At 38.1% G+C, this 497,377-nt stretch overlaps 4 protein-coding genes, 1 long non-coding RNA gene, 1 other non-coding gene and 1 pseudogene across 10 annotated transcripts; 5 read left to right on the top strand and 2 right to left on the bottom strand.

Moving 5' to 3' along the window:
• The first annotated feature begins 146,246 nt into the window (after positions 1–146,246).
• SMIM15 (small integral membrane protein 15) lies at positions 146,247–148,760 on the top strand. Its single transcript, XM_042939785.1, has 3 exons — positions 146,247–146,867; positions 147,471–147,599; positions 148,469–148,760. Exon 3 carries the CDS (start codon positions 148,480–148,482, stop codon positions 148,702–148,704), a length of 225 nt encoding a protein of 74 aa, XP_042795719.1. The 5' UTR covers positions 146,247–146,867; positions 147,471–147,599; positions 148,469–148,479; the 3' UTR covers positions 148,705–148,760.
• Positions 148,761–155,027: 6,267 nt separating this feature from the next.
• On the bottom strand, positions 155,028–330,410 carry NDUFAF2 (NADH:ubiquinone oxidoreductase complex assembly factor 2). Its single transcript, XM_042939764.1, has 4 exons — positions 330,207–330,410; positions 232,045–232,134; positions 201,308–201,348; positions 155,028–155,348 (listed from the first exon to the last, which is right to left on the bottom strand). The coding sequence occupies exons 1-4, from the start codon at positions 330,331–330,333 to the stop codon at positions 155,100–155,102; spliced, it is 507 nt and encodes a 168-aa protein (XP_042795698.1). The 5' UTR covers positions 330,334–330,410; the 3' UTR covers positions 155,028–155,099.
• LOC122220365 lies at positions 182,024–189,214 on the top strand. The gene is made up of 4 exons (XR_006202826.1): positions 182,024–182,056; positions 187,919–187,985; positions 188,860–188,920; positions 189,191–189,214. It is a non-coding gene; the product is annotated as an uncharacterized LOC122220365 (long non-coding RNA).
• LOC122202963 lies at positions 217,870–218,004 on the top strand. Its single transcript, XR_006194991.1, has one exon. It is a non-coding gene; the product is annotated as a small nucleolar RNA SNORA23 (small nucleolar RNA).
• On the bottom strand, positions 243,731–250,365 carry LOC122226284 (annotated as a pseudogene).
• Positions 330,411–330,494: 84 nt separating the features above from the next.
• ERCC8 (ERCC excision repair 8, CSA ubiquitin ligase complex subunit) lies at positions 330,495–392,523 on the top strand. 5 transcript variants are annotated; one of them, XM_042939720.1, is made up of 12 exons: positions 330,495–330,640; positions 341,508–341,603; positions 346,752–346,853; positions 350,651–350,774; positions 360,972–361,053; positions 362,099–362,167; positions 363,339–363,405; positions 365,813–365,913; positions 367,691–367,815; positions 376,412–376,609; positions 383,585–383,665; positions 392,322–392,523. In XM_042939720.1, the coding sequence occupies exons 1-12, from the start codon at positions 330,564–330,566 to the stop codon at positions 392,388–392,390; spliced, it is 1,191 nt and encodes a 396-aa protein (XP_042795654.1). In that variant the 5' UTR covers positions 330,495–330,563; the 3' UTR covers positions 392,391–392,523. The 5 variants fall into 5 exon arrangements, with proteins under 5 accessions (XP_042795654.1, XP_042795664.1, XP_042795674.1 ...); XM_042939740.1 differs by lacking the exon at positions 330,495–330,640 and adding an exon at positions 341,217–341,290; XM_042939747.1 differs by lacking the exon at positions 330,495–330,640 and adding an exon at positions 346,112–346,210 and having other exon boundaries at positions 341,526–341,603.
• A 30,861-nt stretch (positions 392,524–423,384) lies between these two features.
• ELOVL7 (ELOVL fatty acid elongase 7) lies at positions 423,385–496,194 on the top strand. Its single transcript, XM_042939704.1, has 8 exons — positions 423,385–423,444; positions 469,053–469,150; positions 477,909–478,099; positions 481,648–481,728; positions 482,587–482,643; positions 485,020–485,125; positions 492,331–492,467; positions 494,287–496,194. The coding sequence occupies exons 2-8, from the start codon at positions 469,087–469,089 to the stop codon at positions 494,494–494,496; spliced, it is 846 nt and encodes a 281-aa protein (XP_042795638.1). The 5' UTR covers positions 423,385–423,444; positions 469,053–469,086; the 3' UTR covers positions 494,497–496,194.
• Positions 496,195–497,377: the final 1,183 nt, after the last annotated feature.

Genomic DNA, 497,377 nt, shown 5'->3' with positions numbered 1-497,377 from the left:
TGAAGCCTCCCGGAGAGCAGTGAGAGCTCATTAGGTCTAGCAGCCTCCTGAGAGGAGTGTCCCAATGTGCCCGCAGGTGAGCCAGACAGGCCAACTGCACCCTAACAGGGTTCAGAGGCTGGCTGGGAAGTGAAAGATGTGTAGCCAGAAGGCTTGGAAAAGTGCCACTGGGGACACAGCCAGGTATCTTGCCGCCCTCAGAAAATGTTCCTCTTGCCTTACCCTAAGGAACAAATTACCATCCAACATAGAAGTGTGACCTTGGAGCCGAAGTTTTACGTGGACTTTTTCTCCAACCACTGAAAATATTCTGTTTGGGGATGAGGGTTTGGTCGGTGTGGGAGAAGATGAGACCCACCCCTACATACACACATACAACAGATCACCGACTCCAACAATGGCTTTGACCAAAGCCAGCTCAGCCTAAGTGGTGGCAGACTGAGGTAGCCATCCACATGCAGGTTCTGTTTTTACAGATCTGGCACCAAACACCAAGTCCTCTGGCCACACAAAGTGCTCTGTGGGCAGGACTAGCTGTTTGCCCTCGCCAGAAACCACTTTCATGGCTGGTTGGATTTGTGAGGGATTTTTCTGCTAACATTTGTCAATGACCATTGTCAGGTGTTGCTAGGGTTGCAGGAGAAAGGTTTCACTTGATTGGCTGAGCAACTGTATTCTGTAACCAATCCAAATGCTGTGCCTGGGGGAGGGGAACTCAACATGATAGAACAATATCAAGCATAGGCAGACACATTCCGGGTACTAATAAGGCGTCTGGAAAAGTGGAATTATAGTGTGCAGGAATCCCTTGCCCTTCTATAGTTCCAGCCATGGCTTGGTTGCTGTTCAAACTGTTCCAGCCTAAGTTAAAGTCATTCCCACTGATTGGAGGATATCAAGATTTCAAAACCGGGGAGTAGCAATTGTGAGGAGGAAGTAAAACTCCTTGCTCATTGTGTTTTACAGCCTTCCTTAGTAAAACTGCTGAATTGTAATTTAAAATATTCCACCCTTTCAAATAAATTAAGTGCAGCCCTTAAAAACAGGAAATGAGAGAGGCGCACACGTATTGTCAACTAAACATTCACAGACCTCGTACCACAGAGCAAAGTTGAAAGTCACAGAACAGTCCTGTGAATTCACTTTAGAAGAATGACAACAAGGGTCACCACCAAGGGAGACGTTCTGCCTCTGGCAGTGCACTCTAGGGCTGAAACCTGAATGCTAATTAGAAAACAAATGAAAGACAAACATCAGCTTGAAGGGAAATTTGGATCTCAGATATTGTGAGATTCAGATAAACCTTATGGTACTAAGGAAAAGTTAGAGGATACTTGACGGTAGCAATGGCTGCCCCCTCCCTTCAGAAAATATAACTGCTAGTCAGCCAGATGTTCCTGCCGAACTCTGGTAAATATATCAAAAGAATTATCTTGCCTAAAAAGTAAGTGAAGCTTCTGTACAGTACTGATTTCCCATTCAGTTATCAGTATAATCACCAAACTTTGGCATTTTTATTGTCAGTTTTTATTCAGTCACAAGAAAAGTTTCTTTAGTCTTCTTCCTTACCATGTCTCTCCCTTTGTTCTCAGACCAGTTCCTTAGAAGATGGAGCTGCCATCCAAGTATACAGAGAGGAAGAGAGGAAGGGCGCAAAAGAGAAGGGGGGGGTGGTGGGAAGGAGGAAGGAAGGAATAGGAGAGAGGAATAGGGAGAAAAGGAGGGAGGAAATAAAGAAGGAAGAAAGAAAGAGTCAGAGGAAAGAATCAGTGTATGCTTCCCATGGGTCCCATCCAGAATTATCCATTTCTCTTATCCAACCCAGGCTCTTCTGCTTGTAAAGGACCCTGCAGCCCAGCCAATCCAACTGAGCCAACTGAGTTTCAGGCTGAAACAGGGTTTCAAGGTTCTGCATTTTACTTTACATACATTTTGAAGTAGCTCAAAGTGAAAAAAAGAAAAAAAAAAAAGATTCCAAGACTGGGTTTTGGATACTTTCACCTCCCACTCCCATTGGTATAAAGAAAAATATGCAGGAGCAGAAAATGGTCTTGGGGAGGGTTGGCAACAGGACAGCTTCACAACCCTCCCCACCACTTTCGGGTACCCACTTAAGTCCACCCACATGGCTGGCCAGGGGGACCGACCTAGCTGACTTCACCCAAGATCCCTGAGTGCCTCAATGGAGACAGTAAAATAGCAGGAATCACTATTCCAAAGGAGAAGAAACTTGGAGAGTATTTTTGGTTCCCTTTTTGGTTGCATGTGTTGCTAAATGCAGATATTTGTGCTGTTGGCAACATCTTAGGAAATGATTTAACCTACTTGCATAGCCAGGCATAATTTATCATGTGGCCCTGTGACTCTAACCCCATTCATTTCTCCCTTCTGATTATTTCAATCATGTTTGTGTATGAATTACTCAGGACATATCTTTGTTTCAGAGGCCCTGAAATCGTACTTGATTTTTCTAACTCAGAACCTAGAGTTCCCTCATCCTGACCTTATCTGCTCTCTTCAGGAATAGATCCAGGAGGCCAGGAAATCTTACCACCCACATCTAATCTTCATACTGAAGCAACTGGACGAGGACTGGTGGGTTAGGAAACTCATCGTTAGCCTAGATCCTCTCCAGGCCTGGCAGGCACACCCACATAGTCATTGGGGAATATTCTCCAGGGTTAAAACCACCTAGAGCTTTGCTAATTGGTGCTCTCTCTCCATAGTTCATATTTCCAGATAATTTCCAGTGAGAATCATACAATCAGTAACCAAAGGAATTGGTTATAAAAACCTAGAGGATCAATGAAACCCAAAAATCCAACTGCTCGTTTCAACCTGTAGTCAAACAGCAAAAATCATCCACTCAAGTCTCACCCCTTTTCTTTCCTGAATCAGTCTCTAATAAAGAAGGAAATCATGTCAATGATTAAAAAAAAAAAATAGAGGACAGAAGACACAGAAGGCCCAGGGTAACCCACAACTAAATGAGCAGTTTCAGAACATTAATGATCCCAGGAAAAGATGGAATCAGAGAGGGAAAGACACGTAAGGGAGTTGTCATGAAAGTTTGAAAGACCACATTCAGCCCACACCCTCAAGAAAGTGTCTAAGAGAAAGTAGGCCAGAACAACAATGAAGATAGGGTGAAAAAGATGTGAGTTTAGTTTTCAAAATGTCATGTCCGTATTGAGTGTCCCTTAGGTCCCAAAAGGAAACAAAGGGAGAAATCAAACAGCTTTAGTGACAACACAGCGTTTGGCAAAGAGTCTGGGGTGCAATCTTGGGAAGATGTGGAGCCCAGTAACAGGTTGAAAGAATCACAACAGGTTGAATGTCTCTTCAGCTGGTCTCTATTTTTCCAAGTTCTGCTTTTCTCATTGCCGACCCTCTTCAATCTGCTCTTAATTTTGCCCCATGCTGTCACTGACACCTGGGTCTCTCTGTAGATTTCTTTCCTTTAGTTCAATTCCTTAAAGCCTTTGTGGGGAAGACTTCATGCATTCATGCCATACATTCAAACTGTTTATAATATGATTTCTCAATAACATATGATTAATTAATTAAAAAAAAACATTTGTGATGCTCATAAGCCAAAGGACTGACTTGATACCATAACATGCCTTTGACCAGGTGGTGACTCTCCACCAATAAAACAGAAGACTCAGTCTATGGAGCATGCGACTCTTGATCCCAGGGTTGTGAGTTTGAGCCACATGTTGGGTGGAGAGGTTACTTAAAAATAAAAAAATAAAAAAATCTTCGCAACGAAACAAACCGAAAACAGAAGTCTTGTTATTGTAGTGCAAAGTAGCAAGGGAGGTCTAGAATTTGTTTCATCCTCTGGGATACTGAGAGTGAGTGTTTACAAGTCACCAGGTTTTCCTCAGTTGTTCCCAAAAATGCGTGTAAATAGATGTTTTTTCAGGAAGACACATCTATTGCAATTAAGCCAATGAAGCTTTGAGTGTTTTTGAGGCTACAATAGATTTTTGGGTACACCATTTATTGAGATCAATGTGCTTTGTTTAGGTCACAGTAACCATAAAAGAAAACACTGATAAATCAGACTTCATCAAAATAAAAAAACTTCCCATCACTAGAGACCATTAAGCAAATGAATAGGCAAGGGGCGCCTGGGTGGCTCAGTTGGTTGGGCAACAGACTTCAGGTCATGGTCTAGCGGTTTGTGGGTTTGAGCCCCGCATCGGGCTCTGTGCTGACAGCTCAGAGCCTGGAGCCTGCTTCAGATTCTGTGTCTCCCTCTCTCTCTGTCCCTCCCCAACTCACATTCTGTTACTCTGTCTCAAAAATGAATAAACATTAAAAAAAAAATTTTTTTTAAGAAAATGAATAGGCAAGGGACACCTGGGTGGCTCAGTCTGTTAAGTGTCTGTCTCTTTGACTCCAGCTCAGGTCTTGATCTTGCAGTTTGTGATATGGAGCCCCTGTCAGGCTCCGTGCTGACAGCCGGGAGCATGCATGGGATTCTCTCTCTCTGCCCTTCCCCCGCTAGCAATCTCGTTTTCTCTAAAAAATAAATAAATAAACATTTAAAAAATAAAATGAGGAGCAGCCGGGTGGCTCCCTCAGGTAAGTGACTCTTGGCTTCCATTCAGGTCATGATCTCATAGTTTGTGCGTTGGAGCCTCCTGTGGGGCTCTGCACTGACAGCCCTGAGCCTGCTTGGAATTTCTCCCTGTGTCTCTGACCCTCCCCAGCTTGCTGGCTCTAAATAAATAAATAAATAAATAAATAAATAAAAATTTAAAAAAATTTAAAGGAAAATTAATGGGCAAGTCATGGACTGAAAGAAAATATTTGTGAAACATAAACTCCACAGAGGACATCAGTCCAGAATGTATAAAGGACTCCCACTGAACAATAAAGACAAAGAAAATTTTGAATGAACAGAAGTTTTGAACAGATACTTCACAAAAGAAGATGTATGAATGACAAATAAGCACAGGACAATGTGTTCAATGCCCTTATTCATTGGGAAATGGCAAATTAAAACCACAATGAGGCATTACTACACCCCCACCAAAATGGTTTAAAAGTAAATAGGCTGACAACATTAAATGTCAGCAAAGATGGGAAGCAACTGGAACTCTCCTACATTGTTGGTGGGAATACAAAATGGTGCACCCACTTTAGAAAGAGGAATGGCAGTTTCTTTGAAACAAAACACACATTCATCCTGTGATTCAGCAGTCAACACAAATGGGTCTTTTCCCACAAATGGGAAATGAAAACGTAAGTCTTTAAAAAGACTTTTATAAAAATGTTCCCAACAGCTTTAGGCACAATAGCCAAAAACTGAGTATGGCCCAGGTATCTATGAGCAGGGAATAGCTACACACACTGTGATATAGTCATATAATGGAATACTACTCAGCAACACAATGGAACAGATGAATTAGTGTTATACGATAACATGACTGAATTTCAAAAACAGTATGCTGAGTGAAAGAAGTCTTACATTAAAAAGTTCATCCTATTTGATCCCACTTACATGAAATTCTAGAATAGGCAAAACTAATCTGCAGTGACAAAACTCAAAACAGCGGTTGCCTCTGGGAAGGGAAGTAAGGGTGAGGATTGACGGGAAGTGGCACGAGGGAACTTTCTGGGATGATGGTAATGTTCTATGTGTTTACAGAAGCTTGGGAACACAGGTATACATTTGTCCAAACTCAGAAAATGTACACTTAAGATTGTACATTTCATTGTATATAAATTTTACAACAGAAAAAAAGAAAGGAAATATTGAAGTTTTTAAGTGGAAATTGATTGATGCTTACAATCTACTTTGAAAGGATTAATAGAGGAGGGATGTACAGATATGTGATAAAATAAGAATGGTTAAATGTTAAGGGTAGAATCTACGACTGGATGGTGGGGCATATGGGTATTCACTGTAAAATTCTTTCAACTTTGTTTGGAAACACTCATAATAATGTGATGGGGAGAGACATCAATATGCTAGTCTGACCTGTGGATTCTCCTCAGTTGTTTGTCAGATCTGAATGCTCTCTCTCTTAATATTCATATTAAATTATAAATAAGGTAGATAAAGGCTTGGATTTGGAAGAATCTCACATCTGAGCTCTCTTCCTTTTCAAATCTAGTCTTTCGTACCTTTTTATTTTAGTAGACAAAAGAAGCCAGGAAATGGTTATTATGAGAGGAAGGGAGGGGGGAGAGACCTGTGACCCTAAAAAAAAAAACCACAAAAAACTCCTACTGCAAAATATTGAATATCAAGAGCAGGCACGCACTCCAGACTAGCAGAATCAAGAAATTAATGAAAACACCCAGACTGCATCCTCAGAACCACTGAGGAATGATAATTACAGACAGTATTTCTGGAGCAGATACATAACCTTGATTCCCAGGACACCCCCTAAAGCAGTCTAATAGTATGCTATTTGTGGAAGGTTTTTCCACCTTTAATAACAGAGAAATAATGTTAGAAGGAAAGAAATCCCTTATTTAGCCACTGGGGTACCATTACTGAGCCCCAGCTGAAGGCCCCCTTAAAAGCATCCATATGGTAAAAGAACATGTTTCCCCACGAAATCAAAACTGAGTACATCTGAGACTTCTGAACATCTTTTTCCTTGGATCTTAAAATGGATTTGTGCATATTTGTGAAAAAAAATTTTATGATGTGCTATCTTCCAAAGTGAATGGTTATTTATAATTCATAAAAGACCTGAGCACAGGAAAATTCTTCCCTTTTATTAGCCCTGTAAAGTTAGACCAGCTGATCTTTTAGTGCATATTACAGACATCAAATTCTCCGTCTGGTTGAAGTTTCTCTCTTCGCACTAAATGCAAAGAGGCAGGGCTACTGGAGCTGTTGTTCAAAAGCTGGCGGGGTCCAAATCTCTTTTGATTAAATGTTAAGTAAACAAAAAATCACTCTCAGAGCTAGTCTCTAAAGACACAAAAGGGAAAATACTTGGAATGCTAAACATGCTTTTTAAATCTCGCACAGCCTTTATAAAATACAACGGCATATTTTTTAATGGATTTTCTTTTCTATTTTCAACATTTAGCCATCATCTTTGGACACAGTTGCCACATCATTTCCTCTCAGCTGCTGCTGGCTGCCTGTGAGTCATAGTACAGGTCCATGAGCAGAAGTGACTTGAGCAGGAGAGCACGGGCACCAGGGATTTGGACCCATTACAGGGAGCCCTGCTGCCAAGGGCTCCCACCCATCTGCACCTGCACATCCCCATCATGATATCATAGAAAGTTATTTCCTTAGAAGAATCCAGCTTTCTTAGCTCACCCAGCCAGGACCACGTCCACCTCAATTACTAGCATGCCATGGGCCCACATAAGACGGTTTCACAGAATTCTTAGAGATCTACGTTCATTCTGATAATAACACATGGTTTTGCTTTCTTTGAAGTTCCCTGTCCTCTAATATTCCAGATGAGCCTTTTGAGCTCCATGATAGAATTATCTGGAGATAGAAACTCTTTCTGTATTCTGACTTTTAAGTACCTTGACTTTAAATTTAGATTTCTAACTGCCAAATACAAAAAGCCAACTCACTTATAGGACAGGATCCTTGGCCAGAAAGGATCGCCTTGGCTTGAAGGGACAGGGGTAAATGATACAAATGCTTTTTGAGCAAGTTTTTCACCATCTCGTGCTGCCTGACTCAGAAGATAAGAATGAGGAGATCTCAGCCTTTCGAGGATACGTCAGCTTGCACTATGTAGAACCAGCGGTGGGAATGGAAAAGGCAATATTTATTCTGAGGGCCCTGACAACATCATCATTAAGTCATTTGTCCACTCCTAAGTGGTTTGCATTTTACAAGATCCAGAATGAGAGAGGCCCATGAGCTATAATTCTAGGCCTCCTTTCCCCCTTCTACCCTCACTCTCATTCAGCATTAAGCACTGCTCAAAAAAAGCTAGAAAGATGACAAAACTAAATATGCAATCATACTAGTTTTAACTTAACACTTCCAGAATTTATTTGCCTATCACATAAATGAAATCTTTCTCCAGCCTTTCCTTGCCATCACCCACCCTCGCAAAACATCATTACATAACACAATGTTAATTAATTATCTCCTGTGTCCTGTGCCTCTCACCTGCCCTCCATTCATCCACCCATGCTACAAATATTCCTGGAGTACTCACCACCCTCCAGGCCCTATTGTGGACATGAGAGGCAAATAATTTCTAATCCTTGCTTTTAGGGAGCTTACAGTCATATAGAAGATGGTCTCGTCTGTGTCTCCTCTGCCTTCATTGACTTTCATTAACTTTCTGCTGCTACTCCATCAGGACAAGAAAACAGGAGATCTTACTCTGCTCAGACAATGCCCCTAGGTTCACGAAATTTGCCTACCCCGTTTTCTTTGCTTGCGACCCACCGGGTCTGTGGAAACCTGGTACGCAGTCGTCATGAAAAAAAGTAAAGTTTACTGCAGTGGGAGCAAATGTCAGGACATATTTTGGACAGGGCACACAATAGTGCCAAATACTCACTCTACACCGAGTACAGTGTATTTGATTTTCTCTCCCCTTTCTAGGCTACTCACCTCTCCTCCAGAACTAGGCCTTTGGGGTTACAGTTCATTTGGCTAATCACCCCTTTGCATCCTTTAGTCCCATTATCTCTCTCGTCTCCAGAGATGAGCCATGGGATCCTTTCTCTGTGGAGGCCCTAAAAGTGTAGCTTCCTTATCCAACATCCACTGAGCTGTGTCCTTTGACATAGTGTTATACGTTTTTGGGAATGGGTGTGTAACTGAGTCAGAAAGAAACCTCACTGAAGGAGAGGATACCAAGAAGGTACCCAAGGCTTCCCCTTCTGCTACAATCAGCAAACCCTCTAACACTAGGGTTTGTTTATCACGTTTCACAAACAGACCAGAAAAACTCCCTTGGCTAGTACTCCTTGAAGAAGTTTCCAAGCTTTCACCCTCCTGGATAAGGCTGGAGGTCCCCGCCTGCTGTCTGCATCTCACGGAGGCTGGGTTCCAGGTATGCAAATATGCTACTGGTGAGTCAAGCCCTGGCTCCTCTCAGCCCCAGAGGTTGGAGAACAGAGCCTGAGGCAGCTGGGGCAGCCACTTGAGAAAGATAACTCAGTGTTGCTCACGGCTGGGCTGATAAGAGTCTTCCGGGGAGGTGACTAAAGACAGCGCCCCCTGTTTGCCTAGAGACCAAAAATTCTGGTCTGCTCCTCAGCCCCGTGTGCTGGTACTTGGTGCAGAGGCCTGTCCCAGTCCTCGAGTTTTACCCTTATCCTCAAAACCCCCCACCTTCCAAGTCAGGTTCTCCCTCACCCTCATTCTTGCTCACCCTGCACCAAAGGTGAACCTTTCTGTCAGGTCCTCTGCCCTGTGTTTATGACTTTCACTTTGGGCAGCACTAGCCCTAGATTTCCATAGCCGCTTCACCCTTGGTTGCTTAGCCCACAGGCTTCAACAGAATATACTGCCAGCCACTTAAGTAATTTTAAATTTTCGAGTAGCTCATTGTTAAAAGTTTAAAATAAACAGGTAAAATTAGCTCTTTTGCCTCCAAAATTTTTAAATTATTTTAAATGGCTTTATTGAAATATAATTCACATACCATATGATTAACCCATTTCAAAATGTACAACTGAGGGGCGCCTGACTGGCTCAGTTGGTGGAGCATGCGACTCTTGATCTCAGGGACGTGAGTTCAAGCCCCACATTGGGTGTAGAGCTTACTTTTAAAAAATTAAAAATTAAAAAAATAAAATAAAATAGAATGTACAACTAAACAAAAATTTAAAGATAAAAATAAATAAGTAAAAAAGAAATAAAATATACAACTGAATATATTCACTGAGCTGTGCAACATTGCCAAAATCAATTTTAGAACATTTCCGTCACTTCGTGAAAAAAAAAAAAACATACCCATTAGCACTCACTTCCCATTTCCCTCCAAACCACCCCCCTCCTCCCCAGCCCTAAGCAACCACTCCTGTACCTTTTGTCTATGGATTTGCCTATTGGCCACTTCATACAAGTGCGATCACAAAATGTGTGGTTTTTTTGCATCTGGCTTCTTTCATTTAGCATAATGTTTTCCAGGTTCATTCCTGTTGAAGCATTCACTGTAATAATACATTTTGTTTAACTGAATCTATCCCAAATATCATTTCAACATGTAGTCAATCTTAAGAGCAATTAATGATGTTTTTGGCATCCTTTTTTTAGTATAAACTCTTTTGAACTTTAGTGTGTATTTTACACTTACAGCCATCTCGTCAGACCAGCCACAATGCACCCTCTCAATAGCCTCCTGTAGCTGGTGGCTACGGTATTGAACAGCACAACCCTAGCTAGATACCTCTCTGTTACTCCTTTTGTATTTTTATTTTATTAAAAAAAATTTTTTTTAACATTTATTCATTTTTGAGAGACACAGAGAGACAGAGCATGAATGGGGGAAGGGCAGAGAGAGAGGGGAGACACAGAATCCAAAGCAGGCTCCAGGCTCTGAGTTGTCAGCACAGAGCCTGAAATGGGGCTGGAACTCACGAACCTGGAGATCATGACCTGATCCGAAGTCCAACGCTTAACCAAGTGAGCCATCCAAGCGCTCCTGCATTTTTATTTTTTAAGTTTATTTATTTATTTGAGAAAGTTTATTTATTTTGAGAGAAAGAAAGAGAGAGAGAGACAAAGCACGAGTGGGGGAGGGGCAGAGAGAAAGGGAGAAACAGAATCTGAAGCGGGCTCCAGGCTCCGAGCTGTCAGTCCAGATCCTGATGCGAAGCTCAAACCCAGAACCTCGAGATCATGACCTGACCAGAAACCAAGAGCTGGACGCTTAACCAACTGAGCCACCCAGGTACCCCTGTTACTTTGGAAACACAGCAGCTCTCTCTGTTCACCACTGCACTCCTGCATGCCCTCTCTACCCCATCAGCACCTACACCATGGCTTACAGGTGGCTTTAGGATTTTAAGGCAAACTCTACGTTGTACTGTTAAATTCCCCCTTCGAATCCCTTGTAGAGAGCCCTGAGCTCATGCTCCCACCTGGGCAGTAGCCGCTGAAATTAATGCCTCCACACAGGTAACCGGAACTCACTCTTGCTCGTTCACTTTCCTCACCCAGACGCCATGGTTGGACGATGTATTTTGCTAAGTGAAACTTTCTGCTGAAAACAAAACAAAACAAAAAAACGTAACAAAATTTAACAAAAGAAACTTTTCTCTTTCTTTTTAAAAACAAGCCTGTCATTTCTTAATTTTCTCCTTGGTACATTTTCCAGCCATTGTTTTGCTAATAATAGCTCTAAGCACACAAATAAAGCTCACTGGTAGTGGTAGATTTGGGAAAATTGCTACAAGCTTCCTGACAGCTTTATCCTGCTCCTGTCAGCCATTTCCCCCAAGAAAATGGACATTTAATCAGTGTGAGGCTGCATCTTATTAGCCTGGCTCATCAGCTTTCACCTCCTTCCAGGCTCCAGAGAGAAGGCAGAAACCTGCAGCGCTGCCCCGCACTGCCCAGGATGCAGGGATTTCAACAGGAAGCGGCACCTTCATGAATTAAGTACATTATTCATTTCAGTGTGGCTACGTCTATATGGTAACCTGTAAGTTATTTCTAAACATTTGTGATTCTGAAGATTGGCACATGGAAATGTTTGAAATTACCTTTTTGAAAGAAAAGCTTACAAAATTGGGGTTATGTAGCCCACAAAATGGAAGATTGAGGGCAGATTTTAATATGTACGAATTTAATTGGGGCCTAAGAATAGCAGTATCAGCATCTTATTTCTCCTTGGAACAGGAGAGAGAAATGAGCTAAGGATGCTGGAGGAGAGATTTAGGGTTGACTTCAGGAAGAACTCCTGTTGAGAACATTGAAGAGCTGGACAATCTCGCAAGAGGAGCTTCAGAGTTTTGGTTAACCTTCATTCTGCCAACATTTACTGGGTACCTTTTGGGGATTTCCTGGTTGTGTCTAATTCTGTCCCAGAGCTAAATCAGGAAGATTTCACCCAAATGCTTTTCTGGACTCTGGCTTTCCTCACAAAGTAATGCTCTCTCCCCCACTGCCCCCATCCCCGTGCCAACCCTCTGCCCCCAAGAACTTCTCATCTTAATCTCAGCCACTTAGGAAGGTTCACAGAGCTCACAGTCCTGGAGCACCTCCCCCCTTCCCCCCCCCCCCCCCCGCTCCCCACACACACCTACACAAATACCAAAAACAACAACAAAAAACCCTTTTAAAATAAAGAATTATTCTGAAAGCAGAAAATCAGACCCACTACATTAGTCAAGACTTAGGCCTCTTGATCAAATAGCCACTCATAAGGCAATGGCATTTTGAGAAAAGCAGGCAGAAATGGTGGCCAGCTCAGAGGTTTGGTGACTCCCTGTAAGTTTGTTTATATTGCCTAGCTCTTTTACTCAACTAAAACTTTCTTTGCTGCAGAAAATGGCCTCACCATTGCCATTCTAGGATTCCCTGTATTCGGCCTCACCTAACAACTGATTGACTATCCAGAACAGTTAAAACACCCAGTGCTGCAGGGAACGGCATAAAATTTCATCATGGCAGCGATGCCCTGTTCAATGAATTGCAGAGAACCAGATCTTCTCGTGTGCACCTGGGTATGAATCACCGACTCGGTGACCTCCGTTTGGAATCTGTTTTCCCATTGGAATCAATTTATCCTTCACGAGATGGAGGCACCTAACCTTTCTTAGGGACGCATGCCTAATTCCACAGAACTCTGGAATGACTTCAGTTGTTTATATGGCAATCTTGTGTGATCCAAGCATCTCCATTACTGCTGTCATTTTAAGGCCATTTGAAACATCGTAAGAGTCCTGTTTTTTATTATTTTTTAAAATTCTCCTCATGCTCATTTCCACATGGAAGGAATTCTTATGAGGTAATAGGGTGGTGGGGAGACAGCCTGCTTTAGCTCCTGCTAGTTATTCCATGTTATGCCCCAGTGGATTATTTGCATCTGGTCTCTACTTGTTAACATCAATGGGCTATGTTTGCATAACTAGATTGAATTATAAAAGGACTTCCATTTTGAATAGTTAACTCTCACCAAACCAAACCAAACTAACCAAACAAACAAATAAATAAAATAGAAAGTCTAAGCTAGAGATACCAGCCTGGAGAAACCTGTGCTGGGGAAAAAAAAAAAAAAAAGAATCTCCTAAAGTCTGTCACAAAGCCTTTCTGGTTTCAATTTCCCCTCTCCTTTTGAAATAAGATCCAGTACCCCCAGACCTCCACCCAGAATAAAGTTGCTGGGACTTGGCAGGAAGTGGCATGGCAGACCACCCAAGAATTAGGGGCATCTGATGTGGATGGGAAAAGTTAAACGAAAATCTGAAGATGATGTCAAGTAGATGAGAATGAGTCATCGATGCTCTGGCTCCCATTTCTCTCCAGCCAAGATCCCTGTGCTGAAGCATACAGTTAACCCTCCAGCTAGCAAGGGCTGATCTAAGTCCCTTTCCAGTTCCTACCTTAGCCTCCAGGCAGCGTACAACTAGCCCTTTCGAAAGACCTCCAACGCTTTCAAGTTCTTGAGAAACGTTCCTGTTTGCTAAACTCCTCAGGCTGTCTTCTGTCAACACACACCTCTTTTCCTTTTACTCACACACATTTCCTTATCACCGTCTGATGTATTTTGTCCCTTCCAATACACCGTGAGGTTCTAAAAGGCAAACAAGTCTGGTTCCACCTCAGTGCGCCCGGCACCTCCATGCCAATACCTGGGACAGAGCAGTTACTCAATCCGCATCCCTGGGCTTTAATTACTTACTTGTTTTATTATCACCCTGGATCAAAGTTCTCTCTTTTAGATTGCAAGATTCAAGAGGGCAGGACCTCAATTAGTGAAAAGTACAAGTGACTTCCTGCTAGGGTCAGCGTCACTGGTACGTGAATGAAGCAACTATATCTGGGGGGGGGGGGGTGATTTGAAGGGTTCTAGAAACACCCTTCCACCCCCTCACCTCCTGAAATTTTAATAAATACACCTTTTCACTTAAGGTTCTGAGTCTTATTAAGATACGAATTCCCCTGGCAGACTAACCTGATAAGTTATCTGTGGTTTACAGTAGATAAAAGAAACACATTGAGCCTAGGGAAAGGAGAGCTTACTCGGAAAGGTAAGGGAAATGTGGCACAGGAAGCTGGGGTGTCAAATGGCCCCATTCACACCAAAATCTCTTCAATAATGTGTGATGGTGGTGTTGACATGAAGAATTATTCTCCTTCCAAAGGCCAGCCCCTCTGACTCCTTATGTAGTGATTAGAATATAAATAAGGATGAGCACAAAAAGAGCACTTATTATGCCCCAGACAGTGCTCAAAACACTTAACCAATAGTAACCCATTGTACCCTCCACCTCTCTGAGCTTGGCCCTATTACCATCCCAGTTTTGCACGTGAGGAAACCAAGGCATAGACAGAAGGTGACAGACCCAGGGAAAGAGTAAGAATTATTGACATTTTTAAATGATTAACCTCCTTTCTTCATCCTCTTCCCCATTCACTTCCCCCAACCCATGTCAAAAGACTTACCTTCAATGATTCTAAGGAATCTTCAGTGTGGGGAATAAACAGGCATCTAAGAAAGCAGAAACAGTGTTCCAGGCACATATGAACACTTCTACAGAGAAGCATTTTCAAGAAACGGCAACCAATGTGCTATCACTGATGACCTTACAGAATATGTACATGGTGATCCAGCTTTAAAAGTAGCCAGGGATTGGGGCGCCTGGTGGCTCGGTCAGTTAAGAGTCCAACTCTTGGTCTCAGCTCAGGTCATGACCTCACGGTTCATGAGATGGAGCCCTCGTCAGGCTCTGTGCTGATAGTGCGGAGCCTGCTTGGGACTCTCTCTCTCCCTCTCTCTACCCCTCCCCTGCTTGTACTTGCTCTCTCTCTCTCTCAAAATAAATTAATAAACTTAAAAAAAAAAAAAGTAGCCAGGGATAAAAAAAAAAGGAAGAAAGAAAGAAAGAAAGAAAGAAAGAAAGAAAGAAAGAAAGAAAGAAAAAATAACAAAAGTAGCCAGGGTTTCCTCTAAATTGCAATATGCCCATTTTGGGTGCTTTCCCCAACACTGTCAATGAAACAGAGATGATAACCATGGCAGTCTTTATATTGCTTGACCCACACAGATGGAGCCTACCTTCCTGAGAGAGGGGATACCACGTCTGTGTATGTATATACTGTTTAAAAGATGTGTGTAGGGGCGCCTGGGTGGCGCAGTCGGTTAAGCGTCCAACTTCAGCTCAGGTCACGATCTCGCGGTCCCTGAGATCAAGCCCCGCGTCGGGCTCTGGGCTGATGGCTCAGAGCCTGGAGCCTGCTTCCGATTCTGTGTCTCCTTCTCTCTCTGCCCCTCCCCCCTTCATGCTCTGTCTCTCTCTGTCTCAAAAATAAATAAACGGTAAAAAAAAAAAAAAGATGTGTGTACACTTAAAACACACACAAGACTGGCAACAACTTTGCCTTAAGGAGGACAAGTTGAGAAAGTTTACCTTATGCATTGGACTAGAGAAGGTAGACTCCTTATTCACCTTCAGATGAGAAAGGTAAAATAAGCATTGGTTTCCTGGAATTGGACATGATTGCCCAATAATTGGAAAGAGAGTGTATGAAAGAAAAAAGCAGATAAATAGCAGAGCGAGAGGTGGGATGGCATATATTTTCTTAGTGTTTGTAGGGTTTCATCAAATAGAAGGGATGGGATTGGGAATTGGATCGGTTTGAGGACATCCTCACAGCGCTGCTCGTGGGCAACATGACTGGGAGATGACATGGGCACCCAAGATGCTACCTCCCTCAGACGAGAAGCTCCAGAAACAACCCTGCCCATAAGGAAAGCCAGTGCTTCAGCCAAGCTGAGTGGTCCCATTTTTAGGAGCAGAGGCCACTGAGTTTGCCTGCACGATGGCACTGTGCAGAGGTTCTGCTGGGTCCTTCCTGAGAATAGATCCTTACCCACCAGCTTCAGAAATCAGCAGCAAACATCTGGGCCAAATACCTGGGCTTCCGCTCTAAGCTCTCCAATCTTCCTTGTGAACCTGAGGCGTTCTTATGTGTCCTGTGACTTTAAAACTTTTTAATGATCTTCACACAGCTTATATTAAAGAAGTAGCTCTTTGAAGTGCACCTCTTAAACCTTCAAAAATTGTCTTTATAATCTAAGGACTTTGGATTGATAAATTTCTAGGATGACCTATGCAGAGAATTTCCCAGATTTATTTTTTCCTCCTGTTATTATCACTGAAGGCCACTTTTTATGTTCTTGTATATACGTAGTGGAGGTTCAACTTGGTGAGATTTGTGGGGCCTGTAACTACTAATAAAGCATTAATAATTAACTGTGAATTTACTCTTTCACTTATAGAAGAGAACAAGTATATTTTTCCATTTTGAAAGGAATTTCACATTCCTAATGACCTTGGCTGGCACGTAAACGCCATGCTACAAAAAGTACTGACACCTCCTTCAGTTGGGCATCCCCTGCTTTCTGTCATCGGTGCTTAAAATTAGGAAGACACAGTAAGGCTTCTACCCAGCCTAACCGATGGGGCAAAGGAAATCTGTTCATACCTACTCTGGAGAACTTTTGAACATCCCATGAGGTCTTATGATTAGGTCTGCGTTGGAATGTCTGCTTCTGTCTTCAGGATCTCTAATTACTGATTTATTTCTTTTTGGAAGTACTATGTTTAGGTACTAAGTCTTTATCAACTTATTCCTGGGGAAGGCTTTGTGTCACTGATGTAGCTGACTGACACTGCAGCTCTTGGTGTCTCTAACCTGGGCACTCTGTGCTCATGACAACCTTCTCCTGGGGAGGTCAGAGTTCTCTCTGAGATCACTGTGGCAAGGGCAGGAGCACTTTGAAAGCCCTACTTCATGGTGACAACTTCTTCACTGGAAGAATTATGAATAAGATCATTGACTAGACTTTGTCTCTCACCCAAGGTATTGCTATTTGAATATTTCATGTTCAGTATCATCTTGGGTATACAAACACCCAAGGCCTTAAGGAAACCTTGACCTACGCTACTGGTGAGACGGGGGGGGGGGGGGGGGGTGCGCGGAGGTGCACAGCCAGGTCATTTACCCAGCTCACCTGAGGACCCCTCAGGGCATGGCTGCCATTCTGTAGCAAATCTGTGCCCAAAAGTGTATCACCTTTTTGTGGATCCAAAATTAAATCCTTCAAACATTTGGCTCTCAGGGTATCTGCAGGAGAAGGACCAGAGCCAGGAGTAAGGAGTCTTAAAATTTGCAAGCCTCTTTGCCCTTTCTGAGGCTCTTGGATAGCCCAGATACCTGTCGATGCGGTAATACTTTGCCGATTCCTACAGCCAGACCTGATAGGACATTGTTATACCAGCAGCTGTCAGTCAACAAATCTCTCTTGTGGATAAGGTGTATCGAAGACCTTGACAATACTAGGAATGACTTTTCAGCGTCTCCACAGCAAAAGGAGGCATCCATCACCCACGTTGCTGGCCTTTTGGTAAGAAACAGGGCATATGGAGAAGCAGTGCTGGCCAAACTGAGAACTGTAGACTGATGAGTGCCCGCTGATCCTGGCAGAGTTCTGCTTTACCTCGAGGGGAGAGCCAAGCTCTGGCTCTTGGAAGAACTGCTCTCTGCACTTGCAAGCAGAGGCAGGGCACATAGGAGAGGCCCCAGGAGGCTGGGAATGTGCTCGGGCAAACGTGAAACTCAAGCTTTGAAAGCTAAGCCCCAAATCCAAATATGCTGTTACGCAAAGTGTTCGCAGATTGGCTGGCGTTTGATTATCGTATGAGGTTACTTGTTGGCATGTGCCAAATAATTCCCTGGCATGCCCGTGGCTCGTCAGTGGCATTCCTTCCTGAGTCACCACTGGACCAACAGCCTGGCTCAGGGAGCAGGGAACAGAGCTGTCCAAGAGGCTATCTTTTCAATGAAACTTAAAGCCCACGGTCCTGATTTGCTGACGTGACCTTGCCTGCTTCTCTGTCTTCAAGGATGAGCTGGTAGTCTCTTCCCGTGAGTGTTTGACAGACTTGAGGAAACATTTTGGGGGTTGCGCATAACTGTTGAAGTGAGGAATATTTGTCTGTCATCAGCTGGATGAGAAAAGTTAAAATCCTGGCCAGGACTTTGGAGGCCTAGGCAGATGGCATCTCTCACGGGAGCAACATTAGGCCAATTACAGCGCTCAGCATTTTCCCAACACTGTAGGTTCAGAGCTCTCTGCGATCCGTTTGTTTCTTTAGCTGAGTTTCTTAAACACACACCACCCCTTGTGGAGCTCTCTGGGCCTCCACCCAAAAGCTAAAGGATACAAAGAGGAAGAAGAAAAGAGAGCAGCCAGCTCTACCCAAAGAGAGAAACAAAGCCAAGCATTTCAGCGTTTCATTATTCTCCAAAAGCCTGTCAATACTTACAATGGGGGAAAACGGAGAACAGCCAAAATGCGCAGCAATGCAAAGTTGGCCACATACAATATGGAAAAAGAAGCAGTCATTAAAATCGTGCTGTAGAGTGTAGAAGAAACTTTAATGACATGGAAACATACAAACAATATATTGTTAAACGGAGCTAATTATAAGACAGCATGGACAAATGTGATTCCATTTTGTAAATATGTATGTATATTTCTATGCTATAAACATATAGAAAAAAGACTGAAAGGTTGTAAATTAAAATGTCAGTAGCAATATTTCTATGTTGGGGGAGGGTTATAAGTGATTTTTCTTCTTTTCCCCTCCAAACTGTCTACAATAAACATGTCTTAGGGGTGCCTGGGTGGCTCAGTTGGTTGAGATTCTGATTCTTTCTTTTGGGTCAGATCATGATCCCAGGGTCTCGGGATGGAGCCTTGTGTCGGGCTCCACCCTAGGCATGGAGCCTGCTTAAGATTGTCTCTCTTCCTCTCTCTCTCTGCCCTTCCCCTGCTCACTCTCTCTCTCTCTAAAATAAATTTTAAAAAACACATTTTAGTTTTGTTCACATCTTTAGTATTATTATTTTGATTATCAAATAAAACATGCTCATAGTATACGTTTCAAACAATACAGAACTGTGTAAAATGTAAAGTAAAATTTCTCTTAATCCTGCCCAAGAGATAATCCTTGCATACACACATCTATATTTTTTAAATTATTCTTGAATATTCAACAGAATTATTTCTAGTTCTTCAATTTGCCTTTTTTTCACTTAAAGTATCTGGGACATCTTCCTAGGTATGTGTTTCTTTCTTTCTTTCTTTCTTTCTTTCTTTCTTTCTTTCTTTCTTTCTTTCTTTCTTTCTTCTTCTTCCTTCCTTCCTTCCTTCCTTCCTTCCTTCCTTCCTTCCTCCTCTTTCTCTCTCTCTCTCTCTCTCTCTGTCTCTCTGCCTCTCTGAATCCATCACCTGGGGCCCTGGCAGGCCAGAGGGGATGGGAGCTACAGTCACAAGCCCACCAGAGTGAGGTTCTCTGCCCTCCTGCTGCAGTCAGTCAGGGGGATGACTGGGCACTGGCTATCGGAGCTGAAAGGGATGTTAAAGGGAACTTAGTTAATGCCCCCACTGAGTGATGAGAGATGAAGGTCCAGAGACCAGAATCTAAGTCTTTTTTTTTTAATGTTTATTTATTTTTGAGCGAGAGACAGAGACAGAACACAAACAGAGGAGGGGCAGAGAGAAAGGGGGAGACACAGAATCCAAAGCAGGCTCCAGGCTCCAAGCTGTCAGTACAGAGGCCGACACAGGGCTTGAACCCACAAACCGTGAGATCATGACCTGAGCCGAAGTCGGACACTTAACCAACTGAGCCACCCAGGCGATCCCAGAATCTGTCTTTTAATGAATTCAATGTCGATAATTGTTTTTACTTCATCACACTGCCAAGGAGAGAATAGATGTTATTAAGTACTTTTCAAAAAGCCCTCATTTTGCTAACCTTTGGCTGCAGCCTTAGTGTCCCTTGAGGGACCTGGGGAGGTTATCTCTCTCAATTTACAGATGGTAACACTGGTGAACACTTGCTGGGTGCTGGGTGCCTGGTTCTAAGTGAAGCTATCTGCCTGCATGATCTCATACAGTTCTCACACTGAGATGGGTCCTACCATTACACCTACCACCTTCTCTGAGGTGGGTCCTACCATTACACCCATTTTATAGATGAAAAATGAAGATCCAGCAAGATGGAGTCACTTGCCAAGGGTGCCACAGCTAAGACATGATGGAGCCAAGGCTTGAACCTATGTCTGTCCCCAGACCCCCTACTTTCAAACATTACATTGTTTCTCTCAGGCTTAGCACATAAAGTCTTCATGTAAGACAAATTTGAATGACTCTTTCCCTTTCCCCTTTGCTGTTTTCCAGTCCTTCTCAAACAAAGTAACACAGGAATGACGTTAGCTAACGCAAGGTTTGGTGTCAGGCAGGGTTCAGGGGCCCCACTCGGTGTTCAGGATTCTGTGCCAAGCGCCGGGGTAAAAACAAAACAAAACAAAACAAAACACCCTGTCCAACCACAGCTATTCTCGCAGTTGGCAAAGGAGTGGCCTGGCACTCTTCCTCTAGGGATTCTTCATGTCCCCTGGAAGGCATTAGACTGCTCGCTCCCCAGGTATTTTTGTTTCTTATGTAATTGTGCACTCATTTCAACTCAGCCTACACGTTCGCACTTGCAGGTAAAGCCGATCTTTCTTTCAGTCAGACACACAATACACACTGAGTCATGTGTAGAAGGCCTGTACAATGTTTTTATTGTGAACAGAGCCCCAAGGGCCTCGTCTTACAATCCTCACGTGTGCGTCACCCCCACAGAGAGGGGGCTGCCCGTGGCCATCTGCACAGAGCCCCAGGAGGCCTTGCATGAGCAGTGAGCTGTCACCTTGCCCACCCAACGCTGGCCTTCCAGGAGCTGGTGGCTCCAGACTTTCCCAGGCACTTACACCACAGCCTTCTTTACAGTTTGTTCACCTTCTTCTCTTTCCTTGCACTTTTATTGTCCCCTTTCCTCTGTCCCCATGGTTCTGTTAAAACTCTCTGCCCCGTGTATTTTCTGATTTGCTTCGTCTTCTTGTGTCCTGGAAAGCTGCATTAGCTCGCTGTTGTTCTGTAAAGCACGGAGGCGTCCCCTTTCTCTTTCTTCCATACTCCCCAGAGCCTCTTCTGTGCTCCCACCCCAACCCCACATGTCAGTTCACCTCTATTCTCTGCCACCAACCTCTCTCTGTCGCTGCTATATCCATTCTCGACAAACAGTCTGGAGGCGCCATCCTGAACAGGGAGACTCCGTGTGTTGAAACGATTCAGTGCGTGGGCCCAGGGGCCCGGCTGCTTGGGTAAACTCCAGGAAGCCATATAGCATCTCTAAATCTCCTGTTCTCCGAAAGTCAAATGGGATAATGAAAGTCCCTACTTCTTAGAATTGTTACAAGCCCCACGTTAAGTTGCGTAACTCCAGGGTTTGGTTTCCAGACCAATATGTGTTACTGGTTGAGTGATCTTGGCCAAGACGCCGAGCTTCTCTCTGCCTCACTGTCCTTGCTTCTAGCATGAGAGTGCTAATAATAGGACCTACTCTGTTGGTATATTGGGAAGATTAGTTAATAAACATAAAAATGCCTGGGATAGTGCCTGCAACACAGGAGCCTTCCCCAAAGTTGTCCAATGTGACACTTATTCATGAATGTAAGATGCCTAGAATGGCTGTCTAGAATAGCTGGAGACCCTCAAGAGGTGGTAGTTACTCATTTGCTGGAAATTTTTATTCCTTTTGCTCTCTGTTCTTTGGCTGCCCATCTCCTGGGAAGCCCGATCATGACTATTCTGATCAGACTCTGCTTTCATAAGGGCTTTTCTCTGCCTTCTGCACCAAATGAAAACCAAGCTGTACAGAAGCCCGGCCGGTAAACATACAACTGAAAACTGAAAGAAGGGAATAATACAGCAGGTTTTCTCTTATAGTCTACTTTGCTTTTCTGTCATTTTTATCAGTGGAACATGTCCTCCTCTTTCTCAATAGTTTTGTAAAACACCCTTTGCAAATTACATCATCCTTAATTTCTCTCCTTAAATGAGAAAATGTATGTAAAGAGCTTAGAGCAGGGTTTCGGACTCCATAAATTGTAACTCTTACTTGTTTTATCCTTGTGAGTCTACTATAGCCACATTATAGAATACTCAGAAGAGAAAGGAAAGAGGGAAGAACTTTCCTAAAGTAACCACCTATGGTCATTTTATACTCTCAAATTTAAATGCACTATGAGAACTCACATTTTATTTTATTTTATTTTATTTATTTATTTTTTGAGAACTCACATTTTAAAGGAACTCTCCTGGGACGCCTGATTGGCTCAGTCGGTTGAGCATCTGACTCTTGATTTCCACTCAGGTCCTGATCCCAGGATCGTAGGGTCGAGTCCCGCATCAGTCTCCACATGGTGGCTGCTTAAGCTTCTCTTGCTCTCCCCAGCTGATATGCTCTCAAAAAATAATAAATAATAAATAAATAAAGTAAATATCCTGAGAATAATTTCAGAAAGTGAAGTTTCTTTTTGATATGAATTAGACCCTTCAAGATTGCAAGATAAGGATGTAGCTACTTGGTAATATGAGGAAGCTCACATTGAGTATCATCTCCTCAAGTGATCTTCAGGTCAGAAAATTCTTAGCATCCCTTTGAAGATATCCTGGACATCAGTGTCCCTTCTATTTATATTTTCCGAGAGAGAAACTGTTCATTTGTCATCAACCAACTCAAAGGATAGAATATACCACCAGATCGCCTCAGAAGTACACGACTTCACTTTTCTCAGAGGTGAGGCAACATCATGGGATGTTGATAACACATACATGAAGGTTAAAGCTCAGGAATCCCACCCCCCCCTTTTTTTTTTGTAAAAACAACAGCCATCTTGGTGTACCTTCTGTAGGAACTCAGCTTTTCATATAAGGGGCTCCTTTGAAGTGTGGTACACGGGGATAGCTCTTCTGATTACCAGAGCCTTTATATTCTGTGCCTTTACTGCCCCTCCCCTGTCCACACTAAAATATTCCTCACATAAAGCCACTTAAAGCTTTTCTTTCACAGCAAGAAAGAATATGAATATGACTAAGAAAACCTTTGAATTTAGAGAAATAATTGAAACTCCTTAGAGTATAGTGTCCTAATGGGTAAGAGAACTTCACAACAGCAATAAAATTGTCAGCTTTTAATAATAAGCTGCATTTTCATGGCACTTTGTCATTTGTAAAGCATTTTTTAACAGTCATTATAATATTTAATCATTTGTTTACTTATTCTTTCAACACCAGGACCACATCATGACTTTTCTGGGCCCTAGGCACTTCTCCGTTCTTAGGCCCTTCCCCCATTAAAAAAACCAAAACATTAAAATAGTCTAATAAATTTTTGTGGCCCTAAAAATCCTTCATTTTTCTGATATGAAGAAAAAAGTAAAACAAGTTCTATTCTAGGGGCACCCGGCTGGCTCAGTCGATGGGGTGTGAGCCTCTTAATCTCAGGATTTGAGTTCGAGCCCCACATTGGGTGAGGAGATTACTTAAAAATAAAACCTTTAGAACTAACTAAATAAATAAATAAATAAATAAATAAATAAATAAATAAAAGTTCTATACTAACAGTCCTGTCTTTTTCTTCTGATTTTAAGAAAAATCAAACATTTTCACGGCCCCCTAAAAAATATTGTGGACCCTGAGCCTACCAAGCTTACTGGATAAGGCAGCCCTGCTCCTCAGCCTGTGCCAGATGTGGGCTGCGGGTTAGAGATATAAAGATGAACGTACATGGCTCCCGTCCTAAGGAGCTCAGCAGCCTCGGGGAAGCAGACCTCCAAACAAGCCAGTGTGACACCCCACAGTCAGGGCTACCAGTGAGGCTGTTAGCAGGTCTCCCAAGAGCATGGGGGGTGGGGGGGGCCAGTTGTAACTCGGCACAGAGCGGGAAGATGGCTCTGTAGAGGAAACATAGCCTGAATGGCTCTTTAAGAGTATTTTTCAGCAATTTTGTGTTGAAGGCCCAGTTTCAAATTTTAGAATTTTTGGCAGGCCACTTGAGGAACTGAGACGTAAACACTGGGCCAAAGAAGCAAGTTTCACAGAATTGTAGAAACTTGCTATTAATCTCAGTATATGGTGACAGAACATGATTTTATATTCTGATCAATACACAAGGTTTAATTTTGCTACCACCGTGGGTGCATACCATTGCCTCAGTGTCAGCCGACTGTGTCAAACTGAGCAGCTCCTGTGGCGCTAGATGGAGGAGGACCCTGAGAGTGAGTGCTGGGAGACTCAGGGCATCTAGCTGGTTCTAGGGGGAGACCACAGGCTCAATGGAGGGTGAAAAACCTTTCCTTTCTGATTATATAAAAGACTAGTCAGGGCAGAAAATAATTCTCAGTGCTGGGGAAAAAATAAAACCAAAACAAACCAAGGTGATACCATTTAGTTTCATTTATGAAAAAAAAAATTGTATTCTAGACATCAATCAAGTTTGGCAGATTTTGTCAAATCAAATTTGACAGCTGCAACGTGTTCAAGATACACCAGCTGCCAAGCTACAGTGTTGAAATCTACTACTGTCAGGATAATAACAATAGACACTTACAGCGTCCCAGGGACCATTCTGAGAACTCTGTATTTGTTTTTAATCTTCATAATAATCCTACTAAGTGTTATTATTATCCCCATTTTAAAAATGAGAAGACTGAGACACAGAGGCTTTAGATGACCTACCTTAGTAATTGGCAAAGCTGAGATTTGAACGCAGGCCTTCTTGGCTCCAAGATCTGTGCTGTTAATCACTGCACTTCACCCCCTGTATGAATGCCTCTGGCACATCCTCCACTGTGTTGTATCTGGCCACCATTACTAGATCAGCCTCACACAGAAGCAGCTTCACAGCACCTCACAGAAGGCTTCTTACCTGACCGTGCAGAACGGAATGGGAATCTGCTCACCCCAAGTGAACAACACAGAAGGCCTTTGAGAAGTTACAATCCATGGGGAACACTGACTTTGCCAAACAGAGTATGCGGACAAATGGCTCAATCCCAAGACAGATTTCATACAACTTCTCAGACAGTCCTACAGGAACAAGCAACCCATCACTAGTAACAGTGGCAGGCCATCTGAAGTATAGGTTGCTCCATTGACTGCATTTCAGATAAATGACAAATAATTTTATTTGTTTACGATAAGTTATGTCCCAAATATTGCATGGCACATACGTATTGCAAAGGATTCTTTGTTGTTTCTCTAGAATTCAGAGTTGAGTGTGTGTTTAGTATTTTTATTTGCTAAATATGAAAACCCTAAGCAGTAGCCAACTTAACATGCATGCTCATACAGGCCCTGATTCCTTCCTCCATGGTTCCTCCATTTCTCATCCAGGTCCCTGGAATCCCATGACCATAAAGAACTTGCATGTGAGCCTTTGTCTAAGCCCCAGCTTTCTGGGAGCCCAGACTACAAACCACCTGGGCAAAGATTTTGTCAGGCAATGAGGTAGCCATAATGCTCACCACCACTCTGTAAGACAGGCACTGTTACCACCATCATGGCACCCAAATTACAAATAAGGAAACTTAGGTTCAGGAAGTTCTGTCCATTTGCCAGAATTCACCCTCAGCTGCTCTAGGTCCACCAGCCTCTTACTAGAGAAGAGCTCTCCAGATTCTTCTTGAGAGACACTGAAACATTATTGGAATGAGCATTAATTGGTTTAGATAACCATTGATTCATTTAATAATGAACTCCATTTGTTGAAAGAAACTCCCGCGGCCTTGCAGTCAAAGGGATGAAGTAGCATAACGCAATGAGAGAATCAATCTCAAAGCAGCCATAACATCAAGATACCCAACTTCTCTTGCTTTGTGCTAGTTGGAATGATCAAAGTGAAAACATGCAGTTTTCAACCTCAGCTTTTCACAATAAAACTAGCAGCACATTTTTTTTTAAATTATTATTTTTTTTTTTTTAATTTTTTTTTTCAACGTTTTTTATTTATTTTTGGGACAGAGAGAGACAGAGCATGAACGGGGGAGGGGCAGAGAGAGAGGGAGACACAGAATCGGAAACAGGCTCCAGGCTCCGAGCCATCAGCCCAGAGCCTGACGCGGGGCTCGAACTCACGGACCGCGAGATCGTGACCTGGCTGAAGTCGGACGCTTAACCGACTGCGCCACCCAGGCGCCCCAGCACAGTTTTATTTCTATGTATAACTAAATATCATGTGTTCATTCTAAAAGTGAGGACTGACTGCAGAGAGAGTTTCAGCAAGTCTTGAAATTATACTTGCCTTTAATCTGCATGAGAAAGTTTGTTTTCTTTCCCAGTAGCCTTCTAATAAGCCATATATATATATATATATATGTATATATATATATATATATATATATATATATATACAATCAGTTGGAACAATTAGAGAAAAATAACAAGGTTAGAGAAAACCTGTGTCAAAGCACTTGTACCTAGTGGGTTTACACAGGAATGAAACCTCCTTGCAAACTTTCAAAGATGAAGCCAAACCTTGGTAGTAAATAAACCTAAAATGAGGAGGAAGGATTCTTTTCTACATACACTCTATGAAATGGAACCTCTTTCTTGTCCCTCGTAGTCTGCTGGGATCTTCCTTACGTAGGAAGGAAGTTACAGGAATGAACCATCTTGTGGAGGTGAGAAAAGCTCTCTCTGCGGTGACTGGATTTGCTCCTGGAATTGGCGCCCCCTGTAGCTCTCCAGTCAGGCTTGTTCTTACGGCCCAGAGAAGTAGGTGGATTGGATGGCTGGCTCCAGTGACCTATGGCTGCCTGCCCAGTCTCTTGGGCATTGCAAGTCTCCACCTTCTACCTGGCCTGTGGCCTCTGACCCTGGCCCTGTGGCCAACATGAAAGTGGGGGCGGTAGGGGGAGGATAGGTATCAGGCTGCCTGGGCCCAGGCCACAGATGAAAGAGTCACTTGTTTCCATTCCTCAAGCTCACTTGTGAGGTCCTGGGAGCTGCAGAACTGGTATTTCTCCAAATCCTGGCAGCTCACGTGGCCGTGTAGACAAGCTGTCCTGACAGTCGTACATGTGTATATGTGGTGCATGGGTGGCGGCAGTCTGGCTTCCAGTCCCAGCTCTGCGATCGACTCGCTCTGGGACTTCAAGGAGCCCCTTTTGCCTCTCAGGAGCCTCATTTTCCTCATCTGTGAAATGGGACTGTTGGATCCCTGTAGGTGCTTGGGCAGGGGTAGGGAGTGAGGTGCAGGGCAGGGGGCTGCTAAGTAGGCAGTTCCCAGGGATCTATAATCCTCCTCACCACCACTCCCAGAGTGAGCTAAAATCATCCCACTTTTATCCGTCTTATGTTGTGTACATGCACATAAGGTTTTCTTTGAAAAAAAGGGTTCCACTGCTTCTAAAAACCAATAGAGTAGGCTATCCCTAAGTGACCTGCCAAATGTATTATTCTATGATTCCATGTTTCCAAAACAAAAGTTCAGACTTCGCTTTTTTAAAGGGTTGTGTGCTACTTGTGCGGGTGAGAAATGATGATACGTAACGATATGTTTCTGTTACTGAAGACTCTTCTGTGGCCTCCCCAAGGGGACCTATAAAGTTTCCAGAGCCCGAGCCCCCTCCCTTGTTACACCTGATAAAAGCTCCCATGTTAATTATTTAGCCACTGGTGCTGACTGGAACATAGTTGTATAATGAAACTGCCTTGAAAACATTTCCGCGTGTAACATACGGCTCTTGCGATTTAAACATATTTTTTCTTCTTTCCTATCAGCAGTTATTTTATGGACTGGGCTTAGCTGGCTTGGCAACAAAGGGCACTGGATTGGTGAATTATTCATGTAATCTACTTTTCCTGGCTGCTGTAGATAATTGACAGGTGTCATGTCACCTTTTACAAACGTCCCACAATTAGGGACTATATATCAGTGTTTGACTTCGAAGTAAAGCTCCCTTTCCAAGCCAGTTTCATATTTTATTTACAGCTTGGTGGCGTTTTTGACTTGGCTGTCTATTTCTCTCACTTTCCATTCCAAGCCTTTTGCTCCACTTAATATAACCAGGAACATTTAAATAATAAGACTCCCTCTCAGTTTGCTAAAGGCAGTCACTCATTGCTGCCGTGTTTTATTCATTCAGCCATTATGTTAGTCAATTTCTTGATTTAAGAAACCCAGGATAAAATGCAGCTGTAAGGAAACCATGATATAAATCTGTTTTTATGACTTGTTTGGTTCACAGGGAGAAAACTAAAAGCAAATCTTCCCGGGGTCTGACACAAGTTGTAAACTGTGGGGAAAGTTAGCTAGTTAAAGAATATGATTTACTTAATAGGAGCAATGGAACATTTCAGATCTCCACCAGAGCTGGAAGTTTTCTAGCATCAGGAATAAAGCCAAGGTGAGTTCTATTTAGGCTCAGTGAGAAAAATCCGGTATGAAAATAAACCTGGAATTGATAACCCTGAAGACTAATGAGAGGACACAGCCATAAATTAAACATGGTGAGTGAAATGGAACCTTCTAAATTCTCTAGTCCTACCCTTTCACTTTACCTAACAAGAAACTGAGGCCTACGGCATGCAAAGGCTTGCCCACCATCCCAACCCTAGTTAGTGGAAAAGCTAAAAGCTGGGTCGGCTCATTCCTATTCCAGCACTTTTACTGCGCTGCAAGGCCACGGATCATTCTTGTTCCCTCTTCAGTATCCACTCACCTCTTCTGCTGCCGACAGTTACTTGCTGTTCCTTGGGAGAAGTCACCTCATTCTCAGTTGGGCGATTTGTTTGGAATTCTCTCAGGCCTACTCTAGGTGTGAGCACAGTTGACTAAGTCCATCGGTGAATCCAGGTTCCCAAAGGGATGTTTCAGCAATGGCCATGTGACCCAAATCAGACCAGGGAGAGGCAGTGAATCCCAGCACTTGCACAGGCTACTGGAAGAGATTTTCTGTCCCACTAGATTGGGTGGTGTGAGGTTATGGGGTCTGCAGCTTCTACAGATCTTATGCTCTCTGCATGGAAGAGGCTGGAACTGCAGGGAACGGGTGGGGAAACATGTCTTGTGATACCTGAGGGTGAATCCTGCAACACAAAAAACTGAGCAGAGAGAGCAAACCTTGGTTAAGTAAACATATCATTTATCTTCTAAACTAGGACAACTTCGAGAATGAAACCAGGCAAGACATACACCAAACCAGATAGGATGCGTAAACAGGACTATCCTGGGCAAACAGGAACATATGGTCCTCCCGCTCTACGATGGCATCATCTGACCTGCTGGGTTTAGCCTGGACTCTGGATTAAGCTAGCTGAATTAAGCTGGCACTCTCTCTGGCCTTTTAGTTTAGGTGACAGTGAACTCACTTCACTGTTGAAGCCGGTTGGAGTTAGGAGTTTTGTAACTTGCACGTAATAGCTTTAACCAACACAAAAAGGCTGCTGCCTAATTGTTTTGCTTTCTGAAATCTTGTCCTATATCATATTTGAAGCTTGCAATGAAAGGTAATAATTACACACTTTGATTTTAATAAATGTTAAAGCTTCATATTTAACATTTTATTTCAAATAATAAAAGCTAACACATGTAGAAACTTTACAGGTTACAGAGGACTTCCAAATTAAGTATCTCATTTGCACTAATCCCCCTGTGAAATAAGTATCATCCAAGGTTCACACGGCTCATGTGGCATATATGCAAAGGTGACTTTTGGCAGGGGGAAAAACACCCACCACACTGAGCTTTATTGTTTGCCAATTTCTTTTTTAACATTTATTTATTTTTGAGAGAGCACACACAAAGAGGGAAAGGGCTGACAGAGAGGGAGCCAGAGGATCTGAAGCAGACTCTGTGCTGACAGTGATGTGGGGCTCAGTCTCAAACCATGAGATCATGACCTGAGCCCAAGTCAAATGCTTAACCGACTGGGCCACCCAGGTGGCCTTACTGTTTGCCAATTTCTGTGGTGTGAATGTTCCAACAATAGCAATTTCAAGGCATCATCCTGACATCACTGGATGTGGAGTTGGGAAGAGAGGCATTGGCTCTAGAGAGCCCACTCCAATTCTCCACTGCATGGAATGTGACTCCAAGACTTTCAACTCCATTTCTTTTTTTTTTTTTTTTAATTTTTTAAATGTTTATTATTTATTTTTGAGAGAGACAGGAGACAGAGCATGAGCAGGGGAGGGGCACAGAGAGAGGCAGGCACAGAATCTGAAGCAGGCTCCAGGTTCTGAGCTGTCAGCAGAGGGCCCAAGGCAGGGCTCGAATACACGAACTGTGAGATCATGACCTAAGCTGAAGTTGGACGCTTAACCAACTGAGCCACCCAGGTGCCCCACCACTTCTTAAATTCATCCTATTTTTCTGTTCCACGTGTTTGGTGTGAGGCGGTCGCTTCTGAATTGCGGTCTCGTAACGATGGCAGATGTGCCTCAGAGCCGGTGGTACTTCAAGCCTGCAAAAGAGATTTCTCCAGAGCAGAGCTGCAATGGCAAACCCAGCCCAGACCTTGTGTTTCCGAAGCCTGTCGGCCCGGATGCCTGCCCTCAGCATGTCTCTGGGACTTCAGTATTTGCTATGCTCCCCACTTGGATGTGGCTACTCGCCTGCCCCCTCCCCCTCCTCCCTCCGCCACTCTGCTTCTGCTTATCCTGCAGCTGGTTAGGTGATTTGTCCATGTCTTTTGCTCCTCCAGGGCCACTACATGTAATAAAGAGCGGTACTGCCTCCCTTTACCACAGAGTGAGAAGCCGAGGCCTTGGAAGGTCTTCTGTCCTAGAGTCCTATGGGCTGGCTCAGTGACAGCAACTCTCTGTGCTATTCTCTCTCTGGTTGCTGCTGTCAGACCTAAGCTCCCACAGTGAAGGGGACACTTACAAAGCCTGTTCCCAATTATGATCTCATTTGAAGGCATTGACCGGATTGTGAGCTAAATGCTTTGCCTCAGCAGAGAGAGCTAGGAGAAGGGTTGAGTCATGTGAAAACCCTAGTGGCAGTAACCTAATTTCCAGTCCTGGGGCTTAGGGGAAATTAGTCCAGCTTTGGAGGGCTTGCCTTACAAGCTTGAACTTACTGGCTGTGAGCAAATGTCACCGTAACCTTAATCGTCAAAAAGTATGGAGCCATTGGACTGCATGGTAAAAATAAATTTGCATCTTTGACATGCAAAATACATCAACACTGAAAATAAGAAAGTCTTCTAGTAACATTTCAACTCAAATATTTCGAGACTACTTTTCAGTTGCGACTGGTATGCCCTGTGAGTTGGGGAGGAAGAGAACAATGACACCATGGTAGTGACAATGGCTGGTTGTCACTACCTCTGTGGTGGGTGCTCCCCTGTCCACTCTCAGAAGAATGATTTTAAAAATCACTTAGGTTTCATTTTAGAGTAGGTTTTCATACTTGCGCTTGAATACGGGGCACATCAGAGGACCTGATCATTCCCTTAGAACAACTTAAGGAAGAAAGTTTGTGGATAACTGGAAAGCTGCCCTCTCTCTCCAGGCTGCCCTCCTGCAAGGGCAATTCCTGGGGGAATAAAGGGTCCTTTTCCAGAACGATTCAAATCTGGAAGGCGATTCATGCCCCCTCTAGTTTTTCCCATAGAGGAGATTATAGTGACTCTGCTTCCTACCGCTTTTCCACATGCAAAGAAAATGCAGTTGCAGTATATCAACCATAACTTTTCTCTTTTGTGTATCAGAACTAATGTGCAAAAGATGTGGAGCATAAACTCACAGTGAAGGCCATAGTTCAGTTCCGTTTCTGAGCTTGTGATCTGGTGGAGGGTCTGACCTGCCAAATACAGGCAACAATCCATTGCAGTTTATAATAATGAGTTAAGTTGATACGGATGGCTAAGGCTGTGAGAGTTGAGAAGAACTGGAAAAATCAGAGGAGAATTTGGAAAGAAGGGAAGACTTAAGCTGGGCCTCAACGGCTGGCCAGGAAAAGGAGGACATTCCAGCAGAGCAGAATGAGAGCATTATGCACCACACGGTGGCATGAATGTCTTGGTGGCGGGGAGGGCTGATGCAAAAGTACCGTTAAGCAGCTAGGGTTCTCCCATGGAAAGTAGGCCAAAGGTTTACAAAACAAGCTTCTCAATAGAGAAGGTGTGACTAGTTCATAAGGTTAAGAACAAGAGGACCCTGCCCTGAAAGATAAAGTGGCAAATCCGGACACCATTAACTGGGACTCAATCTTAGTTAACATGCATCGGACTGTGAGGAAGAATTATACTTCTTGGAACATATTCAGACTGAAAAGTCCTCCCGATGTTTTCGGCTGATGAGCAAACTGGATTTTGCACAACTGACTTGATTTGCTATATAGTCATTGTTGTCACTAAGATGACCCCCCAAGAGAAACTAAACATTGACAAATTTGTGAATTATTTAAAATTTTGGACTCTGTGTGGCAGGTATTCTGGGCCCAAAGAATACAGAAGTAATGAAAATGAGAAGCATTAGGGGGTGAAATGTCTGCTTATTTCTGAAAGCCTGAAGTGACTGATAAATGAAGGACAAGGAGAACACGGTGACTTAAGAGGTGTCTACTGTGGTAGAACTCCCATGGGATCTACATTTCTATCAAGCTAATCACCAGTGTTCCCTTGCAGGACATGGAAGGACCAAAAGTTCTGGATCTCTCTACAGCACAGTATGTTTGCTGTTTGTTGTCATGTTTACCGTTTAAAAAGTTTCGGCTCATGTGTAGGAACAGGCTGATATGCTCCTCCCATAGCCCCCAGATAAACAGGCCTCTAGTGTAGGGAACTGAGCCCTAAAGAAGGAAGCACTGAGTGGAGACGCAGTGCATGTCTGAGGCAGAAATCAAGTCAAGCCAGATATTCCACCCACAGCAACTCCAAAAAGTGGAGAAAATCCTAGTATATGCAAATATCAGACAGTGGGGCCTCACAGTAGATGAGTTCCACTCTTTGTAAGAAAAGTAAGCAAGCCGTTGGAGGAAGTTAGTGAATCTCCTTTCGTAAATATCAAGGAATTTTTAATATGGTATTTAGAGACAAGGAAATGGGAATAATAGCCCTTTCTGTTGGTTTCCTTCAAACTTCTGCTCCCAAATATCTTTTTATGAGATAGAAAATTTTAATATTATTGGGGAAATGAAAAGCCCAAAGTGATCAAGTAAAAACTTTACAAGTGAGTAAAAACAGGAAAAGAAAATGCTTTGACACATATTGAGACTCTGAACTGCAAACAACAAAGGTTCTGCTAGGTTTCCTTGGAGAAACGGGAGGTTGACCAGGAGAATGCATGTGGACTGGAAGCAGATGCTGAAGTTTCCAGAAAGAATGGCACTTCTGGGTCCTGCTGTTGTCCCATATCTATCCGGTAGGCCCACTCGACTCGTTCCCTTTTCTCCCCTGACCACGTTCGTGGCTTCCTTGTAGTCTCTGCTTCCTCGGCCAGTGTGCACATGGCATTATGGCTCTCGGGACCCTCCCTAACAGAGGTCCTTCCCATTGAGCTCCCTCTTACTAATGAACACATTCTTGTTGCACTTCAATTCTCAGGAGACAGAATCTGACTGGTCCCATTCACCTATTGGTTCCAGGTTACATTAGAGGCCATTTCCAGCCAATTCAATGGTTACCTTCAGGTCAGGTGTCTGCCTCTGGTCCAGTTCCTAGGAGCAAATGATTGGTGGGAAGTAAAAGGCTGTGTTCAGGGCATTTCTCACTAGAAGTGTCTGGGGTGTAAGCAGGCTCTGATTGCTGTCTCTATTACAAAATAATGATAATTAGCTTTTCTTCAGAGCTAGCAAATTTTCTCTTAAACTTGAGCTTGAGGACATTTTTATTATTTTATTCATGCATTTATCCATTCTGACTCATTTTCTATCATAAATATTTAAGGTGATTTACAAATCTATATATAATAAAGATCAAATAGTTGAGAAATGAAAGCAAGTTCTTATTGTCCTAAGAAAAATCAAAAGCCAGGAGCAAAATTATCACTGCATAGTACATAAAACTTGACTTTGGAAAATAACCAAAGGTGGGCCTTGAATTTGTCTCTAAATCTGAAACCTGCCAAACTTAATAACAGTTGACTAGGTACAAGGCAAAAGTCCAGACAGAAAATGCCATTTACATTCTATTAGGTTACTAGCTAAGCCATTCTGTTAGGTTACTAGCCAAGCCAAGGGAAGCCTATCCCTCCAAAGAGACATATACGCTCTCACTCTCTCATTCTCTTTTTGGTAATTTATGGGCCACCATGATGGGAAAGGACTCTAGATTATGTCTCAAGGCTTCTTCTGGTCCTGATTTCTTAAGGATGGTTGAGATTTCATTGACCAAGCAAGAAAACAAATCATAAAGAAGGCAAGATTTTACATAGTTAAAACCAACCTCCAATACAATTTCAGAACATTGAAGCCTTATCCCCCAGCCCCTTAAAAAATTGGAGACATAGTTTGAAAGTTCAAAAAGCACATCATAAATTTCTCATTTCTTTTTTATTGTTCATTGTAAGGCAAGAAGTACATAGGAAGGCTGACTCAGTGATTTTTCCACTCTCCAGTTTTTTGCTTGTAGCATTTTTGACATTCTCAGATTTTCTGAGGCTCTTTATTTACAATTTTTTCCTTCTTTTGATTATAGAGCAGCAAAGAGTACTAGAAAGCTTGGTCCTGGTGCATGAACAAGGATGAGCTCTACCCTAGAGCACCAGGCCTGCCATGCTGGATGAGATGTACTGTGGGAGCTCGGGAAAGTGAAAGGGATGTTCCCTCGAAGACTGGACCTGGGAATCATTCCATTTAAAAAGGAGAGCTATTTGTCCAACTCTTAATTTCAGCTTATGGTTTGTGGGATTGAACTCCGTGTCAGGATCTCTGCTGACAGCTTGGAGCCTGCTTGAGATTCTCTCTCTCTGCCTCTCCCCCACTCATGCACGCTCTCTCTCTCGCTTTCTCTCTGTTAAACAAATAAACATTAAAAATAAAATAAAAGGGCAGCTATTGTTTCATATTCATTGAGCACCTACCATGTTCTAAATACCATATGAAGCACGTATGTGACTTGACATTTGACAAGAGGAGAGTATTTTTTATAGTTACTGATTTGATGATTGTATGGAAAGGGGTAGAAGGGATTCTTGGTGCTTTAAGTCTTGCTAACTGACAAAAATGTCACAAGATGGTGATCCTGAAAAACCATTTACAATATTCAATTAACAATAATTAAGGCACTCAGTGGGAAGCTCCTTACTGACTTGCTAAATAGCAAAAATTGGTACTTGGCATTCCCAGGGGATGAGAGAAAAGATAATAAGTACCCAAAATGTAAAGACAATTGAAATGAAACCAATTATGACCAAATTATATTACTCAAATAGAAACACAAGTTGAATCAGGAATATTTAAGTTTTTGACAAGAAATATTAAAAAGAGATACAGTAACATTTTAGCCATTAATTGATCATCTAATCTAGTTTAGCTCTGGGAAGGGAGCTGCTTTATAAATGTTCAAGTTTTATATATGTTGATAAGGGATCACCATCTCTTATAAGAACCTCATATTTTTAGGAGCTAGCAAGGGCTAATTTTCTGTTAATATAGCTAATAATGAACCCTAATTGATTCTATTACCAATAGTCTTGAAAAGACAGCTAATTTAGTCCATCTTTTCATAATCACATACTCACATACTAATACTAATTTGATTTACTTTATTCAACGTTAGTAATTTTCAACTATTCTCCATCAACTAATTTTCTATGGCATTAAGACAAAGATTATTTTTTCCCTACCTTTTTAGTTTTTTCTCAACTGCTCTGTTTTTATTCTTCGCTTCCTCATCAATTTCCCTTCTTCCACCTCCTCCATAGATTTGAAATTGTACCATCAACTTCGGACTTAAGATAATCCTCCCATATCCAACCCAGTGTGAGTCAAGGGTTGCCTGTATATGCTTATTCTGTAGTAAACCTAAAGCATGGAAGACTTTTTAGATTTAATCTAATCCAACCTCCCCATTCCTACATGAATATGTACATATCCATATTTCACATAGTTAAGTCTAAAAACCTAATCCAGTTTGATTTCTGGCAAGGAAAAAAACCAATTAGTACATTTCTCATTACTCAAGCAAGCATCTATAGAATTCTCCTTCAAATCCTCTGGTAACCTCTTCTGTATATCATTTTATATATATATTTTTTCATTTTTCATTTTAGAGAGAGAGAGAATAAGCAAGCAGGGGAAAGGGACAGAGGGAGCGAGAGAGAATCTTAAGCAGGCTTCACACTCAGCACAGAACCCAATGCAGGGTTCAAGCCCACGACCCTGGGATCATGACCCAAGCCGAAATCAAGAGTCGGAAGCTCAACTGTCTGAGCCACCCAGTCGCCCCAACATCTTCGGTTTTTAAAACTTTTAAGTATGTTTGAAAAAAAATTAAAACATATAAATAAATAATAAAACCGTATAAGTTTGAACAAAACCCTCATATTTATATCACAGAGCTAAGCTCAATGAATCAAAACAACTCTGAGGAGGGGATAAATCATGGCTACCTTGCAGAGGTAAACCTATATGTTTGTGTGTGTGTGTGTGTGTGTGTGTGTGTGTGTGTGTAAATATAAACAGATATGTATTTGTATAAACATGTTTTTCAAAAACTTGATCATACTTTTCTGTGGCTTGTTTTTTTTCTTAATTATGTTGTAAACATCTTTCTCTTCAAATTAATAGATATCAATTTTATCAGTTTAATGGCTGCATGAAGGAATGGATGGAGTTTTCCTCATTTGATTAGTCTTCTGTTCAACAATTAGGGTCTTCTGGTTTGCTTGTACACAGATCTTTAAATATTTGTCTGGGATCTACTCATTCAATTGGGATGAATTTCTGCAGGTCATACAGTTAAACCTTCGAATATACATTGAATATGTATTGACAGTAATTGACAATTTGCCCTCCGGAAAGCTGGTTTTATTTTGCATTGGCATGGTCAGTGTATGAAAGCGTCAAATAACCCATATCCAGGACAACTTGGGTTTTTCTTTATATGATAAATGAAAAGAGGTATCTGGTTCCATTTGTATTCATTACTGCTCAGTTTGAAAATTCTTTCATATGTTAAATAGTCATTTCACATTTTGTAAATTTCCAGATTAAGTTCTTTGTCCACTCTTCTTTAGTAAGGATATAGACCCTTTGTTATTTACATCTACAGTCTTGCAAATGATTTTCACAGTCTGTATTTGACTTTTGAATTTGTTCACTGTATTTTTTCCTGGCTATTTTTACGTGCTTGTTTTTTAAAAAATAAATATTAAAATCAGTTGTTATTTTTATTTATTTTTAAATGTTTTATTTATTTTTGAGAAAGCAAGAGAGAGTATGAGCGGGGGAGGGTCAGAGAGAGAGGGAGACACAGAATCCAAAGCAGGCTTCAGGCTCTGAGCTGTCAGCACACAGCCTGATGCTGAACTCGAACCCACGAACTGTGAGATCATGACCTGAGCCAAAGTCGGATGCTTAACCGACTGAGCCACCCAGGTGCCCTAAAATCAGTTTTTAATAAATTTCAAAAAAAATAAATCCATTTGGGAGACTGATAGAGAGGTTGTCAGTTTTTTAAAACTGGTTTTTAAATTTTCAGGATGGACTGTGGACTATGGAAGCTCCTTTGGCAGCTTTGTCATTCATGGAGTGCCTCAAGATGAAAAGCACTAAACTAGCCATTGTGGGGCTACTAGAATGTTTACATCTGATCCTCGAAGTCAGATCTATGCAAAACAAACAAGTGAAACAACTACCCACAGGTAAATATGAGTAAACATAAGAGGATAGGAAAGCAGTAGCTTTGGAGTTCAGAGTTTGAAAAACTGGTTGTTGAGTGGAACTTGTGGGAAGATGTGTGGTTGTTGGCAAGCCAGTTGGTTTGCTTCGGTGGCATGACTGGTTTAACGTGGGGATTAGATGAATGTGCCACCTTCAATTACACCCTCTGTCTCCTTTAGGGCATATATCCCTTCTGATGCAGTAATGAATTCTCCTTGGAGCAGAGTACTGACTTGGTGCTCCTAATCCTGGCCATCAGGATATTTTCTTCACTCAAATAAAAGCAATGACCTGATCTAACGTACTTTACTAGGGAGAACGCCTGCCGACCTCTAAGATTTCCATCAAAATCGTAGCTTGCCAAGGTGTAAGCTGACCGCATCCTTTATAGGCGTGTGGATCAGCCAGCTGGCAAGTCCTGGCCACCACTCTCACCAGGCAATCAGCCAACAACCCAGCACTCCAGGCAAGATTCATTCCCACTGCAACATTTATTCTATTTTCTTTTTTTAAGGTGTTAGCTGCATTCTGCTAATTGGGACCTTTTGCAAAGTCTTTCAGGCACTTTGAAGTGTCCATTCTCCCATCAATTTCTGGTGAAAATTTATAATCCTGTCACATGGGTCTTCAGCAAGAAATCTGTAAAAAGAGTGAAGGTGATTTTTTTTTTCTTTACCTAACTCAGTATAGCAGAAATGAGGCAGGGGAACTGTCAGTCATTTCTAAGGATGACAATTTTCACTGCTTGACAATCGCAAATGTAAAATTCCAGTTATTTGATGATATGCCTGTGTAGAGCCCATCCCCCAGATCCAATGATAAGTGTTGAACAGCAGGTTTGGGGCCTTTTGCTTAGGCATGATAATTTAGGGAAATAGTTAGCTCATCAAAATTGGCCGGGTGCCCTGTTTTCATATTATCCAGACAGAAGTCACTGAACCACAACTTTGCTGCTTAGAAACAGGCACTAAAAGGGAGGGAGTGAGGAACTATGAATAGTTAGCCGGTCACCAATCATGAAGTGTACTTTACACTCAAGGATAAACTGATACATGTTAAATTATGCCTGAAGGTATGTCTGGAAGAGCACTACAGAAGATCTGCTGGCTGAATTCTAGTCTTTCCCCGCCAGGTGACCTTAAGGAAGACCCAGGACTCTCGGAACCAGGCGTTCTTTGCGTGTGAAAGAGAGAGTGCTGATAGATGGCCTGCAAGTTCTAAAGGATTGTGTTCTGAGGACTTGATTGAAGAGCCACATCCATCATTTCTCCATCCGGGTACACTTTACTTTAAAACGTCATTCTTGGGGCGCCTGGGTGGCTCAGTCGGTTAAGCATCGGCCTTCGGCTCAGGCCATGATCTCATGTTTCATGGGTTCAAGCCCCATGTCAGACTATTTGCTGACAGCTCAGAGCCTGGAGCCTGCTTCAGATTCTGTGTCTTCCTGTCTCTCTTATCCTCCCCCTCCCTCTCTCCCAAAAATAAATAAAACTTACAAAAAAAAAAGAAATAAAATGTCATTCTTCAAAACTATACACCTATAATTCATTAAGCAACAACTATTTTTTAGTCTATACCTGTGGTTCAGCAGAGTACACCCTCTGTGCCGCCTGAAGAAGTTTCACGTGCTCACCATGGGTGAAAAAAGGCCAGGTGCAAATACCCACAGACGAGATAAATCAGAGAGGTGCAGAGTACCGTGTGGTTTGGAAAATCAGATGCAACCCTCTCCAGATCCCTTGTTCGGATAGTGACTCCAGGAGAGCTGGTTGGAGACTGCAGCCTGGTTTCATGGAGCAGCTGGCATTTGATGAGAACCTTGCGTGAACGTGAGCTTTCTGAGAGACGGGACTGGGGAAATTCTAGGCAGAGAGAGCAGAATAAACACAGATGCAGACACAAGAAAGTTCAGACAATATTGAAAGAATTCCTGAACTCAGACACCTAGGGACCCCAAATCCAATGTGCTTGCAATCCAGGTTAGGGCATGAATTTATCTTTTCCACAAATATTTATTGAATACCCACTCTGTAGGACATACCACACGTGGCGTTATAGGACATCCAAAGATGACTCAGGACGTTCAAACACAGTTTTCAACTAGGATTTTAAATAACAAAAAGAAATACATGCATATTTTGCATAAAATATGGAAGACAGAAGAGGACAAAGAGCTAAATTAGAAATCACCTCCCTTATTTAAGTTTATAGACTTTGAAAGTAATAATGTCTCATCTAGCACGCAGAAGCAAAGATATAAATTTGGATGAATACAGAAGCAATCACTGATTAGCTCAAAGCAACATTTAAATTGATCTTTCCAGTGAAAAGGCATTAGAAAAAGCAATCTAAAGAACACCTGTTTAGATGCACTAGAATCAACAATTAGGTTCTTCAGGGAATGAGGAGTTTTCAGCTGCCTTTACTCCAGTGAGAGGCAATAGAGCTTAGCATTTTTATTACTGTAATCAAGAACATATAAGGGGGCCAGAGGAAAATATTCACACCCACCTCTTAATCTTGAAGAGGAGGCAAGTCCCTTAAGCCACTCACTTAATTAAGCACAGGCTGGGGCTGGGGGGAGGGGATCCTCTATAGGATTCTCTGTGACTCTTCTTCCTCTTTAAGAAATCTAAGCTTTAGACTTTAGAGTAAAAGGGAAAAAAAAAAATCAGTTTCAACTTTGGGACCCAAAGAGACCCAAGTAGTGAATGTGACTGATGGAGAGGTGGAAGAGGCAAGCTCAGTGCCTCCAGATGGCCTCTAGGCTAGAGTGGATGGTGCCATTCCCAACAGGTCAGTTTGAATGGGCACTGCCCAACTCCAGGGAGCGCCATTCGTGGAGACTGTGATGGGCATGTCAAGTGGGAAACCATGTCTTTACTCCTTGCTGCCCCCTCTTCAGATACCTTCCTAATAATAATAATAACAGTAACAATAACCACTAACATCTATTTAATGCTTACTACATGCCAGATGCCATGCATTTTACGTGCGAAATCCCATTGATTCCTTGCGAAAACTCCATGAGCAGGTAATATGAATATCCCCATTTTGTAGATACTAGAGTAATCACATGATAAATGTATTATCCCGACTGGGGCACTTTTGAGAGCAAAAGAAGGTGCCATTACTACTGACCCTGGGACAACAGGTATAAACCAGGCTTGACTCAGGTGAACCAGAGCATGTGGTCACCCTACAGGTAAGGCTGCTCAGGTGCAGAGTCAAGGCCAAGGATACTTTGCAGTGTTAGCCTCAGAAAGTTTCCACTGAACAGCTTTTGTCTTGTCCCAGGACTTCCTGACCATCAGGGTTTTCATCTATAAAATGGGGATAATGACACAACTTCCTACAGTTACGTCAGGATTTAATCAGGGTGAAGCACCTGAGCTATGGACAGGAGCTCAATGTCAAACCACTAAATACCTCAGCTGCCTTCCTCCTTCAGCCTCCCTGTGGAACCCAGGCCTCTGTGTAGCCTCAGGCAAAGGCTTTTCACCTCTTCACCCTCAGTTGGTTCTTGGATGTAAGAATGAGGATGGACCGGGGGTAAACCATCACTTTCAACTCTGACATTCCTTTTTCTCTTATTCTTCTGGAACTCATCTCTATTCATCCACATGCAGCAAGAGGAATGCCTATCTCTTCTGCTTTTAGTTCAGAGAAAGGAGTCCTTCTGTTTATGCTGACCTTCATTCTCTAGTGCTTTCCCTAGATGGTGGGAAAGGTGAACCCAGAAGCCTTTTCTCTCCTCTCTTCTTTGCATTACCTTTTGCTGGTGCTGGAGCTCCTTATGTGGATTGCTTTTCAGTATGGGGTGGTAATACCAGGGAGCAAGCTGACAGTCTGGTCAAGCATCCCATTTGGATGTAGCTGGGGGGAATTTATTCCCCTGCAACCTCATGCCTAGGACCTTGTCCTTCCTTGGAGCCACAAAATGTCTGCATGAGAAAAAATATGCCACAAATTGCCTTCAAAGGTCACATTATAATGCCACCGTGAGGACCTTTCTTCCTAAGAATAAACACTTGAATTTAATTGCGAATGAAACACATTAATGAATCAAAGGCAGCGAGAGGAGGGAAGAGCACACAGGCTTGTGGTGGGAGAGGTTTCCTTGAACCCACCACACACCCTCATGGCAGACTGGCCTCCAGAACAGTCAAGGACATTTGGGCACACCTTTTTCTTCCCTTACCCCCTCCCTCCCCTCCATATCTCAAAGATATTAATTGAGCACGCACAGTGTTATATTCAGGAACTATGCCAGGCTCTGAGGGTTGGAATAAATGGAAAATAGACATGGTCTCCACCTTCACAGAGCTTCCACTGTAGGAATGAGAGAAATGTGAATCTAATTACCCCATGAAAATGTGTCAGAGGAGAACCCTGAGAAGTGCCATGGAGGAAAAAGACATGGTGCCATAGTGAGGGCTGACCTAGTTAGGGAGGCTGGGCAAGGTCTCCCTGAGGAAGTGATGAGGCTCCTGTGGAGACGGGAAGGATGAGTCGGCATTCCGGCATTTCGGACAGAGGAAGCAGCTTGTGTAAAAGCCCTGAGGTGAGAGGAAGCTCTGAGGGTTTGAAGAACTGAAAGAAGGTCAGAGAGTCTGGAGCTCTGAGAATAGGGGGATGGGGTACAGGATGGGGCTGGAGAGTGAGACAGGGCCCAGCCCAAGCCCAACCCTGTCAGCCTCTTTAAGCATTTAGGGTTTCTCTAAAAGCCACAGGAAAATTCTCCAAGTGTTTTCAGCAGCAAGTTGAAGGATCAGTTTATTTGAACATGATTTGCTCTAGGAAAATAGGTTCAAATGAGTCAAGAAAGGAAGCAAGGGAATAAGGAAATAAGGAAAAATGGTAGCTAATGTTTATGTAACATGTTTTACTACAGACCAAGTATTGTTCTATGACCTTTATACACAGCTTATTTAATTCTCACGCAGCCCTATGGGCCAGATGCTACTGTCCCCCACTTTTCACAGAAGAAGAGATTGAGACACAGAAAAATCGGGCCAGCACTGTTTGGCTGGAAAGTGCTGGAACCAGACTGTGACCCAGAGGTCCATCTCTAGATAGCACTGCTCGGACAGCACAGATGCTCCTTCCTGCCCTCAGGCCAGGCAGGAGCTGTGTTGGTGTGGGGGGTGGTGGTGGCGTTGTGGGGGGTGGGCTGGGGGGGCGGCTTGTACCAGGTTAGCAGCTGTGGAGAGACAGGCCCTAGAGCTATTAAGTAGTAGGAGCTGAAAAGACTCAGGCCGGTGGTTGGGTGAGGAGAATCCCAGGTTTCCCTGTGAGTAAGAAGGTGGGAGGGGTTGCAGCAGAGGAGGCTACAGTGTCCAGAAGGGGCCTGTTTTGAGGAGGGGAGCTTGGGTGGATTGTGGGGACATCCATACACTTGTGGACTTAAGGAAAAGAAAACCTCTTCGAACACTCCTGTTTTTTTGTTTTGTTTTCCTCTTACTGGGAATTCTGCGAGGTCCGCTAAGAACTCACTACTTTAGTTCTCTTCGTTTCACAGCTAGGTCAACGCCATTTCTTTTGCTGCTTCATTTATTCAACTTGGTGTTTAAATTCTTTTCATTTCTAAAAGGTCTGCTCTCACTCTGACTGCATTCCTAGAAATTCTGTCTGAATTTTGCTTGGATTCACAAACTCGTTGATTCCATCCCCCCTTCTCAGAATTAATCTGAACAAACAGCCATGTTTTCTAGCTTCCAAACACTTTGTTTTCTGCCAACAATTGACCCTTGTAATTCTGACACTGGTCAGCCTTGAGCCTTGGAATGTGTATACTATTTGATTTCAACAGTGCACTTCAGGTGCCTATGTGTTAAAATTTCAGAAATGCAAACTGTATGTGTACAGCAGCCACGAAAATACATTTTTAAATACACAGTTCCCACTGTCTTGCCTCAAGATTATTTTTGGAAAACTTGCTAAAAAAACAATCTTCTCACAGATTTTTTAGTTCAAACTACTGGACTACAAAAACCAATCTGGCAGAGTTGTTCTCTGACACACATATGTGCATTTTACACACACAGGGTTTTAAAAAAGAAGACGAGGGGATGCACTATTACAAATTTTCTGTAAATTTCAATATCTATCACCAGAGGGACAACACTAACAAATTAGTTAGAATTGTAATTCTAACTCCATAGGGTATTTCTGGCTAAGCTACTTCCTCCATAATGATTCCACAAAAGCAAAGACTCTATTTACACTTCTTTGTTAAAATGCATTGTGAGGGGCACCTGGGTGGCTCAGTCGGTTAAGCATCAGACTGTTGATTTGGGCTTGGGTCATGATCTCGTGGTTCGTGAGTTCGAGCCCCACGTCAGGCTCTGTGCTGACAGTGCAGAGCCTGCTTGGGATTCTCTCTCTCCCTCTCTCTCTGCCCCTGTCCCTCTCTGTCTCTCTCAACATAAATAAATAAACATAAAAAAAGTATTTTACAAAATGCATTGTGAAATGGGGGATGGTCATGCATACATCAGTTCCTGCAAAGGTTATCTGGTACTTAGCAGTGGGAGGGGGCACAATGATGTTTTAGGAGGGCATAAGCTCCATCTTAAATTTGAATCTTATTGGAGGAATCAGAACTAAAGAAACAAGGAAGAGAGGAAGAGAGCTTCAAGCCAAGACCTGAAGGATGAGTAGAAGTTATCCTGGAGAAGAAAATAAGAAGAAAAAAGAAGAGGCAGAGGGAATGCCATATTTAAAGACTCAGAAGAGGGCAAGAATGTTAGGCATTAGAAAACTATAGCAAGTTCAGTAGGTCTGGATCTTAGAATGCAAGAGGGTGGTTAGTGAATGAGACCAGGTCACCAAGGGTCTTGTAACCATGGTAAGGAATTTGGAATTTATCCTAAGGGTAGGAAGAAGCCCTTGAAAAGGGCTATAGCAGGCAGTGTGGAGAACTGAATGAGAAGAAGCTATTGTAACTCCTCAGAGAAAATGGTGGCCTGAGCTAGTATAGTAGCTGAGGAGGAAGATTCAAAGGGTAACTGCAAGGTTGGCCACAGAGGGCAGGGGAGGGGCACGGTGACAGGGCCACTCCCAAGTCTCTGGCTTGGCCAACTGGTTGGATGACAGAGCCATTGCCTGAGAGAGAGAGAGAGAGAGAGAGAGCACTGGGGACAGAAAGTTTTCAGCATGCTGAAGCTGAGCTGCCCACAAGACCCCCAAAGTGGATGACCATTACCAGCAGTTAGTTACTTAATTAGTTACTTAGTTGTTGAGGGATCTAGACAAAAGATATAGGCTTGGCAACTGAAGCTAGCTGGAGGAGCAGACGAGAATGCTCGAGAAGGTGTCCGGTGATTTTAGCAACACAGAAGTCACGTGAGATTTTGGAGGGGCAAGTTCAAGGAGCGTGGTAGAGACAGAAGGCAGGTTGCAGAGTGAGCACAGGGAGGGGAGCAGGTAATAGGCAGTGTAGGCAACTCTTTCAAGAGGTTAAACCCAAAAGAGGAAAAGAGGGTCTGGGGCAACTGCTGAGTGGTGGTTTAAGATCTGGGAGACTCTGGTGAATTTAAATGTCAGTGATAAAAACTCAGGAAGGAAGGTGGGGCTATGTGCTGAGCAAAGAGTGCAAGGACCTAGGGGAAGCTGAGGAGAGCCTCCAGAGACTGAGGACGATACAGAACATGGAAAGATGAGTGTGAGGGAGGAAAGAGCATATGCTTGGCTGTAGGGACAGGTTAAAGGTGTTCCCACTGAGGGTTCTATTTCTCTGTTAGTGCAAGGCAAGAAAATCTGTTAAGAAGGAATTCATTCTTTCCCTTATAGTTAAAAAAAACCCAAAGTGAAACAAAATTTCATTTTTCACCTATCAGATTGGCCAAAATAAAAATATTCACTAATAAATTATATTATCAATGACTGGGAGGAGTATAACAGTGTAAATTCATACAATCTCTTTAGACCGCAAGTCTAAAGTCAGAACCCTGTTGTGAACCAGTTTTTCACTTAACCCATGTCTTGAAGATGGTTCCACAGCCACACAAATAAATCCACCCCACTGTGAAGCACACCTTATTTAATCCGTTCCTTGTGCACACTTCTTGACATACATATGAGAGTGTCTACTAGGGAAAATGTGTAGCTGTGAACTTGCACTCTGTTCACATCATGATGGTTGGTATTACGGGTCAAGTCTACTGGCCATGGGGGCCTAGACTAAGAGTTATTTCTAAGTATGTCTGTGACGGCGTTTCCAGATGAAATTAGCACTTGACTCGCTAAACTCAGGAAAGTAGATCATCCTCCCCAGCATGAGTGATCATTGTCTAATCTGGTGGGGGCCTGAATAGAACAACGTGCAGAGGAAGGAGGAATTAGCTCCTGTTTTTCTTGCCTCACTGCTTGATCTGGGGCATTTCATCTCCTGTCCCGGGACTGAGAGTTATACCATCAGCATCCCTGGTTCTCAGGCCTTCAGGTTTGGGCTGAATTGCATCACTGGATTTCCGGGGTCTCCAGCTTACAGACAGCATTATCTTGAGACTTCTCCATCTCCATAATCATGTAACCAATCCCTCATAATAAATCTATTTATCTATCTGTCTATCGTTCTGTTTCTCTAGAGAACCTTGACAAATATAATGTCCTTGCCCATTTTTCTACTAGGTTGTTGGTTTTTTCCCTATCGATTTTTTTCTTTTAAGACTTTTTAAAAGTTTATTTTGGGAGAGACAGAGAGGGACAGGGGCAGAAAGAGAGAGAGAGAGAGAGAGAGAATCCCAAGCAGGATCTGCACGCTCAGTGCAGAGCCTGATGCAGGGCTCAAACTCACCAACTATGAGATCATGACCTGAGCCGAAGTCAGACGCTTAACCAACTGAGCCACCCAGACGCCCCTTTTCTCTACTGATTTTTAAAATACTTTTTTAACTGTTTATTCATTTTTTGATAGAGACAGAGAGTGAGTGGGGGAGGGGCAGAGAGAGAGGGAGACAGAGTTTGAAGCAAACTCCAGGCTCTGAACTAACAGCACAGAGCCCAACGTTGGCCTCGAACTCACGGACCGTAAGATCATGACTTGAGCCGAAGTCGGACGCTTAACCGACTGAGGCACCCAGGCGCCCCTGTACTGATTTTTAACAATGGAGAAGGTTTGAAGTAGGCTCCATGGAAGAGAGAAAAGGGCTGAAGAGGATTGGTGTTTAGGGCACAGTCCAGGCTCCTCCCTCACTGCTTCGGGAGCTAATAATAGAGCTCTGCAGGCCTCCTTGAATTGAACAGATTTTCACTGAATTGTCTGTTTGCAGCCCTCGCCTGTGATTTCTTTCTCCAAAAGGTTTACAATTCCCTGAGGCCATTGCTGACCAACAGGTCTGCAGTCAGAGTAGGAAGGAAGGAAGGCCCTATTCTTTGAGTTCCCATTGTCGGCCTGTGAGTGGGTGCGGGGAGAAGCTGCCTAAATCTCTGAATCAGCTCTGGGAATGGACTTGAGGGCCTCCGTGCTGGGTTTTGGTGTTTACTCTGGGCACCAGTTTCCCCTACTTGATCTAAAGGGTGTGACCTTCCAGACCCCCAGTGAACCGACCCATGTCCCGTCTGCTGGATGCTGACCTTCTGGATGCAGGTCTCGATGTTGTCCACCCCCAGCTGGGTGCCTTCATACATATAGTGACAGCTGCTCTTCTTGTTCACACACAGTTTTAGGCCCAAAGGCGAGAGAGCAGAGGGCTGAGGATACAGGGTGGGCCTGGTCTTCCACAGCAGGTAGCCATTTCTCTCCAGCTCTTTTGCATTTTTTAGAGTCCACAGATGAAGTTCAAGTCCTGGAGTGTGGGAGAGACCAATTATTTCCAAAACTCTTCCACAGAAAGCCAACAAAGTACCCTTTCCCAGGGCAGAACTCAGAGCTTCCTACTACACATGAAACCTCAAAGTGGTGTGAATTGTTTTGCAAACTGTCATCACAACATACAAATGACACATTTAAAAATGGTCTAAGTAATAAAAGGATGTAAACACATTTCAATCATTTATTAGCACATGTGATGTGCCAGGTGCTGTGCTAAAAGGCTTTACATACATTGGCCCTTAAACAACCCTGTAAGATAGCGACCATTATTATCTCCATTTTACAGATGACCAAAGTGAGGCTTAGGGTGGTTAAGTAACTTTCCTTAAATCACAAGGCTAGTAAGTGACAAAGCATGCATTTGAACTTACACTAAGGTGGAAAACTGTAAACACAACATTAGACATGGGCATTGTTCATCCTACGGATTCCCCCATCAATGTACCTGTGGCCAGGGAGGCCCTGACTGGCAACAAGTTGATGTTTCTCAATACTCTGCAGATTCCTCTTTTCCTAATAAAGCGCGCTGCCTAACACTTCTGCACCAGGAAACTTAGACCCATCACATGTTCTCAAAAACAGCCCCACCTCATTAAACAGACACTTTAACTAAGTCCACCCAAGCCTCCCTTGTCTGGTGACCAGATGAACGACTTTCCCTGGTGGATGATTTCTCAACCTACTGCAATAATTATGAAAAGGGACATTCACATCACAGCTCCCAATATCCAAATGCATTAGAAAGTCTAGTATTTTTCAGCTAAAGTTTCATTACCACTGCTTGTAAGTTCCACTTCTTTAATTAGAAATAATTTTGGGGGCACCTGGGTGGCTCAGTCAGTTGAGTATCCAACTCTTGATTTCATCTCAGGTCGTGATCCCAGCATGGGGCTCTACATTGAGTGTAGAGCCTGTGTGGGATTCTCTCTCACGCGCTCTCTCTCTCTCTGCTTCTTTCTCTAGAGAGCTCTCTCTCTCTCTAAACAAACAAACAATTTCTTGTCCCCACCTCCTATCGAACCAACCCTTTTGCTTGTGAGTAGAGGTTTAATCTTGGAATCCAGGCATCCATGGAGTTCTGACTTTGAGTTTACAGGTGCTGGGGTGCAGAGCCATAACTAGAATCCAGAGGGACAGATTATTTTCTTTTTCAACCGCCTTGATGGCGGAAGGTGCAAACCATGTCACTATGTAACAGCTGGAAAGGAAATAGAACACAAAGAAAAGAAAATGACACACCCCTTAACCTACTACTTAAAAGGACAAACATTCAAAACATGTGGACTGTGGAATTCTTTTTTAACCTTTTACTTCATAAACGTTGTTAATGAGAGGTCTCACTAAAACTGTTTTTTAAAGTTATAACTTTTATTGTTTAGGTTGATGCTGACCTTTACATATATTTTTAAGTGTTTATTTATGTTTGAGAGAGCGCTTGTGAGGGAGGGGCAGGGAGGGTGGGGAAAGTAGCATCCCGAGCAGGCTCTGCTGACTGGCAGTGAGCCCAATGTGGGGCTGCAACTCACAAACTGAGAGATCATGACCTGAGCCAAAGTCAGGTGCTCAACTGACTGAGCCACCCACGTGCCTGCCCCCCACCTTTCTTCATAATACACACTATTGTAAGGGACATTTATGAATAGTGAACCACATGGGAATGAGAACGTACTGTTTTCAGTAAATTATTATAGCCTATTAACTTCCCCAAAAGACTGGCAATTTTGTAAAATTCTTCCAATATCTGTTTTAATTTGTTTCAAGAACCCAACATTTAGAAAATTCTTTCAAAATTTCTCAAGCTACAAGTAGTACGTGACTCCTGAAATGCTAAAAATGCCCAAATAGTACTCTGTTGTTCAATGCTCTCTCCATTGCAAGTTCCCAAGTCATTATTGTAAATGTCTTCAGGGTGGGGAGAAATGAAGCTTTTTTTCCACAGGCGTGGAGGTGACTCCAATCATAATTTTTAGTTACTAATAAAGAAAAGGGCAGCCAACTGAAATGGCCCAAGATAAATGGTTGTTGAAACTAGCATTTCTTAAAATTGGTATGGTTGGAATCTCAAAGGGTTAGAACTAATTTACAAATGGTAAGTCATAGAGGAAGCTAAAATAGGCCTAATAGGAACACAGCTTGGCATCCCCTGGTTGGTGCCTCTTTGAGCAAGACAACAGTGACTGCGCATTGGAGGTTTCCAAGTTTGAGGAATATACTTCTTAAAATTCTGTTTTGTTTTTTCTCTTAAGGGGGGTAGATGTATAAGGGCATAGTAGGAAGGGAACGTTGCCAAGTTAGAAAACCTCGCAGCATAATATCCAAATGGATGTGAACTAAATTTAATGGCAACTGCGCCCAAAGAAGGTCATTTCAAGAGGAAAATTCCAATTTATGCATGGCCAGGGTTACAGAGCTCAATGGCAGCTCCTTTGAAGTTCTAAGAGCTATTCTTTTGGGTTTCTTCCCTCCCCTTCTTTCTCCACCCCATCCTCATTCCTAGAGTATACTGTGATGGGATGTAAAAGAAAGCTATGTGTGGAGTGCCTGGGTGGCTCAGTCGGTTAAGCGTCTGACTTGGGCTCAGGTCGTGATCTCGCGGTTTGTGGATTCCAGCTCCACGTCAGGCTCTGTGCTGACAGTTGAGCTGTTTCGGATTCTGTCTCCCTCTCTCTCTGCCTCTCCCCTGCTCACTCTGTGTGTGTGTCTCTCTCTCTCAAAAATAAACAAACAGTAAAAAAAAAAAAATGTTTTTTTTTTTTTAAAGAAGGCGATGTCTGAAGAACATGTCCTCCCCCAAGAAAGGTATCACATTGGCTATGATAGAGGAGCCAAAAGTGTCTTTGTAGACAGGATGGGGTATGAATCCTGGCTCTCCCAGTTACAAGGTGTGTGATACAGTCAAAGTATTTAACCTCTCTGAGTTTTAGAGTGTCATCTGTGAAGTAAGGACAATAGAACCTATTGTGTAGATTGTTAAGGGGGACTGTGAAAAAGTACATAAATGCAAGACTTTGGAGTCACACTGCGCAGATTCTCATTTTTCCTGGACCAGTTTCCAGCTGTGTGACCTACAAGTAACTACTTTATATGCGCCTTATACAAACACTTCCTTATTTGTAAAGATAATAATGCCCACCTCATAAGGCCTTTTAAAGATTAAATGAGATATTGGTAGACCTCTTGCAAGTAAGTATCTGGGACAGAGTAAATTCTTAATAAATTTTAACATGTGCATAAAGTGCCTAGGATTAGCCCAAAAGGTAAGTTCTATAACTGATTAATTATACTTACTAGTTTAGGGGCACCTGGCTGGCTCAGTCAGAAGAGCATGTGACTCTTGATCTCAGGTCATGAGTTTGAGCCCTGTGTCAGGTGTAAAGATTACTAAAAAAATAAATAAATAAACTTAAAAAACATTATACTTACTAGTTCAAAAGCTGTACCTGGTTATATACTTTGATAAATCTTCAGGTATTCAAGTTAAACACACAGGAACATCATTTGTAATTTTTAAATGTTGTATTGAAGTATAATACACATACAGCAAAGTGCAGCCATCTTAAGTATAAATTTAATTATATCTTAACCCATGACTTTGAAAGCTAGAAGCTTTCTCTGTTGATTCTGTCAATCAGAAGAAAGATTGCTTTATCTAATTAAAATGACAGTTTTATTAAGAGAGAGAACCAGAAATACAACACTGAATATACCCAATTTTTTTTTTAACCAACAAACAGCACACATTTTATTCATATAATTACTTAACCACCATCCTCACTCATATTCTACAGATTCCTTGGATTCACTACAACACTGGCAGTTGCCAAGCAGAGGTGACACATTCATAAAAGTGCCTGTGAGTTTGACCTCTGTAAGCACCTGATTTTGAATCTTAAATTTTTTTTTCTTTAATTGATTACATCTTACAGGAAGTTCAACAGCTTCTCTTGAAAAGCTTGACAGACAGATGTTTTGCAACTGAGTGAAGCATAAACAGCAATACTTCCTGGCTTTGAAAATTCTTTATTCTGAAAGATCTGGCTGAATTCATCCATCACAAGCAAATGACAATTCCTTTTAGCAACTCCTATACCTAGCAGTTGACATTTTTATTTTGACAAAGATTCTAAAGCTCTTTCTGATTTCCAAAACTTTCAAATGTGAAAAAGCGAGTGTTTTAAAATTGAGGAAACATTATTTTGATACTTGATACTTTGCAACTTACATTTCATCAAAAGCAATATAGGTTGTCTATGTGTAAAAAAAAAAAAAAAAAAAAAAGCCTGTACAGGACACCATGATTAAGACTCTACTTGGCCTCATGTTTGGGAGCTAAGTTGTACTGGGAGCAGGAGACTCAAAGTGATGAGTCTTGAGTATTTTCACCAATGCAAACAGCACTCCAAGGCAATTTATCTTTCATATTAATAATCCTTACCTCTTTGGAGTGTCCACTCTGTGATAGGCACTATGCTATGCACATTATCTCCCCTACTCTCTTTTTTTCTATTTAAAAAAAAATTTTTATGTTTATTTTTGAGTGAGAGAGAGAGAGAGAGCATGAGTTGGAAAGGGGCAGAGAGAAGGGGAGACACAAAATCCGAAGCAGGCTTCAGGCTCCAAACTGTCGGCACAGAGCCTGATGTGGGGCTCGAACTCACAAACTGTGAGATCGTGACCTGGACCTGAGCAGAAGTCGGATGCTTAACCGACTGAGCCACCCAGGCGCCCCTTTTTTTTTTTTTTGTATTTTTTAAAGATTATTTATTTTGAGAGAAAGAGAGAGAGAGTACGTGTGTGCAAGCAGGGAAGGGGCAGAGAGAGAGAGAGAGAGAGAGAGAGACAAAGAGAGAGAACCCCAGGAAGGCTCCATGCTGTCAGCACAGAGCCCAGAGTGGGGCTCAAACTCATGAGCTGTGAAATCATGACTGAGCAGAGATCAAAAGTCACGTTTAACCACCCAGACTGAGCCACCCAGCTGCCCCTCTCCCATAGTCTTTATAAGTGTTCTATACAGCAGGTATTATTATTTACAGACAAAGAAACTGGGGCTGAAGGAGATCATTCTTTAGGCTAACTCATCTGTTTGGAAGGTCCTGAATTTGAACCCAAGCCTGTCAGACTTCATAATAATGTTATGAAGACTCTTTCCAGGAGTAGAAAGAGGATGAATGTTTATATCCGTACATGTATGTTTATGTCCACATATTTCATTAGGGAATTTCCTTTCACTGAAGCTTTATAAAGCATAAAAACCTCACTGCTATAGGCAGTTGGGCAGACGGTCAGATTGAATTAGTGACAAGTATGAATTGCAAATTCATTTTAAATAAAATAGATTTTCCTAATACCATCCGAATTTCAAAATGGATTCCCACCCATTCTCTTTTTTGTGTGTTCATAAAAACCACTTGAACGGGCAGATTTGGTGTTATCAGCCTAATGTTACAGGTAAGAAAAACAAGGGCTGAAGAAGTTAAGTGCCTTTCCTATGGTCAGAGAGCTGTTTAGTGATAAACCCACAGCTCCCTACTCTGCAGGGTGACCTAACAAATTCCTCCTGAATTACCAGATAATTATTGGATAAGGATGATATGTATTCGTTATATTAATTATTCATATATAAGAGATTGCCTGAAGTGCTCAAAGATGTATTTCAAATATTCCCCTTGTAGTCTCATTTATATCACTCTTTTGTACTACTTAGCAAGACAGAGTTTGCTAAATGAAGGAAAATTTCTGCCCAGATCCCAATCAACTTATTATAAATTCCAAATTAATAGGGTCTAAATAAATAAGAGCTTATTATGGGGCTAAAAGCTAATAATGTTATTTGTTTCTGATATCTTTTTTTTCATTTGCTTTGGCTCCAATTTGAGTATTTCATCTACTGCATATTTTTTTCTGTTCCTCATTAGAGATACAGGGCAAGAGAGGCACACAAGGAAAGAATTACTTGTATATGAATAAAATTAATAACCTGAAATTATAGAAGGGGGGGAGAGGCATCTTTCTGATAATTTATCATAATGTTTAGTAACAGCAATTTGCAGTAATGAAATAACTGATCTTTGCTTCTCCTGGGTATGTGTTGCATTTATCAGTTTATGCTTTACTTACATTTTTTTTATTACTCTACTTGTTAAATTATTTAAACTTAGAAGGCAACTTCTAAGTTATTACTAGTACAGCAGTCTTCTGAAAAGGGAGTCATGCAAATAGTTATTTCATTTTTTTAATTCAGATTTTTAGGAATCAAGATATGTTTGTCATTTAACCCTGGGATTTATAGAGACTAAAAAGCTCAGGATCATTCACCACCCGGAACAGGGGGCTCAGCGTTAGGGCCTAGGCAAATGTATCTCTCTAAAATCAACTTTATATAAAAGTCATCTGGGTGGAAATGTGGTTTTCCTCATGCTGGGTCTCCTTACACTTCTGAAGGAGTCCTAAGGGAGTAAGATGAGTGAGAGCCAGACTGATAGCATGAAAGGCCTGGTGCTCTTAGAGCTATTTCTTCCATGATTAAAAAATAATGAATTTTTTGTTTGCTAGGTGCGAGGAATAAACACTCCTGGATTCCCTCTGTTCTGTCGTTCTCCCTCTGGTCTACAAACACACCACAAAGGCTTCTCTGTTCCTTCCCTAAGTCACATTTCTCATTCAGACGTCCTTTCTATTTGGGGTTCCATTACTTACTTCCATTTGGTTCTTTCCTTTCCTGTATGGGCTTCTCTGTTTGTTTTCGGGCTTCTCCCATGTTTCTATTTTTGAATTGTTTCTTTCTGCAAGACCATCTCTGCGTCTCACTTCTTTATCATCTTGCTCCCTCTTTTGTATCTGGTATTATTCATCATCTTTGTTTCTATTTATTTCTCTTCTTCTAGCTCTGATTTCTTTATCTCTGGCCCCCTGTTTCCTCTCCTTGATTCTCCTGTTCCCATCTCCACGCCCTTTGACCAAACAACCCCTCCCTACCTCCTACTTAAAGTCACTGAAGAGGCGCTCCCACTAGACTAGAAGAGAAAGAACAGAATAAAAAGAGAATTGAAAGGTGATGTACTGAACCTGGGAAGGGCAAGTTTAGTCATGCTAACGACTTCCCCATCCTCTTTTGGTCCCCAGGCAGTCTCCTCCACTGTCTGTGTCACAGCCGGGGACCAAGGCAGCACAAAGAGAAGGAAGCAAGAGGAAATAAAGGTGAGTTCTGGGGCAGCCACAGACACGAAGCTATTCCTTAAATACCGCCCGGTCAGCATTCATCTAAGAAACTCTACAAAACAGGATTGTGTTTTAAGTATAGAGCCACTCAGATCAGCTTCCCAGCAAGCTAGAAGCCATTCTCTCTAGAACCTAAAACTGACGGTAAGAATAATCAGATACCGTAGGTAAGTACTATCAGTGTTTCCACCTGACCCTAAATTACTTCAAAACTCTGTCTGCCAGGGTGTTAATGCCCACCTCCAGGATACACATCTTGCTTCTCATGACTTGGCTATGACCCAGCCCCACCCTTGGCAGTTTTTATTTTTAACTATTTCCAGATATGTTTATAAACAAATCATGCCTCTTAGAACCACATTGCTGCCACTCAGTCGTACAGCGGAGGAAAAATCCGGGACAGTTAACACTGTGGAAAGTCTGCATCTCTCTTATCCTTCAGGAAGAAAAAAAGCAGAAGAAGAAAAAGGAAGCATAACAAGTTTTTAAAAGCCAGACGAACAAGAAGCTCTCAGAAAAACCATTTTACCAGCCTAGTGGTAGTGAGATAACCAAACGTACAAACAAGGCGACCTTTCTTCCTTCCCCTCCTGACACCTGGCGTGAGGACGCTGGTGGCCTGGGCAGGCCAAGGCGGGTCGTGAAGCATTGTGCAGTCATTAGTTTGGGGGCAGCAGGGGCCGAGGACGCGCTTTTCATTTCACTTGGGAGCGCTGTGAGGAAGGATGAGGACAGAGCTGAGCTGACTCCATTTTTCCTTTTTTCAGGCAGTTAGCTGCCAGTTTGTTGATTTTGAAACTGAGTACCAGGGAAAACACCTCGACTGTTCAAATTCTTCAAAACAACAACAAACCTGCACTTTTCACATGTTTTTTTTATTTTGACAAAAGAAGTCTTTTTTTTTTTTTTTTTTTTTTTTTTTTTTTTTGAGTGAGGTAAATAGGGGAAATTACCCTAAGTTTGTAACACTGTTTGCTAGGAACCTCTCTGATGTCAGTCCTTCCGCTCCTCCCACCCTGGCCTGCTCTTAAGACAAAAGAGAGAAGAGCTGGGTCTTCGGACAATGAAAACAAAGGCCCAGTGCTGAGGCCTTTGTCTAACCTTGCAGAGATTGAGGTTAGGTCTGAGTAGAGCATGTCCCCAGACAGCCAGGAGTCCTTCCTGGCAGGACAGCTTCAGGCCTGGAATCTGCCCACTCAGGGCTGCCCTCATGTGGGGACTCCTTGGTCCAGGAGCTTCTCTTTAATAACATCTGAGCTTTTTTTTTTTAATAATTTTTTTAACATTTATTTATTATTGAGAGACAGAGAGACATGGAATGTGAGCAGGGTTGGGGTAGAGAGAGAGAGAGAGGGAGACACAGAATCCGAAGCAGGCTCCAGGCCCTGGGCTGTCACCACAGAGCTGGATGCGGGGCTCAAACTCACAAACTGCGAGATCATGACCTGATCCGAAGTCGGACACTCAACCGACTGAGCCACCCAGGTGCCCCGAATTTTTGTTTTTATTTCCTGGCTTCAAAAAGATAACAAAAGGATGAGCTGAGACTGAATCCATAGAACAGAATGACACACATACACAGAAATAAGTTATATGTTCACAAATATACATACAAAGATTAAGCACTGGGGTTGCAATTTAATGATAACTTCCCCCCAAGTAAGTTTTAAAATAAAATAAAAACAAATAGAGCAAAGAAAACTCCTTTGCCAGATAGGGTCCAGTTCTGGGTATTCCTGAGATTTTTCAGGTTCTCTTTTGCTTGTGAGCCCTCTTGCCACTAATTGCTGTCTCCATGGTTGGCATTAGAAGGGTCACTTCCTGGTCTCAGGACTTTTGTTCCCTTTGGGGAGCCCCATACCTGTCTTTGTCTCCATTTGGTAAAATGTGGGGCTTGAAGCAGCTGTGTGCACAGTGTGGGCCCCTGCACAGAGCCAAGCAATGGTCCAAGGTAGGACGGTGTGCTTCCTACCAGCCTACACTGGGCTCTGCGCCTCTCCTCTCTGCCAGGCTGCAGAGGGAGGGTTTACTGGCTTTCTGCATTCTATGGAAAGAGAACTATCTCCAGGCTGAGTGTTCTCAGAAAAATCTACCACTAGAGTGGAAAAGCCACTCCTGTTACTTTTTTTGTCCTACAAATACCCATTGCTGGAAGGATATGTGACTGTGGTGCATGTAGTAGTTTCCTAGGGCTGCCATAAGAAAGTATCACCGACTGGGTGGTTATCTACTTAATAAATAAAACTTACTGTCTCACAGCTCTGGAGGCCAGAAGTCCAAAACCAAGGTGTGGGCAGGGCTGTGCTCCCTCTGCAGGCTCTGGGGAAGGATCTGTTCCAGGCCTCTCTCCTAGCTTCTGGTAGCCTCAGGCATTCCTTGGCTTATAGATGCATCATCACTCCAAATCTCTGCCCCTCCATGGTGTTCTTCCTGTGTCTCCACATCTTCTTCCCTCTGTATGTCTGTGTGTCTGTCTCTGTATTCAAATTTCCCCTTTTTAGAAAGACACGAGTCATATTGGATTAGTGCCCACCCTAATGGCCTCGTTTTAACCTGATTAAATCTGTAAAGACCCTCTTTCCAAATAAGGTCACATTCTGAGGTTTGGAGGCTAGTACTTCAGCATATCTATTTTGGGGGACACAATTCAGCCACTACCGGTAGTCAACCTTGTCGTCTAAATATTTTCTCAGCTTACAAGGAACACTGCTGTCTCTTGCTTTGTGCACCAGCTCGTGGAATCTTCTGTAACTAGAGTAATAACAAGGTTCAAACAAAGAGTAAAGAAGACCTGCACAGTATGTAGGGTTAAGTCATCGCATTGGCTTTAGAAATCTCTGCTTGGCTACTTCCCCTCAGCCTGCTCAGTCTCCTCTTCCAGTTTCATCCAAGGTTTCTTTTCTAAACTCCCAGCGCTCAGACACATCTGAGCTGCTCTTCCTTCCTGTTATAATGGCTCTCACCACTAACAAGAAACGTATTATTCATGATGGGGAGGGGGGAACTGCTGGAAAATGTGTCAACACTACTATTGGTGGCCTAGTAGCAGTCCACACTCATTATGGGGCAGTTGTGATGGAAGACTGGAAGAGACGTTTTGAGATCCTCAGGTGAAAAGTCATTGAAAAGAGAAATCATTCGGGTTGGATTGTCACAGCATTTTCTTCGTAAAATCAAAGCACATTTGTGTTAATGAACATCTTGGGTTCTCCTCATTTTCTAGGCATTATTCATACCAAACCCACAATACAAATCCTGTCCTCCAGGGCTCACACGATCATGTGACTAATCACCTTTTATTTCCATAGCACTGCTCCTGCCTCCCCAGATTCTCTTATCAGCCTCCTGAGTTAGAGTAACAGATAGGATGAGCAGGTGAGAAAAATGGTGGAGTTCAAAAAATGGCAGGGATGCACTGGGGCCTGGGTCTCCAGCCTGCGTTTCCTTTCCTCCCAGCGGGCTGCTAGCTCCTTGCACAAACTCATGGCACTCGAATAAGACATGTTGGTTTCGTGTACAGGTTGGGCCAGTTTTCAGCGTCTTGTTTGAACGTACTGTTTTTGACTTTTATTTTCCAGTTTTTCTAGTTGGGTAAGCCTGGGGTAGATAAGTTGGATCAGAGGAGAGATCCCACTCTGACTACAAAGGCTTCCCTGGCAGGTGGGATTTAAAAGGGAAGGTGGTGAGAGTAAGCTTGGAGGAGCCAGGTGATAGGCGGAGTCAAACCCTGTTTTTGCATAGAGCAGACCAGAGCACTTCATGCAAGCTTCATGCAAAAGGGCGTTGGGAGAACTGGATTTCCTTTCTTTCTTTTTTTCTTTCTTTCTTTCTTTCTTTCTTTTTTTTTTTTTTTTTACTTTTTCCCCTCACTTGGAAAAATTTATGTTTTTCTTTCTGATAATTCACTAGCACTGTACAAAAAAGTAAACAGTACATAGAAAGTGAAGGTTTCTACAATGTCAGTACTTCTCCACTCTGGCTGTGGGGCAGCCGCATAGATGGTAGTGCGAGTTATTTTCATCCAGACTTCTTCAAACACTGTGTATGTCTGCATCTTTATCTAGGTAGAAATAGCACCATTAACAGAGTCATAACATTGTGATTTTTCTGCACTTTCTCCTCTTACAGTGCAGAAAATTTCCCGTGTCAAACCATGAAGATGTAACCTATTCTTTTTCTTAAAAAATTACATTTCATATTTTAGAATAAAGCAATTCTTGCACAGATTCAAACCACACAGAAAAGTACAAAGTGAAAAGTGAAGTCTTTCATGCTTTACCTCTAGTCCTTTTCCCCGAAGGTAACCAATGAGATTGCTGTAACAGTTTCCTACATATCCTTCCGGAAGTATAATTACTAATGTCTCCATACATGTGCATATAGATAACATTACTTTGTTCTGTAACTTGCTTTGTGTATGCAACACATCTTGAGATTAAAAAAAATTTTTTTAATGTTTATTTTATTTTTGAGAGCGAGAGAGTATGAGTGGGGGAGGGGCAGAGAGAGAGGGAGACACAGAATCTGAAGCAGGCTCCACACTCCGAGCTGTCAGCACAGAGCCCAACACGGGACTCGAACCCATGAAGTGTGAGATCATGACCTGAGCCAAAGTTGGATGCTTAACCGACTGAGCCACCCAAGCACCCTTTTTTAAATTAAAAAAAAATTTTTTTAATGTTTAGAGATTTTAAAAAATCAGTATATGCAGAGATACTTCACTTTTCTGACAGATGTGTAATATTCCATTGCATGAATACACATTTCTTTCTTTCTTTCTCTTTCTTTCTTTTTTTCTATTTCCTTTTTTTTTAAAAAAAAATTTTTTTAACGTTTATTTTTGAGACAGAGAGAGACAGAGCATGAATGGGCGAGGGGCAGAGAGAGAGGGAGACACAGAATCAGAAGCAGGCTCTAGGCTCTGAGCCATCAGCCCAGAGCCTGACGCGGGGATCGAACTCACGGACCGCGAGATCGTGACCTGAGCTGAAGTCCGATGCTCAACTGACTGAGCCACCCAGGCGCCCCTCTGTTTCCTTTTAAGTAGGCTTCATGCCCAGTGTGGAGCCCAACACAGGGCTTGAACTAACCACCCTGGGATCAAGACCTGAGCTGAAATCAAGAGTCAGACGCTTAACCAAATGACCCACTCAAGCGGCTCAAACACACCATTATTTAGTAGACACTTAAGTTGTTTTAAAATTTTGTACTAAAACAAATGGTCCTAGAATAAACATCCTTATATATTCATCTCTGTATATAGAATAAAACATTAGTGCTCAATTCTCCACTCTCTCACCAGCCCTGGGCATTAGCACTTCATTTATTGATTTATACTTTTACAAAATCTTTTGCCAATTTTTTTTTATTTCTTTTGCCAATTTGACCAGTGATATCTTGCTTTAGTTTTCATTTCTTTGATTATTAAGGCATCTAACCTTATTTTATATGGTTTGTTACCCTGAATTGCCTGTTCATGACTTTTGCTTAGGTGTTCATTGGAATAATTATCTTTTATCTTTTGATAACAGGAGGATTGCATTTTCATGGAAACATGCCCACAGAACTCCAAGGATGGATCCAAGGTTTTAAAAAGTAATTATTCTTTGCATATTCATAATTTTCTAATAAACTCAACACAGACCAGGCTAAAGTTTACATCTGTTAAAGAAAAAAAAAAAAAAAAGATGCAGGAGGAAAGCACAGCTTATTTTCCAATGTCTCTTGTCATCTGAAGAGCATTTTTAATTTTTTTTATGTTTCTGTATTTTATTTTTGAGAGACAGAGAGAGAGAGAGAGAGAGAGAGAGACAGCGAGAGGTGGAAGGGTAGAGAGAGGGAGAGAGAGAATCCCAAACAGGCTCTGCATTGTCAGCACCGAGCCCAGTGTGGGACTTGAACTCACAGACTATGAGATCATGACCTGAGCCACCCAGGTGCCTCTGAAGATCAATTTTTTTTCTTTGTTTCTATTTTTTTTTTTTTTTTAATTTATATCCAAATTAGTTAGCATATAGTGCAACAATGATTTCAGGAGTAGATTCCTTAGCCCCTTATCCATTTAGCCTATCCCCCCTTCCACAACCCCTCCAGTAGCCCTTGGTTTGTTCTCCATATTTATGAGTGTCTTCTGTTTTGTCCCCCTCCCTGTTTTTATATTATTTTTGTTTCCCTTCCCTTATGTTCATCTGTTTTGTCTCTTAAAGTCCTTATATGAGTGAAGTCATATGATGTTTGTCTTTCTCTGACTGACTAATTTCACTTAGCATAATACCCTCCAGTTCCATCCACGTAGTGGCACGTGGCAAGATTTCATTCTTTTTGATTGCTGAGTAATACTCCATTGTATATATGTACCACATCTTCTTTATCCATTCATCCATCTATGGACATTTGGGCTCTTTCCATACTTTGGTTATTGTTGATAGTGCTGCTATAAACATGGGGGTGCACATGTCCCTTTGAAACAGCACACCTGTATCCCTTGGATAAATGCCTAGTAGTGCAATTGCTGGGTCGTAGGGTAGTTCTATTTTTAGTTTTTTGAGGAACCTCCATACTGTTTTCCAGAGTGGCTGCCCCAGCTTGCATTCCCAACCTGAAGATCATTTTTAAGGAGGTAGTGAATATGCTAAGGAAATCATTCTTATCAATTTAACACAGATTCCTCATAAGCGACTCTTTGCTATCTTAGCATACACATAAATAAAAGTAATAAAACAATTGTACGTGATAGACTTTCACTCATTCTGACTGATTCCCCCTCAGTTCAAATTACTGAAGTTCTTTTATAATACTGAAAAACAAATCCACTTACAGACCCAGTGACATCATAATGATTAAGACTGAATTCATTTGCACTCCCTCACACATTTTCCTACTGGATGAGCAGCTTCCTTGTTTAAATATGGAATTCTGTGATCATAAAATGGATTCCATCCAGATACAAAATACGAAAAACTGAACTCATGGGAAATGACCCTTGCAGGGGACACCACCCTCAGGCTTGAAGGGATTTTCTATTTCATCAACTGTAGATGAACCACAATAATAAAACATAAAATAGTACACAAAGATTATAAAATCAAGAATCACATACCTTACAGCATTGTCTTCATAGTCAAACTCATTCTCAGCATCTATAGCCAGTCCACTTGGTCTCTCCCCAGGAATCATCCCTCAGTAGAGCTGAGGGATCCTTCTCGGTGCTTCCAGAACACTGCATGCCTCTCCTTGCTTACTATACAATTTTGAAATGACATGGGATGCCAGTTTGCTTGCTAGCTCTCCAGGTCAAGGCCCACGTGGTGTTCATTTTTGTGTGCCTGCTAGTTGTCACAATACCTGACACAGAAAGGGTTTTGTTATTACTTGTTTTGCTGTGCTGCTGTTAATATTTTGAACTATGTGAGTTCGAGCCCCGCGTCGGGCTCTGGGCTGATGGCTCAGAGCCTGGAGCCTGCTTCCGATTCTGTCTCCCTCTCTCTCTGCCCCTCCCCCGTTCATGCTCTGTCTCTCACTCTGTCTCAAAAATAAATAAACTTAAAAAAAATAAAAATAAAAAACAAGGGGCGCCTGGGTGGCTCAGTCGGTTAAGCATCCGACTTCAGCTCAGGTCACGATCTCGCGGTCCGTGAGTTTGAGCCCCGCGTCGGGCTTTGGGCTCTGATGGCTCAGAGCCTGGAGCCTGTTTCCGATTCTGTGTCTCCCTCTCTCTCTGCCCCTCCCCCGTTCATGCTCTGTCTCTCACTCTGTCTCAAAAAAAAATAAACTTAAAAAAATTTTTTTGAAGTATGTGGAGAATAGTTTTGCTCTCCATTTTTTGGGTCACCTGTGGCAAACACAGCTGACTGCCCATCTAACAGCCACCACTGCCACTTTCCCCTTTATCCTTGCTGGTTGAGCCTTGATTTTGTTTGACGTTTCACTCTCCACAAAGTTATGTGCTCAGGAAATGACTCCTCTTGCCAGAGCAGAAGTGGGAGGGGTATGAATGGTGACTGGTCTGTGCAATCTGGGCTGTCCTCTTCCCCTGCCCTGTGGCCCAATTCTAGCCAATGAGGTCTGAGAGTAAGCCACCTGGGGAGTTTTGGAAAAGGGCTTTTCTTATAGAGAGACTCACAGGAGGAGACGTCTTCTTTCCCCTGGGATCCCACGGATTATCTGGAACTGTGGCAGACATCTTGCAAATGAAGGTGGACATGAGACCACAGAGACATCCTCCATGGTGTGGTTGAGCTGGAGTCACTGGCCTGCCCGCTTTCACTGAAAGAGAATGAACCCCTGAATGCATCCCAATAAGTGCATCACCACATGATAAAAATGGGAAGACCCCAGAGGGGAGGAGCCTCTATTGGGAGAAACAGAGTCAAAATGGAAAGTTAAAAGGAATCAGGGTTTATCTCATGGTAGAGAAGCCTCTGGATAAACCTGGTTGCTGTTTTCAAGTTCATGGAGGGTTTCAAGGATTGAACATCAAATAGTTATACCCCGTGACTTCTGCAGACCTAACGGGAAGAGGAATCTTAATTAAAGCAGGAGAGACTCTGCATGGATTTAAGAGAGAAATCTGCTTGTAGGAATGATAGAACCCTGACATGGGCCCCTGACAATGAGAGTCTGTCCCTTTGAAAATAGACAAGAGGGAAAAATATGAGTCTTAGTGGATTTTTTGTTGTTGTTGTTTATTTTGAGAGAGAGAGAGGGAGTTTGCACATGCAAGCGAGTGGGAGAGAAAGGCAGAGAGAGAGAATCCCAAGAAGGCTCTGCACTGTCAGTGCAGAACCCAATGGGGGGCTTGAACTCACGAAGTGTGAGATCATGACCTGAGCCAAAGTCAGACGCTTAACCAACTGAGCCACCCAGGCGCCCCAAATAGGAGTCTTTGAACAGTTTATTATTCACCTACTTAAGGCAATGGGAATAACCAAATGACTACTTGAAGTTTGTCATTTTGTGCTAATTTAGAGAACATAAATTACTGAAAATTTAAGTAGGTGAAGAATCAGCTGCAGACCTCCAAAAGTATTCATTAGGCTGTTAAGTTTGATCTGACAGAGCTGGAAATACCTGTTTCATCAATATAAGGCCAAAATGTCAGCGTGACATTATAATTTACATGGAACACACACTACTTATCAGAGCTTTGTGATTAGTCATGTGCCCAGAACAAGGACACTGCATGAGAAATGTAGCCTCAGGGAAGGTGGCTGATTATTTCTGGAGTGTTTATTAGTAAAGCTGATCCCAATCTGAATTCACTTTTCCATGGAAGAATGTAAAAATGAGTATTGGATTTCGTCAGTTCCTCTGACCATGTCAACACCCTTAAGTGCACACAGCAGGCAAACCACCAGGCCATGGGTGTGGGGCAGCCCTGCTCAGGGCCACCCATTCCCAAGGCCAAGGCCTGGGTTCAAGGACCTACTCAAACAAATGATAATTGCAAGTTGAGCTGCTAGCTGAGAAATTACGGCATGGATCATAAGTAACCAGAGACAATAACTACCTCTCCCCTTACAGCCAATTTTCTATAAATCCTATTATTAGCAAGACTCTCACATGAAACCCGGAAGTTAACATAAATACAATAAAGGCATATAAAAATTGGCCTCAAAAGGTGCATTCTTGTTGATTTGATTAGGTACACATCACCACTTCATTTTACTGACATTGCAGGCTGGAGCATTTCTTTTCCTTATGAATTTGGTAGGACAAATCTTAAAATGCAGATTCTGCGTATTGTAAGCCATTTTTTTCACAAATCAACAAGTACTCTTACGGTCACACCAGGCATGTTTTCATCGAGGCTTTTACTCCCACAGCAGGAGTTGACCCTGACCCAGCAGGACCCTGTCCTCTTCCTCAAAACGGTCTCTCCAACTTCTGTCCTCCCTTCTCCTTTCATCCTGCTTTTGAAAAGCCCTCCACACCCCTGCGTACTTCTCCGCGGCTCTTGGCAGCCCTGGAAATAGTGTCTGGGTTTTGAAATCTTCCTGATTTTACATGAGATGCCCAGGAGCTGAGAGGTGCTCCGCATGAGCTCTGGCTATGCTGTCCCCTCCCATTCCTCCTCCCTCTCTGGGCAGCCTGCCGTGGGTGGAGGGGAGTCTGCATGTGTAGCTGGTACCAAGTAGATGGTCTGTTTCGGTCCTCGCTCTTTCCCTTCAGCTCATGAGACCGAAGAAGCGAGGGACCAGCCCTCACACAGGATCCCGGCACCTTACATCGAGGCTCTGAAGAGACCCAGAGCTGGCGGCAAACCCTAATCTCCCATCTAGCACCAGCGTGTCTTCGGGCAAAGCATTTAATCTCCGAATCTCCTATAAAAAGTTTCCTATAAGGTGGGTAATGACACGTGCTTCCTACACCGTTGTGAGGATTAGGTAGCAGACATTTAAAAAGCATCTATGTAGGGGTGCCTGGGTGGTTCAGTCGGTTGAGCATCCGACTTCAGCTCAGGTCATGATCTCACGGTCTGTGAGTTCGAGCCCCGTATCGGGCTCTGTGCTGACAGCTCACAGCCTGGAGCCTGCTTTGGATTCTGTGTCTCCCTCTCTCTCTGCCCCTCCCCCACTCATGCTCTGTCTCTCTGTCAAAAATAAATAAACATTAAAAAAAAAAAAGCATCCATGTATTACTCAGTGTTGTTCTAGAGAGGCAAAAACCGTTTTTATAGCAATGAGACTTCTGAATACCTGCACTCAGAAAACAGCAATAGATGGTATTTGCCACTTGGACCCCAGTCATTCTCTTTATTTAAAAGGAAACCTGGGGGCACCTGGGTGGCTCAGTCGGTTAAACATCCAGCTTTGGCTCAGGTCATGATCTCACGGTTCCGTGAGTTCCAGCCCCGTGTCAGGCTGGGGGTTGACAGCTCAGAGCCTGGTGCCTGCTTCGGATTCGGTGTCTCCCTCTCTCTCTGCCCTTCCCCCGCTTGCACTCTGTCTCTGTATCTCTCAAAAATAAATAAATGTTAAAAAAACAAATAAACACGGGGCGCCTGGGTGGCTCAGTCGGTTAAGCATCCGACTTCAGCTCAGGTCATGATCTCGAGGTCTGTGAGTTCGAGCCCCTCGTCGGGCTCTGGGCTGATGGCTCAGAGCCTGGAGCCTGCTTCCGATTCTGTCTCTCTCTCTCTCTCTCTGACACCCTCCCCTGTTCATGCTCTGTCTCTCACTCTGTCTCAAAAATAAATAAACTTAAAAAAAAAACAAAAACAAATAAACAAAAAAATAAAGGGAAACCTCAGTTTCAGGCCTGCAGTAATCCAGCAAAATAGCTGCAGAGCCAAAGGACCTCATCTTGGGGCTCAGAGGAGGACTGACTCTTTTCCTAGAGCAACGGAGGCTACAGCAACATTGCATGTAGCACATGGCTCTCTGGGACATGGGAAGGTTAATGAGATAGCATCTAGGTGGAAAGTGCTGAGTGTGCTAAGTATTACCATGTTGCAATTACCCTAATACCAGAGCAAGGTCTCCTTTGTCCAGATCATTCAAGAGCATGTGGCTCTGAAAGAGAAGGTACAACAGATGAGACATAAAAGTACCCAAGTCTAAACACACCCTATCCCCAGGCACACTCTTCAGCAACACTGGGAGCTACAGATAGGGAAGGGGCTTTGGCCTCTAGGGTGCTACAGTTCAATCGTTTAACACCCTGGGTTTAGAATTTATATCCTGCCACATTTCTGCATTGCTTCCTAGAGGCCACTGACTACACAGTCATGGTGTACCCGTTCATCTTCCCTGTGACCTGGGGACAAGCCATGCAAACTCTCTAGGCCTCAGTTTCCTTGCCAGGGAAAGGGAGGTAATAATCCCTACCTATGTCACGCAGTTCTGAAGCTGCAAAGCATGAGTGCTTTGAAAATTAGAAAGTGATGCATATTAACATGAATTCTTGGATGCCGGTGCCTATTCTCTCGTTGCTTATCTGACCATAACCAAAGTTAAGAAATAAAGGTCTCTGGGGCTACTGAGTGGCTCAGTCAGTTAAGCGTCCGACTTCAGCTCAGGTCATGATCTCGAGGTCCGTGAGTTCGAGCCCCGCGTCGGGCTCTTGGCTGATGGCTCGGAGCCTGGAGCCTGTTTCCGATTCTGTGTCTCCCTCTCTCTCTGCCCCTCCCCCGTTCATGCTCTGTCTCTCTCTGTCTCAAAAATAAATAAACGTTAAAAAATAAAAAACATAAAAAAAATAAAGAAATAAAGGTCTCTGACTCTACTTGCTGGTGACCACCCATCATGCATCACAAAGTCTAGTTGAATTTCCACAAATTTGAATTATGGATTAGTAAAATGGTACTACTGGTTCTGCTTTGAAGGACCAGCTTGCCCACGGAAGAGTGCTTACATGTGGATCCACTAAGCCATGCTATTATGGAGAAGTAGTATTAACTTTATTCATGTAGCACGTGGAACTTTTCAAGATGCTTTCACATATATTATCTATGTGTATGTCTCTGTCTCCCAGTGAAATCTTTTGGGATATTTGCTTCTCTCCTTCCTGTTTTCCAGCATGTTACCCTTGGAAGAGGCAGAAGCCCGGGGCTTCAGGGAGCCAGGGCATGACCCCTGGAGTCTTACTGAACATGGGCTCAGTGGCAGCAGTCACTGAGGAAATGAAGACAGCTCGAGCTACCCAGCCGGTCTCATGGACTATACACATGGGATGGGCATGGACAGCCCTGGTCACAGGGAGACAAGTGTCCCTCCACGACCCACGGTCACCACTGAGGTTTTAGGAAAGGCTCCCATGTTCCCAGAGCTTCGGCTGCTGCTTACTGACAAACCAGTCTCTCAATAATCTTATTGTATGTTTTCAAAACAATTCTCCGTAATGCCCCAAGAATGTCTGAACTTCTGTGTGAACTCTCTAGTTTGCATGTTTCTCATATTATTAGCAGGAACTCCGATAGACAGGGCCCATGAGTCTTCCTGGTGGGCGCAAAGGCAGGCCTCTCCTGCGAGTGAACCCCCGATGTGCACCCACTTCGTCTCCTTCCGATTCTCTCTCACACCCCTTCCAGTCTCTTTCTCCCCTTGCTCTCTTTATAACCAACGTTAAGAAAGAGCTTTGCTTTGATTACAGGTTACTCATTAGAGAATGCCACAAGATTCTGGTGCTGAATTTTTTTGTGAAGGAAGATTCTGAATACAAAAGGAGAGAGCAGAGATACTGCTGCCTTTGATGACCTGTTTACCCCAACCCCACGCGGCTGGGAACGGAGCATTCAGCTTCTGATTTCAGGATGACTGCACACGACCCCAGTTTTAATATCGCTTGTCATTCATAAATCCCTGAGACATCACAGACCCAGCCAGATGTGATGTGGTCTGGCCTAATCCTTCTATGGAGATGCAGGGGAGAGTGGAAGCTAAGCCTTAATTAAAAATGAGATCTGATATTGGAAAATTAAGGCTTAAAAATGCTTTGAATGGGCCTATTTGAGAGCACATTCAAGTGTATGGATACATCAATTCAGGAGATACTGTTTTTTTGCTAGGTGCAGCTAATTTTATAAAAGCATAAAATACCAAATTTATAGCTATAGGACAAACTGCTTCCGAATACCTCCGGCTACGCTTCGACTATATGTAGCATGATATATTTTGATATACAGATGCCAGTCCCTCTCTGGATTTCCAGTTAAAGGCATCTGTCATACAAGGAGAAGGGATCACATTGGTAAATAAAATTTAAAAATAATTCCCCAATTTTTGTCAAGTCATCCAGTCACATATTTTTATTCATTTTTTTTTTCAAGAAATCTTTACTAATAATTAACTTTGTGTATGGTATCTTGTGTCTGGTACAATGAGATCTAAAAAGTCATTCTGGTCATCAAACAACTAAAAGTCATGATAAGGCAGTGAGAAATTTCCTTCACAATTTAAATACCATTATAACAAATTTCATTGCAAGTGTATTTTTTTAACTTTTTAATTTTATTTAATTTTATTATTTTTTTAATGTTTATCAAAAAAATTTTTTTAACATTTATTCATTTTTGAGAGACAGAGAGAGACAGAGTATGAGGGGGGGAAGGGGCAGAGAGAGAGGGAGACACAGAATCTGAAGCAGGCTCCAGGCTCTGAGGTGTCAGCACAGAGCCCGATGTGGGGCTCAAACTCACGAGTCACGAGATCATGACCTGAGCCAAAGTCGGATGCTTAATTGACTGAGCTACCTAGGTGGCCCTAAACTTTTTAATTTTCTTTTAGAGAGAGCATGCACGTGAATTGGGGAGAGGGGCAGAAGGAGAAAGAGAGAATCGCAAGCAGACTCTGTGCTGAGTGTGGACAGGGTGGGGAGGGGTCGATCCTATGACCCTGGGATCATGACCTGAGTGGAAATCAAGAGTTAGGTGCTCAACCGATTGAGCCACCCAGGCACTCCCATTGCAAGTGTATTTTTAATAACCAAGAGACTGCCATAGAAAATGAGGCCTGGGAATTAAGAAAGACAGATTAGCTGGAATAGTCAAAGATCAGAACTGAGTGGAATCTTGCAGGATGGAGAGTGAAGAATTTCAACTGTGTTTCCATCTTTCCTTCCTAGCAAAAGGTAGAATGAACTGTGCTCTTCTTTCATGTACTCTGGACTCTTTCCAGTAGGAAGTCTAAAGTGAGTAAAACAACCCAAATGCTGAAATCTACAGGGGAAAAAAGAGCAGATTTGAGGATGCACAGATAGAGTATCATCACGCCCTAAAAAGAGCTGACTCTAGCTTGGAGAGGTGAGCCCTTTAAACTATTAGCACCTGCTACAGAAAAGGCCCTCAGTAATTATTAGTTGAATGAATGAATAAATGAATAACCAGGAGGATTCCCAGAACTTCCTCAGTTTCACCTTTTACTCTCTTTGCAGGTGCCCTTGCACCCTACTGAAGTGAACTTGTCCCTGGGGCTGTGTAAGGGCTAGATTCACATGTGCTACTTTCTTGCAGAATGGGAGTATGCAGTAATTTTCAAAACAAAAAACAAAACTGCAAAACCCCAAAACCCCTAAAATAAATATTGCCAAACTGCTTTCTAAAGTGATTGTTCCATGGGGCACCTGGGGGGCTCAGTCAGTTAAGTGACTGACTTTGGCTCAGGTCATGATCTCACGGTTCGTCATTTGAGGCCCACATCGGGCTCTGTGCTACAGCTCAGAGCATGGAGCCTGCTTTGGATTCTGTGTCTCCCTCTCTCTCTCTGTCCCTCTCCCACTCATGCTCTGTCTCTCTTTCTCTCTCAAAAAGAAATAAACATTAAAAAAAATTTTTTTAAGTGGTTGTTCCAACTTACACCCCTGCTAGAACATAGTAAAATAGTTCTTGGTTGTCTAATATCCTCCCAGAACTGGGTGTCATGAATTATACCAGGATGAGAAAGGTAAAATGGCATCTCATTGTTGTTTCACTTTGCATTTCCCTGATTACTATTGAAGTTAGGTCTGTTCTCTGAAATTCCAATTAGATTCACATAATATCTTATCCACCTTCTAAGTCTCTTGGCTTCTTTTTCATACTTTTCATCTTGTTGTCTCCCTATTATACTGTATGGATAATTTGTACCAGTTTTTTTTCTTAATGTGCCCAATGTTCTGTTTACCCAATCCATTTGGAGTTATTTCAGTTATAATATTTTTTTATTTTTAGATATTCTACTTGTTTTACAAATTTATAAGATCTTTACTTTTAGTCTTTTTTCCTTGTATATTTTCATCCCCTCTATTATTAATTTCTGCCAATTAAAAATACACTTATTTTATGTAGGACTGACAATTATAATATTCAGTGTTATTTGGGGTCTGATTCTTTTATTTTGTTTCTTGGGTCTCCCCCATGGTGTCTTGATTGCTTGTATATTTTGTGAGTTTTGACATTCAGGCCAGATTCTCTTGTGTTTAGTTGTGGGAACTTTTTGAGACCTGGGTTCAAGGTGGGTTCCTCCAGAGAATATTTCTTTTATTTCTGCCATGTGCCTGGAGGCAATTAAAATGTGAAATCACTTTAAAATAAAATTTTCAGCTTGAAATTTTTTTTGGTCCTTACAGATAATGTAAATTCTGGACCACAAATCCCTCTGTGGTTTTGTTTCTGATTATAAATTTTCAAAGGAGATTTATTTTCCCCTTCTACCCAGCACAACAGTCAAGATAAGCAAGTTTCCATGCTACTCCCATCTGTGGGGTGGGTTTATATCTAGTTTACCTGTATACGGAAGGCATTGCACACTGGGGGTCCTAGCCTTACATGGGGGTATGTGTCTTCTATTAAATTTCACCTTGGTTGGGATCTTGCCTTGGTGTCCTGTCTGTATTACCCCATGCCACCATCAAAACCTGAGGTTAATGCCACCAGGACTCTACAGATGCCTCCACGGAGAAGGCTAAATTAGAGCACAGTTACCTTCCAGGATTCCTGCTTTCACTTTATTTGCCCCTGAATATTTCATAGTCTCCTATCAGTTCAGTAATGTATTTAAAAATAATTTTTAATTCTGATATTTTACTTAGCATTTTTGGTTGTTCTCAACGAGGGATGTTTGGGGTATCTAATTTGTCATACTGAAGCAAACAGGAGTCCTATTATATTATTTATTGTATTTTTCTATATGTTTATAGTATTTTGTACTTAAAGTGATAACAATGCTAAGAAAAACTCCTGGAAGGAAATAGACAAAAACGTGTGGTGAGATTATTGGTGAGTATTCCTTATCTCTATTTTTCTGTACTCTGCACACACCAAAAACTGAAGCTGGTAACCAAATGGAAATTCTTTGGATCACATCTCAAATAATAGTCCATTTCCATAAACTGACTTGTCAAGTAATTCTTAACTTATTTTAATCAAGTAAATTTTAGACAGCAAGGATACCCTCTACCTAAAAGAAGACCCACGGAATTACTGAGTTACTAAAAGTAGAAAATTCACTACCCAGCTTTCAAATACACAAAATGATCTTATCTAGAACTTGTTTTGAAAGGGCTGGATACATATTTTTCCCTTAAAGAACAGTAAGAGATGTTTCTAGTAAAAACATCTTACGGAAATTAAACTTTCATACTTTCTCATTAAACACTGTAATTCTTTAAAAACTCTCTTTAAATCTCTTAAATATATAAAATGGCTTTAGAGTATTTTTAAAATAAATAATTCAAGTTGATGTCACATTGATTATAGTGTCTCAGTGTCCTGAATATTTGTGGACTGGCAAACTTGATGGTACTCAAAACTACGGCCCCTCCCAGAGACAACCACCCAGTGAGGAAGTATTTTATGTACTTACCCACACTGCTTCTGACCTCCTCGTTACCCTACACTCGGCAACAGGAAGTTACTTTCAAATTGTTGCCTACACGGTAGGGGAAAATGGTATCTCACTTTTACTCTTTTAACAGAAGCGTAACCTATCATGGCACGAAAATGAAATCATGTTTTTATTTAAAAGACTGCTCTTACTGACTTCTCTATTTGGGGTTCCTTTTAACTTTTTGTTATTATAAACAATGCCGCAATCTTTTTTTTTTTTTTTTTTTTTTTTTTGGTACATCCATTTTTATACTTTGTCCTCTTACATCCTTAGGATAAATTCAGTATTTTGCTATATCAATATTTTGCCAGACTGCCCTACTTTGGGATAGGCGCAAGTTCTTTAGATAAAAGTTATTTTAAACAAATCTAAATTCTTAGATTAAATTTCTAAAACTAAAAATATTTTCATCACATTTTCAATGTATTACTTATAAGTTAGTGTCTTATTGCCCATCATCATCTATAGATGTATCTGGCTTCTAGAAAAAAAATGCAAATACAATAGCCCAAACTTACAAAACAAATAAGTTAGGGAGTGACTATTTGCATTACAAAATTATTATTTGCTTTACAAAATGGTACCAGTTTAAGTAGAAAGCACCTTGGCAATATTTGAAATAAGGCCAAATTTGCAAAAATTCACTTTACATACAACTTTTCCAGAAAATATCAAGCACAGAAAGCAAGATATACTTATTTTAATGTGATTTTACGAATCTGAGGCAGTCGAATGAATCTGCTGCTGCTTTTTTTAAGAGCAAATTGTGTACAGTGTAAGGAATCCATGAAGGATTAACAAAACTGTAATTATGTGATATTTTTTTTCTCAAAACTCTTGGGTTTTTGTTTTGCGTTTTATTAAAGCCTGTGCTTCAAAAGCAGAGAAAAATACCCACGTCCCCTCCCTTGCTTTTCAGGCTTTCCACTGCACGCCAGCCAACAGAGCGGCATATGGCACATAACATGCATGGTCAACGTCCCACCAGCATATTTGCAGAACCAACAGTACATATTGAACGAAACCACACCTCATGCAGAAGACTTTTAATCATCCTTCACTCTTTGGTAGGAGCATGGTGGAGAGGTGGGTGGAGGAAGGAGATCTGGCTGTTGGCAAGACAGCTCAAGGGAATGGAAATACACCATTGTGGGGGATGGGGGGTGGCCTTCTTATTCACTGGCTCTAATTCCCTCTCCAGACAAATGATACGACAGTGCTGTAGGGCTTAGAGAAATTGGGGCAATGCTGGGGCAGTGGGCAGTGGAGAGTGTATTACTGACAGCCTGCCTGGTCCTTTCAGTGGCAGATAAAGCACACAGGTACACACCCCACATCCAACCAGCCCCAGTCCTGTCTCACAGAGAGTTTCCCGGGCTTTTGTCCCAGTCACTCACCTTTTTCAAGCCTGTTTCAGAGATGTACAATATACCATTTAAAAACACTTCTGTTTTCGTAAAATGTGTCTCACATAGAAGGGGGGGTGGGGGTGAGGGTATCTGGTGTTTCTCCCGCCCATTTGGGAATCTTGGCTTGCACTCTGACCATAATTAGCGTGAGGCCTTCATAATGTAGGCCTAGGAGGACAAGGGCAGGCATAAGCTAGGCCCTCTCAGCAGCACTTCTGTCTTTCTTTTCCTCACTCACTGTCCTTCTTCTCCAACCAGGAGGTAGGCCATGGGCAGCACTCACCAGGTGCACACTGGTCACCCCTGGAAGGCTCAACAGGGTGCGGCACCCAGGAATCTGTTTGGACTTTCATTCTGAGTTTATGGCCCCTGGACTAGAATAGGATTGACCCATTCTATTTTACGAGATCAGTGGGATATTAAAGTAATTAGTAGGAAAAGGACTGGACTGGATGTCAGAAGATCTGGGTTTACTTCCAGCTGGGCCACTACTGAGCCATATGACCTTGGACTAAGCCCATGTTTTATCAGCTGAAAAATGAGATTTGAACTTAGTGAACTAGGGAGTAAAACTGAGCCACATGATCAAGTCTGTGCGTGTGCAGGTAGCTGTGGACATGTGGTTGTGTATGTGTATTTGTGGAGTATGAAAAGATGAACCGAAGGAAAAATGGATTAAAACAACCCCAGTGTCAATGCTCAGAAGTGAAAGGAAACATCTGGAATGTTGAGAAGGTGTGTCAAAGAAGGGAAAATTCTTTCCCCTTGGCACTGAATAAGAAATTACCCCAAAACATAGTGGTGGAAACCCAAACCAATGTGTTAGAAACAATTATTTAAAAGAGGATTTTGTGGGTTATAAATTCAGGAAGGGCTTAGCTGCCTTTCTGTCGCATGGAATTTCTCCTGAGGTTGCAGTCAGATGTTGGCAGGGACTGCAACCATCTGAAGGCTCAGCTGGGCTGCGTGTCTAAGGTGGCCTGTCCTCCTGGCCAGCGGTGGAAACGCAACAACACTGTGACCAGAAAGCGTTTCTCAGGGGAGGTAGACTCCTTACTCCACTTCTTGCAGAGTGACCCCCACAAGAGAAAAAAGTAGAAGCGTCATGGCCTTTTCCAAGATAGCCTCAGAAGTCACCCGGCAATGCTGCTACCACACTTTATTGGTCAAAGCAGTGACCAGCCCATCCTGATTCAAAAGCAGGGACGGGGACTCCTGATCTTGAGGAGGGGATGTTAAAGAATGTTGGGGTCAAGTGCAAAAAGTGCCCCAGGCACCTGACAAGCATGCTCTGATTTTTCTCAGTATCTTTGAAATAAATGTCTTGATCATTTCTATAATTTAATCAGCTTTCTGAGATAAGAGGCTTCCTGAATAATCTGGTGTGCTGAGTGCTCATGAACTGAGTGTACTTAAAGAATCACTGCACTTTTCAAGTAAATTATATGGCTCCAAATTGGAGATAACTTCAACCTCCATAGCTGTTTGATGAATAAAGTTAGCTACATAAGGCCTCAGTGCAGGAAAAAGGCAAAGAACTGTGAAAAATCAAATAACCAGACTATTATTTGTAGATTGATTTAGATGCTTCGGAAATAGGCCTCTGCTCCTGGGAATCTGACAGCTCACTGTGAACATGGGACAACAATGTCACACAACATGTGGGAGAGAGATACCAACCCACCAGGAGGGACTTGGAGCAAACTGGTATAGACAGAAAATACTGCAGAATTCATCTCAGGTCAAATGTATGCTCCTTGGCCCTGAGCTGTTCTGACACTGGTGGCTGAGAGCAAGCACACTTCATGCATTCCTCCTTGGGTCTAATTTCAATGATTATTCCTTCCCATCTTGTGCGGCCACCATCAGACTGATTTTAGTTCCTGGGGATTAAACAGTTTCTGAAGGTTGTTATCACTCCCCTTCAGTGGAGCATATCTTCAAACACCTTCCTGGATAATTACCATGGCCCAGTGATTGGGCAATCACCACAGAGTGCTTTTAAACACACACACACACACACACACACACACACACACACACCTCAGTGTGTTCCTTTGTGTTTGCTTTGTTTTTGCATTTTCAAAGCCCAGCGGTTCATGAGAGACAGTAGAAGGACAAAATAAGAAGACATATGGTAGTGCTTAAATTATTCCCCAAAAGGGAAAGTGTCCAATATGAAATTATTCACTCTTTCTACTATTCTGGGGTGGGGAGGGAGGCATTTCAACCAAGAAAATCATAGTATACCCACAATGCCCAGAGGAGAACTGAATTATATTATCAACTTCCAAATACAGTCAGCAATATTTCACCAGAAAAGCTGCTTTGCAAAAATTAAACCTCTAATGTTTACACTGGGAAATACCTCCAGGCCTTCTCTGCCATCTTCCCCATTCCCCTGCACATAAGTGTGTGTGTGTGTGTGTGTGTATGCACACACACACACACACACACACGCACACCACAATCTCATTTTCTTACCAGGATCCCCTTTGTTTTGTTGCCTTCTATTATCCTAACACGTACATAGGTGATTCTGTAGTGAGGACCCAGAATGACTCCAAAAGGAAAAATTACACAAAGTAGAATTTTGTCTTTTATTTTTCAAAATGTTCTAAGAACCTATAGACTTGTCTGATAGAAGCCATGGAAAACGGTGGCCAGAAGGAAATCACTTAGATAATTATTTGAGATCTTTTTTTCATCCAAAATGATAAGCAGAGGAAGGGAGGGGGGAGGTTGGGTTTCAGCTTCCTGTTGTTTTTACTCAGTTTATGCAACTTCAGTCCATTCAACCTAACCTTAGGCATGTTATATAAAGATTGTATACAAAGAGATAAACTTTGAGAAATATTTTTTAAATTTAAATTTTAAAAATATGTGATGCGTCACATGATCCAATATGTAAACACTATAAAAATGAAAATGTTGATAAAGATGGCCAACAGACACATGAAAAGATGCTCAACATTACTATTCATCAGGAAACTTCAAATCAAGACGACACTGAGATATCTTATTACTCCTGTCAGAAAAGACAAGAAATAGCAAGTGTTGGTGAGGATGTGGAGAAAAGGGAACACTTGTGCACTGTTGGGGGGAATATAAATTGGTGCAGCCAGTGTTAAAAACAAAATGAAGTTTCCTCAAAAAATTAAAAACAGAAATACTGTATGATCCAGAAATTCCACTATTGTGTATATTCCAGAAAACCCTGAAAACATTAATTCAAGAAGACGTATGCACCCCTGTGCTTTTTGCAGCATTATTTACAATAGCCAAGATATGGAAGTAACCCAAGTGTCCTTCCATAGATGAATGGATAAAGAAAATGTGATATATGTACAATGGAATATCAGACAGCTGTAAAAATGAGTGAGATTTTACAATTTGTAGCAACATGGACCTGGAGCGTATAATGCTAAGTGAAAGAAGACAGAGAAAGACAAATACCATATGATTGCACTTGTATGTGGAATCTAAAAAAAAAAATAATAAAACATACGCACACACACACGCACACAAGCAGAAACAGACCCATATATACAGGAACAAACTGATGGTTGCCAAGGAGGAAGGGGGTGGGGGATGGGCAAAATAGGTCAAAGGGAGTGGGAGGTACAGGCTTCCAGTTACAGAATGAGTAAGTCATGGGATGAAAGGTACAGCATAGCGAATATACTCAGGGGTATCGTAACAGCACTGTATGGTGACAGATGGTAGCCATGCTCATGGTGAGCATAGCATAATACCTGCAGTTGTAGAATCACTATGTTGTATGCCTGAAGCTAATGTAGCACTGTGTGTCAACGATACTTAGGTAAAAAAAATGTAAATGTTGAGAGGTCTATCCCCATCTATGCCAGTCCCTCTCCACCCCCATTCCCCTGTCCATGTAGGTAACCATATTGTTTATTTCTTATGTAGGTTCCCAGTGTTTATGCTGACACAAGCAAACACAAACACATCCATATTTTGCTTCCTTTCCTATTGTTTTTGAGAGGGAGTTTAAGAGGGCAGGAACTGACCTTGTTTGTCCTGTGGTGACAATACATGAGTAGAGAAAACAATGGTGTATCAGAAAGAATGGAAATGATGTCTCAATTATTTAGATTCCCAGAATCACTTTCTCTGACTTTAGTTCTTTGGTTAAATCTATCCTTTGGGCCTCTTACATTTTTACATTTTCTAAATCCTTGTTTTCTGCAGAAGCACAATTTTAGATAATTCATATATCTCAAATCTCTTGCCTAACGACAAAAACGTAGCTGTCAGCCTTAAGAAGAGTACAAAAAGCACAATGGCAAATGCCGTGCAGGGTCCCCTTCAGAAGGGCTCCCGTGACCCAGGGGTCTGAACATGGACATCCAGTTGGAACGCTGGCCCTACCTACGGGGAAGAACATTTATTCCGACCTGGAATCTTTTCTTTATCTTACATGTACCCATGCATAGACAAAACAAGGGCTTGCACAAATATCTTACTCTTCTGACACTTGGGAGTCTAAAATAGAATACTTTTGTAGATTTTAGGAACAACCGCAGGAATGTGGATATAACCAGATAATTGACACTGGGCATTGCGTGGGACTGTGCCAGAACCCAGAAACAATGAAACAATTTTAAACTCGTATTTTGGAAATGAACGAGCAATGACAACAACTTGTTTTTCAAAAAAGTCGAAACACAATAATGATGTAATTCGTTGTCATCTTTTCGTGTATAGTATTATATTATATGTCAGATGAATAAAGACAAACTAAACTGTGAATGATACATAGGATAAATTATCAGATGGGTGTGTATTATAATAATTGCTTTCCATGCTCGAGGTTTTCCTCAAAAGTTAGAGGATAGGTAACTGTAAAAATCACATAAAATTTGGTTAAATATTTATTCATTTCATTATTATATATATTTTTTTAATTTTTAATGTTTATTTATTTTTGAGACAGAGAGAGACAGAGGCTGGGGGGGGTGGGTGGGCAGTGCAGAGTGAGAGGAAGACACAGAATCTGAAGCAGGCTCCAGGCTCTGAGCAGTCAGCACAGAACCTGATGTGGGGCTCAAACTCATGAACCACAAGATCATGACCTGACCTGAAGCTGAAGTTGGACACTTAACCAACTGAGCCACCCAGGTGCCCCTATGATTGTACTTTTAAAAGTTTATTTATTCTTAAGCAATCTCTACACCCAATATGGGGCTTGAACTCACAATCCCGATATCAAGAGTTGCATGCTCCACCAACTGAGCCAGCCAGGCGCCTCTGGTTATATATTTAAAGAAATCCTTAAGATGACTCATTTATTTTAATTTTTAATTTAAAATGAAATATATGATCATTTAAAGATCTTTTGACAGTGCAGAGAGTGTACAGCAAAACTTGTTTCTCTCCTGCCCCATGCCAGCTTGTCACGCTTCTTCCTGAGACACCATCAACATACTGCTTTCTTATGTGTCCTGCTGAAAGATTTTGCATATTGTATTATGTAAATCTCTCTTTTGAAAACACAAACAAGAGCATGTTGCAAACCCATCCCTGACTTGGCCTTAGTCTGTATCTGCACATGCATGCCTGTGCTGCTGAATATCCCACTGGAAGGAAGGCCCTCAGGGTATTCAGCCAGGCCCCCACTGTGTGATGGCTCTTCTGTGAACTGAATAAGAATCCTTCATAGAGTAAAATAAAATCACCTTCTTTTTTTTTTTTTTTTTTAATTTTTTTTTTCAACGTTTTTTATTTATTTTTGGGACAGAGAGAGACAGAGCATGAACGGGGGAGGGGCAGAGAGAGAGGGAGACACAGAATCGGAAACAGGCTCCAGGCTCCGAGCCATCAGCCCAGAGCCTGACGCGGGGCTCGAACTCACGGACTGCGAGATCGTGACCTGGCTGAAGTCGGACGCTTAACCGACTGCGCCACCCAGGCGCCCCTAAAATCACCTTCTAATAATCTTTTCCTGTAAAGGTGATTGTCCTACACTGAGCGTTGTCCCGCTCTCTCTTTCTGGCATGTGGAAAATCATTTGTTGGCCTCTCATCATCATCATCATCATCCTATATTGCCTGATGTCCAAGTTCTGAAAAATCATTCTTTTATACATTTTGTTACAGTCTTTTAGTTGTTTCGGGCTGTAGGGTAAATCCAATCCATGTTACTCCATCTTGGCCAGAGCTGAGGTGTCGTATTTTTTAAACACCAAAGTGTTTCCTAAACTTGGATGTATACAACCATCTGAACAACTCATTAAAAATAAAGATTCCTGGGCTCCTACCCAGAAATTCTGATTTGGAGAGCTGCCTGGGAATCTGTATTTTTAACCAGCACCTCAAGCAATGTGGAAGCAGCCCTGCCATGGGCCAGACTGGGTGTTTGGGAAGCAGTGACTTTAAGGATTATTATATTTATTTGTCAGCTGTTCTCAAGTGATACCACCATATGGACGCTTTGTTTTTCAGATAAACAAAATAAAAATAAATGGTAAGGTCGATTTCTTGCCAGACTTTGAACTATTGAATCTGGGGAAACACACTACCACCCCCGAAGAGTACCTACAGAGGCCAGGGCTCTGTGTTAAAGAGATGCTCTGCTCAGCATGTGACACAGCAGACCCGATGGGCTCGAAGGCAGGTGGAGAATCTCGTTGGAAGGGGCACATTTACTCGTCTGCACAGAGAGGGCACAAATCCCAGCAGCTTCAGCTTAGTTAAACTCACGTTGGAAAATATTTTTGGCTTGTGTGGTTTTATGCTTTTAGAGTTCCATTTTTAAGCACTGGACTCGTCCAAACCCACTGCAGCCGAGCTGAAGCATCCAAGGAAGATGCTGAGTTTCACACCGATCTCTGCTGAGTCTGTAAAAATTTCTCAGATTTGTCCAAATTGCTTTGTTGAGAAACCAAAACAAAAATCGCTAATCCCAGTGGGGTTCGTAGGGTCCTGTGGTTTTCATCCAAAACTACGGCTAACGCAGCGGTTGGTCATGTGACTTACAAGCCTAAAGGTTCCATTATGAAACCTGAAAGAAACCCACAGCCTTCAGATTTAAAATAGAGACTAACCCCCCTTCTCCCAAATCTTCTTAGTTTTGGCCTGGAAGCAGAGACTAAGGAAACATGTCCAATCCAAACCAAATGTTGTCAGGACTCACTACATTTTAAATCCAAAGCTGAATTTTATTCCATTGGGGTGACATTGTTTATTAACACTGTCTGAGGCAATTGAATTGTCTAGAAAAGTTCAGGAGAGCTGGAGGCCCTCTCTTGTTTGTATTACGATCAGACTGGCTTACTGTCCAAGAAACAAAATGAATTCAACATAAATTATGAGATTTTATTTTATCATATCTCCCTTCCCTTAGGACATATAAACAACAAATTATGAAATGAATTCCATTTTCTCTTCTTTAATATAAAATTTTAGTCATTAAATGTCCGATCCTTTTACAACAATGACTCAAATTCTAGGATACATAAGAATAACCTGGAGAATTTGTGACATCTGCATATTCTTGTTATCTACCACTGTGTAACAAATTATCGTAAAACTTAGAGGTTTAAAGCAACAACCGACTTACTACATTTCATGATTTTGTGGGTCAGGAATTCTGGCAGGGATCAGCTGGGTGATTCTTCTGCTCTATGTGGTCGCCTGGGGTCACCTATGGGTGGTGTCTGGTGTCATCTGAAGGGTCCAAGACCACTTCACCCACATGCCTGGCAAATTGGAGGGGGTAAATGCAGAGCTGGCTTAGCTGGACTCTGCTCCCTCTTCGTGTACTCTTGGGGCTCTCTCCACATGGTCCAGACCTCCCAGAGACCACAGCTAGGCCTGGAATGGGCATGGTATCACTTCATTGTTCAGAGCAGCCCTGGGCCAATTTCAAGAGGAGGAGAACTAGACCCCACCTCTTGACGGGAGAAATGTCAAAGAATTTGTGGCCATCTTTTATCCACTACAATGCAAATGCCACAGTTACACTCTCAGAAATTCTGATTTAGTAGGTGTGCAGCAGGGTCCAAACATGTGCATTTTACAAGGTACCCAATGAGATTCTGGTGCAAAGGATCCTCATAGTCCTCTCTGAAAAATAGCAATATCTAAGATGTGATGGAATGTGTGCCTATAATCAATCTGTCCATCAATCAGTTAACAAACATTGATTGTGTGATATGTGCCCAGAATCGTGTTAGGTGCTGTGGAGAGTAGAAAAGGAACATCAAGAAGGGACCTCAGCCCTGGAGGGGTTCACATTTCATGGGAGCCAGGATTTTCAAATCCTTTTCTCCCAGGATTTTGACAAGATCACTTCCCCTAACCTTTTATTCTTCCCCACTCCTGACTTTCTTTCCGGTCCTATATGCCTGTGTCATTCCTCTCCCAGCAAGCCACACAGCTCAGCTCCAGGGTGGGACAGCCCATCCTTCCAGGAACAATGTGGACTTTCTTTGTAGGTTTCTGACTCATCCTGCATATGGCTTCAGCAGCCAAATAGTCTCTAGACCCTAATCCCAAAGCCGGCTCTGTGGGTGTGGGTGTATGTGTACACATGTGTGCATGTATGCGTGTGTGTTTGTATGTGGTGTGATGGGGTGACGGGAGGCACAGGTTGGGGGAATCTTGGGAGATGGGTCAAGTTGTGAAGGATGTCAGTGGGAGTTTGAGCACATTGCTGAAAACAATACTGAGAATGATCTTCTGTAATCTAGAGAGATACACATGATAAGAGATAACAGTGGAATGAACTCTGTGGTCACAGACTAGAAGAATGGGGTAGGAGGTGTGCTTGGAACAGAAGGGTCTAAGAGGCCAACTGTAAACAGGGGTATGTGTGGAGTGCACCAGTGGGTCAAGTCTGGCTGCTCAAAGATGTCTTCTAGGGCTGGACAGAAATATTTTACTCCGTGGAAAACAATCCTTTCTTGTCTGGATCTGAGGCTACTTTCAGTGCTAAGCCTTTAAATTTTGAAGCCCAGAGTCAGCACTGAAAGCCAGGACCAGCAGCATCCAGGGATGGCGTCAGCAACCAGGCAGGGGCCTGGGCACAAATGGAAGTTCAGGGCTAAGCTGTGAGCCAGGAATCAGCCAGGCGAGGAGCCAGAGAACAGGCAGCCAGCAGGCTGGGCAGAGGATGCTCACAGATAGGCAGTGATCAGGAAGATTCAAAACTCCAGGAGCAGGGCTGAGAACACAGGCCATGGTCGTGGCCCTTCTGCAGATGGTCTTGCTCCCAGCAAGAGCTGGGGCAGGAAGTAATCACAAATCAGCCCAAAGCTTTTGGGTGCATTCTAGGGACAGGGTGGGAAAGCAGTACCTATCACTGTGCCCATTGGGTGAAGGTGTCCCTCTGGGAAGGCAAAGCCCAGGCTTGGTAAGCAGTAGGTCTCCCTAATAAGAAGAAGGGCTTCTTCCTCCAAACAAACGCAGAATGCAAACCCTACCCCCAGGTTTAGTGAGCCAAATGTCGTCTAGATGCAGCTCCCTTCGTGCCTCAGCAAAGCCTTTGTGCAAAGCACAAAGTACACAGCTGCATGAGGTGCCCGCCGTATGGAGGCAGGAATGAGAGAGGATTGTTGTTCTGAACGCTGGAATACCCTGGCCAGATCTTGCCTATTTTGATAAGAAATCAGGAAAATTTTGGGTTTCTCTGAGTTCTCTGTACCTCCTCAGACACAAGGGTGGTAAATTAGTCATCACCAGAGAGATACCAAACATTAACACCAGGCTAATTGGGAAAACCGGGCCCAGGAGGCCTGGTGCCCAAGCATTGTGGTGCCAGCCCAGCCCGTCCAGTAAGTGGCTGGCTTGTGCAGGGGATGGCTGAGAAAAGCTACTGAAAGGCACTGCTGCCAAAAATACTGTTCCAGTTGAATGGTAAGCCATGTTCCCCGCCCTGGCAACTGGAGGACAAAAGCTTCTGCTGTGCTCCTTTTAAGATCAGGAAAACATCACCTCACTGCGGAGTTATTGCCAAATATTTGAGGACACTTGCATCAAAAAGCAAGTGTCCTATATGCTTTGCTGCTCTTGGAGGGCCGGTGCCCCTGACTAGTAAGCTTTTGTTTCACTAGTCAAAGAAAGCCCTAAATGCCTCTATTTCTTAATTTGTCATCCACCCATTTCTTTATCTGTAGCCACCGGCTTTCCCAATGAGTGTGTTGATTCTGACAAGAGGCTCTTGACGTGATTTCTGTTCCAGTTGGGTCTGCTCAGTTTGGTCTTTCTTAGACTAATCTTCTGTTCACTATTTCTTGAATGCTTGAGATGTGCCGGGTGCCATGCTGGGAAAATGCAGGGATGATACGGACACAGTCCCTCCCCTCAAGGAGGCACGGCAAGAGGGAAGAAGTGTCAACCGGCACTATAGACAGTCCCTAACCTATGACAGTTGGACACGATTTTCCAACTTTACGATGGTCTGAAAGCTATACACACTCAGTGGAAACTGTACTTTGAATTTTTAATTTTGGTCTTTTCCTGGGCCAGGATTATGCAGTATGATCCTCTCGTCTAATGCTGGGCAGCTGCAGTGAAGCAGCGGGTCCCATCAACCATGTGATCACGAGGGTGCCCAACGATACACTGACAGCCATTTTGTTTTTTACTTTCAACACAGTATTTAGTCCATTGCATGAAAGAGGCAACACTTTCTTATAAAATAGGCTTTGTGTTAGATGATTTTGCCCAACTATTGTTTAATGTAAGTGTTCTGAGCATGTTTAAGGTAGGTTAAGTTATGACGTTTGGTTGCTTAGGTGTATTCAATACATTTTCAACTTAGGATATTTTCAACTTACGATGGGTTTATCGGGATGTAACCCCATTGTAAGTCAAAGAAAATCTATAGTGGACAGTGGCTGCCTACCTGGGGCCCATTCCCTCCTTCCTCTCCCTGTCAGAATCCTAACACTGTTCACAAATCCTCTTTTTACCACACACACACACACACATACACACACACAGCCTGGTTTAGGAGTGAGGTCCATAGAATGTGAAGCCAGTAGCAAAATGAGTCCGAAGCCGAGTTTGAGGAGAAGGAAAAAGGGTTTGCACTGAAAGCCCACGTTGTTACCTGAAGGACAAGCTATTCTGTCCTGGAGCTGAGCTGCATGAGCTGCCAGGATAAGAGCGACACAGGCCAGAGGGACAGGAAAGAAAGCCAGTGTGTACTTGTGGTTCATTCATTTTCACTGTTTTAAATCTATCACATGAATATATAATTTATTCATACAGTCAATGGATGCTTGGTTTTTTTCTAGCCTCTTAAAACTGTGTTTCAGGGCATCTGGGTGGCTTGGTCAGTTAAGTGTTGGCTCAGGTCATGATCTCACGGTTCGTGAGTTTGAGCCCTGAATTGCGCTCTCCACTCTCAGTGCAGAGCCCACTTCAGATCCTCTGTCACCCTCTCTTTCTATCCCTCCCCCGCCTCTCCAAAATAAATAAACTTTATAAAAAAACCATGTTTCTTTGAGGGGAGTTGTTTGATTTTTGTTATTGTAAACAATGCTGTTATAAACATTCCCATACAAGTCTCCTGGTACACAAGTAAAAGTTCACATTTAGAGGCTAACACCAAACTTTTTCCCATGAGGGTACCAAGTGACATTTCCACCAGCAGCATGTACTGTATTTGCTCCATATCCCCACTCACCCTTCGTTTTATGACACTTTTTAATTAAGACAAAAATCCTGTGATTTCTAATGCAAATTTGAGTTTTTCTGTTTACGAAAGGGATAAAGTATATCAGTCATTTGTGTTTCTGCTGTGAAAGACCGTTCAAGATTTCATCATTTTCATTTTGGGATATTTGATTTCTAGGAGTTCTTTATATATTCTGAATAATAATAATTTGCCAATTATGTTTGTTTCAAATATCTTCTTCCATTCTGTAATGTATATTTTCATTTTATAGTGTCTCTTAATATACAAGTGTTCTTCATTTTTATGTACACAGACTTATCAATATTTTCTTCATGGCCAGCACTTTTTTGTTTTTTTTTGTTAGTATGTTCTCTACCTCAAAAACATAAAGATATGATCTATTTTCTGCTAAAGATGTTAAAGTCCTACACATTTAAGTGTAATTTATCTGGGATTAATTTTGTGTATGGTGTGAGGTAGGGATCCAATTTCATTTTTTCCTTATGGATAACCAACTGTTCCAGGGCAGTTTATAGAATTATCTTTCCTTCCTCCAATGATTGCAGTGCTACCTCTGTCATATATTAAGTTGCCATATGCATAGGTCTGCTTCAGGGCTTTATATTTTGTTCTACTGTCATTTTGTTTAGTCCTGAATCAATACCACCTTCTCTGAATTACCATAACTTGATGAAAAAGTGCTGATACCTGGAACAGCAGATTCCCCACCTTAATCTTCTTCAAGAGTGCTTAGCTATTCTTAGGCTGTGCTCATCAATATATGTTTAGAATTGTCAAGTTCTTTGAAAAACCCCATTGGGATTTTTATCGGAATTGCACTATATTCATCAATTTGAGGAGAAGTGACATCTTTATAATATTGAGTTTTCCTATCCAATAAAACAGTGCATCTCCATTTATTTAGGTCTTTTTTAATGTTTTCATTTTATTCAAAATGCAACTGCTGTCAGCCGGAAACTACTCCAAAGGGCAAAAATCCCTGCTCTCACAAAACATATATTCTGGTAGGGAGAAGACAGTAAACAAAATAAATAAGTAAAAGAACAAATAAAAGTAAAATAAATAAGCAATAAACACATAAAGGTTCAGCAGGAAGTGAGGAAAGCAGCTCTGTGCCTATGTAGGGGAAGAGAATCTCAAGCAGAGGGACAGCAAGTTTAGACGGGTTTATCTGGTCTGTTCAAAGAACTCGGAGGAGTCCACAATGTCTGAAGTGGAGAGAATCAAGGCAGGAGTTATAAATGAGGTCAGAAAGTTGACAGAGATCCATTTACGTAGGTCAGGGCAAGGCTGAGCTGATAAGCAGAGGAGAGACGTGATCTGACTGTGTGTAACAAGACTGCCTTGGCTGCTCTGTTGGAACCAATGAACAGGGAGAAAGTAGGGAGGCCATCCATGAGGCTCCTACAATAATTCAGATGAAATGTGATGGTAGCTTGGATCAGAGTAGTAGCAATGGTCAGTGAAAGGTAGTACCAAGAGTATTTGCTGATAGAGCAGATGTGAGGGAGGAGAGGAGGCAAGGATTGATTAAGCTGAGAGATATGTCAGAGCAACAGGAAGGATGCCGCTGCCATTTGCCAAGATGGTGAAGAGTGGGGGAAGAAGAGGTTGGAGGGAGAATGTCAGGAGCTCAATACTGGACAGGATAAGTTTGAAACTTCTGGTGGATGGCTCAAGAGGAGGTGCACTGTAGTCTGCTAGATATAGAAGACGGGAGTTCAGAAGGAAGACTCCAAACAAAGGTATAAATTTGGAAGTCATCTGCACCATAACAGTCAGGGTCCCAATAGAAAACAATGGCATACTCAAATTAGGAATATTTAAGGAGAGTTTATTTACAAAAGGACTGTTAGAGGTGAGCATGTACGGAAACACAAGGAATAGCTGAACACCCTGAGTGTTCCAAATACTAAAAGAACAGGAGAGATAGGGGTTACAGGAACAGTAAGTTGGGTGAAGAAGGGCCTTGAGAGGAGTCATCTTTGCTTAAAAGTCCTCACATAAAGGGGCTGTGGAAATAAATATCCCAACATCGGTCATCTCTGTCCCATGAATATCCTGCCACAGTTTTGCTGTTGGTCACAACCATCTAGAAGCCAGAGGGCACAGAGGCCTGTTGACAAAATATATACAAGTCAACCACGTGAGGCAGAGTCCAGGATGGAGGAAGATGGAGAAGAGATCTGGAGGGAAAGAGAAGATACCTGGAGCAAGCCGATAAGATGGTATTTGAAGATAGAAGATTGAAGGAGATGACTAGGGAATACATATAGACAGAAAAGAGAAGAGGTCCAAGAAGCTGGATAGATGAGGAGGAACCCGCAAAGGGGACTGAGAAGGAGTGACCAGAAGGGAACTCTAGGGAATTAGGAATCCTTGCAAGTCAAGTAAAGAAATCATTTCAAGGATAGGTCTGATATGTCTGGTGCTGCTGATAGGTCTAGTAAGAGGAGGGCCAAGAACTGACCACGGGATGTGGCAAAGTAGAGCTTACTGGTGGCACTGACAAAGAGCAATGGAAATTGGAAGGGGCCTCAGTGAAGGAGGTCTAAGAGAGAGAAGAATTGAGAGTAGATAACTCCAGGAATGTTGCTATAAATTATAAAATTATATATAAAGGGGTTGAGGGAATGTGGATCAAGATAGGTTTTTGGTTTTGTTTTGAAGGTGACAGGAAATAATAGTGTATATGCTTACTAACTGGAATGAATCAATATTAAGGGGAAACAGTGGATGATGTAACAGAGAGGCAAACAGCTAGAGCAATGCCCTGGAAAAGACAAGAAGGGATGGGACCCAGTTCATAAAGAGAGGGCTTGGGTTTAGTTAATAGCTCAGGAAATTCATCTATAGGAAGAGGAGGGATGTAGTGTAGGTGCAGATGCGAGCAGGTGTGTACGTGGAGTGGGTGGTTCGTGGAGGTTCTCTTTCGACTGCTTCAGTTTTCTCAGTGTAATAGAAAGAGGGTCATCAGCTGATAGAGTCTGGCAAAACCTGGCATTTTGTGAAGCACGGAAAACATATCAGGTAGGCAACAAAGTAATCATCAAATTTTTTCCTTGCACACCTCCTAAAATAATTTTAAAAAAATGATATCTCTTCATACTTTTTTTTTTTTTTTTTTGGAGAGGGAGAAAAAGAGACAGGGCACAAGTGAGTGAGGGGCAGAAAGAGAGAGAATTCTAGGAGGGGCAGAGAGAGACGGGGTGGGGGAGAGAGAAAGAGACAGAGAAGTGGGGCTCATCTGAAGCAGGGGCTTGAGCTCACTCAAAGCAGGGCTCAAGCTCCCCAACTGTGAGATCATGACCGGAGTTGAAGTCAGATGCTTAACGACTCGAGCCACCCAGGCATGCCCTCTCCTCATACATTTTAAAGAGGCATCTAAAATGTTTCACCAAAAATTTATCATTGCATAAGATATAAATTCACTTATAGAGAAGTTGTGTTAAAGCAAAGGTATGAAATTTTTGAAACTCCTGAATTATTTATCAAAATCACAAAAATTATCAAAATTATTTTAATAAATATTTTATATCTATTATCAAAAATTATTTTTCAGTTCAGTTTAAGTAAAAGCAAAGACTTGTTATGTGAACCTTATGTGTATATTCCTAAGTGAAAGAATAAACTATTGTAATTATACCAAAATAAAAAGCTTTTGCACAGTGAAGGAAACCATCAACAAAACAAAAACACAACCTACTGAATGGGGTAAGATATTTCAAATGACTTATCCAATAGGGAGTTAATGTCCAAAATATATAAAGATCTACAATCCAATTAAAAAATGGGCAAAGGACCTGAATAGACGTTTTTCTAAAGAAGACATACAGATGGCCAACAGCCACATGCAAAGATACCTAATATCATTCATCATCAGGGAAATGCAAATCAAAAGCACAATGAGATATCACCTCACATGAGTCAGAATGGCCAGAATCAAAAAGACAAGAAATAACAAGCGTCGATGAGACTGTAGAGAAAAGGGAGCTCTTGTGCACTGTTGGTGGGAATGCAAAATGGTGTAGCCACTGTGGAAAACATTATGGAGGTTCCTCAAACAATTAAAAATAGAAGTACCATACAATCCAGTAATTCCACTTCTGGGTCTTTATCTGAAGAAAACAAAAACACTAAAATGCACGAAGAGACATATATCTCTATGTTTACTGTAGCATTATGTACAACAGCCAAAATATGGAAACAACCTAAGTGTCCATCGATAGATATGCACAATAGAATATTAGTCACACATCAAAAAGAATGAGACCTTATCATTTGCAACAACATGGATGGACCTAATGGGTATTATGGTAAGTGAAATAAGTCAGACAGGGAAAGACAAATACCATTTGATTTTATATGTGGAAGTCTAAAATAACAACAACAGACAAAGAAACAAACAAAAGAGAACAAACTGGTGGTTGCCAGGGGGAAGTTGGGTGGGGAAGATGGGCAAAATAGATAAAGGGGATTAAGAGGTGCACATTTCCAGTTATAAAATAAATAAATCATGGAGATGAAAAGTACAGCATAGGGAATATAGTCAATAATCATGTAATAATATATGGTAACTACCCTTATTGTGGTGAGGACTGGGTAATGCATAGAATTGTTGAATCAATATATTGCACACCTGAAAATAATACAACGTGATTTATTAATTATACTGCAATAAATTATTATTCATATAAATATTTTATGTCTATCATTAAAGATTATTTTCAATGATGTATTTGCTGACAACTCAATTAGTTCTTGTTCAATTTAATTAAAAGCAAAGAGCTGGAATATAACTGAGCTGTAGTAATAAATATTTCCCAACAGTGAGTCACTCATTTCCTCAGCATATACAACAATGTTTCAAATTATCTCTTTATCCAGTATCTTACACACCAGGGCTATGCACCATAATAAGATTCATAATATGAGATGCATGATTAAAAACATTTTTTTTCCATACAGAAGAGAAGAGCAATGTGAAAGGGGACTCCTGAATCTCAGATATTCTTAGGCACGTTAGTTTGGGGAGAGTGTATCTACAAAATTACGCCCTTGGCCAAGGATCTCATAGGAAGTCTTCAGATGTTTGTTTTAAAAATTGTGGTAAAATATATGCAACGTAAAATTTACCATTTTAATCATTTTTTTAAATATTTATTTTGAGAGAGAGAGAGAGAACAACCATGTGAATGGAGGAGAGGGACAGAGAGAGAGAGGAAGAGAAAGAGAATCCCAAGCAGGTTCCAAATCCAGTACAAAGCCCAACGGGGGGCTCGATCTCATGACTATGAGACCATGACCTGAGATGAAATCAAGAGTTGGACGCTCAACAACCCCTTTTTAACCATTTTTAAGTGTACAATCAGCAGCATTAAATACATTTACATTGTTTTACAATCATCTCTACTATTCATTGTCAGAACTTGTTTACCTTCTCAAACTCTAATTCTGTATTTGTTAATTCCACTTTCCTCCCTCCTGCCAGCCACTATTTTGCTTTTGGTCTCTATGAATGTGACTATTCTAGCTACCTCATATAAGTAGAATGATATAATACTTATCCTTTTGTAAACACTGGCTTATGTCACTTAGCAAAATGTTATCAGAGTTTAGCCATGTTGTAGCATGTGTTAGAATTTCACTCTGTTTTAAAGCAAAATAATATTTTTTCATACATAAGTACCATATTCATCTAGCAATGGACATTTAGGTTGTTTCCACTTTTCAGCAAATGTGAATAATGGTGTTCTGAACATTGAGGTACAAATACTTGTTTGAGTACCTGCTTTTAATTCTTTTTAATTCCCCTAGGAGGGGAAGTGCTGGATTACATGGTAATTCTATGTTCATGTACCCATTTTGAAGACATTGAGATAGGAGAAAGGGAACAGAATTGGACCAAAAAAAAAAAAAAAAAAAAACCAGCATAATTTCAGGGAAGCAGTAGGGCCCAGTTAAGATTAGCAATCCTAAATTTAAAGAGAAACCAGCTGGCATGTTTGTGTCATTTTACTCCAGTCACACTCAGTGGCACAAGTGCAGGTATAGGGTAGATGGAGTGTTGGATAGAACCAGGATTCTGGTTAGGCATGCAAGTTTTATAATTTTTTTCCATACCAACCTGGGAAACCCTTGATAGGTTAACTTCTAGGTTCTTTATAAAAGAAAATCTTTTAAAATATGTTTTCCAACTGTTTGTTGCTAGAGTATACAAATAAAATTGGTTTTAATATATAAATCATATTATCAAACCAGCATGAAAAACTCTTACTATGTATGTAGGTTGCTTTGGGTTCTCTCCAAAGTGCTCATACCCTTCATAAATATTATGTCATGTTTGCTGCTTTTCAATCCTTATGTCTTTTCTTCCTTTTTTATATCTCACTGTGTTGACTAGTAAACTCGGTATAATAAGGAATATAGAAGTGGTAATAGGTGACAACTATGATCTTTTGACTGATTTTACATGGAATGCTTCTAACATTTCATCATTAATAAATATGTTTACTTTAGGTTTTTGGTAGGTACCTTTATCAAGTAAAGGAATTTCCTAAGAGTTGGCTAGGAGTTTTTATCACAATTAAATGTTGAAGCTTTTCAAATGACTTTTCTGCATCTGCCGAGATGATCATATGGTTTTCTTCTAATAATCAATTAATGGATTATATTTATGTATTTTTTGTTTTATATTTTATTTTACTGAAAGAAGTTTTTTTAATGTTTATTTTTGAGAGAGAGCCAGAGTGTGAGGGGGGTAGGGGCAGGGAGAGAGGGAGACACAGAAACTGAAGCAGGCTCCAGGCTCTGAGCTGTCAGCATGGAGCCTGATGTGGAGCTCAAACTCACCAACTGAGAGATCATGACCTGAGCCAAAGGTGGATGCTTAACTGACTGAGTCACCCAGGTGCCCCTAAAGAATTTTTTTTATATTAAATGATTCGACCATTCCTCGGGTTCTCAGTTTGGCCATGATGTAATATATTTTTTATGTGACTTGAGTCTTTGAATATTCATGATCTAAGGAGATAGGGCTTATTATACCCGTTTTATAGACACGAGATAGAGACTTAGAGAAGTACATAAGATGCCTAAGGTTTAACTCAGGGGGTGGGAGAAGAAGAATTCAAACTCAAGTTTGTCTGATTCTAAACTAAGGTTCCTTGAGGGCAGAGGCCAGGTCTTTCTTCTGTCTCACTACACTTTTAGTACCCACTCAAGAATTTGCACTGAATGAATACTGAATAGAAACTTGAAGACCTTATAGACTCTTTAAACATTCTTTAGCTGGAAAAAAAAACCCAACAACATACTTTCCCATCAAATCAGTTCACCTTAGGTATTGGTCACAAAATAATGTTAAATGTAATTAGAGGAAAAGATCTATATAAAAGTGGACCTAAAAGATAATCTTAGTTCTTCATTATTAAGGTTCTTTAAATACTTTATCACATTGGAGTTTATTTTAAAAAGGACCAACAGTAGATGGAAAAGAAGGAAATCAAGATTAAAAAAAAAAAATCTAATAGGTAGAGTCTCCCTTGGTCAATGTTTATACTAGTGTGTGAGTACTCAGGACCAAAGAGAAACCAAATCCAACACTGTTCAAGTCTTCGTTAGAGCTCCATTTCTTCAGTACAAAAAAAGTGGTATTTCCTAGGCAGAAATGTTATGGAGAGATATGGAACAAGCCTCTCTGATGAGAAAAGGAAGAGAACGGCAACAGGCAGAAAAACCAGGTCACAAAGCTCTGAAAGGGGATTCCCCCTCCAACCTGCAAGACCCTTAGGATGGGCCTGTAGGGCATAAACAAAGGCAGGAGACACTCTACATAAAACTTTTGCCAAAACAGAATGAAGGAGTCAACAGTTATAGCCAAAATAATATTTCACTGCTTGTCAAAAAACAAGCAGGAAAAACTACACTGTCACCTCTTCTGGGAAAAGCAAAAATAAAGTTGTATTTCAACCTTAATTTTCCACCTTGTGGGCAAAAATAAAAGGAAAATTACTTCTGGGCAATACTGCACATATTATAGAATAATGAGCCGTCTTAGGCAGTTGAGCAGGAAGCTGAGTAACCAATGTGCTTCCCTCTAGAAAAGAATAATGTAGGAAGTTTCTTAAAAGTAAACCTTAAAAAATGCTGTATCACAAAGTAGAAGAAATAAGATACACCAAGGGTCATCTAAGAATGCCACACTTACCTCTATTAGAGAGACAGTTTGACACTTGGGAATAAACTAGAAGTTCAGCATTTGGGAGTCTGACCTGATTCATACGTGGCTCCTTCACTGCCTCATGGCCCTCTCAACTTGATGTCATTCCATATCAGTTTCTTTCCTCCCTCCCTCTCTCCCCTTTATTAATTCACTGAACAAACCAACAAAATGTTCTGTGAAACCAGCTATTAAGATGGTACCAAACACTACCAGTTTTCAGGACTGGCTTCTTATTGCACAGATATGGCCCCTCTATGTCTCTATGTTGGAAGAATTCCAAGATGGCCCCCAAGACTCCTGTCCCCTGGTGTATATGTCCTCTGTCTAATCCCCTCCCCACTTACGTGTGAGAGAAACCTGTAAATATAATAAGATATCACTCCAATAATTTGTTATGTCATGTGGCAGAAGGATTTGTAAATGTAATTGAGAGCCCTAATTAGTTGACTTTGAGTTAATCAAAAAGAGATTATCCTAGGTGGGCCTGACCTAATCAGCAGAGTCTTTAAAAGAGATCAGAGAGATTTGAAATCAGAGAGATTTCTCCCGCTGACCCTGGAGAAGCAAAGAGCCATGTTGTGAACTACTTATAGAAGATGTTGTATGGCAAAGAACCTGAGTATGACTGCTAGGAACTGAGAGTGGTCCCTGACCAACAGCCAGTGGGAAACTAGGGACTTTATTCCAACAACCTCAAGGAAGTGAAGTCCACCAACAACCAGTGAGATTGTAAGAGGAATCCAACCCTCAAATGGGATTGAGCCCCTGCCAACACCTTGATTTCAGCTTGATGAGACCCTGAGCATAACACCCAGTTAAACCAAACTCAGACTTTTGATCCATGGAAACTACTATATAATAGATTGTTTTCAGCCACTAACTTTGTGGTAATTTTTCATGCAGCAATAGAAAACTAATAAGTCCACTCTTATACCTTAAAGTTTGATGACAATATCCTTAGTCTGAGATTTTGAGATGTGGTTAGGATTTATTAGGTAATGTGGGAGAAAAAGCTAATGAGCTCCTCATAAGCTGGAAAAGGAAACTCTACTGTTTAGTTCAGGGCATGTGATAGTCATTCATGGTGTTCACCAAGGGTTTCCAGCTCTCCCTCACTCCAGACCCATGACAGCTCTGTACTGTCTGACCTTTCTGGTACAGTCCTTGTTGGATGGACTAGGAGTATAATGTTGGTCAGTGTGTATCACTTCAGGACCAGGGCACTTGACCAATGCAGGATTCCCCAGAGCTCTCTTTGCCCACTGCTCCAGGGCACAGCAATGCCCTTGATAGCCTGGGTCCTAAAGTGACGTTATGAGGAGCAGAGCCTAGCCCACTGACCAATGATTTCATCTAGAGAGTGAAAAATAAATACCTGCTATTTTCAGACACTACAACTTTACAGCTGTGTGTTACTGCAGTGTAATTTAGCCTATGCTAACAAAATGTAGGAGTTATTGAACTACACACCCAAAAATGAACAACCAGAGACACAGACACGAGAAGATAAGAGATAGAAGGACATGCAATATCTTACAATGTGTTCATATATGTAAATTATTTCCACTTGTCATTTTAAAACAAACAAAAAAACCCAAACCAAAACAGAACACCTTAAGTTATATTAACCTTAAAAATAAACCTCACTTATTTTGCCAGCAAAACTGGGTTTATCTGGGAAGAGCAGAGAATTGGAATTTGGGTCATGAAAGCTATGTCAAAAGCATAGGCAACTAGAGAACAAAGGAGGCAACTCGAGAACTCTTACAGATGAAAGGGGAGTGTTTGGAGAGGCTCTTATAAATAAAAAGTCCATTGGAATAAACTAGGAGTTTGAGGTATAGTAGCTTTTCACTGGCTGAGTTGTGGCAGTCTTTCATTGGCTGGGCTGTTGCTGGGCAAAGAGAAAACCTTCCTTCTGCTGGGAGTAAAGTAGTATTCACTGGGCTTAAAAGGTTCTGCTCTTTGTGTTGGTTCTCCATTTGATGAGGAGTGGTAGGGCAAAAGAGCTCCCCCTTCTGGTCTCCTGACTCCATTTTAATGAAGTTTCCCTCTCATGGTAAATACAAGCAGAAAAAAACCAAAACCAAAAACAAAAAACATGAGAACATCAACCATTACTCATCTATGTTGATCCCCACTGACGATTACAGGACCTGTTAACATCTGAGAACCAGACGTTACAGAACCAATGGGGTGGCTGGCTCTTTGCTCCAGGGGAAAAAGTTGAGGGATCTCTTCTTGGACAACTCTTCTTAGGATAGATGTCATCATCAGTCTTTGGGAGTTCCATGTTCCCTTAATTTTAAGAACTTGGAGGGCAGAGTCTTCATATTTTACTGTGCAAGACTGTCAAAGATAATTTATAAGGAGTATGTCTATTCAGCCGAAAGAAACAAACAAACAACACAAAAGGTCTGATGGGAAAAAAGGTGCTATCATAGGAGGAAGAAAGAGATGAGCAGTAAAAGTCCTGTTTTAAAAGGGGGGCGGAACAGCATCGGATTAATATAGAATGATGTGTGCTAAGTAATCAGTTTGATCAGTTTTAAGGTCCTAATGTAAACGGTTTAGATGGTTCCTGTGACAAATACTAGAGAACCTAGATCTTAAAGATAGAGATTCTGGTAAAATGTTCTTTGGGAAATTAGAAATTCCATTCTAGCAGATTTGGATTTTGAAGATAAAAATACTACTGGCTCTGTGAGTAGTGGGATACTTAAAGCAGTCATGAATAAATTAAGCTAACCCTATGTATATCTTTGTTAGATGATATCAATAATGTATAGCCAAGGAAATGGACTGAGGAGTAAAAAAGATTTCTTGACCCCAACACCCTGTGGTTCTTGACGAATTATTACAGAAGGGACTAGATCATACTTCTCAGAGACTTAAATTTGATCAAAAACATACAACACCAAGAACTACAGCTGGACACTATTGTGGAACATTTTTCAACTTGAATATATTAGCTGTGTCCACCTAGTAAGACAAAATGGAATAGTAAGGCAATAATTTGGTAATTTGAGCCATAAGCTTATATTTACAAATGAAAACATCAAGTAACTGACAAAACAGGTTGCTAAATTGAATCGCCTAAGGTATTGCTTTAATTCCCTGCCCCACCTTTTGTATACACATGTAGTCACAGCCTTTGGGAGAGATATGGATATTGTGAGTACTTGAATGTTGGACTTACATGCCATGGGGACATACTCCTACTGATAGTCCAAAAGCTATTCTAGCTGCAAAATACTTGCCTGCTAGTCATATGCTCTTCTCACTCCAAAGCTAGGTGATATTACCAGCATATGGCTTCCATAGGCAAGCTGGTTGCTATATTTTTCGGGTTCTATCTATATTTCCCTGGACCTGTCCAATGAAGTCATCTGGATGAAGAGAACAAAATGCAGCATTCTTCAAAGAAATGTCATTCTGCTCTCACACATTCTTCTCTCACAACAGGGAGAGGCAACAATTTAGGGTACATTTAAATATAAATCAATGCATCAGATTTAACCAATAAATGATCTTATTGCCAAAGTGATATGACAATAGGCACATGATGACCTTTCATGTTACACCCGAAATTGTAAAAAGTTGGCACAAAAGAGGTAGTCTGGGATCCTTCAAAAGAATCACTTCCTTCTAGAACCAACATCTTCCCCTGGTTTCTCAGCTTTTCTTCTAAATAGCAATGCTGATGCTTTATTAGTTAATCAATAAGACATGATACAGAGTATGGTTATCATAAAATAATCATACCCTGGAGCATTTTGAGGCATGAGCCACTTGCCTCTAATCAGATTGGGTTGAGATTACCTCTGGATAACCACACTCTTGGGAACTGTCTCATTTCTATTATAAGTACATTTTATAATAGGGAAAAATGTACATTTCTGTGGGGGGAAAATGAAGTTGGCAGCTTATACCTAGCAATCATTTCAGTTGAGCCGAGAAACATTCCTCTTTTTGAACCAAGTCAAACTATGCTTCATCTATTCAAGTAATGTCAGAGAAAATAAGCAGCTCACATGCAGTGTGGGTAATGCAATACAATAGAAACTGCATTTTACTTTGGCATTGCAAGCTTCAAATTATATGCAAACATTAAAAAGGGCATTTTGAAACTTGGCATGCATGTTTATAAATGGCACATTTTGAATCTGGAGTGGGTTTAGGTGTCTAGGTTACAATAACAGATGATCTCCAATGTAAAAATGGAACAAAGCCTTTCTTTAACTTCCTACAGAGAAAGATGTTCATTTCTGCTTCAATTATAATCCCAGGCACACTGGAGATTCCGTTAAGAGCAATTTCCCTCTATTTCTCCTTATCCTGACCAGCCAAAAATTTTAATCAAATTACATATATTGTAAAGTTAAAGACAGAAAAACCCAGTGAGCCATGAAATACACTTTACAACAGTGTGTATAGCACTTACCCTATTGGTTTAGAATTATGGAAAAATCCATTTAAAATGTTAGATGAACACATGGGCTGCAGAGATGAGTATAAACTCTTAGAGCTGTAGATTTTAATCCTATTTTTCTATGAACAGCATTCATATCCAGGAATTTTTAACATGGAATAAACGATAAAGGGAAAAAAAGATGAAAGCACTTATATGAATAGCTTGGTGATGGAAGTAAATATTTGTAACTGATAATGAAAAGGAGATACAAGAAAGTCCAACAACATTATTGCCATATCGACACAATCAAAATGACACTGTTTGTGTTAGTCTTTGTTAGCTATACAAGTCTCATAATAAAAAGAAAATGATTTCAGGTTGATCTTTTGAGTGAAAGGCGACAGAATGGAACACAATCCTAAGACACCATGAAGAGAAACTGTCTCATTTACGGATTTCTTACACTGGAATTAAATTTAGCTTTTATATGGCAACACTGCATTTTATTAATGAGACACCTCTTCAATACTGGTTATTTCAAGAGCCTCAGAATATCTGTCGTGGGTCCAAAAATTGCTTAATGCTTCCTACTATTTCATTTGCTCAGAATTCGACTTGATTTCTGCAAAACAGCTAGGGCAAGTGGGCTCCTGACTTGAAAGAAATGAGGCCTGGCCAAGAAGAAACCAACCAAGGATTTTTACTCATTAAAAATTCAACTCACAGAACTAGATGAAGAGTCTATTTTTAACTCTTCAGAGAGTTAGAAAGTCTCCCTATCCCAGATTCTCCCAAGTTGGTAGATTACTCATGTTTTCTACTAAAAGTCTCATTTGTCTTGCCCAGAAGAGCCCCAAAACAGCCTAAGTGCAACCCATAGAGTGACCTCACACCCCAGGATGAAAGTTAACAGAGGGCTGTGTATGCAGAGCTAGATTAAACAGGCTCTGGGAAAGCTTATTCTCTTCTAGAATCAGTGACTACTGGCCCAGCCCTGCCCTTGACTGACATGGGAGTTCTCAGAGGCCAGGACCCAATACTCCTCTTCCAACTACTTTACCATCCCCTGCCTCATTAATTCCCTACAACATGGACTTTGCCACCAGCACAGCACCACACTGGTTTTCTCTAAGGTCACTGCACAGTTAAATGAATGGTTTTACCAGTGTTCCCCTTCAGTGCTGTGACATTCAACTCTATAAATCCCCAACTCTGGAAATTCCCTCCTGCATATATGACAGGTCATTATGAGTTCTGTTCTATTTTGCTGATTTTTTTTCCACTTTGCTAGGTCCTTTTCCTTCCCCAAATAGTAAATATCTTCCCCAAACCCAGAGTGTCTTTGTCCCTTTGCTTTCCTCTCTGGGTAATAAATCCTCTCTCATAGTATCAACTGTGTCCAATCCACAAGTCCAAATGACCTTTCCCGCATCACTAACTTGTCTCCCACTACCACTCAAACATGACAAGGACTGAGCTGACTTACTGAGGTCTGCAGAATTCCAGAGTGGCTGCCTGTGATTCCTATCCCTTGTATCCACACTTTTGGGTCATCACCTCCTATTCAGTGTGGGTAGAGGCTGTAACTTGCTTCTAGCCAACAGAATATGGCAAAGATGAAGAAATTGTGCAGATGTAATTAAGGTCACTAATCAGCTGACTATGGATTATTCAAAAGGGAAATTATCCTAGGTGGGCCTGACCCAAGCAGGTGAGACCTTTAAAAGAAGGTACAGCCTCTCCATGAAAGAAGAGAATTGAAGAAAGAAAGACACTCTTCTTCTGACCTTGAAGAAACAAATGACCACTTTGTGAACTACTTAGGAAGAAAACAACCTCTAGGAACTGAGCAGTCCTATCATTGTAAGGAATTGAATTCTACCAGCAATTTGAATGAGGTTGGAAGAGGACCCAAGCTCCAGAGGAGAACATCAGCTCTGTCTCACACTTTCATTGCAGCCTGTGGGACCCTAAGTAGAGGACCAAGTTAAACTGTGCCCAGACTCCTCATCCAATAGGTGTATTGGATTATTTGCATCTAATAGGTAATTTGTTCTACAGCAACAGAAGACTAATACACTTACCCTTATAACTTTTTTGTCAATGTCCTCTTGGGCTCAAAGCTTTTAAGTTACCTGTCACTCTTCTCCTTCACCAGGTACTAAGACTTGTCATTTATTCTTGACCAGTATCTATTGATATTAAACTACATCCCTCTACTTTATTCAAACCCCTCATTTATTCAGCAAATATTTGCTGGACACTGTGTCTAGCTCTGGATGTGCAATGACAAGTAAGACAGGCATGGTTCCTGCCCTCAGGCAAAGTAATGTTTAGTGGATAAAATGAACACTGAACATGTAATTGCAAGACGCTTTGAGAGACTTCTGCAGGGGACTCTAACCTACTTCGGTTGGGGGAGGAAGCAGGGAAGGCTTTACTACCCCAACTCTGATTACTGTGCAAGCCTTTCAGCCTGTCTCTCTGCTTCTTCCTCTTCCAGGCGGTACACACAAAGGTACTGGGTTCACCTTTCTCAAAGATACTTTAAACCGACAGTCCTCTCTTTGAGGACTTTCATTGGCTCCCTATTACCTTATAAATAGAATAAGCAACACGTCAATAAGGTTGTAGCAAGATGTTGATTACCCCTTATCTAGCAAGAGCCCAGAGAGGTTTAAAGACTTGGCTGAAGCACAGAAGTGGTAGAAACAGGACTGAACTGCCTGAGAGCTAACTCTGAATCAAATTTTCTTGGTACACTATTGTTACTCCTTTCATATTTTAAAAATCACTCAGTTGGAAGTATAGAGCTTACAGACGTTATAAGCAGGTGTAGTCCCTAAAAGGAAAAGCACATTATTCATGTTGTGGTCTACATTCTCGAAGCTAATCTAAGACCAATATTTGGTGAGTATGGCTGGCCTCAGAAGCCTGTGACTTGAAAATGTGGGTCACTTTACCCAGATCATAACTCTGAGACCCCCCCCTGCGAAAGGCCTACAGAAGCGGTGCTGAAGCTCCACCTACTTCTCTTTGAGAGAGGCGGTACTACTACTGCACCTACTACTCCAGTTTAGATTTTAATAAGGCACAGCTTCCTCTTTCTCCAAAGAACTGCCCTCAGGAACCTCAGGTGGGATTAGTTGTGAGAGGCAGTCTACCCTCCAGAGCTTTTGTGTGAGGTCTGATGGAAACTAACCTCCAGCTGAGACCTCACTTTTGGGGAACTGTCTTCCCCTTCGGTCATGCCCTTCTCCTGAGAACAGTTCTCAAGTGAATCACCTGAATAAGAATTTCCACCTCAGGCTCTGCTTCTTAGGGCACTTATTCCCAAATAATAAACGTACTCAAAGCATCCCTCGTTTGTTTCCATGAGCCACCAAAGGGAGACTCATCTATGTCTTCTATCCGGTCTGGCATGGTGGTTTCACCTTTTCCTCTCCCATTCAGACGTCCCCACCGTGACTGCTCAGGAATCTAGTTGAATGAACCCCACTGTGGTCTTTGCTGAAGGCTCACACTCAGAGAATAACCATGTCCAGGCCAAGGATGCTGGTCTTGGATGCTCCTCTAAGTGCCAGTCTTCAGCATGCCACAGCTGACTTGACTTCCATGCTAGTTGGCAGAGTGCTGTCCACTTTCACTTTCTGCACAGTGGGACACGTACGCCCCACAGCAGCTCTGCTGGTGCCCAGAGTCTCAGGGGGTCTAGTTTCTGACCTTTACTGTCTCTAATTCTAAGGGACCAAACCCATGCTATGGGCAGGTAGCAAAGATATCATCATCACTTTAAAATCTTTTTGAGCCTGTGCCTCAAACACATCCCTCCTGTTACAGTGATAAAACAAAACCCTATGATGTGCATGAATACATGGGGAGGGAATTGTCTACACTAGCATCTTCTGGCACCCAGTTCAAAAAATTTTTTTTGTTTGATTTTTATCTTAAGCCTATATCAAGGAAACCTTTCAGAAACCATTTTGGATAGAGAAATTCCATGAAGAATAGATACAACTTGTTTTAAGGAAATTCTTCATAGAAGTTACTAAAATGTGCTTAAATACATATAGAAGAAACGTGCAAAGTATAATTCATCTAGGTCTTACAAACTTCGTTTAATTTTTTTTCCTTTTAATTTAATTTTAATGTTTATTTGAGAGGGAGGGAGAGAAAGAGAGCACAAGCAGGGGAAGGGCAGAGAGAAAGAGGGAGAGAGTAAATCCCAAGCAGTTTCCACACTCAGAGCAGAGCCCATTGGGGGGCCTGAACTCATGATCCATGAGATCATGACCTGAGCTGAAATCAAGTGCCAGATGCTTAGCTGACTGAGCCACCCAAGTGCCCCCAAACTATTTTTTTTAATGTTTAATTTTGAGAGAGACAGAGAGACAGAGAGACAGAGCATGCGCAGAGGAGGGGCAGAGAGAGAGGGAGACACAGAATCCAAAGCAGGCTCCAGGCTCTGAGCTGTCAGCACAAAGCCTGATGTGGGGCTTGAACCCATGAGCTGTGAGATCATGACCTGAGCTTAAGTCGGATGCCCAACTGACTGAGCAACCTAGGAGCCCCTGTTTGCTTTTAACCAAGGAAATTCTAGAATGAAATCCAAGGTGTCTTCCATTTTACATTCAGAGATTTAACATTTATGATGAGATTTTCCTGACTATTTTATTATAAACATTTTCAAGCATACAGAAAAGTTGAAAGAATTTTACAGTAAATGCCTCTATACCCGTCATCTAGATTCTACCAATAACATTTTTCTATACTTACTTCATAATGTATACATACATCTATCCATTTTTCTATCTATCCATCCATCAGTCTGTGATGGCATTTAAATTGCTTTTCTAAGACATTTTATACTTTGATTTACAACAATAAAGTCTAAGTAAAAATAAATTCTATTGTATATTGTCTCTTCAACAATAAAAATATAAGAAACATAATCTGTTATGGTCTTATGATGCTATAGCTGACAGAGTGACTTGTAAAGGAATATTAAATCATCTTTAAAAACTCTAGTTTTGAGTGAGTGTTGCTTTATTTATTTTTAAAAAGTATTTATTTATTTTAAGGTAAACCCAACCCCCAACATGGGGCTCGAACTCACAACCCCAAGATCAAGAGTCACACGCTCAATGGACTCAGCCAGTCAGGCGCCTCAGTGAGTGAATATTGTCTTAAAGCCACTGGTGATAAGTCAGTCATGATGTAAATCACATGGGAAGTTGAGCAGACTGTCAGGTAAAGGTTTAAGTAATAATTTTCTAAAGCCCTGCTCTGCTAAGTCATCAATGTGGGAAGCTGTTTATATTTAATCAGCAGGTAAATGTGTCTATTCATTAATACTTGTGTATGAACTCAGAAACTGAACTTCACTTACAATATTAATGCACTAAATGGAAACATATATTTTAAAACAATGATTTATAAAGATATCAACACTTCTCTAACATTTACATTAATCACCCATAAAGTGTTAAATTAGGAACAATATATTCCATTCTGTGATGTCATTTTTGACAAGGTTTCAAGAAAAGAGACACAGAAGTTTGGTTTAGAAGAAAGGAGACATGTGTTTTGTTTTGCTCTTCTAAAAATAAAATTTGATCATGTTTCTATACCCAAAGTAGTTTTATCATTTCCAATAGAATAACCAGATAGTTGATTCAAAGAGAGATTTGGCTAATCTCTTACTTTTTGCTTAAAATTACTACTTTCTTGAGAATGCTATAGGAGGATGGCATGGTAGTGAAAACCAAATCCCTACATAAAAACCGATCAAATGTGCCCTCAGGAATTCACTGGAAGCACAGCAGGCCAACTAGAAGACCACAGCTAAAAGTGGCAGGATTTTACCTACTCCCACAGTGTGTGAATGCAAAGTGCACAATAATAGCATCTGAAGGGGTTACAGTCTATGAATTTTTGAAAAATGATCAGCCAGAGTTTCCTCTCAAGCCAGGGCCACACGGTGTGGTGAAATGACTGATAGTGGAATCAAACTGATAGAGGAGGATACGGATGATAGAAACCATGGAAAGAGATGGTCCAGATGCAATTGGAAGAGAGAAACAAAACCAGGAAATTTAAGAACACAAGCCCTCATATTTTGTTAATAATTTAGGAAAACAAAAGGGAGCTCTGAGAAGTCTGGAAAGCTACATGAATCAAGCTTCCTTCTAAAAGTTAAGGAAGGGGCACCTGGGTGGCTCAGTCAGTTGAGCGACTGACTCTTGATTTCAGCTCAGGTCATGATCCCAGGGTCATCAGATGGAGCCCCACACCAGAAGCATGCTGGATGTGGAGGAGCCTGCTTGGGGTTCTCTTTCTCTCCCTCTGCCCCTCTGCCTCTCTGCCCCCTCTCTCCCATTCTCTCTATCAATCAATCAATCAATCAATCAAGGAAAATTAATCTCACATAAAAATAAGCAACATGAAAGTATTGAAGTCAAATCCCACACCAAGTTATAATTTTTAAAAACAGAATAAGGAGATAGTAACATTTCTATAGTCAATAAGAACATGTCAGAAAGACATAAAACATATAAACTTTAATCTGCTATTTCAAAATGATCTAAAAAAAAAGCACTAAGAAAATAAGAAATAAAAGAATACCATAAAATTAGAAAATGAGAAGACAGAATTCAAGAAAGAACTAGAAATGAAAGGAGAAAATCCTTTTAGAAATGAAAGCTAATTGAGGAACATGAGAATGAAAAAACAAAAAAAAAATGCCTTGAAGGAAATAGAAAGTGAAAGGGGATTTTTTTTTAAAGCAAAAAAGAACGAGATAAAAAGTATTTGGAAAAAGGTGACAAATGTTGCAAACAATCAAAGATCTATATGAATAACAATCAAAGATCTACTATATGAATAACAGAAGTTCTTAAAGAACAAAACAAATATTAAAAAGTGTAACTTAAAAAGAATCCAAAAAACCCCAAATATTTAAAGCTACATTTAATTTTTTTTTTTAACGTTTTATTTATTTTTGAGACAGAGAGAGACAGAGCATGAACAGGGGAGGGTCAGAGAGAGGGAGACACAGAATCTGAAACAGGCTCCAGGCTCTGAGCTGTCAGCACAGAGCCCGATGAGGGGCTTGAACTCACGGACCGCAAGATCATGACCTGAGCCGAAGTCGGCCGCTTAACCGACTGAGCCACCCAGGCGCCCCTAAAGCTACACTTAAAACTCAAAGGATTTTCAATAAAAACTTATTTGGGGATGGAACCCAAAAGGAAAAGAAAATTACATTACAATTAGACACTTTGACAGTAGTGCTTAATGGCAGGAGAAAATGAAGCAACATATTTAAGACACTCAGGAAAATACGAGCCAAAGATATACATTGAGCAAAACCTATCTTCAGGTACAAAGGGCACAAGCTATTAAAGATACATAAGAACTCAAGGTATGTTATTCCCATGAGCACTTCTTCAGGAATCTACTGAGAGTAAGCTTCATGCAACAGAAAGGACTCAGAGATAGCTACACAAGGAATGACAGCATTAAATATATAATTACATGCAGAAACTGAGGTTAAACAGTACGTAACAGTTACATCCTCTGACAATATAGAGTGCAAGCATAAAAAAATGGGGATACTATATGCCAAAAAAGAATTTTAATTGCTTTCAGTAATCATAATCATTGGTAGTATTAGTAGTAACAGTGATATTATTAGTATTAATATTAATAACAAGTATTACTTATTAGTATTACTAATATTAATATTAGTGTTAGTCATATTAGTATTATTAGCATTGTTCCTCTGAGACTATTGTATGTGCAGTTGGGATAAAACAAATAAATTGTTATGGGATATTCTAATTCCATCATCTCTTACGTCCTTGAGAAGTAAAATTCATAGTGTGAAAGAAAGGAGATACAAATATAACACAGAAGAGGGTAAGGGAAACTCCTATAGTCAGGAATATGCATTAAACATAACAGTATGAAAGCAGTATCCCAAGAGAGATTTTATTATTAAATAAATACATATTTTTTCTGGCTCCCCTGAAAAGCCTAGAAACATTGACCAATCCCCCAGATTGTGGTCTTGATATACTACTCCCTACTGAAGGAAACCAGAGCTTCTTGGAAAAATGGCTGATGCGAGCTATGATATTGTGATTTATAATGAGAAATATATATTTGGTTTTTGGCCATGTTTCTAGCACAGAGCTTCTTTTTGTTTTGTTTTGTTTTTAAAAATTTTTTTAACTTGTTTTATTTTTTTAAATTTATATCCAAATTAGTTAGCATATAAGTGCAACAATGATTTCAGTAGATTCCTTAATGCCCCTTACCCAATTAGCCCATCCTCCCTCCCACAACCCCTCCAGGATCCCTCAGTTTGTTCTCCATATTTATGAGTCTCTTCTGTTTTGTCCCCCTCCCTGTTTCTATATTTTTGTTTCCCTTCCCTTATGTTCATCTGTTTTGTCTCTTAAAGTCCTCATATGAGTGAAGTCATGTGATATTTGTCTTTCTCTGACTAATTTCACTTAGCATAATACCCTCCAGTTCCATCCACATAGTTGCAAATGGCAAGATTTCATTCTTTTTGATTGCCGAGTAGTAGTCCATTGTATATATATACCACATCTTCTTTATCCATTCATCCATCGATGGACGTTTGGGCTCTTTCCATACTTTGGCTATTGTTGATAGTGCTGTTATAAATATGGGGGTGCATGTGTCCCTTCGAAACAGCATACCTGTATCCCTTGGATAAATGCCTAGTAGAGCAATTGCTGGGTCATAGGGTAGTTCTATTTTTAGTTTTTAGAGGAACCTCCCTACTGTTTTCCAGAGTGGCTGCACCAGCTTGCATTCCCATCTAGCACAGAGCTTCTAAAACCCTTGGAATTTCCTAAGTGGTAAGAGATAAAGGTGAATTTTATTACGTTAATGAAGTAACTTTTAGTCTTATCCCTCAACTTCTAGAGAGGGGAGAAAGGCTGGAGGTTGGGCTGATTGCCAATGGCCAGTAATTTAATCATCCAAGACGATAAAATGAAGCCTTCATAAAAATCCAAAAGGACAAAGTTTGGAGAACTTCTGGGTTTGTGAACGAACATGTGAGAGAGGTGTGCTCGCAAAGACCATGGAAGTTCCCCACTCTTTCCTCATACCTTGTCCAATGTATCTCTCCACTTAGCTGTTGATTTGTATGCTTCAGCATCTGTACTAATAAATCAGAAAACTGGTAGCAAATGCATTTCTTGAGTTCTGTGAGCTACTCTTGCAAACTAAATGAACCCATGCAAGTGGTCATGGGAACCTCTGGTTTATGGCCATTTGATCAGAAGATGGGCTTGCACTGCTTTGTATTCTGTGTCTCCTCCTCTCTCTGCCCCTCCCATGCTCATGCTGTCTCTCGATAATAAATAAACATTAAAAAAATTTTTTTTTAATAAAAAAAAGAAGCTGGTCTTGCAATTGGCATCGAAGGGGGCGGAGCAGTCTTGTGGGACTGAACCCTTAGTCACTGGGATCTGATGCCATTGCTGGGCAGATAGTGTCACAGTTGAGGTGAATCATAGGACACCCATCTGGTGTTCAGAGGCCCGCTTGTTCGTGTGGGGAAACCCACCCCCCACTCACAGTGGAAATGGGTGATCAGAACACTTTACCAAATCTGGGGCAAGAAATGTTTAAGATGAACCTGGCACATCCTGTCATACCAAAGTAAGAAAGCTAACAAATCACTAGGGTCACGTCTAAAGGACTCGGGATACAACTTAAAGAGGCTCCTACTGCCAAAAATGGGACATTTTGAGCTTCAATAAGTATAAGAATTCGAGTGGATTAAAACCTATCAAACATATAAATTCATTTGCTTATAATGTTTAGAAAAATTTTCTCCTCTAGAGGATGACAGGGAACCAATTCATTATCTTGAAAACTGATAAATTAAGGAAAATCATTTACCTTGCCTTTCCCATGTAAACTGTACTACTGAGTTACCAAATAGTAGACAAAAAGAAGCATCTCTTTAAAAAATAATTCCAGAGAGTAAAATGAAAATGGCTGAAGTAGAATATCACCAATTTGTAACTGTATGAATTGAAATATCTAGACAATGACAACATTACAAAAGAGAGACAAGAAAACCACATGCAATCTTACTAAAGGGATCTAACCTGAGTTTGGTCAAGTGTCTGGACCCAATTTACTAGAAATACAATAGAAAAAGAACATGATAAATGGCATGAAGAAAATCTAGACTGCTAAAAACACTACAGGTCAAAATTACCCAGGTCCTTTAAATTGTGAGGAAATGCAAAAACATATCAATATATTCATGCGAAAAGCTTGGAAGCAACCAAGATGTCCTTCGATGGGGGAATGAATAAACTGTGGTACATCTAGACAATGGAATATTACTTACCACTAGAAACAAATGAGCTATCAAGCCATGAAAAGACATGAATGAAACTTAAGTGGATATTACCAGGTGAAGGAAGCCAGTCTGCAAAGGCTGGATCAACCGGATAGCCACACAGACAAAAAGTGAATCTTGACTTCTACCTTACATCATGAACACATCAATTCCACGTAGATTGTAAGTCTATGATTCTAACAATACGATATTCGAGGAAAGGCCAAACTATGGAGCCAGAAACAAACAAACAAACAAACAAACAAACAACTCAGTGGTATTTGGGTCCACCCAGGAAAGCAGAAAAAAATCAAAAATCAAAAATCAGTGGTTGCCAGGAAGGAGATGAATAGGTGGAACCCAGAGGGCTTTTAGGGAAGTGAAACTGTTCTGTATAAGACCATAATGCTGTATGTTTGTCATTATATGCTTTTGCCAACCCGTAGAATGTATAACGCCAAGAGCAAGCCCTAATATAAACTATGGGCTTTGGGTCATTACAATGTGCCAATGTGGTAGGTTCAGTGATTATACCAAATGTACCACTCTGGTGGGGGATGCTGATGGTGGGAGAGTCTGTGCATGTTGGGGACCAGAAGGTATATGGGAACTCTGTACTTTCTACTCCACTTTGTTGTGAATCTAAAATGGCTCTAAATAATAAATTCTATAAAAGTGATTTAAAATCTAAAAAAAAATTCAGACAAGCATAAACTAGAGTCTAAAGATGGACACCTAGGTGATAACATCATAAATACTGGTTACTATATAGTCTGTAGAGTGGTTACTTTTAGAGGTAAGTACAGGGGAGTGACAGGGTTACAGAAGCACATGGTAAGTCTTCAAAGTCTATTTCTTGATATGCATTATGATTAGAAGGATATTAACGTTAGAATAATTGCCTAAATGATGAGATGGAATGAGACAAGCAAACAATTAAACACACCAGTCTGGAGTTCTAGGTCTCGATTTGGAAGTCAAATAGATGATATTTACATTTACGGGGATGAATAAGGTCACCTAGGAAATGGCTGGACTTTTAAAAACCAGCAGCTCCAGTATACAGCCATGGGGAGTGTCAACATTAGGATGTGAAGCAGAGAAATCAGAAAATACAATGACAGGTACTTGATAAATGTGGTGTCAGGAAGCTTGTGACTCCTTTACATCTTCTCAGCTCCAGTGTTTATGCCAGTCACTGTTGCAATGACAAGTCCCACAGAGGCTTTGAAGGCTTCATGTGGGTACAGCCAGATAGCGTCTGCATGAGGTGGGAACCCGGTACCTCCCTCCTCCTTCCATGGAGCTTCTCTGGCCCGCGGAGTGGAAACCTACTTGGCACTTAGTGGGGACTGGAAAGATAACATATGTGGGGTCTCACCTGTGAGCTGGAGGGGATGGGATCTGAAAGACATATGCTTCCTCTTTCGTCTCCCAGACAAATAGTTCTGAGGCATATTTTATAAGACTCTTCAAGGTCTTGTAAGTCAAGGTCTTCTGAATCCAGCACCAGTTGCATCAGTCACCTATAACCATGGCCAAGCCCAGAACACAACCTTGTCGGCTTTCTCTCCTTCTCTGTGATCTATATGTTAGCTCCCTGGAATCTTTTCCCCCAAACAAACGAGTGCATGCAAGTTTTTGTCTCAGGCCCTGCTTTTGTACTGAACGGTGCCAAAAAGTTAAGGGTACACAGGATGTGACAGATGGGATTCCTAGGAACCCTTACAAGAGCAGCATCAGGGAACTGACTGGACAGAAGCTTGGTGAGGGAAGGCTGGAGACAAGAACAGATGTGGACGTGGAGACAGTGAAGATGCCTTCTCAAGGTTTCCGAACTGTGGACCCTTGACTTCTCAGCAGCATTCAACACAATTGAGACTCTCCAATCTGAAATACATCACATTTGCCAGTGACTACGGAGAAATGGGCCAATAGCTAGAGTGACAGGTAAGGTCAGAGAAAGGCTTTTTAAAACCAGGAGAGAGCAGACCATGGGGATGATGAGAATGCCCAGAAGAGAGGGAAAGAGAGGGGAAAACTGGGAATGAGAGGGAGGAGGACCTCCCAGGTGTCAGGCTGGCCTTTGGCCGGAACAGGTAGCCTTCACTCACAGAAGTGTAGGGAAAGACAGGTTTGGAGGTAGAGAAGCTGGATGCTTTTGATGGTGAGGAAATGATCGAATTTATGTCTGGTTGCTTCAGTTTTCTCAATGAATTATAATGTCAGGTCAGAGGCTGAAAGAAAGCAGTAGAGGGTGTAGCAACTTTGAGGTAAAGGGAGAAGTGAAATAATTTTGGAAACTAAGAGCACAAATATATTAGGAAAATGATTGCTGAACTGTACTGGGTGTCCACGTATTTATTTAACTGAAAAGAATGCTAATTCATTTCTATTCCATTTGGGGAGCAGTGGGCCCAGGCTGTATCTGGGTACTGTTTATTTCTAGAAACTTTCTATTACCAACATGATGCAGTTGGAAAGATTACTAGGAAGAAGACCAAGATGGAAAGCCAGCTTCTCCAGATAAAAGTAAGGTGGAAGGTAAAGAAAGGAGGGTGGCCAGTTGAAGGACAAATGTTCAAAGGAGCATGGCACCTAAGGGGAGCATTAATTTGGGTCCCCCAACTGGCTCAATGTTGTCAATATCTATCAAAAAACTTCTGCTGCCAATGCACAGATGATTTTACAGGAACAGTACACTTTGGAATACATATTTTCCTCCAAACAATACATACAGAATGATATTGCTTCCCCTATTTTCCCCTTAGAAAAATAAAAGTTGTATGAATTTATTACAGAGGTGGAGGTGAGGCTTATTAAATAGCTGTTGGCTTCCCAAACCATAAGCCTAAATAGGGAAGTTAGTAAGTACCACACTGAGCAGTGACATCATTGTTTCCTTAGTTACCCAATGTGGAGGCAGAAATGAATAAGCTAGATATAAATGCAATATCTAATAGGGTGGGAGTGTTAGAACTTTTTATGGCCATGAGGTTGCTTAGCCTTGTAACTCAAAATATGGTCACTCAAATGTAACCAAAAAATGTCATGGGGCTGGTCAACTCCGTGCTTATAGCACTGGTAAAACATGTTCTATATTCATTTACTTTGGTGGCAGCTAAATGTAGTTGGTTCTTTGGCTACACCTAAAATCCTGAATTAGGACTTGTGGATATATCAACACAAAAACATACAGACACTTTGTAGTTTACACAGAGCTAGTAGATAACAAGTATCTAGTAAATATCACAAGATTTAAAAACATGTATGTGCTTATTTACATAATACACAAGGTTCATTCCTTTTCCTGAAATGATACCTACTCATGTAGACACTGAAACACAGAAACAAACCTGTTACTGCCTTGATATGAAACTCAGCTTCACTTTTTCTTTCTGCATATTGTACTAACAACCAAATTGTTTTTGTTTGTTTGTTTTTGTTTTTTTAATTCATTTTTGAAAGAGAGCACAAGCCGGGGAGAGACAGAGAGAGGAAGATACAGAATCTGAAGCAGGCTCCAGGCTCTGAGCTGTCAGTACAGAGCCCTATGTGGGGCTCAAACACGTGAACCATGAGATCATGATCTGAGTGTAAGTTGGACAATCAACTGACTGAGCCACCCAGGTGCCCCTAGTTTTTTTTGTTGTTGTTGTTGTTGTTGTTGTTTTAAGGTGATGTCTTTGACAATCACATTAATTCCTTTTTGGAGCAACCATAACAGATAAGCTAGAACGGTTACTCCCATTTTAGGGTTGGCAAAACTAAAGTATAGAAAGGCTAAAGTTCTGTGCTCAACTTGCACTGTTTCAGATTGGATGTGTGATCAGTGGCCAAAGAAGACTTCTGAATTGTGCTGTGCCTCATCCTCAGGTCTAGGATCTGGAGGGCTGTAGTTCAGTGCCAAGCTTGATACATAGTAACTAGAAGACAAAACACAGTCTATGACTAATACACACAGAACCAAAAATTCAGCCTAGGCAACTAATAAACATGCCTGAACAAAAGTACATTTTCCATCAGAAGGGAATAACAGGATTTTTTTTTTCAGTTTTGAAGAAATCCTCATTTTTCACAGTACTTAATAATGTCACATCATGTGGACAATAACGTTTCTAGTTTTCAGTTTATCAAATAATATGTTTTCAATTATTTTTATGGAATTTTCCCTTTTAATCAGCACAAGAGCTAAGCCTTTTATTTATTTATTTTTTAATTTTTTTAATAGTTATTTATTTTTGAAAGAGAGAGAGACAGAGCATGAGCAGGGGAGGAGCAGAGAGAGGGAGACACAGCATCTGAAGCAGGCTCCAGGCTTTGAGCTCTCAGCACAGAGTCCGACGTGGGACTCAAACTCACGGACTGTGAGATCACGACCTGAGCCAAAGTAAGAGGCATTTATCGACTGAGCCACCCAGGTGCCCCTAAGCTGTCTTTTTAGCTCATGACTCCCAAATAAAAGTTTAATCTCTTTTCAGAACTTTAGGGCTACACACATAACAATCTTATAAAAATCCTTGGAGATGAACAGCACATACTTTTTAAAGCTTTTACTCTCTTCCTCCCTCCCTCCCTTCCTTCCTTCTCTCTCTTTCTTTCCTGTCATGTGGAAAATGGCAAAGGAATTGACTGAAAGCCAACTGTTGAAATAATAAATCCACCGATATGGTTAAGTTTTAGGCAAACTATCTTCAAGTATTACTTTCTAGTATTTTCTACTACATATCTCTTATATTTTTAATTAGCTATAATAATCCTTTTTAATTTTAATTTTTACCAAAGTTACAGACTTTATTAACAATTTAAACAGTTGGGGAGCCTAGGTGTCTCAGTCAGTTAGGTGACTGACTTTAGCTCGGGTCATGATTTCATGGTTTGTGAGTTCAAGCTTCATGCTGGGTCTGTGCTGACAACTCAGAGCCTGGAGCCTACTTCGGACTCTGTGTCTCTCTCTCTCTCTCTGCCTCTCCCCTGTTCGCATTCTGTCTCTCTAAAATAAATAAACATTAAAAAAATTAAAAAAAAAAAAAACCCAGTTCAAACAAACAGCTTTAAAAACCTTGCTATAAATACCAATTTGATTTCTCATTCCCAACCCACTACCACACCTCCAGTCAACCATTTTGAACTCTTGCAGCAGATTCTTATTTAGTTTCTTAGTTCCAGAGAATCTGATCATTTTGTGACTTTTTCATTTTAGGCATTATGTATTAATTTCCCAATACAGAAGATGAAGATTTAGTTATCTTTTACTTCTGGCTTTTATTTTCCCACAAACACACACTTTTAATCCTCAAGTTTAACTGATGAATGGATAAAGAAATTGTGGTTTATATACACAATGGAATACTACGTGGCAATGAGACAGAATGAAATATGGCCCTTTGTAGCAATTTGGATGGAACTGGAGAGTGTGATGCTAAGTGAAATAAGCCATACAGAAAGACAGATACCATATGTTTTCACTCTTATGTGGATCCTGAGAAACTTAACAGAAGACCATGGAGGAGGGGAAGGAAAAAAAAAACCAAAGAGGTTAGAGTGGGAGACAGCCAAAGCATAGGAGACTCTTAAAAACTGAGAACAAACTGAGGGGTGAAGGGGGGGTGGGAGGGAGGGGCGGGTGGGTGATGGGTATTGAGGAGGGCACCGTTTTGGGATGAGCACTGGGTGTTGTATGGAAACCAATTTGACAATAAATTTCATATATTGAAAAAAAAAATCCTCAAGTTTAGCCTGCCACAATTTCAGTTAGATCGCTGTTCAATACTTAAATATTATCCCCCTCTGTGTCACATAACATACTATGATTTTATTTTCTTTCCTACGTAATTTTCTTTTTTAAATTAAATCCGAGATACACAGAATAGGATTCATTATGATTCATGACACACATGTCACTGGGTTATGCATGGTCTTTTTTTGTTTAGTTATTTAATTAGCTGTTTTTAACGTGATTAGCTCCCTTGAATGACACCTGAGACAAAAGCTAGAGGTGTGAGAAGAACCTGTAACTAACAATGTTCTCCCCACCCACAACCAATTCATCTTTTGGTCTCTCTTTATCTGAATGAACCATAGTCCTAATCTTGGGTTGGTCACTTCCTTATTTTCATTTTTCTATAACTTTGTTGCATCTACATGTTTTCCTACATAAAGGGATATACAGAGAGAATAGATAAAAGTATCTCTTGGGCGTTAATTTTAGAGGTAAACTTTGTAATTATGACCAACACTTTCAGGAAAAGCAAGTTGAAATGCTTGAGGAACACACACACACACACACACACACACACACACACACACACACTTTAAATTATCAGAGAGATAACAAGACAGCAAAGATCATGTGAATTCCTGATCAGGGAGAAGAAACCCAGGGAGGAAAGCCAGAAATTTGAGGCTGTATTCCCCTTAGTCATCTGCTGATTTTGGAAGAGGTGACTGAATAGCTGAGCAAAGCTGCTGGTAGACTCATAAGGCCAACGGGACAAAACTGGAGTTCAGTGCTTGCCAAGGAGGAGGATGTATCTCCCAGGTTTTAGATTGAGATGACTTAAAGCTAACTTCATAGGGGTAAAGAGTGGACTGGAAATAGACCAGCCCCTACAGAGAATGAAGCTCAGGTGAAATTTTCTCAATCCTTTAAGGGATTAAGGTGATCTCATATTGCCAATGCCCTTGGCAGTCTTCTGGAAAAAAAACTCAAATCTTCACTAGAGTAAAATGACTTCATCTTAGACCTCAAAGTATCTGTATAAGCTTTCATTTAAAATGCCTGGCATTCAATCAAAGATAACCACGTGTATTACAACATCATAAAAAACCAAGAAAAACAACAGACACAAGAGGATCAAGATAAGGGAGTTACCAGATGTAGACGTTAAAATAATTATGCTTAATATGTTCAAAGAAATAAAAGATAAGATGGAGAATTCTGGTAAACAAATAAAGCTATAATAAAGAATAAAAATATTGTAAAACTTAAGAACAGTAATTTATATTAAGATCCCAGTGAACAGGGGTCTACAGATTAAACACAGCTGAAAAGAGAATTACTGAATTGGAAGAAAACTCAGATAAAAACATCTTAAATGAAACAAGGAAAAGAAAAATGAGTATTTTTTTCTGCTCTTTCTTATAGATTTTTTTTCTGTAAGAAATATAGAGAACACAAAAGGGGAGAAGGAAAATGGATAGAAATAATATTTGATAATTATTTGAATTTTTCTAAAAATGATACCAAGACTCCATTTCCCTCCCACCCACACACCTAGACACATCACAGTGTAACTACTAAACACCAAGGACAAAGAGCAAGAGAAAAATGAAAGAATGTCTTTAAAAGAATATCCAGTAAAACAAGAGCAATGGAAGCTGGAAGACAGTGAAACAATACTTTTAAAGTGCAAAAAGAAAATAAGTCCCAATCTAGAATTTTATTCCCCAAAAAAGTAATGATCAAAAAAAGTAAAATAAACACATTTTCAGACAAAAACTAAGAGGGTTAAAGTATGTTCATCAAGAAGAAGGAAAATTATTTCAGGAAAATTCAGAAATGTAGAGAGTCATGAAGAGCAAAAACCCAGATAAATATGTAGGTAAACCAAGTTAACCCTCATTGCAGAAAACAACAGTAACAATGTTTTGTGGGATAAAAACAGAAAATTAAAACACATGACAACAATGGTAAATAAGCAAGAAGGGTGATAAATGTGATTTAAGAGTGCTAAAATCTTTGAATTGTCCAGGAAAACATAAAAGTACTAATTTGTCGAGGATATAAGCTATAATCTCTAGGATAACCATGACAAGAGAAGTAAATGAATATATGACTAATAAATAAATAGCAGATTTTTTTAAATTTAAATTTTATATAAAGTACATTGCGATGTATATAACATTTGAAATTTACTTCTTTCATTTATGATGAAATCTTATGATAGAGTTTCATTCATACACTTATTTGTTTTGACTGCTGTAAATTATCATACAGTCTCAGGGACAGGCAGCTTTTGGGTTGTTTCCAGGCTTTTGCTTAACAGTGCTGTGATGAAACTTCTGGTACATTTCTCTTATTTTATATGTTTTAAACTTTCCACCTGAAAGAAGATTGCTGGGTCACAGAGTATGTTTTTGTTTGTTTGTTTGTTTGTTTCTCCCCCAACTTTGGAAGGTAATGCCAAAGTATTTTTATTTTTTATTTTTATTTTTTTAATGTTTATTTAATTTTGAGAGAGAGAGAGAGAGACAGAGTGTGAGCAGGGGAGGATGAGAGAGAGGGAGACACAGAATCTGAAGCAGGCTCCAGATGTGGGGGTCGAACCCACGAAATGTGAGATCATGACCTGAGCTGAAGTCGGACATTCAACCAAATGAGCCACTCAGGCGCCCCGCATTTTTATTTTTTAATCTCACCAGCAACACGAAAAAGATTTTATGATTCTATATCTTACCCATCATTTGGTATTATCAGTCTTTTAAATTTTTTCCAAAGAAATGGCTGTATCATTGTGGTCTTGATTGGCATCTTCCTGTTCACTAATAATGCTGACCATTTCTTTGCATTTATTGGCCATATGTAATTTCCTCTTCTGTGAAATACTTCTTCAGATTTCTTGTCTATTTTGTATTGGGTTGTTTGTCATCTTTTTTAGAAGTTCATTATATATTCTCGGTATTATTTGTCATTTATGTGTATTATTACACATTAATAATCTTAATTATTAATCTTAATCTTAATGCGCCCTGCACTTTTAGTTTTCTCTGAATTTAACAATGGTCCTTTTATACATTTGCTCACTTCTTTATGGAGATGTTGCTAATTTAATTCAAATCCTTCCCAAAGTGTACGAGTTTTCTCTTGAGATATCCAAATGAGGTAATCCATCAATTTCGACTTCCTGAAGAAATCCTTCCAGGAATGCTAAGGCATGTTCCATCCTGGACATGTTGCTTTCTAGGTACCAATGGCACTTTGATGTCTCCAACCAATCCATCCTACAGACTCTCCTTTGTTTCTTAGATCCTAGGTCTTACTCTTCCATCACTTCCTTGTTTTAGTGGAGCATACTCCCCTGTAGCTTCCTGAGAAGTGGTGCTTTAAAAATGTTTATTCTGCCCCCACAGTTTTGGATGGGAATGGAACTGAAATTGGAAATGATTTTCAAACTTCAAACTCAGAAGTTTGAAGACAAGGTCATTGATTTACAGCTTCTATTATATTTTGAGGAGTTTGGGGCCATTCTTATGTTTGATTCTGGTATGGAACCTCTCTTCCCCATCCCTCTGGAGATTACAGGATTTTCTCTTTTTCCCCAGTGCTTTGAAATGTCATGCTAGGATACATGTGGGTCTATTTTAGACCACTGTGCTGGGTTCTGAGAAATTTTCTTGAATTCCTTTCTATAATTTCTCCCCCTCCATTTTCTCTGTGTCCTCTTTCTGGAAACCCTATTATTTAGGTATTGAATATTCTGGATTGGTTGTCTTATTTTCTTATTTTTTCTCTCCTACTTTCTGTATCTTTGTCTCTTTATTGTACTCTCTGACACATTTCCTAAGTTCTACCTTCTGTATTGATCTTCTACTTCATGCAAACTTCCTGCATATCTGCTATCTTAATTTTCAAATGCTTATTTCTTTGTTCTCTGAATTTTTTTTAACCTAATACCTTGTTCTTCTATGAATATAACGACTTCTCTTATTTTCTCAACCTTTCACTCAGAGCAGAGCCTTTCCTTGTCCTTTTGGTATTCCCTGGCTGTTTGCTCAAACCAAAACCTGTCCACCAGAAAGCAGATTAGAAACTCTGCAAATGTATGTGTAGCTTGTTTACTGTAGTCTTCCTTATGGGGCAATCTGGCTGGGCCTATTCCTTGTGAGATTCTCAATGTCAAGATCTTAGTTCTAGTCCTTGGGGACTTCCTGATGTCAGGATCTTAGTTCTTTTCTCCCCCCCAGAGAAGATTTCTATTTTTCTGCCAGCTGCATGTTGGTTGACAGCCAGCAGTCTGGGAGCTGAGAAGGTCAAGGGAAGTTGCTGTGCAAAGTGGGAAAGGAATAAAAGAATAATTGCTTCATTAACACGCTGTCAGAGAAGCCTTAACCCCATATTCACCCTTGCCTTCCAGAGATACCTGTGTCTTGGGGGATCTTGCAATGTAAATTAAGTTTCTGTTCAGCTTTCCTTACTGCCAGTTTAGGATTGCTTTCTCTAGTCTGCTAAGTCAATAACTATATTCTTTTCAGCCTCCAAAATTCTGACAGTGTTGTTTTCCTTCCTGTTCTCCCCTTTATTTTAGGTTTGTATCTTTTACTGGAAATTCAACTTAAGCTTTTTAAAGGATTGTCAGATCAATTCACCAAGCATATACTGAGCAACTATCATATGCCAAGTTCACAGATTCATCACAACATTAATGGATATGTGGGCTTAGGGCTGTTATTAAATGCTGAACTGGAATGATAGATGCTTGTCAAGTCTTCATTGTTCTCCTTGCAACCACTGGGCTACTTTCTCCAGCTCTGATGTCCTTTGTTTATTCTTTTATCTCCAGGGTACCATTAATTCTTTTTCTCATCTTCTATTGACTGGAAACATCTTTCCTCATCTTAAATTTCCTTTTAGATTTAAGCACATAACCTATTTCTGAGCCTGTGTCTTCTTTCTACATAAAAATGTCTCCTTTACCAATCTAGAATAAATAGAGTGGATTTTAAACTCTGCCTAGGAAGAAAAATTACTTCTAATTTGTATTCAAGCTAAAAATGGATTATCGTCCCCACTCCTATTGGGTAGTATCATGACTCTTCCTATGTCATAGACCTGGCAATAGTGATTCAGAGCTATTATAATTAATCATTTTACACATTAAATGGATTATTATTTACTGCAGCTCACTACATACTAGGAATTTTCATATGTGCTGGGCACTATTGCTTTTTGAAGGCATAGTAGCTAAATTCCAATGCCACCAATTATTAGCTATATGACTTTGGATAAATATTTTGTGTGTGTGCTTCATTTCCTCATCTGAAAATGAGGAAGATAATGGCACCTCCCTCAAATAACAGCTTTTTATTTGGTAAAATGAATATAATAATAGTATTTCCTCCAAAAGACTATTTTGAAGATTAGATGTCAAGTCCTTAGCACAGGTACTAGCACAGTACTTAGCACAGGTACATAGGAGGCATCATGTGCCATTATCATCATTATTGTAATTATTTCTGTCCTCATTTCTTTTAACAAATTAGGAAACAGAAGTTCAGAGAAGTTTATTTAATTCATCCATGGTTACATATTAGTCAACAGCAAAGCCAGAATGCGAACTCTGGCAAGTCTGTTAATAGTAACACCTTTTTTAGAGTGTTGATACACCATGCGTCCATTTAAAAATTTCGTTCTTTTTAGTCTTATTAAGCATTTGTTAATTTCCAATTATATACTAGACAACATGGAATTTAAATGGAATAAAATGGACTCAGTTGGCAGGAACAATTTCACAAGTGCATGAGAAGAGAAAGTAGGAGATGTCTATGCAACAGGGCAGTCTGGCACAGACATCAAAGCCTCAGTGGGGTGAGGAAGGCATCCACATGGGGTGGGGGCTAGAGGACGAGATAGCAGCTGTGACCTTGGGAGGGTGTCAGAACCCAAATGGGACGAAGAGCGCATTTGCATGGGGAAGGGGGCAACACTGGCAAGGGGAGATTGGCTATTACATACAGGGAAGTTAATCTAATAAATTAACATATTAAAGATAATAGGAGACAGATTTTTCATTGTCAGAGAAGGGACTTACAAAATGTGGAAAAGATGAAAACTAAAATAAGACTTTGTGCTATTGTGCTGGAATTGAAGGTAATGATATAAACTGCATATCTGTTCAAGAAATAGTAGTTTAAAACCTTCTGACAAAGACAATCCCAAGTCCAGGTGGCTTCAGGGTAAATTCTCATAAACACGTAATGAAGACATAATAATAATTCTACTCAAAGTATTCTAGAAGATAGAGGAGGAAATACTTCCCAACTCATTCTGTTAGTCCAACATTACCATGATACCAAAAATCAAACAAAGGAAGGACAGTAAGAGAAACTTACACGCTGATATCCCTCATAAACATAGATGCAAAAATTCTAAACAAAATTTTAGTAAATCAAATCTAATAATATATTAAAAGGATAGTACCTCAACCAAGTGGGATTTATCCCAAAAATGCAGGGTTGACTTCACATTATAAAATCAATCACTGGAATTCATCATGTTAACAAACACAAAAAAGAAAAACATGATCATCTCAACAGATGCAGAAAAAAACATGTGACAAAATCCAACTGAGATTCTGCTACTACCTTGTCAAGGGAAGCCTTTGTTGAGAATCATAGTTTTAGATGGAGTAAAATGTAGACAACTGTGTGCTGTTGTTGGGGATATGCAAAAGTAGACTAATAGTCATTCTTGTGACATGCTGCTAGTATATATTCTTTCAATAATCTCTAACCCAAATACATGATGCTATATTTTAACTCTGTGTTTCCCAAACTCTGTTCCATAAAACAATAGCATCTTTTTTTTAAAAAAAAATGTTTATTTGAGAGAGAGAGAGAGAGAGAGAGAGAGAGAGAGAGAGAGGTGGGGTGCAGAGAGAGGGGGAGGCAGAGAATCCCAAGCGGGCTCCACGGGGTCAGTACAGAGCCTGACTCCAGGTTCAAACTCAAGACCCTGAGATCATGACCTGAGCTGAAATCAAGAGTTGGAGGTTTAACCAACTGAGCCACCCAGGTGACCCTAGAATCCTTTGAAATATAAGGATATTCTTGTACCTTCAAGTAGTACCATAACATAGGGGCTACTGGGTGGCTCAGTCGGTTAAGTGACAACTTTGGCTCAGGTCATGATCTTGCACTTTGTGGTTTCAAGCCCGGCATCAGGCTCTGTGCTGACAGCATGGAGCCTGGAACCTGCATCACATTCTGTGTCTCCCTCGCTCTTTGCCCCTCCCCCACTTGTGCTCTGTGTCTTTCTCAAAAATAAATAAACATTAAAAAAATTAAAAAAAAAAGAAAATACATTAACTTATTAAAAGTTCTAACTCCACAGAAAATACCATATCCAAGATTTTTTTCTTCATGTGAATTTTGACCATTGCTTTCCTCTCAGGATAAATTATTCTATATTTGCTGCTACAAGCATTTTATTTTGACCCACCCATCTGTTCTTATTTACTGTATAATTATTCACAGGGACTCGAAATCCAGCAAGGTCATAGCAGTCTGGGACAACCTCATGGAAGGGCAGATGTTCTTGACTCTGGCCTGCTGCTGTACAGGCTCCTTTATTTTTATGTACGTACTTAGGCTTAGCATGGAGCCCGACGCGGGGCTCAATTCCATGACCATGAGATCATGACCTGAGGCAAAATCAAGAGTCAGATGCTCAAGTGACTGAGCCACCCAGGTGCTCATGTACAGTCTCCCTTAAACACCACCTTTATCATGGCATTCCTCTACTCACAGACCTTCCTATACATAGGAAGTCAACTCTATACCATCAACAGAAAAATTGGCAACTTTTCTTAGCAACTTCCCTAATTCTTTGATTTTAATATCTTTTAATTTCATAGAACAATCTAAAATATTTATCCCAGACTAATAAAAACAATAAATTGTCAATTTTTTTTTTAAATCTCCAAGATTTAAATCTTTTTTAAATCTCCAAGTGAAAGCCACTTTCACTTGACTCAAGGAGCACTTTAAGGAGGCCTGTCTCCATATATCAAGAGAAAACCACATGGTAAAAATGAAATTTCTACTGGTGATTGCTACCTGCTATGGTCTGAATGGTTGTGTCCCCCCCTACATTTTTGAAAGCTTAACCCCTAAGAGGATGGTATTGGGGGGTAAGGCCTTTTGGAGGTGGTTAGGTCATAAGAGTGGAACTGCATGAGTGGGATTAGTGCCCTATGAGAGACCCACTTTTCTGACAAGTGAGGTTATAGCAAAAAGAAAATTGTTTATGAACTAGGAAGCAGGCCCTCACCAGACAGTGAATCTGCCAGAGCCTTGATCTTGGACTTCCCAGCTTTGAGAACTGTGAGGAATAAATCTCTGTTGTTTATAAGCCACCCAGTTTATGATATTTTGTTATAGTAACCTGAACAGACTAAGACACTAACACATTGGTTCTTTCTATAAGCATGGAAAACACATTAAAGGGAATTGTGTCCTGTGAGAGGTGAATCTATAAAAAAGCTGGGCATCAAGTCATAAACCTACCACAGAAAAACAAAATAAAATGGGAAATGCAGAAGAGCACTTTCCTTTTGTGTGCCCAAGGGATCAGTGACTTATTCTTCGTGCAAAGTACTACACAACTTGGAAGCAAATAGTTTAAATAAGGTAATAATATATTTAAGAACACCTTTTGAAAGTTACAATCCCTAAGGAAGACAAAAGAATCTTTTCATTGCAAAGAAGAATTCAAACACATTTGTTATAGCAGAGCAGCAAAATGAATTGTGGTGTGGGTAGCATGCTGAATTCTCAAGAAAGTGTTTCTCCCAGCCTGATCCTGGATAAGTAATTTTTAAATTAAAGTGCCTTTTCCTCAATACTCGGAATAGTTTTTAGAAGTGTTTGTGTTAACTGCATTAGCCCAATGGTCACTTCATATAAACAGGAACAAGACTTCAGCTAACCAAGGATAGAATGACAAACATTATTTTGACTGTTCCACTGAAGCTCTGGAATGGAACCCAAAAAAAACAGGAAGATACTGATATCAATTTACCATGATGGGACCTTACTGGTGAAATCAGAAGAAGCCCTAAAATACATATGCTCTGAAGCACAGGACTATCAGAAGTGATACCCTTGCATCTTACTGTATTGTTTGAAAGGCAAACAAAGGCCCATTTTATAACTTTTTTAAAAAACCTCAGAAATATGCTAATATGAGTTGTACTTAGGACAAGGATGAATGCAGTAAGTAAGACAAATTATGGAGAAAGCAGATTACTGCGTTGACTCATCCAAACTATTATTTTCTGTTTCAGGAAAGAGTCTTTCGAAACAGAAAAAGTTTTAAGTTAAACCAACCTACTCCTGTCTCCTTTTTAGGGGCCTGTCCCTTGCAAATTATACCTATTTATACAAATAATTTTATGCCAAAGAGGAAATATATATTTAGCGGGGACTTAACATCTTTTTAGCAGTGCCATGGTCTTCATGAAGAAAATAAAAGAAATGTAAGATACATTCTCTGCTCTGTTTCATCCTGTTAATTTTAGAATTCTAGAAATAATACTAGAGGTAGTTTGAAAACTAAAATGTTTTATTTTCTTGATGAAACATACTTATAGATACAAATCTTAAACAAAAGGTGAAATCCTGGATATTCTATTTTTTCTTTATCTGGATGAAGTGGCCATCTCTATGTCTAGATAGCACCAACCACCTTAAAATAACCAAAATAATGTTTTTTCCCCCTTCATTAAATTACTGGCTCACTAAATTTGCTTCCAGAAAAAGATAGTTTCATTGTCCACTGTCACATCACTAATATTTATTAACCAGAACGATGTCCAACAGAAATACATGTCCACATGCACCAGGAGATAGCACAGAATAGTCATAGCAATATTATCTGGTGGGTACAAAGTGCAAGCAGTCCAGACATCCAACACAAAAGAATGGATAAGTAAACTGGTCCATTTACACAACAGAATACTACAAAGCAATGAAAATGAACAAACTGACAGCTACATTCAATCACATGGATGACAAATGGAAGAAGCAAGACTAAAGAATATATCAAGTATGATTTCATTTATAAAAAGTTGCCAAACATACAGTGCTAAACTATACAGATGTATCTGGTGCATATGGCTGCACACTCAGGTGGTAAGACTATAAAGAAAAGCAAAGAAATGATTGCCTACAAAGTAAAGCTAGAGCTATCTCAGAGAAGAAAGGACAAGTGTGGGGAGAAGGTTGTGGTTGTCAAGGGACCCACAGGGCTTTTGGCATGCTGGTCAAATTTTTCCACATATTTTTTCTTCAACCATGGGTGGCAGTTACAAGGGGTGTTCATTCTTACAACTATTTGTAAACTGCAGATGTCATGTTTATTTATTTTGAGAGAGAAAGAGAGGGAGAGCATGAGTGGGGAGAGAGGCAGAGAGAGAGGGAGAGAGAGAATCTCCACTGACAGTGTGAAGCCTGATGAAGGGCTTGATCTCACAAACCATGAGATCATGATCTGAGCCAGAAACAAGAGTTGGATGCTCAACCGACTGAGCCACCCAGGTGCCCTACTGTTATCACTTTAAGAATATTACACTTCACGGTAAAATACTTCCAAAAAAACCCATGGGTTACTTTGCTAAATATTAACTACATATAATATATACATATATGTGTGTGTATAATATACACACTTTAAAACCTATTGGTCACAAGGGAAAAAAAGCACCGTGATTCAGTACAGACTTTTCTTGTTCCTCTTCTGCTGAGCGAGTATCAAAAGCTCAAATGAGTTTAAAAAATGGAAGAGATAAGGGTTTAGAAGTTCACTAAAGAATACTATTCCCTGTCATGAATGTTATTTGAAAATATGAAAGATTTATGTAACTTTTTGGCTGATGGTGGAATTGCATGTATATATTCTTAGTCTCTCCTTTGTTTATTGATAGAACTTGCTGATACAACTATGCAGAAGCAGTACTTGAGAAAAAACGGAGCATCATTATGTCCTTACAGCTGTGACACAGAAGCAGCTTTACTTTGATGTTACACCTAATGGCTTACTCTTAAGTTTTCCTGCTTCCACCAGTAATGTTGATTCTAATCTTAGAATGGCTGCTTCCTCGGAAACACACACACACACACACACACACACACACACACACACACACACACACTGAACTAACCCAGCCATGTCCGCTTATAAGTTATTTCACCGGAGTTAGGCCAAAATCAACCCATGCTCCTGAATTAGTTGGGTAATAGCTATTGTGTTACCTTTCAATCTATGTTACCTATGTTTAATCTATGTTACCTATGACATCTAAATACTGGTGATATGATATCCTCAAAGCCTCTTTCAGCACTGATCCCATTACAAATCTTGGTTAACAGAGTGACATTATCAAACTCTGACATATCATACAAGAAAGAAAATGGGTTGACCAATTGCCCACCTCTATGCTCCAGAGTGTATTTACTAAAAGGAACACAGAAAAATCTATATGGCAACTTTATTCTCCCAACTGGGATCATTGTTATTCGATAGTTCTTGGGGAGGTCAAAATCAGTTTTACATTTAAGAATACCTGAATCTGATCTGTGGTCTTAGAAGATAAATTTCATTTTTCAAAGTCAATACCACCAAGAATGTTGTAGTAGAAACAACACAGAAGACAATGCAGGTTACTCTTGATCTAGCAAAGGTTTATCCACAGCGTAGCTTTCTTAAAGCAAATGATGATCCAGTGTTTCGTAAAATAACCAACAATACTGCTTAAGTCACATGTGGTCAACAGTCTGTCTACTTAATCTAACACTCAGAATCAGTGCCTTAAAGGCAAAATAATTATTTGTCTCTCTTTCTCCTGGCAAAGATAAACACTGAAGGAAAATGGGCATTTCTTTTTAAGCAATCTTAGAATGAAGTTGCATTATTCTACCTAAGTACTATCTACATTCTAGCTCATTACATGGCTCAAAAATAGTATGGGTCAAAGGATATTTCTCCAAATATAACTATATACTGTAAGAACATTATATAAGAGTTGTAGGCCATAACTCCTGTTTCCCAACATCACTATTACTGTTGATGGGTGACAGTGAATTAGGGTTCCCCAAAACATCACTCACCAACAAATATAAATTCTAAGACTTATTTCAAAGTCAAATTTCACTGTGTTGGGTTTAGTTACCATTTGGGTCATCTATACCATGACTGCCCTCACTTACAATGAAATAAAAACTGACAATACAGAATATAATTTTTCTTAATGGAGAAGAAAATATGTTCTAGGACAAAATGTAAACTTCATATATGAAGAAAGTGTTTTAACAGAGGAGGGATAACAGTATTACCTTCCATTTGTGAGTAACTGGAATTCAAACCCAGGCCTTCTGATTTCCCTGCTGATGTGCTTCAAGACAACGCAGGGATCCTTAGCTTTCTCCATAATGACTTATCCCAAGTCTTCTGGTGAAAAAAAGTGATTGTAGAAAAGTAAATGCAACATCTCAGTCTTTTGTTTTTAATGACAAACATGTGTTCTCATTTGTTTCTACCACCTCTCCCAAGCGATCACTTCTAGAATAAAACATGAGGGAAAGAAACCATGCATTTTCTAGGCTAACTTTTTCCCTGAGGATTTTCCCCTGACATCTGAGGAATTAGAAGATCACAGCCATAGGCCTTCTTTCCCCACTGCTCAGCAGTAGTCAGTGACCAAGCAGCCAAGATCACCAAAGCAAGAACAGGATCTAGAGACTGAATATTACAGACAATTTTAATTGAACACTAGACCAGAAATTAAGTATAAATGGTTTCTAAATCAAATATGGTTTAAAATTAATTAAATACTTATTGCAAGAAGCTTACTTGTTAATTCATTAAAGTCAAGATCACACTTACTCAGATAATTTTAACTATCCAACAGCTTCAATTGCAATTTTACTTCCTTTAATTAATCTCTCTCAAGATACATATAGGCATACAGCACAACCATTATTTTATTGGGTTACAATATTGCTTTAAAATTTTATAGGCCAGCATGGTGATTTTTGTACAATTGCTGGAGTTCTGAGTTTTGATAAAGGGTGTCAACCATGTAAATTCACCACCAATGAGTAAAGAGTTGTTGCTATATTTAAAATTAAGCTTCCCTCAGTTTTTGGACAGCCAGTGATTGTTTATATAAATAAGTAATGTGCTGTGTATATGCAGAAAATAAAATTTTATTTATTTTTAATGTTTATTTATTTTTGAGACAGAGAGAGACACAGCATGAATGGGGGAGGGGCAGAGAGAGAGGGAGACACAGAATCGGAAGCAGGCTCCAGGCTCTGAGCCATCAGCCCAGAGCCCGAGGTGGGGCTCGAACTCACGGACCGGGAGATCGTGACCTGAGCTGAAGTCAGACGCTTAACCGACTGAGCCACCCAGGCGCCCCAGAAAATAAAATTTTAAATGCTTATCTTTGTGTCAAACTGTTTCTTTAAGCAAGGAAAACAGACAACTCTCAGTCAATGCATACCCACTCTGGGTTAAGTATTTTCAAGTTGACTAACTTAAAGAAGGAATTCTAAAACAATCACCGAAAGCATGAAAAAAAATGTCACTCCAGTGGACCAGAGTTTCATTAAACTAGCTGTGTAAGAAGCTTTGTGTCTGAAAATGGAACAGAAAAATTTGAGACATAAAACTTATGCTATCAGGTAAAACTGCACCAAATAAAAATAACTTAAAGAAATTACAATCATGTATTTCATATCCATCTGTGGTTTTTAATCAGCTAATTGTTGCCTTTCAATGATTGAATTCCCTCACATTCAGTCCCCCTGTTTAAGGTTCAAAGTTGACAAAATTGATAGAGAACTTGGAAAGCAGAGAATCTCCCACCAACGGCTAGGAGAGAAGTCCAGGAAGAAGCCACAGCTGTGTTTTCTTGCAATCACGAGGTAACAGCTGTCTAAATCAGTGATTCCCAAGCTTGTCTGCACATTGGAGTTACCTGGGGAGTCAAAACACTACTGATGCCCGTATCCCATTACTAAAAAGTGTGATGGAACTGATCTGGGTGTGGCTTGGGCTTTGAGATTTTAAAGAGACTTCTAGTAATTCTAACATGTAGACAAATTTGGGGGAAAATGGTATATATTCTTTTATATTTTTATCTTAAAATTTTTTGACTAATTAGGTTCATGTCTTTTTTAGCGTACTTTCTATATCAGTCTCAGGCCATTTGGGGAAATCTACCGAAGTACAACTTGATGTGGCATATCCCAACTGTATATCCATGGAGGTAAACCAAGACCCTAAAGCAAAAGTATAACATAATGGAATTACTCATTATTGTCAAAAGGAAAATAGAAGCAGGAAAAATAAAGGCATGAATAACCAAAATTTCATAAATTATTTCTTCATGACAATAATTACTAGTGTATGGATTTTTTTTTTTTTTCAAATCCAAGGCCTAGAAACTTTGTTTGCCATTCGAAAATCAGACAGAAGTGGGGCGCCTGGGTGGCTCAATCGGTTAAGCATCCGACTTCAGCTCAGGTCACGATCTCACAGTCCGTGAGTTTGAGCCCCGCGTCGGGCTCTGGGCTGATGGCTCAGAGCCTGGAGCCTGCTTCCGATTCTGTGTCTCCCTCTCTCTCTGCTCCTCCCCCGTTCATGCTCTGTCTCTCTCTGTCTCAAAAATAAATTTAAAAAAAACGTTAAAAAAATTTAAAATAAAATAAAATAAAATCAGACAGAAGAATTACAGAACACTGCCTACAAAAATCTGGCTTTAAGTGATGATCTGGATTTGTATGACCTATTCGAGCTTTCCACTTTATCAGATGGAAAGGGGCAGCTGCTGGAAAAAAGAAGAGGAATAAGGAATTGGATCTTACACATGAATAAACCTGTGGAGATACTAAGTTCATTAATGTTCTTGTTGGCAGGAATCAAAATGACTTAGAGGCAGCCAAGCTGAATTACAGGTTTGATTTACTTAAGAGATACACGTTATGCAGACATCAGCATTTTTTTTTTTACACCAGCCCCAAGGCAGGCTTGATGATGAGACAAAGTACAACCCTTTCTTTCGCAGGAAGAATCACTTGTATTTCCCTGTGGCTTCTCTGCTTCCTGGGAGGTGGAGGTGAGTGGGGGGAGGTGGTAATGAGTTGTCTAGACTAGAGAAGAAAGAATTTAGTTTTAAAAGTTCAAAAGTGTCAGGGATTCAAAATAACAACATGTAACTTCGCTCTGAAATACACGGGGTTACAGGTTTTACACAGACTGAGGTGCTGAGCCAAATGTACTGCTCCTTTGAATTAAAACAAATGACCAATATGATCAACTAATATTTGACAAGGAGTCGAGAATACTCAACAGAGAAAAGACAGTCTTTTCAATGAAAGTACTGGACAAGTGGATATTCAAATGTAAAAGAATGAAACTGGACCCATATCATAGACCACTCAAAAAAATTAACTTAAAATGGATTAGACTTAAATGTGAAACCCTCAGCAGGGGCAGCTAGGAAACTAGTTGAAACTCCTAGAAGAAAACATAGGAATAAAGCATCTTTTTTTGTTTAATGTTTTCATTTATTTTGAAAGAGAGTATGCACACAGGGAGTGGGGAATAGAGGATCCAAAGTCAATCAGGCTCTGTGCTGACAGCACAGAGCCCTACGAGGGGCTCAAATTCACAAACTGCGAGATTGTGACCTGAGTGGACATCGGATGTTTAATCGACTGAGCCACCCAGGTGCCCCAGGAATAAAGTATCTTGACATGGATTTTGGTAATGATATTTTTGAATATGACACCTAAAGCACAAGTGACAAAATAAAAAATAGACAAGTGGGACTATATCAAATCAAAAAGCTACTGCACAGCCAAAGAAACTGTTGATAAAGTGAAAAGACAACCTACGGAATGGGAAAAAAAATTTGCAAACCATGTATCTGATAAAGGGTTAATACCCAAGATACACAAAAATCTCATATAACTCAATAGCAAAAAACCTCCCAAATAAACTAAAAAATGGGCAAAGAACCAGAATAGACATTTCATCAAAGAAGATATACCAGAGGCCAATGGGTACATGAAAAGATGGTCAACATCACTTGTCATTAAGGAAATGCAAATAAAACCACAATGAAGTATCACCTCATGCCTGTTAGAATGGCCATCATCAAAAAATAAAGAGGTAACAAAAGCTGCCGTGGATGTGGAAAAAAAAGGAACCCATGTGCACTGTTGATAAGATTGTTAGGTGGTACAGCCACTAGGGAAAATGATACGGAGGCTCCTCAAAAAAATTAAAAAATAGAACCCCAACACCCATCGGTTTCCCTTTTGAGAATATAAGAACAAAAGAACAAAAGAAACAAAAGAAGAAAGAAACAAAAACACAAACTCAAAAAGATAGCTTCTCCCCCATGTTCACAGCAGCATTATGTACAATAGCCAAGACATGGAAACAATCAATAGATGAATGGATAAAGAAGCTGTAGTATATACATACAATGGAATATTATTCAGCCATAAAAAGTGAGGAGATTCTACCAGTTTTGTGACAACATGGATAGTCCTTGAAGGCATTATGCTAAATGAAATTAAGTCAGAGAAAGACAAATACTGTATGAACTCAACTTGTAGGTGGAATCTAAAAAAGAAAGAAAGATGGGTGAGAGGGAGGGAGAGTGGGTGATGGGCATTGAGGAGGGCACCTGTTGGGATGAGCACTGGCTGTTGTATGGAAACCAATTTGACAATCAATTTCGTATTTAAAAAAGTTGTTTCAAAATAAAATTAAAAAAAAAAAAGAAAAAAGAAAGAAAAAAACATGGAAAAGATCAGACTTGTGGTTACCAGATGCAGTGAGTAGGGGGAGGGGAAAGTGGAGGAAGGTACAAACTTCCAGTTATAAGATAAAAAAATACTAGAGATGCAATGTACAACATTGTGACTGTAGCTAACACTGCTGTATGAAAAATAAAAAGGTTTTTGAGAGTATATCCTGTGAGTTCTCATCATGAGAAAATTTTTAACTTCTTTCTTTCTTTTTATTGTATCTATAGAAGATGGACATTAGCTGACCCTATTGTCATAATCAAGTCACAAAATATGTAAATCAAACCAACTTCTGTATGTCTTAAACTTACACAGTGATGTAGGTCAATTATTTCTCAATAAAACTGGGAAAAAAGTGACCATAATGAGGATGTGGGATGCCACTATTCAAACCCTTTCCACTTCAGGGCACAATGCAATCTGATGTCAGTTCAAAATTATAATAGTTGGGCAAACCAAGGCATTACTACCCTAAGGAGGAAGAGGGGCAAAGGCACCTAAGGAGAAGAGTGTGGTGTGAGTGAACTGTAGTCAGTGGACAAAAATAGTGAAACACAGATTATGCAGTACAATTTTAAAGGTTTCTTTGCTTTAGTGAAATTCTCAAGATCATTCTTGTCTTAGTAAGAGCTGACTGAACCAAAACACATGGAGACCAAACAGAAGCTATGCTCTCAATTATTTCAAAATACACGAAAATCATCCCCAGGATGTGCTCTTTTGGCAAGTCACATGGCAATTTGCTTTTCATTTCTAGTGCCAACTGCAACCAGTTGTTTCTTCTGAAGCTTTAAACTTAGATCTAACTCTGAACTGTTCATTTCCTTCTGTGTTCTGCTTTTGCTTCCCCCATATCTGTTGCCAAAGTTACAGTCTACCACCCACACAATTGCCAAGCCAGAACCCAGGAGTCATCATGGGCCCCTCCCTTTGCATTTCAGTGCATGTTTCCAGTCTTATATGCTATATATCCTGGTTAGCAAATTAATCCCCTCCCTTCCCTTCGTCCCTTCTGCTACCGCTGCAGGTCATGTCATCATCCTAACTGGTCTCCATATCCCTAATTTAGAGTTCTGTCAACACTCCCCCTACCCTTCTGGATTTATCCTGCCCTATTAGTCAAATATGAACATACCACAGCCCTGCTTATTCTCTAAAAACTTTGAGCCTTTACTCTTGTACTCTTTTGCCTGCAATGTTTATTTCTCCATGATTCTTTTAAAGACTTTATTTTTAAGTACTCTACACACAATGAGATCACACCTCTGAGATCAAGAGCCACATGCTCCACGACTGAGCAAGCCAGGTGCCCCCATTCTTCCATTTCTGATTCTAGGTCACTAGAATGTAAAAACATTTAGCTCCAGAATAACTTGCTGTCAAAACTTTTCTGACTTTATCACTGCTGTTAGGTGTTTCCTCTTCTGTGTTTATATTATCTTGTATATAACTTTATTGGAACATTTGCCACACTGTTGTCATTGTTTACCTGTTTGTCTTCTCTTCCGACTTATAAATGAAAAGTGAGCTCCAGTTCCCAATGTTACAGCTTGTACAGCTGGCACCCAGAGGGGGCTTCACTAAGTCAATTTATACTGAATCTGTGATTCTTCATCTACTCACTGGAATTACTTAGGGAACCTTTAAAAATACTGAGGCCTGGACCCATCCCAGACCAATTCAAATTGAATTTCTAGGAGTGAAGCCCAGGCATTTGAAGTGTTTTTTTTTTTTTTTTTAAACTCCTCAGGTGATTTTAATGTTAGTGGTTGAAAACCACTGCACTAAATCATTGGTCTGGAAATGCTAGTTAAAGCTTTACCAGAAAACACAAAGTTTGAGGGTCTTTTGTGATTTATTTTTTTAAAGGACATTGTATTAGTTACTTCTGGCTGAGTAATAAATGACCCTAACATTTAGCAACTAAAACAATCAACACTTATTATCACACAGTTTCTTGTGGTCAGGTATATCTGGCACAGTGGCACCCAGGATTTTTTCCTAAGACTGCTTTCATGGTGTTAGCTGGGACCGTCATCGTCAAGTCTTGACAGAGAGGAAGAGCTTGTAGTCAAGCTCATGCACAGTTATGGTAAGATTCAGTTCTTCAATGACAGTTAGTAAAAGACTTCCTTAATATCCCTGCCTCTTCGTGCCGCACCACACAATATGGCAACTGGCTTCCATTAAAGAGAGTGAGAAAGCAAGAGAGGGTGAGCAAGATGGAAGCCAGAATCTTTCTGTAACCTAACCTTGGAAATGTCATCCCATTGTTTTACCATATTCTGTTAATCAAAAGCATGTCATTAGAGTTAGCTAAACTAAACAGAAGTGAATAAAACAAAGGAATGGATATAAGCAAGTGGGTATCATTGCGAGCTATCTTTAAAGCTGCCTACCACAGATGTTTAATGATACTTGACTTAAAAATTAACCTATTTTATAGGAATCTGAACCAGATTGTCTTCAACTTAGGATACGCATGTCATTGGTCTTCTTGTAAAACTGATCGAGATGAACCAAAAATAAACTGACAGGTGTACTCTTTAATAAATTTATATTTTTTCTTTCATTATCTAAGGGTAGATGCATTAGCTTAATGCATTTAATGCCTTTTAAACAAGATAATGTCAAGGGAAGTCAGTTTGCATAACAGCTTTCACAAGGCCTTATGAATTAGGTCAATGTGCTTTTCCAAGATTAAAAATGCCCCTTTCTTTTCCTAAGTTATTCAAGTTCACAGAAAACAGGATACTTTGAGGATTTAACATGTAATTTCTTTTTAGTGAAGGGCAGTTAACAGTAAATCTAAAGGTATAATACCAAGCAAAACAGGCAAATTAACATACTGACATTAAGCTGAAGAGAGTAATAAACTTTAAGTTTACCTCTCATTTTAGAGGAAAAAAGGTAATGTACTGCACAACACTGATTACTGATCTTAATAACCAAGATTTAAGCTTTCCTCAGAGAGATACTATCATTACAGAAGAATCCATTTGTCTTTAGACTGCTTACCATTCAATGCTAAGGTGGAAAGTTGAAACTGCTTAATAATATTTAGCAAAACCATACAAAGTACTAAAAACAAAAAGAAACTGGTGTCAAAGCACAAATGATCTGCATACTTGGAAGTCTGATGTTGACAGCACATTTACACAAAATCCTAAACTTGGTTTATATCACCTTGTACCTCACCCCCAGGTTTTGGTGTAGAATGCTAGCCTCCAGATTAAGAGTACTGCATTTAATAACACCTTTTTCCTTCAGTCATCTCCTAAATATTTGCTTTAAACTATTAGATCATAAACCCTGATGTGATTTTTAAAAAGGATATAATTGTAATACAGTGTTATAAAGACGTCACTGAGAAACTGTGCTTTGTGCATGGGCAGGAAAAGCTTAAGAACCATCTATTATAATTTGCTTTTTTTTTTTTTTTAAGTTTATTCATTTTGAGAGGGAGGGAGAGAGAGAGAGAGGGAGGGAGAGAGAGAGAGAGAGAGAGAGAGAGATATCATGCGTGGGGGAGGGGCAGAGAGACAGAAGGAGACAGAGAATCCCAAGCAGGCTCCTCACTGTCACTGGAGAGCCTGATGTGAGGCTCAAGCTCACAAACCTGTGAGATCAAGACCTGGGCCAAAATCAAGAGTCAGACACTTCACCTACTGAGCTACCCAGGCACCCCTGCAGTTTGCTTTTAAAAAAGATTAAACTGCACCTTCGACGGTGAAATCTGTCCTTTCCTTCAGCTGAGGCACCAATTCTTAGTGCCATGATTATACTTACTAAGACCTAGGAAGTAAAGCCATGATCAACTACTATTACCCAACAGAAACATTTCTGTGTCACCTATTATGTGAGTTACAGCAGACATGAAGTTTGAAGCTACTAACCTGGACTGTTGAAGCTCTGTAGCCCTTTAACAAACCCCCCTGAGCCATCCAGTTCTCCTGACCTAGACACACTTATTTGGGGCTTTAGTTTGAATTCATTAACCTTACTTATGAGATGGCTTTTCAGCTGCCAAACTGAAGGGTTGTAAACAGATAGGTCACCTAAAAACCTGTAAATTTTCTTTTCAAGATACTATGAATTAGCAATTCTAGAACTACCTTCTGTGTACTTCAGCCTTGAGTAAATGAGTAAAATTATACTTTAAAGGTAATGGCAGCCAGAATTGTTTTTGTTAAGGGAATTACAAATAAGGAAAAGGGGAAGAATAGAAAGGAGTGATAGACTGCAGTTGAAGGCAACAAAACAAACTCATGGTTTTTAACAGGTATAAATACAGCCATTTGTATATGTACGTATCTGCTAAGAGGGACCACAAGCAATGACACAGCAGCAGCATGAGCAAACCCAGCACTCAGATCTTGGTTCCTGAATACCATTTTCCATGAAAAGAAAGCAGGGCTCCTTGCAAAAATGGCTGATTCCAGGGCTAGGTCAGGGAAAGTAGAAGATGAACCTGGAATATTTGACTGTATCAAAAAGCACAAAAGGACTCAAACTATGTTGAGTACATGACACATCTGGGGCTTCTAACACACAAAGGGAAAGTTTTGGGGTTCCAGTGGGCAAATGTGGGGCAATTACATCAAAATAATGGTAGTAATGGATTTAATCTGTTAACCAAGAATCCACAAGTCCATCTGCTAAAAATAAATAAATGAACAGAGAAAAACACTTCCTTTTATTATAGTGTCAACTAATAAACATAGATAGAATGATGGACTTAGAAAATCAGTCATTCATTCCAATAGGGACTTGGAGGAGGGGCAGGTTTAACTATTTCATGGCCAGGCATTGCCTTTACAGAACCCAGTGAGACATGACTAGAGCTGTTTGTCAATAGCTCTACAATTAACTGCTGCAGATGTCATGACCTTACTCCAGAATCCCAGGGGCCTGTATTATGATTTCCCAACTGGACTTGCCATATTCCACACTGCATTGTCTCCCACCACTGACACCACTAAGGTCTGCTTGATCACATGCTGCAAGTGTCTGTCAGGGCTGCTTGCACTGAAGCTTGAAACTGTTGCAGGAAACTTTCCTGCCCTGGCCCCATTCAAAATTGGCAGCCTTCCATATTTCTTGGTAGAAGAGCCACGGTATTATTCCTAGTTGTAGAATGCTTGGTCTCCAGAAGGAAAAGAGGCCTACAAAATCTTTTACCTCTTTGCTGTAGGGGCTGCAAGAGGCAGCAATTTTTCACTTTGGAGTAGATATACTGTATTCCCCCAATGGTTAAACCTTTGCTAAAGTGACCGGTCTCTCAATCTTCTTAGTGTTTATCTCCCATCCTCTGGGGTACACGTATCATACTGATATGTTCAACTTAGTAGCCACCTCTTGCAAATCTGCCCAACCACGTGATGTTCAGTAAAATGGACCAGTGTACTGTCATGAGGTTATTTAGGTGGTCCATATGTCTTTATTATATTATGACTGAGGATGGGAGAGTTAACACAGCCATGAGGAAAAACTCAGTCTAAATGAAAAGTGTTACTGTTTTTTGTTAAGGTGAACTGTTTCTGATTCTTTTCTCTAATTGGAATGGAAAAAAACACAGTGCCAAATCATTGACACACCATGTATCTGAGGCCTTACTAATCTGTTCTAGCAATGAGTCCAGCATAGAACAGCAGCTGTGCTGAGTTATTACTTGGTTAACTCAGCAGTAGTCCATAGTAACTCTGCAGGATCTATCCAGTTTATTTAGGGGCTGGACTGTTACATTAAAGACAGAGAATTGGGACCAGCACTCCCATATCTTTTAGGTCTTAAATGTTGGCATTCATCTTCATTATTCCCCCCAAATACAATATTGAGCCTGATTTACTATCTTGATGAGAGGGATGGGCGGGGGGGGGGGGGTAGTTTCAGAAGGTTCCATTTGGCAATCCCCACTAGAACTCCTACTCCACAGACCAGGGATCCAATGTGGCAGTTACTCCAATTGCCACATAAATACTTGTTATGCACTTGAAGCCCACTGTGAGACTAAGTTTAGGCAGTACCCCTGGTCTGGTAGGTGCCCATTATAACAGGAAGGCTGTGATGTTGCTTTAAATCTGCAGATGCCGACATCAGCTCAAATCCTATGACCAAAAGTCCTCAAGACACCTGATTATTCCTCTTTCCCTGGTGTAGAGTCACTCAGATAGCCATAAAGCCTTTTTGGAGAAATGTCATGTATTTACGTAGTTTCTATGGTGTGGTAGGGTTCTTCTTTGGGACCCATCCACATATTCTGTTCTAGATCTAAAAATTGTTTCAGGTCTGGGAACTAAGCAAGGGATCATGACTTTTTATTGCTGTCACTGCCCTCGGCCTCCTGTTCATCCATTCTTGCTTTTTAGGGTATGTTAATCAGCACCCTCAAGCACTGCCCATCTATTTTGTCCCTAGGGAGACTAGGCTGTTTTAGCTGACTCTAGAAATCCTTGTGGGTCAAGCTCCTTTGGATCTAAGAATGGCCTTATGATAACTGTGACCTTTTAGCTTCTGGCAGTTAAGCAACACCAACGGGTTCATTACTTCAGGGCTCATTATTCCCATGGACATTAATGAGTCAGCTCTGTGGCTGCTTCTCTTACCTTTATGCCAGGCCAGCAGAGGAGAGCTACCACCAAACTTCTTAGTGATGCTGATGATGGCTCTCTCACCAGTGCTCTCCTCATGGGCTTGGGTGAATGGTCCTCTCATGGAGTACAAGCCACCAGTAGATCTTCTGACCTTATGCATGTATCCATTCCAGCATGCCCATTTGCTCAGCCTCTTTATTCCTTCCTACACAGGCTGCCAGTGCAACTCAGACATTTTTCACTTTGCTGAGAGTTAACCCAGTTATTGACTTGGTTACTGGTTAGTTAGTCACTTGGCAGCCAAGAAAGGAGAAAGTGGGGAGAGAAGGAGGGCTATTGCCTTATGGCCAAGAGGCTTTTGTAGTATCTCCAGTAGAGCAAACAAGCTAGTTCTTACTAGAGAAGGGCTACCTTGCAAGCCCTAAGGTTCGAAAGGGAAGAGCAGGGGCATCTATCAGGATGACACCATCCTATGTTTAGGATTCTAGATTTTCCCACCTTCACATTAACAGAACCAGGATACCTAAATACCAGGTTACCTAAATGCTCAAATACCTCTGGAGCTCTGTGACTCCAACAAATGGCTAGCTCTTCAGCAAGTGGTTCAACAGACTCTGTCCTTCTACAGGCGATAAAGACTATCACAGGGGCCCTCCAGATCTGACATTTAGGTACTCATGGTTTCTTAACAGCTATTTCTATTTTCCTTCTGTAGTGCTACTATACAATTTTACAGTAATCAGCCAACTCTGTTGTCTTTGTAGATGCTATTCCTCCCATATTTTTCAAATTGTCCCATATCAACACTGGTGAAATCTTTAGTAATTAATCTGTAGCCTTATGCCAGAAGCTCATTGCCAATCAGGGTGGCACCTTCAGGCCAGGAGATGGATGAGCCATTTCCAAATGTCAATTTTACCATCCCAGCAGCGAAGATGTTATTAAATGTGTAAGATTTTTATTGGGTAAATATCTATGAGAGATAATCAGGAGGGGGGGGGGGAGCCAGGAAGACTGGGTGAAGTGTCACATCATGATGCAAGTCTGACTCTAAGTGAAAGAGAGAGGGAAGGAAGAGTGAGTGGAAGGGTTCTAGAGGGCCATGTTGCCTAAAGAAGGCTTGGCAAAGTGATGGGAGAGTCCTTGTGTCCCTGTTGGCCATCAGAGGAGGCTGTGTCTCCCCAAAATGGGCCTTAGTATCTCTGCCATGCTCAGTCATTGAGCTGTGAAAGAAGTAAGGTCTTGGCACAAATACAGTGATGGATTTCAGAGCATAGCAGCTGGGATCCTTGGTCACTTAAACTCCTTGCAGTGGGGGTCTGTGAGGTGCATTCTCATAGTAGCCTCATGATCCTAACAAGAGGAAGAGCTGGAATTCAAATTAGGTAGTTTGGTTCCAGAGTCTGTACTGCAACCAGTACCCTAAGAAGGTATCTCTTAGAACTGCAGAGGTCTGAAATAAATGGTCCTCTATCATGCTGGAAGATTTATATGGCAGGCTGGAACAGACTGGTAAGAATCATGAGGCTTCCTCTAAAGAGTCTATACTTCAGGGGCACCTGGATGGCTTAGTCAGTTGAGTGACTGACTTTGGCTCAGGTCACGATCTCATAGCTCATGAGTTTGAGCCCTGTGTCGGGCTCTGTGCTGACAGCTCAGAGCCTGGAGCCTGCTTCAGATTCTGTGTCTCCTCTCTCTGTCCCTCCCCCGCTCATGCTCGTGCTCTCTCTCTCTCAAAAATAAACATTAAAAAAAAAATCAAAAAAGAAAAAGAGTTTGTACATCTTTCTACATATATAGAGTGAGGGGGAGGGGCACATCACAGATTAATGTATACAAATATATTCTGCATGCGTTGCATACACACATGAATAATTTATAGACCCATATGCAGCTTTAGTTTCCCATGGTATAAAAAGGTTAGCCGACTTGAAAAGAGCTGCAACAGTGATTCCTGGCCTGCCTATACAATAAGATGTATCATCCTGTATATGTGGTAAGATGGTCAAAAAGTGCTGACAAATCATTCATACCTTCCAGGATGTAAAAATCTGGGGGAAATATGGACTCAGATAAATCCACTTTCCATTACTTGGTATAAGACCTTACTGTGGTATAAGGCAATCAAAAATTCATTTAATTTTTACTACTTTATTGCTAGTATTGAAAATTATCTCCTACCATCTTTATGCAAAGGCACTCTTTCCACTTATACTGTGTGTCAAATAGGCATTTACAGGCTAAATGAATGTAACCACTATTTATAACATAATTCCCTGGGAATCTGTGTAAGCTCCAACAATCAATTTATAGATGGTTTCTATAGACTACAACCTTCTCTAAAGAGGATACCACACAATTATTCATTAACTAGTTAGTGTTGCAAAAAACAAGTATTCTTAATTCTATTTTATGGACATGGGAACCCAGGCAGAGAAATAGTAAATGATTTTTTTGCTCCACATCATGAAATCAAATATGAACCTAGAACTAGAGACTAAATCAGAATCTTATACACCTATAGTCATTAATAATACAAAATCTACAACTGCAGTATAGTCCTGCAATAGAATATTAAAATTGAGAGATGAAAAAAATCTCAAGAGAATATGGGTCCAAACTTTTTTTTTTTAAACTTTTACTTTTTTTTTTAATGCCTACTTATTTTTGAGAGAGAGACAGAGTGGGAGTGGGGGACGGGCAAAGAGAGAGAGGGACACAGAATTCAAAGCAGGCTCCAGGCTCTGCGCTGTCAGCACAGAGCCTGACACAGGGCTCAAACTCACGAATTGTAAGATCATGACCTGAGTCAAAGTTGGATGCTTAACCAATTGAGCCACACAGGCACCCTGGTTCAACTTTCTTTATAATGGCAGGTATTACTATTATCTGACTACAGAAAATGGAAAATTAGTTGATCAAGGCCAAATCTAAAAATGAAGAAAAACTCCAAATTCAAACCCTCTAGAAATTCATACACAACCACTATTATTTATTTTACTTCAAGAGTACATATGTGAATCAGAATTGAGTTTTTAGATTTTAGACTGTTTTGTTTCCTGACTTAAAGCCTAAAAACACAAACTGTAAACTCAGCAAGAGCAATTAATGAATTTGGGAGTAGGAGATGTCTGTAAGTGATGGTATAGAGAACATAAACCATATATATTTATAGCCTGGCACAAGTAAATTTTGTTTATTTTATAAACTAGATTCCAAATATACACACTATACTATGAGGGCTATTAAAGGTACAAACTAGCTTTTAGCATTAGACTTTGGGATGCGATTTCAAACAATGATTTCTTATATTCTCTAGTTTTGAAAGATATGGTTGTAAGATTTTAAAACAGACTTATAATTAGAATCAGTGAAAGAATTTTACTAGCAAATAACTACTTGTTACATATCAGAAGTCTTTTTTAAGTCTGACTTACTAGCACTTGATAAAAAGCCAAACTATACTGTCCCTTAGTTCACCAAGAACTTGACTTACCTTACTACATTAACATATATAATAACTACATATCTATAATACTTGTCATAGGAAAAAATGTATTTAAAAAGAAATGGAAGAATGCAGGTCAGAATAGATGTTAAAAATGAACTTCAAATTTGGCTCTTGCGCTTTGTGACAGTCCAATCAAAAAGAGGCAAACCTCTTACCATCAAAAAGTGGCTTTCAAAAGTTTTTTAGAATCACATTGTAAAATATCTTACATGGGTCTTTATATAAAGGGTACTACATGACATGGAGAACAATGTCCCTGACATTATCATATAGCAAATATGGTTAAAATGTTTTATATGGTTACTTCAAGAAGCTTGTTTAGGTGAAGGTGAAAGTTTCTCATTAAAATTCTATCCAGTGAAGGTGATATTGCTAAGGGCTACTTTTGCCATAAACGTCATTTTTACACTGAAAGATTCTGACACATGGATTAGTTTTCCCAACTGGGATAGCAATTCTTATTTAATGGCTAGAAGACCCCAGCACAGAAATAAAAATTAACTTGACATGCCTAATACAATTACCTCATTTAGGGACAGGCCTAAAATTTGAAACCTCTAGATTCAGCAGCAAAGCTTAGTATCTGACAATTTCAACAGCACTGTAATCCAAGGCTTCAGGAGGATTTACTGGAAATTTTAAGCTTCCAAAAGGATGCCCTCCAACTATAAAGTATTAGTTTGCTGCAAGCGCATGTATAGTACATTCTGAAGACAAAGAACTGTAAACAGTTTCAGTTTTAAAAAAGCAGATTTCAGTATTATGTTAGAAAAAGTTCTATCAACTACCCAAAGCAGCAATATGTAACTATCTGTACTGACTACTGTGCTCAAGTGTAATGAATGTTTCTAAAATGTATGCAAGAGGCCATGGGCAGCAAGGAATAATAAACGAGAGAAGTATCTGCTATTTTAATCTAAGTATTTCTCCTGCAATCTGCATTGGGAATAATGAAGTTGGAAAATATCTAGAGAGGGCATCTAGTCTGCAAATACACTTTTGCCCTATTTTCAAAGATCTCTATTCCAGCTTGTTCTTATCTTAAATCTTAGCACCTACAATCTAGGACCAATTCCTTGTATCTCATCAATGAAGATGTTCTGCCATGTTCCTTATACGTATTTTTACATACTCGGAAATTAGTAAGCAATTAGTGTTCTTTCATTAACAAGATAATCACAATTACTTTACCTTTCTCCAAACTTATTTACTTATTTACTAATCTTTAGGCCTCTTCTTAATGGGGCATCCCTTATTACCTTGAAAACATACAAGTGTTTGGTACTTTAATACAGACTTCACAAATTCACAGGATTTAGGTTATTTCATGATTTGTACAAACCACAAATTAAAATAAAACAGTTTTATCTGTAGGTAGCAATGCTACACCTTGGAATCAGTTATTCAAAACAATATTCTAGGTACCAATGTAAGTGATCCCACATCAAACCAGTAAACAAACCGGTAAACAAACCAGTAAACCAGTAAACAGACGACAAACCAGTAAACAAGTTGTCAGACTGGAGTGCTATGAAAAAAAAATTAAAGTGATAGAGGTAAAGAGGGCTATTGTGAGGAGGTAGCATCTGCCCTGCAAAGATGAGAATAATGTCCCAAGCAATTTTGGCCTAAAATAGGTTTAACTAGTTATTCTGCTATATATTTATATGCATTCCTTCTGAATTATACAAACTTGCACCGCTCCCTCCTGAATGTTCTTGTTCTTAATTTCAAGACTAATTCTATCTTATGAAAGGTTTTCATTACATCCTTAATTCGTGTATCTGAGAAGTTGAAGACACATGCCTTCTCATTTAAGCAAGTAGTTTATAATATTAGCTAATTATTTTAGTATGCATTTCTTCCAAACTATATTTAACAATGGGTGAAAAATAACAATATTTGAAAAAAATTCCTTGGATTAGGTCTACACGGATATTCTAAAAAATAGAAATCTTGCGATGCGTTGTAAGTAAAACAGGCTGAAAGCAAACGGGCAGAATAGGACCTATTCAGAAGATGAAACTGAAGGGAAGATGGAAGATGGAGTTAATTACTGAGGGAGAGGTCTAATAGTAGTGAAAGCCCAAAAGAGAAGTAGAGGTTGAAAGAGATCAGGTATGTGAGATGAAGAGACAAATCAACTGGCAAGGTTGAAGAGAACCTTTTGCACCACACTAGCTCTTTGAGACATGCTGCCACCACCTGGGCAATAAGAAATTCTGAAGTACGGAAAAATTTTAGTTGTGATCGTCAGTTAACAATTATAGAATCAAAACATGTACTTTCATTTTATGAAATCAGCACTTTTTGACATGTCTTTGGATATTAAAGAAGAGCTGGGCTTTTGGCCAGATGTGTTTAGAATCCTGCTCTACTTTTTAGGTCTCTGATTCCTTATCTGTAAAATGGGTAGAAGAATACTATCATTTGGGGTTGTTTAGTCTCAGGATTAGTGATAATAGATATGAAGCATCTAGACCAGTACCTGGTACATAGTAAGCACTCAATAAATAGCTTTTGAGAAATTATTCTTCAGTATGATCTTGCAAGTACCGCTAATACCTGATTACTTTTTAAATCATGTAAGTGTGCATTTTAAGACATGTATTTTAATTATGTTTCAATGAAAGGAAAAACTCACAAAATAAAATTTAGGGAAGAAACCAGTTTCATCAAATTAAGCCAAATATGTGAAGATAAATAAGCACAAAATGTTGAACAGGTAAGAAAATTCTCAAGATCTTTAGTCAAGTGTAGATTATTATAACAGAATCTTACTCAGATTTTACTCATTCACAATTTTTTTCCATTCACAATTTGACATGAGTCCAGGTGAAATGAGAAAAAGACTTTGTAAACAAATGAGAGTAGGATTTACCTTAAGAGAAAAAAGAAAAAAATGATTAAAATTTTGTAATGCTCCATTTTCAAAATACAAGAACAATAAATAGTGCGAATAGGGAAGGTGGTGTATACACTACACAGGAATTATGTAAAGACAAACCCTCCTTAATAGTGTAAGGTTTTTAAAATTTGGTTCATGAATAAGATTTCTTAAAAATAAATACAAGCAGAGCTTATTTCCTAGTTATTCTAAGTTGGCATTCTAAAAGACATTTGAGAAAGAATAAAAGCCCAATTCAGGATCTTTCCAAATAAATAAGATCTTAAGAAAATTGGCTATGTTTCCACTAAATTCTTTGTTTTGTTGCTGCTTATGAATCACAAGTTAGAAAAATGGCCAAATTCGGTCCAATGGACAGAATTTTAAAGCTGAAAGAACACCAGAGACAACCTAGTACACTGTCCACATAAAGAAGAGGAAACAGGCTCAGAGTGACTTATCAGTGTATACAGATCAGCAGAGACCAGGCCTGTGAAACTGAACTCACAGGCTTCGACTTCTCACTACAGAGAATAGTCCACAGTATCTGAACCAATCTTGAAGCCACCTTTCATCAACGCGATGTAGGTTGCAGTAAAGGGCTCGGCTGTGGGAACGCCTATGCTATTCCTGGGCTTACTTACATCCTGTCCTGGAACTGAAAACTAGATCAGTAGCACTAAGCTGTGAAGGCATGGTCTACACTACAACCAAAGGGGAACGGAAGCTTCTTTCTTTCTTACGCACCTTTTCTTGCAACCCAAGACTCTTATGCGTTTTACAAGGGAAGCAGCAGAGCAAACCACTGGAAAGGCAATAATTGGGTATACTGTGTATACAAGATGAAAACAAAACACACACATCTTGGCCTCTGGAGTGAAGGATGTTAAAATACGATCTGACCCCATCCGGGAATTCCTATTTGAACAAGTTTTTAGAAATCACATAGTTACCTCCAGCAAGTAAAGTATTCAGTATACACAATCCAGTGACTGAGTCTGCTTTTTCTGGCTACTACAGGTACAGGCTAGGTCCAAGCAGCACAAGCTTTGAAACCATCGGCCAAGTTTTCAAACAAGAATGAGTAAGAAAACAACTGCTGCTAATACAACATACAAACATTAACATATGCCCAACGAACAGTATTACAGATCACTAGATTATTTGCCAAAAGCCTGTTCCCTGGTAAATAATAGTTACTGTTGTTATATCTATTTATACATGTCACAGCTTGCTCCTCAAAGAGAACATGCTATAGTCTTTCCAGAATAAAAACCTGCTTTATTTGGCACACAAAAGCGAAGAGGTCTTGCAACATTCGCAGAGGTAGTCAAACAGAGCCGTTCAGGGCAAGCAATCACATTTGCTCGCAACCAAGCGAGAGTTAATCTCTCAGTTCCTGTAGACTAGAAGACAATATTAAACTCACTCTATCTGCTTGTTGACTTTTGAATCCCTTTATTTGTGTACTGAAAGAACAAATATCTCTGTGGGAACTCTATGCCCAGTTTATTTATCAAGTTTACGTTGGGCAAGTATCGACCATTTGTGTATTTGTGTGTGTATGTGAAATGAGTTAGGTTCTCAAATTAAAAACAAACAACAAAAATCCCTCCTCACACACATGGCTGAATTTTCCTTTAGTAACAAGCTTCAGTGGATCCACCAAGGTCCAGCTGCTTCACTGTCTCCAGTAGGTGAGGCTTTAACTATTGTCCAACCAGAAGGCGAGAGGGGCAAGGGGTGGGTGTGACCCAAGAGAAGAAACTCGCCAGAATCCTTCAACAGCCGCTGTGTGACCCTCACCTTGGCTTTGGGCAGATTGTGGAGACCAACTCCTTTCTTGCCGCCGCTCTTGGGTCTGTTTCCAGGAGTTACAGACATCACCCACCGGGGCCCTCCATCAAGGGTGTGGCTCCAGCATTGGAGGGGGCTGTCCCCTGGCAGGCATCGGGGGCAAAGGCAGAGGGCCCTCAGGGTTCTGGACCGGCTTCTGAAGGCCTGAGCCCACCTGCGCCTTCACGGTCGCCCCTTCATCCCAGCAGGAGGCGCGGGACTCCGGCTCCCGGCCAGAGACCAGCCAGGGCGCAGCCACACAGCCCGCGCGGCCTCACCTGCCGCTCGCCCGTAAGCAGTGCGCCGCCCTACCCCGCCTCTCCGCCCCCGCGAGTCCTGGAAGTCGAGGTCCCGGGACCCACACAACAATGGCGCAGCCGGAAACTGGCCCCTCGACTTCCTCAGGCCCACTGCGGGCTGGGGCCGGCCTGTGGGCGGGACGGGAAAGCTGCGGCTTCCGCCTTTCTGCTTCCGGCCTGGAGGTGAGTTGGGAGTAGGGGTCCGAACCCGAAGTCCCGGCCGTGATGCGGGGGGTCTGGTGGCGGCCGCTACAGTTGTTTTGTCCACGGCCCAAAGGAGGCGGCCACTGCACTGGCGGACTGAGCCAGGATTTCCGGGGGCCACCCGCTCTCCGGGACCCGCCGGGCCAGTGCCCGCCGAGGCCGAGTGGAGATTGAACATGGTCCCCTGGGGCCGGCGGCCGGGTGAGGTAGGGGGAGCAAGAATGAGCAAGGGGAAACAAGGGTGGACGGGGCTTGTGATGGCGTGAAATACCATCAGTTGCAGCTTCGGGAGCCGCGCAGCACTGGTTTGGAGAGCAAGCCTGGTGGAGCCCTTACGCAAGGAAGAAGAGTAATATTTATTCCTCCAAGTGTGGGAGGCGCGCGCGTTTGGGTCCGAAATTGAAGTGCACGGGAGCCTTGGTGGCTTATGGACGATAACTTTTTTGTGTTAATGGCTAAAACTTTGCCACAAAGCATGTCCTTCACTTCCGCGTGCCTCGTTTTTTGCAAAGTTCTTTCGCTTGCCTTAGTTAATTCGTTACCGTGCTGGAGAAGCTGAAGAAACAGATGGACCTCTTGTGTACGTTGGGGCCTACGAATTCAAGGGTAGGGGACAGAAGCTAGAGTATTTAACCATATCCTAGAGTCACTTTAATTAGTGTTCTCTGTTGAAAATATATGAAGAGACCGGTGAAAGGATATTAAAACCGGTGGTAGTTTTCTTGAGTGATGGGATTGTATTTTGTGGTGGTTTTCTGAAAAGAACACGAATTGTAGAATAGACCCCAAAACCGTTAAAGAATAAAGCGAGGTATTTGATTTTGTAATTATGTACCTAGCCCTATAAATTAGTGACAAAAAAGTTCAAGACCTAGGAATGGATATGCTGTAATTTTTTTTTAATATGCCAGTGGGCTTCATAAATAATTTTATTTTTGAAGTAATGTAGTAAAATGCTTGTAATTACTCCAGTAATTAGGATTTTCTTAGAGGGCGTTTGCAGTTGTAATAATGATTTCTTTCTTCACATTAGGAGGAAATAAATATTCAATGTCTTTGATATGCCAGGCAATTTTAATATGTCATTTATAGATTGCATATATAGAATTTCGAAGTAACTCCATTTGAAATTGTATTAAAATTATCCTGAAAGTTGTAACTGAAACATTTTTTCTTTTATCTGTTCTTTTCAACCCACCCAGTATATAGAATTTAAATCTTCTCTCACAAGTATATGGTAGAGCTAAAGAAGAAGAAGACAAGCAAGGGTCATCTGAAATTGTAATTGGCTTACTAATAATCACAGGACAAAGTTGGAAATAACTACTCAAGCATAAGGTAGATGACTTTTTAAATCCCAGCTGAAATTGTGGATGTATATACACCCATTCCTACCCAAGTGTTCTAATTCTCACCTTTGAATAGAGGTTGACCCAAACATGAAAGGTTGAAAAGCCTGTGAGGCAAAATAGAAAATGTCACTCAGATCCACACCGTCCTTCCTTAACAGATGGCCCTCCCATACCGACTCAAAATGGAACAAAATGCATGGCACCTGTTGTGGGTAATTTTCTCCTTTATTAAATTATGTCCTCAAGTAGGAGTCCTCAGAGCCAAAAGAGTACATAAAATAGCATGTGGCTTTTTTGCTCCTATTTCTTTGCATATGAATGTAGATATTTTCATGGCTCCCATAGCTTCTCCTTTTCATTCCTGGAAAACAGCCATCCATTACCTCTTTCTCCTGGCCTTTCATGTACTCCATGGTTTGTCCTTTTCAAACACCAAATTTGATGATTCATACTTTTGTTAATTAGTACATAAAAGTACTAAGGCTTTGTCCAAAAATGACAAACAGGATTCAGCTGTTGTCTGGAATGAGTGTTTAAAACTCAAAATTCTTACAAAAGTCGGCTGCTAATAAAATGTGTCTTGACTATCAAGAATGCATAGTTCCTGTGGCAGATTGCACGTGGTTTTTACTTTTATCTTTAACTTTACATCTTTTAAGTGTTATCATACTTGGATTAGTTTTTTTTAACTGGAGATATCAGTCTTTATTAAAATAGTACATTTAATGCTTTTTAAAAACAAGAAACTAATGAGTGAAAATGGAATTCTGAGTTAACTGTATGATGTAACTTTTTCAAAATTTAATTAACCACATAGTCTTTTCTCTCGTTGCTTCCCTCCTCTCCTTTCCGAAGACACTACCAAGATGTTTGATATAAAGGCTTGGGCTGAGTATGTTGTGGAATGGGCTGCAAAGGACCCGTATGGCTTCCTTACAACGGTTATTTTGGCCCTTACTCCATTGTTTCTAGCAAGTGCTGTACTGTCCTGGAAATTGGCCAAGATGATTGAAGCCAGGGAAAAGGAACAAAAGAAGAAACAAAAACGTCAAGAAAATATTGCAAAAGCTAAACGACTAAAGAAGGATTGAAGGAATGAACAGGCTCTATAACCAGAGAAAAATCACTTGGAAAATTAAGCAGCTTTGGAAGGACCCACTGAGGTTTCTTTTCTGATTTTTATGACAGTAATTTGTAGTCACTGAAGTCTGAGCACATGGAAGGATCATGTTAGTTGTGACCTCTACTACTGCAACTTTTAGGCTTTGGTGTAGAAGTCTGTTGACAGTTATTGTAAATTGGCATTTATTCTATAAATTCTTTATAACTGACTTAGTCATTTGCCATTTTGCAGCTTATGTACTGAAACGAAAACATCCTGTGGAGAGAAATGACTATACATTATGAATTCTTTTCAAATGATGGCTTAGAATGGGGCCCTTTCTGGATAAAAGGAGTTAAGAATGTAAAAATCAAAACTGTCCTGAGGTGAAAAGTGTGCTTTGGCTTAAAAGGCATATAGTATATTATATCTTTTATCATTATTGCTTATTTCTTGGAATAGAATCATTTCTGGCTTTCTCAAAGCCACATATTAACTAATGACTTTTTGTGTTCTGCATTTTCTCATTTTAGCCCTTGAGAGAATTATCAGACATTCTGCATTTTTTAAAATCTAATTTTATAAAGAATTATCTTATTGACTATATAGAATACCACCTACCAGATATAACAGTTTTTGTACTTATGAACACTGCCATTTTCTTAGAGATGTCTTGTTGAGTAGAATAACACTATGATTTAAAGCTTGCAGTAAAAATGCCAAACCTTGTGTTACCTTGGAACCAGTTTACTCTTTCTTGTACTAAGTAGAAATGTGAAGTAGTTAAAATGTCTTATCAGATAATTTGCTCATTATATAGATGCCATTTTTTGTTTTTCTTCCATTCTTTGTTTTAACTTACCTAGTAGTGATATTCTACTTTCTGATGAAACAGGTTCATGGTGAAAATTAAAATTTCAAATTTCTTTTAAGGAATTCTTAAAAAGTAATAGTTAAGTTGTAATTCGTAAGTGGTAAAGAAAGGTTTAACATTTGGAAAAATTTTGGTCATCATACCAGTAATTAGATTAAAAGGTAAATTATGTCAAAATGAGATATGTGTTAAAATTAGAAATAAAGAGCTAAAGGATCTTTCCTTTAGTTAAGTAGATAACTGGAACTTTTTACTATTAAACAGCCTTTTATAAATGCATAGTCCAGTAATTTTATTTGCTGTCAGTATATAATAGCTTGTTAATGTTTTCCTCCCCTCTGATAATGAATTTTAAATTACAAAAAATTGTCCACCAGCTTTAGTTTAAAAATGGAACTAGATATTGAAATAAATTTGATACTTTTTTATAAAAAGGTCCTGTTTTTTTTTTAAGGGGGGCTAATAATAATACAGTACTTAAAATTAGATGACTTTTCAAAGGGTTATGAATTTCATTTATAGCTAAAAGCATACTTACAAAAGTTGAGGACAGTGTTTCTCAACTACAAATACCTAAGGACTGGTCTGAACAGTACTACTTATACGTTAGGTTGTCAGTTCCAACGTGGTGCCAGTGTAATGAACATATTGCCACTCCAGTGTTTTGTTATATTACTCAGGTGATCTAGGATATCTAGTGACCTTTTTATTGCCACTGAAGTTTTAATAGTTAGAATTACCATTGAAATTCAAACTGAAAAAAAATGCTTCTGTAGATCTACTGGCCCTCCTGGATCTACAGAGCCCATAAGTCTTCCTTATGGTCGGTCACATTTTAGAGTAAAAGTACTGCAGCAAAAGATCTGTTCACCATAATTCTCAGTTACCTACTAAAGCTGTGTTTTCATTGGTTCTCATTACAATTTAAAGATATTTATTTAACTGAAATCTTTTTTTTCTATAATTTCTTTTAAAGTCTTAACACATGCCAATTTTGTATTTGTTTGGCATATGCCATTTGTTTCCTCAGGTTTAGCTTTTCCCAACATTTATGGGACCTTTTTTTATATGTGAGATCAAGGTTTCATAATATATATGTCTATATGTTTGTGTGTATGTGGAGGATTTGAGGGGATGTAAAATAGAGTATTTTGAGGGTTCAGATTCTTCAGAACAATCAATCTTCTCTCACTGCAACAAATAGTACTATTGATGAAAGAATCCCATTTACTATTAGCCATAATACTTCCTTTAAAAGTTGTCTATTATGTTGTTTCCTAAGCTTTGAGAGCTAATCTAATCAGTTACCTTTTTATGGCTGGTTTTGGGAAAAACACAGCCTGCCTGTAGACAGATACTTTACCAAAAACAAAAGTTGGTGTGTCAGATTTTGATCCTTGGTATGCATGTGATGAATTTCAGTGTGGTATTACTAGATCAGATACACTTTTTTGGTACAGTGTTTTTTACTTCTTTTTCTTGGAATTCTAGTAAAGCAAATGAAGTAAGCTTACCAAGGTGTGAGCCGGAAAACTAATGTTGAGATACATTATTATTAATAAGTCCTGACCCATTCCTTCTTTCCTTACACATAATGTAAAGGAAAGGGGCCAGGGCCACTTAACACCTCATCTCATATCCTGTTACTGATTCCTATTAAGGAATGATTGTCTTTATATTGCAGTTGGTTATAGTATCACTCTGATTTACTTACTTCATATCTGGAATATATGTGGAATATACATATATATATATATATGTATATATATATATATATATACACACACACACACACTCACACAAGTATATGTATTTCTCAAACATTAAAACATTCCATTTTCAAATACCACCAGTTTGGGAAATATAAAATAAAATTTAGGATTATTCCTACACGATTTCTTGGAAGCTTTTAACTTAATTTGACTATCATAGACTTCTCACTGCTGTTTCTTTCCCCAGAGAACATAAACACTTTGAGAAAGCCTTTTCTAAATAAATTCAGGTTACATTTTACTTTATTTTATTTTTGGTTTTTGTTTTGCTTTGTTTGGTGATATCAGGTTACAATTTATTTGTTTTTAAAAAATTTTCAAGGTTTATTTTAGAGAGAGTACGGGAAGGGCAGAGTGAGAGAGAGAATCTTAAGTAGGCCCTATACTCAGCGTGGATCTTAATGCAGGGCTCTATCCCTTGACCCTAGGATCATGACCTGAGCCGAAATCAAACACTCAACTGAGTTGAGCCACCCAGGTGCCCCAAGATCAGATTACATTTTAAATAGTGTGGTTAATGAGGTAGCATTAAAAAAATAAGGTATTGGCTCAAGGCTGATTCAATTAAGAAATAAATGATAGCCAGATATCAGTAAAAGTAGGAATGGAAAAAAATAGCAGATAATGGGAAAGTTTTTTTCCTCCATTTTTATTGATTTTCAACTTCACATATCCAAGGCATAGTTGATAGGCTAGATTTATATGATTAACCCCAATATTCAACACATTTTCTATACTTTAACAGTCAAAAATCTGCTGTTTGCATGTGTAGCACATGCATGGGAAATCAAGGATTTACCTCTGAGAAAGCACTTGAAGTATATCTGACACTTAACTTGGAACATTTTTACTTTTGGAATTAAAAAAACTTTGCATAGGGTTGAAGTTGGTCTTGAAGCAGTAAGGACATGTTTATTAAAACAAAACTTGTGAGTGTCCTAAATATAACAATTTAAAATACAAAATGTGGCAGACAAACTAATATTTTATTTAATACTTTAATTCTGCTTTGCATGTGTCTGGCATAAAAGCCAAATATAGAAAAGATTGCATAGAAAGGTAATTTGAATTAGGCCAAGGTTTTTAGGTTCAGTTTTTATGTAGGACATACAGCTCTGTTCCCTTGCCATCTAACAGTGCCACCAGATATCCAAAAAATGTTAGTCTTGAGGAAGAGTCTGGATGGATTGCTAGAACTGTCATTTCCACTTCTTGAAATCACTTTATTTATTTATTTTAATGTTTATTTATTTTTGAGAGACAGAGCATGAACGGGGGAGCGTCAGAGAGAGGGAGACACAGAATCCGAAGCAGGCTCCAGGCTCTGAGCTGTCGTCACAGAGCGCGACACGGGGCTCGAACTCACGGACCGTGAGATCATGACCTGAGCTGAAGTTGGACGTTTAACCGACTAAGCCACCCATGCACACCTTGAAATCACTTTAAAAGTGCATGCTCCAGGGGCACCTGGCTGACTCAGTGGAGCATGTGACTCTTGATCTCAGGGTTGTAAGTTCAAGCCCAACATTGGCTGTAGAGATTAAAAATAAAATCTTAAAAAAAAAAGTGTGCTCTACCAAAAATGGTGGGCCAGTGTCATACTCAGGTATTTTCCCACAAGGACTTCTGGTTAAGATTTTCTTTTGCTGCTTATGTGAAACAAGTATTTTATTTATTTATTTTATGCCTCCCCTAGTTTTTTGTATTTTTTTTAAGTTTTTGTTTAAATTCCAGTTAGTTATGTTAACATACAGTGTGATATTAGTTTCAGGCGTACAATATAGTGATTCAGCACTTCCATACATCACCCAGTGCTTATCATAGCAACTGTCCTCCTTAATCCCCATCACCTATTTATTTCACCTGTCCTCCCACCCATCTCCCCTCTGGTAACCATCAGTTTGTTTTCTGTCGTTAGTAAAACAAGTTTTTTAAAATGAAAACATAAAAATTAAAGTTAATGTAAATTCTGTCATAACATTAAGATATTTACAAACTATAAGGCAAACATTTATAAAAAGATACGTATGGAATACATTTAATAAGCTAATAGGAATTTGGCAGTAGACGTATTCTAGCATGTTAGAAAATTTGCAGTTTTTCTTGTAACCCAGGACTCAAGAACATCTTAATTATAATCAATTGTACCTCTTCATAATCAATTTTACCTCTTTATACTGCATGGTGGCTAGTTCCTTTTTTGCCTCTATGGTAAAATGTAACATTACTTTGTAATGATCTAGAGACAGAATGGTTAACCTCATATTAACAGGGTTGCTGGAATGTTAGTATTATCACCAAGTAGCTTTTGTGTTATTTAATAACTATGTCATAATTACATTTGATTATTTGTTTTAATATTACATTTTATAAAGTATTTTTCTGATATTTATTTCTTAAGCAATTAAATTTTTTTACCTTCTATTAAATAAAAATATTAACCTATGTGTTTTTAGGAATTCACTGTTAAAATACTTAACCAAGGATATCCTTTTAGAGCATTGAAATTTGGATCACTTATTCAGTACATATTTATTGAGCATCTATTATAATGCCACACACAGAGAAGAACTCTGTGTTAGCAACAAAAACTTGTTTGTGCACTTCAGAAAACTTGACCCTTCAAAGATATTTTTGTATAATAAAAGGTATATATGAGCCTACATGGCTCAGTCTGTTAAGCATCTGACCCTTGGTTGTGGCTCAGGTCATGATCTCCTGGTTCACGGGATTGAGCCCCAGGGGCTCTGTGCTAACAGGGTGGAGCCTGCTTGGGATTTTCTCTCTCTCCTCTCTGTCCATCTCCCACTCATTTTCTTTCTCTCTCTCTTTCTCAAAACAAATAAACATTAGAAAAATACTTTTGTATGATAATGAGTGTCTTAACATCACCTGTCTACATTTTTCTTCAATATACGAGCCACTAGAGTCCCTACTGTCACTGGAATTGCTCAGAACCCTATGTTTCATTTTCTTAAGATAATTTTTAATCTCCCTAGAACTCCAGTTGTACCATTTCTCTGTTTAAGACTTTTGCGATAGATTGGCTACTTGTATTGGTCCTAATTCCTCGCTTCAAACGCCAACCTTAATCCTGCCATAAGCTAGTTTTAGTCTCATCCACTCATCATGGCCTTTTTTTTTTCATATCCATTTCTCAACTAAATTTTCTTGGCCTTCACATAATCCAAGATCATGTTTTTGATTAATTTAGAATCTTACAAGCAGTCTTCTCACTTTTTTTTTTTTTAAATTGGGTAATTTAGGAGAGCTCACTAACTACCCTTATTTCTATCATGATATATACATTAGGGCTCCTAAATGATCATAAGGATCCAAAATGTACTGAGCATTTAAAGTGACAGGATCCTTCTCAAAGGAGCAATCTTAACAGGATCCTTCTCAAGGGAGCAATCTTAACAGACAAATTAATAAACAGAATGATGACTAAAGCAAATGAAGTAGTTCAGTCTAAAAGAAGTCAGGTTTAGGGTCACCTGGCTGGCTCAGTCAGTAGTGTGCAAAAAGAGCTCCACGTTGGGTGGAGAGAGAACTTAAAAATCTTAAAGAAAAAAAGGTTTCTATAGTTCATAACCTCACATTTCTTATGCATACTAAAAATGAATTCTAAGCTTACTGGGATAGAGAACTATTGTACAGTCAGAAAATAACAAAGTAATCTTTACTTCTTTTATTGTTAAAAAAGTTACATACAAATGAAGTATTACCACAGTGCATTCATTGATTGGGGTTCTTGCCGCCTTGTGGCATCCAGGATCCTGGTTGAAAGGTTTTACCAGTGCTGGTGGGAGCCACTGAGGGTTCTTCCTTTCCAAAGTATGGAGCAGAGGCGTGGCCTTTGATCTGAGTCTGAACTGGTGGAGCCAAAAGTTCTTCGTTCTCTTTGCTAAGGAGTTTTTCCTCTTCATAAAGGTCTTGGCTTTTCCTTTTAACGACTTCTCTATTTTTTTCATTCTTTAGGATTTCCTGCATATATATATTAATGAAAGAACTTATTAAATTTCCAATTAGAAGAATTAGGTTTTATGAAACTAAATAAAAACTAATAGGTTTTATGAAAATAAAAAAGCCAATAAAAATGTATATATATGATACTTGCTTTTACATTTAAATAATATATAGATAGGCACAGGGCAAGTTGAAAAAAAAAAAACTATCTGATAATATACCAGTGTTCTTTGAATTAAACAGCTCTGCCATCATATACCATAATAAGGTGTGAAGGACCACAAAATAAAAATATTTACTACCCAAGAAGTGAAACTACTTAACATGAAATACTACACAAGAGCATAAGTCACTCTCTCAAAGATCTTAAGCTTAGCAGCTATATTCTGGCTCACAACTGATAAGTGATTGCACTTTCTGCTGGAGATGAAGTGAAGGTGACGATGGCCTCAGAAAGATGCTCCTACCAATCTATTTTTCTGTGGGAATTAAAGCATGGATGCTACTGCCACCCCCTAAAACGCCAGACCCAAGTCCCATCTGTGTCCCTTTCTGTTCTGGGATGGTGTGGCAGTGAGGAGGAGGAGGAGGATGGAATTGGAGTTTAGCATGCCCCAGACACCAGTGGCAGAGAGGCACTCTCAGAAAGTCTTCCTCTGGGAATGCAAGCTGGTGCAGCCACTCTGGAAAACAGTATGGATGTCCCTCAAAAAACTAAAAATAGAACTACCCTATGATCCAGCAATTGCACTACTAGGCATTTATCCACGGGATGCAGGTGTGCTGTTATGAAGGGACACATGCACCCCCATGTTTGTGTAGCAGCACTATCAACAATAGCCAAAGTATGGAAAGAGCCCAAATGTCCATCGATGGATGAATGGATAAAGAAGATGTGGTAGATGTATATCTATCTATCTATCTATCTATCTATCTATCTATCTATCTATCCATCCATCCATCCAACCATACACACACAATGGAGTATTACTCGGCAATCCAAAAGAATGAAATCTTGCCATTTGCAACTACACGGATGGAACTGGAGAGTAATATGCTAAGTGAAATTAGTCAAAGAAAGACAAAAATCATATGACTTCACTCCTATGAGGACTTTAAGAGACAAAACATGAACATAAGGGAAGGGAAACAAAAATAATATAAAAAACAGGGAGGGGGACAAAACAGAAGAGACCCATAAATATGGAGAACAAACTGGGGGTTATGGGAGGGGTTGTTGGAGAGGGGATGGGCTAAATGGGTAAGGGGCACTAAGGAATCTACTGAAATCATTGTTGCACTATATGCTAACTAATTTGGATGTACATTTAAAAAATAAAAAAAAAAAAATGCTTCCTCAAATCAGTGCAAGCTATTTGTACAATGCAGTTCAGTCCCTAAGAGTTGCTATTCTACCTCGAAAGATCTATACCCCCAAATTACTGTATTTCATTGAATACAATCGAAACACTGAATTTTAGATTTAAGAAGCATCACTGTTACATATCCCACTAAAAAGGGCAAACTCTACATATCCTCATTTCAGAGTTGTTAAAATTTGAAAAGATGTGCGTCTTAAAAACAGATGAAATATAGTCATTACATCTTTTATCTTTACTGATTCCTTCTTCCTCTTCTATCTTAATTCCTTTGAAATGGGTAATATTTTTAAATGTTCTTTTTGCTTATCTGTATTTAAAAAAATTTTCCTTAACATATATGTTATGTATGAAAAAAACTGAATGATCATGAAACTAATATTTGACAACACTGACAAAAACAAACTGGTGCAGCTACTCTGGAAAACAGAATGGAGGTTCCTCAAAAAGTTAAAAATAGAAGTATCCTATGATACAACAATTGCGCTACTAGGTATTTACCCTAAGGATACAATAATACAGATTCAAAGGGGTACATGCACCATGATGTTTGTGGCAGCATCCAGTGATGAATGGATAAAGAGTATGTGAGATGTACACACACACACACACACACACACTAAAAATTTTTTAATGTTTCTTTTTGAGAGAGAGCATGAGCAGTGTAGGGACAGAGACAGACACACAAAATCCAAAGCAGGCTTCAGGCTCTGAGCTGTCAGCGCAGAGCCTGCCATGAGTTTCGGACACACAAACTGCAGAATCATGACCCGAGCCAAAGTTGGATGCTTAACCACTAAGCCACCCAGGTGCCCCAAGAGTAGTCAGATTTTTAAGCATCCTGTTGAATTCTCAGGTGAAGTGATGATGGATCACAAAGAAAATTTCTCCCTTGGGGTGCCTGGGTGGCTCAGTAGGCTAAGCATCCGACTTCGGCTCAGGTCATGATCTTGGGGTTTGTGAGTTCGAGCCCCGCATCGGGCTCTGTGCTGGCAGCTCAAAGCCTGGAGCCTGCTTGAGATTCTGTCTCCCTCTTTGCCCCTCCCCCACCCACACTCGGTCTCTCTCTCTCTCTTAAAAATAAACATTAAAAAAATAAAAAAAATTAAAAAAAAAAGGAAATCTCTCAATATGATACTGGAGATACTGGAAGTAGACAAAAATACTTTTCCACATCTCCATACACTTTAGTACCTTCTGTGACCTACTGTGTCTTCATGGAAGTTCTTGGAGCAGAATGAAAGCTACAGGACAGGGTTGAACTTACACTATTAACCAACCACAGGTAGCAAAACGCTACTGAGAAGTTCCTATGCAGCTTGTTTGGTTTTGGTTTAAGAGGATCAGTCACATGGCCTGAAGCTGCCCATGCCTGCTTTATTTACCTCAGCTCTACTGCTGCAGTCTTCCAGCTGGCATAAGCCTCTAGCTTCTGCATAAAGGAAAACTGAGGGCAGAGAGCTGTTCTTTCTTTTGCTCTGTTTTCACATTTCTCTTCATTCACCATTACTCTACCAAATCAGTTTGGTAACTGCCAAAAACAGCCATCTAGGCAAACAAAAAGCCAATATGAATACATTAATTATTTTAACATATGAAGATAGATTAAAAATTTCAGAGTTGAAAAACATGGAGATTATAATTTCTCCTAGAAAAGAATTTACTTCTTTTTTCTTTTTTTAAAAACTAATTGTTACCAGACCCCTCCTAACGGCTTCCAGGAAAATTAAACAGAACATAAATCATGTATGAAAGGAAACCTAGTTTTGTAAATATTTGTAATAGATAAAATGAAAGTACTTAGGTAGAAAAAATAGGAATTTGTGCACTTAAAGATAAACATCATTTTTAATAAAGCCTATTTGACAGTAGAAATTACCATAAAATAAGAATTCCTCCTTATATTTCCTTTGAACACCTTACGTCTCAATATGTTCATCAATAAAAACAGTATGTTTGTTTCAATGTGTAGAGATAAACCTAGAGCAAACAGGTCTTCCTTCAGATAAATGTTTATATGTTTAAAAAAATCCTTTTATTTGCTGCTTTTTAAAAAAATTATTATTTTTAACATTTATTTATTATTGAGAGTCAGAGAGAGACCGGGCATGAGCATGGGAGGGACAGAGAGAGGGGGAGACACAGAATCCAGAGCAGGCTCCAGGCTCTGAGCTGTCAGCACAGAGCGTGACATGGGGCTCAAACTCACAAACCGTGAGATCAAGACCTGAGCCAGGTGCTTAACCAGGCACCCCTATTCGCTGCTTTTTTCCCCTGACAGTATTTTTCAACATAAAAAAAGATAGTTGTTTCACTTGCATTGTACCACAATTTACTTAATGAGCAAACCTACTGTTGTTTCCAATATTGCACACTTTCATTTAAAAAAATAGCACCCTGATGACCATCCACACATTCTTGGTCCCTGAAACACAGTTGCAATGCCAAAATACCTCTTACTAGCTGGCACACCAAGAAGGTCACTTAACTTTTTTCAATCTCAGTTTATCTGAAAATGGGAATGAAGTGACTGTGTATATATAAATATTTACATGTCAACTACTCATCTGTATACTGTTTACATTGATAGGCTTTCTGAAAGTTTGTGGTTAAGACCATGGGCTCTACTGGGTGTTGTATGTAAGTGATGAATCACTGAATTCTGCTCCTGAATCCAATACTGTACTGTATGTTAACTAACTACAATTTAAATAAAAACATGAAGAAAAAAAAGACCATGGGCTCTGAAGCAAAACTACCTGCATATAAATGCCAGTTTGGCCATGTACTAGCTATGTGACCCCATCAATGTTGCTTAACCTCTCTGTGTTTCAGTTTCCTCATGTGTAAAATGAAGACAACAATGCTGTCTTCTTCAATGGGCTGTTCTAAGGACTGCGCAAGAATGGACTGCTGAGCAATGATAAGACAATAGAAGAGGGTACAGGTGACTTTTTAAACAGTGGACTTTATTTTTTTTTTAAATCACTTTATTTATTTATTTATTTATTTATTTATTTATTTATTTATTTCTAATATATGAAATTTATTGTCAAATTGGTTTCCACACAACACCCAGTGCTCATCCCAAAAATGCCCTCTTCAATACCCATCACCCACCCTCCCCTCCCTCCCACCCCCCATCAACCCTCAGTTTGTCCTCAGTTTTTAAGAGTCTCTTATGCTTTGGCTCGCTCCCACTCTAGCCTCTTTTTTTTTTTTTTTCCTTCCCCTCCCCCATGGGATTCTGTTAAGTTTCTCAGGATCCACATAAGAGTGAAAACATATGGTATCTGCCTTTCTCTGTATGGCTTATTTCACTTAGCATCACACTCTCCAGTTCCATCCACATTGCTACAAAGGGCCATATTTCATTCTTTCTCATTGCCACATAGTACTCCGTTGTGTATATAAACCACAATTTCTTTATCCATTCATCAGTTGATGGACATTTAGGCTCTTTCCACAATTTGGCTATTGTTGAGAGTGATGCTATAAACACTGGGGTACAAGTGCCCCTATGCATCAGTACTCTTGTATCCCTTGGGTAAATTCCTAGCAGTGCTATTGCTGGGTCATAGGGTAGGTCTATTTTTAATTTTCTGAGGAACCTCCACACTGCTTTCCAGAGTGGCTGCACCAATTTGCATTCCCACCAACAGTGCAAGAGGATTCCCGTTTCTCCACATCCTCGCCAGCATCTATAGTCTCCTGATTTGTTCATTTTGGCCACTCTGACTGGCGTGAAGTGATATCTGAGTGTGGTTTTGATTTGTATTTCCCCGATGAGGAGCGACGTTGAGCATCTTTTCATGTGCCTGTTGGCCATCCGGATGTCTTCTTTAGAGAAGTGCCTATTCATGTTTTCTGCCCATTTCTTCACTGGGTTATTTGTTTTTCGGGTGTGAAGTTTGGTGAGCTCTTTATAGATTTTGGATACTAGCCCTTTATCCGATATGTCATTTGCAAATATCTTTTCCCATCCCATTGGTTGCATTTTAGTTTTGTTGATTGTTTCCTTTGCTGTGCAGAAGCTTTTTATCTTCATGAAGTCCCAATAGTTCATTTTTGCTTTTAATTCCCTTGCCTTTGGGGATGTGTCACGTAAGAAATTGCTAGGGCTGATGTAAGAGAGGTCTTTTCCTGCTTTCTCCGCTAGGGTTTTGATGGTTTCCTGTCTCACATTCAGGTCCTTTATCCATTTTGAGTTTATTTTTGTGAATGGTGTGAGAAAGTGGTCTAGTTTCAACTTTCTGCATGTTGCTGTCCAGTTCTCCCAGCACCATTTGTTAAAGAGACTGTCTTTTTTCCATTGGATATTCTTTCCTGCTTTGTCAAAGATTAGTTGGCCATACATTTGTGGGTCTAGTTCTGGGGTTTCTATTCTATTCCATTGGTCTATGTGTCTGTTTTTGTGCCAATACCATGCTGTCTTGATGATTACAGCTTTGTAGTAGAGGCTAAAGTCTGGGATTGTGATGCCTCCTGCTTTGGTCTTCTTCTTCAAAATTACTTTGGCTATTCGGGGCCTTTTGTGATTCCATATGAATTTTAGGATTGCTTGTTCTAGCTTTGAGAAGAATGCTGGTGCAATTTTGATTGGGATTGCATTGAATGTGTAGATAGCTTTGGGTAGTATTGACATTTTAACAATATTTATTCTTCCAACCCATGAGCACGGAATGTTTTTCCATTTCTTTATATCTTCTTCAATTACCTTCATAAGCTTTCTATAGTTTTCAGCACACAGATCTTTTACATGTTTGGTTAGATTTATTGCTAGGTATTTTATGCTTCTTGGTGCAATTGTGAATGGGATCAGTTTCTTTATTTGCCTTTCTGTTGCTTCATTAGTAGTGTATAAGAATGCAACTGATTTCTGTACATTGATTTTGTATCCTGCAACTTTGCTGCATTCATGTATCAGTTCTAGCAGACTTTTGGTGGAGTCTATTGGATTTTCCATGTATAATATCATGTCATCTGCAAAAAGTGAAAGCCTGACTTCATCTTTGCCAATTTTGATGCCTTTGATTTCCTTTTGCTGTCTGATTGCTGATGCTAGCATTTCCAACACTATGTTAAACAACAGCAGTGAGAGTGGACATCCCTGTCGTGTTCCTGATCTCAGGGGGAAAGCTCTCAGTTTTTCCCCATTGAGGATGATATTAGCTGTGGGCTTTTCATAAATAGCTTTTATGATGTTTAAGTATGTTCCTTTTATCCCGACTTTCTCGAGGGTTTTTATCAACAAAGGATGCTGAATTTTGTCAAATGCTTTTTCTGCATCGATTGACAGGATCATATGGTTCTTATCTTTTCTTTTATTAATGTGATGTATCACGTTGATTGATTTGCGAATGTTGAACCAGCCCTGCATCCCAGGAATGAATCCCACTTGATCATGGTGAATAATTCTTTTTATAAGCTGTTGAATTCGATTTGCTAGTATCTTATTGAGAACTTTTGCATCCATATTCATCAGGGATATTGGCCTGTAGTTCTGTTTTTTTACTGGGTCTCTGTCTGGTTTAGGAATCAAAGTTATACTGGCTTCATAGAATGAGTCTGGAAGTTTTCCTTCCCTTTCTATTTTTTGGAATAGCTTGAGAAGGATAGGTATTATCTCTGCTTTAAATGTCTGGTAGAATTCCCCAGGGAAGCCATCCGGTCCTGGACTCTTATTTGTTGGGAGATTTTTGATAACTGATTCAATTTCTTCGCTGGTTATAGGTCTGTTCAAGCTTTCTATTTCCTCCAGTTTGAGTTTTGGAAGCGTGTGGGTGTTTAGGAATTTGTCCATTTCTTCCAGGTTGTCCAGTTTGTTGGCAGATAATTTTTCATAGTATTCCCTGATAATTGCTTGTATTTCTGAGGGATTGGTTGTAATAATTCCATTTTCATTCATGATTTTATCTATTTGGGTCATCTCCCTTTTCTTTTTGAGAAGCCTGGCTAGAGGTTTGTCAATTTTGTTTATTTTTTCAAAAAACCAATTCTTGGTTTCATTGATCTGCTCTACAGTTTTTTTAGATTCTATATTGTTTATTTCTGCTCTGATCTTTATTATTTCTCTTCTTCTGCTGGGTTTGGGGTGTCTTTGCTGTTCTGCTTCTATTTCCTTTAGGTGTGCTGTTAGATTTTGTGTTTGGGATTTTTCTTGTTTCTTGAGATAGGCCTGGATTGCAATGTATTTTCCTCTCAGGACTGCCTTCGCTGCATCCCAAAGCGTTTGGATTGTTGTATTTTCATTTTTGTTTGTTTCCATATATTTTTAAATTTCTTCTCTAATTGCCTGGTTGACACATTCATTCTTTAGTAGGGTGTTCTTTAACCTCCATGCTTTTGGAGGTTTTCCAGACTTTTTCCTGTGGTTGATTTCAAGCTTCATAGCATTGTGGTCCAAAAGTATGCATGGTATGATCTCAATTCTTGTATACTTTTGAAGGGTTGTTTTGTGACCCAGTATGTGATCTATCTTGGAGAATGTTCCATGTGCACTCAAGAAGAAAGTATATTCTGTTGCTTTGGGATGCAGAGTTCTAAATATATCTGTCAAGTCCATCTGATCCAATGTATCATTCAGGGCCCTGTTTCTTTATTGACCATGTGTCTAGATGATCTATCCATTGTTGTAAGTGGGGTATTAAAGTCCCCTGCAATGTCCAGATTCTTGTCAATAAGGTTGCTTATGTTTGTAATTGTTTTATATATTTGGGGGCTCCTGTATTCGGCGCATAGATATTTATAATTGTTAGTTCTTCTTGATGGATAGACCCTGTAATTATTATATAATGCCCTTCTTCATCTCTTGTTACAGCCTTTAATTTAAAGTCTAGTTTGTCTGATATAAGTATGGCTACTCCAGCTTTCTTTTGACTTCCAGTAGCATGATAAATAGTTCTCCATCCCCTCACTTTCAATCTGAAGGTCTAAAATGAGTCTCTTGTAGACAGCAAATAGATGGGTCTTGTTTTTTTATCCATTCTGATACCCTATGTGTTTTGGTGGCCCATTTAGTCCATTTATGTTCAGTGTTATTATAGAAAGATATGGGTTTAGAGTCATTGTGATGTCCATAGGTTTCATGCTTGTAGTGGTGTCTCTGGTACTTTGTGTCACAGGATCCCCCTTAGGATCTCTTGTAGGGCTGGTTTAGTGGTGATGAATTCCTTCAGTTTTTGTTTGTTTGGGAAGACCTTTATCTCTCCTTCTATTCTAAACGACAAACTTGCTGGACAAAGGATTCTTGGCTGCATATTTTTCTGTTCATCACATTGAAGATTTCCTGCCATTCCTTTCTGGCCTGCCAAGTTTCAGTAGAGAGATCGGTCACGAGTCTCATAGGTCTCCCTTTATATGTTAGAGCACATTTATCCCTAGCTGCTTTCAGAATTTTCTCTTTATCCTTGTATTTTGCCAGTTTCACTATGATATGTCATGCAGAAGGTCGATTCAAGTTACGTCTGAAGGGAGTTCTCTGTGCCTCTTGGATTTCAATGCCTTTTTCCTTCCCCAGATCCGGGAAGTTCTCAGCTATGATTTCTTCAAGTACACCTTCAGCACCTTTCCCTCTCTCTTCCTCCTCTGGAATACCAATTATGCATAGATTATTTCTCTTTAGTGCATCACTTAATTCTCTATTTTTCCCCTCATACTCCTGGATTTTTTTATCTCTCTTTTTCTCAGCTTCTTCTTTTTCCATAATTTTATCTTCTACTTCACCTATTCTCTCCTCTGCCTCTTTAATCCGAGCTGTGGTCGTCTCCATTTTATTTTGCAGCTCATTAATAGCATTTTTTAGCTCCTCTTGGCTGTTCCTTAGTCCCTAGATCTCAGTAGCAATAGATTCTCTGCTGTCCTTTATACTGTTTTCAAGCCCAGCGATTAATTTTATGACTATTATTCTAAATTCATTTTCTGTTATATTGTTTAAATCGTTTTTGATCATTAGCTGTTGTTATTTCCTGGACGTTTTTTTGAGGGGAATTCTTTCGTTTCGTCATTTTGGATAGTCCCTGGAGTGGTGCGGCACTGCGGGGCACTTTCCCTGTGCTGACTTGAATAACTTGTGGTGGTGGGCGGGGCTGCAGTCAGACCTGATATCTGCCCCCAGCCCACCGCTGGGGCCATGGTCAGACTGGTGTGTGCCTTCTCTTTCCCTCTCCTAGGGGCGGGATTCACTGTGGGGTGGGGTGGCCCGTCTGGGCTACTTGCACTCTGGCATACTTGTGGTGCTGGGGATCTGGCGTATTAGCTGGGGTGGATTGGCAAGGTGCACGGGGGCGGGAGGGGCAGGCTCAGCTCGCTCTTCCTTGGGATATCCGCTTCGGGAGGGGCCCTGCAGCACCGGGAGAGAGTCAGACCCGCCGGAGGTATGGATCCGCAGAAGCACAGCGTTGGGTGTTTGCGAGGTGCAAGCAAGTTCCCTGGCAGGAACTGGTTCCCTTTGGGATTTTGGCTGGGGGATGGGTGAGGGAGATGGCGCTGGCGAGCGCCTTTGTTCCCCACCAAACTGAGCTCTGTCTTCCCAGTGCTCAGCAACTTTCCCTCCCGTTGTCCTTCAGCCCTCCCGCTCTCCGAGCAGAGCTGTTATCTTATAATCTCCAGATGTTAAGTCCTGTTTGCTGTCCGAACACACTCCGTCCGGCCTCTCCTCTTTTGCAAGCCAGACTCGTGGCTCTGCTTGGCTGGGGGGCTGCCCCTCCGACCCGGCTCCCTCCCGCCAGTCCGTGTAGCGTGCACCACCCTATCCTCTTCTGTGGGCCTCTCGTCTGCGCTTGGCTCTGGAGAATCCGTTCTGCTAGTCTTCTGGCGGTTTTCTGGGTTATTTAGGCAGGTGTGGGTGGAATCTAAGTGATCTGCAGGACATGGTGAGCCCAGCGTCCTCCTACGCCGCCATCTTCCTTAAACAGTGGACTTTAAATAGTGGCTCAACAGGTGGATTATTTATTCCATTTTGTTAAAAACATAAATGTACCAAATTTATATTCTCCTTCTTTCCAACTTACAGAAGAAATAAAGTTTCTTCAATACTTATACCCTGTTTAAGTAAGTACTTAAAATTTTAACTATTTTGTAACAAATATTGAATAACTCATTGTTGTGAAAATTTTGTAAATAGCAGAATCCCCAAATCAGTTGCTATTCTTATGATGAACAAATAGACAGAATCTGTGATTTTGCTGGGTTGAAAAATCTTCAATATTTTAATGTGTTACAGCTTCCAACAAAGGCAGCAACAATTATCACTGGGTTGAGAATAGAGGTGTTAGTAAAACACAGTCTACTGGCTTGAGAACAAGATAGAGTAACTGGTACCACACTAGTCTTTCTGCCGTAAACAACTAGAAATCCAGACAAAAAGTACTAAACTTTTCAGATATTAAACAAGTGGTAGTACAGTATGGTGCTCCCTGAGAGAACAAATGAGGTAAGTGCTGTATTACCTGAGCTTTCTTCCTGGAGGCATATTATGGGGTTCTGCACAGAGTGGGGGAACCCAAGCAGAATTTGGTGGTCTTGTTGTGCTAGAGAGATGTTGTTTATGGATTCTGAGGAGGCCAGAATTTGTGAGGCAGAATACCAGAATATACAGAGAAAAAGTTCTAGAAATCTGTAGAGGGGACCACCTGAGTGTACAGCTGAGTATTAAGCTGTATGAGGGTAGGGTGAGATAATACAGGGCCAGGAAGGTCAATTTCTGGTTAACGAGTAAATACTAGGAGCTATAAACTGAACAACTGCTTGAGACTGCCTGAGACTAAAAGACATTCAAGTTCTAATCAGCCAGAGATGCCTCACTGAACACACAGGCCATTTGGTATATATAAACACTTCTGAAAGATCAAAGATCACTCTTTAGGAGTAAGGATAAGTTGGCATGAGAGCAGAGGTGACTCTACACATGCATTGGACCATACAATAGCCACTAGCCACACACTGTTATTTAAATTATTTAAAATAAAATAAATCCAGTTCCTCAATTGCACTAGACACATTTCAAGTGGAAAGAGCAAATATAAAACATTTTCATCATTGTAGAAGCTCCTATTTTGATATCACTGCTAGATCAACCCTAACAAAACTTAAAAATAAGCCTCTAAAAGTTTGGGCTGATTAACATGTAATTTCAAATACTCCAAAACAAAACTCAACATTTTTAAAAGGAGGACAAGAAAACCCAGACAGTAAGCAATACATTATTTCAATGTTCATCATCCAATCAAGAAGTGAAGAAGGAAAGTGTGACCATGCCAATCAACAGAAACAGACCCAAACATGATAGAAATTGTTCATTAATTAGGTGGTAAATACAAAGACTTTATCACAGCTACTATAAATACATTCTAAGACATAAAATTGAACATAAAGTGAAAAACAGAAACTATTAAAAAGAACCAAGTGGAACTTATACAGGTGAAAAATATATTAGGTGAAAAATATGATGGACTTGCCCAACAGCAAATTTGACACTGCAGAAGAAAAGAACAATGACTCTGAAAACAAGGCAGTGGAAACTCCAAACTGATGCAAGAGAGAGAAAAAAAAATTAAAAGCTGAACTAGAGCCTCAGTGAGCTGTGGGACAATATCAAGCAGTCTAACATACATGTAAGTGGAGTCACAGAGAAGAGACAGAAAGGGGTGGAAATAATGAGTAAAAATATTCCAAATCACTAAAACAAATCTACAAAACAAAACAAAACAAAAAAACTACAAGCAGGAGAAATACAAAACCAAAGCACATCAAAATCAAATTGCTAAAAACTAATGGTAAAGAGAAAATCTTAAAATCAGCTACAGGAAAAAAAAAAGATTTACAGAAGAAACTAAAATAAATACTACTGAGTTCTTATCAGAAAGAATACAAGGTATAAAACAATGGATGTGCTGAAAGATAACAAAACTGTCAACTTAAAATTCTTTATCAAGTGAAAATATCCTTCAAAAATATAGGCAAAATAACATTTTCAGACAAAGGCTGAATTTATCACAAACCCCTACTACAGGAAACATTAAAGAAAGTACTTCAGGTTGAAGGAAAATGATACAGATGAAAACGTGAACCTACATAAATGAAGGAATAGTGACAGAAATGACCAGAATGGAAGACATCATTGTATGGAAAAATGTTAGTTTTGTAGACACCCTGTTAGGTGCTTGGTGCCCTCGAACTTTATGTCACCCACTATAAATTCCTTGAGCACATGAAGAGCATCATCACACTTTCCATGAAACTACTGCTATAGATTTTGAGGCTTACCATGATTGTACCCTCATCAAAACAACTTCTCAAGGCTTGCAAAGATACCAGTTACCACTAAATTGATAAGCAGGACAGCCTGAAGGCACAGAAGCATGCAGCCCTTAAATTAATAAATACCACTAGGTGGGAGGCAGACAATGCTTCATTCCCTCTCTATTCCCATCCAACAAAGAGTGTCTGTCCACCAAGCCTTCCATATCTTATACCATTGACTGCGCTTCCCTGACCTGGGATTTGAAGCAGTATATCAACAATGGCCCTCCTCCATCTGAGGCTGAGCCCAGTGGAGCTGACAATCAGAAAGTCATGCATGAGGTCAACCCCATTCTGAGAGGGTCACATCCAAGAGTCCCCTGGAATGAAGTACCGAAGGATATAATTTTTAACTAATCTCAAGGAAGAAGAGGAAGAACCCATACTCCACAAGGCATGAGCTATATCAAAATCCGTTATTTCAGAACTTTCTCTAAATATATTGTTAATGAATGACTATTCTCTGACAATCTCCCTCATTTCTAAAGGCAGCAGGGTATTCAGTTAGAGCAAATTAGCTTTTATAAAAGAGCCCTGACAATGGGAAAAGAAACAAATTCAGTTGTAAAAAGCTTTCAATGTTTGAATTTATGTATTTTTCTATGTATATTATGCATTACTATTGTTTGTGAAGGATTACACTGAAAAGACTTTAAAAAACAAAAAAGGAAAGTCTTGGGGTGCCCGGGTGGCTCAGTTGGTTGAGCGTCCAAGTTTGGCTCAGGTCATGATAGTACAGTTCATGAGTTTGAGCCCTGCATCAGGCTTGCGGCTGTCAGTGCAGAGCCCACTTTAGATACTGTATCCCCGTTCTCTCTCTGCCCATCCCTTGCTTGTGCTGTCTCTCTCTCTCTCAAAAATAAATATTAAAAAAAATGTGTACCTTTAAAAAAAGAAAAAGGAAAGGCTCTGGATGCCTTTAAAAAGCTCATCCCTGTTTTTGTAGCATAGTCAAGTTAATGGTTATTAATTGCATACCATTTATTAATTAGGTGATGTGAACTCAAGCCCAGAAAGGATGTAGTTGAAGCCCTTTTCAGTGTCACTTCTTTGCTAAACTCTGCTTAAGAGCTCTTTTGTGAGCTGGACTACTGTACTCAGTATTGCAAATTGCTAAGTGTGGTAATGAAAAAAGACTGAAAATTTCTTTTAATTAATAAGATACAGACAAAAAACTTGACAAAGCAATCTACTAACAAGGTGACTTACAGTTCACTCATAAACCATACCCAGGATATAATCCCATTCCAATCATACAGTGTCTTAGGCAAATTCTAGTATACATGAATTTTCCAAGATAGTGAAGAAATCAGCTCTAATATACAATTATACCTGTGGGAAGTGTTAGGTAACAGAACGGCATATTGGATATAAAAAAGAGGTAAAATAAATGGCAGGCTAGGACTAGAGGTCTCTGTGATGATGCCTTGGGAGAGATTAAGGAAACCGCAATGTCAACTTGAACCCTGCAATTGCACTCTTGTATCTGAGAGAAGGGAGAGAGCTGACCAGAGGTGATCCCTGATGAAGTTATCCTGGCTACAAGAAAGTTTAGGTTATTCAACAAGTACTGAGGAAAGAAGAGCTGAGAAATATCCAAGTGAGCTAAAAAAAAAAAGGTTACCCAAAGATTTTTCAGATATCTACATCATTCTGCATCTCTGGGTTCACACTTGGACCAGAGGTGTGGAAATAAACAATTCTGAGTCTACACTATTAAATGGAATTGAATATGTGGATACAGATCTGAACATACATTCAAAAACATCTTAGGAGTGTTATCTGTTTTTACACATATACCTAGTAAGCAAGGTACAAATTACCCATTATTACTAATTTAAGATATATAAAAATATCACTTGTATTTTTAAATTCCTTTGTAGGTGCCATATGTATGATTAAAAGTGAATGATATAATTTGAGATCTAATCCCCTAACCCTATTTCAACTGAGAATTCTTCTATCAAGGAGTGCTTTAGTAAAACTCTCTAAATATATATACAATGCTGATGGTGTCATATGCATGTTAAATATAAAATTCTATAATAATAGATTTCAAAATTACTTGATAATTTTCATATAGATGGATCTCGAAATGGAATAGAGCTAATGGTAAGTCTTTTATTAGGGAAATATAATGTTTATTTTAAAAGTGCTATGAATCCAGCTAGGAAAAAAGGCAGGCACAATACATATATACATATTATAACCCATTTCTTCTTTGATGCTCTGGTTCCACGCTTCTCTGGAGTTTATTATTTATAAATGGTCTCCATTTGGTTTCAAGTACTTGTGAATTCCAAGTATACCATATATAACTATGTTCAAACTGAAGCACAAAACCCATCTCAAGATGAAATCTAAATACAGTTTAAAGTAAATGAAACAGTTCTTAGAAGGTTTGTTATACTCAAGAGCAAGCAAAGACGCAGGAGTCAGTCTTACAGATAATGATAAAACTGGCCACGTAACTAGATTTTTTTTAAGTCTTCTGTGGGAATAAAAGCATGGCTATTTCATAATGATCATGTTACATACCAAAAAAGGAAATTAAAGTCTTTAAAAGTGTTAATTTGAAATTGTAAATTAGTAATATATCTGTGGCAAAAAGCTTAATGTAAATATAACTTTAATAACTACTGGATCTAGGCATATACTTTTCAAAGTGCACATAAGATAAACATTGAACGTAAGTTTTGGTCTTAGAAAGAGATAAACTTTCTAAAATATTTAAATTGCTAACTACATCTCCCCAGTCCCTACATTTTTTTCAACTCTTGCCACACACGTGCTATATATAATATAAATACATTTGACTTTGACAGCTCCATTAATTTCTTTCCATACTTGAAACTATACATACTAAGTATTTTTTAGATGAATGAATATTAAAACTTTAATAGTATAGGGGTGCCTGGGTGGCTCGGTCGGTTGAGCGTTCGACTTCGGCTCAGGTCATGATCTCGCTGTCCGTGAGTTCGAGCCCCGCTCGCGCTCTGTGCTGACAGCTCAGAGCCTGGAGCCTGTTTCAGATTCTGTTGTCTCCCTCTCTCCCTGCCCCTCCCCTGCTTGTGCTCTGTGTCTCTCTGTCTCAAAAATAAATAAACGTTAAAAAAAAATTTAAAACTTTAAAAGTATGAGTATATTGCCTTTGAGTCAGCCTTAGAAAAAATATTTTGAAGAAGACAAAAGATTTAGTAAATATGTTGTAAGTGAAAATCTGGCAGAAAGTATGTTCCAGGTCCCCAAACCTTACACATTTGATTCCTATAAAATGGTCTCATCCAGAAAGTAGCCTTCCAGAATATGCTCCTTCCCCCTCCTCACAATCAACATAATTATAAGAGGAATTTGGTGTACAACTATTTCAAAATGTTCTAAGCTGAATATCCTTTTTATAGCGTCATTTTTGTAACATACTTATAATTCAGACCTAACAAATGCAATAGCAATGTCTAAGCTTGAAAATATTGCTAGATTGTTGATTTAAACTACATTTTCTAGTCCTACAAGTTGAACTGCCAGGATGAAATAATAACTTATTAGATCACCCCTTTTCAATATATAAAAGAGAGAAGAGAAAAAAAGCAGGGAGGTACATAGGTCACCAAAAGGTACTCTGTATTCAGACCCAAGGCATTTAGATTAGCAATAAAAAATGATTGGTTCTTGGCTGGATGGGATCAGAAACCAAAAGGGTAAATAGATGACAAAGCTTAGGTTAGTATGATAGCACCACATTGCTAAGAAATCTATTCAAATGAAACAACAACCAAGCAAGTTCTCCTGCAGCAGAAGCTGCTCGTGCTATGTGTTCTTGCCAATCACTAGTGTGCCTCTGCCAAATCAATGTCACATTTAATTTATTCACATTCAAATCTATTGCAAACAGACTTTGATCAATTACAATAATGAAAATGCAGACTGAGTTGTGTTGTTTTGACATGCTTTCTTGAACTTTTCTCCTGCGTTTTTGAAAAACATTTCTAATTGCAAGAAGTGGATCTCAATGATTCTTGTTATTTGAGAGGACAATTGCAAGATTTGTTTATATTCCTTGCTGGCTGGGAATTTCTGGCATTGAGCTTTCTGTTTTTGAGCTTGAGCCAGATTAGTTATTAAATCTCAAAATGTTACTAGAATGAACTAATCACAGAGCTCGTCATTAATAGTTTTGCAGGTGGTATTGTTTTAATAAAATAAATGAACTTTCATGGCTATGGAAAAAAAGAACTTTGAGCATACAGATACAATTACTTAACTGAAAAAGAAATTTAGCAGTTAAACATTAATAAAAAAAATAATTAGAGTCCCTTAACTTTAGTCCTATTTAATTGCACTGCCCTGGTGGGAGACAAAGAAAATCTTGCTCCCTTGTATGAGAAGAGGGGAAGCCCATTATCCCTGAGAGACAAGCAATGTCAGGTCTCCATGGCTTTTCAGGCCTAGGCTTCTAGCGTGGGAGAAAAATGGCAGAGGCTGGAGCCCAGGAGAAAAGAGGAGGCTCCATCTGTGAATGATTGCTAACACGTATTGAGCTGTTATATGCTGGCTGCTGTAGGGAGAAAAGAGTTCTCTCCTAGGTTGAGGGAGGGAAGGAAAGGAGCTGAGAAAGAGAGAGTTAGAGAAGCCCGCAGCTCCACCTTTATGGTCTGCCCTACAGAATCAAGCATGTGATAACCATGGAGGGAGGTTACCTTCCCCAGGACCTAATGCAGAGGTACTGTCCTTTGATGCAAGGGACAATAAACCTGTGGCCCTGCAAGATACATCATTCATTCAGCTGTTTTTCATTCTTTCTTTCACTCAGTAAATATATATGAACACCTATAATTCAAGGGCCTGGGGTTACAGAGAACGAAACCTGGCTTCTACTCTTAAGGAGCTTCCTTGAGGGTTGAGAGAGGAAGATATACAAAGGAAGCTGCTGGCTTATGCAGGAGTCAAGATAGGGAACACCAATGGTCAATTTTGTGGCTAATGCTTACGGGTTCTTTCCTATGTCCTCATTCACTCATTTGCTGGTTTCATTTAGATATTGAGAGCCCACTCTGTGCGGAGGACAGAGTTAGAAGACACAGCTGTTAGCCCAAACTCAAGGAACTCACAATCTAAGGAAGAGAGGTTAAAAATTAATTAAATTATAATATGATAAATTCCGTGATAATATTAAGCAATGACTGTTATGGGACTGCAAAAGGAAAGCTGGTGTTCCTGTCAGTATCCACAGAGTGAGGAGGAGGGGGTTAGAAATGACTTCCCAGAGGGCGTGATGTGTGAGTCTTAACAACAGGAGTGAGCCAGAGAACTGAGAAGAGAGGAGGCATGCTGGGAAGAGCTAAGTACATTGTCAGAGGTATAGAGGAATGAAGCAATGCAGCCAATTCAGAACACTGCAAACAGTTCATATGGCATGCAGGAGTGAGAATATTCTGACTCTTATAACGCAATATTGGGACATTTAGCTTTTATCCTGAAAGCCATGGTGAAATATTTTGACTGTGAAACAAGAGTAGGATTTCCAGATACACGAGGAGAATGCTCAGTTAATCTGAAATTCAAATAAACAATAAATAATTTTTTTGTATACATAATTCTTAAATATTGCATGGGATATACTTACCCCTATAATTATTCATTGTTTGCTTGAAACTGAAATTTCATGAGGGGCCTGTATTTTTATTTGCAAAATCTGGCAGTGATAGCTGGAGATTTACATGTTTATACCATATTAAAAAAAATAACTTTGGCAATTGTAAAAAATAGACTGGAGGGAGGCAAGATGGGAATAGAGAAATCAGATAGGATGTTACTGCAGAAAGGCAACTGAAAAGTCACTATGGCAGGAACCAAGACAAGGGTAGTCAGATGGAGAAGAAAAGATTGATTATTAAAATATTCAAAATGAGAAAGGTCTTGGTCACCAAGAATGTGGAGGTGAACCAGACCAGGTGAACTAGTCTGGAAGTGAACCAGACTCCAGTCTCTGACGACGACACAGTGATGACGGAAAATACCATTAACTGTGGGAGCAAAGAGAGAAGAAGAGGAATTCTGTTTTAGACACACTGGCTTTGAGATGTCTGTAAAATACCCAAAGATCGTGTATCAAACTGTTAGCTCCTTCTCACCTAAACCTCCCAATACTGAAGGGCGTCAGGACTCAATTCTAGGTCCACCCCTTTTTCTATACTCTTCTGCCTAAGTAATCTTTTCCAATCTGATCAGTTTAAATACTGCCCATATAAGCTGAAAAATCTCAAATGTATACTTCTAGGCCTGACTACTTTCCAACCTCCAGCATTATAGACTATCCAATTATCTAACTGATGTCTTCATTTGGATGTCTAGTGGACATTTTAAATTAAATACATCTAAGACCAGTGAGGCTCAGAGGACTAGCTCAGGGCCACACAATTAACCTACGCTTGAGTCAGAAGTGTCTGCCTCTACCACATTCTTCCCACTACTCATTCCTGCCCTACATGATTTTCAGGAGCCCCACACAGGGCTCTGCATACAGCTGGGCGCAGTATAGTGCTGCCCAACACAGTGTTGCCTTGACTTCTGGCCCAGCTCAATTAGGTCTCATCCTGTTCCGTTTCTGCACATGCTAAGACATGGACAAACTCCAAGGCGACACCCCACTGCACATATACAAAGAGGCGCATCCAGCTAATTGGCAGTCCTGAGAGTGAACTACGCCTCCCTGACATACCAAATGTACACCAGTGGGCACAATCTGGGGAGGACAAAGAGGCTGCAGGGATGGGAAAGCAGCACTCATGGTGGGAAGCAGCACTTGAGTCAGCAGCAGCTGAATCAGCCTCCTTACACAATTGTGTACATTTAGCAAAACTGTTCCTATGTTCCCCTTACCTTCTACCTCCACCTGGCACTAAATCTTACCAATTCTTTCTCCAAAGTGTATCTTGAGTTGTACAGTTCTCTTCATCTTCCTTGTCAACAGCATTTCTTGCCTAGACCACGATCTCCTAATAGGTCCCCTTCGTCCTCTATGATTCAGTGTCCACATAGCAACCACCAATATTTCATGCCACTTCCTGCTACAGCACATTAATGGGTCCTTTGAACAAAACCCGAACTTGCTCATGGCACATATGATAGAGATACTCTGATCAGTTCCCACTTCAAGACAAGACTTGCTGCCCAGCTACAGAGAATGTGTTGAGCAGACAGTCTCCATTGTGTGGCATATAATGGCTTATTAATAGGCATTTGGGTTTCTAGTCTTTCAACATGCCATATTTATTACTGCTATTACAAATAGCTCTGTGAATTATGATAAATTACTTATTTCACCAGATAATTTTGAGTAGATTTCTAGAAGTTAGATTGCTAAGGCAGAGGGCATATGCATATATATTTTGCTGTCTATAAGGGCAAGGGTTTTTGACTGCCCTTTCAACCTCCCCCACACTCAGTACCCAGAACAATGCCTAGCACGTAACAGATGCTCAATATATATTTGTGGAATGAATAAATTTGGCTCTGTGCCTGCCCCAGCCACCCTTCTGATACTCTCCTGCGTGTGCTTGGGGCAGCCCCCACCACCTGTCATCCTCCCCTGGGCCTGCAACTGGGCCTGCAACCTTGCCTGTCTGCCCAATTCCAGGGCACTCTCCACTCCGCCCAGGCCTTGAGTGGCCACATTAAACAGGAAAATGAATGAATGAATGAATGAATGAAAAAAATAAAACTAATTAGCAGAGATGATTGTCCTTTTGAAAGTTAAGAAAAAATCATTTTTCTTTGTGTACCTTTTATTTGTCAACCAGTAAGTATCTGACTTAAAATATTTATCACTACCCAAATGCAAAATTCCTAACCTTGGAAGGCATCAAGGTAAGAAAGTTTAATAATCGGTCAGTTATTTTGGACTTCAGCCATTTTTTCCCAGAGAAAAAAGTTATATTTATATTCCCTTCCTAGGATAACAATGAACCACAGTGTAACATATATGCAATAAAAAAATATGTGGTAGGATCATAATACATCATCCATAGCATCTCTGACTAAATAAAATTTGAAAACAGGCTGCTGGCATCTTAGAGGGACCTGCTGGTGCTGCCTCCCCAAAGAGATATGGGTACTGTGGGTAGGCAGATGGGTAAGTGACCCTCAGTAACTTCAAATGGAACTCAGGACTCCACTCCTCCCAACTCCAAAGACAGTGAGTCTAAGCACTTCCCCTCCCATTACAGGATGGGAGAAGGTAGAAGAAATAGGAAGATGGGCGTGGGAAAGGATGGGAAGTGGCAGGGGGTGGAAGAAGGTGACCATGTGACCAACTAGAATTACAGCAGTCACATCAACCACCACCACTACACCAGCAGTAACAGTAACATCCACTTTAGGCAATGTGAGTAACACTTACAGGCAGGGGGGAATTCCCAGCAGAGTAGTAGCTGATGAAACCAACTGAAATGACACTGAGGGAAGGAGGGACAATGAAAGGGAGGCACCAGAGTAACATCTTTTCTCCTAAGAGGAAATGAAAAGGCTACAATATTAATTAGGGTTGTAGAATGAGTTCTAGAGGTCAGGCAAACAGGTGAGCAAGCAAATGGAAGGAAGCTCAAGTGGGCATCCGTGGTCAACTAGGAGTCAGGCTTCCTTTAGGTTTGATGCCAGGATAAAAAGAGAGGCTCAGGGATATCCCAGCATTGACAGAGACAGGAAGATGAAGAAACAAGGTGGGTGAGAATTCTCATGGGAACTGGTGGGGCAGAGCAGCAAAATGATCACTGAGAAAGATGAACAAAGGCAAAAGGAAGTCAAGAGCAAAGAAGGAAATGGGCTTCCTAAGGCTCTCTGCAAGAGACCTGGGCTGGAGCCCCTTCTTTCACTTTTTCACACATTCATTCAATACTATTGAGCACCTACTCTTAGCCAGGTGCTATTCTAGATAAGGCAGGGAACAAAACTTAGTCCCTTATCTCATGAGGCTTGACTTCTAGTAGGAAGAGATACCAACAAATAACACCTCTACTGAATATAAGTAAACAGATGACTGCCTGCTATTTCTATATCCTTCTCATTTCATCAGCCTGCCCTTTTGGGTTTCCTAAGAAACAGGACACTTGAACTCATGTCAGAGTATTTACAAGAAGGATTAAACAGAACTTTCTTAGCTCCTTCCAAACGCTATTTTTTTTCTCAAAATGAAAATCACTTTTTTAGGGGGGGGAGGAGGGGAGAGTGAGAGCAAGCAGTTGAGGGGCAGAGGAAGAGGGAGAGAGAGTTCCAACCAGGCTCCATGCCCAGCATGCAGACTGATGCGGGCCCAATCTCACAACTAAGATCATGAGATCATGACCTGAGCCAAAATCAAGAGTCAGATGCTTAACCGACTGAGCCACCCAGGCGCCCTTCACTTTTCTTTTTTCTACAAAAGTAATACATCTTGAAACAAATACTGAAATTTAAAGGGAAACCCCTAAAGTTGAAAAGGTAAGTCTTATAATTTCATATCCACTGTTAAAAAGTCTGGAGTATATCAATATAGGCTTCTCTTTAAATATATAAATGCATTTACAGTATGAATATAATGTACCTCATTTATAAATGCATATTTATAATTATTGATAAAGTACAATAATGGTATGCACTATACATACTGTTTCATAAATTGCCTTTCACTTAATATTTTCCAGACATCTTTCTGTGTAAAAATATGGACGTATATTAACCTTCTCAATGGCTGCATAGTAGTTAATATTCCATTGTACAGAGGTAACATAATCTATTCACTTAATCCCCTACAGATGGATGTTTACGATACTCTAGACATCCTTGTATAAAATTTTTACACATTTGTCAATCATTCTTTAGGATATCTTCTCAGAACCGGAATCAAAAGGTTCCCATGTATTTGGAAAACTGATCTCTAAAATTCTGTTTTCCCACATGTCAATAAAAAAAAAAAAATCCTTGTCATATACTTTAAAATTTCCCCCGAAGTCTTTGGTTTCTCTTTTAACTTTGTCTAGGATTTTGTTTTTATAAAAAAGTAGAAACTTCTTATGCTGTCAAATTTGTCCATTTTTCTATTATGGTATCTGGCTCTGGTGTCATGCCACTTACTCTTCGCCTTCCTTGCTCCTTTTTACCCTTCAGGTGTCAGCCTAAATAATACCTCCACAGAGTAGCTTCCCTAATGTCCATCTAAAGAGAGCTGTCCTTGTCATTTTTTTCTTAGAATCTTTGTTTATTCCTTCAGAGCTCTTTTCATAACTTGCAATGATCCATTTTTGGTATGTGTAACATGTCTATCTTTTCCACTAGAGTATAAGCTCCAAGAGGCCTACTATGTTCCCTGGGTCATCTGTATATTTTCCACTACACCTCCAACATCTAGCATAGAATAGACACTCCTAAATTATTTGGTGAACAAATTTTAGTTTCTTCCTTCCTGAGGCCTATTGCTAGTTTTTCTCAAATAACATTCCTTCTAAAAGATTAAATGAATAGTAACGGCTGTCGAACTGACCCTTCACTAAAAAGTAATGCAGAAGGAGGGAAAGTATATCGCATTCACCACTTTTCCAAAACAAATGCATCAAAATCAGGTATCGCTGCACACAGACTGGTCAGGAAATCTTGGGCTAGACTTAATTGAACACTGCAGTATGGCAACTATGGCAACTGCATCAGGGTATCAGGCAAGTTATTTATGATATTTAAGGAAATTCTTCTGGCTTAAGGACATGCAATATTGCTTTTATGACATTCAAGCCAGCATCTACATACTCTACCTGGAGAATTCTTGATTGTTTCAAAATATACCATTAACCTACTTTGAAAATGAAGATCTGTGACAATACTAATTTAGGATAAAAGGAGGCATGTTATTATGCCAGAGCACCCAAAAAGTTAAAAACTTGTAACTTAGTTTCTATGGATATTCTCTATGATAGTAATTAATCATTTGATTCAAAAAAGTGATATTTAGGCACAACCTTCAGCAATAGTGATCATCAATTCCTTGAATAGTATCAGTTAACAAGGACACAAACTGAGGTTTAGGATAGCATGTTTTGCCACTTGGTAGATAAAAGAGTTCACTTCAAAGTCATCAGTTGGTACCTTTTCATTCTCACAGTAAAAAGCTTCATGGTATTCAGGTTAGATGAACACTTTTGTGGATAATTCTTAAGAATGTCTCTTTCCTTTGAGACTAAGATACCTGTAAATGTGGCAGGGATTAGGAACATTTCTACCTGGGAATTTTTTCTCAAGAGTATCTGTAAATAAGGGTTTCAAAGTCTAATACAAATTTAAGTGGAATAAAAGCTGAGTTATGTTTTTGTACTATAGGCAAAAATATTTACATTCTACTATTATCATTTACTTGTAAAAACTTTTGTTTCTTTTAAAAAAATTTTTTTAATGTTTATTTTGAGAGACTGAGAGAGAGAGAGAGAGAGAGAGAGAGAGAGAGTGAGCAGGGGAGGGGCAGAGAGAGAGGGACAGAGATAATACTAAACAGGCTCCATGCTGTCAGTGCAGAGCCCAAGGCAGGGCTCTTTCTCAGAAACCATGAGATGATGACCTGAGCCGAAGTCGGATGCTTAACTGACTGAGCCACCCAGGCACCCTAAATACTTTTGTTTCTTTAAGTGAGAGGCAATGTTATGTTTTCTTAGGTGAATCCATACAATGTACTAACCTTCACTGAATATATTATATTATCGGACTTATTACATGCAAATATTTTTCCAATACACAAAGGAATTTTCTGAACAAATACTCTAGTATAATAATATTCTATGGCTTTTATAATTATTGCATTTAAATTAGTATGTAATATAAATTTCTTGGCAAAAATATCCACCTGGTAATAAGAATTTGGAATTCACTTGAAAGAAAATTTTATTAGTGAGGTTATTTTCAACAAATACATATGAAATTAAATGTTTTTATGATAATCCATCATGTAATTTGGTGGCCACAGATAATGCAATTAGCCTAACTTTGTTGGGGGGGGGGGCAATTACTGAACTGTTATGCTTATCAGTCCTCACTAAAATAACACTTTTTCCCTGTCTAAAGAAGAGAGACTGTTAAAACCGATAATTGTAGAAAAGTTAGAAATAGTTTGAAAGAATACAGGACAAAAAACTTTATTTTCCTCTTTAACATTTCACCTTATATCCATTGTGCAATTCAGAAAACACTTAACTTTATTATGGTGTGTGTCTTCAATGTATGAACATTGAAGATGAAAAGCAATCGATTATTTAAACTAACGTCTTTCAAATTTAAATACAAATAAAAACACATGACTTTTGAATAAAAAGAGACATTTATTTTAGTTAATTCAAATTATAATAGCCACATGTGGCTACTGGCTACTATATTGGATTGATAGTCTACATTAGACAGGTCTAGACAGTCTAAATCAAAGATAGGGTATATTACTAATTATTTAGAGAAAGCTTAAGTTGAAAGATTTATTAATTACAATAAAAATAAAAATTGAGAACTATCATAAGAAAGTAATGTGTCCAAAATGGAAATTCTTCCATAACTCAACATTTGAATAAAAATGTTTAGAAACTGGAAACAAAAGTCATTCAAAGATGTAGACACAGAAAAAATAAGTATATAAAAGGATAATGAAAGAAAGAGGAAAAGTTAGTTTATGAAAACAGTCTTGTTAGATTAACAAAGGAAAAACGTTAATTATCTGGTAAGCAGAACATGGCAGCACTTTATAAATATTTGTTGACCTGAAATGACTTTTGTGGTGGTAACAAAGAACACGTGTTACCTTAAGGCTGCAAATAAAACAACCTCAAGATTTTAGGTAAATTATGCATGAGAGACAAGTATTAAATTTAGGAAGTCAAGGAACAATCCCAAAGGCCAAAGGTAGGTATTATGGTGGGCTCTTCCTCATTGTGTCCTTTGGCACCACTTGTCAGATCACTAGAAACCACTGAGCTGGCCTTCTTAATTTCCTTTTTAAAAGTTAAATATTTTCCGATTATAGAGAAATATTTACTTTATGTATCAAATTCATAAAATACATAAAACATAAAGAAGAAAATCAATTCACCACCCAAACCATTTTGTATTTGCATTTCCTTCAAGTCTTTTATTATATCTTTTAATACACACATACTCCCTTACTTTAAAAAATAACAGGGTCAGGAAGATATGGTATATTTTATGATTTTCTTTTTTAAATTAATTCTCATACAATGTGTTTATAAAGGCAAAGCATATGAACATGACATTAACTGAGAAAGAGGTTAAGCCAAGTGACTAATTAGATTCACACTTACACCTTCATTGCTAATTGTGATAACCTGTTTGAACTAAGGTCTCCAAGGGTTAATTAGCCAGCAGCATTTATCAGTAAAAGATAATGTTCTTAAATTTTACAAATATGTGCAAATTTATAAGTCTCTCATTTTCCAGTAAGAATTTGAACTCCAGAAAATTTTTCTCACATTGGTACTTATATTAAAGACATAGAATCTTACCTAAGTTGAGAAATAATTGCCTTGGAAAATAGAGCTGCAGGTAAAACACCAATTAATGTGTTCATTGTTGTTTCTTGTTTAAGGAAATTGCAAATTGTAAAATATGCTAATAACTAAAAAGAAACAAAATAAAAGATAATTCAAATTATCATGGCCCAAATACTTGTACCTAAAAGAGAAATCATACTCTTGTGAGTAGAATTTTTTCCACTGGTGCATATTCCTATCTTCCTGGCAGGAATTTGAAGATCAAAATTCCTGAGTCTTCAAAACCTAGTGTATTCTATTTTTATTTTTTTATTTAGATTATTTTATTTTATTTTTAAAATGATAATTCTTTTTTAAAAAATTTTTAAATGTTTATTTTTAAGACAGAGAGAGACAGAGAGTGAGCGGGGGAGGGGCAGAGAGAGAGGGAGACAGAATCAGAAGCAGGCTCCAGGTTCTGAACTGTCAGCACAGAGCCCAAAGCAGGGCTCAAACTCATGAGCCATGAGATCATGACCAGAGCTGACGTCAGACTATTAACTGGGTGAGCCACCCAGGAGCTCCCTTTTTTTCTTTTTAAGAAAGAGACAGTGAGAGAGAAAGAACATGTGTGCAGAGGGAGGGAGGGAGGGAGACAGAGGGGGAGGGAGAGGGGGAGAGAGAGAGAGAGAGAGAGAGAGAGAGAGAGAGAGAGAGAGAGAGAATCTTAAGCAGGCTCCAGGTCCAGCATGGAACCCAATGTGGGGTTCAATCTCACAACTGTGACATCATGGCTGAAAACAACAGTTGGTTGCTTAATTAACTGAGCCACCAAGGAGCAACTATTTAGATAAATTTATTAAAAAAATTTTTTTTCTAACGTTTATTAATTTTTGAGAGACAGAGAGACAGAGTGCGAGCAGGGGTGGGGCAGAGAGAGAGGGAGACACAGAATCCCAAGCAGGCGCCAGGCTCTGAGCTGTCACCACAGAGCCTGATATGGGGCTCAAACCCACGAACTGTGAGATCATGACAGGAGCCAAAGTCAGTGGCTTAACTGACTGAGCCACCCAGGTGCCCCTTAGATACATTAATTTTAAAAGAAATCCTTCAGGGTGCCTGGGTGGCTCAGGTGGTTAAGCGTTCAACTTCAGCTCAGGCCATGATCTCGCAGTTCACAAATTTGAGCCCTGCAGGCTCTGTGCTGACAGCTCAGACCCTGGAGCCTACTTCAGATTCTGTTTATCCCTCTCTCTGGCCCTCCCCCCGCCTTCAAAAATACATTAAAAAAAAATCTTTCTTAAAAAAATTAAAACAATTTTTTTTACTTGAGTATAGCTGACACACAAGATTCTATTAGTTTCAGATGAAAGCCCAAAAGATTTTAAAACAAAAAATGTAACTAAAAACTATCAGAATAAAAGCACTAATTATCAACTGTGATGATTAGTTTTATGTATCAACTTGGCTAGGCCATAGTACCCAATTATTCAATTAAACACTAACCTAGGTGTTGCTGTAAAGGTATTTTGTAAAAGCAGGCAACATCTATGAACCATTGATTCTAAGTAAAAGAGCTATTCTTCATAATTTGGGTGACCCTCAACCATTCAGTTGAAGGGCCTTAAGAGCAAAACTAGGAGTCTCGTGAGGAGGAAGAAATTCTGTCTCAAGACTGCAGGATCAATTCTTGCTTGAGAATTTTTAACCTACCTGCCTGTCTTGCAAATTTCTGACATGCCTGCTCCCACAGCTGTGTTAGGCAACTCTCTGAAATAAATAAATCTCTTAATTATATCTACATCTCTTTCATTCTTCCCTTCCCTCCCTCTCTCCCATCACTTCGGCAGAGAAATGCCTCCTGCCTTTATTCTGTGAGTAATATATATGCTCCATAGCTCCTTATTATCATTGTGAAGTCAAGTCCATTGCAATTATGCCACTCTAGTACTGAAATCTGCACATCTGACCATCTGACAAGTACCACAAATTAGTACATTTAACAGCGTAAGCTCATATATTTCTCTTCCTATCCAGAGTGTATTCACTTAGTCAATGAATCTAGGGATTCTGGTTTGTTTGTTTTTTAAATATGAACTATTATTTTTTTTAATGTTAATTTTTGAGAGAGAGAGAGAGCAAACAAGGAAGGGGCAGAGAGAGAGAGAGAGAGAGGGAGACAGAGGGTCTAAAGGCTCTGCACTGACAGCAGATAGCCTAATGCGGGGCTTAAACTCATGAACCATGCATGACCTGAGCTCAACTCAGATGCTTAACTGACTCAAGCCACCCAAGCGCCCCTAGTTGTTCTGTTTTTTAAGGAGTAAAATAAAGTTGTTAAGAAAGATGAAGACATTAAAAGAAAGTAAAAAGTAAAAGAAAGTTGTTTAAAAAGCCAAACTATGGGGAAAAGGATATATGATAACTGCAAGTGTTAATGTAGTTAACACAGTTACTGTAATTTAACAATACCTTTTACTCTGCACTTCCTAACAGCCAGGGCAAGAAGCTAAACAAATTATATAACTCATTTTACTTAATAAAAGGAAACATATTTATTCTTTCAGAGAGAAAAAAAAGTTTGTTCTTTTTTTTTTGTAGATGCATCTAGGAAGAGTTTGTTTTCAATAATTCTTAAATAAGAGGTAAAGAGCAAAATGACCAATATTTTCAGTAATCATTTTTAAACAGACGTAGAAGTGATTATCTTCTAGACTTTTTACTTATTAATCAAAAGCCCAACTTAGATGGGGGTGCTATATGTTGGATGATTTCACTTGATACACTAGGTGGCTAGTACATCCCTTAGATCTGCATTGTTCAATGGTGGTCGCTGGTGGTCACTGACAACCTGATGTGTGGCTAGTGTGAAAAGTGTAGCGGTGCCTGGGTGGCTCAGTCGGTTAAGTATCTGACTTCGGCTCAGGTCATGATCTCATAGTTCGTGGGTGCAAGTCCTGCACTGGGCTCTGTGCTGACAGCTCAGAGCCTGGAGTCTGTTTCGGATTCTGTCTCTCTCTCTCAAAAATAAATGCTTACAAAAAAAAAAAAAAAAAAAAAGATAGGCTATAAATGTAGGATAAATACTGGATTTCAAAGATTAGCATTAAAAATATAAAATATCTCACTAACTAGTTTTTATATTGGTTACATACTGAATTGATAATATTTTGATATACTGGGCTAACTGAAATACATTATTAAAATTAATTTCACTTATTTCTTTTTACTTTTTCTAATGGGGCTCGTAGAAAATTTAAAGTTAAATATGTGGCTAATATATTTCGATTGCACACTGAGGCCTTAGGTAGTTCTTCCCCAGGTTTTTCACAACAGGAAGTAAGTGGCCACTGGAGGACTAAGAGCATCAGTATTGTGGGCACATCTCTATAGAGGTCTGGCTCAACAGCTGGGAAGTTCTATCCTAGAAGATCTTCTTTAGACATAATTTCCCTCAGCCATACTTTTGAAAGGATCAAGACGTTAGATAATCTAAGACATGCTTCTGCAGAGCGTCAGTTTGTTAGCAGTGTTTCAAATGGAGAGGAGATGCCTGCTTCTAATCCCTAATGGGCAGCAGTAAGACGGCCACTCTATTATCAAACTAGAAAAATACAATCAGGATTCTTACTAGGAAAGAAAATCATTAGACTCTTCCAGAGTTAAGCTTCAATTATACTTATAGGCCAAGTCAAGCTGTTGTTGAAAAATTAATCTCAGGGTCTGTCAAGTACCTGGGTAAGTACTGAATGACAGCACAGAATTTCATCCCATTAAGATGCTCCTGGGTCACAAAATTTTCAAGTACATCTGATAGACATACATACACTCTTTCTCTTTAATATTTCTTTTTTTAAAATGTTTTATTTATTCTTGAGAGAGCATAAGTGGGGGGAGGGGCAGAGAAAGGGGGACAGAGGATCCAAAGCAGGCTCTGCACAGACAGCAGTGAACCTGATGTGGGGCTTGAACTCATGAGATACAAGATCATGACCTGAGCTGAAGTCGGATGCTCAAAAGACTGAGCCGCCGAGGTGTCCCTTTCTTTAATATTTCTAAAGACATATCCTTTTGTGCCAAAAGGACCAATGTGCACTCATGTTACAAAATCAGTTGGCCTGCTGAATTTAATTACTAGGTAGTGACAATTTCAATTTTGGGCTCCAGTTTGTCTGTTAAGACAACAATTCTGGTTTTCATAAAGCTGATGCTGAACAAGTGATTCCAAGGAAGAAGAGCAAGATACTGGAAAGAGTGAAACAGGGAAGAAAAACAAACAGAGGTATGCTCTGGTCAATGCTCTGGACATTGGGACCCAATTCCTGCTGGAACCTTCTAAGGAGTAATGTTGAATGTGTCCGAACTGTTTCAATGTGCTTGACCCATTTGCCCAAGGGGCAGACAGGGAGTGTTTATCCATTAGTTCCTATCCCTCACGGGTCAAGGGTTACCTGGTGTGTTAATCCTCTCACATTTCCAGGCTGACTCCCCACAAGCATCCCATGCTACAGTGTCAAAGTAGGAAGCTAAAGTTACTCAGCAGAGCTGTAGTGAGATTATACCTAAGACAGATGGTGGCTGCAGCTAGGCTGGAGTAAAGCAGGACAAGAGCATGTGAGGGAGGGCTCAAGAGGTATGTGGTAACAGTTTCTTATATGTCTGTCCCTTAGTGCATTGAGATTGAGAATATCAAATAATCTTGAATTACAGACAAAGACTATCTTTTCAAAAATTCAAATATATTGAACTGTTTGGAATATTATGGTGGAAAAAATATAGGAAGCTCATAGACCACATAAATGGGGAGAGGGAAACAAAGCAGAAAATTTCATGATAATTTCTATAGAGCAAACATTCAAAATACCAAATATTATTCTCAAACACAGATTAGTCCTTTAATAAAAGAGTTTAAATGAGTGGATAAGTTAGAAATATTTCTATATAACTTCTCATCAAATTAGGATTCTTATGGACTTTAAATAATAAGTAAAAATTATAAAATAACAGCAGCTATCACTTATTTAATATCTATTTTGAGCTACACATTGGCTAAGCATTTTACACACACCAGTTCACTAGGTTAAAAAACTACTGTCAAGATTTAGGGTGACTCAGTCGGTTAAGTGGCCGACTCTTGGTTTTGGCTCAGGTCATGATTCCACAGTTTATGAGTTAGAGCCCCACCTCGGGCTCTGTGGTGACAGTGTGGACCCTGCTTGGGTTCTTCCCTCTCTCCCTCTCTCTCTGCCCCTTCCCCACTTGCACTGTCTCTCTCAAAATAAATAAATAAGCTTTAAAAAAACTACTGTCAAGATGAGTAATTTTCAACTTTTTGTACTATGACCTTTAGTAAGTATATTAGGGTTATCAAAAAAAACCAGAACCAATAACATGTGTATGAATGTATGTGTGTATATTTATATATATGTGTATGTATGTATTTATATATATATGTATGGATATATGTATATATATGGGGGGGACTGATTAATTTTAAGGAATTGACTCACATAATTGTGGAGGTTAAGAAGTCCAAATCTTCATGGTAGGCTGGTAGACTGGAGACCCAGGGAAGAGTTAATGTTGCTTGAGTCCAAAGGAGTCTGCAGGCAGAATCCCCTCTTTCTCAGAGGAGGTCAGTCTCTTTTCTCTTGTGGTCTTCAACTGATTGGATGAGGCCCAGCCACATTATGGAGGGTAATCTGCTTTGCTCAACGTCTATTCATTTAAATGTTCATCTCATCTAAACAGTTCCTTCACAGCAAAATCTAGACTAGTGTTTGACCACAGGTGCTGTGGCCTACTCAAGTTGACCCATAAAAATAAGCCACCACAATAAGAAATACAGTACATGAACATATGTGCATATGTGAAATAAGAATTTCATAAAACAATACTGTTAGTATTTCCTATTGTGTATTTTTTCTACTCTGTTAAAAAGAAAAAATGGTTATAACCCACTAAGTTGATTTCACAACCCACTAATGTATTGCATAAATTGAAAAACCCTACCCTAGATGACACATCCGTTTGTTCAAGTTGTAGAAAAACAGCAAAAAAAAAAAAAAAAAAAAAAGTATCACAATGGCAACAGAATGTGATATTTCAGAAGGAAATTAAGTATATTTGAATACATGAAACACAGTGAACATATGTATATCAGAAAAGTTATAAAAAATGCCTAATTTCTTATTACCATAGCAACAACATACACTTAGCAAATTAGTACAGTATTTTGTCACTGTCATAATAAATATTTGAGAATAAAATCTGGCATGCCTAACTGTGACAATCAACAGTGGCTTGATATCCTAGAGGGTACATCACAAATAAAACCAATATAATCTTCCTAAACACCATTATTTAAAGAAATCAATTTACATCTGATAAAAGTAATCAGTAACAATTTATTTTTCTTGAAATTTAGATTGTGAAGATAATCATTATTTCTTCAACATGGAAGAATAAGAGGAATATCATAAGAAATTGTTTTGGTAAGATAACCGAGAAAGGTGTGAATTTAAAAAAAAATACAAACCTGCCCTCATTTTAACTCCCTTAACCATTTTTCACTGGGTGTAAGCCCAGTTTTAACACCTAAATGGGACTTGTCTTAGTAACTGATGATGTGACTCAGAAGGTTAACTATTCAGAACAAATTCTGTATAGTGTTTAATATGCACCCAGTAAGTTATGATGAATCTCATAAGACACTGAGCATAAGCATATCTAAAAATAATAAATAATGGCAATCTATTTATATACAACTTAAAAAAAACCCTTTTATGTTCTGCACTTTAAAAGTCAGATAAAAGGTCAAAATAGAAGGAAAAAATGTGCTAAGGATAAATGAAGCTCAAACTCAGACCTCGGCTTTGTAAGGAGGCATTTAAGAAGCAATCCTTTTAGGGGTTCCTGGGTGGCTCAGTCAGTTAAGCATCTACTCTTGGTTTTGGCTCAGGTCATGATCTCACAGGTTTGTGAGTTCCAACCCCACATTAGGCTCTGTGCTGACAGTATAGAGCCTGCTCGGAATTCTCTCTCTCCCTCTCTCTCTCTGCCCCTTCCCCCCCTTTCTCTCTCTCTCTCTCTCAAAATAAATAAATAAACATTAAAAAAAGAGAAGCAATCCTTTTAGAATAAGAAAGGTGGGATGCTTGAAGTTTGAGATAATGTTTAGCAAGACCTACTTAAAATCAATATTTGGAAAACCAAAAAAATTAACACAAACTAGCATAAAAATTTCTTGCACAGTTAATAAATAAATACCTCCAGTTAGGGAGACACACTAGCTTATGGTTGAGTATAGACTCTGACAAGCTTGAAATGCTCAAGATTTACTTTCATTTCCTACCACATTTTTTCTAGGGAAGCATGGCAAATTTTATATCACCTTTTTTTACAAAGCTAGAGGTCAATACCAAAAAAGGTATGTAGAAAAGTCATTTCTAAGTGTTATGTCATTGAGTTTCAAGTGCTTGTTTTTATTCATTTATTATGATAGTTAAGTGAAAATGTCAGTATACAAAATAAAAAGTATACCGAAATTAAAATAACATACCAATGTATGAATAACTTGTTAAAGTTGAATTGTGCAACCAACTATAGGATTTGGGGTATTTTACTATTTCTATTTTTAAAATTGTTATATTAATTTTTTATTAAAAAAATTTTTTTAATGTTTATATTTGAAATAAAGAGAGAGACAGAGCATGAGCAGGGAAGGAGCAGACAGAGATGGAGACACAGAATCTGAAGCGGGCTTCCGGCTCTGAGCTGTCAGCACAGAGCCCAATGTGGGCTCGAAATCATGGATGATGAGATCATGAACTGAGCTGATGACGGATGCTTAACCGACTAAGCCACCCAGGTGCCCAGTAACATTGTTACATTAATTTTTTAATCAAATAAAGGATGATAAACCAAGTAAAGTCATAACTCTGGTCGTGCCAGACTCATAGAAGTGTGCAATAACTCCACTGGCAGGTATAAACTGCAGGCCTTCAGGCGCTCCTGAATGGGGAGTTGCTGTGCCTAGCCAAAAGAAGCACACAGTTTTAGGCATGAGGGAGGTGAAATGACTGGCATAACTCCACCCGACGGAACTTTTCACTGCGGATGGTGGTCAACCCATCCAGATACATCTTCTTTGGGGAGATAGAAATGCTAGTAGGTGAATAAAGAATGGGATGTTGATCAAGTTCAAGGATATATCCTTTCCAGTCTGGGAAACCAAAGATCCCAGAATGACTACATAACTGAAGACATAATGCTCCCTGTGTAAACTTGCAATAAAATCTAATTTCTGAAGGCAATATGTGAATGTTTTTCCCTTGCGACCTCAAAGAATCAGACTAATTGACTTTTGCAGAGGAAATAAAAAGAAAACTAAAAACTGAATCTAAACATAATTGAACAGAGTTTATATCTAGGACAGGTTGGTATGTACAACAGAAATCTATAAGGAAACTATGTTAGCTATTAGGCACATATCAGGTGCTTGTTAAGTAACTAAATGAATAATAAAAATATACAAGCATTCAGGTTTTAACAAGGAATTCCAAAACTTAAGCTACGATGATTGTTTTTTATGCATATTGCTATGATAACTTCTTAAGTGCCTTCAGTATTTTATAATTTCAAGTATTTCACTTTTCAGGTTATTCTAGATATCTTATTTTTGTATCAGGAACCCAATACGTTGTCTTAAAATATACGATTACAAGGTTTCATTGTATTCTTTTTTTTAATTTAAATTCATATTAACATATAGTATAATATTGGTTTCAGAAGTAGAATTTAGTGATTCATCACTTACATATAACACCCAGTGCTCATACCAGCAAGTGCCCTCCTTAATGACAATCACCCATTTAGCCCATCCCCCACCCAGTACCCCTCCACAACGCTCAGTTTGTTCTCTGTATTCAAGAGGCTCTTAGGGTTTGCCTCCCTCTCTGTTTTTATCATATTTTGTTTTTCCTTCCCTTCCCTTATGTTCATCTGTTTTGTTTTTTAATTTCCACACATTGTATTATTTTTTAATAAAATATTTCAAGTGTATAAATATAGTTAATAATATTACATATATCTAAGTGGCCAATATCCAGCTTAGGAAACAAAATACTATAGCTATAATCAACTTAAGAATTAAAATACCACAGATAAAGCAGTACAGATATGACCAACATACAGCTTGAGAAATAAAACACTACAGATATGATCCATAAAACACTCTGTGACCCCTCCCCCCAAATTCTCCTTCCCCAGAGGTAACAACTACTCTCAATTTCTTGTCTATCATTTTCATGTGTTTTTATTTTATTTTATTTTATTTATTTTTATGTTTTATATTTGAGAGAGAGACAGAGAGCAAGTAGAGGAGGGGCAAAGAGACAGAGACAGAGACAGAATCTGAAGCAGGCTCCAGGCTCTGAGCTGTCAGTATAGAGCCCGACGTGGGGTTCTAACTCAGGAAACGAACCATGAGATCGTGACCTGAGCCAAAGTCGGACTCTTAACCGGCTGAGCCACCCAGGTGCCCCTCATGCATGTTTTTAACACTTTTATTACATCTTTATTCTTATGTTTTGAGAGAGAGACAGAGAGAGAGAGCGAGCGAGCGAGAGCACATGTGCGAGCACAAGCAGGGAAAGGACAGAGGGAGAAGGAGAGAGAGAGAATCTCAAGCAGGCTCCATGCCCAGCACAGAGCCCCCTGATGCAGGGCTGGATCGCACACTGACTGAGCCACCCAGGCACCCCACTGCATGTTTATATACCCATAAACAACAGCAGCAGTGATTTCCTCTTTGTTTTGCACACTTATCTCCTAAGACCTTTGAAAACTATCTACCATCTTGCACGTTTAAATTGACACTTAAATAATGGCACAAGATGTATTTTCAAGTTTATTGCATATTGAATGCATCCTCTAAATATGTTTTTGTCAAAGCCTTGGAGCTGCAGTTTAACTTACTCAATTTATGGAAAATATAGCCGTATAACTTAATTGGCAAAGCCAGTCCTCATTGTCAAACCCAATCAGCCAAATCTGACTTCTCTGTCAGAAGAAGTCTAACTTAATTTTTAAATTCAAATAAATGTATTATTATGTGTCTCTATGACAACTTTCTCACTTGTGGATTTTAATTTTAAGATAGATAAATGGTTATCTAGGTGGACAAAGAAACTAGAAGGCATGGATCCTTGCCATGAGTTTGTCAGCTGGCTGAAATAATGTGCTGCCCCGTTCAGTAATTTTTACTGAAGATTTCTCTGGTTTAGTCTCAAGAGACTATCCCTCAGGAGAAATTCACTCTCCAGTAGTCTCTGTTTGGTGCCCTGGAGATTTTTAAACCCCAAGGCAATGCACCACAGTAAGATTTAGCAAGGACAAGGGGTAAGCTTTTCTTTTGAAAAGTGGGAGACAGATGATTACGAAAGATGTCAAAAAGGAGAACTGGCAGACCAGAAAGAGTTCTCAGACAGATCGTTTTTAGGAAAGATGACATATGGAAAGAGAGAATACGGAAATTAGTTTCTTTAAGGCCATCCATACCCGCATATCCCACTGGACATCTTCGTGTTCTCAGGGGTAGAGGTATGCCAATTTGAAAACCAGTAATCAGTAGGAGCGGTTAGCAAACTTGGATCCACCCACCACTTGTTTTATAAATAAAGTTACACCGCACATAGCCACACTCACTCATATATGTAGTCTATAACTGCTTTCACACTACCATGGCAGAGTTAGGAACAGGAGCAACGAGACCGTGTCTCACGACACCTGAAATATTTACTATAGGGTGCTCTGAAGAAAAACTTTGCTACCTCTCATCTACAGCATCACGTATGTTTTTCAAAATTCTTCTCTTTAAATAAAAATTATATATTCACATAACTTATAGGGCTACATTGTTCTAAAATATTTATGATATGCTTTCAAATGATGCTTCTGGTTATGGCCCAGGCCAAACAAGGGAGCTGAGAAACTGTTTGACAGCTATAAAGGAAGACTCTGCTCCTAAATCCTCCACGATATCTAAAAACGTTTTTGTGTTACTACTTCTTTACTTTCCAATTTTAAGCACTGTATATTGACTTATTACTGAAAATGAGGATTTATGGGGCATCTGGGTGGCTCAGTCATCTAAGTGTCTTACTTTAGCCCAGGTCACCATATCATGATTCATGAGTTCGAGCCTCGCATGGGGCACTGTACTGACAGTGTTGAAGCCTGCTTGGGATTCCCTATCTCCTCCTCTCTCTGCCCCTCCCCCAATTGCCCTCACACTCTCTCTCTCTCTCTCTCTCTCTCAAAATAAACTTAAAAAAAAAAAAAAGAAAGTGAGGATTTACCTCATCCTTCTTGAGACTGAATACTCTCCAAATAGTTATAGATCAATATTCAATATTTATATTATGAATAAACACTATAACAAGTAAGTTATCTAGTATACTAGGATTTTTCTTTTTCCTACCTAAGTTCTGTTTTTCTTGGAAATAATAAGTAAATTCTGTTTATTGTCGATGTACTTAGCTTTAACTCAACCTCATTTGTTAAGTTCAGTAAGTATATGTTCCTTTAATCACTCTCTTTTCTGACTGGTACCTCTTCACTCAAATTTGTCTGGATAAATAAATAAACTTTCCATAAATAAACTCCCAGTTTTCAAATGGGAGAGAAGTTGCTGGGTTTTCAGACTTTCACAAAAAGAATTTAATAGCATCCTTCTCTTTTTTTTTTTTTTTTTCCAGAAGACTTAACACTGATACAGTGCTATTATTTAACATATGGTTCATGTTCAAATTTTACTAATTACCCCAATACTGTCCTTTATGGCTAAGTTTTTTCCCCAATCCAGGGCCACATATTACATTTAATTGTCGTGTTGATCAGTCTTTCTTTGTTGTTCATAACACTAACATGACCCATCTGGTGTTTAATGACATGTGTTCCAATTTAGGTTTTCTGGCTTTGCCCTCATGATTAGATTAGGGTTCTGTATTTGAAGAAATACAACATAAATATTACCTTATTCTCAGTGCATTATACAAGGAGGCACACATATGAAGTCTGTCCTACTTGTTTAAGGTGGTATCCACTAGATTTGTCTACTCTAAGTATACCTTTTTTTTCCCCTTTGAAATTAATAAGCAATCTGTTGGGAGATACCTTGAGATCATGTAAATATCTTTTTTTAAATGTTTATTTTATTTTTGAGAGAGAGAGAGAAAGAGAACGGGGAAGGGGCTGAGAGAGTGGGAGACAGAGGATCCGAAGCAGGCTCCATGCTGTCAGTGCAGAGCACCATGCGGGGCTTGAAACCACGAACTGTGAGATCATGACCTGGGCTGAAGGCAGATATAACCAACTGAGCCACCCAGGTGCCCTGAGATCATGTAAATATTGTGTTTCCCAACAAAATTTGACCCAATGGTTTTAGCACCCACTAATAATTTTTCCCTGAATAAGCTATTACAATGACCACTGAAAAATGGTGATTTTCCAACTCTATTATTGCACCTACAATTTACTGGTTAGCATCTAATTGCTTCTTAAGCAGATTTTCAACTAAGTTACTGTTTTTAGCACCAGCCTCAACTCCACTTTTAGAATTTCCTGGCACTGCCAATTACTGAACATTCTGAGGTTCTGTGATATAAACCTGGCTGCTTCTGGGCTTTCTTCTCTGCTGGATGAGAAGCCATTCTCCATTTTGCTAAATCTGTTACCACCTGTTCGTCTGCTTTCCAGCTTCTAAAACACTGTTGCTGTTTTTGTCTCTTCAATTTCTTTGACCTTATAGGTTTATGCTTTTTAAAACAAATCCCTTTGCTGTTGTTTTCATTAGGCTTGCAAAGAAAAAGTAAACTCAGAGTTTAACTTGCTAACTTTACTTGACGGTCCATTAATCTTTCCTTGCTTTCAAACTTTATATAAATAGTATTGTACTGTATGAAATCTTCTGTAACTTGCTCTTTTTGTTTGACATCATGTTTCTGAGATTTATCCCCATTGATAAATGTGGCTCTAGTTCATTCATTTTTTTAAGGTTATTTATTGAGAGAGAGAGAGAGAGAGAGAGAGAGAGAGAAAGCAGGGGAAGGGCAGAGAGAGAGAATCTCAAGCAGGCTCCATGCTGTCAGCACAGGGCTTGATGCAGTGCTGGAACCCACAAACTATGAGATTATGACCTGAGCCAAAATCAAGAGATGGATGCTTAACCGTCTGAGCCACCCAGGCAGCCCTAGTTTATTTATTTTTAATGAATCATGCTGTAACCTACTATATGAACATGTTGCAATATTCTTATCCATTTCCACTTCATAACCAGAAGTGAGTGTGAGGTTTGAGGTAGGGGTCCAAAATCCATCTTTGCAATTTAAGGCAGCAGGAAAGTGGGGTTACATATGCAAAATATCCATTTTAAAAGACATTTCAATTTTGTAACTTCTAAAATGAACATAATAATACTGGGTACTGAGAACTCAAGCAATAAGTGTCAGTTACTTGGAGACAATGGTGAAATGGGACTCAAGAATTCATAAGTAAGGGGCACATGCTGGTTCAGTTGGTGGAACATGCGACTCTTGACCTTGGGGTCATGAGTTCTAGTCCCATGTTGGGTGTAGAGATTACTTAAAAATAAAACTTTATAAAAAGAATTCAGAAATAAGATTTTTTTCTAAAAATTGAACTGTAAGATCAACATCTTACAGGTCAGAACAGTGATGTGAAAAGAATAAACTAAAGAACATCTGCAGGGTCAGCAACATTTGATCATAATGTAACCACTGTAATAGCAAAAGAAATAATATGTCAGTCAGAATGGGGAAGCAAAGAAAAGAAGAGATCACAGAGACAAATGCTGGCAGTCCATAAAAACAGCATCCCTGAAAGCAAAAGTCTCAACCAGCACATGGCAATTTTTACTATTCCAAATCATAAGGTTATTCCTAGTATAGAGACAGATGTTAGGAACTGTGGCCAATTCTATTTAAATATTTCCATTCCTATGGGTCAGATTATCCCTATTGTGAGATGGACACAATAGGCAGTTATAGCCCTGATGCAATTAAACATTTATTTTACTTAACTCCCTTTATCCTAATGTCATACTTACCAGGTAACCTACTGTTTTTTCCTGTGCTAATTGAATTTCTATTGTAAATTAACAGATTGGAATTCTGGCAACTATTTTAAACTCACATATTTATCTTTTAGTCATTGTGATATCTTTTAGAGCCAAATCACCTTGGACATGGACAAAAGTGACTCTTTGGAGCTTCTAGGTCAGATCTGAGAACACAGTCAAGTAAAGGAATTACTGTTAAGTATTATCCCACCTAGCTACCCCAACCTTTCATTTGACTACAGCATCACCATCTCCATTTCTACTGGCTTCTAGAATTTTCTCTTCCTTTTTTTATGGAGTATATGTATTAAAAATGAAATAGGTGAGGTCCAATATTATAGCTTTCTTCTAGTGTCTGTAAACCTATTGCTGAGTCATGTATTTTGTCAATATTTGGCAATACATTTATTTACTTTTTACAACAGAAAACTTTGTTTCCTACTGTTCTGTCAGTACGAAAGAAGAAGAAATATTTAAAAATATTTGCTATACGTGACTTCAAATGGAATATGGTCATCACTAGGAAAAGTCTACCTCATTAATTTTGTGAAATATTAATTCAACTTGTACCACACTGACGAATAGGTGCTTTACTATATTGGCAACCAACAGTAACAATACAGTACAGGCAATGCTCAAATTCAAAATATGTTCAGTTTTATCAGGTCATTTTACAGTGGGTTGTTGGAAATTCAAACTCTGCATGGAGACCATGAAATACACTTACATGGCAATGAGATTTCCAATTCTGTCAACAAAAGCTTATCAAATAATTAATCAGGCTCTGTGTTAGGTATCTGTGACATACAAACAAATATGTCTTGTGCCATACAGCTCATACTATAGTCAGAAAGATGGAAAAATAAAACAGAGAGTTATAATACTGAACTCGAAGAGCTACACAGCTGTACATGGCAGTACAGTTCTAATTAGATAGGAGCGATTAACTCTACACGATGAAAAGTTGAGCAAACAGTCGAGGAATTTTAAAGGGAATCAAAGAATCCCATCAAAGAACTTTAAAGGGAACTAAGCACAAGCAGAAGTGTGCCAGCTGATGAGAGAGGGAAAAGACAGGAAACCTGAGAAACAGTAGGGAGTTCTTGTAGAGTTGAGTGGGTATAACAAGCAGAAGGAGGAAAGTAAGAAAACGTGGGCTGGGCACAAATCAGGAGGCCATTCATGGTCTGCCAGGCAACTAGACCTTCTTTCGGACAGAGCTTCCCAAGAAATATGCCTAAATATTTATTCCCTCAGACTTGAAAGGGGCCAGGAGAAAAAAAAACTGGTGTCAGAGGGTAGATGTGTTTGATTTTATAAAAAACAGCCAGTTTTTTAATGTGGTTGCATTATTTTTACAACAACCAGTACTACATGAAAGGTATGGTTGCTCTAGTTATTGTTAATCTTTTGAATTTTAGCTCTTTTCTTGTGTGTCTAGTAGAGTGGCATCTCATTGTGGTTTCCCTGATGACTAGAGATGGTGAGTATCTTTTCATAGGCTTAGTGCTCATTCTTGTATTTTATAAAGTGACTGTTCAAGATTTTTACCCAATTTTTATTAGCGTTGCCTTCTTTTCTTTTAAATCATTGAGTTGAGGTGTTCTTTGTATAGTCTGGATACGAGTCTTGTCAAATACATACACTGTGATTATTTTCTCCCAGTTTACTGCTTTGCTAATGTTATTTTTTGAGAAGCTTAGTTTTAATTTTGATTAAGTTCAAATGATCAATGCTTCTCCCTTCTGGATAGCGCTATCTCTTGTTTACCCCAAAATTGTGAAAATATTCCACTATGGTTTCTTCTAGAAGGATTTTAAGTTTTAGCTTTTATGTTTAGTCTATGTTCCATCTTGAATTAATACTGGCACATGATGTCAGGTAGGGATCTTTATTTTTTCCATGTGGACATTAAGTTATTCTAACACCATTTGTTGAAAAGTCTTTCCATTTGTAATTGTGTTCCTTTGGTGCCATTGTCAAAGCCAATTGGCTGTATGGTGTCTACTTCTGGATTCTCTATTCTTTTTTTTACATTTATTTATTTTTGAGAGACAGAGAGAGACAGAGCACAAGTGGGGGAGGGGCAGAGACAGAAGGAGACACAGAATCTGAAGCAGGCTCCAGGCTCTGAACCATCAGCACAGAGCCCAATGTGGTGCTCAAACCCACAAACTGTGAGATCATGACCTGAACCAAAGTCGGACGCTTAACCGACTGAGCCACCCAGGCGCCCCTGGATTCTCTATTCTTTTCCATTCATTTATTTATATATCCTTATCCCAGTACCTCATTACTACAGTTTTAGAGTAAGTCTTAGTGCCAGACAGTGTAAGTTCTTTAATTTTTAATCTCCTTTTTCATGATTGCTTTCAGCTACTTTAGGGCCTTTGCATTTTCAAATATATTTTAGAATTCATCTATATCTTGATTTCTACAAGTCTGGTGGAATTTTAACTTAATTTTTATTTGACTAACTCTCTACACCAGTGGTTTGCAAGGCATGGGCTCTTGACCAGCAGCATTAGTATCACCAAGGATCTTGATGCAATGAAAATATTCAAGCCTCACCCTAAGACCTAGTGGATCAACCACTCTGGGGCTGGGACCTGCAATCTGTGTTTTAACAAGCCTTCCTGGTGATGGTGATGCATGATAAAGTATAAGCTTTGCTGCTGCAGATCAATTTGGAAGAAGTAACGTCTTAGCAATTAAATATTCCAACCCACGAACAGATATTTCTCTCCATTAATTTAGGTCTTCTTCAATTTCTCTCGACAGCATTCTGTAGTTTTAAGTGTACATGTCTTGCATATATTTTGCTTAATTTATATCAGGGTATTTAATATTTTCTGACACTACTATAAATGGCACTCTAATTGTTACTAGCTAACCTTTAGCCGTAGCGTACAGGTAGAAGAGACAGAAGTCTATTTGGGGGTGGGAGTTCACTAAGAGATTTGAAAAAAACGTAGAGAGCTCAAATGCTGGTAGCATCTTGAAAACTAACTAGTTTTAACAGACATGCAAGATTAGGAGGTTGTTTCCAATGAAGTGACATAGGTATGAAGCATAAGCAACTGTGCAAATCACAAAAAGAGGGACAACCAGATATGCTCTCCCACAGTCTTGCCAAACATTTTCTACAGTCTTGACAAAAAGATCAAACATGAGTAGCCAGCTTCTGGATGCAGGTGCCAAACTGAAGGAAAGACAGAGGACAGAGGAACATCGTGAACGAACATGAATAACATAAGATCAACAAAATCTAAACTGTGGCATGATCTACAGGTTAAATAGGCTGGGTTTTTCAACAGACAAATTTATAAGAAAATAAAAGGGATAGAGGAGAACCACAGAGATTGATGGAGATTTAAATCAAATATGAAGTTTTTAAAAAATGTAAAACTCTAAACTATAATGTACATTTGGGTGATAAAATTTTATAAATTTACTGCAAAAGGTTCAGGGTTGCTTTTGGGGGAGGCTGTATTATGACAGAGTACATGATTCTGGATTAGATGACAAAGTTCTATTTCTGACCTTGTGGAATTCACCTTATAATAACCCATTAAGCCATATATTTAATTCCTGTGGCTTTCTGTAAACTTGTCTTACTTTAAATTAAGTAGTTTTCTCTTAATCGGACATATGTAGAATCTGGGATTTAAGAGTTTACAAACTGTAGTGGTAGAATGGTGTTTGGTGATGGTAAGAACTAAGGTGTGGCTACATTAGTGGTTGTTCACTTGAGGTATGGATATTAGTGTGGATGGAGTAAAAAAAAAACTGAACAGCTAAGACTTGGGAAGGCATTGAAGAAGTCTCTAAGTCTGGTTCTCATCTTCACCATCAGGGTGGGGAGTGGCCTGGAGGTTGGGAGAGACAAAAATTATAAATAGGTGGAGAAAAACATACTTAGGTCACAAAGTTACTACTCTCCCCTAGGTTCACAAAATGAAAGAATATTTTGGAAGGGAAAAGGGAAAGAAAGAAACAGTTGAACCCACATTCTTTCTGTGGGTTGTGGTAAAATGAGCACAAGGAGGCTCACTATCTTTCAGACACAGGCAGATTTCAGTTGAGGTTTGTGGTAGAGAAAGTTCCTAGGAAATATTAAAAGTTAAGGATAAATTGCTAACAAAGAAACAGAAATTTCTGAAACACAATGGAAGAGATCAAGAGGGAGGAAAGTGTGTGTGTGTGTGTGTGTGTGTGTGTGTGTGTGTGTGGAGGATGCAGAAGAGCATAAAGAAGGATGACAGTGATAATACATTAGAAAAGATGCAAGGGAAGGCTCCTATTCCGATATTCAAGAATGTGAGCATCATGGATAGAATGACTTGATCTCACTGTTCTGATTGGAGCTTGTCTGAAATGCTGGGATTACTTGAAATTTACAGGGGTGGTGTCTTAGCTCTAATAGGTTCAGGTGCCTTCATCTAATCACTTTGCACATCAGTGTTTCCATGGAAGAAGGCTTTCAGAATTCTGAGGTTAGAAGAAACTGCTTTAGCTCTGAGACTAAGAAGTCTTAATATGGCCAAGTGAAGAGGAATTGGAAGGTCTCCTTGATGATTCCTAGCACTGCAAACCACTGGGGATGCTTCTGAATCTTGAATCACAATGACTTTTTCTTCCCTTTTATTTCCAAGGTTCACAGATATTAGAAAGATCTGACAAGAGTAAGGCAGGGCAAAAGTGGAAGTAACATACAAAGCTATAAATGGGCTTAGAGATAAGCTTGTTCAGAGCCCAGCCTGACAAACACTGATGGGGTCAGTATAGGAGAAATGGAGCATATGTATGTCAGTTTATGGGTCACCATGAGTTCTGCCCTGGTGTACCCCACCTCTCAACAAGTGGGGCCTGACTGGTGGAGCAACATTTCTGTTGTCATCAGGGCTGTAGTAGTGAAGGAAAAGTGGAGAGAAAAGAAGAGGGAGGTCCTAAACACAAGAAAAGGAGAAGGCAGTATACTAATCAATTTGGAAAATTTCCTCTTATGGAATACATTTAATTCTAACAAAACAATTTTAGAACACTTTAGGATATTGTTTTAAAATAAAAATTATGAAATAACTGTTTTAAAAATACTACACCACAGCAATGCTATACTTTTTATTCTCTGTGCTACCAAAACTGTTTTTAAAGTTTAAAATAAAAATTCATCTATTATACTGAGTGTTCCATGTTACATGCTAATTGTGTATTTTAAGGTTTCTTCAGATATGATAGAGTTAAATGTATATAAAATTATAACATTTTACATTTGATATAAAATTGAGGGAAAAATAAGCACAGGATGATTTGGATAGAACCATGAGATTCAGTATTTCTCAGACTTTTCCACCAAAGCACCCATAGCAGAACACAGCTCCCAGGAACCAGGCAAAACATCCTGATGTAAGCTGCTTTAAGTCTAAACTTTCTAAAAAATATTTTTATTTTGTATTGCATTTGTATTTTTTCATTTTAAAATTCCTGTGAATTGAATGTTATATTATATAACTTATGCATTTATTATAAAGATGTTTTAAATTCTTGTCTGTGGAGTAAAATGAACACTCTGGGAAGATGCATAATATTTATTCTGAGGCTTCATGTAAACTCCCAACTGAGAAACACAGCATTATAAATACATGCTATTTGAATATTTTTGTTGTGTATTCTTACCTCCATCGTAGGTGGAGTCTTTCTTTTTCCTCTAATCCAAGCTAGAAAGACAAATAATACTTAAATGTAAATTTTTGATAATTTGCACAAACACTTTACTTATTCATGCATAAAACAAATATTTATTGAGCACCTGTTACATGTTATTTTAGGCACTGGACATCTAAGGAGGGACCAAACATGAATTTTCTCCTCTTCTGCAAAATATATACTAGTGAAGGGGAACAGAAAACAAACACACAAATATACGATGTCAGGTAATGATTTGTGTCCTGAAAAAATACAAGAGCATAGGGAGTTCAATAAAGAAAGGCAGTTCCATTTCCAAAATCAGACCTAATAAGTGCCTGATTTCCACTGAGTGCTCAATGTTTGTAGCAACAGGAAGCAAGTGGGCCAGCTGCCTCAAGGGAAGTGTATATGAATCACATGGAAGATGGTGTTTAGGAGAGTAGAATCAGCCTTTCTGGGTTCAAATCTCGACTGCATCCCTTACTAGCTGTGTAATCGGGGCAAACTACTTAATTTTGTAAGCATCATATTTCCAATCTGCAAAATATAAATTATAATAATATCTACATTTAACAGTTGTGAAAAGTATATGAAGTTATATATACAAATTTTTAGCTCAGAGCCTGGTGTACAGTAAGCATTAAGTCTAAGTTAATATTATTAATATTATTATTAACTATTATTATCTCTATAATTCAATACAGCTATATTTTTTAAAATAGGCTGAAAAAAAAACCCTAAGAGCAATAGTATCAGCTTGGACTATAAGAATATATCAAGAAAATATATTGTAGGAATTTGGTCTTTAAAAAGTAGAAAACTGATCACTTTAGTTAATTCTTTTTAACGTTTATTTATTATTATTGAGAGACAGAGAGAGACAGAGCATGAGCATGGGAGGGGCAGAGAGAGGAGGAGACACAGAGTCTGAAGCAGGTTCCAGGCTCTGAGCTGTCAGCACAGAGCCCAACGCGGGGCTCAAATCCATGAACCGTCAGATCATGACCTGAGCCGAAGTCGAATGCTTAACCGACTGATTTAATTGGAGTCTTTCTTTTTCCCCCTCACTTTAGTTGATTTAATTTTCATTACAAAATTGTGAGGTATCCTTATTTAATAGAGAAATTAAATAACTGTCTCAAATTTATACAGTAAGTACTAATGGTAGCATGTGAGTCCAGAGTTGTCCCCATTTCTAGCTCCAAAAGATATCCACATTCTACTAAGCTGCCTCTCAAATTTCAGTTAGCAACAAGCAAAGAACACAAAACTAGAAAGAAAAGGTTGCACTCTTAATTACAAGTCAGAAAATAAGAATTGCAGACCCCATTTTACAGTTTGGGAAACTGAGTTTCAGAAAGATTAAGCAATCTGCCTAAACTCAACAGCCTGGGAATCAACCCATTGTTAAAATGACTCTAAAACCTGAGCTCTGTTTACCAGCTACCTTTTATTCAGACCAGCTCCACCAGCCTGCCTTTTGTCATCCAAGCAACAGCACCAGGCAGGAACTGTCCTCCAGACAAACCCAGTACTGAATGGTTATTGGGGTACAATGAGCAACATTCAATTGTCGGCCTTGCACTAATCCCATATAAGTATTTTTAATATAGTTCCAGTGTTTTATCTTCTCTACTCCTACTTCTGAGTTTCTACCCCTGTTGTTTTTCTCTGTATTCTTTTTATTCTTTTTTAAATTTTTAATATTTATTTATTTATTTATTTATTTTTACCATTTATCCATTTTTGAGAGACAGAGAGAGATAGAGTGTGAGTGGGGGAGGGACAGAGGGAGAAGGAGACACAGAATCCGAAGCAGGCTCCAGGCTCTGAGCTGTTAGCCCAGAGCCCAATGTGGGGCTTGAACTCACAGACCGCAAGATTATGACCTGAGCTGAAGTCAGATACTTAACCAACTGAGCCACCCAGGCGCCCCTGCGTTCTCTTTCTCGTTAGCTTCCACTCCTATTTGGTCCATTTCTAGCCCCAAGTTGTACAGATTTTATATTCCTTATTAGGCTTGTAAGGCTGTCAGGAGCAAGATGCATCCATGGGAGATTTATTTTTCTACCGGCTAAATGCCTCAAAAGAGTAGGTGCTTAATACAGCTGTGGAACGAATACTTCCACTATAAAATATTTCCACTACACAAATATTTGCTGTAATGGGATTTTTACCTGTGTTAGAAAACCCAGCTTAGCAATAGCAAGATTCCTCTGTGCAATCAAGGAAATGAGTGCTTTATGGAATTTTCAACTGCCTTCTTATGGTCAAAATAAAAGTTACTTAGCTTTATTTATCGGCATTTTTTCCCCCAGGATAGAGCTTCTTATAAAATAATTCAACATAAGTCATATACCTCTAAAAGGTTTTAAGCAGTAAATCTTCAGTTTTAAATTAGATTAAAAACTTAATTAAGAAAAATCAACTGCTAGGGCAGGGGTTGGCTAACTACACAACTTGAGAGTCAAATTCTGCTTGTAACTTGTTTTACATTTTTAAATGGTTGAAAAAAATATCAAAGGAAGAATAATATTTCATGACACATGAAAATTACATAGAATTCAAATTTCACTGTCAGTAAATAAGGTTCTATTGGCACATAGCCACACTTGTAGAGCCCACAAAGGCTAAAATACTTATCACTTGGCCCTTTAAAGAAAGTTTGCCAACCCCTGTGGTAGGGCAACCAGTAAGTATAAGCCTTATATCAAGAATGATCTATCCTGATTCAAAAACACTTTCATAATATCTAAAATAAAAATCATTATTAACTGCTACACTTTTTACTAATGAAGACCATGTACTCCAGAGTCTGTGAACATATACTGTTGGCTTTAGATCATGCTGGAAAAGTATCACGGCACAATGCATACTTACTACCACCATGAGAAAAACAACTTAAAACAACAACTACCACCATGAGAAAAACAACTTAAAACAACAAACTGTCTTATCAATAAGTCCATAAAACAACATTTCCAGTTTCTTTGTAAGGTTAAAATAAGAAAAATACTTCAAGAGAATCTAAATAATTTTCAAAAAAATCCCTGAATTAATAGATTGAGTAAACTCTGATACGTGTTTTCTAAAGTTTACTTGTTTTGTATAAGTTTATAAAATTCATGCACAGAAGAATGCAGTATAACTCAGATAACGTATTAAGTACTGCCTAGAATAGTTACCCTCATGGGACACACTATTCTCTAAGGAAAGATATAGGACTTCCTTTAGCTTTGTTTTAAATGGCTCAAGGAAAAAGATCTTAGTTTTATCTTGATAAATAAATGCAATTGCTGATATACATTTGTATAATTCTACAATAACCAGATACTTGAAATGTTCTTGAGATGATGGTTGAGGACCATTTACTGCTATGTATCCAATAAAGGTTACAGCTGGAAATATTCAATGTGATCACTCATTTATATAATCATCCCTAACTTTCCCAATCACTCTATGCAACAAAGGAAATATCCTGCTGAAGGTTGGCAAAGGTTAGGAAGAGGAAGAATAAAAATATGCATTAATATCAAATCATTACATTTCTTTTTTTTTATCCTCATAACAATCTGGAACTGAACCTCGATCCAATTATAAATTATATAATGATTCTGCCATTGCTAATTATATCTGTATGGTGGATTCTGTATCAGTCTTCATTATAATGTAACCATTGTTTGAATAGAATTTAGCAAGATAACTGGAAAGTTTATGTCTTAAGATCCTAGCATTCTTTCATCAGTGTTCATCTGCATTCTCATTAGTATGCATGAAATTTTCATTGAACTTTAATACTCTTATTGGAACATAACACACTATAATAAGCGTAAAAGTGAGCATGCAAATTAAAGTTCCCATTAATCACTAAAAGGGACTAGAAGAAGCAAGCAGGAAAATACTTCGTGAAGCATACATTTTTCAAATTTCTATAAGCACTGGAAACGGCTAATATACTTTTAGAAGCAGTGCCAACAGGGGTTAAGGTAAATGAAACATTTATCACTAGATTCAGGAGGTGATCATTCAGAACTAAAATTATGGAAAGCTTGTGAGGAGTCTGCATCTAAAAGATACTACATTAGAAATATGTGTTGTTTAATTCGCTCAAGGAGAAGACAACACTATAATAAAGCCTCATCTTTTAAAAAATGATCTTTGCCAGTTCTGGGTGTATATATCTTATAAAAATCTATAAAAACAAGAATCCCTACTTTTTTTTTTTTTTTTTTCAACGTTTTTTATTTATTTTTGGGACAGAGAGAGACAGAGCATGAAGGGGGGAGGGGCAGAGAGAGAGGGAGACACAGAATCGGAAACAGGCTCCAGGCTCCGAGCCATCAGCCCAGAGCCTGACGCGGGGCTCGAACTCACGGACCGCGAGATCGTGACCTGGCTGAAGTCGGACGCTTAACCGACTGCGCCACCCAGGCGCCCCAAGAATCCCTACTTTTTAACTGTGAAAATTCTTCAAGTGATATATTATGAAATGAGTCACTTTCTGATTACTGACTCTTGAGCATATCTTAAAGACATTATTAGATTTAACTGGCATATTTAAGTTAAAATTTTGGGGATGCTCAAGCCTATTACTATTCTTTTTCTTTAATCCTCTTTAGTTTGATATAATTTATAAACAATACAGTGAAACCATTTTAAGTGTGCAATTCCATGAATTCTGAAAAACGTTTACAACCTTTTAACCAGCACCAAAATCAGTATATAGAATGTTTCCATCACTTGCAAGTTTCCTATCTCTGACCACATGCAAACACCCACCCTAATCCATCCACAGCTCCCAGGTAGTGCTACACTTTCTGTCACTGTTGATGAGTTCTGCCTTACCTACAGTTTCATATAAATGGAATTTTACTGTATGCACTCTTTTGCATCTAACTTATTTTACTCAACATAATGTTGTTAAAGTTCATCCATGTAACTGTGTGTAGAGAACAAACTCTTAAGGTAGCCTCCACAAACCCCATCTCTTCATGTCGACACCTTTGTATGGTTTCTTTCCCTTGAGTAAAGGCAGGTCCTGTGACGTACTTCTAACTATGATAAGAGGGCAAAGGAGATGGAATGTCTACGAGTGCATGATTATGTCATGTAAGCTTACAGCATCCATTTGCTGGAGGCTCTCCCTTGCTGGCTGTAAGAGAAAAGGTGGCATGTTGAAGAATCCCATGTGGCAAGGAACTTTCAGTGACTTCTAGGAGCTTAGGGTGGTCTCTGGCCAGCATCAAGTGAAAAACTGAAGCTCACAGTCCTATAGTTGCAAGGAGCTGAATTCTGTGAATAACCACACATGTGGAACAATGGATCCTTCCACACTCAAACCTCCAGATGAGAATGCAGACCTGGATGATACCTATTGACATGGTTTGCAGTCTATGTGAGACCCTAAGTAGAGAACCCATCTAGGCTTGGACTCAAGACCACAGGAACCAGGCGATGATAAATATATAGTGTTTTTAGCTAAGTTTGTGGTAATACTGATGCAGAGTAATAAAAAATAAATACAGTGAGCACAGCAGCAGTTCATTCTTTTTATTCCTGTGTAATATTCCACTATATAGAAAATGACAATGTGTTTATCCACTGATTTTTGTTGGGTGTTTGGGGAACTTTCAATTTGGGCTTTTATGAATAAAGCAGCTATGAAAACTTTCAGTAAGTGTTTGGGTAGACTACGTTTTTATATCTCTGGATTAATACCCAGCAGATTTCCAGGTTATAGTGTAAGAGTGTGTTTAAGTTTATAAAGAATAAGCTATTTCCCAAAGCAGATGTACCATTTACACATTGGCCAAACATTTATGTACATTTCAGGTGCTTTACATCCTCATTAACACTTTGTATTGTTAATCTTTTAAATTCTAGTGAGTCAGTGGTATGTAGTGGTACTTCACTATGGTTTTAATTTGCATTCCTTGATAACTAATGATGTTACATATCTTCTTTTTAACTTCTGATGCTAGTCCTATTATTGGGTTGTGAGAGTTCTTTACATATTCTGGATACAAGTTTTATGTCACATATGTATCACAAATTTTCTCTTCATCCATCTTTTCATTTGTTCAGAGTTATCTGTTAAAAAAGAGTTTAAAATTTTTTGATGAAGTTCAACTTATCATATTTTTTCTTTTATATGTGGTGTCCTATATAATTCTTTGACTATGCCATGATAGAAAGATTTAGTCCAATGTTTTCTTCTAAAAGCTTTAACTTTCACATTTAGGTCTGTGATCAATTTCAATTTAAGTTTTAGATTTAATATGAGGTAAAGACCAAAGTTTATTTTTTTTCATATGGAAATCCAACTATTTAACAGTAGTTGAAAAGAATTTCCTTTTCCCATTGAAAACTCAAATGACCATATAAATGTAGGGACACTTCTGGACTCTCAGTTTGATTCCATTAATTTTATATCTATCATTATAGTGGTATTAAACTGTCTTGAAAAATGTAGCTTTTTAAAGTTAAATCCTCCAACCTTGTTCTTTTTAAAAAGTGTTTTAGGCAGTATGGAGATTCCTCAAAAAGTTAAAAATGGAACTACCCCATGATCCAACAATTGCACTACTAGGTATTTACCCAAAGGATATAAAAATATTGACCCAAAGGAATACACACACCCCAATGTTTTCAGCAGCATTATCAACAATTGACACATTTCTCAGCCATCAAAAAGAATGAAATCTTGCCATTTGCAAGGATATGGATGGAACTAGAGCATTATGCTAAGAAAAATAAGAGAAATAAAAATACCGTATGATTTCACTCATTTGTGGAAATTTAAGAAACAAAACAAATGAACATAGGGAAAAAAGAGAGGCAATCAATAAAGAGTCTTAACTATAGAGAACAAACTGGTTATGGGGAGGGGGGAGGTGGGCCGGGGGAGGGGTTACATAGGTGATGAGGATTAAGGAGGACACTTGTTGTGATGAGGACTGGGTGTTGTATGTAAGTGATGAATCATTAAATTGTACACCTGAAACTAATATTACATGCTATGTTAACTAACTAGAATTTAAATAAAAATTTGAAAGGAAAAAAAAAGTGTTTTAGGTATCCTAGATCCTTTTACATTTTAATACAAAATTTAGGATCAGCATGTTAATTTTTTGTTTTAATTTTTCTAAATGTTTATTTATTTTTTAGACAGAGAGAGAGAGAACATGAATGAGGGAGGGTCAGAGAGAGGGAGACACACAATCTGAAACAGGCTCCAGGCTCTGAGCTGTCAGCACAGAGCCCGACGTGGGGCTTGAACTCACGGACCGAGAAATCATTACCTGAGCCCAAGTCGGCCGCTTAACCGACTGAGGCACCCAGGCGCCCCTCAGCATGTTAATTTTAAAAAGAAAAATTTACTAGTATCTTGACTTGGGATGCACTAAATGTACAGATCAAATTTAGGCAAATAAAATCTTTTAACTATTGACTTCGGAACCACAAAAATGTGTATCTCTCCACTTATTTAGATTTCCTTTAATTTCTCTTAGGAATATTTTACATTTTTCAATGTACAGGTTGTAGAGACATATTTTTGTAACATTATCCCTAAATACTTCATGTTTTTAATGGCATTTTAAGTGACAGAATAAAAAAATTCATTTAGCAATTGTTTGGTAATAAAATGTAGATAGATAAGTGGTCTTAACATATTGCCCTTATATCTTGAAAACTTACTAAATTCATTATTTTATAGATTTTTTTGAGGTTGTCTTTATGCACAATTATGTCATCTGTGAAGAGGCTTTTACTTTGTCATTTCCTATCTGAATTCATTTTATTTCTTTTTCTAGCCTTATTGCACTTACTTGAATTTTCCAGGATAATATAAAATAAAAATAGTGAGGATACCCTTGTTTTGTTCCAAATTTTAGGGGGGACAGTGTTCTTTTACTATCGAATATGAGGTTGGTTACTTGTAAGTGCTTTTTCCTCTTAATATCCTTTATTAGGTTGAGGAACTTCCCAGTTCACGTGTGTAGAGAGTTTTTAATTATGAATGTATGGTGAATTTTGTCAAATATTTTTTCTGTACTAATATGAAATTATGATTTTTCTTCTTTGTTAAAAGTTGAATATAAATGCAAATGAAATGCACAGTGAGATACCATCTCATACCTGGTTAGGACGGCTATTATCAAAAGACAAAGAATAGAGGTGCCTGGGTGGCTCAGTCAGTGGAGGGTCTCTTGATTTCAGCTCAAGTCGTGGTCACAGGACTGTGGACTTGAGCCTCACGTCCGGCTCTGTGCTAAGTGGGAAGCCTGCTTAGGATTCTTTCTCTCCCTCTCTCTGCCCCTCCCCTGCTCTCTCTCTCTCAAGTAAATAAATAAGCAAATGAATGAATGAATGAATGAATGAATGAATAAATAGTTTTAACAAAAAAGACAAAGGATAATAAGTGTTGGTAAGGATGTGGAGAAAAGAAAACCCTATGTACTGTTCAGTGGGAATGTAAACTGATACAGCCAGTATGGAAAATAGTATGGAGTTACCTCAAAAAATTAAAACTAGAACTACCATATGATCCAGAAATCCCTCTTCTGGATACATATCCAAAGGAAATGAAATCATTATTTTGAAGAGATATCTGTGCTCCCATGTTCTCTGCAGCATTATTGGCAATAGCCAAGATATGGAAACAACTTTAATGTCCATTGATGGAAGAATGGTATGTGTGTGTGTGTATATATATATATACATATATATATATATATATATATTTACAATGGAATATATTATTCAGTCTTAAAAGAAGAATGTCCTGCCATCTTTGACAATATCAGATGAATCTGGAAGACATGGTAAATGAAATAAGCTAGATATGGAAAGAAAAATACTGCATGATCTCATTTTTATGTGGAATGTAGGTGGCTACCAGGGGTGGGAGATGGGGGAAATGGGGCGATGTTGATCTTTAAATGTTAAACCGCCAGAAAACCGCCAGAGGATTAGCAGAAGGGAGTCTCCGGAGTCAAGCGCAGACTAGAGGCCCACGGAAGAGGGTAGGAAGGGCGGCGAGGCGGTGCGTGCTCCACGCACTGGCGGGAGGGAGCCGGGGCGGAGGGGCGGCTCGCCGGCCAAGCAGAGCCCCCGAGTCTGGCTGGCAAAAGCGGAGGGGCCGGACAGACTGTGTTCCGACAGCAAGCGCGACTTAGCGTCTGGGAGGTCATAAGTTAACAGCTCTGCTCGGAAAGCGGGAAGGCTGGAGGACAAAGGGAGGGAGAGCTGCTGAGCCCCCGGATGGCAGAGCTCAGCTTGGCGAGGAACAAAGGCGCCAGCGCCATCTCCCCCGCCCATCCCCCAGCCAAAATCCCAAAGGGAACCAGTTCCTGACAGAGAACTTGCTCGCTCCGCGCAAACACCCAACTCTGTGCTTCTGCGGAGCCAAACCTCAGGCAGCGGATCTGACTCCCTCCCGCTGCCACAGGGCTCCTCCTGAAGTGGATCACCTAAGGAGAAGCGAGCTAAGCCTGCCCCTCCAGCCCCCGTGCACCTTGCCTACCCACCCCAGCTAATACGCCAGATCCCCAGCAACACAAGCCTGGCAGTGTGCAAGTAGCCCAGACGGGACACGCCACCCCACAGTGAATCCTGCCCCTAGGAGAGGGGAAGAGAAGGCACACACCAGTCTGACTGTGGCCCCAGCGGTGGGCTGGGGGCAGACATTGGGTCGGACTGCGGCCCCGCCCACTAACTCCAGTTATACACCACAGCACAGGGGAAGTGCACTGCAGGTCCTCACCACGCCAGGGACTCTCCAAAATGACCAAACGGAAGAATTCCCCTCAGAAGAATCTCCAGGAAATAACAACAGCTAACGAACTGATCAAAAAGGATTTAAATAATATAACAGAAAGTGAATTTAGAATAATAGTCATAAAATTAATCGCAGGGCTTGAAAACAGTATACAGGACAGCAGAGAATCTCTTGCCACAAAGATCGAGGGACTAAGGAACAGTCACGAGGAGTTGAAAAACGCTTTAAACGAATTGCAAAACAAAATGGAATCCACGATGGCTCGGCTTGAAGAGGCAGAGGAGAGAATAGGTGAACTAGAAGATAAAGTTATGGAGAAAGAGGAAGCTGAAAGAAAGAGAGATAAAAAAATCCAGGAGTATGAGGGGAAAATTAGAGAACTAAGTGATACACTAAAAAAAAAATAATATACGCATAATTGGTATCCCAGAGGAGGAAGAGAGAGGGAAGGGTGCTGAAGGGGTACTTGAACAAATTATAGCTGAGAACTTCCCTGAACTGGGGAAGGAAAAAGGCATTGAAATCCAAGAGGCACAGAGAACTCCCTTCAGACGTAACTTGAATCGATCTTCTGCACGACATATCATAGTGAAACTGGCAAAATACAAGGATAAAGAGAAAATTCTGAAAGCAGCAAGGGATAAACGTGCCCTCACATATAAAGGGAGACCTATAAGACTCATGACTGATCTCTCCTTTGAAACTTGGCAGGCCAGAAAGGCTTGGCACGATATCTACAGTGTGCTAAACAGAAAAAATATGCAGCCGAGAATCCTTTATCCAGCAAGTCTGTCATTTAGAATAGAAGGAGAGATAAAGGTCTTCCCAAACAAACAAAAACTGAAGGAATTTGTCACCACGAAACCAGCCCTACAAGAGATCCTAAGGGGGATCCTGTGAGACAAAGTACCAGAGACATCACTACAAGCATAAAACATACAGACATCACAATGACTCTAAACCCATATCTTTCTATAATAACACTGAATGTAAATGGATTAAATGCGCCAACTAAAAGACATAGGGTATCAGAATGGATAAAAAAACAAGACCCATCTATTTGCTGTCTACAAGAGACTCATTTTAGATCTGAGGACACCTTTAGATTGAGAGTGAGGGGATGGAGAACTATTTATCATGCTCCTGGAAGCCAAAAGAAAGCTGGAGTAGCCATACTTATATCAGACAAACTAGACTTTAAATTAAAGGCTGTAACAAGAGATGAAGAAGGGCATTATATAATAATCACAGGGTCTATCCACCAGGAAGAGCTAACTATTATAAATGTCTATGCGCCAAATACCCGAGCCCCCAGATATATAAAACAATTACTCATAAGCATAAGCAACCTTATTGATAAGAATGTGGTCATTGCAGGGGACTTTAACACCCCACTTACAGAAATGGATAGATCATCTAGACACACAGTCAATAAAGAAACAAGGGCCCTGAATGATACATTGGATCAGATGGACTTGACAGATATATTGAGAACTCTGCATCCCAAAGCAACAGAATATACTTTCTTCTCGAGTGCACATGGAACATTCTCCAAGATAGATCATATACTGGGTCACAAAACAGCCCTTCATAAGTTTACAAGAATTGAAATTATACCATGCATACTTTCAGACCACAATGCTATGAAGCTTGAAATCAACCACAGGAAAAAGTCTGGAAAACCTCCAAAAGCATGGAGGTTAAAGAACACCCTACTAACGAATGAGTGGGTCAACCAGGCAATTAGAGAAGAAATTAAAACATATATGGAAACAAACGAAAATGAAAATACAACAATCCAAACGCTCTGGGATGCAGCGAAGGCAGTCCTGAGAGGAAAATACATTGCAATCCAGGCCTATCTCAAGAAACAAGAAAAATCCCAAATACAAAACCTAACAGCACACCTAAAGGAAATAGAAGCAGAACAGCAAAGGCAGCCTAAACCCAGCAGAAGAAGAGAAATAATAAAGATCAGAGCAGAAATAAACAATATAGAATCTAAAAAAACTGTAGAGCAGATCAACGAAACCAAGAGTTGGTTTTTTGAAAAAATAAACAAAATTGACAAACCTCTAGCCAGGCTTCTCAAAAAGAAAAGGGAGATGACCCAAATAGATAAAATCATGAATGAAAATGGAATTATTACAACCAATCCCTCAGAGATACAAACAATTATCAGGGAATACTATGAAAAATTATATGCCAGCAAATTGGACAACCTGGAAGAAATGGACAAATTTCTAAACACCCACACTCTTCCAAAACTCAATCAGGAGGAAATAGAAAGCTTGAACAGACCCATAACCAGCGAAGAAATTGAATCGGTTATCAAAAATCTCCCAACAAATAAGAGTCCAGGACCAGATGGCTTCCCAGGGGAGTTCTACCAGACATTTAAAGCAGAGATAATACCTATCCTTCTCAAGCTATTCCAAGAAATAGAAAGGGAAGGAAAACTTCCAGACTCATTCTATGAAGCCAGTATTACTTTGATTCCTAAACCAGACAGAGACCCAGTAAAAAAAGAGAACTACAGGCCAATATCCCTGATGAATATGGATGCAAAAATTCTTAATAAGATACTAGCAAATCGAATTCAACAGCATATAAAAAGAATTATTCACCATGATCAAGTGGGATTCATTCCTGGGATGCAGGGCTGGTTCAACATTCGCAAATCGATCAACGTGATACATCACATTAACAAAAAAAAAGAGAAGAACCATATGATCCTGTCAATCGATGCAGAAAAGGCCTTTGACAAAATCCAGCACCCTTTCTTAATAAAAACCCTTGAGAAAGTCGGGATAGAAGGAACATACTTAAAGATCATAAAGGCCATTTATGAAAAGCCCACAGCTAACATCATCCTCAACGGGGAAAAACTGAGAGCTTTTTCCCTGAGATCAGGAACACGACAGGGATGCCCACTCTCACCGCTGCTGTTTAATATAGTGCTGGAAGTTCTAGCATCAGCAATCAGACAACAAAAGGAAATCAAAGGCATCAAAATTGGCAAAGATGAAGTCAAGCTTTCGCTTTTTGCAGATGACATGATATTATACATGGAAAATCCGATAGACTCCACCAAAAGTCTGCTAGAACTGATACATGAATTCAGCAAAGTTGCAGGATACAAAATCAATGTGCAGAAATCAGTTGCATTCTTATACACTAACAATGAAGCAACAGAAAGACAAATGAAGAAACTGATCCCATTCACAATTGCACCAAGAAGCATAAAATACCTAGGAATAAATCTAACCAAAGATGTAAAAGATCTGTATGCTGAAAACTATAGAAAGCTTATGAAGGTAATTGAAGAAGATATAAAGAAATGGAAAGACATTCCCTGCTCATGGATTGGAAGAATAAATATTGTCAAAATGTCAATACTACCCAAAGCTATCTACACATTCAATGCAATCCCAATCAAAATTGCACCAGCATTCTTCTCGAGACTAGAACAAGCAATCCTAAAATTCATATGGAACCACAAAAGGCCCCGAATAGCCAAAGTAATTTTGAAGAAGAAGACCAAAGCAGGAGGCATCACAATCCCAGACTTTAGCCTCTACTACAAAGCTGTCATCATCAAGACAGCATGGTATTGGCATAAAAACAGACACATAGACCAATGGAATAGAATAGAAACCCCAGAACTAGACCCACAAACGTATGGCCAACTCATCTTTGACAAAGCAGGAAAGAACATCCAATGGAAAAAAGACAGTCTCTTTAACAAATGGTGCTGGGAGAACTGGACAGCAACATGCAGAAGGTTGAAACTAGACCACTTTCTCACACCATTCACAAAAATAAACTCAAAATGGATAAAGGACCTGAATGTGAGACAGGAAACCATCAAAACCTTAGAGGAGAAAGCAGGAAAAGACCTCTCTGACCTCAGCCGTAGCAATCTCTTACTCGGCACATCCCCAAAGGCAAGGGAATTAAAAGCAAAAGTGAATTACTGGGACCTTATGAAGATAAAAAGCTTCTGCACAGCAAAGGAAACAACCAACAAAACTAAAAGGCAACCAACGGAATGGGAAAAGATATTTGCAAATGACACATCGGACAAAGGGCTAGTATCCAAAATCTATAAAGAGCTCATCAAACTCCATACCCGAAAAACAAATAACCCAGTGAAGAAATGGGCAGAAAACATGAATAGACACTTCTCTAAAGAAGACATCCGGATGGCCAACAGGCACATGAAAAGATGTTCAACGTCGCTCCTTATCAGGGAAATACAAATCAAAACCACACTCAGATACCACCTCACGCCAGTCAGAGTGGCCAAAATGAAGAAATCAGGAGACTATAGATGCTGGAGAGGATGTGGAGAAACAGGAACCCTCTTGCACTGTTGGTGGGAATGCAAATTGGTGCAGCCGCTCTGGAAAGCAGTGTGGAGGTTCCTCAGAAAATTAAAAATAGACCTACCCTATGACCCAGCAATAGCACTGCTAGGAATTTATCCAAGGGATACAGGAGTACTGATGCATAGGGGCACCTGTACCCCAATGTTTATAGCGGCACTCTCAACAATAGCCAAATTATGGAAAGAGCCTAAATGTCCATCAACTGATGAATGGATAAAGAAATTGTGGTTTATATACACAATGGAATACTACGTGGCAATGAGAAAAAATGAAATATGGCCTTTTGTAGCAACATGGATGGAACTGGAGAGTGTGATGCTAAGTGAAATAAGCCATACAGAGAAAGACAGATACCATATGGTTTCACTCTTATGTGGATCCTGAGAAACATAACAGAAACCCATGGGGGAGGGGAAGGAAAAAAAAAAAAAAAAAAAGAGGTTAGAGTGGGAGAGAGCCAAAGCATTAGAGACTGTTAAAAGCTGAGAACAAACTGAGGGTTGATGGGGGGTGGGAGGGAGGGCAGGGTGGGTGATGGGTATTGAGGAGGGCACCTTTTGGGATGAGCACTGGGTGTTGTATGGAAACCAATTTGACAGTAAATTTCATATATTAAAAAAAAAAAAAAAATGAAAAAAAAAAAATAAATGTTAAACCAACTTATATTACTGGGATAAATTCCACATCATTATGGCATATTGCCCTTTTTTATATACTGCTGGATGCAGTCTGCTAATATTTTGTTAATGATTTCTGCATCTATGATTATGTCGGATATTAGTTTATAGTATTCTTTTCTTTATTGTCTCTGACAAGAGTTGGTATCAGGGTAAACCTGGCCTCACACAATGAGTAGATAAGTAAGTATTCCCACCTCCAAAATTTTTGGCAAGAGTTTATAACCTATCAAGGTGAATAAATTGAAAAAAAAATGAATTCTACAATTTCTCAGGGTAATGTTCTATAACTGTCAACTAGGTTACACTGTTTGATACACATAGTTGTCTTCTACATAATTCTTACAATTTCAACCTTTTACATAGAGATTTTAGACCATTGATGTTTACCACAATTATTTACATAATTAGGTTTAAATCTACAGGTATTTGTACAGCCATGTTCACAGCAGCATTACTCAATAGCCCAAAGGTGGAAATAATCCAGAGATCCATTGATGGATGAACAAATGAACAAAATCTGGTATATGGAGAAAATGGAATGTTATTCAGCTTGAGAAAGGAATGAAATTCTGATAGATGCTAAAGCATAAATAAACCTTGAAGACATTATACTAAGTGAAATAAGCCAGACTCAAAACAACAAATACTGTATGATTCCATTTATATGAGATACCTAGAGTAGTCAAATTCATAGACACAGAAAGTAGAATGGTGGTTGTCAGGCATGGTGGAGGGGGGAGGAGGGAATGGGAACTTACTGTGCCATTGGTAAAGACCTTCAGTTTAGGAAGATGAAAAGTTCTGGAGATGGTGTTGACAATGACAACAGTGTAAATGTGCCTAAAGCCACTGAGCTACGTGCTTAAAAATGGCAAAAATGGAACTTTTTATGTCATGTATCTTTTATCACAATAAAAAAGCGAGAGATAATAAAAAAAAATCAATGTAATCAACTACATTAATAAAATGAAGAATAATGATAAAATTCAAGCCAATAAATGCAGAAAAAAAGAGAAAATCCAACATCATTCATAATAAAAACTTCCAGCAATCTAGGAAGAAAAGAGAGTTTTCTTGATCTGATGGAAAGCATCTACATAAAAATTTCTGGCTAACATTAAATTTAATAGCGAGAAACGGAATGCTTTCCCTCTAAGATTAAGAAAAAGGCAAGACTTCACTTTCACTATTTTTTTACTTACGTTTTGAAATGTTTATTTATTTATTTGGAGACAGAGAAATAGAGAGCAAGCAGGGGAGGGACAGAGAGAGCGTGAGAGAGAATCCCAAGCAGGCTCTACACTGTCAGCACAGAGCCAGATGTGGGGCTCAAACTCATGAATCATGAGATCATGACTTGAGCTGACACCAAGAGTTGGATGCTTAACTGAATGAACCACCCAGGTGTTCCCACTTTCAGTATTTCTAATCATCAATGTCATGGAGGTCCTTGTCAGGAAAGGAAGGCAAGAAAAAAAATACATTAGAATAGAGTAAATAGAAAGAATACAAATTGTTTATGTAGACGATCCCCCAAATATAAACTAAAATAAACGAGTCTAGCAAAGTTGGGTAAAGTACATACATAGTTGATATACAAAAATCAATTGTATTTCTATGTATTATCAATGAATAATGTGAAGTTGAAATAAAAAACAATTAGCAATAGCCCCTAAAAATTAACATTTAGGAACAGCTGCTATAATGTGTGTAGCTTTCATCTGTGTCTGATGGCAGTGTCTGTCTGTGCTTTGTATCCAGATCTTGCTATTCCCATAAACACATAGCCAAAGAGTAAGCTGGAATCCTAGTACAATATCATTTTATTTGAATTGAGTTGATTTCCTGTGTGCTTTAATGAATAAATGCTAAGCTTTCTAGTATTAAAAAAGGAGCACTTAGGTTTTATTTTAATAAAATATGTGCAAGATCTATAAGCTAAAAACTTCAGATGAAACAATGAAGGAAGACCTAAGGAGAGAATATGCTGTGTTCATAGAAGGCTCAATCCTCTCCAAACTGATCTATAAATTCAATGCATTCCCAGTCAAAATTCTGGAAGGATTTTTGGGTAACAATTGATAAGTTGATACTAAAAGTCATATATACTCACAAAAGGGTCCAAAGTATCCAAAACAATGTATCCAAAACAATTTTGAAAAAGAGGTTGGAGAATTCAACTTACCTATTTCAAGACTTACTACAAAGTCTCAGTAATCAAGTCAGTGTGGCATTGAGAAACGGACAGACACAGATCCATGGACAGAATAGAGAAGACAGAAATAGACCACACCTATATAGAAACCTATTTTTGACATAGGTGCAAAAACAGTGAGAAAAGGATGGTCATTTCAAAAATAGTTCTGGGAGAGTAATCAAAATCATAAAGTCAGAGTATAATGATGGTTTCCAGGGGCTGGGTAAGGTTAAGGAAGAATGGGAGAATTATTGTTTAATGGTATAGAGTTGGTTTTATGAGATGAAAAGAGATATGAAGATAGATGTTAGTAGTGGCTACACAATAAGGTCAATGTATTTAATATCATTGAACTGTACACTTAAAAATGGGTAAGATGGTATATTTTATGCCATGTGCATTTTAACCCGATAAAAAATAATACTGGAAAAAAGTGGATATCCATATAAATGAAATTGTATTTATACCATTCACAAAAAATAGATTCAAAATGATCACTGATGTAGATATAAAGCCCCAAACCATAAAATTTTAAGAGAAACCACAGGAGAAAATATTCATGACCTTGGGTTAAGCAAAATTTTCTTGTAACACCAAAATGATGATACATAAAAGAAAAAAAAATAATGAATTGGACTTCATTACAATTATGAATGTGTGCTCTCTAAGGGGCACTGTCAAAAGAATTGAAAAACAAGTCACAGACTGGGAAAAAATATTTGCAAATCACATATATGCGGAATTGTATTGAGCATATGTAAGGAACCCTCCAAGGTAAACAATTAGAAAAAAAACCCAACCAAATAAAAAATTTGTCGGCAAAAAGATATGAACATACGCTATAGCAAAGAAGATATACAGATGGCAAATATCATGAAAGATGATCAGCATGACCAGTCACTAGAGAAATAAAAATTAAAACCACAGTGAGACACTACAACACGAATCTAGTAACACTGACAACACTAAAGGCTAGGGAAGATGAGGAACCTCTGTAGCTTTCCATGTAGTATTAATGGGAAAGCTAAATGGTATAGACGTTAAAAACCAGTTTAGCAGTTTAAGTTGAATTTATTCTTACCACATGACTTAGAAATGCCACCTCAAGGTAGTTACCTGAATGAAATGAAAATTCATGTTCAAATATTTATACCTAAATAGGAATATTAATTTATATAGTGGTTCCACTTATAATTGCTATAAAGTGTAAACAACCCAAATGTCCTGCAGCTGGTGAATGGGTAAGTTGGTATATCAATATGATAAAATTCTACTCAGCAATAATAAGGAATAAACTGCTGATTCATGCAAATATATAAATGGATTTCAAATGCATTAAGCGAATTGAAAGAAAGCAGCCTTCTGCTTCTAGCCAAGATGGAGCAAGAGAAACAAATTACATGAAACAACAATTTTCAAAACAGTGGACATCAAGTAATGAAATACAGTGATCTCTTCAGAATGTTAAAAAACAAACAAACAAACAAACAAAGGTTACCCTTACAATTGCCTCACTTACTCCTTTGAGAGTTTCCAGGCTGTTGCATGGGGAGGGGATCCTGCTAAAATCCACAATACTACTTATGTTATGGAAATGGAAATGGAGTCTAGGGAGACCAAAGTGACTAAAATTCACAGGATAGACTATCAGACAGGAGACAGCTTCAAAGAAAGCAAACTCTGGAGATTGGTAGGGGGGCTGCTATCAATTATTCAGCAGAGCACTAATGAGTTCAGGTGAGTGAGAAACTTCTAAGACCAGGAAAAGAACCACCTGAAAAGATCAGAAGAAACAGTATTCATATTTTACACAGGAGCAAGAGTAATGTTAATTTCCAGCACCCAGAGTGGAAAACCTCATGATTGACAGGGCAGAGGAGAGTGCTCAGCAACAACTTCCATCAACAATACAGAATTATAGTTCTAGATTAAATTCTGTTCCAGTCCTACCTAACAAATCTTGAAAGATTATCCCTGAAAGGATCAAACTGTTTCCAAGTAACTTAACTGTGTCTCAGAACAAAGCTCAATAATATAGATAGGAATATAAAAATATCTAGTATTCAACTAGGCAAAAATTTAAAATGCCTGACATCCAATCAGAAATTGCAAAGCAAACAAAGAAGCAGAAAAATACTTCCCATAATGAAGAGAAAAAAAAAAAACCAACTAACCAACTAAAAACAGACACAGATGGTAGAATTAGCAGACAAGAACATTAAAACAGTTATAACTGTACTCCATATGTTCAAAAAGAGAGAGGACAGATTGAAGAGGTTAAGTAGAAACATGGAGGATATAAAACAGACCCTTATCAAACTTGTTCAGACGAAAACTACAATGCCTGAAACGAGGAATACTCTGGATGGATTGGTAGGAATTTGACACTGTAAAAGAAAAGATCAGTGAACTTGAAGATACAATAAGAGAAACCATACAAAATAAAACTCAAAGAGTAAAAGCCTCCGCAAATGAACAGAGCATTTGTGAACTGTGAGACAACTTCAAATAGCCTAATATTGTAAGTGGAGTTCCCAAAAGGAAGGATGGAAAGAGACTCAAAGAAAAGTATTTGAAGAAATAATTGCCGAAATTTTTCTAAATTTAAAGGAAACTATAAATCCATAAGGCTAAGAAGCTCATGAAACTTCAAGCACAAAAGAGACTATATGATGGCACATCATAATCAAATGGCTGAAAACCAGTTTAAAAAAGAGTAACTTGGAAACAACCAGAAGAAAAAAAATAGATGTTACATACAAAGGGATAAAGAAAAGCAGGACAACAGATTTCTTGACAAAAAAAGCATGTAAAGTAGCTTTACACTACTGAAAAGAAAAAAAAAAAACCCTATCAACCTAGAACATTAGAACCAGAGAAATATCTTTTTTTTTAATATTTTATTTTTTAAGTAATCTCTACACCCAACATGGGGCTCGAACTCACGACCCCAAGATCAAGAGTCACATACTCCACCAACTGAGTCAGCCAGGTGCCCCACCAGAGAAATACCTTTAAAAATATATTTCAGACATATGAAAGCTGAGAGAATTTAATGCCAGTAGACTTACATATAAAGAAATGTTAAAGGAAGGCATAGATACTAAAGGAAAATGATTGCAGATAGAAATCGGGACCTACAAAAAAGGAATAAAGAACATTAGAAATGGTAAAAATATGAATTAAATATGTCATATTTTTCTTATTGATTAAATGTATCTAAATGCTAGTTCACTATTTAAATAAAAATAATGATGTAGTGTGCAGTTTCTAACATGTAGAACTAAAATATATGACAAAAACAGAAATCTTAGAAGGGAGAAATGGCAGTACACCTTTGTAAGGTTCTTATACTCTATATGAAGTGCAAACATCATATAAAGATAGATATGGTCAAGATATGGTCTACAAAACCAAAAGCAGACATGCAAGTAACAAAACAGAGATACAGTTGATAACCCACAGTAGGAAATAAAATTCAGTCATAAACATACTCAATACTAATATATTATTTTGCTGTTTAGTTTCAGGGCTGCAAGAGCAAAGTAAAGTGCCAAAGATCCAGTGGCAATTAAACAATAGGAATTTATTTTTATTTTTTCACAATTCTGGAAGGTAGAAGTCTAAGATCAAGGTGTTAGCAAGGTCAGTTTCTTCTGAGGTTTCTCCCCTCAGCTTACAGATGGCTGTTATTTTCCCTGTGTCTTCACATGTTATTCCCTCTGTATATATATATGTGTCCTAATCCCCTCTTCTTATAAGGATGCCAGTCATATTGGATTAAGACCCATCCTAATAGCCTTACTTTAACTTAACTACCTCTTTGAAGACCCTATCTCCAAATGCAGTCTTCAAATACAGTCTGAGGTGCTGGGGTTAAGGCTTCAACATAGAATTTGGAGGGACACAATTCAGCCATAACAACTAGGAATGACAGATGTGACATCACTATAGATTGTAAAGATATTAAAAGGATGATAAGGACATATTATGGTCAGTTTTATGCAAAACATTTGGAAACTTAGATGAAATGGACAGACCCTTTAAAAGAAACAAGCTACCAAAGGTCATTCAAGAAGATACAGACACCCTGACTATCCTGAATATAATAAATTTAATTTGTAGTTGAAAAGTCCAGGCCCCGATGGCTTCAATAGCAAAGTCTATCAAATATTTTTAAAAATAATTTTAACTCGGGGCACCTGGGTGGCTTAGTCACTTAAGGGTCTGACTTTGGCTCAGGTCATGATCTCACAGTTCATGGGTCTGAGTCCTGCATCAGGCCCTGTGCTGACAGCTCAGAGACTGAAGCCTGCTTCAGATTCTGTATCTCTCTCTTTCTTCCCCTCCCCCACTTACATGTGCACTCTCTCTCTCTCTCAAAAATAAACCTTAAAAATTTTTTAAAATAATTTTAACTTTACATAAAGTTTTGCAGGATATTGAAGAAGGAATATATCCAAACTAATTTCATGAGACCAGCATTATCCTGACACCAAAACCAAGCAATGATGTTACAAGAAAAAAAAAATTACTAACCAATATCCCTCAAGAACCCTGATATGAAAACATTAAACAGAAGTTTAGATAAACCAATCAACAATGTATAAAAAGAATACTATATCAGGAACAAGGCAAGAATGTCCATTCTCATTCCTTCTAATCAACAGTATACTGGAAATCCTAGTCAGTGCAAGCAGATAAGATTTAAAAAATGAAAGGCATCCAGGTTGGAAAGAAAGAAAAAATGTCTTTAATCATAGACAACATGATCTTCTAGGTATAAAATCTGATTAAATTGACAAAAAAGCTATTATAACTAATAACTGAGCTTAGCAAAGTCATAGAATACAAGATCAATATACAAATACCAATTGCATATTTATATAATAATAATGATGAACAATCAAACATTGACATTAAAAAATTATCATTTAGAAATTAAAGAAGGCCCAAATTAAATAAAGAGAAATATAATGTCCAGGGGTCAGAAGTTCTTTGCAAAGTGATCTATAGGTTCATCACAATCCCAACCAACATCCTAGGAGGAATTTTTGCAAAAATTACCAAGATCATTTTAAAATGCATTTGAAAATGCAAAGGACATAGGATAGCCAAAACATCTTCAAAAAAAGAATAATTAGGTTGTAAGACTAACATTACCTGATATCAAGAACTATAAAGCTACAGTTATCAAGGAAATAAGGCCCTCTGTCAAACAGCCAGTAAAGATGAAGCCAGGCAATACCCATTTGAGTGAGTGTGGAAGTAGATCCTCTAGAGCCTGACAATAACCATGTGAATGAGATTCCAAGTGGATGATTCCTGAGAGGAGCCTTGAGATGACTGCAGCCCAGGCCAACACACTGAGTGCAGCCTTGTGAGACACATTGAGCCAGAAGATCCATGTAAGCCATGCCTAGAATCCTGATCCACAGAAACTGTGAGATAATAAATGCTTGTTATTTTAGATCTTTGACTTTTGGGGTAATTTGTTATGCAGCAGTGGATCACTAATACATATAGCTATCCTATCACCTGATGAAGACCACCAAGAACTGTCAGTAATTCCCAGCCAAACAATTTGGCTCAACAGTAGGTCCAGATGCTGGGCTGGGGCATAAGTTGATTAGAAACACTTCTAGAGTCATATAATCATAGAACACCAGACACATATAGAGCCTTTTATTTTTTTATTTTATTTTATTATTTAAAAAAAAAATTTTTTTTTAACGTTTATTTATTTTTGAGACAGAGAGAGACAGAGCATGAACAGGGGAGGGGCAGAGACAGAGGGAGACACAGAATCTGAAACAGGCTCCAGGCTCTGAGCTGTCAGCACAGAGCCTGACGCAGGGCTCGAACTCACGGACTGTGAGATCATGACCTGAGCTGAAGTCGGACGCTTAACCGACCAAGCCACCCAGGCGCCCCACATATAGAGCCTTTTAATTTTACAGATGAAAAACACAGAGGTAATATGATTTGCCCCAAATGATTAAGGACCTAGGTCTTCTGATGCTGGGATGAGGATATTATGTCCTGGCCATTATTTTATGAAGCTCACTTTGAAAATGTTTGGTGGGGAATTCCTGTAACCTAAGAAAGCATGCTAAACAATTATTAATAATACTAAAGCAATACAAGTGCATATCATATACCGAGATGTTCATTATTAATTGTGTTAATTAGACAGGTTTAGTCTAATGTATCTAAAAAGTAATTTTTACCTAACCTTATTATGAGGTTTTATTCTTATATTTTAAGAAATATGTCTGATAAGTAAAGTTTAACTTTCTACCAGAAAGAAATGCTGGATCAGGGCCTTTCTGTCTCTTCCCACTACTTGGCATGTATTTTAGGGTCCTCATCAATGTTTATTACTGTCAATATCAAACAAGCTTAAAGCTACCAAAAACAACCACACACACACACACAAAAGAAACAAAACTAGAAGCTAAAATGTCATCTGAATTATGGGGATAGAGATTTTGAGAGGCTCTATGTAAGAACTATCCATTAAGCCATGGATGAAACTCAAAAGCTTCCCTGAGACTGTAAGACTGTTGGACAGCTAGCACTATACTATCTCCCATAACTAAAACTTTGTCTAAGTGCTCCATACGTTTGGAACTAATTGCTCTGGCGTGCTGTCGTGTGTGTTTCTTTTCAAAATGGACTATTTATAGCAAGTCAGCAGAACTCCCCAATATCTCTTCCTTATGTACTTTCAATTTAAAATTCATTCATTCAACAGATATTGATTGAGCTTGCACTTATTTTATGTTAAGTGTTGAGCAAGGCCCTAAGACTACAATGATGAACACAGTAAGAACTGTAACCTAAAGTGTCTTTTAGTCTGGGGAGAGGAGGTAGATAAGGTAACATGGAAAAATCTACAGTGGTTTAAGTTTAATGTTTGGGAAGCCATAAAGTGAGATGGGGGGGAAAAAAAAGAGCATGCCACATAGCACTAGGAGGTGAGAGGTGGGGTCAGAAAGGAGTTCCAAAGGAGTCAATGTGTGCTCTAAAACTCAGAGTAAGTAAGAATTAGCCAGGTTATTAATGAGGTAGGCAATATAATATGCAATAGTATGCATAGTATGCAATGAGGTAGGCAATATAGTATGGAGAGTAAAGATTTAGGGACAGATATTTTGTTTTAAAATCTTGGTTGCAGCTGCTGTTTGTACTTAGGAAGTTATTTAACCATTCTGTGCTTCATCTGGAGGAATCAAAAGGGAATTTACACAAATTCTCACCATCACATCTATGTGCCTATCTGTATCTATGGCTGTATACTCTACTTTCTTGCTATTACAACTGATGAACTTTCCATGCTCTAGTCAAAGGCCAATTCTTTCACATATGTACTAGACTCCATCTCACCTCAAGGTCACTCTCTCTTGCATTATTAATGCTTCCTTTTTGGTCGGTTCTTCCCCATCATTATTTAAAAATCTGGTTACTTCTCTGAATAGCCAAAACAATCCCGAAAAAGAAACCTAAGGCTGGAGGCATCATAATGCTGGACTTCAAGATGTATTACAAAGCTGTAATCATCAAGCCAGTATGGTACTGGCACAAGAACAGACACTCAGATCAATGGAACAGAATACAGAACCCAGAAATGGACTCACAAACGTATGGCCAACTAACCTTTGACAAAGGAGGAAAGAATATCCAATGAAAAAAGACAGTCTCTTCAGCAAATGGTGTTGGGAAAACTGGACAGCAACATGCAGAAGAACGAACCTGGACCGCTTTCTTATACCATACACAAAAATAAACTCAAAATGGATGACAGACCTAAATGTAAGACAGGAAGCCATCAAAATCCTAGAGGAGAGGGATGCCTGGGTGGCTTAGTCAGTTCAGTGTCTGACTTCAGCTCAGGTCATGATCTCATGGTTTGTGAGTTCAAGCCCCACATCAGGCTCTGTACTGACAACTCAGAGCCTGCAGCCTGATTCAGATTCTGTGTCTCCTTCTCTCTCAGCCCCTTCCCAGCTCACATATTCTCTCTCTCTCTCTCAAAAATAAACATAAAAACAAAATCCTAGAGGAGAAAACGGGTACCAAACTCTTTGACCTCCACCACAGCAACTTCTTACTTGACATGTGTCCAGAGTCAAGGGAAACCAAAGCAAAAATGAACTATTGGGACTTCATCAAGATAAAAAGATTCTGCACCATGAAGGAAACAATCAGCAAAACTAAAAGGTAGTGCTTAAGGAATGAGAGAAGATATCTGCAAATGACCTTATCTGATAAAGGGTTAGTATCCAAAATCTATAAAGAACTTAACCAAACTCAAATAATCCAGTGAAGAAATGGGCAAAATACATGATCAGACACTTTTTGAAAGAAGACATTCAGATGGCTCACAGACACATGAAAAGATGCTCAACATCACTTATCATCAGGGAAATACAAATTAAAACCACAATGAGATACCACCTCACGCCTGTCAGAATGGCTAAAATTAACAATTCAGGCAACAACAGATGTTGGCAAGGATGCGGAGAAAGAGGAACCCTTTTGCACCACTGGTGGGAATGCAAACTGGTGCAACCACTCTGGAAAACAGTATGGAACTTCCTCAAAAAATTAAAAATAGAACTACCCTCCGCCCCAGCAACTGCACTACTAGGTGTTTATCCAAAGGATAAAGGAGTGCTGTTTCAAAGGGACACATGCACTCCAATCTTTATAGTAGTGCTATCAACAACAGCCCAAAGTATAGACAGAGCCCAAATGTTCATCGACTGATGAATGAATAAAGAAGATGTGGTACACACACACACACACACACACACACACACACACACACACACACGAGTATTACTTGGCAGTCAAAAAGAATGAAACCTTGCCATTTGCAACAATGTTGATGGAACTAGAGATTATTATGCTAAGCGAAATAAGTCCATCAGAGAAAGACAAATATCATATGATTTCACTCATATGTGGAATTTAAGAAACAAAACAGATAAACATAAGGGAAGGGAAGCAAAAATAATATAAAGACAGACACGGAGAAAAACCATAAGAGACTGTTAAATACAGAGAACCAACTGAGGGTTACTGGCAGAGTATTGGGTGACTGGGTGGGGAGGGGGGCTAAAAGGGTGAGGAGCATTAAGGAGGACACCTGTTGGGATGAGCACTAGGTGTTATATGTAAGTGATGAATCACTAAATTCTATTCTTAGAAAAAAATAATTTGGTTACTTCTCCTATCTTTATAACACAACAAAACATAGGGACATCTGGGTGGCTCAGGCAGTTAAGCATCTGACCTAGGCTCAGGTCATGATCTCACAATACCTGAGTGGAAGCCCCACATTGGGCTCTCTGCTGTCAGCGTGGAGTCCATTTTGGATACTCTGTCCCCTCTCTCTCTCTCTGTCCCTCCCCCACTTGCATTGGCTCTCTCTCTCTCAAAAAGAAATAAACATCAAAAAATTTTTAAACAATAAAACATAAAATTGCTCTCTTTACTTTCCTACCCAGGGTCTGCCTCAAAACTCATTCCCTTTTACACACAAATTCCTCATAAGCATTGTCTATACTCATTCCCTCCAAATATTCTTTTGCTATCCTTTCTTTATCAGGCTTTTGTTCCTAACACCCTACACACTATTTTTTGGCAGGATCATGGAGTCCTTTGTTCCTAAAGCAAAGAGTTAATTCTCAAGCTTCATTTAATGGTTGAACCATTAAATGGTTGAACCATCCTCCTTGAAAATTAGCTTCCAGCACATGAAACTTTTCTCCTCCTCCTCCTCCTCCTCCTCCTCCTCCTCCTCCTCCTCCTCCTCCTCCTCCTTTTTCTTCTTCTTCTTTCTCCTTTTCTGGATGCTTCTTTCTTGTCTTCACTGTCTCTAAACCCTGGAGCAGTTGACAGGACAGTCTCTGAACTTCTCATCTTCTCTTTACACTTATTCTCTTTGTGAACTCATCCAGTCTCCCAACGCTAAACACCATTTATTAGCTGTCAACTCCCAAATTTAATCTCTAGCCCAGAATTTTCCACTAAATTCTTGGCTTATATACAACTTACTATCTCTCCTTCGATGTCTAATAGATATCTCAAACTTAACATTTCCAAAATTGATCTCATTCCCCCCGCCCCAACTTGCTCCTCCCACAGGATTGCCCTCAGAGTCAACAGCATAGAAAAACAGTCCATTTTTCCAGGTGAGGCCAAGAGCTTAAAAGGCATCACTGACTGCTCTCCTTTCTCTTACATTCCATATCCAATCTATCAGCAAATCCCACTGGGTCTGCTTTTACAAGACCCAGAATGCGACTACTTCTTCCCACTCCCACCCCTACTCTGGTTCAAGTCACAGTTACTCCTTGCATAAATTATTAGGAGCCTCCTGTCTCCATGTTTTGCCTGTGCCCTCTTAAGTCTCTGCAGTGCAGCAGCCAGAGTGATGCTGTTAAATATAACAAAGCATATGACTACTCTTTTCAAAACCTTCCATGGCATTCAATCTCACTCAGAGTAAAAGCCAGGGTCCTTAAATTATCTATAAGGTCCTACAAGACTGGGTATACTCTTACTTTTCTAACTTCATATATTAATTTCCCTCTGGTTCTGTTCCAATCACACTGGCTTCCTTGCTGTTCATTAAACATCTGAGCATGCTCCTGCCTCAGGGCTTTTGCACTCACTCTCCAGGAATGCTCCTCTACTACTTATCTGCATAACCAGCTCCTTCTTCTGCCTTTATTCCAAGTCATTTCCTCAGTAATGCCTTTTCATTACAGTATTTAAAACTGTAAAACTCTCCCCAACACTCCCTATTTCCTCTCTCCTGTTTTATTTTCTGTGGCCATTAACATACTATGTAGTTATTTGTCTGGTTTATTGTCTTTCTCCCACCTACTCTCCCAGTCCAGAAAGTAAACTCTATGAATGCAGAGGTCCACCACAGATATTTACTAAAAGAATGAATGAATGAAGAGTGCATCCATCTAATACGTATCCCCCATACATTTTGGGGACCTCTACTCTACTAATAATTGACAAATATTCATCTGGATCTGAAAATACTTTAGATTCATTTGGTGTTGACACTATTTACTTTAAAAGTTTTCTTTCTCTTTCCTTTCTTTTTTTTAATATAGGGTGTTGTGTATCTTATTTTACTTTACTTTTTCATGGTATGGAATTATTTTTTACATTTAATTGATATGTACCACTATAAGAATAATTTTAGTTTCAGTGTTTGGTTGATACATTTATGTTAAGGGTAAGACTCACAGGATACTTATGGTGAATTACTGGATCAGGACAAAGCCATAAAAAGCATTAGAACTGGGATTCCTAGGTGACTGAGTCAGTTAAGCATCCAACTTCGGCTCAGGTTATGATCTCATGGTTTATGGGTTCGAGCCCTGTGTTGGGCTCTGTGCTGACAGCTTGGAGCCTGGAGCCTGCTTTGGATTCTCTTTCTGCTCCTCCCCAGCTTGTGCTCTGTCTCTGTCTCTCTCTCTCTCAAAAATAAAAATAAACATTAAAAAAATCATTAGAACTTCATTTTAATTCCTTGAAAGTCTCAAAGTTTTTGAAAAACGAGTCAACACCTATTTGTTTATTTGTAACTCTATTTTTATAAACATTTTAACTCTATACTATTTTTGGAAAAAATGATAAAATAGACTCATAAGGAGGTACAGGCATTATTTAAGAATTGTGAATGTAGCTCATAACATTGGAAAGTCTGTTAGAATAAAAAAATCTCAATTATTACTGCTAGAAGTTGTCAGTTTATATTCTGCATTTCTTCAAAAAATCTCTGGTCTCTACCCATTTTTATGTTCTTTTCTCATAGTTCTGATATTTTCAAAGCTAATAAGGTAAAATAGAAAAGATAATCCCGAAGAAATATTTATACTCACATACTGGCATAAAAGTAACTTAATGCCTATAGTTATCACAAGTAGAGTATGCTTCACCTGCCAGGATGCAGTAGGTCTACTGTTTGCAGTTTGTAGCCGTATAACATAGGCAGTATATCTAATCTTTCTAGACCTTAGATTCCCTATTAAATGGGTATAACTACAGTGTCTACCTCATAGGATTGTTGTGATGATTAAACATTATAATGATCATGGGGCGCCTGGGTGGCTCAGTCGGTTGAGCATCTGACTTCGGCTCAGGTCATGATCTCACAGTTTGTGGGTTCGAGCCCCATGTCAGGCTCTGTGCTGGCGCCTCAGAGCTTGGAGCCTGCTTCAGATTCTGTATCCCCTCTCTCTCTGCCCCTCCCCTTCTTGCACTCTGTCTCTCTTTCTCCAAAATAAATAAACATTTAAAAAAATTAAAAAAAAAACATTATAATAATTATAAACAATGATTATAAACAGCAATGATTATAAACAATGATTATAATACCAGGTAGACAAGTAAATACTGGGTAAGTGATAAGTGATATAAAATAAATATTAGTATAATCAGAAAGAAAAAGATAGATATTGGTATTCTAGGTAAAGCTCTTTTAGATGCAAATAACAAAAGCTAATTCAAGCTGGATTTCACGTATTCAATATATATTTACTGAACATTTAGCATGTGTCAGGTACTAGGCAAAGAACTGGTAAGGGAAAAGGGAAAATTTAGAACAAGGATATGGGGTAGCACTAATACTCAAAGGCAGATATGCAGCTGAACTACATTTAGATAGAAATCGAAGAGAGGACTGGAAACTTTCAGGAAACTTAGGAAACATTCTGTCTCACTATTTCTTTTTGCAGACTGGTTTCCATTTTCTTCTTAATAGATCAGCTTTTCCTGCAACAAAGCTTAGATAGTAGATTGAAGATAACTACCCATAATCATACGTTTTTGTTCCAGCCATACTGAAAGACTGACTGCTACTGTTATATCTCACTTTGATCTCTTATCTTAATTCCAAAGTCCTGATAGGGATCAAGTGTCCATCCTTGTCTTAACAGAGGATGAGCTAACAGGGTCATTTTAAGTTAAGCAAATATTCCAGATGGTAACAGCAAGTATTATTCACAGTTTATAAAAGAGTAAACTAAGACTGAGAAGAATGAATTTACTTTCCCAAGTTCATGTAGGTATTCTGTGCCAGAAACAATATTTGAACTCTGGGAGTGTGCGACTGCACAGTCAGCACATGAAAGTGAGTGCCTCTGTCAAGTTTGTATTATAGGAGCTTTGCTCAGCTCACCCTAGTACCAGCTCTGCTAATGTTTAAAAAGCTCCTTTCACTGGGGGCGCCTGGGTGGCTCAGTCGGTTGGGCCTCCAACTTTGGCTCAGGTCATGACCTCACGGCTCGTGGTTTGAGCCCCACGTCGGGCTCTGTGTTGACAGCTCAGAGCGTGGAGCCGGCTTCGGATTCTGTGTCTCCCTCTCTCTCTTCCCCTACCCTGCTCACACTCTGTCTCTCTCTCAAAAATAAATAAACATAAAAAAAATTTTTTTAAAAAGTTCCTTTCACTGTATATGTGTTTCCTTACTAAAGTGTGACACCTTCACAATGTTCAAAGAAATGGAATATCTTTAAAAAAGGTCATGGATTCGGATTACTAAAATTTTTGTAAAAAGAATAAACATACAATTATACCTGCTTCTGTTAATTTTGTATAAACAATTTGCCTTCCAGAAGATACTAGTAAAAACACAAACTTACCTTCCCATTCTGTTGGGATGTCCCCTACTTCATAGTCGACTTCTCTTTTATTTGCTGTTTCTATAATTCTTTTCTCTCGAATAGTCTGTCCTACAAGACAAAAGTGATTACCTTATTTTTAAAGGAAGTCATGACACAGTAGTTACTACAAGTAATATTTTCTCTTTGGATATTTCACACCTCCTCATTTGGTAAAAGAATTATCAGGACAAAGAAGAGATTCCATTTAGAGTTAGTTTTGTTAGAAAAAGCAAATTCTAGGGGCCTGGGTGGCTCAGTTCATTGAGCGTCCGACTTCAGCTCAGGTTATGATCTCATGGTTCATGGGTTCGAGCCCCATGTCAGGCTCTCTGCTTGACAGCTCAGAGCCTGGAGCCTGTTTCAGATTCTGTCTCCCTCTCTCTATGCCCCGACCCTGCCTGTGCTCTATTCTCTGTCTCTAAAATAAACAAGAAAAAAAATTTTTTTTTAAAGAAAAAGCAAATTCTAAACTTACTACAAAAATTTTAAATTTTCTACCATAGCATGCAAAATTAATTTTGGTAGAATAAATGTAGATTTTGTTTAAAAAAAAAAAAGGAACTAATTAATCTTAGGGCACAAATGGCCAAAAAAAAATACATACAAAAAACCATTTTAATAATCAACAGTGTTCAACTCCTTCAAATTCTACAAGTATTTGTATTAGAGGTGCCAGCTGCTGCTATGACTGCCCAAGGGAACAGCTACTCACACCCCCTCCTATGTAAGGAACCACAAGATCCTGCTACCACCCCACCGCCACAGTATACTGGCAAACCCAAGGGAACCAACTCATGGGTTCGATTCTATGACCTATGTGAGTGATTACGTTTTACCGGATCTAAATTAAGAAGGCAAAAACTGGGGAATTACGAATGTGAGATCACACTGGTACAGGATGGTAGCAGTGTAGAAACAAGAAAGCAAATGGAGCAGTAAAGAAAAAGGTGTAGAGGAATCAGGGATGGGATGAGAATGCAATAGGCTTACTTTTCTCAATAATAAAAATTTGATTAACAGGTATTTTAGGTTCATATAAAAGATATAAAACTATCTGCTATTTTCTTCTGTTTCCACAGTCTCAATTATATCCTTCAAAGCAGCTTTGTCAAACTGGTGGTTTCAAAACATGTTCACTTCTCAGTGAGCCTTTGAGCCTAGGGAAACCAGGTGAAGTTGGTAATTCCCAAAAGTTAGTGAGTGTGCCTGCCTACTCAGGGAATGCAAGCTGAAACAGAGAAGACCATGGTGAGTAAGTATAAGGGGAGGAGCATGGCTTAACAATAATTACACTAGTCAGGGAGAGAAATCTGGCCTTTACAAAATACTACTTTCTCTTCCCACTCCATGACCAACCTTACACTATGCTAAATAGACTGAATGACATAATTAAGCAAAATGACCTTGTTGCAAATCTCTGCCTGAAATTCTACCAACTAAAAATTCCTTCAATTGCAGACCAAGGAAATTCCTCGGAGTGAGTATGCAGGAAAAAGGAAGCCACAAAAGGATAGCCTAAGAAGAATGAGTGACTAGTGCTATTTCCTTTGTCTTAGTAATAATAAGTGAAAGGCTGAGATTTCATGGACAAGCCATCAATAGGTAATAACTGGGAAGTATGGGGTTAGGGAAATTCTGCATTTCATTATGGACTTACTGAATCAAGCTGATTTAATCTTAACACAGAGGCTCTAACCTTTTGCTTACCTTACCCAATAAATTAACAGTAAGTCAAGGTATTAGCAGTAAAGCCTCTAGTTGTAGGGACAAGAGTCAAAGGAGCCTGTAACAATGAGAGGTGCATTACTCTCATAGTAGAGGCTCAAAATATCTAAGTGTCTTTACTAAAATGCTATTTGTATCTATATATATAAACAGGTAATAACAAAAGTTATCATAAATTTAGCATACACTAAAGTATGTTTACATGACAATTTTTAAAATGTTTGGAAGAATCAAAATACCTGTGCCTTCATATAGCTCTCATCTGAATATGAAGATATATGTCCTTTTAGCAATCACAAGTACAGAAAGGAAAACTACCATCTAAAACACAAAATGCTAACAAATTGTCTTCTGAAGGTAGGTGTGTGTTCTATAAGCTTTTAAATGTTCATCAAAAAATTTAGCAGAGAAGAGGATAAAGAGGTTTACCAGTCTCAGTACCACCACTAAAGGCATATATAATACAAGTATATTTCAATGTCTGTGATAAAAAAATTAACATCCTATCTCTTATCTCTTAGGTCTATCAATTTAAGGTCTCCCAAGATTTTTAAAAATCATAAGCAATACTTATTTGTGTATAAATGAAAAGACAGAGTAACACATGAGTTAGTTTAGCTAATTCCTTGATAAGTGCTGAGAAAATCTTATTTATAAATAGAAGACATCAAAGATATATAAAAAATTACATATACAAAATAAGGCTATTAGTTTATTGAATAAATTTTTTGTAATCAGATGTAAGTTCTTGCCCCCAAATAAATTGTTTTAAAACTACTCCATTCTTTGTAATAAGTCCTACTTCCATAATTTTTAAGAACTGGGAATGAAGTCTATCCCTCTCACTGAGTAAGAAATTATACACAAATTGTATACTTATTTGTACTAATATGCTTTCGTGTAATAGTTGTAAAGATAATCCTACTTATCACAGCAAAAAATTTCCATCTTTACAAACAGATCAAATTTAAGTACCTGGTCAAGTGCAAAAACTTTAGGGTCTAATTTACATTTAAAAATTAATTTGACAACAAAAACATTAATCTAATACACGTATTGGCTTAATAAGTCCTAATACAACAATAAACAATTGACACTGGTGCTCAGTGAGGATTATTATGTAAAACAATGCACAATTTTAATTATATTTAATTACTTTAATTTAATTAATAGTAAAACAACAGCTTTAATAAAACAGTCAAAACAGGGGCACCTGGGTGGCTCAGTTGGTTGAGCATCTGACTTCGACTCAGGGCATGATCTCACACTCATGGGTTCCAGCCCCATGTCAGGCTGTGTGCTGACAGCTCAGAGCCTAGAACCTTGCTTCAGATTCTGTCTCCCTCTCTCTCTGCCCCTCCCCGACTCGTACTCTGTCTCTCTCTCTCTCAAAATAAATAAACATAATAATAAAAAAATTTAAAAAAACCAGCCAAAACAAAAGTTTGAATCCAAATGGATCATAATGGTCAGTGGTATATGGATTTAAAGATAGCAGAAATGACAATATTTTACCTTTTTTTTTTCAACATTTATTCATTTTTGAGAGACAGAGAGAGAGCATGAGCGGGGAAGGGGTAGAGGGAGGGAGACACAGAATCCGAAGCAGGCTCCAGGCTCTGAGCTGTCAGCACAGAGCCCGATGTGGGGCTTGAACTCACCAACTGTGAGATCATGACCTGAGCCAAAGTCGGACGCTCAACTGACTGAGCCATCCAGGCACCCCAACAATATGTTACCTTTTTAAAGGGAATGAGAGGCCAACACTATTTTAGTAACAATACTAAGAACATTATTTGCCTTTTTCACTTCCATTCTTTGTGAACATAGTTTTCTAGAAGCTACATGTATGTGATATACCAACAGACTGAATAAAGAAGCAGATATGAAAAAATCCAGCTATCTTTTATTAAGTTAGACATCAGGGAGATTTGTAAAACATAAAGCAATGCTACCCCTTTCTCTAAATGTTTCTGTTTGGGTATGTATCATTATTTCTGATCAAAAATATATTTTTGGGGGGTCGCCTGGGTGGCTCAGCCAGTTAAGCATCTAACTCCTGATTCCAGCTTAAGTCATGATCTCATGATCCTGAGATTGAGCTCCACAGTAGGCTCTGCCCTAGGTGTGAAGCCTGCTTAAAATTCTCTCTTTTCCTCTCCCTCTGCCCCTACCAGGGCACGTGCACGCACACTCTCTCTCTCTCTCTCAAAAGAATGAATGAATGAATGAATGAATGAATAAATAAATAAATAAATAAATAAATAAAATATATATTCTTTATGTAAACAACAAAAAATATTTTCTTTATGTAATAGGTTTACTAGTTTTAATTTTAAAGAATATTAAAATAATTAAAAATTTGGTTTTAGTTTCAATATAAATATTAATACATATCTTATAAACAAAGCTCTGTCAATAACTGTGAAGAGTGAAAGAGATCCTGAGAGCAAAATGCTTGAGAACTAAATGTTCTACTAGGAAAACAAAGGAATCCATAAAGCCAAACCACTAAAAGATATAGATAAATAGATGGATAAAAAAAATAAATTGGGGGAGATAAAAGAGCTATTGCTTTACCACAGTGCTGAATAATAAATGTATAGAACAAGGGCCAGAGCTGAAATACCATCATTTTGTAACCATCAAGATAAAGACGAGCTCCAGTAAGCATCCATAATGGAAGAGGATTTTGGTCTTGTTTTTATTTGGAAATAATTCCCCTTTCCTCTGCAAATAGGGTGTTCTTACACATATGAAAGGTGAACAAGACTTACATATTAAAAGATGGTTGGGTTAGGAATTACAAAATTTCTAATTTGGTACCTATAAATATTGTCATCTTATGGTCTTAGTTACCCTGTAGGTAAGACCCTTGACAGGTGCCAGTCACAGACAGGTGACACCAAGTCTCCTGAAGAATTAAACAGCAGGCTTAGGCATCTCTCCTTTTCTAGACCACTGCTCCTTCCCTAATGCATCCTCACAGGCCAGGGAATATATTTGGGCAGCCTTTAATTTTTAAATTTTGGAGCTTCAAAACTCATTAGGTATCTATCACAATGGAGGCAGGATTTTCTTCTACCATTACCAAATTAAAGGTGGAGGCCTATATTGGTTGTGACCCATAAGCACATATAATCCTTGGTGATGTTTCCAACCATCTACTTCCTGCCTAAGTAGTGCAAGGGACAGTGCAAGGGGAGACTAATGCATTTGGAGGTGACTTTGGGGTGGAAAAAGAGGTTGGGTTGAGGTGCCACATCTCTGAGATAGCTCTCCCCCCCTGCAAATAAACAAGATTGAGACTTTTCTGATGCCTGACAAGAGCCTCTGGCTTGAAGAAATGGTGGTAAGATGGCCAAGTTTAAGATCCTCTCAGTCTGACTCATGTCTGGCCCTCTACCCCAGTGGCAGTGATCAGTGCAACCAGGTGATATTTCTAAATCAGGCTGTCTGGTGATATATAAAAGACTGAATTTTGCATACAACAAGAGGCTTAGAAGTGTTGGTGCATAATACATGAAAGTGAGGGCTACTGAAAGACAAGAACCACATACTCTATTGGTTAGATTTGGGGAATTTTAACCTTATTATGCTGAAGCATTGTAAATTAAAAAAAAACCTTAGTTAAGAGTACTAAGAATTCTTAAGCTGAAAGTCATTTTCACATATGACTTAAAGTATTATTTGACCAAAGTTACTTATTACAACCAAAGTTGCTTATTAAGAGCCTGCTATGTTAGGAAGTATTTATGTGTCTCCATATATTATCTTTTGCCTTTAAAACATCTTTTATAGATGAGGAAAAAAAGACACTGGATGATTAGCTTATCCAAATGTACCTAGCCAATTAAAGTAGTACAGCTAGAATTTGAACCTAAGCATTTTTACCAACTTCCACCGTTAAGCATTTCCTATTTAAGATTTTAAAATCAGCATTTACAAAGTTTGCGTACAGTATCATTACAGATATCCAGTTAAAAACTAACATTTTACTCATAATTATAAGCTACTATTTTCCTATAGTGATCAAATGAGGCATTTCTGCTTGAAAATGTGATGATTCTATAATTTGACATATTCTACATATATTTATATGAGCACGGATGACTATCTCAGCAGGTCTCAGCAGGTAATACTTTTTTAAAAACCAATTAAAGAGGCCTTCCAGATAAGCTTTCAGAATTTGTAAAATGGCCAACTAGTTCAATGGATTATCTAAAATCTTATTAGCTTCTCCATACTTACAGGTTTCCCATAAGGAATCTCTGCTTCTATCTTAGAAAATCCAAAATAAACTGTTTAAATCTGACTTCATTAATTTTTAAAAGCCATAAATACAATTTACCAAAGTGAAATCTGAAAGTACATATGAAGAATATCATAATTTAAGAAAAAAAGATGTACCTAATGCAAATTTGTGCTTGTGCTTTCTGCTTGAACAATAAACTCTTATCTATTGTTCCCTAACAATCTTATATATAAACAAAAACTTAAAGTTCTAAAAATATGTTATTTAGCCAACAAATATATATTGAATAATCTATTACATTAATCTAGGATGATTTACAATAAAAAGTTAAATAGGTTTTCTGAGTGCATCCCCAAATCAAGCATGTGGGTCCTAGAAATGTCTACCATTTTACTGCTTTTACTTCCTATTGTTGTGGGAATCAAACATTTTTGTGTAAAAATCATTTATTTTCCAAACCGCAAGGAATTTTCAACCCTGAGAAAAAGTACAGCTGTAATTACATTTGCTCCAAAAAAGGTAAACATTAAAAAGGAAAAATTCAAATGATAGATTCATGACTGTTTATTCCATGAAGAAATACAAGATATGCAGCCATTTTAGGTTTTGATTGATGTGTAGGAAATCAGTTTTTCAAAGTATTTTTTTCACCTAATATATTCTACAATTCTTTGTTAGAATTTGTAAGGCTAAATTACCTCCAATATGTAACTTATTGGAGTTACTCTCTCTCTCAAAATAAATAAATACATACATACATAAATACATAAAAAACATAAAATAAAATAATGTTTAGCTAAATCACATATGCTTTAAGATATATCATATGGAAATTCCAGGTTTTAAAAAGTCCAGTGAGGAAATTTATGACTGAAAACTCATTTTATTTTTAGTGACAATCACTATACAAAGCAAGCAAATTCCAATCTGGTTCATCCTTAAAAAGGGGTAATATTTTCTCCTCTCAAAATTAGCACATACTTAAGTATAAACCAATATAATTAAGTACTGTATTTGATTTTCACTTTGAGAGTCTAACTTGAACAAATGGGGATATCAACAGGGAGGTAAAAAGAGAAACTAAAGGAATAAACAAACAGTGACAAATATTATTAGAATTTAGATAATTAGAAAATTAGATCACTTGTAAAGCTTGGGCTTACCCCAAACTTTATTTTCAGATTTGAAATATAGAAGATATGGTTGATTATTTGATTGATTTCTAGATCCAAATAGTTTTATAGAAATCAAGTAGTACTTGGTCATTTCATCAAAGATCATAAAAGAGTCACAGATTGCACTATTAGCTACTAATTCACAGACTATACGACAGTTTCAAATATGGCTAATTCAGTGAAAATAAATAGAGTACATTTTGCGATGCATTAGTCTTAATTTAAAAAAAATATATATTTATTTATTAATCCATGAAATTAGTAATACCCTTCATTAATCTGTTTAATTTAGTTACCATCAGGCACTACTTATCATTAATGAATAGAAATATATTTTGATAAAGAAATCACATAATCATCTAATGAACTGTGATATTCATCAGCTTAACGGGAACTACCCCAGTAATTGTGAACCAGATTCCTGAGTATAATATTGGTTTCAGCTGTTAAGAGGTTGAAGGGTCAATAATTTTCAAACTCTTTTCTTTAAAAATATCTTCAGCAGAGGCTGAATTTATGAAACTGTTCAAAGCAGAGCTTCTATAGTTGAGGCAGGGGTCCACAATACCACTTCATCTTTTCTCCCCTTCCCTTCCCTGAAGGCAACCTACTCACACTCCTCAAGCTCCAAGGAGCCCTGTGAAAATCTTGGATTCAGACCCAGTAACACACTTTTGAGACTGTGAAATGCATTCAAGAACATGTACTGGTTCCCTAAACAAAACCAAGATCTTATGGATGGCAGAAAGACCATCATGTATTTTGCTTCTTTCTCTACCCCTGTTTGTCACAGAGTTATCAAAGAATCTGTCACAAACTCCTAAGTAATCAGGTGGAAGACACCTGAATGCAGGATATTCCCTGCAATTCCACAGCCCAAGGAAATACAAGGCCTACTTCATATTCACATGTGGAGCTATGATTTAAGGCCAGAGCGTGACTTAAGGTCTGCTTCCAGTGTTTAGACAAGAAGAGTTGACCGAGAAATCATTCTCTCACTTGGGAGCAAGAAGTCCTTAGGAAGAGAGAAAAATGTCTGTATAGAAAAGACAGAGGAACAATTCTTGGATTCACAGATCATCAAGGAAGCAGGCCTTCACTGGACAGGCATTCTCAACTACTTCCTTCCGCCGGTCAAACCTAGAGATCTAGGGAAGAGGTAGAAATTGAGGTAGTCTGAGACCAACCTGAGCAATGAAAAGACAGTTAGGAAAGGAAAGGATAAAGTAATTCTAGTAAGAGCAATTTATTTATAGTATCCCATTATTTTAGTCATTAGTTTTAACTTTCTCTACAATAAAACTTTACCTTGGCTAATAACTAATAAAATTGGATGACATAAATTTTACCTACGCTCTCTGCTTCAGTTCTCTTGGCAGAAAGGCATGCTAATAAACTGTGACTTCACCAAAAGGAAGGCTATAGAAGCATAAAAAGGAAAGGTTGGTTCTATTTTGCTTGTGAAGGTTGCAATAAAGAGCATTCATCCTGCTATTTTTCCCTACTTATTTCTTATTTTCCACCAATGTTCAAAAAGGTTAAGACTATAGTCACAAATAGTGAAGATCTGCAAAATGGTAATCTTACTTTAAGATGGGTATCTCCAAATATATTGTGTGTAAAGTAGACTACATCTACTCAAGGGTGTACTTGGTAAATGCATATCAGGATATTTACCAACAAAAGAATGAACTAATCAGCCTTAAAAATTTTTTATTCTTAGCAATAAATGACAAAGCTTAACATCTTTCCTACTTCTTTATAAGATTCCAGAGATCACATATTTTAGTCTATTTTTTAAGTTTATTTTTATTTATTTTGAGAGAGAGAGAGTAAGCAGGGGAGGGGCAGAGAGAGAGGGAGAGAGAATCCCAAGCAGGCTCCATGCTGTCAGCTCAAAACCCAATATGAGGCTCCAATTCACGAACCCATGAGATCATGACCTGAGCCGAAATCAAGAGGTGAACGCTTCATTGACTGAGCCACATAGGTGCCTCTATTTTAGTCTAATTTTGCAATATATCAATAACATTATGTTACTGTAGTTTATTAATTGTATCTGACTCATTTAGGATATAAACAGAAACATATTTGTTGAGCAACAATTATATGTATGACACTTACTAGACACTTTTTTTCTTGTTTAATTCTCACAACCATCTTTATTTTTAATCATTGAGTAAACTAAATCTCAAAGAAAATATTATGGATAAGAAAAGGTGTGCTTTCAATTATATCTAATTTTCACACAGAAATTTAAGAAAATATACCAGGAGAGTCACCTTCTTTGCTACAAAACCTGATGTGTCGATATCATCCACATATAACCAAGTTCATATTGCCTCTCTTATTTTTTTTCTGCTTCCTTTAACAACACAGTTTAAAACCACTTTGCATATACTTCCCACAACCTCCCTTTGTCTTGAGAATTAAGAGCAACCCAACTATTGTGTGACAACAGCACCATCTATTGGCTGCAAAGGGATCCAATAGATGATGCTTATCTATTGATGACCCAATAGATCATGCTCAGGTCATGATCTAAAATTTTTCAGCTGAGTGAAATCTATTTGAAAACAATTTTTTTCCTCACAGATATACATATTTTTTCTCCATCTCTCCTTTTAAAACCTGTAGAGTTATTGCATCTCTCTTGATTCCATTGCTAACCAGTATGTGTTTTTGCTAATGTGCAGCAATTCACATGAACTGTGGATTAAAAGGGATGTGAACAATTATGAAAACTAACTACCATTTATAACACAATTTCAATGGAAAATGTGTTGAATTTAAACGAGCTGCTTACATAGAACTTTTGGAATTCAAGTAATTTGTAGGTTGGAAACTTGTTATAATACTAAAATATATAGAAGCATTAAGTCTTTCACTGTGGCTTCCAAGGCAAATAAAAGAATGCTAATACAAAGCAATACTTCAAATATTTCCCTCCCGTCTTCAGAGTTGATAAACATCTGCCTTGTCCTATGGAATTTGGATCTTGCCCTACACGCAGGGGAACACTCAAATATTTGTTGATAATAATGACAAGGTCCATTGCTATTTTGCAGTGGCTCTCGTTAAAGTTACACCAGTGATACAGGTGGGAACAGCTCCAATTATTTTGACTTTTATCTCTATGATGAAAACTACTAGGACAACATCTATAACTCTAATCACTTAATGAGCTCTAATCATGAACTTTTATTTGAAGCAATGCTTTACTTGGATGTCCTTATGCTTCTGTGATAGAGAGTTCTATATCTGCCTGTAATGTGTCTTTAATATCTAATCCTTAAAGTCCTATCTTTATGGTAAGCCCTGTAAGTTTCCATTTGAGGAAATTTTGTGCTGAAGCAGGAGAAACATGTATGATTGCTCAAGCAAATTGGTCACTATGAAGTCACTTTTCTTGCTGGTACCAATTAAGTAGCAAAGTGTTTTTGTCCCTTGGTCTATGCCCTGCATCTCAGTTCTAGAAATTTCTCCTGAAATCCTAATTTGAGTCCAATTTTTTAAGGCAGGGAAAGACCAATCACTGCTCATAAATATTATAACTAACTGTTATTACCTGCCTAGACACAGGCTATTCTTGGTAAAAAGACAGACCTTATTCCCATACTCTGAGACCTGTCTGTGGTCTAATGCTGATGTCCAGTGCCTACGTGTATGACCTTCTCCTCACTGTTAACTATATTCCTGCCTTGCAAATCATCTTTCCAGCACTATTTTATCGGCTCCCCAAGACTTTGGAAAACTATGATCTTCCCTGTTCCATCAGTAGTTATGAAATCCATCTCTCCCTATCTTCTACTGCTTTTCCTTTCAAATCTCTGAAATCCTTTGATAGTACTATCATTTTACTCATTTCCTAATTTAAAAACTTCAGTTGTTTTTACAATATGAATATACTTAACACTACATTTTTATGTTTAGGTTGACAAATGCTATGTTTTATATCACAAATGAGAAAAAAATTTTGGAAGTTGACTTTTTTTTAATCTTTTTTTTTAAAAAGTTTATTTATTTATTTTGAGAGAGAGAGAGAAAGAATGCAAGCAGGGGAGGGGCAGAGAGAGAAAGGGAGAGAGAGAACCCAAGCAGGCTCTGCACTAACAGCTACATGGGGCTTGATCTCATGAACCATGAGATCATGGCTTGAGTGGAGATCAAGAGTCAGAGACTTCACTGACTGAGCCACCCAGGTTCCCTGGAAGTTGACTTAATAAAGTACAAGGTGGGGCACCTGGTGGCTCAGTCAGTTAAGCATGTGACTCTTGATGTGGCCTTAGGTCATGATCTCACCATTCTTGGGATGGAGTCCTGTGCTGGGCTCTGCACTGACAACATGGAGTCTGCTTGGGATTCTTTCCCTCCCTCTCTCTCTGCCCCTCCCCCGCCCACACAAACACACGTGTGTGCATGTACTCTCTCTCAAAATAAATAAACTTAAAAAGATAATAAAGTATAAGGTATAAAGGGCACAGGGATTTCAGCCAGATGGTCAGGTGTCTTACTGCACCAGGGCTTGGGCTAGCCACACAAACTGCTGCTGCCTGGTGGTTGCCTTGCTGGCAAGGTCATTAGCCCTCTCTATAGCTGCCAGTGCCTTCTCCTTTGTCTCCTCCTTGGCTTCCTTGGCTGTCTCAGCAAGGGTTTTGGAAGGGGTCTCACTGTGCAGCTCCAAGATGTATTGAAATCCTTTCACAATCTTAGCCACACTACTTCTGAACTGGGCAAGGCCAAATTTCTGGCAAAAGAAGAAAAGGGGGACAATTGTGGACAGTTCTAGAGACACCAAATAAGCTAGAGACCCAGGCTTCCTGCTGGATTTCAGTCCAGTCACTTTTATCAGAATTCACACAGCAAATACATTGCTCCTCCTCCACCATCAGCTGGGTGTGGTCAGTCTGGTTCTGCTGTTCTACAACAGAATCCTCTAGGATGTACACTGAGTGAGCAACACTGGTAGGAAACAGTCACTGGGCCCAGCAGGGTACCCTATTGGTCTCTGTCAGGAGATGCTAGGATAGGAGCTTTTGGTCAGAGGTCACCTGCAGGTGCACTGTGTCTTCTGTCAAGACACATTTGCTATAGGGATTTGGGTACCATTCCCATAAGGCTATGAACACTTGGTCCCAGGAACTCTAGAGCACTCTCTGGCCTGGGGAAAAACTTCACCACCATTCTGGCAGGGGCGACTCAGCACCTGCACTGCATCTGGGATGCAAAGCCATGGGAGGCAGTGGGGTGGTGGTGCTGGGCCATGGCTCTGTGCAAGCCAGCTAGGCTCACAGCTCACTCACCTCTGCACCCAAGCAGCAGCCACTGCCCTGAGGAGCTGTGAGCCACAAGTCAAAATTTTTAAGACTATTTTTTAAAAATATAAATTGACTTTACTACTAGCTCCCTCCCCAACAGTGCCAACTTTTCAACACCAAAAATATACTCTGATCTGTTCCTTTTATTTTAATGTTTGCACCACCACTCTCATCCAGGCCCCTCTTATTTCATGTTTATATTAACTGAAAAACCTTTGTAACCACACTGTATTCTGATGTCTTTTCTTTATGTTTAGAAATCCTTTCTTTGGGGAACCATTCACTATTTCATTCCTTGTGACCCTCCTCTGTCCACTGAGAATGGCGGGGTGTGGGTGGGCCTGAGGGGATGCTATTACCCTCCAGCTAGAGGTGGGAATGTGAACTAAATTTGGCCGTAGTATTACAAACCTTTAATCACAAAAAAGGAACTGGGCACATGACACCGCTCGGCCAATCAGCATATCCCTACAAATTTTGCTGGAGCATCCAGGAAAGACTCTCAACCTCTAAGGATCCTAAGTTATAAAGACCAGACAGACCTCAAACTGCTGGGGCCATAAATTCTACAGTGTGGAGAAAACCTATATATGAATGAAACTAATGTGGAGGTAGGTAGAGTCATCTGATAGATACAACATATCCTCATGATTTTGAGCACTTGAATCTAATTCAATTTCTGTTCAGTTATATTTTCTAAAATATTCTATTAGTTAGGGTAGGCTAAGCTGTGGTAGCAGATGGACTCAAAATTAAGTAGCTTAAATGAGAAATTTCTTTCTTTCTTAAGTAAGAGTCCTGGGTGGATGCTCAGGTAGGCCAGTTCTTCCCACCTAGTCATATGAGGATTCAGACTGAAGGCTATTCAGCCATCTTCAACAGCTGACTTCCAGGGTTTCCCTGAGCACTGCCATTTCATTCGGCCAGAAAGAAGAAAGAGCACTGAGAAACAAAGGGAGATTTTTACTGATTAGGCCAGGAAGTGACTCACAATACTTCCAGTTACAATGCACTACAGAAAACCTGGTCATACAGCCACACCTAATTTAAAAGGAAACTTGTTAAATGTAGTCTAGCTGTGTGTCCATGAAGAAGTAGAAAGTGGATTTTGGTGGAAAGCTAGCAGTCTTTACAAATATACTGCTGGATAAATAAAATTCAACAAAGACACAGAATACCAGGCCATATCATACTGGCCCCAGAAAGACTGTGACTGAATTAAAAATCAGCTATTGTAAAAAAGTATTTCAGAAGGAAACATATCAAATCTATCAAAAGATGTCGTCAGGGATACTTGCTAATTATATTGCATAAAGTCTATAAAAACTATGGGAGAAGTTACATCAGATTTCAGTACTAAGAATAACAGAAAAATAACAGTATCATTTTTCTCTTATAGGACTAAGAAAGATTACCAACAGTGACCCCGTGTTACAGAGGGTGCAGGAAAATTAAGAAGTTCTTATGCTGTTGGGAATGTAACTTAGCACAAATTGTGTTACCAACTGTTCTTGTCTCTGGATTACTGAGAAGTTAGGAGTGTGGCCCAAAATTATCTCTGGTGGGGCAATTAACAACAGATTTTGTACTTTCTTATTGATTAATTTAAAAAATGTTTTAATGTTTATTTATTTTTGAGAGAGCGTGAGTGGAGATGGGGCAGAGAGAGAGAGACACACACAAAATCTGAAGCAGGCTCCAGGCTCTGAGCTGTTAGCACAGAGCCTGATGCAGGGCTCAAACCCACAAACTGTGAGATCACGACCTGAGCCAAAGTCGGATGCTTAACTGACTGAGCCACCCAGATGCCTAAAGAAATGTGTATTTTTTAAAGAATAAAAGCAAAATGAGGCTATGTTTCTTTTTGGAAAACAAAACAAAACAAAACAAAAATAGTCCTGTTCCTTCACAATAGTTATTTACATGATAGAAGGCTGTCTCTTTTCTGAGTTGGCTGCTACAAAGCTCAGAGATGCATTTGCAGTCCACTCTGAGAAATGTGCAGGTAATTGTAGTTTACATTACAGCCTCATATCTGGGTCCACTTTTCCCTCACCCTGATTTTACTTGTTCCATTCACTGCAATTTTATACCTCTGTCTTTGAATCTTCAACCTTGTATCTCTTCTGGAAGAAGGAAGAGAATGATTTTATAACAGTTTTAATGTATCACAACTCTATCACTCTTCCTGTACAAAACTTAAAATTCCACAATGCATATATTTTTTTTTAAAAGAAAATCCAAATTCTTCATCTTAGTGTTTACTCATTTTAAAAAATACATTTAAAATGCATCTTAAAAATACAATAAATATTTATTTATATAAGCACATGTATACATACACACACACTGAGTGCCTAGGTCAAACACTACTCTATACATGGGAGTAAAAGAAAGAAGGCTCAAGTTGCTCACAGTCTGGTTCAATGGTCCCAGTATTTTTCTTTTCATGATGACTCATATCAGACAATGTAACGGCCTCACATTCCCAGAGGCTTACCAAGATGTATGCTATGTACACTTTGCAGCATAATAGCAACAACTCTGTCTCTGATCTGAGACACACTGGTGGTCTCGGGGGTCAGATGGTTAAGAATCACTACAATGCAGGGAGGTAAGTGTAACAGAGAAAATGCTATCTGCCATGATACCACAAAGGAAAAAATAAGGGACCCAGAATTGTGGACTATAAAGAAATGGGAAACTTTCTGTAAGAGCTATTCATCGAATAGGAGTTATAAAAGTAAAGGAGGAGGAAAACAGAGATTTCAGATATCATTCCAGAAAATGGAAAATTAAAAAGACAATTGGATTTTACACAGAAGATGGTGAAATATTTCTAGGCACTTGAATATATGCTACTTTAAACAGTAGGTCACCTTTTTTGGCAACAATGAAAAATCAGCTAATCCATAGGACAGCATTTTCAGACAAATGAAGCCAATTGCTTTGAAAAGAAAATATTTCCATCCAGTCTGACCACTTTAATAAAAATAATTTTTAAATGACATATTTTTTTCCCTTGCCTTAGTAAATAAAACCCTTTGTGTACTCATTTTCTCTTTGGATCTCATGCTAATTATAAATAAGTAACATAGTATACTGTACTTCAACCTACATAGGTCCTACTGAGATTGGCTTTCTGACTTTAAAAGATTCCACCACATCACAATAACTTAGTTATTTCTTACTGCCAATCAGTGTTACTGCTTCTAACTTCTTGACTTCTTAAGCTGTGATAAGCCTTACTCGAGGCCTGTCATTTGGGGTACAGTGAAGGAGAAAAGGGTCACATGGCACCAGTTTTCAAATTTAGACTTTTGCCAAAATCTCTAAATGAGACTGGACATTTTTCATCCTAAGTCCCTCTGTCTCAGAGTTTAATTTAAAATGTATGACTCTACCTCACATTCATGAGGATAGCTCTTATAAAAAACAAACCAAAATGAAACAAAACAAAACAAAAAACACCAAAAATCCCCAAATGAGACAAGTGTTAGCAAGATGTGGACAAATTAGAACCCTTGTGCACTGTTGGTAGGAGTGTAAAATGGTGCTGCTTCTATGGAAAACAATACGGTGGTCTTCAAAGTTAAAAATAGAATTAACACTATGATCGAGCAATTCCACTTCTGGCAGAACAGAAAGAACAGAACAGAAGTGTCTCAAAGAAACATTAGTACACCCACATTCAGAGCAGCATTACTCACAACATCCAAAGGTGAAAACAACTCAAATGTCCAGTGACAGATAAATGGATAAACAAAAGTGGTAAATAGATACAATGGAAGATTTTTCAGACTTAAACAGGAAGGAAATTCTGACACATGTCACAACATGGAAGAACCTTGGCAACATCATGCTAAATGAAATAAGCCAGTCACAGAAAGCCAAAAACACAAATACTGTATGATTCTGCTTATATGAGGTACCCAGAACAGTCAAATTCATAGAAATAGAAAATAAAATGGTGGTTGCCAGGGGCTGAAGAGGGAGGAGGGGAACTGTTAAGTTGATGAGTTTCAGTTTTCCAACATGAAAAGACTTCTGGGCACTTTAGTGCACAGTGAGGTGAATGTACCTAACTCTACTGAAATGTGTATTTAAAAGTGGTTAAGATGGTAAATTTATATTATGTGTCATTTATTATATAAATGTAAATAAATATTTATATACATATAATTTATAGAATTTGTAAACTTGGGAGATCCTACTAGAGGAGCTCATCATCAGGCCAATCCTTAACATTCTTAGCCTTATTGTTTCAGCACTCATTCAAAAATTTTCTGCGTTAGGTTAAAAATATCCTCGAAAAGTGTTGTGGAACTCGACAAGGGTGAGGAATGCACAAAAATGTGAATGTACTGAACGCCACCATATGGTATACTTTAAGTTGGTTAATTTTATGTTATGTGAGTTTTACCTCAATTAGCAAAAAATCCTCATATGCATTTGGCATGTAAAGATTCCCAAGGACAAGGGCTACAACATGAAGAGTTGTGGCTAGTTTCTGCTACTGGCACTGCATTAAAACCTCACACAAGTCTAACAACATAGGAAGGAATAAAATACTAAAGTAATTTACTAATATTAAAGCCGCAAGAAAAGTACTTTTTGGTAACAGGAAGACAGGAGATTATGTGAGCAGATATAGTTTACCACTAGCACCACCAACACAGACTAAAACTATATATAAAGGCAACAAGCCTGTGATTCAGGGCTCCTCTCACCTGGCAAATTCCTCACCTATGAGGCCTGCAGGATCAAAGAGATTAAAGAGATAGTGGAATCAGATCTTGGAAAGCCCAAGAATGCCATGACAAGGTACATGGACTTTTTCCTTGACACAACGGAGAGTCACTGGCAAATTTAATAATGTAGCTGATGAATAGGTTCAAAGATGTGTTTTAAAAGAATCACTTTGGTGGCCACTTTGAGGGTGAAGTGTAAGACAGGAATGGAATACCAGACTACCACAATAATCCAGAGAAAGATTTATAAGGTGAAACAGGTTAAACTGTGGGATCAAATAGATACAGGGTTTAAGGCATGGTACCTGGTGGTTTTCTTAAATTATTCCTTTTAATCTCCACTTAGCAGCTTAGTATTATTATTCCCATTGGAATAGGAAAAATTGGTAGGGAAAATGGAATTTTAATTTGGTCTATAGGACTTCAAACACTGTGCACATACATTTTCTACTACCTTGTGGTGTCAACCAATATACAACCAAAATAGTTAAAACGCTTTATGTGACAAAAATGTGAATACTTCCCATCAACAGCACAGCTAGCCCTCATGGAAGATAAAAATCAATGTCTTATTCCCTAAATAACTTTTTAGTACTTGATTAGATCCTAAATTACATGCACTAAAGCCAATTTTTACCTGGAAGTAATTTTTTTTTTTTAAATACGGTTTTATTAAAGGAAACTCTTCATGCCAAGTAAGGGTGAGCTATGTCCTCTTGTGATCTAATTATACCATTTTAAATAAAAGGTTACATGAATATATTGACTCAAATAGTATATAATTAAAGGCCATAATCCACAGGATGTATTTGGTCTTTGAAGTTGCCATATTAAAATCCTTTCTATATATAAATATTACAAAGAATACAAAACTCTGGTATAAATACAAAATGCCTAATTTGGGAGATTAAAGAATACTGGTTTTTAATATACCTTGGCTTCCACAAATGACAGGGATGGATGGTTTTACCATGTATGTTGTGTCAAAAACAACTTGAGACACAACCACAAAGCCTAACAAAATGGACACGACCGTGAGGGTTCTTTTGCCACCACTCACCTCTCAAATCACCCATTCTAATCCACTATGGTCAAACTTTGGTGCTCTTGGATTCTCAAAGATGGTATTTTGCACTGCCTGATTGCTTCTAGCAAAAAGATGAGTAATGTCTAGATCACAAAGAAAAATGAGCAATGACATTTCTCTATTATAATCTCAAGGGAAAAAAAAACACGTTTTGGGAAAAATTCTTATTGAGGGGTTAGGATTAAATTTCTTTAAAAAAATTTTTTAATGTTCATTTTTGAGACAGAGAGAGAGAGAGAGAGTGTGTGAGCAGAGGAGGGGCAGAGAGAGAGGGAGACACAGAATCTGAAGCAGGCTCTAGGCTCCCATCTGTCAGCAGAGCCTGACGTAGGGCTCAAACCCACAGAAGCATGAGATCATGACCTGAGCTGAAGTTGGACACTTAACCAAATGAGCCACCCAGGCGCCCCGAAGTGTTTAGGATTAAGATGAACTTTACTGAGATTAGGAAATAAGGTGATCAGCCCAGGTATAATGGCTTCAAGAGAGTTAGTTGCCTGGGAGACAGCTTGTGACAACTCTCACCTCTCACTGCAAATTATCAAGCATTTCCATTAACCCTATCCTTAGGCAAACTTGCTTACTCAACAAGAATCTTAATTTTATAACTCTAATGTCTCATTCTTCACTTCACATAAAAACAGAAACTATCCATACCTTTGTAACTGTTCGAGGTTACCTACTGCTCTTTACTGATTAAAGAGCAACCACCTTTTAAACTCAATCTCCCTTTCAAAAAGTTTAATATGAGTAGGCACCAAACCAAGGATACGAAAATAATTTGACAACTGAGTTATTTGCCAAGAAATGATATGAATATTGATCTGTGTTCTTTTCTTGATTTAAAATGGATAAACAAGCAAACGTATCTCCTCAGTGAAAGCCATCCAAACATAATTTCAAAACTTCCCAAATTGTAAAAAGAAGGAAGAAGCAAGGGAATGAATTTGAGGGGGGTGGATTGGAGGGGGGAAGAGGGATGAATTTTTGAACTTAGTTCCAGTACATATTAGCACTTAAAAAAAATCAGACACTGGGTCTTATTCAGAGACACACTTAAGTTTGTGATATGAAGGAGAAATGAATTCATTAGTCAACTATAAGAAGGCAATTTTGAAGGGGAAAAATATGAAAAGAAACAAGTCTCTCGTGATTTTTTTCACTTAATGTTTAATAAATTGCTTTGGAAGTAAATTTTCTCTGTTCTTTTATTCTATCTGCCATGAAGTAAGGATGATAAAAATCATTGGTATAGGGCTAGAAAGGCTTTCACCATAGTGATAGTACACACCCTTAGATGAAGGCTACTTAAGCTAACTCTAGGCATTCAGAGCATCACCGAAACACTCCATTTTACTCCCTTTTACTTTTCCCGGCCTTAAATATCTCAGCAGGGAGCCCTATATGGATGACATATTATCCTTGGACTAGTTGGGTTGATTCATTTCTAGGCTGTGGGCTCTGTGGCTGGTTATAATCCTACCTGACAAAGACAAGCTTGCCATGTTTCAACAATATGAAACATCAGAGAAAGAGAGGAAAATGGTTACTGCAACACTAAGGTCCACAGGCAGTGTGCACCTAGCACACACTAGGAGTTAGTTCAGAAATGGCTGAGGTCAACCCTCACTTCCAATAGTTGAGGCACTAACTTTACAGGTCCCTATAAATAGGTAAGATTGCCCTGGAATGTTCTGACACCAACTAAACTGAAAAATAAACGCTGAATAAACTTAATATATATATATTTTTTTACTGTATAGGCAACTGGTTAAGAACATAGACTATGGAAGGAAACTCTCTGGCTCTGAAATTTACCAGCTTATATTCTTTAGTATTATGTAACTTCCTTGTACCCCACTTTCCCTACACATAAAATAGGGATACTAAGATAAAATATGATCACTGGATAAAGTTAGTTAGTATACATAAACTGCTAAGAATAGTGCCTGGAACTTAGTAAGTATTACATGTATTAGTTATTACTGTTATTATAAATTATTCTGTAGATTGTCATTTAAAAGTCATACTACAAACTAAACAGAGGATTTAATACTGAACTTAGAGGACATTCAGGTTATCACATGAGGCATCAAAACAAAAGCAACACAGATTTGTACAGTGCTCTCTCTAGGGGGTTTTGGGGGCTGCTGGGAGTAGGAGGACCATCGTAAGTCAGGTTTTGATCACAGAGTATAAGGTCATGTTTCAGAACTGGCAGTTTTGCTGCTAACAGGGAAGCGTGGGCAAGGGGAAGTCCTGAAACACAATGTTCAGATGAGCCTGGCACTCTGCACTGCAGCCATACTTCTGCCTGAAAAGCTCTAGGGACTTCAGGATCAAAGAAACAGCTCAAGAAGTTGGTAGAAAGGAGAAGTAGCTGTGGAAGTGGGAGAGGGAAATAAATGCAATTTAGGGCTAATTAACATTGGCAGCACTATTACCTTCCCAAGCATGGGGTGTCCTCTCCTATCTGGGGTGCAATTAAAGTACAGAGAGCAGAGTAGAGAAGACCATCATGTTGTCCACCCTCAATTCTCAAAGTGTGGGCTGAGTGAATGGTTTATTTTGCCAGGCATGATGGAGGGATGCTCACGCTACTTTGGTTTTATAAATTGCTAAGCTACAAGGTGATCTTGAATTGTGGTAAATTCTGGTTCCTTCACAAAACACACACTAACATGGTGTCTTTCAGAAGAAATGTTGTAACAGATAAGAACATAAATAGGAAAATGGTTATCAGAGACTATGGTTACATAGCAAGTGTGAGGAGTCAAAATGTGCAGAGGAACCCACAAAACAGCCCCTGGCACCTGGGAAAAACAAACCTTATATCCTTGGGGTGCCTTATTTGAAGTTTAGTATTTTGGATATAAAGTGACATGAGTGGATTATACAAATAATCCTGGACTGGGAAAGGCTGTTCTGTGGATCAGAGGAAACACAGAAACTTTAAAGAAAAGGGTTGTATAATTTTCTTCATAAAAACAAAATCGTGGGGGGGTGCCTGGATGGCTCAGTTGGTTAAGCATCTGACTTCAGTTCAGGTAACAATCTCCCAGTTTGTGGGTTTGAACCTCGCATCAGGCTCTGACTTCAGCTCAGGTCACGATCTCACGGTTTGTGGGTTTGAGCCCCGCGTCAGGCTCTGTGCTGACAGCTCAGAGCCCGGAGCCTGCTTCGAATTCTGTGTCTCCCTCTCCCTCTGCCCCTCCCCCGCTTGCACTCTGTTTCTCCATCTCTCAAAATTGAATAAACGTTAAAAAAATTAAAAAATAATAAATAAAAGACTGACAAGCAAAAAATACCATCAAAGAAAGTCAAAAGACTACGTGAAAAAACTGGAGAAAAAAAAAAAGATGTTTAATGAAATGAAAGGCAAAGGTCTGAATTTTCCTAATATACAAATAGGTTGAAAGGAAGAACTGATAAAACTATGGATGAAGGATATTAATAGTTTTTTATATAGGACATAAATATATAAATAGGCAAAAAAATATGCACAACCTCACTAATAATTAAAGAAATGTAGATTAAAAAGATATTCTCATCTGTTAGATAAAAATACAACAGCACAGAGAAAAACAGGCAATAATACTGTTGTAGGGATTCTTATCGTTCACCCGTATCAACTGCTCCTCTCTACTTCCTTGTACCCTTCAAGATGGGCCTCTGGCAATGAGCTGTGAGCTAAAGTACCACATTTCACTGCTATTCCAAAAAATGTAATTGCTAGTAAAAATAATCTCTAAACCTCTTCTCTCCTACCAAAGTATCTGAAGAGGCCACATGTTGCAGTTACAATACGGTGGAATCTTTCCATCAGTTGGAAACTGTCAACACCCTCACACTTAACCTGGGGTAGGCCAGGGAAAAAGAAATGTCTGTCATGTTAATCCACTGGAATTTCATGGTTCTTCTGTTATGACAGGCCAGCTACCCATCCTGACTGATATAAATATACTCCAAGTTGCAAACTGGTTATTTCTGGGGGGGTGAGTAAGTATTGTGGTGGACTTTTCCTGTCCTTATGAAATATTTCTATAATATTGTATTACTTTTATAATTAGAAAAAATTTAAAGGTTAAAAAAATGTAAGAATAAAGTGTTGGCATCCAAAGTATAAACACTGGTAACAATTTCCCCAGATTTGCACTTACCAGAGTTGCAAAAATATTTCTTATTTAGGTAAATACATCTGTCTTTAAGAGACTACCCATAAGGAAGCCATCTTCCTACTCATAAATGGCTTTTGCTTGGGCCATTTTGAATTTATTACCAATATTTAGGCCCTAAGGATAATTATTTCCACAGAATAAACAGAATTGGGATGGGATACAAGGAATAATGTTAACAAATCAAAAAGAAAGGCCACATGTTTCAAAAGACAAGAAGACACCTTGATAAGGAAAATGAGGTCAAGATAAAAAAAGTATCCAAATTGCTGGTAATCAAAATCACTATCCTAAAAAGTCAAAAGCTCTAAAATGATTCTCCTAAGGTTGTCCTAAGGCCAATCTAACTTCTGTCAATTTCATTTTTCTGAACACAATAATAGAAGTAAAACTAAACATAAAGCATTCTATGAAAATGTTTCACGGACTGCCTTGGGAGAGAAAAAGTTCCAGGGAAACCCCTTCTTTCTTCCATCAAACCCTGCAATTCAACCTAAAGAGCTTCATTTTTACGTTTTTACCACTGCTCTTGTCACATGAAATTTTTTTCTGAAGAAATGACCTGGAGCTAAAAGACAGAAAATCCTTAACCTAAAATTGTGACTAGGAAAATATAGAAATAAAATATTAAACCCCATGAAAGAAGTTACCGCATTAGGATGTTTGCCTTTTGAATACCAAGTGGTTAAAATCTAGATAAAAGACTCTAATGACCACAAAGCATACATCATTGCAAAAGGTCAAATAAACATATGAGCATACTATAGGAGATTTATTTGCATCCAAGCTTCTGAAACTGAACGGTATACCTGATGAGCCAAGATCATCTAATCTAAAAGCCTATTCAACTAGTTCTTCACAATAGGAAAGTGTAGAAGTTTTATGGCTCAGATCTTCTGCAATGGGGGTAGAAAGCCAGGTTTACTGGTGAAATCAGCCAGAATGGAACTCAAGGGCAGATGCTGGAAAACAGAGTTGGGTAACTAGAGAAACTGCCAGAAGGTCTTGTGTTTCAGACAGGAAAGGGTTACATAGGAGGTATATTTCATCAAGTCTCACAATAAAATAGGAAGATAGTCTCACAGAACAGATGAGTAAACCTTCTGGAATAAAACTACATGCTACTTTTGCTGCCCTATAGGGCAGTGATCTACTTAGAATACTTCCTGCCCAATGGCAGAGCACTGAGTTTAAATGGTTGGTAGTTTTCAGTAGTTTGACAAAGTTATCCCAAATGCTAATAAAATTGTAAAAATCGTAATCAGAGCTAGTCACACCAATTCAGAGCATTCATTTTCACATTTGATGCTGAGTTTTTACAAAGCACACTGATACAGTGAAGAACAACTGGAGAAAAGTAACCAGGATGATATGAAATTGAGAAACTACATCTTCAGAAAACTTGGAAGAACCACAAAGTTCATTTACTGATTGGAAGACTCAGGAGGGAAATTAGAATCATATCATGATTCAGAGACAGTACATGGAATCTTGTAAAACGAGTAATATTTTTGTAACATAATCACTGCACACTTTTAAAAGGTTGTCACTTTGTCCTTATACTTTGGTAGCTTCAGCAATGTCTAATACGGCAATTTACATGTAAGAGATGCTCTATATATCAATCCCTAAATGGGACTGTTTTTAAAGTTGGTTTCCACTTACTGGGTTTTTCTTAAAGCAGAATTCACCAGCATACTTTTAAAAACAGAATATTCTTCCTATCTATCTGTCTTCCTACCTACCTACCTACCTACCAACCTACCTAGTGCATTCACATGGTTCAAACATAAAGTATAAAATGGTATACAGTGAAAAAACTCCCTCATGCCTATGTCCTATCTGCTGAGTTCCTATCCGTGCACACACATACAACTAACTGGCAACCTCCCTTTACTAGTTCAACCTTCCAGAAATTATTTTTATGCACACAGAAGTCAATATAAATGTATGTATGTATATTATAGACAAAGACGCAGACATATGATCCCCCCTTTTGTTTTTCCATAAATAGCTTACACTATAAACTGTTCTGCAATTTTCCTTTCATTTAGTAATTATAATAGATTTTTTCATATTAATACATAAAGTATATCCTCATTATTTTTTTACAGAAGCACCCATTGTATATATGTACCATAATTCATGTAACTGGTCCACTAATAATGAGCACTTAGGTTTAAGACAAATTTAGGGGTACCTGGGTGGCTCAGTCACTTAAGTGTCTGACTTTGCTCAGGTCCATGATCTCACAGTTCATGATTTCAACCCCGCATTGGGCTCTGTGCTGACAGCTGGGAGCCTGGAGCTTGCTTTGGATTCTGTGTCTCCCTCTCTCTCTCTGCCCCTCCCCTGCTCACACTCTGTCTCTCTCTCACTCTCTCTCTCAAAAATAAATAAAAACATTAAAAAAATAAAAAATAAAATAAGAGAAATTTAAATTACAATCATGGAATTATATGTTTATAAAGGACTAATACATTTCAAACAAAAGGCAGATAATCTCTTATGGCTAAAATAGTGCTATCAAGGTTACTGGGCTCATTTGAGGTATCTAGAATAATAGTTAAGTCTAAAAGTACAAATACTTTTGGGTTGCCTGGGTGGCTCAGTCAGTTGAGCGTCCAACTTCAGCTCAGGTCATGATCTCATGGTTCATGAGTTTGAGCCCCACGTCAGGCTCTGTGCTGACAGCTCAGAGCCTACAGCCTGCTTCAGATTCTGTGTCTCCCTCTCTCTCTGCCCGTCCTCTGCTCATGCTCTGTCTCTCCCTCTCTCTCAAAAATAAATAAACATTAAAAAAATTTAAAAAAAGTACAAATACTTTTATAAAAAATGATTCTAGCATATTAGTGACAAATCTACTTGCTAATATATGGATTTTTACTTTCAGTTTCTCTTCCCCTCCCTTGCTCCTGCTCTCTCTCTCTCAAAAATGAACATTATTTTTTTTTTTTTTTAATTGGGTTGCTTTTTTTCTTTTTTTTTTTTTTTAATTATTTTTTTTTTTTATTTTTTAATATATGAAATTTACTGTCAAATTGGTTTCCATACAACACCCAGTGCTCATCCCAAAAGGTGCCCTCCTCAATACCCATCACCCACCCTGTCCTCCCTCCCACCCTGCCCTCCCTCCCACCCCCCATCAACCCTCAGTTTGTTCTCAGTTTTTTAACAGTCTCTAATGCTTTGGCTCTCTCCCACTCTAACCTCTTTTTTTTTTTTTTTTTTTTTCCTTCCCCTCCCCCATGGGTTTCTGTTATGTTTCTCAGGATCCACATAAGAGTGAAACCATATGGTATCTGTCTTTCTCTGTATGGCTTATTTCACTTAGCATCACACTCTCCAGTTCCATCCATGTTGCTACAAAAGGCCAAAAAAAAAAAAAAAAAAAAAAAAAAAAAAAAAAAAAAAGAACATTAAAAAAAATTAAAAAAAAAACCACACGCATTTTAATCTTGAATCATTTTGTATTCAATAATTCTTGCCTTTAGATATGTGTATGTGAACACACACATATATCTATAATAGATTTGCATTAATTGTGGCTTCATTTTTGTAAATATTCATATGGAATATCATTAATAACTGTTTTTATTTTACTATTGATATTCAGTATTGATTTCCTAGGTCTTTGAATTGCATAGAATAACATCCAATGTTGAAAACTGATTTAAATTATTTACGTAAAGTATTACTCGAGCACCTGGGCGGCTCAGATGGTTGAGCCTCCGACTCTTGATTTCGGCTCAGGTCATGATCTCATAGTTTGTGAGTACAAGCCACACATCAGGCTCTGCACTGACAACACGGAGCCTGTTTGGGATGTTCTTTCTCTACTCTCTCTGTCCCTCCCCCTGCTCATGCTCATTCTCTCTCAAAATAAATAAATAAAAACAAATACAGTTTTACTAATAAAAAAAAAAAGTAGTAGTAAAAGTTAACATACCTTGCTAACTATTAAAACTTAAGCCTGGTAATTATCTATAAATTTCCATATTCTTATGGATATTTATATTCTAGTCTTCCTCAAATATGCAAATTTAATAAAAACATATTTGTTCATGAAGAATACATTTGGGAACCTTAAAAAATAAGGGTGTCCACACAGTTACACGATAATAAATATTTTTATTATTTAAAAATAATAATAAATATTGCCTACTATGGATGAGTATGATGTGGTTTTACCGTTGAGGACTTCGTGGGTAATATCAGTATGTGAAAATAAGCTGTAATATATAAGTTTGCAGAAGAATGTTTAGGAATACTGACTCTCTTGGTTTCCTAGTGCTGCCATAACAAAGTACCACAAACTGGGTAGCTTAAAACAATAGACATTTGTTCTCTCACAGCTCTGGAGGCTAGAAGTCCAAAATCAAGGTGTAGGCAGGGGCCATGCTCCCTCTGAAGACTCCAGGGGACACCTGTCTTTGCCTCTTCTAGTGGTGATGGCAATCCTTGGCATTCCTGGGCTCATAGCTGCATTACACCAATCCCTGCCTTCATCTTCACATGGACTTCTTCCCTGTGTATGACTCTGTATGCCCTCTCCTCTTCTAATAAAGACACTAGTCATTGGATTTAGGGCCTATTCTAATCCATCAGGACCCTGTCCTAACTAATCACATATGCAAACATCCTATCTCCAAAAGGTTCTGAGATTTTGGGCAGACATGAACTTTTGGGAGACACTATTCAACCCATCACATTGACCATGAATGAAGAAAAAAAAGCAAAACAAACAAACAAAAAAAGCAAAGCAAAACAAAAATTTGTCAGACTGTAAACTTCAGGTTGAAGTGTTTTACAATCTGTTTCATAGTTAAAGCCAGAGAAGGAGGACAACTCAGCCACTTCTTAAAAGTTCTTAAAGGCATTGTACAAATCCTCACTTTAACAATGGAGCTAGACAATTTAATAGAATATCCTCAAAGGCCGAAAAAGTTATTGGGTCCTGATCTACATCAACGGCTCTTTGAAATCTCACCCATGTACTATTAAAAATAACAAAATGAACTAGAAAGGACTGTTTCATCACTCCTGCTTACACCAGCATATCTCATCAGGATGAAGGGCAAGGTTGGCTTTCTCTCTGATGAGACATCAGTGAGCTGCTCTTATTTTTTATTAAACAGAGTTATTCATACTTGCAAAAAAGAACAGAAATAGAGCCATCATCACTAAAGCCAAAGAGCAGCTATTCTGTCACTTGAGGTGTTCTTAAAGACATCAGATGTCCCAGATCCACCAAATTACAGTCTGATAATTAATGATCTGAGTTAATTGGCAAAACAGAAATTAAATATGCATCTTTAAACAGTGTTTACCAAAGAGCATTTCTGTGATACAAAGTGAAAAAATTATTCACCAACACTTGGTTTGAAATTTGGTCTTAATTACTAATTTCTAGGATGTAGATATATTTGTTTCAATTTGGGGGATTTAAAATAAAAAAAAATTATGCCATAGCATTCACAGTTTCCAGTTCTTTTTGAGAAGAACTTTTATATATTTGTTTTGTGTGCTTTATAAAATGTCTGATGGATGTTATACCTTCTTCAAAAACATGATTCTTCAGAAAATGAGTTCTATAATATGCTTGCTACAAATATGGTCTCTTCTCATCTCTTCTTCAACAGTAGCTTAAATAATGCAAGTACAAATGCCACTTCTTTAAATATCTGATGGGCCCTCAGCACCCTGGCATGTGGTAGTTTTGTCCCTAATCTTTTTTTTTTTTTTTTGGCCTGTCAGCTGTGAGAAACAGTTTTCTACCAATTACTGTCACAATATGAATAAATTCAAAACTGAAAATATAAGCAGTGAATATTTTCAGTACATTTATCCCCAAACTACATTAAAATAGGGATTTAGCATGTAAACAAGGAATTTAGCAAGTAATAAAGAAGCATCACACTGTACTTTGTCTTCCATAAATAAAAACACAATATCAGAAGATAAAGAAAAAAGCATTCATGCACAGAAGAGAAATGGGCAAATGACAGCAAGCATATGAAATGAAAAGAAAAAAAAGTTACAGCTGCAACAAGAGTACCAATTAAGATATATGAGTTCCCAAAACAATGCTACAGAGTCATTGCTGGGTTTTTCCCTTTTCAAATAATTAATTCTGACTCAGTAACACATATTTTTTAGAAGAGTTACATAGTATCCCTCTCTTTGTCCAACACCAGTTTCCTTTAGGATGTGGCTCTACATACACATTAGGCCAGCAGCTGGTTGCTAACATGATTTTGGTTTGAAGTGTGTTAAGAACATGAGATAAGAATGAACAATGTTCTTAGGTTATTACTGTTAACACAACCTCAAATAAACAAGATACAATTGGCTCTTACCCTAACCTGGTTCTGTGCCAAAATTCTTCTTTTTGGTAGAGAAGGGAGTGAAAAAAAAAATCTAAATTTACAGGTATGACCAATAAATACAGTGTGAATTGGCTATGTATATATAATCCCCGTGGTCTGGTCCATCAACCTAGCTTGGCTAGAACTCTGCTCTCTGAATCACAACCAGCTTTGAGACCATTATGATGCTCAATTATTTCCAGGACATATTCTTTTAAACTCATTTCCAGAACAGGCATTATGTTGCCCTTTGTATGCTGTCACTCAAACTTCTCAAGTGCCTTTTTACCTTATTCTTAATGGTCTGTGTACATTATTGAGTGCAGTTTAACAAACACAGAACTGGAAGATTTGGGCCTCAAAGTCCTAGTTTGTGTCATTCCTGACACCTGCTTCCCTCTTTCCATTCTCTGCCTGACTTTCTCTTCCTTCCCTCTTATCTCCCATATTCATTCAGTCACTGAGTCACTTCTTCCCTAATGCCTCTCCCAAGTGTGCAGTTTTTACAGCCACTACTACCATTGACTTCAGATTAGCAAGCACTGTGTGCCTGGATTATTGCAGAAGCAGTAACTTCGATTTCACCCCCTTCATTCAACTTCATCTGCACCCCAATCCATTCTGCACAACACTGCCAGGCAAATTTCCCTAAAATACCCTTTTATTCATGTCATAACTCTTTTAGAACTATCAAAGGCTTCCCATTACCTACAGAAGCATTTCCCAAAACACAGTTCATACAATACCAGAGTTTCACAAGATTCTAACATGTTTTAGCTTAAAAAAAAATTTAAAAAAAAAAGGGAAGAGGGTGTATTCTCTTGTCAAATGTAGCTTAACAAAAAAGTGGGTTCTGTACAGCAAGATTTCATGATCTATTAATATGTTAAATACACATTACACATATACAAGGTTGGGAAAGTACACATTTCCCAAATGTGTTTCACTGCAGAACACTTTTTACCACAAAACCTTATAACCTCTCTCAGAAAACTATAATGGTTTTAAAATGCATAAATTTCTCAGTTTGCTCTTTATGTTTTTCTAAAGTCTCACCTCAAACTATTTCTAAACTTACCTCTAAGTTTTGTATGAATTGCCACCTTCAATTACACTCTACACTCACTATATACCCTGAGCAAATTATGTTTATGTATTACTTTGTCCTTCTTGTTGTCTATAAAACTCGTCAACCCATTCATAGCCAAATTCCGGTTCTTTCACAAGCCTTCCTTAACACTTCAAGAGTAATAATCTCTTCCTCTTCTGAACTACATCAGTGATTCCTCATCTAATGCTCCGTGCAGCACTAAATCACTGTTTGAATACAGACCTTCTAGAAACTTGCCTCTGAATTTAGTTTTTGTTTGTGATTTCTTCTCCCTAACTAGACAGCGAGGCCCTCGAAAGAAAAGGCATAGCTTTTGTACACACCCTATAGTACTTACAGCTTTGCAATGAACAGGCCTTGAAAATATTTACCAAAGAGACAACATTTTTTAGGACAGTGTGCTTTTTACCCCTCCAGATGTCTCCACCTTTCTGCCCTCTGCCCCAGAAAGCTGACCTTTATGGATTACATCAACAGGTTCCTTGCTCTCTGTCTTCCATTGGGATTCAGATAATAGAGAATACCATGGGAGACTGGAGGAAAGGAGGAGAATAAGGTCTGAGAACTTACTTTGCTGGCTCACTCCCTGCAAGGTCAAATAAGCTGGCTGTCTCCCTTATCCCAGTCACAACTTGAAGTCCCAGAAACCACTTCTTTCCTCACCCTTTCAAGCTCGGAGATGTGGTTAGATCTCCAGTATTGGACTTGTGGTTTCCTACACCACCTCAGTGGTTTCCCTCTGAGACCCTGCCCACACCCTCACATAGTACCTTTATTACTTAATTTAAACATAGCATCTGTTTCTTGCCTGAATCCTAAGAGACATAGATGATAGATACAGCTCATTTGGCTGTTTAAAAAAAAATACTTAGCCTCATACTAAGAATAAGCAAAGGATTTGTTTTGAGAATCTAAAACTATAAACAAGCAGTGATCTACAATGACTCTTGAATTACGATCCACTTGAGGTAAGAAATCATGATTTACTTGTCCTTCTATTTACCCCTGTGCCTGGAAGAGTCACATGCATAGTTTGCAATAAACATTCATCTAAATGAATATAATAATCTGTGGCAGGTACGTTACTGCTCACCAAACATGCATGTGCTCCTCTACATTTTCCAGGACCCCTTGCAGTTAGGTGGCAGTCATAGGATTGGGTTCTGGTTGGTGGAATTCAGGTGGGAGTGATATATATGCCTCTTGCAGGTCTAGCACTTAAAATTATCCCAAGTAAGCCTTCAGCTCTCTTTTCCCCTTGTCAACCTTGAAAATTTTTTTCCAAGAGATGAAAATACAAATGAGAGTTACCTTATTCAAGAAATAAACATTCAAAATAGGACACTGAATTCTGGAGCGACTGGGTAGCTCAGTCGGTTAAGCATCCAACTTTGGTTCAGGTCATGATCTCGGGGTTTGGGAGTCTGAACTCTGGATCGGACTCTGTGCTGACAGCTCAGAGCCTGGAGCCTGCTTTGGATTCTGTGTCTCCCTCTCTGTCTGCTCCTCCCCCGCTCATGCTCTGTCTCTCTGTCTCAAAAATAAATAAACATTAAAAAAAAAAAAGACACCGAATTCTGTGGTTTATTTATTAATTACCTATTACAGAAACTAAGTATCTCCTACTGAGAAAATTTTGTATTTTAAATAACACCACTGATTTTTAACATCTGTTTAGGTATTATAGCTTTCTTATGAAAAATTTCAGTATTTCAAGCTATAGTAAAGACCAGTAATATGCTCTAGATTGCACTAGCAATGAAAACATATGCCTTAACAATAACATCACTGACAAATAGAAAAAAAAAAAAAAACCCTCTTGAAGGCATTCTTTTTATTTGTTTAGTTTTAAGTAAACCTAAGAATAAGATGACAATCAAATGAGTTGATGATGATCTGAGGAGTTCTAACTCCAGACAAAATCCCAGGAGCAGGCCCATATCCTGTGCCTCCTGGTGTGGCAGTGAAGAGGACAGAAAGGGCTGTTCTGTGGTTGAGAATACAAAGTACAAAGAATGGTGTTTCCAAAAATTTGGGCCATTTTTAGATTTGCTGAGTATTTTACGTCCCCTCTTGCCTTTGCTTATTTTATATTTTTAGCTTAAAAGTACTTGTCCTCAAAAAATAGGAGCAAAAGAAAGGAATATAGTTGTCATACTCTCTGTCATCCATTAAAAACACACTGTCTTCTCAAGCAGGGGTTAAGTTTATGAAATTTTAATGCTTCAAAATTTTTTAGCCTTTTTTTGTGGCTATGTAATACCGATATTTAGACTATAGTATGTTGCCAAATAAGAACATATCTGTTATCCACAAATATTTACCTATTTAAGAAAAATCAAATACACACACACACACACACACACATACACACAAATTCCTACACAAAGGTGGACAGCCATTTTGTGTTATTTCAGAGTTTAAAAAATCTCAGGATGCCTGGGTGGCTCAGTTGGTTAAGCGTCCAACTTCGGCTCAGGTCATGACCTCACGGTTTGTCAGTTCAAGCCCCGTGTCAGGCTCTATGCTGACAGCTCAGAGCCTGGAACCTGCTTCGGATTCTGTGTCTTCCTCTCTCTCTCTCTGCCCCTCCCCTACTCACGCTCTCTTTCTCTCAAGAAAATAAACATTAAAAAAAATTTTTTTTTTAAAATCTCATCTCTCTTTTTGAGATTTAGCCCTTCTAGTATTGTTTTACTGGTATGAGCAATGTCCTTGGCTTTATGTTCCATTCATAGTTTAACTATGCCATTTTGTTAGAATTTGTTTCTAAATGCCTTAGACAATTATTATATACATGATGTGTCAAAAATATTGGTATGTGTTTAATGACTATGTGGGAACACATCAGGCCCCCTCACTTGCTGCCATCACATTGCTTACGGCTACAGTTACAGGTACTTTTGTGAACTTGTCCTTTTAAAACTCTAGTTACAGCACTCCTTATAGCAGAGTTTCTATTTCTTGCTTATCAGAATCATTGACATATATACTGTGAACAATGTTTTGTGTTGTTTTGTTGATCTTTCCATTCTCTTTGAAACATAAACATCTATTTTTCCTGCAGAGCTTTGTGAAGCTTCTACTTTTAATGTATAGGATAGAATACACATGTAACTCCCAAAACACTACTTTCCTTGGCTATCATAAACTCTGAAATTACACATTGAATGCTCTCAAGTTTCTACCTTACTAATAAATTTTCTCCTTGATAATCAGAATTAGGCCATGAGTAGAAGTCTCACTCTCCTTTTGATATAACAAATGAGGACCTCAGCCATTAATTTATAATATGAATCAGGTGTGTGTATGAGTGTGCATATGTGCACAAATTTATTTATGTATACTTTTTTCTGTAGAGTTAAATATAAAAACATTCTTTCTGTCTAAACTCTCCCTATTCCTTTTTTTGCAACAAGTTAAAACTCCTCTTAGTGGTCCTTTATTGAATCCTTTATTGAATTTATTTAGTGGTCCTCTTAGTATACTTTTGCTATACCTCTGCTCTGACTTTTAAAAATATATATGAACCCAAACTTTTCCCAAGAAAGAAAGAATTCTATCTCATGAGGGTTTAAGATTATCACAGCAAGAATATGAATTTCTGTTGAACAAATATAGAAATAAATGTATTTGTATGTATAAAGGAATTATCTATACTTATCATTCAAAAAGTATCTTACCTAGTTCTAGGTTTATTAATTACACATCTCAGTAAGTGAATACATAAATAATTCTGTGATAAAAATTAAATCTATATCACAAAATAGGTATCAGATCCATATCATGAGGGATAATATATAATAAAACCCCCACTTGAAATGATGCCTTTAACATTTTCCACATTACTATAATAGCTTAATTATATACTGTCATAGAAAGATGACATTAAAAAATCTACATGACTGTCTTCATACAGTATAACCAGTAAGGTGAAAAAAGAAGCCCTATATAAACCCAATTTCTTACAAGTTACCTATGTGAAAAAACAATGGTTATTTAATGGATGCTGAGTGGCAAAGAACTTGCACCCATTTCCACGATTCTTACATGAGCTGAAGTTGCTCATAAGGATAATGGCTATCATCAAGGGGCCTGTACAAAACTAAGTTTAAATAAAAGAGGAGCCAAAGGAACTAACCAGACGAGCTGATGGTAATATGGTAGGGCAGTCAGTGAAAGGAGCTAAGGAGACAGAGAAATGGCATACCTAAGGCAAAGAATAATGGTAACTAAAGATGAAATGGGGGTTTGGTAGAAGTAGGTTCAGGGAAAATCTTAATGTTCTAGTTTAAAATAAAAAGGTTATATTATGTATACTGCTTGGCCTTTGCTATAACAAGAGACCTCATCAATTATCTGGGGAATTAGAAGTAATCTTCAAATAAGATTATTATTAAGTATTATAATTTAAAGGGGAAAAAAGAGAAGAGGAAGAAAACAATAGGAAAATAGAAAAAAACTAATTGTTAAACCATCTAGATATAATATTCCTTATTTGTGAATTTTATCTATTAGACTTTCAGTAAAATAGTTTGAGACACACTTCAAAATTTGAAAATGCTAAGAAAGAAAACAGTTAATGAAGGAAAACATAATCAATGATTTTACACATAAAAAAATCTAAAGCTGATACCTTAAAAATTTGTTTAAATGTTTATTTACTTATTTGAGAGAGAGAGACACAGAGGCTGAAGCAGCTCCAGGCTCGAACTCATGGACTGCATGATCATGACTTTAGCTGAAGTTGAATGCTTAACTGACTGAGCCACCCAGGCACCCAAGAAGCTGATACCTTAAAAAGAAAAGTGGTCCAAACTAAAGAGTAAGATTCGGGGCGCCTGGGTGGCGCAGTCGGTTAAGCGTCCGACTTCAGCCAGGTCACGATCTCGCGGTCCGTGAGTTCGAGCCCCGCGTCCGGCTCTGGGCTGATGGCTCGGAGCCTGGAGCCTGTTTCCGATTCTGTGTCTCCCTCTCTCTCTGCCCCTCCCCCGTTCATGCTCTGTCTCTCTCTGTCCCAAAAATAAATTAAAAACGTTGAAAAAAAAAAAATCTAAAAAAAAAATAAAAAAAAAAAAAAAAAAAAAAAAAGAGTAAGATTCAACAAAGGACCTAAAAGCTGAGGTCTCTTGTTGATATTAGAGCTTGGAAGAGTTTTATTCCAAGTTTCAGTTTCTAAACTGAAGGTTTAACTGAAGGTTAAACTGAACCAAGGTTCAGTTTCTAAACCAAAATATCAATCTCTAACCATAGAAGAGCAGTGCATTCTCAAATCACATTCAAATGATAAGAATGAATAAGACAGGCAATGGGAAAACAGGCAACAGGAAGGCAAAAGAGATTTGGCTATTCTGTATAAAACAACTTCAGACTTAATTTGAAGAGTTGATAAAGTTCCCTACTTGTCATTTCCATTCAGCCCATATTTTCAAAATTCTGTCAGAACTCTCCTGGATTAATTACTATGTCCTCCCTAACTACCTATCAGTGACAATATGGCATATCAAGTAAGATTCCAATATATCCCACACTACTAAAATCAACTCCAAAGACCCTCAAACCTATCCTACATTAAAAACCTGAAATACCACCTGGCTCTTTGCACTTGTGAGAATGAATAATCTTTGAGATCTACCATTTAAAGACATGATCTCTGTCAAGCAGGGTTGAATCAGGATCACACTTTCCCTTTTCTCTAGAGTCCAGGTGCTAATGCATACTACATTTATAGTGATGCAGGCTTTTGCTGGAGTTCTCATGAAGAATAAATAATGGCAGAAACCAAGATATACTATAAACATTACCTTCTGGGTGGGTGGCTGTGAAAAGAATATTGGGCTAGCTGATAGCAAAGGGACATTTCAACATTAGACTCTAAAATGAAGAAACTGGTTGAGACAAGGATGCACTTTGTTTAAACTTTAAATCTGAAAATGGGAATACAGTTTTATATGGCTGTAACAAACATCTTGGCAAATAACAAACAGCTTTCGCCTCCCTGACCTCTGCTCACTAGTGCACATCGTATACTGGGGTGAAAACACCTGCCCAGTAAAATGTCAACATTACTTCAAAAAATTTCAGAGGACAGGCCTAAAATATGTATGCGATTTCAGACCCAGAAGAAATGCATACAGAAGCCAGCAACAATCTGACAAATATAATAACCATGTCCAGATCATAGTAATGTGCAATATAAGGAAAATACATGCTTAAATCCCAAAGACAAATAGTGCCAAAAAAAGAACTTGTTTGATCTTTTGGGTAACACCTTTTAAATGTAGTGAACTCTTATCTGTCCTGACAAAGATAAATTAATGGCATAGATAATCCAACATTCCAGGCAATCAAAATATCTTGTATATTTGGTTTTGAAAGCACCCAGACTTCCCTTCTACAGTGTGCCACGTCTTGTGCTACTGAAGTTTTGGGGGTCAGAGTAGGTGAAGACATATACTTAAACATGTTAAGATCATTAAAAAATAGTCTGCATAGTTCTCTAAGACTTAGCACATTGTTCTACTGTTCCAAATTGTATGTCTAGAGTACACACAGACTGAACATCAGGGAGATAGATGACAGATGGGTTAAAAGCAGTGAAGACAGAGATAAAAACAGAAAAGTCAACTGAATAATTATTTAAAAAGTATTTATAGCCCCAAATCCCCTCTTTGCTTCAGCCTGGTAGATAGCTGCATTATCTATTCTCACCCCAGCAGAAGTCTGCGATTTTATTCTCTGGAGAAGTCTCTGAACTGCAGGCTGTTAGGTACCTACCCTAAATCTAACATTAACCCTAACCCTACTCCTAAGCCCTAACCACTAACCACTAACCCTAATCCTAACCCTAAAACTAACCCTCTGCAGAGGTCATTGTACTGCAGGATGCCAGGTACATACCCTAACCTTAACCCTGGCCCTAACCCTAATCCTTGATTCAAGGATACTTGATTCAAGCCAAAGATGAGGCTTATATATGCAATGGAATATTACTCAGCCATAAAAAAGTGAAATCTTGCCATTTGCAAAGATATGGATGGACGTCGAGAGTATTACATTAAGCCAAATAAGTCAGTGAGAAAAAGACAAACCCCATATGATTTCACTCATACGTAGAATTTAAGAAACAAAACAAATGAGCAAAGGAAAAAACAACAACAACAAAGGAAGATAGAGGCAAACCAAGAAACAGACCCTTAACTATAGAGAACAAAATGATGTTTACCAGAGGGGAGGTAGGTAGGGGATAGGTGATATAGGTGATAAGGATTAAGGAGTGCACTTGTTGTGAGGAGCACCGGGAGTTGTATGGATGTGTGGATGGACTATATTGTAGAACTGAAACTAATTACACTGTTAACTAACTGGAATTTAAATAAAAACTTAAAAAAAAGTCAGAGGTAACAGATAAAACATAGTACAAAGTTACCTAGTGCTAGTTAAGACTGTGGAGAAGAGGAAACTCACCTACATTGCTGGGAAGAATGTGAGTTGTCAAGACCTTTTTGGCAAGTACTCTGGTAATATTTATTAATAAAAACTGCACATATCCTTTGTCACAGCAATATTATTTCTGGGAATTTATCTTAGAGATGTAGAAGCATGAGTATGAAAGGATATTTGTATAGAATGTTTACTGGAGCATTTTTAGTAGTAGTGAAAAAAATTGGTAGCAACTCAAATGACCAGTATATTAATCAAAGGTTAAACTGTGGTATATCCATATTATGAAAATATATGCAGCTATTTAAAGAACTGCTTTAGGTCTCTATCTTCTGACTAAGTGACGGTCTTGACTTAACTGTTAAGTAAGAAACACAAGTGCCAACGAAAGGTGAATATAATGATTCCATTTTTGTAAATCAAAATAAATAAATAAACAATATTCCATGCAATCTGAGTCATGCTACATAAAGAAGAATTAAGTAGAACTCTGTAATACTGCTTGCTTCCTTATTTTACGCAGCTGTATTTGCAAATGGCACATCCTCAGACAGATCCCTTTGGAACTTACAAAATTGTTACCATATCCTTATTCTGTTACATCCCTTACCTGGCTTTATAGTTTTTCATATTTCTACATGACATTATATTGCATATTCATTTATTTACTGTCTATATCTCTCACTAAAATATGAACTCCATGCAAGCAGACAGGGAGCTTTGTCTTGTTTACTATTGTGCCCCCAGCACCTAAAATAGTCTCTGATACATAGATGCCAGTCAATAAATATTTGCTGAATAAATAAAGGAAGATAAATTACATATCATGTATAAAAAGAAAATACACATGGACAGTGACAAGAAGCCAAAAGACCAAATACAAATACTGTGATTGGATTGGGTGATGGAATTGACAACAACTTAAAACAAAGAAAAAGTTACTTTTAATAAGAGGTAATTTGTTAAGCTCCTATATTTTAGAATGTTGAAAATAGTAAGTCCTCAAATGTGGAAGGCAGGGAGGGAAAGGAAGAAAAAAAAAAAAAAAACAGGGAAGTCAAAATCGTGTATGCCAGAATGATGCAGTGAAGAAAAAGCACAAATGAGTAAATAGCTTTCCCAAATACCTATAACCTTCATATACCAGATGCAGTGGTACTTCTCTCACAAAATTTGCTTTGGTTTGTAAACGAATGCACAAGAAATGAAAATGTATTTAAATGGAAAGTTCTGGTAACAAATAGAGAGTAAAACAATTGCAAGTGATGTTGAAAAAGGCAAGCATCATAGACTCCTATGAGAGTAAGAACATTCTTGTTTTCTAACCTGAAGATGCTTATTTAACATCTAAATTCTGAAACTCTGAAAAATGTCCTTGTGTACATTCAAAGCACAGATACCAGACATGCATACAGTTCTTCTCAAACTAGAATAGTTTAAAAGATAGATATATTAGATGTTCTCAAATATAATTACATATAACAAAACTAACTGGAATCAGTTTCTATGTTCTTATACTCTTAAAAAATCTAATACGTTAAGCAAAATAAAGACTAACAATTATGCATATATTTTCTGGGTAATAATCTCACTTTTTACACTTAAACTGTATAACCTTAAACAAAATATAATATTTTTTCTCAGTAAGGGCATTATTTTTACACACAGTTGTGCAAATACTAATTTTCAAATAAAGCCATCTGAGGGCATCCTGTTAAGGTTAAAGCACACACCGTCCACAGAGACAAAGAATTCTGCAAGAACAATGAACACATTCTTAATCCTTTAGTTCACCCACAATCCATGAATATTTTAAAATCATGTACAATATGAAATCTCTACAAGATAAGCTTTAAACAAAAGAAATAACCTTTTGTCGATTTTGCTAAAAAAATAACACTTTAAAATGAGAATAAAATAATTTCCTTGAAAAGGCAACTTGTTATCTGTGATTGTTACTTGGCTGTCCATTCAAGAAATTTTTTTAATACTGAAAATAATGAGTTGGTATTCTCAAAAAGTGAATTGTGGGTTACTTGCAAGAACATGAAATGATTTTTCAATCTTATAGAAAACAAGCTTGTATTGTGTTCCTTATTATAAAACTTATCTTCTATCTTGAGAGGCTCTTATGAAAATAACTTACACAATAAAACCTTCTATAACCTCAAGAACTGCCTTATTTTTCTTGTTTAAATAGTAAAGACGAATCAACTGACTTTTAGGTCCATTTTACATTTTCTACATATGACTAAACACATATTTAGATATCAAATGTAGACATATTTAGTTAAAATCAATTAAACTGAGAAGTCCTTCCCTTCTGGCTGTCTATATTTTTCTTTAATCCTGGTCAGTGTAAACCCTTATTACCAGTAATTTGCCACTATAACGCTGAGGAAAAATGCTAGCCTCACGATTTTTGTCATTTTCCCCCCCTCTTCCCCTGCAGGCTGCTACTGTTGATGGCCTTTATGGAAATATAAATTCAATCAGCAGCTGCAAATTTCATGAGACGTCCATCTTCATGCTGAATTTCTAACTGAGTGTCAAAACAATCTGTGGATTTCTCCCTGATGAAACACACATTGAATTGTAAATTTCTGCAATTTCCTCATGTTTGAATTTCAGCTGCAGGAAAATAATGCTAGCCTAGATAGACTGCCTATCAGGCTAAAACAAGTAATTTTCTCTTCTTATCCCCTTCATGCCATTTAAAGAGTTAAATTCTTTTTAAACCCATGAAACAAAATATTTCCTCTCACATTAAACAATTATATTTTCTACATAATTATATAAAAATTAGGATATAAAAACCATTAATATATTTGATATAGGTTTTAAAAAAGTTTTTTCACTAAGAGACTTATTTATTCTATATGGTTATCTGATTTATTTATTTATCATTCATTCATTCATTCATTCATTCTGTATTTGGTGGTGAATAATACTAAGGGCTTTGGTAAAATTAATGTTTCCATATACAATGTCAAGATAGTACATAAATGAATTGCAGTCACAAAATAATTACTAGTAACTTCAAGTTTAGCAACATATTTTCATTAAATATTGCCAAGAGTAAAAATATTAAACAAAGAATTATAGTAGCTAGACTAGACATTCTTTTTTTTTTTTTTTTAAGTTTATGAGAGACAGAGACAGCAACGGTGGGGGAGGGAGAGAGAGAGAATCTCAAGCAGGCTCCACACTGTCACAGCAGAGCCCAATGTGGGGCTCAAACCCATGAAGCCTTGAGATCATGACCTGAGGCAAAATCAAGGGTCATAAGCTCAACAGACTGAGCCACCCAGTTGCCCCTAGACTAGACATTCTTAATACATACTTAAAGTTGAGTTAATTTTTTCACCAAAGAACCATCTTTAACTGAATAGCTAAATAGAACGGCTTTTAAATAAAGCACAGTTATGAAGCCTATGTTACTTTACACCTAAATAAGCAAAACCATTGTGTTAAAAAAGGATACCTTAAGAAACTCACTAAGTGACTTGCATTCTTATTCTTACAAACATCTTTTCAGTAATGTTACTAACAAAATAATTCATAACCCTATTTAAAAATTCACTAAGACACTGCATTAAGCAAACCTTACAGATGATCTGTAAAACAAGTCTTGAAATGACATTCATTCATTCATTCAACAAACATTTACTGAATATCTATGTGCCAGATTGTTTTTGCCTGGCCATAAGATACAAAAACGTACAGAACAACAGTCCTTTACCTCGGGAAGTAGTATAATTGAGTAAAGAAAATCATTTATTAAAACTTAGTCAAATAAGTGCTATAAATGGGTACATTAAGAGAGGACAAATTTACGAGAGCACTAAAGAGAGACTACTATCTCATGAGCAGTATGGAAGCTTTCAGGAAGAGTCATAGTTTCTAAGAGCATAGAGAAGTCAGCCAGAGGAGAAGTGGAAGAAAGACAGATTCTAGCCGGAGGGCAGAATAAAATAAAAAACATGAAAGCATGAAACAGCAAAGTACCTTTGGAAAATTGTTAGTAATTGGAGATGGAGAATAGGGGTGATATGTGATTTGGTAGAATAGGTAGGCTGGAGTAAAGTCAGGAAGAGTTATGAATGCCCTGTTAAAATATTTTATTTAAACATTATGCAAAAGGCAGTAGGGGGCTTATGGAAGATTTTAAGCATGGATGTAGCAATAATGAATGGTATCTCTCAATGGGATATAAAAGTTAAAGTATAATCATTAAGAATACAGGCTCCTGGGAGACAGACTTGGTTCAAATCCAGCTCCGCCACTTGCTAGCCATGTGATTTTGAGCACATTACTTTCTCTATGTCTCAATTACCTCATCAGCAAAACAGGTGATAATGATACTTTATACCACAGGATTAGGAGAGTTAGGTGCTTTCTAAGTGCTAGAAGCTATTATTATTATTATTATTATTATTATTATTATTATTACTACTACCATCATCATCATCATTTTATAGTCTGGTAGTCTTTAGGTCTAACTCTAATATGCACAAGTCCTAAAGCAAATAATCTAATCAAAATCACCCAGACCACTGGAACAAACTGCACAAATTATTTTCACTTGGAAAACACTTACTGAATTATGTACAGACATGCCAAAGAACAGGTTTTTAAAAAAATCCACTATTGGAAGAATTTAAAAGAGTCTCAAAAGAGACTGCTAAAAAATTATTAATATAGAAAATAAATCAACATTCTTAAAGTGTAAAGACATTAAAGTTTAATCAAATTTCATCAATACTAAAAAAATACAAACAATTCTTACAACAAGTAGTCTAAGCTGATGTTCAGGAGCTTTCTCTGATGTAAACATATAGAAATGATAGATAAAATACTTTTAAAAATAATACATTGTTAATTTTTTAAAAAGGAAAATTCCTCAAGTGCTGGAAACAAATAGACATCCAAGGCCAGAGCCCTAAGCTTGAGCTGAGACAGTGGCAATCCATAGGGTTTCAGACCCATTTCTAGGCTCTAAGGGCTGAGGGCTTGAAAATATAGCTTTAAAATCTCTTGTCTGGGGAAAAAAAACACACCTTTAGCTGGTGAGCACTTGCATAAAGCTCACAGTACCAAAGAATTGAGCAGCTAATGAAAAAGTAAGTAGGGGGCACCTGGGTGGCTCAGTTGGTTGCGCTCTGACTTCAGCTCAGGTCATGATCTCAAGGTTCCTGTGTTCAAGCCCTGTGTCAGGCTTTGGGCTGACAGCTTGGAGCCTGGAGCCTGCTTCAGATTCTGGGACTCCGTCTCTCTCTGCCCCTCCCCTGCTCATGCTCTGTCTCTCTCTCTCTCCCTAAAATAAACATTGAAAAAAATTTTTAAAAAAGAAAGAAAAACTAGAAAAAATGTGCCCCATAAACTTTGAGAAGGAGCAAGGAGGGCAGTCATTACTTTAAGGACTTGAATGAGATATGGAAAATGTCACTAGGAAAAAATAAAAAACTCTAGAGGAGTATCACATGTATATGAGGTTTTCAAATTTATACAATTTGCATGATGTGAACATTATAAATTGAAAAACAAGACAAAATCTGCCTAGACCTCTGAAATCTTTAAGGATCCAGAAGACAAATATAAATAGCCCTATAGGAATACTCACATACTGCAATGGACTTTCATAGAAGAAATAATCCCTACCAAAGATAAGCTCATAATAACGAAAACTTCAAGAAGCCACCATGAGGGGAGAGTTTCAGCTGATGCAAAAAACAAATTAGCCTCCAAAAACTACAAATACAATAATCTGAAAATGACTAAAACCAAAGAATGTATAGGATGATTACAGATTTAAAAAAAGAAAAAGAGAAGCCACAATGAAAAAGCTGGCTATACAACAAAAGAAATAAATTATTTTTAAAAGAACTAAGAGAAACTCAATAAATAGTCATTGAAGAAAAAAGAAAACCTCAAGAGATATAGAGAAGACAACCTATATCTCTAATGGATATTCCAGAAGGAAATGGTAGAAAGAAGGGGGAAAGGCAAAATATTTGAAAAGATAATGGCAGATAGTTTTCCAATCAGCCACAGGAACACTTGCCCAGATCCAGGAAGGCAAAAATCAGGATAAATAAAAAGAAATCTATATGTAATCTATAAATTGTAATGAAAGACAAAGAAAGGATCTCTAAAAACAATTAGCAAAAAAAAAAAAAAAAAGAGCAAATTGCTTATAATGAAAAGAAAATTAGATTGAAGGTAAATGTCTCATAATAAACAGAAAATGCTAGAAACAACATAATAATACTTTCAAAGATGTGAAAAATAGTTATCTGAATCAAGAACTCTACACCTAGCTAAACCATCATTTACATTTTCAGGCAAAATAAAGACATTTTCAGACAAAAGAAAATTTCAGAATTTATCTTCCAGAGACTACCAGGAAAGATCTGTTAAAGGAAGAAAATGAGACATATAAAGCAGAGTAAGTGAAAAAATAAATGATGTGAAAAGATACAGGTAAACATATTGGTAAAGCTAAATAAGCACAGAATCTTAATAGTAACAGCAAACTAATGTAGATGGTGTGATGGTTAACTTTATGTGTCAACTTGGCTAGGCCATGTTGCCCAGGTATTTGGTGAAATATTCTGGATGTTTCTATGAAAATATTTTTTGGAAGCGATGAACATTTAAATTGGTGGACTTTGAGCAAAGCATACTTTCCATAATGTGAGTGGGCCTCATCCAATTAGCTGAAGGTCCTAACAGACTAACTTAAAAAAAAAAAAAAAAAAGAAGGAATTCTGTCAGGAAACTGTTTGGTCTCAAACTACAATTCTTTCCTGGATCTCTGGCATGCTCCCTTATTCAACAGATTTTGAATTAACCAAGCCTCCACAACTGTGCAAACCAATTTCTTAATACAGATCTCTCTCTCCTGTTGGTTCTATTTCTCTGAAGAACTCTAATACACAAGACCCTTAAAAGTAAAGGGAAACTAAAATGATACAGAATAAAAAGAAGGTGCAAAAAGAGAATGGTATTTAAAGTTAAAATTTTCAGTTCTTTTTTTTTTATTCCCAAGAAGCTCAATGGAGATACCATCTTTAGAGTTTGCTAAGTCAACCAAGCATAGTAATACTGAGGAAGAGAAGAAGAATGTATAACATCCAAAATAGTAAAGGCGGAAAGGTTGGGGATAAGGTATTATATAAAAGTTTATCAATCAGAACTGACAGAAATAGAAGAAGGTAAAGGTATGATTAAGAGAAAACATGAACACAATGATAGAAATAAGTCTAAATACATCATAAAATAATAAATAATAAATAAAAAGGTTATATTCATCTCTTGAAAGACTGAATACTCTCAGAATGTTTTAAAAAATCCATGTATATGCTATATATAAGAGATTTGCTTAAAACATTACAACACAGAAAGTAAATGAAGAGATTAAGATACCAGTCAAACATTAATCAAAGTAAAGTTGGCATAGCAGTGTTAATGCAGATAGAAAATTGACAGAATTACAAGTAGAAACATACTAATATTGAATATACTTGGGGTATCTCTCAAAATCTACTAAAGAAACAAAAATCAGTGAAGATTTAGAAGTTATAAACTGTATATTTAACAAGTTTGATCCAGTAAATATGATCTTACAGAGAACTACATACTCACAACTAGATTCCTTTCAAGCACATGTGGAATCTTAATAAAACAAAGACAATCTTGACAAATACCAAAGAGTGTATGCCATATGAACATACTCAAACCATAGTGCCTGTAATAGGCAGAACAATGGCCCTCCAAAGCTGTCCAGGTACTAATCTCTGGAACTTGTGTTCCCTTACATGGCAAAAGGATTTTGCAGATGTGATTCAATTAAGGGCCTCCAGAAGACTGTGCTAGACCCAATGTAATCACATTGGGAGGCACAAGAGTCATAGAAGAAGATAGAATGACAGAAGCAGAGTTTTCTGGGTTTTTTTTCTAAGTTTCTATTTAAATTCTAGCTAGTTAACAATGTAATATTAGTTTCAGGTATACAATTTAGTGATTATCCATATAGCACCGCTGCTCATCACAACAAATGCACTCCTTAATCCCCATCACCTTTTTAACCCATCCCCTTTCCCACCTCCCTTTGGTAGCTATCAGTTTGTTCTCTATAGCTAAGAATCTACTTCCTGGTTTTCCTTTCTCTTTCCCCTATGATTGTTTGTTTTGTTTCTTACACTCCACATGAGTGAAATCATACGGTATTTGTGTTTCTCTGAAGGACTTATTTCACTTAGCATAATACTCTCTAGCTCCATTTATGTCTCTGCAAATGGCAAGATTTCAATCTTTTTATGGCTGAGTAATATTCCATTGCATATATATGCCACATCTTCTTTATCTATCATCAGTCAATGAACATTTGGGCTCTTTCCATAATTTGGCTGTTGTTGATAATGCTGCTGTAAACATCAGGGTGCATGTTATCTCTTCAAATTAGTATTTTTGTATCCTTTGGGTAAATACTTGGTAGTGTGATTACTTGATCATAGGGTAGTTCTATCTTTAACTTTTTGAGGAACCTCCATACTGTTTTCCAGAGTAGTTGCACCAGTTTGCATTCCCACCAACAGTGTAAGAGGGTTCTCATTGTCCACATCCTCTATAACACCTGTTGTTTTCTGTGTTGTTAATTTTAGCAATTCTGACAGGTGAGAGGTGATATCTCATTGTAGTTTTGATTTGTATTACTCTGATGGTGAGTGATATTGAGCATCTTTTCATGCATCTGTTGGCCATCTGTATGTAGAAGCAGAGATATAAGAGTCAAAGAGACTTGAAGATGGAAGGAGTCAAAAGCCACTAGAAGCTAGAAAAAAGAAGAAAACAGATTCTCCCCTAGAGCCTCCAAAAGGAACACAGCATTGCTAACATCTTGATTTTAGCCCAGAGAGAATGATTCTGGATTTCTGACATTGAAAACTATAAGATAATAAATTTCTGTTGTTTTAAGCCACTAAATTTGTGGTAATTTATTATAACTGGAATAGGAAACTAACATTTGCCATAAAGTTAGAAATGAGAAATCAGTAATAAAAAGAACACCAAACTAAGGTTCCTAATACATTTAGGAATTAAAAAAAACCCCACGGATCAAAGAAGAATTCACAATGTAAATTATAAGATAGTTAAAACTTTATCAGACACAATATAATGTACCAAGTATTGAGGGATAGATCCTAATTAAAGGAAAACATATACCCCCAAATATGTCATGAAACAAGACAAAAAATTACCTAAAATTTAATTAAGAAATTATAAAAATAACACCAACTGGGAGTGAAAACAAATAAAGTAAAATATATGAAATAACAAGAGAATTAATGTTTAATGAAATATAAATAAATAATAAGAGACTATAAAATTGAAAGCTGGGTCTTTTAAAAGAATTATAGACAGATTTGTTATTAATTGGTTAAGTTTTAAAAGGCTAGTATAATGGTGCCTGTGTGGCTCAGTCAGTTAAGTACTGATTCTTGATTTTGTCTCAGGTCATGATCTCACGGTTTGTGCATGGGGTTCTGTGCTGACAGCACAGAGCCTGCTTAGGATTCTCTCCCTCTGCCCTTCCCTTGCTCATGCTCTCTTTCGCTCAAAATAAATAAACATCAAAAAATAAATAAAAGGCTAGTATATATAAACAATATTAAATCACTACAAATAGGGGCATCTGGCTGGCGTAGTTGGTTAAACATCTAACTCTTGATTTCAGCTCAAGTCATGATCTCATGGTTTATGGGATTGAGCCCCACATCAGGCTCCACACTGACAGCATGGAGCCTGCTTGGGATTCTCTCTCTACCTCTCTCTCCGCCCCCCCGCCAAATAAATAAATAAACTTAAAAAAAATCTACAAATATATGTAAGAGTATCAGAGAATATAATGAACAATTTTGTGTCAATAAATTTGAAAACTTATACCAATTTTCCAAATGCATAAATTATAAAAATGGATGAAAGAAGTAGAAATACTAAGTAGAAGCTGCAACTGTTAAAGAAATTGAATTCATTTTCAAAAATCTTCCTTTAAAAAATGCCACTGAAGTGGTGCCTGAATGGCTCAGTCAGTGTCTGACTTTTGATTTCGGCTCAAGTCATGATCTCATGGTTCAGGAGTTTGGGCTCCACATCAAGCTCTGTGCTGGCAGCAGGGAGCCTGCTTGGGATTCTCTTTCTCCCTCTCCCTCTGCCCCTCCACCATGCACGCTGTCTCTCTCTGAAAATAAATAAATAAATGAAAAATAATTTTAAAAAAACACAAAAACTCCACTGAGCCCAGAAAATCTAACAAGTACATTTTCCAGGACACACAGGAACAGATAATCCATCTTACAATCTATTCAAGAGAACAGAGAAAGAGGGAAAATGACTCAGTTCTTTTTAAGAGGCTAGCATAATCTGATACTAAACTCAGAGGAGGCCAGTTCAAGAAAGGAAAAAGAAAGCCAATCTCATTTAATATATGTAAAAATCATTTACTAAAAAGAAATATGTGGGTATCTGTATCCTCTCAGATATTTTCCTTACTCTCTTGAAAGCTAAGGTAGACTTTTTTTTTAAGTTATGTTTTATTCAGTACTAATGAATATTTTGTGGCAGGAGAATTTTTGAGGTTTTTGTCTGCCTTGTTTCTGGAAATAGAAATCTTTCTAAGAGACTTTAAAGTTCTTCATAATTTGTTAAAAACTTACTGAAATGTATTGCACCTTAAAGAATATTTCTTACTACTCTACTTGTTAAGAAGAAAAAGGGTGGTAGTTTAGTAGGGACTGGGTACACTCTCACCATCAACCCTCCAGGGAAAGAAGAGGTAGGAAAAAGATGGGAAAAGAGCATAGCAGCTAATATTTATATAGCTTGTACTTTGTACCACAAATTCTCTTAAACACTAACAAATTTACCCACTGAAACTGCAAGATAATACTATGAGGATAGGTACTATCATTATCCCCATTACACAGAGAAAGAAACAAGTAAAAGAGATAAATTACAATCATTGCAATTTTCTTTGTGGGATAAGATAACTCAGTGGACTCAAAAGCAGAAGTGATAAATAAATCCCTATGAATAAAAGGTAATGTTTTGATCAATCATCTCTTCCATCCTAAAGATTATGTAGTCTAATCTCCTTATTTAATGAATGAGACAAAGGAGACTTTTTAAAAAGAAAGAATTACACAAGCAAGGTAACAGAACCCTAAAATGAGAGTCAAGACAAGAAAACAAATCTTCAGACTCTTTTCATTTGTATGGATACTCTCTTTGGGTAAAACTTAGTAATGAACTAGGGAAGCCTGACTGGCTCAGTTGGTACAGCACACGACTTTTGATCTAGGGGTTGTGTGTTCAAGTTCCACATTGGGTGCAGAGATGACTTACAAATTAAAAAGTCTTAAAAAAACAGTTGGGCTCCTGGGTGGCTCAGTCAGTTAAGCATCTGACTCTTGATTTAGGCACAAGTCATGATCTTAAGGTTTGTGAGATTGAGCCTTGCTTGCAGTTCTCTCTATCGCCCTCTCTCTGCCACTTCCCCATGCACACATGGGCCTGTGTGCCTGCTCTCTCCCTCTCTGCCTTAAAATAAACTTAAAAACAAAAAACAACAATAAAAAACAGTGATGAACTAAAAAGATCTTCAAAGCATATTGCTCAGGATATTCTAACAGCACCACATGAGATACACAATAGTGTCATTAAACTCAAAAGATAAACAGCATATAATTTGCTCAAGTTGCTTCTTTCTTTTTTATTTTACTTCTTTCAAGTAAAAGATCTTCAAGTATTCAAAAGGCATTGGAAATATAGTCATATAGTGATTCTTAGGCCTGGCTAATGATTGGTACCATCAGAGGAGATTTATAAAATGCAGGTTCTTAGGCCATCCATAAATCCATGGAACCACAATCTCTAGGATACAACTCACTTTTTTTGTTGTTGTCATTGTTTTTTAAAGTTTTTGTTACTTTGATCATTTAGAGAACTTCTACTAAGAAGAACAGAGGCTGCAGAGGATATTAACATTTTAAAAAACTACAAGCCAGCTTTTATTATAAATAAAATTTAAGAAAACTACAAGCTAGGTTTTTATTACAAATGCATAACTATATCTCATGTTCCGGGAACCAAGTGATATTGGATGAATAAAAATACATTTTATTGCCATTTGTGTAGCTTAAATTTAAAACACTTATGTTAAATCCTAATTTGTTAACAAAAAAATTAACAAAGTTTGATGAATTTATACCAATGGCATGCTGATAAATGTTTAAAAACTGCCTCTCTGAGTGTAATTCCAAGGATGTTGACTGGATTGTAGTTTTAGACACTGAAAGAATATTTCCTCAATTTTTGTGCTATTGAGACTATAATGACACAGATACAATGTGCATTATTATTTTCTCCATCACTGTAAATGCAATCAATAAAATAATGTATCAAGCGCTGATTTGTAGCATTTGCCCATTTCTGTGGTAGAAATACTCCACCACGACCAACTTCAAGCTACTAACATGCAACATGGACTTAGAAAGAGAAGCCCAGTAGCTCACCATTGTATAATTCTACCCCATATATACAATAGGCATAAATAACATCAAGGGCATAGACTATAGTAAAATGAAGTCAATTAATTGGGAAGTAATGAATTTTGGGTATTTGAGTATTTCTTAATTATAACTTTATATGATTTAATTTTGAATAATGTCTGTGTTGAACAACCAGCACACAAAATTCCTGAAATGTTAACAATCCGCTCTCATGAGCCAGTGCAAGCTGGCTCCAGCACACCCCTGAAAAACCTGTAAATACTACATAAAATCACACATCTATTTTAATCCAAGAAATTCTACAGTTATTTGATTTAGCAAAAGTCAATTCATAACAAATTACCAGTATGCCCAAAGAAAACCCAAGTCAATAATCTGTTAGAGTACATTTTAATTCGCAGGTTCTACAAAGATTTTTCATTGACATGAAAGGACCCCTATGCTTAATTCTCTGGGTATGAGGTTCTTATCTTGCCCCAAAACACAATGTCAACATAACATTAATATGAATTTGTGCTATTCCAAAATAATTTTATTAGGACATAATCAATTCTTATAGAACCTACTATTTATCGTAAGCTATCTCATGCCTAACCCCACCTTATCGAAAAGTAAACAAGGAAGAGCTACAAATAGAGAAAAGAAGATACTGATGATCTGAGGCAAATGCTGAGTCTCTTAAACAACAAAGGGGGGATGGAGAGATAAAAATAAGTACTTTCTTTGGGACAATACTGATTCTTATCAAGAGTGGCCAGGCACTCAGGGGCTAGACATCCCAGGTACATCAGAAGTGTAGTAAGAGGTACCCAGGCACAAGCAACCTACCAACCTTTAAAAACACATAGAGCTAAGAGCCAATGTCATTCTTTACCTTTCCAACATAGCACTGGCTCCTAAACTCAAACTCCCTTATTATAATGTAGACTAATAAATCGCTGTTCATATGCAAAACTGTAAGCTTCAGCCATCTTAGGTGGCATTTAGTTGATTAAAAAACAAAATACCATTTGTTCTGGGATCCTCTGGCTTTGGGGTAAGAACTGTCCCAGAGACTCCTACCATGACAGCAGGGGAAACCATGGTAATTGCTCAAGCATTTATCTCTACCATAAGAAATACATCACATCAAGACAGAATGTACCAGTGTGGCAGAATGCAAAATGAGTCAAAAAAGAACAAAGCTTCAAATTCCCTCCTGACAGTTAATCCATAGTTTTCCCATCGCATAGCTACTAGTTTTCATGCTACTTGGCTGCCACCTACCAGAAAAGTCATTATATAATTTCAACATGCATGAAACCACAGCAATCATCCAACAGGATTTTGTTGAAATTAGTTCTATTTCTCCCAAAATATAGTTATGTAATTTCAGCCTTTTGCTTCTCCAACTTGCATAGCATCTCACTGTCTACCCCTGCTGCCTTTCATCTTTTTCTACCTTTATGTAAAAAGAGATCTTTACTGAATCCCAAAGGTCAATTGTTTTTACTTCTGTATGAATCATTTAAAAAAATGTTAGTAATATATTTAATTACTGAAATATAATCCATAATTACTGTAACTGTTTAACCACTTCCCTTCAGATTTTAAATCATCCTTTAAATAAAGCTTGGAAATTTACAGCACTGATTGCTAGTGTGACATGTAGAATTTGCTGTGAAGTAATGTGGAAAGATTTCTGAGTACTCAAGAAGGCAAAAAAAAAAAAAAATTTAAACAATCATTTGTTTCCATGACTCTCCTGTTAAATATAGAAATACAAGACATTGGGTGTTGTATTTAGTAACATTTTAAAGTAATTAAAAATTTTAAATATCAGGTAAGTATATATTGGTTCAGTCATTCAATTTTTAAAAAATTCTACCATTAGTAATTACATACTTTGAGAATTAATAGTTCTTACCTAAGCATATCTGTTTAGAACAAAGTCATAAAATGTCCTAAAAATCAGTGTTGTTTGTGATACGGTTCTTTTACTTCAATTTGGTCTCAATAAGTAATGAAAAAGAAACTTGAGGACAAAGAATCTGCATTCTTATTTAATATGTATATCATGGGTGTTCAATAAATATTAAACACATCCAAAAAAGTTCTCTTATCCTTATAGATGGTTAGAATGTAACATTTTGCTAAAACAGACAAAACCTAAGCTCTGTTAGGTGGGTAATTAACAGTAATAGGAAGTTTATCAGCTTTGGCATTTCCGAAATAGCCTCAATTAAGAATGACAATTATGCCAAAATAAAAATTGAGAAATAGAGTACAATCAAATTCAACAATCTCCATTTGGAAGTGTCCCAAGGTCAGGTGTATGAAACAGAATACCTATAAAGATGCTTTGTACCTGACATACACATAAATTATACAAACAGCACAGAAACTTCTCAGTACATTTTCAAATTTCTAGCTTTGTTTTCTCTAAACTACCCTGTGAATGCTAATTTTACCCTCACAAATTCCTAACTCTACAAAAGGAAGAGATAACCTTGGGAACAAGCAAGACCAAAGATATCTTGGCTAGGTAATATATAAGCAACTGTCGATAGAATACATGACTACACAAGCATATTCATTGTCATGATATTCACAGCAATGAATTTAAAAACTGGCTTCGTCAGAATCTTCAAACATTCAAGCAGATGTCTAATAGAAAAGAATAACTAGTTAGGAATAAATCCATTAGCTTTAATATAATCCAAGTAAAGGCACATAGCATTATATCACTATATCAACAAAAGGAATCCTTAATATAACTTATTTTAAGAGTTGAAAGAAATTATTATAAAGGGAAAAATTTCTTTTTATGTACCTCTGAACAAAGACATTAAGCAAAATGAAAATCCAAAAAAGAAACAAAAAACAAAAAACAAAACCCTACTGTTCTTCCATAAATTAAGTGTTTGAAAAAATCTAATTAAGCTTAAGGATTTCAAATGAACAAAATTGCACTAACATACTTTTATGCATCCGCTGTTTTCTGGGGTTGATTAAATATAAAAACCTACCTAGAAAATTTCAATAATTTTCTCAATTTCTCTGTTGGAATGTTTGCAACATTAACAACCAATTTTTTGTTTATGCAGCTTAATAATTTCCCCACATGAAGAAGACGTTTTTCTTATAAGGTAACCAAACTGCTGAAGAGGCTTGTAACTAAAACTGCCCTGTCATGCTGTTTACATGATTGTTACTCAAAGTTCAAGGAAAATGCAAATTTTATTAAAGCAAATTACTGTTATGATTTTCGCAACACTTAATTGACAATATCAAAGTGAATTAAGCAAGATTATAAGTGAAATTTTTATGTAACAAATAAATACGACTAAGTTTGGCTATTTTTTCAATGACTATCTACCATTTCTTTGTATTTTTTATGTTACATCTTTTTCTGAAAACCAAGATACTCTTTCTACTTTGAAAAGATTAAAAATTGTATTAAATAAAAATGGTAATTTAAAATTGTTTAAAATGTAATTAAAATAATTTATCAAGATAGACAAATACAGATGGCAAATGTATTCTATCATTTAAGTCTATTCAACATGCAATATTAAAATATATTCTTATTTGTGTCTATATTCAATATTAAAGTCATGGTACTAAACAGAATTTTGGAAATTATAAAAAGTCTTAATATTACACTAATGTAAAAATAGAAAGTATGAGACTAAAGTAAGAAAAATATCTCAGAACAAATTTTAACTATGAATTTACACATACATAATTCAGCTCATTTGCTGAGAATCAGAGTAAGCAAACAACTTAGATAATAGCCCTACCTATATTATCTGTCTGTTGGGGAGGCACAACAAAATTTGTTTAATTTCAGACATGTAAGACATGTTGAATTTGAGAGGTTTGTGGGATATCCAGATGGAGAGATCCTACAGAGCCAGATGAATATAGTGGTTTGAAGCTCACGAGAGAGGTCTGGGTGGAAGATAAGGTTAGGAGGTCATCATCATGTATAGGAACTGATGCACAGAAGTAGGTGAGCTCAAGAAAGAATTGTGGGGGAACAGTAAGATACAAGAGCTGTCAGGTAACAAGGAATAGCTTCAGAAACATGAAGAAAAAGTAGTGAAAATGTTAAAATGAGAACCAGCAAGGAATACTGTGAACAAGTTTTAAAAGAAGTTAATCAAGCTAGACTGCAAAGTATCCAGTAGATTTGGAAAGTAGAGTACTAGTAGTCATCTTACCAGGAGTGATTTTAGTCGGTTAATGGAGCTACAATGAAATTACTAGGGTAGGTAAGCAAGTAAAGATCAGAGGCGTAGATTTACTAAAACACACACACACACACACACACACCAAGCACCTATTTAATGTGCCAGGCACTGAGCCCATTAAGATTAAATTAAGATGGTAGGCACTGTGAGGACATACTGATGAGGACAGCCCTCACAGAATTTACAGTCTGCTAGGGAAGACCAGTCGTGACTATTTCACTCAAGGATTTTAACCACAGGCAACAGAAACCTTTGTTTAAACCATAAAGAAAATCTTAGACAGTTCATGGAATTGCTGGGAAGCTGAAGAAACAGGCTCAGAAACTCAGTAAAGAGGGAGGAAATCATGGAAAGTGATGCCACAGAAATACTCCAGTGAAGACCTCAGGGCTGCCACCAGCAAGCATTAGCTGCAACAATTGGCACTACCTATCTCACTGGTACTAAACAACAGATGGCCCCTTCAGCCTGAAAGATCTGCTGCCTGCCTCCAAAAGTCCCATTCAACCATGACCACTGCCGGTAAGAATTCGCTCTTGCCTCCATTTGTTTGTATCACTAACTCAAGCCACAAGTGGGGCAAATACTCTGCGTTGATTGAATCTTGATCAGACATCTATATCCCAGCTACAGTGGAAACTGGGGAAATCAGTATACAGCTCTTCTACTGTGAAAGGGCCCTGCCTCTCAGTAAGATTTATAAGGTACAAAATTATCCAAACACAAGAGGTTCACATGAAGAATAGCTACATCACAGAGTAAAAACACATACGGAAGTAAGTAAATAACACTAGCTTAAACAAGATGGAAGCTCATTTTTCTCTCACATAAGTAAACGTGGAGGCCAGGGCTCATAATGGTAATAAAGTGCAGTCATAAGGAATCCAGGCCCCTTCTACGCAACTGTTCTGTTGTCCTCAGTGCCATCCCATGACCCACTATGCCAACTCAAGGAGCCAGTCAGCACATTCATAGGCTATTCAGCAGAAAAAGAAAGGGGAAGGGGCAAAGAACATGCATCTTCCCTGTAATGATACTTTACGCAAATCATACTCAACTTCCATCTCATTTCCCAAGACTTAATCATATGGCCAAACCTAGCTATCAAGGAAAAGAGAGAATGTAGTCAGTTGGTATGTGGCAATGTGTCCAGTTAAAAATGAGAGTTTTTGTTACTAAGAAAGAAGTGATTAATGTATAATGGAAGGTAAATAGCAGCATCAACCACAATGAAAAACAACCACTACAGTAAGATAGGTAGTAACAATGAAGGGTGGTGAAGGAAGTACAAAAAGATACAGAACTAGAAAATAAGGAAGGTCTCCTTGGGAAAGATGTATTTAAACAAAAAGTAAAGAATGAGTAGTTAGCTAGATGCAAAGATTAGAGGTAGAAAGGACAGTTGGAGAAGGGGTAGACCATTAGAGGCAGGAGAAACATGTATAAAGGCCTGGCATGATACACAGAGAAGGAATGGAAAAATCTCGAGTGGACGAACACTAGAGAGCAAGGGGAAGAGTCGAATGAGATAATGCTTGTCAGGGAATCAGGGCCCGGATCCTTTGAAATCTCTTAAATTTAACAGCTTGGATTTAATCCTAAGGGTAGTAGGAAGTCACTGATAAAAGCATATAGTCATATTTGAAACTTAGAAATATCAGTAAGGCTGTAGTGTGGAGGCTGGATTAAGGAATGACAAGATTACAGGTAGAAAAACCAAGAAGCAATTGCAGTTCATGAGAGAAGTTAACAGAGGACTACATTAGAGTAGAACTACTAAGGACAGAACTGGAAGGATTCAAGAGCTACTTAGAAAATATAAATGACAGGTGTGGTTACTGAAGGAATACTGGGAGTCAGGAAGAGGAGTTAGGCCTGATTCTTAGGTTTCTCACTTGGACATCTAGATTGGGGATGGGCATCACTTACTTAGAAAGAGAACACTAAAGAAGCAGCAGAGGGGGTTTTTATCATTTGTTTTGGGGTACTATTTTAGGAGGGGAATAATCAGTTTCACTTTTAAAAAGAGAAGTCTGAAGTACCATAAAGCATCTGATTGGGGCTGTTCGAAAATTTATTATCTCTAAATATCCAGAATCAGAAAATAGGAGAAATAGGGGCACGTGGGTGGCTCAGTTGGTTAAGCGTCCGACTTTGGCTCACGTCATGATCTCACGATTTGTGGGTTTGAGCCCCACGTTGGGCTCTGTGCTGACAGTGCAGAGCCTGGAGCCTGCTTTGGATTCTTTGTCTTCCTCTCTCACTGCCCCTCCCACACTTATGCTCTATCTCAAAAATAAACAAACATTAAAAAATTTAAAAAAAAGAACAGAAACGGATCCAATATGTTTTAAAACAATAGAGTATTGAAGTCATGGGATTGAATGCCACAGCTTGAAGAAGATGTAACGTAAGACTAGTCGATAGTTAAAAACAGAGTTCCAATTAGTCTGTTTATTAATGGGATGGGAAAAGAAAAACTATGACACGTTTTAAGCCACTTCCCTCAAATTTTGGTTTACTAGGACTGGGGTATGACTTAGGAATGGAATTTAAAGCACCCTAACCAATAATGATATAATGGGTCCAGAGTTTGCGGACAATCCTTGCTGAAGATCTGTTTATTCAAAAAAAGTTAATCTCGAGACATACTCTTTGGACCAGGGGAAAAGGATTCCTTGGTTAAATTAACTTAGGGGATGTTACATATATATGATGTTCACTACAAACCCTCTTCCCTCTTGGACATTCCTAGCGCACAATGGCAAATAAAAAGCTCCAAGAAGATAGGCATTTTGTTAGATAACCTATACAGCCCTATTGAATAAATTGTTTCCCAAATTTATTGATTTCAGCAACATCTATATTGTAACATCTAAAAATATACCACAATCTGAACATACTGCTAGAGACTTTTAACAAAATATAAGGAATCACTATAAATGATGATGATAATGATAATAGACATGGATTACCAATAAGAACCAGGGTGGGGGGGAACATGACACTGAGAAATGATAATGTATGAAGACACAGCTTCAAGAAAGGTGGAATTATTCTCATTTTATAGGTAATGAAACTGAGGCTCAGTGAATTTAGCAATTTTTTTAAGATCTTGAGAGGTTATTTTGAACATCAAGAGGAATAAGGTTAAACAAAGTATTCTGAAGACCATAAAGTTTCAGGTGTTATTAAATAAAAGTCTACATAAATACCTTTGCTATCTGTAAACACATGCTTGTCAATCTTTCTTAGTTTTCTAGAAGGTCAGATAGAAGACACACTTAGAGAAATAAATAATAAAATTGGAAAGACTGATCAAATAGGGAAAGCAGTTCATATAAAAACACGATGGATGTTACAAACGCAACCTATCTTTCAATGCTATTTTCACTGCAATTCTCTTAATATGATCTGCCTCTATGAAAATGACAACAGTGGAAAAAGGTGAACATGAGCTTTGGAATGAGAAGGACCTACATTCACATGCTGATTCTGTTATTTACTAGCTAAGACCTCAAATGTTTGAGAAATATAATTATGACAGTGATAATAATCATACTATCATTTATTGATCATTCACTACATACTAAGCCCTTTACATACATCCTTACTGCTCACATTTCCAGATAGGTGGAATTATTCTCATTTTATAGGTAATGAAAAGGGCTCAGTGCATTTAAGCAATTTTCCTATGATCTTGAGAAGTTGTTTTGAACATCAAGAGGAATAAGGCATAAATGAAGTATTCTGCGTGTTTTAGTGTTAAAAAAATGTATATAAGTACCTTTGCTATATGTATACACATGCTTGTTAATCTTTCTTACAAAGACTGTTCCTAGTAATAGCAGTTACTAGGTATGAGAAATACAAACATCGATTCCTTGGGAACTAAATGATTGACAACTTCTTTCTACTGTATTGTTTCAAAACCAGAGACTTAGTGTTTCTAGTATTTTTGGAAGCTCTGATGAGTCAAATGCTTTAACCAAAATATCACTGAATTTAAGTACATAAAAGCTCATGATTTTATTATAGTATTAACTAACCAGATGGTAACACCTATACTCCAGTACATTCCCTATACATTCCCCAGGAATGATCAGTTATGTGTGGAATCCACTCTTCTAATGAAAAGAATAAAATGTACAAGTCCTTCTGGATGCACAGGACATTTTATAGTGATATGGGAGTATTATTACAGGGTCTGGAATGAGGCTGACCTAAGAGCTTGACTGGACTATTTTGGGTTCAATGCTATGGGTAACAAATCTTATCTCAGAAAATCCTTAACTTCTTATGTATGCGTCTTTGGTCTGAGATAGCTGTTTGTGTATCTCTCTCCACGATGGGTGGTACTTGATTACTTAGACCCTATGTGATATTCCATAGGTACAATGTTACACACCTGTAAAAGTGCCAGTTAGCAAGCTAAAGTGCTGGGGATACAAAGATGAATAGCGTATAACATCTATCTTCAAGGAACACTCAGTCCAGTGGGGAAGACACTATGAACATTGAGAGTAGTAGTCAGTACCAATTTTTTTTTACTCATCTAGATTAAACAAATATGTCAAATAGTATACAACTCATTCTCTACTTCCATTTTGTACTTCAAATTTTATAAAACAAAAAGCCTATTTTTAAAAAATTAAAAAGCCAAAAGACAAATCATATCAGATCTCCCTGTTTAAAATAGCTTCCAAATGTATTTAGAATAAAAACCAAACTTGTTACCATAATCAATGAGTTCTACTTGATTTGGCCTCATACTACCTCTGATTTCATTGCATATGACTCTACCCTTAGCTCACTAGAGTCCAGCTATAAGCCTTCTTTGTGTTATAAGAACAGAAATCTATTCCCATTCTAGAGCCTTTCATGATCATTCAATCAAAAGCAAAATCCACATGGTCCTGTCCCTATCTTTTTTTTAAATCACATATCCCAGTTCATAGCACTCTCATTATCTGACAGAATATTATTTATATATTTGTTTATTTTCTGTCTCTTGTTATTAAAATTAGAAATGTATGACACCTCAATCTGTTAAAATAGCTATTATCGAAACAACAAGAGATAACAAGATTAGAAGAGGATGTGGGGAAAAGGGAAGGCTTGAGCACTGTTGGTTAAAATGCAAACTGGTGCAGCCATTGTAGAAACAGGTATGGAGATTTTTCAAAAAAATAAAAATAGAACTACCATGTGATCTGGCAATCCCACTTCTGGGTATATACCCAAAGGAATGGAATGAATATTGCAAAGAGCTATCTGTAGTCCCATGTTCACTTAAGTATTATTTATAATAGCCAAGATACAGAAACAACCTAACTGTCCACTGACAGATAAACGGATAAAAAAGATGTGGTATATATATTCAATGGAATACTATAGAGTATATGAGAAAGAAGGAAATCCTGCCATTGGCAACAACATGGATGGACATTGAGGACATTATGCTAAGTGATGTAAGTCAGACAGAGAAGGACAAATACTGCGTGATCTCATTTATATGTGGAATCTAAAAAAGCTGAACTCACAGAAACAGAATGGTGGCTATCAGGGAGTAGGGGATGGCGGAAATGTTGGTGAAAGGGTACTAATTACCAGTTACAAAATGAGTAAGTTCGGGGAGTCTAATGTACCACAAGGTGACTACAGTTAACAATACTGTAGTATTACAGTATAATACTGTATTACTTACTTGAAAATTGCTAAGACAATAGATCTTAAACGTTGTCGCCACATACAAAAACATAAAGGTAATTATACGATGTGACAGAAGCATTAACTAACTCTACAGTAGTAATAATTTGCTAATATATATGGGTACCAATATATATGGGTACAACATGTACCATGTTGTACATATTAAACTTACACAATATTGTATGTCAATTATGTCACACGTGAAGGGAAATATTCAAATGCCATGAGAGAACATGTACCTTTTGTATCTTTTTTATCACAATATGCCAGCACTTATAACAATACCTAGTACATGGTGATGCACCATAAATATTTGTGAGTCAACCAAACAAGCACTTAGTGGTTGAGCTTGTAGAGAAATCCAAGTCTGATTGGCTACCCATCCTTAGAATTTGTCAACTATGTCATACAGCTTATGAGGACAGAGTTAAATCCAATTTACTTTTGTATCCTGCATATTCACTGCTACATGTAAAATACGTTATCAATACATACTCACTGAATACAATAACATTTTAGATTTCATACTCAAAGTTCTTATGTACAAGAATAACAAACAAAAACAGTATGTATCTGTAGGTTCAGAACCAATTCATGCCATTCCATTTTCCTAGAAGACTTCCACAATCCCACTCTCCTTTTTCCACTTAAAAAATTCCTACTTTGCTTTCAAGAACCAGACCTTGCTTTTGTTTTTCAGTCTTCCCCAGCACTGAAAAAATGGTTCATACAACTCCTGAATTCTCAGAGCAATTTCTTCCTACCCTTATTATATGACTCATTTTTCCCATAAGACTGAGTTAAGGCAGGAACCTGACTCCAAATTTTACCCCCTTCTTTCTTCCTTTCTTTTTTTCCTTTCTTTTTCTCCCTTCCTTTCCTTTATTTTATTTTTTAGGTGATTAAGGAGAGAAGTGTAAGATGCTAGTTACCTTTCCCCCAAAAAAACTGTCTGTAAAGGTAGATTATGACAAATTAAAACACTCCTGATAAAGCAGAGACACCAATACCAGTTTAACAGAATTTCTAAGATGAAGAGATCCCAAATACTATATTTAAATTTACTCAGCCTCCCATAAAGTACACAAATGTGTGGATTTTCTCATTAATACAACTAAAAAACATCTAAGATCTGGAATTCTTTAGTTCTGATGTTTAACACTCTCAAGAGAGCTCTTTTACTCCCTTATGTGATATTCCAATGGATTTCACAATCAGAGCTTTTGAAATACTTCATATATTGAGTGGTCTACAGCTGGCCATCCATTATATAAAAGACTTCATACCATAAGAAAACACCAATTTCAGTTTTAAAGTATTATTCTTTATACTGGGTAGCATACAGTATCACTGGAATACAGTACTCTAACTTACTGATTGGATCCACAGGAATTCATGTTTGCTATAAGAAGGTACATGAGACATAGGAAGGTTAAAAAATAGATCAGTAAGCCACCATGGGAAAAGACAAAAAATAAAAATAATAAGGACACAAAAACTTAGTGAACACGGCCATGTAGGAAAAATAGCATAAATGCAAACAGCCCAGTATACCTCAAAAGGGCCACAAAGGCACAAATATTACACAGGACAGAATAATCGTGGGCATTACTGTAATGTAACATCAGACAATCTCTTCAAGAAAACAAGAAAGGGTACAGGGTATCAAAGATGTTTGTTAAAAGTGTAAACATTTCAAAGAAACCCAGTAATCTACAATAATGTGTTGTCCAGGTTCAGTTTAGCTAAAGTTTTAGTGTATTGCTACACCTTTTTTATACTGTTATGAAAATTAGTCATTTTAGGGGTGCCTGGGTGGCTCAGTCGGTTAAGCGGCCGACTTCGGCTCAGGTCATGATCTCGCGGTCCGTGAGTTCGAGCCCCGCGTCGGGCTCTGTGCTGACAGCTCAGAGCCTGGAGCCTGTTTCAGATTCTGGGTCTCCCTCTCTCTGACCCTCCCCCGTTCATGCTCTGTCTCTGTCTCAAAAATAAATAAACGTTAAAAAATTTTTTTAAAAAAATTAGTCACTTTAATCTGATTGTGCTGCTCCAAGGATATAACCCTTCATTTAAGGAATATGACCTTATTTAATTTATTGCACCTAAAAACTCCACTTGATACAAAAACAGAAAGTGCTATATTTTTTTGCTAGTGTAGAGTATGAATAAAGAAATCTTTCTGCCATTTCAGCAACAAAACCTATTTAAGGCAATATTCTCAGTTCTTTAGATAAAGAGTTAAAAATTTTAGAGACAGTATATTCCAAAGGCTCCCTTAGCCAATTTCCTAAAGTACAGAATGATCAATAAAAATCAGCCTGTAACTGTACCTTCCAAACATCAACTGGAAAGAGTCTGTGTTCAATGGAATGCCAAATAGTACTGGCAGACATTTACTCTGATAGAAAGAGAATGCTATGTTTGCATTGTTCTGTTAATAGCATACTAACAACTATGTTTCCTGTAGGGTCACTAATGGACAGAAAAAAATACACAATAAAGCAGTGAATAGTGGACAGCCATTCATGCTCTATTGGTCTAGTTACTAGAGAGAAGAAAGAGTAAGTCCTATAATCTTAGGCAGCTATAAAAAAGAATACTCTCTTGTTAAAGCTCAAGAGAATATGAAGAGGAAATAAAAGAGAAAAAATCAGACAGATTATGCTGTCAATTTTAGTTGTCATAATGTGCTTCAGAGATAAAACATTCCTCTGAATGGCAATTGAACAGATGGAAATTTTCATTTTTGGTTAACTGGATGGAAGAATTGGACCAGTACCTAGAATGACATTGAAATGAAGCTCAAACCCCCTCCCACAAGAAAGAAACAGATGCATCACTCCAGATACAAAATAAATTATTGAACAGTGCATATATTATATTGGCATCATTGTATCCAACTGTACATCTGCACAATGTTTTAGTCTCCTGGTGAGAGAACAGACATTTCTGAAAGGGAAAATAGGCAACTATTGAAGTGAATCAGATAAGTATACCATTTGGGTAAGAAAAGCCAAACAACACTTCACTGAATTTGAAGTTATTCATGCTGAGATGAAAAAAGAACCATAAATTATACTGATTCCAATGCCCTTGAACTTATACATTGATTTAAATGTGGTAGATTCTGAATTATAAAGTCACATTTTCAAGATTTCTGTAATCTTAAATCAGAATGAATAAAAAAAAATGACTACTTGAGACTCTAAAGGTGTTAGGGTTGAATACCCTCTTTGCTTGAGCTGACAGAGAAGTGAGTGATATATTAAACTAAAATACATTCCTCATCTTATTCTATGATTGGAGAGGACTCACACAAGAGGTAACTAAAAGGAAATCTATTTGATAACTTAGAGTTAGTAATTGATCTTAAGGGTTGTGAACTAAGGAAATGGGGCTGACATGAACTTCTTTTTTTAAAAAATAAGTTCCAATACCACTTGCTGATAATACTGTCCTGGTTGGTACTTTGTCACTGCTTTCCTAGCCAGCTCCTGCTCATTGCTAAGAGCTGATCCATGCAGAGGTTTACAACATCCTATACTTGCACCTCAGTCTTCCTATTAACCCTTTCAACTCTTTCCCAAGTCACCAAATCCTTAGTCCAGCTGCAGAGAAAACAGGAAGATACCAGTCACAGAGTTAGTAAACAAGCAGGGTTTGTATTTTGTTTTGTTTTTAAGTTACAATCTCAGTTCGTATTGGGCCAGCAATACTCCTGGTGACTGTTTAAGATGTGATTAGGAAAATGATGCTTGAGGATGTCAGCAGAATAAATCTTGAGGTCAGTACCTAAAAGATAAATTAGGGAAAAAAGGGGAAAATATCTCTTAAATAAAAATATTTTATACTTACATAATAAAAATTCTGACTTTTTATTTATTAAGTCATTTATCACAGTGTAATGAGATTTTAGTAAATATCTAAAGTGATATAATATTTTATCAGACATGAGTTCCAATCAAACTATATTTAATAAGGATTCACTATCTTGAAGACCAACGGAATTATGTCTCATAAGACTACTCAAACAGCACAGGTGGGAAATCTATGTTCAGTGCAACCCTACAAAATATTAATGGAGAGTACATATCATGGGCACAACGAATTATGAGTCTGTACTGGTGCACGGTCTTCACAATGGTATTCCGTTCAGAAATAAAGTTGCATAGGGAAGTCATTCTTTGCATTTTCCCTATCATTTTTAAACACAGGCAAATGTGAAACAGAGCTCATTAAAGATATAGAAAGACAAATATAACCTAAAAGTAAAAGTATAAGGAGGTTGGGCCCATCTGGACTTATTAGACAGAGAAAAGCCTTGAGGGGAATAGCTGGGAATGTGGGATAGGAGAAATAGTTAGAAGGTAATTGGGAAAGGGGAACTCAAGTTGGCTCCCTCCCTGGGGTGTTTCTGCCAAGGAAGGAGAATAAGAATAGAACCTTCAGGAATAGTATCATGTGGTGGCTGGATGCCCAAAGAGAGTCTGTTGCTAGAAAAAGGCCATGGTATAATATGGTAATGATTCACAGCAAAATAAGAGAAAGAAGTGGACCAGAAATCATATTTTGTTCCTCTGACTCACTCTGATGCTCTCTTTCTTATTTAAACATAAGCTGCTCTGTGGTTTCCAGGCAGGCTATTATCCACTCTCCGTTATCAGCATCTCTCATTGTCATTCTGTAATCATTCCTTTATTAGTAGGAGACTTAATATAATAGGTCACCTAACACAAAAGATTTCACAAAACATTTTATGCATTCAAGTGTTTCATCTCCAGTGGTCACTGGCTATGGGTCTAACAGAGGAGGCTGATGAACTATCACCAAGGAGCCAGGTGAAAATTTCTAATCCACAGGTCTTCTTAAGTGAGGGCAGAAAGAGAGCCAACAGGGCTAACCTGAAGGAAGCAGTGTGTTTTCATTTCAGGTTAAGTCTACCTCTAGTTGCATTCTTTAAGTAGGCTCTACACCCCATATGGGGCTTGAACTCATGACCCGAGATCAAGAGTCACATGCTACGGACTAAGCCAGCCAGGCATCTCCCCCCTTTTAAGTACATGACTAACTGCATTTCACTGTCATCTGAGATAGATACTTAAGATTCTTATTTTAATATCTGTATGTTTTCTTATCAAACACAACATCAGGATAACATTTATTGACTTTAATCATGCAATAAGCTTCTTTATGAATAAAGCATTTCTTAACATGGTTTAGAAAGTGTTGAAAAATAACCTTAGAAGAGTACATATGGAAACTGGCAAGTCTGATGGGAGGCTGGATTCACTTCCCTAAGTGTAAAGCCTCAAATGGGGCAGAGAAAAGCTGAAGTGCTATTAATGAAACCATATGTGGCAAATGAACATTCAATCTATTCAGTCCTCATTGAAAAGGATCACTAGAGACTAAAGCTCTTTTAATCCCTTTGTTCATCTTTTTTGTTGGACACATGATTAGCACACAGTCAAGGCTGACACATTACATACTCAGTTAAGCATTGGATCCTCAACACAGTAAAGATTTTATTATACTCCAGTAATCATTTATAACAATTTAAATGTTTTCTTCTATCATGTTGTCTTCTAACATTTTTAATTTTTCCTATCAAAACAATTATGCAAATACCGCCCAAAAATTTTAAAAAATTCTTTCAATCTGGAACTGTAAGGACTATTAGATTTTTTGATTTGTAAAAGGCAAAAAACAAAACCAAACACCACAGAATACAACAAAACAAAATAAAAGGATATCTAATTTTTGGAAAACTTTCTCCAAATAGTGTTAGGATAAAGTATTCTGACTCCACAGCAAACATTTCCCAAAATACATTGTATTTGAAGATGCTGGTTTTGAAAGCATTATCTCTGTGTTCTAGTGTAACTAGTTATACTTTAAAATTTTAAAACACAGAGGAGCATGAGACTCTTGATCTTGGGGTCGTGAATTCGGGTCCCATATTGGGTGTAGAGATTACTTAAAAATAAACTTTAAAAGAAAGAAAGAAAGAGAAATTCACATAAGACAAACTTACTTTACAGTGCATAATTCAATAACATTTAGTACATTTGAAATATTGTGTAACCATCCCCTCTATCTACTTTTGAAACATTTTATCACCCCAAAGGAAAACCCCATAACTATTAATCACTCCCTATTCTCCCCTCCTCCTTGCTCCAGCAAATGGCTTCCAATGGATTTACCTCTTCTGGTTATTTCATACAAATGGAATCATATAATATGTGCCCTTTTGTGTTTGGCTTCTTTTATAAAGCATAACATTATTATGTTCACAGGTTCATCCATGTTGTATCATGTATCAGGACTTCATCCCTTTCTTTGGCTGATTAATATTCCATTGTATGGATATACCACAATTTGTTTTTCCATTCATCGCTTGATGAACATTTGGGTTGTTTTCACCTTTTAGCTACTGTGAATAGTGCTATTAACATTTGTGTATAAGTATTTGCAATTGTAGCAGTTCTTTTGGATATATACTTTGAAAATAGAATTGCTGGGTCATATAGTAATTCTATGTTTAGCTGTTGGAGGAACCACTAAATTCTTTTCCAGAGCAGCCACACCATTTTACATTCCCACCAGCAATGTAGGAGGGTTCTAATTCTCCACATCTCTGCCATCACTTTTTCATTTTTTTGACTATAGCCATCCTAGTGGGTATGAAGTGGTAACTCATCGTTTTGATTTACACTTCTCCAATGGCTAATGATTTTGGCATCCATTCACGTGTTTGTTGGTCATTTGTATATCTTCTTTGAAGAAATGTCTATTCAAATCCTTTGCCCATTTAAAAATGCAGTTATTACATTTTTCTCATCTGTTTTGGATACTAGACCCTTACTAAGATAATGTGACTTGCAAACATTTTCTCCCATTCTACAGGCTGCCTTTTCACTTTGAGAGTATCCTTTTTTTCTTTTAAGTTTATTTTTATTTTTAGAGAGAAACCAAGCATGTGAGCAGGGGAGAAGGGCAGAGGGAGGGAGGGAGAATCTTAAGCAGACTCCATGCTTGGTGTAGAGCCCAAGGCGGGGCTTGAGCTCATGGCTCTGGGATCATGACCTGAGCCAAAATCAAGAGTTGGACATTAAACTGATTGAACCACCCAAGTGCCCCAATAATATCTTTTGATAAACAAGTTTTTGATTTTGGTGAAGTTCATTTTATCTATTTTTTTACTTTTGTTAACTGTGCTTCCATTGTCATATCTACAAATCCACTGCTCCTATATATAGACGGTTGATCCATTTTGAGTCAATTTTTGTTATGTGGTGGGAGTCCAACTGCATTCTTTTCGTATGTGGAGAGCTAACTGTCTCAGCACCCTTTGCTGACGACTCTTATTTCCCCCACTGAATCGTCTTAGCACCCTTGCTGTCAACCAATTGGCCAATGGAAGTATGAGTTTATTTCTCAACTCTCAGTTCTATTCCACTGGTTTGCAGTTATCCATTTAAACTGTGTATTTTTCTGAGGGCTGAAAGTATGAGTACAAAAGAGTTTGGGTGAGAAACAATGCCCTAAAATCTTTGTTTGATCTAATGTTTCCCACTAGACTGGTGACATGCTTTCTCAATAGCAACCACATCATCACTGGGAGCAGAAAGGTGGTAAAAGAAGAAAAAGTGACAAGAAGAAGGCACAGACTTCTACTCTCAGGAGAACTGTATCACTTGTTACTAATACCTAATAAACTGGGGCCAAGTGACCAAGAAGCCAGTTTCACACCCTTATAGGCATCTGCGGTCATTACTAGTAGCCCCACAGATGGAAACACTGCCAAGACTTAATTAGAAATTTTATGAATGCTTGATGTTTGCTGCAAATGACACTCATGTTCTCAGATTTACTAATTCAGGAAATAGTGCATTGAAAAGAACAAATGAAAGAAGGGAAAGGTAGAATGCCATTTTATGTAATTCCCAAAGATGTTTTTTGAAGCTACTTCCGAGACTAATTTTCAAGACAGTTTTAAAAAAGAAAAATCTTAGGAATTATTTTTTATCCACATTTTACAGAAGGAATAGGATATTATTTTTTCCTTGTTTTAGTTTATTCTCTCTAATCTTCTAGTAGCTGAAATATAACCTAGTTGGCCCTCATCAACTAAGTCCACTGTTCTCAACAATGAACACCATTAATAATGGATTTATTTACAATTCACAGTATAGTGACATTAAAAGGTAAGCAGAGAGTCATAAATTTTAAAAGTATGGTATGATCATGCAAATATCCATCATTTTTACTTTTAAGAGGGAGGGGGAAGCCTCTTTGGTGCCAAAAATGCCATTAGAATTAGATGCTGCTTGAAATTTACTCATGAGATATCAGACGTCTGCTTCTTTCCTCATAACAGCCAGAGAAGCAGAACACTTAAGAACAGCAGAATGAGTCATCTGGCTGGAAGATGTCAGCCCATGTATTAGGTACTATGAGAATACTACCAGGCAGAAGCTCTACTCCAGACTGTCCCAGGATCTAATAATCTCACTTCCTCGCATGAGAGTCTCTCTGAGATTATAGGGAATATCTTCTGAAGGGTTGTACGTAAGATATCTTCTGCCATCTAATAAATCATAGGGTAGATGATGAGGGTAATATAAGAGGGAAATTTTACTTATTTCACCAACCTCTTTTTAGTGATATACTACTTAGCCTATCTTCCTCTCTTCTTTCTCTTCATGTCTCAATAGGGAAGTACCAATGATATACAACACTGAGCTGAAAAATAAGTCTAGAGAGGCTGGGAAGATAAAATTAAAGGGGCAGATGAAGGGAGTCACAGAGGGACGGGGGAGGGAGGAGGGTGATGTGGACAGTAGAAGAGCTGCTATCTACACTAACCAAGCTTGCTTAACTCACAGATCAGTCGTTTGGGGCAGTGACTCCCAAACTTTACTGTGCATGTGAATCACCTATAGATCTTGTGAAAATGGAGACTCTGACACAGTTGGTCTCAGATGGGACCTAAGACACTGAAAGGACATATAGAAGATTGTATCTATCAAAGAGAAAGGTGATTTTCAGAATGACATCACCTGGACTCTCAACAAAACTGCAATGTCTGCCTTGACCATTCTCCTTCCTTTCCCAAATGCCGCCTTGATTTTATGGCTCCTCAATCCTTCTGTATCTAACAAGTCTTCCAATTCATGCGGTAAGCCTTACAAGCAAGAGAAGATCTCCTCGGTCCATAACCTTCTAAATCAACTCTCTTCTTAACTTCTCTTCGATATTCTTACCCTTAACAGTTAAAGCAATATAGAAAGTGAGAATTAACTGGGGTGGAGAGCTTTACTCCTTCAAAGGGACACTGTATTTTTAAAGATTATCTCATTGGGGCACCTGGGTGACTCAGTCAGTTAAGTGTCCAACTCTTGATTTCAGGTCAGGTCATGATCTCATGGCTTGTGAGTTTGAGCCCCACATTGGCTCACTGCTCTCAGCACAAAGCCTCTTTGAATCCTCTGTCTCCCCCTCTTTCTGACCGTCTTCTGCTCAGACTCGCTCTCTCTCAAAAATAAACATTTAAAATAAAAATTAAAATTAAAATAAAATATTATCAACCTACATTAGTATCTACTGGGGTACACGTGGACTGTCATGTGAAAAATATTTCTGAGATCTTTTGTTTCTTATCGATCTGAGGTAATATGCCATTATTTTCACTCAACTTCAATTGGTCTACTAGTGTTTTAAATACATAGAATCTACATTAAGAACATGCAGTCTTAACCTCCAATTTCACTTATTCTGGCATAAGTGGCTTTGTACTTCATAGTACACTGAAAACATAAGTTGACACAGTGTACTCAAATACTCAAAATTTTACATCATCAATCTCTGAATACAATGGGTCTCCTATACTGAAAATCTAGTCTTAACAATAAATTATCAAGCCTTAAAAAAAATTAAGGGACTTATGAAGCTTTGTTACGGAATGTTAGACAGTTAGGTCATGTTATCGGAAGAAAGGGATAACTTGCTGTGTGGAATTCTAGAAGTAGAGAAAAATGGGATCACTGCAGAGAAAGGAAGATCACAGAGATTAGATTTGAGTCACAGGAACTTTAACCTTGGACGTACACATGAGTAAAACCTCTGTTACATTTTTATGGTTTACACATTAATAGCCAAAGCCTCTGTTAAGTCTGTGATTCTAACATTCATGCCTATTCATAGATCAAATATATGTTTTCAGCATATTGAGAGAAAATAAAACTTTATAAGCCTATTCCACATATTTATTAAACAAAAGAAACATTTTTTAAAGGTTACCAAGATACTAAAAGTTCCAAAACAGCAATGATTTCTTATTGCTAAAACAATTTATTTGGAGTTTTCAATTATTTCATAATTTTCAAAAAAAGGATATATAAGAATGATCCTCTGAAATGATACATATTAGAAGTTTAAAAAAATGATCAATTAATTTTTTGTTCCTTTGGTATCAGTTTCTTAAAGGACACAGTTAAATGTTAATGAGTATGATTGCCCTTATTAAAACTAAAGCTTTAGAGTTGTTGTTGTTTTTATTCATTCATTCAAGTTTATAGTTGCCCAAAATATTCCTGAATATCTTTTTCACAAATTAAGCAGTAGCTACAAATTTAATTCTGCTGGCTCCACACCTGACCCAGACTCATTTCTGAGACTATGTAGTGTTAATATTTGACTATTTTACAATTCAAAAAAAGAAAAGATACATATGGGTGCCATTTATTGACAGAGAGTCACATTAAGTACTTGGTTGCCAATAATTTAGCAGGACAGTTGGCAGGTGGCCAGAAAATAAACCTTTCTCCAAGATGCTAATACCTAATTTAGAGGCTGCTATTTTAGACATTTTCAAAATCTTGTTCTTGCACAAGCATGCAATTAAAAAATATAAGGAGAAAGGAATCCCAGCACTATAAAGGCCAGAATAGAAATGGAGATCCTGAAAAGATTTTATTGACTCAAAGGAATAAAAGGTGGTCATTAAAATAATTCAAAATAAGGAAAAAATAAAATTAGTTGTAAATAATTGTGCTTAATTTTTTTAAATTTTTTAATTTTTAAAATTTTTTATTTTTTTAAATTTACATGCAGGTTAATTAGCATATAGTGCAACAATGACTTCAGCAGTAGATTCCTTAATGCCCCTTTCCCATTTAGCCCATCCACTCCTCCCACAGCCCCTCCAGCAACCCTCTGTTTGCTCTCCTTATTTAAGAGTCTCTTAGGGCGCCTGGGTGGCTCAGTCGGTTAAACGGCCGACTTCAGCTCAGGTCATGATCTCGCGGTCCGTGAGTTCGAGCCCCGCGTCGGGCTCTGTGCTGACAGCTCAGAGCCTGGAGCCTGTTTCAGATTCTGTGTCTCCCTCTCGCTGACCCTCCCCTGTTCATGCTCTGTCTCTCTCTGTCTCAAAAATAAATAAAAACATTAAAAAAAATTTAAAAAAAAAAAGTCTCTTATGTTTTTGTCCTCCTCCCTGTTTTTGTATTATTTTTGCTTCCCTTCCCTTATGTTCATCTGTTTTATATCTTAAAGTCCTCATATGAGTGAAGTCGTATGATATTTGTCTTTCTCTGACTAATTTCACTTAGCATAATACTCTCCATTTCCATCCATGTAGTTGTGAATGGGAAGATTTCTTTCTTTTTGATTGCTGAGTAATACTCCATTGTGTGTGTGTGTGACACACACACACACACGCACACACACACACACACACACACCCCACATATTCTTTGTCCACCCATCAATGGACATTTGGGGTCTTTCCATATTTTGGCTATTGTTGATAGTGCTGCTATAAACATTGGGGCACATGTGCCCCTTCGAAACAACATACCTGTATCCCTTGGATAAACACCTAGTAGTGCAATTGCTGGGTCGTAGGGTAGTTCTATTTTTAATTTTTTGAGGAACCTCCAGACTATTTTCCAGAGTGGCTGCACCAGTTTGCATTCCCACCAGTAATGCAAAAGAGATCCTATTTCTCTGCATCCCCGCCAACATCTGTTGTTACCTGAGTTGTTAATATTGGCCATTCTGACAGGTGTGAGGTGGTATTGCACTGTGGTTTCCATTTGTATTTCCCTGATGATGAGTGATGTTGAGCATTTTTTCATGTGTCGGCTGGCCATCTGGATGTCTTCTTTGGAGAAGTGTCTATTCATGTCTTTTGCCCATTTCTTCACTGGATTGTTTTTTGGGTGTTGAATTTGATAAGTTCTTTATAGATTTTGGATACTAACCCTTTATCTGACATGTCCTTTGCAAATATCTTCTCCCATTCCGTCGGTTGCCTTTTAGTTTTGCTGATTGTTTCTTTTGCTCTGCAGAAGCTTTTTATTTTCATGAGGTCCCAAGAGTTCACTTTTGCTTTTGTTTCCCTTGCCTCTGGAGATGTATTGAGTAAGAAGTTGCTAAAGCCAAGGTCAAAGCGATTGTTGCCTGCTTTCTCTTTGAGGATTTTGATGGCTTCCTGTCTTACATTGAGGTCTTTCATCCATTTTGAGTTTGTTTTTGTGTATGGTGTAAGAAAGTGGTCCAGGTTCATTCTTCTGCATGTCCCTGTCCAGTTTTCCCAGCACCACTTGAAGAGACTCTCTTTATTCCATTGGATATTCTTCCCTGCTATGTCAAAGATTACTTCCCATACATTTGTGGGTCTATTTCTGGGTTCTCTATTCTGCTCCATTGATCTGAGTGTCTGCTCTTGTGCCAGTACCATACTGTCTTGATGATTACAACTTTGTAGTATAGCTTGAAATCTGGGATTGTGATGCCTCCTGCTTTGGTTTTCTTTTTCAAGATTGCTTTGGCCATTCAGGGTCTTTTCTGGTTCCATACAAACTTTAGTATTGTTTGTTCTACCTCTGAGAAGAATGCTGGTGTTATTTTGGTAGGGATTGCATTGAATATGTAGATTGCTTTGGGTAGTGTCCACATTTTAACAATATTTGTTCTTCCTATCCAGGAGCATGGAATCTTGTTCCATTTTTTTGTGTCTTCAAATTCTTTCATAAGTTTTCTATAATTTTCAGATTTTTTACCTCTTTGGTTAGATTTATTCCTAGGTATTTTGTGGTTTTTGGTGCAATTGTAAATGGGATTGATTCCTTGATTTCTCTTTTTTTTGCTTCATTTTTGGTATATAAGAATGCAACCGACTTCTGTGCATTGATTTTATATCCTGCCACTTTGCTGAATTCATGGATCAGTTCTAGCAGTTTTTTGGTGGAATCTTTTGGGTTTTGCATACAGAGTATCATGTCATCTGCAAAGAGTGAATGTTTGACTTCCTGGCTGATTTGAATGCCCTTTATTTCTTTGTGTTGTCTAATTGCTGAGGCTAAGACTTGCAATACTGTGTTGGATAAAAGTGGCGAGAGTGGACACCCCTGTACTGTTCCTGACCTTAGGGGGAAAGCTCTCAGTTTATCCCCGTTGAGGATGATGTAAGCATTGGGTCGTTTATGTATGGCTTTTATGATCTTGCGGTATGATCCTTCTATCCCTACTTTCTTGAGGGTTTTTTATCAAGAAAGGATGGTATTTTTTGTAAATGCTTTCTCTGCATCTATTGAGAGGATCATGCGGTTCTTGTCCTTTCTTTTATTGATGTGATGAATTACATTGATTGTTTTGAGGATATTGAATCAGCCCTGCGTCCCAGGTATAAATCCCACTTGGTCGTGGTGAATAATATTTTTAATGTATTGTTGGATCTGGTTGGCTAATATCTTGTTGAGGATTTTTGCATCCATGTTCATCAGGGAAATTGGTCTATAGGTCACCTTTTCAGTGGGGTCTTTATCTGGGTTTGGAATCAAGGTAATGCTGGCTTCATAGAATGAGTATGGAAGTTTTCCTTCCATTTCCATTTTTTGGAACAGCTTCAAGAGAATATGTGTTAACTCTTGCTTAAATGTTTGGTAGAATTCCCCTGGAAAGCCATCTGGCCCTGGACTCTTGTTTTTTTGGAGATTTTTGATTACTAGTTCAATTTCTTTACTGGTTATGGGTCTGGTAAAATTTTGTATTTCTTCCTGTTTCAGTTTTGGTAGTGTATATGTTTCTAGGAATTTGTCAATTTCTTCCAGATTGCCCATTTTATTGGCGTATAATTGCTCATATTTCCTTATTATTGTTTTTATTTCTGCTGTGTGGGTTGTGATCTCTCCTCTTTCATTCTTGATTTTATTTATTTGGGTCCTTTCCTTTTTCATTTTGATCAACCTGGCTAGTGGTTTATCAATTTTGTTAATTCTTTCAAAGAACCAGCTTCTGTTTTCATTGATCTGTTCTACTGGGGTTGTTTTGTTTGTTTGTTTTGATAGCATTTATTTCTGCTCTAAGCTTTATTATTTCCTGTCTTCTGATGGTTTTTGGTTTTATTTGCTGTTCCTTTTCCAGCTCTTTAAGGTGTAAGGTTCAAATGTATATCTGAGACCATTTTTCCTTCTTTAGGAAGGCCTGGATTGCTATATACTTCCCTCTTATGACCGCCTTTGCTGCGTCCCAGAGATTTTGGGCTGTGGGGTTATCATTTTCATTGGCTTCCATATACTTTTTAATTTCCTCTTTGACTTCTTGGTTAGCCCATTCATTCTTTAGTAGCATATTCTTGAGTTTTCAAGTATTTACTATCTTTCCAAATTTTTTCTTGTGGTTGATTTTGAGTTTCATAGCATTGTGGTCTGAAAATATTCACAGTATGATCTCAGTCTTTTTGTACTTGTTGAGGGCTGATTTGTGTCCCAGTATGTGATCTATTCTAGAGAACATTCCATGTGCACTGGAGATGAATGTATATTCCACTGCTTTAGGATGAAATGTTCTAAATATATATGTTAAGTCCATCTGGTCCAGTGTGTCATTCAAAGGATTGTTTCCTTGTTGACTTTCTGTTTAGATGATCTGTCCAACGTTGTAAGTGGGGTGTTGAAGTCCCATACTACAATGGCATTATTATCAATGAGTTTGTTTGTGACTAATTGATTTATATATTTGGGTGCTTCCACATTTGGAGCATAAATGTCTACATTTATTAGGTCTCTTGGTGGATACACCCCTTAATTATGATATAATGCCATTCTTCATCTCTTGTTACAGTCTTTATTTTGAAGTCTAGACTGTCTGATATAAGTATGGCTACTCTGGCTTTCTTTTGTCGGCCATTAGCATGATAGATGGTTCTCCATTCCCTTACTTTCAATCTGAAGGTGTCTTTAGGTCTAAAGTGGGTCTCTTGTAAACAGAATATAGATGGATCTTGTTTTCTTATCAATTCTGTTACTCTATGTCTTTTGACTGGATCATTTAGTCCATTGATGTTTAGAGTGAGTACTGAAAGACATGTATTTACTGCCATTATGTTTCTTGTAGAGTTGGAGTTTCTGCTGGTGTTCTCTGGTCCTTTCTAGTCTTTGTTGCTTTGGGTCTTTCTTTTTTTTTTTCCTATCTTCTCTCCCCTCAGAAAGTCCCCCTTAAAATTTCTTGCAAGGCTGGTTTAGTGGTTACAAACTCCTTTAATTTTTGTTTGTCTGGGAAACTTTTAATCTCTCCTTTTATTTTGAATGACAGCCTTGCTGGATAAAGAATTCTTAGCTGCATATTTTTCCAATTCAGCACATTGAATATATCCTGCAACTCCTTTCTGGCCTGCCAAGTCTCTGTGGATAGGTTGCTGCAAACCTGATCTGTCTTCCCTTGTAGGTTAAGGACTTTTTCTCCCGTGCTGCTTTCATAATTCTTTCCTTGCCTGAGTATTTTGTGAATTTGACTATGATATGCCTTGTTGATTGTTGTTTTTTGTTGAATCTCATGGGAGTCCTCTGTGCTTCCTGGATTTTGATGTTTGTGTCTTTCCCCAGGTTAGGAAATTTTTCCACTATGATTTGCTCACATAACCCTTCTACCCCGTTTTCTCTCTCTTCATCTTCTGGGACCCCTAAGATTCTGATGTTGTTCCTTTGAAATGGGTCACTGATTTCTCTAATTCTTAAATTGTGCTTGTTTGCCTTAGTCTCCTTCTTTTTTTCTCCTTCATTATTCTCCATAAGTTTGTCCTCTATATCGTTGATTCACTGTTCTGCCTCATTCATCCTTGCCGCCATGGCATCCACTCGAGATTGCAGCTCAGTTATAGCATTTTTTACTTCATCCTGAGTAGTTTTTACTTCTTTTATCTTTGCAGAGAGGGATTCTAATCTATTTTCAACCTCAGCTAATATTCTAATCATGATTTTAAATTCTGTTTCAGACATCTTGCTTGTATCAGTGTTGATTAAGTCATTGGCTGTAATTTCTTCTTGCTCTTTCTTTTAGGGTGAATTCCTTCTTTTTGTCATTTAAAGGGAGAAAAAGAATTGATGAGGTAAAAAAATTAAAATTAAAAAATTAAAAATAATAAAAAATTAAAAATTAAAAATAATTTAAAAAGTCAAATAAATGATGCTAGATTCTAGGTGTGTTTTGGTCTGGTTATGGAAAGGAACCTGACAGATTAGAAAAAAAGGGGGGAAAAAGGAAAACGTTTGAAAATTTGAGAAAATGCATACAATGAAATAGAAAAAATGAAATGATGAAATGAAAAATTTACAAAAAAGTAAAAAATATAGAAATAAAGAAAACTATTTTTAATGAAATATGAAATAAAAATAGATTTTTTCTTTCTGTAGTCACAAAAAAGAAAAGAAATAAAAAAGAAGAAAAAAAAGAAAATTGAATAGATGGACCAGCAAACTGAATGAAATACAACTGAAATTACATCAGTTTCCCCTAGAAGTCAAACTATGAAGCTATTTATAGTCCATAAACTAAGCAGGCAGAGAGATTTGTGGTGTTCCTGAAGAACCAGGTTGGCACAGTTGGGTGGGACTTAGTGTAATGGTTCCATTCTCCACTAGACGGCGCTGCTTAGCTTACTGGGGTGGATTGTTGTGGCGCTTATAGGTGTGTATGCGCATACACATGAGGGGTGAAATGGCATCACCCAGCTACCCAGTCTCTAGTAACAGAACTCTGCTCTCCCCGACCAGCAATAGCATACCCATCCTTTGTGTGTGGCTTCCATCCACTCCCTGCTTTTACACTGTCTGTGACCAAGCCGTCAGGTTGCCAGGTGGCACCTCCCTCCTGAGTTTTATCTAAAATGCAGCTGTGTTTCCTGACCTCTCACTTCTGAGGGACTGTGGCTTTGACCTGTCCTGCTCCTCTGCAGGAGGGTCTCACAGAGCAATGGCCAGGTGCTGGCTACACCCAGGAACGTTTAAGGGACCGTGCTGCTCCCGATGCCCAGAGACTGCGGGTGGGTGCCAGCCCACCCCAGAAAAAGTTCACGCAACTGAAGTGGCGCCTGGGTGGCTCAGTCGGTTTGGTGTCTGATTTCGGCTCAGGTCACGTTCTCACGGTTGGTCACGTTGTGCTGACATCTCAGAGCCTGGAGCCTGCTTCCGATTCTGTGTCTCCCTCTCTCTGGCCCACCCCCGTTCACGCTCTGTCTCACTCTCTCAAAAATAAATAAACATTAAAAAAAAATTTTTTTTAAAGTTCATGCGATTGTGTAGCAGCAGGGCTTCAGGGATTATGGAAAATCCAACACACATCTGGCACTAGGCTTCACCCTTAATGGCCTGCCAGCACCAGTGAATGTGGCTGTTCTCTGGGGTCTGCTGGGACCAGGTGGCTACACAGTCTCTACCAAGTGTCTTTCCAGCAGTGGAACCGCTTCTCCCTGCGTGGCCTGAGAACTTCCCAGACCCCACTCTGCTCCTGGGGATTTACCCTTCCCACCAGAGCACCGCCAGGTATTGAGCTGTGGAGTTCTAGCCTCTGTGCTCCCCGTTTATAGAGTCTTAATGGAATTTAAACCCTCTCCTTTGTCCTTTCTCCCTTTTTAGTTCATTCCCTGCGACTGTTTCCACTTTTCCACTTTCTCTCCAGCTGTTTTTGGGGGGGAGTGCTTTTCCCGAACTCTCCCCCGTCTCCGTCCTCTTTCCACAAGCAAAAACAAGTCCCTGCCCTCTGCAGCTTCTCTCTTCCCCAGTTCACCACTCTGCGTCATGTACCTGCTGAGTTTTGAGGTTTGGGTTGTGCAGATTGTTGTGTTAATCCTCAAATCAGTTTTCTAGGTGTGCAGGATGGTTTAGTGTTAATCTGGCTGTATTTCATGGACGAGAGACGCAAAAAAAACTTCCATGCTGTTCCGCCATATTGGCTCCTCCCCCAATTCTTTTATTTTCTAATTAAACTCTAATGTCATATCAATAGGTTATCAAGATTTGTCATCAATTTATGAATCAAAATTAAGGTATCCAAAGAGAGCTCAATTAAGTTTTTTAACTATAATATTGACAGCCTTTCCATCATACCGAATTTGAACTAGACAAATACATATACAGCTCTCAAAAATCTGACACTGGCTTTGACCCATTTTCCTTAGTTATAGCTCAACCAATTGTTTTTACAGTATTTCCAATGTTTCAGTTATTTTCCTTATTTGGCTATTGTGCCCAAATGAAAACATCTTAGTGGAGTCAGACACAATTATAGAAATACTGCAAGACAGGGCCATAGACACATTTTTATGAGTTTCAAAAGAGACTGATTGGAAACTATACTGCAATCACCAATCCTTTGTGCTAATGAACCTGTGCCACATAGTCATAATACAGTATTGGGCTACTATTGTTGGTATGTGTCAATGCTTCCATCATAAAACCTTGCTGATTTCATGGTTTCTTGAACTAGCTATAAAGCTTGTTTTGGTTCTGATAAACAGAAGATTATTTTAAAAAGAAAGGCAGACAAAAAGGTATATATTTGTAGATATGTGGTGTTGTGTGTCTATGTGTATATATAATATAAATTTATATATATTTACATTTTATATGTAAGTATATATTTTATAAATCTATGTTTATGTATTTATTAGTATTTATATATTAGTAAAATATATACTTACATATATGATGAAAGTAAATAAAGTTTAATTGGTATAGAGAGTAAAGTATTTATTGTGTGGTGCATACTAATAAAAAGTTGGCATACTACTAAATCATTCTGAAGATCACTTCTGTTAAACACACTGGAAAAATATAGTCTGAGTTCTTAGGAGCTGTGGGCCAGCAACAATCTATTTCAGACCTTAGGTGCCTCATCTATAAATGAATAAAAGTAGCCATTCAGAAGGCTCTCCATTTACAATTCACATCTGGAAGGAAATAATAGTATCTTAAAGTTAGACACACACGCATACACAGAGACACACAAAGTTAAAAATTTAAATGAATTAATTATTTATCTTTCTTATTCAAGCTGCGCATGTGGTTTCTGATATAATAAAATCAGAATAAAAACATTTTAACTCCAATTTTCTACCCGACTTAATTTTCAGTGTTTAACAGAGATAGTAAAGAAAGAAAATTCAGGAATTGTTTAACTTAGAAATACTTTTTTTTTTTTAATGTTTATTTTTTGAGAGAGAGAGAAAGAGAGGGAGCATGAGCGGGGGAGGGGTAGAGAGAGATGGAAACAAAGAATCCGAAGCAGGCTCCCAGCTCTCATTTGTCAGCACAGAGTCGATGGGGGGCCATGAGATCATGACTTGAGCTGAAGTCAGAGGCTTAACCAACTGGGCTACCCAGGCGCCCCAGAAATACTTAATAAAAATTATGCTAGATTATTTACTTATTTATTTATTACACTAGATTATTTTTAAGTTGCTCTTTGGAAAACTACAAATGCAAAGTCAATGCTTTCATGTGGAAAACTTAAAGATCAAGTAAGTGAATCTCAGATTCGGGGGGGAAAATACCCCTATAAGAATCATGGAGGAAAAATATAAGGTGGCTCTACTAAAAATGGACTTAGGGAGGAGTATGCTATGTACTCTTTTATACAGACGGTTGAGTGGTCAACAGAAGTCATGAGGGCAAAAATGTTTTGGGAAATACAAAAAATACAGGTGAGATAAAAACCAACTAATGATGTATTCCAAATATCATTTATATTTTATATTCCATAATTCATGTAATTAACAAAATACAATTACATGAAAAAGTCTGCTGAATAAAAGCACATTTCCTGCATCTACATTAAGTTTTACCATAGATTTGAAGTATTTTGCATGTATCTCAGCTCTGATAAAAGTTGGTTATTTTAAAAAGTTATATTTAAAAAGTTGGGGTGCCTGGGTGGTTTTGTCTATTAAGTGTCTGACTCTTGATTTCGGTTCAGGTCACCATCTCACAGTTTGAGTCCCACATCGGGCTCCCTGCTAACATCAGGGAGCACATCTGGGATTCTTTGTCTCCCTCCCTCTCTGCCCCTCCCCCACTCATGCTTGCTCTCTTTCTCTCTCTCTCAAAAATAAACTTGAAAAAAGTTACATTAAAGTGTACATAAAATTTAAATACCCTATTTCTATACTGAACATCTCAGTGGGTCTTAATTTTACTTTTGACCTTCAATGATAATGTATGCTAACTTCCAGTATTGCAGGAAAAGTATTTCCAAATTTAAAAATGCTTTTATTGTTTTACTTATTATCTTGATCATTAACCAAAGTACTCAAAATATTTCATTCAGTAATTTGTGGAAATGATATTTCTAAAAAATAAAGTCTATTAATTTTAAAAACACATTTCCAGCAGAGACAATGTTCGCTAACTACTCAAGAGATGAATGAAAGCGGCAGAAAGTGGTCCTAGTTTCTATGCATTGTCCATTTCTCCTTCTATTATACCATCTGCCTTCCTAGATACAGCACATAGGCATAGAACAATGTATCTGATTCCTAAAGAAAAAAAAAAAAAAGAAATGAAAAGAAAAAAAGAGGTATTGCTGTGAACAGTCACTAAATATAGGTTCATTTCATATGCCAAAAGGAAGGCCTCAGAAATAATATCTTAAAAAAAGAAAATCAAATTTTAGAGATAAAATGAAATCTTTTAGATTTAAAGTGAAACCATCTCGAGGGCTTTTATACTCTCAAAGGGACTACATTTCTCTTTACTCTTCTGCTGCTTAACAGAGAGAAGCAGCAGAAGCACAGCAAGAAAGGAAATGAGGTAAGGTAAACCAGAGCCAACCCTGTGGAGTTTATTTCCTTCAGTTTATCAGATGCTAAGGAAACTAAGCACTAACATAAGTGCTGAGGATAACTCTCCATTTTATGCAGACTAAAAGCTAATCTACACTACTACTCCATCTGACCTGTGTGTTCCTGCTTCAGATATCCATCCACCTGGCTGACTTCCTTACCCCTTTACATCTCAGTTCAAATGCTACCTTCTCCATGAAGGTACCCTAACTGTTCCATTTAAAATTTCAACCTACTCCCTACCTCCCGTACTCCTGATTTCTTTACCCCAATTTATTTTTTTTTCCCTTAGCACTTACCACAATGGAATAATTATGTAATTTGTTTATTATCTAGGTTTTTTGTCAGCTGAGGCATTTAGCTACAATGTTAAATCAATAAGGGCATGGATTTTTTAGTATTCAATTTATTGATACATTTCAAATGCCTACAGCTGTGCCTGGCACTCAGTCATTAACTGTCAGTCTAATGGATAAACTCGCTTTCCTGAACACCTGATACAATCTGGACACTGTCCAGAAGAATACACAGAGTTAGGGAAATGTCTACAAAAGCGATCACCTATAACACAGTGAAGGCATATTGTACAAAGTTCGATACTTAGAGCATGGTGAATTCTATATCAGAATTAAAATAAGTACACTGACTACATTTTCAAAAATCTTGCCAGTGAGGGGAAAGCACATTGCCAAAGTATTTAAGTCCTGGAGTCCTCACTGATTGTATATTTATTAACAGAGTAAGTGCAGTTTCCAGTACACACAGGAAAGCAATAGCTTCAACACAAATAAAAATACTCACTATATAAACTTATATTATTGGTCCACATTTAAAGATTTACTCAGTATTTGAATTTCTACTCACTCTTCAAGGCAACTTCTTCATTTGTATGTTGGTTTCCCTAATTTTCCAAAGTTTACAAATACAGCATTAATTGAAAGCAACATGAAATAACAAATCTTGAAACAGAAAGCTTCACAAAGTCTATAAAAGTGATGTAAAATCACACAAAAAATTTCTAACTGAGGTACTGAGATACACCAATAAGGATTAAAACATGAAAGGTCACTATGAATAGAATATTAATCAAAGATTAATAAATCTTTAGAAAATTTGAGTAAGTCCTCAAATTTTACAAAAATAACACTTTTACTAATCCTACTAAAAGAGACAAATGTGAAATGAAGGATGGCATAATGTGCTATTACAATTTTGTCAGAAAAACCTTGTTAAAAATCATTATTTGATGAATTATCAATTCTGTTAATTAGCTTACACTTGAAATTATATAGTGAATTGTGCTGAATATTTTAGGTTTCATTTTTCAACATAAAAAACTAATCAAACTTTTTCCTCTGTGGTACCCACACACAACACCACCACTAGCACCATCACAGTAGCTCTTTTTCTATTAACATTTCATTCTTAAAACAGGTCACTTCAAATGGTCTCTTTGAGTGTGTTTTGTCCTCTGTAAGGGTGAAAAGCAAATAAAGAGAAGTATGAAAAACACATGGAGAGAAGGAGAGAAAATAATTTTCTAAGCAAAGCCCTAGAGGGAAGACTGGATCAATGTCTGTTTAATAAGTTATGCTTTTAGGAACTCATTGATAATAATACCCTAATATTAGGGGACTTTAACACCCTACTTACATCAATGGACAGATCATATAGGTAGAAAATCAACAAGGGAATGATGATTCTGAATGACCCACTGGACCAGATGGACTTAACAGATATATTCAGAACATTCTACCCTTAAAAAAAACAGAATACACATTCCTTTTGAGTGCACATAGAACATTCTCCAGAATAGATCACATACTAGGTCACAAATAAGGCCTCAACAAGTACAAAAAGACTGAAATCATACCATGCATATTTTCTAACCACAACACTATGAAACTTGCAGTCAGCCACAAGAAAAAATTTGGAAAGACCACAAATATATGGAAGTTAAACAACATGTTACTAAAGAATAAATGAATTAACAAGGAAATTAACAAAGAAATTTAAAAAAATATACGGAAACAAATGAAAATGAAAACAAGATGGTCCAAAACCCTTGGGATGCAGCAAAAGTGGTCATCAGAGGGAAGTATATAGCAACACAGGCTGAACTCAAGAAGCAAGAAAAATCTCAAACACCCTAAAGGAGGTGGAAGAAGAAAAACAAACAAAACCTAAAGCCAGCAGAAGAGGGGAAATAAAAAAGATTAAAGCATAAATAAGTGATATAGAAACAAAAAAATAGAACAGATCAATGAAACCAGCAGCTGGTTCTTTGAAAAAATTATTAAAATTGATAAACCCCTAGAGACACTTATCAAAAAGAGAAGAGAAAGGACCCAAATAAATAAAATCACAAATGAGAGAGGAGAAATAACAACTACCACCACAGAAATACAACAATTACAGGTGAATGTTATGAAAAAATTACATGCCACTAAATCAGACAATCTGGAAGAAATGAATAAATTCTTAGAAATATATACACCATGGGGCGCCTGGGTGGCTCAGTCGGTTAGGCGTCTGACTTCGGCCCAGGTCATGATCTCGCGGTCCGTGGGTTCGAGCCCCGCATCGGGCTCTGTGCTGACAGCTCAGAGCCTGGAGCCTGCTTTGGATTCTGTGTCTCCCTCTTTCTCTGACCCTCCCCTGTTCATGCTCTCTCTCTCTCTGTCTCAAAAATAAATAAATGTTAAAAAAAAATTAAAAAAAAAAAAAGAAATATATACACCATCAAAACTAAAACAGGAAGAAATAGAAAATTGGAACAAATGGATAACCAGCAAAGAAACTGAATCAGTAATCAAAAATCTCCCCAAAACCAAAAGTCCAGGGCCACATGGTTTCACAGAGGAATTCTACCAAACGTTTAAAGAAGAGTTAATACTTATTTTTCTCAAACTATTCAAAAAAACAGAAGTGGAAAAAGACTTCCAAACTCATCTCTACGAGGCCAGCATTACCCTGATTCCAAAAACCAAAGACTCCACTAAAAAAGAGAACTACGGGCCAATATTCCATATAAACATGGATGCAAAAATTCCCAACAAATTAGCAAATTTAATCCAACAGTACATTAAAAAAATCATTCACCACGATCAAATGAGATTTATTCCTGGGTTGCAAGGGTGGTTCGCTATTTGCAAATCAATCAACGTGATACACCACCTTAATAAAAGAAAGGGTAAGAACCATATGATCCTCTCAATAGATGCAGAAAAAGCTCTTGACAAAATATAACTTCCATTCATGATAAAAATCCTCAACAAAGTAGGGATAGTTGGAACATACTTCAACATATACAAAAAACCCACAATGAGTATCATGCTCAATGGGGAAAAATGGAGAGCGTTTCCTCTATAGTCAGGAACAAGATAGAGATGTTCACTCTCACTAGTGTTCTTGAACATAGTACTTGAAGTCCTAGCCTCAACAATCAGACAACAAAAAGAAATAAAAGGCATCCGAATCAGCAAGGAAGAAGCCAAACTTTCACTATTTGCAGGCAACATAATACTGTATGTAGAAAACCTTGAAAGACCCCACCAAAAATTTCTGGAACTGATACATGAATTGAACAACGTCACAGGATACAAAAATCAACATACAGAAATCTGTTGCATTTCCATACACCAATAATGAAGCAGCGGGAAGAGAAATCAAGGAATCGATCCCATTTGCAAATGCACTATAAACCATAAGATACCTAGGAATAAACCTGACCAAAGAGGTAAATTATCTGTACACTGAAAACTATAAAACACTGATGAAAAAAACTGAAGATGACACAAAGAAGTGGGAAAACATTGCGTGCTCATGGATTTGAAGAACAAATACTATTAAAATGTCTATACTACCCAAAGCCATCTACATATTTAATGTAATTCCTACCAAAACACTACCAGTGTTTTTTTTTGTTTTGTTTTGTTTTGTTTTGTTTTTTTGCAGAGCTACAAGAAACAATCCTAAAATTTGTATGGAACTACAAAAGACCCCAAATAGCCAAAGCAATATTGAAAAAGAAAAGCAAATCTGGAGGCATCACAATTCTGGAACTCAAGAAGTTCCAGAATTTATCCAGATGGATAAAAGTTGTAGTAATCAAGACAGTGTGGCACTGGTACAGAAACAGACACATAGATCAATGGAACAGAGTAGAAAACCCAGAAATGGACCCACAACTATATGGTCAACTAAACTTAGAAAAAGCAGGAAAGAATATCCAATGGAAAAAAGACAGTTTCTTCAACAAATGCTATTGGAAAAACTGGACAGCAACATGCAAAAGAATTAAACTGGACCATTTTCTTGTACCACATACAAAAATAAATTCAAAATGGATGAAAGACCTAAATGTGAGACAGGAAACCATCAAAATCCTAGAGGAGAACACAGGCAGCAGCCTCCCTGACATCGGCCATATCAACTTCTTTACTACATACATCACTGGAGGCAAGAGAAACAAAAGCAAACATGAACTACTGGGATTTCATCAAGATAAAATGCTTCTGCACAGCAAAGGAAACAATCAACATAACTAAAAGCCAACCTTCAGAATGGGAGAAGACATTTGCAAATGACATATCTGGTAAAGGGTTAGTACCCAAAATATATAAAGAATAAAAGTTAACATCCAAATCCAAAATAATCCATTGAAAAAATGGGCAGAAGACACGAATACACATTTTTGCAAAGAAGACATCCAGATGGCTAACAGACACATGAAAAAATGCTCAATATCACTCACCATCAGGGATATACAAACCAAAACTACAGTGAGATATCACCTCACACCTGTCAGAATTGCTAAAATTAACACAGCAAACAAAAGGTATTGGTCAAGAGGCAGAGAAAGGGGAACACTCTTGCACTGTTGGTGGGTATGCAAACTGGTGTAGCTACTCTGGAAAACAGTATGGAGGCTCCCTAAAAAGTTAAAAATAAAAGTACCCTATAATCCAGCAATTTCACTACTAGATATTTACCCAAAGCATACAAAAATACTGATTCGAAGGGATACATGCACCCAATATTTACAGAAGCGTTATCAATAATAGCCAAACTGTGAAAAGATCCCAAATGTCCATTTACTGATGGATAAAGAAGATGTGATACACACACACACACACACACACACACCAGAATATTACTCAGCCATAAACACAATGAAATCTAGCCATTTGCAACAATGTGGATGGAAAGACAGCATTATGCTAAGTAAACTAAGGCAGTCAGAGAAAGACAAATACCATGATTTCACTCATGTGGAATTTAAGAAACAAAACAGATGAACATAGGGGGGAAAAGAGGCAATGCAGAAAACAGACGATTAACTACAGAGAACAAACTAAGGGTTGCTGGAAGTGAGGTGGGTGGAGGGACAGGTTAAATGTGTGAGGGGTATTAAGGAGGTCACTGGTGATGAGCAGTGGGTGTTGTGTGTAAGTGGTAAATCACTAGATTCCACACGTGAAACTAATGTAACACTGTACGTTAACTAACTAGAATTTAAATAAAAACTTGAAAAAAAAGAGTTATGCTTTTAATAAACAAAGCATAGAAAATAAACTTTACATGATAAAAGCTGAGGGAAATGCTTCTTTAGAATCTCTAGCAAACAGTGCAGTTTGTCACTTGGACCACAAGATGGAGACACCAGTTACCTCAAAAGCAATAGATAAAAGGAAAGAAATTGCTTCTTCAGTGTTAAAATCACAAAACTAATTTAAAAAAATATATGTAATCTAAAGCCATTTTTTTTTGGAAATTTATTCTAACAATGATATAGGGAAGTGTGCTTGTGATTCTGAAGATAATTCTCTATCCAACTCCATTCAACTGTCATTTCCAAAAGCAAGCATGTCAACTCAATTTTGTAATTTTTGTGGAATAACTAACACAGAAAGTCTTAAGATAGCAGCTGAAATGAATTGCTGAACTGAGTAGTACTCTGAAAAGGGAGAGGGCTAAGTAGGAAAAGTAACAGTTTCATCTGATTTACACTGATACAGAGAAACTGGGTTTTGCACGAGTATTTTAATACAAATGGAGTTCATCACTAAATAACCTTGATAAATCAACAAAAGACATATTATTTTATTTTTTGTAATTCTTCCACAAGTACAGTGAATAGTGACAAGTGCTAGGAATGGTGCCTAATTCACAGTATTTAATACTAATTATCATTACTGCCATTACTACTCTTAGCGTAAAGCAATTATAAAATCCTCAAAGCTTCTTTTCTCTTACATAACTAAGCCTCACTTAGAAACAGATATAATGTAGCCTAGTCACTCATTCATTATTTGTTTCCATTTCAGCTAAAAAAAAAAAAAAAATCCCCTATTTCCCTGCTAGGGAAAAGCAGAATTCAAGATTAAGGATGCTTAAATTCATTTTAAAGCCAGTATAAAATAATGACAGGTAGGACTGTGAATACATTTCAACCTCCTATTTTTCTCTTAGATGAAAGTATTACACAGATGTGGTTCTGCTGGTATGAGATGGGAATGCACTCAAGGACTACAGGGAAAATGTTGGTATTCTCTGTTCACCAAAATACAATTAAGTGTACATGCATGCATACACATGCAAAAGTAGGGAATTCAGTAAGCAACTGAAATAATCTCAGAGGAAAACACAATTAAGTAGTGAAATATTAAAATGAAGATCAGAAAATTAAAAGTTCAACCTTCAGACGACCCTAAGAAAACCTATATAAAAGTTCGTAATTATTACCTTATATTCAACAAAATATTTTATTTTTTAAAGTACATATATTTATTTTGAGAGAGAGCAGGTGTGAGCACAGGTAGGGGAGGGGCAGAGAGAGACTCCCAAGCAGGTTCCACACTGACAACACAGAGCCTGAAGTGGGGCCTTATCCCACAAAGAGTGAGATCATGACCTGAGCAGAAATCAAGAGGCAGGTGCTTACGTGAATGAGCCACCCAGGCACCCCTCAACAAAGTATTTTAAAGTAAGTTCAACTTCTTCTAGATATCCCTAAACAGAAAGCTTGTTTTAGTTAGTATCGTAAAACATTTGAGGATAGTTTCCAATTTGACGATGTCCATGGTAATGATTACATTGTGATCTCTAACAACTCAAGATACAACGCTGCTTACTGTTCTATGGGGCGCCTGCACGGCTCAGTCAGTTAAGGGACCAACTCTTGGTTTTGGCTTAAGTCATGGGTTTGAGCCCCATGCTGGGCTCTGCACTGACAGCGGGAGTCTGCTTGGGATTCTCTCTCTACCTCTCTCTCTGTCCCTCCCCAACTCGTACTGTTTCTGTCTTTCTCCAAACAAATAAACTTAAAAAATTTTTAAATAAAAAAGAATATTGCTTGCTGTTCTAAAAATTATATGTATTTTTTTAAGTCTTCATGAATTCTTCAAAATATAATTGCCCCTTATTGTTCATTAATGACTAGGTAAAATCCATTGTGTTATTTTAAAACCCTTGTATTAAGAGACAGAAGTTTACAAAGCAGTAGTGCAGAGTTTATTTAGAAGAAAAAGTATAAATACAATTATTTTAGAAAAAAGATTCTTCCTTCTTCCTTCAAAGCAGCTCACAGAAAAATACTGAATAAACTGGCAACCTACAATTATTTTAAACAATGCTGCCACCTGCTGGAAAAATCTGAAATTTCTTCATTTCCCAAATGTTAGACTAAATACCACATTAAAGAGTTGTATCATAGTCTTCCAATTACCTAATGAAACAAGATACATCTTATTCAATAATTCTGACCATCTGATTTGTCTGATTCTAAATAACTACATCTTAATCAAGTACTAATTCATTATAGTTTTTAGTATATCTATAATTTTTTTTAATGTTTATTTTTTGAGAGAGACAAAGTGTGAGCAGAGAAAGACAGAAAGAGAGAGAGAGTGAGAGAGAAAAAGAGAGAGAATCCAAAACAGGTTCCAGGATCAGAGCTGTAAGCACAGAGCCTGTAGTTTTTAGTATATTTAAGTGCTAAATACAAACAGGTTGAGGCAACATTATCAAAAACAACACAACTCTGTAATTATATTAAACAGTAGATGATGCAGGTTTTGAAGTTTCAGATGATTGTACCTTCATCCTTACAGAAAAAAAAATAAGACTGGGTATCTTAACAGAAGTTTGAGGCTAGCAATAAAACTAAATTTGGAAGGTCCCTGACTAAGCTAAGTCCAAAGCGGAAGCATGCTAGAAAAGTTATGGAAAAGATACTCTTATTTATAATGAGACCATTTTAGTTCCTGAAGAATATTTGGCCATTTACCATAAATAAAAAATATATATACCTTAATCACCTGATTTAAGATTTTGTAAAGCAACTTCTTTATTTCCTGTAGCTTTTAAAATCTTGCTCTGTTTTTATTTTTATAATTTGGGTCCATAAATATCTCAATTCATTGAACAGCTGTTTTGTGAGTACCTACTCTGTATCATGTAGCTTATTTAAGTACTCAGAAATCAAACAATCACCTTATGTTTAAGATGAGGATAATAATCCCTAGTTATATGAGTGTTGCATAGATGAGAAATACAGTTGGCACATGATGAATGATAATTATCATTAATGTGAGCATTACTAAAACGATTGGAAGCTACAGTAAGTTGAGAACAAAATGGAAGGAAAAAAATGTTTCTAATTTTTATTACAAATTAAAAATGTAAACTTCAGTTTAAAATAGCCTGGGTGTTGGGGCGCCTGGGTGGCGCAGTCGGTTAAGCGTCCGACTTCAGCCAGGTCACGATCTCGCGGTCCGTGAGTTCGAGCCCCGCGTCAGGCTCTGGGCTGATGGCTCGGAGCCTGGAGCCTGTTTCAGATTCTGTGTCTCCCTCTCTCTCTGCCCCTCCCCCGTTCATGCTCTGTCTCTCTCTGTCCCAAAAATAAATAAAAAACGTTGAAAAAAAAAAATTAAAAAAAAATAAATAAAAAATAAAATAGCCTGGGTGCTATTGGGGTGCCTGGCTGTCTCAGTCAGTGGAGCATGCGACTTTTGACCTTGGGGTTTTAGGCTCGAGCCCCACACTGGGTGTAGAAATTACTTAAAAATCTTTAAAAAAAATAATAAAATAGCCATTGATTTATGTTTACTTCATTTATTTTTCAAAATATAAGGTGGGGGGGTGAATGAAGCTACACTAGAAAATAGCTAAAGGTACCATCAAAAGACCAGAAACTGAGGCAAATAGATATGAAATACACAAAACAGGTATGTTTTGCATAAAACAGTGTTGAATAAGTATTTGCCACATGAGAAATTAATGAATGGTACAGGATGAATTGGAAGGCAAACTTAGAAATGCTGACTGGCTTATGAATTAGCAGACATACAAGCCTCACTGGAAGCATCTCTAAAGATTTTCCCAAAAATTAGTTCTGAAAGAACCCCAAGGTTAGAGTAGTAGAGTTGAAAGCACAGGGCAAAAAAAAATGGTTTAAAAAAAAAAAAGGTAGTAGCTGGCCTGAGATCAAAGGTGATAAAAAAAATCTGACCTGATATTGACATTCTCAAGATTCCAACTTGCAGGGGATAAAAGTAAAGCATTCTGAGTAATCAGTATAGTTCTCCCAGAAAAATCTGACCAGAGCCCTATGGGAAAACACAGGCATATGGCATTCACACAGGTATCACTTGGTACAATCACTTTCAAGTAAAATGAAGGCTATGCTGCATAAGTCATCTAAGGAGGTGGTCAGAAATAAGAAAACATAAACAACAGAAAGCAAAAAAAATAAGATGACTGAAGTAGTACTAAATACACCACTTACTACAACAAATATAAATGGGTTAATGCCATCATTAAAAATTTTTTAAAATTTTTTTCTACATTTGCTCCCCAAAAATCAGGGATCTGTGTGTAAAAAGGGGGGGGGGGTAATCAACATAAAAAGACAACTACAAATTACAAAAGACTTAAAAACATATTAGCAATAATAATGTAAAGATTCTGTTTGGAGCTACATTTATACAAACTGTAAAAATAAGTAAACAAATCAATAAATTAACATGACCAGGGAAAACCAGAGAAATGTGACAAAAAGTATATTTAATGATGTTAAGAAATTGTTGATTTCTATATGAGATAATGGTTTACTGTCATATGTAAAAAGAGGAGTCTTGTGTTTAAGAGACATATACTAAGATGCTTACAGATAAATTAACATCATGTTTAGTGTTTGCTTCAAAATAAGAGGAAAGATGAGTTGAGGAAAGGGAGAAAATAAAATTTAGCTACCAAATAAATTTTGCTACCAAATAAAATTTGGTAACTGTTGCAAATGAATGATGGGTACATGGAAGTTTGTTTTATCCTTTTCTCTATATGTCTGGAATATTTCATAATTCGACAGTTAAAAATAAACTAAAAGATAAATAAAACAGAAATGATTTTCAGGCTAGAAAACCCAACTACTGTAATATTCTTTTTAAAAAAGGAAACACATATAAATAATATAAAGTACTCTATTTTATTTTATTTTAAGCTTCTTTATTTTGAGAGAGAGCATGCATAAAGAAATGGCAGAGAGAGAAGAAGAGAGAGGATCCCAAGCAGGGTCCATGCTGTCAGCACAGAGCTCGGTGCGGGGCTTGATCCAATGAACTGTGAGATTATGACCTGAGCTGAAACCTAGAGTCGATCTTAACCAACCAAGCCACCTAGGCCCCCTAAAATATCCTTCAATTTTAATTAAAATTCAATTTTAGATTGATGAACCTCAATTCAAAATTACTACTTTTAAAGTTTGGTGTATACTTCCTCTGATTTGGCTTCTCAAAAGTGTTTGAGAACTCCAAATTTAAAAGACTTTTTTTTAACCAGAAAGCTTGACATATAAAATTCAGTGGATAAAGAACATGTGGCACATACACACACACACACACACAATGGAATTATTACTCAGCCATCAAAAAGAATGAAATCTTGTCATGTGCAAGGATGTAGATGGAACTAGAAAGTATTATGCTGAGCAAAATAGGTCAATCTGAGAAAGACAAATACCATATGATTTAACTCATATGTGTAATTTAAGAAGCAAAACAGATGAACATAGGGGAAGGGGGAGAAGAGGGAAGAGATAAACAAACCACAAGAGACTCCTAAAGATCAAACTGAGGGTTGATGGAGAGAGGTAGGTGAGAGATGAGCTAGATGAGTGATGTGTATTAAAGAGGGCACATGGTATGATGAGCACTGGATGTTGTATGTAAGTGATGAATCACTGAAATCTACTCCTTAAACCAATATTGTACTGTATGTTAACTATCTAAAATAAAAAAAAAAAAGAAATATATAAATTTCAGGAAATGTTGGGGTGCCTGGGTGGCTCGGTTGAGTACCCGACTCTTAATTTCAGCTCAGGTCATGATCCCAGGGTTGTGGGATCCAGACCTGTGTCCAGCTCTATGCTGAGCGTGAAGCCAGCTTAAGATTCTCTCTCTTTCCCTCTGCCCCTCTCCCCTGAGCTCTCTCTCTCTCACTCTAAAATTTAAAAAATTCAGGAAATGTTATTATAAATTCTGTATTTAGCACACTGATAATATGTGTGAGTCTAAATGTATCCATATAAATTAGAAAGTATATAAAATATAATTTGGCAGTAAAATGCTTTCATGAAAATCTTAGCACAAATTTTTCTTTGCTCACAAGTTTCATAAATGTTCAAATAATGCTTCATTAAAAAACTGAGAACAAAATGAAAAAAAATCTTTTGGAATGTAAAATTTTCTAATAAAATTTTGAAGAGATTTATTTCATAATTATTTAAATATGACAATTTTAAAATCACTGCTAGTAGCCTAGTATAACAATTCACTATGCAAAAAGCCCTAATGAGGGTTATACAGTTTTTAAAAATGTATCCCCAAAATAAATCTACCTACCACGTCTGATGAAATATTTGTCCTGGATTCTAAAAGAAGACGTCAACGTTACCTACTGCCCATTGCTATCCCTGCCTTGGCCCCCAACCAATTCTGTTTTGGGAACATCAACTAAACTCAGTATTATGAACAGTAACAAACTAGATACAACTCTTAAATGGCTGTATTCAATCAAGTTTATTTTTTTCTGAATGTTGAAAAGTAAATAACTATTATCTGATTCAACTCCCTGCTAAAAGTCATGTAAACTTTCAGGTTTGATTTCTATTAATATAAATATCTATGCTTCTTACAAAATTATTGATCTACAGATTAGATTATAAACAAATGTCACTTTCAGGATAGACTTAAAGGTCATGAATGTCAGCCAGGTAGTTTGGATCTATTCCTCCTGGATGGAGAAACCACTAAAATGATAGCATTTCTAAATACGTGTCTCTTAATCTGATCTTGTTATTACTCTCTCCCTGCTTGAATAAACATCCCTACAGTTTTAATGATCACCTATATAAAAGTGGCTTCCAAATCTATATTTTAATCACTAACATCTTTGGAGCTGCAGATCTGAGTATAAAATTGCCTGATTATACGTTGTCCTATTATAACAAACAAACTCCATTTACTCTTTGACCACCCCTAACCCAAAGCCTAATTCTCTATTTGCATGTGTCCCTGTTAGCCTCTATTTGCATGAATCAGTACACCACAATCCACCAGCTCTCCAGAACTAAAACAAAATCATCTTTGGCCTCTCATCTTTTCTTTCCCCTTCCACCAGTCTAAGTCATTGTCAAGTTTAAAAGTTTTGCTAAATCAAAACTTTTCTTTCCATTCACATCACTTCAGTCTCATAAGAGCTCTTTCCAGGATCAAGGTCAATCTAGAAATGCTCCCATCAAATAGTATTTCAGCTCCTCCCTCTCCCCTCTAGCTCACCTTCTACAGGGCTTTCGGAGTCATTTCTCCAGCAGCTCTTATCATGTCACAAGCTTTTCAATGGCTACCTAACAGCTACAGAATAAAGTGCAAACTTCAAACTTAGAGTATTCAAGGCTTTTTAGTATCTGACCCTGTCTATCCCCTCACTAGCTTTCTCTAGTTCTACACTGAAGTCCACTAGCATGGGACTACCTTCTAATGTCTGGTATTTCCTACCCCTTCCAAGCCCTGACAGAGGATGCTCTTAAACCACTCTTTCTGAAATTGTATTTATCATTCAAGGTGCTGATCAAATGTGTTCAGCTCCTTATCTCCCTAAATTCTCTTGGCTACAATTAAACACAAGGCACTCTCTTCCTTTTATAACATAGCTCTAATGGTCTGAAAGTTATTTCTTATAAAAAAGATAAACATGTCCCCTCTGACCTGAGTTCTAATTTAAATGTCTGCACAGATGAGCCTAATCTTTTTCTGTACAACAATCTTCCAAATATGTGAAGCTACTCCTAAATCTTCTCTTCACAGGATAAATCTCCTTAAGACTCACAGCTAATAGTCATAGATATGATTTCTAGAAATTTTCATCATTTTCACTACCTCTGTGTCTGGACACTCTGGATCTCTCCTGAAGTGTGATATCCAGAGCCAAACACAATACTTCAAATATTGTTTTTTGCAAATTATGCATGATATTCATCTTCCTCCCCAAATTTGGACATTCACAATGTCTATTAGCAAATTAACAACTCAAAATAGTCTTTCAGTAATAAACTTGTCATTTTTAACCGGTTGCGGATTTTTAATAAATGTGCAAAAGATAAAGGTGAAAATAATAAAACAAGGTTCAAAGAGGTTCTAGTCAGAATCGAGTATACAAGAATTTACTTTAGGAAGAAACTCCTTTTGAAACATGAGATAAATGAAACTAGATGGATAAAAAAGCAGAGATACTATAAATAAAAAGGGTGCAACATCAAAGGAAATTTCTACACAAAGTTTATTTGGGGACTCTTTTGCTAAGTACTCCACCATAAAGCAAGCAAACTTTCAATAAAAATATGTTAATTAACATCTTTTAATTAAAAAATGCCAACTAATAATGCTATATTCACAATCTTCTTATCCTGAAATGCCAAAATGCGTTTTAAAAAGTTAAAATTTCAACAATAAATTCTAAACTTAAATTCAACTGACTGGACAATACTCAAGAGATCTATTTTAAATTGCATAACTATCTTTGCTCTCATTAAATAATATCCTATGTGGAAAATACAGTAGTTCTTTAATGACTGGCACCACACTAATTAACTGAACTAAAAGAAAAAAGTCATTTCCTCTAAAGAGTTCTTAAATACTCTTCAATGATCATGTTAAATGCTCAACAATTTATTCAATTCAAAGAAAACTCAAGGAGACCTCTAATGTGCTGTCTTTTATACAAAGGAAATAAGAAAGTTCAATGATTCATTTTCTGAAAACTTGCTTTAAAACAAACTCAGGATCTTTCCCCTTGATTTACAGTGGAAGGCTTAGGAAATGTGTAATGATATTGACAGAATGTAATGTGTATCTGTGCCACAGGCCTAAAATATCTAAGAACTGAATGACACAGATATATCATATAGCAGCATACAATGATTCTCCTACATCATCAATAAAATCCTAATTTTCTCACAACCAAGAGTACATGAATTTGAAATATCAAGCTGATAGAAGTATAAATTTATAAGCACTTTGGAAAACAATCTGGTGTTATAAGATGGTTAAAGACCAACATATCCCCTGACTCACTAATTATGTTCTTAGAATACATGATTTTTTACATTTTAATCTTTCTTCAATGATATTATATTTTCACTGAAATGATACAATGAAGTTGATACAAAATTATAATAAAACCTTGGTTTGCAAGCATAATTCATTCCAGAAACATGCTTGTAATGCAAAGCACTTGCATATCAAAGCGAATTTCAAGAACCATTGGCGTTGTGAAAATGTGACATTCAGCATCACGTACTACTCATATTGCAAGGCATCACTCATTTATCATGTTAAAATTTATTAGAAATTTTGCTTGTCTTGCAGAACACTTGCAGAACAAGTTAGTCCCAATCCAAGGTTTTCCTGTATTTTTAATGGTCGCAAGATTTGAACAGATATTTCAGTAAAGATCTGTGGATGCCAAATAAGCACATAAAAAGATTCTCAACATTATCAGTCATTAGGAAGATGAAAATCAAAACCACAAAGAGACACCACTATGCAACTAATAGAATGGATAAAATAAAAATAAGTAATAACAACAACAAAAACCTGACAATACCAGGTGTTACTGAGGAGTGTAACTAGAATTTTCTTAACATTGCTGGCAGGAATGCAAAATAGTATAGGCAATTTGGAAAAGTGAGGTAGTTTCTTATAAAGGTATATACACATGCACACAACTCAGCAATCTCACGCTTACGTATTTACACAAGAGAAATGGAAAATGACTCACATAAAATCCTGTATGTGAATGTTTATAGAAGCTTTCTTCACAATCACCAAAAACTAGAAACAACCCAAGTCCTTTGAGTAGTGAATGGATAAACTGTGGTACACCATCAAAGAAATACTACTTAGCAATTAAAAGGAACAACTACAGACACATGGATGAATCTTAACTGTATTATACTGTGTGAAATAAGCTAGACTTGAAGGACTACATCCTATGTAATTTCATGTATATAACATTCTCGAAAAGGCAAAATTATAGGGACCTAAAACAGATCAGTGATTGCCAAGGGCTGGTTATGGGGTGAAGGAATGAACTTCTAAGGGGTAGAGGGAATTTGGGAAGTGACAGAACCATTCCATATCTTCATTGTGTGGTAGCTATGGGACTCTATGAATTTATCAAAAAACATAAAACCATACACCAAAAAGGATGGGTGTTACTGTAAATAAATTATACTTTTAAAAAGTCAACTGATGTTCTGCATATTTAATGTTCCTGACAACTTATGGAAAAGAAAAATCTTTCTTCTGCTTGCAGTCTGTGAAGAAAGACCATCAACATGCTACGTAGTTTCTTTGTGGACTTAAAAAAAAAAAAAAAAAGAAAGAAAGAAAGACATATTCCTTGCCCTGAGAGTCTGGAAGCTCACTTGGGAAACAAGTCTAAGATGCTAAGTTACAGAAAAAGGCTAGGCAAAACAACTTTTGAGTGATAAATCATGGAAAGCACTTTACATGTGCTCTAAGAGAAAGTAAGGAAGAAGTAATTCCCTTTGACTAGAGTTAAAGGAAATGAATGGAACACAATTTACTAAAATTCTTAGTGTTTCTCAACGCATTTCTCAATTATCGTCTCTAACTTTCAGATGAGGAGAATGAGACTTGGGAGGACAAATATTTCGTCCGTGTTCCCTCAGCTATTAGGTATCAGGGCTGAAATTGTAATCCAAGCCCATCCGACCCCAAAACCTGAGATCTTTCGCATTGCGATGATGGAACACTGAAGAGGTTATCACGGCTGCTACGTGACGGGATTTCAACAGACAGGAACGTCCCCTAACTTTCCAAACGACACTACTTCGTATGAATCTTAAGAAACACCACGGCTAGTGCAATGACCTTGAAGTGAGCTCTACGGGGTTTTGGAGTGCAAATTCGTGGGGAAGGTAACATGAAGCCTTGTGAGGATCTCTTCACGGTGCGCAGGGACCTACTTCTGATACGTTGGAGTAAGGTGACGCATGTGGCCAGCGCCCGAGCAGCTGAAAAAGGTAAACACCAAGAAGAAAAAGCCGAGGCGCTCAAGATAACACCGCTTCAATTAGAGAACGCTGGCCTGATCGCAAGAAGAGCACAAGAGGAGGAAAAGCTACTTTCCTGCCCTCCCAAGGCCCTCTGGTAAAAGACCTCCGTGGACTTGTCCCTGTCTGCGTCGCCCAAAGACCAGGACCAGGGCCGGGGCGTCCTCCGCCTGTGGGCTCTCTGCGTGGGGAGGACAGCTGTGTATGCTGTGCGGTGCTCTCGCGGGTCGCGGCGGGGCGCACCTTACCAAGGCACTGCAACCCAGGGAGGGCGGGCACACACTCGGCTGGGCCGCGGCGCAAAGCTCAGAGTGAAGGGGTAGGCGAGGTGAACGAATTTGCGCTGTCCCCCTAGATGACATAACAACTGTCGCACACTGTGTTAGTTGACAAGACGCTCTCACTTTCCCCTTATTTACTGACCAAGCAGCCGCTGCGCTCGCTGTCATCTCACCTCTCCAGTTCCTGTATTCCGGAACATAGTAGTATTTGTTCCCAAACAGGTCTGTGCCGACTTGCTCCTTCGTTTCCTTTGACAGCGCTCTCCATAAGGCACGGAACAAATCCTGAGACCAACCCATGCAGTCGGCCCGGCTGTCAGCGCGAATCTCAGACGGATCCGCCGGGACCCAAACACACGCGCTCTCTAGCCGCGGACCCCGCCCACCCGCTTTAGCCTCACGCCCTTCTAGTAACGGCGCTCACCATTGGTCGGATGTCATCTGGCTTGACCAATGGGAGACCCCACTGGTACAGCCTCCGCGCTCTGTCATGGCGGCGTCCGGTGTTCAACCCGGTGTGAACGGACAGGATGTTAGGGTTTTTGTCAGCGAGACAGACCGGTTTGGACGACCCTCTTCGCCTCCGGAGAGCGGAGTCCACACGGAGGTAAAGAAAACCTTACTTTTTTCTCAAACAGCCCATTCAAATCTGGACCAATGGCTATGTGAGTCTTGCCTCTCACTTTCCCGCTTCATTATCACTTTACCTCCAGCATACTCGCCTTTAATCTCTTCTGCCTTGAGGCTGACGAAAATAAGATACCCTTTACATTCCTGTAGGCAGGTGGGTGCGCACTTGGGTTCTGGCGAAAATCCTTTCGTTTTACCTTACTCCTCCCTCACATTACGTTTCCTCTCCACTCCCCAGGGAATAACTACTCTCCAAAGATTCCTTCATTCAGTCAGTCGACATACTTAGTGAACTCCCACTTTTAGCCAAGCGTTATGCTAAGAGCGGAGTGTAGGCCAAGAACTGAACCAAGTTTAGCATGACTAGAGCAGACAAGGGGGGCGGTGACAGGAGATGAAGCTGGAAATGTAGTCCGGGGTTCAGTGAGGAAGAGCCTTGTGTGCTTGGTGAAGAGGTATGAAGAGGATAATAAGGTGACAACTGTTGGATTTTGTCTTCTGCCTGGAGAGTGGATTGAAGTTGAGAGCAAGCAGGGAAAGTCAAGTTAGGTAACTGTTCTAGTTGTCCAGGAGAGAGCAGGTGGAAGCCTGAGCCAGGGAAGTAGCGGTGGTTGGGTCAAAGACAGTGAGGATATATGAAAAATATTTAAGAAATAAAATCAACGAGCTATGGAAATTGTTTGGATATATAATAAATGGTGAAAAGAAAGGCGTCAACAATGATTCCCAGATAGTTGCTTTGTATAGCAGGGTAAATGATGATGGTATTCATGTAGATAGGGCTTTCCAAAGGGGGGAACAAGTTTTACTGTAACTTTGCCCATACTGATTTTTTCCACATTACTTTCTCTTTTTTTTTAATTTGTTTAAGTTTATTTATTTTGAGACAGAGACAGCATGAGTGGTGGAGGGGTAGAGAGAGAGAGAGAGAGAGAGAGAGAGAAAATCCCAAGCAGGCTCCACACTGTCAGCACAGAGCCTGATGTGGGGCTCAAACTCACAAAACCATGAGATCATGACCTGAGCTGAAACCAAGAGTCAGATGCTTAACCGGTTGAGCTACCCAGGCACCCCTCCCATATTACTTTTAAAGAACCTGTGACTTGGAGAGAGGAAGACAGACTTCATGATATATATTTGATGCTCAGAAGAAATTGAGAGATCTTTAATGTGAGATAGTATGTGAAGTGATGTGGGAATGAGATCACCTAGGCACTATTTGTAGAGTAAGAAAGGCAGTTCAGTAACAAACAATCTGAGAAAAATCAACATTTTTAAAAAAATTTTTTAAATGTTTATTTATTTTTGAGAGAGGGAGAGACAGAGTGCAAGTAGGGAGGAGCAGAGAGAGAGAGGGAGACATAGACTCTGGAGCAGGCTCCAGGCTCTGAGCTGTCTGCACAGAGCCCAACCCAGGACTCAAACCGACAAACTGTGAGATCATGACCTGAGCTGAAGTCAGACGCTTAACTGACTGAGCCACCCAGGTGCCCCAAGAAAATCAACATTTAAAGTTAGCCTGGGAAGCGTCTGGGTGGCTCAGTCAGTTAAGCGTCCGACTTCAGCTCAGGTCATGATCTCGAGTTTGGGGGTTTGAGCCCCATGTCGAATTCTGTGCTGACAGCTAAGAGCCTGGAACCTGCTTCAGATTGTCTCCCCCTCGCTTTTGGCACCTCCCCCACTCACACTCTCTCTCAAAAATAAATAAACATTAAAATAAATAAATAAATAAAGTTAGGCGGAAGAAGACTTCAAAGAGGAGTTGAAGGAAAACCAGGGTGATGAAGTGTCATGTACACTAAAAGAAGACTGTTTAAAGAAGAAGCCATGAAATGTGTCGTTTGCTGGCCCTAGCGCCCTTCTTTGCTCTCATTGGTTCCCCATCCCATTACTCTGTTCTCTCTATTCAATTTATTAATACTGAAATTGTATTATGTATTTATTTTTTTTATTAGTTTATTGTTTTCTTAACCCCTATGAGAAAAAAGACATGAGAAAAGAGGCCTAGAAGAGTTTGTATTAAGCGGATGGTGTTATTCAAAAAATAGGAATTAGGAGAAATTAAAAGTATACATTATATCTGAACAGCAGGGTAGTCATGGATGGCCTTGAGAAGAGTATTTTCTGAAGAATTGTGGGAATAAAAATAAGATTTCAGTGAGTTGGAGAATGACAGATGAAAGGAAGTGGGAACTGCCAACATTAATGACTTTTTAATTGTCGACTCTCTTTTTAAAGAGAAAAGCAGAGTATAGTTAGTTACTGAAAACTGATACATATGATTTTTTCTAATATCCCAAAAGAAGAACTCACCTGCTATATTAGTTATCGGTGGATGGGTAACAAAGTACCCCCAAAACTTAGCAGCTTAAAATAACAAAAGATTTACAGTAAAGCCCTGGTTTGTGAACTTAATTCGTTCCGGAAACATGCTTGTAACCCAAATCACTTGCACATCAAAGTGAATTTCCCCATAGGAAATAATGGAAACTCAGATAATTTGTTCCACAACCCAAAAATATTCATATAAAAATTATAACTATATTGTAATATAATACGAAATAATAAAGAATACAAAATATAAAGAAAAATAAACAAATGAACCTGCACTTTGAAAACCTTTGTGGCTGGTGTTAGGGAGACGAGAGCGGAGGGTTATAGTGTAGGATGACTTTCACTGTCACTAATGGAATTACTGCTGTCTATTGGCTCAATGTAATCTTTTTCTGCATGGGAACCATTGTATATGCTCACGTGGATGTTAACTACAGTACAGTATTAATAAACTTTTATCATATACTGTATTTAATGAAACTGGCAGTAAGGCGGTAGAGGAAAGGGTCTATATCTACAGGCAGCCAGATCTAGAAGGAAGTAAAGCATTCCTAAGCTTACTCTTGTATGGAAAAGCAAAGGACTATCCTATCCTACCACAATTACAAACAGACAAAAATAATAAACTATTGTAATGCATGATAATAATCTTTTGCCTGTTTCCACGAAGCAATGTATGTGTTTTGTATTCTAAAATGTTGCATCAGCTTTATATTTAGTATTATGCTTTTAGAATGGGAAAATATGTTTCAAATACTGCATGTAATTTTAACTAAATAAGTAAACATTAAATCTTTTTTAAGCAAGCTGATCTTTGATCAGTTTTAAACATGATTGAGATTGCATCCACTGTTGTCCCCTTGTCCCCAACCCCAGTCAGTGCAGGGTAGTCAGCAATTCCTACTCAGCTCATTGATCCATTCTAATAAAAGCATATAGACATATCCAGAGTTTTTTATTTCAATAATTCCAAGAACCCAAGTTTTATTTCAGTGACTGTAAAAACTCAAAATTTACTTTTATCAAAATTTGTCAGTCTTCTCTGATAATTTAGCTTGTTTCCACCAAGTAGTTCTGCAATTCTTCCATTATGATCAGTAAACATCGGAAAGTGAATGAACTTGCCTGTTAGACCTTTAATTTTTGTGAAAATAACTGTACTTTTTAAAAAAGAATCAGCATTATTTTTTAATCTAGTAAGTTCAGAAGTCTTATTATATCAGTAAAAATTTAAATCATGTCAGCTACTGAGAGTCTAAAACAGTGGTTTTTTTCAGAGTCTTTTAATTTTAAATAGTCCTTGATCTGAAGAAGCAATTAAGTAAAGCTCTTTGTTAAAATTCCGTGACCTAATTATTCTGATTATGCCATTTTATTTTATTAAGATTTATTTCTTTAAGTTTATTTATTTTTAGAGAGAGAGTGTGCACACACACAAGCAGGGGAGAGGCAGTGAGAGAATCCCAAGCAGGCTCCATGCTGTCAGCACAGAGCCCAATGCAGGGCTCAAACCTACCAACAGCAAGATAATGACCTGAGCCAAAATTAAGAGCTTAACTGAGCCACCCAGACGACCCAAGATTTATTTTCTTTTGAGAGAGAGAGAGAGAGAGAGCGCACTACCATGAACAGGGAAGAGGGGCAGAGGTAGAATCAGAAGCAGGCTCCACTCTCAGTGTGGAGCTTGGTGTGGAACTCAGTCCCACGACTCTGGGATGGTGACCTGAGGGAATCAAGAGTCGGGTACTCAACCAGCTGACTGAGCCACTCAGGTGCCCCTGTTTATGCCATTTTAATATGAGCTAATGAAATACAAATGCAGAAAGAGTTGCTATTCTTACAAAAACTACATAGACCACTTTTGAAATAATTCAAACAAATGGCTTAACATAAAATGCTGTTCAATAAGGTATATTGATTGAGAAAATGTTATAAAAGACTTGGGGAAAATACAAAACGATGGAACAGTTTTTCTCAACTTTGCCATAACACAGGAATCACCTAGGGTCTTTGGAAAAAGTATTTGTGCCAAAGTTCCAACCCTAAAGATTCTGATTTAATTGGTCCGGGCCACTGGGATTTCTTGAAAGCTCCCTAAGTGATTGTTAGGTTTAGCCAGGATTGACAACTATTGCTGGAGAAAGATTCCACATTCGTTTGCTTTGCATATGTCCAAGATTCCATATTCATTTGCTTTGCATATGCCTTAAATGTTTACTCAACTAAAACAAACAAGGTAATAAAAACATCTTTTGCGTATTTACCCAAACGGATACAAGAATACTGATTCGAAGGGGCATATGCACCCCAATGTTTATAGCAGCATTATCAACAATAGCCAAGCTATATAGAAAGAGCCCAAATGTCCATCGACTGATGAATGGATAAAGAAGATGTGGTATATATAATGGAATATTAGCCATAAAAAGAATGAAGTCTTGCCATTTGCAACAACATGGATGGAGCTAGTGTTTTGTGCTAAGTGAAATAAGTGAGAGAAGTACAAATACCATGTGATTTCACTCGTTAGAATTTAAGAAACAAAACAGATGAACATAGGGGAAATGCAAAAAATAGGGAGGGAAACCGTAAGAGACTCTTCACTATAGAGAACAAACTGAGGGTTGATGGAGGGAGATGGCTGGGAATGGGCTAAGTGGGTGATCGATTTTAAGGAAGACACTTGTGATGAGCACTGAGTGTTATATGGAAGTGATAAATCACAGAATTCTACATCTGTAATCAGTGTCACCATATATGTCAGCTAACTAGAATTTCAATAAAAACTTGAAATCATAAAACTAGTTAATAAATAAAACATTTGAAGAAATGGTTAAGGTATGGTTTATAAAGGAAAGATGATGTGGCACTCTGTTCAGCACATTTAATTCTACTTCACACAATTGGCATATAAATATTCAGGCAGTCCTTTCTTTGTGTACTGGTGCACATCTATAAAACTAATTGTGCTAACTGAACCTAGGAAAGGTAACTTTAATAATCGGTGGAGAAACTATTATTCTGTCGTATTTAAAATTTCTTTGTCAAACACTAACCTTTTATTGTCAGTCATAAATACATAAAAAATGAAAAAAACAGTAAACCTTTAGTACACGTTAATGTAAAACATTAGAAACAATTTGAACTACAGTTCTCTCTTTATATTAAAAAAAAAACCAGGGGCAGTGCCTGGGTGGCTCAGTTGATTAAGCATCCATCTTCGGCTCAGGTCATGATCTCGCAGTATGTGAGTTTGAGCCCCACATCTGGCTCAGAGCCTGGAGCCTGCTTCGGATTCTGTCTCCCTCTCTACCCCTCTCCCGCTCTTGCTGTCTTGCATGTGCTCTTTCTCTCTCTCTCTCTCAAAAGTGAGTAAACATTAAAAAAAAAATTTGTTTTAATTAAAAAAAACAGGGCGCCTGAGTGGCTCAGTAGGGTAAGTGTTCAATTCTTGATTTTGGCTCAGGTCATGATCTCACTGTTTGTGAATTCGAGTCCCATGTCAGGCTTTGGTGCTGACAGTGGGGAGTCTGCTTGGGATTCTCTCTTTCTGCCCCTCTCTCTGCCCCTCCCCTGCTCACCCTCTCTCTCTCTCTGAATATTCTCATTGTATAACTTATAATACAAGTTGAGCATCTTCTCTATATCTTGGCTAATTATCATTCTTTCTAAGTCTGAATCAGATTTGAACATTTTATCCTTTGCATTTCAATGTCGTGAAATATCTCTGAGAGGTTTTGTTTTGTTTTTTTTAATGTGAGTGTTTTTGCCAGTGTTGTTTCCTCTAGGACATCCTTAGCCTTTTCATCACAACCACTTTTCATCATTTATTTGGGTAAGTTCACTCACCTGCATTGATTTCCTCAGTGTGCCTCTTTAGACTTTGTCAGGTGGCCGTAGTGTCCACATTTCCACAGTCAGCTATTTCTTCTGTATTTCCATTTGCAGTACATTTAAGTTTTACTTCCAGCATTATCACTTAACGTTTCTTTGGTGCTCTTTCATTTTTGTTGGCCAATCCTTTGAAAGAAGTCATGTAAATTGGTCACAAGCTATGATGTGCATGTTATTTTTGTAGTGATTTGTGGACTGAAAAAGTAGTATCCAGCTTTGTGTTTTATGCTGTTAGTCACGGTTAACATACTGTAGTAAATGACTTTTGAGCCACATTGTTGGGGGTCTGGTATTTAACTAAATCCTGGTACCTGAAATTCTGTTTAGTTTGCAGATTGTGCAAAGTAAGGACTGCTTGTATATTTAAGTTAAGATAAAGCATTTAAAGTAGGGCTTCTTTTTAAAGATTCCCCTCATTAAGTGATGTCTTTGCTTAACTAAACAACTGCACAGTCATATTTTATTTAAGGATGTCTACTCTAATTTGCCCCAAGGTCTTCCTTGTCAATGATTAAAGACAAAAGCATGAGCACTGATTTGCAAAGTTTATAATTCCTAACCCCAGTTTTTTTCACATCATTCTTGAGGTATATTTGACATATAATAAACTGCACATTTAGTTAGAGAAAACAGTTTGATGAGTTTTGACATACATATACACTTTTGAAACTAGTACCATCAGGATAACAAATATCCATAAGCCAAAAATTTCATCATAATTCCTTTTCTTTCTTTCCCTGCTTCATCCTGTTCTACTCTAGGAAACCACTCCTCTGCTTTCTGTCAGCATAGATTACTTTGCATATGCCAGAATTTTGTATAAATGAAACTATGTTTTGTCTGACTTTTCATTGAGCATAATTATTTTGAAATTTCTCCTTTTGATTCCTTTTTATTGGTAAGGAATATTCTCTTTTGTGGATATATAACAATTTATCCATTCACTTTTTTTTTAATGTTTATTTATTTTTGAGAGAGACAGAGTGCAAGCGGGGGAGGGGCAGAGAGAGAGAGAGAGAGAGAGACAGAATCCGAAGCAGGCTTCAGATTCTGAGGTGTCAGCACAGAGCTGGATGTGGGGGCTGGAACTTGTGAACGGGGAGATCATGACTTACGCTGAAGTCGGATGCCCAACAGACTGAGCCATCCAGGTGCCTCTATCCATTCAGTTCTTGGTGAACATTTAAATGTTTCCAGTTTTTGACTATTATATATAAAGCTACTGTGAATGTTCATGTACAAATCTTTGTGTGGATACATGTACATATCTTTGTGCTTTTATTTCTCTTGGATCCATGCCTAATTTTTGAATGACTAGAGTATATGCTTCACTTTTTTTTTTAAGTTTTTATTTATTTATTTATTTATTTATTTATTTATTTATTTATTTTTATGTTTTTCTTTTTTCTTTTTGAGAGAGACAGAGACAGAGCATGAGTGGGGAAGGAGCAGAGAGAGAGGGAGATAGAGAATCAGAAGCAGGCTCCAGGCTCTGAGCTACTGGCCCAGAGCCTGACACAGGGCTTGAACTCACGGACAGTGAGATCATGACCTGAGCCGAAGTCAGATGCTTAACCAACTGAGCCACGCAGGTGCCCCTTATTTATTTATTTTTGAGAGAGAGAGAGCAACAGTGCCAGCAAGGGAGGGACAGAGAGGGAATCCCACCGGGCTCCACCCTATCAGCACAGGGCCTGACATGGGGCTCAAACCCACGAAACCACAGGATCACGATCTGAGATGAAACCAGGAGTCAGAGGCTCAACCAACTGAGCCACCCAGGTGCCCCTATGCTTCACTTTTTAAGAAACTGGTAGTTTTGTAAAAACTTACATTCTCACCAGTGGTGGATGAGTGTGCTAGTTGCTCACATTCCTTTCCTCCTTTTTTGGGGGTGGGGGTTATTTAAACATTATTTAATATTCGATTTTAATTAATCTCTTGTGACATCTCTTTATATGATATTTTTGGTGATTGTTCTAGGAATTATAAAATACCCACTTTCATTCTCTCCTTAGAATCTGTAGTTCACTGCTTCATTTGGCATATAGAAATTTTACCACTTTTAACCCTCCACCATTGTTGTCTTTACATATTATATTGTGAACCCCATAAGATAATGTTATACATTTTTTTCAACTGTCAAGCATACTGTAAGGAGAGTTGTCTATTATATTGGCCTAGATATTTATCATTTCTTTTGCTCTCTCTTCAATCCTGATGTCCCAGGTTTCCTTCCTGTATCATTTCCCTTCTGTCTGAGGAACTTTGTTTAGAACATGAACCAAAATTCCTAGCATGAACATGCATGTTCCTAACATGTAGCAAAACTCCATACTCTCAGATATTCATCACAATGCACCTTGTTTACTCCATAGAGCTTAGGCACACAGAACCATTCATATCCAGGAATAATGGGAACCCTCCTGAAATCCCAGAAGCAGACAAAAGCCAATCTTGTAGGTAGACCTTTCTAAGGATAGCAGTCTCTGGCCTGCTATATTAACTCTTATTGCACACCTTGTCTCCATCTACACACACCATATCCTCGTTTCCCTGTCGCATTACCCTCCTACTTTCCTTCATTTAACCCCTCTTAGTTCATTAAAACTTCAGTCCTAAAGTGTTTAGTTTGGGCAGAGGTAGGCTTCCATACACTGGCAGGGATTAGATTGGTCTAAAGTGATAATGCAGACACTAACCAGGTTGAGGAGGTACTCTTAAGTGTGGGGCTGACCAGCCCAGGCAATGGAGTGTTAGGGGAGGTAGAAATCAAAGCCCAAGCCTGGTGAGCAGCATTCTTTTTGGGGATGGGGATGATATTGGTGACAGGAGATCGGTTACATATAATGATATTGATCAAAGAAATATATTCATGATAATGAGAGCCACACGTCTCACTGTTCAGAGAAAGGAACTCAAGGAAGGGATGATTACCTTTGTTTATGTTTGTATATTATTTTACTGGTTACAAGAAGCACACGTTAATGATATAATCTGAAAAATCATCAAATAGAAAAACATTTTAAGAAGAAATGGAAATTTCAATGGAAAATGTGAAAAATTATTTTGTGGTGAAATATTGAATCTCAGAGATAGCAGAACAGCATAATGGTCTGGAGAAAAAAGATCAGAGTTCAGATCCAGTTCAGCCAATTATTAGATGTATGACCTTGGGAAGATTAGTTATGTCTTAGTTTTATAATCAGGAAAAGCAGTTAATAATGTAAACTACCACCTAGGTTACCACTTATTACACTTACTATTACCACTAATTACAGAGTCAGTGAACAATAGGCTTTTAATATTAGCTGTAACTGTTATTGATCAAGGTCAGACAAACAGTAAGTGTTAGACTGGATATTTGAACCTAAGGCTAAACTTGTTCCAGAAGACAAAGCCACATGTATATCTTTATTTTTTTCTATTTAGTTTTTAAATTTTATTTAAATTCAAGTTAACATATCCATGTATATCTTTAAATCAAACATTTGATATTGCTAAAATGGTTACCAAAATGTTTACAATTACTAATACTGCTACTGTGAGTGCATAAAAGTATCAGTTTGTATCTTTTCTAGCAGTGTGCATTGTTATTTTTTTTTAAATAAAACTACCAATTAGGCTAAAAATTTTCATGTAAGTTAGCATCATGTTGATCAATAATGAATTTAGAAATCATTCTGGTTAAATTAATGTAAATGTTCTTTAACATCCAACAGATTAAGACAAATTCTAATATTTAACCTTCACTGGGCTCTTACTATGTTATGTGCTAGTCATTGTGATGAGCGCTTTCCGTGTATTAACTCATTTAATGTTAATATCCTCTCCAGAATAAGGATAGCTTACAGTTAGGTAATATCAGAAATTTCATTCATCTTAATTTGTAAGAGTACTTATTAACTATTTTGACTTATAGATATTTAATTGTGTTTTTAAAAATGTGCTTAATTGTTGAATTAAACATCCTCATCATGTATTTCTGCCTAAGGCATAAGAAACACCAAGGATTTTTTTTGTTCAATACTGTAATTTAAGCTTTTGTCCACTAGGTGTCCTCAGTTAAGTTTAAGATACCAGAATTTAACTTTTTCTTCATGAACATTTCAGTCTGTAAATATCTTAATGAAGTACACACATTATTTTTTTAAGCTTCTTTTTAAGTTTATTTATTTATTTTGAGAGAGAGAGAGAGAGAGAGAGAGAGGAGAGAATCCCAAGCATACTCTACACTGACAGCCCAGAGCCCAGTGTGGAGCTTGAACCCACAAACCAGAAGATCATAACCTGTGGCATACCAGGAGTTGAATGCTCAACCAGCTAAGCCACCCAGGTGCCTCAAAGTACACCCTTTAAATGAAGTTTAAAATAATGCTTCAGGAGAAATTCCATATATGTAAGTGTTAGTACTGTTGATATTTTTTAAATTCATGTAAGGTCTTTAAAAATCTGTAAATATCTTTGAATGTGTGGTAGAATATTTAAACATTACTTGCAATTTTTGCAATATGTGTAATTTTGGTGAAATAAGGACGTTTTTAATGTTTAAATTACTTTTTTATTGTTCTGTCTTTCTTCCCCCCTCCCCTTTCCATTTTTATATTTTATTCAAGGGTTTTGGGACTGGAGTTAAACAAAGACAGAGATGTTGAAAGGATTCATGGCAGTGGAGTTAATACCCTTGACATTGAACCTGTTGAAGCAAGATAGTAAGTTTATTACACTTATATATTTTTTGTCAAAGTGAGATGCAGTCAAATCTTGCTTTCTGATTACTTATGTTAATGGTTCCATAAAAATCACTAAAATTTCTAAATTGTAGCATTTTAAATCTGACATTACTCATTTAAATAAACACAAAACCTTACACTCTTAAAATGTTGCCAGGTAAACATTTCCAAACTACTTTATTTTATTTTCTTTACGTTTATTTATTTTGAGAGAGAGAGAGAGTGTGTGCCGTGCATGTGCCAGCGTGGGAAAGGCAGAGAGAGAGAGGGAGAGCGAGAATACCAGGCAGGTTCTGTGCTGTCAGTGCAGAGACAGATGCGGGGCTCAATGTCACAAATTGTGAGAATGTTCATTGTGAAGTCAACAGACATTGAGACTTTTTGATTGCAGAGGGCTTTTAAGTGCTGAATTGTGTGTCTTAAGTGCCATTTTAAAATAGAGTTGCTAAACCATGAGAAAGTCTTAAATATAGAGAACAAACCAATGGTTGCTGGAGGGGAGGTGAAAGGGCATGGGCTAAAAGGGTGATGGGCATTAAAGAGGGCACTTGTTGGGACGAGCTCTGGTAAGTCTGACTGATAAGTCACGAATCACTAAATTCTACTCCCAAAACCAATAGTACACTATATGTCAACCAACTTGAATTTAAATTAAAAAAAATAAAAAGGGGCCCTGGGTGGCTCAGTTGGTTAAAGGTCAGACTCCGGCTTAGGTCACGATACTCTGGTTCAGGTCATGATTTCAGTTTGTGAATCTGAGCCCAGCATTTGTCTCGCATGATGTCTCTGCCAACAGCCCAGAGCCTGCTTCAGATCCTGTTTCCTCCTCTCTCTGCAGAGAGAGGAGGGAAAGGGAAAAGAAAAGTAAAGAAAATACAAATATGAAGAAAAAACAGAGTTGCTACTCTAAAGGAGTCTAATGGGAAAACAAATATAAAAAGTGAAAGTATATGTTGGAGAATTAAGCTTGAAAAATCCAGACCTGTATTTGAGCTCCTCCTGTCTTTACCACTTGGCAGCTGAGTGACCTTGAGCAACATACCTAACCCTTTGAGTTCTCACTTGCCTTAGCTATGCAATGCCAAAAATAATAACTACGTTACAAATTTGTTGTCATTTAAATGAGATTATATGTGTAACATGCTTAGCATAGGACCTGGCATATCATTAGAGGTTGCCCCCACTCCTATTAATCAAAAGCTTATCACCTATGCTTTTACTCCTTTCAGTCCATTCTCCACACAGCAGCTGATGCTTTAAAAAATGCAGATATCAACATGCCATCCACCCACTTAAAACTCCTCTTGATCCCACATTGTTTTACAAGAAAGTTCAAAAAGCTTCATGTGGTCTGTAATCAAAACAACTGTAAAAGTAACTAAGGTTTGTTGTGTCATGTTACATATAACATCACCCCAGAATTTTTATATTATAATGAAGTGTTATTATTATTTACATTAAAATCAACCAGATAGGTTCGATAGAATTGTTTTTTATTTTCAGCTACTTGTCATAGTCCCACCTAGTAGTACATGAGAAACACGTACAGTGAACACATTCTCACTTTAACACATGGTTAAATCTAAAAGGCGATCTGTGATAATTATTTCCTTTGTTCTGAACTTTTCCACATGCAACATAGTACCTCCGATTCAAGGTCCACTGTGGGCTATTTGCTTATAAAATAATGACATGAACAGTAAGTGATAGCTAATTTTTTTTTTTTTTTTTTTGATCATGGGTGCTGGTGGAAAAGATACTAAGTACTGCTTCTCCAGCCAGCCATTTGAAATAGAGATCGCTTGTCTGACCTGTGAAGTACATGAAGCTAATAGGCTACCAGTTGACAGAGTCAATGAGAAATATGGGAAATTACAGATTATATGTGCGTAAAATATGTGGAAACTACAGGCTGAGGAGTCTTTTTACAGAGCATATTGAGAAAAGTCAAGATTCTCAATACAGTGTTTTTCCCCAGTGAATGGTAAAAATCTATAACTATTTCAGATGTTTGCTAAGACTTGTTTTTTGCATTAAACCCTTTTGACAGCAAAGAGTAATAAAAAGATATGTTTAATGGAAAATTAAATATTGATGTCTTTCTCAAGAAAACCAGTGCACATGTAATTTGTTCAAAATGCTTTTTAATATTTTCCAACCACCATGAGAGTTGTGATATCACTGAAACCAGAGTCGAAACCAGAATATACACATCTGATAAAGAAGGATTTATTTCCAAAGTTAGGAGTTATTTTAAGAAGTCTACCTGAAAATAATGTTTTAACAAGTACAGTTGCATAAAGTACATTTGCACACCATTCTATGAAGCTCAAATTTTCTTTGATATCTTCTAAATTCTTCTAAGTAAATTTTATTAATTTTGTAGTTGTTAAAAGTTATAAATATTTTCCTATATACACACTTAGTTAACTACAAAAGTTTTATAGTGAACACATTAGCATGGCATTACTTGCTGTCTTTCTTTACTACTCATCATTGACCAGATTTTTAGAACTGTCTCAGCAAAGAATTTTGAAGAACTACTTTTAAATTAACCTTATTGTTCTACAAATTGGTATTGAATTTTTCTTAAAACAAGTCTATAAATCAATGCTTCTTGAACATGCTCCTGGCTCGTGAACCCTTTATAACTGGTGTACAAGATAAGGAGCTTGTACTAGAATGTAAATTTAGTATATCACTAAGCACACAATTTAGATGAGCTGAGATATTTTTGGTAGCAAGATTTTCTCAGTGAGGAAAGAATTGTGTTCATTTCTGGCACAAGATCCTTATCTTGCATGTTAAATAACAAACTGAAGAGGGCAACATAAAAAAATGAATGTATAATACTTCTAACAAGTATAATCGATCAGATATCCCCCCAAACCACAAAATATGGATGAGTGGGAACAAATCACTGATAACTACTAGGTCTGTGTCGTATCATTGTATGTCAAAAGAGGCAATGAAAGCCAGTCTAATAGACCTGATAACTCCAAAATAAGAGTTAGTTGAAAGTTTAGCAAGCTAATTTCACCACAGTGGATGACACTGGAGAGGATGACATACTCCCAATTATTAAGGGGTTCACAGTAAGACTGGAAGGGGCTGGACCAGTCTGGGCCCTGTAATCTCTCCACCTAATCAACTTAAGATTTTCTAAAAGACAAAACTGAGGAGAAACTGTTTGGAATAGAATCCAAATTGAGCATTAGAGGGACCACAGAAACAAAAAAAGATGGCCCAGGTAAAAATTGGGGAGGTGAATAGAACCAAGAGTTCTCTGAAAGTGAGCTACCATGTTTTGAACCATCTTATAAAAAAAGAGGAGGAGGGGCGCCTAGGTGGCTCAGTCGGTTAAGCATCTGACTTCGGCTCAGGTTATGATCTCGTGGTCTGTGAGTTCCAGCCCCACGTCTGGCTCTGTGCTGACAGCTCAGAGCCTGGAGCCTGCTTCAGATTCTGTGTCTCCCTCTCTCTCTGGCCCTCCCCCATTCATGCTCTGTCTCTCTCTGTCTCAAAAATAAACATTTAAAAAAAAAAAAAAAGAGGAGGATATCCTAGAGATACAAAATGTAAATATTATTCTAAACCAAGCCTCCCTTTTGAAAGTTGAAGAAAATTTAGTATAAACATGAGCAAAATAATAGGATTAAAATCAAACTCCATTCAAAATTAGTGTAAGAGCAAAGGGACTAAGTAATACCCTTATAGTAGATGTGCCAGAAAAATATACCCACAAAATAGGTGAAAACCCTAACCTAATATTTCAAAACTAGCTAAAAGTCATTTTAAAAAGATACAAGATGTGAAAGAATAACAAGTTGGAATTAGGAAAACTTGTAAATGAGATGAACAAACTCAAGAAAAAATGATAAATAAAAGAAAAATGTTTCAGAAATGAAAACTAAAGCATAAGGTACATAAGCAAATGAATACAAGAGGTAGTACCCTAGAAATAGAAAGTAGAAAGGGGGAAATTTCTAAAAATCAAAAAGAAATGGAGAAAGACAAAGGATTCAAGAGATAGGGACATACTTGGAAGATAGGCAAAGAATAGCCAGCATCCCATATAATAGGAATTCCCAGAGATGAAACGCAAAGGAGAATAGAGTCAATATTAAATCTATAATCCAAGAAGACTTTCCTAAAATAAGTCAGATCTGAAACTACATATAAAGGAAAGAAAATCATATTTTAACTAAAACTGATCTGGGGCTTTATACCAAAGAAATGAAGTTTCTTGTCTGAGATCTTCAAGGAAATAGTGTGAATCAGGGATTGGATATCCAGCCAGACTGATTTTCAAGTACAAAAGAAGAGACAAATTGTCAGTAACATACAAGAATTCAGGGACTATTGCACTCACTAGCCCTTTCCTAGGAATTTACCAAAGAGTAAAATTACAGAACCAGAATGAGTAGAGAGACAGCAACATGAGGTTTGACTATGAGTAATAAGAGTAATACTTTATTTGTCCATAGATCTCTCTGTCTTTTGTGGTAGATTGTAGACCCTGGAAAAACAGAAACTATGCCTGCCTTGTTTGCAGTTATGCTAGCAGGTGCTCAAAGTTGAATGAAGTGAGTAAATGTGTTTTTAATAATAGAGGGAAGGAATCTAACGTTTATTGATCCTTTATCTCTTTGAGGCCATGTAAACCTCACTTGTGTTTAACTTACACGACTTCTTTATGATTTGGGTGAAAATGCACCCTTTTTCACAAATGTTAAAAGGCTTAGTAACTTGCTTAGAGTCAGATCGTTCCTTGTTAACAGCTAGTCTGTCTGGTTCCATTTTCCTTTAGCACAATTTTAATTAGGACATCAAGAATGACTTCGTAATAATTAAGATAAATCTTTTGCCATCTTGTTTCTACTGTCCATTCTTTTTGGAATTATAAAGATAAACTTTAAATGATCACAGATTGAATCTTTCTGTATTCATTCTATAAATACTAGAATGAGAAATTTTAGTTTATTAAAGTCTATGTTAATGACAATTTACTCTGTATTTGTGGGCATAATACCTTTGGGTGTTTATAGATCACTAATTTTCAAAAATATGTAATAAGTAAATGTGGTACCTAAGATGATAAATTAATGTGCACTTTTTTATTATTAGCATGTTATCAGGTGGTTCAGATGGTGTGATTGTACTTTATGACCTTGAGAACTCCAGCAGACAACCTTATTACACATGTAAAGCAGTGTGTTCCGTTGGCAGGTGTGTATTAAAAATGTAAATCATGAATGTATAAACAATTTAGTACTTTTTGCATCAAATACAAACCATAACAATAGCAGTCATATGATGGTCTCCAGCAGGTTGTTCACATGACATTTTTTACATGGATATCCCTTGACATTTTTTTTTGAAAATAACAACTGAAATTCAGGCATAGCTGTTTTTAACATGAGACTTCCTCAAAACAACTTTGGTATCAGTTTTCAAAAGGAATTTATATAAAAACTTCTGATTATGTCATTTTTGTTATACACCTACATAGCACACCTCAGGTAACTCATTATAGTTGTAGTACCATTTAGCATAAGACTTTTTATAAGTCTTTCAGCTAGTTATAAACACAAATTACATTTTTTCAACTGATATTAATAGGGTAGAAAGTTTAAAAGATTAGTGGATAGAAGCAGTAAATGTACTGGTAGTCCCTCACCAAACACACACCTATGCACACCTGCACGCAAGTGTTTTATCTCCATACTTACTCAAAGCTGCCAAACTTAACATACCTCTCTTTGTCATTAGTCTTCTGACTATTGTAATTTGTTCGTAATGGCCGCTTAATTCTTTTTTGTCACCTGTATCTGATCCAATATTGAGCACAGCTTTGAATTAACAGAGAGAATGGGTGTTGGGGAAATGCTTTCAAAAGGAAAAACTTCATGAACATTAATGTCAGCAACCATTCTGTATTAATGCTGTTCCCAAAGCACTTGAGTAGATACATAAGTCCATGCAATATTTGGGAGGAGATTTACAATTGTTTCTTGGCTCTGGTGTTTCACTTTGAAAATAAAGATTTGGGAAACTATTTCTCTGAACTTCAGGTTATTTATTGTTTTTTAAAGATAATTATACCTGTCCTCTCATTCTTGTAAGTTTTTTGTGGGACTTAAACAAAATACTGTCTTTTAAAAAGCATGTTAAAAACCGTAAAACAATATAGTTACAGGGTCGCTTGGTACAGAGCAAAGATAACACCTCAGATAGTGTGAAACTTGGTTTCTAAGAGGCCATTTACACCATTTTATGCTCTCACTCCACTCTCACCAAAAAACAAAAAACCAAAACACTTATATTTTAAAATGTAAGACAGTCATATTAATTCATTTTCTCTTCTTTTATCTTAGCTAACATTTTAACTTTATTTATTTTGTTATATATTAAAATGGTATTTTCCTGTGTACCACATGTATTTACTGTTATCCTGAGGAACTGTGATCTACTTTCTGGTATATAAAGTCAAGTAAATGCTTTGTGTGTCAGTCTTCTGTTTTACCATAACATTCTTCTTGGGTTCAATCTCTGTCCTTAAAAGCATAACTTTGAATGTAAATGGGCATACAGTGAGCATGTTTGCAAAATGAGTTAAAGTAGCATTTTATATTCAAACACTTTATAATCTAACTGTACAAAATAATTTTACTAAAAAATTTTATGAAGTTAGTGTGGCTCAGATTGCTGATATTTATTTTTGTGTTACTTAATGTGTGTATTCATTAAATGTGAATGAGAATAACAGGTCATTCACAGTAAGATAATAATTTAATATTCTGACCTATTTTAAAATTAAATTTAAAATGTAAATGAGCTTTTATTTGTAATCGCTGCATTAAAGATTTGTTTTACTATAACCAGAAAATCTTGGCATACATCAAAATTCTTAGGAGCAAATAGAAGTCAATTCTGCTTATTTTAAGGAGAAATTTATTGGAAAGATACTTAGTATCTCATGTAACTGGTAGGAAGGTGGGAGAATCAGTGTGAAAAATGAGCATAAGGTAAGTGAAACTATGGCAGAGACAACAGTCAGGATCATACCACAGGAACAATTTAGTTTGGATTCTGCTACATGTCACCAACGCAGACTCTTAACTCCACAACTATGAATAATTGTTAAATATCCCTGGGTTTTGCATTACTAGCTGGAATTTTAGAGTTCTAGGCAGGCTTGAGAAAGCTTAGGACACATGTCGATGCCATTACTACCAAATGAAAGGGAAAGAGAATATCTGGAGTCCCTAGCTTTCTGTAAAGGCAGTAAAACAAAGGAGATGTCCCCCAGATAGGAAGAGTTTGGATCCAACTTTTAAAAAATTTCCACCTATCCACTAAGCAGCCAAAAAGGCAAGTATCTACTACACAACCAAAATATAATCATCTCTTTCCCGAAAGATCCTCAATCTACTTACCACATCCAGCTTCAGTTCAAGATAATGTCCATTTTTCCACTAGTTTTACATATGATCTTTTATATGTATGATCAGTTTTTACATATGATCAGTTTATAGTTAACTTATATGAAATAATGGAGGTAAGAGAGAGGAAAGAAAAGGAAAATCAGTTAAAATATATAAATTATACGTGACATAGAATGGAATTATGGGTAGACACTACAGCCTTTGTATTTTTGCGGCTTTCTCAAAGCCAGAACTAATACTTAAAGGCTTTCCTTCTTCATGTTCTCATTCATTCAGGTGCTTAAGGTCCTTTACTGTTTATTGTAATCCAAACCTTCATCGTAAGGAATCGGAAGTCATGATGTCCTATCTGCATAGGATTGCAGTAGTCTTCTGTTAACTTTTGTTTGTTAATTTTGTTATGGAAAATTTCTAGCATATACAAAAGAAGAGAATAGTGTATGAACTAGATACCCATCACCTAGCTTCAGCATTTATCAATCATAATGAATCTGGTTTCATCTCTAACGCCACCTACCCACTGAGTATTGTTTGAAACAAATCCCGGAAGCATATTATTTCATTCATTTTTTTTTTTATTTTATTTTTGAGAGCAAGAGAGACAAAGCATGATCAAGGGAGGGCAGAGAGAGAGACACACAGAATCCGAAGTAGGCTCCAGGCTCTGAGCTTGTCTTTACAGAGCCCGATGCGGGGCTCGAACTCACAAACCGCGAGATTATGACCTGAGCTGAAATCAGACTCTCAACCGACTGAGCCACCCAGGCACCCCTCATTCATAATTGTTTATATCTCTAAAAATTAAAGTCTATAAATGTAGCCATGATACTGGTATCTCACACAGTAATTCCAGGTTTTAATACCTACTTGGAGTTCAAATTTCCATCATTGTCCGATAAGTGTTACTTAACAGCCAGTTTGTGTGAATTTAGGTTTAGTAAAGTGACACATTTCCTGTATTGATCACCGGTTCAGAATACATACTGCATCCTTTAGTATATCACCATCAAAAGATGTTGTATTGTAGCTGATATCATAACCTAAGTCTTCAACAGATCATGCTTCTATGGCTGATAGGTTACAAAAGAGTGGTGCTGTGGACATCTACGAATTGCATTCTTATGTCATTGAGTAAGTTACTTGATCAGAATCAATATTGTGTGAGATACTGGGGATCTATGTGAGGCATTCAACAGTTCTAAGAATCATAGTACTAATAAAACGGTATTTGAGAAAAGCAAATGCAAAACCAGAATAGGTATCTCTTCCAGTAAGGAAAAATCAGTGCCCCCTCCAGGAAGAGGTCCAGTGTAGCTAATTCCTCTAGGTTCAAGTACAGAAATAAGAAGTTCTCCATTTTATAAACCTTAGTGGGAAGCAGGCCTCCGCAATACACTAGAGAAGGCTGAAAGTAGAGGTGCCTGGACATTGTCCTTCTTTGGACAGCTGGGATGTAGACCTGTGATATAGGGGTGGCCATTCATATTGTCCTACTTGAGACTGCTACTTGTTAATATAGTATCAGTTTTGAAACTCACATAAGTCAAGTATTCCTAAAGTTTAATTGCTATTTTGTAGAAACCATCCTGATGTTCACAAATATAGTGTGGAGACTGTACAGTGGTATCCTCATGACACTGGCATGTTCACATCAAGCTCATTTGATAAAACTCTGAAAGTGTGGGATACAAATACCTTACAAGTGAGTATATTAAATCCTTTCTAATTAGCTCAATAGGTTGAAGGAAAATCTGTAAATGGGGGTAGTGATTTTACTTTATAGAATGGTTGTAAATACATTGATATATGTAAGATACCCAGAAGAGTGGTTAGCAAAAAACATGAACTACTATTATCATCTTCATTATTTGAAAACTATTGTTTAGTGATCTAAGGAAGAAAATTGGATTTATCTTCTATTGACCTAAAACCTTAAAGGAAAAGAAAGTTACTAATATTGCTTAGTAAAGATAGACACTAAATAATGGTAAACAATAAAAAATAGGTTTTTGTGATATTTGATTAAATTTGTATTTCTAGTGCTAATCTTTTCCCTAAGCTCTAGTCCCATGTTTTTCTACCTGTCTACTGAACCTCTCTTACTTGAATGTGGGGTAATCTCCTCAAATATAACATGTTCAAACTGAACATGATCACTTCTCACATCCATGTACTCTTCAAATCTTAGCAATTCTTCCTTCAAGCTCTCTCATATTTTCTTTTCTATTTCTCTCAACAACGCTGTACATCTAGACTACTACTCAGAACTCCCAACGCATTACATTGCTTCCCATATTTACCATGGTAAGCTCTACCCCAAAATTAGCCTTATTATAATGTGGTTTCATTATGTCTTTACCCAAACCCACAAGGGATTTCCCTTGGCTAAATTCGGCCTGGTAGTCTTAAGTTCTCCCTAACCTCAACCCCTACTCCCTTAACCTTAGCTTCTCCCTCTTTATAGCCTAAATTAGTTGCTGTCTCTAAATTGATCTTTTGTCTTCTGATCACATCCTGATAGTGTTATATTCCCTGCCTCAAATCTCTTTCCCTGTGCAACTTTTTTCTTTTCTTAATTGTCTAAAGTTTGTACCTTTTACCAATATCTCCACATTTTGCTCCCCCCCCCGCCAACCTTGGTAACCACCACTTGTTTCTATTTCTGTGAGTTCAGCTTTTGTAGATTTCACTTATTAGTGATAGCATACAGTAATTGTCATTCTCTAACTTGTTTCATTTAGCATAATTCCCTCTGTGTCTTTCCATGTTGTTTGCCATAAATGGTTAGACTTCCTCCTTTCTGGTGGCTGAATAATATTCCCTTATATAAAAATACCACATCTTCTTTATCCCTCCATACACAGATGGACACTTAGGTTGTTTCCATGACTTGGCTATAATAAGTATTAAATACATACATACATAAATAAAATAATAGTGCAATGAACATAGGGGTGTAGGTATATCTTCAAGATAGTGATTTTGTTTCCCTCAGATATATACCTAGAAGTGGAATTGCTGGATCATAGGGTAGTTCTGTTTTTTATTTTTTGAGAAACCTCCATACTGTTTTCCACAGTGGCTGCTCCAATTGACATTCCCACCAGCAGTGCATAAGGGTTCTCTTTTCTCCACATCCTCACTAGCCTTTGTTATCTCTTATCTTTTTGGTATTGGCCATTCTAACAAGTTTGAGGTGATAGCTTACTGTGGTTTTGATTTGCATTTCCCTGATGATTAGTTATATTGAGTACTTTTTCGTGTACCTGTTGGCTATTTGTATATCTTCTGTGGAAAAATGACTATTCACTTCCTCCGCCCATTTTTAAATCAGATACATGATTTGCAAATCTTTTCTCATTCAGAAGGTTGCCTTTTTGTCCTGTTGATGGTTTCCTTTGCTGCACAGAAGATTTTTTGTTTGACGTGTAGTTAGACCTGCTTATTTTTGCTTTTGTCACCTTTGGTTTTGGAGTCAAATCCAAAAGATCATCTCCCAAAGATTAATGTCAAGGAGCTTTCTGCCTTTGTTTTCCTGTAGGAGTTTTATGGTTTCAGGTCTTATATTCAAGTCTTTAATCTATTTTGAGTTTATTTTTGTGTATGGTGTAAGAAAGTGGTCCAGTTTTATTCTTGGGCCTGTTACTGTCTAGTTTTCTCAGTACCATTTCCTGAAGAGATTATCATTTCTGCATTTTAGGTTCTTGGCTCCGTGTTATAAATTAAGTGACCATATATGCATAGGTTTATTTCTGGGCTATCTATTCTGTTCTCTTGATCAGTGTGTCTGTTTTTATGCCAATACCATACTGTTTTGATGACTGTAGCTTTGTAAAATAGTTTGAAATCAGGAAGTATGATACCTATAGCTTTTTTTCTTCTTTTTCAAGATTGCTTTAGCTATTTGGGGTTTTATGGTCCCATACAAATTTTAGCATTTTTTTTCTATTTCTGTAAAAATGCTCTTGGAATTTTGATAGCACCTCTACTTAATCTGCAGATTTTTTGGGTGGTATAGACGTTTTAACAATGTTAATTCTTCCAAGCCGTGAGCATGGAATATCCTTTCATTTATTTGTGTCTTTAGTTTCTTTCATCAATATCTTATAGTTTATAGTATATGTATCTTTTATCTCCTTGGTTAAATTTATCTCTAGGTATGCTATTCTTTTTGATGCAGATGTAAATGGAATTATTTTAATCTCTTTTTCTGATAGTTCATTATTGCTGTATAGAAACATGACAGATTTTTGTATATTGATTGTATATCCTGAAACTTTACTGAATTTGCTTATTAGTTCAAAAATTTCTCAATGGACTCTTTGGGATTTTCTATACATATTATCATGTCATCTACAAATAGAGACAGTTTAAAACTTCCTTTCTAATTTCTGTGCTGTTCTTTTTCTTTTTTTTTTAATTTTTTTAAAATTTATTTTGAGAGAGAAAGAGGATGCGTGTGTGCACACATGCAAGAGAGGGAGAGGCAGAAAGAAAGGGGGAGGGGGGGAGAATCCCAAACAGGCTCTGTGCTTTTTCCTACAAACCATGAGATCATGACCTGAGCTGAAATCAAGAGTTGGATGCTCAACCAACTCTGTCACCCAGGCACCTCTCTTTGCTTAGTTTTCTTGTTTCATTACCCTGGCTAGGACTTCTAATACTATGTTGAATAAAAGTGGTGAGATTGGGCATCCTTTTCTTGTTCCTGATGTTAGAAGGAAAACTTTGAGCTTTTCATTGTGAGCATAATGTTAGTTTGTGGGCTTGTTGTGTGTGTGTGTGTGTGTGTGTGTGTGTGTGTGTGTATTCTTTGCTATGTTGAGGTACTTTGCCTCTATATTTAGTTTGTTGAGGAAGAAAATCATACTTTGTAATAAAAGTCAATACACCTGATTCTTTAAAAATTCTTAACTTACAAATTCCTTAATTTGGTAAAGGGTATCTACTTTTAAAAAAACACACCTATGGCAAACATTTTATTTGTTGGTAAGTTATTGAAAGCTTTTCCTTTGAGTTATCTCTATTATCTCCTGCGTCCAATATTATAGTGGAAGTCCTAGGCAATACAATAAGGCAAAGGAAAGAAATAAAATGAATTTGAATTGTCATTCATAGATGACATGATTATGAGCATAGAAAATCCAAAAGAATCTCTAGCCAATTACTAAAATTAATATGAGTAAATTTGTCAAAGCCGCTGGATACAAGGTCGGTTGCATTTCTGAATTTTAGGCACAAAGAATTAGGAAATTTCAAAAGTATTATTATTGACCATTGCATCAAAAATCATATACCTATTAAAAAATTCAAAAGTGTTCAAGACCACTCAACACCACACAGAACACTGGAGAATATTAGTGACAGAAATTAAGATTTAAATAAATGGTGGGATATGCTATATTGAAGAATTTGAAGCCACAGAGGTCCCAGGATAGCTCATTTGGTGAAGTGTCTGACTCTTGATTTTGGCTCAGGTCATAATCTTGTGGTTCATGAGTTCGAACCTGCTTCGGGGTCTGTACTGACAGCATGGAGCCTGCTTGGGAATCTTTCTCTGCCCCTCCCCTGCTTGCTCTCTTTCTCTTTCAAAAATAATAAACATTAAAAAAAAAAAAAGAATTAGAAGGCTCAATATTGTAAACATACCAGTTTTACCAAGAATCTATAGAATCAATGCACTTGTAATCAAAATTTTCAGATTCTTTTATGGAAGGTGACCAGCTAAGACTTACTGTAAATTAATTACACTAATTAAGTTGATGTGAGATCAGTACAAGTGAAAAACAAAACAGTGGAACAGGATAATCAAGAAACACACCCACACATATACAGTCATTTGATTTATGACACAGGTAACACTACAGTGCATTGGGAAGATGATGGTCTTTTCCATAAATTGTGCTGGATCAACCAGGTATCTATAAAAAAACTAATCTTGACCCTTACCCCACACCAGACAGAAAAGAAATCTACCAATTTTAGGTAGATGACAGGTGTAAAAATAAAAATAATAATAATAAAGCTTATAGGAAAATATCTTCATGACTCAAGATAGATAAAAACAAAGTTTAAACCAAAAAGAGATAAATTGATAAATTCACCTACATTAAGATTAGGAAGCTCTACTGATCAAAAAACATTAAGAGTAAAGAAGTAAACCATGAAGTGGGAGATGATATATCTGACACAAAGCATTAGAATAGACACCTCAAATAAGAGGGTATCTAAATAGCCAATAAATAAATGCATTTGTCTTTATTAATTGAGCACCTGGATATTTTAAGTAAATCCACAATGAAATAACTCTTTATACCCTCCAGAATGGCTAAAATTAAAGGATCTGATAACAATGACAAGTGTATCTATTGCTGATGAGATTACAATTGGTAGACATTTGTTATCAAATGAAGCCAAATATGTGGATATCTTGTTACCCTAAAGATATACTTTTGAGTATATAAATGCATACATATGTTCACCAAGGGACATTTATAATGTTGTGCATAGCAGCACTGTTCATGATAACCAAAAACTGGAAATAACCCAAATGTCCAGTAACAGTCCAATGAAATCTGTCAAATTTTACACTGGAATACTGTCCAGCATTGACAAGGGTACACTCACTTCTTTATCAACAAAACGTATGAATTTTATATAACATTGGACAAAATAACCAGACACAAAAGAGTGCCTAATATATAACTCCTATTCAAAAATAGACAAAACTAATCTAGATTAATAGAGGTCTGTATGGTGATTGTCTTTCTTGTTGAGGGTTTAAAGGGGGTCTAGAGAGCCTTCTAGGGGTGTTAGTAATGTAATGTTCATAATATTCTATCTTATAATGCAGGTGGTGGTTACTTTGGGAAAATTCATTGAACTGTACACTTATGATCTGTCGACCTTTTTGTATGTTTGTTACACTTCAGTTAACAGTATCGTTTTAAAATTAATAAGCCATACGTTTGCATTTTCTTTCATTAACATTGACTTCTTTAGAACGTAAATGTTTTTGCCAACTCAAAATAGTATTTCATGCATTCATAATTCTGTCTGAAATAGACAAAGCATTTTATTAACAAGAACTTTGAAAGTATCCAATAAGAAATAAATTCTTATACAAATAATTTCTTCCTTGGTACAAAGAAAGATAAAGAAGGTGTGATACTGTCCTTTTCCACATTCTCTGTCCCTGTCACTAATTACATATCTATCATACCTTTACTTCATCTGAGTTTTCCATAAGTGTATTTTCTAGCTTGAGCATATGATATGGCTTAAAGGGATATCTTCTCTACAGTCTTCTCTATAACACTTTAGGATAGAGAACAACTTTTTCTCGTTCTGAGTTTTCTTAGAATTTTGCATAATGGAACATAAATCAGAAAATACAGATGTCAGTATCCAGGCCATGTTCTTTAAAAATGAATAAAATTCTGGAGTGCCACTACAAACAAATGTTCATAATGTGCAAGTTTTGTGTGGAGTTATGTTTTCCACAGAGTGGAATTGCTGGCTCATATGCTAAGTCTATGCTTAACCCTTGAGAAACTGTTTTCCAAAACATTTTACATTCCCACCCATAATTTATGAGGGTTCCAGTTTATCTGCATCCTACTCAACACTTATTGTCTGCCTTGATTTCAGCAATTCTAATACGAACGAAATGGTTATTTCATTGTGGTTTTTATTTGCATTTCCCTGGAGGCCATTCTTGATTTTTCACTAGTCCTGATAGCTAGCTAATCAACTTGCAATTTCTGTCAATTCTCTGTAAATAACCTCTCATATCTATTTATCCCATTGCCATTACTCTAGTCAAGCCAGGATCTGCTGACTCATGCTGGATTATTGCAACCTCCTACCTGGTCTCTTTACCCTCCTCTTGGCCACCTTCTAACCAGTTGGCAGCATATCTAAAATGCCAATTTGATGTTTTCGTTTTTTGCCATTGCTTTAAAAGCTTACTTTTTCCTAGAAAATATTCAGCCTACTTAATATTTATAAGGTCCCTCAGTCCCTCATGATACATACACTGCCTACCTTTCTGGCTTTATCTCTGGCCACTGTTCTTTGGCACTCTAGTCATACTTAGCATCTTTTGGTTTTTAAAATGCCATGTTTACTGTTACCCGAAAGAGTTTCTTCATGCTGTTCCCTCGACTAGAAGTCTCATCCTCCTTCTTTGGACTTGGCCAGTTTCTATTCATCAACTTTCATCTCAGTGAAAAGCCAGAGCATCACTGGCTCTGGAAAGACTTCTGTGAATTCTCTATAGGTTATGTGGCCCTGCTAAAACACTGTACACTTTCATTGTTATAGTCCCTTTTGGACTTTACTGTTATTTCTTGTTTAATCATTTGTTTTTCTTGATAAACTGAAGCTCCTTGCAATAGGGCAGGGACAGTGTTTATTTTGCATGCCAGTTGAATCCCTAGTTCAAACATGTAACAGTTGAATAAATACTGTTGAATATATTCAAGAATCTTATTCATTAAAAACATTTAATGTTTATTTACTTATTTTTGAGAGAGAGAGAGAGAGAGAGAGAGAATACAAACAGGAGAGGGATAGGGAGTAAGGCAGACACAGAATCTGAAGCAGGTTCCAGGCTCTGAGCTGTTAGTGCAGAGCCCAGTGCAGGGCTCGAACTCATGAACAATGAGTTTGTGTTCAAAATATCCAAAAAGTGGAAATAAATGAAATGTTCATGAACTGATTAGCCGGATAGCCATAAACTAGAATATTATTCAGCAATAAAAAGAAGTGAAGTACTGATACATGCTGCAGTGTGGATGAACCTTAAAAACATCATGGTAAATGAAATGGAAAGAGAAAAAAGAAAACATTATGCTAAAGGAAATGAAAAAAGGAAGACAAAACATTACATTAAATGAAAGACTGCAAAAGACCACATATTGTATAATTCCATCTCTATGAAATGTCAAGAAATAGGCTAATCTATAGAGACGGAAAGTAGATTAGTGGTTTTCTAGAGCAGAGGGTAGGGAGAAATGGGGAGTGCCTGCTATTGGGAATTGGGTTTCTTTTTGGGGTGATAAAAATACTCTAAAATTGATTTTGGTGATGATTGCACAACTCTGTGAATATACTAAAGACTGCTCAAGTACATACTTTGAATGAATTGTGTGGTATGTTAATTATAGCTCAATAAAGCTGTTATTTAAAAAAAGAATGATCCTCAAGTTCACTAACTTGGGCAGTTGGGTAGATTATATTGTCATTTACTAAGATAAAGAAAGGTTTAGGTGGGTGTTGAGTTAAATTTTAGATTTGTTAAATTTGAAGGATTCACAGGAAATCCAAATGAAGATAATCCTAAATAGATACCTGCTATTTAGGAAGGTAGTCTGCACTGAAAATACCATATAAGTGGCAGTTGAAGAGAAGAATGCATAGAACAAAACCATGAGGAAGACAAGGTTAATAAGACAAGAAAAGGAACAAACAAAGCCTGCAAAAGACAATGAAGAGGAGTGGCCAGAGAGTGTTAAGAGGAAAATGAGGACTATGTTGTATCATGGAAGCCTGCAGAAGAGATTGTTTTAAGGAAAATGCAGTATCCAGCTGTGTTTCATAATACTGACAGGTTAGGTAAGATGAAGACTATGCTTGATGACAGCAGGTATCAGTGATAACTGGAAGAGTAGTGTGAATTGGAGTAGTATAGATAAAAATAAGATTGTGCTGAGTCGAGAAATATGTGGGAGATAGGAAGTCAAAGATGGCCAAAATTTGGATTTGAAGAAGAAAGATTAATTAGGAGGAATATAGAATGAAAGGTTTTTGTTTTACTCTTAAGATGAAAGAATCATGGGGGCGCCTGGGTGGCTCGATTGGTTGAACATCGTACTTCAGCTCAAGTTGTGATTGATTAGTTTGTGAGTTCAAGCCCTGCATTGGGCTCTCTGCTGTCAGCATGGAGCCTGCTTCGGTTCCTCCGTGACCCCTCTCTCTGTGCCTCTCCTCCGCTCTTTCCCTCCCTTCTTCTCTCTCCCTCTCTCTCTCCCAAAAATAAACATTTAAACATTTTATATATATAAAAAGAGAATCATGAACATTTTTATTTATTTATTTTAAAATATTTTAATTTATTTTTGAGAGAGAGAGACAGAGTACGAGCAGGTAAAGGGCAGAGAGAGAGAGAGGGAGACACAGAATCTGAAGCAGGCTCCAGGCTCTAAGCTGTCAGCACAGAGCCCGATGTGGGGTTCAAACTCACGAACCATGAGATCATGACCTGAGCCGAAGTTGGACACTTAACTGCCTGAGCCACCCAAGCGCCCCAAATCATGAATATTTTTAAATGCTTTTGAGAATGAGCCAGTAGAAAGGGAGAGTTTATAGATATCTTGGAGATAGAGGAGATTATGTATAGAGCGAGATTTTTGACAGTGGTGAGGGGGATCTAAGCACAGGTGGGGATAGTAACTTTAAATATGAGAAAGGATGATTTTTCCATGATAACAGGAATGAAGAAGGAAAAAGGATAGATGGAAGCAAATGTGTTTGTGGGTTTGTTGATAAGACACTAAGAGAATTCTCATTGAATGACTTCTTGTTTTCTCTTTGTAATAAAAGGTCAGATTGCTGGTTAGAGTTGATCGAGTGGCCATGTTTGTGGAGAATGGAAGTTTGAAAGAGCTATGAATATTGCAGGGAATAGTATTAAAATATGGTAGGACTGGCAGTCAATACTGAAATCCCAGTTGAGGTGAATGATCTTTTATAGTGATGCCAGTTTGCCATACTAGAAGATTCTTTTCTCTTGGGTAGAGCAGAGGTCAGCTTACTAAGTAGCCCATAGGCCAGATCTGGGCTCATGGCCTCTTTTTGTAAAATAAAGCATTATTGCAACACATATTTGTTGTCTGTGGCCGCTTTGACACTACAATGACAGAAATGAGTAGTAGTTCTTAAACCCTAAAATATATACTACAGTGTGCTGATTACAGAAGAAGTTTGCTGACCTCTGGTGTAGATTGTCCTGGATATAGGTTCAAAGAAGGCAAACATTTAGTCATCCAGGGTTGAAGTTGAAGATATTGGCAGTTGAAGAATTGAACCTTGGAATCCAAGCTGAAGAAGGGGACAAAAAGCAAAGACAAGAGGAACTGATAGGAGTTCTGGGTTTTATTTCGGTGTCTTAGAAGTAGTTGGGAAAAATAAAGCTGAAAATGATGGAAGATTGTGGTCACATGTAACATACATGAAATGTATGATTTCAAAGGAAGAACAAATCTAGGTGATGAGGGTGTCTGGGGTGTGGGACTGAGAGGCAGAATACTGGCTAGATGACCTGTGTACATATTATGAAGTTTCCCTGAATAGAGTGGAGAAGAATCCCTGAATGGAGTGGAGAAGAAGATGGTGAGCCATTGGCTGTGTCTCCGTAATGTCTGGAATTTATTAGCAAAAAACAATTTTTCTCACTAAAGGGACAAGAGTGTTATAAAGACCAAAGGATTTAAAATTAATAGGTTTTGGGGCGCCTGGGTGGCTCAGTCGATTAGCGTCCGACTTCAGCTCAGGTCATGATCTCACAGTTCGTGAGTTCGAGCCCCGCGTCGGACTCCATGCTGACAGCTCAGAGCCTGGAGCCTGCTTCACATTCTGTGTCTCCCTCTCTCTCTGCCCCTTCCCTGCTCATGCTGTGTCTCTCTCTGTCTCAAAAATAAACATTAAAAAAAATAATATAATAAAACTAAATTAGATTAATCGGTTTTTTACTTAAAAAATTCTTATGCTTTAAGTCAAATAAATTGCTAACAGTCATTTAAAAATTACCGATAATCTGGGAATAAGTAAATAGAAAGTTAACTGCTTTTGTGATTATAATTAGAACTTAACTTTTTAAATGTCTTTTGATTATCAGACTGCAGATATATTTAATTTTGAAGAAACAGTTTATAGTCATCATATGTCTCCAGTTGCCACCAAGCACTGTTTGGTAGCAGGTTTGTACCTGTCCTTTTTTGCTTTTCAACGTATTGAAACTTGCTCCCTTTTAATACCTACTTCTGATTTGACATTTTAACCCAGGTGAATATCACAGTTCTTTAAAAAAAGAAAAAAGCTTAAGTATATGCCATTTTGACATTCAGTTTTACAGTTATTGTGTAAGTTGGGCACTGTGCTAGTGGCTAGGATTCAAAGATTAAGAAAGCACATTTCTATTCCCTGTGAAGTTACTTCTCACCCACCAAAGCTTCAAAGATTGTACATGAACAAATTTTAGCAACTTTTTAAATTCAACACAGTGCAAAAATGGAAATTATTCCTTTAATCTAAGACTGTTATTAAAATTAAACATCCATTTTTATGAAAGCACGTGCAACAAGAATTCTCATGTGTGAGAAAGAAAAAATGTTTTTCTGGTATCAGATACCAGGTCTCTGTGATTCTGTTATTTGTGTGGCATTGCATGAACATCTTCACCTCAAGATGCCAGTTAGCTGTTTCATCTGTGAAGAACAGTTGGACACTAACTTGTCTTTGAGGTCCACTCAGTCTGTGTCCAGAGTTTCTGATTGGAAGCATATCAGTACTATGGAAAAACTAAGGTATTAAAAAATAACTTGATATAATACAATAGCCTAGGATTATACATACATACACATTGCAGCAATACAAATTTCCTGGTTTTGATACTGTAGTATAGTTTTACCTCATATAACAACCATTGGAACAACAAGGGTGATAGGTACACAGGGTCTTTCTGTACTATCTTTGCAACTTCCCTTGAATCTATAATTACTTCACAATTAAATGTTAAAAAATAACACAATAATAGGGTTCTCCTTGTAGTAAGTTATAACTGCAATTAAATTTTCTAATTATAAGCATTAAAAATGATTTGAAGTATATCTTTAGCATACTTTTTTTAGATTTCTACATGGATGCAGTGAAAATGTCATGATTCATAACGGTAGCTTCTTATTTCCTTTTGGTGATGATTTATAATAAAATTATCTTAAACCATTTTTGTTTTTGTTTTTACAGTCGGTACTAGAGGGCCCAAAGTACAACTTTGTGACTTAAAGTCTGGATCCTGTTCCCACATTTTACAGGGTATTTTTTTTTAATTTGAAACAACAACTACTTTGAGTAAACCATTCAATAAAAAGAAACATTACTAACAATGTATTCTTTGTGGTTGACATGACTGATGTATTTTGTGCTAGTTGTTAAAAGTCAACAAGGAGATAAAGATCCTTCTGTGCATTATTCTTATAAAACTGAACTATTGAGGAGACATTTATATAAACAATGGCCATAGGGTAAGCTCAAAGGATATGGAAAGTCTAGCTGAAAACCTTGTCTTATTTCTGCATTTAAAAAATATATATATTTATGAAACTTATATTGGTACATTTGTGTTAAGAGCATTGTTTAATATTGTTCTGGCTAACTAAACATTCTTAATATTTGGGTACTTTTTTCCCCTTATTGCAACTATTTTAGAAAAAGGCAGTACAATAATCATTTTGGTTAACATATATTAATTTAAATATTTTTCCCACTTTTATCAGCATTAGACCATCTGATTCTAAACAATGAAAAGATGGGATGTAACTCAGAAATATATATTTTTATTTATCTCTAGAAGCACATAATATATCAAGAGAACTTGGTCAGATGGATAGCATTTGTTTTACATTTATAATGAATTTCTAATAATGTAAGGTAGATGAAAATATCTAGTTTGAATAGTTCACTTAGGCAAAAGTGAATTAAAATGCTGAAGTTATCCTATGAACTTATCACCTGTGCTTTCTAGAAAAAATTTTTTACATAAATGCTTTTTACAATCATGAATTTAGAAAACTTTTTCTATTACAACTTTCTGAAAAGTTAGAAACCATTTTTATTCTCTAGAATGTTTATCTTGAGTGGTTTGTTGCAGTGTTTTTTTGTTGTAGATAAAAGTAAATGAGCTTGAGATCTATCATTTATTAATGCCTTTACTTTCTAATCTAACAACTATTAAAAAAAAATACTCGCTTGCTCTGACCTTTCCAGTGCAAAACCAGGCCATTTATAATAAGTTACCATGTGTGAGAAATGCCCCCACAGACTTCATGTTAATATTTAAACAGATTATAAAAGTGAAAAAGTGATGATCATATCAATTTATTTTTAATAGTCTTTATTTTCTTCAAAATCAGAGATATTTAAATTACAGTGTATCTTTTGATTTTTCAAGTATTTTATAGGACGTTTCATACGATTGTATTTGCAGGTCACAGACAAGAAATATTGGCAGTTTCTTGGTCGCCACGTTGTGAATATATCTTGGCAACTGCAAGGTAACATGCAAATTATTTGGTTTCAAAGTTCATAGTTAATGATAAGAATTTTGAGAACACTATTTATATGAGATGTATATTTATTTGTTAATTAGGTCCTTAAAATAATTGAGTTTTTATGTCATATCACCATAAGAAATCTTCCTTTGCATCACTGTCTATCTTGAAGGTGCTCACCCTTTAAGTCAGAGAAAACAAGAAAATCTCTGTAGCAATGCAAATCTACTAGTATTACCTATAAAACAACTGTGTTGTGTCATTTTTTTCTACAAAAGTATAAGACTATTAATTTAAAAATAATAACATTTCTATTCATTTCCTTTAATACAGAATTATTTTGAATCTGATTCAACATTTATTTGTTGATTCAATTTGCTAATATTTAATAACTGCCTACCCTATACCAAGCAGTTTAGTTCCCGGAGAAGCTTCTGTTAATAGTTTGCAGAATGTAATGTTGAAATCTGTGCTTTCTGGGGGCACCCGGGTGGCTCAGTTGGTTAAGCATCTGACTTTGGCTCAGGTCATGAACTCATGGTTTGTGAGTTCAAGCCCCAGCTTGGAACCTGGATCCTGCTTCAGATTCTGTGTCTCCATTTCTCTCTGCCCCTCCCCTGCTCACCCTCTGTGTGTGTGTGTGTGTGTGTGTGTGTGTGTGTGTGTGTGTGTGTGTCTCAAAAATAAATAAATGTTAAAAGAAAATTAAAAAAAAAAAAGAAATCTGTGCTTTCTGAAGTAGAACAAGTCTAGGATGTGGCTGTAACAAGGCTGGCTAATGAGGTGTGAAGGTGGGGGGCTAGGTGCTGGTGGGTCCATACTAAGGTGGATTTCTGTTGTTTATGCCTAATTTGGTTTTCCTCAACTCATAGGGAAGCTAAGAAAGAGGCTTTCAATTCTCAGAGTACACCAGAAATTTGAATCAGTATGAGATGGACCTAGTAATTGGCGTTAGGAACCAGATATGTCCAAATCTTACCTGTTTCAGAAAATACTTAAATCCTCAGACTCATCCCATTGCAGACCTTCTCCAGCTGTAAAGAAAGAAAACCATTTTGAAAATGGGAAATGCTAGCTTTTTGCTTGCTATTCTAATCAGCTAGGTTTGATGGTGATCTGTGAAAAGAATCAAGATTATAGGAAGATTTAAGCCTTGTATCTATGTAAAAAAAAAAAAGATTTGTAAGTTAGAAATAGGCTTTAAAAATGCATTGAGGGGTTTTTTTAAGTGTATTATTTATTTTGAGAGACAGAGAGAGAGAAAGAGAATCCCAAGCAGGCTCCGTGCTATTAGCTCAGAGCCCAATGTGGGGTGTGATCCATGAACCATGAGATCATGACCTGAGCTGAAATCAAGAGTTGGATACCTAACTGATTGAGCCACTCAAGTACCCCTATAAAATTCATTGTATTGCTTTTTCTAATTAAAGGGGCTTGGATAAACCCAATGGGTTAGAATATTGTTGAGGTCTCTTTTGAGAACATGATAGCATCAGTTAAACTAATTTACATTTTCTTTAGGTGTAGTTTAGAAGCTGAAATTGATGGGGCACCTGGGTGACTCAGTTGATTGAGAGTTCGATTCTTGATGTCGGCTCAGGTCATGATCTCTCAGTTTGTGAGTTCAAGTCCTGTATTGGGCTCCACACTGACAGTGCAGAGCCTGCATGGTATTGTCTGTCTGTCTGTCTCTCTCTCTCTCTCTCTCTCTTTCCTCCCCCCTCCCCTGCCTACGAACTCTCTCTCTCAAAATAAATAAATAAACTTAAAAAAAAAATACAGATCTTTAAAAGAAGCTGAAATTGATGTGTGATCATGGTATTTTGCCTTTCTTCTTTTCACTTACTTGAGATAAATACAAGGGTCTGATATCTAAGAGATATTAAATTTAGTTCTTGAATATGTGGCAAAGATAGATTTGGGTATACGAAACCAAATATAAATATATTGTCATTATCCACCTTAATTTTTTCATAAAACAGGAAACACCAGATTCATGCCAAATGAACTCTTAAACAAAAGTAAAATTAGTTACCTGCTTGATTGTCAGAAAACATTTGAATAACAAACAGAAAAGATGTAGTAACAAACTTGCTAAGGAACCAGCTCCAAAGCTGTCCAGTTTTGGAGGAGGAACATGATCATAAAAATTCAGTCCAGCAGAATTCCAGCAGAATTCAGTCCTCGTGATGTAAAAAAGTTTACCTTTTTTTTTCTATGTTTTTCACTGCTTTTTGCTACTATTGACTTTGAATATTAGATGAAAAGGCAAAATACAACAACCCAAATATACAAATATATTTGCACTGATATACTGAGACCTCTGTGTGCCATAATACTGGAAAGGTTAGGTGCAAGAGTAGTCACTGTCCTACCTTTATATGTCAGTGTAACATTTATTTCTTCTTAGTGCTGACAGCAGAGTAAAATTATGGGATGTCAGGAGAGCATCAGGATGTTTATTTACTCTTGATCAGCATAATGGAAAAAAGTCACAAGCTGTTGAATCAGGTAATGAAGAATACATTAATATAGAAACATGCTAATGATAGTATGTTTATATTGAAAATTTTGAATTGAAACTAATTAATGTCTCTTGACAAATTATAAATCTTATGATTTAGAAAAAGTCAAAAGTCATTCATAGTAAATCCATTTCTAAATGTACATAACTAAATCACGATTGTTTTTCTTCAAGATACAAAGAAGCAGGACATTTCATCTCCTAAATTTTCAAATGCAGAAACTTTTCTGAATTAGTTACTTTTGTTTTTTTCCTCTAGTGAGGTCAGCTAATACAAATTCAGTGCCCCTTAGGAAGCTACAGTAAATTGAAGGAATAGTAACATTTTGGGACTGTTGTATGAGAATAAAATTTGCAAGTTGTGTTAAATGTGTCAGCTGCTATCCAGGTGACAAAGTACCTCAGTTGCATTTTTATGATAGAATTTAATATCTTTATGGGATAAAATTCTGATTCAGAATTAGTTCCAGACTAGAAAAATCTTAGAATGAACTATATACAATTTTATGATTGTTTTAATAATCTTTGTAATTAAATTAAGCTATTGAGAATTATGCTTTCTCAAAGTTGATCATTTTGACAGCAATACAAATTTTGGTTGAAACTAGAAGAGGTATTCTTTCCCTATTAAAGTTTTTTGTTTTTTTAGGGGCACCTGGGTGGCTCAATCGGTTAAGCGTCCGACTTTGGCTCAGGTCATGATCTCATGGTTCATGAGTTCGAGCCCTACATCAGGCTCTGTACTGACAACTCAGAGCCTGGAGTCTGCTTTGGATTCTGTGTCTCCCTCTCTCTCTGCTCCTCCCCTGCTTGTGCTCTCTCTTTCTCTCTCTCTCAAAAATAAATAAACATTAAAAAAAAAACTCGGGGGTTCCTAGCTCACTCAGTCAGTTGAATGTCCCACTTTGGCTCAGGTCATGATTTCACCCCTCATGAGTTTGAGCCCTATGTCGGGCTCTGTGCTGACAGCTCACAGCCTGGAGCCTGCTTTGGATTCTGTGTCTCCCTCTCTCTGCCCTCCCTGTTTGCGCTTTCTCTTTCTCTCTCTCTCAAAAATAAACATTTTTTTTAAAAAAAAGTATTTTTAATTGTAAATACTAGTATTATTGATTTTTAATAGTCCATGGAGTGATTTTTAGATTAAAAATAGAATTAGTATAAAAGAAATTTGAAAAGTGTTTAATTTAAAATTTTAATGTCAGGGGGCGCCTGGGTGGCTCAGTCGGTTGAGCGTCCGACTTTGGCTCAGGTCATGATCTCACGGTTTGTGAGTTCGAGCCCCGCATCGGGCTCTGTGCTGACATCTCAGAGCCTGAAGCCTGCTTCGGATTCTCTGTCTCCCTCTCTCTCTGCCCCTAACCCACTCGCATTCTGTCTCTGTCTCTCTCAAAAGCAAATAAACATTAAAAAAATTAAAAAATAAAATAAAATAAAATTTTAATGTCAGGCTATGCATTTAATTGAGTTTGATAGCACAGCTTACTTTCTTAAGAAAAATTATATTTGGCAATATAATTATATTTGGCAATATATATTTTCCTTTTTGGTTTTCCTGTTTTTCTCTATTTTTGTGGTTCTAATTTATATAGCTTATTGTATTCAAATAATCCACAGGGATGAATAATTTGAAACATAATCAACTTGTATATTTTAAGCAATTCAGAGAGTTGTCCTATATTAATATGTTTAAATAACTGTATCATGAAGCATTAAGTGTGTCCTGAATACAAGAACTGATTAACTGAATTGTATTTTTCATTGCAGCAAACACTGCTCATAATGGGAAAGTTAATGGCTTATGTTTTACAAGTGATGGGCTTCACCTCCTTACTGTTGGTACAGATAATCGAATGAGACTCTGGAATAGTTCCAATGGAGAAAACACACTAGTAAGAGATTTTAAGTATCTCCAACCTTTTGAATACAAATTGAAAAAATGGATCTGTGACATACACTTAATGTTCTTCTGTAGATTTAATTCTTTTCTTATCTCTGAATCACAGTTTTCTTTTTATATTTTTCCATTACGTGAACTAATAACACAAGACAACCCACCCTACTACCCTCCCACCACATTCTCCCCATTTAGTGGAGAATTACTGCTCTACTGAGCCACTGTGCATAATGGGAGTGTGCCATAACTCTCAGGTATGTTGGAGAAGAAAAGATTGAGAACAATTGATATAAATTAAACTTATAAGATTAAATAGTCTAATTTTATACTATATATGACTTGTAAACACAGCCTAAAATGAATGTTATAGTACCAGAACATATAGTACTTTAATATTAGAATAAATGTATTTTAAATGTCCTAGATTCTTACTTGGTATTTAATTTCTAATAGTTTTTTAAAATTTATATTATGGGTCTTACCAGGTATCCCTGTGGTTTATTAACTTTGAGAATAAGCTAATAAGTTTGTTATTTGGTGGTAATAGTAGTAGGTAATATTTATTAAGAGCTTATATGTCAGATACTGTGCTAATAAAAATTAACATTTAATATATGTGCTGAAGCATATAGGGTCTTATTTAATCATCACATCAATATTATGAAAGTAGTTACTGTTAAAATTCCCATTTTACACATGAGAAAATGAGACATAAATGGATACATAACTAGTGTGAGTTAAAACAGCTAAAAAACAACAGAACTTGACTCTAGGTTCCACTCCTATTGCAACAATGAATTACGAAACCCTTTAAAGCATTTATCTAATGCTTTAAGGTAGGTATTGGTATTAATCATATTGCTTTCTTTTCTTTTTTTTGTTTTTAATTTCATTTATTAATTTAAGTAATCTTTACACCCAACATGGGGCTCAAACTCAAGACCCCAAGATCAAGAATCACATGCTCTTCCAACTGAGCCAGCCAGGTGCCCCATTCCATATTTCTTTATTTAATCATCCTTTCTAACTAATTCTCTTTCAGATACTCTAGGTACCACTTTTATTACTAAATTATAATTTAACTATAAGATCAAAATTGTTTACACTAGATTGCTAATCTCTCATGTGCTTTAGGAAGTACTTCTGCTTCTGCATCATATCTCAGACTAGAAACTCAGGCATTGCAAACTTTAATTTAAAATCTTCCATTCATTATACTGGTACCATGTTTCTAATCAGGTCACACCTTTCTTTTCTCAGTTTATTCATTTGTTTAATAAATATTAAGTACTTCTTTTCCAGGCAGTATTATACAGCAGCAGACAAAACATAGGAGAGTCCTATCCTCAAGGAATTTTAATTCTAGGGAGAGGAAGACAGACATCTAACCATCACTCAATAAATAGGTGGATGGATAAAATATATTATAGCTGTAGCAAGTGCTATGAAGAAAAGCAAAGCAAAGCAAGGCAAGTAGCATAGAAAGTATTGGGAGGTTGGAGTTGCAGTTTTACATAGGGCAGTCAGAGTATGTCTCTCTCAGAAGATGATGACATTTGGCCTGAAGGAAATGAAGGAATGCGCCATCAGATATCTGGAAAGGAGAGCATTCCAGGCTGCGGAAGGAAGAAAATACAAAGACTGTGAGGCAGAAGCATGCTTGGGATACCCAGGGAACATCTAAGAGGCTCTTGTGTTGAAATAGAGGAAGCAAGGAGGAGAACAATAGGAGATGAGGAACAGAAGAAACAGGCACCAGATGATATAGGCTTAGAGGCCTTTGTAAGGGCTTAGGCTTTTTCTCTGGGTGAAATAGAAAGCCACTAAAAGCCTTTGAGTGAAGAAGTGATAGGGTCACTTTGGAAAGGTAGGTTGGCATGTGCATCAAAGGTGAATGTGATAAGTATAAATGGTATTGAGTATATATATAAAAATTGTTAATATGATTTTATTCCATTTTCTCTCCTTGAAGATGATACTCAGACCTTATAGGTTTTTGCTAGCAAGTCCATTTCATGAATAGTGTGTTTAGAATGTAATACATTTTAAAATTGACTTGATGTAAGTAAAAGATGACTAGAGTAGTCCAGAAACTCACCTTCAGAGGACGACTGGGGACATTGATCCCAGGAAAAGCAATTCTCAGAGGAAACACGCTGTTTTCAAATATTTAAACATGGTCCGACAGAATTGGAAACCAGTTTTAGTCCTGCTATTTAGTAATTTGGGACATTAGTCAGTTTGTTTAAGGTGACATTATGAAGGACTATGGTAAGAGTTTCAGTGTCTCCATCTTGTAAAGAGGGGTTATTATGTACCTAAACAATAATTTTAGGGATACTAAAAGAATGTCAAAAGTAGTACTGTACCTGTTAAATAGTAGGTATACCATAAATAACTATTTTTATTGTATCATATTGCCTTATTAGGACCCTTGTTAGTTTTGAAAAGATATATATGGATTGTGTCCATTGGCAACAATAGAATTTGTACCATTGACGTACTTTGATAGTACTCTTAATGGTATAACCTCTTCACCCATTGTATGCTTTTATGAATTCAATAATTCATCACTTACATACAACACCCAGTGCTCATCATAACAAGTCCCCTCCTTAGTACCCATCACCCATCTAGTCTATCTCCCACTCACCTTCCTCCATCAACTTTCATTTTTTTCTCAATTGTTAAGAGTCTCTTATGGTTTGTTTCTCTCTCCTGTTCCTCCCACCTCTCCTCATATCTATTTTGTTTCTTAAATTCCACATATGAGTGAAATCATGTGGTATTTGTCTTTCTCTGAGTGACTTATTTTGCTTAGCTTAGGACATTCTAGCTCCATCTATGTCATTGCAAATGGCAAGATTTCATTCTTTTTGATGACTAATATTTCATTGTCTGTGTGTGTGTGTGTGTGTGTGTGTGTGTGTGTGTGTGTACCACATCTTTATCCATTTATCAGTCAATGGAAAGTCAATTTGAGCTTTCTCCATGGTTTGGCTATTGTTAATAATGGTGCTATAAACATTGGAGTTTGTGTGCCCCTTTGAATCTGTATTTTTTATCTTTCAGGTAAATCTTTGTTTTTTCTTTTGCTTCCCTTTTGTTCTTAAGAGGGATTCATCTTTTACATCTCCATTATCCTTTTGCTCTTCAGTAGATACTTCTAAATCTTAAAAATGAGTATCAAGATAAAAGACATAAGTTAAATAAGAAAAGTTTATTTAATCTACTCCTAACCTTAAGGTTGTAAATACATTTGTTTTCTTCAGAAAATTCTGAAGCTTATTTTTAATTTTTATTTTTTTTAAGTTTATTTATTTATTTTGAGAGAGAAAGAGCAGGGAAGGGGCACAGAGAGAGGGAGAGAGAGAGAATCCTAAGCAGGCTCCATACTGTGAGCATAGAGCCTGACTCAGGGCACAAATTCAAGAACCATGAGACCTGAGCCAGAAGCATGAGTTGGCAGCTTAACTGACTAAGCCACCTTGGTGCCCCTGAAGCTTATTTTTTAATGTGGTCTTTAGAGTAATTTTCTTTACTTTTGATTTGGGGATTAGATACTCTACTTCTTCAGAGATACTTTTCATCCTCTTCCCCATTGTGACTAACAGCTCTGGACCTACCTCAATAGCTTTTGCTGCTTTTGTTTTGTAATGTGATATATAAAAACCACATTGTCACATTTTCCACTCTTTCAATCCAGCTGTGAGTAACATTTTTGGGAAATAATTCTTGTGATAAATTATAAGCAGTATTAAATGTATAAGGATTCTGAGAAAGTGAAGAAATTTTTACTTAAAATATTTTTTAAAAAATTAAATTTTAAAAAGACAGGGGCACCTGGGTGGCTCAGTTGGTTAAGGTATGCTGACAGCTCAGAACCTGGAGCCTGCTTCAGATTCTGTGTCTCCCTCTCCATTTGCCCCTCCCCACTCATGCTCTCTATCTCTCAAAACCAAATAAACATTGGAAAAAAATTTTTTTAATTTTAAAAAGATATATAAGTGCATGCTTCAAGTAGATATATTATTACTTATATCTTCTGTACAAATACTATCGTGAACCTAGGTTTATTAATTAAAGATTAATTTCTTATTTTTAATAAAAATGAGATTAAAAATCGAAATTCTCATGTTTTCTTCTAATACCTTAATGGATTATTTTGCAGGCTTCTTGAGGTGTGTGAACTGTACTCTGGAAACCATTGCCTTAGAGAACATAACAAATACTTATAGGGAAAATTTACAGAGAGACAGCTTTTGGCACAGCAAAAGAACAAAAAATTTATAGTAGCTATTCCTGTGTTGAATGTTTTAGATAGTGGTATTATCATTCACTAATACCAATGTCTAAAACTGGGAATCTATCCTTTATTCTTCCCTGCTCTTTATCCCACCTATTAAATCAATTAGACATCCTCTTAGTTCTTCCTTCTTCATTTTTTTTCATATCTGTCTTCCCTTCCTGCCTCACTCTGGGCCCTCATGATTACTCCATTTAATTACTCTAACATTCTAACTTGTCCCAAATTTATCTCCCAGTGGAAGTCTTTCATTGTTTCCTCAGTGCTTACAGGTTATTAAAACCGAATGCTTTTGCCTGTTGCACACAAAGCCTTCATAAGTTGTATCTGCTAACTCACCAGCTTTATATCTTGCCACTTTCCCATTTTTTTTCTCTGTCCATACTGAACTACTTAGAGGTCTTAAAAAATACCTTGCTCTCTTGCTTTTCCATTCTGCTGTACAAACTCCAGACCTTGCTTTGGAATACTGTTCTCCTTCCTGTCCTGTTTCTCAGATTTCAGGGTTCATCTCAGGCACAACTTCTCCTTAACTCCTCTAGTCTTGCTTAGATGTCTTCAAGTACCCAGTGCTCACTTATATTAGAATGCATTGTGATCATCACTTAATGGAATGAAGGAAAAATAATTTAAAACATTGCGGCATAGTGGTTTTTGATTAGTGTAGTCTAGATTCACTTTCTGATTCTGTCATTTGCTGGCCCAAAGACTTATGAGATGCTGACTATCTCATAGTATTGTTTTGAGTATTAAATGAAATAACACATGTAAAACATTTAGCACTTTGATATTTACAGCAAATGTTGATGTTCAGTAAATGTTACCTATCATTATTATGATTATGCTGATCATTGTTTAATAATAAAATGAGCTGCCTTGTGATGGAGTCTGTATCACTACAGGTATTCATTTAGTGACCAGATGTATGTTTCCTGGAACAATAAAAGGGATTCATAAGATAGGGAATTGGATTTGCCATCAGCCTGTCCAAAGTCCCATATCATCCTCCCCTATCAAAATCTTTTCAAAGTCTGTATGTATCACCTTTAACACATCATAGCCAAAAGTAGCCTCTTCCTCTACAGTACTTTCATAATAATAGACATCATGCTATTTATCAAACATTGCTTTTTATAGTAAGCATACATAGTCATAAAATGGGAACTTTAGACAGTCACCTAGAATAATGTATGACACGTAGTAAGCAATAGTAAATGATAGATTCCTCCTTTCCTTAACCTGTTATTAGAACTTTATTCCACAGGTATTGAAAATTTGGTAATTCCAAATTATCATCAAAATATGTATCAAAATATTGATAATTTTTAGTCCACAAGTGATTTGACCGTAGCAGTGATTTATGAAGATTGATGGGATAGTAAGTTGCAGAATGGTTTGGAATGGGGACACCTAAGAAGAAAGAGGTGTCAGAGAGCTGGTTCAATCTTTGTACCTCATTCATCACTTCCCAGTTCATATTTGAGAAGGAATATAGTTAGGTAGGTCATCTGATGAATGTGAATAAGGTCATCACAGTCAAGCAGTTCAGAATTTTTCTAGCAGGAACAGAGAGTTTGTAGTTGAGAAGATGTGTGGTTTTTTTTCCCCACACTCCTTCTATACATGCAACTATTTGTAGAATGACACTATATTCTATGAACCGTTGCACCTATATGATCAAAGACACAAATGAGAGAATGTTGTACTTTTAAATATATATAGGAATTAATAAATCTAGGGACTTACTGGATACCTTTATGTTCTAGGTGTTCTCATATGTGTTATTTCATCTGGTTTTTCACAGTAACTCTGGTAAATGATGTTATTTCTATTTAACAGATTAGAGTAATGAAACTTGGAGGCTAAATCATTCATTAGCCTCCATTATAATCATTCATTATCATTATAATCATTCATTATCATTACTCATAATGGGCAAAAAAAGAAAAAAAGGAGAGAGAGAGAGAAAAAGAAAAGGTGACAGGGGGTTGGGTAATGGAGTGGGTTTCTACAACCCAAGTCTCCAGACTATAAGTTTAATATTCTAATGTTTCATTTTGCCACTGCTGTGGTGGGATAGCTGAAGGTGTATGCTCATCTCTGTCACATGTGAACCTGAAGGGTGGGTGAGGCAAGTGTGGTATCCACATATTATCAGCACATGTCCATTTGGACCTCAGTATTTGTTAATATAGAAGTATACACACACACGCACACACACACACACACGCACACACACACACACACACACACACACACACTCCCAACTAACCTTTCTGAAAAGAGAAAAAGGTAAATTACTGCCTGTCTAAACCCTAGTATTAACTATAGGAAAGGGAGACATAGGTGATCTTCATGCTCATAATTCTCAAATGATTAGCTACTCATTTTATACCTACCCTAAACTGCTAAATCTAAATTATCAGCAGGAAGTAAACCTATCAATTTCTTTTTTTTTTAATGTTTATTTTTTATTTATTTTTGAGAGAGAGAGTGAGAGTGAGTGAGTGTATGGGGGAGAGGCAAGGAGAGAGGGAGACACAGAATCTGAAGCAGGCTCCAGGCTCCAAGCTGTCAGCACAGAGCCCGATGTGGGGCTTGAACTCACGAACCATGAGATCATGATCCAGGCCGAATTCGGACACTTAACTGACTGAGCCACCCAGGTGCCCCCTGACTATCAATTTCTTTAGCCCAAAGCTTCTCACATTTTGATGAGCCTATAGGTTACCCAGGGATCTTGTTAACATGAGGATTCTAGTACAGTAGGATTGGGATAGGAGCTGAAAGTTCGCATTTCCAATTGCTGAGGAGATGCGGATGTTGTTGGGTTTGCACCTTTGGCATATAGTTGCAGAATTTTAATTTTTGTCCTAAATCCATAATTATTTATATAGAGTTGCAGTTGTATACACACTGTGTTCTCTGCTTTTTTTACACATGAGTTTTATCCTTATTTCCGGCATATTTTTCATAATTATGGTTTTTAATTACTATATAAACTGAAGGTTTGTTATAACATTATTAGGGATTTACATCTATTTTTAGTTATTTTTGCCATTCTAGATAATGCTGCTTTGAATTCCTCTGGGCATATAGGTTTTTGCTGTTTAATTATTTCCCTAAGATAAATTCCCAGGAGTAGTTTCTTGGTCAAATGGTAAGAATATCTTTCTTGCTTAATGGGTACAGAATTTCAGTTTTGCAAGATGAGAGTTCTAGGGATTGATGATGATGGTTGCACAAGAATGTGAATGTAATGTCACTTAACTGTACACTTAAACATGGTTAAGATGGCAAATTTTATGCTGTATGTACTTCACCACAATTAAAAATGTTTTGAAATAGGGGCACCTGGGTGGCTCAGTCAATTAAGTGTGAGACTTCGGTTCAAGTCATGATCTCACAGTTTCTGGGTTTAAGCCCCACATCGGGCCTTCTGCTATTTGCACGGAGCCTGTTTCGGATCCTCTGTCTCACTCTTTCTCTGCCCCTTTCCTGCTCTCTCTCTCTCTACCCTTCCCCTGCTCGCTCGCTCTCTCTCTCAAAAATAAATAAAACGTTAAAAAAATGTTTTAAAATAAAAAGGTGATTCCCCACCCCACCCCCCATAAAGAACATTTTGTATTTTGTTGCATAATAAATCGTTTGGCCTTTTAGAAGAAATAGCCTAATTACAGTGCCACCAACATGTTTATCTCACTTGTAACAGTATGCAGTATTTTGTGGTTTCTTTTTTTTTTTTTTTTTTTAATTTTTTAATGTATATTTATTTTTTGAGAGAGAGGGAGACAGAGCATGAGCAGAGGAGGGGCAGAGAGAGAGGGAGACACAGAATCCGAAGCAGGCTCCAGGCTCTGAGCTGTCAGCACAGAGCCCAAAGTGGGGCTGAAACTCACAGATCGCAAGATCATGACCTGAGCCAAAGTCCGACGCTCAACTAACTCAGCCACCCAGGCACCCCTAGTTCATGGTTTCTGGAAATGTTTGCTAAATCATAAAATGATTATTCAAGGTTGCCTTAATTTGCATTTTATTTCTGTTCTGGCTTAACATTTGATTTTGTGGATTTTTTTTTTACTATTTGTATTTTCCTCTTATGTGAAATGTACATTTATGTCATTGGCCCTTGTTTCTATTAGGACATTGATCATTTTCTTTAGATTTAATACAGCCCTTTCTGTTGTATGTTATAATATTTTAAGTAAATATTTCTTCTAGTCTTTGGTTGTCTTTTTAATTCAGATTTAAGAAATGAGTAATGCTATGATTTTACATCCTACAGGTAAACTATGGAAAAGTTTGTAATGACAGTAGAAAAGCATTGAAATTCACTGTCTCCGATGGCTGCAGTTCAGAATTTGTTTTCGTGCCATATGGTAGCACCATTGCTGTTTATACAATTTACTCAGGAGAACAGATAACTATGCTTAAGGGACATTATAAAAGTGTTGACTGCTGTGTATTTCAGTCTCATTTCCAGGTAAGAATGTTACTTAAGGGAATTTAAAATGTTCAGTTAGCTAGCTTGCTAGGCTAGTTGTATATAAAAGAGTAAATTGTGATTTCAGTCTGAGGAATTATACTTTTAATCCACATTTGAGCTAGGGTTTATGTAATAGAGGATAATATAGGATAAATTTTTAGATAGTATGGGATATTTGTATGAGTCAATATAATATTGTGCAACTTGACTGAAATAAGTCTTTTCTTCTGCATATGGGCTCCATTTATTTGGCAGATGAAAATCTCTAGCAAATTAAAATAATGTCTTACAGGCAGTCTTTTGGGAAAAGCTGTAATACACGTGTCTAATCGCAAAATATAGTTTTTGTATCTTGATTTATGTATATGTGAATCTGTCTCAGATTTTCTTTTATTTTCTGCCGGGGGCTAGTCAGATTGCTTTTGAGTTGATGCAATTTACATAATTTCTTAAATACCTATGCTTAAAAACCTATGGATGTTTGTTTTAACATCCTGACCTTTTTCTTTCATCTTACCAAGGAATCAGGTTATTTTTTTCAGAGAATATTTGCGCAGATTACCTCCTGTGTTCCTTTAAATGAGTCTCTTATAGAGCAAGAATATTGGTATTTTCCCTATTTTGTAGGTAAAGAAAATGAGGCTCATGAGAATTAAATACTGATATAATGAACATTATGGATTATTAGAGCTAGGAAGGATTTTATCACCTGGTAAAGCTCTTAATCGTTTATTCATTACTTAATTTGTGTCTGACACAGTGCTTATTTTTCAGCCAGCACACATCAGTATGCCAGTAGCCAGTATTAAAATATTCAAATACATATCTTACTGTTTGTTAAAGAGCTGTTGCACCAAGCCCCCTAGGTGGCCTCTAGCTTTACCCCCTCTCCTGAGGCCTCCTAGATTATACCTCAGCCCAGCAACTAACAGGGACCTTCAGGACCCTGCTCTCACTCTATGGCTATTATCTCTTCTGATTTGTCAGTATCCTGATGTAAGAGTTAAATATTTTTACTTTTTTATTTTTAATTTACATCAAAGTTAGTTAGCATATATTGCAATGTTTTCAGGAGTAGATTCCAGTGATTCATCCCCAATGTATAACACCCAGTGCTCATCCCAACAAGTGTCTACCTTAATGTCCCTTACCCATTTAGCCCATTCCCTCCACCTACAGCCCCTCCAGCAACCCTGTTTGTTCTCTGTATTTAAGAGTCTCTTATGTTTTGTCTCCGTCCCTGTTTTTATATTCTTTTTGCTTCCCTTCCCTAATGTTCATCTGTTTTATATCTTAAATTCCTCATATGAGTGAAGCCATATGATATTTGTCTTTCTCTGACTTATTTCACTTTTTATAATACCCTCTAGTTCCATTCTCATTGTTGCAAATGGTGAGATTTCATTCTTTTTGATTTCCAAGTAATACTCCATTATATATATATATATATATATATATATATATATATATATATATACCACATCTTCTTTATCCATTCATTTGCTGATGGAAATTTGGACTGTTTCCATACTTTGGCTTTTGTCATTAGTGCTGCTCTAATTTAGTTTTACTTCTGAGAGAAGACTAAAACACCAGAGAAGTGACAAGACTTGCCCCAAGCTGCAAGTAATTATTCATAGAGCATGGTTATCTATTCAAAGAAATTCTTAGAATACTATACCTCTGTTCTTGTGCAGAGCCACATAGAGATACAGCTAAGATTTTAAACTGGGTATCCTGACTATAAATTATTGCTTTCCGCCAAATCAGAACTTCTTAACAGGTGTGCCTATAATGGACTAGAAATGTGCCAAGATACTGATGCCCACCAGTTCCTGGAATAGCTGAGACAATCTGGGACACCCAGGAACCTGAGGCAAGTTGCCTCCTAGTACCATTTCTCTAGGCGTTGCGCACTCCTATTTGAATCATTACAGCATATCAGAAAGCTTCCAACTCTTATCCCATCATATCTATTATGATTTTTGAAAAGGAAAATAATTATAAGTCTCAAAAATAAAATAGGATAATACTTTGCATCTATTTAGCAGCAGAACCCTTTTCCAAATTAAATATTATACAGAATGTACTATCTGAAGACAAAATTGATATTTATAGTAATTCTATCATAAATATAAAAATCTAACAAGATATATGTAACATCAAAATAGATAATGATAATAATGGATTTTACCCATTGACTAAAATAGGAATCCATGAATCCATTCAGGTATAAGTAAGTAAACTAATAAATTGGAAGTCTAATGAGGAGTGGGATATTGCCATAGTCCCATAGTACCTCCCTGCAAAATATTAATTGCAAAGGTAAAATGTGTACTTTTTATCTTGAAGAAGCCTGACATATATTACCTTAATTAATCAAAATTAGTAACCCAGTTACATGATATTCCTTCTGTGATAGTACTGACAAAGCTGCATCACCTGAATTTAAGCATGAGGAAACAAGAAAATTTGAAGGACATTCCACAAAATAACTGGTGTGTATCTTCAAATTTGTCAATGCCAGGAAAGCCAATGGGAAGAGTGAAGAACTATTCCAGACTGAAGGAAAGTTAGGAGACATCACAACCAAGTCTAGCCTGTGATTTTAATGTGGACCCTTCTGCTATAAAGGACATTTATTCAGACAATTGGTGAAACTTGAAAGGAGTCTAAGAATTAGCTGGCAGTAATACATGGTGAATTTTTATATTTTGCTGGATACATTGTAATTGTATAGGAGAATCTCTTTATTCAAAGGAAATACATACTCAACTATTGAGGATTGACAGGACTGGTTGTCAAGTTAGTCTCACATGTTGAGTTTTTTTTTTTTTAATCTAATTTCCCAAATGAATACCTACACTTATCCCCAAAACTTCAGTATTTCAAATTTTTTCCATTTAATTAAAGTCTTTATTAGTCATTCTAATTTAAGTGCTATCTCTTGTAAGCTCTCTTCTTTGAACATCTACAGAATTTCCTTTGTACCAGTGTGGCAATACTTAACCACATATTGCCTTGTAAACTTATCTGACCAAGTTACCTTAGAGATGTGTGTGTGTGTGTGTGTGTGTGTGTGTGTGTGTGTGTGTCTTGCGTTCTCAGGAAATTAAATTGATCAAGGGCACTGAACATTTGAAAATATCTTTGCATCATCCACAATTAGTGTAACTATATATTCTAGATTTAACAATGCAGTCTATAGAATTTTGTTCCCTTTGGGAAGTTTGATAATGTACAGCTAAATCTAATTTACTTTAATATTTTTATATTTATATTTCCTATAAATAATTTTATTATCTTATTTTCCTTTTATCTAGAAACTTTCCTCTTTTTTTTAGAAAAATATTAATTGTATCATGCTTCAAATAGTTTTTGAGATGAAAAATAATAAAAAAATAAATAATTGCACCAGCAGAGCAGGAAAAAAGTTTACTATTAGAAATGTTTGTATAATTGGGATAGGACTTCTTCCACCACCGTTCCCTTTTTAAAATTTTTTCAGGGTTACTTCAATGAAAAATCAAAGCATACCTGGTGGAAGGTCCATCTAGTTTTCTTCCCTCACGCTATGACTCTTTAGTTTATATCCTCCTTTTGCCTGTTGATACTGAATATTTGCCCATGTTGTTAAATGTTCTTAAAAAGCAAATGTAATGGAGGAAGAACAAATATTGTTAAAATGTCAATACTACCCAAAGCATTCAATGCAATCCCTATCAAAATAACACCCGCATTCTTCACACAGCTAGAACAAACAATCCTAAAATTTGTATGGAACCAGAAAAGACCTTGAAGCCAAAGCAATCTTGAAAAAGAAAACCAAAGCAGGAGGCATCACAATTCCGGACTTCAAGCTATACTACAAAGTTGTAATCATCAAGACAGTATGGTACTGGCACAAGAACAGACACTCAGATCAATAGAACAGAACAGAGAACCCAGAAATGGACCCAGATACCTATGGCCAACTAATCTTTGACAAAGCAGGAAAGAATATCCAGTGGAATAAAGACAGTCTCTTCAGCAAGTGATGCTGGGAGAACTGGACAGTGACATGCAGAAGAATGAACCTGGACCACTTTCTTACACCATTCACAAAAATAAACTCAAAATGGATGAAAGACCTCAATGTAAGACAGGAAGCCATCAAAATCCTCGAGGAGAAAGCAGGCAAAAGCTTCTTTGATCTTGGCCACAGCAACTTCTTACTCAACTTACTCAACTTCTTGCCTCTTGTCTCCGGAGGTAAGGGAAACAAAAGCAAAAATGAACTACTGGGACCTCATCAAAATAAAAAGCTTCTGGGGGCGCCTGGGTGGCTCAGTCGGTTAAGCGTCCGACTTCAGCTCAGGTCAAGATCTCACGGTCCATGAGTTCGAGCCCCGCGTCGGGCTCTGGGCTGATGTCTCAGAGCCTGGAGCCTGCTTCCGATTCTGTGTCTCCCTCTCTCTCTGCCCCTCCCCCGTTCATGCTCTGTCTCTCTCTGTCTCAAAAATAAATAAACGTTAAAAAAAATAAATAAATAAAATAAAAAATAAAAAGCTTCTGCACAGTGAAGGAAACAATCAGCAAAACTAAAAGGCAACCGACAGAATGGGAGAAGATATTTGCAAATGACATATCAGATAAAGGGTTAGTATCCAAAATCTGTAAAGAACTTATCAAATTTAACACCCAAAAAACAAATAATCCAGTGAAGAAATGGGCAAAAGACATGAATAGACACTTCTCCAAAGAAGACATCCAGATGGCCAACCAACACATGAAAAAATGCTCAACATCACTCATCATCAGGGAAATACAAATGGAAACCACAATGAGATACCACCTGACACCTGTCAGAATGGCTAACATTAACAACTCAGGCAACAACAGATGTTGGTGAGGATGCAGAGAAAGAGGATCTCTTTTGCATTGTTGGTGGGAATGCAAGCTGGTGCAGCCACTCTGGAAAACAGTATGGAGGTTCCTCAAAAAACTAAAAATAGAACTACCCTATGACCCAGCAATTGCACTACTAGGTATTTATCCACGGGATACAGGTGTGTTGTTTCGGAGGGACACGTGCACCCAGTGTTTATAGTAGCACTATCAACAATAGCCAAAGTATGGAAAGGGCCCAAATGTCCATCGATGAATGAATGGATAAAGAAGATGTGGTATATATATATATATAGATGTGTGTATGTGTATAAATATATATATATATATTTATACACACATACAATGGAGTATTACTCAGCAATCAAAAAGAATGAAATCTTGCCATTTGCAACTATGTGGATGGAACTGGAGGGTATTATGCTAAGTGAAATTAGTCAGTCAGAGAAAGACAAATATCATATGACTTCACTCATATGAGGACTTTAAGAGACAAAACAGATGAACATAAGGGAAGGGAAACAAAAATAATATAAAAACAGGGAGGGGGACAAAACAGAAGACACTCATAAATATGGAGAACAAACCAAGGGCTACTGGAGGGGTTGTGGAAGGGGGGATGGGCTAAATGGGTAAGGGGCACTAAGGAATCTACTCCTGAAATCATTCTTGCACTATATGCTAACTAATTTGGATGTAAATTAAAAAAAAATAAATAAAAGCAAATGTAATGGTTATATAATATCCCATCTTATGAATGCAACATAAATTTATATATAAACCGTTACCCTACTCTTGGACATTTATTTCCATATTTTGTTATTTAAATATAATACTGCTAATATCCTTGGGTTTCATGCATGTCTTTGGCATGACTTCTTAGAAACACATACAGGGGCACCCAGGTGGCTCAGTCAGTTAAGCGACCGACTTCATCTCAGGTCATGATCTCGCAGTTTGTGAGTTCAAGCCCTGCGTCGGGCTCTGTGCTGACAGCTCGGAGCTGGACCCTGCTTTGGATTCTGTGTCTCCCTCTTCTCCTTGTGCTCTGTCTCTCTCTGTCTCTCAAAAATAAATAAATGCTAAAAAAAATTTAGAAATGCATACAAAAACTTTTGACATGTATTGAGATTCCCTTCTCCTAAAAGATCATGCCAATTTATACCATCTTCATATGAGAGTATCTATTTCACTGCCCCATAGGAATGTTTTTAGTACTAGCAATATGACATTCCTTAAGTTCTTAAATTTTTTTTAATGTTTTTATTTATTTTTGAATGAGAGAAAGCATGAGAAGGGGAGGGGCATAGAGAGAGGGAGACACAGAATCAGAAGCAGGCTCCAGGCTCTGAGCTGTGAGCACAGATCCCAACATGGAGCTCAAACTCATGAACCATGAGGTAATGACCTGAGCCAAGTCGGATGCTTAACCCACTGAGCCACCCAGACGCCCCATTCTTTAAGTTCTTTTGGGGAAGGTAATGAACATTGTTCAGGCGTGTGTAAACAGCATATTCATAAAGACATTGACAGACTGTGCATCAGCCCAAGCTTTCCCTTATAAAAGAAACTTCTCAATAAGCATGGCATATGGTTCTTAAAGCTCTTCTGTTGAACAGTAGCTAGTTAGGCAGCTAAATAGTGAACTAAATAATATTTTTTGTGAACTTCTGGCCTATTAGCTAGAAACTCACACGGTTTCTTTATTGATGTCCTTATTAAAATTCATTTGTTAGCAGAGAAGGACAAACTCTTAATTCCATTTTTTTTTCCTCTTTCTACTCTGACACTTGAAATAAATGAATACTATGATTGATAAAAACCACTAGGTTGTTGAATCTTTTTGTGAAATTTTCACATTAGCAAGCTCTGACATATCCTAACAATATTTTAAAATACAGAACACGGCTTTACTGCATCTTAAGTAAGCAAACAAAGGGCATCAGCTCACTTTCTTTGGGGAGTAGAAATACAATTAATCTAATTGGTCTAACGTAAGAATTAATTATTTAAATGACCTAGTTCATTTCAGATTGGCACCAGCTTTAATTTGACCCACAATCACGTTTCCTTTCTGTGTTATAGGAACTTTATAGTGGTAGCAGAGACTGCAATATACTTGCTTGGGTTCCATCCTTATATGAACCAGTTCCTGATAATGATGAGGTAAGTCATATTTATACAACTTATACAGTGACTTGTAAATCATACAGGAAGTAGTTTTATTAATTTGGTTCATATGAGAGAGACTTTTAAGGTATTTCTTGCTGTTTTCAGACTGAAAATAATTTGCCTGTTATAACACATTTGGAAAATCCAGAAAAATATTGAAAGAATGACATAAATTTCTAAAATTGAATTACTATTAAAACTTTTATTTATTTCATTGGTTTTTTTTCCCTATGCATATGTGTTTTTTTTAAACATAGTTAATATACTTGGACATAGGACTTGGCATTCTACTTCACTCAATAATGAGTCTTTTTTCCATGTCATTAATAACTCTTTGTAAATTTTTTTTAATAATATAGCATGCTTTCATCTATATATCACAATTTACTTAAATATTTACATATTAGGATACATTTCTTTTAATAATTATAAACAAATCAAGGTAAATATCTGTTCATAAATTGTTTATATTTCTGATTGCTTATTTGGTTAAATTCCTAGAAGTAGACTTTATCTCTTGAGTTACCGTATACAACATTTTTAAGCCTCTTTATTCACACTCTCAAATTTTACCAACTTACACTCCTAAGAGCAGTCTGTTAGTAGTATAAATTGGTATAAATATGACCTATGATCATGGGAATAAAATGTAGTAGGTAGGGATGCCTAGATGGCACAGTCGATTAAGCCTCCAACTCTTGATCTTGGCTCAGGTCATGATCTCACAGTTCGTGAGTTGAAGCCCCGCATCATGCTCTGCACCGATGGTGTGGAATCTGCTTGGGATTTTTCTGTGTTCACTTCAACCCCTATGTCACATAAGCCCCTCCCCCGCTTGTGTGCATACACATGTGCATGCTCTCTCTTTCTCTAAATAAATTAATTAACTTTTAAAAAATGCAGTATGTAAACAAAGATGAATAGGACATGCTCCCTGGTCTTAGGTAGTAGCTTCTGTATTTTTTTTACTCTGTATTACGCTGTCCAAAAGTGATATCTTTCCCACCAAAGATTCTTTTACTAAGCACTGTTAATCATCCCTGTTTATCTTAAGTTTTAGGATACAAGAAGTCAGATATCTAAAACCAACATTTACGTATATAATGTTTTAAAGTTGAAAATATAAATAATTCAGTTAGAAACACCTTGACTTAATCTTACCAAGTCATAGTATAAAAACAAAGCATCCTAAATGGAGATGAAAGTTATTGATAGAGCAAGTTTAAAATTCTGAAAATATCTTTCATATATTTAGTTCCTTTATGAAAACATGACTCTCCAAATCACATGGAAATGAGTTTTTATGGGGGTAGTTGATGCCATTTAGCAGCTATTGAAAAAATATATTTCATACCTAAATTTGCAACTGCTTTGGTTTACTGCAGTGGAAAGCCGGTGAATTATTTTCTTTTGGCCCTAATCCAAATGAAAGAGAAGAAAAACGCAAGATGAATCTTCAAGCACCTGGCCAAATGCTGTATGGATATTGTCAGATTTCACCACATGTCTAATTTGGTTTATTATGGCTTTGATTAGTTTTAGTGTACAGCTGCTTTTAAATGACTGGATGCTCTTCTGTAGCAAGCTTATATGGCCAAATACTTTGGTATAGCCATTTATATTGCATTATTTAATTGCTGTGTCCTGCTGTTTGGGAATTACTGTGTACATTAAATCCAAGTTAAAACACTACAGCCTATGTTAGGAAGTATAACAATCATTTACCAAATGAAAACAATAAAAATAAATTAAATCTATGACTTACATATGGAGAAAGGATATTAGAAGAAAACTAAATTGCTTAATTTATGAAGGTAGTCTTTCCTCTGGTGGCTTATTTATTTCTTACTATGTAGTTGTAGTGATAGTTTGAACTCCTCATCTAGAAGGATTTTTGCATATAGGAAATTAAACTGAAGTAGGAAAGCAAATAGAGATGCCCGAAAAACAAGTTAGCCTTATATTTAAGTTTTAGAGCAATAAAACCTTGTCTTTTAAAATCTGTTTATACGCTTTAAGGTAGACATCATTTTCATAAAATGGTATGTGCTAAGATTATTTTCACAAAACTTTAGTTCAAAAGATTCCTGTGAATGTAGGTAGCACATGACTGTGATCATGATGCAGATCCCAGAAGAGAAGTCCATCTTCACCAAACCCTACTCCTCACATGTGTATTTACTATTTAACTTATATTTTTAAGTGTTTGTATCTCAGCTATCAAATAAATGATGCTGCAGTTTCCAAGAAATGTGCAGTAATATGCTTCAAAACAGAACACAGACACACATATGTACACACACACTCACTTAGTCTTCAGTTTTAGGTAAACTAATAATAATACTGGTAACTGGGTTTGAATCCCTGTTCTGCCATCCATTATGGATCAGGGACAGGTTTATGGTATCACCAAACACCAGAATCATGAAGCAAATTGTTCTTCAGTTTCCTTTCAAATCCACCCTTGAGATTAGATTTATTTCCCTATCAACCAACATATAATCCCTTAGAGGTATTTCTTCTGATATCCAAAATAGAGGAGGAATTTAGCTACCATAAGAAATTGGAGGGCATTGGGTAATAGAGACAGGTTTTATGATCTTAAGCATAGATTAATGTATTATTTAAGTGGCAGGTGGTTTTTTTATATTCTGAGTACTCTGCCTTCCTTTTGCCCTCTTTTCCTGAAACTTGGTCATGGTCAAGGCAAGCCTATATAACTCCTAACCATTTTTCCCTGCCTAAGATCTATAAGGTGGCTACATTATAGTTTAAATCTGACCTCTCCTCAAGAATCATACTTTATTTTTTTAAGTTTGTTTGTTTGTTTGCTTATTTATTTATTTTTTTAATGTAATTTATTGTCAAGTTAGCTAACATACAGCGCATACAGTGTGTTCTTGGTTTTGGGAGTAGATTCCCGTAATTCATCACTTCCATACAACATCCAGTGCTCATCCCAACAGATGCCCTCCTCAGTGCCCATTACGCATTTTCCCCTCTCCTTACCCCCCACTCCATCAACCCTCAGTTTGTTCTCTGTATTTAAGAGTCTCTTATGGTTTACCTTCCTTCCTCTCTGTAACTATTTTTTCCCCTTCCCCGAAGGTCTTCTGTTAAGTTTCTCAAGTTCCACATATGAGTGAAAACATATGATCTATTTCTTTCTTTGACTGACTTATTTCACTTAGCATAATACCCTCTAGTTCCATCCACATTGTTGCAAATGGCAGGATTTCATTCTTTCTCATTGCCAAGTAGTATTCATTCCATTGTATATATAAACCACGTCTTCTTTATGCATTCATCGGTTGATGCACATTTGGGCTCTTTCCATAATTTGGCTATTGTTGAAAGTGCTGCTATAAACACTGGGGTACATCTGCCCCTGTGAATCAGCACTCCTGTGTCCTTTGGATAAATTCCTGGTAGTACTATTGCTAGGTCATAGGGTAGATCTATTTTTAATTTTTTGAGGATCCTTCATATTCTTTTCCAGTGCAGCTGCACCAGTTTGCATTCACACCAAAAGTGCAAGAGGGTTAGCCTTTCTCCACATCCTAGCCAACATCTGTTGTTTCCTGAGTTGTTAATTTTCGCCCCCTGACCGGTATGAGGTGGTATCTCAATGTGGTTTTGATTTGAATTTCCCTGATGATGAGTGATGTTGAGTATCTTTTCATATGTCTGTTTGCCATCTGGATGTCTTCTTTGGAAAAGTGTCTATTCATGTCTCCTGCCCATTTCTTCACTGGATTATTTGTTTTTTCGGGTGTTGAGTTTGGTAAATTCTTTATAGATTTTGGATACTAGCCCTTTATCTGATATGTCACTTGCAAATATTTTCTCCCATTCCATCCGTTGCCTTTTAGTTTTGTTAATTGTTTCCTTTGCAGTGCAGAAGTTTTTCGTCTTGATGAGGTCCCAATAGTTCATTTTTGCTTTTATTTCCCTTGCTTTTGAAGACGTGTCGAGCAAGAAATTGCTGCAGCTGAGGTCAAAGAGGTTGTTGCCTGTTTTCTTCTCTAGGGTTTTGGTGGTTTCGTCTCACATTTAGGTCTTTCATCCATTTTGAGTTTATTTTTGTGCATGGTGTAAGAAAGTGGTCCAATTTCTCTTCTGCATGTTGCTGTCCAGTTCTCCCAGCACCATTTGTTAAAGAGACTGTCTTTTTTCCATTGGATATTCTTTCCTGCTTTGTCAAAGATTAGTTGGCCGTACATTTGTGGGTCCAATTCTGGGTTCTCTATTCTATTCCATTGGTCTATGTGTTTTTGTGCCAATACCATACTGTCTTGATGATTACAGCTTTGTACTAGAGGGTAAAGTCTGGGATTGTGATGCCTCCCATTTTGGTTTTCTTTTTCAACATTACTTTGGCTATTCAGGGTCTTCTCTGGTTCCATACAAATTTTAGAATTGTTTGTTCTAGCTTTGAGAAGAATGCCGGTGCAATTTTGATTGGGATTGCATTGAATGTGTAGATTGCTTTGGGTAGTATTGACATTTTAACAATATTTGTTCTTCCAATCCATGATCTTGGAATGTTTTTCCATATCTTTGTGTATTCAGTTTCTTTCATAGGTTTTCCATAGTTTTCAGCATACATATCTTTTACATCTTTGGTTAGGTTTATTCCTAGGTATTTTATGGTTCTTGGTACAATTGTAAATGGGATCAATTTCTTGATTTCTCTGTTATTTCATTATTGGTATATAGAAATGCAACTGATTTCTGTACATTGATTTTGTATTTTGGGGTGCCTGCGTAGCTCAGTTGGTTAAGCATCCAAGTTCAGCTTAGGTCATGATCTCACAGTGAGTTCAAGCCCCGGGTGGGGTTCTGTGGTATAAACTCAGAACCTGGAGCCTGCTTTGGATTTTGTGTCTCTCCTTCTCTATCTGCCCTTCCCCTGCTCACACTCTATCTCTCTCTATCGAAAAGAAATAAACATTTAAAAAAATTTTTTTAAAGAATCTTACTTTATTTTGATAGTCACACAGTACATAGATGTTTTATTTACCACTTTGTAGATATATACAGTTGACCCTAAACAATCAGGGGGATTCAGATACTAACACACACCCCCATGCAATTAAAAATCCTTATGTAACTTTTGAGTCCTTCATAGCTTATCTACTAATAGACAACTGTTGATCAGAAGCCTTACCCATAACATAAAACGGTCAGTTAGCATGTATTTTGTATATGTATAATAAACTGTATTTTTAGAATAAAGTAAGCTAGAGAAAATAAAATGCTTTTAAGAAAATCATAAGGAAGAGAAAATACATTTACAATATTGTACTGTATGAGGCACCTGGGTGGCTTAGTCGGTTGAGCATCTGACTCTTAATTTAGCTCAGGTCATGATCTCACGGTTCATGAGTTTGAATCCCACATTGGGCTCCACACTGACAGTGCAGAGCCTGCTTGGAACTCTCTCTCTCTCTCGCTCGCTCTCCTTCTCTGCCCCTCCCATGCACTGTCTCAAAATAAACTAAAAAAACAGAACAATACTGTACTGTATTTATCAAAAAAAAATCTGCATATAAGTGGACTTACATAGTTCAAAGTCCTGTTTTTCAGGGGTGACTATAAAGTCACTTGCTGACATAGACAGCCCTGTACTCTGTCTGTAGAGGATTTCCAGTAATGACCAATAAGAAATTTATTATATATCAAGGTGTATATGGGGTAGATGTAAGGTTTGGTTTTCTTCTCCTTTCCCATTATTTGGACCTGGACTAGATCCACTCTAAATCATGGTTTTCTATCTCCATAACATTTACAATGATCTGTCAGTAGAGCAGGCAACCTGGTGAGGTTGAGGGGGATATGTTCAAGCATGGAAAGGATGTCCACTAGCAGATGTTATAGAGAAAGCTTAAATAATAGATGGTAGCTATACTGCATCTGTGAGTCACAAACAATAATATGGGTACCATATCTATATACAACATTTCTACTATAGCTTTTAATTACAAGTGTGTCTTATTGGTGATGTTTCTAGCAATAAAATGTAACTGTAATGATAGTACTGTAATGCATTTATATTATCCTTTACTACTATAAACAGTAAAATTTATAGTATTTGTGTATTAGTACAGTATTTATCAAAATTGATCAGTATTTCATTTCAATTTTCACATAATTATTTTCGCTTCTTTGTTCACTGTAATAACAATAACTTACAATAAAATGTAATTTTGCATCTCTCTTGAGTCTTCAAATGAAATTTAAATATCTAATAAGTTATATCTTGGGCTTCCATAGTAGAGTTAGGAGGCATGACCTTTGTGTGGCTTATCCACTAAGGGACATTTTGGGGACATATCTAAGGCAGAGTTAAAGACTTCTAAAGATAGAGTAGGGGAGAAGAAATCACCTAACCCCCAAGGACAATACATCTTTATTTTTTAAATTTTAGTTCCAGTATAGTTAACATACAGTGTTATGTTAGTTTCAGGTGTACAACATAGTGATTCAACAATTCTATACATTGCTCATTGCTCATCATGATAAGTGTACTTTTAATCCCCTTCACCTACTTCACCCATCCCTGCATCTACCTCTCCTCTGTTAACCATCAGTTTGTTCTCTATAGTTAAGAGATATACATCTTTAAATTAACACTCACTAAACAACCTAACTTAATAGTTAAATTATAAACCTAGGAAGATAGGAAATTCAGTGAACATTTGTATGAAAAAATAAATGAACAGACTTCAGTGTGGTACAATCATTGACTGCATATCAGTGGACTGTTGATAGATAGCTGAGGTTTGGCAATAGTTTTTTTATCTGGACATTTGAGATATAATGGAATTTTGTTTATACAACTAAGTGATGATAGCCAACATAAGGTTTAATAATGGTGACAATAGCAAACATTAGGTTTAGTAATAGATTCTGATCTATAGCTTTAACAGCCATAAAGAATACTTAAATTAATATGTCATTTTCTAACTATCCTGACTGATACTTGGGGAGTTTACTGGAAATGCTCACTTTTCTACTGTTATCATTGTTTAAATTATAAGATTCTAAGTCATCATATCAAAAAGGTGATGAGCATGCTTAGACACAGTTAGGGGTTGCTCTTAACATAAAACATTGCTGTATGTTGTACAAGGCACTATCTCAAATTATTTAAGAGTAGCCTTGGTGCTAATACATTATTGGGTTTGGGGTCTGAACACACTTGTAGCAAATGTAAAAGCTGCAGAATAAGACACAAATTTGGTTCATAATACCCAGATACTCAAAAAAATGAGACCTTCTTAAAGCCCTTGAGTCATTTGCCCCAGAATAGGAAGTTTGCTATTCAAAAACTTTCTTCACGGGGCACCTGTGTTGCTCAGTCAAGCGTCCAAGTTTGGCTCAGGTCATGATCTCACGGTTCGTGAGTTCGAGCCCTGCATCAGTCTCTGCGCTGATACCTTGGAGCCTGGAGCCTGCTTCAGATTCTGTGTCTCCCTCTCTCTCCACCCCTCCCCTGCTCACTCTCTCTCAAAAATAAACAAACATTAAAAAAAATAAAAACAAAAACAAAAACTTTCCTCAGAAAGTGAATTGATTTGAAATGTCACAGATAATTAATATTCCTCTAATTGCTGATTACTTTTATTAGGTACAACTCTAAACTTATAAGAATACTGTGATGTTTTGTTGTTTTATTTTTTATATATATATTTATTTTGAATGAGAGAGAAAGAGCAAGCACAAGTGGGGGAGGTACAGAGAGAGAGGGAGAGAGAGAGAGAATCCCAAGCATGCTCCGCACTGTCAGCAGAGCCCTACTCATGGCTCCATCTCACAAACCATGAGCTCATGATCTGAGCCAAAATCAAGAGTCAGATGCTTAACCAACTGAGCCACCTAGGCACCCCTGTTTTGTTGTTTTAAATAAACACCATCCAAATGCATGTTATCTTGAAAACTCCCTGGAAAACCTATATGCTAATGACAAATATGTTACCATTTTTGACACATTTTTCATATACTTCTGAACTACTTTACCAGCTATCTAAATAAACAAACAAACAAACAAACCTCACTACTTAATAACTTTGGTCTTCGGACCAAAGATGGTGTTACTTAGTTTGATGAACATCTTATTCCCCTTATATGGATATTTGCTTATTTATAAAGTCAAGTCCACTTAAATAATAAAAAGTTGCCAACATTAATATCTTGGGCTATCAGGTCAGACTGTAGACCCGAGTCCATTCTTAGCATCCATTAACATGGATGTTAATGTGCTGTCTTCTTCACATAATTCCAAAGACGTGCAGAAACATAGCAGCATCATGGTATATACATAAATGCATTTATGTATATGTTTGTAAGGTGACTACTTTGAAGGAAACACAGATAATTTGGATAAATTCTGGCCTATTTAAAATGAAGCTACATTGCCTTACATTGTATGTGGGGTGTTTCTTGTAGCAAATGTAAAAGCTGCAGAAGAAGACAAAAATTTGGTTCATAATGCCCACATACATTGTATTTTATTTTAAATGAACAATTTATTTTATTTACTTTCAAAATACTGTAATTGCTTTTCATTTGATATATTTCATAACTATTGTGAGCTTAAAATTATGAGGTAAGACAATCAAATTTTCCTTTTCCTTCCCTTTTTTAGCCTACAACCAAATCACAGTTAAATCCAGCATTTGAAGATGCATGGAGCAGCAGTGATGAGGAAGGATGACCATCAATCCTGAGTACTTCTGTGTCTCTGTTGATGAAACTTTTAAAATGCGACTGTTTTGTGTGGGTATTGTTTTCTTCTCAACTGTCCAGTGACAGCTAAATTATCATTAAAATTGGAATTTCTTTTTTAATTTAAAAAGAAGTCTTCCTCTAAGCCACAAATAACTGTATTGCTTCTTTCTAGTTCCATAAATATACATGCTCATTGTAAATAATTCAAATGACTTTTGAACAGTCACCTGGAACCATATCACCCTAAGGTAACTACTACTCACATTTTGGTGGCCATTCTTCCATGCATCTTTTTATAACATAATTTTACATAATGGGATGTTTGGCATGTTGTTGCTGTCATGGAAGTTCCTCTCCTCCCACATGAGTGTCTCTCTCCCGATCCCTGACGGCAGTCCACATTATTAACCAAGTATGTGTGTGTGTTCTTTTACATTTTACAATCCTATATGGACCTATATAGACATAGATGGGGAAGTATTTTTATTTTGCAAAAATGGAACGTATACAGTTCTGTCTTGATTTTGTTTCCAGTTACAGCTCATAGGAGTCCTTGTTATTTGGTATAAATAAGCATTTGTCTATATTTTTGTTATTTTCTGTATTCCTTATACTCTGGCCTTTGGGGCCTTGATCCTGGTGACACTGCCCTCTCCCAAGACTAGCTAATTCCTAGGGATAACACAGGACTCCCTTGGGAGCCTGCCTTTCATATACAAACCAACCAATCCAGAGTCCATATCCCCAACCCTCATACACCAAGGCAATATTCTCCCTGCCCTAATTCACCCTAGGGCCACCCTTGTATGCCACAGTCTACTGAAATTATTCAAACTATCCAACACTAAACTTGGTGTACCTACCCTGCCTCGCTCAATCCTTCCCACAAAAATTCCAGTAAAGGCTTTGACCCATTCTTTGCCCTTTCCTTTGAGAGGAGGCCTCCTAACCAACCCTGGCCCTTCTCCTGTGGCCCTGCATAGCATGGTGTGCCAGGTCTCCTGGTTTTAGGGATTTGTGAGTATAAACTTCTTCCATCATGACCGTCTTCTCTGTGTCTGTATATCTTACCACACCTGCTGAGAACAAATCCCACATAAAAATCTTAACACAGTTGGCACAACAAGCTGGGTGATTTGACACCAAATGGAAATGGCATGTCCTTAAACTGCTCTTGGCTTAAAACTATATCTAATAGTCAGTAGCCCCTGCCTGAAAGGGCACCCCTGATTTTGGTGCACTTGCAGCTTGGTGGCTTCTGCATTGCGTTGTTTTTTTGTTGTTGGGTATTGCCCTGATATCCCAATCTAAAGGGAACACTTGATGTATTTCCCCATGTTGGTGGACCACCCGGAGTCCAGGACAGAAAATTCCCTCCGAAGGGGATTAGGGGTGACCACCCTCCCAGTGCCATGGGAGTTGAATCCATTGACTGGGTAGCACTGACCAGCAGTGAGGCCATCTGAGTCATGGAGATGGAAGTACCTAGTGTCTAGGGCATAATCGTCTGCATCCACTTGCTGCTGTCTTAAGTGAGTTGTTCCTGTAACCACTGGGTTGTAAGAGGTCCCATCTCTGGAATTCTATAAATATACACTGTTTAATGAAAAGGGGGAGGAAAGGAAAGCTCTTAAGAGATGCTGCTTATCAGCATGCAAAGCATCTCATGCTCAAAACAAAAAAAATGTTACAGGTAAAGTTGATGCCACCATTGTTCTCCAAGTTGTGGACTGTAGCTCCTCTAAGGTTGATTGGGACGTCCTGGACAAGGGCGCAGCGGCTCACAACAGACACCACTCAAGACCACCGGGAGCTTATTGGACAACATTTAGAAGATTTAAAAAAAGAAAGAAAGAGAAAAAATTGAGCTGCCTAGAAATACAAGTCCTTCTAAAGGATTCTGTTTTTTAAAAGGTGGGAGTGTGAGGCAAGGACTGATTATTCTGTGCACAGGGCCATCCCAGGGAAAAGTTGCCTAGAGATACCTGGGCCCTGCTTTTCCTCTTATCAGCCAGAAAAAGAAAGTGAAAACTGAATCTTCAGAGGGCAAAAGCCTGAAAAATGGAGAAAACAAAGGAAAAATGACTGCCACTATAGGTAGTCACAAGCCCAGGGGAAAAAAACAGGGACTTTCAGTCTTAGATACTAAGCAAATACCAGTCTAGCAAACACAGTGCTGGTCCTAAATTACTTACTGATATAAAAACAAAAGCAAGGGGCGCCTGGATGGCTCAGTTGGTTAAGCATCCAACTCTTGATTTCGTCTCACATCATGATCTCATGATTCATGGGTTCGAGCCCCACATCTAGCTCTATGCTGACAATGCAGAGCCTGCTTGGGATTCTCTCTCTCACTGTCTCTCTCTCTGCCCCTACCCCACTCACTTGGGCATGCTCTCTCTCTCAAAATAAATAAACTAAAAAAAATTTTTTTTAACAAAAACAAAAAAAGCAGGCCCTTAAATACAAGCAGAGAAAGAAAAAGGTAATTAAATAATATATACATATATCATAATAAAACAAAGTTTTATAATCCAATTGGAAATCCAAAATTTATATACTAAGATTAATATACTGAAGAATTTATATAACAAAAATATAAAGAGGTCACCTTATGATGGATTACTATAAGCATTAGTGTTGTGGTCCCATCTATTGGTCTCCCCATACCCAATACTAAATATTAGGATTACTGATTCTATTCAAATACTGGTAAATATTTTGCTCTTACAGAGTTGGTCAGTGGGTTCTGTTTAGTGCCTATTTCAGCAGCCTCTCAGCTGTAGTTTGCTGCCACCTTACAGGGACACAAGGAGTCTTTTCCAGGCTACCCATAAGGTACCTCTACAGCTTTTCCGTTGCATACAATCTGTAGACCAGATCTCAACTGCATCCGCCTTTTTCCAGGAGCACAGATACGACCTTACATTGATGGCATCCTCTTCCAAGGAGACTCATTTGATACATTCATTTAGGATATACATTCCAACATTTAGTACTTTTGGGGTTCTAATAGCAACATATTCTTTACTTACAGATTTTACTTCCAAATTAAAATCAACAGGGACTCCCATTAGTGCTCTCAAGGACTCCACTAAAGGCAACCTCTCGTCATGCCTCCAGGAGTCTCTGGACCTTTAGGATATCCATAAGCTGCCCGAGGGCTTCTGATGCAAGAAACTGCCCCTCTTAGCCTTGTACTATACTTCATTAAAACAACAAATAAATATATGCAGGGCTGTCTGGGAAATAGAGGCTTTCGCAGACCCTGAACCTGTCACCTTTCATACCCAGCAACCTGTTACTCTTTAGGTCATGGAAACGCCACACTGGAAACTCGGTATAGCTACCAAGGCCTCCTTAAGATAAGATGGAGCCAAACCTGGGCTGTCTGGTATGATGCACCTGCAGGAGGAGGTGGCTTCCCCTATCCTCAGTCCTTTGCCAGATGCCATGGTGTTAGAGGGTGCTACTCCTCCCCTAGACCATTTGACCACCTGGGAAGACAGTTGGGATTAACTGAATGAACAGCAATGGGCACTGCTACCTGTCACACATGATGGAGTCAGCGGATATTGCTGCTTTTCATCTCTTGGCCAAGATGTCTGTAATAAAGGACAGGACCCAAGAAACAACACAGTTGGCCAAACTTCATGCAGTCATCTTAGTGCTGGATGTCCTAGCCAATCAGTAGTTTCATCTTCACATTAGTTATAAACTGTTGGGCCATTGCCTAAAAATTGTCCCTTTCAGGGAGAAACAAGCAAACTCTAGGACTCTCTTGCTTCACAGATAGCCAAAATCTAAATCAATTACATATCTCCAGCTATATTAAGGTCACAATACAATGCCTTGCCCAGACACTCCATATTACCTTAGGAGTTATAGACACTACTTATAATAAGCAAGCTGTGCATTTTACTCCCCAAAATATGCAATGCTAGTCTTTTGGAAAAGGTATTCAATAGAACTTTCATGTCCCTTCTTGGTCCCAGATAGCTGGTTTGATTGGGAGATATAATGGCCTTCTCAAATAACTCCTTTTCAAATTCCATTCAGGTAAATGGACCCCTGAAGGGTCTCTTTCTTGCTCCAGACTTTATTCTCCTCTTCATTCAAGACCCTTTGGCCAAATTACACCTCACACCAGCTTAGAAAACTTTTCCATTGCCCTTTCCTATATTTAAAGGGAGATGTGTCTTGCCTCCATGTATATAAACATTTCATTATTTATGAGGCCATTTTTATAATGTCTTTGCCTATCTTTATAAATTTTTTATCATTCTCCTATCCCAGAAAGGCCAAAGGCCATTTCAAGGGCGCGTACTCTTCTGGGACCCATTAACCAGATTGCATGGACCAGAGAGCTGTTCATCTAATATGTGACTCATTTGAGCCTAAACTTCTACCAGAAAACAAAAACTGTGTCAACTGTTGACTGTTTACTGTTCACTGTTGGTCTTAGATCACTGTTCTGCATGATTTCATTAATTTCATTAATTAACCACAATCTGGAGGTCCAAACTCTCTAAATAAGCCATTGTTTCAACCAAACATGGCAAATGTTCAGACCCACAGTACATCAAGTGAGTACCCCCTTGGAAAGGATACCCCATTCTACATCCTAGATAGTATTGCCCCAGTCCAAGACCTCACTCTTGGGAGATGACTTCATATCGGGCACTAAAACCTTGGCCCCAGCAGTGCCAATGGGCTGCCTCTCTTAAGGCAAAAATTGGACACAGGATATTTTGCTTTTCTTCCTTTAATAGTAGGGATCCCATGATGTTTATGAGCTTACTGTCTGCCTAGCCCATGATCCAGCCATGTTCTTTGTTCCCTGCTACTCCCACCCTCCCATGCCCATAGAGAGATCTTGTCAATGTTACTACTGTCTGTGCCATTCTAAATATTAATGGAGATCATTGCTTTCCCCAGAAGCACCTGCCTCATATCAGTAAAATCCTTCAACCCTCTGGGGAGAGGATCACATACTTACCAAGACTTTTTCCTTCTCTCACTTTGCATCTCCCACCATGACCAACACAGCCATTCTTTTCCCCTTGGTTACACACGATATCACAAATCTTTACATACACTTTACTAACATACCATTTCATCATACTAATCATACCCTGCAACAAAATAACTGCTGGACCTGCCATATATATATATATATATATATATATATATATATATATATATATACACACACGCACACACACACATGATATAGGTATATGCTTTTATAGATAAAAGTATAGACTTCATACTTTTAACATACTTTACAACTCCACCAAGATACTGTTAGAGACCACAAGAATTTCAGATCAATTTTCTTAGCCAATGCCACATAAATAGGACATATATTTAAGGGCTGGCCAACAAGGACTCTTTAAAACTCAACTTGTGTTCCTCCTTTCTACTAGCATAGTAAAGTGTTTTCTACACTGTTGAGAGCCTTCAGTAGCATCACCTCTAAGTTCCTTGATAATGATGCCAAAGCATCACAAGGCAACTGTATTGATTATATTTTCTTACTTTCTGCATTCTTGATACTCTGGCATTTGTAGCATTCCTGACGACATTGCCACTTCCAAGACTAATTCCCACAGACAGCAAATGACTGACTCCCCTGGGAATGAGTCTTTGATACACAAACCAATGATTCCACAGTCCATGCCCTCAAGCATCTCCTTTATCAAACTCAAACACCAATGCAGTATTCCTACTGCCCTAAATCACCCCTGGGTCAGGAAGCAGGTGACTAGGAACCACCCCAATAGCCCAGAGACCACCAAAATTATTCAAACTATCTAATCCTAAATTTATTCACCGTACCTACCTGACATCCATTCCTTCCCACAAAACCCTAGGAAAGGCTTTGGGCCATGCTCTGCCCTCCCTCTCTGCCTCCTGACTTGCCATGGTCCTTCTCCATCTGGCGCTGCATGGCATGGTGTGCCTTGCCCCCTGGTTCTAGGGATCTGTGTGTATATACTTTCTCCTTCATGACAATCATTTCCATGTCTGTGTGTCTTAGAACAAATCCCAGGTGCAAAGTTGAACACACTAAGTGATTCTTGTATGTTCCATCTTGTGAACGTACCACAGTTTTTTTCAGCCATTCCCCTACTTAGGGACACATGTACAGTAGTAGAGATTGTGAACTGCACTATATTTTCCTTAGGTGATGTATTGAATGATATCTGTAGTTACTAAATATCTTCTTTTCCTCTAGCAGAGGAAATGATCGTTTTGCAGGCTGTAGGATTCTTGGGTGGCAACCCTTTTCTTTCTTTAGTGTGCAATTATTTCCACTTTCTTCTAGATCCTATTATTGCAAGTGAGAACTCCAAAACCACTTTGTTTTCCCTTTGTAGGGAACTCATTATAGCTAGAAGCTTGTCATCTGTGAGATTTTCTTTCTCCTTATCCTTAGAGTACTTTAATTTTATCAAGATATCTGATAAGTCTTCTTCCCCTGCCTTCCCTACCACTTCTTTTTTTTTTTTTTTTAATAACGTTTATTTTATTTTGAGAGAGAAAGAACGCTAGCAGGGGAGGGGCAGAGAGAGAGAGAGAGAGAGACACAGCATCTGAAGCAGGCTCCAGTCTCTGAGATGTCAGCACAGAGTCTGATGCAAGGCTCGAACTCATGAGCTGTGAGATCATGACCGGAGCCGAAGTTGGACTTTCAGTCAACTGAACCACCCAGATGCCCACTTCCTGGACCTCTTACAAGCTTTTCCAACGAAAGCCTCAATCCTTTTTTCAGATCAGGGATATTTTCTTCTAATATTTGTTTAATTGTTGCTTCTCCTCCCTTTTTTTCCCCTTCTCTAAATTACCTAGTTGCATGTAAAGTCTACTTTGAGCTCTCCTTCATAATCTTTTCCTTCCTGCTTGCCTTTTAAAAAAAAAAATCCTAGTACAGTGCCTGACACATACTGGGTGCTCAGTAAATATTTGCTTTGTTATTTCTGTTGTTTACTTGGAGATTTGGCACTTAATTTTTGAGGTCATTAATTCAGGCATGACTGTAATCATTCAAAAGAGGCTTTTAAATTATTGCTTTGTATTCTTCTCCACCTTAAACCTTTGTTTTGTTCTGTTTTTAAACATTTGCAGAATATATTAGAAAAATAATGAAAGCTTCATGGAGGCTTCCACTTGAAACTTTTGTTTCATTCCATTGATATTTGTCCAGACTTTATTGACAGTAGATATCAATGACCCTATTACAAAAGTACTTAGACTTCTCTCTGAGGCCTTTTACATTTCACAACGTGTCTTTCCACCATGTCCTGGCTAACAGTATGTGTATTCTGGATATGGAGGGTGCTTGTATCATACCATGTTTCAAAAGACACTTAATTAAAAAAAAAAAAAAAAAAAGAAAAAAAAAAAGGGGCGCCTGGGTGGCGCAGTCGGTTAAGCGTCCGACTTCAGCCAGGTCACGATCTCGCGGTCTGTGAGTTCGAGCCCCGCGTCAGGCTCTGGGCTGATGGCTCGGAGCCTGGAGCCTGTTTCCGATTCTGTGTCTCCCTCTCTCTCTGCCCCTCCCCCGTTCATGCTCTGTCTCTCTCTGTCCCAAAAATAAATAAAAAACGTTGAAAAAAAATTTAAAAAAAAAAAAACAAAAAAAAAAAACAAAAAACAAAAGACACTTAACCTGATTGTTCACTTCCCTCAAACTGATCCCACTTTTAACTGAAGTCATTCCTGTTACACACATGAAATGCCTAGTTTTAAAAAACAGAAATAATAAATGCACATGTTTTATTGACAGAGCCCTAAACCTATGTTTAATAGCAAGCCCGAAAATAGCATCATAGATAAGCTGTTACACTTTCTATTAAGCTTTTTCTTTATAATTAAGGAAACACCGTAATGGAAAACACACACACACACACACACACACACACACACACACACACAAAAGAAACCTTTTTAACTGAAGCATTCTTTCTGTTCGGTTTATACGAAAAAGCTCCATTTAAAATAAAAATCTTTGTTTTTTTTAATGTTTGTTTATTTTTGAGAGAAAGTGAGAGTACAAGCGAGAGAGGAGCAGAGAGAGGGGACAGAGGATCTGAAGTGGGCTCCGTTCTGACCGCAAAGGGCTCCAACTCGCAAAGATCCTGACCTGAGCTGAAGTTGGACGCTTAACCTACCAAGCCACCCAGGGGCTCCATAAATCAATACCTTTAAAGAAAGCTCTGAAGACAAACCCTTTGACTGTAACAATTGTATTAACAGGTAAAAATAACTTTAAAATGAAGACTGCTGAGGAAGAGACACAAAGATACGTAAAGCCTACTATTGGGTGAGGCATCAGAAAACAAAAACCTTTAGCTCTGTTACTTAAAAGCTGAATGATACAATGAGAAAAAGTCTCTCTCAATAAGCTAATCTCAATTATCATTGAAAGAAAAGCCACTGTCTGATATTGGAAAGAAAAAACCTCAAGGTAAATATTAGGCTAATGGCTACAGAGTTCTAACGCAGAAAGACTTCATTATTCTTCAGTTATAAACTAATACGTGGTTATTTATATAAAAATAACTACTGAAAATTAGAAAAGCTAAAGACCTTTGTCTAAGTTATAGTTTTTGTAAACAAATATATTGATTACTTTCCTTTTTTAACTTAATTCTTTCTCTATATTCAGATGCTATATACTCAGCCTGAATTGAAAAACTTTTGAGTATCATTAGAACAGTAAACTTAAAAGCCAGCCAAACCATTCCAGAAATGAAACTGGCAAAAAGCCTGGCCTGTTTGGGAGTTTGCCTTTCAAAAAGTGTAGCAGAGGGGCACCTGAGTGGCTCAGTCCGTTGGTTAAGCAACTGACTCTTGGTTCTGGCTCAGGTCATGATTTCATGATCTGTGAGTTCCAGCCCCACATCATGCTGACAGTGTGGAGCCTGCTTGGGATTCTCTCTCTCTGCCCCTCCCCTGCTCATGTGCACACACTCTCTCTCTCTCAAAATAAATAAACTTAAAAAAAAAAAGCTAATTACTGAAGGGAAAATAATCACTTTGCTTTGTACTGTGATGAAGTTTCTAGATATCTGAAGATTAATTCTAGTGAGAGGATGAGATAGAATTTAACTCTGGAAAAATACTAAATTTAAGAGACATATCTAACAAAGCTCAATCATGAATATGGCTTTTCACCTTTGCAAAGAAATTTGTAACAGTCCTGTGCTGCCTAGAATCATGCTATTAAACCTTGGTGCCTAAAATATATTATAAGGCATTTATTGTAATGCAAGCTTGTCTGTCTTGTTAGTTCTGTCAGCAACATCCTCAAATACAGGAGGCATAGTTCTTTTGCTGCCATTTAGTTATTTTCTGCTTTTTAAAAAATGAGACAAAATAGAAAAAAACTAAGGGAAATAATTCTCCATTTGTAAGAATCTATAAGTGTCCTGTATCAACCTGACTAACCACGTCTGTTTATCCTCACAAGGGTACTTATAAACTAAGAGGTTAATAATGACTCTCCCAAGTCTTTTTAAGGAAAAAGAAAAAAGCTTTTTAAGAAAAACAGTCCTAACCTAGTTTGTTATTTTGTCACTGAAAACAAGAGAGTGATGTTTGAAACCAAGTTCCTCAAGCTTTTGCCCTGTCAAGGACTATTGCAAAGGGTTTGTAGCCATAGGCCTGGCCAGTAACTTTGTTTCCTTGTCCTTGGTAGTGGTTCATGTGACTGGGGCAAGCCACTTCTCTTTTCTCATTCTTGGTGGCAAGAGTTAGCAACATCACTAAATCAGGGCCTCTTAACACCTTCCTGTTCAAACAACAGCAGGAGATGGAGAGTTTCTTGCTACTTTCTAGGCGGCTCCCACTCCATTTCAACTTCTCTTCACCCTGTACAGTGGTATCATCCATCCTTGTGTGAATCTGTGTATTTTCTGTATAAATATGCTCTTAATGATGCGCTGGAAGGAGGAAGTAATACTCCCAATAAGTCTTTGGGAATTGAGTTACTATTTTTATTGTACTGTTTTAGTGTTTTCTTATATATTATGTATACAAATTTTGTTAGAGTTCAGTAAGAACTCTGGGAAAAAAAGGTATTCACAATAACTCCATGGTAATTATTATGAACATTAAAGAATGGTAAGCTTATCAAAAAGTCATTGTAACAGTTTCATAAAGAAATAAGTAATGATCAGTGGACTGGAGGGGGCACCTGGGTGTCTGACTTCAGCTCAGGCCATGATCTCACGGTCGGTGAGTTCGAGCTCCGCATCGGGCTCTGTGCTGACAGATCGGAGTCTGGAGCCTGCTTCAGGTTCTGTGTCTCCCTCTCTCTCTGCCCCTCCCCCACTCACACACACACACACACACACACACACACACACACATACACACACACACACACTCTCGCTCTCTCTCTCTCTCTCTCTCTCAAAAATAAATATTAAAAAAAATTTTTTTACTGTTCATTTATTTTTGAGACAGAGAGAGACAGAGCATGAACGGGGGAGGGTCAGACAGAGAGGGAGACACAGAATCTGAAGCAGGCTCCAGGCTCTGAGCTGTCAGCACAGAGCCTGACGCGGGGCTCGAACTCACGGACCGTGAGATCATGACCTGAGCCAAGTCGGATGCTTAACCGACTGAGCCACCCAGGCGCCCCTAAAAAATTAAAAAAAAATAATAATCAATGGACTGGAAATCAGAAGACCTGAGTCTTTAATCTTAGTTTTATTTACCAAGTAAACATATGAATTTGAATAATATTTTTACTTCCTTTTCTCATTAGTTAAAAAAAAAAAAAAGGAGACAAAACTGGGATAGAAAATATTAAATTCATCCCTGTTCCAAAGTCACACATTGTAATATTTAGAAAGCATTTTAAAATGGTATTCACTGTGTGAAATGCATAATAGAGTGTTATATTCACGATTAATTGAAGTTCATTGGAGGCAAAGGTGGAGTGTCTTCATGTAAAAGTTCCATGAATTATCTCATGGCTTTTCTCATATGAACATTCAGATTCTAATGGAATGAACATGCCATTTTGCCTTAACTAAAACTTTGAGTTTCCATCCAAATTATTATAGAACTGTCACTGATTAGTTGTTAGATCAAGCAAGTTCCTTAGCCCTCCTGAACTAGTTCTGATTAGTTGTTAGATCAAGCAAGTTCCTTAGCTCTCCTGAGCTAGTTTTGTTTGCTTGTGGGAAGGGAATATAATACACTTTACACAGTTGTAAGGGCAAATGAAATAAATCCAAACATGTAAGAGTTATTGAGCTAATAGAACTCTGAAGAATTTATTGGGGTTTGAGCTCTTGTCAAAATTTTCACAAATTTCACTTCCTCAGAACATGGTCTGCTTATTGATTTTGTCCTTCTCTCCTTTCTAGAACATATACTCCATCAGGGCAGGGATTTTATCTGTCTTGTTTGTTTTTGTAGCCTCAGTGCTTAGCGCACTGCTTGACAAATAGAAGATGAAAAAATGTATATGTATATTTATTGAATTAATTAGCGAACAACACCATTACCAATCATCTAACTACCAAACAACAGTTCCACTCACAATCTATAAATGATAAAGTGCTTAAGTGATTGTGTTGTTCTTATAATTTACTATATATGAATTTTTAAGTGTTATTCAATATTAGTTAATAGCTTGGGCATTACATGAATCTTGCAGTCTTCTTACAGAGTGGCAGAGTCCTATTCTCAAGGTTTCTGTTGGCCTGTACACCTAACATAGATCCTCCCCAAGTTTATTAGATAGCTGCTATATACTGGAGACTTGATTGGTGAATCTCAATAGCCAAACAAAATTAGAGGAACTTTATGAAGCTTTGAGTTCAGAATTCTTTCTGTGGTCCCCTCCAACTCTAGCCCATTCCCACCTGGTGATATTGATGGTTAGACAGAATTTCCCATTGCCTTTGGCTCTAAATTTCTGGACCTTCTTCTCTTGTGTCCCCCTCATTATGGAAAAAATGACATATATCTGGAAATTTTGCATAATTTAGATTATTGATTACGTTTATGCCCAGAAGGAATGCAAGAAAGGCAAGATGAAGGCTCACAGTATCACATGATTACAAGGGACTTGAGAATATAGTACACAAGAGAAGGGGGTGGGAGTAACAAGAATCAAATATGAGAGTTATAATTATATCCTTTATTTTTATTGCACTTTGGTATAACCATGTAACATAAGCATATTGAACATTCAATTTTCTAGGGGTGCCTGGGTGGCTCAGTCACTTAAGCATCCAACTTCGATTCAGTTCACAATCTTCATGGTTTTTGAGTTTGAGCCCCATGTTGGGCTCTGTGCTGACCTGGAGCCTGCTTTAAATTCTGTGTCTCCCTAGGGGCACCTGGGTGGCTCAGTCGGTAAGCATCTGACTTCAGCTTAGGTCATGATCTCACAGTTTGTGAGTTCAAGCCCTGCATTGGGCTTGTGCTGACAGCTCAGAGCCTGGAGCCTACTTTGGATTTTATGTCTGCCTCTCTCTCTGCTCCTACCCCACTCACACTGTCTCTCTCTCAAAAATAAATAAACATTTAAAAAATTTTTAATTAAAAAAAATAAAATAAATTCTTTGTCTCCCTCTCCCTCTGTCCCGCCCCTGCTCACACTCTGTCTCTCTCTCAAAAAAAAATAAGTAAACATTAAAAAAAATTAAATTTTCTAATGTAACTGTCTCTCTCTTTCCCTATCTCTCAAAAAAGGGTGGTGGGGGGAAACCTGGGTGGCTCAACTGGTTAAGTTGCCGACTCTTGATCATGGGATTGAGCCCCATGTTGACCTCTGCCCTGGGCGTGGAGCTTGCTTGGGATTTTATTCTCTCTCTCTCTCTCTCTCTCTTCCTCTGCCCCTTCCCTGCTGGTGTTTGCATGGTCTTGTGCTGTCTGAGGTAAAATTCAAAAACCTAATTATATATTTTGTTTATTAAATGTTTTTTCTATAATCCATATTTTTTATCTTGAAGCAGAGAAATGTGACATTTTTCTACATCATCTGGGAGCAATATTAATTTTCTTCAAATTAATAAATGTAAAAGTTTTTCACAGACTTTTTCTAAAACATAGATTCCTTGCTCATTTTTTTTTTTTCTGAGTTATTTGTAGAATTCAGCTTAGGGTTAGTTTTTAAAACCATACCTCAGAACACTAATTTTTTTAATTTTTAGCTTTTTATGCACATCAGTATTTGCTGAGAAAAGGCAAACTGATACCAGTTTGTTCATTTTTTTTTAATTTTTTTACATTTATTTATTTTTGAGAAACAGAGTGAGACAAAGCATGAGCGGGGGAGGGGCAGAGAAAGAACGAGACACAGAATCGGAAGCAGGCTCCAGGCTCTGAGCAAGCGGTCAGCACAGAGCCTGACGCGGGGCTCGAACCCACGAACTGTGAGTTCATGACCTGAGCCGAAGTCGTACACTCAACCGACTGAGCCACCCAGGTGCCCCCCAGTTTGTTCATTTTTATAAATTTTGAAATCAGGGGTGCCTAGGTGGTCCAGTCGGTTAAGCGTATGACTTCTGCTCAGGTCATGATCTCACAGTTGGTGAGTTTGAGCCCCACATCAGGCTTTGTGCTGACAGCTCAGAGCCTAAAGCCTGCTTTGGATTCTGTCTCCCTCTCTCCCTGCCCCTCCCCCAATTGCACTCTCTCTCCTTCTCTCTTTCTCCCTCTCTCTCAAAAAATGAGCAAACATTTAAAAATTTTTTAAAAATTTTGAAATCAAATAACTTTTTTAGAATCAATTCTTGGGTCCACAAAGGGTAATCATCACTTAAACTTATTAAAAATGATTTCTGCATATGAAAGTAGGCCAGATTTTTCCTGGTTAAGTGAGTTTCCCAAAGGCACAATTTAGTTAGAAATTAGATGAGTAAAATGAATGATTCGTTTGTGTAACTGGTTGTGAACACACCTGTGGAGAAAGAGTATGTATAATGTCAACCAAAGGCCCAGTCTTCAACTAAATCTTCATTAATGAGTTTAGACGACACTTTCTAGATAACACAAACCAATTTCTCACAAACACCCACCCCCTCAACCTCCCAAAACACTTTCAGTCTCACACCACATCTATTGTGCCTACAGTCCATGAAGAGAACACTAAAATGTGTTCTGTGGTTCAAACCGTGGTAGCACATTCATTTCACAGTATTCATTGCTACATTCAAGACATGTTCTTTTTTGTTGTAATTTAAATGTGACCCCCACTGAATTATGAAATACACACATGTTGTATGACTTATACAAACTGCCAGCATGGATTTAAGTTTTATAAAATAAGTCCGGTGTTAGCACTGACTGCTGCACCCTGTACAGCCCTGTGCCCACTTCACTCAACACAAAACTAGTTCCCTGACATGTCCATTACTGGCATGGTGCTCAAAAGCTATCCAAACACTTAAAGCCTTCCAGACATCAAAAATGACTATAGCTAACAGGGTAGTATTTGTATCTTTTATATCTGTATTGTCGGTGGTGGTGGGGACTATAAATGATTTAATCTTTTCGTGTCACTTCGTACTGTAAGTCCTTTCACCCCCAGCTTCAACGTGCTAAGAAATGTTATACCTGGTTAAACTTATATCTGCAAGTGGTAGTTTCTATGCAGGATGCAATTTCTGCTGCAGTCAATCTTTATATAAACCCATCTTTGGCAAAAGTTTTGCATGCCATTTTTTTTTAACCTAATACATTTTACACCATTAACACTACTATAATTCCAGTCCTTGTTTGCAGTCCACTAAGTTTTTCATCAAGTTAAGTTTGCCATTAACACGTCTTGGCTATTTGTTATTCTGGTCATACTTCTTACTGTGGTTTGTTTCGTAACCGCTTCTTAAGTCATGTAAATTTAATACAGTGTGCATTAATAGTTGGTATGCAGTATTTGTCACAGAAGAATAGTCCACTTCCACAGTGACAGACATATGCTCTCCTACTACTCTTACAACACATGGCTGTATCAGTCTTTCATCTTCTCCCTCTTAGTGGAGAGAAGAACAGTGTGATGTGATGATAAATGGTAACACCTGGGTATTGTTAGGAAGACATTCAGTGGTGGTGGCAATTGTGGAAACCTGAGAACACCTGCCCAATGGCAGCAGCTTTTATGAATTAGGATTAGATTTGCCTGAAAGCCCAAAATAGCATAGCTTAAATAAAATATAAATCCATTACTTTTGATAGAAGTCCAGGGAAGCAGTCTTCAGTTAGTATGCTGGTTCCAAGGTCATCAGGAAACTAGGCGCTTTCTATCTTACTGCTTTCATACCCTTTATCTTCAGCTTCCCCCTTGCAATTCCACATGAATTACAAGGCGCCCCAAAATATATCTGTATTTTGTCACGCTTCTGTTGAAGCAATCAAGTGATTCAGTGGTTGCTTTAGCAGCTTATAAACTAAAATTTAAACAATGTAGAGGGGCGCCTGGGTGGCTCAGTCGGTTGAGCTTCTGACTTCAGCTCAGGTCATGATCTCACTATTCGTGAGTGAGTTCGAGCCCCGCATTGGGCTCTGTGCTAACAGCTCAGAGCCTGGGGCCTGGTTCGGATTCTGTGTCTTCCTCCCTCTCTGCCCCTCCCTGATCACACTCAGTCTCTCTCTGTCTATCTCTCAAAAATAAACATTACAAACCAAACCAAACAAACGAACAAAAACACAACAAAATGTATGCACCATTTTATATTCTCAGTAATGTATGAGAATTCCAATTTCAATTTCTCCACATTCTTGCCACCATTTGTTATTGTCTGTCCTTTTTATTACAGCCATATTAGTGGGTGGGAAGTGGTATCTCAAAGCTCCTTTTAAACCATAAGTCTTGATGGCCAGGAATATGGCCACGTAGGAGGACACAGGGCTTACCTCCTCCTGCTGATCGCTTAGATTTGACACTCATCTGCCTAAATAACCCAGAAAATCGCCAGAAGACTAGCAGAACTGACTCTCTGGAGCCAAGCATAGACAAGAGGCCCACGGAAGAGGGTAGGAAGGGCAAAGAGGCGGTGTGTGCCACGCGGACTGGCGGGAGGGAGCCAGAGGGGTGGAGGGGCAGCCCGCCCAGCAAGGCGGAATTCCCGAGTCTGGTTTGCAAAAGTGGAGGGGCTGGACTCTGTGAGTTCTGACAGCGGGCAGGACTTAGCATGTGGAATGTTAAAAGTCAATGGCTCTGCTCTCAGAGAGCAGGGAGGGCGAGAGGACGTGGGGAGGGAGAACTGTTGAGCCCCAGAAGACAGAGATCAGCTCGGAGGGGGAAACAAAGGCTCTGGCAAGTGCCATCTCCCTCTCCCATCCCCCAGCCGAAACCCCAAAGGGAACCAGTTCCTGTCACCAAACTTGCTTGCACCATGCAAATGCCCAACACTGTGCTTCTGGGGATCCATCCCTCCATCGAGTCTGCCTCCCTCCTGGTGCTGCTGGGCCCCTCCCACAGGGGACCGCCTGATGACAAAGCGAGCTAAATCTGCCCCTCCCGCCCCTGTGCACCTTGTGGATCCACCCCGGCTAATACTCCGGATCCCATGGGAGCAGCACCACAAGGCTGGCAGTGTGCAAGTAGCCCAGACAGCGGCTCCACAGTGAGTCCTGCCCCTGGGAGAGGGGAAGATAAGGTACACACCAGTCTGACTGTGACCCCAGTGGTGGGCTGGGGACAGACATTGGATCTGACTGCAACCCGCCCACCAACACAAGTTACTCCAGACAGCACAGGGGAAGTGCCCTGCAGTTTGGAGTCACCCTAGGGACTACCCAAAATGATGAAATGGAAGAATTCTCCTCAAAAGAAACTCCAGGAAGTATCGACACTAAATTGATCAAAAACGATTTAAGCAATATAACGGAACAAGAATTTAGAATAATAGTCATAAAATTAATCGCTGGGCTTGAAAAAAGCATAAAGGACAGCAGAGATTCTATTGCTACAAGGCTCAAGGGACTAAGAAATAGACATGAGGAACAAAAAAATGCTATAAATGAGGTGCAAAATAAAATGGAGGCAAACACAGCTCAGATTGAAGAGGCAGAGTAGAGAATAGGTGAATTAGGAGATAAAATTATGGAAAAAGAGGAAGCTGAGAAAAAGAGATAAAAAATCCAGGAGTATGAGGGGAGAATTAGAGAACTAAGTGATGCAATCAAATGGAACAATATCCGTATAAGAGGAACTCCAGAAGAGGAAGAGAGAGAGAAAGGAGCTGAAGGTGTACTTGAACAAATCATAGCTGAGAACTTCCCTGATCTGGGGAAGGAAACAGGCATTGAAATCCAAGAGGTACAGAGAACTCCCTTCAGATGTAACATGAATCAATCTTCTGCAAGACCTATCATAGTGAAACTGGCAAAATACAAGGATAAAGAGAAAATTCTGAAAGCAGCTAGGGATAAACACGCTCTAAAATATAAAGAGAGACCCATAAGACTAGTGGCAGACCTATGTACTGAAACTTGGCAGGCCAGAAAGGAATGGCAGGAAATCTTCAATGTGATGAACAGAAAAAACATGCAGCCAAGAATCCTCTATCCAGAAAGTCTGTCATTCAGAATAGAAGGAGAGACAAATGTTTTCCCAAACAAACAAAAACTGAAGGAATTCATCACCACTAAACCAGCCCTACAAGGGATCCTAAGGGGGACTCTGTGAGTGAAATGTTGCAAGGACCACAAAGTAGCAGAGACATCACTACAAGCATGAAACCTACAGACATCACAATGACTCTAAACCCGTATCTTTCTATAATAACACTGAATGTAAATGGACTAAACGCTCCAACCAAAAGACATAGGGTATCAGAATGGATAAAAAAAACAAGACCCATCTATTTGCTGTCTACAAGAGACTAATTTTAGACCTGAGGACACCTTCAGATTGAAAGTGAGGGGATGGAGAACTATCAATCATGGTACTGGAAGTCAAAAGAAAGCTGGAGTAGCCATAGTTATACCAGACAAACTAGACTTTAAATTAAAGGCTGTAACAAGAGATGAAGAAGGGCATTATATAATAATTACAGGGTCTACCCATCAGGAAGAGCTAACAATTATAAATGTCTATGCACTGAATACGGGGCCCCCAAATATATAAAACAATCACAAACATAAGCAACCTTATTGATAAGAATGTGGTAATTGCAGGGGAATTTAATACTCCACTTACAACAATGGATAGATCATCTAGACCCAGGATCAATAAAGAAACAAGGGCCCTGAATGATACACTGGATCAGATGGACTTGACAGATATATTTAGAACTCTGCATCCCAAAGCAACAGAATATACTTTCTTCTCAACTGCACATGGAACAGTCTCCAAGATAGATCACATACTGGGTCACAAAATAGCCCTTAACAAGTATAAAAGAATTGAGATCATACCATGCACACTTTCAGACCACAATGCTATGAAACTTGAAATCAACCACAGGAAAAGTCTGGAAAACCTCCAAAAGCATGGAGGTTAAAGAACACACTGTTAAAGAATGAATGGGTCAACCAGGAAATTACAGAGGAAATTAAAAAAATATATGGAAAGAAATGAAAATGAAAATACAACAATCCAAATGCTTTCAGATGCAGCGAAGGCAGTCCTGAGAGGAAAATACATTGCAATCCAGGCCTATCTCAAGAAACAAGAAAAATCCCAAATACAAAATCTAACAGCACACCTAAAGGAAATAGAAGCAGAACAGCAAAGACACCCCAAATCCAGCAGAAGAAGAGAAATAATAAAGATCAGAGCAGAAATAAACAATATGGAATCTAAAAAAACTGTAGAGCAGATCAGAGAAACTAAGAGTTGGTTTTTTGAAAAAATAAACAAAATTGATAAAACTCTAGCGAGGCTTCTCAAAAAGTAAAGGGAGAAGACCCAAAAAAGATAAAATTGTGAATGAAAATGGAATTATTACAACCAATCCCTCAGAAATACAAGCAATTATCAGGGAATACTATGAAAAATTATATGCCAAAAAACTGGACAACCTGGATGAAATGGACAAATTCCTAAACACCCACACACTTCCAAAACTCAAACAGGAAGAAATAGAAAATTTGAACAGACCCATAACCAGTGAAGAAATTGAATCAGTTATCAAAAAATCTCCCAACAAATAAGAGTCCAGGACCGGATGGCTTCCCTGGGGAATTCTACCAGACATTTAAAGCAGAGATAATACCTATCCTTCTCAAGCTGTTCCAAAAAATAGAAAGGGAAGGAAATCTTCCAGACTCATAATATGAAGCCAGCATTACTTTGATTCCCAAACCACACAGAGACCCAGCAAAAAAAGACAACTACAAGCCAATATCCCTGATGAATATGGATGCAAAAATTCTCAACAAGATACTAGCAAATCAAATTCAATAGGATATAAAAAGAAATATTCACCATGATCAAGTGGGATTCATTCCTGGGCTGCAGGGCTGGTTCAACATTCGCAAATCAATCAATGTGATACATTACATTAATAAAAGAACCATATGATCCTGTCCATCGATGCAGAAAAAGCATTTGACAAAATTCAGCATCCTTAATAAAAACCCTCGAGAAAGTCGGGATAGAAGGAACATGCTTAAAAATCATAAAAGCCATTTATGAAAAGCCCACAGCTAATATCATCCTCAACGGGGAAAAACTGAGAGCATTCCCCCTGAGATCAGGAACACAACAGGGATGTCCACTCTCACCGCTGTTGTTTAACATAGTGTTGGAAGTCCTAGCATCAGCAATCAGACAACAAAAGGAAATCAAAGGCATCAAAATTGGCAAAGATGAAGTCAAGCTTTCACTTTTTGCAGATGACATGATATTATTCATGGAAAACCCGACAGACTCCACCAAAAGTCTTCTAGAACTGACACATGAATTCAGCAAAGTCGCAGGATACAAAATTAATGTACAGAAATCAGTTGCATTCTTATACACTAATAATGAAGCAACAGAAAGACAAAAAAAGAAACTGATTCCATTCACAATTGCACCAAGAAGCATAAAACACCTAGGAATAAATCTAACCAAAGATGTAAAAGATCTGTATGCTGAAAACTATAGAAAGCCTATGAAGGAAATTGAAGAAGATACAAAGAAATGGAAAAACACTCCATGCTCATGGATTGAAAGAATAATTATTGTTAAAATGTCAATATTACCCAAAGCAATCTACACATTCAATGCAATCCCAATCAAAATTGCACCAGCATTCTTCTCGAAACTAGAACAAGCAATCCTAAAATGTGTATGGAACCACAAAAGACCCCAAATAGCCAAAGTAATACTGAAGAAGAAGACCAAAGTGGGAGGCATCACAATTCCAGACTTTACCCTCTAGTACAAAGCTGTAATCATCAAGATAGCATGGTATTGGCACATAAACAGACACATAGACCAATGGAATAGAATAGAGACTCCAGAATTGGACCCACAAAAGTATGGCCAACTAATCCTTGACAAAGCAGGAAAGAATATCCAATGGAAAAAAGACAGTCTCTTTAACAAATGGTGCTGGGAGAACTGGACAGCAACATGCAGAAGAGTGAAACTAGACCACTTTCTTACACCATTCACAAAAATAAACTCAACATGGATGAAGGACCTGAATGTGAGACAGGAAACCATCAAAACCCTAGAGGCAAAAGCAGGAAAAAACCTCTCTGACCTCAGCCGCAGCAATTTCTTACTTGACACATCTCTAAAGGCAAGGGAATTAAAAGCAAAAATGAACTATTGGGACTTCATGAAGATAAAAAGCTTCTACACTGCAAACGAAACAATCAAGAAAACTAAAAAACCAACGGAATGGGAAAAGATATTTGCAAATGACATATCAGTCAAAGGGCTAGTATCCAAAATCTATAAAGAGCTCACCAAACTCCACACCCGAAAAACCAATAAGCCAGTGAAGCAATGGGCAGAAAACATGAATAGACACTTCTCTAAAGAAGATATCCAGATGGCCAACAGGCACATGAAAAGATGCTCAACGTCACTCCTCATCAGGAAAATACAAATCTAAACCACACTGAGATACCATCTCACGCTGGTCAGAGTGGCTAAAATGAACAAATCAGGAGACTATAGATGCTGGCGAGGATGTGGAGAAACGGGAACCCTCTTGCACTGTTGGTGGATGTGCAAACTGGTGCAGCTGCTCTGGAAAACCGTGTGGAGGTTCGTAAAAAAAATTAAAAGTAGATCTACCCTATGACTCAGCAATAGCACTGCTAGGAATTTACCCAAGGGATGCAGGAGTGCTGATGCATAGGGCACTTGTACCCCAATGCTGATAGCAGCACTTTCAACAATAGCCAAATTATGGAAAGAGCCTAAATGTCCATCAACTGATGAATGGATAAAGAAATTATGGTTTACATACACAATGGAATACTACTTGGCAATGAGAAAGAATGAAACATGGCCTTTTGTAGCAACATGGGTGGAACTGGAGAGTGTTATGCTAAGTGAAATAAGTCATACAGAGAAAGACAGATACCATATGTTTTCACTTTTAGGTGGATCCTGAGAAACTTAAAAGAAGACCATGGGGGAGGGGTTGAGGAAAAAAAAAGTTAGAGAGGGAGGGAGCCAAACCATAAGAGACTCTTAAAAAACTGAGAATAAACTGAGGGTTGATGGGGGGTGGGAGAGAGGGGAAAGTGGGTGATGGGCATTGAGGAGGGCACTTGTTGGGATGAGCACTGGGTGTTGTATGGAAACCAATTTGACAATAAATTTCATATTTAAAAAAAGAAATAGGGAAATGCGTGTAGCTAGATCAGAACAGGCAAAAGGGAGAGTGTTAGGAGAGGACAGAGAGGTAATGAGCAGAGGTAGCATACTGCCAAAGAAATTACCAAGTGTTCTCCAGCAAATACCAAGAGAAGCCTAAGGAAGAGGTAACCATTTCCTGCAATTCTTACTAAATCAATATTTAAATTTCAAGACTATTTGAATCAAAAGCCTACCATGGACTTTCCCTGGATGGGGGAAGGGGGGAAGCTGCTCTTAAAATTGACAAATGTTAATCTGTGTAAACAGTACTTACAACAGTACCTGGCACATACTGTGGTGTGTTAGCTATTGATATGAACACCGCAAGACTGCAAACAATCTCAGTGTTTATTGATAGGAAACTGGTTAAATAAATTATGGTTGACTCACAATATAGAAATAAAAGATGAAGAAATAAGTATTCTATGAAAGTATCTCAAGACATACTGTTTAGTGGGAAAAAACAGGTACAGAGCAATGTGTACATGACTTAATATTTGTATTAAAAATAAGAGAAACAAGAATAAACTTTTTAAAAATCTTTCTTGTAAATCTATAGAAGTATATCCGAAAGGCATGGATGGGAGAAGTGGAGGAAGATTTTTCATTGTATGCCTTTTTGATATAAAGTCATGTGAATGTATTACCTGTTCAAAAATAAAAATTTTAAAGAAATTTCAGGTAGATTAAAAATGGAAATTTAATAAGAAAAATCCTAAATTTTAGAAAACAAAAATAAGTATATTTATGACGTCAGAAAAAGGCAAAATGCACAAAGCATAGGAAAAGTATTGATCAATTTGACTACATTAAATAATTTTAAACTTAAAGGGGTGCCTGGGTGGCTCAGTTGGTTGAGCCTGCCAAGTCGTCTCAGGTCATGTCTCATGGGTTCGAGCCCCATGTCGGGCTTCATGCTGAGGGTGCAGAGCCAGACAGATTCTCTGTCTCCCTCCCTCTCCACTCTTCTCCTTCTCTCTCTCTCTCTCTCTCTCTCTCTCTCTCTCTCTCTCTCTCTCTCAAAATAAAATAAATAAACATTAAAAAATTTTTAACTTGGAGCACCTGGGTGGCTCAGGTTAAGCGTCCAACTTCGACTCAGGTCATGATCTCATGGCTGGTGAGTTGGAGCCCTGCATCAGGCTCTGTGCTGACAGTTCAGAGCCTGGAGCCTGCTTCGGATTCTGTCTCCCTCTCTCTGCCCCTCCCCCACTCATGCTCTCTCTCTCTCTCTCTCTCTCTCTCTCTCTTTCTCTCTCTCTCTCAAGACTAAATTAACATTCCAAATTTTTTTTAAATTTTAACCTTATGAACAATAAAAATCCTCATATAATTAAAATATAACCCTTAGACTGAGAAAAGATATTGTAAAACATAACTGACAAAATTGGCACAGATTAACAAGAACAATATAAATAACTCCATGCAAAAATAAGCAAATGACATGAAAAAGCAATTCAGAGAAGACATCTCAATGATTAAAAAATATGAAAAGATGTTTAGTATCACTAGTAAACCTGAAAATGTATATTAAAACAACATACCCACCAGACTGGCAAAAACGTAAGGTCTAACAAAATGGGATGGTGACAAGTATTTGGGAAAATGTGAATGATTCTATAATGTGGTGGGAGTGTGAATTAGCACCACTTAGGAAAGTAAGTCAGTCAGAGTTCTCAACTGCAAGCAAAAGAAACTAAATGGCTAATTTAGACAGAAAACGTGTTTGTTTATTGAAAAAATATTGAAAGTTTACAGATTTCCACAAAACTTGGATAAACAGGTTTGGAAAAATTAGGAACAAAGGAATGCTCTGCTGACAATCCAGAGCTAATTTCATGCCAGTGAACCAGCCTGGGGAGCCATGCATGCCTCTAGCATGCACAATTTCTTGTGTCACTAGCTTCAATGTCAGCAATTTGAGTGGGGGCAGGGAGCGGGGGCTATGTGCTTGGCCCAGCTTCAGTCACAGCCCTGTGCTCTAGCTGCCCAAGGGGCTAGCAAACTATCACACACTTCAGCTTCTGTAATGGGAGGCGAGCTCTGCCTCCTATGAAGTCCTACAATAGGTACTTCCTCAAATATAGGGAAGAAGGTTCAGAGTCAAGGCAGCCAAAAAGTACCAAATGTCTTTAGAAGAGAACAATCTACTCCATGACTACTAATTCCATTTCTAAATGTAAACCCTACACATTTTTCTACATGTATACAAGAAAATATTTACTCATATATCCATTGCCACTTTGTCTCCATAAGGGAAAAATGGGAAGGAACCCAAATTCATTCATTAGCAAGTAAATGGATAAATGGTTTACTCATACAATAGAATACTATATAGTAATTAAATGAATGAACAAGATCTATATGTATCAACATGAATAAATCCTTGAAGAAAGTGGTGACTAAAGAACACAGTTGCAGAAGAATATACAGTATGATACTATTTACATAAAATATAACCACATATAAAATTATAGTAAATATTTAGAAATGTATGTAATAAAATTATAAATACATGCAGGAATGATACATAGCTACTTTAGCACATACTTTTGGGAAAAAGAAAGGGGTTAGGGTAGTTTTTTTTTTTTTAAGTTTTTTTAGGTTTATTCATTTATGTTCACGAGGGGGAGGGGCAGAAAGAGAGGGAGAGGAGTGGGCCAGGGGGTTGGGGGGAGACAGGATCTCACAAACCTTGAGATCAGGAGCCACCCAGGCACCTCTAGGGTAATTTTAACTATAACATTTTAATCCTTTTTTAAAAAGCAAATTTGGGGCGCCTGGGTGGTTCACTTGGTTAAGTGTCCAACTCTTGATTTCGGCTCAGGTCATGATCCCAGCATTGTGGGATGGAGCCCTGGCTTGGGCTCTGCACCAAGCATGGAGCCTGTTTGAGATTCTCTCTCTCTCTCTCTCTCTCTCTCTCTCTCTCTCTCTCTCTCTCTGCCTCTCTCTCCCACTTGTGCTCTTTCTCTTTCTCAAAATAAATAAGTTTTTAAGAAATGAAATGAAAAAATGTTTTTAAGGCAAATTTGGAAAATATTAATATTGGCATAGTGAACAGTGTCAGTTTTACCCAGATCCTCTTTGATCCCTTAGTGACCTCAATAAATCAGTTATACACAACTTTCTGCCTCAGGTCTGCCTCTGGGGAACCTGATAAGACCATCTACGAATACAAGCTCCTAACTCCTCCAACATATGTCCATAACTCTAACCCTCCCTTTGTTACTTATGGGTGAATGTGTATGTTCAGACCTAAGGTCAAATTCTCTACCTGCATACCAAATCCCAGCCCTCTCACATATTCAAGGACATCACTGCAAGAGTTGTCTTCTTTCTAGTTTTACCAGGTTTGCCTTCTTTACTAAAATTTTCCAAAGAATACAAACATACTTTAAATGCCACGATCTTTAATGACAACAACCAACAAAAATTCTCTAGATCCAATTCCACTTCCTGCCATTACTCCATGTCTTTGCCCCTTTATACCACAAAAAATCTTTGATAAAATTGTCTAAATTTGTTATCTCCAATTTCTCTCTTCCCACTTACTCTTGAAACACATTCAATTCAGATTTTCATTCCTTCCATTCCTCCAAATGTGTTCTTGTCATGGTCACCAATGATTTTCATCTTGCTAAATCAACAGTCAATTTCTGGTCCTCAGTTCACAGCATTGGACACAGTTGACCACTTCCTCCATATTTAAACACTTTCTTCTTTGTTATAATACAAATTTGGATTGTTGTTTAGCAACTACTCATTTTCTTCATCCTTCTACTGGGGGGATTCCTTTTTAAAGTTTTGGTCAGAGGACATGACACTTTATGTGGAAAACCCAAAAGATTCCACCAAAAAACTGCTAGAACTGATATATGAATTCCGCAAAGTCATAGGACATAAAATCAATGTACAGAAATCTATGACATTTCTATACACCAATAATGAAGCTACTGAAACAGAAATCAAGGAATGGATCCCATTTGAAATTGCACCAAAAACTAAAATACATAGCAATAAACTAAACAAAAGAGGTGAAAAATCTATACACTGAAAACTATAGAAAACTTATGAAAGAAATTGAAGAAGACACCAAAAAAATGGAAAAATATTCCATGCTCATAATTGCAAGAACAAATACTATTAAAATGTCAATACTACCCAAAGCAATCTACATATTCAATGCAATTGCAATCAAAATAACACCAGCATTCTTCACAGAGCTAAAACAAACAATCCTAAAATTTGTATGGAACCATAAAAGACCCTGAATAGCCAAAGCAATCCTGAAACAGAAAACCAAGGCTGGAGGCATCACACTCCCAGACTTCAAGATGTCCTATGAAGCTGTAATCATCAAGACAGGATGGTACTGGCACAGAAACAGGCGCTCAGGTCAATGGAACAGAATAGAGAACCCAGAAGTGGACCCACAAACGTATGGCCAACTAATCTTTGACAAAGCAGAAAAGAATATCCAATGGAAAAAAGACAGTCTCTTCAGCAAATGGTGTTGGGAAAACTGGACAGCGACATGTAGAAGAATGAACCTGGACCACTGTCTTACACCATATGCAAAAATAAACTCAAAATGGATTAAAGACCTCAATGTAAGACAGGAAGCCATCAAAATCCTCGAGGAGAAAACAGCCAACAACCTCTTTAACCTCGGCTGCCGCAACTTTTTACTCAACATGTCTTTGGAGGCAAGGGAAACAAAAGCAAAAAGTGAATTATCATAAAGATAAAAAGGTTCTGCATGGTGAAGGAAACAATCAATAAACCTAAAAGGCAACTGGTGGAATGGGAGAAGATATTTGCAAATGACATATCAGATAAAGGGTTAGTATCCAAAATCTATAAAGAACTTAACAAAACTACACCCGAAAAACAAATAATCCAGTGAAGAAATGGGCAAACAGGTGCCTAACAAACACATGGAAAAAAAATGCTCAACATCACTCATCATCAGGGAAATGCAAGTCAAACCACAATGAGATACCGCCTCACACTTGTCAGAATGGCTAATATTAACAACTCAGGCAACAAGAGATGTTGGCAAGGATGCAGAGAAAGAGGAACCCTTTTGCACCGCTGGTGGGAATGCAAACTGGTGCAGCCACTCTGGAAAACAGTATGGAGTTTCCTCAAAAAATTAAAACTAGAACTACCCTACGACCCACCAATTGCACTACTAGGTATTTATCCAAAGGATACAGGTGTGCTGTTTTAAAAGGACACATGCACCCCAATGTTTATAGCAGCACTATCGACAATAGCCAAAGTATGGAAAGAGCCCAAATGTCCATTGATGGATGAATGGATAAAGAAGACATACACACCACATCTTCTTTATCCATTCATCAGTCCATGTGTATATATGTGTGTGTGTGTGTGTGTGTGTGTGTGTGTGTGTGTAGGAATATTACTCGGCAATCAAAAAGAATGAAAGCTTGCCATTTGCAACAACATGGATGGAACTAGAGTGTATTATGCTAAGCAAAATTAGTAAGTCTGAGAAAGGCAGCTATCATATGACTTCACTTATATGGGGGAATTTAAGGGACAAAACAGGCGAACATAAGGGAAGCGAAGCAAAAATAATATAAAAACAGGGAGGGGCATGAACCATAAGACACTCTTAAATAAAGACAACAAACTGAAGGTTTCTGGAGGGGTTGTGGGTGGGGAATGGGCTAAATTGGTAAGGGGCATTAAGACACTTGTTGGGATGAGCACTGGGTGCTATATGTAGGGGATGAACCACTGGATTCTATTACCGAAATCATTATTGCACTGTATGCTAACTAACTTGGATGTAAAATTAAAGAAAATAATTAAAAATAAATAAATAAATAAATAAATAAATAAATAAATAAATAGCTGAACGAATTGAAAAGTCAACGACTCTTTTTAGATCTGTAAAAGAAATGGAGTCACATGGCAAACTGCTGCCCCTAAAATTGGAGAGACAGGCAGATACAATCACAATCACAACTTATCAGAGCAGACAAGCCACAGACTGGCAGAAAATGTTTGCAAAAACATATCTTATAAAGGACTGTTACCCGAAACATAAAAAGAACCCTTAAAACTCAACAAAAAGAAAATAATCTGTTTAAAATTTGGACGAATACTTTAATAAGTACCCCACTGAAGAAGATATACAGATGGCAAATAAGCATATGAAAAATGTTCCATGCCATATGTCATCAAAAAGAAATAAAAATTAAAAGAGCAATGAGATACCATCACACACTTATTAGAATGGCCAGAATCCAGAAGACTGACAACACCAAATGTTGGTGAGGCTATGGAGTAACAGGAACTCTCATTCATTGCTGGTGAGAATGCAAAATGACACTTTGAAAGACAGTTTGATAGTTTTTTACAAAACTGAACATACTCTTACCAGAAATCGTGCTCCTTGGTATTTACCGAAAGGAGTTGATACTAATGTTCACACAAAACCTTGCACATGGATGTGTATAGAAGCTTTATTCATAATTGCTAAAACTTGGAAGTAACCAAGATGTCCTTCAATGAGTGAATGGGTAAATAAACTGTGGCATATCCAGATGGATTATTATTCTGTTCTAAAGAAAAAAAGAGCTATCAAGTCATGAAAAGACATGAGAGGAAATTTAAATACACCCTATTAAGTGAAAGAAGCCAACCTGAAAGGCTACCTACTTTATGATTCCAACTATATGGCATTCTGGAAAAGGCAAAATTATGGGGAATAGTAAAAAGATCAGTGGTTGTCAGTGGCTAAGGAGAAGGCAAGGATGAATATGTGGAGCACAAAGATTTTTAGAGCAGTGAAACTACTCCGTATGATACTATATTGTGGATACATGTCCTTATACATTTGTACAAACCCATAGAATATACATACCAAAAGTAAACACAAATGTAAACTATGAACTTTAGGTACTAACATCTGTCAGTGTAAGCTCGTCAACTGTAACAAATGTATCCCTCTTGAGGGGATATGGGAGAGGCTATGCATGAGTGGGGACAGGAGGTGGATGGGAAATCTCTACCTTCTGCTCAATTTTGCTCAATACTGCTGTGACATAAAAGTGCTCTAAAAAAATAAAATAAAATAAAATTTCAGTCAGGGGATGTCACTTCTTTACTAAAAAATGCTTCCCTTAACTCTTTGACCTCATTTATTACTAATGTCCTCACTTACCCATTTCAACCACTCTGGCCTCCTTCCTATTCTGTGAACATGAATATCTCAGGCACCCTCATGCCTCAGGGCCTTTAGCCTTGCTGTTTCACTGACTAGAATGCTGTTACCAAGGTAAACACACAGGCTTGTCACCTCACCTCCTTAAAATTTTGGCTCAAATGCCTCCTTCCATTGAAGCCTTCCCTAACCGCTTTATCTTCAAATCCCCTCCTCTTTCCCTCTTAATTTTTCTTCATCACAGTTATCATAACATGAACACTACATATTTTATTTACCATCTACAGTCTCCAATTAGAATGAGTGTACATTCTACAAGAAGAGAGGATATTTTTCCGTGTGTTATCCTGTGTGTTGAATCTTCAGGGCGCGGAATATAGCAGTACTCAATAAACATTTGTTAAAAATGAAAGAATCTGTTTGACATTCTACATATTTGAAGTTTCATAAATATAAACAGATATTTAGAGATAGACTATCTAGAAAGATAGACTCAAAGGGAAATACAATTAAGCAACTGTCTCCAATTCACAAAGGAATTTTACAAATCTACTAAACTATATTTATTCATGTTTTTATTATGAAAGCAGAGTTTTTCTACAAAGAGGGAGAAATCTTCAGTTCCCTTGACTTCAACATTCTCAAGCTCAACTTGAGCTTTCATGTGTTTTGCGTTCCTTTCAACGGTTACTATGTGGGTTCTCAACATTTTACATAAAACATTCAAAACCTCTTGTTCAATGCAAGATTAGGGTTAGTCATGGAAGGCAAACTTGCCATGTAAGGAAAATATGCTTCTGGCCCACTGAATGTTCTCCCTACCGAATATACCTGGTGGTCTGTATCCTTTGTCGATTCAATTCTTGAAACTTACAGCACAAACTTAGACCAGCTTGGCTCAGGACTGCAACCTGTCAGGCTATGTTTCAGGTTTCTAGAAGACAACTCAATTCCGGTTCATCGTTTTGCCTAACTTCTTCCCATTCCTATTTTGCCTCCCAGCTACCGATGCCCCGATCCCAAAACTCAACAAAGGTTAAGAAGATCGTAACTAGACACAAGGCCAGACAAGTTAAAAAATAATTGAGCGCGCATACACACGCCCTGCATTCTCCTCATCTCACTCCCCAAGCCCACAGTGGCGGATAAGGAGAAACCAGTTTGCTAGACTTTGTTCTTTGCAGTGACTAATCAGGAAAAAAGTTAATTTAGATTTTACATTTGCTCCCCGCTGCTCTAAAAACCCCCTCCACTCCCCAATATTTGCAGCAATTTTTGCCAGTTTCTTACTAAGCAGGGATGGAGTTGACCCAAATTGGGCTTCTCGCCGTGGTGGCCTCCATTTAAAAATTTTTTTTCAATATATGAAATTTATTGTCAAATTGGTTTCCATACAACACCCAGTGCTCATCCCAAAAGGTGCCCTCCTCAATACCCATCACCCACCCTCCCCTCCCTCCCACACCCCCATACATATATTGGTGGCCTCCATTTTAAATAGGAGTTGACCCTCCCAATAGCTTTTTCAGGAGCGGGGATTCCTTCTTTTCTCCCTCTCTCCACTCCAGCCTGACCGGGACCAGGTTTCCTCTTCTCACATTTTTCTACAACTCATTCCTGAGTCATGCATGACGACAACTTTCACACTATTTATGTCACGCCTCGAGATGACCTCAAGGGATGGCATCGGTGCTCAAAAAGAAACATAACAGTCCAAAGGCCAGAACCCGTACTCCAAAGTGGCCCGCGGGGCTCCGAGGGTCTGGCGGCTGAGGCGGGCGGAGGCGGGGCGCTCGTTCCCGGATGGCGGCTGGCTCCTCCTTCCCGCCCCTCGCGGGTACCTGGCGGCGGCGGGCGGGGGCGGTGCTGCGCGGCGTCACGCGGCGGGGTGGGAGAGCGGGCAGGTGACATCCCGGCGGCCTCCTCCCCTTTTCCAGCTCTGTCGGCGGCCGGAGCAGCAGGGGCCGCTGTGAGGAGCTCTGCGCTCGCGCCGCCGCCCGCCGCCGCCCTCTGCTCCCGCGCGCGCCTTGCCGCTTCGGCTCCGCTCTCCGTGGGGTGAGTGCGGGATTCCCAGCCCCTGCGCTGGGACCAAACTTTTCCGGGGTGCGGAGAAGACATGGGGGAAGGGAGAGAGACCCCGCCGGCAGGAGTCCGGAGCAGCCGGATGGAGGAACCTGGGCGCAGCGCGCGGCGGCGGGATCCGGGTGCGGGAAACCCGGGAGCGTGGCCAGGCCCTCCCCGGGCTGTGTGCAGGCGCTTCGGAAGTTCTCGAACCGCGGCCTGTGGGCGCAGAGAGAGAAGGCCCTTCCCGCGGGAGGGCGGGGCCGCCGCTCTCACCTGCGCGCTCCCTGGGAGCCCCCCGCCGCCCCGGCATCCCAGAGGGCCGGTGCTCCCGGGCCGCCCCAGGGCTCTGAGCCTCCCCGAGCGCTCCCTGTGGGCGGAGACCCTGGTGCTCCGGGCGGGAGGGCAAAGGTGCTCACCCCTGGGACTGGAGGGACCTCCTCGACCTTGGCCACCGAGGTCACTTTCCCAGCTCCGGGTTCTGACCTCCCTACCGCAGCCTGCGCCCCCCCCCCCCCCATTACCGGAATTCCCGAGCCCCTTTCTTACTGCTTCCTTCCCGTCTGGGGCGCTTTTGTGTCCTTGAGGTCGGAATGAACCTGGGGGGGGGGGGGGGTGCTGCTCTCGCAGCGGGGAGCTGCCTCTTTGGCTCCTCTGAGCTGCACGGTGTCCCAGCGACTGCTGCTGGTTGAGGAGGGTGATGACTACTGAGCCATAGAACAGGTCGTGCTGGAGATGGAGATGGGAAAGCCTGTTGTTTCATCTTCCAGGGTATCGTTGGTTGGGAAATTGCCCTCCCCCCCCCCCCCCCCCCCATCAGCCAGCGCTGATTCAAACTTACCGGATGCCGATCGAGCGCTCCTTCGAGCTCCTGGGGAGCCGGGACAGGAAGGGTCCGGTCTTACCCCTGTCCACCTCCCTGTGTGGTAGGAGAAACAAGTCCCACTCCCACTCAAGAATAGTTTTGGCGAGCCAAACCTTTCCCCTCTTGCTGAGCTATCCCCTCGGAAAGCATTTTCACTTAACCCTATGCTCACAGGTTACTTTTTGTTTCACAGCTCGATTTTTTTGTTTAACCGCCGTGGAAGAATCATCCATACTTTGTGATTGCCTTTGCCTTCTTACTGCTCACTTGCTTATTAATTCCCTTACTTTGTAGTTCCTGCTCCTACTGCTGGCCAGAAATTGTTGTCCCCGAGGTCGCTGAGGACTAGAAAAAAATCTTTTCCCCTCAACGGCAGACATTTATCGAGTGTTTCTGTGCCAAGCACTGTTCTGAAAACTTTCATTAACTCTTAATCTTCACCACAATCCTGTGAGGTAAAATTATTATGTTATCTCACTTTATGGATGAGGGAATGAATACTTGGTATCTTGCTCAAGGACTCTCAAGTAGCAGGAGAGGATTCCAACTCCGGGGCTCAGGACCAGCACTGGGGCCCTTAACCACTGTGCATACTGCCTCGCCTAGAATTCCCTTCTTCCTCCTTATTTCCTGAAGTCCTGAGCTCCTTGAAGCATCACTGATCAGGTTCTCAGTCTCACATTCCCTCTTGCATGACTTTGGACTAGTTTAAGTTCTTTTTTATTTTATTTATCATTATTATCATTATTTTTTTAGAGATTTCACAGAACCTTGTTACTTTAGTTATCACCTCTAGTTAGCTGCCTTAAGACTCTGTGCTTTCCATGTATCTTACTCAGTTTTAGAGTAGCATCTGTCAGTTTATATTGTAATATTCCTTGTGGACTTGCTCTGTTTTGCCTCAAAGCATTTCTAGTTAACATCATTTATGTCACGGGCCCCATCATTATCCTAGTCACTCAGGTGCAAAATTCAGCAGTCCTGTCTCGTATCACCTCTCTCCCAATCATGATGTATCTCTTCAACTTCTACAATGTCTCTTCCTTCTAGCTTTCATCGAACCTTACCCCCTCCCCAGCCCTTCTTCCCTAGTTTCCTCCTTCACGACCTCTGAACACTCATTCATCACTTATCATATGTCACTTTCTCCAGTTGGGTATCTTCTCTTATAAATGTTCCACATCCACAAAAAATATTGTAAGCAGCTTAGGACATTAAATATTCGGGCCTTACAATTAGTAGTTACTTGCTAAATGTTTGCCACATATGATGCAATGTGAATTACGGTAGCACACAGGTGGGCCAGGTTTTACAGGGTGTGAAGAAGTTTACATTGGTAGACATGGAGGAGCTGGCAAGCATCCTGGAGGGGGAGGAAAGCTTCTGGTGACTTAGTTGCTGCAGCTAGGAGGAACCCGGTTATCCTGAGTAAGCACTCCAGTTAGAAGTGTGGAAGTAGGACCATATCCACAGAGAATGATGAATCCTATTCTTAGCAAAACAAGACAGGAACCAACCACAGTAAATTACAAAAAAAAAAAAAAAAAAAAAAAAAGTCATCTTTATTGTAAAATATAACACATACCTAAAAATGCATGAAACATAAATGAGATTACCACAGTAGACATATTTAGCAGTAGAATGACTGTCTTATTCTGGTAGGAGATATGATGGTAGTGAGATGAGACTGCAGACATGCCTAATAGGAACCTGTTCCCAAAACTTCTGTATAAGGTAATGTGAGCCTGGACTAGTCCCAAGAGGAACTGTTTGGAAAGAGTTGGCTGTGCCTACATAGGTTTGAGGTGAGAAGACAAAACCAAGAAGATACCTAAATGGTAAGAAAAGGGAACCAATGAGAGTTTTGAGCCACTGAGCATAATTCTACCAAAATGGATATTTTGTGATTTTTGCCTTTGTTTCTCTCCATTTTTTCTATGCATGTTTTCCTACATCATAGTACATGTAGAATTTTAGTATTCTTTGTTTTTAATGTAATACCTAGTAAGCATTTTTCATCTTATCCGATTTCCCAAATTCCTATTGTTTGTGTCATATTCTAGCAACTGTAATGTGATTTCATAAATTAATCCTCTATTGTTGAACAGGTGCACTAAACAACACTTATAAATCTAAGTTGTAGCAATACTTACTTTGGCAGATATGTCACTTTATAAACTGGAGTTTGTTTGTTTATGTCAGACATTGGAATGTATGTAAAAGAAAACCCATGTCCTCAGATAATTTGTAGTTGAATGGAAGAAATAGGACTTTCCCAAGTATGTTAACTGGTTATTCTTCTTGGTGTCCTATGTGTGCAAACATCAGTTTTAGGATATGTTAGAATGTTGTTTACCAAACAAGTAACTTTGGAGACTCTGTATATGTATTAGTGTATTAAATTGAGAACTAACCTTGAATTTCAGTACAACACGTCATAGAGCATGCAAAGAAGCATGCCATGAATACACTTTGAGAGAGGACTGTATCTCACATGTGTTTCTGAGATACTCATCCAATTTGGACCACTCACAAGTTATGAAAAAGTTGAAAACTAATGCAAATTTGGCACTTTATAAGACTGGTCTTCTAAAAAAGTTGAGATTTCTAATTATTCCTAATTTACTCAAATATATTAAAAGCGCACATGTTATTACATTGGGAAGTAAAACTATCCATTTAGTTAATGATAGAAGTAGCCACACCATCATAAATATTTCCAAACAGGCTATTATTCAGATGCACTAAGTTACTGTATAACGTATAACATAAGTCTGCCAGGTGAAAGGCAGATTTTCATCTCTCTTGACAAGCAGCCTCACAGCCCTCAAACAACAGCTACCTACCTTCTTTGTCCTCTCTAATACAAGGTAACAGAGATAAATCTGGCCCAAAGTAGGGAGTTTCAGAAGTTGTGTGTTCAGTAAACATTTAAATGAGCGTCAGTTTTGTGTCAGGCAAGGTGATCAGCAGAATGCTAAAGCCAGGCCAGGTCTGTGTGAGATGCAGAGAGGCAAACAGTTCCAGTACAGTGTGAAAAACTGTGAGAAACACAGAGTGTTGGGGAAGTCACATGGAGGAAGGCAGACAAAATCATGCTCCTGAGCTAAAAGAAGGAAGAGTGTTAGGGCAGCAGAGAAATGAGATGAAGGCAGGAAATCACATTCAGGCTGACAGAATGCAGATGCTGTGCTGAAATTGGAAATACTATAAAACAACTGCAGAGGAGTGTATGAGGTGAGGTGAGGTTGCTAAGAGCCTTGTTGGACCTGAAGGATTTGGAGTTTATCCTAAAATCAGTGGGGAGCCATTGAAAATGTTCAAGGAAGTGAGGGACCTGTTCACATTTGAATTTTAAAAGCATCCCTCTGGTATTTGCAACTTCACCTTTCTGAAAGCTCTCCTCCTCCCCCTGTTGGAGGCTTTATCTCTCTTCTCTACCTGATTGCTATCTCGTAGCTCATTTCTCTTTGGAAAGGACAGCCACCAACATTGTTTCCGCTTGATATCTTGCTTATGTTCTGTTTGCATAACAATTTTGGAACAGAAAGTAAGCTTTCATCGGTGTCCTTGTGCTGCGTGTTTATAAAATACCCAATCTTGCAGTTCAGTTTTAAATCTTTTATTGACAGTTACGAGATGAAACGTTTTGGCATCTTTTAGGTATCAGTAATAGTTGCAGCAAAGCACTTTTCATGCATTTGCTCATGAATCCTCTGAAGCTGGCAAGATCTGCACCATAATTCTCATAGTATACATGAGTGCAGGAGAGTGAAGAAAGGTACTCAGTATACACTGTTGGAAGTATGCAGCCAGGATTTGAACCCAAGTAAAATTACAATGTTTAGCTTCTTCCCACTTTGCATATTGACTCTGTGGATTGCTATTTTAGAGGGTACGTGAGACAGTAGAGTTCTGATATCATATGGTACTTTGGTGAGGGCGTAAGTGCAATCACAAAGAAAAACCTGACTTAGACTTTCTGGGTCAGTGGTAGAAGAGAAAACTAGAAAAAGAGGGTTGACTAGTAGCTCCTCATTTAAATACAGCCTGTCCTCCTTCCTGTCCCAGCTTTCTGGGTTTTGTCTTAATAACACCTTTGTGATTTTTTTGTTTATTATAATCAAATGACAGAACAGGGACAGTGAAGGCTGCTCATATTTATTATTATATTATTATTATTATTATTATTATTATTTTATTTTTAGAGAGAGTGTGTACATAAGCAGGGAAGAGGGGCAGAGAAAGTGAGAGAGAGAATCTTAAGCAGGCTCCATGCTCAGCATTGAGGCTGATGTGGGGCTTGATCCCATGACACTGGGATCATGACCTGAGCCAAAAGCAAGAGTCAGACATTCGACTGACTGAACCACCCAGGAGCCCCTAAAGGGTGCTCATATTTAAGGATGACTTAACCCTAGGTCTGTCCAAGGGCTTCTCTGCCCAATCCCATTCTTGCTTGTCTTTTTCTTGCCTTCTCTCGGCAGGTAGTGCTGTGTTGGATTCTGTGGGTTAAAAAGATTTGTATCTCAGAAACAAATAAACAAACTAATGCTGATCTCACATTTTAATCCTTCTGATGTTTTTCATTCAGTTAGCTAGAAGGCACATGCTTATACCTTCAGTCTCTGAAATTCTAACAGGTGTGTCTTTAACTTGAAGCAAGGTGGGAGGCAGAAGTAACATTCCTGGGAAACCAGAGTCCAGATACTGATTATTCAGTAGCTTAGGGTGAGTTCCTGAGTAAATGTAGAGTGGAAGTTAAAAAATAAAGCTGCAGGAACTACTAATCATTGTTTAAAGGGAGGGAAAAAAATGTCTAGTGGATATATTTAACATTAAGTATAGCTAATATTTCTTTAAAAATACTAGGTTGAACATAGGCACTTGCCATTGCTCTAGGTAAAAGAGTTAGATGTTGGCAATTGCATATAGTTTATCCTAATACAAAGACAATCCTCTTAACATCTAACCGTTTGAGCCAATCAGCCAAGCCTACAGTCTTCATTTTCCCAGGAAGTAGGTTGAGTGCAGCGTGTTCATTTCTACAACTACTGGGTTACTGGCTCAACAGTATTTATCATAAGCCTGTTGGTGGCAGTTACATGTGTTATGATTAGATCATTTAAATATCAGTAATAGTCGTGTAAATCTATGAAACATGAGTGCAAAAGAAGAGTATTGGTTTCTATGAAAGGAATGTTGAATTGTTTAAAAAAAAATTTTTTTTTTAATGTTTATTTTAGAGAGAGAGAGACAGAGTGAGAGCAGAGGGAGGGGCAGAGAGACGGAGACACAGAATCTGAAGCGGGCTCCAGGCTCGGAGGTGTTGGCACAGAGCCTGATGTGGAGCTTGAACTCACGAACTGTGAGATCATGACCTGAGCCGAAGTTGGAGGCTTAATGGACTGAGCCACCCAGGTGCCCGGGAATGTTGAATTCTTTAGAAAGAGTCCATAAAAGTGAGAGACTAAAAAAGTGGGCAGAAAAACTATTAAAAAATTGGAGAGAAAATTATGAAAATTTGGAAGAAAATATCCTGACCTTGCTTTACAAGTTTGTTTTGTTGTTTTGTCTTTGTTTTTTAGTTCTCAATCTACTTAGGAAATTAAAACTAGAAATTGTAGAAAATAAATTCTGAGTGTAGTTAATATAAGAAAAATATTGGGGAGGAATTCTTCAAGGAAAATCTTGGAATTACTTTGGGAAATTGGGGAATTAATGCATATTTTTATGTGTTAAGGTAAAGTAAATATGGTGTGTATATAATTTTTTGATTCTTGAAACAACTTTTTTTTATTAACTAACCAGAACCAGTCAAAACTGCTGATGCTGTTAGTCTAACTGTAATAGTTTATGCTGTAGGATAGTGAGTAGTCAGAAGTTTTGCCTCTGTAGATGTTCTGTGGGCCTACTACATTACCAAAGTAAAACTTTGCCATTGGGAATGTAAAAAGCAGGGCACATATAGATTTTTTTCTTTGCTTACCATATTATGCTAATGGCATATAACTCATACTATTTTGAGTTAGGCTTTTAGCAACCCTATAGCATTTAAGTTTGTATTAGTAATGTGAACCAATATATAGAACCTAGAGCTGATTTCCACCTCCCTTAAGTGACTGCCATAAAAATTGAAAGCAAAAACTGGAAAAAAGAAAAAAAACATAGTATAGGATTAACTAGTTTGTTAAACTTAATAAATTTCGTAGTGCTGCTAATCTGAAAGTTGGATTAGGTGAGGTGTAACTTAGTCTAGATTCAAATACCAGTTATGGCAGTATAGTAATTATTTTCTTCTGAAGTATTACAAGTTGGTGAAAAAAGACCAAACTTAAATGCAAAAAAAATGAAAGTATGGCATTTATTGACTATTTGGTATATGCCAGGCATTGTAAAACATTTTCTATATGCCTTATCTCATGTAATCTGCACAGCAGCCCTACCAGGAAGGTCATTTTGTTCTCATTTTCTAGACGAGGAAACTCATGCCATATCGAAGTTATGTAATGTGTCCAGAGTCATGTGGTTACTAACAGAACTGGGAATCCAATCCAGTTTAGTCTGAACTCTAGCACTCATATGCCTCTGCTCTTACCACTTCATAAGGTAGTACTTTTCATCTGAATTTCTAATATAGGGGTTTTGTTGTTTTGTGGTTTTGGTAAGCCCTTTATTGGAGGGGTGATTCTAGACATGATCAACAGAGAGAGGGAGAGGAGGTAGCTAGGATAGGATGTGTTGGTCAAGATGCTGCTCCTGCCACTGTGGGCAGCTGGGCTTCCCTCAGGGCAGGATACACCTCAGAGTTGTCTTGGCACCTATGGAGAGGAGGTGGAACCTTTATTGGCACATGAGCATGGAGATAATTTCTTAACGACATGTTGAAGTGTTTTAACCTGGAAAGGACCTTAGAGATCATTTAGGCTTCCTCTTTGATAGATGAGGAACCTGGGGCCCATGGAAGCCAAGTTGTTTCTCCAAGGCCACTAGCTGGTTTATCATCCTGGAAGTGGAAACACCTTCTCCTGATCAGAGTCCAGGTGCTTTTATAGCTTAGTAATTATTTTTCTTTGTTAGCCCTAACTCTGATTGGCAATTGCATATAGTTTATCCTAATACAAAGACAATCCTCATGACATCTAACCTTTTGAGCCAATCAGCTGAGTCTACACTCTTTATTTCCCCAGAAAGCAGGCTGCCTTTACTACTGAATTTTGAAGTTCTTAAGTTGCCCCACCCCATCTTTGTCTGCAAGTAACAACACTGATTATTCCCTACACTTTACTGTAGAATATGAACAGGGCCAGTATTATGTTTCCCCTGTGTTACATGAGGGAAACCTGAAACTCAAACAATATAATGTTGTCCTCAGGCCTGTGTATGTTAAAACCTGACCCTGAACTATGACTGAAAATGTAAAAGAAAAATACATTATCTTAGCAAAGATGACTAAACCTTCCTCGCCAAGCCCTGTTGTCTTATCTAACAATCCCTTCCTGTCCTCATTCTCTTCCCTTAGCCCAAGTCCACGCCCTTTAGGTGGCTGCCTGACAGTCTCAGGGAAGTAGGCATCTGTGGGGCTGGGTAGGGGTGGAATGAGTTGTGCCCATTGCTTTGCTGGGCACCCCCTGAAAAATCTGCCGAGTCTCAACCTTTGGCCTTTCATCAGCCGACAGAGGAAGGGCTGTTGTTAGTCATCTTATTAACAGGCAAGCATGGTCTACAGCAGCTGCTGTTCCTCCTCCTCCTGCCTCTTTGCTTTTATATGTCATGAAAAACTTTTCGCATGCATCATCTCAGTCCTTATTGCAACCCTGTGTGATGTGGGCTTTTAACTGAATTTTAGAAACCAAAAATCTGAGGCTCTGAGAAATTCAAGTGATTTTTGCCAAGGTCACTTGGGTGGCAAGTGGTAAATCTGTAATACAGTTAATCTAACTATACATCCTGCCACTTGCTGTATTTGGCCTTTGAGTCTATTTTCTTGTGTTTAGAAAAATAGCATGGAAGAGAGCAGATAATATGCTTAGGAAATAGGACAGTTGCAAAGTTTGCATGAGATAATGTATAATTTACATTCCACTTTTTTCCAAAAAAGATTTGAAATTTTCACAATAAGTACCTGAAGACCCAAGCCTACAAGGGGAAAATGTAGGTAGTGTAGTTGTGATAAACAGAACACAAAATTTTAACTGTTAGCTGGGAGCTCATATTGAAAAAATAAGAAAATGTTTCCACGACTCTAATGGTTTAGTTTTTTTGAAACAATAAAACAAAAATGTTGTAAGGTAATATTTTTCCCAGAAATGAATTGTAGAAGGCATTTATCACATTGGTGTTATAAAGAGGATCTTGAATAACTCCATTTATAATACTTGCAATAACAGTTTTGCTAAAGATGCAAAGGTATTTTTTACATTAGTACAGGCTCTTGATAACTCATTTATTATGGATGTTAATGAAGGTAAACTGTTCGAAAGTATTTCTTCAAAGTCTTGAGGGCTGGACTAATAAGGTCTAGATTCTCATAGTGATAGACAATAGCAACTCACACAAGGTAGAGCAGGGCATCTTAGCCTGCTGGTCCATGGATGGAATTCAGAAGGTCCATAACTCTCCCAAACATCAAACTTGTTTGTGCATATGTAATCTTCAGGAACATGGCCCATAGCACTATAGTCTCACAGGATAAAAGCTACTGATTTAGGAAAGACATGAAGTAACACATGTAAAATGCTTGTTAAAATTTAACTGTGTTCATGGAAAAGTATTAGCCTTTAATGTTAATGTTGGAATTAAGCATATAATGTTGGCACGAACCAACTGTGTAGACTTTATCCGTGTTACAAGGATGCAATTAGTACAGACTGAAAAAAGATATCATCTCCTGCATGTATGGTAGTTTTCATTTCTCTTGTCCTAGTTCTCTAGGAAAAAAAGGCTTGTATTTATTTATGAATTGAACGTTACCTCTTTGCTTGGGCTAGATGCTGGAGATGTAAAAATCTAGAAGTCATCTCCTTTCCTCATTTCTGTCTTTATCTTATGCCCACATCCAAATTAGCAGCAATTGTGTCAGCTATGTGCATAAAATGTATCCTCAATCTATCTACTTCAATAAACTCCTAATCCTACTGTCTCACTACAATCAATTTTTTACCAGGCAACCAAGTTAATTTTTAAAAACATAAGTCAGATCATGTCACTGCTTTGCTTAAAAGCCTCTGATGAGAGTTTTCAGTTTTGCAAGATGTGGAATTCTAGAGGTAGTTGGTGGCTGCGGTTGCAGAACAATAGGAATGTACTAAATACTGCTGAGCAATACGCCTAAAAAAGGCTAGGATGGTAAAGCTTCTGTTATGCGTATTTTACCATAATTTTAAAAAAGGAAAAGAAATATTTTGCTGCAACAACAACAAATAAGCCTCTGATGGTTTCCCTAGATGGACCTAGAATAAAACCCCTACTCTTTAATTTAGGCCTCAAGACCTTATGTATCCACTTCCCCAAGGCATCCAGCATCTCTCTCCTCCTTGTGCTCTGCTTTCTCTTCCTCTGACTTAAACTAAGTTTGTTCCTGCCTCTAGGCCTTTGCCTTTGTTGTCCCCTCCAGGACCACTTTCCCTTCATATCTACTCAGGTGTTCTAGATCTGTCTAACTACCCTTGTACTGTTAACAGCCCTCTGTCCTCGGTGACCCTGTCATATCACTCTGTTTTGTTTTGTTTTCTTCAGAACTTTTGTCACTATTTGTCTTATTTATGTTTGTGTCTGTCTTTGTTTACTTGTGTGTCTTCCCATACAAGTTAACTGCATGAGAATAGAGATCTTGGTGTATCTTTGGTGTGGAGAAGTGTGCTTGGCACATAGTAGGTGCTCAAATATTTATTGAGTAAATGAATGGAGACATGAGCCCTTCCTCCAGTGACCTTGTAGTTTCTGATACTGACTCTCAGTCTGAGTTATAGAACTGTGAGCAAGGTCTTTGAGAGCCTCTCAGCTAGGTCTCACATAGAGAATGGGCAACTAGTTCTGCACCAAATAAAGTGATGTGCGGATGGAAGAGGAGAGAATGATGTCGGGGGCACATAACCACATAAACTGTTTTCTCTCATTCAAGGATAAAGAGAAACTTTCCCTCTCTTCTATCTCCATCTTCACCTAAAAAACAAAAACAAAAACCAACACCAGCAAAAGAGGAGAAAACAAACCAAAAATACAGCTATGTATCAGTATCCAGGCAAGAACCCTACCCAAGCCAAGCTTAAAATGAAAATTGTGTACAATATTGTATATCACATTCCGAGAAATGCCCAGTTCCTCTGGACCGTTTGCTCTTAGAGTGTCCATTATGAGCACTCAGTTGTAGGAGTCAATAAGATGGTCTTGCCAAAATGAGTCCATAATCTTACCAGTCTATCGTTCCAGAATTATCTTCTTTAGGATGCACTTCCCAAGTGGCCATAAAAATGTTGCCTTGCCATCTTACTGTCAAACTACAGGATATTTTATAGATAACTGGAGTTTCATGTTCATGTTTTTCATTCATATTTTTCATGGTAAACATAGACTATAGAGATTTATGATATAGACAGATTTTCAGTGCCCGATGTGAAAAATAATACTTTCATATAATCAGAAAAATCAGATTATTTTCTGACTATGAAAAAGTGTATGCAGATTTTAGAAGTTGGGAAATGAAACAAAAAACTTGTAACAGAAAACCCATCACCTGTAATACCACCAAGCAGAAATTATTCTTGCGAACATTTTAATAAATTGCTTTTCGGCTTCTTAAAGGCCATTTTTAAAATGTGGTTGAAGTTTTTCTTGAGGAAAAAAGTTGAGAACTGTTTAGATGAAGAACAAGAATCATCTAGCATACTTTTAATAAAAACCTTTACAAGCATTTGCAACATGGAAATTTTATTTCTTCCTTTAAAAAAAACCTCATTTATAAAAGGAGAGAACAATATAATGAACTGGATGTACACATCACCCAGGCTCATGGCTAGTCTTACTTCATTTGTGAATATTTCAGTTTATCTTCAAAAGATAGGAACTTAACAATGACTACAGTACAATTATCACACCATTGTAATAAAATAAACAATTGTTATCCTCTTAAAGGTGCAAAACTTTTAAAGAAAAGGCAAAATCTTGAGTGTCTCTGAATAATTTATTCCTGTTTCAGTTATTGCGAAGGTGTGTCAGAGAGAATTCAGGGAACAGCAAGAAAATCGTCTTGACTAAAGAGAGAGTAGTTGATCAGGAATCAGAGTATGAGGGGAGAGTAAAGGGTAAATGAAGTCCAGTTAAACAAGTCCGTAAGTACGAATTACAGCTTGGTTCAACACGACATTATAAATTACTGGAGGGTTCTGAAAAGAGAAAAGACCTGGTCACAGTGCTTTGAGCTGGGCAGTTCAGGTCGCTGGCTTGTGACACTGTCAGATGTGAAATAGAAGAAGTTGGCCCGTCAAGCAGGACAGAGCCTAGATGGGCATGTGCCTGTATGAATGGAAAGGACTGAGAAGGGCAGAGGAATGAAGGAAAAGCGGAGAAGAAGGTCTGGATGAGCGAAAGATAGAGGGCAAGGTTTGAAGCCTGGAAGCATGGGTGGATTGTGGTGCCAAAACTTGTCTTGGAGAAACTGGGTTGGGAAATGCTTTGTTTGAGATTCTGGACATTTCTTTATTTCTCTTCATTGGTAATCATTGCAGGTGAGGTGAACAAACTACATGCTCATTTACTTTGAGGCTTTTAACCAAGGTGGCCTCTTCTAGGTAATTACTTTATGAAGGGGCAGTTAGAATTTGTATTTGTGAAATATTTCAAAGATCAGGTGGTTAAAACTCATAATGGTAGATAAAGCTGGAAGAACTAGAATTTTTCCCTTGCCTCTCTCCTCCCCCACCAGAAGGAGTCTCCATGGAAATTATTTAAGTATCTTGTGTATAACTAATGAGAGAGAAAAATCTTTCTTTGTTTACCTAGAAATATGTTTGTAAATATTCACCAAGGCCACTATTATAGGAAAGTCATTGTTTTAATCTTGTATTATCTGTAATTTCTGTTTGCTGATGCTGAGCTATTGTTCGAAAAGGCTGTAAATAGAGAGGCCCACACCAAGACAAGATTGAACTAAGCTATGTTTTTCTATCCAGATAAATAGTGGGGGGAAATGTCCGTGTAAGTTGTTGCTTCCAGAATCTTTCATATCAAAATTATTTAACTTAAACATTAAGTAATGGTATTTAGCAACACTGTTCTTTACTACAAATATACTTTACATATATTTTGCATTAAATCAGTATGTCTACTAGCCTAGAAATGTAACTTTATTTTCCTTGGGAAAATCTTTTATTTGATTAAAATAACCAAATTATAGATTTCATTTTCAATTGGAAATAATCTTTTGCAGACCCAGGATAAATACAAATCCTTTCCTAAATCTGTGTTAGTTTTTAATTTGTTAAATAAGACTGAGACCTTAATAATAATCATTTTCTTAGAATTGAGTGAAGAAGGTCACGTAAATACGGGAACAGTATGCTAACTCAGAAGGCATTTATCAGGAAGTTTTGATCCTAAAATGCTATTGAAACCAGTGAGAAAGCAGAGCAATCATACCTGAGCAGAGAAAACAGTGTCCTGAAGTCCATTGAGTAAACTTCTCTTTGATCTTTAGAGAGAGCCTCTGGTGTTTAATCATATTCTTTTTCGCATTATTTTACATAGTCCAACATTATTGGTTATTTTATTTCCCCTCCCATAGCAGATTAGGGACAGTAAATTAGAATAAGTAGGATCTTATAGCAATGGGAATGCTGGTGACAAGCCAAATGTGATGGCTAACAAGGGAGGGGACAGGAAATCTATTAAAAGCAGATGCAGGTATTTGAAATGCCTGGAAGTTTGGAACTTTTTACTGTAGGCAAAGGTCATACCTTCAGCCCCAGTAGTCACAGAGGGTACTGTTGTGATACCCCTGCTCTCAGTAATATCCTTGAATTATCCAGGAAAGTTCAGTATATAAGATGATTGAAATCTTTCAAAAAATGTTTTACTTTTTTTTTTTCACAAGTACTTTTTAAAGTGGTTGCACCTAGGGGTTAGCATTTCTGTTATATAAAATATATACTTCTGTGGAACACTCATTCCAGTGGGTAAGGCTGCATAAATGAATTGTACCCATAAATAGAAAGTGAGGATGAATTAATTTAATCTTACTATTAGTTACTTTTCTTATCCACAATTTTCTTTGAGGGCCACTTATTTTTCTTCCTCTTATGGGCCTATCTGTGTATTTTATGGATGTGTATTATTATATATTTTATAATACTTTCCCTGTGTTCAAATAGATAATGGAAAAGACTAGTATGATTATTGTGTTCTCTAGGATTCATCAATCCACATGACCTACCCACCCACCTCTGGATACCATCTCCCTCCACTTTTGGGGCTCCTGTCATATTTCTCTTCCCACCCGGGCTGAATCTGTTATTGCAAATTCTGGTTTGTCTCAAAGGCAAGGTATTTGAGACCAGTTGATTCCTACTCTTCCTCTCTTTCTTGTAATTATTGCTTACTGCTTAAAAGAGAAACCCCTTACTGGGCATTACAGCCTTTCTATTGTTTCCTACTGTCAACCACACTTTCATCTCTGTCTTTTATCTTTTAAACTGTGTTCCATCGTGTTCACAAATGCTTTTCTATCCTCAGTCCCATCACCTTCCAAACATGACTGAATGTGGCTCTTTCCTCCCACCCCTTTCTGTACACTGTTTATGAGAAGGTTCATCCATTCATCCACTGAACAATATTTGAGTGTCTGCCACATCTCAGGTACTGTTTTGGTGCTAGAGAGGCAGCAATGCACAAAATGGATAAAGATCCCTGCCTTTGAAGAACTTATATTCTAGGGTGTTATGGAGGGTGTGGGGAATGATACAGAAAGCAAATAAATATAGAATATTGGTGGAATATATAAAAATAATGTTAAAAAAGTTCTGTGGAGAAAAATAAAGCAATAAAGATAGGGACATATGTGTTAGTGCAGTGCTGAAGGTGACATTTTAGCAGAGAGCTGAAGGAAGTGAAGCCACCACCATGGCAGATTATCTTCAGGAAGAGAATTCCAGGGACGCCTGGGTGGCTCAGGCGGTTGAGCGTCCAACTTTGGTTCAGGTCACCATCTCATGATTTGTGAGTTGGATCCCCGCATCGGGCTCCCTGCTTTTAGCACACAGCCTGCTTTGGATCCTCTCTCCCTCTCTCTCTCTCTACCTACCCTGCTTACGCTCTCTCTCTCTCAAAAATAAAAATAAACATTAAAAAAAACATTAAAGAGAGAGAGAGAGAGAGAGAATTCCAGGTGGTGGGGATAACGGTTTCAAATGCTTTGAGGCAAGAGCATTCTTGATGTGTGCAAGGAATGCTAAGGAGCCACACCCAATGTGGCTAAAGCTAAGAGTAGTGGGAAGGAGGAAAAGTTAGAGAGGTAGTCAGGGCCCAGATTATGGAGGGCCTTATAGCCCGTTGTAAGAATTTGGACTTTTGCTGGCATGAGGTAGAAAGACATTGCCATGTTTTAGGCAGAGAAGTGATATGAGTTGGGTATTTTTTATTTTGTTTTTTTCTCCAGTGTGAAGAATACATTGACCGAGGACAAAGGTGAAATCAGGAAGATCAGTTAGGAGGCTATTGCAGTAAATCAGATAAGAATGACAGTGGTTTGGACCACTACTGGAGTGAAAAGTGGTTGGATTCTAGAATATATTTAGAACATAGAGTTGTCAGGATCTGCCGACGGGTTTGATGTAGAGGTGAGAGAAATGGAGGCTTTCTATCATATTGAAAGGTACATGTCTAAGGTGGACTGGCCAGAATTCCCCTGTCTTCTCCTTGCCACGTTTGAATGAAACTGTTACTTTTCCACTTCCATGATAAAATAAAACAAAACTCTCCTTTTCTGAATGTCTCCCTCTCAGGCTTTGTGCTCTCTGCCTTTGCTAAGGTGCTTTGTTCATAGTTTTCCTCTTCAGTTCTACAATGCATTGTGGACTTTGGCATCTGATTAGTCCACTTTTCTATCCCCACACCTACTCTTGCTCTGGGAAACTGCAAAATCCTTTTTGATGCCAGTGTGTGAGTATGTCAAAGTTCCTTGTCTGACCCAACTGTGATAACCTCTTCAGCACTGTTACCACCTGCTTTCATCACCATTCTCTGAGCCTTATCACATGAACACGTGGTGAGAAGAAATTATCCCATCTTCCAACCACATTGTCACTCTCTTCAGCTCTTTTTATTTTTTCAATATGAAATTTACTGTCAAGTTGGTTTCCATACAACACCCAGTGCTCAGCCCAACAGGTGCCCTCCTCAATGCCCATCACCCACTTTCCCCTCCCTCCCACCCCCCATCAACCCTCAGTTTATTCTCAGTTTTTAGGAGTCTCTTATGGTTTGCCTCCCTCCCTTTTTTTTCCTTCCCCTCCTCCATTGTCTTCTGTTAATTTCCTCTTCAGGTCTTTTACACCGCCCTCTCTTCACACTCAGAAGGACCTTAGTTTTTCCTCAGTTTGTCAGCAATATACTTGTTTCACTTTCATTTGTATCTGGCAAAGCACCAACTTCAAATTGAATCTCCAGTGGTCCTCCGCACATATACTCAGGTAGCTGAACAGTATTGCAGAAAATTGGGTGAAATGGTGACTCTGCCAATTCATGATTTCCAGTCTCAGCTTCACTCGGACCAACATTATTTAATCCTTCTACTCAGTGACTCTCAACTTTGACTGCATAACAGAATCCTTTGGGAACTTTAAAAAAAGCCAATGCCTTGGCTGCCAAGGCTTATGAAATTGGAAATTTTGGAGTGGAACTCAAACATCAGTATTTCTTTTTCTTTTTCTTTTTTTTTTTTAATGTTTATTTATTTTTGAGAGACAGAGACAGACAGACCACGAGCAGGGGAGGGGCAGAGAGAGAGAGGGAGACACAGAATCCAAAGTAGACTCGAGGCTCTGAGCTGTCAGCACAGAGTCCGACGTAGAACTGTGAGTTCATGACTGGAGGCGAAGTCAGATTATTAATTGACTGAGCCACCCAGGTGCCCCACCAATTATCAGTATTTCTTAATGTTCAGGTGATTCCATTGTGCAACCCCGATTGAGAAGAGCTGCTTGAAATTTGCCCTTGAAGGATTTTCATTTTTCCATTCCTCTCAAAAGGTATCCTGATCTTCCCATACTCTCCAAAACTATTCCACCAAACCCTATTTTATAAATTCTTGGCCTCATCTCCTACTTTGCTAGAAAAATTGAAGCTTTTGTTGCTGAATCTCTTTTAATTTTTCTGCCCCATTTAGTCAAGTTAACATTTAATTAGGTCCTAGTTTGTGCCAGGCATTATGCTAGACATTGAGTATAGAGTGGTGAACAGGACAAATACAGCCCATACCTTCCTGGAGTTTACAGTTTAGTGCTGCGTACAGATAAATTAGGCAGTTACAGTACATGGTAAATGCTATGGTGAGGCAATAAGGTATTATTGGAACTCATAGGTATGGCCCTAACCCAGACGCAGGCCCTGAGAAAGACTTTCTTCTGTCTTATTAAACTCCTCAACATCCTGCCCTCCTTTTTCTTTCCCCTTCTTGGAGAATGAGGTGGCACCCTGCTCCATTAGAGGAAGAGCACCATCTCATATCTGTCTCCATTCTCTCCATTTCTCCTCCAGACCTTCATTGGTTGTTCTACCTTGTTTCTCTGTGTTGTTTCTTCCTCTCACTCTTAACATACTTAAGGTTTTACCAAAATGATACAGCTGGATTTTATATCTTCTTGTCTCTCTTTTTTTTTTTTTTTTTCAAACAGGCCTCTTGAGAGTGGCCTATCCAGTGTCTTCTGTTACTCACCAGCTTTCGTATTTTGGTTTCTGCCTCATCAGTCAGCTTTATCGTAAAGTCACAGGGGCTTCCAGTTTGACTTAAGTTGGTGGAGACCATTCAGCTCTGTCACACTGGACCTCTCTATGCATATGGCTATTTGTCACCGTTTCTTCTTCAGAATTGTCTCCACATTTCTTTCTGTGATTCTGCATGTACTAATTTCTTGTGATGTCTTCTTCCTTGTAAGATTCCTTCCCTCAGCCTACCACTTATAAAGGATAGTATTCTCCATTGGTTTGTCTTTACACCACTGTTTTTCTTCATTCATCCATTACTGTGGTTTTAATCACTGTCTAGATGTGAAAGCTTTCAGAATCTGTATCTTCCACCTTGAAATTTCTCCCAAATGCCTATCGGGCATCTCTACCTGAATATTCCGTAGGTTTGTCACATTGAAATTTACCAATCCTTTGCCCTTTAAACCTGTTCCTCTTTCTGTTCTCCTAATCTCATCTGGTGTTGCAACCATAGACATTTGTCACTCAAACCAAACCAGAAACTTTAGTCATGTTACCTTTTCCCTTAATCCTGTGTAGTTAATCACTTAACCCTTCCTGTGTTTCTCATAAATATTTCTTGACTTCATGTCTACGACACTGCACATCACCCAACTATCTTTACCCTTGTTGAAGCCTTTAAGCATTTCTCATTGGGATGATTGTAATTAAATCCTAGTTGGTGTCCCTACACTTATGCTCACCCCCTTACATTCATCATTTATACAGCTAGGCCACTATACTGGTTTGAAACCCATCAGGGGCTCCCTCTGCCTATAGGTGAGGCTAGGACACTGCAGTAAGGGGTTGCTTTTGGGATAAGCTTTAGGGGATCAGGGTGGTAAGACATTGGCAGAACTGCCTGGTTGAGTTCCCTTACATAATTATGCTTCTGCATAATATTTCACTTTTGAAAGTTTTCTTTTGCCTATGCAACATCTTTTCTCACTATTCCTCATCAGCACTTCTTTCTCAGTGCATTTTCCCATTCTGGTACCTCAAAGTGCTCAATTCCTCCCCATACTAAAAGCAACTTAGATATCATGTCTTTCAGGAGGTCTTCTTATCATTCATGTCTTTATTTATTCACTGATGTTTATCAGACATCTGCATTTTTAGGCAGCCAATAGCATATCAGAAGGTGAGAGATGAGAACATGCCTGAGTGCATTAGACCAGTGCTTTTCATACTGTCTGTGGTGGTGGACCAATTGGGTTTTTTGTTTTTTTCACTCTCTCATGAACCAATAAGTGGTCTCGTTGCATGTGATTAAAATGCAGTCTGTACCACATGTGACTCACCGCACAAACTCAACAACACCCAAACTGGTCTACATCTTGTTTAACCAGTGTCACATACTTGCATGTCACAGCAATGTCCAATTGCCATAAAAATTTTTAAACGCTTATACTTGATTTCTGAACATAGCTTGATCCAGACAGGTAATACACCATTTGTTCATTAGCACCAGTCCACAGGCTACCTTTGAGTAGCATTGCTCTTGAGGGTTGCTGTAGATGTCATGGTGGAAGAGGGGACAGCTTACAACAGGGGTACAGAAGAGACTAGACACTTTCCCTGAATGGTTGAGCTGTAAGGGAGGAGAGATCCTATTAGAGGAGGGCAAAATCTTAAAAAATTAAAAAATGAGATCTGCTTACCAGCTAGATGAACATGGCTTTTTAGCCATGAGGAAAAATTGGGGCATAGAGAGAGGGCAGCTGGAGCAGCCTGGTTCTGGCAAGTCTAGAGTAGTAGGCACATAGTGCACAGAGGCTGCTATAAGGTAAGAGATGAGACTGGAGTCAGGGGTTGATTTGGTTACTTCAGCAAATACTTTCGAAGGATCTTTGTAGCAGATCCTTCCTAGGCCCTGGGATTAGAAGCCAAGGAGAGACTTTTTGCCATAGTAGGGCTTAAAAAGGTTGCTAAGGATAACCAAGGAGTTAGACTGATACTTGCAATGCATCTCGAAGGATTTTTGAGCTGGCACACAGTATAATCAATTTAATCCTTAGAGGGTTGGCTCATGTGAATGGTGGGAAATGGATGGCTACTGAATCAGGAGAGTTAGTTGGGAGGTAAGTGATCCAGGTATCAGGAAGGTGCAATCAGGGGTTGAAGGAAGTAGTTGGGGTGAGGAAAAGAGAACAGGATTTTTATGGGAAATATTATTAGGGTGGTATATATCACAGATCTTGAGGGGTCAGTGGAATTTAGGATGACTTGCAATTTCTGACTTGTTATGAGGTTGATAGTATAATTCATTGGGGAAGGGCTTTTTAGATGGTGAAGGGATTACAGAAGTGGTAAGTAAACTGTCTGAGGCCAGTTAGAGGCCTGCTCTCTGTATTCCTGTAGTGTGTTGTGCTAACCTCTATCATTGTATAGGTCAGTGGGTTTCTGTATTTGTGAGCTCTTTGAGAACCTGTACCCACTTTTCTGTCCTAAACACGTGGCACAGGGCCTAACATGTAGAAGAGGCTCAACAAATCATTCTTAAACTGAAAAGAAAGGTAGTGTATTAGTATCCTATTGCTGCCATAACAAATCACACACTTAGTGGATTAAAATAGCACAAATTAAAACTCATGTTGTTTATTTATTCTTTTGGTCGGATGTCCCAGTTGGCAAGGTTGATTGCTCTACTTTGTGTTTTACAAGGTGCTGGCCATCTGGACTTTTATCAGAAGGCTCTAGAATGAATCTATTTCCAGACTCATTCAGGTTGCTGGCAGAATGCAGTTCTTTGTGGTTGTAGGACTGAGGTCCCTATGTCCTTGCTGGCTGTCAGCTAGAGGATGCCCTTAGGGGCATCTCTCCAGTCCTCGAACATGGGCCTCTACATCTCAGAGCCACCAATGGTGCATTGAATTCTCATGTTTCGAATCTCTTTACCTTCCTCTTCTGCCATGTCTCTTGACTTTCTCTTCTTGCAGCCAGAGACAGTTCTCTAGTTGTAAGGGTTCCTATAATTACATTGGGCCTACCTGGATAATCCAGGATAATCTTCCTACTTTAACGTCTGTGACCTTAATTCTATCTATAGAGTCCCTTTTGCGATGTAACGCAGTCACACATTCCAAGGATTAAGCCATGAACGTTTCATGGGGTTGGGGGTGAGCATTGTTTTGCTGACCACATAAGTAATTATCCAGCAAATCATGTAGGGATCTTGATCATGGTTCTTAAATACTGATGCATTCTGACACCCCTTATTTGTACAGGGAAGCGCAAGGAGAGTAAGACTTGCCTAATGACAGAAGGAAATAGGAGCAGAGGTAGATCACAGCCTACAGTTTCTATTTTTTATTCTAACCACTTATCTATCTATCTATCTATCTATCTATCCTGTCCATTCATCCTTTCATTCATTCATTTATTCATTCATTCTTTCATTCATAAACATTTGAGTATGTGCTTTATTTCAAGGGTCTATACTAATTTGGGACATGAGGAAGAAAGTGAGCTACCGATGACTTTGGCTTGTATTGTTGATGTTACTGTCCCTATTTAGTGAATAATCTCTTTTTAGTATGATGTAGCTTCAGGCTTGTACCAAGGACTCAGCAAATGTGTATACTTATGATCATTACTGCTTAGTTTATTCCCTTCTATGTGTGGCCATAAAATTTAGGAAACAATAAATATATATTATTAGTATTTTAATTTTTAACTTTATTCAAATAAGTAACCAGTGTTATCAGTTTCTTACCGATTTTTCCAGAAATATTCTATGCATATAATAAAGAAATGTTTATCTTGTACTTGGCATTAATTATATATTCTAGTAACTATTTCATGACAGATAGGTTAAGGTACTTAATTCTTTTTTTATAACTGTATATTATTCCCTGGTATGAAACCAGCTTGTTACAAGTCTCACGTTGGTGGACATTTGGATAGTTTCTACTTCTTTTGCTATTAAAAGATTCTTGTAAAAAATCTTATACATGCACTTTTCACACAGATGCATACATACAGAACTTATGCTTTGCAACAGTTATTGTCTAATGACAGAGACTGTACCAGTTCCCATTCCCTCCATCACTGTATGCAAGTAACTACTGTTTCTGTACACCTTGGCTAAAAAATATGTTGTCGAACTTTATGGTCTTTACCAATCTTATCAGTAAAAAGTGATATTTCTGTTTCTCTAGCTTAAATGTGCATTTGTCCCATGACTGAATAAGGTTGGTCATCTTTTTTTGTATGTATCTTAAAGCTATTTCTATTTCATTTTCTATAAACTGTTCATATCTTTTATCCATTTCTTTATTGGATTGTTGGCTTTTTTATTAATTTATTGGCAGTGCATATATTAAGGACATTAGCTTATAAGATGCATGTATTTCAGGATATGAAATAGGATATAAGATGTACATATTTTTTCTTTGATTTTTCTTTTGATTTTGTATGCTTAGGCTTTTGACATGCGTAAACAGTTAATTGTAGATGAGCATGTTTAATTAATCTTAACATCTTTGTCTTCTGTGCTTTGTGTCATCATGGTAAAGGCCTTCTTTATTTCAGTATTACAAAGTAATTACCTCAGGTTTCTGCAAGTATTTTTTTTAACTTTTTATTTTGAAATAATTATAGATGCACAGGAACCTATAACGTTAGTACAGAGAAATTCTGTGTATTCTCTTTATTCAGATCCCCCAACCAGCAGGTATTTTTATGGTTTTATTTTTTATATTTAAATTGTTAATGATTCTGAAATTTATTTTGGTATAAGATTATATATGATTATAAGATTAGATATGAATTCCACTTTCTTTTCCACTTGGTTACCTGTTTGCTCTAACATTATTTATTGAATAATCTATATTTTGTCCAGTAATTTAAAATTCATATGTATCAATCATGTGCTAAATTCCTAAGTGTACTGGTTAGGTTTTGAAACATTAAAGTGTCACAACTTGCAGAGAAGCTGAAATGTCATTGTATATTTTCCTAAGAGCTACTTGTTGAGACAGCTGGGGCCAGCCCTCTTTCAAAATCCTGTTATGGTGTCTGGAATTGTGTTTGTGGTGTTGTGGGTTGTACTAGGGTACAGGTAAATAACCTTCAGGGTTGCATCTTAGTTTACTGTTCCCAGTCTGTAAAGGTAAAGCCTTTACCCAATGTATTGCCTAAGGTTAACCATGCCATTGATTAATACTTACAAAACCTTTTATTCTTTATTATTTAAAAAAAATTTTTTTTTAATTTATTTCTGAGATAGAGACACACAGAATCTAAAGCAGGCTCCAGGCTCCGAGCTGTCAGCACTGAGCCCGACGCGGGGCTTGAACCCACGAACTGTGAGATCATGACTTGAGCCAAAGTCAGAAGCTCAACAGACTGAGCTACCCAGGCACCCCATTACTTACAAAACCTTTTAGACGGACTATATTGTCCTCATTTAGTAAATAGGAAATAGAGATTCAGAAAGATTAAAAATTGCCCAAGACCTCAGGTCTTAGATAAGGTTGGCAGAGCTCAGACAGGTTCTCACCTTGCGATTGGTATTATTACACAGTATTCCAGGACATGCCTCAGATCTGCTCGAGATACCTCTTCACTCCATTGATCTGAGATAAAAACTACTGTGACTTCTGGGCTAGGACATAACTCTCCTATTCCATCTCTGCTTTAGCAAACCTGAAGGCTTTCCGCATTTTTAGCTCCTGTTTTTCAGTGCAAAGTTTAGGCAAAAACATGATTTTTCCAAGGTTTTTCTGACTTTAGTCTGAAGAATGCTAAAGGAAAAATACAATACTCATTTGCCTATATAGTTTTCTGAATTTAAAGAGTAGATTTAGATAATTCTTAAATTCTTTCCCAGCTCTATGATTCTAGATACATGTTCTTTATCTTGCTAGTATTTTTCATAGTTTTATGTTCTCGTATAGTGGGGAGTGAACAAAGCATTTAAAGAATGAAAAGTATTTTCTGTGGGTTATTTAGAGGGGAAACATGTTAGAATTCTTTAATCCAATTAGAAATCACGTTCTTTTAGGAGAAGTCATATAGGCTGGTTATTGTATTATATAAAAGTTCTCTTAATTTTAGTTCATTACATTAGCTTGCTGGCATATATTTATTTTTTTAAAATATTTTAATGTTTATTTATTTTTGAGAGTGGGGGGAGGGGCCGAGAGAGAAGGGGACAGAGGATCTGAAGTGGGGTGTGCTCAGTCAGCAGCAAGCATTATGCAGAGCTTGAACTCAAACTGTGAGATCAAGACCTGATTCAACGGAGACGAAGTCGGGCACTTAACCAACTGAGCCATCCAGGTGTCTGCCCCAGCAGCATATATTTAAAGGCCACTACTTAAAATTCTGTATGTGCTTTGGGTCTAAGGCTATCACTTCACACAGGTCCTCTCATTTCCTTTTAGCTGCAGTGTAGTCTGTGTGGTGCTCTTCACGAGATCAGAGTTTTAGGAGAAGTAAAGCTTCCGGCTCTGAACTTTCCACTTACTGTTAAGAAGTATTGCTATGGCAAAGTAAATTCTTCCAGATAATTTTGCCCACTTCTCTTTGAAGCTGTGTCTGGGGTCTCCATGAACAGCCCTCAAACTGGCCACCTTGGAGATCTAGATTCATAAGTCATTTCGTGTGTTTGGAGGGGGAGAAATACATTCTTAGGGTCTAAGTGAGTTAATGGAAGGCCAGCCACACTCAGGAAACTGATTCATAAACTAGAATCCCCCCAGTCATTCATTTATAATTGGTTATATCTGTAGACAAAGCAAAGACTGAGCAAAGTTGCAAGTAGGTAATTCTGCTTAGCAGATCCAGGTCTAGGTGAGAAAATTGGTAAAATGAAAGCAAAAAGAGCTTGACTAATCCTGTTCTCTCTAGAGATCGATCATTCTGTCTTTTAAAACCTTCATTTACAACACCTTTCTGTGCAGTGCTAGAAAATTCTGGTGACTAACTTTGTTTTTGAGATTTTATTTAAAAAAAAAATTTTTTTTAACATTTATTTATTTTTGAGACAGAGTGAGAGAGCATGAACGGGGGAGGGGCAGAGAGAGAGGGAGACACAGAATATGAAACAGGCTCCAGGTTCTGAGAAGTCAGCACAGAGCCCGACGTGGGGCTCGAACTCATGGACCGCAAGATCATGACCTGAGCCGAAGTCAGACGCTTAACCAACTGAGCCACCCAGGTGCCCCTGTTTTTGAGATTTTAAAGGGACTTCTTCCTCAGTTTGCATTCAGTTTCATATCACTTTCTATAATTTTAAAAGAACTATCACAGTCTACTAAGTTTACTCACCACATAAATTTTAAATGGTTTCTTTTATATGAAGGGTAGCATCTAATTGTTAACAATAGGCAGGCTGGCTTTGTTTCCTCATCTATCGGTGGACAGACCTCTTCATGCAAAGACTTTCAGCTCTGTGTTAACCTATCTGTGAGGGTGGGTGGTTGACATTTCTAGATTTTGTTACTGAATTTGGAGATTTGTCCCAGTGGAGGACTTAAGCTTTCTTTCCTTGAGTCTACCTTTATCCTTTTTGACACTTTTCCATATGGTGGACTGGGGAGATTAGCAGTAAGGAGAACTACAAGCCATCTCAGGTGTAAAAGTCTCAGCTTGATTAGATTGTGTTAACTTTCTCTTATTAGAAATCCCCAAGTTACATTTCTGCAGGATACACCAGCCTCGCTCCTACTTACCCTTTCAGTGATCAGCTCAGACATGACTTCCTCCAGGAAGACTTTCTTCATCTCTGTCCATGATTCAAGCTCTAGACTGGAGTAAGTGCCCTCTCCTAAAAGCAATCTAGGCTCATTGCTCTTGTAAAGCATATGTTATATTACTGTGTACTTGCATATGAACTCCAAGAGGGCAAGAACTCTGTCTAGTCTACATTTTAAAAATAGCTTCATTGAGATATAATTCATGTACCACACAATCCACGCATTCAAAGTATACAATTTAGTGGTTGTCTGGTCCACTCTTGAATCTCCAGCATAGGGCCAACTTTGGGGTTAACAAATGTTGGTTGATTGGCTAAGTCTTTTTTGCAATCTTGCCTCTCTTACCACCCTCCACACTAGAAGGCTGCATGCTCTAGTAGATGAACACAGACTAGAGTCCTGTTGAATTTTGAACAGCTGCCCTGCAGCATAATAACTGTGTGCTAAGGAACAAGTTATTTAACTTCTCTGGGCTTCAGTTTACTTCTCTGTGACATAGAAGATAATGATATGTCTTTCATAGTGTTGCTATGAGGATTAACTAGATCATATGAATGAAACACCTAGAGTAATACTTGACACAGAGCCCTGGATGGGTGGGCACTCTTGTTATTCCCTTGGGTAACTTGGGTAGGAACTGGCTGTCCCTTGCCTCAGGAAATAGAGGCAGCATCTGATTTCAGATCTGCCTGGTTGTGCTGCCTGTGTTAAGTTAGATCAGCTCCCTTTGTTTCTTCAAGAAACCTCCCTCCACACAAGATCTGTTAATACCTCTTCACTTTTTGAGCAATAATCCAAGACTTCTGAGGTTTGATGAGAAAGCTGATTGTCATCTGTGGTTCTGTTTCTTACTCATGAATTCCTACTTTATTTTTTAAAGTTTATTTCTTTATTTTGAGAGAGCACGAGTGAGCAGGAGAGGGGCAGAGAGAGAGAAGGAGGTGGGGGGAAAGAGAATCCCAAGCAGGTTCCATGCTGTGTTGTCAGTGCAGAACCCAATGTGGGTTTTGATTCCATGAACTATGGAAACATGACCTGAAGCAAAATCAAGAGTTGGACACTTAACCTACTAAGCCACCCAGGTGCTGCCTCATGAATTCCTACTTAAGCTTTAACCACCTGTTTCACATATTTGCTTGCATCTTTTAACTCATTATTAAAATGGTATTCTTTCCAAGAGTCCCACCTTAAAACTTAAATCATGATAGCTTTTGGGGATGCCTGGGTGGCTCAGTAGGTTGAGTGTCCAACTCTTGATTTCGGCTCAGGTCATCATCCCATGGTCATGGGATTGAGCTTCACATCAGGCTGCTTAAGATTCTCTCACTCACTCACTCACTCACTCACTCTCACCCTCTCACCTCCCTCTTCTGCCCCTCTGCCCCTCTCCCCTAAGTGCGTTCTCTGTCTAAAATAAAAATTTAAAAAAAAAAGATTTTTAATTGCAAAATCTGTGTCTCCCTCAATCTCTGCTCCAGGTTGGGCCGGGTTGATTTGGGCAAGGGAGAAAAGTCTTTCCGACCTTTGTCCAAGAGAAGGTCTGCTTTGCTTAGTGCAGCCTGTTGCTGCCTTGCTTTTGAACCTCTTGGCTAATTTATGAAAGCAGAGGAACTGCTTTCATCTGAGGCACACAGTGGCAAAGTTCCCATGGCAGGAAGTGTTCATACAAATCTCATCCATAGTGATTACAAGAGAAATGGTATTTTGTTATACTTGTTGGTGCTTTCTTGTGATACTGTGATTGAGTCAGTGTTTTTATTTGAGAGCTAATGCTCTAAGACAAATGTGACACACTCGCTCTTAGGGATCTTTATTATTCAGCTGCAATCTGCCTGTCCAGTTGAGCTGCTGCTTCCCCTTCTTATAAATCCTCATGTGCTACAACTGGGTCTGTGAACAAGCACCGCTTGAAGTTTGCAAGTCCCCAGTTTATGTAAGTAGAAAAAGTGTGATGGGAAGAAAACCAAAGAGTTGGTGACTTTGGGTGTGGGGAGGGGTGGGGAGGGACAGGTGGGAGATAAAAGAAAAAAATGGGAAAAAAAGAGGTTTTTAATATCAAAGAGTAGAAGAGAGTGGTGGGAAGTAAAGTTGAAAGGGGAGAGTGGAGTCAGATAATGGAGCTAAGAACTTGGGCCTAAAGTGATTTATAATAGGGCATCCTGGGGGAGAAGAAGGTAAAAGTGATATGTTAGGGTGATTTTTTTTCTGGTAATAATATTAGCCATAAGCAGGAATTTAAAGGAATAAGAGTGTAGGCAGGAGTTTTCCAGGCTTAGTTGCAGTAATATAGGTGTGCAGTGGGGTTCTAGTTGTTAGTAGTGAGAATGATGGAGAAAGTTTTCATCTAAGAAAACTCAGAGAATTTGTAACAGCTCACAGGTTAGAGGCAAAAAAGCAGAGTCAAAGATGATTGTAATGTTTTGGATCAGAAGAAAAGTCAAGCCACTAACATCGGTGTTGGGTAAAGAAGCCAGTTGGTGGAAGGAGTTGGGCAAGTTAAGTTCCTTTTGAGATTAGTTAGGTTTTGTGTGGCAGTGGAATGTCCAAGTTACAGTGTTTATTGGCAGTTGGGAATGGTCGAGTCTGGCATAGGTACAAGATTGGGGTTCAGAGTATAGATCTGGGAGTTGTTACTATAATAGTAGGAGCAAGTAGATGCAAAGACAAAAAAAATTACTGGTACATATTGAGGGGAGAAACCCCCAGTGCGGGAGTATGAAGAAGAAACCCAGCAGAATAAAGCGATTAAGAGCTTACAGATGGAAAGAGATGAGGCCAGTTAGAAGAATGCTATGTTCTGAAAGCCAAAGTCAGGGCTTCACCAACAAGTCTTTTTTAAAGGGCTTCTCTATTCCTGTATTTTTTGATTCATTTCTATATTGACTTGATTTTGTCATCATAAAGTTTTTTCAAGAAAGCTGATGGATATTATATACCCTGAGTTCTTCCATTCTTGAGGAGGTATTTCTGCTGCCTTTGTACTTGAGCAAGATCTTAGTTAGGTATAATATTCCTGGGTTATACTTTGTTTCTTTAAAAATGTTGTGTTAATTCACTTACCATTGAATTTTGCTTTAGAAAAGTGTGATGCAGCCTAAGTTTCTTCTCTCTTATATGTAATTTACTTTTGGAGGGATTTTAAAATCTTTTAAATTTATATTCAGTAAATTAACTCTTTTTACATTCAGTAAATTCACTGTGTTTTGCTTGATAGTTCTACGAGTTTTGACTCATAGAATCATGTAACCACCATCAGAGTTAAGATACAGGTATTTCCATCACCCTAAAACATTTCTTTGTACGGTGCTTTGTAATCAACCCTTCTTCCAAACTCCATACCCTGGTAACCGCTGATATGGTCTGTATTTATAGCTTTGCTTTATTCAGAATGTTGTAAATGGAATCATATAGTATATAGTTTTTTGAGTCTGGCATACTTCACTTAGCATAAACATATTTGAGATTCGTCTGTGTTGTAAATATCACTAGTCCCTTTGCTTTTTTTGCTGAGTAGCATTTCATTGAAAGGATATACCACAGTTTGTTTATCCATTTATTAATTGAGGAACTTGGGTTGTTTACAGTTTGGGGTGATTATGAATAAAGTCACTATAGATATTTGTATATAGGTTTTTGTGTGAATATTTTCTAGATATATTTAATTTACCTTCTGTAAAGATTCTTCCTCCACATAAGATCATATTCTGATGTACTAGGTGTTTGCACTTCAGCATATGAATTTTGAGGGGATACAATTCAATGCATAACACTTGAGTATTTTCTCAAACCACAAATTTTGTCTGCTACATGCCAGACATTAGTCTAGGCACTGGGAATACAAAGATAATGAAGCTCAGTTTCTTCCTTTATGATTAATGGAAAGATAAGAATTAATAACAGGCATCTGCAATACTATGCAGTAAGTACTGTCAAGATGAGACAGATTATTATGAGAACACCTCCGTGAGACCTAACCCTGACTGATTAAATCAGGGATTACATCAGAGGAAATGATGTTTATGCTGGATCCTTCCCAATAGGATACACTAGTTGCCTAATTGTTCTTCCTACTTCCAAACCACACCCTCAGTTACCCAGCCCTGGACTCTACCACCCAGTTAATCTTTCCAAGCACCACTTTGGTTAGGACATTCCCTGGTTGAGAAACCTCTAATGATTCTCCATTGTCAACAGAACTAACTACTCAAGAATTCTTTATCCTGACTTTTGGTGCCTTCACAATCAATACCACCATTGGAATCTACCTTTCCTGTTTTGGTATTTATTTTGTTAATTTCCTTAATTCTGTGCACTAACAAAAAAGACTAACAAACATTTTTGAAACACACGAGGAGCTTTTCTATAATTTCATACAAAGGCAGGATTTGTTTTGTTTTCTACTATATCACTGGCACCTACAATGGTGAATATTGGTTGATATATATATGCACCCAACATATGAGCACCAAAATATATACAGCAAATATTAACAGACCAAAAGGGAGAAAATGATAGCAATACAATAATAGTAGGGGATTTTAACATCCTACTTCATCAATGGATAGATTAGACAGAAAATTATTAAGGAAATATCAGCTTTAAATGACACTTAGACCAGGTGGACTTAATAGATCTATGCGGAGCATTCCATCCAAAAGCAGCAGAATTTACATTCTTCTCATGTATATATGGAATATTTCCAGGATATATCATATGGTAGGCCACAAAATAAGTCTCAGTAAATTCTAGAAGATTGAAATCATATCAAGCATCTTTTCTGACCACAATGGTATGAAACTTGAAGTCAGTTATTAGAAGAAAACAGGAAAACTACAAATACACAGAGATGAAACAACATGTTACTGAACAATTACTAAGTGATAGAAGAAATCAAAGAAATTAAAAAAAAAAAAAACACCTAGAATGAAAACAAAAATACAACCTACCAAAATCTATGGGACACAGCCAAAGCACTTCTATGAGGGAAGTCTATAGTGATACAGGCCTACCTCAGGAAACAAGAAAATCTCAAACAACTTAACTTTATACTGAAAGGAAATAGAAAAAGAACAGATGAACTCCAGAGTTAGTAGAAGGAAGGAAATGATAAAGATCAGAGTGGAAATAAATGAAATAGAGACTAAAAAGGCAAAAAAGGTCAATGGAACTAAGAGTTGGTTCTTTGAAAAGATAAACAAAATTGACAAACTTTTAACTAGATTCACCAAGAAGAGATTGTGCAAATTAGTCAGAAATGAAAAAGAAGTCACAACTCATACCATAGAAATACAAAGGACCATGAGAGACTATTATGAATGATATATACCAGCAAATCGGACAGCCTAGAAGAGATAAATTCCTAGACATTTACAAGCTTCCAAGACTGAATCAAGGAGAAATAGAAAATCTTAATAGACTAATTGCTAGTAAGGATATTGAATCAATAACCAGAAACCTTGAAATAGACAAAAGTCCAGGACCAGACACCTTCACTGGTGAATTCTACCAAACATTCAAAGAAGACTTAATACCTATCCTTCTCTAACTCTTCCAGAAAATTGAAAAGGAGGGAAAGCTTCCAACCTTATTTCACAAGGCCAGCATTACCCTGATACCCAAGCGAGACATGGATATTATAGGTTAATATCCCTTATAAACCTAGATGCAAAAATTGTCAGTAAAATATTAGCAAACTAAATTCAACAATACATTAAAATAATCATACACTATGATCAAGTGGAATTTATTACAAGGATGAAAAGATGGTTCAACATCCACAAGTCAGTCAATGCAATACACCATATTAACAAAATGAAAAGTAAAAATTATATGATCATTTCCATAGATAGATAAAAAGCATTTGACAAAATTCAACATCCAATTATGATAAAAACTCTTAATGAAGTGAGTATAGAGAGAACATAACTTAACATCTAAAAGCTATATATTAAAAACCCATAGCTAATATCATACTTAACAGTGACTAGCTGAAGGCTTTTCCTTTAAGTAACAAGACGAGGATGCTTACTATACCCACTTTATTCAACATAGTATTGAAAGTCCTAGCCACATCAACTAGTCAAGAAAAATAAATAAAAAGTATCCAAATTGGAAAAGAAGAAGTAAAATTGCCACTCTTTGCAGATGACATGATACTTATGTATAGAAAACCCCAAAGACTCAACCAAAAATCTGTTATAACTAATAAATAAAATTCAGTAAAATTGCAGGATACAAAATTAACATGCAAAAATCTGTTGCATTTCTATACACTGATAATAAAGTATCAGAAAGAGAAATCAAGAAAATGATACAATTATAATCGCATCAAAAAAAAAGTCAATAAATTTGACCAAGGAGGTGAAAGACCTGTAAACTAAAAAGTGTAAGACATTGATGAAAGAAATTGAAACAGATACAATTAAATGGAAAGATAGCATATGTTCATGGATTGGAAGAATTTACATTGCCAAACTGTCTTATGATCCAAAGCAATCTAGGGATTCAGTGCAATCACTATCAAAATTCCAATGACATTTTTCACAAAACTAGAGCAAATAATTATATTTGTATGGAACCACAAAAGACCCTGAATAGCCAAAACAATGCAGAAAGAACAAAGCCAGAGGTACCACACTGCCTGATTACAAACTATTCTACAAAGCTATAGTATTCAAAACCATATGGTATTGGCATAAAAACAGACACAAGGATCAACAAGGCAGAATAGAGAGCCCAGAAATAAATCCACATATACATGGTCAAAGGAGCCAAGGATATATGATGGGGAAAGGACTGTGTCTTCAATTAATGGTGTTGGGAAAACTGGATAGCTGCATGCAAAAGAATGAAACTGGACCACTGTCTTACACCATATAGAAAAATCAATTCAAAATGGTTTAAAGACTTGAATGTAAGACTTAAAACCAAAATCCTCCTAGAAGAAAACATATAGGCAAAAGCTCCTTGACATTAATCTTAACAATGTTTGCTTTGGATCTGACTCCAAAGACAAGGGAAGCAAAAGCAAAAGTCAACAAATAGGACTACATCAAACCAAAGAGCTTCTGCAGAGTAAAGGAAACTATCAACAAAATGAAAAGGCAACCCACAGAATGGGAGAAGATATTTGCAAATGTTATATCTGATTAGAGATTAATATACAAAATGTGTAAAGAACTCATACAACTCAGTGAAAAAAAAAAAGGAACAGTCCAATTAAAAAATGGGCAGAGGATCTGAATAGACATTTTTCCAAAGAAGACACACAGATGACCAACAGATACAAGAAAAGATACTCAACATTACTAATCATCAAGAAAATGCGATATAAAACCACAGTGAGATATCACCTTACTTCTATCAGAACGGTTATCATCAAAAAGACAGGAAATAACAAGTTTTGGCCTGGATGTGAAGAAAAGGAAACCCTTGAGTAAATTGGTTCAGCCACTGTTGAAAACAGTATAGAGGTTCCTCAAAAAATTAAAAATAGAACTACAAAATGATCCAACAATTCTACTGGGTATTGATCTGAAGAAAACAAAAACACTAATTCAAAAAGATAGATGTTGATTGCTGCATTATTTGTCACTCTGTTGGACATCAAAGACTAATATAATATCATATGTCAGTGATACCACAATAAATAAAAATCATATTCAGTAAAAACAGCTGAGATACGGAAAAAGAAGACGTGGGGTGTGTGTGTGTGTGTGTGTGTGTGTGTGTGTGTGTGTGTGTGTGTGAGAGTGTAGCTTGAGAGTATTATTCTAAGTGAAGTAAGTCAGGCACAGAAAAACAAATACTGCATGATATCACTTATATGTGGAATCTAAAATACAAAACAAAACGCAGACTTAAAGGTACAGAAAAAAGATTGGTCACTGCCAGAGGGGAGGGGGATTGGGCGTGTGAAATGGGTGAAGGCTATTAAGAGGTACAAACTTTGTTTATAAAATAAGTCACAGGGATGTAATGTAGAGCATGGGGAATAGAGTCAATAGCATTGTATTAACTTTGTAAGGTGACTGGTAGTAACTAGATTTATCGTGGAAACTATTACACAACTATTATACAAATGTCAAGTCACTGTGTTGTACACCTGCAATAAATATAATATTGTATGTCAATTATACTTTAATAAATAAAAATCAATCATCTCCAGCAAAAGTAATAAAAGCGATAATACTGATTAAGTAAATAAATGAATGAATTTTCCCTTGGAGGGCTCTCTGCTTGCAATGCATGTCTGTCTTCTCTCCCAGATGCACACGTTTTTGCTTATTGAAATCTTATTCTTAAAGCCCAGCTCGTGTATCCTCCCCTCCATTATACCTTTCTTCCTGGTCACATGTGCCAGAAGTGAACCTTCATTCCTAAAAGCTGTAGTACTCTCTGTGAACTATTTGTGTGACCCTGTGTTCTGCTTTGCATTTTGGATATCTGTGTAGGCATTTATTTTTCCTGTCAAATTGAAAGTCGTTTGAATTGAGGGACCATATTTTAAAAATAATATTGTATCCTGCTCAGCACTTCCTTGCAGAGCAATAAATGCTCAAAAAATACCTTGTGTTTGAAGAGAAAATGAATGGGAGGAGTATTACATTCATTGGAAGAAAAGTGGAGAAGGCCTAAGTGAGGGGATCTTTGGTTTGGCCCCCTTGCTTTGCCATTTATTTATTTATTTAGAGCATTTAAAAAAAATTTTTTAATGTTTATTTGAGAGAGAGAGACAGACAGGCAGACAGACAGAATGTGAGCAGGGGAGGGGCAGAGAGAGAGGGAGACACAGAATCTGAAGCAGGCTTCAGGCCCTCAGCTGTCAGCACAGAGCCCAATGTGGGGCTCGAACCCATGAACTGTGAGATTATGACCTGAGCTGAAGTTGGATGCTTAACCAACTGAGCCACCCAGGCACCCTGAGCTTACAGCATTTTAAAATTCATCCAGCAGATATTTATTGAGCACCTATTTTACTCAGGGCATTGTTCTAGGATTTAGGTTACAAGTAGGAATTGAACTGTCCTGGAGGTATACCTCACTTCTTCTGACAGAGAAGCAAGTCCTATTCGTCCTGGTGGTCACTTTCATCTGTACAATTTTTCAGATGCTTTTCTCAGACTTACCACATTTCCTGGAATCTTTCCATGAGTTGAGGAAGTCCAAGGGCAGGGTTCCTGTCTTCCTCGTCCTGCTCCCTACTGCATTGGACTGTGTTTTATACCTGCTAATGATTTAAGCAGGCCCTTATTTACCCTAAATGTTCTCTGAGTCTTCTCTAAACTTGCTTCATGTTTCCAGTGTTAAATGCTGAAGTGGGACCAAAGTCTTGGCAAGGATACTGATTGCTCTGCTAAGAGTAGCAGTAAGCATAATAAATAGCATGTTTAGCATTGCGCTGTGTTTACATGACTTGTTTCCTCGTAGAGCCTCTTGCTCGTTTCTAGGAGTCCTTCATTTCTAACAAGTTGTTGTATTAACATGTTGAAATTGTTGAATGAACATCTCAACAAGTTTGTCTGCTTCTCTGCTCAAACTTATGAGTACTGATAATGTTGCAGAGCTCAAGCCAAACAGAAATGTAATCTTAATTAGTCTGGTGGGTCATGCATATATAGTGTTATATTTTCCAGAGCCCTCTGATATTAAGGAAAAGTGAAGAAGTGAAAGTCAGTGAAAGAGTGGAATAGTAAGGAATGGAGTAGATGGCACAGATACTTGTTTTGAGGTCCTGCTTGATGTGGAAATGACAATTCTTAAATCTGATTGAAGGCCAGTCCTGAGTCTATCCTATAGAGAGAATGTTAATATGCACCCCCATGTCATGGGTACTGGAGGGGAGAAGTGCTCATTTTATTTAAATTTGTGTATACCAGCCAGAAAAATGTCAGTTTGTGGAAGTGGTGTAGCATTTCCAAGTGTGAGTTCAACCCTATGTTGTCTTGTGTTTATGAATTTATAATGTACCACCTATATCATCAAAGAGACTGTGGCACAAGATAATTCTAAATAAATATATTGAAAGTCTAGAAAGTCTCAGATGCTGCAAAACATGCTTAATGCTTAACTTACTAACCATGCCTTAATTAAACACACACAAAAGTCAAGATTAGTTTATCCTGAGCACATATCACCAGGACACGCAGCACTTAGGTGGATGGTCTCACTGTCAAGAGCTTCAGTTCATATTGGAAATGTCACTACAGAGGAATCGCTTTCAGCCACAGTTTCAGCAGACATCGTTTCTCAAAGCTAACCCCCTTTCTTCTTTGTGGAGAAACCACTCTTCTCTCATTTCAGGCTCCTCCTTCCTCTCCGAAGCCATGTGCTTCCCCATGTCCCTGTGGGGTTGCGGTACCAGGTACCCTAAAGAAACCCCTGCAGTCCCAATCCTTTCTCAATGCATGGCTTAGATGTTGGCAGGTGGTGCAGTCCTGGGAAGGGACATTTAAAGAACTTCTGGGGAGCACTGGGAAGGGTTTTGGAGCTCCTGAAAAAGAGACACATTGGAAGAGACCCTTTGGTCTCCATGAAGGTGTAGGAGAACATAATTGGAATGACTGCCACCATCTTTTTCCACAAAAATGACAAAACAGAAATTAATCAACCCAGAAGACATTTCCCTATCTTTAGACCTCTTTTTCTGTAACTTACCCTCTTACTGTTTAAGCCAGTTTGAGCATTCTCTTGCAGACAGAAACTTTTTTCGTGATCCTATAACATTTCTACTTGCAAAACAGAAAGCTAGGTGGTTAGTTCCTGTATTTGATATTTTTGGTCACTTTTGTTTGCCTAAAAGACAAGGCTTATATTCTAATTTTCTGTAATTTACTAAAACCTAAGATGTGGCAATGATTTTCTCTTTGGCACATGTTTGGGAGCTTCAAGCTTATTTTGCTTTCAGAATATGAGGCTACTTTCTTTATATCTTGGGTGTATGTGCTGATTAAGAGATCTCCCACATTTCACATCTCTTATGGATGTTTTGCATCACTAGAGAAAACATTCCAGTATTGATTGCGTCTCCTGTTGCTGCCCTTCTTGACCCAGATATCTTATCATATCCTGGTCACGTTCATGAACTGAATCCTCTGTCACAAATTTTATGCTCTTGCCTTATGTTGTGGACGTTGTCGTGTCTGACATTGGTTTATGCAGCATTAAGAAAGGTTCCCAAACCTGGCCCATCACCATAATCTCCCCATATATACTAACTGAATCCAGATCTCTCTCCATGTAATTCTCATTATCAACCAGGTCTGGCAACCACCTATATAAGGGATATAGAAAGGGAAAAACTTGTAATGACTTCATTCTATACCTAAAGTAAGTGTTTCCAAACCTCAACTGACAAAGACAGCTATGTAAGAAGAAAATTTTATTTGTATCTTAATTTTTATTTTTTAATACAGCTTTCTTTATTCTTTTGGGTGTCAGGAACCTATTTCAAGCAACCCTAAATATGACCACCGCTCTCTGTACCCCTCAGCAAGTTAGAACGAGCTTATGTGATACCAAGTTACTTGGAAGGAGGAGCCCTTTAGTCCTCAGTGTCCTTTGTCTACATTGACATCCCACAAGATACTGGGGTCCCATCGAGTCTCTGGCCACTTGTCCCTGCAGGTCTGTGTTGTTGCTAGCGCATGACAACTTCATTTTCTACAGCTCTTGTGCTGTTCTTCTGGGTCTGTCGAGGGTGCTCAGAAATGTTTATGCTGCTCCTGCTCCACTCCAGAGTAAGAGAAGCTCTCTATGCCTTCCAAGGCCCCATCAACCACCTGTTCCCTCTCTACGTGGGCACCTGAGCCTGACCACTCCTGCTCTCGGTTCCCGAAATCCTACCTGGCACCTTGCCAGGGTTCCTTGCCCTTCTCGTTGAGATCTGCACTAAATGCTTTCTCTCCAACTCTTCCTCAGTCAAGCCTGAAGCATGCTCTTCTGTGCTAGGAGGCTTGGAAACCCCAGATGTTTCCTCTTCAATCTCTGTTTATGTCCTTTGGTTCTTCTGTATTGGCTAAGTGCCTCCGCCTCAGTAACTCAAAAGCTAGGATGAAACTTTCTGTCCTTTTGCTTTCTGCTGTTCTGTTTCACTCCCAAGACGGATTATACAACATAGTTATTCAATAGACATGGCAAAAAAGTGGGGGGAGTGATAAAGGAAATCCCAAAGAAAAACATGTGTGTGTGTGTGTGTGTGTGTGTGTGTGCGCGCGCGTGTGTACGTGCATGCGTGTAACATTAAAATGAAATGCAAAATCCTGTATGGTAGGTGTGTCAAACGTATTTTTACTTCTATAGTGTGTGTGTTAATTAACAATATTGAAAATCTGTCATTTGAAATCATTTTTCACTGAGTCTATTTCACATTCTAAATTTACTTTTAATTGAAGTTCATAGTAGATGATAGAGAACAAGGATTTGAACTAATAGCTGGAATGTACACATAGAAATGAGTGTTTCCTGTAAAACAGCCACCTCAGGCTACTATACATTTATTCCACTAATTTTTATTTTGAAATTGTCTTCATGTTACAAACCTTTAAGTTGAAAATGTTAGTAGTAAATTATGATTAAAGCTACTCCATTGCCCCCTTTCCCACCCCACTTATTAAGGTGGAGTTCAGCTTCATCCATTTACCTTCAGAACCATTCTTAAGTTCTGATTGGTTATGAACTTGATTTTTCTGAAGTAGTAGGCAAAGATTTTTCTCCTTAAAGTCATTTACATGAAATTCTGAAAAACTCGGACATCAGTTTGTAAAGAAAAGTTCAAAAATTGTTTTGAATGGCAGCATCACTGAAATAAATGTATTGTTGCTAAAGTGGTAATTCTGAAGCAAACTATTATTTGGATGAATCATTGTTTTGTTGGTAGTTTAATTCACATCAGTGATTCTCAGGGTGCCTGGGTGGCTCAGTCAGTTAAGCATCTGACTTCCGCTCAGATCATGATCTTACAGTTCATGAGTTTGAGCCCCACATAGGGCTCTGTGCTGACAGCTCAGAGACTGGAGCCTGCATTGGATTCTGTGTCTCCCTCTCTCTCTCCCCCTCCCCCGCTGTGGGAGTTCTCTCTCTCTCTCTCTCTCTCTCTCTCTCTCTCTCTCTCAAAAGTAAATAAACAACAAAATAAGTAAAGTAGTGGTTCTTAACTGGGGATTGGCAATTTGGCAAGTCCTGGAAACATTTTGGTTGTCTCAACTGGGAAGGAGGTGTTCCTGGCATGGGAATGCCATGGTTGGTGCTAAATATCCTGCAGTGCCCAGGACAGCTTCCCACCGCTAAGAATTGTCTATCCCCAAATGTTAGTACAACCAAGGTTGAGAAACCCAGGTTTAAACAAACAAATTATTATTTTACAGTCATTTCTCACATTTTAATATGCTTAAAAGTTTCTGATCCCCTTCCTCCGGCCTCAGTCTTACTAAACTGTTGGGATGAAGCAGACTCAGGCACCCTTCTGTCCAGCACTGAGACTCACAACCTCTTTAAGGAAGGCTTTCTTTCTGCTTACATACAGAGGATAGGGGTGGGGCGGGGGAACTGGATCCAGGGAGGAAACAGATGGGGAGGGGAATACACAGGAAACACAGATTAGTATCTAGGTGGAAGTTTCCCTAGCAGTCTTTGAATTCTTCACGAGATTTTTGCTTCTTATCTCAGCATTTTTTCTTCCTAAGATAACAGGAGCAGAGACTGCATGTGAACTCTGGTTTTCCAGAGTCATTACTCAGAGAGAGGCTGTGTGACACTTTCACCCAAAGACCGTTAAGCGCCGCATGTGCTGAGATCCTGATGCCACCTGGTTCTGATTCACTGCAGAACTTCCCCTGTCCCCTTCTAATGAGTGGGGCTTGAGTGCCTTTTCCTTTTGCTTTCCAGGCTGGCTCTGCTCTCCTCCCTTGTAACACTGGCTGCCTTTGAAGCCATGTTTCCCTCACCAGTTCTCCAATGAGCAATTATGATTTCTATGGAATAACTTGATTTGCCCTGTCCCTCTCTCCTCCCTGCTTTGTACAGAGGTGAAGTTTCAAACCTCCTCAGTATGAGGCCAGATGTGGCTTTCCACAGGAAGGTCAGCTATTTTGTTGTTTACCCTACTGTCCTCATTTCCATCATAGATCCCATCTGTATGCTGGTACCTTACTATATCTCCTTTTGTGTCTTCAAGCAGCATGTGTGGCTAGCCAGATCTCTTCTTGCAGGTTTGTCCCTGATGGTCTAATTTCGAAAGCAAAGATCATTGGGAAGGCCAGAACCTCCCAAACATCCAAGAGAAATGGAAAACCATAAGGCCTTGTTTATGGATCTTAGACACACCTTAGGAAAGCCATATGCTGACTCTGCCACTCCTTTCCCTCAGAGAAGGTGTCCCCTACATATTTTACAGGGTTTGGCTAAATCTCTACATGGGAGAGTTTACCTGGAAATGGTGGACCATGGTTTTAGATTTCTGGACTCCTGATAGGTACTTCCTATCACAGGCAGCTCTATGGTCCCATTCTCATCTGGGTGAATTCCACCAAGAAGTTCTGTCAGATGAGTTCTGCCTTATGATTGAGCCAAATGTATGAGGTGATCAGATACCTCAAGCATCCCCTCTTGGTTCTGGTGTTATATTCATGCTGCACTGACATAAGCAGCTTGTGGCTTCAGATAGTCTCCAGGTAAGCTGCTGGAGGGAAGGGTCTTCTGTTGGCAGCAGCCACATTTCTCACATTTGAACTTGACATTTTTTTTTTTTTAACATTTATTTTTGAGAGAGAGAGAGAGAGACAGAGCATGAGCCAAGAAGGGGCAGAGAGAGAGGGTGACACAGAATCTGAAGCAGGCTCCAGGCTCTGAGCTGTCAGCACAGAGCCCAATGCGGGGCTCGAACCCATGAACCGCGAGATCATGACCTGAGCTGAAGTCGGACTCCCCATCAACTGAGCCACCCAGGCGCCCTGAACTTGACAACTTTAATGGAGGCCTTAAGAAGCTAGTCTGGGTAGTTTCAAGTCCCTTCTTTACCAAATACCCCAGTCACCATGTGATACTGTCAAAAACAAGGAGTGGAATTCATGGGTCGGTGGTAGGCAGTGGTATTCCAGCACCAGTCCTCCATCAACAAGTTCCTGTTTCCTACCATATAATTTTGAGGCCTTTGGGGGTGGGCCTCTCCTATATCCCTTGTCTCTTCCACCCTTACTGGTGGCGTGGTCACTTGTGTACCATTTATGAGCTTTAAGTCTCTGCTTCACCTACATGAGAACCTTAATTTTTGTGGCATCACTAGCCCTGAAATACAATGCCATTGAGCATTTTATTTTTATTTAAAAAATTTTTTTAATGTTTATTTTTGAGAGAGAGAGAGAGAGAGAGAGAACGTGCAAGTGGGGGAGGGGCAGAGAGAGGGAGACACAGAAGCTGAAGGAGCTCCAGGCTCTGAGCTGTCAGCCCAGAGCCCGATGTGGAGCTCGAACCCATGAACTGAAAGATCATGACCTGAGCTGATGTTGGATGCTTAACTGAGCCACCCAGGTACCCCTGTTTTATTTTTATTTTAGAGAGTGAATGGGGGAGGGGGAAGAGGGAGAGAGAATCTTAAGCAGGCTCTATGCTCAGCATAGAGCCCCATATAGGGCTGGGTCCCACAACCCTGGAATCATGACCTGAGCCGAAATCAAGAGTTGGATGCTCAACTGAATGAGCCACTCAGGCGCCCCAACTGAGCATTTTAAATTGGTTATTAAGGTGTCAGTTATGCTGTCAGCTAGAAGATACCTCTGTACCTTCACCACCTAGAGTAAGTTTCTTCTCATCTCTATGTTGTTGTCCAACAATCAAGTGTCATGCTAAATCATAGTATGGTTAGGGGTAGTGGGGAGGGATGCCTGAGTCTAGTCTAGGAGTAGCACTATATCTTTTGCAGGACAACCTAGGCTGCCCCAAATTCAGTTGTTAACAGTTTTCTAGACCAGTCCCTACAATGTAATATTGGCATCCAGTCTATCACTGTCCAGCTTAGAAGATTCTCAGCTGCTTCTTGTCACTTCCAGCAAGCGAAAAGATCAGGTTTTCTTTTCATGCCTCATCCTTACACAATTTTGCACATTCCTTATCTGCTGGTGGGCCCACTTGTTGGATGTCAAGTTACCTACAAGGAAAGGATCAGTGAGCGAGTCCACACTCCAGGAATTTGGGCTAATGGATCCCTTTCTTACCCCACCAGTCCCCTCCATCTACTACCTGTTTGGAGAAAACATCTGCTTCTGCTGCTCCTTCCCATCTACTGTGAGTTGGTTCTCTGAGTACCTTCCTCATCTCCCTTCATCTCAGTCTTATGTAGTGTTTGGGATTAGAGAAACCAGCTCTGTTTACTGCCTGTGAATATTTCTGACCTGCCTCAGTCTAGCTTCTTGAGTTTTTGTGCTTCAGTGAGAGGAGAGGAGAATATCCTGTGTAGAATCAGTGAGGAAAAAAAAAAAAGAGGAGGAAGGAATTGCACAGAAAACAGAAATGTAACCTCATCATATGCCATATATAATTAGAATCTTTTACTCTGGTTTTGAGTAATTTAGACAGCATCATTTGGGCACTTAATCATGAGAATAATAGCTTGAGGTCTGTTTTATCGGTGGTTAAGGTGGACAGGCAGGTAGCTTTTAGCATGATCTGATACACTCTTACCAAAACAGTTGGAAAACATCAAGGGAAGAAGCATTATAATCCGTGACATACCAGCTTTTAAAATGAAAGTAGTAGAGTTTTCTCTAGATTTATCGTATAAAATGACATTCAACTCTAATAGATAGTGAGTTTGGCCAGATAAGGGACAACTTATCTCTGCAAGCAATGATGTCTGACTGATTAAATGTTTATTCTTTATCAGATTCTGTGCTCTAAACTTAACAAAAAGGCATAATCTCATATGGTCCTCAAAACTAACTCTGAGTTAGTTTATCTTGGCAGGTTGTAGAATCACCATATTACAGATTAGGACATTGAGCTTTCAGTTTGCCCAGAATCACACAGCTATTAAGTGGTGGGATTCAAACCAAGCCTTTTGTGACCCTAGAGCCCCTGCTCCTGGCCCCACATCATACCTTCATTATGGAAACGATCCATAGGAAAGCAAGAGTCCAGGCTGACTCCAGCAAGACTCTGGCATCACCACAGCCAATCTTGAGTCTGAATTCAGCTCAAGGAGACAGAATGTGTCAAAGCCAGGCTGAGATACTTCCCTGAACTTGGAGAGATCCTCTGGAGGGGACGAACCCTTGAGGAAGTAAGATAAAAATCTCTCTTTGGTGTATATGTGCATTTCTGTGTGGATGTTTAAGTAGTAATGTCCCAGCAAAGATATGGCTGATCCTATTCTTTTTTTTTCCTTTAAAATATTTCAATTCTTTATTTTTGGATAAGTAATATATTAACATTAGTTTAAAACTACAGTATGAGATCTACCTACTATCCCTGCACCCCAGTTTGTACCATTCCCTTACCCATGGATATCTTTTTACAGTCTGTTTTGTGCTAAAATAAATAAATGCAAACTTGTATTCTCATTCCTTCCTTCCTTTTTAATGTAAAAGTTAGTCATTTAAAAATTATGTACCTTCCTTTGCTTTTTTTCACATAGACATTTATCTTGGATATCTTTCCATATCAGTACATGGAGCACTTCCTCATTCTTACTTACAATAGCATAATATTTCATGGTTTAGATGCATTATGATTTATTAACCAGTCCGCTTTTAATAGACACTTGGCTTGTTTCTAGTCTTTTGCTGTTACTAACTGATGCAATGAATAACCTTGAATATATGTCATTCTGTACATGTGCATGTGTATCTGTAGGATGAGTTTCTAGGAGTAGCATTGCTAGGATAAAAGATACACATTTATAGTTAGTGCCAAATTGCCATTACTAAGGGTTATGCTCATTTGCACTCCGACCAGCACTGTATGAGTTTGCCACAGTCCTGTCAACACATTTTTGGATTTTGGCCAATCTGATTGATAAAAATGTTTGGACTTTGGTCCATCCGCTATAATAAAATATTGTAGATTTCTTATCTGATTAAAATTAAACGAGTTTTCATATGTTTAAGAGCCATTTGTATTTCTTTTCCAATGAAATTTGCCCATGTTTTTCTTGACTTCTAGGTCTTTTTCTTATCAATTTCTTGGAACTCTTTATTAAGGAGAGTAGCATTTGTGTATGAACTGGACATATTTTTTTCCTGTTGGCCATTTTTTACTTTTTACTTTTTTCCTCTTGATTTTCATGTGGCTAAATTTGTTAGTCTTCTCTTATATCTTTTGGATTTTAAATCAAAGTTAGAAACTCCTTTCCCACTCCAAGGTGAGAAAAGTGTTCTTTTTTTGCCATCTAGTACTTTCATGGTTCTGTTTTTCTTATTTAAATCTTTGATCTACTTGGAGTTTATCTTGGTTTATAGTATAATGTTTGGACTCAGTTTTTTTCTAGATGGCCATCTAGTTCTATCACACCATTTTAAAAAATGGTTTTATTTATTTTTGAGAGAGAGGGAGAGAGAGACAGATAGCATGAGCAGCGGAGGGGCAGAGAGAGAGACACACACACAGAATCTGAAGCAGGCTTTAGGCTGGGAGCTGTCAGCACAGAGCCTGATGTGGGGCTTGAACTTGTGAACTGCGAGATTAGACCTGAACCGAAGTCGGACGCTTAACCCACTCATCCACCCAGGTGGTCTTATCACACCATTTTTTGAAGAACTGCTGGCAATTCAGTGCCCATTGGTTTGAGATGCTACCATTATCATATACCATATGTCTTAAAATATATTTATATATTTTGTATTTGTAATATATTTGTCTATATATTTATATATTTTGTGTATATATGTATATATATATTCTAAAATGGATTTATTTCAGAATGCTAGAAGAAAGTTTGAATTTTCCTGTTGCAGGCATAAAGGATTTCTTTTTTTATCATGATAAAATTTACATAATGTAAAATTTACCATTTTAACCATTTTTAAGTGTAAAGTTCAGTGGCATTAAGTACAGTTACATTGTTGTGCAACTGTCACCACCATCCATCTCCAGAGCTATTTTATTTTCCCACTTTATGACTTTGAATCAAATACACTGTTCATTTGATAACACACCATCCACTTGTAAGATGTATGCTAATTATAGAGAAGTTAAAATGTGGGAAAGTGTACATCTGAGTATTTACAAAATACTGTTCTAAATTCTTAACGGTATTTGATGTATTCTTGGATGTTCTGCTCTGTTCCATTGGTTTGCTTCTTCATGTGCCAGTGTCACACTTTAATTATTAAAGATTTAGAATATCTTTTAATACATAATAGAGCTAGTTTCCCATCACTTATCCCTTTCTTTTTTCTTTTCTTTTCTTTTCTTCTCTTTCTCTTTCTTTCTTTCTTTCTTTCTTTCTTTCTCTCTCTCTCTCTTCCTTCCTTCCTTCCTTCCTTCCTTCCTTCCTTCCTTTCCAGAAGACTTTTTTTCCAACTATTCTTATCTTTCTGTCAAGATAAAGGAGGCAGCTTTTCCTTGGTTGTTGTGGATCTTCTTTCCTTCCTCTTTCTACCTGTATTCCACTTAAATTGTAAAGACTTGCATATAGAAGACCTTATTATGCCTGAACATCAGCTGTAAGTTTTGGATCAGAGTAGCTTCTCTGAAGGTTTGTATATCTTCTTGACTTTCTTCTACTAGGTTTTTATTTCAGAATTGCCATGGGAGGTACAGTCCTTTTCTGATCTGTGTGGTTTCAATAAAAGGGAGATACGCTTATGAAAGTTCTTAGAATCATTTACTCCTTTTATGTCTTTTACCTAGAATGTCAGCCTTTTTCAGCAAAGTAAGCATTGTTCTTATAATGGTGAAAAATCTTAAATGTTTGCCACTGTATCAGGGTTTAATGTGATTCACTAATGCATTTACCCTCAGTACAAGTTTGTTTTTTTGCCAAGTATTCCTATTAAATATTTAGCATTTATAATATTGTTATATTAGAATTTGGCTTTATTTGCATTTATAGATCATAAACTCATTTCTCTTTTATTTTACTGAAGAACCCATTGTAAGAGCCAGTAAATCCTGTGGAAAATGGCCTTCAGTGATCTTACTTCGAGGACTGTGCGTCTTTATGATAATTGGATCAAAGATGCTGGTAAGTAACCAAATTTCCTACTTAAGGAACATCTTTCCTTTTCATATCAGATTCCTATATTTCATAGGATTTTAGTGAAACAGAATGAGAGACTACAACTTAATACTCCCTTGTAGACGCTTCAGATATTGATTTTTATTACTAGTTAATGAAACGGAAGTGTCACTGTTCTCATTACAAATATGTACAAAGAGCTACACAGATGTTTATTTATAATAATGTTTATAACAATGAAAATAGCTTTAATATTCAGTGAAAGAAATTGGTTAATAAATGATGGTACATTCCAACTCAGTAATCATTAAAACTGATTTTTGAGGCACAGTGCTCTTAGCTTGATTCTGCCCTAATGCTCCTAAGGGAAATAGCACTTAATGCCATTAATGATAAATCTTGAATGGGAGGGCCTGCACCCTCAGGGATGTATCAGAAAGGGCAGGGAATTTTCATAGGGCAATCTCTGAGTAATACTGAAGTGTCTGCCTTCTTATTTTGCACATTTTAAAAAATAAAAATCAATGTTCCAGAAGAACGTTTAGTGCCAATTCAAGTTTAAATATGTTAAATGAAAAACAGGTTATAAAACATCAGTACATTTCTTTTGTGAGAACACTTGTTTCTGTGTGATGGGATTATGGGTAGTTTCTATTTACTTATCTACGTTTTATTTATTTATTTTTAAAGTTTATTTATTTTGAGAGAGACAGAATGGGAGAGGGACAGAGAGAGAGGGAAATAGAATCCCAAGCAGGCTCCCCGCGCTGCCAGTGCAGAGCCTGATGCAGGGCTTGAACTCACAAAACTGCAAGATCATGACCTGAGTTGAAACCGAAAGTCGGATGCTTAACCAACTGAGCCACCCAGATACCCCTACTTATCTATGTTTTATACCGCACAAATGTGTGTTGCTTTTATAACCATCACAAAGCATTTAAAAAATATAACAAAGGCAAAACAACTTTTAAGTAAACAAGCAATCGGAGTGTGGTAGAGCTGAGTTGGACCTAGGCTTCTTCAAAGAACTAACTCCTCACATTAGAATGTAAGACACTGAAGCTCAGAGATATGACCTTCCTGAGACTGTGGTTAGTTGTTGGCAGAAAAGACTAGAGCTTTTGTTTTCTGATTTTGATTGGTATTCTGGTATTTCACATTTGAATTATTTTACACGTATTCACCACCATCACTACTTTAGATTAGTTCTTCCTTATCCAGAAATCACATGTTCATCAAATGCAGGAAGAAAAAGTGTGACCTCTTGGCATTTAGCGCAAGTGGAATTATTTTCTAATTCATGCGGATTTCAGCAAAGATACACTGTCTCATGGTTGCCATCTTTCTCAGGAGACTGCTAAAGACCAATTTTATTTCACTAAAAAAGGTCTCAACAGATTTGCCCTTGAAGAACGCCAAGGGTTTTTTTAGTATCCTATAAATAGAGCAGCTTCAATCTGGCAGGGGGATGGAGAATGATTATTTCCATATTTCTCCCTTTTTTTTCTTTAGTTTTTCAGTGAATATAATGATTTTGAGAACACACAGATTTCTTGAGAGGTTATGCTTCTCTGAAAATTTACAGTAGTTCTCATACATTCAGTATTTAAGTTCTAATTTTTTGTCTCGTTCTAATGGCTTTCACTTTTATTTGTTTTATATTTTTAAAAATATTAATATTTTCATTGCTTTTCAAAATAAAGGTGTACCTTGCTACCCAAAATCTCATGATTTGAACTTGGGAGCCAAATAGATTTGGGTATATTTTTTGAAATGGACCCATCTGGAAGCACAAGTTTCTTGCTATCCAAGTCTTGCTGTTCACTATACCAAATGCAAGAGCTCAAGAGATTCAGATAATCAATATCCTAACTCAAGAGCCAAATCAATTTAGATAATGACTAATACCTGTATACTGCTAGAAGTATAAAATGTTTTTAAATGAACTGCTTCTGAATTCCACTTCCACTTTTATCCATGGAATGACTCTTTTTTTTTTTTTTAATGTTTATTTTTGAGACAGAGAGAGACAGAGCATGAACAGGGGAGGGTCGGAGAGAGAGGGAAACACAGAATCCAAAGCAGGCTCCAGGCTCTGAGCTGTCATCACAGAACCCGATGCGGGGCTCGAACTCACGGACCGTGAGATCATGACCTGAGCCGAAGTCGGCTGACCTGAGCCGAAGCTCAACCGACTGAGCCACCCAGGCTCCCCGGAATGACTCTTTTTTATTAGGAATACTTACATTGAAAAGCTGAGTAATATGAGAATAAAGGATATGAGTAATATGTAATAATAAAGTAATATGAAAATGAAGAATGATAAAGGGCTGGAAGTGGTTAGGGAGAGAGGAGAGAGGATTTAGGGATGTATAATGAGAAGACCTAGATTTAAGTTCTACTTCAATGGACAGGCTAGGTGGTCTTGAACAAATGATTGTCTGTGTTAAATAGATGTTTCTTTTTTAGCAAAACAGAGGTGAGAATGGTACCTATGAGCTACCAGACAATATACATGAAAGTGCTCTGTTACTTAGGAAGTATCTCAGCATAAATGGTGGTGGTGTTACAGATGACGGAAAGACTACTTTCCTCTGAAAATACTTTTAATGTAGCATATGCTTTTTTCAAATATCTCTTCCTATTTTTTTAACTCAGGGACTAGAGGGTTAAAATGTTTTGTGTTAGATTTACAACTTTGTGAGAACACTATCAGGTGTAACAGGAGAGGTTTTTGCTTCTGCTTAGTGTGATATTGATCTCAGAGAGCCATTAGAAATCACTCCTGGCCATCTCAGTCCAGTTTTACTTTGCTTGCCCTGGGAAGGTCTGAACCCATGATCAAGGGCCAAGAATTTCAAATGTATTCTTGGCATTGGCCCTATTCCTGAGTAGCATTCGGGAAACCTACTGTTATTCTTTGGTTTTCTGATTGCTAGGGAAGTGGTGATACTGCATAGTTATTTCATGTGGAAAATTCCACAGCTACAGATTTAAATATGACTTAATTAACACTAAGCTGTAAGAGGATTTATGGTGATTCTTAGATATGAAATGTCAAATTTTGAAATAATGTTCTAGTAGCGTTTTGGACTGTAGAAAAACGGAAACTTTTTAATGTTTTAGAAGTAACTTTCCTTGTGTTTTGTTAGTAACAATGGCTTTTCAAACCTAGTTATGATCTTTTTACAAGAAGACGGAGTATGAACAAGGTTGCTGCCATTCGGAACCTTTAGTATTTCACTACGTGCTGGAGGCACATGTTTGCTTTTCCTTCCAACTTCTTCATCTTGTTGGTGCTTTGAATTTTAAAGGGTGTACTTGAGCTAGTACATGCTACTTAAGAAGAGAATACTCTCTTACAAGTAGTTGATGGAAAAGCTCATTAAAATTCTATGTATGTGGCACTTCTACTTTCCCTGTACTCTCTCTCTCTGGAACACTCTTTGAAAAAATATTGTTAGCCTAGCAATAAGTCAGAACTGCGATAACCACTGGGGTATGGATTTCAGACAACCTGCCTTCCTATCCTCTTATTTCATCTTGGCTCTCTTTACTTATGACACTTAAATCCAGCCCTGATGCCAAATAGAAGGTACATGAAACACTCTTCCCCTCAGCCTCTTGTCTGTGGGGAAAACAGAGTTCACTTCACCCCTGAACCTTTTATAATTTGTGGGATCACAGAGTGAGTCTTTATCATAGACTTTAAATTTAGTCTGATCACAGCCTTTAAATGTCATCAAGCAGTCCCCTCTACAACTCCCTAAACAAGTCACCATCTGTACGTGATTTATAGACATCTTGTCGTGGGGAGCCCCTACCTCACAGGGACGTGGGCTTCCTATCTAGAAAGGTATAACCATCATTGAGAAAGAAGGCAGGAAAAATGAACAGTTGTCAGTGTTAACAATAACCAGAGTCATGAACATCATGTTAAAGACTTTGACTTTTATTTGCTCAGTAGGGAGAGCTGATTGAAGCAGAGGAATAATCTGAACAGAGCTGTACTTTTAGAAAGTGAACTTGGCAGTTGTATGGAAGACAAGATGTAGCAAATTGGAACCAGGGCAGGGAAACCACATAAAAGACCACTACAGAGCACGTAGTAAGGGATGCTGAGGCCCTAGGTGTAGGTGAAAGAAGCACTAAACCTTTGGTTCTTTTTTGTGTGTTTGTTTATTTTTGAGGGAGAGACAGACACAGAGTGTGAGCAGAGGAGGGGCAGAGAGAGAAGGAGACACAGAATCAGAAGCAGACTCCAGGCTCTGAGCTGTCAGCACAGAGCCTGATGTGGGGCTCAAACTCACAAGCTATGAGATCATGACCTCAGCCGAAGTTGGATGCCCAACTGGCTGAGCCACCCAGGTGCTCCTGAACCCTTGGTTCTTAACTCTGACAGTTCATAATGGTCACCTCAGCAGCTTATGGATGCCTGGGACCCATGCCCTAGGATTCTGATGCAGTTCGGTCAGGGCCATTTTTTTGACGATTTGATTTTTAAATCCTGCAGAGGTGATTCTGCTATGCTGACAGAATTGATATGTGTTGTAATAATAGCAATGCATAATTACTGAGCCCTTATGTTGTGCCAGGCTCTCTACACATAGGCTCTTTACATACTCACTAAATCCCCTATGAGTTACATGTTGCTTTATGCCCAATTCACATATGAGGGAAGTAAGCGCGGAAAAGTGATATCAGTGGCCCAGGATCACACGAGTCAGTGGGAGAGCCCAGGGTCAGAACCCAGGCCCGCTGACTCCAAAGCTCACTAAAAATAGGATTTTAAAGCCCCCAAACTTGGTATATTGTCTTATGAACATAGCATGAAATTAGCTAGTTTTTGTTAAAAGATACAATGGTATTTTTAAATTTACAAAATGTGAAAGTTACACATAGGATTTTGATAGAAGGTATATGATTAAAATGTTAAATTACAGGAAAAAATTATCCATTTTAAAGTGTTTTTTTTTTCCTGCTTCCTGAGCCAGCCCAGCATGCTTTTCCTGCCTTGTTTTCTTTCTACTGCTACCAAAGGAAAACAGAAAGATGATGTCATTTGATATTTTTCCCCCTGATGTGTCAATAAAAGAATAAAATAAAATATATCTTTAGTTCAGGAATTCCTTTACCGACACACAAAAAACCCTAGTTTTCAGTCATGCCTACGATGTCTTTTAAGAACAGAAACATTTTAAATGGCTTAAAGAAAAAGGCAAAAAGTGAAAATCATCCATACTGTTACCATCCAAAGGCGATAATATTAATATCCTACCAGTGGTCTTCTTTGGTACTAGTTTTCAGTCTTTATTTCATTGGAGATAAAAACTAGACATATTCCTGTGGCTTACAATGCTCCTCTAAGCTTCGGATTATCCACCGACAGGAAAAATTCAACAAAGTTTGAGCAGTTCTGATTCTGTCCGTTAAGTCCCCATTTGTGTGACAACTTTTATTTATGGAGACTTCCCTGGTGAGTTACAGGCCTGTGGCTAGCATTCCTCATGGCCGTTTACAGATGTTTGGGGAACTTGTTGAAGAGAAGGATGGTCACTAACAGAAGCAACAACATGCTAACACACTAACACAGCACATCAGTGATTTTAATTTTAATTTTAAGAACTTTAAGATTTAATTTAAGATTTTAATTTTAAGAACTTTGTGTTTTTATGAATGTCTTTCAGCAAACTTTTGTTGAATTTCTATCTTGTGTAGGATACTTGACTGAAATTGTTCCTGCTGAGAGCATCAGTGACTTCCTTTTATTAAATCCAGTATCACTTTTCAGTCTACATTTTACTTTGTCTCTCTGCTTCATTTTATCCTTTGACTCCTTCCAAAGATTAACTCTTCACTTGGCCTCCAGATAGCCTACTTCTCTGGTTCTCCTTCTGCCTCTCTGGCCACTCCTCATTCTTTTTTATAGTTTTCTCATGTACCATTCCTCCTGTGAAGATTGAGTCCTGAAGATTCTGACTTGAATCACTCAGGCTTCTTACTCTATGCTCTTTCCTCAGCCACTTGCGTGGCTCTATTGTTCATCTTTTATGTGATAATGACCCCCGATAGTACATCCTTAGCCCAGATCTCTCTCCTAATTCCAGATCCAAATATCCAGGTGCCTTTGGAGGTCTCCATAGAAATGTTCTAGGGGTGCCTGGGTGGCTCAGTTGGTTAAGTGCCTGACTCTTGGTTTTGGCTCAGGTCATGATCTCACAGTTCATGAGTCCAAGCCCCATGTCAGGCTCTGTGCTGAAAGCTCAGAGCCTGGAGCCTGCTTCGGATTCTGTGTCTCCCCTTCTCTCTCTCTCTGCCCTTCCCCACCTCAAAAATAAATTAACATTAAAAAAATTTTTTTTAATAAATAAAAAAATATTTTCAGGGGTGCCTGTGTGGCTCAGTTGGTTAAGTGTCCAACTCTTGATTTCATCTTAAGTCATGATCTCATGGTTGGTGAGATCTAGCCCTACATCTGGCTGTGTGTGGACAGTGTGGTGCCTGCTTGGGATTCTCTCTTTCCCTCTGTATTTCTGCCCCATCCCTCCCTCTCTCTCTCTCTCAAAATAAATAAATAAACTTTAGAAAATATTAAAAAAATAAAAATATTTTCAGACATCAAAATATAGCCGTAATACTATAATTACATTGAAATAAAACATCATCATCATCAAGAATTCAACCAGTATTTATATTTTCCCAATTATCTCATAAGAGTATCCTTTTTAAATGTTTATTTATTTTTGAGAAAGAGAGACAGAGTATGAGCAGGGGAGGGGCAGAAAGACACACACACACACACACAGATTCTGAAGCAGGCTCCAGGCTCTGAGCTGTCAGCACAGAGCCCGATGTGGGGCTCGAACTCACAAGCCGTGTTAGATCATGACCTGAGCTGAAGTCAGACGGTCAACAGACTGAGCCACCCAGGTGCCCCTTTTAAGGTATTTTTAACTGCTAGTTTGGTCACTTTTTATACTTGATGCATTAAAATAATTACTCAAATTATTTATCCTGTAATAATAGCTCATATTATAAATAATAATAAGTTTGACTTTAATGTTTTTTTTCCTTTTCTACTTGAACAACATTTTAAATATATTAAGAATGCTTAGATTATATCAATTTTTCTATCAGTCTATATATATTGATCCTTTTTTTGTGGTCAATTGGTGTTAAGAAACTTGTGGGACAAGTCCGACATTTTTTCATTTTAAGATTTGTTGCTTCTTTCTTCATGCTTATAGAAATTTTGTTTATCCTTGCAATACAAGAACTGTACATACATCTGTATTTGTTTATTCATTAGTATTTACTTCCTGATACATGGTAAGTATTTTGACATAAAGATTAGTTTTGATTTTCATTTTTTCAGAAAAATATTTTATGATCTATTTGAATATTTTTCTGTTTTTCTCCTGTTCAGGAATACCTGTTATTTTTGCAAGTCCACTGTTGATTTGGCATATATATTTTTTTCTCAAATGCTTTTAAAAAATTTCATTATTGAAGTATAATTGACATACACTGTTATATTAGTTTTAGATATACAGGATATTAATTCAGCAGTTCTTTACATTACTCTACACTCACCATGATAAGAGTGGGTACCATCTGTCACCATTACAGCATTATTAACTATATTCCCTGTGCTGAACTTTTCATCTTCAAAGCACATTTTATCTTGAGTTGCAGTGTTTTAAAAAAATGTTTATTTATTTTGAGAGAGAGAGCACATGAGTGGGAGAAGGGCAAAGAGAGAGGGAGAGAGAGAATCCCAGGCAGGCTCCATGCTGTCAGCATAGAGCCCAGTGTGGGGCTCGATCTTAGAAACTGTGAGATTATGACCTGAGCCAAAGTCAGGAGTCTGATGCATAACTGATTGAGACACCCAGGTGCCCCTCAAGTTGCAATTTTTAACTGATCTAATTCTCCTGGTCTAGAATGAGCAGTGACCAGGTGAATTTCTCTTTACATGGTTATGAGGCCAATATAGTCCCCCCCCCCCAAATGTCAGGTTAGCTAGCCTATTTTGGACACCTAGTCCCACACTTTAAGTAGTTAACGCTAAGGTCCCTTTCAGTTCTCTGATTCTGTGATACAGAATATATGGAAATGTCCCAGTTTCCTTGGGGAAAGAAGAAAGTCAAGAAACAGCAAACAGAAACATATTTTTATATATAAAAGAATATCTGGGTGGAGAAACTCTAAAATGTTGCTAGTGGTTATAGATGGATGGTGGAACTTTGCTGCATGTCCTCTGTTCCCCAGATCTACTCTGTATCCTGTGCTGGACCGTGAGGAACACAGTAGACTATATCCACAGGCTTACTCTCCTACCATCTGGTTCTGGTTGGTTTCAACCAATGGAGAACCCCAGGAAACTAGAAAGAGAGAGAGAGGAGAGTGGTATTGAGATGTTAATTCCCCAGTCACTTCCATTGTTGCCTTATGCTGGCCCATTCCCTCCACTGAAGGTCACAGCTCCTCTCCTGGAGGGCTTGTCCATTTGACTCCTGGGTTCTGGTAACCACTACCTGCCTCCCTTTGTCCTTTGAGGCCTGTGGTGGTAACAGCCCTACTCTTTTTACTCTTCAGTAGGAGCCCTACTCCTAGCCCTTACTCTTAGGCTTCCATAGACAGTAGTGATCATTGACCAAATAGTCTACTGTCAACATTAGGATCTAGGTGCTTGTTTAAGAAATGCTGGTTGCTGTCAGTTATTTCTTGGCTCAATGAATGTGCACTTACATTTTGTTTTTAGATCCAAGAGTTGAAGACTGGCTCCTCATGTCCTCACCTCTGCCACAAACCATCATCCTGGGATTCTATGTCTATTTTGTCACTTCTCTAGGACCAAAGCTCATGGAGAATCGAAAACCCTTTGAACTCAAGAAAGCGATGATAACGTACAATTTTTCCATAGTGCTGTTTTCTATGTATATGTGTTATGAGGCAAGTGTCTTCAGTATTCCTAATGGGAGAATTTTGCCTGAGTCTTCCTGTTTTTCTGTCATTATATGTCTTGTTATAATTATAGTGATGACTCTTTGAGATTTAAGGAATTTTAGAAATTTAGCTCACTAGAGCAGGTATTTGCTAAAAAAAATTGTTATGTATAGACTGGGTATAGAGGATCTCAATATACTCTACCTCACAAGTAGTGAGAAAAATTAACATTAAGTTTGGGGACTTGCACATACCTAGTCTTAATAGATGATTGAATGAATCTATACGTGTTAGTTTTCAGGAAACTCATACATGGAGAAATTCAGTAACTTACTCAAAGTAGCATAGCTACTGTAGTATTAGTGGAGGACCAATATTTGAATCCAGGTCTGTCTGACATCAGGAGCTCATCCTGACTCTGTAATGAGTTACCATCACCATGGTAGGAAGCTCTGACGAGCTGTAATGTAAGATGGTAGACTGTTTAGGTTCGATTTAGATGGGCCTTGTAGGGACAGGGAATTTAGACTCCTACAAAGCAGTACCTGAGGGAGTCTGTCCCTTAATTGTTACTTTGTTAATAAGAGAGATGAGGATCTTCCAGGACCCAAGAGTGGACTCATGGTTTCTCTCTCACCCACTCTGCTATTAACAACCTTCACCCAGCCTCACTTACCTGCTTTTCTGTGATTCCTTGCTTCTTTTCTAATACTGGCGGTCTCCCTCATCCTCTACTCCTTAGTTACTTCTTTGCAGCATAGCCTGTGCTTCCACAGAACTGGAACTCTCTAGGGCCCACCATGACCCCTCTGGCCCCTCTTGACACCATGACCTCTGCACATGCATCCCTCCCACCTGATTCCTGCTGCGAATCCACCTGATTGAGTTACCTTAAATCTGCTGGAGCCTCATTACCGGCCTCCCTGCAGTCTGGACTTACCTTGCTACCTTCTATTTCTTCTACTTTATTACCAAAATTAACTACAAGCTACCTTACTGTCCCTTCCAGATCGTGAATAACTGAAAGGGAAAGAGTAATAGAGGTGGTCTAACCAGGTTATGAGAGATAGGAAATAACTGTAGAGCCTATAAGAGAGTGACCTAGTAGCCAGGAGACCAGGGACCAGTTAGTACCAGTTATGCTACTAACCAGCTGCCTCATTTTGAGCAAGTTACTTAACCTCTCCGGGCCTTACTTCTCCTGTTTTACAGAGTCAGGATTAAACCAGATTGTCTCTCAGGTCCCTTTATGCTCTGTGTCTGATTGTGCCATTCAATGTGATATCCCCAAATACATTTCTCAGGAAGTAATTAAATTATAGCCAGTAAGTTTGGTTTCCTGTTTTAGCAATTGCAATGTAAAAGAAGTTTTGAAAATATCTGAATTTGGCAGTTTCTATCTCCCATTAATCACTCATACTAGAGTTACTTATGTGCCAATTTTGGGTTTATTACCTGCCAAATGAACATTATCACTCGTTCTTCTTAATTGCCTGAAATATAGACATATATGTCAGAAGTTTTGTAGACTGTTAAAATGTTCTTAATCTTAATATCAGGAAGGCGTTAGGCTTCACTCTGTCTTTAAACAAAGACTTTTGACAGCTGGTCAGGATGTCATCTCCAGAGCACCGAACACATGGTTTACTGGGTGTAGCACAATTGCATTAGGTCTACAGAGGAAACACCTCCACTAGGGATGTTAGGGAAAATATGAACAAGGTGAAAGGGAAGTACACCAGACTAAAGGATCCCACGTGCCTTATCGTGTAGTGATGGTTTTGAATGTGCTAATTACTTGGCACCAGTCAGACATTAATAGAGAGACACTGGTGAAGACCACCCAGGAGCCCATGTCACAGGGTTTCTCTTGTCCAGCTCAGTGTTTATTTGGGGTAGGGTATGGTGGAGAGCCAGCATCCCCATTTAGTAAGTGGACTTTCAGTTTTACTTGTATCAGTTAGAAGATAGTCTGAATGGAAGAAAATATGACACTCACTGACATCAGGATTTTGTACAACAGAATTAGCTGTTTTTGCACCACATTCCATTGTTCCCTTGAGGAAAAACTTATTGACTTGTTTTTGTAAGTTATTTTTCTCACTCTTAAAATATGTCTTATACTTTTGTGAATCTTAAGATAATCTTTTTTTTAAGATTTCATAATTGACCAAGTTAAGAGTGAGATTAAATATCTTATGAATTAAGCTCGGAGTTGATATCAGAAAAGGATGGTATGATTTTGAACACCACAATCTAAACAGTTGTTTTAGCTCCTTTGTTTCTTTTTGTTTTTCACCATTAAAATATCATTCTGCTAATGCCTCATAAACTTTTGCCTTTAAAAATTAATTTATGATAAAGTTTTCATTTTAGCTTTAATAGTAACTAAAAGTAGAAATTTAAAATGTGCATTAATGGCAGAAAATGATGTAACCATTATACTGAAAAAGAAGGCATTTATTATACTGAAGAAGAAGATGCTGGCACTTGAGAGAATAGGATGTCAGAGATGAGCTGATCATATTGTGAGGATACTAAGTTAAGCCAACCATTTATATGTGCATTAATTTAAAATTAGAACCCTTGGATGAGCACTGGGTGTTGTATGGAAACCAATTTGACAATAAATTTCATATATTAAAAAAAACATACTAGAAAAAAAATAAAATAAAATTAGAGCCCTTAGCTTTTCATTTTCAGATACTGTTTCATTTTTTAAAATTTTATTAAAGTTTTAATTTGAATCAGATAGTGTTTTAAAAGAACTTCCCACCATCATACTAAAAGAATGTCCATATAAATCTTTGAATTGAGGTTCAGATAACAACAATAGGCTTTTTCTTCCCACCACTAGTCTATGATTCCTTAGTGGGTGTGCTGGAATTAAGGCATGCCAAATTGCACTCTTACTGATAACATTTTCCTCTCTTACTTGTTATGTGAATCCAAAGATGAACTGATCTCTGAGTCTTGTGTTTCATCAATCTTGATTTTAAGACCCACAGACTACCCCTTCACATTATACCCACTAGTGAAGGACAGGAAAATGCAGTTATGGCAACCCTCTTATGAGTACCGTGAGGAATCTTGGTTTGCCTATGTATTTTATTGACTAATTGAGAAGACTGGAAATCACCAGAAAGGACTATTTTCAGACCCACTTATTCCCTTCAGAGTACACAAATACGCTAATGGGCATATATAGATGTACACACATGTACATATACTGACATATACCTACCAGTATTTGCTGTTGAGGCAAAACACTCCCAATGTTTTATTCTCCACCATATCAGAATAATCATCCTAAGAAATGGACACTTGAATATGAACACAGTTGATAGAAATAATAGATGACTGTACAATTTTGAAAATTCTTGTTGCTTTGACTATCAATTGAGTTGCTAGTTCTAACTGTTCTAGCCTGGCTTTCCCACTGACCTGAATGCTGGCTCAGCTGAGAATGTGGTGAGGAGGCACAATCAAAACTACCTTTATTATAGCTGTTGAGCAAATGCTTCCTTCTTTAATATGCATGTGCTCTCTTACAGTTTGTGATGTCTGGCTGGGGTACAGGTTATTCATTTCGATGTGAAATTGTTGACTACTCACAGTCACCTTTAGCGCTGAGGGTAAGTTTCTCTTTGGAATATCTTGTAACTCAAATTAAATGTTAAAACTTCTGAGATTCTATTTTTTAACACTTAATGTGAACTCAGAAGAAGTAAATGACTCATCTATCAGATTATATGTATTGAGAGAAAACTAAAAGTTATCAGAAAGAATCAAATGAAATCAGGTGTGTAGTTTTCTGTTAAATGAAAATTGGTACTTTTGTTTTTTAACTTCCTGGACTTAAAAACAAATTCATATCTGGTTCCTCAAAAAAAGTAAAAATATAATTCCCATATGATCTGGCAATTCCATTTCTGGGTGTATACCTAAAAGAATTGAACACAGGGACTCAGGTATCTGTACTCCCCTGTTCATAGCAGCATTATTAACATGTCCACGGACAGATGAATGGACAAAGAAAACATGGCATATACATACAATGGGATATTATTCAGCCTTAGCAAAGATGGAAATTCTGACACATGCTATAACATGGATGAGCCTTGAGGGCATTATGCTAAGTGAAATAATCAAGGCACGAAAGGATAAATACCATATGATTCTATTACATGTGGTGCCTAGAGTAGTCCAATTCAGAGACAGAAAGTAAAATGGTAGTTTTCTGGACCCATGGGTGGGAGGGGAGATCTTACTTAACAGGTACAGAGTCTCAGTTTTGCAAGATGAAAAGAATTCTCTGGATGGATGGTGGTATTGGTTGAGCAACAAAGTGAATGTACTAACTGCCACCAAGCTGAACACTTAAAAATGGTTAAAATGGTAAATTTGGTTATGTGTATTTTGCCAAATTAAAAAAATAAAATTTTCCTCTGTATAAAAATAAGATAAATTTGTATCTTTGTGTGTTTCTGCAGATGGTACGCACCTGTTGGCTTTATTACTTCTCCAAATTTATTGAGCTATTAGATACTGTGAGTATGTGGTCACCACATTTGGTAAATGTTTGATGTCTCAATGGAAGCAATAAACTGCTAGAGTTCAGTTGTTGTCTGATAACTTTGGTTATCTCTGTACTTCAGGCAGAACTCCTATTATCTCTTACCTTTTATTATCAGTAATTTTAGAGAATAGATAGGATAAGCTTTTTTTTTTTTTCTGGTCTTTTGCAAATTCCAAAAGGTTTTTTTATGTATCTACTGCCTGATTAGGATAAGCACGTAACTGTCATATACATTGCAAAACTGTGTATCTTTATGGAGATGGATGACAGGTGTTTTGGGAAGCAAGCTCAGGAATCAAAGAGCAGAAAACATTTTACCTTGGGTTCTGCCAGTGTAAAGCAAAGCACTCTGTCATCCATATTCCTTTAAGAGGATAAATGCTTCATAATTCTTAAACATAAATTAGGATATCATCCCTGGGGTAACAGTAATTTTGGTAATATCAAAACTATCTCCAGCTGCCATTCTGAAGTTCATGCTTACTAGGTGTTCTCTCTTCCCACATAAGATCCTTTGAAGATCCTTTGAATTTGGATGACTGGGCTCTGGGAGAAGCAAGTGCCATGGAGTAGGGTACATGATGAGAGGAGAATGCTGTGTACTTCTGTTTTCAGAGTAGCTTAGGAAAGCTGGATATTTATCATATCTTTGGGATATGTGGGTCTTAGTTATCTGGAACCAGTTCTGTCTGTCTAAGACAGACAAGTGTGTTCTATCTTCAGAGTACATACAAATATATTTCTTGTAGCAAATCTCAACATGCTTCACCTTCTCACCTGAACAATCACATAATGTTGGAATTGGAAAGGACTTTAGTGAGCATAGCATACAGTAGTTCTCAAACTTGGGCATGCATTAGAATTGCCTAGAGGGCTTGTTAAAAACACAGATGCCTGCACCCCACCCCTAGAGTTTCTCATTTGCTAGGTCCTATGTTGGCCTCAAGAATTGCATTTGTTTTAGGTACTCAGGTGACGTTATTGCACCCCACCCCTAGAGTTTCTGATTTGCTAGGTCCTATGTTGGCCTCAAGAATTGCATTTCTTTTAAGTACTCAGGTGATGTTATTGCTGTTGGCCTAGGGTCCACACTTTGAGACCTCTACTGTAGTTCAGTGGTTCTCAGCCTTCATGAGGCTGAGGCAAGAGGATTAACTGCATTAGAAAACAACAACAACAACAACAACAACAACAACAACAACAACAAAAACCTGGGTCCCACCTCCAGAGATTTGGTGCCAGATGGTCTATAGTTAGAAACCAGGCATGGCTGTTTTTGAAAAGCTTCTTGGACATTGGCATATACAGCCAGGGTTGAGAACCACTAATCTGGTTCAGAGCCCTCAATCTGAAAGTAAATTGAAGCCAGGAAGGTAAGTAATTTACCCGGAGGAATGCTGCTACTGTCTGGGGTCAGGGTCCCAGATAGCTGGTTTGGGGCTTTTCCGTTGCACCATGCTGCCTTCTTCCATGTGCATAATAAGCAAATGCTTCTCGGCCTCATTTTTTTCTGCTTTGCATGTTCTCAGTTCCACGTTCCACAAAAAAACTGTTGGTGCCTCTGTGTTCTTCCCTGAACCACATTTTTCAAATACTACTATGGATACTTTTTTTGCGCTGCTCTGTTTAGCCTGTATTTAGAAGTCTGACTCAATACTGGTATTCTGAATTTTCAGTATTTTTTGAACATTTAATTCTGCTCTTGAATTTAAATTTCCCCCTGCTTTTGCCTGCCTTTTCTCCTCTTTGTTTGTAGAGTTTCTGCAAACCGCGGGTGCATTCAATCTGGATGGTGCCTTTGCTGCTCTTCTCATTTTTCCTAGGCTACTTTTTTTTTCCTCCATCCTGTTTCTATAAAACCCCTCAAGTTTTTCCCTTTTCATCTTTATCTACTAATAATGTGCTAACTTTTGATTTGTTGCAAGTCCTCTTTCAGTTTGCTTAATCCCTTATCTAAATTAGTAGGATGTGTCTTAAGAATTGAGACTCTCTGCTTTCCCATGTACTTCAAAATCCACGTGGATGTTTTCCTGCCAATAATAATTCTTTCAATATTCTTTGGCCATGTTCTTCACTTTCCATTTTTTATTTTAAAATCTGCATTCAATTTCTTTAACACCTTTTTATTGATTCTCCCATGACTAGGCATCATACCAAAGTTCCTTCATACTAATGAGCTTTTGAGCTACCCCTTGGAGAATCAGCTGCTTCTGTGAGCATTCTCTAAGGCAGCCCTTTCAGCGCAAGTGATGATGGGAAATAGTTTGTATTTTGCCAATATTTTTGTAACAGTAGATATATCATTGCATGATTTTGTATGAACTTGATTTTTTTAAAATTATTTCAGATCTTTTTTGTTCTGCGTAAGAAAAATAGCCAAGTGACTTTCCTGCATGTCTTCCATCATACCATCATGCCATGGACCTGGTGGTTTGGAGTCAAATTTGCTGCAGGTAGCCAAGGGAGATTCGGGATCATGTGTAATGAGCGATTACATTTTTGTATATTGTAAACACAAATTCTGTCCTGAAATGTGATTTAGAAGAAACTCAAAACATCAAAGAATTAATTTGGTCAAACTTCTGACTTTCATTATTACCTGAAACATAAACTTTTAACCTAGATCCCTCCTCCACCCTCCCCTCTTTAGATACACATGACTTTTAGGTATAGTCTTCTACTCATATCCTTTAGTTGTTTTGTTTGGATTTTACTCTTTCCCCAGATAGTTCTTTTAAATGTCATTAACTAAATAAAAACAAAAAAAAAAATGGTACAAGCTTTAATTTCATAGATATATAGATAAATACTCCTAATTGTTTCCAGGAAGTTAGAATGTTGATCTCAAGTTCTAGTCTTTTTTGCATTCACATTTCATCCCCTACCAATTCTGTAAAGATGTGTCAAATTGTGGTTGTCTAAACTTTGTTAAACATCCCACCATATTAAAGGATATTATTTTGATATTTTTTCAAGTTATAAGTACTTTAAAACAAAAGCTTGGCAAACAGATTCTTGTTCGTTTGGTTTTCATTTTATGCTTCTGAACATCTAGAATCGGAAAAAACAGATTAAGTAATTTTACCTTCTCATAAAGTATTAAATAAATGATACCCCCAAAGATATACACGTATTAGCAAAAATTGGTTGGGAGATTTATTTACGTGAGTTTATTAAATTTAAGAACTCTTCGAGTTAGATAATACTTTAAAATTTCTGCAAATAGCTCACCTCTATTATGCATTCTGACTTTGTATGACTAAAAAGAGAAACCATGTTTGAGGAACTCTTCTTTGAGTTTTAGAGTCTGTAGGCATAGGGAAAAATCTGCATATCTTGTAACAGGAGAGGGTATGAATAAGCTAGTGGCATGAAAGAGATACCAGAACCTAAAGAAGCCAGAGGGCTGTCTCTACCATGGCCTTTGGGCATCAGATTTTCCAATATGTGAAGTATTTCTTTGCCCCAAACTGGCATTTATGTGTCACAGATTTTTAAAAAGTGAAAGTCACTGTTTTTCCTTATAATGTATGTAAAAATGTAACTCATTATAATAAGATAGTCTCTTCTGTGTCCATTTCATAAATCAAGGATAGGTATATTACTTAGTCTCCATTATTATCCTTAACTTCATATGTTTTTGTTTTCTCTCACATGCATATCAGTTCTTTGAATAGGATTTTCATTGACATTTCATTTGTGTTGGCCCAAAATTAAAAAATACCATCCATTAATAAAATGGTTATGAATTCTTGTGTATATATAATTGTGAAATTCAGATGGTATCAAGGGACATTTAGCTCATCTTCTCTTTTCAGCAGTTTGACTCCAAAATTATCAGAAATAGGTATTTATTTTAAAGTATGCTAGCAAAAGTTCTTTCACACCCTTATAATTTATTTATGCAGATTTCTTCTCTGAGACTAGAGTGTTACATCACAACACTGAAAAATAAATATAAATTTAAAAAAGATTGGGAGGAAGTACCTCAAAATACAGTGATTTAGAAATAGTGCACAAAAAGTGGTTTCCCTCTCCACCTTTATCCTTCTCTGTTTTTTCTAAATTGAATATCTGTTGGTTCTATAATGGAGAAAATGGACTTTATTTGAAGAACAGAGTTGAGCAGTTTTTTTCCTAGATTATCTAGAGTGATTTTTTTTTGAACTTTTAAAAAAAATTTATTTAAATCCAAGTTAGTTAACATATAGTGTAATACTGATTTCAGGAGTAGAATTCAGTGATTCATCACCTACATAGAACACCCAGCGCTCATCCCAACAAGTGTCCTCCTTAATGTCCATCACCCATTTATCCTATCTCCCCACTCAGCACCTGTCCAGCAATCCTCAGTTTGTTCTCTGTATTTAAGAGTCTCTTATGGTTTGCCTCCCTCTCTCTTTTTATCTTATTTTTCCTTCCCTTCTCTTATGTTCATCTGTTTTGTTTCTTAAATTCCACATATGAGTGAAATCATATGATATTTATCTCTCTCTGACTAACTTATTTCGCTTTAGGATAATACATTCTAGTTCCATCTATGTTGTTAAAAGTGGCAAGATTTCATTCTTTTTGATTGCCAAGTAATATTTTGGTGTGTGTGATATATATATATATATATATATATATATACATATACATATATATATATATATACACACATACACATATATACATACACACACACACACACACACAAATACACACACCACATCTTTACCCATTCATTAGTTGGTGGATATTTGGGCTCTTTCCATAATTGCGCTGTTGTTGATAGTGCTGCTATAAACATTGGGGTGCATGTGCCCCTTCGAATTAGCATTTTTTTATCCTTTGGATAAATACCTCTAGTAGTACAATTGCTGGGTTATAGGGTAGTTTTATTTTTAATTTTTTGAGCAACCTCCATACTGTTTTTCAGAGTGGCTGCACCAGTTTGCATTCCCACCAGCAGTGTAAGTGTTCCCCTTTCTCCACATCCTTGCCAACATCTGTTGTTTCCTGAGTTGTTAATTTTAGCCATGCTGACAGGTGTCAGGTGGTATCTCATTGTGGTTTTGATTTGTATTTCCCTGATGATGAGTGACGTTGAACATCTTTGCACATGTCTGTTAGCCATCTGGATATCTTCTTTCAAAAAGTGTGTGTTCGTGTCTTTTGCACATTTCTTCGCTGGATTATTTGAGTTTGATAAATTCTTTATAGATTTTGGATACTAACCCTTTATCTGATATGTCATTTGCAAATATCTTCTCCCATTCTGTCTGTTGCCTTTTACTTTTGTTGATTGTTTCCTTCGCTGTACAGAAGCTTTTTATCTTGATGAGGTCTCAATAGTTCATTTTTGCTTTTGTTTCCCTTGCCTCTGGAGACATGTCTAGTAAGAAGTTGCTGCAGCCAAGGTCAAAGAGGTTGTTTTCTCCTCTGGGATTTTGATGGTTTTGTGTCTTACATTTAGGTCTTTTATCCATTTTGAGTTTATTTTTGTGTATGGTGTAAGAAAAGGGTTTCAGATTCATTCTTCTGCATGTCGCCGTCCAGTTTTCCCACTACCGTTTGCTGAAGAGACTGTCTTTTTTCCATTGGATATTCTTACCTGCTTTGTCAAAGATTAGTCAGCCATACATTTGTAGGTCCATTTCTAGCTTCTCTGTTCTGTTCCTTTGATCTGTGTTTCTGTTTTTGTGCCATTACCATACTGTCTTGATGATTACAGCTTTGTAATATAGCTTGAAGTCCAGAATTACGATGCCTCCAGCTTTGGTTTTCTTTTTTTTAATATTACTTTGGCTATTTGGGACCTTTTCTTGTTCCATCCAAATTTTGGAATTGTTTGTTCTAGCTCTGTGAAGAATGTTGGGTTTTTTTTGATAGGGATGGCATTGACTATGTAGATTGCTTTGAGTAGTATCAACATTTTAACAATATTTGTTCTTCCAATCCATGAGCGTGGAATGTTTTTACAGTTCTTTGTGTCTTCTACAATTTCTTTCATAAGCTTTCTGTAGTTTTCAACGTATAGATCTTTTACCTCTTTAGCTAAGTTTATTTCTAGTTATTTTATGGTTTTGGTGCTATTGTAATTGAGATCGATTCCTTGATTTCTCCTTCTCCTACATTATTTGTGTATAGAAATGTCATAGATTTCTGTACATTGGTTTTATATCCTGCTACTTTGCTGAATTCATATATTAGTTCTAGCAGTTTTTTGGGTGAGCCCTTTTCTAAAGTGTATCTTTGAAGGGGAGCCTGGGTGGCTGTCGGTTAAGTGTCCGACTTCGGCTCAAGTCATGATCTCACATTTCATGAGTTCAAGCCCTGCATCGGGCTCTGTGCTGACAGCTCAGAGCCTAGAGCCTGCTTCGGATTCTGTGTCTCTCCCTCTCTCTGCCCCTCCCCTGCTTGTGCTCTCTCTCTGTCCCTCAAAAAAATGAATCAATGTTAAAAAAATAAATAAATAAATAACAAATCACAGATTTTTTAAAAAAGTGTATCTTTGAGTCCATTGATAGGCTTCCATTTCTAAACAAGTATTGCTTTTGATAATGAAATTTTAAAAAAGAAATTCCTGTTTTTCAATGTTACCCTATTTATGGACATTGAACACTTTGTAGTGGGTTCGTTGTCCACACCTTAATCCCCCTTCTGCTTTACAAAATGCAAATACTTTCTTCTCTCTTATACATTCCCTAAGTTGGCATTTCCATTCAGTCTTGCATGTGGAATTTAGTAAACACTTGTACACCTATATCTACTTAGTGACAAGTACAGTGATAAGAGCTGAGATACTTCCAGAAATGTGGTTTGGCATTGACTTTCATTCCTAGAATGAAACTGTTCAGTTTAAACTGTTCTTTCAAAAACTTGAGCACAGCTGATCTCTATCTAGTATTTAATTTCCTGTTTGCCTGTTGTACACTTCTCTGGCATAACAGCAATCCAACTTTTCTTTGGAATATGATAAAACGTTTCTCTGGCAGGTTTTTATATTCATTATGCACATATTCCCTTCCAGAGATATGGAGAGCTGTGATAATTACCCAGGTGATTCCTTTATTTTTCTAATCCAAAGGAATAAAATGTGATGGCACTAACTGTAATTCATTCTGAGATGTTAGCTTTTCAAAACTATTGTAAAGAAGAAAGCAAGCTTAGAAAATACTTTATTAGGAAAGCCTTCCAAGAAAATAAGTTAATTTTGATGGCTGATTTTGATGAGTAACCCTTACTAAACACTGTTAATTATGTTAGTGCTTTATTAAATTCCTGTCCATGGGATCCTCATTTTAGGACATTTAAATGGTGAAAGATTCTGAATGGAAAATAGTCTTCTAACAAAAAATGGGAGAGGTGTCTTAATGAGAAAGGCTCTGATGTAGATTGCTAATCAAAGGTGAAATAGGTTTCCTGTCTGTTTGTATAATCAGGAGACACAAATGGAATTGAGAAGTATTTGGCATATGCCTGTTAAGCAGCTTGACTCCTAACCTATCAGAAATAGACAACTATTATATTTTTAAATCACCTCAGAAAAGGTGTTTTCACACCACTATAGTTTATTTATTCAAGTTTATTTTGGGAAAAAAGACCAACCTAAATGTAAATAATAAAAGGTGGGAGGTTGTTGATAAGCTGCATTAATTCAGTTTCTTCTGACTTGAAATTTATGATAATTAAAGAATTGGCTGAAATTTTATTTACTCTAGTAAGGGAAAGTTTATGAAGCATAGTATAGCAGAAATGAGGCATGGGGGAAGTATTTAAATTACTCAAAAATATTTATTTTATTTAAAAAAGGTTAAAGGAATACTTTAGCAGTGGTAGTATCCAGAAGTATCTAAAATTTCTCTGATTATGAGTGATTATTAAGTCATTAGTTTCTACTATGCAACAATTTTTGTTTTGCTTTAAAATTTCTGGAATACATAATGCTTATGAATTTGGTCCTTTTTCTAATGTAATTGTTCCACATTTGTGAGGTTTTGTTTTATTTCTGGAATTAAATAATACTGGAATAGGGGCACATAAATGGCTCAGTTGATTAAGTGTCTGACTCTTGGTTTTGGCTCAGGTCATCATCTCACAGTTTGTTGGTTCAAGCCCCACGTGAGGCTCTGCACTATCAGTGCAGAACCTGCTTGGGATTCTCTATCTCTCTCTCTCTCTTTCTTTCCGCCCCTCCCCCATTCATGCTGTCTCTGTTTCTCTCGAAAACTAAAAAAAAAAAAAAAGAGTAATGGAATAAAGAAAGTGGAATATTTTCGAGAAAAATTTAAATCTCAGATCAGCATCACTAAGCTGAATCAGGCTATACATAAAGAATGCAGCTTCTTCTAGATGGTCCGTCTTAGGAAAGATGCCAGGGAAGAGTTTTTTTTTTCATTTTTTTGCCCCTACTATCAGCTCATCACCTTGTTACCCCTTCCACTACTACAGGTCCAGCTAAAGACAATTGAAATGATCTTTGCTTCTGTTCTCCAAGGATTTTTTGCTTCAACTCTAACTTGAATAGGACCAGTAGGAGATATAGTGGTTAGAAGAAGAAAACCAAGATAAGAAGGCACAATTGATAATAATCAAATGGAAGCGGTAATCAAAGATGACTTAACAATTAATAAATGTTTATTTTGGAAAAACAATTATTTTTAAATAACTAAGGCAAACCTAGCTTAGCCTACTGATGAAAGCCAGTGGTTTTACTGCCAAAGTTTTGTAGCACGGGAGAATGGATTGTGATGAATTCATACAGTGTAATACTATAATACTGCACAGAAGTAAGAAAGCAAACTACTAATATACATAGCAACATGGATAAATTCTTAAAAACATTATGTTGATTGAAAGAGAGTAGGCTTGGGGCACCTGGGTGGCTCGGTCGGTTAAACGTCCGACTTCGGCTCAGGTCATGATCTCATGGCTTGTGAGTTCGAGCCCCGTGTTGGGCTCTGTGCTGACAGCTCGGAACCTGGAGTCTGCTTAGGATTCCATGTCTCCCTCTCTCTCTGCCCCTAACCCACTCGCATTCTGTCTCTGTCTCTCTCAAAAATAAATAAACATTAAAAAAAAGAAAGTAGTCTCAAAATCTGTTGTATAATTCTATTTATATGAAGTTTAATAAAAGGCAGAACTATAGTTTTAGCATAAAGGTTACTTTGGGAGGGGTATATTCTTGGAAGGGGGACATAGGAATATATGTGATGTTGGAAATAGTCTATCTAGACTTTGGTGATGGTTATGTGGGGTGTATACCTATGTAAAAAAATCATCAAATTATACACTTAAGATTAATGTATTTGTGTACATATGTCAACCCTCACTAAAAAAATGAATTTGATTACTATTATTTAGCATATGCCATGTTAAAAAAGTAACACAGCTTAATTTGTTAAAGTATATCCAAATTATAAGACCATCTTAAGGTTAAGATATAACAATAGACATGCTAATTTATTTTTAAAGTTTTGCATCTTGTATTTTACTGAATGAATGTATTATCCAGTTCCCTCTAATTTAGTAGCTGTTTAACAAGATTTATGTTTTGGATGCATTTCTTTCTACTAAAATTAAAGAAATATTTATTCTAAAAATCTCAATTTAGACAAAATGAGTCTCGTTTTAAGGAACAGTGCCCCCATTTTATAATAATTTTATTTTCCAGGTGGTTTGGGAACTTTCCATGCCTTTCTAAATACAGCTGTACATGTAGTTATGTATTCATACTATGGGCTATCTGCATTGGGACCAGCCTTCCAGAAGTATTTGTGGTGGAAAAAATATTTGACATCATTACAGCTTGTGAGTAATTAATTTTCTTTAAAATCAGATACAAAACTAAATTGCAGTCATTCCTCTTCCCTATGAATCAGGATAGTAACTAAATAAAGAAGTTACAAAACAATAGGGATATAGTGTGTCTGGCTCCTATGTTGCATCCTGTCCTTATCCTTTTCCTGTAGTTTAAACTTTTGTCAAGAACTGTGTTGAAAATGAAGTGTATTTGGTAGCCGAGAAGCTCAGTTGAACCATAATGTGTATCTTTATGCCATCTTTATACTATTTCTGCTTTTATATTAAATAAATATAGTTATGATCAAGATGATCTCAAAGTTATTTGAACCACAGTAGGCATAATATTAAATTAGAAGTTAGAAATTCCATATTCTAGATCTAAATGACTTTGAGGGAGGGAATGTAACTTTGAGAGCATTAAAGATGTAGAGTGATGGTATAATAAATATACTGACAAAGTTGACAACAGTCTAAATAACCAAGTATAAGGAAATAGTGAAATAAATTTTTTTAATTCTTACTTTGGGATATTATGAAATCAAGAAAATTATTCACAATTGTTTTCTTTTTAAGAATTTTTTTCTGACTGTAAAGTAATATATGCTCATTGCAGAGAAATTAAAACATCTAAATAGCTTGTCTTTTCTCTACTTATATATGTACACTTGTGTGATTTGCACTATACTGCGTATACAACTTTATATTGGGCTTTTTGCACTTAACATTACTCTTAAATGTTGTAAAAAATGTTTAATAATGGGGCAAACTATTCATATAGAAAAAAGAATAGACATTTGTTTATTACTATTTCAAACATGTTGGTTATACACAAACACACCTACATTGAATGTTGAGGGTGTCACTTAAGCTTCCTAAGGTTTCATCTTCTTGTCTGAAAAATGAGAGGGATAGCTACTGCACAGGAATGTCATGAAAGTTCATTCAGATAAGGCAAGGAAAGTTGATGATGATAATAAAAGAAACTGTGTGAAAATCTTAACGATGGTTACAACTGGATAGTTTATAGGTAATTGTTATTTATTTGTATGGATAAATGTTTACTTTTCTAAAATTCCCTCAGAACTCATGTTGCCTTTTAATCTGGAGAAGAAAGCTATCCAAAAAATCTGAACATTAGCCTGGAAGTGTTCCTCTTTAGACTGTGTATAATGTTCTGGGACAAAGAGCCTTTGGGCATCACTAGAACGGTGATCAGTAATGTTTCACTCCTTACAGATTTTCTCCTGCCATTGGCAGGATATATTTTTATCTATGACTGTGGATGACAGGTGGCAGATATAAGGACTCAGAGATGCTTTGGCTCCTACAAAATTGCTGGGGCTGTAATTAGAATGTTTGTAGTTCCCCAAAATTGAAATACCTTGTCTAACAGCAAGACAGAATATTTGAATTGAAATTATTTTAGAAATAGTAAGACCATAAGATAGTGGTTCCTTGTGCATTTCCTCAGTCGAGGACTCAAGTCAGAGACGTGCCAAGAAAACCTGCTCTGATGGTCCTTCCTCTGGGTACAAAAGGCCTCTTGCACCTCACAGCTCCAGGGCATTTACATGGGGCCCCGCTCGAGTTATAGAGTTTGGCAGGACTGCATAGTGGTTCCCAATTCCAGTCTGGATTCTGACACTGTCCTACCCACTCTCATATCCATGGAGGGCAGATAGATTTAAAGATAAAATTCCCTACCCAGCAGTCCGCTAGATGTGGTTGGAGAGTGTTTAAACATAAGCAGCCAAAGAATGCATTAGATAATTGCTCCATTGTGACTTCATATCTGAATAATATTTTTCATTCTTTCATCTCTTAGGCCCAGTTCATTATTGTCACTATCCACATAGGCCAGTTCTTTTTCATGGAGGATTGCAAGTACCAGTTTCCAGTCTTTCTGTACATCATTATGAGTTATGGGTGCATCTTTCTGCTGCTCTTTCTCCATTTTTGGTACCGTGCTTACACCAAAGGTCAGAGGCTGCCCAAAACTGTGAAAAATGGAGTCTGCAAAAACAAAGACCACTGAAATGCAAACACAACATGAATCTATGAATGAGACTGGTATCTTACTTTCCTTGACAATCAAGAGCTATTTCCATGTGAAGTGCATTTTGTATATTTTTCAAAACCAAGAGCTTGTATTTTTATGATAAGTTATTGGGGTTTCTGATATTTGAGAGCCCAAAGCTCCCAGATAACAGACCTCTGATAATTAGAGCCTAAAGCAGGCGGTTTTTCAGCAGCTTTTAAATCTAATCTAAAGGTTTTATTTAATACATTTTGTTATAGTGAAAGGAGGATATGAAACAGTATAGTACTTTTCAAAGAAGTCCGGTATAGATGAGAAATATCGTTAGATATTTTGAGCATGGACAGAGTTCTATGCCATACAATAGATTCCTTCTGCCAGGTCTGAAAACCTCTAACTGTGGGCGCTGGCTTTGTTGCTTGTTGATTATATTCAGAAGAGTATATATACCCTGGAGTTAAACTCCCATTGTAAAGAGCTAACACTGGTGAACGTGAAGTGAATTTTTGATAAGTCGTTATTTCATACCACTAACAATTTTTAATGGATCTCTTTTGAAGCTGCCACCAGTTTTGCTGATAAGACTTCTCACAGCACTTTTGTTGTATCAACTGTTCGAAAGCAACAGTAATTTTGGTTAGTACATTGATGCACTTGACACTAAGTTTACGTTAATATTTTGAAAACAAGGTGATTTGTTCTGTGGCTTGATGAGCACTGTGCTATTACTGTTTTGCAGTTAACTTTATGTATTTCTGGAAAGAGGTGAAATACTTCTGGAAAAGTATTCTGTAGTTCAATGGGAAAAATCGGTTTTCTGTTGTATTGTAATGTCACTTTCTCATGTTGTCCTGGTTTAAAGGATCATCCTGGTTAAATGTGTATTGGCTAGATGTGTGAACGTTCACATCATTGGCACGCTGCAGGTACCCTTAATCATAAGTGATTTTAGACCACCTGTTATTCCCAGTTTCCAGAGATAGGTTGCAGTCATGAGTAAAGAAGCCCAAGGCAAATGGTGGCACAGAAGTTCTCCAGGGAATTTTTGGTTCTGGAGGCTTTCTTAATAAAGAGAGAAAGAGAACTTGTTTAATAGTTGTTATAGATACAGTGCATGGGAAAGTGTTTCCCAGAAGTATGAATTCTTCAATAGCCTGGATTTCTTTTTTTTCAAACCTATAAACTCTTTAATGAAGACCTGAAATTCATTTTGCCTACTTTTGTTTCTTCACGGATATTACTTCCTAAAATTCTCTTGTTCTCACTTTTTCTTGGTGGCAAACCCAAACTACTGGTCGATAGAGTTTTGCCCCAGAAACAATGATATTTGCACATTTCTGAATTTCTCCCTATTTTTTTCTTTTTTGTTATATTTATAGTTGAATTTGAAGGGCTGCCTATGCCTGTATGACTTTAAACAATTAGTACTTATGGGATGGGCCTCAGTTGTGTAACACAGTGCTAGCATTGTATAGCAAACCTGAGTTTTTCCTCACTGTAAGCTCCTGTAGTTCAGTTTGTCCCCCCAGGCCACTAATCTATACCATGGCCTCTTCTCTTAAACTTGCCAGGTTTACACTTGCCTTTAAATGACCTTTACTGATTTCACTTGCTTATAATTTGAGAAGATGAGAGCTGATAAATGGGGGAAATAACTTGTTTTTCTTAAATAAAGAACAAAGGACAGAAAGCAGAGCTAAAGGAGCAGCTATAATTTATTTCTCTGAGGGCCTCAGGATTCCTTCAGTGTTTTCCTGTTTGGACTTTTCATATCCAACCTGTGCTAAAAAGAGACCATGTAGTAGGTACTGTTACACATGCACACAATTCCCAAGGACCCAAGTAGGGAAAAGACCAAAAGGAAGCACAAATACAAGACGAAACAGGAGAGTTTGGTTTTCATAATACTTTCCATCCTGCATTGTACAACCTCTCCTAACCTGCCTATAGTCTTTAAAATGTTTGACTTGCCAGAGAACTAGCAGCAACATGTGATGGAACTGGGTTCTAAATTATGAGAATAGAAGTGGAGATCTGGGATGTTACATAAAGAGAAGTCACAGCTAGCAGAAGTATCCTCCATGGAAACATCAGTAGATCAAAATGAGTATCACTGGATATAGGATTTGCATGGACAATGTTTTATTAAAGCGCTCTGTAGGTCACATAGAGTTTTTTTTGGGGTTTCATCCACTTTTCAAGACTTCATTGCCTTTGGGTTTACTTACCTAACAAATAAAGAGGCCAGTTACAAAATCTGGCTTATGACGTGAAGCTCTATGAATCCTTGAAAACCTATGTCTGTATTATAAATCAATACAAATACATAATTTTAAATATCTATTTACAGCCTAAATGGAGTTGAATTCTTAATTAAGTGGACTACATTGTACTTAAATTATAAAATTATGAGTTTAAATTTTCTCAGTTACCTCTCATTTCTGTTAAATTGTTAAAGACTATGGAAAATTCTGTGGATATTGTCAAAGTTTGTGCATGTGTGTGTGTCTTTTATTTTGGAATTTAAACGCATATATTTGCATGGGAAGATGGTTTTATTCCTGAATATTCATTTAACCAAAGCATTTTACACATTGGTTGCCCACTTGCTATATTCAGAGCCTCTGCTAGATATGAGAGTGATACAAAGATGCCTCTGACATAGTTGGAGCCTCCTGAAACTTATAGACTGATGGAGGAAATTATGTAACCAGGCAGCTAGGTGCCATATGAATGAAAGTTGCTCACTTAGAAAGCAGGGGAGGCTACATGAAGGAATTAGAACTTGGGTTGTGTGTTTAAGGTGTACAGATTGCAAAATGGGTGGTGGGTTAGTGGGCAAGGTATTATAAGTAAAAAGAAGTAACAAATCAACCTG

Source organism: Panthera leo, chromosome A1 (assembly GCF_018350215.1).
Source record: "Panthera leo isolate Ple1 chromosome A1, P.leo_Ple1_pat1.1, whole genome shotgun sequence".
NCBI lineage: Eukaryota > Metazoa > Chordata > Mammalia > Carnivora > Felidae > Panthera > Panthera leo.
This window is presented reverse-complemented; position numbering and strand designations above follow the sequence as displayed.

Bases quoted from the DNA above. Each gene is read 5' to 3' on its own strand.
- SMIM15 (XM_042939785.1), top strand. From the start codon at position 148,480: ATGTTTGATATAAAGGCTTGGGCTGAGTATGTTGTGGAATGGGCTGCA.
- NDUFAF2 (XM_042939764.1), bottom strand. From the start codon at position 330,333: ATGGGTTGGTCTCAGGATTTGTTCCGTGCCTTATGGAGAGCGCTGTCA. The intron at 201,349-232,044 runs GTAAGTTTGTGT...TTGTCTTTCTAG, and splicing joins CATCCCAACAGAATGGGAAG to CTTGGATTAGAGGAAAAAGA. The intron at 155,349-201,307 runs GTAAGAATACAC...ATATATATGCAG, and splicing joins AGACTCCACCTACGATGGAG to GAAATCCTAAAGAATGAAAA.
- ERCC8 (XM_042939720.1), top strand. From the start codon at position 330,564: ATGTTAGGGTTTTTGTCAGCGAGACAGACCGGTTTGGACGACCCTCTT. The intron at 362,168-363,338 runs GTATTTTTTTTT...TTGTATTTGCAG, and splicing joins CTGTTCCCACATTTTACAGG to GTCACAGACAAGAAATATTG. The intron at 365,914-367,690 runs GTAATGAAGAAT...TTTTCATTGCAG, and splicing joins GTCACAAGCTGTTGAATCAG to CAAACACTGCTCATAATGGG.
- ELOVL7 (XM_042939704.1), top strand. From the start codon at position 469,087: ATGGCCTTCAGTGATCTTACTTCGAGGACTGTGCGTCTTTATGATAAT. The intron at 482,644-485,019 runs GTGAGTATGTGG...AAATTATTTCAG, and splicing joins TTATTGAGCTATTAGATACT to ATCTTTTTTGTTCTGCGTAA. The intron at 485,126-492,330 runs GTAGCCAAGGGA...TTTATTTTCCAG, and splicing joins TGGAGTCAAATTTGCTGCAG to GTGGTTTGGGAACTTTCCAT.